This window comes from Ascaphus truei, chromosome 4 (genome assembly GCF_040206685.1).
Source record: "Ascaphus truei isolate aAscTru1 chromosome 4, aAscTru1.hap1, whole genome shotgun sequence".
Lineage (NCBI taxonomy): Eukaryota > Metazoa > Chordata > Amphibia > Anura > Ascaphidae > Ascaphus > Ascaphus truei.
The window spans coordinates 78,478,363-78,920,862 of NC_134486.1; the positions used below are offsets into that span (position 1 = coordinate 78,478,363).

Consider the following 442,500-nt stretch of genomic DNA (forward strand, 5'->3'; position numbering starts at 1 on the left):
GGTGTTAACATTTTGACACATGTAACATGTACGTCAAATCAACACACATCTTTGACTTATACATACACATGTGACAATGTAGTAATCAACATGAAGATGCAGGGATACAACAACTAATCACATACATTGCAATGTTAATAATGTTTAAAACATTGGTGTCTTTTCATGCAAACATGCATTGAGTGTTAAGATCACTCATGTGCATCAGTGGATGTTCTCCTCCCATAATCAATAGCTGAGCAGAGTTTATCCCCTTATCTCCCCCCACTCCTATATTCCATGAATGGATGTTGTTACGTTTGCTACATTACATGTTATGTAATGTCCCTAATGATTTTAAAATACACTGCACAATAACCACCAAGTGTAGCTAAATGCACGTACACAATACAGAAACGACATGTTTCAATTGTCACATATATTTCATTACGTTCTGTTTATACATCCTGTAACTATACAGTACCTGTATCGAGGTTTGCACATGTTATGACAGATGTGAATTGAAATACATACCATGAGCAGTCATTGAAGTGATATACCTTGAAAAAGAAAACATGAATGAATATAATTCATTGTCATGACATGTTCATTAAGGTAAGCAACACACAAAATTGACCATTTTGTGTTAGATATGAAACAACATCTAGAAGACGTAAAATATGATATGAAATACACAATTGTGTACACATCATTGTGACTCACATGTCACACTGCAAAAGAAACATTGTATGTAACCATACTGCACTAGCTAATGACTATGGAGATAGTAGGTTTATTGTGTCTGCATAACCAAAAAGAGCATGTGCATAAATTATAGATTTAGTACACATTATTTCTTCACGTACACACAACACCTTTTATTGGTAAGAAGTATAATACAACCTGTTGATGAATGACATACCGGTGCCACATGCAATTGTCCACACAGCAGAGAAGAGAAAGGTGTGCGAACCATATTAATCTGTTTCCTAAGTGAATGGTATTTGGACAAATGTATTTATCATAACAAAGAATGAATACAACTATGTAGTACTATGAACATATATGTATTTGCTTACATGAAAAATAGGTGTTTATGACATTCAGACGTGTCTCAACACCACTGGCTGTTTGGTCATTGTCAGCTGGTACATTGATGGGATGCTGCTCCTCCAAACCGTGACGTGTGTCTGTTTGTACATTATTGCGGAGTGCCACATTGTGCAAAATGCAACATGCAATTATAATATCAGACACTTTAGCAGGCTTATATTGAAGTGCCCCACCAGTTCTATCAAGATACCTAAATCTTGTCTTGGGAAGCCCAAATGTCCTCTCTATGACGGATCGCATAGATATATGGGCAACATTGTACCTCTCCTCTGCTTCACTTTGAGGGTTTGCCACAGGGGTCAACAGCCACGGCCTAATTCCGTATCTTGAGGCATCTATAATCCATCGTGCACTAATATGAAACAATTTGTGTTAACATTATTACATACAACATTTCCTAGAAAACCAAGAGTTGTTTGTTAACACATCATAATATGTACTCACCTACCAGCCAACCAGGTCCAAAATAGCCTCCTTCGAAAGCATGGAAGACTGACGAGTTTCTCAGGATAGAGGAATCGTGACTGGAACCAGGGAATTTGGCTACCACATGCATAATCTTCATCGTGGCATCGCATACCACCTGTACATTCAGGGAACGGTAGTGCTTACGGTTGCGGTAAGCATGCTCACTCTGACTAGGCTGGATCAAAGCAACATGGGTGCAATCGATTGCACCCATCACACATGGTATCCCGGCTATGGTATAAAAGCCATTCCTGACTTCCAGCCACTCTGTGTGCTCTGTAGGAAAATGAATATAATTCCTAGTGCATTTATTGAGTGCACATAGAAACTGGGTAAAGGCCCGCGAGAATGTAGATTGCGAGACCCCGCCCACTATGCCCACAGTTGTGTGGAATGACACAGAAGCAAGATAATGTAATGAGCACAGCATTTTAACAAGCCCAGGGACTGCACGACCTCTGGCTGTCACAAAATCTAAATCGCCCCGTATCTCTTCATAAAGAGCTAAGATTGCTGCTGAACTGAAATGATAGCGACTTACAATCTCCTCCTCACTCATCCCATCTAACAGGGTTCTCTCCCTGTACAAACGAGGACAAGGCACAACTTCTCTCCTCTCTCTTCTCCTCTCATCTCCTTGCCCTCTCCCTGTCCCTCGACCTCTCCCTCTCCTGTCCGCGTGCCTGTCACTGTCGCTGCCACTGTCCCTGCCTCTGTCCCTGTCCCTTCCTTGGCCTGTTACATCCTCTCCATCAGCAAGCCTCTCGTGCAATAGAATGTTCCTCCGTCTCATAAACATTCGCATCATTTTCAGGTCTGTAGCTGTGAATGCGCAGGTAATTGCCCTCCTTTAAATACCTATGTGATTATGTCAGGTGATTGCTGAAGTGCAAGGTGTTACATTAACATATCCAAGTAGTTCACTCCCAACTTGTATCCATTTGCAATTAAAAGTATTATTTATGTGTGTTCACCAGGCAATCATGATTTGTGAGAATGATGTAACGTTAAGCTTTGTACAAGAATTTATTGTCAAGTATTTGTGGAATGTGTAATGCATGTACCACTTCTGAACGCAACACTCAGTCATATAATTAGGAGACAACCATGACATTGATGTTGAAAAACTACGTTGCAACAGGTCTAATTTTGCATGTTATTGTCACATGTTCACATGAACTAATTCTAATGTGCATATGCATAATTTAATGGCATCAGGATAGTTGCTATTGATTCAGTTTCAATCGTGTAAAAATTAGTAACTATTATAGATGTGTGTATAAGTTAGCATGAAGTGATTGTAATGCATCGTGTACAATGTAAACATGCAATGTTATTGAGTGTCCAATTGCGGACGTCATCAAAAGAGGGAGGTCACAAAGTAAATGTAAACATGAAAACAAACAGCTACATTTACGTTTGATCATGCGTTACACATTACAAGCATTGTATAATGTATAGCAACATTACTATACGCTGGATGTGTTAGATGTGTGAAAGGTGTTACATCATATAATAAATTGAAGCACACTTAAGTTACATGTTTGATATGATGTGAGCTGCTCCTTTAAGAGTTGAGTATAGGATTTTCCCTTGACACATCATAACATGAAGACTAATGTGACACGCAAATCATCATAACATATAAAAGTACAATGTTATGCAAATAATAAACGTAAAGGGTGACACGATGAAGTGAATGACCTCGACACTGTAATGCCAAGCACATTTGTATTATGAGCAATAGAACGTAAAAAACATTACTATAATGTTATAAGTCCCCGCTTCATTGACTCCATTGATGTAGAGATCAGGTTTTTTTTCTAAGTGCCGTTCCGGCAACCTTGCCGATCGTTCTCCCCTCCAACTTGCCAACTTTAGTTGGCGGGACCAATTGCCGATAAAATCTCCATTTCTTGGGCGAAATTCAATATCTCATGGATAGGCAAAATATTTAGTGTAAAAATAAATCTTCTCCCGCGCATTTTATACTTGTTCCAAACCCTTCCAGTACCGTTGAATCTGAAAGACATTAGCGAGTTACAAGCCTCCATCTTTAAATTCATATGGGGGGGCAAAAAAGCCCGAATTAAAAAGCAGACCCTACTGAAACAACCGACGGAAGGGGGCTTGGCAGTACCTTGCTTGTTATCATACTATCAAGCGGCCCAATTATGCCAACTTTCCCAATGGCAGATACACCCAGAATTGAAGAGATGGGTTGCATTGGAGAACAAAGCTTGCTCCCCACTGGAGCTAAGCAACTTATTATGGACCCCAAAAATAGCAAGAAAAAACGCTATACACCCACCGCTATCCTCAATGACCAATTCCTTAGCAATCTGGGATGCCACCTAATTTAAATGTGGACTAACAACTAAAAATACTCTAATGACACCTCTATGGGGAAACCCTAATTTTGCTCCAGGTATGCTTAGCGCAAACTTTCAAATTTGGAAACATAATAATATAACAAGATTAAAGGATCTGGGGGATGACAACAAAATCATAACATTTGAACAAATTAGAGAGGATAAAAATATCCCACACACAGAATTTTATAGATACCTCCAGGTCAGAGCCTTCTACAATAACTCTAAACCACACCCACCGTTGACAACATTCAAAAAGCTCTGTCTGAGAAAGACAAATACAAAGGGACTTACATCGCAGATGTACAGAGAAGTGGTCGGTTCTAGTGTTAAAGTAACACTCAAACTAGGGTATATGTTAAAATGGGAAGCGGATTTGGGAGAGATCATAGATATAGATGATTGGACTCAAATCGCAACTTCAGCGGCAAAGAGCTCGAATTGTACAACATTAAAGGAGAACGCATATAAAGTCCTAATGAGGTGGTATCTTACCCCGCTTAGACTATCTAAATTTGTAAAGGGAAGCTCCCCATTGTGCCCTAGACAATGTGGAGAATCCGCTGATCTGTTACATATGCTGTGGTCTTGCCCCCGGCTGATCCCGTTGTGGGGGAAGATCAAGGATTGGCTACAGAGGATCTTGGACCTCAAAATCCCATTTGATCCCGGACTCTTCTTACTGGGCAGAGCCATCCGGAGTATCACAAAAACAGACCTCAAACTAATAGCTCATTTTGCTACAGCTGTGAGGTGCGAGATCGCAGCATTATGGAAACAAAGTGAAATTCCTACAATCCCCAAGATTCAGAACAGAATTTGGTACGTATGCCAGATGGAAAAATTAATGAGTTTAGTTAATGACACTGGCGAAAATTTCCTAAAAGTCTGGACGCCTTGGCTGGCCCAGACAGACATCCCAGGGGTGGAGAGATCCACAATACTGCTTTAATAATTCGTAAATGCGTTCTCCTATGATGCGGTAGTTAACTAAAACCTAGAGGACCATCAGAGATTACCTATATACACAAGCAATACACTACTATAGTTCTACACCAACAATAGTCGACAAACCCAGGGCCCATGTAACTATATTTGTAACCATGTATTATTTGTCTTAACTCTGTGCCCAGGACATACTTGAAAACGAGAGGTAACTCCCAATGTATTACTTCCTGGTAAAATATTTTATAAATAAATAAATAAATACAAAGTCCCCTTTGAGAATTGTAGTTTAGGAAGTGATCACAGAAGAATGAGTACACAATTTACATAAATTGTGTAACTGTCATGGAATGTTAAAAAAAAAATTAAAAAAAAAAATATATATATATATATATATTTATATATACACATATATACTGTATACATGCTTTTAACACAGTGGGGCAGTTCTTACGTGACATACTGTACAGTATCCTGCGGAAAATGCAGTACATTGCCCATTACTGAGCAGCTGCATTTTAAACAAACTCTGCTACAATACATCTGTATTTTAATGATTACTTGAAATTCGTTTTGGTCCTGTATGGAAAGCTTAATATTTTATTCTGCTTGCTGATGGGAAGGAGAAGAACTTGCTACTGTACAGTAGCAACCAGTTGGCAGAACATTTGCAGGATACAAAAATCAGTCTTGGATGCTAGAGGTAATTCTGACAGTGCTCTCATAAAAAATGTTTCTACCTCAGCAGTTTGAAATTGTTCACTAACAATTTATACTGTAAGTAATCACATTAGTTTTGTACCCTGAAAAATTAATGATGCATCAAATTACTAACCTTCCATTATTAATCATCCTTGTTAGCTCTGAAACTGGGAAACATCTGTTAGTGCAACAGCTTGTTGCATAGTGAGCTCTGGTTATGTTGCATTAAATCCTTAAGAGTATTTTATCGCAACAGACATTTACTCCACTTACATTATACCAAGCAACTATGAAACAGACATGATTTCCATCTTACATTTTGGATTTGGGGTTAAAGAAATCCCCCCTTGTACAGTATGCTTTTGGTCCTTAATATTTTGGGGGGCTAATTCAATAAAGCGTAATAGCACAAATCCAGTGCTACCATACAGTACAAATAGTCTCATTAACTTGAATGGGACTTTCCATGTGGTAGTGCCAAATTATATCATGTTAATTGGGTTGTATTTATGTTTTTAACTGCATTGAGGTTAAGTATGTCAATATCTAGTACTGTTTGCATTGATGTGTGATTTGGGGAAAAAGACAGGGGGAGTTAGGGGATATGATTAAACAGATGCAGCGGCCGTTATTCAAACAAATCTCGATATGGATTTCGAGATCTCCCCATGATCCGCACAAGTTTTGCCGGGGCCCATAATGGCCCATCGGATTAACACAGCAGGGGTCCCTGCTGTAAGAGTCCTACCGGGTCTGCAATAGACGCGCAGGTGATCGAGGCGGGTTTTATTTAATTTTAAACATTGCAGTAATGTAGCAGGGGGTCTCCGGAGCTGAACCGTATTGATTTCAAGTCCAGCGACCCCCTACTTCCCGAGATACAGGCCCTGTTATGGGGTGCCGGTATCTCCTGTGCATGGAAATATCTCGTGTCACGTGATCGGCACATTAACATGCATAGGAGATACCGACACCCCATAACGGGGCCTGTATCTCTGGAAGTAGGGGGTCCCCGGACCTGAAACCAATGCGGTTAAGCTCCGGAGACCCCTGCTACATTACTATAATATTTAAAATCTAGTAAGCACCAATACACAACCCACAACTTGCCCCCACATACTGTAAACCAATATTTATTTTTATAGACACAGGATTAATACCACAGGCCGACGGGAGTCCCCGGGTGGTCCCAACGGGTGTCTGCAGGCCCCACAGTGCACCGTGGGGGGTAATCACAGGTGTCTGGGGGCCTTTGGATGATCCCCACTAGGCTCCATGGCCTCAAGGTGGTCCCCGTGGGCCCCAATGGAGTCCACAGGTGGCCCCTGTGGTTGTCTGGGGGTCCTCAGGTCATCCCCACGGGTGTCAGGGGGTCCTCAGGTGGTTACCACGGGGGTGAGAAGGCCCTTGGGTGGTGTCTGGGGCCCCCACAGCTGTGGGGTACCCAGTTCTTCCCCGGCAGGTGTTTCCCGTGGGTCCTCAGGTGGTACCTGTGGGCATCTGGGGGTCCTCGGTGGTCTTCGTGTGTCCCTGCATGTATTTAAAAATATAAACATGGCCTACATTTAAATCAATACACCCCCCCACCACCACCCCCAAACACATACAGTACAGTAATGGGCAAAATAACTATTATCCAGATATGGATAATAGATTATTTGTCCATTATTCAACACAAAATAGCCATAAACAGGTACAGATTAGCAGTCAATGGGCATTGAAAAACATAAAACTAGAAAAATTCAATCGAAAAACCTGTAAAAATAAAAGTACATACTGTACATTCAATATTGATCTTACCTTTAGAAGCGTTGGCCCTCCGAATCCCGGGAGAATCAGCAAGCTCTCCTCCGATGACGTCACATATACAATCTAATGCCATTCTCAGTGAAGATCCGGACCAGGTAACAAAATTCTTCTTTCTTTCATCTGGTATCACCATCTTCTTTCTTCATCTGTGACCATTTCTTTTTTTTCTTTATCTTCTTTCTTCATCTGTCAATCCAACCCCATGTTAAGTCCACAATGTTGCCTCGTCGGCTTCTTGAGCTCAAATGAGCATCACGGCTTTAAATATGGCCTGTGACATCACATTTGATTGCAAACGGTTGTCACGCCTGTGATTGGCTGTGGAAATTATGTGCCTTTTTGGGGGTGGGGAAGTGACATCATGTAAAGGAAGTGAAGCAAGCCAATCAGAATGGCTGTGCTTCCTTTCCCTTTAATATGACATCACTAAATCTAAAATCGCTGCTCTCATGTGGTACTTCAGACAAGTAGATTGTGGGAACTATATCCCCAATCTGATTGGCTGTAGTAGACTAATGTGACCTGATTTGTTGCCGTCTGTCTGTGCTGTGCATATGCGGTCCGTCTTGTCAGCCATGGATTTTCCTCGGGGAATTAGCTCTGCTGTGAAGAATATAGTAATAGCTGTATAATTTCAACAGGAACAATTTTCCTCTGTGTGGTCTGCTTCTACAGCATGTACTTGTAATGCCGCACAGGCACAGTTCTTTGTACTCGGTTTGTTGCCGCCTTCCTGTGCTATGCACATGCGGTCCGTCTGATCTGCCACGGATTCTCTTCGGGAGCAGATACAAGTGTATCTGTAGCAGATACAAGTGCTGTGCTGTTCTTAGCGGGGACAATTCTCATCTATGCTGTCTACTTATGTAATACTGTAAGTGCGATGCAGCATGGGCACTGCTCCCTTTGCTCAAGTCAGTCTCCACCACTCAGAGGTCTCCACGGAGCGCACGGCGCAGAGGACTACAACCGCAGCATAGTGTGACACACACACACACCTTGAGACACAGAGACACACACACACACACTGAGACACAGAGAGGCACACACACACAGACACACGCACAGACAAACACAGAGACACACACACACAGAGACACACACACAGACACACACACGCACAGACACACACAGAGACACACACACAGAGACACGCACAGACACACACACACAGACACATAGACACACACACACACACACACAAGAAATTCAGTTAGTGTAAATATAGGGGGTGTGTGCTGAGCACGCGAGTTCTAAGTCAAAATTCTTTGTGTTTTGTCACTGAAATTGTGTTTTGATTTTTCATTGAAAACTTCACCATCACAAATACAATTTCTGTGAGAAAACAGTGACAAATGACAAAGAAATTTCACTTAAAATGCGTGTGCTCGACCCCCCCCCCCTTTTTTTGCTCCTCAGGGATGGGGCCCGGTTTTTCTTCTCCCTCAATTGTGAAAACCTATTCATGTCTCACATTTTAATCTGGTCTGTAACTGTTTCATACGCCCATAATATATATTTTCTTTAACTGTGCACGCAATGTCTTGTATATAATGTATACCCTGTTCATTTATGTAACTGTATTTGTAACCATGTATTATTTGTTTTACTCTGTGCCCAGGACATACTTGAAAATGAGAGGTAACTCTCAATGTATTACTTCCTGGTAAAATATTTTATAAATAAATAAATGTGTGCCAAATTTGGGGAGGATCTCCAAAGAGGGTGATCTTTCCTTCTCTGTGGGTGATGTGCACCTTCTTCCAAAATAGACGATGAGGGAGAACCTCTATACCCCTAATTGAGGTGTGGTCCATCATATTAGTTTGATGCTTTTGAATATCCTATATATTTTGGCCTCTCTCTATGTTCTTATATCTTTTGTCGGGTCTAGTATCTCTAAAGTTCGTAGGATATCTATGATAATTGTGGGACAAAGCTGCTTTGTTAGAGGGATCATGGGGATAACTATATCTACTCTCATTTTATTGATTTCTGTTTATAGGAAATTGGGACCGTATTTGAGCGTTGTTTCTATCATGTTTGACCCAATTTCTAATTTTCCCTGTGTCTTTGGGGCATTGGTACTGTCATTTTCCCTTAGAAATTTACTTTGTTTAATCGAGATGATACTTTTGTCTAATTCATCTACAGTATTTTATCCTGCAATTCGGAATCTAATTTCTTAAAGTTGCATACAAAGCAATATCCTATTTGTGTTTTTTTTTTTAATAAATCAGTTCTGTATTATGATACTTATAGCATTTTTTTAAACAACTTTGAATTACATTAATTAATATATTATAATGTAACAAGCATTTTTTGTTTCTATAGCAACCATTTACAAAATCACATCCCCCTTCTTTTCTGGAACAAGCTCTGGCACACCCCTTTTTGAGCCCTCCCCTCTCTCTAGCAGAGCAGAGCGCGATTGAATCTAGTGACTGCCTGGTCACATGATCTTCCCCACAGAACTTTGCATTTTTGGTCCTCTTCTGCTGCACTGATTCCATTTAGTGAACCCAGAGCTGAATCTTCACCAATCGATCACAGCAGAACAGATCAATCAGCAACTTAGCTACAGGTAATTACATATCATTGTGTGGATTGTATTGATGCATATAGTAAAAGGAAAAAAGTAAATTAAAACAAAACCGGCAGCTTTGACTGCTGCTTTAAAATCCGCAGTTCCTTTGGAGGCTTCATATAACCTGTAGATCATTGATTGAGGAGTATAATTTATCCAATGCTTTTTAGTGTTGCATAATTAACAATCTCATCAGCTCCATAGAGCAATTGTCAATGCCATTGTTTCACATCTCAAGAAATAAAGGATCATCCAAATTGGATGTAGGTTTTTTATAGATGTGAAGCCCCCTCGGGATTCTTTTAGTTTTAATATATTTATCTAAAGTTAACATTTCCTACCATTTTTTGGTGTCAGAAACCAAAAGTTTCTCTAACTTATAAAAGTTTGCAAATAAATCATCCTGCGTTTGCAACTTTCAACACCTTCCCATTCAAATATAAAATCTAAATTGCAAATTCTATTATTCCTTTTAGAAAAAAACATTATCCACAGTGTGTGTGTATATATATATACACACACACACACACACACACACACACACACACACACACACACACACACACACACACACACACACACACACACACACACACACACACACACACACACACACACACACACACAGTAGCGCTTTAGATAGAGATAAAGTGAATAACAGTGCAATTCTAAAGTGATAGTAAATAGATTAATTTAGATTTTATAGGTAATTCTATTCTAAAATTAAATATACATAACCATAAAGTGATATGTGAAAAAAGTGTCTTAAATCCAAAAGGATAAAGTCCAAATAATTCCACTTGATGAACTTCCAGAGAGGTAATATTTCCAGCAACAGATCCATGGAGCACTTTGCAGCTTCAAAAATAGTGGTATAGCCACCCACTGTTAAACCTGAAAAAACAAAAGACAAAAGAAACGCAGGCTCCATAGCATGTAACTGTATAATAAAAAAAAGGTACATTTAATAGAACAAGCAGTCCCAAGGAATTGCACTGACAGGATTTAAAAAACACACACACACATGGGAGAGATATAGGGTGCACATGATCGGATGAAGACCTCATACAGCTCCTGCCATGAGCTGGCGTCACCCTACAGCGTCTCGCAATGCCTCTGTACTTTCCTTCTGCTTCAATCGGAATCTCAGTAATAGAAAGAGTAATGTCCCAGTATTCCAGAAAGCCAAAGGAGAGCAAGTAAAAGTCCCAGTGGAAATCCAGGCAGGACACAGCATGCGATGACAGGAACAGGAGGCATTTAGTACTGGAGTAATACTTTGCATGACCTTCCCATTCAAATATAAGATCTAAATTGCAATTTCTATTATTCCTTTTAGAAAAAACATTATCCATAGTGTAATATATATACAGTTAGATCCGGAAATAATTGGACACTGATAAAAGTTTTGTTATTTTGGCTGTGTACCAAAATAAATTCAAGTTACAGTTAAATAATGAATATGGGGTTAAAGTGCAGTCTATTAGCTTTAATTTGAGGGTATTCACATCCAAATTGGAGGAAGGGTTTAGGAATTACATCTCTTTAATATGTAGCCACCTCTTTTTCAAGGAACCAAAAGTAATTGGACAATTGACTCAAAAGCTGTTTCATGGACAGGTGTGGGCTATTCCTACGATATTTCATCATCAACTAAGCAGGTAAAAGGTCTGGAGTTGATTCCAGGTGTGGCATTCACATTTGGAAGCTGTTGCTGTGAACCCACAACATGCAGTTAAAAGAGCTCTCAATGCAAGTGAAACAGGGCATCATTAGACTGCAAAAAAAAGAAAATCCATCAGAGAGATAACAGAAACATTAGGAGTGGCCAAATCAACAGTTTGGTACATTGGGAGAAAAAAAAAGAACGCACTGGTGAGCTCTGCAACACAAAAAGGACTGGACATCCACGGAAGACAACAGGGGTGGATGATCATAGGATCCTTCCATGGTAAAGAAAACCCCCTTCACAACATCCAGCCAAGTGAAGAACACTCTCCAGGAGGTAGGCATATCATTATCCAAGTCTACCATAAAGAGAAGACTTCACGAGAGCAAATACAGAGGGTTCACCACAGGGTGCAAACCCTTCATAAGCCTCAAGAATAGAAAGGCCAGATTAGACTTTGCTAAACAATATCTAAAAAAGCCAGCCCAGTTCTGGAACAGCATTCTTTGGACAGATGTAACCAAGATCAACCTGTACCAGAATGATGGGAAGACAAAGTATGAAGAAGGCTTGGAACGGCTCATGATCCGAAGCATACCACATCATCTGTAAAACACGTGGAGGCAGTATGATGGCATGGGCATGAATGGCTTACAATGGCACTGGGTCACTAGTTTTTGTTGATGATGTGACAGAAGACAGAAGCAGCCGGATGAATTCTGAAGTGTATGGGGATATATCGTCTGCTCAGATTCAGCCAAATTCAGTGAAGTTGATTGGATGGCGCTTCACTTTACAGATGGACAATGACCCAAAACATACTGCGAAAGCAACCCATGAGCTTTTTAAGGCAAAGAAGTGGAATATTCTGCAATGGCCGAGTCAATCACCTGATCTCAACCAAATCGAGCATGCATTTCACTTGCTGAAGACAAAACTTAAGGCAGAAAGACCCACAAACAAACAACAACTGAAGACAGCTGCAGTAAAGGCCTGGCAAAGCATCACAAAGGAGGAAACCCAGCGTTTGGTGATGTCCATGCGTTCCAGACTTCAAGCTGTCATTGCCTGCAAAGGATTCTCGACAAAGTATTAAAAATGAACATTTTATTTATGTTTGTGTTAATTTGTCCAATTACATTTGAGCCCCTGAAATAAGGGGACTGTGTATGAAAATGGTTGCAATTCCTAAACGTTTCATACGATATTTTTGATCAACCCCTTGAATTACAGCTGAAAGTCTGCACTTCTATTGAATCTTGGTTGTTTAATTTCAAATCCATTGTGGTGGCGTACAGAGCCAAAATTATGAAAATTGTGTCAGTGTCCAATAATTTCCGGACCTAACTATATATATATATATATATATATATATATGTATATGTATACGTATATATACATATATACTACACTTATTAAGGTTATGGTGGGTAAAAAAAGTGACAAAAACCCTCCACAGTAAAGCATAAAGCAACTGTAAATATTACTGTATGCTCATTTGCATGTCTTAGACAGGTCTGCAACCCTGTCTTTCCCCATTATCGCCCAGCATACAGCACTTCCACTGCAGCAAGGGATTCTGGGAAATTACATGCAAATGAGCACTCAGTGCCACCTTTTGTCTCAAGCTCGTATTACACAAGCAAATCCTCAAGCCAATGCATGCTGTTATAAATACAGCTTTTAGACAGAGGCTGGGATGAGATGCAAAGCCATTAAACCCACTCACAGACATGTTTCAACCTTGATGGGTATCATCAGTGTGAGGTTGGTTGTAATGGCTAAGCTGGTTTGAGACTAGACTAGGTGATATATATACCACTTTAGGTAAATGAAGATGATACATACTGTAACCAACCCAGTGACGTGAAAAATAAAAACAATGAGAATAATGTACATCACATTACGGAAAACATGGGGGGTAGTGCAGCTCCGATGAAAAAATACTTTTCCCAATAATCTTAGAATCATACGGTGTACTGTAGGATACGGAGCACAAATACACCCAGATATATGCAAAGGAAAGGGGGGTAAATAGTGCAACACAGCAGAAATGCAGGATTGGAAACCAGAATAACTTATTTTCTCAAACTCATATGTTATGTGGTTGAATGAGGCAGTGTAGAGGTTAAACCTCTTTCGGGGGTGACCGGAACCTCAGCAATGCAGGGTTAGAAATAAAGGGCAGATTCCAGTGTGGCATTAGACCTCAGATCCTTCACATTAAAAGGAGAAGTGAGCAAATAGAGAGAGAACCCTGTATAGCACTCAGGTTCGCGCTCTGATGATTAGTGAGTGATTTAAAACATAATCTTTATTGGTTGCATCATATATAAAAATAGTGGATGTTAGAGCAACGTATTGGAGGTAGGTTGATCCTAGATAATAGTAGCCATATTGGCTCCGGATCAGACGATACTGCACCGACACACTTTATTCGAGCAAATACCCGGTATGTACCTGGCAGATACCTGGAATGCGCCGCTCCTCACCTCTGACAAGCCCCGTTGCATTTGCCTTCCCAGCCTGGGTTCATGCCTGGCTGATGGGCGGCTGATCTGTTAAATGATAATGATTAGGATTTAATAGGCTGCAATGCTTCGCGTGTCTACCAGATGGCATAAATTCATGAATTGTAAAGCAGTATATATATATATACTGTGCAGTATTGCAGCCAGCGGGAATAAAATGCTTCAATCCCTGCATGGAAAATACCTCAATGCACTCGGGCAGAAAACAGTCACAAACCTCAATACACCCGGGTATACCCGAATTCGTGGGACTAGCCAAGCTCGAATAAAGTGTGTCGCCAGTGTATCTTATATACCAGATATATCTGTATTAGAACACTGGTATCAGAACAACACAGAGATCCTGATGTGGACCTGTGTGGTAAGTGCGTGCTTTTAGGTGTGCTCAAATAGGTACTGAGACTACTTATCACTTAATGGCAGGATCTGCGTAAGCCCTTAGTAAGGTGGTAAGTGTGATTTGTAGTTACTGATAAACACTGGAAGCAAATATATAGTGATTATCAGGGGTCGTGTGTGCTATCGGCTATATTACCACTCTGTGAGTAAGGATGTATCTATCTAAGTGTCAGAATGACCTGAGGTAACCTTAATGTGCTGTACTGCAGGGATATGTGTCCTGCATTAACCTCCTTGACTGTGTGTAACAGGTAGGTTACACTGACTGTGAGCGGAGGGTAAGGTGATAGGAACCTTTATCAGGGAGACACTGTAGGTAGAAGATATATTGCTGGTATTATATCAGAGGGTAAGCTGAGGGTTTGCACAGAAAGTAAACCTTATGTGCTGCTGTCTGAAATACCGTATACAGCAGCGCAGCTTGAGTAGTACTGCAGGTAACTAAAATCAATACTTCTATGGATAGTGAGCACAAAATATATAGACACTGCACATTGGAGGCTTAAAGTGACCATCGGGGCACTTTTACCCTGTATATCCTGCACGAGCAGGCTGCCGCATGAACTCGCGGTTAGAGACACATAATGCGGAGGCAGTCACTGGTCTGCGCGTGCACGTGGGAGATAGGAGCCAGATGTGCAGTGTCTATATAGATTGTCTGCTTTTTGGTCTGTTTTTCTTCAAATTTTTATGGGAATCGGGTGCCAAGGTGACATAGCACTATGTTTGGTATCATGCCCATGGGAAGACTACAATTGTTAAAAGTACCCACCAGGTCAAAACCGAGTAAGTAATGTACTTACAGTGGCGACACACTTTATCCTTACCTGGCTGGAGCCGCAAGCCGGGAGGTGTCCCGGCTTGCTCGTTTAATTCCCTCGGCGTGCCGCGTGTCTTCGATGCGCGGTCACGCTTCATCGGGAGCGTGCGCGCATGGCGCGTGCCCAGGGCTCCCCAAGGGAGCCCTGGTGTCCCGTGATGTGGGGGATTGCGGAGGGGGGCTCTGGGGGAGCCAGCGGACCCGGAGAGGGGAGGGGGAAGCCCTGATCGGAGGACCGATCCTCCGAGGCTCCGGCGCGCGCCTGGGACACCTTCCCCCGAGACCGGCCAAAGGTAAGAATAAACTCGGCCGCAACAGTATGCTTCTTATATTTTCCTTACACAGCAGCACAGTACTGTACTGTATGTATACTGTATGCACCTGCACGCTTTTAGTCATTATCATGTTGCTTATACCTTTACTGTAGGATAGCGATACGGCTGGTGGATGAGATCAGCCATACAAAGGATAAACGGTCACGAGGTTTGTGATGTTCTGTAGATGAATCATCAGATTACAGTGTGTGAGACCAGCATCAGGTGAATGAGACATGATTTAGGCTGGACGTATGGACATGTAAGATAAAGGGTTTCACTGTACAGAACTAAAATACAATAGTGTGGTTCTGAACAGTGTCATATCTCTGGTAAGAGTACTGCAGCTCCTACAGGCAGTTTATTCTAGTACTAAATGTACCATCCAGTATCATCACATTTCTGGGTATGTGTAACGCTCGTGCTGCCCACAAACCAAACAAGACCCTGATACTGAGGTGGGAAGGAATAATACCATACACCCACAGCACCGAGGCATTCCCGGAGGGTGGTAGTTAGCGTGCCGGGTCTGGGCTGTAGATAGAGGGTTAGTTGGTATAATCACAGAGTCCTTGGCAGGAGATTTCAGAAACTCGAAGTCCGTAAGCCACGGTCTGGAGTTAGAGAGAGCAGCGTAGTCAGTATCCATGGAGTCGAGTTCAGGGTTAGAGAGGTACATGAGGTCGAGGGTATGCCAAAGTCCAATTACAGAGAGGGTTCGCAGGCAAGCCGGGTCAATAACAAGGTATCAACTGAAAGACAAGACAAGAGCTAGGCACAAGACACTGGACAGCACTAGGCTGCGAGGAATTATGCTGAGCACTGACTGTGAGTTGGAACCGGATATTTAAGGGACCAGGAACCAATAGGAGAGGGGGAAGAATGGAGGCACGGTCCCAGCGAGGACTGGGATATGGCGCAGGAGACAAGGAGGTCATTAGTACTTGCCATGTGGCTTGTGATCATGGCGCGATGTCACGTATTGGGGCCGCGCCCGCAGAATGCGTGACGCACTGGTGGGGGCGGAGTTGAGCTCCATGGAGCATGCACAAGAGGAGCGGGTACGCGCGCACTCTGTATGGAGAGCGGGGTTGAGCATTTGGATAGCGGGGGCAGCGGAGGCAGCAGCAGCTGGGGTACCATGAGCGGGTGAGGAGGGGGCACGCCCCAAGGGATGTGTTCCCCGATACCTTACAGTATGCTACATTATTACAGTTTTAATTTTACCCGTTCTTTCTTGTTTCCCATGATAAAAGAGGCCAACAAAATAAAAGAGTCGACCAAGCACGTGCATGGATCAATAGTGGAGAAAGGTTTGATGATGTTATATTTTCGGATGAGACATTTGCTTCTGGAAAAAAAAACCATCTAGCCCTGAAACCTTGCTCCAAGCATCCGCTCAAGGTCCATGTGTGGGTGCAATCTCGAGACTTGGACCAGAACCCATAATTATATTTGAAGGTAAGTCACTGTGTTTCCATTTTAGTAATTGTTTGGTTCATTAGACTAAACACTGCCATAAATCCAATGTATCTAAATGTTGCAATTACCATATGGGAGAGTGTTAGACATTGCTGTATACAGTGCAGAAATTAGACACACCAGTAAATGCAAAGTAAAGTACTTTATCTTACTGTGTCCCTGTTTCCGCATGGTACTTTATAACAGTGTTAGGCAGGAAAGTACAACTAGTTACAGTATACTGTACTGTTTGAATGTTAAAATTTCTCGCTATAATAGTGGTTTATTTGATTTATTTTTGTCCAGGAATCATGGATTTTATATGTTTGCCCCTAACCTTGCTGTCTTTGTTTCTATATTTGAAGATCCCCTGATTTGAACCCCATAGAACTGGTATGCATGTTATGAAACATCACCTCAGGAAATATATCAAGCCGGCGAACAAAGAAAAACTTGTTAAGGAGATCCATAGTTACTGATAACACACTAACTGTCCAAACGTGCAACAACTATATTAATCATATAAGCAATGTTTTGCCTGTTGTTTTAGAACATGCTGGGTTGGCGACAAGAATGTATTCTTTACTACCAAACATCATTTTTCTCTTACAGATTCAGATTTTAATTGCTGTAAGTACCGGCAGGATTCAGGAGTTTCGGTTGCTAATAGTGCTAATGGTTTGCCAACTACTTTGATAATCACGTGGCGACTAGTGAGTCATTCTTTGACAGCACTTATTACAAAAAATAGTATCATAGCTAAAAGTGTTAGCTTGTTTAAGTAAATGTTCAGTGCACTTCACACCGTACAGTTGTGTGTACTCAAGTTAACAGCTATAGAAATCAATATACAGTATGAAAATATAGTTAATACAAACTTTTAACTCAAGATTACATACTGTATGCAGGTATTAATATTATGTCTTCAGTAAACAGTATCGATATTTAATTTGAGAGATACAGTATGCAAAGAGATATTTAATAACATATTTAAAATTATCTATATAATTATATAGTTGTAAAGAGGTTTTACCTTGAGTGTACACTGTAATTTGGAAAGATATACACATACATATACAACATATACACCGTCTACTGAATAGATATTTAATTCAGTGAATTTCCTACCTGTAATAAAGTATGTTAATAATGTACAGTATATGCTTCTTGTTATTTATATATGATTTCTCTATCTGCCCTGAACAATTCACCTTTTTTTTCAACCGATTGGTGCATTTTAGACCAAGTTATTGAAATCTGAAATGCAGGGCTTGTGTGCTTTCTCTCTTTGTGCATACGTCAGTATGGAACGCTATGGCAATGCATGTATTTCACTCGGAATGGAATAGAAAAGAAGACGGCAGAGCACAGTTTTTCAAAACCTGTGAGATAAAGCTATGTATGGAGAGAGGAATGTGGCTTCTCAGCATCTGCTTTAGTTCAATGCTAGAGCTGCTGCCTTGAATGGCAGTGTTGTGGGTTCTAATTCGGTTGAGTCTGACATTGATAACCCTTCATCACAAGGGTCTTTAAATTAATTGATATTAAGGATATATTTTAGGATTTAAATATATGTAAAGACATGAGCCTATCTCCCATGGGACTTCAGGTATGTTTATAAAAATATTTTTTAACCCAGGCATCTCTCCCTAATTTATTTGGAGGGAGGTTTGAGGAGACATATATACAACTGGAGAAACCTATTTGGTTATGAAGTTCCCCTCCCCCACCGCTTCCCTCTACTTTCTCTGTACAGCTTTTCCAGACTAGTGCAGCCTGGTATGATTAAAGCAGTGGGGGTGCCTGATTTGTTTATACTGATGGAAAACAGTGTATTAGGCTTATGGATACAGGAAAACTGTGGTCGGGCCTTGGTCATGTTAAAATCAGCAGAAACAAATAGAATGGGTATTTGGATGTTTGAAAAAGGAAGTATCCTAAGACAGTGTTTTTCAATAGGTTCCACTTCCTAGTAGGAACCCTTGTGTTCCCCCGGTTTCCTGCAATGTACACATCATTTTAAAATTGTACCAAATACAGAACAATTTACAATGCATCTGCTTTCAGACGCTATTAGAGAGGTTTGGGATTCCTCAGAATTTCCCAATATAATTATAGGGTTCCCTAACCAGAAAAAAACACAGTCCTAAGAAGACAACTCCACTCTGATAGTAAGCGATTGTGTAACAGCAAACTCAATCATCATGAACAATCAATGATGATGGTGCACCACAACACAACTCCAAACTTAAAAAAAGGTCTAGTGTAGCCATTGTCAGAAGCTAGTACACAATCCACATCCCATCTTGACAGTCAAAATTACTCACTGTTCTATAATGACAGACCCTGACAGAAAATGACAAGATTAAGAAGTGACATAAAAATGAAGTAGGCATGAGGAATTTATTTTTCAATTCTAAAGTGAGATTGAGACAATGGCATTCAAGATGTGGAGGGAGAAGAGAAAGGATCTCCATCACCACTCACTTTTTGAGACGCAACTAAAGGGACAAGAAAATTCACAAACAGCCTTACCGACTCTGGGATGCTTCTTATGCTCATTGCCAATCGTTGTCAGGCTCAAAAGTGACTCTCCCCTGCTAACAAGGTGCCCCAAGGTATACCCTCATACCACGTCATACACAATAATGCAGTGTGTGATGTGTGCACAGGACCCTGTCCCAATTTGAAGCCTAATGGTTCTCTGTTACTCTCTGTCTCCATTGTCTGTGGAATGTGGTGTTTGTGCAGGAGAAAGAGGAGGTTCCACAAGCGGGGAGATTGGTGGAGAAGAAACAAAGTCACTTCTCACAGCAGGGGTGGACCGTGTATCTCGCCTGAACCTTGTGTGCCATGGTGAAGGAGAAGTGGGTGACCAATGCTTCCTTCAGCGTGGGTGGTGGTGATGGTTCTTTCATGATAACCCAGAGACGGATCATGCTAGGAGAGATGTGAGGCAGAGGGTTACTGATGCAGCCTCTCCCAAACATGAAAGTGCTTGTTTCCCAATTTTGAAGAAGACCACTCATCTCCAGTTGTCCTTCCCACCTGCCCCTATGTACTGCTTCTTGACAAATTATGCACAGGACACCTCAGAGGAGTTCAAATGAGCCATGGTGGGGCAAAATTAATTGTGTCCACACATTCTCATTGCTCCTCTGGGCAGGTGACTGCACCCCTGTGATGCTTGCAAATTAGGGGAGGAGTCTGAAATGCCATGAGGGAAAGCCTGGGGACTTACACATTACCTAACTTTCTCCAGGATGCAACTCCTTGCTAAACTCATCGGAAGAGTCACCATTATCACTAATATCACCCTCATCTTCTCCCCTGAACAAGATGAGACAGCAATAACAATCTCGTCACTGCTAGAAGTACTCCCTTCTACCCTACCACTCCTCCTGCAGAAGCAGCCATAGCGAGACGGGTGGCACCCACACTGGCACGAGAGATGATGTGGGCAGAGAGTCCAAGGGAGCGTTCGGCCGCGGGCTGCGGTAAGTTGTTGGTGCGCCGTTGAACCTCGCGGGTCCTTACAACCTGTCTGCAAACTATCCAGCCTGCTTCCGATTCTCTCACGGGCAGGCTTCACCTCCCTTAAGGTCACCAACACATTTCATAGCTTGTATAGGCCACTTCATCAGGGTTAAACTTACCATAGAGCCCTCCTTTAAATTCTATCTTAACCTTTTCACTTTTACATTATTCATAAGTTCACAAGGAAAGAAATTATGTAAATACAAATAAAAGACTAAAAAATTATTGTGGGTCCTACATTAACTTTTTTAATGTAAGGCCTGCATATTGTTTGTGTTGTGAACTTTAAAATCAAAGACTCTGGTACAACATTCTTGCTAAAGTAAAGGAGCCTAAAAAGTGAGTTTCCTACTGAAATTACACCCTCCCATCAAATTGTCCCTCTCACAGGCAATCGTAAACTACATTAAATAGAAGGGACCTTTGGATAAAAAAGAGAGGCAGAACACTGAATATGGTCTGGAAGAAACCATGTAGTCCATTAATTAATGACTGTATTAATACTTAGACTGTAAACTGTTTCCCATATTTTTTTAAATTCTAATATATTGTACGTAAATGCATATGCATACTGTATGTGTGACCTATAATTCAGATATGTGCCAGCAAAGTTGATGATTCCCAGGCATTGTATATATCTCATAGCTTATAGTTTCTGACTTGACTATAATTAAACTTTGTGGTTCCTTATGTGCCAAATCCCACATTTTGCACTTACAATGCAGATCTTAACAATAATTCAGAGTAATTTTTTTAACTGATCTGATTTTTAACCAATCAAAGTACTGCTTAATAAATACATTGCTTCTATAATTTTTTTGATTGATTATATAAGCTTTTAAGTCCTTCTTCAGAAGTCAGTCAACAACCATTTGTATTGAGGCTGTGATATGTATATTATTTAAGTAATAATCCCTGAAGAACAGGGCATTACTGGCCAATAATGCCCTGGCTGGAAGAGTTGAAGGCCCAAGGCGAAGCCGAGGGACTTTAACCCAGCCTGGGCATTATTGGCCAGTAATGCCCTTTTCTGAGGGGATTATTAATATTATAGGCTAAATGTAGGCTTTTTCATAAATAATAGACACTTTTGTATAGTTATATAGATTTTGTTATTAAAATAAAATGGTAAATACATTAAAGCACCTCTATAACACTTACACTGCAGCTATCTATATCCACACACTGCCGCCCCCTCTGTACACACACACACACACACACACACACACACACACACACACACACACACACACACACACACACACACACACACACACACACACACACACTGCAGCTCTACACACACAATACAGCAGGTCTACACACACACACACAAACTGCTGCTACACGCAAACTCTGCTGCTACACCCATAAAACACAACAGCACACCACACACACAAACGCTGCTGCTGACACACTGACACACACGTCCTGCAGCTCTACACACACACACATCAGCTCCACACACACACAGCACCTCTACACACAACACAGCAGGTCTACACAAAACAAACTGCTGCTACATGCAAACTCTGCTGCTACACACACATACAACACAACAGCACACCACACACAAACGCTGCTGCTGCTGCTGCTGCTGCTGCTGCTGCTGCTGCTGCCACACTGACACACTGACACAAACACAAACACACCCTGCTGTTGCTGCTGCTGCTACAGTGACACACTGATACAAACACACAAACACTGCTGCTTCTGCTACTGACACACTGACACAATGATAAACACACAAACACTGTTGCTGCCTCACTGACACACACACACTGCTGCTGACACACTGAGACATACAAACACACAAACTTTGCTGCTGCTGACACACTGACACACTGACACAAACACTGCTGCTGATACTGACACACTGACACACACACACTGCTGCTGCTGACACTGACACTGACACAAACACACACAAACACTGCTGCTGCTGCCACAATGACAAACACACACAAACACTGCTACTAACACACTGACACACTAATACACAAAAACTGCTGCTGCTGCTGACACACTGACACACACAAACACTGCTGCTGCTGACACACACACTTCTGCAGACACACTGACTGACAAACACACACACAGAAACTGTAGCCACAAAAAAACTGCAGAGAGCCACTCACTTGCTTTGTAGCACAGTACACACTCTATCTCCCTCCTCACTGAATCTGTCGGATCTGTTCCAGAGGCAGGGAGAGGAGTCACTGCCTGCTGCTTCCTACAGACCAATCCCCTGCCCTTTCTCAAAGCTGTTCCTACCTATGGACCAATCCCCTGCCCTGTCTCTGACAAAAAAGAAAAGCTGATTGGCTGGAAATAAACACATTTCAAGCTGCAAAAATTCTGGGCATTAGTGAATGAATAATGCCCGGAAATTTAACCAATCAGAGAGCAGGGATTTCAGTAATGCCCAGAATTTTGCAGCTTTAGTCTATAATTTTGATTAACGATTAAAATGTCCTTAGGATGAACCTTATATGTCATGGGCCCTGGCACTCCAGAGACCCTATTGCCATACCAAATACATTATGGCAAAAATGCTAATTTTCTATGGGATGATAGGGCTAATCTCTCTAATGAAGCAGCCGGTCTGATCAAAGAAGAAGAGCCTCCTCCACTTCTGTTTCCATCAGCCAGGTGGTGGTGGCGGTCATAGGATCACTACTGATGCACTGGAAAGGGTAACTGTTTGGTGTGTAATGAGAAAAACCACATGGCAATCATATGACTGGCTGTAGAAAAATTTCTACATCCCATTTCTTGACCCTCATCTCCAATATTTGAAAGCAGCGGTCTCTCAAAACACTAAAGGCTCATGTGTGAGTCCTCTTTTTACTGTTGAATAGACTCCACGTGAGTAGATTCACAGAAGGTCAGGAAATTCTGCCATAATATTTGGCATTAAGAAAAATATTATTGTTGCAGAGTACATGCAACCACACACGCACAGTCTCTTGATAAGGCTTATTTATTGAGCCTTAAAACATACACTGGCGACACACTTTATTCGAGCTCGGCTAGTCCCACGAATTCGGGTATACCCGGGTGTATTGAGGTTTGTGACTGTTTTCTGCCCGAGTGCATTGAGTTATTTTCCGGCAGGGATTGAAGCATTTTATTCCCGTTGGCTGCAATACTGCACAGTACATATATATATACTGCATTACAATTCATGAATTTATGCCATCTGGTAGACACACGAAGCATTGCAGCCTATTAAATCCTAATCATTATCATTTAACAGATCAGCCGCCCATCAGCCAGGCATGAACCCAGGCTGGGAAGGCAAATGCAACGGGGCTTGTCAGAGGTGAGGAGCGGCGCATTCCAGGTATCTGCCAGGTACATACCGGGTATTTGCTCGAATAAAGTGTGTCGGTGCAGTACAGCACACACAAAAAAAATAGCTTCTCTTCAGCAGACAAAAACAAAATAGCTTCTCTTCAGCATAGAAAACAAGGCAGCTTCTCTTCAGCATGCAGGACACAAACAGTTCATCACACATGTACTTTGAAAACAGACCTTATAGCACTAATCTCTTCAGTATTTCAGTCCTGTCTCCTGACCAGCTAGCCTGCATGTGTGTACAGCCTGGGGTTTTTAAAACACCTTGATTATGTAGCTGGGGTCAGACTAATTAAGCAGCCCTTCTCAACTGAAACTTAACCTCGTCACTGCTGCACTGCAAGCCTAAACATAGGTTTGCCAGGTATGTGGCTGGTGACGTTCATTCATCCTGTCACATTCCTCCCCTGTTAGTGTGTGGCTGGGGCCACGCACGGCTGAAGCCCGATCATCCACCCCTTCTCTAGAAAAGAAGTCAGCATTTGCATTTTCTTTTTCAGGCTTGTGCTGAATCTCAAATGAGAAGGGTTGGAGGGCCATACTGCACCGACACACTTTATTCGAGCAAATACCCAGTATGTACCTGGCAGATACCTGGAATGCGCCGCTCCTCACCTCTGACAAGCCCCGTTGCGTTTGCCTTCCCAGCCTGGGTTCATGCCTGGCTGACGGGCGGCTGATCTGTTAAATGATAATGATTAGGATTTAATAGGCTGCAATGCTTCGCGTGTCTACCAGATGGCATAAATTCATGAATTGTAATGCAGTATATATATATATACTGTGCAGTATTGCAGCCAGCGGGAATAAAATGCTTCAATCCCTGCCTGGAAAATACCTCAATGCACTCGGGCAGAAAACAGTCACAAACCTCAATACACCCGGGTATACCCGAATTCGTGGGACTAGCCGAGCTCGAATAAAGTGTGTCGCCAGTGTATACCACCTGGTCAATCTAGCATTGGAGTCCTTCATACTAGTTAACTACTTTAATGGAGCATGGTCATCACCAGAGCTAAATGGACTCCTGCCAGGTAATGCCTCAAAGCCTCGATTGCCCACTTTACTGCGAGGCACTCCTTCTCAATCACTGAGTAGTTTTTTTCCCTCGGGAACAATTTTCTACTCAGAAAAATGATCGGATGTTCCACTCCCTCAAACTGTTGTGACAACACTGCCCCTAGCCCTATCTCTGAAGCATCGGTTTGCACTACAAAAGGCCTGTTGAAGTCTGGGCTTCTAAGGACAGGACCCTCTGACAGACACCTTTTTATGTCCTCAAAAGCTCCCTGACACTCCCTTGACCATACCACTTGTGTAGAAGCACACTTTTTTGTGAGGTCCGTTAATGGGGCTGCAACTTCCGAGTAGTTGGGGATGAACCGCCGATAGTACCCTGCTAAACCCAGCAGAGAGCGTACCTGCGTTTTTGTTTGGGGGGTCGGAACTTCTTTCAGGGCAACTACATTGTCGGCTAGTGGCCTTACTTTTCCAACTCCCACTGCATACCCTAAGTATTTGGTTTCCGCCTTACCTAAGGCACATTTCTTAGGGTTGGCTGTGAGCCCTGCCTCTCTTAGAGATTTGAGGACCGCTTTCAGCTTATTTACATGGGCCCGCCAGTGTTTACTATAAATGACAATGTCACCTAGGTAGGCTGCGGGATAAGCCCTATGGGGTCTCAGCACTTTATCCATGAGTCTCTGAAATGTGGCTGGGACTCCATGCAGTCCAAATGGCATTGTCACAAACTAGTATAAACCCATGGGAGTGGCAAAGGCTGTTTTGCACTTGGACTTTTCCTCTAAAGGTATTTGCCAGTATCCTTTTGTTAAGTCCAGCGTGGATATATATTCCGCATTATAATGAAGATTATCCAAGGATAGCAGCGGAGCACAGCTGAAGGATGGGGTCAACATCAGCAATGAAAGGGTTAAAATTCTTCTTTATTGAAACATGGTGCAGAGGGGGAGACAGCAAAAACTCTAACGCGTTTCAGGCTATGCAGCCCTTTTTCAAAGAGTGAAATCGCGTCTCCACTACTCGCAGTTATGAAGGGGAAACCCCGCCCACTTTTCCCAGAGATGCCGTGCGGTTTTCGCGCGAATGCTATTAGCTCTCTCATTGGTCAGGATAGACCTCCAACTGGGAGCTGAATCAGAGAGGCATCTCTGGTAGCTGTAAATACCAGCTAGCCTTCTGATTGGTCAGAATTAGTCTCCAATCAGGATGCTGATTTGGAGATGCATCTTTGGTAGTTAGGGTTACCCGTTCAGCCGCGGGAGTGGGAGAAATAACAAAGGGTATGACATACAATTGTGAGTGACATCAGAAATATAAAAATAAAGATCAATGAAAACGCAATCAGTTTCCTCATTTGGATAGAATCAGGATATAGAATAGCCTAAGGCTTATTGTTAATAGACAGTGTCTGGTTATATCAGAAAAATATAATTACTTCTAGCCCCTAATTTATTTATAATCAATATACAGGGCAAAGAATTATTCATGATAATGTTTAGTGATGAACAGTATGTTCCTATTTTTGTGCAGAACAATAGATAAATGCTGGATCCATAGGGAATGAATACACAAATGCAGAGAGAAGGCAACAGGAGAAGATGGGAAAATAGATGAAACGGGAGGAAGGGGAGGGGGGGGGGGGGGGAACTGGAAAACAAGTGAAAAACGTGAAAAAAATGTGAAAAAAAGGGGGATAAAAACATATTGTGCATGAAAACAATAAATCATTATAATAAATCATTGTAGTAGATATAATCCATATGAGACATAGAGCATAAACAAATCAAGTAAGAAAATGTTTTAGTTCCCAGTCCTGGTTCATGCCCCTGGGTGCCATTGTCCCAAGGGCATAAATCCAGAACATCTCTCTACGATTAAGCACAGCTTCTCTATTGCCTCCCCTGACATGAGTCTGAATGTGCTCAAGAGCACTATATGTAAAAGATCTTAATGTTCCCAGAGGGCAGTGATTAAAGTGGCGTGCGACCGGGTATCTGTCATCACGTTTCTTAATACTCCTGATATGTTCATTAATTCGGACTTTTAGCGGTCTTATTGTTCGGCCCACATAATTACTCCCACAGGGACAGTTGAGTAGATATATCACAAAGTTGGTGTTACATGTAAGAAATTTCTCAATGCGATAAATCTGATTGGTATATATATTCTTAATAGATTTAAGTTCTTTGGCATATCTACATGTGTTACAGTTCCCACACCTGAAAAATCCCTTTGGTGTTGTGGGGGTGGGTTTCTTAGCAGAGCAGAACAAACTAGGTGATATATGATTCCCAATGGTCTTGGCCTTTTTAAAGACTATTTTGGGGTTAGATTTAACTAGACTCTCTAGGTCTCTATCCAGTTTTAAGATAGACCAATGTTTTTGTAAAATATACCTAATCTGTTCTGCCTGCTTAGAATAGGTGGTTATGAAGAGTGGTACCTGAGGGGTTGTATCTCCCTTAGTGTTAATTTCTCCTCTTTTCTTTCTAGTATTTTTTCTATTTTTGTTTAGGAGCTCTGCTCTATCCATTTTGAGTGCGTTCTGAAACGCAATCTCTAGGTCCTTCTCTCCATAACCCCGACTCTGAAATCTTTTTTTGAGTTCCTCAGCCTGAAGGAGGAAAGATTGTTCCGTAGAGCAAATCCTCCTTAGTCTGAGGAACTGTCCCTTTGGAATACCCCGAATTAGGGATCTTGGGTGAGCACTGTTGGACCTGAGCAGCGAATTTCTAGAATTTGTTTTTCTAAATACATTTGTCTGTATACTCAGATCCGTGTCTATGTATAGGTGTAGATCAAGATAGTCGATCTTAGTTTCATGATAGTTATGAGAAAATTTCAAATTATAAGTATTTGCTTCCAGATATTCAAAAAAGGAGTGTAAAGTGTCAATATCACCGTTCCAAATTAATATTAAATCATCAATAAATCTACGGTAGAACATAATATTGTGCCTAAAAGGATTCTTATCACCAAAAATGTGAGTGTTCTGCCAGAAACCCATGAATAAATTCGCGTACGAAGGTGCAAATGATGTGCCCATTGCTGTGCCTTGTGACTGTAAATAAAATTGTTTGTCAAACATTAAATAATTATGTTGTAACAAAAACATAAGTGCATCTAGTAAAAAAGTGCTCTGTGCTAAGTTAAGGTTAGAGTGATTAAGGAAGTGACTTATAGCTTTAGTGCCCAAGGTGTGTTCAATTATGGTGTACAGTGAGGTCACATCCAATGTGACCCATATGAAAGTATTAGACCATTTTATGTTTTGAATATCTAGAAGCAAATCTGAAGAATCCCTTAGATAAGAAGGGAGTTCTTTTACAAAGGTCTGCAAAAAATAATCAACGTACCTAGATAGACCATCTCCCAAAGATCCAATGCTAGAAATAATAGGTCTGCCAGGAGGGCTAACCAAAGATTTATGGATCTTTGGGAGATGGTGAAAAATAGGCACGTTGGGAAATGGATTGTATAAATAGGCGACTTCTTGTTTTGTAAGAACACCCAATACGCTGCCCAGGTCCAACAGGTCACGAATCATATTGTAAATTGGATAAAGATCCCACACAAGCCTTTTTGGTGGAAATTCGTGACCTGTTGGACCTGGGCAGCGTATTGGGTGTTCTTACAAAACAAGAAGTCGCCTATTTATACAATCCATTTCCCAACGTGCCTATTTTTTACCATCTCCCAAAGATCCATAAATCTTTGGTTAGCCCTCCTGGCAGACCTATTATTTCTAGCATTGGATCTTTGGGAGATGGTCTATCTAGGTACGTTGATTATTTTTTGCAGACCTTTGTAAAAGAACTCCCTTCTTATCTAAGGGATTCTTCAGATTTGCTTCTAGATATTCAAAACATAAAATGGTCTAATACTTTCATATGGGTCACATTGGATGTGACCTCACTGTACACCATAAATGAACACACCTTGGGCACTAAAGCTATAAGTCACTTCCTTAATCACTCTAACCTTAACTTAGCACAGAGCACTTTTTTACTAGATGCACTTATGTTTTTGTTACAACATAATTATTTAATGTTTGACAAACAATTTTATTTACAGTCACAAGGCACAGCAATGGGCACATCATTTGCACCTTCGTACGCGAATTTATTCATGGGTTTCTGGGAGAACACTCACATTTTTGGTGATAAGAATCCTTTTAGGCACAATATTATGTTCTACCGTAGATTTATTGATGATTTAATATTAATTTGGAACGGTGATATTGACACTTTACACTCCTTTTTTGAATATCTGGAAGCAAATACTTATAATTTGAAATTTTCTCATAACTATCATGAAACTAAGATCGACTATCTTGATCTACACCTATACATAGACACGGATCTGAGTATACAGACAAATGTATTTAGAAAAACAAATTCTAGAAATTCGCTGCTCAGGTCCAACAGTGCTCACCCAAGATCCCTAATTCGGGGTATTCCAAAGGGACAGTTCCTCAGACTAAGGAGGATTTGCTCTACGGAACAATCTTTCCTCCTTCAGGCTGAGGAACTCAAAAAAAGATTTCAGAGTCGGGGTTATGGAGAGAAGGACCTAGAGATTGCGTTTCAGAACGCACTCAAAATGGATAGAGCAGAGCTCCTAAACAAAAATAGAAAAAATACTAGAAAGAAAAGAGGAGAAATTAACACTGAGGGAGATACAACCCCTCAGGTACCACTCTTCATAACCACCTATTCTAAGCAGGCAGAACAGATTAGGTATATTTTACAAAAACATTGGTCTATCTTAAAACTGGATAGAGACCTAGAGAGTCTAGTTAAATCTAACCCCAAAATAGTCTTTAAAAAGGCCAAGACCATTGGGAATCATATATCACCTAATTTGTTCTGCTCAGCTAAGAAACCCACCCCCACAACACCAAAGGGATTTTTCAGGTGTGGGAACTGTAACACATGTAGATATGCCAAAGAACTTAAATCTATTAAGAATATATATACCAATCAGATTTATCGCATTGAGAAATTTCTTACATGTAACACCAACTTTGTGATATATCTACTCAACTGTCCCTGTGGGAGTAATTATGTGGGCCGAACAATAAGACCGCTAAAAGTCCGAATTAATGAACATATCAGGAGTATTAAGAAACGTGATGACAGATACCCGGTCGCACGCCACTTTAATCACTGCCCTCTGGGAACATTAAAATCTTTTACATATAGTGCTCTTGAGCACATTCAGACTCATGTCAGGGGAGGCAATAGAGAAGCTGTGCTTAATCGTAGAGAGATGTTCTGGATTTATGCCCTTGGGACAATGGCACCCAGGGGCATGAACCAGGACTGGGAACTAAAACATTTTCTTACTTGATTTGTTTATGCTCTATGTCTCATATGGATTATATCTACTACAATGATTTATTATAATGATTTATTGTTTTCATGCACAATATGTTTTTATCCCCCTTTTTTTCACATTTTTTTCACGTTTTTCACTTGTTTTCCAGTTCCCCCCCCCCCCTCCCCTTCCTCCCGTTTCATCTATTTTCCCATCTTCTCCTGTTGCCTTCTCTCTGCATTTGTGTATTCATTCCCTATGGATCCAGCATTTATCTATTGTTCTGCACAAAAATAGGAACATACTGTTCATCACTAAACATTATCATGAATAATTCTTTGCCCTGTATATTGATTATAAATAAATTAGGGGCTAGAAGTAATTATATTTTTCTGATATAACCAGACACTGTCTATTAACAATAAGCCTTAGGCTATTCTATATCCTGATTCTATCCAAATGAGGAAACTGATTGCGTTTTCATTGATCTTTATTTTTATATTTCTGTTGTCACTCACAATTGTATGTCATACCCTTTGTTATTTCTCCCACTCCCGCGGCTGAACGGGTAACCCTAACTACCAAAGATGCATCTCCAAATCAGCATCCCGATTGGAGACTAATTCTGACCAATCAGAAGGCTAGCTGGTATTTACAGCTACCAGAGATGCCTCTCTGATTCAGCTCCCAGTTGGAGGTCTATCCTGACCAATGAGAGAGCTAATAGCATTCGCGCGAAAACCGCACGGCATCTCTGGGAAAAGTGGGCGGGGTTTCCCCTTCATAACTGCGAGTAGTGGAGACGCGATTTCACTCTTTGAAAAAGGGCTGCATAGCCTGAAACGCGTTAGAGTTTTTGCTGTCTCCCCCTCTGCACCATGTTTCAATAAAGAAGAATTTTAAACCTTTCATTGCTGATGTTGACCCCATCCTTCAGCTGTGCTCCGCTGCTATCCTTGGATAATCTTCATTATATTTACCTATTCAGCGTGATGCACGCACAAAATGGACCAAGGTTTCAATAAGAGTTTTGATTCTCCCCACTCATGGATTCAGGGGGAGTTGCTGACCAGTAACAGTGCCGCAGGTAAGAGAGATTTTTTTTAGTCTGGTGAGGTGCTTTTCTAGCATTATAAATGTGTCCTCACTAAAGACAGATTACTCTTTTATACCACTCCCTGCTTTATGATGCACTGGGTCCAATACTCTTTATTACTCAATTAACCTTGTCCTAACCTGTTTATTTACATTTTTGAGCAACCATTGTCATTGTACCCCATTTTGCTGAAGCACTGTTTATAAGGAACCTTTCCTTTACCTCCTACTGTGATATATACAAAACAGTTGCACGCTTAAGGGAGACACTCATGTTATATGAACTATATCACTGGGGATCATCATACATAACATTGTGATTACTGAATCACGGTTTCAACCTACTTTTTAATACTGGTTGCCAGGGGGGAGGCACTTTGTTTCCACAAAATGGATGAGGATGCACAGGACTCAGACACAGTGGACATGATGAACAGTACATTTGTTCAGAAATGTGCAGACAATACCACTAGAAAACGCAGAGCAGCGTATTTATTTGACAACACTGTACATGATGTTTGTGAAGATACAGCTGATCTTGGCTTCTATTTTAACAAATTGGAAAGGATCCTTCTCACCAATATTCGGTTATGGTGGGATATCACCACACTTGACAATTATCTCATTACCAAACGAATATCAAGGGGACTTCGCGTTAAAAAAGTGCCCTCCTTTGGCTTCCCCTCCAAAGATTTTGAATTGGAGTGAACGAGTATCCTCAATGAATGTTCTCTTAAATTGATGGACCTAATAATAAAGACAAAGGTACAAGAACGGATTAATGTTAAGAAAGATATTAAAAATATACAGCAGAAACTTAATCAATTCAAGGAAATGAAAGACTTTGAGACTATGGATAAAAGGTTGTCTAACAACATAGAAAAGGCTGAGAAAGAGATTATGGTCAAAAAACAAGAAAAGTTCGACCGAGATAGAGTCGATTACGAACGGAACCAGGTGTATATGTGGCAAAGATTACCACCACCTAGGACACCTACTCGCCAAAACCCTGCATATAGAAATCCTAAGCTGTCTGAGGGCTTCTGAGTGGTAGGCCTCTAAGTGCATCACCACCACTGCACCCCCTTTGTCCGCACTCTTTATAACTATATTTGATCTTTTTTTGAGTGTGGAGAGATGTAGATGTTCCTCTTTTGTCATGTTATTAAAGGGGGGTGTGGTAAATGAGTAACCCTTGGCCATAAGTTGTAGATCTTTCTCAACCAATTTCTCAAATGTCTCTAAATGAGGGCCTTTTGTAAAGTTCGGGCAGAAGATTGACTTATTTCTAAAGGAAGTGTGCTTAGTTCCCGTAAGGAATGCCAGTTGTTCTTCCTTATCTATACAGTCTGCAATTTCATCTTCACCTATAAGGTCAGTAAGGTCCTGTATCGCGCCAAACTCTTTGAAAGATAGTCTTTCCCCCCGTGTGTCATCAAACACATGGTGGGGATCAATGTCCCCAGCATCTGATGGGGGAGACACGGGGATCTGAACACCCTTAGAAGAAAAGAATTTTTTCAAGGAAAGTTTCCTAATAAATCTCTGGAGATCTATAATAGTGTTAAATAAATCAAAGTCATTCATAATGGCAAAATTGAGGCCCTTGTTCAGGATCGCCAGTTCTCCATCCGAGATCGGAATGCCTGAAATATTCAAAACATTATTAGTATTTGTTATGGATCGATCTTTCGTTTCTTTAATGCCACGTCTTTTTGGCGAGCGCCTAGTCCTTTTGGATAGTTTTTTGAGGACTTGTTACTTCGTAGTTCATAGGAAGTGGACGCTTCTCCTCTTTGACTTGATTCATAATCCGTGCTGTCCCGGCCTCTGTCTGTGTCCTCGTCAGTTGAAAATGACACTATTTGTTGACGGGTCTCTACGTCCGAGATGTCAGAGACACTGGATGTTTCAGATGATTTCTTAAGGATAGATCTCTTTGGTGTTGATTTCTTGGGATGTTCTTTTTGTGATTCAGGGGGAGTTGCTGACCAGTAACAGTGCCGCAGGTAAGAGAGATTTTTTTTAGTCTGGTGAGGTGCTTTTCTAGCATTATAAATGTGTCCTCACTAAAGACAGATTACTCTTTTATACCACTCCCTGCTTTATGATGCACTGGGTCCAATACTCTTTATTACTCAATTAACCTTGTCCTAACCTGTTTATTTACATTTTTGAGCAACCATTGTCATTGTACCCCATTTTGCTGAAGCACTGTTTATAAGGAACCTTTCCTTTACCTCCTACTGTGATATATTCCGCATTACCAAGGGCGTCAATTAACTCGTCCACCCTTGGCATCGGATATGCATCAAACTTGGATATCGCATTGACCTTTCAGAGGTCCACACAAAATCTTACCTTCCCTTTGGATTTATTGACCATAGCTAGTGGACTACACCACTCACTGCATGATTCCTCAATCACTCCTAAGTGTAACATTTCTTGTACCTCCTTCTCTACCAGGGCCCTACCACTTTCAGGCAACTTATAAGGACGTGAACGTACTTTTACCCCAGGTGCTGTCTCGATCACATGTGAAATTAAATTAGTTTGCCCTGGCAAATCAGAAAAAAACATCATGGAATTGTGTAATTATTTCTAACAAGTCCCTTTTTGTTCAGAGGACAACTGTCTACCCATTGGGATTTTATCGTCACCCACGATGTTCTCCCATGGGGGCTTAGGGCCCAAGTCCGTTTCCTCCTCCACCGAGTGGATGAATAGAGATCACTGAATCTTCCAGGGTTTCAGCAAGTTCACATGGTAAATTTGTTTACCCTTCCTGGACCTTGGTTGAGCGATCTCGTAATCCACATCACCCATGCGGTGGAGTACTTCGAATGGGTGCTGCCATTTGGCTAGGAGTTTGCTCTCACAACTGGGTAACAACAACATCACTTGATCTCCTGCGTGAAACACTCTCATACGAGCATTTTGATTGTTATGTCTCTCCTGACTGTCCTGGGCTGATCTAAGATTCTCCATTGCAAAATGCCCAACCACATCTAGGCGCTTCCTAAGGTCCAATACATACTGCACCGACACACTTTATTCGAGCAAATACCCAGTATGTACCTGGCAGATACCTGGAATGCGCCGCTCCTCACCTCTGACAAGCCCCGTTGCGTTTGCCTTCCCAGCCTGGGTTCATGCCTGGCTGACAGGCGGCTGATCTGTTAAATGATAATGATTAGGATTTAATAGGCTGCAATGCTTTGCGTGTCTACCAGATGGCATAAATTCATGAATTGTAATGCAGTATATATATATATATATATATATATATATACTGTGCAGCCAGCGGGAATAAAATGCTTCAATCCCTGCTTGGAAAATACCTCAATGCACTCGGGCAGAAAACCTCAATACACCCGGGTATACCCGAATTCGTGGGACTAGTCGAGCTCGAATAAAGTGTGTCGCCTGTGTATTGCAGGGTATTCTTAGAAGGGGGCCGCTGTTCCTCCCAGGACTCCTTTAGGAGGTCTAGGATACCCCGGGGTTTGCGGCCAACAGCAATTCAAATGGAGAGAATCCCGTGGAGGCCTGGGGAACTTCCCGCACTGCAAACAGCAGAAAAGGGAGAAGTTCATCTCAGGCTCTCTTCTCTGAATCTACAAATTTTCTCAGCATCCCTTTCAGAGTTCGGTTAAATCTTTCCACCAATCCGTCAGTCAGTGGATGGTAGACCGATGTCCGAACAGACTTGTCCTCTAGTAATTTTAAGACATCCTGCATCAGTTTAGCCATAAAATTTGTACCTTGGTCTGTCAACATAACCTAGGGAAGTCCAACCCGTGAGAACAGCTCCAACAACTTGTTGGCTACTTGCTTCACCATTGCTGTTCTCAGGGGGATCACCTCAGGATATCTTGTTGCATAGTCAACTATTACAAGAATAAACCTGTGTCCTTTCGCAGAAGGTTCTAGAGGTCCTTCCAAGTCTACCCCAATCCTCTCAAAGGGAACTGACACCAACGGTAGAGGAACCAAAGGGGCTGGTTTTTGTCCCTTCGGACTAGTTAGCTGGCACTCCGGACATGCCGCACATAACTTAGCAATATCACTATGCATCCCTGGCCAATAGAATTGGGGAGAAATATGGTCCAATGTTTTATCCCTGCCAAGGTGACCACCCCAAGGGACAGTATGGGCTAGAGTGAACACAGATTTAACAAATGCCTTGGGAACCAATATCTGTCTGGTGACCTCCCCTGTTTGTGTCTGCCTATTCACCCTATACAGGATATCATTTGATAATTCAAAATGGGGGATTAGTATCACCCCCTGTGCATTCAATATCTGCTCATCAATTTTTACCACCTTATCAAACTGTCTAGAAAGGACTGGGTCTTCCCTTTGCCTCTGGCAAAAATCAGGGAGGTATAGGTCTGGTAAATCTCCAGGGCCATATCCCCCTCCCTCTGGCCATCCCCAGCCATCACTTGTGACTTCTGGATACTAGAATGGTCACCTTGAGACCCAGATTTCTGCAACCAGTCCTGTTTGTCAGAGCGTCTTTGCTTCCGAGTCTTTGGAACCCGGTGTCTACTGGGAAAAAGGTCTGCCGAGAAGGGGAACAGTTTGCCAGGGTTTTCCTGAGCCATAGAATAAGGCTCCTCGTGAGAGACTGGAGCCATTAGGTCCGAAAAGAAAGGCCAGTCCCGGCCGAGCACAACAGGGGCAGGGAGCCAAGGAGCGACTCCTACTTCGAGGTAGTCCTCCTGACCTTTTACCTGTAGCCGGATTGTGGCTGTTGGATACCATTTTACATTGCCGTGTATACATTCTATACTCCATGGAGAGTCAAAAGAACACACGTTAGGCGGTAACAGTTCCTGGAAGACCAGAGTTTTCCCAGAGCCCGAATCTACAAGGGCCTGGACGGTTTTTCCCCCAACCTGGGCTGGAAGTAGCCAGGGCTTGTAATTTTCTCCAGGTGAAGGCCGAGGCGACGGTCCTGCTGAAGGAACAATTCATCTGTTGACAGTCCACATGCCGGTGGCCTTATTCTCCGTAGGCGGAACCTGGAGAGGGTTCCCTCGCAGGAGGGTGCCACGGATAGCGTTCAGCTGGACCAGATACTGAAGACCAGGAATCTGGCGGGTCCTGTGGGCGACATCCTTGGAAGTTCCTCTCCTTTGACGACAAGCCGGCATCAGGAAGGGGATGAGGATCTCGGCGGTGCCCGGCGTTTTGACTTCTTCCTTGTTGGAAGGACTGCTCCTTTCGAGGCACTTGGCGGTTGCGTATGTAGGGGCCTTAGTTTCCCCGTTGGTCCGATCTCCCTCTTTGGGCATCTGCAAGTGTCGGTAAAGCCGGATCCGTCGGGTCCAAGACACTCGTCTGGTCCTCGGCCCCAAGGAAGTTCTCAACGAGTCAGACCACCAAAGCTAGGGTATCAGTAGGATGGCGTTTTACCCTAGAGCGTGCGGAAGGGGTTATTACTTGTAGGAATTGTTCCAACACAACTTGTTCAAGAACAGTTTCCTTAGTGTGTTGCTCATGTTGTATCCAGTGGTTACACAAGTCCTATAACCACTGAGCTAGGACCCGGGGTCTCATCTTAGAGGTGTACTTCCGGTTCCGGAACTGTTGCCTGTAGGTCTCTGGGGTCAGACCTAAGCGATCCAGTATGGCGGCTTTTACTTGTTTGTACTCCATTGCCTGGTCCGCTGTGAGGCCTTGATATGCGGCCTGGGCTTCTCCTATAAGGAGCGGGGCCAAAGCAGTTGCCCAGAGATTTGCAGCCCAGCCCTGAGCTTTGGCAACACTTTCAAAATGTCAGTAGAAAAGCCTCTGGATCCTCGTTCAGAGCCATTTTCCTCAGGAGGACCGGGGGTTTGTTCGCAAGTTCTGGACTGGCAGACCCCTGGAATTGGGTCAGCAGCTTGGCCATCCGCTCATCCTGTGCTGCCTGCTGCTGGGTTAGGAGCTGGGTTTGCTGCTGCAATAGTAGTTGGGCCTGCTCCTGCATTAACAGTCCCTGCTGTCTGGTCTGCTCGCACAGAAACTCTTTTAAAAATTCTGCAATGTTTCTCATTTGTGTGTGTGTGTGTGGCCCTTCAGCTGCAGGGGCCTCTCAAAATCCCGGCACTTCTGACAACATATGTTGCAGAGTACATGCAACCACACACGCGGGGTCTCTTGATAAGGCTTATTTATTGAGCCTTAAAACATACAGCACCTAAAATAAAATAGCTTCTCTTCAGCATAGAAAACAAGGCAGCTTCTCTTCAGCATGCAGGACACAGACATTTCATCACACATGTACTTTGAAAACAGACCTTATAGCAGTAATCTCTTCAGTATTTCAGTCCTGTCTCCTGACCAGCTAGCCTGCATGTGTATACAGCCTTGGGGTTTTAAAACACCTTGATTATGCAGCTGGGGTCAGACTAATTAAGCAGCCCTTCTCAACTGACACTTAACCTCGTCACTGCTGCACTGCAAGCCTAAACATAGGTTTGCCAGGTATATGGCTGGTGACGTTCATTAACCCTGTCACAATTACCTTGCAATATTTTTGCGGGTGAATATACAATGCACTAAGAACATAAGAATATGCACAATATTAGCAGTACAAATCAATATACTGTACTAATTGCAATCTATGAGAGAATAAGAACATTAGAAATGGAAAATAAGCTAATGTGAATATGCAATTCAAAGTATATTCAAATTATTTAAATGAGCAAATTTCCCAGGTGTGTTCACAGGTACTCTCCATATGTTGTAAAGAGCAGTGTTTTAAAAGATATATAAATTAATTGGTACTCTACAATATACAGTACAGTAGGTCTCTCTCCCTCTCCTTTCTCCCTTAGGCCAAAGTGAATTAAGCAAGGAAAGGTTAAATTAATACGAATCAATAGTTGCTAAGCTGGAATAGTTGCAATAATTAATTGCCCTTTTCTTCCCACACATACAAGAGAGGATCCATCATAGGAGAGATGTAGGGAGATAGCATTATGATTTCTGTATGAGTGGAATATATATAGGTAGGTGCTGAAGAGTCTTTTATGCACTAGCAACCCTTACAATAATCAAATCCCAGTAAAACACTAATAAAAGTATAAATGGCAAATTAATCATTTATTAGTTTAATTGGCTTTATATTTTTTTTTAATAGTTTTGAAACCTACCTACAGTATTCATCTGATCCTAGTTTAATGTTTAGACTTGTTATCATGAAACACATTTACAGTAGATCAGTAAATTAACAGATGAGCTTGTGGCTCAGGGTGATTCCAAGACTTTTGACAGTTTTGTGCCAAGATAGTTTTATATGTGATCCATTACGCTTAGCAGGGACACATTTAATGACTGGAAAACATAAAGGCTACAGCACAGCATGTTTTAGTATTTTTGATCAATTATTGCCACAGGTTTGTAGCAGATAACCTGGTAATGATCCTTGTTTGGTGAAATCTGTAATGCTATTTCAGAAAACAAATTTGCTTTTCAAATATGCCTTTCCAGGTAGGTTCTTCTCTCAGAGGAGGTAATTGAATTTCTATCTTTTGATTAAATCTAAATTGTGATTTCTAACGTAACATTTAAATAAACTGATCAAAGAGAATGCTGAATTCACTAATTTAGAGATCACTTTGATATCTTGTTTATTTCTCAGAAGGTTTGTTGAAGACGCCTCACTTTTAATTTGAACTGGGGATTGTACATGCAACCTGGGGTAAGTTTTACTGTATTATAATTGGAGATAAACCTTTCATATATTTTGCCTTATAAAGCTTCAGTAAGAGCTCTTGCATTCAAAATAAGTGACATCAATTTGCTGTGTCACTAAAATATTTTGTAAACAGCTTCTCTTTGGTGATAGAGCCATAGCCACTAGGAGTGCATTTGTCATACTAATGCATTTATTAAGCACTCTTTATTTCTTTCATATTTTTATTAATTTGCTTGTCTGACCTTGTGTATTTCTCATCTCAAACAGTGGAAAAGGCTGTGAGCCACTAGGCTAATGCTAAGAGCCTTAGTTTAATGTTCTGTTTGGATCCATATATCTTTAAGGAAACATTGGCTTTAGGTGTACTGTATGTGTAAAGCCTAAAAGAGTGGTACAGTATGAAGCAGCTGATATGGCTATAGGACATAGAGCAGGAGATTACAAGGACAGTAATGAGAGAAACCTGAGGACACCACAACAATTCAGGCCTTTAGCCCTGTAACTGGATGTACTGTACAATATTCTCGTTATGTAGTAAGGTGCTTTATGTTGTTAGCTCATATTAATTAGCTAGAGTATTTTGGAAGTGGGCTAAAGAAGGTTTAGGGAAGGAGTAACGAGTACTATTATAGTGGAATATAGTAAAATGAGTGCCTCTATTCAATGCTGTTATTCTCGTTCTTTACTCTAAGGTTGCCACATCTGAGGTTTAATAATTAATAACGTTCTTATATTTGATGCCTGTGCACATTGAAGAAAGAAAATGCATTCACCATATCAAGGTGCAAATATCAGCTATTTGGCACATACTGTACCTGCCATTTCAGCTATGACCACATTACATATGAGCCGACATAACCCAAATATCCCAAATTCCTACTCTTTGCATTTGTAACATTCATACTATTATATTTCTTTGTACAAATTACTAGAACCAGTCTGTTATTAAAGAAAAGTGCACCACTGCGTGTTATTTAATCACTATTACATTTCAATAAATTGTCATGAAAAACATGTTTTCTCTTTTGCCTTATTTTTTTCTCCATCTGTTATTGGATGTTTGACAGAAATATGTTATTCTATGTTCTCTTCATGAAAATATGAAATTAATTTGTTGCATAAAAGTTGAAAATGCAGAACACACAAGAAGTTCTCTTGTTTTGCTGTGATTGCGTGGACTATAGGGAGCAAAAGGAACACTACTGAGGTGGAAGATAATGTACTAATTGCAAAGAATATATAGCTCTTAATTTATGCATTTAATTAGGCTTTTATTACCATTCTCTGTTTCTTGAACTCAAGCACCAATATTACTCCGATACATTACATGCACTTGCTATTGTTATACATAGCTTTAGTGATGATTAGGGCTGTGCAAAGCAGTTTGAAAAAAATAATTGAATTGAACCTGTACTGCTTATTTGCATACTGTATGCATTACCTCTGACACCATCACACACACACACACACACACTGATGGCAACATTGGATTGCATTTCTGTCAAAGATGGCAAGAAGGAAGGGAATCGGACGAGCACTGGTGTAAAGTAAGGCTTGAGGCAGGCTGCAGCAAAAATACTTTATTCAGGCATATAAGCCCAGTTAAAAACACACGAGGAGGATCCTCTGACGAAACGCGTCAGAGAATCCTCCTCGTGTGTTTTTACATGGGCTTATATGCCTGAATAAAGTATTTTTGCTGCAGCCTGCCTCCAGCCTTACTTTACAGCAGTGCTCGTCCAATTCCTTTCCTACTCTGTTTCTACACGGGACCGAGGCACGCAACGGCACAGGGGCCATCTACTCCTCCAACAAGGGGAAAACAGCGGATCTCAGCCAGAAAAGAAGAAAGAAGTGAGTACACCAAACCCTTCCAGTTGGGATTAAGGGAGGTTGTATTTAGCCCACCCACTGTGGGACCGCCGGGCTGAGTCATACACTCACCGGACAGGTTAGACGGCTTTCCCTCCCTCTCCCTACATCTCATGTACTGTGGTTATTATGCTGTGGTTATCCCCAAATCTATTATGCATGGACTTTGATCTTTACTGATGTCAGTAGTAAGCATGATGGAAACCCTGTGCCAAGTGTTTATACAAACAAAAGTATGCCTCAATGAATGATTGCACTGGACTGTTATAGAGCATCCAATTAAGGGAGTTTCCCTTACCTACCTTGTTACAAAGATGGCAAGAATACAGTATATTGTATAGCAAAGAATAGCTGGTAGCTTTTTCAGAAATCTATTTGAAATAATACATTTGAATTTACAACAGGTATGGAGGAATACAGTATGAGTTCAAGATATTAAAATGGTAGTAACTTTCCCTCCACTTTACCACACCTATGCTTCTCCAATTTACTGTAAGAAACCATTGCTCCAACATCCCCCATTCAATAATCTGCTCAAAGAAGCTTTTCTCGTGTTTCGGAGTGTGGGGAAAATTAAAAATTTGATGAAATAAAAATGTTAACATCATAGAATCTGGAGCTGTTATTTGCTTCCTATGTAAGTATTTTTGCAATTTGCAAGCTGTTAAGCAAAAATAATGATACTAAATAGTAATGTGATTTCTGCATTTTTTCAGGACAGGACAAGGTAAAACAAAGACAAAACAAGACTGTAGTAGAAGGTGACTATTTAGAAAGATAATTTCAGATCAAGTTGCTATCTTTATGTAAAATACAGTAGGACAATACTTCTAGTTAGAAGGAGACTTTTTCAGAAAGAACACTGAAATCAAGTATGTTATGTTGGAGATGGAGTACATGAAGGTTGCTATTTCCAAATCAGACAGGACAAGACTACTAGTTAGAAGGAGGAAAGTATTTTGAATGATCATTCAAAACAAATCAAGAACTATACATCATTTGAAGACATAATGCACGAAGGATGCTGTTTCCATGTGAAACAGGACAAGACTATTAGTTAAACGTAGGAGAATACTTAGAAAGATAATTGAAATCGAATACAGTATGGCTTGAAGTCAGAGTGCATTAAAGAAGAAAATTACACCAGCCCGATACAGAACAGCACACGGTAAAACAAAGACCATGAAATAGCAAAGTCAAGCAGAAGGAGGTGACTGAATGGGTTGCAGGCTTCAGCAGATGAGTTGTGAGAAACACTGACAATATCCTGACTGACCAAACTTGCATGAATGTGATGCCGATAAGGTTATATTTAGAGATTAGTTATTCACAGATTCGCCTTTGCTCCGAATGTTACAGTACATTTCTTTGTAGCTGCCGATATTCACAACTCAGTCTCTGATTGGCACATTCACCTCTTTTTTTAATCTTCAAAAAAAATTGCAGGTGAATGCAAAGGTGCAAATGTCTGCACTAATATTTGTTGTGGTATTTGCTTTGGGTCGAATATAAATAGGGGTGCAGCTTTAGGCCTAAACCATTGTGTTCTTGGGTTTGGCTTTGCGTACATGACTGGGCGGCTGCTGCAAGCTCAAATATTTTATATATATATTAATATTTACGTATATATATATAATATTTGACCACTCCCTGGGCTGGGGCCTGGCCGGGGGCCCTACTGTACTTCTGTGTCTTGAATGTATATTGTAGCAGTATACTGTATACTGTAAATAATGAAAACAATAGTCAATTCAGTCCTAGGACAGTTAAACTTTTATATTATTTTATTATATTTTTACACCCAGTGTGCCAACCAGTGCCAGTTCTACCACCAGCAGTAAGAGGAACACTGAAAGCAGCGAGGGTGACATACTGTATATTATTCACCTCACTTCGTGCTATCTAGTCTCCCTATCGTCCGTCTCTCTCTCTCTCTCATATATATATATATATATATATATATATAAATATATATATATATATATATATATATATACAAATGTAAATACAACTGTATGCTCATCTGCATTTCTTATACACAGGAGAACCAGGGGAGCGGTTGTACCTTAAAATAAAAACAAAATCTACATAGTGTAAAAATGTTAGCACAATGAAGTGGTTTCATTGTGCTAACATTTTTACACTATGTAGATTTTGTTTTTATTTTAAGGTACAACCGCTCCCCTGGTTCTCCTGTGTATACTGTTTCTTGGACCTTGAAACAGTCCATCTAAGGGTTTGAGTGATTTTATTGTACCCATATTGCACTTGTTGAATTTATATTTATTAATCACTTTGCACATTTGTATATTTTATACACATTCACGTTTTTAGTTTAAGTATTAGAGCGCCATCTACTGTTTGTTTGCCATCTGCATGTCTTAGGCAGGTCTGCAACCCCGCCTTTCCTCATTATCACCCAGCACACAGCACTTCCACTGCAGCAAGGGATTCTGGGAAATGACATGCAAATGAGCACACAGTGCCACTTTTTGCTTCAAAAACCATTTTAACATGGTTCCCTATAGGCTTAAGCTTGCTGCATGGTCACAGCTTTGAGCACAGCCAGGGTTAAGGTGCATACCCAGAAAACCACCCATATATATATATATATATATATATATATATATATATGTATATATTTGTACTATGAGGTTTGGCAAAATCCATGCCGGGTTTTTTGTGTTCGGTCTGGGATTTTGCTCTTGCTCGCTGTGGCAGAATCGTGCATTTTTGCTCCTGGCAACTTCCTTTAAAAGGACAGCCCGGTAAACAGGAAGTTGCCGAGGAAAGTTCCAGTTCATACTGAGTACATGCAACGAGCTTACTTATTGTCTTCCTCGTTACCAGACCCAGCTTACGTACCTCTACTAAAATTGTCTTCAGTCTGCCTCGACCTCTGCATCCACACCGACTACGCAACGCTGCTTCCAGCCCTGACCTTCGTCTTATGACTCACTACTCTATCAGGTCTCTGTCCCTCGGCCTCAGGTTGGTTCTTTCACCTTCCTACATTAGCCCTGCGAGTCGCTTCCTGCTTGAGACAAACTTTGTTACACCCGGGAGGCCTAACCATCTTCCTCATGGCAACTACCCCCATGACCCACCCCATATACCCCCATCACCATATGCAAAAATGGGCAATAGCACTTTTGACCATTTTTGTGATGCATAAAAAAACAGAAAAGGAGGAAAAACTGAACACTAATGCTGGAACAATTGGAAGAAAAAAAAGCTGAGTGTGTTATTCATAAAAGGTATATTATTTATTGGTCATAAAAACAAAAAGGAGCGAAGGTGTACAGAAGGCACAGCTAGGACCCAAGGACATAGGGAACAGCATCAAGATGCTGCACTAGTCAAGTGAGTCCGTTGGATGACAAAACATTCCCCCTTATCTGCTGATGGATTAAGGTATGGTTGGATCTTTATTTCACACTGTCAAATCTGGGCATTTAATGTGATATTCCTTTATAACTGTTCACTGTGAGGTTCCCCGGCAAGTGTGTAAATTTACCTACCTATCCACACCTTTATACACCAAGGGTTATCCATAATGGAACTGTGTTTTTACACAATATTCTAGTATCTATTTATGGCTCTTAGCACCACACAATGTTTCTATTTTTATATAAAAAAAAAACATTAAATAAAATACACATAGCAATACAATATATCCATTGATTGTCACTGTGGTTATCTATGCCCTCAACGGGGGCACAGATGACCACATTGTCAATCAATTGGCACCCTGTAGTAAAAAATGTTTATCTTACCAATGCCAGGATGAAGGCTCATCCTCCTCATCCAACTGCAGCACCAATCAACTCTTGACCTATGAAGCAATGATCCTCAGTTTGAAGTCCAGCTTGCTGCACAGAAGTCCAGGATCCTCCATTGCTTGAAGAGAAGTCACGGTGAGTAGAACTTCTTTTCTTTTTTTTTGTACAGGTACAGTAGATGGTGCCTATCCATCTCCTTTCTGTCAGATGAGACGCGACCAGCCTTATATAAGGCCTGTAATGTCACATTTGACACACATAGTAAAACCACTAATCCGATTGGAGAAAGTAAGAAGGTTGGGCTCCATATGAAACTCAGCAAGACTAAAAGTGATGTTCCACAAATGTGTCCACTCTACAAAGATCAAAATAAATGGAACAGTAGATGTGAGACCACCCGAGTCTCCCCAATTGTGTCTCCCCAAAAAGGTCCCTCCACCATGCTCCCGCTTCACTGCTCCTGTCCACTAAACCAGCGTGGACAGGGTTAATTTCATTACGAAAGGACAGAGGTGGAGGTGTGGAGTCGGGTCCGACTGATCCGTAAGCTCCAATGAGTGGCGGAGACTTCTTCTGCGGACGCAGAGAGAGACCACCTGACAATACTGTCTCTTCCACTCTGGTCGTGACGCTTCCCGCATTTTCTTTTGCGGGGAATATTATAACCCCAGCCCGGACTCAGGAGCGGAGTCCCTTGGTGCTCACCATTTACTAGAGGGTGGCGATGCCAGCCCAGCGAAGCCCCGAGAACCGAAGGAGGACTTATCTGTTTCCACACTGGCTGTCATGAGAGGTCCTGAGTCCTTCTTTTTTACCCTGGAGGGGTCAATGTCCAGCCTTGCCCAGCTGAGAGAGGCCTGTCAGGTTTTTTTTTTGTGATAGTATTTTTTTTTAATGCTCATTTATTGCCCTGTATGTATGTACTGTATGTCTAAATGTCTTGATCGATATACATACAGGGAAATAAATGATTGTTTTGAAAATGCTTGTTTTGATGTATTTAAAATGTTTTTTGCTGCTATGTTTACAAATGTGTGTGTAATGTAATTTTTATTTTGATAGATGTAATTTTTGGTGATGTTTGCAGCACTTTATTTCAGGGGGTGCTTGCTTTTTAATAGTGAATTATTTTTGGTACAGTAGTTATACTGTATCTTGGCTGATGGTAACTTTTTTTCTGAATGGTTTGGTTTGACGATTTGAATAGTTAATTGTGTAATTTATTTGGATTGGATTATAATTAATTTGGGATTTGATTAATTAATGATAATTTATATTTGTTTACTTGATTTATTTAAATTGTATGCTTGTTTAGATGGAATTGTATCTGGTTTGGAATAGTTTATTTTATTTTGAGCATTGCTTGGCATGTGTACATGATGCACAGATTATTTGCATCATGTACACACTGTAAAATTCTATGTTTTGATTGCCATTTGTTAGACATTTATTTGGCTAGGTGCTGTGTTTTCTTGGGAGATGAGATTTATTTTCTTTTGCAATATGCTGTTTTTTTAATGTGGCTATATAATATTTTAATTTGGAGATGCAATGTGATGTATTGATTTGGAGATGTGGTATTTTTATTTGTGCATGTTTTGTTAATCCTTAACCATTTTTTTGTATATTGGTTAATCATGCGTGTGTGTGTGTGTGTATATATATATAAACAAGTATATATATATATATATACAAGGAGGAGGTGATTTAAGTAGCGCCAATCTTATAACAATAGATATATACAGTATGTGAAATGAAAAAAATGATTCAAACTACCTATAAAATATAAATAAAACAATTATGAATAATCCCATTAATAGTGAAATAATTGCAAACTAGAACAAACACTCCAGTATAACAATAATTGTAACGTAAAATAATCCAAGTTCAATGTCCAAACCCTATGGTAAGTCCTGAAAGATGACAACAGGACAATATACAGGATCCAGGGGTCCACGGCAGCTCTCAAATGGAAGAACCAGTTCCAAAGCAGAATCTTTAAGAACAAAGAGACAGAGAGCGCACGCCCCATAGTGTAACACTGTAACATTTAATATGGGGAAGGAAAGGTGGGGGATTAAAAACACTCACAATGTACAAGTGTAAATAAAGCAGTATGTGATATATAATCACCACCAAGGCAGGTAACGTCTTATATCAGTTAAGCAGTCCAACATCGACTGGAACAAGGCTCCCGACAGCGTTGATCCCTCAGGTTCACTTGAAATCCTCCATTCAATGTGGTATCAGAGCTGGCCTCGATAATACACCATGCACTCTCCAGACGTAAAGGGTGCACGCAACGTGATGACATAATGTCGCATGGTACGTCCCTGACGCGTTTCGTCGCATTCCATTTTATAAAGTTGCCTTTGCGACGAAACGCGGCAGGGACGTACCTTAAGGGGTTAGGGGACATTACATTGGCTCTTTTTATTCTTGTGTATGTTTTGCAGCACTGGAGGGGGACATGGACGGGATGAGGATGGCCTTCATCGTGGCAGCCAGGCAAGGGTGAGTGCAATATGTATTTATTTTATTTATTCTGCTTTATGTATTTTAAATGGGCAAATGCACTATTATCCATTTGTGGAAAATAATAATTTTGCCCATTACTATACTGTATGTGTTAAGGTGCGGGGGGGGGTGTATTTATTTATAAGTATTTATGTGTTTTTTAATTATTTTAGGGGGGCACATAATTGGTACTGCAGGTAAGCGGGGACACCTGCGGGGAACACCCGAGGGCCACCGTCGGCCTATAGTATCATAGCTGTGCATCCAAAAAAACTGTATGTTAGGGTATAGGGGTTGTTGGGGGCACAGGGTGTGTGTGTTGTACATTGCAATGTTTATTGGGGGCAATTGCCCCTAATAAACATGTTATTATGCCTTAACCCAGCGGTGTGCAAACTGGGGGGCGTGACCCCCAGGGGGGGCGCGAGGCTGCTGGTGGGGGTTGCGGGGTTTACAGAGGCCCTGCGCGCTTCCCGAAGGCACTTAAATTAAGTGCCGGGGGAGCTGCAGGGCCTCTGTAAACTTTTACTTACCTAGGCTCCGGCGGCTTCCTTCCTGCGTCGCCATGGCAACGTGGCGTCAAAATGACGCCACGAGGTCATGTGACGTCAGGTTGCTATGGCAACGTGACGTCACCACGCCAGAGCGCAGGTAAGTGGGGGTATGCGGGGGCGCGAGAATGAGGGGACCGCCGGCAGGGGGGCGCAGGAAAAAAGTTTGTGCCCCCCTGCCTTAACCCCTTCATTGCCTTAGCGGATAGACGCTTCGTGGGCGCTATAAAGATGGCAGCGACACTGGCACCCGTTGTGGTTCAGCTCAGGAGACCCCCTGCTCCCGCACAATATTATTAAAAATACATTGTTTGGAAGGTACTGCTGCGGCACAGTTTATTCGAGCATTTGCCCGTTCTGTGCCGCAGCAGTAGCCTGGCGCGCGCCCGAGTGTGACGGGCGCACGCCGAAGCAGCGGAAGAGCGCCCTCCGATCGGGGCGCTCTCCCTACCGCTGCCGGGTCCGCCGGGTCCCCCGGAACCCCCTGCCGCTGTCCCGCGATCGCGGGACACCAGGGCTCCCTCGGGGAGCCCCTGGACACGCGTGCAGGGGGCGCACGCTCCCGATGACGCGTGACCGCGCGTCTATGACGCGCGGCACGCCGAGGGGCGGCCACTAGCAAGCCGGGAGATTTCCCGGCTTGCGGTACCGACCACACTTCAATAAAGTGTGTCGGTAGTGTAGCTCGATTATCATTCTCATACTATTTTGGTAGTGAGTGCAGTCCAGGGCAGAGCCACTTTCTCCCCCTTTGTTTTTACTCTATTTTTCCTTATCCACAAAATATCCATGTTTGCTTTTGTAAAGTTCATGGAGTTCAAAGTGCCATTAGTTTATGTAATTTAACTTAAGTATACTGTAATTTCAAGAACACAAGATAGGCCAGCAATTTTTATTTTCTATACATTATATTTCTTATCTGTGGAGCTGAAAAAAAGCTATTAGATAGATAATAGAGCCTAGCTAATAACACAGTTCTTGGAAACATTTACTGAGCTTATTTTTGACAAGCAGATTGTTAGTTGTAGAACAAAACTACTCTAATAATCAATATTAACCTTACAGTTTTGTCTACATCCGTTCTGAGAAACCTGGTAAGAACAGAAAAACAAATTCATTTAGATAATAACATGGCATACATTTTAATTTCACAGCACAGCATGACCCGTGAACACACCAACCAACCTACAGATGTAGCAAGACTTATGTAGCCATGTGTAAGATGGTGTACATATCTCTTTCTCATGCTGGCAATAAACCTGGTAAGTATGCAGGATTGCCAGCAACAATCAATAGAGGTTTGCCCTCAAACCCTGGTGAGGTGTCATATATCCCCAAAGGAAGTGACAACATGCAATGTGCCCACACTTAGTGGTACAGAGCAGGTTTGTTCTCTGGGGGGTGATATAAGACACAGCACTGCCTAAAGTTAGAAGTCAGTTTCCTGTTGTTGTGCTGCCTCTGTTCAGTTAGAGGCACGGGAAGGTTTGCAACAGTGTCGCAGTGTCTCTTGCTAGCTGTGAGTCAGTGAGCAGACGCAGGACATTGAGCAGAGTTAGAGGAGCTGACAGACAGAGCAGCTTAAGGCCTCGTTCAGGGTGCCAGCTGCAGGACTCGGAGGGAGGGCGTGAGGGAGGCAGTGCTGCAGTTTGCTGGGCGATCTGTGTTTATCCCCCAGCAGACTTTTCAGCGTTGGGGAGGGGGCGGGGTTACACACAGCAGGGTAAGTATCCAAGTTGCAGTCATGAAATCATTCTGAAGAATGATTTCATTGGCTGCCTTGGTCCTTGTGACGCTGCTGCAGCTCCAAAAAACGAAATTTTCGTTTATTGAAACTGTAGTCAGCTTCAACTCCTGGCTTCGGAGACAGGGCGGTTGCTACCCTGAAAACCAGTATTCAAATTGAATACTTTGTTTCTCACGGCAGCACGCACGGCAGCACGCCCTCCCTCCGAAGCCAGCACCCTGAACGAGGCCTAAGAGAGGAGCTGAGAGAGACAAATCAGCTCAGGAGAGGAGATTACAGCAGCCAGAGAAGCTGGGGAATCTCTTTGAGAGTAAAGGTGAAAGCATCTCTATTAGGGAGAAGGGACCTTCCTAATGGAGTGCTGCACAGAGATGAGCGGCTGAGTTGCTATCTGTGAGGGGCAGCTGGCCCATACCATGCAAATAAAGATGTCTTGTTCGCATATACATCCACTGTGTGAGTGTGAAGTTACTCAGCAGTGGATGGCACCACCAAGAAGGTGTACCTCGCCAGGACCATCTCCCTGCGGAAGCACAGATCCTGATGAGGTGGAGGCGCTGCACATGAAGTAAGTTGGACTCGCACCCACTACCTCAGCTACCTGTGCTGATGACATCCCCTAATACCATCAAGCGGGAGACTCAGAAGTCCTGTTACTTGCAGGTGCACCACCATACACGATCACGTAATGTGGACCGGTTAGACCACACAGGCCAATGTGAGAGTGGGTGGGTCAGACAAGGGGGTCCAGCCGTTACATTTGGAGGCGCTGCTGAGATACCTGTCAACAGGTCAGGCTTTTGCTAGGCACACACTAGGAAACAGGGAGAGTGTCTGCTGCCACTTTGTGCTGCGTGGGACGGAACCAGGGGTAGTCAGGGAGCTGCTTGAGCTGCAGGCCGCACAGACGCCTTGGGATCCGCTAGGGGTTAGTGGGTCTGGAGCAGGGGGCTATTGCTGTCCTAGTCGCCTTGAGGTAACGCTAGTGGGGGACGCCTGAAGGGGTAAACTGGTAACTTAGGGCAGGAATTCTGGAATGGTCCGCGCTAGGCTAGCCAACAGTAGGTCGACGCACAAAGTACTGCATGGAAGAGCCAGAGTACTCTAGTCTCCATTCCAGATCACTTACCAAGGAGCACAGACTGGAGGAAGGAGATACAGTAGACACAGCAAGAGTGAGCCTAGCCTGAGGTAGTGCAAATACGAGTCAGATCTACGTTAGGTACACAAGGTGGTGCACAAGGCATTTTATTGCATCAGTGTGGCAGCTGTCCCGCAGAGAGAAGCTCCATGTACAAGAATCCAGTATACAGTGATCTAGAGAGAACCGTCAGAATGGAGGATCTGCAGAGCGCAGAAGGTCCAGGATGGAGGGCAAACGAAGAGATCGCACCTGTTCTGTGCGAGATTGAAGTACAAGCTACAGAAGAGACTTTTGTGAACCTGTTGAAGACTGGCGTGACAGCCGCGGCTGCGCCGGGTTTGTCCTGTCTATGCTCTCGGGAAAGTAACCTCGAGGCTAGTGAGGACGACAGTGTTGCTAGATGGGAGGAACGAAATGGACTTTGTTATTATTCAATATACAAACAGCCAAACGCTACCTCAAATGTGATGAAGAAAGATAATACGACCCAAGATGGCGGTTCCCGCGTTCCCGGGACATCGCGTGGGCCAGCTGCAGAAAGTCTTGCTTCTTTGCAGTTTGCTGATTGTTGGCCAGGATTGGCACCAACGAGAAAACCCCACCCTGTTGGGGAGTTTGGCGCGAAAGCTGGAGCCGCGCCCTCAGGGACAATGACTCACTCCGCCCCTGTGCTGGGTCAGCCTACAAGTCTATGAGAGCCTCCTCTTGAGTCCACCAGGGGGAGTGCGCACATTGAACTGCCAGTAGCAACTTCTGTTCCCCCTAAGAAAGAAACAGAATGCAGCTAACCCCAACCTCAGCTACCAGGGGCATGGCGGGCCAGAGGAGTGACTTACCCCTTTCTTTTGTGCCCGTCTATACATAAAGTGAGGAAGGGTGATATGATCTTTGCCTGTTATTCATTACCTAAAGGATTCCGGGAAGTATCCAATGACGGAATCACCAGCTTGAGGTGTTTGGGCTCTGATTGTGTATCTCTGGGAAAAGAACTTGTTTGGGGAGCTACTTTCTTTGCAAAAGGAGCAAACCAGCTTGTGTCTAGCCCTTATCTGCCTAAGCATGAGGAGTTCCAAGCCCCGATGACAGAGACGACTCCAGCTCCGGTTCCAAAACCGGACCCCCAGATGATGGAACCATTTCTGACGGAATCAACGGAGGGTAAGGTGACTGCCCAGGGAGAAGGGGGATCGCTACCACTGGTACCGCCGGAGCAAGACCGCTTCAGGCCAATGGCCACCAGCGAATGCGAAGCGCCCCGACGCTGTTCCCCTGCGGAGATGTCCCTACCCCCATCCTGTACTACTGAAGACGTAGTCAACCAGCTGTGGTGATGCGCCAGCCGGCGGACCACACAAGTGAAGCTGAAGATAAAGAGACATTTATCCTATCAGCTGCGGACCCTGATGGAGGCCCGTGTGCCCTACAACGGCCAGTCCGGCCTACCACAGAGGAACCCATCGCAAGCCAGCGGAGTGGTGAGGAACCTCTTAACCCCCCACAGGCGCCGGTGGTGAGAATGGCGGAGAAAGGCCTAGCTCAGGCCCGGACGGAGCAGAGAGCAGAACCATCACTTCCGGTGGCGGATGTCATTCTGGAGGAAGAGGTTCTGGTTGGGAACCCAAAGCAAGATGGCGGCGAGTCCAGCGAGATGGCCATGTCCTCGAGGCCATGCAGCTGTACCAGGAAGCCTGGGTCCGGGAAGAGACAGCAGGCCCTGCGGAAGCCTGGGAATATGGACACAGGTGAACCAGAGTGCCAGTCCGATGGTACCGGGCAAGGTAGCGAGAAGTTGCGGGTCGTAGCCCCGCGTATGCCGGCGGTGTTTCCCTATGCCCAAACCCAGGCCATAGTTAAAACCCCTGCCCCTGTCACTTTTTCCTATGGGTCCCAGTCTAGCCAAGGGTTGTCTGGGGAGTCCCGAGCCACTTCTGAAGAATGGACTGGGGAAAATCTGGACTGGGGTGACTGTTTTGTCTCCGATGAGGGGTCGGGGAGGGAAATGTCTATGCAACGAATGTTATACTGCACTAATGATGACAATCATACTGTTATGGTGGGGTGTGATCCTAAGAGCCTTGGGTCAAATTTTGGGTCCCCAGGAACATTGGGAGTGTCGTCTGGGAATTTGGGTAATGTTGCTCATATTGTGCCTATTGCCCGGGGAACCCCCTATGTGCCTCCAGTGTCGGCAAGAGTTGTTAGGGGTTGCCAAAAGTGGTTACTTTATTTTCACCATCCATGGGAGGGAGAAAGTAAATTCGAAATGGGTACCCCTGATGAAGATAGGGAATATGGCATTGATGAAGAGGAAGGATCAGGGAAAGAAAATTGGGATCCTGGCGGGTTAGATGAGAACTGGTGTAGTCAAGAGGGGATAGTCTACATCTCCAGGAGATGCCTTGGGGAAATGTATGGGCATGATCTTCTCAGTCCACTAGCATCCAAGTTGTGGGCTGATTGTGGGTGTCTAGTATGTCCCCTAGAGTGTTACAGCATTGCTGCTCTAAACCCAGTGGACCATGCTGTGCGCAAGCCACCTTGAGAGGGTATGGTAGTACCAGAATGGATACTCCAGCATGGGGTAATCCTAGTTCTTACACATCTACGTTAGGATGTATCTGTTATTGTGTTATGAAAAGATATGTACTGTAATAATGTGTTGTTATGTTTTGCAGTGCTACCTGAAGGAAGGTTCCGCAAATTTAGATCCCAGCCAGGGCGTTGGGGTTCCACCATGGGGAGAATGTAGCCATGTGTAAGATTGGTGTACATATCTCTTTCTCATGCTGGCAGTAAACCTGGTAAGTATGCAGGATTGCCAGCAACAATCAATGGAGGTTTGCCCTCAAACCCTGGTGAGGTGTCATATATCCCCAAAGGAAGTGACAACATGCAATGTGCACACACTTAGTGGTACAGAGAAGGTTTGTTCTCTGGGGGGTGATATAAGACACAGCACTGCCTAAAGTTAGAAGTCAGTTTCCTGTTGTTGTGCTGCCTCTGTTCAGTTAGAGGCACGGGAAGGTTTGCAACAGTGTTGCAGTGTCTCCTGCTAGCTGTGAGTCAGTGAGCAGACGCAGGACATTGGGCAGAGTTAGAGCAGCTGACAGACAGAGCAGCTCAAGAGAGGAGCTGAGAGAGACAAAGCAGCTCAGGAGAGGAGATTACAGCAGCCAGAGAAGCTGGGGAATCTCTTTGAGAGTAAAGGTGGAAAGCAGCTCTCTTAGGGAGAAGGGACCTTCCTAATGGAGTGCTGCACAGAGATGAGCGGCTGAGTTGCTATCTGTGAGGGGCAGCTGGCCCATACCATGCAAATAAAGATGTCTTGTTCGCATATACATCCACTGTGTGAGTGTGAAGTTACTCAGCAGTGGATGGCACCACCAAGAAGGAGTTCCTCGCCAGGACCATCTCCCTGCGGAAGCACAGATCCTGATGAGGTGGAGGCGCTGCACATGAAGTAAGTTGGACTCGCACCCACTACCTCAGCTACCTGTCCTGATGACATCCCATAATACCATTAAGCGGGAGACTCAGGAGTCATGTTACTTGCAGGTGCACCACCATACACGATCACGTAATGGGGACCGGTTAGACCACACGGGCCAATGTGAGATTGGGTGGGTCAGACAAGGGGGTCCAGCCGTTACACTTATTTGGCACCGTAAACAAAGAAGCAAAATTCTGCAGTGTCGGGGACACTGTCTGTCACGATGGAGCTGCAGGGAGTCCATGCTTCATGTTAATCCTTCATGGATGCGGCACTGAACAGAGTAAGGCTTACTACATCTGCAATGCCATCTTTTCACCATAACATATTCCTTAATAAAGAGTGATATATGAAGGATCAAAGCTGTAACTTTTATTATCAACAATAAAAATGTTCAAAAGAATCCTTCTCCTCTAACTATTATCTTTTTGCCATGGGGCCGTTTGTTTTTCTTTCCTTCATTCCTTCATTCATTTTCTCCTTCCTTACATCCTTCTTTCCTTCATCTTTTCACTTCCTTTTCTCCATCTCGTCTTTATGTACCCTCTTTAGAATGCTCAAGCTCTGTTCTATTATGGTACTACAGTGCACATTAATACATTGGACTATAAAACAGAAAGATACACAGACAAACCTAGTTTTCATACATTGACACTTTCATTGTAATATTTTTTTTATTTTTGTAGAGTAATATATAAAATAGCAAAGTAACAAAAGTAGACTGCTTTTATATAGAAGGCACAAAACAGGCACAAATCCTAGAAACTGTGTACAGTATTTCACTACTTTTATGATTATCAGCTGGTGTAATATTTAAAATAGCAGCCAACATTTCTTGCATGTGTACCTTTGTTGTACTTTGCTAAAAGGCTAAAAAAATATATTTTCTTCAAAGTCATCATAAACACAACTAAATATAGGGGTCGGAACGACATGAACAGAATCAAAAAACAATATTTTGTGCTGTACAATTGAATTCCCCTAGTATTGTTGGAATGATTTACTATCTGTTGAGTGCAATGAACTGTAAAATTAAATTACATAATTTGTTTCCCTGTATTATTTGTACAGTAGCTTGCAGTATAATACTTTTTTTCCCCACTAACAATCCTGGGTTCGTGGTTTTTCATCAGGTTTCATTAAAATGACTTAATAAGGGCGCAAACACAGCACAAAACAAGATGAACGTGTGAAGCGATTGCTCCGCATACAAACAGAAATCCTATGGCAGAGCAAACAAAGTGTGAGACACCGGACGGTGCCCAAAATGGCAGACAGAGCAATGAGAGTCCCCAACATACTGTACCTCTTAAAGCTCAAAAAATAAATAAATCAGAGAGCGAAGCAAACAGCTTTTTCAGCAATTGCAGATACTCCGTGGCAGTCCCAGAAAATTAGATCACTATCAGAGGGCCGTGGCCTTTCTGACGCAGCTAGACCTGGAGGTTCCCCCGAAAATAATTAGACCGATTAGAACAGACCGCTCTACAACTGCCAAAAGAGAATGGAACAGTAACAGAGGGTGAGGGAGATCAGGACCGGTAGGCTTTGGAGCACCTACAGTACAATATACCCTCGGGGGATAAAGAAGATCAAAGCCTGGAACTTGACTGATGACTCAGATGCTTTCCAGGATCAGAAGGTCTTGTCCTGCAGAGGCTACACTTAAGAAGGATTAGCAGTAATAGATTGAGATGGAGAACATGATCTTGAAATAAAGCTACATTTCAAGGAGGTCCAAAACCGAGAAAGTTTCTCTCTCCCCTCCCCCCGATGTCATGTTTTCTTACCCTCTCCTTAACCCTGCAAGTTTCATTGACAATAAGATTCCTATGTCGTATTAGATAACTGTGTGTATTATAAAGAAAAAATGTTTTAAAGTGTTAAGAATGTATTGGGGCCCGATATGATATGACCTGTCCGTGAATAGTTAAATGCAAGTGACTCTCAAAAGATGTATAAGACGAGTAAGCAAAACATGTGTGTTTTGCCAGTTGAAATGTAAATGAATGCCCCTGGGAAACCCCTTAGATTTTGCAAGTCCTTTCCCCTAAAACATGGCAGAGTCAAACATTTGGATTCACTCCACAGTTACTGTTTTTACCCGATAGATTTTTTACTTACACAACCCGCAGTTCCCACCCTCATACCAGTTCCCATCTTATTCAGGGCAACCAACGCAAATACAGCAGTACCTTGGAGTTTCGGGGATTCCATGGCACCAGAAAAACTCAGAAAAAGGGCCAGATCAAAAGCATAGAAGTAGTTAAAGAGTGTGAATGGCTAGATCTACTAACCTGTCTATTATCTCCTTAAATGGGATGGGATTGAACTCAATATAATATAACAAATATCATACAATTACCAGTGCTCCTGGTTCAGGGAATACCTGTCTGTAATCCAGAGTCAATAGAAGAAGGTAAATCAGAGCACTACGGATTTTCCAAAATGAATTAGTTATGGAAAATCCATAGTGCCCTGATTTACCTACTTCTAAGGGATTGAACTCACCATTGAAACGAAGGCGATCAGTAAAATAAAAATTGCTCCCAAATTTTGCCTTGAGGGACACATGTACAAATGTCAATTAATCATTACTTATATAACTTATCCAGTGTTATGTACTTAGATTGACATTTTTTACCTTTAGGTGCATTTTTGGGTGACGTAACATGTATCATATTCTGATGCTAATTATTAAAATACGCCTTCATGCAATCCTAACCATGTTATTTCTCTAACATACTTTGACTTAAGCTTCTATCCTTAACAAAAGTATTCTTGTGAAATATTTGTTTTTGTTTATTCATATAGTTACACCTGTGTCTCACAACAACGAAGAAGAGGTGGCCACATCAGATTCTTCTTTGGCATCATCTTTACTGGAAGGTGAGGCTATAATGTTATGATTGTAGAATGTGTGTATTTTGACGTTACAACAAACATATGGATTAACATAGATCACATGCACATGAAGGTGATATGGTCATACTTATTAATAGTTACGTTACAAATGTAGTAGCACTCATATAAATAACACAAACAGATAACATGTTTTGTGAAGTAATGGCTATCAAATAATGCTGTGAACATTATAAACGTTGCTACTATGTCACGTCACTATGAATGTTTCCATCTCAAATAGAAATAGTCTTAAATATTTGTGCCAATGCATTTATTTACTACACTAATTTTAGTATTGTATGTTCAACATGACATACACACAAAATAGTTTGGTTTACTAAAAACCGAGTACACTTGGTATACTAACATGTCATTCAACATGTTGTATCTTTCATGGGCGATTAAATATGGCCTATCACCACCATTCATTATGTTATTATATTACCTGGTAACCATGTTTTCAAAAAATTACTATGTAAACAGTAGTTAGGCCATGAAACAACACTGGCCACAATAGTGAAGTACGCTGCACTGAAAATGGAGGTAGTTTGTGCTTAACTATGCTTGCGATGCTCTTCTTTCTGCACACTCACACACAAGCAATCCATCTTGTCGTATATTATGTTTTTGGTGTCTCAACTGTCAAGAAGCATGCGTGTATAGAACTTCAACTACACTATTAGGTGTGTGTGTGTGTATCTGTGTTGGTTGGTAATCCTGTTTAGTCAAAATGGTGGTGAATAAGTATCCAATAATGTGTGCTTCTGTACTCTCTATGTTGTCCCATGATTTTTTTCTCAAGTATTTTGAATTGAGTTATGAAGTCACCGTCCTTTGAGCAGTTCCTCTTCATTCGGTGAAATTGGCCTAATGGAATGTTATTGAGCCAGCGGGCAACATGATTGCTGTCCGCATGAACGTAGTTGCTTACACTAACCGGTTAAGTGTGTTTTTGTTATGATTTTAAATTCATCATCCACACCTAGCACCAGATCCAAGAACACCACAGATTTGGCATTAATATCAAATGTAAATTTGAGCCCTAAGTCGTTGTCATCAAGTGATTTTAAAATATTTTTAAACATGTCCTCCTCACCATCCCAAATTAAAATTAAATCATCTATGAAACGGCCATAGTATACGAGACCCGCCCCAAGCGCGTCACACCGCCACACAGCAAATTCCTCCCAGAACCCCATGTATACAGTAGGTTAGCGTAACTTTGGGCGAATCTCGTACCCATGGCCGTTCCACAGATCTGCAAATAATAAATTTCCTCAAACAAAAAATAATTGTGTGTTAATATAAATTTGATACTTTCAAATAAAAACACTTTTTGAATAGAGGGGATGGTGGTATCCTGGTTTATCCTAGGGTGGGTTGTGTATTGGCGTTTGGTGCCTATTGTAATGGTTATTGGGGGCAGAGGGGGTGAATGAAGAGCCAAGTAACCGCTTCACTCCGCCCCTCTGCCCCCAATAAAGCTGCTGTTGTTCCTTAACCCCTTCATTGCCTTAGCGGTTAGCCGCTAAGGTAATGAAGCTGTCTGTAAATGTATTTTTATTGCATCAGATTGATGCCATGGGTCTCTGGTGCTGATATTAATGGATATTAGCTCTGGAGACTCCTGACATTAATCCAATGCAGGAAAACTGCATTATTTTTTCTAAGTACCGTGTGGACGCTTATCGGCAGATTCTCACCACCCTCTTGTCAACTTTTCCTGGCGACGCGATTTTGAGAGGAAATCTCTATTCTAAAGCCGCAATTAGCCTCGATAAGCTAATAGAGGCTACTAGAATAGCATGTGTTTGGATAAGTGGCGATAAGTGGCTTATCGGCGCGCATTTGGCGATATTTTTTTCCGAATTTTTTTATCCTGAAGAGCTCTCTTATCGCTAACTTATCGGGGCTTACTGAATAGCAGTAGGGATTTTTGGCGATAAGCTGGTGATAAGTGGCTTATCGTTGCTTAGTGCATAGGCTCCATAGTGTGGATTTCAGGTTAATATAAAAATTTCAAGAACATATAAAAAATTGTGTTTTTCACTCACACATTATGTCAATGAATCCGCGTACCCAGGAATGTTGATATGTCCTTAGAGAACGGGTCTCTCACCCCCGTCTTATCTGCCGGCTCTGCACCAATCTCAGTCCACAGCTGATACAGCTTTCTCCCTGCCTCACGCTCCACTTCCGCGTCACGCGATCCCTGCTCGTTGGACTTGGATCAGCTCAGCTGATTTAGCTGGAGATTAAGCTTAACTGTGCCTTCAGATTCTCATAGGGGGACAACTGATAATCCTCTCCTTACCTGAGAAAACGTATACCCTACGCATTTCTCTTTGCGGCTTCCCTCTAATTGTTATATATATATATAACAATTAGACATAAGGCGCAACAATGTGGACAAATGTGAATGTATCTATATGAAATAACAGCAACTCTCATGTGACTCTCCAATAGTGCCGATACATCAAAGTCCCAGTTCTGATCGATCCCGTAGATAAAAAAAGGAACCAATATAGTGAAGTACTGCTAAAAAAAAGAGGTTTATGCATAAAAGGTAGATGGCTACTTACAGTGTAGCAGATGTAAACAGCATTGTCGGTGTATGCCATCACACAGGCAAATAGAAGGAAAATATCAGCGTCCCCCTGTCTGCTCCGGTGAGTCTGTGCACAGCTGCTCCGCTCCAGTGAACAAGCCTCATGGTTGTTAGTCCTCCTGGTCTCCTCTGAATGACGTCAGTGGGTGGTGGGAAATCCTTTAGCTGTTCAAGTCCCCCAGCTGATTTTCTCCTCCGGAGTGCTTAAACACTATCAGTATCAGTGCTGGATATGGCTTGATATTGTAATGCATTACAGGGAATACCTGTAAAATAAACCCTGCGTATTTCTTGTGGAAATTTCCTCAGGGGAAATCTTTCCACGAGAAATGGAATTTCAATAATTATCATTGGGGTTCACAAACTTTTCCTCACTGTATAGGAATTGTTATGTTTGGGTAATAATAGGAATCTGTGGTATGATCCCCTGAACATTTAAATTACCGTATTGTGATATGTAAATACTATTGTCACTTTAAGTGGAACTGTATTGGATGCTAATATGTAAAATGACCAAATTATTCATTCTTTTATTGAATAATGACATAATTAAAGGTAACTCCTCCAAATGTTATTATAATAATGAAAACATATTTTTTAGAAAATATTGTTTTGAATTTACCAACTAGAAAATGTATAGGTACGGTGGTTTTAAAAAGGTTTTTAATAACGTGTAATAATGTCATTGTTAGCTCTATTTTTTATTTTATAAATAAAAGTTTTAGCAATTAGTAAGTGTATATGAAACCTTGAATAGGTGTGTAATAAAAAACTCCTGACGAAGCAGTGATTGTGAAACACGTAGAGTCAAGTCTATAGCTACTGTGAGCCACAGATCGCGAGAGAGGAGGACAGTGTGGGCGATCTACAGTATGGACGGTGTTTCCCTCGGCTGAGCGAAAGTATCATCTGCCTCCTCTAACAGGATCTTGCATGGTATTTTTACCAAAAATGCTGTTAATACCTTGCAAAGTGTGATTGCGCACATTACAGTTTTCACAGACCTTTGAAAATAGATCTGCACTCTTGGTCTTTTTTCTATCTTCCCAACCTGTTTGGAGAAAAGGTTTCTTCACGCAAACTGGATCTGTGACACAGCTGCAGCTGATTCCAGTGAGGCTGCAGGGAGCTGAAAAGTGACAAAAATCACATAGCAACTTTATTCCTATAGAAGGATTCTTTTTACTTTCATATGGTTATTCTTGTAACATTTGTATTATCTGTGCAATGAGTGGTAGAATCTAAGTACTGTCCCACACCCATATCATATCTACCAACCATTGTGGCCACCTACACTACTAGTGGAAGATGTGGCTATTTCAGAGGCAGTGTGTACACATGTTCAAATGAGAGCCCCACATTGAAAAGATTAACCGGTGCATAGCCATTGCATTGTAACTTCAGCTAGACAAGTTACTCCGGTGGGATCCTATGCCTGTGGTTCTTGTGAGGACTGTGATTATATGTTAACTGTTAAAACATTATGAAATGGTACATGATGCAGTGAGGTCGCAACAACAAAAAGTCCCGAAAATGGCTGTGCCCTTTGCCAGTTATGCCCAGTCTTTATTCCCGGCCAGGGTTGTGCCCTCAGGGAGATATGAGGGCTCTTGCGGCCTGGTTGACAGAGTAGCCCTCCATAGCTTATACAATCCTATAGACTGTTGGCAACCCTTTGCAGGAAAAAATGGGTTAAACTCCAGTAGTCACATAGGGAATAAATACAAAAAATCTAAACAAACATACGTTGTGATAAGGTTTTCTTATCTCCTCCTTCAGAGACCCAGGGTGTGTGTATCCCTGGTGCACATAGAACCGAGACTAGAGGAAGATCTAGGCTTTTAAAGCCCTCTAACTTGCCAGCTGAAACCTGGTTAATTAGCCTGCGGTCAGGCTGGGATTTAACCAGGTCACTGCTGGGCTCAGCAGCTATATAATAGAGAATACATCCTTATGCATAGTTATTAGGCATAGCAACTATGCTGCTACATTCTTCCCCTGTTTGTGTGTGGCTGGGTCTGCACATGGTGGAAGTCCAATGCTCCACTCCTTCTCAAGATGAAAATGCTAATGCCGATATTCTCTTAATAGACCTGTTCTGAATCTCAAACGAAAAGGGTTGGAGGGCGATATACCATATGGTTAACCTGGAATTAGAATCTTTTGGGAAATGTATCACTGAAGTGAAATGTACTCCCACTCAGTAGTTTCTCAATTGTCCACTTTACTGCAAGGCATTCCTTGTATTTCACCTTCCAAAGCAATAACTTCTGATTGGGAAAAAAAGCATAGGGTGTTCCACGCCCTCAAACTGTTGGGACAGAAATGCCCCTAATCCTATATCAGAGGCATCGGTCTGTACCATAGAGGGCTTATCAAAATCTGGGCTTTCAAGAGCGGGCCTTCCGACAGACACTTCATCACTTCCTCAAAGGCTTTCTAGCCTGTGCTTTCAGTCTGCCTTGCTGAAGCTGGCTCATTAATCAATCACATCTGATTCTCTGCCTTTCAATATCAAACTTTTCTCCATTTCCTTTGCTAGATGGAAAAAGCAGAATCCATTTTCCACACACTCCTCTTATACTCATGTTCTCCTCAATATGGGCCTCCATGTATTTTGCTCTACACATTATGGACTACAGTACCATAGGTAGGAAACCCACAGTTTCTAATTAACTGCTACAAAAATCATAGTTTTCACTCTCGTGTACCCCTCACGGCAACTATACGTATGTTATCAGTACAGTATCACAACTAGCGCTCATATTCAGCGCTCGTGCTGTATGATGGTGTGGATGATCCCTTTGCAGCATGTACATAAAGCGTCTCCCCAGAAACTCTCAAATCTAGGTGAACCCCCCTTAGAAAGGGGGGAAGGCACCCTGAAATACAAGATAATAAAAAATGCACAAATGCGCACCAGGGATTTGTGGAAGGTAATTTATTAAAAATACACAAAAACTGAGGAGATCCAACCCCACCTCAGAACAGCTGTGCAGCTGGACGGCTAAGTACTACCAAGGAGAACACCTGATGGTGACTAAACCCTAAGCTGCACAGTATACAAATACAGTAAAATTTATATAAAAAACATGAAAGAAAAAAACAAACATGAAAACAACCTATCAACAGATTTGTATAGAAACCGCCATAGTTGGGCACTGGCAAGGGGAAATGGACACTCACAGTGAGACAGTCAGCAGACTCGCGGTGTCTGCACAGGATCCGGATCTCAGAACCGCGGAGATGGATAAAACCGCTGCTGTCTCCTGCAGGCTCCGTCTCAGCTTACCAGCATACACGCGCAGGATGACCTGTCGTGACCTCTACGCGTTTCGTACCAAGTACTTCGTCAGGAGCACAGAAAATACATGAGATCCTACAGTATGTGATACTATTGTACAGTAGTGTACTGCATGTAAAAAAAATTCCAGTATCTACATGGTTAACATAACCTACTGAAATAGCCAACTTTTAAAATGTTTAATGTTCCCTGGTAATATTATGGGGCCCTACATATGTATAGCCTTTATCATAGAACAAATTATGGCGTGCTTTATGATAAGGTAAGTGAAATGTAAATAAAAAACAAGAACTAATTGTCTTCTCAAGCAATATAGTTTATTTGCACAAAGGTTATATAAAGTCTGAAATGTCAGATTGGATTTATATTGTACTGCACACAAGAAAACATAAAGAAATCCCATATTCATTCCTACTTCTCATTATCAGAAAACACTTTGTTGATATCATTTGTATAGAAGTAATTATGAATTGTTCAAAGGTGCTAAAACCTATATTGTTAAAAAATAAAATATATGTGAAATACTACTGTTAAATGTATAGTACAGTAGGTTGTTTCAAATATAAGGTTTCATTTGAGCTGTGCTATTCTGCAAGACACCTTGTCTCAGTCTATCTGTGCCCCTCGTTTCAGGTTCTCTCTGTACCCCCCTTGCTTCTGTCTCTCTCTATCCCTCTTTTCTCTCTCGGTCTCTCTATGCATACCTCTTGTCTCAGTGGCTCTCCCTGTCTGGTAGGGTGCCTCTAGTCACAACATGTCTCTCTGTACTTGTCCTCTCTTCTGCTTGGTCCCTCCCTGCTCCTTCTCTAATTGGTCCTTACATGTCCTGGACTACACCTTCTCCTCGGATTGGTCTTCTCTGCTATTGTCCCACTCAATAACCCCTTTGATTTGTTCTCTCCTACTCTTTCACATTTGTAATTATTCACTGAAAATAAAACTATGGTGAGGCAGAGGCAGCATCAGTGCTATCTACCGAGTGCTTGAGCACAGAGCCCCTGACATCATAGTAGTACTTTCCAAAACCGGCTTTAACTCAATATAGTCAGCCCACTGTGTTTTATGAGTAAGCAGACATCACTCTGATATTGCAGTTTCACATTAAAAAACAAAAATGAACAAATATAAACACATTATAATTCGAGATGTGCAAAAATGTTGCTGGAGTACGCAAACAAGATTAAATGTACAATTTTTTGGTATAAAAAGAAGCTAAAATCTGTACCAAAATTCACCAGGAATTAAAAGTGAATGTGCAGGCAGGCGCATGTTCATCGTGGACCAAAAAGACCACCTGAACACAGATCTCTGCACCTCAGAGGTCCATTAGCCCTGTTAGCCATTTAAAGATTTGAATAAAAGATTAAATGTACCCTAAAGCACATGTGAATGCCCTAGCATGAGACCGCGATCCATAAAAACTCTTTTACAGAAGTTCTCCAAGTTGCAAGAGTGTACCCCTCCAAACTCAGTCACAGAACCTCCAAACTCAGTCACAGAAATGGCAGAACCTCACATGCGGCCTGTGACAGGGCCTTACTCAGTTTAAAAAGGGAGCACACATAAATCCTGTCTGTAGCTAATGAGTCCATCAGAGAACCGGTTAATTGTAGCTAGAATCAATTAGCCAGTCTCCACCTGGCTCATCAAGCAGGTCTAATTGTGTGCTGCAGAAACTGCATGGGCCTCTTGAGCACAAAGTGCCTGTGCTGCTACAAGAGATTCAGAGGAACAGATAACTCTAGCACATGGGAGGTGTATTCTGACAGGGAGTGATTCCAGGGAACTACAGATGCAGGGTCCGTTATTCGAACAAATCACAGCGCCGTTTACGTGTGCGCTGCTGTACATTAGCGCGGCCAATCGCCCCAGGCACACATGTTTATCGCAGTTGCTTTGTTTGAATTTCATGGATTCTGTTTCTTTGTGTGCAATGAAATTAATGAATTGTAATGTGTGCAGTACTGTGCTACTGTGCTCCTGTGTCAATTTCAGGTGTTTAAAAACCAGAACACTAAAATGCAATTTTCTGCACTCGTGTCTACGGTTGGAAGAAATTACGTGCCGTGACGTGAGTATTCCGAGGTATAAAACGCGTGAAGTGTTCGAATAACGGCCGCTGCATCTGTAGCTCTTCTATTCCAGGACACAGCGGTCCCTTGAACCTGCCAGATGGTGCACCCCACGGACACCAACCCAGACCCCGACTGAGGGAAAGAGCCCCTGATTACTGGTACTGTACATCTCTGGACTATGGGATCAGAAGTTGTTAAAAAGCTTATCCTCCCAGCCCTGCAGATAGGGACTGGGAAGTATCAGTAAGCCCTTACAAAGGTATAGGCTGTTTGTTTTGCATGCAGATATAAAGTTGTACTGTTTAAAGCCGCGGGCTAAATAAAAGACAATGGATGTCCCAAAAGGTCCAAAACGGAGCACAGCAGTAGCAACGAGTGGGGCCACAAACCAGAAAAAGGGGTTAAAAAATAGTTTATTCCATAACAAGTGAGGGGTACAGGGTAACTCTGACGCATTTCGGTTTGTGGCCCCACTCCTTGCTACTGCTGTGCTCTGTTTTGGACCTTTTTGGGACATCCATTCAACCTACCTTGCTGACGTGAGGCACGCATCACCCAGGGACAAGCTGATGTATTGTGAGTACTTACCTGTTCACTCCATATGGTCATGTTAGTTTTGCAGGCTGTTTTATGGGGAGGGTAGGGATGTCCATTATGGTATATATCTGTCACCACCCCATAGACACCTATGCATTGTTTTTTCTGACTGGAGTTTAGACAAACAGGTTTCAAGAAAGTTTCACATAGCTCTGATTATAGCTGATTCCCAATGGGTGATTCACAAGTGAACATTATTTCACTGATGTTATGGTGTAATTGAGCCCTAATTCTGGAACTGGTTCCCTCAAACCTTACGTAAATAAAAGACAATGTTTATTTTCCCTTAGGTACGTCTCCCTGGTTATATACATCTACAGTTGTCTCCTACATGGCCGCAGTCTCTAACTTAAGCTCAGAGAAAGAAGATTCGTCCCCTGTAATCTCAACAGATTTAACCCAGTGAATTGAATGCCATCAAGTAAACTAAAAAGCTAAAGTTTCTGTTTGCCCTTGAATAGATGATACCAGTGGAACAGTCTCTTTGGTTATGACTCCGGTTGACAGAAAGGATCCATCTATGCCTTCCACCAGTGTAGGACATGTCTTCTGTCTGATGGTAAAATTGTCTTAAGTTCCCTGAATCTCAGGAGTCCATCATAGCTGCCACCCTCCCTCCCCGAGATTTCCAGCTAACCCTCTCATAATTGGAATGGAATGAGTATGTGGGACCGACCAAAAGAGATCAGCTAGGCAGATAATCAGATCACAGAGGGGAGTTCTTTACACTATCTAGTTCCAATTCCCTCTCTAGAGTTAGGCCTTTTCCATTTCCCGTGTGGCAAGATGCACTAGGCTTGTGATGGTGTCTACTATTCAAGATCACACAGAAACTTTAACTTTTTATCTTATATGTACACCACATTTTCAGGTCCTTTTAGGTATGCGTTGGTTGTGCGTCCCATAATCCTCAGATTGATTGAACGACCCTGTCTTGCCTTCCAAAACACAGCTGTGTACGTGTAACAGCGAAGGGGTACCCAGGCCATTATTAAAGGTATTTGGCCCGGCTGGGTGCCCCTGAACCAGATTGGAAATTGTAGAGTGTCAGCTCTGCAACCCAGCAAGGGTGATAATACTGCAAATATATTAAAAATAACTGTGTCTCTCCCCCCAGGGAGAAGGGGGTGAGAGTAATGCTATGTATCAACTGTATAAGCCATGTAACAGGGTCCCCTGAGTCATAGTGTGTAAGTGTAAAGTGTCAGCTCTGCAGCCCACTAATGGCTGCAATCCTGTAATTATGTTAAAACAGTCTGTGTGTGTCCCGTTAGGTATAAGGGGCACACATGTTTAAATCATGTAACAGGGTTTCCAAAGTCATATTGTAAAGGTGAAGTTTCAGCTCTGCAGCCCAGGGCCAGCTGCAGTCCTGTAAATGTATAATCAACTGTCTATGTGCGGCCTGCTAGGTACTGCTGCGGCCAAGTTTATTCGAGCATTTGCCCGTTCTTGGCCGCAGCAGTAGCCTGGCGCGCGCCCGAGAGTGACGGGCGCGCGCCGAAGCAGCGGAAGAGCGCCCTCCGATCGGGGCGCTCTCCCTACCGCTGCCGGGTCCGCCGGGTCCCCCGGAACCCCCTGCCGCTGTCCCGCGATCGCGGGACACCAGGGCTCCCTCGGGGAGCCCCTGGACGCGCGTGCAGGGGGCGCATGCTCCCGAAGACGCGTGACCGCGCGTCTATGACGCGCGGCACGCCGAGGGGCGGCCACTAGCAAGCCGGGAAATCTCCCGGCTTGCGGATCTGGCCGCAGTGCGATAAACTGTGTCGCCACTGTATAAGGGGCCCACATCATTGTATTTGATAAGTGCGTTTGCGGTGTTCCCCCCTTCCCCTGCAGTCTCCGCTTCCCCCCTGGTCCCTGTGTCAGCTCGCGGGGTGGGAGGTGGCAGCAGGTTGTTCCCACCTTCCCCCGCAGGCTCCGCTTCCCCCCCAGGTCCCCGGGTCTGCCCGCGCGGTGGGAGGTGGTAGCGAGGGGAGCGTGGTGGTGCTCGGTCGCAGACTCCTCCCCCTCCCCCCGTGAGACACTGTGTGTGTATGAGAGAAAGAGACAATGTGTGTGTATGAGAGAGAGAGACAGTGTGTGCATATGAGAGAGAGTGAGAGAGAGAGAGAGAGAGAGACAGTGTGTGTGTATGAGAGAGAGACAGTGTGTTTGTGTATGAAAGAGAGAGAGATAGTGTGTGTATGAGAGAGAGAGAGACAGACAGTGTGTGTATGGGAGAGACAGAGTGTGTGTATGAGAGAGAGAGAGACAGTGTGTGTGTGTGTGTATGTGTATGGGAGAGAGAGACAGTGTGTGTGTGCAGGATGCCAGAAGTACCCCCGTCACCACCCCATCCCGTCACCCCCCCACCCCATCTCTCGCCCCCTCTCTCTCTTGCCCTCTCTCTGTCTCGCCCTCTCTCTCTCTCGCCCTCGCCGGCTCTCGCCCTCGCCGGCTCTCGCCCTCGCCGTCTCTTGCCCTCTCCGTCTCTCTCCCTCTCTGTCTCTTGCCCTACATCTCACCCTCCCTCTCTCTGTCTCTCTCACCCTATCTCTCTCTCTCTCACCCACACTCTCTCTGTCTCACTCTCTGTCTCACACTCTCTCTGTCTCACACACTCTCTGTCTCACACACTCTCTGTCTCACACACTCTCTGTCTCACACACTCTCTGTCTCACACACTCTCTGTCTCACACACTCTCTGTCTCACACACTCTCTGTCTCACACACTCTCTGTCTCACACTCTCTCTGTCTCACACTCTCTGTGTCTCACACTCTCTGTGTCTCACACTCTGGATCTGGATATTTTATTTACCCTGCATATCTTAACTGCCCTATACCTACACTGAAATAACCTATACTGCTTTCTTCCAGATCCGACTCTCAAGCTTCACACGGGAGACATCGGAATCCCCCCTATCCCAGAAGACAGGTAGGGAACACCTCCCCTCCAATGTGTAACATTGCGGGAATGAGGGCACCTGGACATTGAGGGACTGCGGATCAGGTAAGATCACACATACACACACACACACACACACACACACACACACACACACATAAAAAGGACTAATTGTAGTATAATGTAATACAATAAATAAACTTATGTCAAAAACGAATGTTGTTCTTACTAGGAATTTATTCAATTTATTTTATTTTATTTTTTTAAAGCGGGCCTGGGGGTGGGGCTGGGGGTGGGGCTGGGGGTGTGGCCGGGGGTGGGCCTGGTTGGTGAGTAGATTTTTTTGTTCGGCGAGTAGATTTTTGGGTGATTTGTCGACCACTGCCTATAAACATATATTATCTCTTACTGGTCATGGAATGTCTTGTATATAATGAATAACCTTGCTCACTTAATGTAACAATGTATTTGTAACAATGTATCTGTCATCATAACTGTGCCCAGGACATACTTGAAAACTAGAGGTAACTCTCAATGTATTACTTCCTAGTAAAACATTTTATAAATAAATAATAATGCCCTTGTCAAATGGGAATCAAGGAATTATTCTGCTAGGAGATGTTGCTATGTGTTGCTGTTACTAAAAACAACAATTTTTTTTATTTCAATAAGTCCCATCTCCAGCAGTGTCTTCTCACGCCCCCCACCCCCCAACTCACCTAACCCGTATTATTGCTAGACTGCATAATGACCAGATTTCAGCATTGCCCCAGTACTATTAGTCTTGACTGATACCATCTCACACCATTATGATTCCCATCTGTTTACATATGTGTTGCAGAATGCTCTGGTACTGCATAACATAAATTCTTGTTTTTGTATTCTCTGCTATAAAAAATAATATAAAAAATAATATAAAAAATATCTTTCTAACTACATATTCATGTCTGGAATAAAGGAAATGTAATTTAAATGCATATTGTAATTACTATAGTGAAAGTGTATTTAAAATGTAATAGAATGATGCACATGACTCCCAATTTAGGGTATGCTAATTTGAAGATGCAAATAGGAAAAGTAATTTACTAGTAATTAAATAAAAGTTATTTTTACTTTTTGCATTTGAGACAATTTTTCGCCATTTAATCATCATTTGCTAGTACTTGCAATTAGACAGTTATCATCTTTATTCTATGATACAATTCAAATTAATTGCCTTTTTGTTTCTGGCATATTACTAAGATTATTTTGTGCATGGCTGGGAATAGCTTACACATTAATATTTAAGGCTGAAAAAGCAAAAATTTGTGGCTCCGGAGACGGTGTCTGCCAGAGTCCATGCTTCCAGATCAGACCCCTCCACAGAGATAATCCTCCGCCACCAGGGCAGCCAGAGTTGCTTTACCACAGCTTGCCCCAATGCCGGAGACACTCAATTGTCTGTAGTAATCAAGGCAAAACATTTCTCCAGCTGATGTAATGTCAGACCGTCAATACCCAAAAACAACAGGTACACTGAGTTTATCCAGACTCCGCTGACCAGGAAAGCGCCTTTGTCCTACTGATCACAAGGGTTTCCCACCTGGGCTATGGCAAAAAGGTGCCTAGAAACCCATTGAAATAATCCTAGTCTAATCTACTAGGATGGTAGTTTCACCAACCAGGAGTACTAGGAGGGACCACCCAAAAGCTGCACTCATATCTGCAGTACCTTCCACCCACTTGCAGTAACCAAAGGCTCACAGTGGGACCCATACACTTACTACAATGCCCTGGTGGTTTCTGGGATCAATGGGACTTCCGAGAATACGTGAAGGTTTCGGGTTTCCAGAAAACAGATGCAAAGTAGACAATAATACATTGCATGTAAAATAAACTACCAGGCAATTCGGGGGAACCACTGAAGATCTTACCACTCCTAGTAATCCCTTACTCACACAAGGAGTCAGTTCAACTTCAAAAACCAGCATCCCTGTCTATACTATTATTCAGTGGTTACTGGGGACAATGGGACCCAAGCCAATGCCTGGGTCACAGGGTTCCCAGTAAGCACACTAGCAAATACTGCAAAAACAAAGTATACAACAGAACACAATACAATAAACAATGTGGGCTAAAACAGTCATAGCAGCAGAGCTATTAATCAACAGATTTAATAGAGGGAAGTACAGTACACAAAAGTGTTAACATACTGTAGAGTTCAGCAACCAGTAAAAGAAAGGGGAAGGTACTAAAAGACCTACAATTTCAAGAGCAATTACAGTCTGTGGGGGAGGAAAGGGATACCTGGGTCCAGTGTTGAGGCAGGTGGGTCATTGCATAGTCCAGAGTATCTAAGGTAAGACCCACAGCAAAGTTAATTGATTCTCCAAGTAAATCTGAGGGCTAGGAGTTGCATCTGGCCCATTAAACAATGTTAACCCTATTACTGTATAGTCTATGGGGCTGCAGCCACACCAATTGGAAGAGAGTGGGCATACATTTACAGCCAATGAGAATAGGCCATGTCATGGACCTGTCATAGGGTATGTCATTGCCCCTCTGGCTAGCAAGCTAAATCAACGACAGTGGGCGGGCAACTTTTCAACAAAGGAATCTCTCCCAGTGCGGGAAAACTCATGTCTGCGCAGGGAGAGGGGATGTGAGGGACGTGGGGATACTGGGGCTATTTGCTCTGGCCAACTGATTCAGGGTGACCCTAGACAGAGTGGCACTTGCCACTTTAACCAAGGACCCTCCACATGGCTGCTTCTCCCTGCTGGGTCACCACCACGGACCTACTATCTATATCACCACGTATATTTGGCACATTAGTTGTAAGTAAGTCATCCTCATACTCCCCCAATAAATCATTTAAATCATTGAGATCCTGAATGTAACAAGCATCTCTAAAGGTGGAACCTTCATCTTCTTCCTCGCGAGCTCCCAGGTCGCCCCCAATAGCATAATTTTCAATAGTCTGATTAAGCTCTTCATCATTAGACAATTGGACGCTTATTTCTTGAACCCTTTCACCATCATCTGCTGGTACAGTATATCATGTCTCTGAAAGAAAGACTTTAACGTTAGTTTGCCTACAAACTTATGAATATCAATGCGGTGTTGAACAAGTCAAAATCCATTGTTGGGGCATATTAGAGCCCCTTGCTTAATAATGATATTTCTGAGGATGATAAATCTTGGTCTGATATGTTAATTAAATTAGTAAAATCCTCAACTATTGCTTCTTCCACTTTGTTGGCATCGGCATCCATCTCTTCTTCTTTCCCATTCTGGTTCTTTTTGGATTTTTTGGAAGAGAGGGAAGTTTTTTGTTGCCGTTTTGAAAACTTTTGATTATCTGAAGAGGTATCATGAAAGGATCTATAACCCCCTGTTGCAGTGGTGTGCTGTCTTGTAACTTCAGTAGGAACATGAGATTGGTAACCTGACCTTTCTATTTGAGAAAAAGAAACAGAATGGGACAGATTCTCCACATCAGAGATGTCCGAATCCCCACTTGGCTGCTCATTATTTCTGTTTTTTAAGATAGATTTGTGTGGTGTTGACCTAAATATATTTTCCCTCGCGGGACTTTTTTGGGGACCTTGATATGAACGATCTCTATTAGAAATAATTCTCTGCCAATTAAAAATCTGTTTTTTTCATAATCCATGCAATCTCTGTCATATTTCTTTGCTTTTTAGCCATAATGTCTTTTTAAATTTGTCAATAGTGTCAGATAATATCTTATCAAAATTCTTATAGCCTTGTTGTTCTTGGAACTGTTGTAACTGTGTTTGTAATTCCTTCACTTGTGTATGCAAAACCTTTCTTTCACTTTTTGTTCTACAATTAGTTCCATTAGTTTGAAAGAACACTGATCCAAGGTGGTGATCCATTGTTGCTCAAAGATTGGATCTAAAAACCCAAATATGGGTTTAAAATCCACATTTATGGATTAATTCGTAGTCACCTGGGTATTCTTTTTTATTATATATATATATATATATATATATAATTTTCCAGGGAGACTATGTCCACCAAACTCTTGTGTTTTGAACTTTTCTAACCTCTGAAAATGTGTCTTAAAGGTCAGAAATATCCCTAGAATCAATGTCCACAAAATGTTCAAAAACCTGCAGTGCTCTCTTTTTCCTTGATGAATCATCAAAACAATTAAATGCATATATTGCCGGTTAATCCTGCGACAATGCAATTTCTTCCATATCCGACTTTTATAAAAAATGAATTTAAGATAATCCACAGATAGAAAAACTGATGAATACATTTAATACAAATATACTGTATGTATTATATATATATATATATATATATATATATATATATATATATATATATTTTATTTTTTTTTAATTTTTTTTTCCTTGCCATTAAGCTATGGAAATTGGAAACCTTGATAAAGGGCATTTTTGCCTGAAACTAGTTGGTGGACCCCTGCTGTGGCCTAGGGGGGACCCTTTTGTCCACTTTTTATGTAATAAATCTATTTTTTGTTGCTTAAAACCGTGAGCCTCCTTCTGTTACTTTGGGCAGTGCACTGCCTTATTTTTCTACTTGTTCCTGCCATCACCTGGGAGATTGCACGCCTATGAAGATTCTGAGATTGGATATTCCAGGAGAAACTGAGTGAGTTCACTTTGTTGGTCGCTGTACCCCTTTTTTCTCTGATATATGGGACGTTGGTCTGTACTATTTATTTATGGTGCCACTGGCATTAGGTACTAGTCCCCTAACCTTATTAGGGCTTCGTTATGCTATATGCTTACATTGAAGGAGTTTATCCTAAACCTCAGTTTATTATGCCAAACAGGACTTGTTTTTTCTGATGCACTGGCTTTCTACACAATAAGGGAATATCAGAATCATGTCATCAATAGTGATCATATACATAACTCATAAATATGACTCTAGTATGGAGTGGGTATAGTATTGAGTGATGAGTGAGCAACCAGTCAGTTATACATATTGCATCTCCTGAAGGGAACAATGAAAAATACTGGTCTTCACCTTGATGTAATCTCATTGGAAAAAACATAACAGATACTGGAACTCATAATAGTCCATAACGAACAATATTTCATTTCTTGAATGAGATCTTACCCACTCCTTGAGCCTCAATGAGTCTCTGGTGGTGTGTCCAGCCGCTGATAGAGAAGTTCATGTAGTAAAAAAAAAGGAGAAAGAAGAGCACTGCCCGTGAGTCAGGTGATATAGAAGTAAAAAATTATTTATTCAATACAAAACATCACCCAAAGGAGGTGTAAGGCCTCCTACGGGTTTCAGACACGAATGCCCTTTAACAAAGAAGTATGGGGTAAAAGTGCCAGGGACTTTCTATACAGTATATACCTACTACAACCAAACAATGCAATTTTATTTTCGCGGCAAAAAAACGTGCTTGTGTATGACCCATCGCGCGCGCTCGTACATGCATAATTGCGTACGTTATCTCTCACCTGCGCACAGCACCCCCTATGCCAGCATGTGCACAGATGAGACACAACCCTAATAGCATATTTGCTGTACCAACGGCAGCCCTCTGTGCTCCTCCCCCCCACGCCAAAGCCCACAATGAGCAACATGAAACAAGGGGCGGCGCATCAGCCAATTAGGAGCCAATGTCGAAGCGCCAACCACTTTTTACCATGGTAACCAGAGCCAGGCAGAGGATACAGAAGCAAACCGCCCCCATCACGATGTAATTCTCCATGAGAAACATGGCAAGTGGTAGTGCATCAGCGAATCACAAAGCAATGCTGCTGCACCAACCCCCTTTGCCATAGTAACCCATCAGCAACAACAAAGCACTAAAAAGAATGGAAAACATCATAATGGCATTTAATCAATATTGATTGATATACACATAACTGGGTCCCTGTGACCAACACCCCCACTATATCAAAAACACACAAAACACACATCACATCCTCTGTGTGACTATTATGTATCTTAATATTTAATTAGCACAACACACAAAAGGATGGAGAATAAAAATAGACATATATAATGATTAAAACAAAAAAGTAGAATAATTTTTATATATAATACAATTCTACTGTCAATGAAATTCTCCTCCCCAGGGTGAAAATAAAAAGCAAGATACCGGATAATGCAGGCCCACTCTATAACACTCTGGATTTATGAAAGAATAAAAATCCTATTGATGTTTTTGACCCAGAATTGCCCCTCTTTAGCCTTGATACATATGGGCCTTTATGCTTTATTGATTATTTAATATCTACTTCTACAGTACTTATACTGCATCAGTTAATTTGATGACTATCATATCCTTATTAGTGATTCATTACATTTTGTCAATACGTATTGTAAGGGACTTCGTCTTTTTTTAGCATTTTTATTATTTCAATCATTAATAAAATATGCTAAGAAAATAGACAGGTATATTCACAAAACTTGAATAAAATAGTTAATATTGATCAATATTGCAAAGAAGGAAGGATCAACAGTACAGTATTTCTGATTTATCAGTCATCGTCATAATATATTATATATATATGCAGTATATTATATATATTATATATATGTATGTATGTATGTATGTATATATATATATATCTACACTGTATATATATATATATATATATATATATATATATATATATATATACCCTATTTCCTCGATTCTAAGACGCCATCGATTCTAAGACGCACCCTTGATTTAATAAAAAAAATTGGGGGAAAAAAACCCACTATAATAAATGTGCAGATTTTTTTTTTTTTTTTGAGAGAGAGAGAAGAGAGAGGGAGGGAAGAGAGAGAGGGAAGAGAGAGGCAGGGGGGAAGAGAGAGAGGGAAGAGAGAGGGAGAGAGGGAAGAGAGAGGGAGAGAGGGAGGGGAGGGAAGAGAGAGGGAGGGGGAGGGAGGGAAGAGAGAGGGAGGGGAGGGAAGAGAGAGAGGGAGGGGAGGGAAGAGAGAGAGAGAGGGGGAGAGAGAGGGAGGGGGGGAGAGAGAGGGAGGGGGGGAGAGAGAGGGAGGGGGGGGAGAGAGAGGGAGGGGGGAGAGAGAGGGAGGGGGGGAAGAGAGAGGGAGGGGGGGAAGAGAGAGGGAGGGGGGGAAGAGAGAGGGAGGGGGGGAAGAGAGAGGGAGGGGGGGAAGAGAGAGGGAGGGGGGGGAAGAGAGAGGGAGGGGGGAAGAGAGAGGGAGGGGGGGAAGAGAGAGGGAGGGGGGGGAGAGAGAGGGAGAGGGGGAAGAGAGAGGGAGGGGGGAAGAGAGAGGGAGGGGGGGAGAGAGAGGGAGGGGGGAAGAGAGAGGGAGGGGGGGGAGAGAGAGGGAGGGGGGGAAGAGAGAGGGAGGGGGGAAGAGAGAGGGAGGGGGGGAAGAGAGAGGGAGGGGGGAAGAGAGAGGGAGGGGGGAAGAGAGAGAGAGAGGGGGAAGAGAGGGAGAGAGAGGGGGAAGAGAGGGGGAAGAGAGGGAGAGAGAGGGGGAAGAGAGGGAGAGAGATAGTTGGGGGAAAGAGAGAGGGAGAGAGATAGTTGGGGGAAAGAGAGAGGGAGAGAGATAGTTGGGGGGAAGAGGGGGAGAGTTGGGGGAAGAGAGGGAGAGTTGGGGGAAGAGAGGGAGAGTTGGGGAGAAGAGAGGGAGAGTTGGGGGGAAGAGAGGGAGAGTTGGGGGGGAAGAGAGGGAGAGTTGGGGGGGAAGAGAGAGAGTGTGGGGGAAGAGAGGGAGAGTCGGGGGAAGAGAGGGAGAGTTGGGGGGAAGAGAGGGAGAGAGAGGGGAAGAGAGGGAGAGAGAGGGAGAGAGAGGGGAAGAGAGGGAGAGAGAGGGGAAGAGAGGGAGAGAGAGGGGGAAGAGAGGGAGAGAGAGGGGGAAGAGAGGGGGAAGAGAGGGAGAGAGAGGGGGAAGAGAGGGAGAGAGAGGGGGAAGAGATGGGGGGAGAGGGGGAAGAGAGGGAGAGAGAGGAGGGAGAGAGGGAGAGAGAGGGGGGAGAGAGAGAGAGAGTTGGGGGAAAGAGAGAGGGAGTTGGGGGAAGAGAGAGGGAGAGTTGGGGGGAAGAGAGGGAGAGTTGGGGGGAAGAGAGGGAGAGTTGGGGGGAAGAGAGGGAGAGTTGGGGGGAAGAGAGGGAGAGTTGGGGGGAAGAGAGGGAGAGTTGGGGGGGAAGAGGGAGAGTTGGGGGGAAGAGAGGGAGAGAGAGGGGGTAAGAGAGAGAGGGGGCGTAAGAGAGAGAGGGGAGAGAGGGGGAAGGGGGGAGAGGGGAGAGGGGGGGGAAGAGGGGAGGGAGGGAGAGGGGGGGAAAGAGGGGAGGGAGGAGAGGGGGGAGAGAGAGGGGAGAGGGGGGGGAGGGAGAGATGGGGAAAGTGGGGAGAGAGGGGAATGGGGGGAGGAGGGGAATGGGAGAGAATGGAGAGAAGGGGGAGAGAGATTGGAGGGAAGGGGAGAGAATGAAAGGTCACACACACACACACACACACACACACACACACACACACACACACACACACACACACACACACACACACACACACACACAGAGACATACACACACACACAGAGACACACACATACTGTACAAAGAGAGAGAAAAACACACAGAGACAGAGACAGACACGGGGTGGGGGTGGCTTGGTGTGCCGGCAGCACAGCTGTGAATAGCAGAGGCAGACGGAGGGCTTGTGGGGCATGCAGCAGCCACACACTGCTGAATGAATCTCTCCTGTGTGGGACAGTACTTCCAACATGCAGCGCGGGGGAGGAGGGGGGCTTGTGGTGCATGCAGCCAAACATACACTGCTCCTTTGGGGACTAGCACTTGGAGCAAGGGGGAGGGGTGGATTGTGGTGCCGCCAGCACAGCTGTTAGTAGCAGAGCCAGACAGAGGGCTTTTGGGGCATGCAGCCACACACTGCTGAATCAATCTCTCCTGTGTGGGGGCGGTAATTCCAGCAAGGGGGGGGGGGGGGGAAGCGCGCGGGGCATGCAGCCGAACATACACTGCTCCTTTGGGGACCGGCACTTTGAGCAAGCTAGGGGGAGCGCGGGGCATGCAGCCGAACATACACTGCTCCTTTGGGGACCGGCACTTGGAGGGAGGGGGGGTTTGGTGGCGAGTCGCGGGACATACAGCAGGACACACTGCTCCTTCTGTGTGGGGGGGGGGGGGTGGCAGAAACGCAGGGCAAATGCTGAAAGCTGCTGTGGCTTCTTCTGCAGCGCCCCCTGGCTGTTTTTTTTTGTGTGTTTTTTTCAATACATCTATTCTAGGACGCAGTCCCTATTTCAGCCACGTGAAAAAGGGAAAAAAAGTGCGTCTTAGACTCGAGGAAATACGGTAATATATAAATATCTACACACTGTATATATATATTTATATATATATATACATATAGAGGTATCAGTACCGTGTTAGCCGAGCTTCAATAATCAAAAAATAAATAGATGATACCGTTCTGTGGCTAACGAAATGCTTTTATTTGTGCGAGCTTTCGAGATACACTGATCTCTTCTTCCGGCGATGTTACAATGAATGAAGCAAAAGGTATACTTAAAAACAGTGTCTCTTGGAATGTTATCTGTGCTGTTCCTTCCCCCGGTGTGGATGTGTTTTATGGCAAGAGGTGTCAAAAGGTTACTGAAAGCAAGTGAAGAAAGAGTGTGTATGTGTATCAGTGTGAATAAAAATGAATGGAGAGCCCACAGTATATACAGTGCTTTACACAAGGTGTGTGTGGAGTGGGAGTGGATATAAATGGTGTGGGTGGGTGTGGAAATGTGAGAGTTTGTAGCACAACTAAAAGTGTGTGTGGATACTTAGTGGTCCCTATTGGTGTGTAGGGATGGAAAAACAAGGAGTATTAGTATGTGTGAGAGACAGCTGTGTGTGCATACATATAGCACAGTATGTACAGACATGGCCTTTAGCGCTCATGGGACTTTTAGTTGTGCTACAAACTCTCACATTTCCACACCCACCCACACCATTTATATATGTATCTCCAGTTCTGGAGGTCGCAGAGAGTTGATATTTGGCCAATGTGTGGAGTCACTGTAGGCATTAAGAACTGGCAAATTTCGACCCACTGAGCCCACCAGAATGGAACTTATTAATATGTGTAGATATTAAGTATGTATGGTATTTTGGATCTGCTCTGAAAATGCAGACCATCTGCTATGCTAATAGGTCATGAAGGGCAGCCGGCTGATTGAGCTTAAGCACTGTGATCAAAAGTTAACTGCCTGGATTGTTTACACTAAGAACTAATCAACAGACCAGTACTAATCAACAGACTCTGCACTCTAATTGTTACCTGAGGGTGGAGAATCATCAAACTGGAGTGGTTTGTAAGTGTTATATCTACACCTACAAACAATGCAGATACTTCATTTGGTAAACTGGTCGTCGCCCATGATTTAATTATGGGGCTACCCATAGAGTCCCATGTACACATGGGCTAATTAGCTGGGGGGCATGGGTTAATCTGTGTCTCCACGTTAGGGATTGGATACAGATAATTGTTCACCAATAGTCTGTATTCAATGTTAAGAATAGGGTTATACAGGTATATAAACTGTGTCCACCCTACAGTTGGAGTTGTGCTTCTGAATGTCACCGGATTGCTGGAGAATTGCTAGCTGATACTTCTCCATCCCCCAACCCTAAGTAAGTGTTACCTTTTTGTCTGTTAATTGTACTATATTGCTGTGTTCACCTTTTTTAAGGAATAAATATATTTTATTATATCTAAGCCTCGTTCAGTTCAACCCAGATATTTGGTGTTTATTATATCTTGTCATAAGCTACCGTGACAGGTTCCTCAGACGCAACCACATCATAAAGTATGGACGACCCTTGGGGAGTAACCAAACCCTTCTGTATGTCAAACCACCTTTTTCTTAATTCTTCTAGGCGCACCTCATCTGAGTATTCGCCCTCATCCCACCAGTGGTCCACTATGTCACTTCTAATTAATATGAACCGCGTATGGTCCAACCAGGCCTCATACCCCTCAAACATGGGAGCCCACCATCTGGTCTCTTTCTCCACTACCTGTTCTTTCACTGTAACTGGCATGTCACCCTCCTCTAGTTCTCCCCCAGAAGACACTCCCGATGTCCCTGTGGACCTAGAATTGGACCCAAGGCGTTTAGGCCTACATTTTATATTAGCATTACAATCCACAGCACTCGTTCTTGAAGATACATTAGCAGCGATAATTTCCTGCCCCGATCCCTCATCAGAGGTAAAACACTCGCCCCAGTCCAGATTTGACCTAGTCCGTTCCTCGGAAGTATCCCGGGACTCCCCAGACAACCCTTGGCTCGATAGGGACCCGGATGAGGAGGTGACAGGGGCAGGGGTTTGGGCCATGGCCGAGGGCAGAACAAAAGGGGACTCGTGCTGCCGATGCGGCATTACAATCCGCAACTTCACAATACTTCGACTGGAACCAGCGGGTTGCAGTTCCTTCTCTCCCATCTCCTGATTCCCAGGCTTCCGCAGGGCCTGCCAGCTCTTGCTCTTTGCTGCTCCAGCCGTTCGGGTAGAGCACAGCGGTCGCGAGGGCACGGCCATCTTCCAACCGGTTCCGCTGTGTCCGCCGGAAGTGATGTCATCTATCTCGTGGGACGAGGTGCCGCCACCTTGGGTTGGGCTCCCCACCGGAAACTCTTCCTCCACAACGACATCCACCGCCGGAAGTGATGGTTCTTCTCGCCGCTCCGCTCGGGCCTTGGCTGGGCCTTCCTTCGCCGTCACCACCATCGGCGCCTGTGGAGGGTAAGGGGATGTCTCACCGCTCCATCGGCTCGTGATGGGGTCTTCTCCGCCTGCCACGCTGAGAGTCACCGCGGCCGCAGGACTCATCCTCTCTGGTCGCATCAGCGCAGGTGCTCACGGATTCTCAGGGTTCGGCTCCGCCACTTCGCAGGTAAGTGCTGGTTCTTTTTCAGCACCGCTGTAGTGGTCCGCCGGCAGGTGCATCACCACGATGTCGGGCTTGCTTGCTCATCCAACGAGGCAGATTCGGATGCGGGCAAGGTACCTCCGCAGGGGACCGACAGCGAGGTTCCGGGTACTCGCTGCGGTTGCAGGCCCCAGTTTCTTTCGGCTCGGTAGCAATCATCACCAATGATCCCCATTCTCCAGGATCAGTTTTCTCTGTCTTGATCTTGGGTGAGGCACCAGCCGTCAGCTTGGCTGTCTCTCCTCCCACCTCCACGGTCTGCCCAGGCACGAAGGCTGAACGGCCCACAGATAATTCTCCGCCTGGCTTCTCCGCCTGGCAATCGTCACTGCATGCACAGGCATCGCAAGGTTTCGGTATCACCCGCCTTTATTACCAGGAAGCCTCCTGGCAATGAGTAGGGGTGTGCTGAAATGTCCATCTCAGTCTTTATGGTACTGGTTATAGGGGACACTTTGCACAGTGGTCTTGCCTGTTCACCAGCTCCTCGCAACTGAAGGGCAGGAAACGCACATCCAGCTCCTCCCTCAGCCCACTCAGTTCGTAATTGGCAGATGTAGGGACCCCTCACCCTGGTGGATATTAAGGGAGGGTCCCACAGGTTCACTTGATGACCCATGCTTGGCGCTGAGCCTGTCAAAGTCCAGGAGAGGAAGACCACAGCATTCGCGCCACTACCCCCAGCAGGATGGGGTTCTTTAGTTGGCGCCAATCCCGGCCAACTCCTTGCAATCTTAGCATTTGCAGAATTTTCTTCAATCGGCCCAAGCGGTCTCCCAGGGAAGTGGGAACCGCCATCTTGGTTTGCACGGCCATTCACTATAGCAACCGAGGTAGTAACTTGTCTAGGGATCACCGTCTGGCAATCAGGTTCTCCATCCACACCGCACATAACAACAATGTCCTCAACACTGTCCTCCAGGGTAGCACCCCGAGATCCTAGGCAGGACAAAAACGGTGCGGCCACAGCTGTGGTGCCACTCCATAACATACTTGCAAAAGTCCCTTCTGCAGCTCGCTCCTCTGTGGTATACACACCACGTGCGTTCTCTCCATCAGGCGCTGGCCGCCATCTTTGATTCTCCGCACCGCGCGGAACTTCACCTCTTGCGTTCGCCATCTTTACTTGGTAATTGCGCTCGCACATGGGGCTCCTCTCTGCTGGGCAGCTGCAATAAAGATGCCAGTGCACCACCTACATGTATCTAATGTATGTTTGACCATGTTACTACCTCAGGCTAGGCTCACTCTCTCTGTGTATGCTGTGTCTACCTTCCTCCAGTATGTGCTCTGTGGTAAGTGTTCTGGTTACTGGCTAGAGTACTCTGGCTTCTACCATGCAGTACTAGGGCATCAACCTCTCTTGGCTACCTCTAGCGCAGATCCTCTCCAGAATTTCTGACCCGAGTTATCCAGGCTATCCCTTCAGGCATCCTACGACTAGCCGCCTCACGGTGACTAGGACAGCTATAGCCCTGTCTCCAGACCCACTTTACTCCTCTCAGGGCTTCTAGGGAGTGCTATGCGATGTCGCCACAACCTTCCTGACTACCCCTAGGTCCCATCCCATACACAGCACTGACTGGCAGCATACACTCTCCCTGTTTCCTAGTGTGCCTAGCAAAAGCCTGTCCTGTTGATACAGTATCTAAGCAGCGCCTCCAAAAATGTAACGGTTCTAGGTCCCCCACCCAATCTCAGATTGGCCCTTGTGGTCTAATCAGCCTCCATTACATGTCTGTGTGATGTGGTGCACCTGCTGGTAACAGGACGCCCGAGTCTCCCGCTGGATGTTATGGGGAATATCACCATGACAGGCGTCTGAGGTAGTGTTCTGAGTCCTACTCACATTTGATGCAGCGCCTCCACCCCATCAGGATCCCTACGGCAGCAGGGGGAAGTATCTGATGGGGAACTCCTTCTTGGTGCATCCTTCTGCTGAATAACTCCACACTCACACAGAAGGGATCTTTTGAACCAGGGCATCTTTAATATCATCTCCTCTGGCAGACTGCCCCTCATCACGGCCGACACTTAGCCGCTCAATTCATTGAGGTACTCCATGCAGAAGATTCCTCCTCTATTAATTGAGTTGTTCTCCACCTCTCCCCTAAGGGAGACTACCACCTGTGCCAGGTCCCTGGACACAGTGTGTAATCGCTTGCACTCTGACAGACAGACTTGAACTGCTGCAGACACTTCACTTAGGAACATAACACACAACCAGACCGACTAACTTTAGGCAGTTCTATGTCTTATATAGACTCCAGAAACAGACCCACCTTTGTGTCACTAACAGTGGACACAAAGCATGTTGTCACTTCCTTTGTTACATATGACACTTCACCAGGGTTTGAGGGTAAACCTTCATGATTGTTACTGGCAACCCTGCCTACTTACCAGAATTACTGCCAGCATGAGAAAGATATGTACACCATTTTTACACATGGCTACATATATATATATATATATATATATATATATATATATATATATATATATAAATAAAACATTGGTAACATACCTCTATTACCAGAAATTACAGTATATCATAAATATATTTTTAAAATAAATTTTACATTTGCTAAAAACCCCAGTGTCATTCAGACTGTTAAAGAATGCATATCACATACTGGTGTCACAGAAGATGTTACAAAATGTGTTTCATACTAGCATTGGAAATCTTGGGAGTCTGCAAGCCTCTATGAACTTAAACTATGTTTCAAATGGGTGAAGATCAAATTGCAATCCAATCTCTTTAAGGTAGCCACAGATGTAGAGGTGCAGCGCACAGCGATAAACTGGATCCACGGGACAGCAGCAGTATAATGAAAATAAAAGTTCTTTATTGAGAAGTCATGGTGCAGACAGGTATGGGTGCAGGAAAAAACCTCTGTCTCTAACGCGTTTCACGCCTTGCTGGCGCTTCGTCGGAGAGTACAGTGTGGTGTGCTGTGGTTGCCCTCTTATAGAGATCCCAATTATCATAATTTGAGACCTCCGTGTAAAATTTGTAAACCGGAAGTGACGCGACTCACTTGGTATACCGGAAGTGACGTATCGCGATATGCGAGTCACTGTTATTTGCCGGCTGGGTATGGTATTAGATAGCGCGTCTTCTAACCTCATGGGGAGGGGTTATCTGGGAGTGTGGAGGTAAAGCAAAGCCAAATCTATCCGTATTTAGGTGTATACTAAACCGGAAATGACGTGTCGCTATGGCACATACTTTTAAACCGGAAATGACATATCGCTATGATGCCCATGACAATGATTTGTTTACATAATAAATATGTGGTCATGGCAACCCGTGGATTAACCCTGGGGTGAAGACTTTATGCAAATGAGGGAAAGCACAGCACAGATATCTTTGCTGAATAGTTAATAACTCATTTCAAGCAAGATATATTAAAAACAATAGTCAACATTTACAATCCTATCAGAGGACATCAATAGATATTAATGAAAATAAAATGCAGTAATTATGATACTTGGTATGACACAGAACTAGATTAGAGAGGGAACAATATATAGTACATTCTATTGGTCAAGTTCAGAGAGATACAAAGAGATAACCATATAACTTGTGATACACAAAATTATAAAAATATGTATAATATAATATATACATGACCTGATATTAATAATACCAATAATTTTATTGCAAAAAATGTTTCAATTCCCAATCGGTATTTATACCCCCGGGTGCAAGAGACCCGAGGGTATAAATCCAAAACATTTCTCTCTGATTCAGAGTCAATTCTCTATTGCCTCCCCTAATGTGTTTGGGGATATGTTCCAATGCATGGAATGTGAAAGTTTCTAACGAGCCTTGTGGGCATTCATGAAAATGTTTTGCTACCGGTAATTCTATATGATTCTTTTTAATAGAGCGTATGTGCTCAGAAATTCTAATCTTTAACGGACGAATTGTCCTTCCGATGTACACTTTACCACATTGACAATTTATTTTATACACCACATAATTTGTATTACATGTCATGAAATGATTAATTTTATATTTCTGTCCTGTATGTTTATTGGTAATTTCTGACAAAGGGGTGACATACTTACAGTATACACAATTCCCACATTTATGGAAACCTTTGGGTAATTTTGTGTCTCTGGATTCTAGGGCAAATAAACTCGGTGATAGGTGATAACCTATAGTTTTCGCCTTTTTATAGACAAATCTTGGTGTACTAGACACATATTTATTAAGGTCTTTGTCTAATTGTAGAACCTTCCAATGTTTGTCTACTATTTGCTTAATACATTTTGCCTGATTACTGTATGTTGTGATAAAGAGTGGTGTTCCTGAATCTCGTTCCTGTGGTCTATTGTGTTTGTGTTTGTCTGGAAATTTCTTTAGTAGATGTTCTCGCTCTGTGTTAAGCGCTCTGTTGAACGCAGATTGAATATGTTCCTCAGGGTAGCCTCGGTTTCTAAATCTCTCACTCAATATCTCAGATTCTTCCAAGAAGGTTTCCTCAGTAGAGCAAATCCTTCTTAGTCTGAGATATTGTCCGATTGGTATACCGCGTAAAAGTGGTTTCGGATTACTGCTATTGGCCCTGAGGAGAGAATTGCGGGCATTGGTTTTGCGAAACAGGTTTGTCTGTACCGTGCAATCAGTATCAACATATAAATTGATGTCTAAATAATTGATATGATTGATGTGAATTGATGATGTAAATTTTAAATTATATGTATTGTTATTCAGATAAAGAATAAATTCCTGTAGTGTAGAGTAGTCTCCCCTCCATATCAAAATAAGGTCGTCAATGTACCGACGATAGAAAATAATATTGTTACGAAACGGGTTGGTGACACCAAAAATGTGAATGTTTTCCCAAAATCCCATGTATAAGTTCGCGTAGGAAGGTGCAAAGGAGGTCCCCATAGCCGTGCCTTGTTTTTGAAGAAAAAAGTGGTGATTGAACAAAAAATAATTGTGTTGTAGAAGGAAGATAATACAATCTAATAAAAATGTGATTTGGGGCGTGTGTAAATTGGAAGTGTTAAGAAAGTGAGTGACTGCTTGGATACCTAATTCGTGTCTAATAATTGTGTATAAAGATGTCACGTCTAATGTGATCCAAAAATAATTGTGACACCACGTGATTTCATTTAACATTGTGATCAGGTGAGTGGAATCTCTGAGATAGGAGGGGAGTGCTCTCACTAGAGGTTGTAAAAAAACATCAACATATCTCGATATACCATCTCCCAAAGATCCAATGCTGGAGATAATTGGTCTCCCTGGTGGATTATCCAGAGATTTGTGGATCTTTGGGAGATGGTGAAATATCGGTATGGTTGGAGAGCGATTGCACAAATACTGACATTCCTGAGTCGTTAATACCCGCAATTCTTTGCCTAGATCAATAAGGGTATTCAATTCAGATAGATACATAGTGGTACAACGAAACATAAGACCTGACAACCTCACTAAAAATGAACGAAACACACTACAAAAACTAAAAACCAATAATGAGATTATTATAAAAAACGCCGATAAAGGCGGAGCTATTGTAGTGATGTCCAAAGACCAATACTTGAAAGAAGCCATGAGGCAACTCAATGATAGGGTCTGTTACCTTAAGTTGGAGAAGGATCCCACCACTATGTATCTATCTGAATTGAATACCCTTATTGATCTAGGCAAAGAATTGCGGGTATTAACGACTCAGGAATGTCAGTATTTGTGCAATCGCTCTCCAACCATACCGATATTTCACCATCTCCCAAAGATCCACAAATCTCTGGATAATCCACCAGGGAGACCAATTATCTCCAGCATTGGATCTTTGGGATATGGTATATCGAGATATGTTGATGTTTTTTTACAACCTCTAGTGAGAGCACTCCCCTCCTATCTCAGAGATTCCACTCACCTGATCACAATGTTAAATGAAATCACGTGGTGTCACAATTATTTTTGGATCACATTAGACGTGACATCTTTATACACAATTATTAGACACGAATTAGGTATCCAAGCAGTCACTCACTTTCTTAACACTTCCAATTTACACACGCCCCAAATCACATTTTTATTAGATTGTATTATCTTCCTTCTACAACACAATTATTTTTTGTTCAATCACCACTTTTTTCTTCAAAAACAAGGCACGGCTATGGGGACCTCCTTTGCACCTTCCTACGCGAACTTATACATGGGATTTTGGGAAAACATTCACATTTTTGGTGTCACCAACCCGTTTCGTAACAATATTATTTTCTATCGTCGGTACATTGACGACCTTATTTTGATATGGAGGGGAGACTACTCTACACTACAGGAATTTATTCTTTATCTGAATAACAATACATATAATTTAAAATTTACATCATCAATTCACATCAATCATATCAATTATTTAGACATCAATTTATATGTTGATACTGATTGCACGGTACAGACAAACCTGTTTCGCAAAACCAATGCCCGCAATTCTCTCCTCAGGGCCAATAGCAGTCATCCGAAACCACTTTTACGCGGTATACCAATCGGACAATATCTCAGACTAAGAAGGATTTGCTCTACTGAGGAAACCTTCTTGGAAGAATCTGAGATATTGAGTGAGAGATTTAGAAACCGAGGCTACCCTGAGGAACATATTCAATCTGCGTTCAACAGAGCGCTTAACACAGAGCGAGAACATCTACTAAAGAAATTTCCAGACAAACACAAACACAATAGACCACAGGAACGAGATTCAGGAACACCACTCTTTATCACAACATACAGTAATCAGGCAAAATGTATTAAGCAAATAGTAGACAAACATTGGAAGGTTCTACAATTAGACAAAGACCTTAATAAATATGTGTCTAGTACACCAAGATTTGTCTATAAAAAGGCGAAAACTATAGGTTATCACCTATCACCGAGTTTATTTGCCCTAGAATCCAGAGACACAAAATTACCCAAAGGTTTCCATAAATGTGGGAATTGTGTATACTGTAAGTATGTCACCCCTTTGTCAGAAATTACCAATAAACATACAGGACAGAAATATAAAATTAATCATTTCATGACATGTAATACAAATTATGTGGTGTATAAAATAAATTGTCAATGTGGTAAAGTGTACATCGGAAGGACAATTCGTCCGTTAAAGATTAGAATTTCTGAGCACATACGCTCTATTAAAAAGAATCATATAGAATTACCGGTAGCAAAACATTTTCATGAATGCCCACAAGGCTCGTTAGAAACTTTCACATTCCATGCATTGGAACATATCCCCAAACACATTAGGGGAGGCAATAGAGAATTGACTCTGAATCAGAGAGAAATGTTTTGGATTTATACCCTCGGGTCTCTTGCACCCGGGGGTATAAATACCGATTGGGAATTGAAACATTTTTTGCAATAAAATTATTGGTATTATTAATATCAGGTCATGTATATATTATATTATACATATTTTTATAATTTTGTGTATCACAAGTTATATGGTTATCTCTTTGTATCTCTCTGAACTTGACCAATAGAATGTACTATATATCGTTCCCTCTCTAATCTAGTTCTGTGTCATACCAAGTATCATAATTACTGCATTTTATTTTCATTAATATCTATTGATGTCCTCTGATAGGATTGTAAATGTTGACTATTGTTTTTAATATATCTTGCTTGAAATGAGTTATTAACTATTCAGCAAAGATATCTGTGCTGTGCTTTCCCTCATTTGCATAAAGTCTTCACCCCAGGGTTAATCCACGGGTTGCCATGACCACATATTTATTATGTAAACAAATCATTGTCATGGGCATCATAGCGATATGTCATTTCCGGTTTAAAAGTATGTGCCATAGCGACACGTCATTTCCGGTTTAGTATACACCTAAATACGGATAGATTTGGCTTTGCTTTACCTCCACACTCCCAGATAACCCCTCCCCATGAGGTTAGAAGACGCGCTATCTAATACCATACCCAGCCGGCAAATAACAGTGACTCGCATATCGCGATACGTCACTTCCGGTATACCAAGTGAGTCGCGTCACTTCCGGTTTACAAATTTTACACAGAGGTCTCAAATTATGATAATTGGGATCTCTATAAGAGGGCAACCACAGCACACCACACTGTACTCTCCGACGAAGCGCCAGCAAGGCGTGAAACGCGTTAGAGACAGAGGTTTTTTCCTGCACCCATACCTGTCTGCACCATGACTTCTCAATAAAGAACTTTTATTTTCATTATACTGCTGCTGTCCCGTGGATCCAGTTTATCGCTGTGCGCTGCACCTCTACATCTGTGGCTACCCGAATCATTTCTACAAGCAGGAGCACGCTTTCCAGAAGGCACAATGGGCAAGGTCACGTGAGTTGTACCTTCAAACAGTACATAGAGGTATTTTATTGGTGTGTTTATATAAGTGTCAGTACCAGTCCACATTGGCAGTGAGGGGGTGGGGCTCATATATCTCCATCACCCACACTCACCAGGACATTTATTCAGGTCACAGACTACACACGCACCCATATATACCTCACTCAATCATATACCTTATACCCAGCCTATTTCCTTCAATCAAGAAATCATTGTTAATTACAGAGCATGTCACTTGAGCACTATATTTGAACATTGTTCTTCTACTTGGCAATCTCTTTAAGGGCCTCATGCAGAGAGCATCGTTATTTCAAAATTCGCCATTTTTTGTACAATTTCGCGCAGAAACCGGCAGAAAATGGCGAGTTACGAAAAACGCACCATTTTGTTTTTTCTATTGCTAAAACTCGCCTCGCGGCTGGCGAGAACCTCAATCTCGCCATTTTTAAAACTCTCCGAATGCAGAGAGGTACGAACGGCATGTAGCGGCTGTTCGCGCCAGGAAAATGGCGTGATTTTCTCATTTTTGCCGCGCCAGGAAAAGTTGGCAATAAAATGGCGCTCGCCGCCTATAGCAAAGGGGAAAAAAAGCCGCGATTTTTTTTTTACACATTTCTGAAGTGCGCATCTTTCCCATTCAAACTCGCCACACGCATCCATGTTAAACATAGCAGAATTCGCACTTTTCTGCATATGGAGAATTAAACTCTCCAAAAAAGCTACTTTTTGTGAAATTCGCCAATTTGAAAATTCTATGCTCTCTGCATGAGGCCCTAAGTCTCTTTAAACTGGAATATAGAATAGTAAGCCTGGCTTAGGTAATATAAATCTAGATATAAAAGGGAAGAGCAGACTTATTATATTAACTACAAACTTTGGCTAGAATGATTTATTCATAATTGCCAATGGCATGGTGGACCAGCTTGTCACTCATCTGGCTATTTGATGGTTGCTGCTCATGGAGCAATTATGTTGCTGCTGCTTTATTGATATACATACCTGACATTTCAAGAACTACGATGAATAGTTGATACAGGTACTGTACTATCAACCCATGATGATCTAGTGTTAATACTTTCTTTCGCCGGCACTTTATTTTGCTCAGCCCTCACTTAACATGAATTCAGTTACTCTCATATATATTCTTATTACAATATTTTGTTGATGGTCTATGAATCTATTTTTGCACTTTAATAAGGATCTTTCCTATAGATCATGCCACTGAAGTTGACGCTATTACAATAATAGTCCTGGGTCACACAGGTTTCTCCTGCTGTTCCATGTTTCTATATTTTTTTTGTACTTCTGGCACCTTAATAAATATTGCTGTAATTCTTTGGAGGTTTTTTCTTGCTATTGATATTTTTGGATCCACTAGCTATGCAGCTGGTAATTACTTATTTATGCTGCCTGTTTGCTATATATGCTGCCTGTTTGCTACAGTATTTCATACTTCGACATTCAAGAAGTAAATGTGAGAAAAACTAAAAGATTTTGTAATAACATCTAATATTTACCTATCTACATGCATACATACATACATACATACATACATACATATATATATATATATATATATATATATATATATATATATATATAGAGAGAGAGAGAGAGAGAGAGAGAGAGAGAGAGAGAGAGAGAGAGAGAGAGAGAGAGAGAGGTATCAGTACCGTGTTAGCCGAGCTTCAATAAACAAAAAATAAATAGATGATACCGTTCTGTGGCTAACGAAATGCTTTTATTTGTGCGAGCTTTCGAGATACACTGATCTCTTCTTCCGGCGATGTTACAATGAATGAAGCAAAAGGTATACTTAAAAACAGTGTCTCTTGGAATGTTATCTGTGCTGTTCCTTCCCTCGGTGTGGATGTGTTTTATGGCTAGAGGTGTCAAAAGTTACTGAAAGCAAGTGAAGAAAGAGTGTGTATGTGTATCAGTGTGAATAAAAATGAATGGAGAGCCCACAGTATATACAGTGCTTTACACAAGGTGTGTGTGGAGTGGGAGTGGATATAAATGGTGTGGGTGGGTGTGGAAATGTGAGAGTTTGTAGCACAACTAAAAGTGTGTGTGGATACTAAGTGGTCCCTATTGGTGTATAGGGATGGAAAAACATGGAGTATTAGTATGTGTGAGAGGCAGCTGTGTGTGCATACATATAGCACAGTATGTACAGACATGGCCTTTAGCGCTCATGGGAGGAGAGTTCACTAGTGTCAGTAATGACTCATAAAATTTCGATCTCTGTTTAGGCCACTGCTAAGTGTCCCGAACAGTTGCATAAATTTGTATTCATGCAACCGTCTCTCTTTCGGGGTTTTAAGATTACCTTTGAGTATGGCAACCCTCAGATCGTTCATCTTATGGCCAGAGTCTGAGAAATGTTCGCCAACAGGACTGTCTCTTGTACCGCGTGTGATGCTGTGGCGATGCAGGTTCATTCTCTTGTTTAGCCCCTGCCCTGTCTCACCTATGTAGTAGCAGCCCCCTGGGCATTTCATGCACATGATGAGGTACACGACATTGCTGGAAGAACAGGTGAACCTTCCTCTGATTTTGTATTCCCGATTCCTGTGTGGTATTTGTATTGTGTCCGCTGTGTAGAGCATTGCGCAGGTTTTGCATCTTGGGTCCTGGCATGGTTTTGTCCCGCATTCAGTTGTACTGCTGAATACTTTACTCCTCACCATAATATTCTTGCGATTATGGGGTTGTTTATGATAATAAGGGTTCTTCAGGGAAGACCTGTTGCAGTCTTGTATCTTCCTGGAGGATGGGTTGTAGTTTCCTGGCGATCTTGCGTAGGGCTCCTAGGTGTGGGTTATATGTGACCACCAAAGGTACCCTGTCGCTTGTCTCCTTCTGTTTGTATTCAAGGAGATCACTTCTTGGTATTCTGGAGGCTTTGTGAATTTGCTGGTCTACAATTCTGTGATTATATCCACGGTTTATAAAGTCTGATCTCAAGGCTTTAATCCGCTGGTCTCTGTCTGCTGTGTCGGAGCATATCCGGTTGTATCGTATGGCTTGACTGTAGATGGTTGCATGTTTGGTGTGTGTTGGGTGGAAGCTGTTGTCCTTCAAATAGCTGGCTCTGTCTGTAGGTTTGCGGTATGTAGTTGGTTGTTCTTTATAGTAATGGTGGTGTCTAGGAAGTGTACTTCATCCGGGGAATGGGTGAGTTTGAGGTTGATGGTCGGGTGGAAAGTATTGAAGTTATTGAATAAATATATATATTACTTGTGAGCAAATTGCATGTCTTAGACAAGTCTGCAACCCTGCTTTTCACCATTATCACCTAGTATACAATGCTTCCACTGCAGCAAGGGATTTTGGGAAATAACATGCAAATGAGCTCACAGTGCCATTTTTTGTCTCAAAACCACATTATATGGTTAAACCCTTAAACCAATGCATGCTGCTTTAAACACAGCTTTTAAACATAGTCTGGGATGAGATGCAAAGCCAATAAACCCACTCACAGACAGACTGTTTCGACTTTGTAGGTCTCATCAGTGTGAGGTTGGTTGTACTGGCTTTGCAACTTGAGACATGAGTAGGTCTTCACCACACATTATTTAAGTTATGTGGATGAAAAGATGACTAAAAACCCTCCATCGTATAGCATATAAAAATATTACTTGTGAGCACATTCACATGTCTTAGACAGGTCTGAAACCCCGCTTTTCACCATTATCACCATTATCACCTAGTATACAGTGCTTCCACTGCAGCAAAGGATTCTGGGAAATACACACACATATATATATACACACACATACAATCTCAAAAGAAACCCCATCCACAGCAGTAATAGACGATCTGACAATTAATTTTTCAGATGTCATTCTAACGAACAATCAAGTTAAAATCTTACAAAGAGGTTTGTCTTTCTCCCCTACGCACCAAATGGATAGATTTCAAGCTATCAAAGATCTACACTTATTTTGCCATAATCTTTTCTTATTAAAACATTTTTCTAAGCCCCAAGATGCAGGAGCAGATCTACAAGTATCCTCCCAATGGGATCTTGGGGATCAGCAAAACTTACATAACTTAGTCACCCTTTTAGAAGAAAAACGTCCCATCAGCACTACAGATCGTGATATTATGCAAAGAAAGAAAATCAAATCCACTTTTTGTCCACATTTCCAAATCTGTTCTGGTGGAGATTTTTGCGAACCTTGTAACAGAAGATATTCAAAATTTATCATTAGTACCCCATGCAACAAACCTTAATAATTCAAAATGGCTAGCTATTAAGGAATTACGTGATTTAACACAAGTGGAAATCAAACCTTCTGACAAGGGAGGTAATGTTTTGTTATGGCCCAAGGAAATGTATGAAAGGGAGGCTTATAAACAGCTTCGTGACCCCCTCTGCTATGCTACACTATCATGTGATCCTACAGTTAAATTTAAATCAGAACTGGATCGCATTTTGCGATCAGCTTTAAGTGATGGTATCATACCACAGCATAATTACAAGGGACTCTTACCCAAGTGCCCGATTGTACCCACGTTCTATCTATTACCCAAGATTAATAAAAAACCTCCCACCCACCGGGGAGGCCATCACACCTGAAAGACACAATGGATGTGCTGTCCAGGTTGGACTGCATCACGGTCAATGAGAATACCATCCTCGCGACCTGTGATGTAGAATCCCTGTATACCAGCATTCCTTATTGTGTCGGTCTCATGGCTTCAAAATAATTTTTATCTATGCAAAATATTTCGGTTGATTTGGTTAATTTTATTATTGATTTGTTGCAATTGGATGTAGCATTGGGCACCCCTGTCTTTTGTTTGTATACTTTGGCCACGCTCAGTAGCACTCTTTTTAACATATATATATATATATATATATATATATATATATATATAAAATAATATATAATGTGGTGGGTGTTGGAGTTAGAGCGTGCTGGGAATGTGTGTGTTAATTTAGTTCCTGACTGGCAAAAGGTTTGGAGGTAAGTGGCCCCTCCTCCCAGAGCTCACCCCTCCCCACCTTTTTAACTTGGGAGGTTCTAGCATTTTGCTGAATGGACAGGACCCACTGTGGTTGTTTCCCCTCATACAGAGGTAAATGGAAGGGTTCACAGTTTTAGTGTTAGGACCTGCATTCATTTGGTTATACCTTGACGTGGTATGCAGGCTTATGACACTTTGGCCAAAGGGTTTAACTAAATAACCAAGTAAATATTATTATTGAAGTATTTAAACTTTATACTTACTGTATTACTTTATATGTTTTGTCAATTGGGTGTAGCATTGGGCACCCCTGTCTTTTGTTTGTATACATATTTCAATATGGTAATTAATTTATATGAATTAATTTATTAATAATTAGATATCACATTTCTACAATTCAGAGCAATTCTCTTAACACTGGTTACTTTATTTTGAATAAAAAAATAAATTGAGGCCTAACACACAATTGAAGCATATTTCTAAGTATTCACAATGTAGATTATTGGTAGCCCACCTATTTTGGACATATATAGTCTTGTTATGTATATTCTACAAAATTATAATTTCTTGTTTTTGTAACTATTTTTTTCATGGTGAAGCTTTGACTTGAAAATGATTAGAGCGGGTATACTTTGCAATTTCCTGCTAATCTCTTTCTTTGTGTTCTCCATAAAATGACAGTCATGGTTGAAGCCCAGTTAAAATCAATCTGTGAAAGTGCTAATCTTTCAGCTATATTAAAGATGAAAATGTCAAATACCTTTTGTGGTGTTCACATTCTACCCACAAATCACATAAAACTGGAAAGAGTCATTATGTTTTCTTTCTATTGTGGGCTTAAGAGTTTTTTTATTTTTAATTACAATGACAGGACAAACTTAATTAATGTTTTTAAATGTCACACTGTTGCTCTTCTTAAGAGAAGACTGAAGAGTTAAGATGCATATATGGATGACGAAGGGTCGCTGCATGAACTCATTCTAGACTTTTTGAGCATGAAGGTTTCCAAATATTTGTTCAATACAACGTCTATTGGATTTCCTCTCATTTTTAATATCAGTGTTATTGATAATATACATTTTAATCTATAGATGTAAATTGGTTAAAATGGGAAAGATCATGATTCAGCTGTAGGAGAGAGAGTTTAATTCCACAAGAAAGGTGGTTGTCAGCTCTCTATTCCTTCCATTTGCAATGTTCATGTTTCTAGCTTGTGATTTCATATAGAGGATATACTGTATGGGAAGTTAACCTACATCCATTTAATTCCTTTATGTTCCCTTGTTTCTCCTGAAGATTTGTATCCCACTGTTCTGCTACGATCAAATAAGGTTTTGAACTCATAGCTGTCTTAAATCATAATTTTCTTGTGCCTTTGCCTAACGATTTCCGCATTCATGTTCGTGTAAGAAAAATGTCAGTTTTCACAGTTCTAGGTCTGAAAGAAAACAATGTGTCATATAGAGGAAGATCCATGTTACAATACTTTCATAATGCATTTAATTGCAATTATTACTGATATACTGTATGGAAGGATATGACTAGACTAATACAATTGCATAATTAATCACTCCAGAAATTATACATTTAAAAAAAGAAGTACACAAGTTTCCAAGCAAACATAAATGTACTTTGAATTTTTTTAATACTTGTCAAATGAACATTTGCCAACTTATTGAGGTTTGCTGAGCGTAAAGTGATACCCACAGAAGTAATGCCCAGTTCTCCTGCTATATTATTTTTACTTCTTTCTTTACTCCGTCATTTACTATTTTTTGTTGTTTAAACCAGGGGTGAGAAAACTTTTTATGCCGAGCCCCCCTAATTCATCCATGAAATTTCTCGGGCCCCCCTGCCTGATGTAATCAATCACATGAAAAAAAAAAAAAACCTTTATTAAACGGTATACAATGTAAATACAAATATGTCTAAATACTTATTTCAACAGCTTGTGCTTGCAAAATTAGGCTGCGTCCATGCTGCCGCTGAGAGCGGTGACATCACCAACTCTCCAAGCATGAGCACAGGGTGTCCTGAATAATTTTGCAAGCACGAGCGGGGGGCATGGATCGGGGCTATTTTTGTGTGTGTTTGTGTGACTGTGTGTCTGTGTGTGCGCATTGACTGATGCTGAGCGCTCTTCAAAGTCAATATTGTCTCCCGAAGCGCCAAGCTTTGGAGACCGTACGACTCCCAATTTGCGCACCGCTGCATTTAATCACAACACACATACACACAATCACAACACAGACACAGCACACATACTCAATCACAACAAACAAAACACACACTAATATCACAACACACACACACACACACACACAACACACACCCAATCCACACACATAACACACAATCAATCAGAACCAACACACACACTCAATCACAACACACACACACACACACTCACTCACTCAATACACACACACAATCACAACACACACATACTCACAACACACACAATCACAACACACACAATCACAACACAAAATCAATCACAACCACACACACATACACTCAATCACAACACACACTCAATCACAACCAACACAGACACAACACACACACACACACCCAATCACAACACACACAGGCACAACACACACACTCAATCACAACACACACCACACAAGACAGACAGACACAACACACAATCGTAAGTCACAGACTTTCACCTGGGGGAGGAAGTACTACTGTAAGCCTGCTCTTGTCCTCATGCTGCTGAAAACTGGGGCGGGTAACACAGGAGGAGGGGATGTCTGTGTGCAGGGAAGGAAAGCCCCGCCCCCGCAGCAAGGCCCCGTCCCCTCTGCAAGACACAGAGCAGAGAAGCAGCCTCAGCACAGAGCTTCTGGCCGCCCATGTACAGCTCTGCCCGCCCCCAGGTTTCCTGCACGCAGCCCGCGCCCCACCTAAATAATCGGGAGCGCCCCCCAGTTTGCGCACCGCAGCTTTAAACAATGCCTCTATCCCATGTACTGTTATTTTTTTGCTTTATGCATCTACTATATACTGTATATGTTATATTCTTCATCCACGTATAGCCTTTCTTTTTTTTATTAACACACATCTTCTTTTGCTCTGTGTGAGATCGTTTTCTTTTGTGCTCCTGCCAATGTACTGAAAATGCATCTCTTCCAATCATTATCCCTAATCACTGCTAGCCTATCCTTATGGTCTTATTATTATTTTGGATCTCAATGCTGCTTTTGACATTTTTGATATTCCCACTGTCCTTTTCACAGTATTTCACATTGGTATTTCTGACAATGATGCTCATGTTTGATCTGTTGTTGGCGGTTGATTCTCACCAGGCACATTCCAATAAAAATGTATCCAATGCATTGATCTTGATCCACCTTTTTTACCTCAACAGAAATTCTCTGGGTGTATTCATTGCTTCTTTTGTTCTATTTTCAGTCATATACAGTACTAAGTGAAGGAATGTAGCATTTTCTGTTATCCTGCTCTCTTATCCTTCTCATCTTTTTACTCGCTCTCAGTTATTGCCCTCAGGATTAATCAGTGCTTCTTGGAAATTAACCCAGATAAAAGTTAAGTTCTTCATCTTGATTATTTTTTATGTATGATGTTCAAGTCTCCATTATTTTAGACCCTATTCATCATTCAATTAATTTAATCAGCATGTTGTCTTGAGGATCTCTTTGATTCCTTCCTCTCTTACTTAACACATTACTGTCATTACCATCCCTAGAATATCTCTATTTCTTACATCTCCTTAACCTTTTCATTCAATAAACAACTGTATTAATTTCTTGAAATGAAAGTATCTATAAGTCAAAATACATATTAGTAACAAATATTTAGTATTGGGTGCCTATTGTCATGTGAAGTTGATAATCGTTTATAAATATCTTCGGCTTCTCTCTTACACATCATAATATAATATATACAGAGCTAACAATTGGGAGGAACACGTGGCACAGCTGTTCAATCCCTAGTGGAGGAAGAGGCACAAGTCCATTTGACAAATCGCTCCCCCTCTCTTCAGGAATCAGCTGACACCAAGCAAACCCCATTATCACCCTGCCAGTGCGCTCATTCACTCAGTAAGGGCCTAGATAATGGCTGGAGCTCTTGGTCCTAGCAAACCTTTTGCTGTACCTTTGTACACACACACACACACACACACACACACACACACACACACACACACACACACACACACACACACACACACACATTAGAAGTGCTTACTCCATGTAAGAATAATTGATTCTGTTTATATAAAAGATAAACATAATAAGTACACCCTAGATATATACAAGATAGCAAAAAAATATAAAAGCCCCCACATATCAAAATAGCAACTTTAGGCAATGGAATTCATCTATACTTGCAGTTCCACCCCTAGTTTGAGGTACCAATCAGCTGATGGAAATGAATTCCTCGCGTTTGGGTAGTGGATATAGCGGATTTCAAATTTCCAACATTCTGAGGTGTGTGACAGTAATGGCCCTTCTTGAGGCCTGACCACATTAGATTGCAGCCGGGGGGGGGTGGGGGGAGGGGGAATAAGTAACACACCAACAGAGGATTGGAAACCTAAAATTAGTGGCTCAATTGCAAGTGGTAGATTAAAAAGTAATTTTCCAACTCTGTTGCAGCCATCCTAATGACCCCCCATATCGAATTTCAAATGTGGGACAACAGGTTGACTGCAGCGGTCTACAAAACAACTGGAACAGAATGCTGCATCAGGGCGCTGTCCCCAAACATTGTTTTAAAATGCAGGGATGCCGCACTGTTTGTACGTTCACTGCATGTTCCGGTTTGTAATCAAACATTTTTCTCCTCCATGTTTTAAAGAGAGGGTCACAGTAGAGCGTAATGAGCTGACTTAGCTCCTTGAATGTCCTAATGATGAAGACGCCTAGTTTAAGAAAATGCTTTGGGACATCCCATTGGAACATCTTATGATCTTTGTTGACTCGCTGCTACTTTCTAATCCCCTCCTGCCCTGACACAGGTATAGGATGTAAGCAATTCATCTGGTACTTGCTTGAGAATGTGGAGAACGCCAAGCAGCATGTTGAATTTTGTGGTCCATTCCAGCGTCCCTCTACTGGGAATCGATTTATGTCAGTGTGAGTATGCTCACCCCCTTCCTCCTCATCCTCATCTGACCCCCCCTCTTCCTTCATCTCCTCCTCCAACCCCCTACTTTCTCACTCAATCCCCAGCCCCATCTCATTCAAACACCCTCCCTCTCACTCAGTCTCCCCTCCTCACTCAATCCCTCCCCCCACACTCAACACCCCTCTCCTTTCACACCAATCTCCCAACAAACTCAAAATAACACATGTACGCTTCTTCCCCCTCAAGAATTTTACCTTGTGGGGGAGGTCCCTGGTCCTGCATTGGCGGATGCGGATATTGGGCCTGATTTCCAGGAAGGCCCAACTTTTGGTGCAGACTGGCAGGGAGGAGAGATAGGGGGGAAAGCCCCACCACAGAAGCTGGGGAGAGCTGGGGGCCAGACAGAAAACAGTGGCCCAGCAGACAAAATTTAAGCCCAACCACTGGCCAGGTGCAACTTCCAGCACCGGACGGCTGCGCCTCCACTGTTGCCGGTCCCAAGACAATTGTCCAAGTTCTCCCTTCGTTAGTGACCCTGTATGTATCTACAAACTTAGCAAGCAAGCTAAAAGCAACAACCTGTGATATTTTGAGGTCTTATGCTATATGCTGTGATAGCGTAGATCCGGTGCTATCACACGTAAAGACCCATTGACTTCAATCTGATGTTCCATGTGGTTGCACCAGATAGGCACTATCATGGCTTGCAGAATAAGACCTTTAGGCCTTTATGAGTTTCTTGTACTGCAATAGTTGTTGCAATGTTCTCCACATAAAAGCCATTCACATTTCCATTCAGAAAAGTGTTTCCATTGAGAATAATGTTGACTATGAATTGGTAAAAGCCACCATGTCTAGGTCATAAAATCTTATTAATTTACTGGTTCTGGGATTTCATTTCCCAGACAATGAACATTTGTGCGTATATATACACCAGTAATCAAAATTAAATTACTTTTTTTCCTTCTAGATCCAACTCTGGGTTTTCTCATGCTTCGCTTGTTCCTGCACATATTCCATTTCTCTTACTACTTAGTCTATTTTTTGTTGAGCTGGAAGTGCTCTTTTAAGGTTATGCTTACTTGCTCAGGAACATTTCAGCTGCATTCAAATTAATGGAACATAAAACTTTCTGCGTAATGGGACAATTTATTAAATAGGGCTCATAGGGGTAGATCCTCAGAAGTTTGTTACATTTTTCAATCTATGACATTTGGTCACGGTCGTTTCACCGAGACCCAATGGCTGCCGCCACTGCATCGCCATGACCCACCTCACCGCAGTCACCTGCCACTTCGCCGTTAAAGGTAAATGCCTAAACCCCCTACCCTAAAAACCCCTACTCTAAGCCCTTTCCCTTACAACCCTTTAAATTAATCCCCAGCCAATCCACAAAAACCCTTAAATTAACTCCCTACCCCAACCGTTAAAACCCTTAAATTAACCCGCTACCCTAAGCAGTAAACCGCTTAAAATAATCCCCTAGGCTAACTATTAAAACCCATTAAAATAACCCCCAACCCTAACTTCTAAAACTCTTAAATTAGCCCCCTACCCTAAACAGTAATTAAACTTAGAAGCCGACTGCGGTGGGGATTCCAGCAGCGGATAAGCTGCGGCGGCATGGTGAGTCGTGGTGAAGTGCAGGCGGCCATTTGGTCACGGTGATTTTATGTATCAATATCCATTGCACCTATCCTCATAAGGGATTTGCTTTACAATGTCTCACATGCACATGAAAAAGAATTACATCAATAAATGTTAATGGAAGTGTGGCGTACTCATATGCAAATCATATGGTAATGAGCAGTTTACCTACCAACGGAGATCCTAAGACCTCCATTCATGTTAGCGCATGGGAATAATGGTATGATATTTAAGACCTTCCAAAAGCTGCCATTATTCACTTCGAGACCCGGATTATCATTGAGTTTTTTTCTGTTAATAGCCTAAAAGAAATGTAATGAGTATAGGACTTAACCTTTTAATTTCAAAAAGTTACTTGTCATACAAATATAAATATTAGGGATGATATAAATGTCTGAAACAAATCATAAATGTATTATTGTTTTTAGTGATTAAAGTGGTATTGTTGTGTGAACTAATATGTTGTAAAATTTATAATACTTACTGTATTAAGTATGGGGGTACAATAACGTATATCCATACATATAGTACCTAACCAATAATAATTAATATTTAATTTTTATTAATGTGCAATTAAAATAAATGGAGAAAGTGACTATAAATAATTCAAAAAGGAGAAAGAGAGAGATACAAAGGGAGAGAGACATAGGTAGAGAGACACAGAGTGATACACAGGCTGCTGTAGTTTTGGTCAGAAGATTAACGCTTTGGGGGTCCTTTGACAACCCCCATGAATTTGCCCATGGGTTATGCACCACTGAATTGCGTGGGGCCCCGAAGGTACGGGACCTAAGGTAACCGCCTTGCACACCTGCCCTAAGTATTGGGGATCTTCAAAGCTCAGCAACGATGCGTGGTGTGTAATGGTCGTGCTTGCCACAAGCCAGGACCGGACCGCAGGGTTGAGGTGGGGATAGATAAACACTGACCTTAGACCGCAAAGCCGGGTCCGGATTGCGTATATCGTCGTTGTGGGTAGCTAGGTCAGGGTTGGAGAAGGCAGGGTAAACGTTTTCCATGCTGGGGTCAACGCAGGCAGCACAGGAGCGATGGTCGAGGCTGGGGTCAAAGCAGGTTGCACAGGAGCAATTTTCAAGGTCACAGACTGGGGTCAATACCAGGAAGGCTACAGCGAAGAGCTTCAGGCATAGGCGCTTCAGCACAAGGAAAGGCATCCGAGTCAGAACAGCTACAGTTGTATTGTATGTCTTTATTTATATAGAGCCATAAATGCACATAGCGCTTAGTTCAGGGGATTCAGCGCAGGGGAAGTCCTCAGAAACAAGGAGGACTTCAGCTTAGATGATTCAGCATAGGCGCTGCAGCGCAATGAAGGCGAAATCTTCAAGAAATAGGAAGCTTCAGCATAGGGGCTTCAGCACAAGAAGGCCAAGACAGGCCAAGCAGAGATGCTCATGACAAGCACAGTTACAGGAATGAAAGGATTATGATCAGCCACGTACTGATGGAAGAGCTGAAGCTAAATAGAACAGGCAGCCAATGGGGGCAGAGCTGCATAGGAGGCAGTACGAAGTAGACTGCAGTGAAAGTCCATAACCAGGTGATTCCAATTGCCCAGTGCAGGGAGGGATTTGACTGGAAGCTCTATAGCCCTGTAAGGGTGAGTTCGAACCAAACCGAGGACCGGATCCCTTACAAAGTGCTGTTTTCAGCAGTAACAACCCTTTGCATCACTATAACGAACATTAGTACCCATGGTATTCAAAAGAGGGGTTCCCTCTAACAACGCATATCAACGGAGCTCCATTATAGTTAACGTAGGGATTTAACCTTACGTTAGTCAGGTAGCGTCGCTCATATGCAGACCCTGAAATAGGCCTTTTACATTGTGTGGATAAGTGTAAACCCACAGTTAGATATGATTTAACGTCATATTATTGTTTACAGGGTTTTTTTCCTCTCCTGTCTACTCTTTTTCAGTTTAATTAAAAACCTATTCAGGGTGTGCATGGAAGTAACGCCACCTTTGGGTAAGATAGGCTTAACACCATACTATTCGAAGATAATGCAAGGTAGTGCAAACTTCACATGGCATTAAGCTTATACTAATAAAATCACTAACGGCCGTTGTTTTCGCATATATTTAGCCTCATGGACAGGGCCGCAGACATCTTTCCCAGGGCTCAGGCTAACGTTTCCACTGGGGCCCCCCACCCATGTTTCAGTGGCCTTGCGAGATCCCCCCCCGTTTTCTCTTACACCCCCCTTCTGACACACCTCCTCACTCTAACCCCCCTCTTACACTGCAAAGTCACCCTTTCCTCCCCCTCTCTCTTACACCCCCACCCCCATATATTTTTCTCCCCTCCCCACACTCAACCTCCTTCCCCAATTTACGTGCACATACGGTGACACACACACACACGGTGACACACACACACACAGACAGTGACACACACACAGTGACAAAAAACACAGTGACATACATACACAGTAAAATACACACACAGCGACACACACACAGTGACACACACACAGTGACACACACACAGTGACAAAAACACAGTGACATACATACACAGTAAAATACACACACAGTGACACACACACAGTGACACACACACACACACACACACACAGACAGTGACACACACAGACAGACACACACCCACAGACAGTGACACACATACACACACAATGAAACACACACACACTGTAACACCCACACACACAGTGACACCCACACACACAATGGCACACACACAGACAGTGACACACATACAGAGACATACAGACACACACAGTGACACACACACACAATGACACATACACACAGTGACACAATAAGCCCCCCTCCCCAACATTAACATAAAAATAAGCCCTCTCCCCATTGGGGTTGGTAAGGTGCCTAGGAGGGTGGTATAATGGGGCATGTGGACTTACCTGGGGCCTGTGGATGGGCCTCCTTGAGCAGCATGGCCTGTCCAGAGGTGAGCCCAGCAGGCAAGCGGAGCCTAAGGAAGGGAGGGACAGCGGGGCTGTGCTGAGGGAAGGGGAGGGCCCTGCATTACTGGAGGAGAAGGGAGGAGGCAGTGTTGAGGGAAGGGGAGGGTGGTGCTGAGGGAAAGGGAGGGCCCGGCTTGCAGCAGGAAAGATGGGAGGAGGCGGCAGCCCCAGGAAAGGGGGGATGGGGCATCATGCGTGCACTGAGGGGAAACAGTAGTGTTGCCGACAGGGAGACCGGGCCCCTTGACTGGGCATGCCCGGGACAGCAATACTGGCTGTCCCCCCCTGTTGCCGGCCCTGCTTGTGGATACTCATTAAACTCAGGGAAGCTACAGACATTACCTATTCAAGTAACGTCATGTTAATACCTCCGATATAATGTGGCTCTGTGGGTCTACCCCTATGAGCCATATACTGTATATTCATCCAGAAGTTACCATATGGGTGTGCTCTCTCTTGAAACAGCTATTTCATAGCCTGGAACTTTCGGACAAATCAAAAATGTGAATGGTGTCCGCCGGCAGAAGTGAACACATTCGCGCAAATCTTTTTACATCTTCACATTTAAATATTTGTCCGCAAATCAAATACTGTTTAAAATGCTGTGAATAATTCGCAGGTCGTATTTTGACACATTCCCCCATCTCTACAAAGCACTGTTTAGAATACTGAATATGGTCTTACAGATATGGCTAACCTTACAGTCTTTGGTGCCACTGACCCCCGCGGTCAAGGCTGTGAAAAATTAACACGGAAGGTGGTGCTATTTGGAAGTTGGAAGACTTCAGAAAATAAAGTAGATCCCATTGTGTGTATACGGAATAACAATACTAAAGATAATATAAATAAAACCAGATCATACATTTAACATACATTATCACTAAAAATGGTTCATTTTCTTATTGCAGAATAAGATAGGATAATCTAGATAGGTCTTTAAAATAGGCAAATAAGGAACTTGGTGCATAATGGGGGCAAAGGAATCACAGAGAAAGAGAGCATGGAGAGAGAGATTTTCGCCATGAGTTGGCAGTCTACAGTACATGAGGTGTATAGAAGTGACAGCATGCAAGAGACAATCACGAAGTCAATACGTTAAAAAAAATGTATCATGAACTTTGGTATACTAAAATATAAATACTGTAGGTTTGTAAATTAGCTTAAAAAGAAAATTGCCCCATATATATGTTTGGGACAGGGTTGTATTTTATCAAATGAATAGAATTAAAATAAGGTAATAACAATACTGTTATTTGTGATTTGGAACTAAATAAACATAGAGCATGTGTAAGTAAACCTTTTATAAGTATGTTTAAGTATACGTTTAATGTGCTGTGGAATGTCAATCGAAATGTGTCAGCTGAGGGTTATATTTGAACTTTAAACCACATGCTAGACAATATCTCAAAGCTCTTGGCTGAATAAATGCCAGGTTGAAAATAGAGGTGATCACAGATAAAATTACAGAGAGTATTTTGTAAATATTTTTGAAGGACATACTATACTGTATAGAGCTACTGTTTCTTATTTTGCATCCTTTAACTATTTTAGTTTGATATGGATAAACTCTATGGTATCTTTTATTGATTTGCAGGTTAAAGTATATGACGTTAAATTCAGATCACATCACCCTTTATATATTGTCATTTCACAAAATTCAGGCAAAAAGCGGCAACATTCAGAGAAATTAGGCAAAATTGTAAGTAATGTCATTGATCTTGAAATTTGCATTTTTATACATTTAATATTTTTCTGTCAATCCCTGATCATAGTTTGTTGCAGCCATCTATTATTTACATCCAAAGGATAATACAGATGAGACAACGAGTATTCTAAAGCTTGCCTTAAACTAGTCCGGTTACATTCTGGGTATGTGCTGGGTGTAACCTGGCTAGTTTAAGGCAAGTTTAAGGCATTTCTGCATTGACAAATGACCCATCGGATTAACACAGCAGGGGTCCCTGGCAGTCCCATTCTGTTTGAATGGGACTGCCAGGGACCCCCGCTGTTAATCTGATGGGCCATTAGTCAATGCAGAAATGCCTTAAACTAGACCCAGTTTGTAACCAGCATGTACCTGGGTCTTTTTGGTGATTGCCACTGGTGTGTGTTAGAAAAACCGTCGGTACTACAGTACACTATGGTGGCACGCTTTTTGTTCTTTGTCTTCCTTATCCTGAGGTTGCCTAGTATGTTACTGATCCAAAAGAATGTTAGCTGCTCCTTCACTGGAAAAAGAACTTTAAAGAACTTTTCCTTCTCTGCTATCCAAGCGCCAGAAAGGTCTGTCACTTATAGTCATTTCAACTGGTTATCAGACAGGCAGCAGGACTTTTTAGGCAGCTTTATTGTACCTCAATACACGGGGCTGTTCACTTTATATTTGTATAACTTTGTATTTGTATTTGTCAATGCATACAGTATATAGTGTCACTAGCGCTTTTTTCACTAATTTAGCACACAATTACACTAAGCATATTTGAAGACATTCCCACATTTCTAATGGGAATAGTCTGTTTAGGGCACACACAACTGTACTCCAATTTCATGAATACCATATAGTTTGTCCCTGTAATTTTAAAAGCACTATCCACCATGATGATGGCATTACTGCTTACATGAATTGATGTATGTACAAACATATGGACAAATGATATAAAGAATGACAGACATCAAAGACTCACAATAAACAAAAACACTGCAATGAATAGAACATCATTCATAGTAGCTTACAATACAGTATGTTTATGGTCCTACAATAGACATCTTACCCAGTAGTCATATATCAAACTGTCAGGCTTTAAAAATATGTAAAGTGTGTAAACCTAATGAAGAATACAAACATGTAAACTGGAACAGCTTTTATAATTCTCCTCTACAAAAGGGATTCAAATCTATAGCCCTCCTTGGAAACAAAAAGGTAAAGACATTTGTAGTAAATAGTATAATTTTAAATGATATTCACTTAGTCAAAAATGACGCTCTCTGTCTTAAAGACCCCATTAACAACATTACCAGTCTTTGTTTGCCTCTACTTTGTCATGAAATTACATTAGAATGTAAACTATTATGGTTAACCTAAAAATTATACTCCAGTTATAAATCTAGTAAAACAGGTATGTATGTTACAAATTTAATTTGAGATATAATATAAAAAATGTAATCATTACAAATTATAATATTAAACTTGTAATCACTGTGGATTTTAAGTGCTTTTATACATATTTAACGTACAGCATAAATAATGACCGCAAATATTTAGTGGCAAAACCTTATTTGCGTAAATTCACTCATTTTAATTGGATGCTAATACAGTAATTAGATGGGGCTCACACCTTCGGAAATTGATCTTGTGTAAACAGCCAACCATGTATTATTTGTTTTACTCTGTGCCCAGGACATACTTGAAAACGAGAGGTAACTCTCAATGTATTACTTCCTGGTAAAATATTTTATAAATAAATAAATAAATACAGTATTTATTTTATCTCTATTGTTCAAAATCAAGAACTACCTTTTAGCCTCTTAGTTTAAATAATCCCATAACAAATGTTATTTGTTTCAGAATGATATTCAATGTAATCAACTATATAGAAAAGAATATCTGTGGTCTAATGTAGATCCCATATACTGTAGGTTGTAATTAAGTAATAATCCCCGAAGAACAGGGCATTACTGGCCAATAATAAAAATAAAAAATAGACACTTTTGTAAAGATATGTAACTCGGAACTACTCTGATGCACCTGTGTAGGAAAAAGAAGTAAAGTAGCAAATGAGAGGGGAGAGAGGTGGAGGGGGGAAGAGGTGAGTGAGGGGGGGGGAGAAGAGAGGTGAGGGGGGAGAAGAGAGGTGAGGGGGGAGAAGAGAGGTGAGGGGGGAGAAGAGAGGTGAGGGGGAGGAGAAGTGAGTGGGGGAGGAGAGGTGAGGGGGGAGGAGAGGCAAGGTGAGTCGGGATTGAGGAAGGTGGTGGAGGAGGGGAGAGGTGAGGGAGGGGGTGAGTGAGCTGAGGGGGGGATCAAGGTGAGGGGGGATCGAGGTGAGAGGGGGAGGAGAGGTGAGGGGGGGAGGAGAGGTGAGGGGGAGGAGAGGTGAGTGGGGGGAGAAGAGGTGAGGGGGCAAGGGAGGAGGAAAAGCAAGGATGGGAGAAGAGATGGTGAGTGGGGATTGAGGGAGGTGGTAGGGGGGGAGTGAGGTGACGGAGGAGTGAGGTGACGGGGGAGCGAGGTGAGGGGGGGATCGAGGTGAGGGGGGGATCGAGGTGAGGGGGAGCGAGGTGAGGGGGGAGCGAGGTGAGGGGGAAGCGAGTTGAGGGGGGACGCGATGTGAAAGGGGAAGCTAGGTGAAGGGGGAAGCGAAGTGAGGGGGGATGCAAGGTGATGGGGGGCGAGGAGGGGGAGAGAGGTTGGGGCGGGAGAGGGACAGAGGTGAGGGGGAGGGAGAGGGAGAGGGGAGGTGCAGAGGTGAGGGGTAGGGGGAGGTGTTGAGGGGGGGGAAAGGATGACCAGTGGGGGGGAGAAGAGGGGAGGGGAGAGGTGGGGTAGGGGAGAATGGGAAGAGAAGCAGGGGGACAGTGATTTTAACTACCATCTTAAAAAAACAGATAAAAAGCACCTTAGCAAAAGCTGTGCAAGTGGTGGAAGAAATATTGCTTTGTTGCGAGTAACAAAGTTACTATTTGGGACCCTCCAGCTTCTGACAGCAATAGCAGGGGAGGGAGGGGGTGAGGGGAAGTGTGGGAGCCTGTATGTGATGTGTGTGAGAGCCTGCATGTACTGTGTGAGAGTGCCAACATGTGCTGTGTGAGAGAGCCTGCGTGAGAGTGCCTGCATGTGCTTTGTGAGAGAGCCTGCATGTGCTGTGTGAGAGAGCCTGTGTGAGAGAGCCTGCATGTGCTGTGTGAGAGAGCCTGTGTTGCCGTGCTGTGAGAGGAGAGGAACAGAGATGCCGCGCTCCCACTGCATCTCTGAAAGGTGAGTTGGAAGGGTGCCAAAAATTCCGGGCATTACTGAATGAATAATGCCCGGAATTCTAACCAATCAGAGGGCAGGGATTTCAGTAATGCCCGAAATTTTACTGCTTTAGCCTATAATGTTAAATAATGATCCAACATTAACACAGCGCAATCCAATAACTGGTGCATTAACATCTGCAGCATCTGTAGCTGTTTATTAAAGCATGTAGGCCCATATGAATAGTACTTAAGATGTGCTAAAGCTTAGCACCCTTAAATGGGCATTAATGTTAAAATGAAACGTGCTTCTCGCTTTTTAACTAAAAATACAATTTAAATAGCCAAGTCATCAGGAAGGAAATTATTAGCCTACAATACAGTATATCATGTGTAATCTTAATTTTCTTAAAATCTGTATGATGTAGTATGTTGCACCATATACAACTATGATTTATTTCTGTTACATATTAATTTCTTATACTGTAATTGATGCAATGAATACATTGATTCTTGCCAGAGAGGTATCCCTGTAGTACTGTAGTTTTTTATGTGACAAGTGCCCTATTGCTAATATTACGAAATTAGAAAGTGCACCTTAAACTTTAAACATAAAATAAGAAGCAGATAAGACATTTGTTAAGTATACGGTACTGTATGTCAAGTTGTATCGGATACTGGGATATTTTACATTCATTACATAAGCCATGGATTTACATTTGAAAAAGGCAGATAAGAATTTTTGCTCGCGATATGAAGACATCTATTAATATTAATGTGTTAAACTCTCACCCGCTGTTGACACAATCCTGTTCTTCTTGCATAATGTATGGTGTATTCTTTCTACTTATTGTTATAGAAGGATATACAGAGCACATGTATTGGGTATCACTGCTCCCAATTCATTTATTCTGTACTGTGGCACAGATTTTATTTGTATTTACTTGTTTATTATTTAATTTTATTTTATTTGTGCTACCATTGAAACCAATTGCTACAGTAATTGTCAAGCAATTGGTGCTCACATACTGTATAATTAATTTCCTCCTCTAATTGATGACTACTATGTTCCCTTGGAGAGATCTGATACATTGAATTGCTTCTTGCCTTTTGGTGCTTTTCCACTTACCCTTTGTGTAAGGATCAATGTAACAAATATTACTTTATCTTCCTACAATATTGGTGTTTTAGCAAAGAAATGCAGCAATAGCTGACTGAAAGAAAAACATTTGCTAAATTGATAGTTATGGTACAGACTCAATTACAAAGCAAAGATAACTCCTACATGCCAACAGGACAACACAGGGATCATAATCTTAACACATTTTCTACTAGACTGCTGGTTTGGGCGTTACATGCACCTTCTATCAGGGGTAAGATTAAAAAGCTTGCTTGTTTTGTCTTGTCCCACAAATATACATAATACCATCGGGTCAGTGTTTCCTATTAGCATAGCAATGCTTCCCCCACAGCTCTACTCTTGTGCAAAATATTTCCCACTGAAGGTGTGCAAAAATTACATCAGTTTTGATAACAGTGTTTCTTCCCCAGCGGGTTCCCCGTGACTGAGCAGCTCAGTTTGACAGTTCTGGGGCGGCTGAAGAAATGGAGGAATTCTCCAGGGTGCTGAATCAGGAAGCCAGCGGCTAGGCACTAATAAGCAGCCCTGACGGGGGGGGGGGGGGGGGGGGGCGGGGGTGTAACACATAGCCTCGCCCCTCTCATTCAGCAGCAAGCCATTGGTCGGGATTCCTGTACACGTGACATATCATGGTACAGGCTTTGAGCCTCAGATGAATTATAGATGAGGAGGAGCTGAAATGCAGATTTGGCATCAGAAGTAGACTCACATACACATTACACAGCCAAGCAACCTCAAGAGCAGAGTTGCACGGTCTCGAATACTGGATGGAGATGCAGTAGGATAAAGCCCATTGACCCATCCTTTTGATTTTACTGCTCAGTGTCTCTACAGTATATCTCTGCATTTCATTTGTCTGCTTTTAACCTTTTCATTCTCTACCTTCAAATCGAAGTAGGAAACATGAAAGAAGGTTTTATCACAGAGTGGATGATTGCTGGGCTCCTTTTGCTTTGTGTGAATTTTTTTGCATCTGCTGAAAGAGCTATCCTCACTAATCATTTTTTGGTTGACTTGCACAAAGGGAGTGAGGAAGAGGCCAAGCAACTTGCAGCAGAATATGGCTTTAGTGGCGCAAGGAAGGTAATATCTTCTCTTTCCCTTGCATGATGTAATACATACAAATAAATAAAGAAAATCTGTGTAGTGATATTTCAATAATTTATTTGAAAGTAACATGGAAATAGAGTGCACTTTTAACTCTCAAATGACATATTCTATATTTAACATATCAACATTTCAGAATACCTATCTAAAAACATTCCGTTTAATTTTTCTAACATTTTTTTTTACGAATTAAGAAGATTATACATCCAGGCATTTATTATGTTTGAATGTATCCTAAGTTATCATTTTAATTGTTAATAATAGCATTTTTAACAGATGTAAAGTGCACATTTATAGTTCTATTGTTGGTATGAAATGTGATTCCAACAATTATACTTGTTTTTAATAATTGTATATAACACGCTTGCATGCACTTAGTGCTGAAGCTATGCGTTTATTAGTCAAGGGCATACCACATCATTTACTGTATATGGAGAAGCACCTACCTATAAATAACCCGTTATGTAATAACCTCCCATACCAGAGTAATACATGAATTGATGCTGTGGCAAAGAAGAGATGTTAGAAAACAGCTTACACAGAATACATGTGTATCGTTACATAAAGAAAAGCCCTTATCAGATCAAGATGTGAGATCAAGCTGTAAGGTCAATTAAACAAAGGTATCAGTTAGGTCAATTAGAAATACCAAATAGATTTATCGTAGATACTTTACTTTTACACCTATTAAATGTAAAAATTGTAATAAATATTCCAATATAACGAGCAAATCCCTTAGCAGTGTTGGAATCTGTAGAATGTCCAGCAATTCTGTATACTTTACTGCAAATTAAAATAAAGCAGCCCTTATTAAAGGCTTACTTTACTCATTTTAAAACATTCCCATGGAAAGAAGACATCACCTGTAAACAAGAAGACCACAATTGCCGTTCATGTTCGCTGCAGGGCAATACAGAAATTAGTGGGAATATAACTGTTTGTTTAGACTGAGCATGCAAGTTTGGACTATTACGCTTACATTTGTTTACAGTACTGTAAGTATGATCTGTTCTTCCAACTCATTTTGGTCTATCTACTACACTACAGTACTTAGTACTCGGTGAATCCATCCTGCTGTCAACCTCTTTCTCTAGCTATTGACAGTGACGGCTATTAGGGGTTTTGGCATGATGTTGACCTTATAATTGGTTGTATTCGATTTTACTTTGGGTGGGATTAGCATGTACAGTATGTTTGTTGTTAAAATATGTATCTTTTTATATTATATATCAGCTCTTTGCCAGTGTTGTGGGAAAACTGAGAGTAAAGCAGCCAGGGCTGATCATTGGCAGCTCGATAACACTAGGAGACTCAAATTTTAAACGGCGTTGGTGGGAGCAAAGCCTTAAATACACATGCATTAGTAGAGATAAATGCCAAATACTCAGGCAAATACATTTGTCCCACACCCAAACATACAGTATTAATAGAAATATACGTTTTTGGTTGATAATTTGGTAAATATTTCGATTTGTTTATTTACACTGATCCCTTAAAGCCCTTCTGTATTTATCAAGAGAACATAGTAACTTTAAGCAGTACATAATCTTATTTATGAAAAGCAGAGAATATTTTAATTTGGCACTTCAAGAAAGTATATTGGGTACACAAAAACGCATCAGTGTGTCCCTATCTTTTGTTTAAAATTTTTAATTTTATGTCTCATTATATGCCAAGTTCTGTGTAGTTTTCAGAAACAAATTTAGATAATAATCCACTATTCCTCGCAGAATGGACTAAAAAAGGTAAATAAGAGTTTCTGTTAGTTCTAAGTGTGTATGTGTGTGTGTCTAATATATATATATATATATATATATATATATATATATATATATATATATATATATATATATATATATATAACACACACTTAAAAGAATCATATAACATATCAGTGTAATGCATTTGATGTAACAGTTTTTGAAGAATAGCCAAACCTCCAAATTCTTTTTATTTGAACCTGCTCAGTGCTCAAGGGACCTAGTTATAAGCCTTTATGCTCTGAAATGATTTCTACCTTATAATCTCTCTTTTTTCCACAATGCACTTAAAACCGGACACCTCCCAATTTGTCTGTACAGTATGTATGTTGCACACAATAGAAGACTGCAATAGCTTGTGCAATACATTGTATCTGTGGTGCAAAACAATATCTAATATGTCTCAGGTTTTACAATGAGCCTTTCCAAAAAATATGTCTTATGTTATTATTATAACTTTAAAGGGAAGCAATATCTGATGTGTATGCATGTATTGTGTCAACTGCTTATATATTACTTTATAATAATAACTTTCTATTAAACTTTAACAAAAAACAGAACTTTTTTGCGTTAAGGGTTACGTGTCAATTCATAACAGCCAATAGTATTAAGGGATAATTCATGGTTTTAGTTATCTAATGTAACTTCTTGGTCCAGACATCAATATTAATTGGAATCTATACAATAAGACATCACTAGCAACTTTGCCTCAAACTCATGATCACAAAATCATAATTCCTGCATTTCAGCTTTGTATCTGTAAATATTTTTGTTTTGACAACATTATATATTCTTCCAAACATCTAAACAAAATTATTGAATGAAAACTTTTGTGTACAGTATAAAAGAGTACCTAGTCTCCTGCACAAAACCTTGGGGGAAATAGGCCACAGTGTCACCTATCAAACTATAAAACTGTTACCTACTGTACCTTTGGCAGAAATGGGGGGGGGCGCGAGGGGGGGAACATGTTATTGAGTACCTGCTATTATAAGTAACTATAAATACATACATAACTAGTTTGTATTGTATATGGATATGTCAATTATTGTTTTGCATAGATTACAGTTAAAATGATTTAAGACATTTCTATATACCTTTGAAATACCAGGAGACTAAGTTGATCAGAATGGAATGTAGACAAAGATTCACAATTAAAAGCTGTGCTAACCCTTAGTTTCTTTTAATGGGATTTTAGGTGCACACTGTTTGGTACAGTAAATATAACCCTATATGTAGAGTAAAATGCATACAATTTTAAGAAACACTCTCTAAAGAAGGAAAACAAACCAATTCCAATGGAATTAATAAGTATTAGAGTTTAAGTTGATTTAATTTATCCACTTTTTATTGATAATAATAAAATATCCACAAAATGTGAACCACCATTGGAGAGATTGATCCATGAAATCGGTGGACCAAAGGAACTGACCAATATGCTGCGGATCCAAATTCGCCTCCAAATTTCGCCCATCTCTTGTTAATAGGCCTGCAGCCTTCATGTGGATCAGCCACCCCGTGTGCGGGATCTGGCATGACGTCCATCAGGAGAGTTTCCTCCACTTGTAAAGTCCCAAGGGTATCTGCTGTTGGTCACGGTGTTAATGTGCTTGTGCACCTAAGTGATGTCAGCCCAACCAAATAGTAAACTTAATGGGACAGATTCACAAGTTACACACACACACACAACCCTCCCCCTCCCTACCTCTGGTGGTACTTGGGCTTCTGGGGAACATGCTGGGGCTGCCGGCGCCTCACTCCTGCTGGCTGGGGGAAGTGCTGGGGCTGGCTTCTGGGGGAACGTGCTGCTGGGGGAAGTGCTGTGGCTTCTGGGGGAACGTGCTGGCTGGGGGAAGTGCTCAGGCTTCTGGGGGAATGTGCTGGCTGGGGGAAGTGCTCAGGCTTCTGGGGGAATGTGCTGGCTGAGGGAAGTGCTTGGGGCTTCTGGCTGGGTTAAGTGCTGGGGCTGGCTTCTGGGGGAACGTGCTGCCTGGGGGAAGTGCTGGGGCTTCTTGGGGAATGTGCTGGCTGGGGGAAGTTCTGGGGCTTTTAGGGGAACATGCTGGCTGGGGGAAGTGCTGGGGCTGGCTTCTTGGGGAACATGCTGGCTGGGGGAAGTGCTGGCGCTGGCTTCTGGGGGAACGTGCTGGGTTGGGGAAGTGCTGGGGCTTCTGGGGGAACATGCTGGCTGGGGGAAGTGCTGGGGCTTCTGGAGGAACGTGCTGGCTGGGGTAAGTGCTGGGGCTGGTTTCTGGGGGAACATGCTGGCTGGGGGAAGTGCTGGGGCTTCTGGGGGAACGTGCTGGGGCTGGTTTCTGGGGGAACATGCTGGCTGGGGGAAGTGCTGGGGCTTCTGGGGGAACGTGCTGGGGCTGCCGGCGCCTCACTCTTGCCTCCTCCCTTGTTCTGATCGGGCGCGGCGGGCATTTTTTTAAAATTAGTGTGACCCTGGTTATAACGAGGTCTGATCGGGTGGCCTCAGAGGACCGCGTTATAACAGGGTTCAGCTGTGTATGTATGTATGTATGTATACATGTATATATGTATACATATACACATATATACATATATAGAAAAAGACTGCGCCTAAATGCAAGGATATAACCAGAAATATTAAATTGAAAATGATGTTATACTAAATCGATGTGAATACCACTAACTTAGCTAATAAGGTAATAACGAACAAAAATCATGTGCTCATACAATGATCAATAATGTAATTACAATGCTGACTTAATGCAAATATAATTGAACCAAAATGATATATAATTAAAAATATATATAAAGATTAAAAATACAAAAATAGAAAAAATAAAAATTATGAGTGAAAAAAAATGTATATATATGTGAAAAATATATATGTATATATTATTGTCCAAATATATGTATGTATACTATGTGACTGAATCTAATAAAAATATATATATAAGATCTGTGTTGACCTCAAATAAAACAAAGATGCTGGCAGCTTTCTTCTTGGGTGCAACAAACTCCCTTGACGAACCTAAGAAAAAAGAGAAGAAAAAAGCGCCCGATCTTCGTGTGATAACGTATAAAAAATTTTAATAAAACATCTGTGAAGACAATTCAAAACTCACAAGAGTACGATATAAAACAGCATTGGTGATGTTTATACTCATGTGCAGGAGTAGCCTCGAGGTGCCGCCGCGTCTCCGCTCTTCCGCTGGGAATGGATGTCGTCACTCCTCATCAGTGGTGTAACTGGTTTCAGATTTCTCCGTCAACCACAGTCTTGTGGCGTAGGTTCCCTCTAATGAAAGAGTCCCAGTGTACCGGAGCAAAGTTTGGCCTGCTTAAGCCTTTTGGTTGCTAATAAAAGTCAAATGAGCACTAAATCATGTGCAATAATACCATCCCTATGCGTTTCCTCAGACTTTCTCTGACTTCTGAACACTCAGAAGGTTTTCATTTTACAAGCCATAAATTTTATTTTAGAACATAATTATTTTTTGTTTGAGGATCAATATTTTTTTTACAAATCTGTGGAACGGCCATGGGGACTAGATTCGCCCCAAGCTATGGTAACCTCTACATGCGATTGTGGGAGGATCTACATGTTTGGGGTGATGCGCGGCTGGTGGCGGGTCTGGTCTTCTATGGCCGTTTCATAGACAAGCTGCTTATCATTTGGGATGGGGATTTAGATACCTTTAAAGACATTTTGAGTTCATTCAATACAAATAACATGGATCTAAGATTCACATATGAGGTGGATAAAACACAAGTTACTTTTTTGGATTTAGTACTTTCTATAGACACTAACAATCAGATTGTGACAAAGACTCATTTCAAGCAAGTGGCCACTAACAGTTTTCTGCATAACAACAGTAACCATTACAATAAATGGTTAGCCAACATCCCCAGAGGACAGTTTCTTAGGATTTGTAGAAACTGTTCCCTGGATTCAGATTACATAATGCAGGGCCAGGTTCTCATAAACAAATTTCTAGCTAAGGGCTACAAGAAAGCTCTAATTTTAGAATCTTTCAAACAAGTAAGTCACGTCAAAGTCTTTTGGATTAGTCAGACAAGGATCAAGTAAAAGATAACAGTTCATTTGGTAAAATACCCATGTTTGTTACACAATTCAACAAAACTTCATGGAAAATTAAAACCATCCTAAACAAACATTGGCCGATTATTTTAGAGGACCCTTTCATTGGTAGAAATCTACCTTCAAAAATACCATTAGTATATCAAAAAGCACGCAATATTAAAACTATGGTAGCCCCCAGTAGATTAAAAAGTACAACAAATTTTGATACACTGTAGAAGAAAAGTCTAGACATGGAAATTTCTCATGTGGGAGAACAAGATGTCTAACTTGCAAACATCTGAAGAAAACAAATACTGTAGGTACAAATCCCAATGGGACTATAATCCCAGTTAAGGGCAGGATCAATTGTTTATCCACTTTTGTTGTTTATAGCATTAGTTGTCCTTGTGATTTTCGTTACATAGGGCGTACAGCACGTACCCTTAGCACACATTTCTTGGAACATCGTCGCAATATTATTCATGGCTTACAATCTCATTATCTATCCAGGCACTATATGGAGAAACACAATAAAGATCCTGGCAACAAATTATATCTATGGCGCTCTGCACTAGTAATATACCATATGTATGATAAAAAATAATAAATAATAAATACATTTATACAACCAGTGTCGTGGATATTCTCCCTTTGGTATAGGTGCTCCACACGTGGTGGGTACACATGTAAGGAAAGAAAATCATAACATAGTGTAATACTGTTAAACACACATATAAACATGCAACATGAGACAGACGCTGAGAACAACAGGTGACAAATTACAAACACATTTAATAAGGTATATCATTAAAAATACATAAAAATACATAAAAACATATATAAGGATCTGGTAGGATACTCCAACTCAAGTGGGGGTTCCTGCTTACCAAATGTAAGAAGGTATCAGGCAATGGATATTGTTAAAGAGTATCCCCTCTTGTGGATGGCCGCTGCTGTAACAAACTCCTGGGCTCACACGTGGAGTCTCCTGCGTGGATAATGCCGTGGATACGTGATGCTGGCGTGGAAGCTGACCGCTGTGGACACCTCCTGCCTTGCCGTTGAAAGCGCGCCAACCGGAGCAGATTCAAATGCGGATGGATTTGCGCCAAAGGAACAGCAGCTCGCAGGTAGCAGCTATCGATTCCAAGGGGGACAGTGTTCCCCACTGAGTATGGGAGACCTCTCAGACCTCTCAGAAACACCCTACGCGTTTCGAAAGTAAGACTTTCTTCCTCAGGGATAAATGTGATAGGCATATCACATTTACCCCTAAGGAAGAAAGTCTTACTTTCGAAACACGTAGGGTGTTTCTGAGAGGTCTGAGAGGTCTCCCATACTCAGTGGTGAACACTGTCCCCCTTGGAATCGATAGCTGCTACCTGCGGGCTGCTGTTCCTTTGGCGCAAATCCATCCGCATTTGAATCTGCTCCGGTTGGCGCGCTTTCAACGGCAAGGCAGGAGGTGTCCACAGCGGTCAGCTTCCACGCCAGCATCACGTATCCACGGCATTATCCACGCAGGAGACTCCACGTGTGAGCCCAGGAGTTTGTTACAGCAGCGGCCATCCACAAGAGGGGATACTCTTTAACAATATCCATTGCCTGATACCTTCTTACATTTGGTAAGCAGGAACCCCCACTTGAGTTGGAGTATCCTACCAGATCCTTATATATGTTTTTATGTATTTTTATGTATTTTTAATGATATACCTTATTAAATGTGTTTGTAATTTGTCACCTGTTGTTCTCAGCATCTGTCTCATGTTGCATGTTTATATGTGTGTTTAACAGTATTACACTATGTTTTGATTTTCTTTCCTTACATGTGTACCCATCACGTGTGGAGCACCTATACCAAAGGGAGAATATCCACGACACTGGTTGTATAAATTTATTTATTATTTATTATTTATTATTTTTTATCATACATATGGTATATTACTAGTGCAGAGCGCCATAGATATAATTTGTTGCCATACTCATCACCTGACTGGGGGTCAGGATTATATCACAGGCTGCCTGCCTATTGGGATATAGCGCTACCTATTTGTTTTCCACAATAAAGATCCTACTTCACTCATTTTAATGGGTATAGAAGCCATTCCAGTATCACTACTTAGTGGTGATAGATATAAAATATTAAATCTTAGAGAAACCTTATGGATATACACACTTAACACTCTAATTCCAAAAGGTCTAAACGAGTGTCTAGATGTTAGTACTATAGTTTGATCTTTTGAACAATCATACATTTCAAGTTTCCTATGTTTTTCTTGGTTCTGTTTTTTACTTGTTGTAGCTTTCCACAGAGGTCTGGTTTTGAGCACATTTAGATGTGCTCCCTCCGTGGGGCATAAACAATGAGAGTCCCTTGATATATTCACTTTACACTTCATTTTACACTTCACTTTGATATTTTTTTATTTTATTTGACATTATAAATTAGTAATATTTTTGATCATTGTTACTTAACACAAAATTTAAAATACACAGCAATATTCATATTTTACACATTAACTTCACATTATTTTAGTCAACTTAATAGACTTCACACCAACATTATGCTAATAAGCAAAGAAAGACATATTTATCTTTATTCACATATCAATCACACAATAATGTTATTATAGTATTATATAGTATATTTAAGATATATAGATATTTTTATTATTAGCTTTTTGTTAGACACATTGGGACATTTATCCGTTCTTTTTCTTTCCTTGCTTGCGTTCAACAATACTCCTCCTAGGGTCACTACAGGTGCCCATGGTTTATCTCTTTTAACATTTTATTACTAACATATAGAATAGGTACAATCACTATATCAATTTTTTCCTTATTTTTATCTATATTTTTTATTTATTTTTATTCTCATTTTTATTTTGGTTTTTATATGTTATCTTTAGGACCTCATGAGTTAATTATCAATTTAACTATTTGTTTTTGTATTCTGATCTCTGTATCTATCTATTAGGATCTCATGTGATCCAAATGTATTCCTTGTATCATATACAACCACCTACAGTACATTCATTAAAAATTATACTTATGGATACAGGTTGGGATAATTTTTACGTGGAACCATGTGATACAAATAATGAATTATATATATGTACCAAAACCAATTATGTAATATTAACAATAAATATTTTTGGACAAATATTTATTTTTATTTTCATTTTTAATTTTCCAACGAATAATATTTACAATGTCTAAACACATGGATTCCAGGTCTAAAAGATCTATTCTTATATATACTTGTATATTGCTTTCCTCAAATGAACTATTTATAATAACAAATTGTATCTATGCCATCCTCAAAAGATTAACAACAATAATCTTAAATAGCCTTAAATCAAATCTAACAAAATACAAAGTGTGTTTTTTATGAATATATGTAAATATATGTTTAACATTCAAGTACCATGATAATGGTTGCTTTAACATTGTTTTTTTGTATACTCATCTAGCTCACTGTGTTTCTAATCAATCAATTAGCAATCTCACTTGTTGTATTTCTTTTAAGATCAAGTGTATAACATTATGTAATTACATGCTGTCTCCATTTGATTGGTCAGGAGATATATTTAAAACCTGTTCCGGTCCAACCTATTCATTACCCCTGAAGAAGTCAGAGAAAGTCTGTGGAAACGCGTAGGGGTGGTATTATTGCACATTGTCTCATGGACTATGGTAACTGATGTGAATTGTTAACCATTGTTGATCCCATACTAACAAACAGTCTCTTTTTGGTACTGTGCCTGGTTTGCCTTGATTATACCAACTGCATTTATGGTGTAAGTATATAATATATGTATTTGACATCAGCATGTATTAGGCAATTTGGTGCATGTGTTATCTATGCTTCCTGTGTGGTTTTATATTTACTAGGGGTGAGGCCGGCCTTGTAGGTTCAAGCGGTTATTGTTGACCCCTTGTTCTACATATATTTTGTGCTTATAGGCTTTTTCCCCTTGCCTTGGGTATTAGGGGTCCATCAGTATCTTCATAGGGGATTTCCCCTGTCTGATACATATTCTATCACAGGAGGCTGTCAGGGTTTGTTTTAATATTTTTTGTATTTTATGTCTGATTATTTGTGCTGTTAAATAAATCATAATTTTCTTTGATATTTGTTCTGAGTATACTTGAGTGCTGAGTTGGGATGCTTTTCTTTATCTTTTCATTGTTATATATATATATATATATATATATATATATATATATATATATATATATTGTGACAGAAACCAGGGGTTGGTAATAAACTCCATATACAGGGCTCCCAGGATACTGAACAGTTTCTGTCCTGTCTAAGCTGAACAGGGCAGCCTCGTGGTACAGGCACTCCATTCCACAGTTTGTCTGCTGCCTGTTTTCTGTCACCTGTCATGCTGATTAGAGTTCAGGTATATAAGACCTGTTTCCTGTTTCCTCTGGGCCCCGCCCAAGAGCCTGGAAGGCTGCTGAACTGCAGAGGGGTGAGAAAGCCTCTTTCCCAAATTGCTTCATTCATTCTGTTAGTTTGTCTAAAGACTGCAAAGGTACTTATTTTGTTGGTGGAAGTGGACAAGCCACTTCCAACTCTGAGTCAGGGACATCTAAGTTTAAGTTATCGCTCAGACGAGCAGCTTTTTGTTTGGCTTTGTTTTCTGTTTAAACTGTGGCAGTCTCAGTGCCTGGGACTGAATAAACCAGGCATAGCCTGTTTAAAGGAACAGTACGTGACGTCTCATCATTTAACCTACCCTAAAAGACCGTGTTCTAACAGTCCCGGACAGACGGCGGAGCCCCGGAGTAAGCCGTTTGTCACATATGGTGGAGAATGCGGGCAGAACACTAAAAGGTCTGGGGGTTAAAGAACTTTAAAGAAAAAAAAAAAAGTTTTTTTTTCTCTCTCTCCAAACAAGATGGAAGACGTGGTGAGTGCGCTGGTACGCAATGTCGCTGTCCAGAGAGACGCGAATGAAGCCCTGCAACAGGCGAATGCAAACCAGCAAGAGACAAACCGCTTGCTGAAAGAGGAGCAACAGCGGTTCGCTCAGGGCTTACAGCAGGAACTCGAGATCCTGAGGGAGACTATCAGTAACCTTCCACTGGCAGCGGCAGCCCCAGTTCCGAAAATGACCAGGGCAAGCCACTACCTTCAGAAGATGGGACCCTCGGATGATGTGGAAGCCTATCTTCTCACGTTTGAACGCACGGCACAGAGAGAGGGATGGCCAGAAGCTGAGTGGGCTGGTCTAATCGCACCCTTCCTAAGCGGCGAACCCCAGAAGGCTTACTTTGATCTAGAGCCAGCCGAAGCTAACGTCTATGCAAAATTGAAGTTCGAGATCCTCGCCCGCCTCGGCGTAACCACGGCTGTTCGCGCCCAAAGGTTTCACGCATGGTCCTTCACGATGGATAAAGCCACCCGAAGCCAGATGTATGACCTCATCCACCTCGCCCGGAAGTGGCTACAACCCGAGATCAACTCAGCAAGCCACATCGTGGAACGGTTGGTCATGGACCAGTTCTTGAGGAAACTTCCCTCTGCCTTACGCCATTGGGTCAGTCGGAGTGACCCCCACAATGCGGATGAGCTTGTGGCCCTCGTAGAAAGGTACAATGCAGCAGGAGAGCACCCGCAACCCACAGTCGTGGAGCAACCCCACTACCCGAGGTTCCAGGACTCTTCCAGAGACGGTAAAAGGGTACCGGGGTTAAGGGGAGCTGAAGAGCGGCGACCACCTTCACGCAGCACCAGCAACAGTGGTTCGCACACTAAGGGCAATAGCCAACATGGGGAGCCGGGAAAAGGCTCTAAGTGGGACACAGACTATGTACCTAAATGTGTAAATTGTCATGAGAGGGGCCACACAGCAAAAATCTGCCCACTAAATGATGAGCCCATGCAATGCAACAGCGTGGAACCTTATTCGCTGTTGTCCCAATGTATGGGCCCTAGCCCAGAGGACCCCTTGAATAACCATCTGTGGGCATTTGTAAAGGTTAATGGTAAGAGGGTTCGGGCACTTCTTGACTCTGGGAGTATGGTCACACTAGTGTCCGAATACCTATTGCCCATTAAGAAGAAACAGGTAAACAGTTCACAAAGAGTGGCAATTTGTTGTATACATGGGGATAATCATGAATATTCCACTGTTGATGTTTTTTTTGAAACAGAATTTGGTTCTTTAGATTTCAAGGTGGGTGTTGTACCCAAACTGGCACATGATGTGTTAATAGGGACCGACTTTCCCCATTTTCTAAAAATGTGGTCCCCAGCTCAGAATAGCGCCCAGAGTTCAATAGCAGACCATAACGAAGTGTTAGAAGAAACAAATCCTTTCCCTTTTTCAGAAATGGAGGTTGACGAGGGCCCAAATAAGAAAGGGGAAAAGGAGGAGTGCTGTGAAATTCCCTTCCCCATCACTACTTTGGTAGGGAATACCCCAAATCAAGATGTTGATCAGGCACTTACCACCCCAGTACAGGATAAGACCCTCGCTGACCTAGAGGTCAGTCCTGGGAGTTTTAAGAAGGCCCAGTGGGAGGACCCCACATTAGCGGTAGCAAGGGGAAATATACGGGACCAGAATAGTACTCATGGCCAACCAGATAGGTCACTTGCTTACCCCTACTTCGAGGTAGAGAACGACCTAGTATATCGGGTTGATAAAAGAAAATCAGTTACAACTAAACAATTGTTGGTACCACGGACATTCCGTAACGTAGTATTACACCTCGCACATAGTCATCCATTGGGGGGACACCTAGGGGTGGAAAAGACAAAAGAAAAGGTTCTCCGAAGCTTTTATTGGCCTGGGGTTCTGGCAGAAATTACAAACTATTGTTCCTCATGCCCAGAATGTCAGATCACCGCCCCGTTCAAAGCATACCGCAGCCCATTGGTACCCCTTCCCATAATAGAGGTACCATTTGACCGGATTGCTATGGATCTAGTAGGACCCCTAATAAAGTCTGCTAGGGGACATCAGCATATATTGGTAATATTAGATTATGCTACCCGATATCCGGAGGCAGTTCCCCTACGTAGCACCTCTGCTAAAAACATAGCAAAAGAGTTAGTACTTCTGTTTTCCCGGGTCGGAATTCCTAAAGAGATCTTATCTGACCAGGGAACACCATTTATGTCCCAAGTAACAAAAGAGCTATGTAAACTCCTAAAAATCAAGCATCTCAGAACCTCAGTCTATCATCCACAAACAGATGGTTTAGTGGAAAGGTTCAATAAAACCTTAAAGAGCATGTTGCGCCGGGCGGTCGATAAGGATGGGAAAAACTGGGACTGTTTGTTACCATACCTGTTATTTGCCATTAGGGAAGTTCCCCAGTCATCCACAGGCTTCTCCCCGTTTGAACTATTGTATGGCCGACATCCAAGGGGCTTACTGGATATAGCCAAAGAAACTTGGGAACACGAGGTTACCCCTTACAGAAGTGTAATAGAGCATGTTGCCCAAATGCAGGGCCGCATTGCTGCAGTCCTACCCATAGTGAGGGAACACATGGAGAAAGCTCAAGAAGCACAAAGGAATACGTATAATAAGGGTGCTAGGGTCAGAATTTTTTTTCCAGGTGATAGGGTACTAGTTCTGGTTCCCACCGTGGAGAGTAAATTCCTTGCTAAATGGCATGGGCCATATGAGGTCTTGGAAAGAGTGGGAGAAGTAAATTATAGGGTAAGGCAGCCAGGTAGGAGGAAACCTGAGCAAATTTACCATATAAACCTACTCAAGCCCTGGAAAGATAGAGAGGTCTTGTTAACCCTAGTACCCCCAGGTCCGTCAGAGAATCAAGAAACTGACCCAGAGGTTAGCATAGCTGAAACACTGTCCGTGCATCAGAAACGAGAGGTCCAGAGTTTAGTGAGAAGGAACAAAGAAATCTTCTCTACACAGCCAGGTAAAACTAACGTAATTAAACATGACATAGTCTCTGAACCGGGGGTCCGAGTTAACCTTAAACCGTACCGAATCCCAGAGGCCAAGAGAGAGGCTATAAGTTTAGAGGTTAAAAAAATGCTAAAACTAGGCGTAATTGAGGAATCCCAAAGTGGGTGGAACAGCCCTATAGTTTTAGTCCCAAAGCCAGACGGTACAACAAGGTTTTGTAATGACTACCGGAAACTAAACGCGGTGTCAAAATTTGATACTTATCCTATGCCCAGGGTGGATGAACTTGTAGAGAGACTGGGCAAAGCCCGATATCTCACAACCCTAGACCTAACAAAAGGGTACTGGCAGGTTCCCCTCACAGAAAGGGCAAAAGAAAAAACAGCCTTCTCAACCCCAGACGGCCTCTTTCAATATAAGGTGCTGCCTTTTGGCTTACATGGAGCTCCCGCCACATTCCAAAGAATGATGGATAAAATTTTAAAACCACATGTTCGGTACGCTGCCGCCTACCTGGATGATGTGGTAATCCATAGTGAAGATTGGCAGTCCCACCTTCCAAAGGTCCAAGCTGTGCTCGACGCAGTTCGGTCTGCTGGACTAACTGCTAACCCCGCTAAATGCACTATTGGTCTGGAGAAGGCCAAGTATCTGGGGTATTCTATTGGTAGAGGGTTACTCAAACCACAAACACTCAAAGTAGAGGCGATACAAAATTGGCCAAGGCCAGTCACAAAAAAACAAGTAAGGACCTTTTTGGGGTTAATTGGCTACTATAGGAGGTTTATTCCCAATTTTGCAACTAAGGCAACCCCACTAACCGACCTCACAAAAGCAAGAGGACCGCTAATGGTAAAGTGGTCCCCCGAAGCCGAACAGGCCTTTAGAAGCCTGAAAGAAGCTCTCTGTGCCCAACCAGTGTTGGTCACACCTGACTTCTCCAAAGAGTTCGTAGTCCAAACCGACGCATCTGAGGTAGGGCTGGGGGCGGTACTCTCCCAGGAGTCTCAAGGGGAGGAGCACCCCATCCTTTATTTAAGTAGGAAACTAAATCCCCAGGAGAAAAATTACTCCATAGTCGAGAAAGAGTGTCTCGCAATAAAGTGGGCTGTAGAGACACTCAAGTATTATCTGTTGGGGAGAAAGTTCCGATTGGTCACAGATCATGCACCCCTTACCTGGATGTGTCAAAATAGGGAGAAGAACGCTAGGGTGACCAGGTGGTTCCTAAGCCTACAGCCCTTTAAATTTTCTGTGGAACACAGGTCGGGGCACAAACATGGCAATGCCGACGGGTTGTCAAGGATGCACTCCCTAATATCCATGGTCGCTCACCCCTCGAGGTCTGAGCTGGGGGGGAGGATATGTGACAGAAACCAGGGGTTGGTAATAAACTCCATATACAGGGCTCCCAGGATACTGAACAGTTTCTGTCCTGTCTAAGCTGAACAGGGCAGCCTCGTGGTACAGGCACTCCATTCCACAGTTTGTCTGCTGCCTGTTTTCTGTCACCTGTCATGCTGATTAGAGTTCAGGTATATAAGACCTGTTTCCTGTTTCCTCTGGGCCCCGCCCAAGAGCCTGGAAGGCTGCTGAACTGCAGAGGGGTGAGAAAGCCTCTTTCCCAAATCGCTTCATTCATTCTGTTAGTTTGTCTAAAGACTGCAAAGGTACTTATTTTGTTGGTGGAAGTGGACAAGCCACTTCCAACTCTGAGTCAGGGACATCTAAGTTTAAGTTATCGCTCAGACGAGCAGCTTTTTGTTTGGCTTTGTTTTCTGTTTAAACTGTGGCAGTCTCAGTGCCTGGGACTGAATAAACCAGGCATAGCCTGTTTAAAGGAACAGTACGTGACGTCTCATCATTTAACCTACCCTAAAAGACCGTGTTCTAACAGTCCCGGACAGACGGCGGAGCCCCGGAGTAAGCCGTTTGTCACAATATATATATATATACACACACACACACACACACACACACACACACACACACACACACACTTGAATTAAATTAAAAATATTATTTATTTTAGTATTATCAAATATTTATAATAGATTAAGCGGATTATATATACATGTATACACATGTTTACAGAGTGAAGCATAGTCCACATTAAAAAGGTACCTACCCTGTGAGATATACTGTAAACTGTATTTCACATATATAAAGTATCTGATTTTTATTGAAAAGTACTTTGACAGTTTCCAGACAGGAGAAACAAAAACCTATAAGAATACTTTCATACCAACATGAATTTACAGTAAATCAGATACATTAGTAAATAATTAATAATAAAAACTACATTATTTCTTTATTCAGTTCAATATATATTACACATACTTACAAATACTGTACAAAATATCAATGCAGTTGAGCCCTTGTGTCCTTTTATCATAGGTGTTTTTGAAGACAATATGTCAGATAACAAGTGACGTGTTGTCCTACACTTGCTGATGTTGTAGAAAGATATGATAAGTATGTGCTAAAAATATTCCATAGGCACATGGGGAGAGAAAAAAGAGAGTATTGTTAGCACTGTAAAATGTAAGGAAAAAAACAAAAGGTGAGACATGCACTTGCAAGATTGATACTTGTTATTTTCCTGTCTATTTGTCTTGTTGCCAGATGGGTCTTTCTGTGCCTCCCAGCAACCATCTTGTTCCCACAAAGCATATTTTGCACATCACACATGCTGTTTTTGTGACTGATATTCTTCTTTTTCCTATGATTTCATTAATGGAGTTATGCTCCATGTGTACTCTCTTTTTATGTATCTATTGAATACAATATGGGATCAAGGAACAACATGAAAAACCGATCAGGCAACAAGACAAATAGAAAGGCAACTAGCAAGTACTAATCTTAGCATGTCTCACCTATTCTTTTTTATTCAATTTTTCTAACAATACTACAGTATATATTTTTCCTTTTCTTTTGTTTCCTCCCCCCCACACACTTTTCTCTCTCTCAATGCAACGGGTTTGAAGCCCTTTTTTAATATTGAGGACCTTATTTTAGGGAGGTCTTTAAGTCAGGCAGCAGGGTTTAAACCATATAATTTTCATGGTGCGCTTTCTATTGGCTTTAATGTGATTCATCTCTTCATTATTTTTATATGTTCTATAGTTTCTTACTAACTCACTATTAATGTTATTAACCATATTCACCATTCTAACTAACTATAGTATTGTTGTGCATGTTTGAGAGATTTTGAGCACTATATTTTCTCACTTTTCATGATAAATGTATTGGTACAGTACCTCCTAGTTTAAAAGACCTGTTTAATTTCCTAGCCAGTGCAAGTTGATGCGTTTCTTGCACTGTATAGGTTTGAAGTCGGATGATCCATCTACAGCTATGTATTTGTTGTGAGCTGTGGTGATGGTATTTTCTGTGCACATATGATATGCATTTCTTCTTAATATCTCTTCAACCATATGTACAATTATGCTTACAGTATATCATTATCCATATACCTCTCCACATGAAGAGCCTGTGTTTAATTTATTGTCTTCCTACTACACCCACATGGGTAGGTGTGCTGCCTTCCAGTTTAAGGAAGCTGTTCCTCAATTTATTTTTTAACACCTCTCATTTTTTGTGCATGGATGGGAGCCCCTGGATCCTCTGGAGCTGAACCGTGTTAATCACAGCTCTTGGGAACCCATGGTTTCAGACATACATAACTGTAATGCTAGCACTGATACCGTACCATCCAGCGGAAACAAAATGGCGGCTTTAAACTCCAATGTAACATAAGCCAATGGGAAGCCGCGATTGCCCCACATGACGGGGAGGATTTCAATATTCTGAAGTACCAGTGCAACCTTTTCTGGTGAGTTTCGAATGTACAGTAACACAAACTGCAACAAGCTGAATATCCCTGAGAAAATCTGTGTCTTTTCATAAGCATATTTATTGATTTTGTTTTGGTTCTATAAAAAAAATGGTGTTTTACATGCAGTTTTGGTTCTAAAAATAATTCTCTAGAAACTCACAAATAAGCAGGAAAAGGCTAACATAATATAGTAAATCATTAAAAATTATTTTGGTGTATTTGGTTTTCAAATGTACGGTATGGTTCTGGTAGGTTCTGTTTTTGCGGTCGTCGCCCCTCCCCCCCCCCTTTTTTTTGTTTGTTGCCTATCTCCTTTCATTATATTGTTTTGTTTTTACAAGTGTCAAAATAATTTTTTCAGAAATATTTTATTCTACAACAAGAAAATGTATTCACAAGAAGGATTATGTTTTCTAGAGATTGGTTTATTAAATGCTTCAATATTATAAAGGAGCAATCTGAAGCTCTCCTCATTTAAAAACACGGCACAATAAAACATTATACTAAATGAAGAGTACACAGGGGACACTATGGAGCCTATGTACTAATGGCTACTGGCTTCAAAATTGGGGCAAACCAAATGCAAAAACAGCACCATATAGATATTAATCAATTGAATCTGGTGCAAATATTTTGCTCTTGTTTTGACATCGTTAGCATCTTTTAATGTTCTGTTTAGTGCTTCATACTGTAGTTGGCATGTGCATTACTAATTGCTGTGTGAGGTATTTATGCTTAATTTTAGACGATTCTTTAATGCACATATGATGATGACTTGTCTTCAGTTATACTGTACTGTACCTTTCTTTTGTCATTTTTTAAAAACACATTTAAGCTGAAAAAGCTTAGCTGGAGTTAATCTGCCTTCCTAAGAGGTTGTTGTCAATAGATTTAAAATATCTGATACACTCACCAAAATATTTTCAATTCTTGACTATCTTTATTGTGGTACTATAGCTAACACAAATATTTGAACCAAAAACATTCATATCTAAGCAAATGATTCTTTATGATCATTTTATTAAGAATAATATTCCTAATGTAATAAGCTGATAATGAAGCATCTCAGTGCATTCATTTACTTCAATTTGAAGTTGGTCTGCTTTATGTTTGAATCTACATGCGATTGTCTTTGACATCAATAAATTACTATTTATACTTTATCAGACAAAAACATGCAGGATAGAAAAGTGCACCATTACCATTAGATGGTGTCACTGAATAATATTACACACAAGAATATTTTTGTGTTTTAAACATAATAACTTTTTTTTATTGAGGAAGGGTAGCAATCCACACACTGGCCTTAGAAAAATTTTCAGAAGCATTTTTCTTAGAGATTCCCCAAGAAATGTGTTTAAAGTGTTGACACCTTAAAAAGGTTAAATAAAGGTAGAAATGCCCCCCAAAAATCCTTTATTGGCCAGCAATGCCGTGTTATTCAGGGATTATTACTTAAATGACAAGGGTAATAACTTTGGCTACATCTGTCGCTACAGTGTACTGTACTTGTATATTGACCCTGCATTACAGCCATAACAAATAATACACATAACCCTGCAAGATCATACTAAATAGACAATAAAGAATAATATATAAGTTGGTACATCTAGTAAAGCTGACATGTATGTGCAATTGGCAAATTGTAAAGAGATCATATGTAGTGTGGGCCTCCATTCAATATGCGTTGAAGACGCTTCCCCTTATGCTGTTGAAGAGTGCAACTCGATTAAAATGAATGGGAATTAAATATTTTCCAGCCACTCCAGGGAAGCAGTTGCATAGCATATTGAATAAGGGCTGTGGTTGTGGGACTTATCCTACCCAGCACCTGCAGGGAGCATGTCCATAAATGCACTTCAAGATTAGCCACCATACAGCATAGTACATGCTGTCTTTGTACGTCTTCCTCTATTGTAAACATAATCACTCTTCATTGTTTACCAAGCCTTACAAACTACAGGGATATGCAGACCATTCCATTAAAGCAAAATAAATAATACCCATGTACAGTATGTGCATAAATAAACCTAAATATATTTTGCACTAGGTACAGAGCACCTTACAATGTTTACAAATAATACAATGCAATTATATTACAAGGAATCTAATAATACAAATGGCATGTTATTTATGACATAAATATAACATTTGTAGAAAGAAGTCCCTGCCCTGAAAAGCCTACAATGTACATTTTCTGGCATGTGGGGAGACTAGTAGAAAGAAGTAACTTTAAGTGATTGGTTATAGGTTGTATAAGAATATATTGTAGTAAAGACCATAATGTAGTTAGTGAAAAGTCGACATCCAGGACCAATTAAACAATACTTTGAACAGTTTTCAGATGAGTGAGGCCCAGATCAACAGAGCTCCGTTAATGTGCATCTACAAAGCCCAATAAGGTCACTTTAAGTCATGTTTTCAACCGAAAAAAGCAATATACTGTATAGGCCATTACAGAAAAGGGTATGGAAAGGAGGTGTTCCCCCTAACAGTGCATGTACACAAAGGTCAGCTAAGGTTAATGCAAATACTTAACTTTACATTAATTAACTCATACCTAATGGTGCCGTAACTACCACCCAGATCCTAAAAAAGGAGTCCCATTTTAGTTGAGTACTCATTGACATATATCTCCCTAAATCCTCCCTAATACAACTCCTAGAGAGATACCTGTGAACAAACCAGAGGCACCTGGGAAATGGCTTAATTTGAATATGCAAATTATATTGAAAGGTTTTAAATTGGCATATTTGCCAGGTATCTCATCACACATTATATACATGTTTAGAGAGGTATAAAAGTCAATGAGTACTCAACAGTAACATGACGTTATGAGCCCTTTAGATCTGGCCCTTACAGAGAAAAGCGTTGCAAGTATTATTCTTCTGTACAAAACTTAACTTCCACTCCTTTGAGAAAGGATACAAAATGACCTCTTGCAGCTTGTTTTCATCAAGCACAATTCTCTCCTTAAAAGAAACTTAGTATTATATAAAAATGTATTAAAAACTTACAAAATAGTAACAAACATTATGCTGAACTGAACACTTGCACTCAAGGTGGTATCATAGAGAAAGTGTGTCTCTTAAGTGTCATGCAATGCTGCTCTATGGATGCCAACAAGATAGAGGTATTCGGAAGAACCAGAAATTATGTCTCAGAGTTCCCAGAAAGCCCTATACACTTTGCATAGATGGTGCTGTGTCAGGGAATGGATAGAGGGAGAAAGTGCTTGGTGGACATTCAGAGGGAGGGAGTACCTGAGGTAGGGTGCAGCATGTAACAATAATAGTAGGCGTGAGAAAGTTATAGTGACATGGGGGGTAGACGAAATACAGACCTTTGCGGAGAGGAGGAAGCAAGTATTGGTATTGTGAGCAGATTAAAGCTGTGATGTAAAGAGGAGCTAAGGATGAAAAGCCTTGAAGACATTTTTTTTAATGAATTCTGAATTTAATTGGGACCCAGAGGACAGTTTTCAGGAGTAGAGAGGAAGAGGCTGCACCAGAGAATAGTGAGGTTATCGTTACTGCATTTATAATAGATTGAAGGGTAAAAACTGTGAGACAGTAGTACAGACTGGGCAGAATGAGGGCATGCATTAACATTGTAGTAGTTGGGAAAAAAAGAAAAGGTAATATCTTAGCAATATTATGAAGAAAGAAGCAGCACGATTTAGCGATACGGTTGTATTTCGGAGAGGGGAGAACAAAAGAGAAGTCAAATTTGATTGGATTTTGATTAAATTGACGTGGGGAAATGAATGTATTATAGTGTTACTGACTGTGATAATAAAGAGCACAATGGGGCTTGATTTTGGGGGTATTGTGAGCAGCTCAGTCTGATATATTGAGTATGAGGCTTCTAGCTATGGTGAGATAGTTGGAGACCTGGATTTTTTTTTATTGCAGATGTGAAATTTGGTGTGGCTAGATAAAGTGTCATCTGCATACAGGTCATACGTGAAGCCACATTGATTGATAAAGTCACCATGATAGAGGGAATAAAGAGGAAAAAGGGGAAGTCCCAGAAATTAGCCTTGAGGTTCAATACACCTACAGATAGATCAGTGGAGGAGGAGAAGGCAATAGTTAAACTAAAGGAATGACATGATAAGTAGGAAGAAAACCAGGAGAGGGTTTTGTCCGGAACACCAAGGTAGTGGAGAGTTTGAAGTGGATGGTCAACAGCATCAAAGGCTGCAGACAGGTCTACTAGAATGAGAAGAGAGTAATATCATTTTACAGTAGCAATGAGGAGGTAATTTGCAACTTTGGTGAGTGCTATTTCAGTAGAGTGAGTAGTGTGAAAACCTGATTGGAGGCAGTCTAGGAGAGCATGGGAGATGAGGAAAGAAAGCATATGGGAAGATACAAGCCATTATAGAAGTTTACTGGCAAAAGGCAGAAGAGAGAGAATGAGGTAGATACAGTAGATGGGTTAGTGGGGTCAAGGATCCTATATAGTATAAACATTCACTTAAAGGGTCCATAAGGGCCTCATATAGAAGCTTCAATGTAATTGCAAAGTGATATGCAAAATGTTCCAAAATGCATCCGAAAACGTTTTTGCAGGTTGTTTTTTAACCAATATTGATTCCTGTTCTCAGATCTTTTAAGGGCAAACCGTTTTACAGAAATCACACATTTCCATCATCAATTCGCTGTTTCATCATTGAATCACAGCTCAGTAATAATTAGCAAGCGATTTGACAAGCATTGTTTTCTCTCCAGAAAAAAAAAGTCATAATCATGTGAGTTGTTAGGCGGTACCTTAAAACACAGGTACTCTGATGTCTGCATATCAATAGAGCAGCAATTGCAGCCATAGCTCGAGAAAATACTTGATGCAAATTTGGGGATTCTTATTATGTAATCTGATTAGCGCATGGTTCCTGTAGGCACATCATTAAGAAGGGTTTAATATTAACAACAGCTGTTATTCCAACTCTAAATTGGATGCTTGTAAGAGATGTGTGCAGAGGTAAGTGATGGAGAACATATTTAAAGTGAAATTAAAATAAGGCTTCATTGTGCCTGTCCCTTTTAACACAGCAAAACATATATTTCTCCAGGGCTGGAGGGATAATCCCATTACCACCCTATTCCCCAAAGTCTCAAGAGATACCTTAAAGTAGGTGGCCCTTCTTGTCAGTCTCTGGTAGGTTCCTGGGTCAGGTATATAGGTCTTTGGGTGTCTTGATTTCAGTAGAGCCTTTCTGCTCAAGACCTCTTTCCTCTTGTCAGCACCCTTGTGTACTGAGGAAAATCTCCCTTCCTGTCTCAGAGGCAGGCTTTTTCTGACACCTCCAATCAGTCAGGTGCTGGTCAATTAACCAGCACACTGCTGGATTAGAGGCAAGTATTCTGTACAGGGTAAGTCCCCTGTTACAATGCTAATATCAAAAAAGGTGCAATTTAACATGTGAATACCCACATTGATGGAAGGAAGAAGAAGGTGTCCAGACACACGGACTCAATCAAAGAGTGATTTATTTAGCAAAAAACAACAACCAACGTTTCGACTGCCACACAGCCTTTGTAAAGGGGAGGGCACCTTGATAAAGACTGCATGGCTGTCGAAACGTTGGTTATTTTTTTGCTGAATAAATCACTCTTTGTTTGAGTCTGTGTGCCTGGATAGACTGGATTCCTTCTTCTTCCTTTGTGACTTGTTGGGGTACTACAGGATTTTCCCCACTTCCAGGAGCACTGGCAGTTTACCTTCCTTTTTGAAAATCGATGAGAAGTGTGCCTCCAATACTATCCATTCTGTAATACCCACATTCAGCTGATCTAAATACATTTTTTAGCATGCTCTTGTATAGTGCTGCTAGTTTTACATAGCGCTTTACAGAGACATTTTGCAGGCACAGGTCCCTGCCCCGGGGAGCTTACAATCTATTTTTTGGTGCCTGGGCACAGGGAGATAAGGTGACTTGCCCAAGGCCACAAAGGAGCCAACACCAGGAATTCAACCAGGTTCTCCTGCTTCAAACTCAGTTCCAGTCAGTGTCTTTCCTCACTGAACACACCTCTGCTCCGTCCATTAAGTTGTTAGATTAATCAGTCCAACGAAAACAGCATTTTGAGCCTATATTGGTATCTAAATCAAGGTTCTATTTTTACTAGGTGAAAAATGCATTTTGCTCTTATGAAATAAGTTTGTGCTACAACTCCGCTGCTGTTAGCTCTAAATCTGTTTTATGGTGTCCTATATAATAGCATCCCTTAGTAAATATGGGGCTAAAAGCAGTTCACAAAAAGATGGAAACACAAATTCTTTTTTTTAAATCAACATGAGCCCATTTTCCTAAATGGAAAATCCATTTGTCAGAGTCTGAAATGTACTGTTTAAGTTTCATACAATATCATAGCAATTAAATCTGTATTCCTTGGCTCAAGAGTGTATGGCAAAATATGACATTCAAAACTATTTAGTCTTTCTAATGAATAAATATATCTACAGTATAAATGCCAAATTCTTTGGTGCCTTTTCCCGTTTTAGAATTACGGTACTAAAACATATGTATTCATTCAAATGATTGAGGAATGTTTTGAATAGTTGTGCATCATAGTATGGGCTTGTCACTGCAGATCTTATACAAATATTAATTTAATAATGTTATACATCCATACAGGTATAATGTGTTTATATTATATCGACCATGCCCTTGGGGGGGGACCATTTTTAACTATCATTGCATTACCCCACTGCATTTTCCCAGTGGTAGTTTTAAAAAAAAGTAAATGAGTCTGTACTTGAGGCGACACATTTGATGCAGTCAAGGGTGCATTCAGTCAATGGCCCTTATTTTAAAAACTTTGATAATGCTCATCTGGCACCATTGCAATGAAAGCTCTATTGACTTCAAACACCTTCAAACACATTTCTCGACTTTGATATATAGACCTCCAAATGTTTAAGCAATTTGGAAGTAAAACACAGCGGGGTAGTTGGTGAAGCAAGTCGAGTCTTGGCTGCCATCACATGGTACTACAGCCAATGGAATTGAAGACAATCTCATTGGTTTCTGTACCATGTGACATGTTCCATTTTTTTAATGGATGTAACCTCATTTTAAGTCACATGGCACAGGAACCAATGCGATTGTCTTCAATCCCATTGACGGTAGAACCATGTGATGGCAGCAATGTGGTTTTAAAGATGTGACGTACCTCCCTTGAAGATGACATTACATCCGTAAAAATATTTTTTAAAGCCTGTCACATGGTACACAGCCCAATCGGATTGGACCTGGACCACCTGACCCTAAAATGTGATGTCACAGGCCTTATATAAGGCCTGTTCCGTCTCATTTTATCTTAAGATGCCGACGAGTCAACATCCGTTTTCGATTTAACATGGGGTTATGTTGGATTACAAACAAAGAAGATAGAAGATGGAAGAAATAAGAGGGAAGAAAGAAGATGTTTTACCTGATTGCGGAGCATCGACGAGGATGTTGGAGGATGCCGTCTTTGGTCGAGAGCTTCCTGATACGCTGGGATTCGGAAGGACTTCTAAAGGTAAGACAAATATTGAATGTATGTCATTTTAATTTTACAGGTTTTTTATTGTAATTTTTTATGTTTTTCATTGCCCATTGACAGTCAATGTATTTATCCATGCCCCTTTCGGGTGTAGACAAATACAGTTGCTGACAATGCATTTTTTGGCAAATGCGTGTTTTGAATTTATTAATATGTTTTCTATTTCTGTTTATTGTTTTGAGTTAATTGTTTTGTATTTTTGGGCCTGTTAATTTTTTTATGTTGCACATTGGCTGCTATAGTGGCTTATCATGCCCATATTATATGGGCATGATGTACCAGTGTGCCAATCAATGGGTAGAGGGTGGGGGTACTTGTGCCAGGGTGGGTGGTTAGGCCTCCCGGGTAGGTAGCAGGGGAGGGGTAGCTATTAATATAGTGGTTATTAATTGCTACAGTGATTAAGGGGTTAGGGGCCATTAGATTGTATTTTTTTATTATTGTGTTCCTACCAACGGAGGACATGGATGCAGAGCATGGTGATGCCCTTCACTCTGGCAGGGGTAAGTAGAAGTTTTATTTATTTTACACTGCTGTATATTTTATTTTGAATGGGCAAATGCACTATTATCCATTTCTGGATAATAGTAATTTTGCCCATTACTGTATTGTATGTGTTGGGGGGCTGTTGGGGGTAGAGGAAGTGGGTAGTGGTGTTGTTTTGTTTTTTAATGTTTATTGTGGGTAGCGGGGTGGGTGAAGGTGGCATTTGACCCGCAGTGCGTGTTTATACCTACCGGGTAGGTAGTGGGAGGACTAACCCCTTCATTACCTAATGAAGGGGTTAACTCTTCCCGCAACCTCCCTCAAGGACTAAACACCCACCATGTGCCGAATACCACCTTCACCCACCGCCGCTACTCTCAATAAACCTATAACGGGTAGTTAACCCCTGCATGGCCTTAGGTAATGAAGCTGTCTGTAAATGCATTTTTATTGCATCGAATTGATGCCAGGGGTCTCCGGTGCTGATATTAATGTTTATCAGCCCCGGAGACTTGCGGCTTCAATCCGATGCAGAAAAAATGCATTTTTGGTTTTCAAAGTTCTGCTCGCAGATTCCATCTTGTCACCCTTGGGCTGGCGAAATGAATCTTTAATAAACACGCAATTCCAGAGCCCCGATTATCTTATCGGAGTTATAGAATAGCACAATATCAGAAAAAATGCGATTTCCAGATGTTTTGCAGCTCCGGAGCGATGTGTTTTGCCAGGGGCGAGAAATCCCCAAAAAATGCTTTTCTCGTGCGATTTAACCAACTTATCGAAGTTTTCAGAATGGCTACCTAGCAAAAGTTTGCAATAGCTGCTCAAAAGCCTCGAAAACTTGATTATTGAAGCTACCAGAATGAGGCCCATAGTGTTAGGACTTGCAAAGAAGACAGGGCAACTTGACGTAGTTTGCAACTGATGATGGTCACTAAACAGCAAGTCCTCATCTTCAGTTCTGATCATGATCTCAGTGAAACCTGGTTGCAGTCTCCCCTAGAAATGAGAACAATGTCAAAGATTTTAGGGCAACTAGATTGTGACTAATCCCGACATGGGGAACTCAACAGTTTAAGTCTAAGTATTTTGTAGCCAATAACCTGGGATATATCTGTCTGTGCATCTCTAAAAAATTACTGCACTATTTAAATTCAACATACTGTACAGATGCAGCAGACATTATTTTAACAAATCACGCGGTGTAAACCTCGGAATACCCATGTTATGGTGCGGGATTTCTTCCAACCGTACCGCCTTAAGACACGAGTTCATGCGAGTGCATAAAATGGCATTTTAGTGTTCTGGCTTTTAAACACCTGAAATTGACACAGTAGCACAGTACTGTACACATTATAATTCATTCATTTCATTGCATTTAATTGCAACAATCCATGAAATTCAAACAAAGCAACCGCGATAAACACATGTGCCTGGGGCGATTGGCCGCGTTAATGCCGCGTGGAGTACAGCAGCGCACACGAAAACGACGCTGTGATTTGTTAAAATAATGGCAGCTGCATCTCTACTGTATTGTACCAAGAGAGAAAAATATTTAAATTAAGGCATTGGGGCAATTTAGAGCAGAGAAATTTTGCTTTAATGCAACATTTTTTGGAGCAAAATTGTGTCTTTATCTGGCATAAAGTTAGAAAAGTATGGAAAAATGAAAAAAAAATGAATGTGCCACACATCAGTATACCTAACATATCAAGAGGCATGATAAGGATATAAGGATATACATCAAGTTTAAAAACCCCATATACAGCAATCATGAAGAGACAAGTTTATTGTAGAGAGTATGCCATGGATATACAAATGTAGCAGCCGTTATTGCTCCTGCTGCCGCATTACAATGGGATACATAGAATGAGCCAGCAGGAGCTGTCGACATTCTAAGTGGATTAAACGTGTGGGGGAAAGGGGCGGGTCTAACACACCATTGCACCCACACTTGGCTCACATCAGCGGGTGTAATATTGCCTGCTAACCCTGTAGCCAACATTTCAGGGGCAAAAGCAGTTGTGTGTAATGGAAAAGGATCTATACATACTTGTCCCACAGCCCGTGGGACCATGTTTGTCTTTATGCCGATTGCTATTTGTGACATCAACAGCACCATGTATGATCATGTTATGACGTATTGTTCTTTGATCGTCTCATTGGGCTGGTTAATAACATCAGTATTGTGGACAGATTCCCCCTGTCTCGGAAGTGTATGTCATCATCTTAAACCATGTAAATACAAACAGGGTGAAATAAATTAAAAGTAATAAATGGTGAGGCACATGCGCGTTGCCTGAGTGGATGGAGTTTTAGCACATGAGCTCCGTGGCACAATGGGCATTTAAGTGAGAATAGTACACTTTAAAAGTATAAATCCTCTACAAAAAGATGGCATGAACACATAAAACAGCAGAGATAGCACCAAAACTAATTCCTACCCAAAAAAAATAAAACCGAAAATGATCTAGGAGAGTTTTTCCATAGATGCAAGAGCTGAGGCACTACTCAGGCCATGGCAAGAGAGGACTCAAGCTCAGAATCGGAAGGGAAACTAACAGACAGAGTCCAAAACTCTACAAAAAGAGATGGGAACATTAAAGCACTTCTACACTTGGAATTGCAGCAGGCTCACCAAGAAATCAAAAAGGTCATAGCCCTGTGGGAGAGAACAGACATTTTGGGAAAAAAAGTGGATGAATCCATAAAAGCACAAGCCAATATGGATCAGAGTCTCACACGCTTACAAGCACAATTGGAGGACCTAACACAGAGGCAAGAAGAAAATAGAGACCGGAGGAAAAACTTCAGAACAGGGGATATTCCTGAGTCGACTATGGAACTGGAGAAGTTAGTCTCAAAATAGCAGATATCAGTCCTCCCGGATAAAACCGAAGAAGCTCTCTCTCTTGATAGATGCCGCAGAGCCCTGAGACCCAAACTACCGGCAGGGGATCACCCTAGGGACGTGATCATAAGATTCCACCATTTCAGAATAAAAGAGGCCTGCTTTGCTGAAGTGAGGGGACATAATGATTTTGCCTTTGAAAATATCCCACTAGAAATCTACCAGGACCGGGCCCTGGCGTCCCTCTCCAGACACTCTAGCCTGAGTACGTGAACAAAGTGGATAAAGTGCGCAACTACAATCAACCACGTGGGTGGGGTGATAATAAAGTGATGATAAAAATTGTGATAACAATTAAATATTACGTGACCTGGTGGACACTGATAGGGGAGCGTCTGCAGCCGTGGAACCAGGGGTGGCTCAAAACACCCCCTAAAGCTAGACAAAAAACAGAAAAACACAGCGCACAACGCTCATAGTGCATCAAAAGAAATATTATTCCAATCAAACAGTACAGGTAAGTATTATGCGTACATCAAGGGAGAAAAAAAACAGCATTTCAGGGGTTAATGTTACCCATGCGCCAACCGGATCTCCAAACAGGATGTTGTCTGTTGTTTAAGCAGCTTCCAGCCTCTGGGTCTTTCGATCCATACACGAAATCAGTAGATCCTTGGTAGTCCTGCTATTGGAAATGGAAGTCCCAGCAGACTCGTTATTAACGAGGATGGTGATTCCGTTAGTTAGGTTGGTCTCTCACGGTGGCTTGGTGCACACTCACAGCCCTCCGGTCCTCCGCTTCCGGATCTCTGACGTCACTCAGTGGCGACACCGCAACTCTCGTCGCGATTTCCTTACCAGTGTGAAAATGAAACCAGCAGCTTATAGTATACATGCCTACATACACATACGTATGCACAGATTTACATGCACCCATGTACACATATATACGTACCCGTATACATATATATATACCCGCACACACATACCTGCACATAAATCGTCCCGAGTGCATCAGTGTGTCCCCCCGCGCCGAAACTTTAACTGCGGGGGCAGACCGTGAAGCGCCAACCTTGGCCGCCCACCCCTTCGCGCCTACCCCCGGCCTAGGGCCGCAACCACTAAGAGCGGCTGCACTAGACTATACATGCATATATATCCACCTACGTATACATGCCTATATACACACATACCTACACATACCTACACATACATATATACGCGTGTAAACCCACAAACACCTATGTCTGTTTGCGCATCCCAACAATATATATACATATAAATATATATCCACCTACGTATACCTGCCTCTATACACATACGTATGTACAGATTTACACACACCCATGTACACATATATACATACCCGTATACTGTACACATATATATACACACGCACACACATGCCTGCACATAACATCCATACATATATACCCACACACACACATATATATATCCACACCACACGTATATATATGACCACACGTATATATATGCTCACACATACATACATACATATATACACACACACACACACACACACACGTGTATGCCCCCTGCTCGGGGGCAAAAGAGGACGTGCTGCATGCCAGCCTGGCCTTAAGTAGGCCTTCTGGAAACTCCTCCCCTGTGCTGGGGAGGGAGGTGTGGGGGCGGGCCAGCGAGGGGAAGGCCAGACCCCCCTGGTCATGAAGTCCCCCCGCCTATGGCTAGGGAGGCTGCTTTCCAGCTCTTAACTATAAGTTTCTATCCTCTGAAACTTTTTCTCAAAACTTTGGGCCTGTAATGGCTCACCTTATTATTTTGATATCCCTCACCCCCCGCCCCCCTACCCTAGTTGTACTTTTCCTGGGGGCACTAAACAATACTGATTTAAACAGGCCAGATATTTACCACACCGCCTGTATTTTGACAAGGTACTTGTTTAGGTGAACATTAGCCACGTTTCCTAACAACCAATGTCTTTGAAAATAATTTCACATAATGTAAAAGGCTTTAATAGCCTATGCAAAAGGAGAGCTACGCTTTCAGACAATAAAAGAGAAAAAAGGAAGATATTATCCTACTACCGGAAACCCATTTTCAATGACACAAGGCCCCGAAATTCAGCAAGCACACCACTCTTTAGCCGAGGTTAAAAATGAGGAGTAACTATTTTATTTAACAGGTGCATACCATTCAAAACAGATATAGTAAAATCGGACAAAAAAGGTAGATGCCTGATTTTGATGGGGACATTGGACAGGACCTTACTATCGCTAATGTATATGCCCCTAATGAAAAAAAGCTCAACATTGTTCAAAATGTTTTCATCATCTAGGGGGTATGATAATGGGATGGGTGGTTCTTGGAGGAAATTTTAAGATAACTCTAAATCTAAAGCTGGACCACTCAAGCTCAGGGGAGCCCCCCAATATGAAACGCAGAAAGGCAAAAATTAGAGCAATAACCAGAGGCCTTAAATTGCTCCGGCTGGTGGATGCCAGGCGTTAGCTGAACCCCACAGTAAAAAATATTATTAATTCTTCTCACCTGTTCACCAATCCTATTCCTGGATAGATTATCTTTTAATAATAGCCGGGTCAATGCCCAAAATAATATCAGCTAAAATCCACAATATGGACTTGTCGGACCATGCACCGGTAGAGCTACAATATTCAGAAAAAAAATATATAAACATTTCAGAAGCCAACTGGAGACTCAACAAGTTCATATTAAAAATACCAGAGATAACGTCTAAGGTAGAAGGGAAATAGGTCATTTTTTTTCAGATCCAGATTTGAAGAGTATTGTCAATAATGACTCTCTGGAAGGCCCATAAGGCACTATTAGGGGCAAAAAGGGGATGAAAAGTGCTAACAGTTCTAAGTGATTGACTCAAAAATACTAGCTTATAGTGCAATCATTGTGAACATATAAATGCAATTGTGAAATGTGAAAACACAACATACATCCTGAAAAAGTCCTGAGAAAATTGCCACCCAATTTACAGTATTTAAAGGTTTTCCCAAGTCCTTTTTTTGGTCTACGGTCCTTCTCCCTGCATCCGATGAGAGACGTGAGTGGGTAATTTGAAAAGCAGCAGAGATGCTGGGACGTTTCGACTAAAACGGCGAACAGCCGAAAGAGAACAGAAAAATGCTGCAAACCTACATCCCTCCTCCATGCACTTGATGAGATATCCAGGCAGACATTTAAAGGAATAAGCTGAGATGCTGGGATGCTCCAGCCAACAGTGGACCTGGAAGGAGGAATACCCCAAGAGACCAACAATCTCCATATACCATGCACAAAACTCAAGAGGAATGTTTGGAACTGTAAATTTGAATGATTTGACATTTTATTAAAACAATATTTTACTACTGTATGTTAGCTTTTTATATTTTTTGACAATGTTATTTGATATAAGCAGATTCTACATATTTTATGTGTGATGCACGCTGATACATAAAGAAAGAGGGAAGGAAACCAAAATCATCCTATTCGCTTTCTCAAAGGCCCAAAAGGAAGGAACTAAATGTGAGTAAGATACTCACCATGTTCAATTAAGATCTTATAAGTGTGATGTTGCTTGTCTCAAATCAGGAAGCAGACACGCAGGGCTGAGGTAGGGATGAAAATAAACCGACCAGAGCCTAGGGACAGAGTACTGTAAGAGTATCCGTAGTCGGTAAGCAGACTGGGGTCAGGGCTGGTGGCAGTGGTGCAAAGTCCAGTAAACAGGCAAATGGTCAGCGCAGCAAGAAAGCAGTGAGGTCGGGGTCATGCAACTGGGGAATCCAAACAGATGAAAGGGTAAGGCAGGAACAAACAGAAACTGCAAACATAGAACCTTCCGACTCCCACTAGGAACTGCAGCCTTATATAGCAGGCTGCCAGTACCCAAAATGGCCACAGTGAGCAGAAAGGGCAGGTGACTTGGAAAACCCAAACCGCAGCAAAACCCGGCACGGACTGAGCAGAATCCTTACAATCAGTTACAATATTACATTATTTTCTCCTCCCCTCTTTTCCCCCATCTTTTACCTGGATATATGCGCCACAGGGATCTTTTCTTCACTATTAGGGGCAGACTCATAAGCATAGCTTCAGGCAGAAAAAAGAGAAAACTAGATAAAATTAATAAGGCATAGACAAAAATACAAACTCTAACAAAATAACACAAAGAAAATAACACTTGAAAGATTAAAAGAGGCCAGAGCAGAACTCCATATATATTTAACTTCTTATGCAGAACAATTCCTTCAATGGACAAAGGGAACATGTTTTGAAAAAGCCAACAAACCAGACTCTATGTTTGCAGAAAAGTTTAGGAATAGGCAAACCTCTCATAACATATATGCGGTACGATTAAAATCTTGCATACTCACAACAAACCCTAACACGAAGGTCACAGAATTCCAAAAAATGTACACAAATCTACATGGTGGCAAGAAAGTGAATCACAATAACCAATATGATCGACAACTAGATGCATATTTAAAATCAACTAAACTGCCTAAACTTACCAGATCAGATACATGTACTGTATGGTAAGTAAGAAATTCACAATAGAAGAACTTACAGAAGTGATCAAAGGCCTAAAGTCATCAAAGGCCCAGGTGGCTTTTCAAATATTTATTATAATTTTTTTTTACCAGATCCCTAGCACCTCACTTATTAAATCTATCTAACTTAGTGCTCCCAGACACAAATATCCCATCGAATATGCTCCAAGCATCAATCTCCCTTATAAATGAGGAGAGAAATTATGTTGTGCGAGCTACAGGCCAATTTCATTTATAAATACGGACATAAAAATATTTTCTAAACTCCAAGCCTATAGACTAAATTCAATCCTTCCATCCTTAGTCCATCCAGATCAGGTGGGTTTTGATCCAGGGAGACAGGCAGCGGACAACACCAGGCACATAATCGATTAAATAGTTATAGGACCAAAATTCCCTCTATGCTATTAGGGCTAGATGCTGAAAAAGCATTTGACCAGATAGATTGCTCAGACATGTAAAACACCCTTAAGGCCTATGGTTTTAGCAATAGGTTTCTATGAGCAATCCTCGCATTGGAGAGTGTCCCAACAGCAACAATTTTCAGCCAGGGATTCCCATAAGCTTTGTTCCCTATCAAGAGCGGCACCAGGCAAGATTGCTTCTTATCTCCCCTTATATTCGCGGCCCACATAAGGAGCAATGAAGACATCCAGTGTATAAAGGTAGATGATCAACAGTACAAACTGGCCATGTTTGCAGTTGACGCTATTCCCACGCTTGCAAAACCTCTCTGTCAAATTTATTCAAAGAACTGTCGGATTTTAATACATTTTCAGATTTTAATACATTTTCAGATTTAAAAATAAAAATACATCTGAAACTATAAATAACAATACATCTGGAGCTCTAAATAACTCGAAAAGGAAATGGTAAAGCTAATAACATTACATTTTGAATTTATGTGACAGCGTCTAGCTATCAAGTATCTAGGCATATAAATCACCAAAGATTACAATAGACTTTATCCGGCCAACTAACCCAAACTACTTAAGATGCTAAGAGAAGACATCCATGTGAATTGGTAAAATACAGTACAGTCGGTTAAAATAACCCTCCTCCCACAACTTCTTTATTTTTTTCAGACACTACCCATCCCAATGCGTAATAAAGATATCATGGGCTTGCAATCACTAAGAACCAAATATATCTGGAATTATAAAAAAAAACAGAATCCACAAACAAATACTTACTTTTTCCATGGGTTCAGGGGGCCTGGCAATATCATGCCTAATGTCTTATTATAAGGTGGCACAAGCTGGCCAATTGATTCAATGGCACTCGGACCAAAATCTCAGAAGCTGGGTATCTCTTGAAGTCACACTGAGCAAACCAATATCATTGGAAAGCCTAACGTGGCTTGCGCCGGGATCCAACTTAGGTAGTAAAATGGCCGGGCTCATGATAGCTCACTCACTCCAGTTTTGGAAATCATCTACATATAAATACAACCTAACAAATAAAAACTCCTAATGACACCCCTTTGGTGGAACCTGGAGTTCAGTCCAGGCCTAGTTAGACCGCCACTGGTTGAATGATCTGCAAATACTGTATATCTTAAACCCCGACTGTTTGTATGTTTTCACAAACAAAAGGGTATCCCCACTGCAGAATTTTTTAGATTCCTTCAGATGAGGGCATGTTATACTAAAATAGGACGAAGGACCTCGTTGTCCAACTTCGAAGGCCTGTGTCTGAGCAAGCTGGGCCCACAAAAACTGGTATCAAGATTATATGGCTATTTTGCCTACCAATCAGTAACTTTTATGAGACAATAGAAGGAGGATCTGGGAGAAGAGCTGGAGAGGGACGATTGGGAGGACATATATATGTAACTAATAAATGCTCGATTTATACAACTCTTAGGAAAAATGCCCATAAAATATTACTAAGATGGTATTACACCCTGGTGAAACTCTCGATATTTATCACAGAATACTCTCCTCTTTGGCCAAATTTCGTGGGCCCAGGCAACATAGCTAAATATGTGTTGGACCTGCCCCCCAGGTTGAGTTTACATACAACTGCGGAGCATTTTGGGGACATGTTATGTAATGCATGTAGTGATCCTTTTGTTAAGAATCACCAGGTATCAAACTATTCATCAATACACATGTAGCCTGTCTCCCATTGTCTGACCTAACGCTACATGTGGTATATTACCTAGAACAGAGGACTCAGGACATCCTCAGAAGCAGGTGTCAGTCTGGGGGCAGAATAGAGGGGTTACATTTGCATCAAATTTGCTTCAGTACATAGCTGTATATTACATATGAAAATGATTGTTTACAGTTTGCTGTAGTATTATTCTTCTTTTCAATTTTTAAGATTCAATTTCACTACTGCAAAAAGGCTATATAAGCAATCACTCACATAGTACAGGTAGTTATTTAGACCATTAGTTAATATTATATACATGGTATATTTCTTGATAGAATATTATATAATTTTACGCAGAGTAACATAAAGATCTAAAAAAAAAAAAAAAAGACAACTTGCGCAATGCACATTGAGTTTAATTATCTACAGTACTTTCTATTTGATTAAATTCTGCCTGCGCATGTGTAAATGCTAAACCGCAAGGGACAAAGACAAGCAAAACATAAAATTCTTATCATAAGAACTAACTAATTGCCTGCCCACAGAATTAATGTTGTAGACTGTACACTATTTTGTACAATAGAAAACCGTATCAGTTCATGTTGAGCTTACAACCAGTGAATGAGTAATGCAGTACTGAGATTGGTTGTGATAGCATCAATAAAAATTGAAATTCCAAGTGTGAGGGTGGTTTTCTATTGAAAAGAAGAGGTGTTAGTCTAGTGTACATAAGCTCACTGCATCCCAGATAAGCCAAATGTTGCTACTTCAGTAAAAGCACTATTTCGTACCCTACATGCTAATTATTTAGAAATATACTTCAATGATTAACCTCCTTCTCCTTGCCTTCAATGTAATTGGCACAAAGAAAATGTTTGCCATATTTAAATTATGCACACTTCTTCCCTTCTTATTTAATATTGTTGACACATGAGATTCAATTGAACGGATTGTTGCTGAATACTTCAGTCTTTCAGTATTGTACCCAGTAATGAGGATCTTTCATTAATAGAGCACTCCAAGAGACTTGTCTAAAAAGGAAAGAAAAAAAAGGTTTCAAACAGGGGGTCTCCAGAGCTGAACCGCAGTGATTTCAGCTCTGGGTACTCCCTGCTTCCAGAGATACGTCCGTAGGGGGTGCTGGTATCTCTTTGCTGATTAAATCTCCCATATTATAGGACAACATAAGGGATGATATCGCAGCATTCTATTGGCCCGTGTAACATTTAAGCCACCATTTCGATAACCCCAAGTAGTCCAGTTGGAGCTGCTACCAGCACTCCCTACGGAGGTAAGTATCTCATAAGGCAGGGGATCCTCAGAGTGAAAATGAATGCGGTTGACCTACGGGACCCTATGCGTCAAACCTATTTTTTTTTTTAAACATGGCACTTGGAGTGCCTCTTTAACTGACAGTATTTATTTTAGTGAAGTTAGCATCGCTTCAATAAAATGACTTGTACTGATACTGTTGCTGCATGTTTATGGATTACTTCACTTAGCCCATTACACAAATTATGTTTTATAATCGAAATACATTAGGAGCATAAAGGGGCAGGGGCCGCTTGAAACATTTTTACGTATTCTGCTGTATTGAAGTATGCAGTAAATATGTTCGACTAGGGCTATTCTAGTATTATACTGGAGTATCCTTTATGCTGTTAATAATCCAAATACATTTCAACATGCCAGCATTTAATATTTTGATATTTAAAATTCTACTCACTAAAGAAACCTACACATTCTATATGATTTTAGAAGTACACAACATTAAATGGTTCATTAATTAAAGTTCAGTTATTGTACTGCTCACAGTAAGCCCAATGTATGTGTGTTTACCACATCCCTTTAGTGAATGAGACCAAAACTTAAATGGGAAATGAACATTATATTTTTACTAAACCCCTAAGAATCCTAAGGTTTTAAAATGTCAAAAGTGTGGTGAAATTTGTTGTGTAAGAGCAGAAGGAATTGAAGCAGAATCATCTGTAACACGAGAGATGGCTGACGTATGCTGGATAAATGCAGTGTGGGAAACTGAGTAGGTGGGAGGTACACTTAATATGGCAAGAGGAAAAATAAAATACATTTTTTTCATGTGAGAAACAAAAGGGTTATCTTTGGTCTACTGTGAAGAAAGAGTATGAATGGAAGTGGAAAATAATAGGAATAAATGAAGTGCAACATCAATGTATGTTGCTCAGTGACCAAATGGATAAGAACCAAAGGGTGATAAGGTCATTGATTGGGAAGAAATATTAAGTGTAAGAAAGATTTCCTTTAATATATGAATAAAAGAGTATAAGAAATTGGTATATATAGAGAGAGATTAATGTGTGTGTCATTAAGAAAATCTGGATGGAAAATAAATAATATGGGCTGAAATCATATTCATCTCAGATTCACTAAACAGTGCTACTGTTAGTGAATCTGAGATGAATATGATTTCAGCCCATATTATTTAGTTTTCATCCAGATTTTCTTAATGGCACACACATTAATCTCTCTCTATGTATACCAATTTCTATCTAATGGCTTTGGATTAAACAGTATGGATTGAAACTGGAAAAATCCATCAACTGATTTTTGAATGGAAAGCCTGGAAATTTGGGGCAACGGATTTTGACTGTTCCGCCCATCCCTCGAAATAACGCTATGTTCTTAAAGTCATGCCTACGGTAACAGTGTTGGTATCGATACTGTACATTTGCACCGTTCTAGTACATTACTGAAGAAGGATCTCATTTGTTATACATGCTTAACACCAAGACAATAAATATTTGCTTACAAAAACATTTTTTGGAAATTAACTTTAAGAAAAGTGGAGTTAATTATATGAGTTTATAGTTCCAGAAAGGTTGTTTCATAATCAATTCTCTTGATGAGTTCTTTGTTTCAGTTTAACATTGCTACAGAATATAAAAATATGCAATGTTTTCAGAAACCCAAATATAAAAATAAACAAAATGCAACATATTAAATGCAAAAATGAGGATTGTGAAAAGGATTTCTAATTACTGAGAAATGTATTCATGTACAAAAAGCCTAATGTTAAAAGCAACAGATAATAAAGGATCATCAGGACATAAGTCTTAAGCACAAAAGCAAAAAAATAATTCAAAAGCACCAGCCAGTGTCTCTCTTCTTATCAAATTAAAAGCATATTTGGTTCAATATTTTACTTTATAGGTATTCCAATAAGCAACTGTATAATATATATATTTGTTGTTTGTTTTCTCTTAGCTACCCTTTGCAGATGGGTTGTACCATTTCTACTACAATGACATAACTAAATCAAGGACAAGACGTAGTGTACAAAAGAAGGAACATTTAGGATTGGACCTCAAGGTAAGTCCTTTATGTTGAACTCTTGGTGGTTATTGTTATTAATTATAACTAGAGGTGGGCAAATGTTTTCTCCAACGTTCGAATTTGCAGCTTAAATTGAATTTGTTCAGAGATTCCCAAAATCACAAGAATTCAGAAATACATACCACTTATGCCTTAAATAAAATAAATTAAATAATATATACTGTAATCAAATATGGGAAAAATTGGGATTTTTTTTAATTAGTGAATTTTTCGGGGGAAAAAAATCACAAAAGAGATAAATCACCAACAAAATTACATTATTTTTTTTTTAATCTTGACTCTGAAAGTTCCTTCAAAATATTGAAAAAAACAAACCGTGAATTTTGACACATTTGCCCATTTCTAGTTACAGTCTTTAGCCAATCTGACTGCCATTTTTCATTTCAAATGTTTAAAATTAACAGCTTTTAATCAAAAACAACAACAGGACACTGGTATCCAAATCACATTTGACTTGTATTTGTATTGTATTTTTATTTATATAGTGCCACCCATGCTCGCTGCACTTTATAGAGACAATGTAGAAGCTATTACTCATGGAAAAATACAAATAAAGTCAATTAGGTGCCATACGAGTACCAACACATTGATTGTAATAAAGCAAGTATTCTAACGGAGTGGTCCAGATTTACAATGCTTTACTACGCACAAATAAACATTGGGGGAAAGGAGTCTCTGCTCCAAAACTCTTACAGTCTGGCTCATTTTTTGAAGAGTAGACATACATACAAAAGAAGTACATGGAAAACCCCTTTTATAGGACAGGGTGAACAAGGTAAGTGCATAAGAAGTGGGTATCGGGGTCACAACAATAGTTACTGTGCTCTAAAATGCTTAAATGACTGGGAATACATTTTTTTTTAACTGTGTGTAAAACTGTGTTACATTTATTGCCAAATGATGCCTGGGAATGCTAAATTAGTGAATTATGACCTTGTATAATAATGGAATAATTTAAATGTGTGTTATATTGCCATTGCTACATTTTAGAAACATCCTCATGGTAATATTATACTGTATGTATTATAAACTTGACCAATGTCATATTACTACAGATGTAGCAAGACTTACGGTCCCCAGTGCCGTGATCGAAAAAGCAAACTGCCAATCTGTATATACAGTACTGTATAAAATGTACCTTAATCTCATAAATTGCTGCTACAGTATAAAAGATTGTCCTCCTGTAGACGGACGTTCACAGAGGTACACAATTGGAGGCTTTTATAAGGTGAAATTATAATAAGGCTTTATTGTGCCTTTTCCTTTTCATCAGGAAATCATCCAAACACAGGGGGGGGAGGAACAAAGCTTCTATTCACTTGGAGTATTTCTAGTGAAATCCTATGCAATTAATTCACATCTCCGTTAGTTAAGCATTTCTCCCAGCCCCAAACATATAGCATGAAATAAGCAGATATAAGCAGTCTCTTAATTATGAAAGTCTTATCTGTTTATTGGAGGGAAAATCTTCTCAGTTCCTGGTTCAGCTCCCTTCACTCAGGGTGTGTCAGCTTCAGGTTTAGTAGTTTTCCCTGTGTCTTGAAATCAGCTCTGCTGTGTCTTCTGGCAGAGCTCAAGACATGTGGTGTCTCCAAAGGTCAGCTCACAAGTGAGCTAAGGAGTCACTTCCTGTCTCAAAAGAAAGGCTTTTGTAAGCAATCTAAATCAGGCAGGTGGTGTTTATTAATTGACTACCAGCAGTTAACCCCCACACTGCTAGATCAAAGGTACATTACTTGAACAGGGATTACTCCCCTGTTACACCTCCCCTAACCATTTCCACCTTTCCCAGAAAGTTTGGCCCGTATTTAATATCCTCTGATGCTAGGAAAATTAGCACAATTTAATTGTTTGCCTAGCTAAAAGATAGTTTACCAGCATATTGAATCTGAGCCTTGTTTCTATTTCCTTAAAGTTTCCTTTCTTTTATGTACAATGCTTTAAGTTTATAAACGTCAAGTCACCTTGTTTTGATTTTGACACCATTTTATGAATGTTCTATTTGGGAAGTGAGTTAAAGCTTGTTATTTGATACACATGAAAAGAGCATGAATGCATTTTTGCATCTCCTGCTTTAACTTTACTTTTTATTAGATATGAGTGTCAAAACGTCCTGTTCTACTCAATTGCTGCATTTCCCCCTTGAACCTCTCTATTACCCTGCTGTCATTGCATGTCGGGGTCTGAAGTGTAAGGGAATGTTGGAGTGTGTTAAGGAGGCTGACATGTTAGGAAAGATAGGTTCAGAGAGAGACATAGAGGAGCAGAGAGAGACACACAGAGGGGAATAGAAAAAGTGTTATACATATATTTTTAAATTATTTTTACAAAGTTACTCACTCATTGGCTTTACTAAATCCTGGACTTTGACCAGCGTAGAGAGCAAGCAGGATTTCACAGTGCATACAACCCAATAGACCTGAAGAAATGAATACAGTGTACCACTCATCTGAGGATTCATAGATTAGGATACAAAATTTTATTCTGGCTACACATCAGCTATTTTAAATGCATTAAAAAGTCAGGGGTGGAGGGCGCATGTGCGATATAGTCTGTGGAGGAAGCTTGAAAAGAGAGCTCCGCGAGCACCTGAGGCAAGCCTGCTACAGAAAGTTTCCCAGACACAAAATCAACGGCGCTAAATTAAAGGGACAGGTGGAGGAACTCTCATGGGAATGCCAAAAGGGAAGAAGTCTCAGCCCCCCACGGAGGCAGCTGACTTCTTCCGCAGGAGAGAAGGGCCATGCAAACGGAGGGTACCGGGCAGTCATCTTAATAAGGGTGAGTCAGATTCTTTAACACTCTCAGACACTGTCCCTGCACTAAAAACGACAGAGCATGCAGAGCTGTATGCCAACATTGAGGCAATGTTTCAGAAGGGACTGACAGCAGAATTAAAAGAAACACACAGGGAGATCTCCACTTAGGGTGATAGGACAAACACCATAGAGACTAAAACAGATGATTTAGTGGAGGAATACAAGGCCCTCTCCCAAGCAATAAAGCAGTCCCAGGAATTGATAACAGAGCTGCAGGAAAAAAATTAGGAACAAGAGAATTGCTCCAGAAGAAACAATGTCAAGATTCAAGGAATCCCAGAGCAAGTATTTTCTCTTGATACATACCTACATAAACTTTTCTCCCAGCTAATCCCAAACACCGATGCAGAAATCTACCATCTTGACAGAACACCTACAAGGATGCCTCAAGAACACAGACAGAACAATTATACAATTATAAGGTTTCATTAGTATAGGGTGAAAGGAAGACCTCCTCAAAATGGCCAGGCAAGCAGATTCTATAGAATTTGAGGAATCAACACTGGAAATATACACAGACCTCTCAACCATCACTCTACAGATGCAGCGGCCATTATTCAAACACTTCACACGTTGTATACCTCGTAATACCCATGTCATGGCGCGCGCTTTCTTCCAACCGTACCACCTTAATACGCGAGTGCAGGCAGGTGCACAAAATTGCATTTTAGTGTTACGGTTTTTAAACACCTGAAATTGACACAGTAGCACAGTAGCACAGTAGCACAGTACTGTACACATTACAATTCATTAATTTCATTGCACACAAAGAATGTAGCTTGCAACAAAGGGGGTTTCCCTTTCGACTCATAGTGTGGCACAGGGGAAAGGTACTAATGGCAGGGAACATACTAGAGGCAGAGGACCTCATGAGAGGAATAGGTCTAAATCAAAGTCCACTACATATGGAACCTGAAAGAGAGAATACAACAACCTTCAACCACTCTTGAAAGAAACTGGACACATACTTAAAGATTACACAGATGTATCTGTTTTTTTTAACTAAAAACTCAGAAAGACTCTCCTTAGGCCTCACAACGGGCAGCAATTTGGATCTGCAGAGCCTGGCATAGCCAACGAATGGCATGAAAATACCACCTACATCTGCAGGAGAAAAATGCAAATAGATTGGCAGTTCTATGCAAGATGAATCGGGTGTCATAAATCCCAAAACAAGAGGTACGACCAAAGCTGAAACACAGCGGAACTGCAAGCCAAGACCAACATGAAAGATCTGTTTGAGGCAATCCCCCACAAGACTCCAGGGGAAATAAATCCTTAATCAGGTCAACTCCCTTAAATCCAAATTGGAATATCTGGTACTCCAGAATAAAAGATCTTCTGCCCAGACCACTAATGACCAGATAAATGACCTACATAAGGAGTTGAATCTGATATTAGCAGAACAAGCTGAGAAACTACTAAGATGGACTGCTCAGAAATTCTATGAGAAAGGTAACAAGCGTGACACTATGTTGGCCAGAAAATGGAACACACAGTAAATCACATTACCTAACGAAGCCTAGAGTCAGGTAGTATGACTAATAATCCTAGGGAAATAGTAAAAGAATTACAGAAATGTTATAGTAAATTATATGATGGCCGGAAGACTAATAGATCCGACTGACTTTCTTAGGACTATCCGGCTTCCAAAAATACCCCAACACAAAAATGCTAAACATAACAATTACATATGAGGAAGTTGAACTAGTCATCGAGGTTTTGAAAGGCACTAAATCCCCAGGCCTGGACAGCCTTTCCGGATCATATAAGAAATTTCAGACCATACAGTACTTGCACCCAAACTGACTAATCTATTCTGTTTTCTACAATCACAAGAACTCCCTAGAGAAATACTTTTGGCAGCAATATTGCTGATCTATTAAATAGGAAAAGACCAGAATTACTGCAAAACACTGCCCTATCTCTCTAATAAATGTACATTTAAAAATGTTCACAAAAGTGCTAGCAACAAGACTTGTATACCTTAGAATACCCATGTCATGGCGCGTGATTTCTTCCAACCTTACCGCCTTAAGACGCGTGATGACTTGTTTTTATCGAGTGCAGAAAATGGCATTTGAGTGTTCTGGTTTTTAAACACCTGCAAATTGACACAGTAGCACAGTAGCACAGTACTGTACACATTACAATTCATTTATTTCTGCCACGGATACGCGAAGAATTTCACCCAAAGAAATCAGAATCAATGAAATTCAAACAAATCAACCCGCGGTAAACACAGGTGTGCCTGCCACGTGGAATAAAGCAGAGCACATGAAAACAGCTCTGTGAAATGTTCAAATAACGTCAGCTGCATCTGTAATAGCCAAAAGAGAAAAAACAGAAGCACAACCTGTATCAGTATCAACACTTTAAAACAGATTAAAAGCAAATAAAGTTCACTTACATGAGAGATAATGGAAGGGAACACTGAAGGGTGCGGGTACAAGGATATCAATGAGAAAGGTTCTTCAGTTGTTGTGTAGAAGACAAACTCACCGGTTTTCCTGATGTTAGGGCCGTGTACTCAGTCCAGCAGTTAGGGTAGTCTCATGAGCCTCATCCGACTTCAGTACATCCCCATGTGTGCTACTTGCTGTCTGGTTTGTAGCACACTTTCGCGTTCGGCGTCTGCTGTGGGAAATGACGTGAGAGCGTACATCACCGTGCTCTGTTAGACACCGCCACTGGTAACCCTACACGTTTCACTCATATGGGCTTCGTCAGACTTAATAGTCTACTCTCTGGTCTGATACGCCCAGATCAGGTGGGTTTATCCAGGACAGACAGGCCCTGGAGAATATCCAGAAGATCATAAATCACACTTACGTGACAGTACTTACACAAGGCCGTGTAAGTGTTTTTGATATTATTTCACTTTATACATCACCACCTCGGTACCTATTTATCTAGGAATATTTTGATCCATTTACATTGAATATATACACCTACCATCTCTCAAACCTGTGCTCCCCCCTGTGTTTCCCTTTGTCTTTCTGTACCAATAAGGATCCTGGATAGGTCCTACGGGGGTTTTTGAGTCATAGGAAGAGACTTCGGAAGCAGCAGTGATCCTTAGCTACTATATAAGGTCGTTACGTTCTTGGATTTATTTTATCTTATTATTATATTTATTTTTTAATTGAACTTATCCCAGAGGGAGCGCCCGGGTACTTCTTTTTTGCTATAATCCATGCAATGCTACATTCCCTAGATGTTCAAAAAACGTTTGACAGAGTAGATTGGAAATATTTTTACACAATACTATGGGCCTTTAGCTTTCAGGGTAACTTTATTAATTGGATTAAAGTTCTTTACAGATCTAGCTCCTTCATTAGAAATGCAGGGCAAGTGTCAGAGTAGGTCAGCATACAAAATGGAACTAGGCAGGGATGCCCTGTCTCGCTACTGTTGTTTTCCTTAACAATAGAACTCTTAGCCAGAATGATTCGTAATAATGTAGACATTTCTGGGATCCAAATAAAAATATTGAAACTGATAGAAATACAGTAATGGGCAGAAATATGGGACACTAGTATATCAAAGATTTCCTATTAAAGGAAAACAGTTATAAAATCCTATATAGGTGGTATTTGATCCCAGACTGTATACACAAATATCACAAACAAATCCCTCCTTTATGTTTCTGGGGGCATGGCCTAAGAGGGAAATTTGTTCATATATAGGGGGAATGCCTGGCAATCAAAAAACTCTGGGCGAAGGTGTATGGACTTCCCGAAGATACCCTAGGGATATCAATGATCCCTTCACCATGGGAAGCACTTCTCCATAAAAGACCCTTTGAGACTAACAGTAGACAGAGGAAGCTCACTAACCATATCTTTTCAGTGACTGATGTACCATTGCAGCAGCCTGGAAAGGACCTAGCCTCCCCACAATCATTACAAGAGTACGGAATATTAAGGCCCTAGAAAAAAACATATTCTTGTGTAAATTATAGGAATAGGAACAATAAAGAGTAACTGTACTATAAAGCTAAATGTTATGCAAGCCAGTAATATGGGTCAGTTGTTAAGCTTATTGGAGTGCATGCTGATGAACTGAATAGAATTCGTTTGGAGAAATACAGTAACATAGCTTCATGATTAAAAGTAGTGCCAGCTGCAGTATACAGTACATTATTTTTTTTACATAAATAATTTTACAGAAAAATCCCATTACAGATATTACAAAGTAAACACAAGGGGTTATTTGTCCAATTACTCACTTTGTAGAAAAATATCTTCACGCAAGACAATCTAAAGACGGGACAAGACAGTTTAAAGAGAATCAGTTGATGCAAATCTATAACAAAAAAAGAACGGGAAAAAAATGATTGAAAAAGTTATTATAATAAGTTCATATCCTGAAAAATAGAGGACATTATATAAAGTCCAACTCCAGTTAGTACATTGCAGTAAAAGCCAAATATTTATTACTTACAATTAAAATAACACAAACTATACGTGTACGTGAATGCACCTGACAAGTTTCGGTGGACCTACCTACCTTCGCAAGGACCAAAAAATCAGTAACACTATCATCTCACATATAATGGCTATTGCTTCCATGTTTATTTACACTAATGATCTGAGCCACAAAAAGTATATTATTCAGATTAAATTAAACACTTAAATTACATTCCTTATTGAGACTAATGAACGCACTGCAATTACATTATCAGGTTTTCCATTTTTGATGCACAATTTATGTTGGCTGAACCCACAAGAAACAAGATACTGTAACACATAGGCTTTATAATTGAGAAATTATTCAGATAACACTTCTTACTGAAAACTATGAACTTGGAGTTAAACTCTACAATTGTATCTCATTTGAAGGATGTGAACTTTTATTGTAACTTTGGCAATGTTTTAGTTTTTGCTTTGTTACAGGTTTGCCTTGATTGATATTCCAAAAAATACAAAAATACGTATAATATCAGTTATTTAAATATTTGTGCTTCTCTGACTGTTTTCTTTTACATAAATAACAAGTAAATCTATTTGCATATCTTTCTAATCAAGAAGACAAACTATTTATAGGCTGACACTCAACATTTATCTATTCAACACATTGGTTTGGTTATTTGGAATGTGGCTTTTCTTCCTCTGTAGGCAGACTGTATGGCGACAGTCGCAGAGCGTTTATGGAAATAGATTTCTCTCGCCACCCTTCCTTGGATAAATGCTCTGTAGTGTTTCTGAAGTGTCAGAACACTTTTCACTCTTTGGAGCAGGTCCAGTTCCTCAGTGAGAGACCTCTGTTTCTTGATTGCATCCTGCAATTCTCCTCTCAGGGTTTCCCTCTCTTCCATGTGCTTGCTCGGAGTTTGCATCAGCGCATCTTTCATATCTTGGAGCTCTGCAGATTTCATCAGCAGGGTCACCGCTGCTTGCAATTTACACACCTCTTTCTCCAGAGTGTGCTGAATTGTGGGGATGGAGCAGCCTCTCTGCTTCTCCATCTCTTGCTCTAGTTTCTGGACCTTCTTCTGATCCCTCTCATACAGAGTCACCTAGCCTGTAAGCTCCGTCTCCAGTAATCCTCTTGTGATGCTCAACGTGGCTATCAGCTCCTCATGCTGCTCTGCGGGGACACACTGGGTACTAAGACGCCCCTGCAGAACTTTTACTTTGTTAGCAGCCTGGATACTTTCTTCCTGCAGGACCCACTGCTTCTCCTTGGCCTCCTGTAGATGTACACGCAGCTCTTGCAGCTGGCTTTGCAGTCTATGCTCTGCTTGTGTACGCTGCTCCAAGGAGAGGCATTCTTTTTCATGCATTCCCTCTGCATTCGGCAGTGCTGCCTGTACTTCTAAATTTTCACGGGACAATTGTTTCTTCACTTTTTCTGCTTGGTGGAGCTTCTCCTTTCTTTCACTGTCCTGGTCAGACAAATCTGAATTTTCCTCTTTCAGACTTGCATTCTCTCTCTTTACAGTCTCTAAATCACTCAGGGCATTCTCATGGGTTTCCTTCAGCATACCCAGCTCTGTGTTTAGACTGTGGCCCTCCTGGTGTGAGTGTTTCACCTCTGTGCTGAGAGCGTGAACCTCTTGTAGAGCCTCCTTATATTTCTGTTTTAGGTTAGCAATCAGTTTGTCAGACTTGTTCTGCTTTTCATCCATGGTAGTAATTGAGGTATTGTCCCTTTCCAGAGTTGTCATCACCTCCTCCAACTTACTCCGTAAGAGACGCTCTGTTTTCTTCAAAGACTCATACTCTTGTATGGCTGGGAGTATACACCTCTGTACCTTAGCGTTAGCTTCTCGCTCCTTATCCAATTGCTCCGCAGGACTTCATAATCTTGGCGGGCTGTTTGGGGGTACAGAAATTAAGGCCTCTTTATCCTGGACCAAGGATTCAGCTTCGTTCTCCTTTTTCTTTGCCATCATTCCTGTGACCATATCGCCCATCACTCGGTCTGCAACACATCTCGGCTCCTTTTTGACGCATGTTGTCCTGAAATCACAGGCTCAAGTGGTACAGTCCCATCCCCTGTGACTTGAAAAATACTTACATTTTTCTTCTTCTTTCTCTTTGCTTTAGTAGCCCCTGAGAGATCAGTAGTACTGGACACACACTCACTGTTATCAGCTTCCACATCTTGCTTGCGCTCACAGGTCTTCTTGTTACTCCCGAAACCGATGTTGGGCATCAGGATCTGTCCCTTGAACCTCCTGAGGACTCTGTTGTCCGCTTGCTTTTGGAGCTGTTTGTATTTGAACATTTTGGGACACACGTCTTCCATGTGACCTAGTTCATGACAGGCCCAGCATACTAAATTAATCTGGGGGTACAGCTCGCTTCCTGGGGTCACATATGTGTCATCATCATCATCATCGTCATCGTCATCGTATGGCCTGAATGGACACTATTTTGCATGGTTATGTACATTACAAAACAAACATTTCACGTCGGCCATTTTAAAAACTCGTCAGGGAAAACTTGACACCGCACTTTGCTTATGGCGTTTTCACTTCCATCAGCAAAAATGTTGGTTCTCTGCTTGGGTTCAGGGCCTTAACATATCTTCAGCTTCTGACCTCTGGGTGTTATTGCATCCACACCACTTATTCTCTGTATGCTGTAAGCACAACTGGTCAAACACAGTGGGATAGACTTCACTCGCAGAGTCTGCACTTTACTTCAGTCAGGCAGCCATTTTAAATCCCCACTTTTTTTTCTCAAACCCTCAGACATTTTAGTGTCTTCCTGCATTCTCCACCATATGTGGCAAATGGCTCACTTTGTGTAGTGCTGCTGTTTGCCCAGGCTCTTCACGACACAGTCTTCTAGGGTTTAATTTGTAGAAAAGGACGACAACATGTGTATACACACAAGAGGCACTCAGCACTCAATCTTAAGTGATTTATTTTTCCATTAGTGACACTAAACCTTTCAAACACCGTCACTTTAAGAAACAAAAGAAATCGTAAAATAAACACCTACTCCTCTTAGGAGACTGACTATTCCACTCCGAGCCTTTCTAACCGAGCCTCCAGCTAAGTTGGTTGCCAGCTCCAAAACATGCCCTATCATATCCAACAAAACAGTCTTTAAACACTGCAGAGTATTATGTAATCCCTATCTGTTATTGTAGGGGATTCCTATCCCATGGTCTCTGTGTAGCTCCAACAGCAAACAGGAACACCGGTTCCGGGGAGCAGGCTGTGTCCAGCTCATGTAAAATCTTTATCCTGGGCGGGGGTCCCAGCTGGTCACAGCAGCCATGCTTCCGTCAGGGCTGGGGAACCACAACAGCCAGGATCCTTCATGGCTTGGAGAAAATCAATCTCTCCCCTTGCTGGGGAAAAGCAGTCTCTCTTGTGCATGGTACTTCCTGCCTTTTTAAACCTTCATTTAGGAGTGCTGTCTTAATTAGTACCAGGTGCAGCAAGCTCCAATAGAGGAATTTAACATCCTGTACACTGGAACCTATCCACTCTAGTCTATAAGGACAGTGACTCCATCACAGGATGCATTTGATATACTATGCATGCAATCCCTTTATGGATATTTCTTAGTTTTAGAAATATAGGAATAAGCACAATCAGACATACATAGCATTATTCCATTTGGTACTCTTCAGTGTTTCTCTGGATGTCAAAAAATCATAAAGATATGTATGGTAAATAACCATATCTATAAAAAAAATAACTAAAAGTCATGAGAGAGACGCTATGCAGTTGAAACCAAGGTTCAAATTGGAATGCTAAAACAAAAGGTTATACCGATACTGGAGTGTGGTAATCTCAAAGAAACATAAGAAAAAATGTCTTAATTGAAAGTGTATTGGATGCATGAAACAGTTTTCTAACTAACATAAATGGTAGAAGATAATACAGTAAAATACTTTAATACAGCTTGCAATACACAAGAAGTTCAAAGGCTTATAGCAGATAATGCAGAGTAAGTGTTTCATTGTTAATGACAATTTATATGATAATTTGTAGCATAAAACATGTCTATACACTGTATCAGAGCAAAAAAAACATGGTTTCTTTTTGCCTTTTCTTACTGATTCATAATTTTGCTACATTCTATTTACAGTAATATTTTTTTAAAGTCTGTGATAAGCTGATAATAATACTCAGTGAAGAATGTGAAAAGAATACAAACTCCCAACTTTTTCAGCTTCATTGTTCAACTGTCCTAACAGGCTGTCAATCACTAGATAATTAATGTTAATATGAATGATTTAAGACGTCCAATACATAATTAAGACCTGAGCCTTGCAGAAAATAACAAATCAAAGTTATCATTACTTTCTGAGGACTGCCAGTGTATTCCAGCAGTCTGATTTGGAATTCATGGGCATTATTCTATTAATAATATCCAGCTTGGGGTTCCTTGTTCAATCAAAACAAGTCTTCTGAATTGTAGGTCAGCAGGTAGTATGCAATAAAATAAGGTTCTAACTTTTTCATTTAATTATCCACCAGTTTAGCTAAATCGTAAAGAACAGAAACCTGTTGTTGCATTCTTCAGTTGTTTTGCAAAATACGAGAAATAGTACTACCTTTATTAGTTTTCTGTGAAAAAAACAATAGTGCTTATTTTTATATTAGCAAAATACTATATTTTAATTAAAAAGATCTATTGAAATATTCATCTTGTTTCAAGTATTCCCATTGAAGTGAGATAAATGATTCAGCAAATGAACTTAAGAATCACAGACATGTTTAGTGTAGCAGTAAAAGGCAAATTATATTTCAAGTTAAGAATTTACTATTTATTTTAATTTCCTAATACATTTTAACAGTAGTTATTTTATCTATGCTGGGCATGATTTACTGTTTTTTGATCGTCAAAATTGTCAGAACACAAATTTGCGAAGTAATAATAAGGAAGTCTGTAACTAGAGATACTGTACAGTAGGCAAATCATTTACAGAATGTGAATATGGTGTTTCCTTGCAGGTGTGGTTATTCATGGTTTGGATTAAAAAAAGGATACAGTATGTGCCTATTTTGTTCAAATGCATGCAATACCGCCGGCCACCAACACCATTCAATATATATAATATAATGGAGAAATGAAATGGAGAAATGAATCTCCCAACACCATTCACACAGATGTTCAGACCCTCAAAGATGTTTTTTTGGGAGAGAGGAAGAGCCCATCTCAAGCTGTAACGCACAAATCCATTTTAAGTGAGAATCGATGAAACAGAACAAATGCTCAACTCTAAACGAAATACCGTACCGCTTTTGGAATAAAGTATCTGAAAAATGTCATTGTATGGACACAGTATACTGTACGTGTCTATAGTTTAGAAGCATAATGGGTTTATTAGTTTTTAATAGGTATGCTTGCGATTTGAAATGTAAATATTGAACATTATTGAAGTTACAAAGCAAACATATGCCATATTATGTTGCTTTATAGTTACATTAATGTGTGGCATAAATGATGGTATTATTTTTGTTTGCATTTGACTACATAGGTTAAAAATAATAATAATTATATATATATATATATATATATATACATATATATATATATATGTATATATATATATAATATATACACACACACACACACACACACACACACACATATATATATATATATATATATATATATATATATATATATATATATATATATATATATACAGTGGTTGACAAATCACCAAACAATCTACTCGCCACACAAAAAAATCTACTCGCCACCTAGTACCAAACGTGTGCTGCTTGGGCCAATATTTACTCGCCCGGGGGTTAATTCCACTCGCCCGGGGCGAGCAAATGTATAGGTTTGTCGAACACTGTAAAAAAAACTTAACCTTCAGTATATACAGCAGCGGCAGCTCTTATTCGAGCAAATGCCGCTGGCTGTATGAGGCTGGGAAGCGGGTAGCCGCGGCGCGTGGCGGCGCACTGTGACATCACAGTCACATGCGCGCCCGGCTTCCCCGTCTTCCCCGGCTTCCCCAGGCTTCCCCGACACCCCTGGAGTTCAAATCTAGGTAAGCGGGGGTGCGGGGAAGCAGAGGGGCAGAGTAGAAGCCGGGTTCGGGGTGTCTTTGGGGGGGTAATTGCGCGCGATGTGGAGGGGGGGTGCGTGGGGGAAACGCGGCGGCGCGCGTTTGTGACTGGCGGAAGCTGGGGTAGATCCCGGCATGCCGCCGGCATTTACTTCAATAAAGTATGTCGCTACTGTATTTAGTGGAACTTCTTCAATCTGGAATGAATAGAATTAAGGAACAGTAACTAATAGTATTCCACTGGATGTAGGTTTCTATGTCAAAACACCTGTAGCCTGGGGATACTAATTTATGTTTCCCAGACTCCCACTTTCTGACAGCTTATATTTGATAGGTTTCTGACTGACTTACTTATTTTAGTCCGTTTCTGAATATTGGAACAGATATACAGTAAGAGAAGTGCTTGTTTTTTTTATTTCTAGCTTGCCCATTTATTGCCATTATGGCAATCCATGCCCACATGTGGGCCTGGTTTACCACTGTGACAATCAATGGGTAGAGGGGGTGAGGGGTTGGGGGTAGTTTCTCTGGGGAGGGTGGTTAGGCCTCCCAGGTGGGTAGCGGGAGGAGGTTAACCCCTTTATTACCATAGTGGTTAATAACCACTAAGGTGATTAAAGGGTTGCAGATAAGTAGTTGGTTTTTTATTTTACTGTCGTGCCCACTGAAGACGAGGAGGATGTGTACGGCCTTCATCCTGGCAGGGGCAAGTACAACTTTAATTTACTACAGTATATGCTGGCTGGGTAATGTTTTGGTTATGTTGAATTTATTAATGGACAAATGCGCTATTAGCCAGATCTGGATGTTAGGGATTTTGCCCATTACTGTACTGTATGTGCTGGGGAAAGGGGGAGGTGGGGGGGAGGGAGGGGTTGTTCAATGTATTGTATTGGTGTTTGTATTGGTGATTGTATTGTGGCCTAACCACCCACCCTGGGGCAATCACCATCTTCACCCACCCTTCTACCCCCCAAAAAATATGTACTCTGGCTTAACTCCATCATTGACTTAGCAGCTATCTGCTAAGGTAATGAAGCTGATTCTATTTTATTTTGATAGCATATTATTGTTGCAGGAGGTCTCCGGAGCTGAATTGCATTTGTTTCAGTTCCGGGGCCCCCTGCTCCTGAGTTACAGGCCCTGTTATGGGGTGCCGGTATCCCTCTGCTTTGTTTATATCTCCCGGTCACATGGGCCGTGATGCGGAAGAATTTAAAAATGGCCGCTGGGATTCTGGCACCCCATAACGGGGCCTATAACTCAGGAAGCAGGGTGTTCCCGGGGCTGAAATGAATGCGGTACAGCTCTGGAGACCACTGCTTCAATACTGTTATTAAAATTAAATCAAATTTGTTCGATCGCCTGTTAGAGGCACGGGGAAGTCTATGTCCTATAGGGGTTGCCCTAGCATTAGCTCTGGGACCTAAACGGAGTGGACCTGCTGATAGGCCCCCTGTTGTCTCTGAAACAGCGTGCCTTTATGAAAAGCCCACTATAAAGTACCTGAATATTGATCCCGAGGGAATGAACTGTAGTTTATAGTTAATCAGATACCCCTTGCTACCTCTGCACCAGAGTGCTACATACTGCATGATATATTGCATTGGGATGATGATCTTTCAGTTCATGAGAGTAAGGGTAACCTAAGATGGGGCCCTACGAATACAGAGAGTTAGGGAAGTTACTCAGAAGATGGCCACTTCAGGTGACAGTAACACGCCACAGTATCTCCCTAGCATGGGAATGATAGCTACCAAAAGGATGGAGATAATATTACAAGCACTGTGTACATATGCTAATGTGAATAGCGTGAAGAATGTCTAAGAGTGAAGAGAATTGTCAACAGCAGTTAATAACGCTCTTGTTTTTGTACTACAAAACTTCCCTGTGCCCATCATTTCCCCCCCCGTATACACACCCAGCCTGCACAAATCAACCTGAACAGGGTAATGCACCCTGAGTAGCCATAAAATAAACATTGATGTAAACTCCTGAATATAATAAAAATATCACTGAAACATAAACCCAATAATTGTCACAGTGGATACCTAAGCTCTATCAATGGTAGCCTTGATAGCAATATTGACAATAAAAGGAAAGATGTGAGAAAAATGGGTAACTTATCCCATCTGGATAAAGCCTGTCCTCATCTTCAGGGCTGTAACCCCATGGAACCAATCCCCAAAAAGGTCCGATACCCAAGCATAAATAAAACACAAATAAAAAAAGAATCCATAGTCTGATTGCCCCAAAAATGTAAATGTAAAAAAATCCATCCAGACACGATAGAAAAATTATGCAGGTCTTGAGACAGTGTCTGCTGTGGTCATGCTTTGGGAGATCCATGTAATTGGATTGGACATCCCGCAGCATTAATCCTCTGGTGTCAATGCTGCAAACCATAAGGTTTGCTATACTGTATATGTAATTGATGCCCATAAACAAGCAATCCTGACACATAGCCCTGGATTCTCTGTTGATAGAAGAAAATTCTTCTGTAATTTTTTATTTTCCTTGAAGTAGTTTTCAGTCTTCTTCATTCAACTCCACCACCACCACCACCACCACCACCACCACCACCACCACCACCACCACCACCACCACCACCACCACCACCACCACCACCGGCTGTGACCTTTTGACTGATTTTCTCTAGTATCTAGTTAGGAGCATACCATTAGGAGGAGAACTTCAATCTAGTAGTATCTCCAGTTGTATATATATCCCCTCAAACCTCCCTCTAAATAAATTAGGGAGAGATGCCTGTGCTGAAAAAGGATCACTTTGGTGTACTTCGCACTGGCGCCAGACTCACATCACGGTGTAAGTTGTGGTGCACATGCGCGAACCTCTGAAGCGGCTGTGACTTTCACAGTAGGTTCCTGTTTTCACGCCATTTACCACCTGCAGTGGCTCATGATGAGTGAGGGGGGTATATTAAGGTGCATTTTGTGTTACATGTCAGCTCTCACCTTGACAAAGACTTTGTGGCAGTCAAAACGTTGGTTCTTTTTGCTGATTAAACTTACTATATTGAAGCCCGTATGCCTGGATTTTGCCTTCTACTACTGAAAAAGGATCACACCTGAGGTACCCTGAGAAATAGGATAATGGTTAGGCAAAGTATGTTTAAATGAGTCACATCTTACACTTCCTAAAATAATTTCCTCAAGAACTACAGTATATAGAGTTGATAAGCCTGAGGAACCCAGAGACTGGAACAGTATAGTGTGTTAGACCCAACAGGGCTAGAACACACAACCGCTACTTTTCTAGGCAGAAGCTCTAGCGGTGCGAGCTGAACCAGGCATTGGGGCCTATTCTAGTAGCCTTGATGAGTTTGCTGCTATCGCGCAAGGTTTGGCATGTTCTCGCTGAATGGTTTGTCAGTTGAGTTATCACGGTATTCAGAAAGAATCTCAACCTCTCTCCAGCCGAGCGGCAGAAAAATGCCAATACCAAACGGGACAGCAGCGATGAGATCTCAGCCTCACTCAAAGGTCTCCCCTGTATGATCTGGCTGCCAAGCTGCACAGAGAGAGCTGCCTCTCCCTGCAGATATCTCGCAAGCGATCAAAGTGTTTTTATAAAAAATGTGATACTAGTGTAGGTGAGCAGAGGGTCTCCAGAGCAGAACCACATTGATTTCAGGTCCAGGGACCCCCTGCTTCCTGAGATACAGGCCCAGATATGGGGTGCCAGTTTCTCCTATGCATTTAAATCTCCCGGTCACGTGACGCAGGACATTTAAACATTGCATGGGGATACCGGCACCACATAACGGGGCCTGTATCTCGGGAAGCAGGGGGTCCCTGGACCTAAAATCAACACGGTTCTGCTCCGGAGACAACCTGCTCACGCACACTAGTATTAAAATAAAAACAGGCGCATTACCTTAGCAGCTGTCCGCTAAGGCAATAAAAGGGTTAAATTTGAATAGCCTGTTTATTGGGGGCATAGGGGGTGGATGAAGGGGATAGTAGCCCCAGGGTGGGTGGTTAGGCCTGCCGGTAAGGTTGCGGGAGGAGTTAACTCCTTCACTACCATAGCAGTGGGAACCGCTATTGTAATGAAGGGGTTAACCAGTCCTGCTACCCATTCGGTAGGCGTAAACACCCACCCTTGGGGCAACTAACCCCTTGACCCAATCCCTTTACCCCCAATAAACATTAAAAAACACAACAACCCTAATACCCACCTCCTCTACCCTAAACAACACCCCCAACACATACAGTACAGTAATGGGCACAATTACTATTATCAAGATATGGATAATTGCTCAATTGCCCATTCAAAATAAAACATTAGCCAGCCAGCTTAAATAAAGTAAGTAAAACGCACTTACCAGTGCCAGGATGAAGGCGGTCCTCATTGTCATCCTTCGTGTCCATGTCCTCTGTTGGCAGTTACAGAACAATAAAAAATAAACAAACTAAAAAGCCTAAACAAGACATCAATAACATTAATCCAACACCAAAACACTCGCTAGCCGCTAAGGTAATGAAACTGCCTGTAAATGCATTTTTACTGCATGAGTTTGATGCTGGGGTTCTCCGGTGCTGGTATTAATGTGTATCAGCTATGGAGACTATCAAACCGATCCAGGAAAAATGCATTTTTTTTTCTAAGTCCCTCTCCCGCACTCCTTCTCTCCAGCTTCTTGCCAGCTTTTGCTAGCGAGAAGAATCTTTGATAAAATCGCATTTCCAGAGCCCCGATGAGATTATCGAGGCTACTAGAATTGCATGATTTTTTAAAAGTGTGAGTTTGGACTTCTCGCCAGCTCCCACACGATGTGTTTGGCCATGAGCCAGAAATCGCGAGAAAATGCATTCCCCGCACGATTTAACCAACTCATCAGGGCTTTCTGAATAGCTCCCTTGCAAAATGTTGCAAGAACAGCTCAAAATCCTCGATGAGTTGGTTATCGAAGCTATTAGAATAGGCCCTATTGTATCTGTCTACAAGCAAAACTCCAAGGTATATATTTTTGTTGACTGTAACTTTGAAAGGACTTCAAGCACAAAGTGGCCAGGTGAGATAAAATAAAGCACAGGTTTTCTGACAAACACACGTAAAAACAAGGGAAAGCACAGCAAATAAAGCAGATGCAGAGAGAAAGTAATATAACAAAGTGACCTTGTGACTTGAGTAAGTACTTCAATCTTATAAATCTTTAAGACAGTGGACCATATTTACAAAGCAGTGTTTTGAACAAATCACCTCTGCTGCTGAAAGACATTACAGTCTATTCAAATAAATGCACAGAAGAAAGAAAAAGGCATTCGGAGCAGCAGCAGGTAAACCGGCAATGATTGGTAGATGAACCCAAAGTCAGAATAGGTGCTTTATTGGTACACACAGATAAAACAGGCAAAAACCATGTCCCCACTCTACGTATTTCACGCCGCATGGGCGCTTAATCTAGGGTAGGGAGTCATGGCGTGAACAGACTTTTAAAAGACAAAAAAGCCAGCAAAATCACGGGTGCATATAATTAATTAAAATCAAAATACATAAGCAGCAACCAATCGTCATCACGTGGGTGTTAACCCCTCGGATTCAACATGTTAAAAAACATGGTGAGTAAATCAACTGATGGTAATACATTTATAAGGTATCTATTCTTAAAGAGAAATTATATGACAGACCAAGGCAAAGTCTCAAACTCAAATTCATAAAATACTAATAATATATGATATGATAGAGTTAATCAGTGAAGAATATTTCACCCCAATGGAACATTGGCCATTCAGAGACTTGGCTGACACAGATCATATTTATAGATACTACTGTATGTACCCAGTTGAAGTACTGTATCTACCAAGTATACAATGTATAAACAAAACAAATCCTATTAATCTGACCTGCGAACAATGTATCTGGTTTACAGAATGTGAAAAACAGCCATAGTACAAATGACCGTTAAAATTATCGATATTTATTGTATCCTTATCATAGTCTCCACTCACTGTATTCAGTGGCCATAATCCCATGTCAGTAGGATATAGCAATATCAAATTAACAGTTGCTGCAAGGAAAAAATATTAAAACTGCAATGCATAAACATTGGTAATGGTTAACATCAAAGTTACCATATAATAATCACAATCTATATAAGAACTCGCCAATTGTTTATAGAAGAGTAGTAAAGATATTATAATAAAGCCAGTTTGAGAATGTTTATCATGCTCGAGAAATAAGGCAGGAGACCAGAGAATTGGATAGGAGGGGATGGGTGTGGAGAGGAAGGGGGGGGGGGGTTGAAAGGGAGAATTGGGAAAAGGAAAAGATTAGGTAGGGCTGGGGAAGAATGCTGTAATTGAACAGAATTAATAAAATAAAAAAATATATATATCTCAGATACACGAAAATTAACCCCAAAACGTGTTGGTCTAAGTTGCTAAGTTGAAACATAATTAATTATATGCACCCGGGAATTTGCAGACTTTTTTGTCTTTTAAAGTCTGTTCACTCCATGACCCCTACTCCTAGATGAAGTGCCCTTACAGCGTGAAACGTATAGAGGGAGGACATGGTTTTTGCATGTTGTATCTGTGTGTACCAGTAAAGCCACTATTCTGACATGGGTTCATCTACCAATCATTGCCAGTTTACCTGCTGCTGCCCCGGATGCCTTTTTATTTTCTTCTGTGACTACTCTCTGAGATCCAGGATGCACGCCATGAGGGAGTGAATGGGAACATTTAGTAGTGCTGCGCTGTTTACACACGATTGCCAGGACCGTCGGGTCCGGCACAGCCACTAAGGAATTCTTTCCTGAAGCAAATCTACATGACCGGGAGACCAGCAACAGAGGTAAGGCATTGCCCTTTTACACCTCTGGGTCCAGGTTCCTATGCTTGACGGCATTCTCCCAACATTGTCTCTCCAACACACGGCATACCACATACACTGATAAGACTGTGTATAAGCACTATACAAGAGCGCAATACAGCATCACATTCACTATTCAAATAAATGGATTGTAATGTGTCTTCCTGTGCCAGAAGGTGTCTCATGGCAGAAGGCTGCTTGTAAGTTATGGTTCTCTATCCTAGAAGATGGTAAAATGCTTTGTACAGATATGAGCACTCAGTGAGAAGTAGAGCTCAAAAAGTGTTGTGACAGTAGTGCTATCCATCAGCTGGTTTAGCTCACACTGCTAGAGCTGCTGTTCTGAATAATACAGGTTGTGTAGGTTCTATTCCTGTTGTGGCACCATTAAACCATGCTAGTCACTACAGTGTATGTGACTCAGGCTTGTTAAGAATATAGTTGTTATAGACATCCTTTTAAGAAGTGTGGGATGTGACTCATTTAAATATAATTTGCATATCTCCCACAGTACGTCAGGTGTGCTCTTTTTTAGCACAGCCAAACTCCTCCAAATTCAGGATGGAAATCAGACTGGATTGGATACAAAGTATCCACTTGGATTTTTGCAGTCGGTCGGCTGTTTACTGATAGTAAAAAAAAAAAACAATCTGCCTTTCTAAGACTAATCCTTGGATATCTGTGGCTCAAAGCAACTGGCTAATCTGCGTCAGATTCTGATTTAGGCGTAAAATTCACCCACCTCTAGTCATAGGGATACATGGTACTCAAGCAATCATAATACTTGCTGTACAATGTGCTTTCCTCCGTTAGAGCTGACATCATGGATTTTACCAACATAGGGGCCTATGCAGAGAGCAGCGAATTTTCGAAATTCGCCATTTTTTGGAGATAATCGCGCAGAAAACAGCAGAAAATGGAGATTTCCGAAAAACGCGCCAATTTTTCTTTTCTATTTGTAAAACTCGCCTCGCGGCTGGCGAGAACCGCAATCTCGCCAGTTTAAAAAATATCCTAATGCAGAGAGCCGCGAACGGCATCTAGCGGCTGTTCGCGCCAATAAAATGGCGCGATTGTCTCCGTTTTGCCTCGCCAAAAAAAACTGCCGCTCGCGGCCATTGCAAAGGGGAAAAAAAAGGCGCGAATTTGTTTTAACACATTTCTGAAGCGCGCATCTCGCCAATTTAAACTCGCCACACGCATCCATGTTAAACATAGCAGAATTCGCACTTTTCTGCATATGGAGATTAAAACTCTCCAAAAAAGCTACTTTTTAATAAATTCGCCAATTTTAAAATTCGCTGCTCTCTGCATAGGCCCCTAAGTTCCCTTGTAGCCAAACAAATAAAACACTACTACAACTAAAATAAATATGCTTTTGTAATACAAAGACAGCACTTAAACTTTGTTTTGACATTTTTCTAATAATTATTTGTCCGGTCAGAAAAGATGTTAAGGTCTGAGAAAGATCATTCTCTGCTGCCAAAGTATACTGTATGTGTTGTTGAAAATACAAAACCTTTTAAACAGCAAATTAATACCTTCTATCCAGTACCATTCTGTTTCTAAGAATAACTGGTTTAAAGTACCATTCTTGCTTTTCTTTTGTGCATGAAGACATGGTGCACGTACTATGTATTAAACAGTAGCTTCACACTACTATTTTCTATAAAGCTTTGCTTTGGAAAAAAGCTAATTTACTTTTTCTTTGTTGTGCTTTGTAATTGGCGTGTTCAGAATTCCCTGTGGTTCTGTTGATGGGTTACTGTGCCTGCTCTCCACAGAATATAACTAAATAAAAACACACAAGCTGAAATATGATAAAGTCCCAAAAGAAGAAAAAAGGAGACCAAAAATGAATAAAAAATAAAAAAAGGGAGACCAAAAAGAAAAGACAAAGGACCAGATCCACAAAGCTCCGTTAAGTCAGGGCTCATAATGTGATGTTATCAAAATCAGTAACAGACGTTATGTTCCCTGAGGTTCTTTAAAATCCGTGCACCGAGACCCAATGATGGATTTTGACAAATCCGGGCGGCCTTTCCGATGAAGCAATCAGACAGCGGATTTCATTCCGTGGATCGGATTGGGCCAGGAAAGCTCATGAAAATCCGTGGAATGGATTCAGAGACGTCCGCCCATCTTTAGCTGTAATTACAAATCATTTTCCTCAGCTACATTAGCTATTACATGCTAAATTATGTCTAAAATAATCTAAAATATATTATTACCAAGCATTGTGGCATTGTTGATGATTTAGTTTTTCAATACATGTTCAACAGATAAAGCACAGTGTGGAAATATTTATTTTATTAATTTATACAATGTACTGTATGTGATTTTCATATACTGTACAGGCATACCCCACATTAGCGTACGCAATGGGACCGGAGCATGTATGTAAAGTGAAAATGTACTTAAAGTGAAGCACTACCTTTTTCCCACTTATCGATGCATGTACTGTACTGCAATCGTCATATACGTGCATAACTGATGGAAATAAGGCATTTGTAACAGGCCTATAGTCTTCCAGCTTGCGCACAGCTTCGGTACAGGTAGGGAGCCAGTATTGCTGTTCAGGACGTGCTGACTGGCGCATGCGTGAGCTGCCATTAGCCTATTGAGCGAGATGTACTTACTCGCGAGTGTACTTAAAGTGAGTGTACTTAAACCGAGGTATGCCTGTATACAGCAGATTTACATGTTAGTAATGTTCGATTTTGAAAGCATTTGTACTGTAGTCAGTGTACAATTAATATCTGTCTCTTTAATGCTACTGTATGTGAAGCGGATGTTTTCTATAACATGCAGCTTTTTTAAGGGTCTGGGTGGGATTAACTCCATTGTTAAATAGCCACGTTAATTTTAACTGAAGTCTGTGGATTTGTGATGTGAAGGAGAATGCCTCTTTTGCATTCGATTATCTCTAACGTTCCTTATAGCACACAGTACTCTGTCTTAAGCAAAACTATGCTAAACTCTGTATTATGGAGCTTTGAAGATCTCCGTTATCACATAACGGTACGTTAACCTCTGTTAGCAAAGCGTTAAGTCAATACTGGAGCTTTGTGGATTTGGGCCAAAGAGAGAAAAAAGTATATAATGTATATTCGTCAAGCACCAAAATCATAGATTGTAAACTCATTTGGGCAGGGACCGTGTCTGTAAAAGTTCCTATGTGCTGTGTACTGCGCACTACACTGTAATTGTGAAAAGCTTTGAGTCCCATTGGGAGAAAACCACAATATGAAATAAAGGTATTATTATTCTTTAGAAGTATGAGAATAAGGAAAGCTGTAACATCACACTCACAAAAGCAACATAAAAAAAAATATGATAAAGTCTGCTCGTTTGTGCCTAATGCCATTTGTCTCTGACCAGCATCAAAAAACTCCACCGGCCTCTAGGATTGCACAGGACTCCTGTATTAACAACCTCTGTCAAATGTAAGAAACTTAGCAAATAAACTTCTTACATTTGAGGCAGCCAGATGCCAAAAACAGTGCATTACATGAAAATATAATTTAACGTGTTTTACATGTTTGTTTTGCCTTGTGTTTTCTGTAAGGGCATATTCATCTGTTTGCCTATACAGTAAACCTAGTATCGCTGAGAGTACTGGACAGAATATCTGACTAAATTGACTGAACCTGCCACAAAGGACTCTAAAGATTATTACTAAAATGTCCAGCATCTAAAATTGATAACATATCATAAATAGGATTCTTATTTACATAATGTATTTCTATAGAAATAGAAGAGTACAGTACGCTTTACTTGAATGCAATATCAGCAGACTAGATGGGTCACAGACACATTTATGAAATGATCTTTAATTGAAAATGCGCAATTTTTATTTTCTTCCTGATGTTGCAATATATAACTAATTCACTTGAATGTGACATAGCAACTAGTAGAGTAATATTGATTTATTTGCTGAATACCTTCTTCAATATTCTTAAACACATTGATTACTTGACTCCTTACTCACCCCTCGCTGAATGTAACTCAACTGTAAGCCACATTAAGTGGACACAAATATTGATTTTTTTTCAGGTACCTACTCATTTACCAGATGCTGAACTCGATGAGAAAATATATGAGAAATGAATGTCAAACAGCAACTATAAACAGGTTGGGTGCACTAGTATACTGTATGCAAAAACAAATGCATTAGATAAACATATCAGAAGCAGCAGGGACTTCAGATATCATTGTATTGAATTTATTCAACGTTTCGGCTCCTGATGGAACATGTTCTTGACGAAAGCTCTGTCGGGAGCTGAAACGTTGAATACAAATGAACACAATTATATTTGAAGTACCTGTTCCTTCTCATACATGTATCTGATGCTTTTTTTTCTTTGCATATAGTAGAGCACTCAACATGTTTATAGTTGCTGCCTCTGTGGAACAGGAGTGTCCTTTATCCTGCAAAGACATTATACAGGTATATATATGGAACTCCTTCAACAAAATGTTTGGATCTGGTGCTCGATAAGGAAAATTAATAAAAGTATCGTTAGATTGGCACTCATAGGAAAATTTGCAAATGAATAGTGATTTTATTGTAAGCGATCAATGTTTTGGTCCCGTTACTTGGACCTTTCTCAAGAGAAAGGTCCAATTGACAGGACATAATAGTTGGTCACTTACAATAAAATCACTTTATGCATTTGCAAAATTTGCTATGTGTCGACCTACTGTATTAACATTTTTATATACAGTATGTATATATATATATATATATATATATATATATATATACACAAAACTAATATGTGGATGACTATTCTGTTTTTTTGCAAAAAAATCACTTCTAACTTTGGAAGGGTAATACTGTACATTTGGAGAGCAAAATGAGTGTACATACAATTTTCTGGATAGATTGAATAGGATTGAGAATCAGCATTCTTGTGGCACAGGATAAATTATTGCGTCACCCACTGTGATGTTAAACATGTAATAGAATCTCTTTAGTATGTGATATCTTAGGCCAGGTCTATAGTAGGCGCGCACTCGCGACCGAACGCGTGACATCAAGCGTGCCTGTACTTGAGAGATCCGTGGTCTGCAGGGTTGCATGATGGGGAGCGTGGTGAGGGCGTGCCGGTGGCGGTTCGCCCTCATTGACTGAACCCCACACGTGACCCGGCCGTCGCACGGCAAATTCAAACAAGTTTTTCTCTCAATGCATCGGCCGGCTCAGCGCTCTCGTGCTCGCGCAATCTATTGACATGCGCATTGGCCTCCAGTTGTTTGTATTTGGCGCGAGCGATGTCGCTCGCGCTGTCGGATCCCCTATGGCCGCGGCCATAGAGAGTGATCAAAATGCCATGTTCTTATTTCCAATTGAATCCCTCCGTGTTTACGACACATTCGATAATTTTTTTCTATGTTACCCAAGAGAAGCAGAAATATTCCCAATATATCATTTGTATATATTCCTAAAATGTATTCATCCAAGGTTATTCTTTCTGAGCTGCTTGGACACTGAGGGGTAAATTCTATATTCTCCGAAGTTGCTGCTAGGAGCATTTTTAGACAGACATTCCCATGGAGTTCAATGCCCTCGTATAAAGCAAGCACACAGCTTTGTCCAATAAGGACAATAAGACAGGGAGTCTTCCTGATTTTTAGCTAAAAAAATTATAACTTTATATATATCTTTTGCTGTCTCTTAATAATCAATATGTATTTTCTTGTTGATCTCTAAAAAAAAATGGTACTGTACTCAGCGCCTGTGAGCCCACAAAAAATAGCTCTGGTAGGAACCCAAGCACACTGCTACTGTATGTCCAATTAGGACAGTGATATGTTATCATACTCATCCTCTATTTATGATGGAGACTTTACGATTTTTAGTTAAACAATGTATCATTTTGATGCTGTCTCCCTGAAAATGATCTGCTTATTCGAATGGAAATTTAGAATTCTTCTGGATTTTCATTCTGAGTCTCCCTGAAAGCAGTTTTCAAATGTTGCCCAGTATGTGATATGTGTGTGTGTATATATCTACTGTCTTTGCTGCATGTTCCCAGATCAGCAGTTTAACATTTTGGGTAGGTGTTAGAAAATAAATTAGGAAGAGGTTGGTGGCAGTGCAAATCCATGGCAGCAACATGAAGCAGTAAGCATAACAAATTTAGTTTTTACTATAATTTAACATATACCTTATACATAGTTTAAAATCACAATCTGTTGTACATGGGCAAAATAGAGATGCAGCGGCCATTATTCGATAATTTCTCTGTGCCGTTTTTGTAAAGTCTGCTGTATTCCACCTCGTTAATCTTCCGTGAAGGCTGTCAATCACACACATGTTTACTGTTGTTGATTTTCCCTGATTAATGTGATTGTGATTGGTTTAATGCAGTTCTGCGTATTGCCGCCGGATGGCAAAAATGAATCCCTTTGACAGGGCAACCAGTGAGTTGTGTGTAGTCAATTTGCAGGTGTTTAAAAACTAGATAAAAAGAGTGACCACAACAGTCATCCATTGTAAATTGACTTTGCTCGCTGAAGACGTTATCAAATTTAGGCGTTTCATAATTAAAATCTCCACAGTATACACAATGCTTGTCCCGTTATTCTACATTGCTATCCCTGCAACTGCTGAATGGACATCATGTCAAGTCAAGTCATGTCTAGTCCTTTTACCAAACCACAATGTAATTATGCATTTCTCATATTTTCTGCAATTAATGCCAGAAAAGATAAGAAGGCAACTTTAGCAGAGATTTACGACTTTATAATTGAAAAATATGAATTCTTCAAATTTTCCCTGAACTAACGGGGCTGGAAGTATTCGATAAGGCAAACATTAACTAATGATGGTTGCTTTTTACGCACAGCCCCTCCTCTGGGAGAACCTGTACAAGAGCATATTTGTCTGTGCTCCCAACTTTTGCCGGTATGTTTGCTCATGGCAACTGCAAAAGAAGAAAGGTTGGGTTTCATCCATGTAAGATTCATAGTGGTGAAAATATAAGTGCAGTATAGCACTCATGCAAACAATGATACAATGATAAAACAATAATAAAGAACCTGTGATACAAAGTCCAATGAAGGTAGTCCTGGAGCTGCCCAAAAGGTTAATCTGGTATCTCCCAACCAGATGTAGAGTCTGTAGAAGGAAAACCTCCTGTGGCGCTGAGGTATGAATGGAAATGGGATCTTGGACAAAAGTTCTTGACTTGGGCTGATTGCCTCAGGAAAGGAAGACAAAGATGCAGAAAATACTACAATAGTGTATTACCCAGGGACAATAGTGTAACGAGAGCAATTTAATGTATAAAAAACAATTGGTATTAACCAGATTATAAAACAATTAATTCGGACATAATTTATGCATAGTAAAAACTTCCATGTGCTTGTACACTGGGAAGATGAAACTGCTCCGCCGTGGTAAAAATTGAAATCCTACTCACCGAAGGTGACTAGGACATGCGCAATAGTTTTGGGGTCTTTACATCAGGTAACACCGCTCGCCGTGGGGTGAAATGGCCAGTTGTTGCGGGAGGATCGCCTTCAATACTCGTAGTCTCCTTGCTGCCAGAGTCTGGTCGATCGGCTCCACTGCTGACGTCACCATCTGGATCGCACTGCTACGGTGTCCCTGAGATGCCAAAAAACCTCCAACGCGTTTTGAAACTCCTAATAGTGGGTTTCTTCATCAGGAAAAAAACCTCAAGCGACATTTTGTCATTTAGAGAGGGGGGATTAGGACAAACTATTGACTGTTATGCACACAGTACAATTAGTTTGGACATTCCCCCCTCCCCCAACCACTATCCAGAAGTGTTACATCTGTGAAAGTAAAAACAATGGCTGCAGGATTAATGAATTGAAGGCCTTGACTTGTAAACTAAAAACCACACAAAATGAATAATGTACAGTATAACTTGCCGTACATGTAAATTATAAATAATGTAAAAATAAAATAGGTAATACACACATCTCTAATACAAATACTATACAGCAGCGGCACATCTGAGTCTAACAAACCCAAGTAATTTCCCGGGGCTTTGCTCGGCTGGCGCCGAACTTGGCTGCGCGCCAGCCACATCTCCTCCCTGCACTCCCCTCCCCTTGCGCGCAACTTTATATCCCTTCCCAACCCCCTGGCTGCTCCTGCTGTCCCCCTCCTGCTTCCCCGTAACCCCTCTTACCCTGCTTCAGCTTAAGGGGATGTCGGGGAAGCCGGGGAAGCCGGGGAAACCGGGGAAGCCGGGGAATCAGGCGCGCCACGTGACACTGACGTCACAGTGACGCGCGGACAAGCCGCGTCACCACGCAAATTGCGCGCGCACTGCGGTGGCGGCCGCATTAGATTTAGCTCGGCCGCCACTGTAAATACAGTTCTGTAAATAATTAAGTATACAGTATATATAAAGTGGAGAGTAAGCACAGACATAAAGTGGTTAACATTCAATTACCTTTAATAGAAGGCTAACATTTAATCAGGTTATTGTCAGTACCATACTTACCTGTACTGTACTTACTGTACCTGTACTTACCTTACTACAGTACAGCACAGTATTGTACCTTACTACATGCCAGTGGCATTCCCATTACGCTCTAAAAGAACGGGCAAAAAGCTGCTAAAATGGTCAATGTAGTTGTTGCATCTTTGTACTGTCAGTATGTCGTTCCAGAAACTCATTATTCCTTGTATTAATTCCTCCTTTTTGGACAGTTTAACAACCTTTCTTATATGATCCTTCAGCTCGTGCCATACCAGTTCGGTGAGGTTCAAATCTGGTGATCTGGAATGGGAGGGGGAAAAATGGTGAATTCGTTGAACAGATACAAACAGTTTAAAACAATGAGAAAAAGTTCATGTACACTGGAGCACTTACTCCGGTGGCATCTTAACCCAGTTGATACCACTCGCAAGAATATAGTAGTAGAGGCGGTATATTTAGGGTTATTGTCCTGGAAGAAATGGTGACCCACAGATGGGAAATAATGCCTAATGTATTCAACAATACAGGTGACTATTTGCTCTTGGAAAAATACTTTGTCCATGATTCCTGGAACTAGAGAAGAAAAAATAATGTTAAAACTGGACATTAGGGTATAGAATACACAACAGTTGTACTGTACAGTGCATGAGGCTACAGCACGTGACTGTGTACAGATGAGACAGCAAGTATTTTAAAGCTTGCCTTAAACTAGCCCGGTTACATGCTGGGTACATGCTGGGTGTAACCTGGCTAGTTTAAGACAAGTTTAAGGCATTTCTGCATTGACTAATGACCCATCAGATTAACACAGCAGGGGTCCCTGGCAGTCCCATTCAGTTTGAATGGGACTGCCAGGGTCCCCCGCTGTTAATCTGATGGGCCATTAGTCATGCCGAAATGCCTTAAACTTGCCTTAAACGAGACCCAGCATGTACCTGGGTCTTTTTGGCGATGGCCACTGGTTTGTGTTAGAATAACCGTCGGCACTACAGTACATTATTTTACCCTCAAATATGATGACGCATCCTGGTCCACGTCTAGAGCTCACACCCCACACATGCATCTTCACTGAGTGCTTGAGACGTGGCTTCAGAGATAGGCATCCTTTTTTGTGGAATGAAAAAGTGCAAATCTCTCTAGAGCTACAGTTGTCTTATCAGAAAAGATGACATTCTAAAAAGTCTTGCCACTTTCGATCTATGCCCATGCTTGGTCAACTCTTTTTACCTTGTTGGCATCCCTTATCATTGGATACGCTCTGTTAAGAAAAGGAAGAATTTTACAGGTACAGTAAAACCACACTTTTCCCTACAGTACAGTAGTGTACAGTACAGTACAACTGTATGTATGTATGTCTTTATTTATATAGCACCATTAGTGTACATAGCGCTTCACAGTAGTAATACACGTGACAATCATATAAATAACAAATAATACAAATAACAGATCATGGGAATAAGTGCTTCAGACATAAAAGTAACATTTTGGAAGAGGAGTCTCTGCTCTAAGGAGTGATTGGCTGTCATGCGCTCTTGCTGGCGCCAAATGGTGAACACACTAAGAAGTGTGAAAGGGCTGAAGGTAAGGCACAGGGAGTATCGGGGGACCACTAGAGAGGTTGGGGCTCAGGGGCAAAGAAGGCAATCTTACCCCTGTCAGCTCATCCGTCCTGGGTCCTACAGCTCCTCAATAACCAGTCCCACAGCGTGCATCCGGCAAAGTAAACGTGTAGAGGTGAAGGGGAGAATCCGGTGCGACAGCAAACAGCCAAATGACGTCAGATCCAGGGTTGAACACAGTAGCTTTATTGGACACACACAGATAAAACAGCAGGCTGCAGCACAGCCTCCTCCTCTACGCATTTCACGCTCTGCTGGCGCTTCGTCTGGGAGTGAGGAGAGTGAAAGCAAGCCCAACATTTAAAATACAAACCCCGCGAACAGGGACTTAATTGAAACTGTTTCAGCTGTAGACCTCCAGAGAGACCAAGTCTGTCTCAGTGATCGCATAATTGACACATAATGACCACATGAGCTAAACATGACAAATAGTATTCTATTTTCCTATATTACATTCAAGGAACAAATGTAAGAAATCTCAGGATGGTACTACAGTAATTGCTGAAAACACAAATAAAAATATATAAAGGGTTAATAAACGTTGCAACATTGAGTGGGCCCCATGAAACATAGTCTTTGAATATTTATACTCTTCAAATTGTATGGTACTCTTTTACATAAGACTTCTAATGAATCATGAATCCCTAGGAGGTGGGGGAGTGGGTAAAGGGGGGGGGAAGGAAGGGAGGGGGGAAAGGGGGGATGAGGGGGAAAGGAAAGGAGGGGGGGGGAGGAAAGGAAAGGGGAGGGGGAGGGGAAAAACAAAGGGCGAGGGGGAGAGAGGGGAAGGGAATGGGGGAAGGGCCAAGGAGAGCAGAAGTATTCATAACATAATAAACAGTATAGTATGCATAAATACACAGTATATAAATGGACTTGAAAAAAATGCAATCATAAAAAACATCTTAGATCCCAATCAACATTCAGTCCATTAGGCTGCAGTGTATTAAGAGTAAAGATCCAGTGTGCTTCTCTTTGGTGGATGATTTTGATCCTATCTCCACCTCATATAGGTAAAGCAATTTGTTCTATTGCCACACACTGGATTGACCCTGCAGAACCCAATGGACATGAATTGAGATGTCTGGACACAGGATGTACTGTAACATGTCATGATTACGGCTCAATCTAAGATGCTCTAAGATCCTAATCTTGAGCGTACGACTTGTTAGGCCGACGTACTGTTTAGTACAACGGCAAGTCAGTATATAGATCACATAATCGGATCGACATGAGATAAAAGATTGTATCTTGAATCTACGTGTCCCATCTGAATTGGAGAAATGGGTAGCTTGCAGCATGTTCGGACAGATTTTACATCTCCCACATTTATATGAACCAATTAGTTTGGGAAAGAACGACTTAGCGGACTGAATGGGTTTAAGCACACTAGGTGACAGTTTGTTACCCAATGTAGGAGCCTTGCGGAACACAACTCGTGGACCTGTACTAACGATTTTAGATAACAGGGGATCTAGTGTCAAGGTACCCCAATGTTTGTTAATGATAGATTTAATAGCAAGGGCTTGGTCGCTATAACCTGTGATAAAGAAAGGAACATCTGATCTATCAACTGTCTTAGATTTAGTTGGAATCATGGAAATTAAGGAATCTCTTTCAGTGTCTAGAGCTATTTCAAAAGCCCTGTTGAGATCTTCCTGCTGATAGCCCCTGGCCAAGAATCTATCTTTCATATCCTCCGCCCTCCGAACAAAGTCCTCCACGGAGGAACAGTTCCGACGTAAACGTAGGAATTGCCCCCGTGGGATACCTCTGATCAGGGGGTGGGAATGACAGCTGTCGGCATGTAATAGTGTATACCTAGCGTTTTCTTTACGGAATATGTCCGATTGAATGCATTTGGAATTGTCCACATATAAATTAAGATCCAAAAATTAAATTTTATTAATATGATAATTATGTGTGAACTTCAAGTTCAGTTGATTATCTGACAGGTAGTCAAAGAATTTGAGCAACTCGACTTCCCCGACACTCCAGACCATCAACAGGTCATCAATATAGCGTTTATAAAACGCTATATTGTGCCTGAAAGGATTGTTATCTCCAAACACGTGGGAGGCCTCCCACCAACCCATGAAAAAGTTGGCATAGGATGGGGCAAAGGATGTCCCCATGGCAGTCCCACGTGTTTGGAGATAAAATTGCTGATTGAATGTGAAATAATTGTGTGTGAGGGAAAAGCGGATACTATCCACAATAAAAACAATATGTGCAGGGGATAAATTGGATTGTGATTCAAGGAAGAACCTGGTGGTTGTGATGCCGTGCTCGTGATGTATGATGTTATAAAGGGAGGCTACATCAAGAGTGACCCATAGATAAGATGTATGCCAAGTGAAAGGTGCAAGGAGTGATAAAATGTGTTTGGTGTCCATAACGTAAGAAGGTAAATTATGCACTAGTGGTTGAAGGAAGTGATCAATGTATTGTGAGAGGTGTTCACCCAGGGAGCCAATACTAGAAATGATGGGTCTACCTGGGGGTGCAGTGAGTGTCTTGTGAATTTTGGGCAAGTGGTGAAAGATGGGTATGAGGGGGTCTGGAGTGGTGAGGATGTCCCTTTCGGCAGAGGTCAAGACAAGAAACATTTCTCCCTAAACCAAAAGTTCACCAAATTCTCGTTGGAAAGAAAAGGTGGAGTCGCATGCCAGGGTACTATACGCTTCCGTGTCCCCCAGTTGTCTTAATGCCTCAGAAATGTAAAACTCTCTATCTAGGACGACCGTGGCACCCCCCTTATCTGCCTTTTTAATGACAATGTGTTAATGGCCTCTCTCTGTGAGACAGTAATGTTATCATGTTTGTATCCATGAAACTCTATATCTCTCACTCTGATGTCTCTAGCCAAGAGTGACAGGTCATGTTCAACCCCCTTTTGGAAGGTATCAATAAATTGTCCCTTCTTATATGAGTGTCAGGAATCGGCGTTCTCCGCGCTCCCCACATAGAGCACTCTCTCCCCTCAGGGAGTCCCTGGACACACAAAACAATCCTGCCTTACCGGCCTCCACGGCTCCCCGCCCCTGCCGCCGTCGCGGGATCACTCCCCTCGGCGATTCCTCTGCTCAGCGCCGGGCGCGCCCACACCCTCCCGCGCGCACACCTGCACCATCCACTGGCTCGGTCCACGTGCGTACACGCGTTACGGAGCGCGCTCATTCTGCACACTCTTCTTCCCGTCCCCCGGACTTCAGGCTCCACCCCCGTATGCCGCACGGGCATACTCAGGTTACCAACAAGACTCACCTGGCCTGTTATGCCTGCACCAATCTGCAGTGTCTCCCTGTAGCTCTTCCTGTCCCGCCTCCGTTCCTAATTGGACCTTCCTGCTTTATCTAGCTCCTCTCTGCTCTCAGTCTTTGCTCGACATAGTCTCTGCATGGAAGTACTTCAGGATTCTCTAAGTGTTTTTACAGGTTCTGACACGGCTCGTACGACTACCCCCTCTGGCTCTCGATCTTGGCACTCCTTGGACAACGCTCACTCTGATACACCTCGAACACGGCTTGGACTATAACCTATCTCCGCTCTCCACTCCTTGACCTCGGCAAGGCATTCTTCACTCTCTATCTACAACTGGTACCGGCAAGTATTGTCTACATTACTACACCTGGTGCGTGTATTACCACTTCCCCCTTCAGCTCAGGGGACGGGTCTGGTCTGCGGGCAGCACCGGCGTAACATTATGTGGAGCCCACAAGACGCAGACCAGACTGACATGGCCTCCATGATGACGACCATGTATCAACAAGTCCAGGCCCTAACGGACCAAATGGCTCTTCTCACTCAACAGGTACAGGACATTTCATTTCAGGCTCCACCTGTGGCCACACCGCCACTGTCGCCAGAACCAGTATTCGCCGCGACCTCGGACCCGAAGATCCCGGCACCTAAACCGTATGCGGGGGATCCGCACGCCTGCCGCGGTTTCCTCAATCAATGCGAGATAGCTCCGCAGCAGTATTACACTGGTCGCAAGAAAGTGGCGTATGTGTACAGCCTACTTACTTACTGGGAAAGCGCTGGCATGGGCCTCCCCAATTTGGGAACTACGTCCCAATATCACCCGCGACTACTTGGCATTTAGATGAGACTTTCGACAGGTCTTCGGTACCGATACCCCCGCACGCATAGAAACTGCCTCTGACTCTTTGCCTGAGCTTTCTCAGGGATGTCGTTCTGTGGCCCAGTATGCCTTGGAGTTCAGGACCATAGCAGCTGAGACACGATGGGACCAGGAGGCTTTGGTCTCAGTCTTCCGGCGAGGCTTAACGGATTCCGTGAAGGATGAGCTCACCTCACAACCCAGGCCAGGGCTTCTGGAGGAACTCATCTCCCAAGCCAATCGAGTGGATCAGCGCCTACAGGTATGCCGCGTCCAGCGCCAGCTTCCCCAATTTATGCCCTTCCGTGCTCCTTCTCCCAGATTCTCTCCAACCACAGGACCTGCCGTCTCCCCGCTACCCGCTCTGGAGGCTCCTGAGCCAATGCAACTTGGAGTCCAGCGTTCCCAGACACCGATACAGCAAGCTCGCCAAGCCGGTGGATTATGTTATTATTGGGGATCCTCCGAGCATCTGGTCCGTGATTGTCCACTACGCCCGGGAAACGACCAAACCCAGTGAGTACGAAGGGGCACTCCCTGGGTGTTAAATCTCCTTGTCCCCTTTCCAGGAAAGAACTTCCCAAAAGATTGACCTTTCCCGTTTCTCTCTCGGGTCCTACCTTCCGCACCTCCACTGCGGCATTTATCGACTCCAGCGCGGGAGGAAATTTCATGGCCCAAACCTTCTCTAAACAGAACCAGATTCCACTCGTTAGGAAGAAGTCTCCCGTTGCCTTGGTCGGGATCGACGACCGTCCGCTCACCCCGGCATACATTTCCTTGGGGACTTGCCCCATCACCCTTTCCTCTCATTCCCACAAGGAGACCTTGGCCTTTGATGTAATCTGCGCTCCCGGAACTCCAGTCACTCTCGGCTTACCTTGGTTGCAGAAGCACAATCCTCTCATCAACTCGACATCCCAAGATCCTATAACTTGGAGGTCAAGATCAGAGGAGCCCTCTCCACCAGCCATACTTCCGCCTCGACTGCTGGCCAATACCTCTGTTCCTGAGGTTATTCTACCTTCTGTTTACCACCAATTCAGGGACGTTTTCAATAAGGTACAGTCAGACCTTTTGCCACCACACAGGACTTACGATTGTCCGATCGATCTGGTTCCAGGTTACTCCCTACCCAAGTCCAAGACCTACCCCTTGTCGTTACCAGAATCTCACGCTATGGATGAATATATCCAGGAGACTCTCAAGAAAGGCTTTATTCGTCACTCCAATTCTCCAGCAAGGGCTGGGTTTTCTTCGTCAAGAAAAAGGACGGGTCGTTGAGGCCTTGCATCGATTACAGGGATTTGAACCGCATAACTATTAAAAATCGTTCCCCCCTCCCCCTTATGACCAAACTGTTCGATAAATTACAGGGGCCCAAGATTTTTTCCAAGTTGGATCTATGTGGTGCCTATAACCTGGTGCACATCAGGAAGGGGAATGAATGGAAGACGACCTTCAACACGCGTAGCGGACACTATGAGTATCTTGTAATGCCCTTCGGCTTATGTAATGCTCCCGCTGTCTTCCAGGATTTCATCAACGACGTCTTTCGTAAGGTACTCAATATTTTTGTTAAAGTATACTTGGATGATATCCTGATTTTTTCCAAAGATCTCCAGGACCATATAGGCCACACCTCCTTCATCCTTTCCCGTCTCCGTGAACACCATTTGTATGCCAAACTGGAGAAGTGCACCTTTCATCAGACCTCTACTCCGTTCCTGGGGTACATAATTTCCGATGAATGTTTTATGATGGATTCCGGTAAACTTCAAGCAGTTACTGAATGGCCAAGACCCAATTCTCTCAAGGCCATACAACATTTTTTGGGGTTCGCTAATTACTATCGTAAGTTTATACGGAGTTTTTCTACCATTGTGGCACCTCTCACTGCGCTCACCATAAAAGGAGCTGATCCTTCTGCTTGGTCATCTGAGGCCATCTCCGCCTTCAAGACACTCAAGGAAGCTTTTATATCCGCACCTATTCTCCGTCATCCCAACATTGAACTTTCCTTCGTCCTGGAGGTCGACGCTTCTGATTGCAGTGCTGGAGCCGTTCTTTCTCAGAGACCCACGCCTAAAGATAAGTTACATCCCTGTGCATATTTTTCCAAGAAATTCTCATCTGCCGAGAGGAACTATGACGTGGGTAACAGGGAACTTCTGGCCGTGAAGATGGCTCTTCAAGAGTGGAGACACCTGCTAGAGGGGTCGAAAGAGCCGTTTACTATTCTTACGGACAACAAGAACCTTCTTTACATAGAAAACACTCGACGCCTTGATCCACGACAGGCTCGTTGGGCTCTTTTTTTTTCTCGATTCGATTTTCACCTTTCCTATATCCCCGGGACCAAGAACGTAAAGGCAGATGCACTCTCCCGAATACATACTTCTAAGAGAGACCAGAGGAACCTTTGGAGACCATCCTTCCACAAGAGAGGATTCTCGCCACGTCTTCTTTTTATGAATCTTGACAAGATTTTGCACTCCCAGAGATGCATTCCCAAGGACTTGGTCGTTCCCGACAACAAACTCTTTGTACCTTCCAAATTTGTTCCTGAGGTCCTGTCTTGGGGTCACTCCTCTAAATCTGCAGGTCATCCAGGTTTTAAGAAGACTACTGATCTCATTCATCGGAATTTCTGGTGGCCAAGGATGTCTCAAGATATTCTGGAGTTTACCCGCACCTGCCCCACATACGCTCAAAGCAAGACTCTCCGTCAAAAGCCTCAGGGTTTTCTGTTACCTCTTCCAGTTCCCGACCGCCCCATGTTCCCCATTTCAATGGATATCATCGTGGAGTTGCCCAGGTCCAGAGGAATGAACACTATCTTGGTGGTCGTGGACAGGTTCTCGAAGATGTTCCATTTTATTCCACTTAAGGGGTTACCCACCTCCCCCGTCCTTGCTGATATCTTTACAGAGCAGATTTTCCGGATTCATGGGATTCCTTCATCCATTGTTTCTGACAGAGGTTCTCAATTCGTATCCAAATTTTGGAGAACTTTCACCAAGAGATTGGGCATCTCTTCTTCTTTCTCTTCCGCCTATCATCCACAGTCCAATGGACAAACAGAGAGAATCATTCAATCCCTGGAGAAATACCTGATATGTTTCATATCCGATTCCCAGGATGATTGGGCTCAACTCCTTCCTTGGGCAGAGTACGCTGTCAATTCTGCAAAAAACGAAGCCACCCGGGAGTCGCCCTTATTTATAAATTATGGGTTCCACCCTCCCTGTCTACCCATCTCCAACATCCCTTCTGGAGTTCCAGGCGGAGATGAACGCATTTCTTCCCTCCAAACCGCATGGTCTAGGATTCAGTCTACCCTTCTCGATCGAAACTACAGGCCGATCGTCATCGTCGTTTGGCGCCCAGTTACAAGCCAAGGGATTTGGTATGGCTCTCCTCTAAGAATATCCACCTCAAGTTACCATCTCCAAAATTGGCACCTAAGTTCCAGGGTCCCTTCCCTATTTGTGAACAAATCAATCCTGTGGCATTCCGGCTCCAACTACCACACAGTATGAAGATTCCCAATTTCTTTCATTCATCACCAGTCACTTCTTTCCGGATCAAACTTGTAAACCGGACCCTATTACTGTCCAAAATAACGAGGAATATGAAGTTCATTCTCTTTTGGATTCTCGCCTATCCAGGGGCCAGCTCCAGTTCTTGGTGCAGTGGAAGGGCTTTGGCCCTGAAGAGAGATCCTGGGTACCTTTAAAGGACATTCATGCCCGGGCCCTTCTTAAGCCCTTCAGGAAAAAGTTTCCAGAGAAACCATTAATGGACCGTCCTGAGGCCGTTCCTAAAGAGGGGGGTACTGTCAGGAATCGGCATTCTCCGCGCTCCCCACACAGAGCACTCTCTCCCCCAGGGAGTCCCTGGACACCCAAAACAATCCTGCCTTACCGGCCTCCGCGGCTCCCTGCCCCTGCCGCCGTCGCGGGATCACTCCCCTCGGCGATTAATCTGCTCAGCACCGGGCGCGCCCACGCCCTCCCGCGCACACACCTGCACCATCCACTGGCTCGGTCCACGCGCGTACACGCGTTACGGAGCGCTCATTCTGCACACTCTTTTTCACGTCCCCCGGACCTCAGTCTCCGCCCCCGCACAGGCATAGTCAGGTTACCAACAAGACTCACCTGGCCTGTTATGCCTGCACCAATCTGCAGTGTCTCCCTGTAGCTCTTCCTGTCCCGCCTCCGTTCCTAATTGGACCTTCCTGCTTTATCTAGCTCCTCTCTGCTCTCAGTCTTTGCTCGACATAGTCTCTGCATGGAAGTACTTCAGGATTCTCTTAGTGTTTTCACAGGTTCTGACGCGGCTCGTACGACTACCCCCTCTGGCTCTCGATCTCGGCACTCCATGGACAATGCTCACTCTGATACCTCCTCGAACATGGCTTGGACTACAACCTATCTCCGCTCTCCACTCCTTGACCTCGGCAAGGCATTCTTCACTCTCTCTCTACAACCGGTACTGGCAAGTATTGTCTACATTACTACACCTGGCCTGGCAACACTTTATACCACACTCCAGACACGCTCCCTTTGCTGCGGGTGCGTGTATTACCACTTCCCCCTGCAGCTCAGGGGACGGGTCTGGTCTGCGGGCAGCACCGGCGTAACAATGAGGGATTGAACTTAGAGTTAATTTTGAAACCTGAGTCTTGTCTTCCTAAAAATTCGGAAGGATCATAGGCCGTACTATTGTTCTCATTAAAAATATCTGTTAAATCTTGCTTGAAACACATGTCCCTGAAATCTAAGGATAGAGACTGAGTATGATTGATATCAAACAGGGGGCGCTAACATTGTTTGCAGATTGTACACTCCTAGTGGAGAAAAAACGTTTAAGGGTTAATTTGCGTATAAAACAATACATATCCACCATCGTAGAGAATAAATTAAATCGTATGTTTGGAGCAAAAGAAAGTCCCAGATATAACACAGATTGCTCTGCAAAAGTGAGTTCATAGTTAGAGATGTTAATCACACTACAGTTTCCCTTCTCTAGATCTTTAATCTTTTGGCTGGCATTCCACCGTGCACTTTTCCTTTTGCTTCTTCTTGTCTTCCCCTGTTTTTTGGAGCTTTATAGCCATCTGCTCTACTGGGGTTTGTCATGACAATTGAAGTTGCATTTTCTTCTGCAGAGGATGGACAAAAGTCACTTTCTGAAAGAGTAAAGGAAACTGCATGTGCGGTATGATCACTGTCTGAGGCTCCAGATTGGGTCCTGTCTTTAGATGTTTTGAGGATAGACTTATTTGAACTGGCTTTTTTTACATTGTAATTTTTAGATTTATTAAAATTACCTTTGGTCTTAGATGTTGCTTTTTGCCAAATATAAACTTGTTTAGCCTCATAATATGCTCTATCACGTTCAAACTTAGTTTGCTTCGTGATAGTAATAATTTTCTCTTGCTTCTTGATTTTATTGGCTAAATTGGCATCTAAATCTTTAAAGCTATCAATGTGTGAAAAAGCCTTGAGTTTTGTCTTTAAATCATTCACTTGTTTGGCCACAAATTTCTTTTCCAACACTTTATTTTGGATAATGAGGTCCATAAGTTTAAATGAACATTCATCCAAAATCATGCACCATTTACGTTCAAAATCATCTTTGTCAAACCCAAATGATGGTGCTTTAGTTAGGCGTAAATCTCTTGGTATGCGTCTGACTCTATTGTAATTTTCAATGGTTGTAATCTCCCACCAAATTCTTTGGTCATGCAGCAAGTATTTCTACAATCTAGTGAATTGCATTTTTAAATCTGCTGCTTCTTCACAATAAATATCAGAAGATTCATTGAAAATGGCTTCTGCTCTGAGTTCCCGTTGGGAACTGTTGCAGCAGCTAAAAGCAGTGTCTATAGGGCTGGCAGATTCCAGATCCATGATGCAGCCTGCTGTGTGTGTATAACAGTCAAAAGGGACAACTTCCAAATGAACCAATGGATAATCAAGGCTGGTGGATATGGTCCCTTAAATTGGCTTCTGTGTTAACAGAGGAAATCAAACAATGATAAACGGGTAGCCGAGCTGCTGACAGAAGGAAATCCAGAAGTGATTGGCTGTCATGCGCTCTGGCTGGCGCCGAATGGTGAACACATTAAGAAGTGTGAAAGGGCTGAAGGTAAGGCACAGGGAGTATCGGGGGACCACTAGAGAGGTCGGGGCTCAGGACCATAGAAGGAAATCTTACCCCTGTCAGCTCCTGGGTCCTACAGCTCCTCAATAACCAGTCCCACAGCGTGCATCCGGCAAAGTAAACGTGTAGAGATGAAGGGGAGAATCCGGTGCGACAGCAAACAGCCAAATGACGTCAGATCCAGGGTTGAACACAGTAGCTTTATTGGACACACACAGATAAAACAGCAGGCTGCAGCACAGCCTCCTCCTCTACGCGTTTCACGCTCTGCTGGTGCTTCGTCTGGGAGTGAGGAGAGTGCCTGCAAGCCCAACATTTAAAATAGAAACCCCACGAACAGGGACTTAATTGAAACTGTTTCAGCTGTAGACCTCCAGAGAGAACAAGTCTGTCTCAGTGATCCCATAATTGACATATAATGACCACATGAGCTAAACATGACAAATAGTATTCTATTTTCCTATATTACATTCAAGGAACAAATGTAAGAAATCTCAGGATGGTTCTAATTGCTGAAAACACAAATAAAAAACATATAAAGGGTTAATAAACATTGCAACATTGAGTGGGTCCCATGAAACATAGTCTTTGAATATTTGTACTCTTCAAATTGTATGGTACTCTTTTTCCCCCCAAGCCCCCCAAAATCTAAGGTACTTTAAAACCTCTAGTCTTACTGTAAAATGCAGTAGCACATGCAATGCATGCTTTGTCCCCTCCACCCCACCCCTCCAAAAGCAGATGATACAAGGCACTATAGTAATAATGTACTTTTCCCCATGTCATGCCCTTTCTCGTCAAACACCCCAAAAATCGGTATTGAATAATGTACGGTGTGATTGTAAATATATTATATTGTCTCTTTCTTTACAAACCAAGATGTCCAAGAAGCACGATCCATTGAGAAGAAGAAAAAGACAAAATTGTACATTTTGAAGAAGAGGCGACGTATTTTTGTATTATGCATTTTTCCTTTGTTATCCAGAAAAATCAAAATTTTCATTCTTTACATATAATTTTTTTTTGTGTTCATGTTTTAATGTCTATACCAGGGCTGCACAACATATGGCCCGCGGGCTATATGCGTCCCACGGGGGCAACCCGTTCGGCCTGCGACGGACCCCCTTCACTCCCCCCTTCTTCACCCCCCCCCCCTTCTTCACCCCCTCTTCCCTGGTTGGGAAAGAAGGACGCGCTCCATTAGGAGCGCGTCCAGCAGTGTCTGTGCGCTCCCTGCTCCCTCCTCCAGCACGGGGATGCGCTCTAGCAGTGTAGCGCGACCCGGAACTTCCGGGTCTGCTGCTAGAGCGCGCATCCCTCGCGCTTCCCTGCCGTCGCCATCACCAGGTAAGCATGGCGGTGGGGGGCTGCTGACATAGAAGGGGGGTGAGGGGCTGCTGACTTGGGTGGGGGGCTGCTGACATGGGTGGGGGTGAGGGGCTGCTGACATGGGAGGGGGGTGAGGGGCTGCTGACATGGGAGGGGTGTAGGGGGCTGCTGACATGGGAAGGGGTGGGGGGCTGCTGACATGGGAGGGGGGTGGAGGGCTGCTGACATGGGAGGGGGTGGGGGGCTGCTGATGGTGGGGGGCTGCTGACTTGGATGGGGGGCTGCTGACTTGGGTGGGGGGCTGCTGACTTGGGTGGGGGGCTGCTGACATGGGTAGGGGGCTGCTGACATGGGAGGGGGGTGAGGGGCTGCTGACATGAGAGGGGGTGGGGGGCTGCTGACATGGGAGGGGTGTGGGGGGCTGCTGACATGGGAGGGGGTGGGGGGCTGCTGACATGGGGGGGCTGCTGAATGGTAATGGGCTGGGGGGCCTGCTGAAATGGAATGGGCTGGGGGGGCTGCTGAAATGGGCTGGGGGGCTGCTGATATGGGCTGTGGGGGGCTACTGTGGGGGGCTACTGTGGGGGGTTGCTGAAATGAACTGGGGGGCACTGATATGGGCTGTGGGGGTTGCTTTGGGGGGCTGCTGAAATGGGCTGTGGGGCCCGACTCTGTTTTCCTTGTGAGGGGGGAGAGTGGTGTGAGTTGCAGAGGGGGGGGAGTGATGTGAGTTGCAGGGGGGGGGGAGAGTGATATAAAAAAAAATTTGTGTTCATGTTTTACTGTCTACACCAGGGCTGCACAACATATGGCCCGCGGGCCGCATGCGGCCCACGGGGCAACCCGTTCGGCCTGCGACGGACCCCCTTCACTCCCCCCTTCTTCACCACCCCCCCCTTCTTCACCCCCTCTTCCCTGGTTGGGAAAGAAGGACGCGCTCCATTAGGAGCGCGTCCAGCAGTGGCTGTGCGCTCCCTGCTCCCTCCTCCAGCACGGGGATGCGCTCTAGCAGTGTAGCGCGACCCGGAACTTCCGGGTCTGCTGCTAGAGCGCGCATCCCTCGCGCTTCCCTGCCGTCGCCATCACCAGGTAAGCATGGCGGTGGGGGGCTGCTGACATAGAAGGGGGGTGAGGGGCTGCTGACTTGGGTGGGGGGCTGCTGACATGGGTGGGGGTGAGGGGCTGCTGACATGGGAGGGGGGTGAGGGGCTGCTGACAAGGGAAGGGGTGGGGGGCTGCTGACATGGGAGGGGGGTGGAGGGCTGCTAACATGGGAGGGGGGTGGGGGGCTGCTGACGGTGGGGGGCTGCTGACTTGGATGGGGGGCTGCTGACTTGGGTGGGGGGCTGCTGACTTGGGTGGGGGGCTGCTGACTTGGGTGGGGGGCTGCTGACATGGGTAGGGGGCTGCTGACATGGGAGGGGGGTGAGGGGCTGCTGACATGGGAGGGGGGTGAGGGGCTGCTGACATGGGAGGGGGTGGGGGGCTGCTGACATGGGAGGGGTGTGGGGGGCTGCTGACATGGGAGGGGGTGGGGGGCTGCTGACATGGGGGGGCTGCTGAATGGTAATGGGCTGGGGGGCCTGCTGAAATGGAATGGGCTGGGGGAGCTGCTGAAATGGGCTGGGGGGCTGCTGATATGGGCTGTGGGGGCTACTGTGGGGGGCTACTGTGGGGGGCTGCTGAAATGAACTGGGGGGCACTGATATGGGCTGTGGGGGTTGCTTTGGGGGGCTGCTGAAATGGGCTGTGGGGCCCGACTCTGTTTTCCTTGTGAGGGGGGAGAGTGGTGTGAGTTGCAGAGGGGGGGGAGAGTGATGTGAGTTGCAGGGGGGGCGGAGAGTGATGTGAGTTGCAGGGGGGGGGGAGAATGTGCTGAGGTGATGTGCTGAGGCTATCCGCTATGGTAATGAAGTTTACTGTAAATGCATTTTTATTGTATAGGGTTCATGCCAGGGGTCCCTGGTGCTAACATTAATGGATATCAGCTCCAGGGATTCCCGGCATCAAGAAAAATTCATTTTTTTTCTAAGTCCCATCTCGCCGCTTCTCTGCAGGTTTCCAAAACCTTTACGCCAACTTTTTCTGGCATGAGGATTTTGTGATAAAATCACCATTCTAGAGCGGTGATAGGCGTTCATAGCCTAATCACTGCTACTAGAATTGCACGAGTTTATTAATGTGCCAAAAAGCAGTGCTAAGTGGCTTATCACCGCTGCCTCTGTGATTTTTTTTACTAGTAAACTCGCGTCTTAACGTGGGAAAATTTCAAGAAATCTCGAACCAACATGGGGTGTGCAAAGGAATACAACCCATGAAATGATCGGATAAGGCTGCTGAATCTGTATGTCAAATAGATTCTATCTTAGTTTAAATTGTGACTTTGTTTTTCTATTTTGCTTTTTTCTATTCATATTTGACTTAGATGCTACATACAGCAGAGACTGCGACTATTCTAACACAAACCAGTGGCAATCGCCAAAAAGACCCTGGCACACCCAGGTACATTCTGAATACATGCCTTAAACTTGCCTTAAACTAGCCCCAGCATTTCTGCATTGATTAATGGCCCATCAGATTAACAGCAGAGGGGGGGGGGGTCCCTGTCAGTCCCATTAAACAATCACTGATATGCTGCAGGGTCTGCTTGTCAATAGACCTTTAAGTTAGAACTCTGCTGAAGAGAGTTTTCATTGGTAAATTAAAGTCGCAGGACACCTATTGTGCAGACAGTGTTTTCATTTATACCATGTCTAATACATGTTTATTTCAGAGATTTTATATATTTGTAATTTTAGTAAAGCATAAAGATTTTTGTGTTTGAATTATCTAAAGCTATATGGTTTATGTTTAATTCTTAGTAAAAAGGGAAATACCGTATTGCATAAATCTGCAAGAAATATATATTCCTCAATAGTCATTTAACCACATGGGCTTACATATCATTAGCCTTAGACCTTCTAAATTAGTTAATAAAGAGTTCATATTCTTTGCATTTTGAGTCATAAGGAATGATAGGCTTTTATAAAAGCAAATGCTGTGGGTTTTTTTTTTTACCTGCCTAAGTATATTTTGCAAAGTCAATTGATTATTCAGTTAATTTGTTCTGCTTCAATGTCTTACTGCTTAAACATCATCCTAGGTACTTTAAAATCCATGCTTAAGTGGATGTGTATTACAAATCAATATATTTCTTGTGTGTGTCTGTGTCTGTTTTGTTTCAAAACTCTGTTTCATTGTTTGAAGTATGGATTTTTTTTCTTGAACTAGGGCCTAATTTGAGTCTTATTGGTAAAACATTATCAATGGACACCTTAATGTCTATTTTTTCCCTCCAAAAGCAATTATACTTGATATGTTCTTTGTGTTGGACAGAATTTAAGGTAAAAAGGCTTCCTCCCATATGAAGAAAAAAAAAGGAGGGGGGGGGGGGTAGAAGAGCACATAGGGAGCCCCTGATAGTCTGAAACATTTTAATAGAAACAGGTACATAATTGGTAGGTAACAGAATGTGGAATTACCAAAATAAGTCTTTTAAAAAGCATGTGAGAGGAGTCAGTGGGTTAACCCAGTAGGATGGACCCGCTACATCTGATGGTTTCCTGCACAGCATCCCGCTCCATGTGGCCTGTGTTCCTGAAGATTGCGACTGCCCCGGCGTCTCGGTGTCCTGGCGATGTCGGGATGATGTCACTTCCAGGGTCAGAAGGTAAGCCCAGCGACTGCTTCACAGAGCTTCAGAGTGGCACAGTTTAAGAGCAGTGTAGGCTCCAGGCTCAACACGTTTTTCAAGGCTAATTCTTTCTTCTTCAGGAGTGTATCATACCCCATACAGAGGGATATTTTTAGGTCCAGGGACTTACCTGTTCATACATCATAGTATGAGACATTGCATATAAAATGGATTTGGTTTAGGTTATAACAACATTTTGTGATGCAGTTGTCCCACCTGGACATAGCAATATATATAACTTGGATTTAGGTTAAATAAAAGCAATGAAGCCAAATATACTCTATTGCACAATTAAAATAGCTACAGTATGTATTTATGCAGATGCCACCATTTCCTATTTTTTGGAAGCTAAAATAATGCAAAGCGGATATGTGAAATTGATATTTCTATTGGGTCATTTTATATTATATTTTTCAAGTATATCAATATTAAATGTACTGAGAAGTTAGCAAAATGTTAACTTGTATTAAGATGAATGAAAGTTAATGTTCTGTTACAGTGCAGTGATATTGAATGATATGTGAAAACAAGAAACAGCCTACTGTATGAGTGAAAGAAAATCCATCAGGTACAAGGTGCGAGCGAGGTAAGTGATTAAAAGTAAAATCATCTACTGCACGCACATCGTAGTAGAAGTCAACCTATTGTTCTTTTAGGCAAACACCCATTTAGACACCTGGGGGAGGCAAAATGGACAGACAGGCATTTAAACATTCATTCCTGCTCATCAATGTAGCATCCTTGGTCACATTTGTTGCATTGAATCATATAAAAAACAAATAGGTAGCGCTATATCCTAGTGTGCAGGCAGCCTGCGATATATCCCTGAACCCCAGCCAGGTATTGAACAGTACAAAAAAAATATATCAATGGCGCTCTGCACTAAGACATTAAAAACATATATTATATAGTAATGGAAATATACAACCAGTGGCGTGGATGTTTCTCCTGGGAATGGAAGTTCCACAAATGATGGGATACCATGTAAGGGAAAAAAAATTCACAACATAGTGTAATACTGTTAGGCATACATACAAACATATAACATGAGACGGACACTGAGAACAACAGGTGACTAATTACAAACACATTTAATAAAGCATATCATTAAAAATACATATAATACATAAAATATAAAAATGTTAGGACACTCCAACTCAGGTGGGGGTACCTGCTTACCAAAAGTAAGAAGGGTTCAAGCAGTGGATATTTAAGAGTATCCCCTCTATGGAAGGCTGCTGCTGCTGCACCGGACTGCTGGGCTCACACGTGTGTAGTGCACCGTGGGTAGTGCCTGCTACCTCTGGTTGTAGCTTCTGCCTCTATGCGCCGTGGACACGGAAGATTCTCGTGTCTGCTGGGGAATGGTAATCCCTTCCTGCTCGGCTGTAGAAAGCGCGCCAAACGGAGCTGTTTGTGGATGCGGATGGATATCCGCCCGGATTCGGCAGCCAACGGACATCTGCCAGCAAGTTCCAAGGGGGACAGGATTCACCACCGAGTATGGAGGACCTTTCAGAGACACCCTACGCGTTTCGAAAGTCTTGCTTTCTTCCTCAGGGGTAAACGTAGTATGAAAAAATAGTCCCTGTATGTCCCGATATATATAGTCCCGGATTAAAGGTGCAGTACACCAGAATATCTTTGCTCATGCGCAGATGTATGCTTTGGGACTCTCAGCGTCTCAAACAAAAACATATACACAAATACAAACACAGAACATGAAAAGACAGGTTATACATTTCAAATGGTAATAATAAAATTTACACTTTCTGAAGACTTAAATAATAACTATGAAACATAGGAAATATATAGCCCAATTTCAGAATCACTATTGATATCGTCAAACAACAGTTGTGAACCCTATGTAAGAAGCATGTTGAGCAGAATATACAATAACCTCAACAGTAGATCATATGAATAATGAAGAAAAATATATATACCCTTGTAATGGATAAAAAATGTGATGGTGCTGTGTAAATATACAAATATATGTTCCCATACATTGGGTAATGTTGTGATGATGTTGTGTAATTATGGATTTAAATCAAATATATATATATGTGATTTGCGTGAAGTATTATAAATTTAATAACGTGTGTCTATTGTAAAAATTAATTTATATAATGAGAAAAGCAATTGTGCAATGGTGACCAAGTGATTATATGAGTTACTTAAAGTGCATACAAATATGTCTGCTGTGATCAGTGAAAATATATATGGCTAATACAATTTTAATTTCAAGTGGACACCAATCTTATGTCCTATTGTATATATAACTAATATGTGCTATTTACAAAATATATATATATATAGAGTGATTCTCCTGTGATAATCAATAAATTCAAATATAATAATATGCTATGCCATAGTCCTGTATAATGAAGATATAATATTCTATTTGTTGGATGGATAATTTATCTGTCCAGAAGGAAAGGTTTCAGATCAAATTCAATATTGAGCCCAAGAGGGGTGAGTGTTTTTAATTCGTAGATCCAAAAGGATTCTCTTTTGCCTAATGCCCCTCCCTTATTTCCACCACGCCAGTTTGTCGTGACTGCCTCTATCGCTACACATTTTAAACCTTTTGGGTTCTTGTCGTGCACTTGGAGGAAATGGCTCGATACGCTATGTGTATCCAGGCCTTTTTTGATGTTGTAAATATGTTCGTAGAACCGACGCTTAATCGGTCTAGTGGTCATACCCACATACTGCAGACCGCAAGGACATTCAAGGAGATAAATTATATTTGTGCTTTTACATGTGATGTGTTGTTGTATTATATATTGTTTGGAAGTTTGAGTAGATGTGAAGGTGGTTTGTTTGGAGCTGAAACTACATGCTGTGCATGTATTACATGTGAAATACCCTTTTGTAACTTTTTTGTTTGTATTTGTTTGGAATCGACTGTTGGATCTGAGTGGACAGCTGGGAGCTAGCCTTTGGCCTATGTTAGGTGCTTTAGTGAATATTATTTTAGGTTTTAGTGGAAGTATTTTAGATAGATCAGGGTCTTTTCTCAGGATTGGCCAATATTTTTGAATAATCTTCTTAATTCCTGGTGCCATTTGATTAAATTGTGTGATAAATGGTAATTGGATATGTGTATTGGATGATTTGGGTTTGTATTTAAGAAGGGTTGATCTGTCTATTGCTTCAACCTCAGAGATGACTTTGTCGAGATGGTTAGATGAATAATTTCTATTGATAAATCTATCTCGGAGGTCCTGTGCTTGTGTATGGAATGCTTCTGGTGTGGAACTGTTTCTTTTGAGCCTGATAAATTGGCCTTTGGGGATGTTATCGATCCACGCAGGGTTGTGATGACTGTTGGCATGTAGATAATTGTTGGCCTGAACTTTTTTGAAATGAGTTTTGGTATGAATAGTATTATTGTGAATGTATATAACTAAATCTAAAAACTCTAAAGAAATATTACTAGAAACAAATGAAAATTTTAAATTAAATGGATTATTATTCATGTACAATTGAAAACTGTCCAGCTCCTCTAGTGACCCAGACCAAATGAAAATAATGTCATCTATGTAGCGCCGCCATAGGACCAGGTTCGCTCCAAATGGACAGTTGGACCAGATGTATTGATTTTCCCAACTGCCCATAAATAAATTTGCATAACTTGGAGCAAACCTGGTACCCATGGCGGTGCCACATATCTGTAAATAATATAAATCATTGAAATTAAAATAATTGTGAGAGAGTATGAATTGAATGCCTGTAGTAATAAATGATTTTACTGATGATGTGATAGATGGATCATTATCTAAAAATTGGCCAACAGCATCACAACCCTGAACGTGGTCGATAACAGTGTAAAGTGATGTGACATCAGCTGTAACTAAATAAAAATGTGATTGCCATTGAATGTCCTTGATTGTCTGCAGCATGTGGGTAGTGTCCCTGAGATATGAAGGGAGTTTTATGACATACGGTTGGAGATAATGATCGATGAATTGTGATAAGTTTGATGTAAGAGACCGGATGCCTGACACAATGGGGCGTCCAGGTGGTTGTTCTAGATTTTTGTGAATTTTGGGTATAATGTAGAAAATAGGAATTATAGGGAATTGGTTATGCAAAAATTCAAATTCCTGTTTGTTAATGGCATTGTTATCCAATCCTGTATTAAGAAATGTGAGTAATTGTTGTGAATAGTTGTCTGTAGGATTTGAGGGGAGGGGTTGGTAAGTAGAGACATCTTCAAGAATACGCATTGATTCCTGAAGATAGTATGTTTTATCCATAATTACCAACCCCCCTCCTTTGTCAGCTGGTTTCATTACAATCGAGCCATTCTCTCCAAGTGCACGCAATAGTTGTTTTTCCTCCATATTAAGGTTATGTGTAGTTAATTTGTAATTACGGCTCTGCTGTTCCAGGTCGTCGGTGACCATCTGTGCAAAAGTATTGACAAACGGACCACCGGCGAACCTGGGAAAAAAAGTAGAGGGTTTTTTGAACGTGGAATGGATGTTAGGTGCAGGATTAATGGGGAGGTTAGAGTTACTGTCCAGGCGTGACACCGCATCTTGAACAAAATATTTTTTTAGACATAATTTTCTTACATATTTTTGTACGTCTATGTATAGTTGGAAGCTGTTCGGGCCTATAACAGGGGCAAAAGATAGTCCTTTAGAAAGAACTGCCTTTTCTTTATCAGATATTGGTTGTTGACTGATGTTAAATATGTTGGTGTAGGTGGAAATTACCGTCTGGTTTGTTTCCCTAGTCTTTCTGCCTCCTCTCTTTCCTCTATTGTGTTTTTTCTTTTCCTGTCTCTTGATGTCCCGTCCTTCCCTAGTAGGTCTTTTATAGCTTCTCTGGCATTCTGCTGTTCTCGTGTCCTCCGCCAGTCTAAAAAAGAAAAGGTAGGTTTATCCTCTTTAGTTTTATTAGAGTATTTATTTTCCTGCTCAAAGTCCACCAGTGGTTGGTACTTGTTATTGTGCTGATACTTCTCAAAGATATTGTCAATTTCCCTATCTAGATGTTCAATTGGTGTTTCGATCTGAAACCTTTCCTTCTGGACAGATAAATTATCCATCCAACAAATAGAATATTATATCTTCATTATACAGGACTATGGCATAGCATATTATTATATTTGAATTTATTGATTATCACAGGAGAATCACTCTATATATATATATATTTTGTAAATAGCACATATTAGTTATATATACAATAGGACATAAGATTGGTGTCCACTTGAAATTAAAATTGTATTAGCCATATATATTTTCACTGATCACAGCAGACATATTTGTATGCACTTTAAGTAACTCATATAATCACTTGGTCACCATTGCACAATTGCTTTTCTCATTATATAAATTAATTTTTACAATAGACACACGTTATTAAATTTATAATACTTCACGCAAATCACATATATATATATTTGATTTAAATCCATAATTACACAACATCATCACAACATTACCCAATGTATGGGAACATATATTTGTATATTTACACAGCACCATCACATTTTTTATCCATTACAAGGGTATATATATTTTTCTTCATTATTCATATGATCTACTGTTGAGGTTATTGTATATTCTGCTCAACATGCTTCTTACATAGGGTTCACAACTGTTGTTTGACGATATCAATAGTGATTCTGAAATTGGGCTATATATTTCCTATGTTTCATAGTTATTATTTAAGTCTTCAGAAAGTGTAAATTTTATTATTACCATTTGAAATGTATAACCTGTCTTTTCATGTTCTGTGTTTGTATTTGTGTATATGTTTTTGTTTGAGACGCTGAGAGTCCCAAAGCATACATCTGCGCATGAGCAAAGATATTCTGGTGTACTGCACCTTTAATCCGGGACTATATATATCGGGACATACAGGGACTATTTTTTCATACTACGTTTACCCCTGAGGAAGAAAGCAAGACTTTCGAAACGCGTAGGGTGTCTCTGAAAGGTCCTCCATACTCGGTGGTGAATCCTGTCCCCCTTGGAACTTGCTGGCAGATGTCCGTTGGCTGCCGAATCCGGGCGGATATCCATCCGCATCCACAAACAGCTCCGTTTGGCGCGCTTTCTACAGCCGAGCAGGAAGGGATTACCATTCCCCAGCAGACACGAGAATCTTCCGTGTCCACGGCGCATAGAGGCAGAAGCTACAACCAGAGGTAGCAGGCACTACCCACGGTGCACTACACACGTGTGAGCCCAGCAGTCCGGTGCAGCAGCAGCAGCCTTCCATAGAGGGGATACTCTTAAATATCCACTGCTTGAACCCTTCTTACTTTTGGTAAGCAGGTACCCCCACCTGAGTTGGAGTGTCCTAACATTTTTATATTTTATGTATTATATGTATTTTTAATGATATGCTTTATTAAATGTGTTTGTAATTAGTCACCTGTTGTTCTCAGTGTCCGTCTCATGTTATATGTTTGTATGTATGCCTAACAGTATTACACTATGTTGTGAATTTTTTTTCCCTTACATGGTATCCCATCATTTGTGGAACTTCCATTCCCAGGAGAAACATCCACGCCACTGGTTGTATATTTCCATTACTATATAATATATGTTTTTAATGTCTTAGTGCAGAGCGCCATTGATATATTGAATCATATAAACCACATTCCTGGATGTGCAGCAGTATGATCCTTTAGCATTGAGTGTTCCATGGTTGATCACTCTAGGATGCTAAATTGGGGAAACCATCCAAAAACTTCAAGGCAGAATGAATATGCATAGACACTCTATACTCCACCACGAAGAAGGAAGATACTGCTCACCAGTGGGACATCCTTTCTCACTACCAGATCATTCCATAAATGATTTAAAAATCAAAATCCTCAATGGAATGTTTAAACGCACCCAAAAATGGAAAACATTTGAACTCAGAATGATAAGACTCTTTGACACCAAAACAAGAGGACTTAATGCGAATATGGGGTTTCTCACACACTATCAGAATTGTTTGTAATTATCCTGCCTGCCTCTCTGCCAATGTTCTTATCTACACCTTAAAAACAGTGCATCTTGGAATGTATCTGTGACTGAAGCCTATCCCTCTCCCCTGTGCAGTATGCGATACTCACAGTGGGGAGGCATAGGCTTCAGTCACAGATACATTCCAAGATGCACAGTTTTTAAGTAAAAACCTCTCTTGCTTTATCCATTGTAACACCGCCGGAGGAAGAGATCAGTGTATCTCGAAAGCTCGCACAAATAAAAGCATTTCGTTAGCCACAGAACGATATCATCTATTCGTTTTTGATTATTACGCTCAGCTAACATGGTACAGATACCTCTACAGATAGATAGATAGATAGATAGATAGATAGATAGATAGATAGATAGATAGATCACGTAAAACAAAGTATACATACTTTACACAGTTCAATTACAGTACATTCAAATACCTAGATATCTGGATTTATAAAATGGTCTAAATTGTTTTTACTGGATATGCTTCAAATCATGCATTTCCTGTAATGAAAGCCTCAGAGGCATATGTGCTAACAGGGTCTTTGACATTTTGTTTGGCATCATATCTGTAGTGCTAAAAAGAAGTATACATTTTATTAACAATTGCATGGTATGTACCGTATGAAGGTCGTTATGAGACTACTTACATACATATGTAGCAGATGTTATTGAACAAGGTAACACAATGCATTTTGTTAATGCTGGTATGTTAATTCACAGTAGTGCTGTTGAAAACAATCTTTAAAGAGATAATATGTAACTAAATGCATTATTTTGTGTGTAAACAATGGTAATACATCTGCTACATCTGTATGATGCATAGTTTGTTGTCTGAAATTATGTCTGACACATTGCATAGTGTTGCATACCTGGTTGATACAATTTAAATTAAAAGGAATTAAATTGGACAGAGATAAAGCTCAAGAGGCTCCCTCCCAAATGAAAATGGATTTTGTTTAGGTTATAACTACATTTTGTGATGCATTTGTCTCGCTTGGCCCTAGCAATAAATATAACTCTTGATTCATGTTAATTAAAAGCAATGAAGCAAAATATATTATATTGCAGTAACGCAACCAGGGGGGTGCACAGGTGTATTTGCACCCACTCATGAATTGGTATCGCGCTCTTCTCCACAGCAATGAAAGTCGTTGCCGGGGGAGAGAGCGGAACTTCTGTAGGTGAGTTCCGGGGTGTTATGTGACGTTGCATCATCATGGTGACGTGATGCCACAGGGTGCAGCATTGCCATGACAACGCACCATCATGTGAGGCAGTGACGTCACATGGGACATGTTGCCATGACAACGTGCTGTTGCATGGCATAGCGACGTCATGACAACGCAGTGTCACATAATGCAGTGTCACATGACATCGCAATGTCAACGGGGAGGACTGGTAAAAACTGCACCCACCCAATCCGAACTTCTGACTGCGCACCTGTTCTATTGCACAATTAAAAAGGCTATATTTTTATGCAGATTGCACCATTTCCAATTCCTTGTTTGGGAGCCGTAATAAAGCAAAGCAGAAAGGGGAAATTGAAATATCAGTATTTCTATTGGGTCATTGTATATTACTATTTTTTACATATTGTATGTCAATATTCTATATACAAAGTTAGCAAAATGTTAAAAATGTACATTCTTCTACACGTTTAATATGTCTGATTGATTATTTCATATTTACAATTTGTAGACCGGTTTTTATCGCCCAAAAATGTTTTACTGCACTCTTACTTGAACTGTAACTGAAACTGAGGTGCAGCATGGCCCTTCCCCTTAACTTTTTTTTTTCTGTACCCACCTCCCATTTCCCCCCTTCGTGTTTTTGGGAAAATGGCAAACACTTTCAATAAATAAACAGTTAAAAAAACAAACAGAGTTATGTCATTTTTTTTTACTATTACCAAATAATCATTTTAATATATTTTATAATAGCCCTGCTGTAAAAATATTACATTTTGTTTGTGTAAATATTGAAATATCCATGCTGCATCAATTTTTTTAATCATTGATACATAGCGCAGAATTAGAAATGCTTGAAGTTGCTAACAACATAAACATACTTTTTTGGATTTATGCCAGGTTCAACCTAGCGTACAATTTGGATGCAGTTTCAACTAATTATGGGGTGCACATATACAAATTTGTTTAGTACAGAGGGTTACAAAATATAAATCTGCACTCGCCCTGTCAGAGCCGATGGTAACAGAAACTCCTTGTAGGCGTCCACAAGTGTACTCCAAAATTCATAAGTGGAAACTCCAAGGAAGGTCCCACAGAAAAACAAAAAGAAGACAGCAGGCAGCACACTGGGGTCAGTGTGTAAAAAGTATATTTATATTAGATTCAATTTAAAAAGTCCACGCTGTAGCGGACCACAACAAAAGATGAAAATTTTAAATAAAAAAATCCACAAATATACAGTTACAGAAAATTAAATATATATACCATTTACATAAGCGCGTCATTGTATCGCCCTTGTTTGTGCCACTATACTTCACCCGACTAAAAACATTTTTTACACTTAAGGTGCACACTAGGGATAAAAGGTTAGTTGACAGATGCACACATGATAAATATATTACAGTACTTGGTTTTCTTGCATTATTTTAAAGCCATATGGAAATATCAGTATGCTATCAAATATATTAATACATATAGTCTTGCCATTTACAGAAATAAATTTAAATTTTTCTTGAAAAAAAAATATATATACAGTATATATTTCTTGTTTTCTTAAAAAAGTATATTTTTCTCTAGGTGAAGAAGGTTGTTCAACAAGAAGGTTTTGACAGAAAGAAACGAGGATACAGGGACATCAATGATATCGACATCAATATGAATGATCCGTTATTTACAAAACAGTGGTATCTGGTAAGTGAAGATTAATTTTAGTTTGAAAATTCAGGGTTCCAAAATGTTCAAAGCAGGATTAAGAAATAACAGAATTTGTAAAACATCTTCATATGTATAAAAGAGGAAAATAGAAAAGTAAAGATTACATATTTTATCATAGGTGGCTTCATAAAATTAAAATAAATAAGGCACCTGGCCCCGATGGCATACATCAAAGAGTTCTTAGGGATCAAAGTTCAGTAATAGCCAAGCCATTACATGTAATATTCAAGGACTCCATTTCCGCAGGCTAAGTACCACAAGATTGGCGTTAAGCAGAATAATATTCAGGAATACAAAAAAACTATGGAGAACAAAATTGTTGGTAATTATTGGGATTTATGAAGGTCGTGCTAAACTAACTGTAAGAGGACATGTGCAGAGGTATGCAATGGAGACTGTTTTAAGGTGAAATTAAATACGGCTTTTATTGTGCCTGTTCCTTTAACACAAGAAAACATCCAAACGTATGCAAATAAGGGGTCAAACAAAGCTTCTGTTCCACTTGGGAGTATTTCAAGTTAAACCTATGCAGTCCACAACTCCCTTTAGATTAGCATGTCTCCCAGCCCCAAACATATATCTTGATATGTGCAAATATACCAAAAGTCTTAGAAAGGAAAGTCTTTTCTGTCTCTTGTAGGGGAAGGCTTCTTTGTTCTCCAGGTTTAGACGTACTTTCCTCCGGTGTCTTGCTGGGAGCGTGCAGTCTCTTCTGGCAGGCTCAAGACGTCTGTCTCCTTGTTCAGCTCACAGGTGTGCTAAGGAGTCTCACTTCCTGTCTCAGAGGCAGGCTTTTTCTAACACCTCTAATCAGCCATGTGCTGGTCAATTAACCAGCACACTGCTGGATTAGAGGCAAGTTTTCTGAACAGAGTAAGTCCCCTGTTACACTAACCTTATTAGTATCTTTGAGGATGCACGGTAAATAGGAATTTAGGCCAGGGTAATGCAGTTGGTGTGGTATACTTAGATGTGGCAAAGGCTTTTAATATGCTTCCACACAAGAGGCTAGTGTACAAAACAAAGCAAATTGGACTCAGTAAAAATATTTGCACATGGATTGAAAACTGGTTGAAGGATAAACAGAGAGTTGTTGTAAATGGAACTTTTTCAGGTTGAGCTAAAGTTTTGAGTGAAGTATCTCAGGGATTACTACTGGGACCCCTGCTTTTTAACTTATTTATTAATGACGTTGAAGGTGGCATGGAGAGCAAATTCTCCATCTTTGCTGATGACACTAAATTGTGTAAGGTAGTAGAATCAGAGCAGGATGTAATTTCTCTAGAAGGACTTGCATAGACTGGAAACTTGGGAAGGTAAATGGCAGATGAGGTTTATTACAGATAAATGTAAGGTTATGCATTTGGAAAGCAAGAATAAAAAGGCAACTTACACATTACGGTAAATGGGGATACATTAGGAGAATCCTTGGTGGAGAAGGCTTTAGGAGTGCTTGGACAGCAGGCTTTGCGATAGTGCCCAAAGTCATGTAGTAGCTGCAAAGGCAAACAAGATCTTATCTTGCATTAAACAGGGAATTGATGGAGGGGAAGTATCTAATCATGCCACTGTATAATGCATTAGTAAGACCACACCTTGGATATGGAGTACAGTAATCTGATTTATGAGGAGAGGCTGACTCAATTAGATTTGCTTACATTAGAAAGGAGCCATTTAGGAAGGGATATGATAACTTTATACCAATATATTCCGGGGCAATACAAGGAGCTTTCAAAAGAAATATTCATCCCATGGGCAGTACAAACAACACAGTTTCATACCTTATGGTTGGAGAAAAGGAAATTTTACCAGCAACAAAGGAAAGGGATTTTTACAGTAAGGGCAGTTAAAATGTGGAATTCATTACTCATTGAGACTCTGTTGGCACATACATAAGATACAGTATCTTCCAAAAAAGGTTGGACATCTTTTTAGAAAGGAAAGGTATATAGGAAATATACCAAATAAGTAAACATGGGAAGAATGTTGATCCAGGGAGTAATCTGATTGCAAATATTTGGAATCAGGAAGGAATTTATTTTCCCCCTTATAAGTTATCATTAGATTATATTTCACTGTTTTTTTTTGTTTACCTTCCTCTGGATCAATATACTGTAAGTATAAATATAGGATAAAGTATCTGGATGAGCATAGAATGAACTTGATGGATCTACAGTATGTCTTTTTTAAACCTCATCTACTATGTAACTACATGTAACTATGTAACATACTGCATGTATTTTGCAACATGTACATGCTGATATACTGTATACAGTATTTATATAAACATTTGTTTTTCTAATAGATTTTAAAAAACAGTCACACATGCACATTCTTGACTTTATGGTCATTGTTTTATGCTAGTTATTTAATAACATTTACAACTGATTAACTCAATATATGTAATATTATGTACTTTGCAAAATTACATTATTGCCATCTGATAGGCAGTCACTCATTATAATTTGTATAATGTTATCGGTTGTGTAATAAAAATCGCAGGGGATTTTAAGAATTTTCATAAAAATGGTACTTCATGGGGTTAACGTTGATTAGAAATTGTGTTAAAAATGCAGGAATTGTTTTTATGACAGGTTAAGACCGTTCCTGCATCTGTGTTGATCTAGAAAGAGGGCTTGATTGATGGGCTATCACTGATGACCCATTAAAAGTGAAAAATGTATAGTTTGAAAGGTATAGACGATATACAGATCATAGGCTGTCAGCCTCAAAGAAATCCTAACATTCTTGAAATTCCGTGTGCATCACAGAGAGAGGTGGCAAACAGGTCATCACGTACTATAGTGCCGACGGTTATTCTAACACAAACCTTTGGCAATCGCCAAAGAGACCCAGGTACATGCTGGGTACATGCTGGGTCTCATTTAAGGCAAGTTTAAGGCATTTCTGCATTGACTAATGGCCCATCAAATAAACAGCGGGAGTCCCTGGCAGTCCCATTCAAACTGAATGGGACTGCCAGGGACCCCTGCTGTGTTAATCCGATGGGTCATTAGTCAATGCAGAAATGCCTTAAACTTGCCTTAAACTAGCCAGGTTACACCCAGCATGTACCCAGAATGTAACCGGGCTAGTTTAAGGCAAGCTTTAGAATACTTGTTTTCTCGTCTGTAGTCTGAAGGATATATTAAATACATTACATTACAATAAATTACATCTATTCTGAATAACAACTTATAGATATTTGTAACAGTTGCAAAAAGACAGTTGCAATAAAGCCAAACCCTTGATATTTTGGAGGTGGCAAGTGATAGATATCCATTTGTCACTCAAATTTAGGAGCAAGTCGGTCAAAATGAGTATTGTTACATTCAGCAAACTCACCTGAACCTATTGATATGACTCCCGTTATTACGAGAATTATAGGAATAAAGTTATGAGATCTTTAATATATTAAAGCATACTTTTAAAGTCACATGACAGTTTTTTTCATTAAAGTCATAAATGGTAGCTTAAGTAGAGCTGATTTAAGACAGGGGTAGGTCTTATGTGTGTTTCAATGCAAGAAGGTCTGGGCATAAATGTTGGCATGTTTGAATAGAAAATTACAATTCAACAGAACTGTGTTTGGGATCGGACACTGGAATTTTCATCTTTCCTATGCCAGTGACTTCTCTGGGAAGAAATGATAGCATGTGGTAACGTATAGGGAATTCTAGCAATATTTATTCTTTTATTTTAAGAAACTTGTCTGCATTTATTATAACTGTCTGTTCTTGTAATAATCTTTGTGTAACCAAGCACTGTTTAACTTTTATATTAAAGCGAAACGTTAATAATCAATGCTTTGGGCTCTTAATTAACTGTTTGCATGATTTGTATAGAGTAAAGTATATTTCCGCACACATTTTGCAACAAAAAGATTTGTGTGTGTTCAGTGAACAGTTTTTCTTTAATAAATAGGGACCTTAGACAGCACGTTTCATATTTGATATTTCTTTGGTGGTGGTAGCGGGGAAAAATATGTTTGTAATCGAGTAAGTAGTAAATATTAACTCATTTGAAGTACCCTGCGGAAGTGAAAAGTGAGTAGGTTAGTTTAGCCGTGTGTATTAACCCTAGTTGCCTATATAAATCACGTGCTCACAAGTGTGCTGGCCATGACAGATTCTATATTGGGACGGATTGAGGAGAGATCTTGTTCATTTGAAGGACTTTTGCAGAAAGTAAAAAGTGGGTCAGCTACATAGATGTGTATTAACCCTTGTCCCATATGCAGGTCAAGTTCTCACAGGTGTGCCGTTTGTGACAGGTTGTATTGTAGAGAGGTTCTAAAGTGAAAATTCCCAATTCACTGTTACAGTAATCTGCAGCAAATTATTACTTGGGGCGGGGAGAGGGGGAGTTCAATCTCCAGTTGTATAAATGAGATGTGCTCCTATTTGAGCATAGGCATCTCTTCCCAAGTTATTTGGAGGGAGGTGGGAGTGGATATAGATACAACTTGAGACACTACTAAATTGAATTTCAGGTACAGTATTCAAATCCAATTTCAGATTTGTAAGAATCCGAGTTCGGATTCATAAAAATCCAACAAAATCCAATAATCATTTTTACAAATCCGCTCTGATTTTTTAGTACCCAATCCGCAGACATGTTGTGGTGTGCTGATCGGATTTGGTCTAAAAAACCTGGAGAAATCCGGATTCAGACCAGTTCACCCATTTCTACTGTTTAGGTCACTGCAATTCAGATTAATAATAAATACATAAAATGTATGGGATTTCTTCTTTAAAAATGAATTAAGTTTTTTTTTAAAGCATTTTTCCAAAATGTGTCCTAATTTACTATACTATTAGAATCCATACAGTTTATACTTTCAGATTTACAATTTTTTTTAGGAATCTCAGAAATACCATATCCATAGTTTAACAAACACTTTATTTCAGTCTCTTCATAATTGAGGGGTATGATCAGTCCATACTTTAGTTGAAAGTTTAGATATTGTTATATACTGTGTCTGGGGCAGCATTCAGTCAATTGTGTTATGTTTTAAGGGTATACATTGGTCCAGTGTAAAATTGCTTGTGTTTTAGTACAAGTTTGATAAACCCGTCTAACTTTAGAAAATGCAAACCAGTATATAAAAATAGATTTTTTTTTCCCATTATAAACATACCCATACAGCAGGCATTATAGAGAAATGTTATTCATCTTGTAGTTTTCGTCTTTCCTTTTTTGTGGAATTAATTATGTTATCTCATTCTTGTTAATTGATTTATTAGATTAACACAGGTCAAGCAGATGGGACTCCTGGACTTGATTTGAATGTAGCTGAAGCTTGGGAATTGGGATATACAGGGAGAGGTGTTACCATAGCAATTATGGATGATGGTAAGATCTTCATTAAATCTCTTAGGGAACTGAATAAATTCAAGCGAGGATTATAAAAGCATCTAACACACGTACTCTGACATTACATATATTTCAGCTCTTTTCACAATACGTTTTCTTTATATACAGTAAATTCCGTTTTTATTCATATACCTGTAGTTATATTTTTGTTCGCTGAATACTGTAAATAACAATTCTCTGGTTCTGTGCTTTTCTGATGTACCGTACAATATTTTGCTCCAACACATTCTCATTTACTGCTATGGTATATTAATTGGTTTATTGATGAGCACTATTCTTCTTTAACAGTTTTAAAGCCGCAATCCCCTAAAACAACCCTTCCGTTGAGCAATGCTATTTTCAGCTCTGGGGACACCCTGGTTCCTGAGATACAGCTGAAGTTACCAGGATTACATGTATTTAAAGGGTATTTAAATGGCCATCCAATAGGAAGCTGCAACTACTGCTGTAGAGGTTTGCTATTGGCCGAGATTTGGCCATCTTGTTTTCCTATTGAGGGAGCTTTAAACCAGGATATTTCACCAGTTAGTGTCCCCAGAAGAGAAGCATCCCAGGAGCTGAAGATAGTGAGGTTTAGTTCTGGGGTATCTACCTGTTCCGACCTTGTCAAAACATCGAAGGTGAAAAGTAATGAGTAAGGGGGATTGCTTTTTTTAAAACCAACATGTAGCCATTTTACCACGAAGGATTAAAAAAAAACATGTAATACTTTTAATATGAGACTCTCTTCCCCCGCCCCCCCCCCTTCATCGCATGTTCAGTGTATGGTTTTTAGATGGCAAAGTAAGATGTGTCAGAGAAGAACAACCTCATTTGACACTCACAGGTGTGTGCACCACCTGTAAGTGCAACCAGCAGTTTTGAATGTGCCATTCTAAACAAACAAAACCACAAGTTTACAAAATATATTGTAGGGAAGTTATTGACTGACAAAGAAAGAAACACACAAACATAAAAAAAGACAAAAAAGACTAAAAGGTGCATAATGACACACACAAACCCACACACACAAACACACAAACTGTCCAAAATGCATTTGCAATATTTTATGGTTTGCTAACTCTGCCTTGCATTTTTTCACTACTCAAATAGAGCAAACTTTGTGTTGTTTGTGTCCTCGTGTGAATTCTTTACACAGGATGCAGAGTCATACAGTACAAAGATACAGAGGAACACAAATGTAATTCAAACTTATACTAATCCCACCACACCCGTACACACCTAGCATCGCAATCTAACAAGGCGTACTAGTCAACCAGGGAGGGCCTTGGTAGGCACATTGACATTGATGGTGTTAATGAAAAAGAAAAACATACCCCATTTAGGTTCTACTGGGCCTACAGCGTTAAGGAACCACCAGGACTAATCCACTGGTCTTGTTGCTCTCTGACTGCTATTTGCTGACCCCTAACGGCACTTCTTCTCTGTGGCTCCCAGCAGTACCTCTGACCCAGCACTGAATGGTAGCAGCTTCCTTTTTTGTGTCTTCTATACGCAGAATTGCTCCCCCTTATGAGATCAACCCTACTGTCTTCAGTTTGCCTCATCTAGCACAGATAGTGAGGTCTATCACTTTTCTCAGGTAGTGCATCTTTTGGCTTTCAGTCTCTGCCTGACTAGTAACATACATGATCTTTTTCAACACATAAAGAGCAGCATGAAAAGAGAAAAACATGTAACACTCAGAAGTACAGTACACACAACCAAACCCTACATAGGAGATAAAAAAAAACACACACAAAAATCATATACAGGAGTATACAGTTATTTATAAATAATAAATCATCAACCATCCTAGTGACCTCATTTGGCTATTCTACTCAAATTACATATATACAGTGTTCGACAAATCACCCAAAGATCTACTCGCCGAACAAAAAAATCTACTCGCCACCTAGCCCCGCCCCCAGCCCCGCCCCTAGTCCCGCCCCACCCCCAGACTCGCTTTTTAAAAAAAATAAATGAATAAACTCCTAGTAAGAACAACATTCGTTTTTGACATTAGTTTATTTATTGTATTACATTATACTACAATTGGTCCTTGTTACGTGTGTGTGTGTGTGTGTGTGTGTGTGTGTGTGTGTGTGTGTGTGTGTGTGTGTGTGTGTGTGTGTGTGTAAGTAAATGTTCCTGAACCCCATAACTAGTGCCTGATCGCCCCCGCATTACAATATCAAAGGCAGCAATCCCGCCTGGGATCTTACCTGATCTGCAGTCCCTCAATGTCCAGGTATCCTCATTCCCGCAATGTTATACATTGGAGGGGAGGTGTTCCCTACCTGTCTTCTGGTTTAGGGGGGATTCCGATGTCTTCCGTGTGAAGCTCGTGAGTTAGATCTGGAAGAAAGCAGTATAGGTTATTTTCGGTGTAGGTATAGGGCAGTTAAGATATGTAGGGTAAATAAGAGATCCAGAGTGTGAGAGAGAGAGTGTGTGGGTGAGACACAGAGACAGAGAGAGAGAGAGAGAGAGAGAGAGAGAGAGAGAGAGAGAGAGAGAGAGAGAGAGAGAGAGACAGAGAGAGACAGAGAGAGACAGAAAGAAACAGAGAGAGACAGAGAGAGACAGAGAGAGACAGACAGAGAGACAGAGAGAGAGACAGAGAGAGAGAGACAGACAGAGAGAGAAAGAGACAGAGAGACAGAGACAGAGAGACAGAGACAGAGAGACAGAGACAGAGAGAGAGAGACAGAGAGAGAGAGAGACACAGACACACACACAGACACACACACAGAGAGAGAGAGACACACACACACACACACACACACACACAGAAAGAGAGACACAGAAAAAGAGAGACACACAGAAAAAGAGAGACACACAGAAGAAGAGAGACACAGAAGAAGAGAGACACAGAGAGAGAGAGAGAGAGAGAGAGAGAGAGAGAACACACACACGAAGAGATACTCCCTATCTATCTCTCATACCCCCATCTGTCCCCATCACCCACACACATAATACTCCCCCTCCACATCAAACACACAATAACCCCCTGCACACCACACACATCCCACCCCCCCTGCACCTCACATCACTCTCCTCCCTGCACCTCACATCACTCTCCCCCCTGCACCTCACATCACTCTCCCCCCTGCACCTCACATCACTCTCCCCCCTGCACCTCACATCAACCCCCCCTGCACTCACATCAACCCCCCTGCATCTCACATAAAGCCCCCAGCACCTCACATCAAGCCCCCAGCACCTTACATCAAGCCCCCAGCACCTCACATCAACCCCCCCTGCACCACACATCAACCCCCCCTGCACCACACATCAACCCCCCCTGCACCACACATCAACCCCCCCTGCACCACACATCAACCCTCCCTGCACCACACATCAAGCCCCCAGCACCTCACATCAAGCCCCCAGCACCTCAAATCAAGCCCCAAGCACCTCACATTAACCCCCCAGCACCTCACATCAAGCCCCCAGCACCTCACATCAAGCCCCCAGCACCTTACATCAAGCCCCCAGCACCTCACATCAACCCCCCCTGCACCACACATCAACCCCCACTGCACCACACATCAACCCCCACTGCACCACACATAAACCCCCCTGCACCACACATCAAGCCCCCCAGCACCTCACATCAAGCCCCCAGCACCTCACATTAACCCCCCCAGCACCTCACATCAAGCCCCCCAGCACCTCACATCAAGCCCCAGCACCTCATATTAACCCCCCCAGCACCTCACATAAACCCCCCAGCACCTCACATCAACCCCTCCTGCACCACACATCAAGCCCCCAGCACCTCACATCAAGCCCACAGCACCTCACATTAACCCCCAGCACCTCAGATCAACCCCCCCTGCACCACACATCAAGCCCCCCCAGCACCTCACATCAAGCCCCCAGCACCTCACATTAACCCCCCAGCACCTCACATCAAGCCCCCAGCACCTCACATTAACCCCCCAGCACCATACATCAAGCCCCCAGCACCTCACATTAACCCCCCAGCACCTCACATCAAGCCTCCAGGCCCCAGCACCTCACATTAACCCCCCAGCACCTCACATCAAGCCCCCCTGCACTTCAAACCCTCCCTTCCCTCCCCTACCTTGGCTTGCAGTGGAGGAGGCGGCGGCAGAGCAGGCAGGAGTGCACGCATGCTCTAGGAAGCAGCAGGCAGGAAAGGAAGTGCCTAATGCTAGAGTGTGCTGCTACCCTGCGAGGGGGAGAGCGGGCTCGAGGGGGAGAGCGGGATCGCGGGGGAGGGTGACAGCGGGCTCGCGGAGAGGGTGACAGCGGGTCCGCGGGGGGGCGCGGGCTCGTGAGGGGGTGCGGGAGAATGGCCTCGGGAGGGCGGGGGAGAGCAGAAAGCTGCCGCGGGCCGCACAGTGAGTGCAGGCGGGCTGCGTGTTTTGCAGGCCTGCTTCACAGTTAAGCGGGGATCGGGGGCAAGGGGGGGAGGAGATGAGGGGGAGAAGATCAGGGGAAGGGGCTCTTCCCCGTGGCCCTCTTCCCCGCGTTAACCCAATCAGGGAGGGGGGTTATTTATTTAATTCTTTTAAAAAAATTAAAAAAAAAAAATTGGCACGAGCAGGGGAATTCATAGAGCCGCAGCACGGCTCGCCAGCGGCCTAAATCCACTCGCCACGGGCGTGTGGATATCATTATTTGTCGAACACTGTATATATATATATATATATATATATATATATATATATATATATATATATATATATATATATATATACAGTATACTTATTTATCTGTGAGAAGTACTCATGTCTATTATATACATACAGTACAGTATTTAACTAATGTCTTTTTATTCCAGGGATTGATTACCTTCACCCAGATCTTGCCTCAAATTATGTGAGTACAATCCAAAGTTCATTATAACATTTAAATGTCTTTGTGGTTGACAAGTTAATTCATTAGTAAAATGTCTGCATTAGATGTGATAGAATCACTCATGAACTGCTGATCTTTTCCAAGCTGCATTTGGAAATTGTACAGAGGACTTGCAAATTGTAATGCAGTGTACAGCATGAAAGTGAGACGAAAGACATTGAACCAGAGATCAATAGGATAAAAGAGGGAAATAATATTACAAAGCTTTAAAATAACACGTTAACACGAATATTCTTAATGATGACATTAGTGACCTTGGATCCATATATACTAAGAGATGATATTAATCAAAGCTCTATATTTTGCTCAGCACATACATGCTAGGAGTTGCTAAATGGCAATATATACCACTTTAAAAGGAATGTGTGACCATATGAATTAATATGGTTTGTTTAACACCAACTTGCTACAGCACAGTACTGTACTACATATGATGCACGCAAACACCCGGAAATTAACTGTGAGGCTCAACATTCTGGTATGATATATTTACAGTTGCTTATGTTCTTCTGGGGCAATTTGTTAACCTAAAGGAATGCTTAGGTTAGTCCTCCACTTACAGTAACTACTCAATTTTACATATTGCTAAAATAACTAATAGCAATATGACACCACGTGGTGATTGGAAAGCTGGTGAATTTATATTTCTTGGGAAGAAAAACATAAAATGATCACAAAAGGCTACTAGTTTTCACTATAAAGCAATATGTTGCTGGATTTTCTTACAGAAAAAAATATATATATCACATTGGGTTAATTTGTTGGATGCATGCACCAATTTTTAGAAAGACAAGCCACCTATCGCAAGCACACATTTTGTATAAAGTGTTATGTATAAGTTAGTATACTATATCTATCACTATTTACCAATCTTACTTTAATACTGTATAACATCTACTGTAGATGGATGAGATCAAGATCATATAAGATTTTGGACTTCACAGTCTGCTTACAGCCACTTTTGTACTGTTAAATGCTAAATATTAAACCAAACAGCTGCACACTCTTCCTTCAGTGAATCTAGCATTTGTCACACCATATAAAGTTAATATGAGAGGTTTATGTCTTACTACTATATAAGAAGTTCAACCCAAAATGTTATGGAATACTGGCTAGATATGCATTTGAATGCTACAATGCTCTAGAATTGTCTGAACATTCAAATGTCCACTACTGTAATAGAAATGTGCAGTGCAGTGGATATTTCATTGCTGTATCTGTTATCAGTTGTGATTCAGTGACTCATGCCAGCCTACCTGGAGATGAACAATGTTGAATGTGAAATGCAAAAATTAGATGTGTTTCAACTGTGTTATTTATTATGCTCTAAGAGCGGTAAGTTTATGGGGGGAAGAAATTATGTACTGTAGCAGGAAAATTACAATTTCTGAACAACTTAAGAAACAAAAGAGAGGAGAGTAAAACTGTCACAGGCACAATTATAAGGGAATATAATTCCAACAAATTGAATACTTCACTTGAGTCTACTACATGATTCTGTGGCAGTTCTGGAATACATTATTTCTGCTTTCTATTTTACATATGGTTTAGACTACATAAATTAGTTAAGAATATTGTTCTCGGATAATTATTCCTTCTCCATAATCCACATGATGTATTACTGTGTGGGTCTCTCCCCTAAAAGATTCAAAAACTTAAGCAAAGATGTGGAAAACCTTTCTTAACTAACTGGTAGAGAAGCAGCAAATGTGTTTTATCTTATTTGATCTCTTATCCTTAAAGACTGTTATGGCGCCTTCAAATTCAATGTGAGAGGTTAAAAAATACACCACAGTCTACATACCTCTACACCTAGTTTCATGATATGCAAAGAAGTTCATTTTGCTGTGGTACAGTACTTACAGTATGTTGAATATTTTTAAAAAAATGTTTTTGTACCAATACAAAAACAAAAGTCAGAACATTTTGATTCATCTAATATGGGACTAAAACAGGTTGTAAATAAGGCCAACGACCTGTGCTAAATTGTATCTAAAGCAAATAAGGGACTTTTAATACATTTGCTGCACAAACGTTAGTAGCCAATTAATATGGAAAGCTTGCGCATAATACTGTATGTTTCAGATTGATCTTGATTATACATTGACATGCAATGGAGTAAAAGATCTACAGTCCATGTACAGGTCACAGAACATATCTATTTATTTTAAATATTCTTTTTGCTGTGTGTTAAAAATACTTAGGGTATTGAATATATTTGGAGTCATATTTCTTATAAACATTTATATTACATTGGATGCATTTAAATGAATGCATGGATGTTCCCCTTGTATTTAAGGGATTTATAGGAAATGTTCTTGGAATGTAAAGTCCACATGAAAGCAGTAGGTATTCTTTATACGTATGTGTGTTTGCTTGTATATATATATACACACACACATACACACGTGAGAAAAAGTTTGTGAACCCCTTAGGATTTTAATCTAATATCAAACAAATTACACAAAAATGGGAAACATTTTCAACATTTATTTATCCACACATGATTTAACATTCAATATCAATGCTTGAAAAGGTATGCAACCCTTTAGATTTATTACGTGGGGCACCCCCTTGAGCAGCAATGACTTCAAGTAAGCATTTCCTGTAACTGCTGGTCATCTGTCACATCAGTTTTGAGGAATTTTGGCCCATTCCTCGTTACAGAACTGCTTCAACTCAGTGACATTTGAGGGCTTCCTTGCATGGACAGCTCGCTTCAGGTCCTACCACAACATTTCGATGGGGTTAGGTCCGGACATTGACTAAGTCATTCTAAAACTTCTTCCTCTACAGCCATTCTTTTGTAGATCTGCTTGTATTAGGATCATTGTCTGTCTTGCTACATGAGCCACTATAACTTCAGCTTCAGCTCATAGATGGATGGCTTGACATTCTCCTCTAGAATCTTCTGATACAATGCAGAATTCATTGTTGTGTCAATTATAGCAAGCCATCCAGGTCCTGCGGCAGGAAAGTAGCCTCAAACCATCACACTCCAACCACCATGCTTTACGGTTGGGATGAGGTTTTTCTTTTCAAATGCAGTGCATGGCTTTCGCCAAACATAAAATTTCTTATTGATGTCAAAAAGTTCTACTTTGACTTGTCTGTCCAGGGAACAATGTTTCAGAAGTCTTGTGGCTCATCTATGTGCTCTTTGGTGAACTTCAGACGACAGCAATGCTCTTTTTAGAGAGCAGTGATTTCCTCACAGCTATCCTTCCTTGAACACCATTCTTGTTCAGTCTTTTTCTGATAGTTGAGCCATGAACACTCACATTAGCCAAGGCGAGAGTGGCCTGCAGATCCTTGGATGTTACTACTTTGTGACTCACTGAATGATTTTCTGGTTTGTTCTTGGAGAGATTTTGGTAGGATGACTGCTCCCATGTAGAGGTCCTGTGGTCTTGAACTTTCTTCACTGTCTGACAGTGGATTGGTGGATCCCCAAATCCTTAGAAATGGTTTTGTAACCCTAGACTGATGAGCATCAATAATTGCTTTTCTGAGGCCCTCAGAGATTTCTTTTGATCGTGGCATGATGTGTTTCCACACACCTGTATGGTGATGATGAAACTCACAAAGTTTCTGATTTTTATAAAGGGTGGGGTCTCCCAAACTCACCACTGAAGATCTACCTAATTATTTAAGCGCCTGATTCTAATCACCCCCTTTAATTTAGCTGATAAAACCAGGGTTTCACTTACTTTTGCACATAATCTGTATATATGTATATCAAGTAGCAGAAAAATCCAGAGCACAGCACCAGAAAGCAAATAGCAGCCAAACTGGATCGAAGGTAAAAAATGATTTACTTAGGTCAATGCTATAAGTAAAAAGGATGACAGAGCCGTGCAGCTCCCTGTGGAAAACAATCAGTCAGTAGTTTCTTTGCTTGCCTCCACGATTGTGTTTTATTGCCTGCATGTTATGCTTACTTTGTATTTAGCCATTATATGATGGGGGGGGGGATTTACCTGCACTCTGGACTGCTGACAGATTGGCGTCGGCTGGAGGAGAAAGTCATGTCCCTGTACCCTCAGTATGCTCAGCGTTTGAGTTTATTTTTGATTTATGTGGAAAGCAGTTTACACACAGGCATTCAAAGTATTAGATACACTACTCACAACATCAATTAAGGGATGATTATATTGATTCGTTTTTTTAGTGATCGCATACATTATGTTATCCTTTGGAGCACCCTCCTTTGGTATATGCAGCAAGGAAGTGGATGGACTAATTACTATCTTTCAAGTTGATGCCCTCATTTGGATAGTCTGCGCGATTGGGACTTCTCTGACACACACTTTTAGTGTATTCATTTAAAAAAGTTTTAGTTAGTGTACTATGTGGGAAAATTGCTCCAGATGGAATAATGGAGTATTACAAAATGGTATGGTATTTAATGCATTGTAGCCGTGACCCCTGATTCACCCTGAAAGAGCAGGAGGTTGCGTCTGCACAGAGCGAGTTGCTAAAAGCCCGCGAAGGAGGAGAGTGCTAATTGGTGGGAGGGAGCAGACCCTTGTCCCAGCAGCCCTGTGGGGAGGGTCAGGCGAGAGAGTTGAGCCAATGGGCTGAGGAGGTGGAGGAGATATAGGGAGGTGGTTGTGCGCACGTGGAGTAGAGCTGGTTGGAGAGGAGAGGAGACGGAGTGTCGTGGTAAGGGAGGTCAAGCCGCCCCGGCATAGGCCGTGTGCCCCAGGCCCAGTTAGGCCCTGAGTCACAGTAGAGACAAGCGGAGCTAGGGATCGCCATAGCGAGGTTCCTGTGCCCGTAGTATCTTGAGACGTTGAGCAGGACTATATTATTGAGTGGGAGGTCTGGGCTCAGACCCCGCTTGTTGTTGCTGGAGTTCGGGTGGGATCGCCCCGGACTATCGCCAGAGGGAGAGGACGGTTCCGACGTGTGGAGACCCTTTGTGAAGAGCGTAGCAGTTCCGGGTACCGGAGTACCCGGCAGGTATTTCAGCAAGTGCACCAACGGTACCATTCATTCATTAGGGACACAGTTGCTGCGCAGTCACCCATACACACATATAGTTGCTTATAGTTGAACGGAAGGACTAATCCGTTAAAGAGTGGACACGGGGTGGGGTCACCCGGTGGAGGGTTCGGGGAGTGTTGGCGTCCGCTGGGACCATAATATTGTGGTGTCCGCAGTGGCGCAAGGTAGTGTGGAGCCCGCCGTGGCGTGTTATAACGTGTCTCTGACTGGGATGTTATTGTGTGTACCTAACTATAAGTTTTGCCTGCAAGTAAAGGAGGTTGGTTACGGTAATTGGCTGGGTGAGTGTAATTATTGCATATACATCCTGCGAAGACCCACTCCCCCGCTGGCGGGAGCTGTCGCAGGTGGAGGCGCTGCACCCGTTATAGATATTGCGCGCACCCCAGGCTCTCCGTGGCAAAGACTCAGGCCCTGCGAGCCTACAGGTACCACAGCACCGGGTAGCAGCTTACTAGCGATAGGAAACAGGGCTACAGCATGATATACATATTTCCTTTTATTTAATAGCACATTAATATAATTTAATCAAAAAGGATCAAATAACTGTAGCCTTAATAATCTACATGGTAAATTGGTTATTAATTGGTTTGTAAAAACAACAATTCTAAATGGTATTATTTATGTTCTTATATTTTGGGTTATTTGGGAAAAAAATCTTCTTCATAAATGTAAATGGCTTTCCCAAGAAAATAACAAGAATGCTAGGAACTACATTTTGATAGGTGTATTTGTCACATACTGTACACAGGTTTAACAATTACAAGACATTTATGAGCTCCAGTTGCTTGTATTTCACATCTGCTCTGTGTAAGATTATTTTGAAAGTACTGCTCAGGCATGGAGATTTTTTATATGTCTGTATAGAGCTTAGAGACAAAGAATCTTCTGGCTAACCAAGTAGAACTGTATATTCATCACTTTGATGTGACATTTAGTTTGGAGCCGTAACATCTTAGGGTTGTCACTAGGACTGATTTCTTCTATTAATGAGTTATTTGCTCGCAGTCTCACATTCCCATTGTAAATGAACAACAACTAACAGATTTGCTATTTTTCTAAGTACTGTATAAAACATTTTTCTTTATTCTCATTGAAATTTGCACTGTCAAGCCATAAGAATTGCATAAGAAGAATCTACTGCAGGTTTGTACTGTATATATGGAAAAGCCGAAAACGGTATTGTGAAAGAAGAAAAAGCTGCACAATTTTCAATGCAAATAGTTACAGCTTTTTATGGTTATGTTAATGATGATAAGTGTGTAAATACTTCAATTTAACTTCAGTTAATTATTTTACATCAACATTCTGCAATGATGTACAAGGAAAACCTCTTCTATTTTTTCCATGCACGACCTGGCATGTTTTGTTCTAGTATAATGGTTTAGTTAGTTATTTTTTTGCAGTGGAAATAATGGAGGATTTTAATTAAACCAAAAGTTGCAGACTGTACCTTTGTCATTTTAAGCATCCCAAAGCAAATAAGGGGAGAGTACAAAGAGGTTTCCAGTAGCACATACAGTAACTTCTATTGCTTGCCTACGGCAAAGTGTTGAGGCTGTTGCAATGTTTTTTTCCTGTTGTACAGTATGTTCTGCTTAAATGATTGATAGAAGGAGCAACTGTGACAATAACAAACTTTTCAAACACCTGCAAATGCTAAGCTATAACCAGGTATCTTCCCAATAGCACATCAACACTCTACTGTCCAAGTGGTGGGCAAAACCAATAATTGGTAGTTGGGAAGTAAGGTAATGGAAGGAGGGTGGTTTCTGAAGGTAGAGTAGGACAATAGTATTCACTATCTCTTACTTAGGTCACTGAGGACTGCTGGTTGTCAGAAAGGACCAATTAAAAGAACTTTTGTGTTCAAGAAATATGTGTTTTGTAACTTCTCTCTAGCAATCCTGGCATTTGCCCCTGGAAGTCCTGACTATGTCCTGTGCAGTAAAGTAATGTGGCAACAAACTATATACTAGCATAATCACTTACTCAATAACTCATTGACCAACAATCAAAGAAAATATTAGTGCTGCATAAAGTAATAAAAGCATTAAGATAAAGGAGCTATACAGTAGACAAGGTCAGATTGCCAGTATGATTTTGTGGGCCCAGGGTTAATGAAAGATGGAACACACTTCACATCCACTCATTAGTACCATCTATCATACCAACCTATCTCTATGCACGATTTTCAGAGCTTTTAACTAACTTTAGGTTAGGTAATCTACATTCATTCAGTCATCTGTATGACTATTGACATACCATCATTACATTAATAGAAGTAACATTGCTTCTGCCCTATAACCCCCCACACAAAGATATGTCTTTGGAGCACACTGCAGCTCCCTCACTCATTCATCAAGCATATGTCGAGCACAATGCTGAACCCTTGACATACTTCTGCTGCTTTTAGTTGCAGGATAAAGCAGAGGCAAAGAGAAGGGAGAAAAGACGAGGTATTCTGACTCCTGCACACTGTGTCAAGGGGTGGAGGCAGGAAGCTTAACTCACTCCCCTTTTATTCACACCAAGTCCTTCCTTTCTTCTATAAGATTTTATTGAAGAATAACAGCAACTTGCAAAAATGGGGGGAGGGGCTGTAATAGGTGGCAATGACTCAGGGAAAGGTACATCGAGATAATTTTAGCCGGAGATGGGATACATATCTGCTCCTGAAGGCTGCTGGATCCAAAGAGGAGAGGAAATAAACTTGCATACAGGAAAAGGGGCAGGGAGAGACCAACAGCCAGGGGCCCTAACACTCAGCCAGAGGAAAACTGTTAGGCAACAGGCTGAGCAGTCAACAAAGAAATTACAATGTTGCAACAGACTAGCCTGAGAGCAGAGAAAATACATACTGTACTGGTTCCAGGACAAGTGGAAGTAACAATTGGTGCATGGAGTTGGGGAGGAGTGGAAAGACAGGATTGAGTAGAGAGGGCCTAAAAAGACAAAAGAGGAAAGTGTGCAGGACTGCAGATACCACATGGAATAGTTCTAATATATCTACAACAGCAGGCAACTAAAAAAAAAAAAAAAAAAGTACCTCCAATCCTTTTTCAACTATTGCTTCTAATGCTAAATTGAATAGGCTAGTGACACAAGATATTCATGGATAAATCAAGAGACATGTGAGGACTCACTCCAACATCTCTCTTGCAGAACGGTTAGCCCTTAAAAATGTAATTACTAAAAAAGCAGTCATACATTGTGCCGAAAAAGGGGGTGGCATAGTTCAGGACATGGCTCACTTTGCCAACTTTTGTTCACATTTTTGGACTTTTGGCTTCAACCATCGGTTTTAAAATGTACAAGCTATTTGAAAGACACTGCATCATTATACATGGCATTAAAAACATATCCAATATTTTGCAGGTGCATTATTAGGTTTTAATGGACATCAATAGTCTATACACAGTTCTTCCATACTCCAATGGCCTTAAAGTTCTAGCAGACATCTTGACACAAGCAACACAATACGATGGCCCACCCACACAATTTATGTTGGAATTTCTCAATTTGTAGATCACATACAATTATTTAAAATTTTAAAGACATTTTTAAGTACCATTAACTGGTACAGCGATTGGTGTAATGTAGCCCCAGCTTTTGCAAACCTGTACATCTGTCAATATAATGTATGAGATGACCAATATTTTGAGTTAACATCAATATCGACATTTGATTTTTCACTATCACGGATATATTGATGACCTACTCTTTCTGTGGTCAGGTACGGAAATAGAATTATTGGACTTTTACAATACACAATTCATTACCCAGTCCTATTTGATTTTTCATTGAGCTATAATAACATCAACTTTCTGGATGTCTTGGTCAATAAAGTTAATTTGCAACTACAGACCAATTTATATACCAAACCCACTAACCATAACACATTATTACTGGCCTCAAGATTTCATCCAGTCCCTCTCAAAAAGGGATTTCCATATTCACAATTGATCAGAGTGGCAAGAATTGCTAGTCAACCTGAAGACAAAATACAAGAAATGAATAATATGTCGAGAGTTTATAGCTATGGGATACAATAGGAAGGAAGTTGAAATCAATGTTCAAAATGCTCTAAAATTAAACAGAGAAACTCTTTTGAAGCAGAAGGACAAATCCACTAACATTAGGCCGCGCTTGTAGTGCCGGTGACGGCGATGCTGACGTCACGCCGCGGTTGCTGGAAGAATCAAATTGAAGTGACTTCCAGTGATCGTCGCACCGCTCCTACTATAAGCGCACGCAATGCGTAAATACAATTGTTTTGACGCGGCATCACTATATGTGCGGACTTAGAATGTCTGTTGTCACTAAATTATCGAGCATCACCAAGAATTCTTTCTTATACTGGCTTGCCACCAGAATGGGTGGTACCCCACTACCACAGGGGGTCCCCTGGCCCTCAAGTGGCCAGTGGAGTACCACCCATTTCACATTGCTTTCCCAATGCATCGCCAGAACGGTATTTTGGGAATCCCCAGAAATATCAAATATTTTTTACCAAAATAAGTTTTTAGGCAGACCCGCAATCAAAGATAGCCTTTTTTATAACCTATTTGGGAGGGGATGCGGCTGCATGGGCTATATCGTTAGTGAATTTAGACAGCCCATTGCTATATAATTTAGGTCAGTTTAAAACAGAATTTTAGCAAATATTTGATAGATGAGCTATCAGCAGATAACAAACTTCTGGAGCTCCGGCAGGGAAACAAAGACATTTTACCCAGTTCAATCGTATAGTGCAAGAGTCCATATGGCCTAAAGATAAAAGAGCTTCCCTGTTTTATAGAGGTCTCAGAGATGAGATTAAAGATATTTTGGCCATGTTGTATCAAAAACTGATGCCTGCTCAGGGTTACTGGATTTAGTTCTTTAATTGGAACACCGTTTAACAGAACGTAAGGAAGAAAGACAGAGTAAGGGCTCCAGAACTATTTATGAATGCCAAGATTCAGTCCGACATGAAAACACTGTTGGTTAAATAAGGGAAACTTCAACCGAACCCATGCAAATAGTGGGAGCCTGGGGATCCCTTTCACAGGAGGAAAAGAAAAGAAGGCGAAAGCAAGATTTATGTTTCTATTGTGGGAAGCTAGGTTATTTTGTGCGGGAATGAACCTACACCAGAATGTTAAGAAACCAAAAACTCCACTTTGTTCTACTAACACACTACAGGTGGCATGTCACACTTGATCATTCCAGCTGTTATTCAGTACAAAGACCATGACCCATTGATGTTTCCATTCTCATAAATTTTGTAACTTTTTTGACTTATCCTTCGCTAAAAGGTTGGACTTACAAAAGCATCACAAGAAACAAGAAGAAATGGTCAGAGCAGTTGATGGGTCAATTCTTACTTTAGGCCCTCTGCAGTGGCATACTCCTCCATTGAAAAATACTTGCAGTAATGGACATTCGGAAATCCTAAATTTTGATCTCATTGATGCGTCACACTTCAAAGTTATCCTAGAAATGCCATGGTTGATGGAACGTAATGCAACTATTGACAGGGTGGAACGTTCCGTGAAATTGTTGTCCATGTTTTGCAGAGATTAGTGTTTTACGAAAGTCCTTAGAAACAAGTGCTGAATCAAGCTGCCTATCTTTACTCTGTACTTTTGGAGCTCCATCGTACACTTGCCGTCGATGATTCATCACCAAGATAAATCAAGGTTTTAAAGGTGTTTTTGATCAAATGAAAGTGATATCCCTGCCCACTCTTTGCTCTCTTTATTGCCAAATTGAAGTAGAACCTGGCGCTAATATCTCTTGAGTCCCATTAAAGGGCAAGAGTCCAAAGAGAGCGATATGGAAGGGAAATTTCTTGGAAGGCTTTGTTCTTCAGGACTTTTTGATTTATCTGAAGACAAAATTGATGCAAATGAAGACAGAGAAAATAGTGATGTTTTTAGACAGTGATTGAAGATATTTTTATCTTCACAGTTTCAGCTCTGACAATGAAGATGAAAACATTGAAGTGCAGGAAGAGAAGCCTATAAATCTGCATGTGATAGCAAAGTGTGGGAAATTGAAGGACGTAAATGAATATGTAACGTCCCCCTTGGATGGTTCTGGTCTAACTTCCCAGTGGACTCTGGTATAAAAGTTGATGATGTTGGTAAAATTCTTGCTATAACTGAAGACGTTAAGAACATAGGAAATAATTTCTTCACATCTCACACCCAGAATCCCTTGCTGCAGTGGAAGTGCTGTATGCTGGGTGATAATGGGGAAAGGCGGGGTTGCAGACCTGCCTAAGACATGCAGATGAGCATACAGCTATATTTGCATATTTGCTTTCCTGTGGAGGGTTTTTGTCACTTTTTTTACTCACCATAACTTAACTCAGTAGTATGGTTTGGCCTATCCCATAGCCTCTCTTGCATTCCCAGTAAAATCAACCCCACACTGATGAGACCCATCAAGGTCGAAACAGCTGTCTGTGGGTGGTTTTCTGGGTATGCACCTTAACCCTGGCTGTGCTCAAAGCTGTGACCATTCAGCAAGCTTAAGCCTATAGGGAACCATGTTAAAAATGGTTATTGAGGCAAAAAGTGACACTGTGTGCTCATTTGCATGTCATTTCCCAGAATCCCTTGCTGCAGTGGAAGTGCTGTATGCTGGGTGATAATGGGGAAAGGTGGGGTTGCAGACCTGCCTAAGACATGCAGATGAGCATACAGCTATATTTGCATATTTGCTTTCCTGTGGAGGGTTTTTGTCACTTTTTTTACTCACCATAACTTAACTCAGTATTATGGTTTTATATATATATGCAAGAGGGAAAAAGAGCCCAAAATAAAGCACTCTAGTTTGCCTGGCAGTACAAATACACAAAATTTTATTGAAGGTTGTCACAGAACATAAGTTTAAAATACAAAACACAGAAAGTTTTAAAATAATATTATTGCTGTCTCTGTATTTTCCACGCTCTTTAGCCACCATTCTCTATCTGCAGTTAGCTGTACTGATTCCACCCTGTCAGGTACTTTAGAGCATTTATTCTGTTCATTCAGACCTTTGTATTGTCCATTATGGGACACTCTGGTTAGAGGATAAAACACGTTTTGCTATATAGGGGGTCCATGCCTTATTTTAAAACTTTCTATGTTTTGTATTTTAAACTTATGTTCTGTGACAACCTTCAATACAATTTTGTGTATTTGTACTGCCAGGCAAACTAGAGTGCTTTATTTTGGGCTCTTTTTCCCTTTTGCAATATTATATGCCCTTATAGCACCACCGACAGATTATTATATTTAGATTTACCTTGTTGGTTTTTTAGTTGCCTTTACTTGTCTTATGGATGCGGGGTCATCTCTTTTTCTCACAAAATATATATATATATATATATATATATATATATATACACAATGTCCTCTCCCCCACACAAAACCAACACTTCCCCCCCGAGACAAACAATACCCATACAAGTTCCCCTGCCCCACACAATACCAACACATCTCCCTCAACACACTATCACCACACAATTGCATAGGTTGAACTTGATGGACGCATGTCTTTTTTCAACCTCATCTACTATGTACAGGTAACTATGTAATTACTCCCCCCTCACACATACATAACCCACATAATTCTCTTACTCTTAATACCCACACAATTCTCTCCACCCACTCAATACCCAAACAACCCCACCACAATACTCTGTCCACACAATATTCACAAATTAGCACCACACACAACACCAACATAATCCCCCCCCCCCCACAATCCCCACAAAATCCACCTTCCCCAGAATACCACACATTCCCCCCCCCCCTCCCCACAATACCACATAATCCTGTCCACAATACCACACACAATTTTGCTTTGGAAGCACCTGGGGTGAGCTGGGACTCGGTAGTCAAATGCAGGTTGGGCCCAGCCTCTGGCCTGGGACAGTTGTCCCACTTCTTCCGCCCTGTCGGAGGCCCTGATTACAAGAATACTTGATCTCAATACATTACTTCAACACACAAGGTGCCAGATCATATAAGGTTTAGCCATTATTCCAGTATTTCTATTTTACTGTGTATTCTAACTTGGCTTGTTCCTACCTTGCCTTCAAGAACCATACTCTCTCTCCAGCTTCACCTGTACCATATTCTGCCTGATTACCAGGTGTTTATGTGTGCAGCTTTCCCTAACCTCAGCTTGTTGTGACATTGATTTTGTCTTACCCTCTGTGTTGAGTGTTTTTCCCTGACCTGTTTTTAATTGTTTTCTCCCGCTATCAGGATCATCTTGTTCACTATGATACTGACTTATTCCATCCAGTACTAAACTATTATTTAAACATTTTTTCTAACTTTGACTAGCCTTTTGTGCCTCTCGTTGTAACTGTAGTAGACATAAGTAGGGCCAGCATTCACGTAGGCATCTTACACATTTTAATTTAGCAGATTGATATTGTATATATATATATATATATATATATATATATATATATATATATATATATATATATATATATGTATATATATCAACTACTGCTAAGGGACATGCACCTACCTTTTACTGCATACAAGTGTGTGCCAACTACACTCCATTGACTATATATATACAGGTAAACCCCGTTATAACGCGGTCCTCGGGGTCCACCCCAAGACCACCGCGTTAGTAACGGGGTCGCGGAAAAAAAATGGCCGCCGCATCAGCGCATCTTCACCCCTTCACCCCGCGGGACAGGAGATGGGAGGGGGATGCCCCTCCAGTCCCGGCTTCCCCCTGTCACCGCGTGACAGTCCGCGGGACAGGAGATGGGAGGGGGGATGCCCCTCCGGTCCCGGCTTCCCCCTGTCACCGCGTGACAGCCTGCGGGACAGGAGATGGAAGGGGGGATGCCCCTCCGGTCCCGGCTTCCCCCTGTCACCGCGTGACAGCCCACGGGACAGGAGATGGGAGGGGGGATGTCCCTCTGGTCCCCGCTTCCCCCTGTCACCGCGTGACAGGCCGCAGGATAGGAGATGGGAGGGGGGATGCCCCTCCGGTCCCGGCTTCCCCCTGTCACCGCGTGACAGCCCATAGGACAGGAGATGGGAGGGGGATGCCCCTCCGGTCCCCGCTTCACCTTCTCCCCACCGTTGTCCCCGCTGCCTGCGCAGGAGGAGGGGGGGGGAGCGGGTGTTGGTGCTGGTGTGTGTAAGTGTGTGAGAGTGTGTGTGAGTGTCTGTGAGTGTGTGAAAGACGAACCGCAGAGGAGCAGAGGGAACTGGCAGGCAACATCCACACCTCACGAGCCGCACGGCGCATGCGCATGCGCATGGCGAACGTGAGGGGTGCCTGAATCACTTTGTGAAACTGTTCGCTGTCGGGATGTGCTGCTATCCCCCCTAATCATTCTGCTTTAGAGACAGGTAATAAACCGGAAAAGTACAGTCTCCGGAAGACCGCTCACCCCCCCCCCGCCGCAGCACAGGGCCCTCGCGCCGCAGTACAGGTCCCCCTCGCCCCGCCGTAGCGCAGGGTCGTCCTGCCACTCCGCCGCAGCGCAGGGCCCCACCACCCCCCCACAGCACAATGACATCCCACCCCCCGCCCCGGGCCATACCGCCAACCTACCCCCACCTACCTGCCCCCCCACTCTGCACCGGGCCATCCCAACAGCCCCCGCAGCATCGGGGGCCCCCGCAGCCATCACCCCCCTCCACCGCAGCACCACCCCCACCGGCATGCAGCGCCCCCCCCCCCTGCAGCCACATGCCTCACCAATCATCCCCAAGGTAAGGCTGATTTATGTATATGTGTATTGGGAGGGTGTGTGTGTGTGTGTGTGTGTGTGTGTGTGTGTGTGTGTGTGTGTGTGTGTGTGTGTGTGTATGTGTGTGTGTGCAGTGTGAGCAATGAGCAGTGTGTCAGTGTGTGCAGTGTGAGCAATGAGCAGTGTGTGTGCAGTGTGCAGTGTGTGTCAGTGTGAGCAGTGTGTGTGCAGTGTGCAGTGTGAGCAATGAGCAGTGTGGCAGTGTGTGCAGTGTGAGCAATGAACAGTGTGTGTGCAGTGTGTGTCAGTGTGAGCAGTGTGTGCAGTGTGAGCAATGAGCAGTGTGTGTGCAGTGAGCAGTGTGTGCAGTGTGTGCAGTGAGAGTGTGTGCAGTGTGTGCAGTGTGCCACGGGAAAACCGCGTTATAACCGAATCGCAGTATAACGAGGCGCGTTATAACGGGGTTTACCTGTATATATATATATATATATATATATATATATATATATATATATATATATATATACAGTGGTTGACAAATCACCAAAAAATCTACTCGCCACACAAAAAAATCTACTCGCCACCTAGTACCAAACGTGTGCTGCTTGGGCCAATATTTACTCGCCCGGGGGTTAAATCCACTTGCCCGGGGCGAGCAAATGTATAGGTTTGTCGAACACTGTATATATATATATATATATATAAAGATAACAGCAGGCACTTCAAAGGCTCCAAAGAAATAGGTGCTTGTTCAACAAAATAACAGGAAACCAGGTGTCCCACCAAGGAGACAAAAAACAGCACTCAAGGTATATTGCAAAAGTGTATTTGAAAAAAAGCAGGCACATATAAATCCAACGTTTCGGTCCTGTAGTCAGGACTTGATAAAGTTTTTCGAATAGTAGAGCGATGTATTGCAAGGTGCTCTTTGACCATCCTGGACGTTTTCCCAATATAATGGAGGCCGCAGGGACATCTGATCATATACACGACAAAACGTGTCTCGCAGTTCATGAACTTTTGTCGTGTATATGATCATATGTCCCTGCGGCCTCCATTATATTGGGAAAATGTCCAGGATGGTCAAAGAGCACCTTGCAATACATCGCTCTACTATTCGAAAAGCTTTATCAAGTCCTGACAACACTGAGTTTGCGTGCCTTCCTGTGGCCAGACATTTTAAGCTGCTTAAGCATATCTTGGCCACTATGCGCTGCATGCCTATTTTACATGTGCCTCCCCTGCATCGAGGAGGTGACAGGAATAAAATCCTGTTGCAGCAAGAGGCCATATTAATTTATGAGTTAAGAACTATGGCACCCCTCGGTTTAAATGAAGATCTCAAGCTGGGTTGTTTTTTGTAATTGTTTTATTTGCCCTGCTCTGCTTTTTCTTCCATACCCCCTTGTGTTTTTTCCCGTTTTTCCTTCACTTTTTTCACTTATTGCACTTCCAAGGTGTTCCCATGTCTATCTGTGTGTGGGACTGTCATGTCCAACCTTCTTTTTATGGTAACCCCATAATGTATTGTTAACCTATTTATACTATAGGCTTCTTTTGTATTATACTCGGGCCATTGTAGGCCATTTTTGGGGGGTTAACCTCCAGTGTTGGACATTGCTGTCTCTCTGTCATTTAGCTCCTCTGTGTGTTCTGTCCTGCTAGTAGCTTAACGGGTTACAGTGTTTTACTTGCTGGGCGGCACCCTTGCCTTACCAGCTCTGTGGTTTGGCCACTAGGATATCGAGCCGCTCAACTATTGACATTTGCATACACATGATGCCTACATGCAGAGCTGCTCGCATTGGACTGTCTGGCTGTCAGTAACTGCATTTGCCTTTCATTGGTCTGCTGGTCTGAGTAGGCGGGGCTCACACAGTTGTAGTTAATTTCATTGATTGTTTTTCATTTGGTGCAGGTGTGTTTTTAGTCACTTGTGGGGGTATATTAAGGGGTCTGGATTAGTCACTGGTTGCACTGCCCTGAGGAAGGTCCCACTCTGAGGACCGAAACGTTGGCTACCCTGTGTTGTTAATACACTTTATTTACTTCATTATATTGTGGTGTGCTGTCTCTTTGTTACCTGGATTTCCCTGGTTACCCTGTACATGTTTCTATATGGGACGAGCATCGGCCTTCATTTGAGAAACCGTGAGTGCAAACAATTTTTCATTGAATATATATATACATATATATATATATATACAGTGTTCGACAAACCTATACATTTGCTCGCCCTGGGCGAGTGGATTTAACCCCCGGGCGAGTAAATATTGGCCCAAGCAGCACACGTTTGGTACTAGGTGGCGAGTAGATTTTTTTGTGTGGCGAGTAGATTTTTTGGTGATTTGTCAACCACTGTATATATATATATATATATATATATATATATATATATATATATATATATATATATATATATATGTATATATAACACCAAACTCTGAATACACCATAAGGAATCGAGATTGGTGCTATTGTTACTAGGTAATTATCTCTTAGCAACAAAGTGACAGCATGACAAACAGAGATTAAGTAAACGACCAAAGTAAAACCAAAAATAGCAAGGCTGAATAAATAATAAACAATAAACTACAGTAACACAGTGAGTTTTCATGTCTACTATCTTTCTCTTATAGTGTTACAATATGAATATGTAAACAAAACCACATATTGTATATCTCAGACTGATATAAATCTTGCAGATAAATTGCATTCCTTCAGGCAGTACAGGGCTATGGAATAAAAAAACCCAACTAAAAATTATTATTTTAAATAGACCCTTGTATGCACACCTAATACAGGGTAAATAATTCAATATCTACAGAAATGTAAGGGGGGAGTTATTGTTGATATAACAGATTATCTGAAGCTCCAGCAGACTGAAAAAGGGCCTAAGGTTACAACAAAATATATGAAGTGTTTGTTGTGATTATTTTTTTTTTAACATATTTTATTTATTTTCACATACTGTATTGTATCAAAAATTAATCCAACATCCACTTGCACCGCAGGGGTTAAATACAGAGAAATCAGGTGTAGCAGGGGGATGAGTGAGGTAACATTTAAAAAAAATACTAGTGGAGAGTTATACTGTATGTCAGCACTCTGGTCCCCTATCTAGCAGGTACACAGCTGTAACAAGCTCCCACATTGTAACATGTTGATGTCATTGGCATCATATCCTCTCCTTAATCAGAATCTATCTCACTACATCTGGAAAAAATCTTAAGGTGCCTTGATAAACTTTTTCTGTACAGATTTCTCTGTATATTTAAGTCCCAAACTTCACAGAAATAAGTCCACATACTTGAAACGACATTACAGGTTGTCTTTTGCTAGGCAAGAGATTGTTCCATCTTGATATCCACATTCCCGAAATATAGAAAACTGTTCAAGTACATTCGGTACTCAGAAGACAATAGGACTGATCGATGTTTCTGTATTAGTCTTTCCTGTGGTAACAAATGGGGATAAGGGATCTAAACAAATGCCTTACATTATCTTAGCTTCATTGATAGAATTATGATGTGTATTTTTACCTGGGCATCTAATGTTGAGATGGCATTAATGTTAGATAACACCATAAATTGCATGAAGCATACAGATGCAGCCACCAGTATCCGATCCCTTGCCTGGGTAAAACCGAAGGTATCTCACTGTAAATGCCTCAACATTTCTGTGAGAATCCTAATGGCCCATTGGATTAACACAGCGGGGGGGGGGGGGGTTCCCTGCAGTCCCATACAATTTGTATGGGACTGCAGGGACCCCCCCCCCCCCCTGCTTACCCTTGTATGCATCTAATGCAAACTAGATTTTTATGCAGGTAAATAGTTAGATGCAGGTGGACAAAATACAGTACTATTAATTCCCATCATGTGCCATGTTGTCATTAATCAGCATGTACAGTAATCAACCCATTTGTTAAAAGGATGTGACATCATCCCTTTAAGTGATATCACATCCTTTTTACCTAATGTGACATATCACATGGTACAGGAACCAATGGGATTGTCTTCAATCCCATTGGCTGTAATACCATGTGATAGGAGCCATGTGGTTTTAAGGATGTGACGTATCTCCCTTGGGAAAAAAAGCACGTCCAATCGGATTGGAGCTGTACATCTGACCCTAAAATGTGATGTCACTGGCCCTATAAGAGGCCTGTTCCATCTCATATTAGCTCAAGAAGACGACGAGGCAACTTCTGTTGCTGGATTTACCATGGGGAATGGATTGAAAGAAAAGAAGATAGAAGACAAGAATAGCAGAAGAAGATAGAAGAAGGTGAAAGAAGATGAAAGAAAGAAGATTTTTTTTTACCTGATGCTGATCTACAAGGAGGATGAAGGCGGATTGCAGTGGATGATGTCGCGGTTCGAGAGCTTCCTGATACGCCGGGATTTGGAGGGTGAAGACTTCTAAAGGTAAGATAAATATTGAATGTATGCAACTGTATTTTTTCAGGTTTCAAGATTGTATTTATTTCTTTTTATGTTTTTGATTGCCCATTGCATGCTAATGTATTAATCTGTGCCCCTTTAGGGTATGCTCACACACATCTTTAACTCCTCCCTCTACTCTGGTACCTTTCCCTCCTCCTTCAAACATGCAACAGTCATACCATTACTCAAAAACAGCGAGCTTAACCCTACCTGTCTTTCTAACTATCGGCCTGTCTCCATCCTGCCTTTTGCCTCGAAACTCCTTGAATGTCTTGTTTTCTCCTGCTTGCTCCATTCTCTCAAAATCTATTCTCTCCTAGACCCTCTATAATCTGGATTTCGTACTGCTCAATCCCCAGAAACAGCCCACACTAAAATAACTAATGACCTCCATAACGCCAAAGACAGAGGTCATTACACTCTACTCATACTACTCTACCTCTCTGCAGCATTTGATACAGTGGACCCCTCTCTTCTCCTTCACATTCTCCATACTCTTGGCATTCATAACAAAGCTCTATCCTGGATCTTCTCTTACCTCTCCCATCGTACTTTCAGCATCTCTTCTGCTAGCAACTCCACCTCTAGTGGAGGTACCCCAGGGCTGTCCTGGGACCTCTCATCTTTTTTCTGTACACACTCTCTCTATGTGACCTAATCACATCTCTTGGTTTCAAATATCACCTCTATGCTGACGACACACAAATTTCGTTTTCAACCCCTGACCTTACACCTGCTGTACATACCAAAGTTTCTGAATGTCTCCCTGCAATATCATCCTGGATGGCCCTCCGCAGACTTAAACTTAACATGGTAAAAACAGAACTCCTCATGCTTCCACTCAAACCTGGCTCCACTACTTCCACATTACTGTTGGAGGTTCAGTCATACACCCAGTAGCACAAGCACAATGCCTAGGGGTCACACCCGACTCCGCTCTCACTTTTTCCTATCACATTCAATAGGTATCTAAAACCTGTTGCTCTTTCCCCGCAATATCACAAAGTAACACCCTTTCCTCTGCTGCTCGACTGCTAAAACTGGCCCTCATTCTCTCCCGTCTCAATTATTGTAACCTCCTGCTGTCTTCTTGCCTTTCAACTGTCTCCCCTACATCTATCCTAAATGCTGCTGCCAGAATCACTCTACTCTTTCCTAAATCTGTCTCAGTGCCTCCCCTACTAAAATCCCTCTCCTGGCTCCCTATCAAATCCTGTATCACACATTAAATTCTCCTCCTCACTTTTAAAGCTTTACACTCTTCTGTCCCTCCTTACATTCTCGCTATGCACCATCACGACTCTCGTGTTCTGACATTGTTTTGTGTTTCTTACAAATACAATGAAGGAAGCTGAGTGTTAACACTACATTTAAAGGAGGTATACCTGGTTTGAATTCCACTGCTAACTTTTCTTTGGACCATGGGCCAATTTCTTTATGCCTTAGTCACTAAACTCTCTTAGTGATGATTACGTCACTTATAATAATAATCCTCTTGGTCTCCTTGTGCCTCGTGCATAAAGAATGTGATTGAGACCTTTCGGGGCAGGGTCTCAATGTGTCTGAAAAATTGTGTGTACAACACTTGGTACACTATCTGTGCTACATTACATAAATAAACACATATTATTCATGCATGATTATTACAACTCTTAAGCCCTTTAACAAAAGGCAATTTGACCTCCAAACTTAAGATCATGCGCCATGACTCATATTCACTAAAGGTGGGCTAAGTTCTACTGTAGCACAACCTAATGCCTATTTAAATGAATGGGCGTTCGAACGTGCTAAAACTTAGCAACATTAAGTGAATATGTACCCTGTGCTAATGGCTAAAATGAATGCAACATTGATCAAATCATGTATAAGATTTTGGTGGAAGATTCTGTCATGTTCTAGTCTGCATTACCCGTGCTTATCCACTGGGATTTCTGCTACTCTGTTAGCTCTCTTAAAAAACATTCCAGACCCTGAAACCTGACACCTCTGCACCTGTGCTCTACCTCTCAGCCTGTCTATATAAACTTCCTCTTCCTGTCTGTCAGTGCCTGTTTATACTGGTTCCTCCAGCTCCTGCAATGTTCCTGTGTTTGCTGCTGTTACTATTGATATTATCCTGTTCCAGCCTCTGACCTCTGCTTGTTACCCGACCACGCTACCTTCCACCTGCCTCCGACCTCTGCTTGTGACCCCGACCACTCTCCCTGCTGTTCCTGTCACTGGGATCCACTCTAGCTGTACATCCACCCATGACAGATTACTTCTTACAGAGAACAGTATCTTAGCTGCAAAAACATTAATGTGATAGAGCATGGGGATAGTACCATAGATGCCAGAATTGGTGATCAAATTTATATAAAAAGTAAATCACTAACTGCAAACAAAGCATGTCGCCTTATGCTTACTGTGTACATTGAAAAAACTAAACAAGTAAGTTTATGTCTGCCAATTTGGAATTTATTCAAAACGGATTAAAATGCTACCAGAGTACACTTGTGGAGTTGCCTAATGCTATGTGTATGGATACTTATTTCACAGAGGCATACAACTGTACTTTTCCCTCTCTCTGTCAGTCATATAATTTGTGTCATTGGGACAATGGCTATGGCAGTGGTTAAGGCAGTGTTTTCCAAACCTGTCCTCGTGACCACAGCAGGTTTCTGAAACAACCACCGAACATTCTATTAGTATACAAAAAACGTGCATTTACCTGGATGCAAGGGCATTGGATATTCCCAAAACCTGGTGTGGCCATGGATGCCGAGGAGAGGTTTGAAAAACACTGGGTTAAGGTAATTTAAACAGAATCACATGCAGGCCCTTTGTTATTTGTTATTCTAAGGGGTTTAACCACAACTCAAATGTCTATTGATATTGGATTCAGTAAATGGTCAATCGGAACATATGAAATAGGCTTCAAATATATATCCAAGAGATGATTCTTTCATACCTCTTGGCTAACAAAACCCAGCCCAGAAACACAACCACACCAATCTTTCTTCTTCTGAGAACAATCAGAGGGATTTACTGACCCGTATTAGCACATTATTTTGTGCTACAGCAGTTAACAATTCTAGCACATTATGTTTCCTGTCTACTCTTTCACATAGATTGGAAGATCCTTTGAGAAGAGAGCTTCTATCCACGCATACTGTACAAGTAAATGCTAACCTACAGTATATAGTAATTCTGTATGTTAGGTTATTATTGGGTGCACTTGGGTTGTTGATACCGTATGACAGACTGTTATTGTTCACCCCCATATCCCCCCCACACATTTTAAACAAACACTAGTCAATTCAAATTACACTGGAAGAGTTTAAAACAATTGTAACAGTGCTAACCAAAATAATGTTGTTTTCCTATATTATTTTTTAAAGAAATTAAAAATTCAAGTCAGATAGAAAATGTACCAAAATATGTCCTTTCCAGTTTTCTTTTAAACTCAATCATTAAGAAAATACAGATAATCAGTGTCTTGCTAACATTTATTACAGAATTATTTTGATACGGAATTATTATATTAGAATATAAAAACTCTTTTAATTAAGAAACCTTTTAAAACAAGCGCCCAGAAAATTACTTGTAACATTTTTTTCTATGGTTAATCATTTCAGTGTCACAATTTCAATATGTCCCGTGTTCATTGCCAGGAAGTTGCCTCTTTAAAAATGCCAGATCCCAATAAAAAAAACTCTTAGGTTCATACAGTATGTCCATACTTATTTAATAACTTGAAATTATATTAGGGTTTCTAATGGCAACAGCAATACTTTTGTCAAAGATTATCTTTGATATATTGAATTATAAAGTTTACTTTAACTGACAGATATTCTTTGTAAATGTTCTCTCATCTGACTCAATTTTCAAACGTATTTATAAAGGCACTTAATAATACCCTTGAAAGTGCGTTTACTCCCATTTAAGTGAGTTAACCTGCAATATACCTTAAGGAATTTTCCCCTTAATGAGCATATACGTGTGTGTGTGTGTGTGTGTGTGTGTGTGTGTGTGTGTGTGTGTGTGTGTGTGTGTGTGTGTGTGTGTGTGTGTGTGTGTGTATGTATATTTATATATATATATATATATATAAAACACACAGTTGAAAAGGACAAAGACAATCCCCTTATTAGCACTCTGAATTACACCTAGAAAAATCTACCAATAAAGATTATATTGCAAGAACCAGATGCACTGCCAAATCAGAAAAATAAACAAGATTTTATTAGAATTAACAGCAAAACACACTAACTTAAAAACATGAATATACTGAAGACAGCCTAACAAAATATATGTACCAAAAAATATACTTAATAATAGGAGGACTGTTGATATAGTGAAGAAAATCTATGTTACCTCAAAAAAAAACTACAAAGTGTCTAAATAAATATAAATTATAACACAAAAATAGTTTGATATGATCCTAAGTGGTAATACAAAATAATATAAGTCCCTACTGGCATGAATGCCTGCTAGGGAGATATATAGCAGATAATAACACTGTTGATACGGTGAAGAAAATCTATGCAATATTATATTACCAAAAAATTTTTATAGGTAGGGGAAAAGCACACAGGAATAATAATCATATCCTGGCTAGCAATTCCCACACAGAAAAAGGAAAACAATGAAAACTGTTGCAGCAAACAGAATATATACCCATAAATGACATGCTAACAAACAGAGTCATACATATGAAAAATATAGCAGTGCAGTAGCTGCTATATTTTTCATATGTATGACTCTGTTTGTTAGCATGTCATTTATGGGTATATATTCTGTTTGCTGCAACAGTTTTCATTGTTTTCCTTTTTCTGTGTGGGAATTGCTAGCCAGGATATGATTATTATTCCTGTGTGCTTTTCCCCTCCCTCTAAATTTTTTTTGGTAATATAATATTGCATAGATTTTCTTCACCGTATCAACAGTGTTATTATCTGCTATATATCTCCCTAGCAGGCATTCATGCCAGTAGGGACTTATATTATTTTGTATTACCACTTAGGATCATATCAAACTATTTTTGTGTTATAATTTATATTTATTTAGACACTTTGTAGTTTTTTTTGAGGTAACATAGATTTTCTTCACTATATCAACAGTCCTCCTATTATTAAATATATTTTTTGGTACATATATTTTGTTAGGCTGTCTTCAGTATATTCATGTTTTTAAGTTAGTGTGTTTTGCTGTTAATTCTAATAAAATCTTGTTTATTTTTCTGATTTGGCAGTGCATCTGGTTCTTGCAATATAATCTTTATTGGTAGATTTTTCTAGGTGTAATTCAGAGTGCTAATAAGGGGATTGTCTTTGTCCTTTTCAACTGTGTGTTTTATATAGTAGTCCCTATCCCCTAGCACCATCAAGTTCTATAATTTCTTTAATTGACTTTATTTGGGGTTTATATTTTACTTTACCCCTATAGTCAGTATTAATTTTGAGGGCTTGATTTAACCTTTAATACTAGGTGTTGAGCAACTTTCTCTTTGTGTGTTTTATATATATATATATATATATATATATATATATATATATATATATATATATATATATATATATATATATGTAAACCAAAAAGAAAGAAGCGCCAGCTCCGTGATGAAATAGAGAAAATAAATGAGATTTATTGAGAGGTAGAGTGGTCAATTGGACCTGTGCTCTCAGGTGAGGTTAAAAATCATACAATTAAAACATATGGTTGAAAAATGTAGCAGTGAACAAGCAGTGTGAGGTATAGGATCAGAGGCAGGAGAGTGGGGCATAAATAGTTAATGAAGCAAACAGTGAGGGTAAGTCATCTATGCCAGATACAGTCCATGAACAGCCGTGTGGCACAAGCAGTCAGAGTTCAAATATCACCAATAGAGAATGTCCCTTCTCGGATATTGAATATGGTGTACTGACGGCAGACCTTGTTGAACACGCAACTGGTTCCTTACACGTGTTGTCCGGTTCCGCTGTGGGATAGTAATGCCTCCTGGCACGCTGAAGATAAAATCCCTTCTGTGTTAGTTTTATTTTCCGCGTATCAGACCTCAGTCAGAGCTAGAGGTCTAGAGTGGATACGCTGTGTTGAAAACGCTGCTGCTTCCTAGTATCAAGCCCACGATCAATGCTCCGCCTCCTCAAACTGCATCACTGCGTCATGACGCTCCAACATGTTACGCCACACGTAGTGACTTTCTCAATGATCCTAGTGAAGAATTGCTTAGATATTTATTTTGCAAATGATTGAAGGCCACTTTCAATTTGGCAGATGTTGTAAGCATGCTGGGGCACATGGGAGATGTTATATGGAGGTAACGTGGGAGATGTTTTATGACACGTCTCAGCTATAGTATTGTCTCCGCTGCATTTTCCGTGAGCTCGCTCTTCCTCATTCTCACTAGGTGATGTCAGTGCACTCATACATGCGCACGATATTGATCAGTGTTCTGAGCTGATATCTGCTGTTTGGCTCTATGCTGTCAGAGATACGCAGGATCACCAAAAATTGAACCCTACATGTTTCGTGTTAGCTGTTATTATACAAAGGGGTGATAGTCTGTGTCCCTGTTATTATACAAAGGGGTGATAGTCTGTGTCCCTGCCTCTCCCTATATATAGCCCATTAAGTGAACATGATTGGTTAGGGAGATAATTGGGACCTTAGCTGTTTTTTGTGCATAGCACCTATTTAAGCATATGTTTTATATAATATAAAATGGTACAAACAATGCATACAACAGAAATCCATAAATTTACATAGTAATGGCAATACATCTTTTTTAAATTTAAATAAAATCAATTTTAAATTAAAAGTATATATCATAGAAATAATCAGGAAAATATAGTTTAAAACAAGAAGAAAAGAAAAAGGTATCAAAGTGTTTTCGGTATTGATATGTATAGAGTTCAATATAATAGTACAATATAGTGAGTCTATTAATATGAGATCGCTCTATATGAAGTAGTCTATATGACATATTTCACAGATGTTAGTTGTTTCTCGCACCATTGTATGGTATATACTCCATTATATGCTCCATTATAACCCAGTACTCGGGGTCCACAGAATGAGACAGTGTTATAACCGGGAACGTGAAGAAAAAAATGGCCACCGCGATGACTTACCCAGCATCTACAGCTCTGCTTCATCAGCTTCCAGAGAGTGGGGGGGGGAGGGGCGTGCGCGCATGCGTGTGTGAAGCAGGCTCTCTCACCAGTGCAGGAGAAGCCCGTGGTGAGTCGGGGGAGAGGGAAGATCTCAAGCAGTCTGGAGAAGCCAGAATGTTTTAGCTGTTTCTGTCGGAGTTGCCCGGATCCAGCCCGCCTCTCTCCTTCCCCCCTAGCGGAGTGTGTGTGAGTGATCTGGATTGTGGCCTGTCCCTTTGCTGCTGCCTGGAAGCAAAAACAATATCCACACAACATCACACAAGGAAGGTGTTTGCTTCTCTTCCTTTTTGTGGTTGCAGCATTGTATAAAAAAATGTAAACAAAGAAAAAAAATATGCAAACAGAATATATATTTTTATGGGGGTAAACTTTAAAAGGCAGCAAGCAGTGTGGTTGGCTGGTAGCTAGATTTGGAGTAACATATCGCATTAAAAGGAGCATAGCTGGAGGTTGCATTTCCATCACAGTGAAGTCAGAGCAGTTAACTTTCCAGTTTGCCATGTAATTAGCAAACTGAGCACTCCCTGCCTCACATACAGACTCTCACAGTTGATTATCATACAGCAGATAAGTCAACAGTTAAAGATTGGCTGGTTAGCTCTGCCCATTGCAGTCAGAGTCCAAATGACAGTAATCAGAGGTCACAACAATAGTCAAACTAGAAATGCCGGTTCTTCAATTGGTCATACAATGCAAGATCAGGAAAAAACATCTAATCCACAGCTACACCTATTGTATTGTTTGGCATTGTTTGGCTTGTTTGGCTTGTTGTTGCAAAACTCAGAGTGACTTGTATCAGGCACATGAAAGTCAAGTTGAGACTGTTTTTTCCCCCTCCCAATTGGATACCTAGAGGGTGGAGCAGGCGCATGTGTGTGTGTCCGTTAGCAATAAAGCATTGAAATATATGTTTTTAAAAAAAATGCTTTTTAAAAACGGGAGCCATACTCACACTGCGCTATAGGCGGATCCACGTTGTAGTGGATCGCGCTATAATGGGGTTGAGCTGTAGTAGTTTACACATAGATTCAGAGATTGAGGATGGGTTTAAACAGCAGCATTAAGCTTCCAAACTAGACCAGATTTATATAATGGATCCATTATGCATCAGTTTAGTAGAAATGCCCCCAGATTTATCTCTGGGGGCATTTATCTCTGGGGGTATGTTGAGACCTCGCGGGTTAAGAGTTGTCAATATATGGTTCCAACAGGTTTCTTGCTCGGAGATAAGATTTACTATATCCCCTTCTCTCCAGCTTGTTTGTATTTTTCCAATCCCTATACAAACTAAACACTGTGGGTTTTGAGAGTGGTTTTCTTTAAAATATTTGGGGAGGTTGTGCTGGAGAAAACCCTTCTGAATATTTGTGACGTGTTCTGCAACATCTTATTGTTCTGATCCTTAAGATGTGTATCTTCTTTTTAGGTCACTCATTTATTAAGGTCCATTAATACCCCTGAACGTGTGTTTACTCCCATTCAAGTCAGTTAACCTGCAATGTATCTTAGTGAATTTTCCCCTAAATTATAATAACTATGTGTGTGTGTGTGTGTGTGTGTATACAACACACATATACACAAATATACACATATATACATGTATACATACAGTTCACACACGTATTTGCTTTCCAACCTGTGTACTGTGTATGACTGATAATGTGCCTGCTGGTATTTATTTCTTTATTATTTACTTGAAATTCTTCATGCAGAAGTCAGTCAAAGTTTATATCGTTATGTTGTTGCTAAAAACAAGACCTATGTAAAATACATAGTCTGGCTCATAGAAAAATGTGTTCATGTATTTTAAAATCTGGGTCACATATTTGTCAAATGGTATCATGAATTATATATGGAAAATATTAAAATCCTTTACACACTGTATATGATTCATATCCAACCAGGGTAACCATGGAGATATAAGTAAGATCCATAGAGATGCAGTGATTTACAGGAGCAGTGACTCCTGAAGAGTGTAATTCTTGTTCAATCAATTGTCACAAACCGACTTAAATTATACAGTACTAAGAATATGCTGTTAAATAAGAAAATGCATATTTCAAAAATATACAAAATAATACAACTAAAGTCTTTATGTAAGACGAGCATTTGTATTATTCCTTAACAGATATTTTAATGAACCCAGAATGTCTACATATTATATTTGAAGAACATACTGTATTCATTATTAACACACTGAATACAATAGTGCATGGTTACAGACAATGTATTATATCCTTATGGTAAATTACAATTGTGTTTTTCTTTGAGGGAATTTAAAATTAAAAAAAATATTCAATATTATTCTATATTACCTTCATCTCACCCTAGAATACTGTAGATTACATTGTACCAGTATGTTGAATTTGTGGGACTTGTCAAGACTCACAATCAGGGTGTTTCTTGAATATGCACTAAAATATGTTGTATGTTGACACTTGGTTTAATGCCTGCAGAACTTAAAATTGAATACCTGTACAAGCATATTACATCAGTAAACCATAAGAATTTTCTCAAGCGTAATAAGTCTGGATAAGAGTTTGTGGCTGTGGAACATAAAAGGTGGAGTTTCCACTTCTATATGACTTAGCAACTTAAGGAAAAGCAACAAGCACTGACCAGCTACACCGTATTCCACAAGAAAGGGAAAGGAGAGCATTTATTTTACTGCAGGTGGAAAATCATTGCACTATTGCACCATGATTTTAAATGGCAGCACATGAAGTGTTCAGACAGTTTCAGGTGATATCACTCATTAAACTTTTTGAAAAGAATATACTGTAAACAGAAGGATGAAGTGACAAAAAAGAGATTCTAGTTCTAAATATTGTACTTACTCATAACCTCATGTGCTTAAAGATGATACAATGGTCTGCACCACATTGAAAGTTGAACAATACATGACCCGGGAGGCTGCCAGGCGGTTCCCCCCGCCACCCGCTTTGTCCCCCTGAAATTCCCAAATAACGACAGGAGACAGTAATGGAGGTAAAATGGCCGCGGCTATTTATTTAAAATTACGAGGGGTAAATGCTAATCCCCGCCAGAATGTACCTTTACAGGAAGGGGGAGGGTCGGCCGGCCCCCGCGCCGCTGCCGTCTGCGTGAGCGGGTTATCGATGTCATGACTATCTGACCTCGCCCACTCGTGCTCCCCCCGGGCTCAAACGGCCCAGCTCCCAGTCTGGCAAGAACAAGCACCCACCCCCCACGAGCCGCCGCGACAAAGGCAAAAGAGGACGAGCCCCCGCCAGCTTGGCCTTAAATTAAAGGGGCTTGGGCCCTCCCCCGTGATGGGGAGGGCGGTGCGGGGGGCGGGCCAGCGGGGATGAAGGCCGGCCCCCCCTGGTCATGAAACCCCCCCGCCTATGGCTGGGGGGGGTCGCTTTTTGTCAACTATGCTTGACCCTCACTTTAATCGTTTAAACCAAATACTTTTTTTTCTCATCATCAGGCACCTATATTAACAGAGCTCTATGTGGCATAGGTGTCATTTCAGATGTCACATCATCTATCTCATTGTGCTCTTACACTTCTACAGCTGAAACTGGCATGTCTCCTGCTGTTAGAGTAATGCTTTAAAAGCAGTATTGGTGCCACATGCCAATCAGCAAGGAGCCAGGAAAAAAACTCAAGTATAACCAAGGTGTAACAAATACAGAGGAAGTGCATAAAGTATCTCGTCAGGCTTAAAGGACATGCCCAAAGATTCGTCTGCTAAGGCTAAAACCTACTCATTTTCTAGAATGGTTGAGTTAAAGCATGGTATTCTGACACTCCAGGTAAAAGAGGGTTTTAATATTTTGATGCTTTCTTCTAAAGCAAAAATAACATGACAGTCAAGGTCACAAATAGAAGGCCCGTGCAAGCCTTTATACTGTGAACATGTTGTTTCCACCTGGTAGATATTTTGCCTGGTGCCAGAACATGGAAATCGGATGTTCCCTGAATGTCCAATGTGAGACCATGGTGCTGCTCTGAGTGAGCCCCCCAAAAAATAAACCTGATACAATATAGAACAACGTGGATTGGTGTTTTAAAGAGGAAGCAAAAAACAGCTCCAGATTATATTGTTATGATTTTATTGATGATTACATGACAGGATTTTTGCCATTACACTCACATTTTCCCCATAATCCAAAGCCAATACCAAGAGACTTTAAGCAAAACCTGAACTAAAAACGGAATAAATTGTAAAAGCAAAACCAAAACATGGTAGAAGTATTAAGGATGGGCATGCTCACGGGTTTGAAATGCAATCTTTGCGTTTTGGGGGGGGGGGGGGGTTCGATTCAAGCTCTGAGGTGAGCAGTTAAAAAAGTTGATTTTTAATTCAAACTCTGAATTGAACTTCGTAATTAATTTTCAAATCCAAACAAAATACAAGACAAAACTCCAAGTAAAAGCAGTACTTTTATAAACCCGACACACAATAATGTTATAACGAAAAATTTACAAGAACCCATAACAGATTATGTCAAAGACAAAAAACAGATACTGTAGGAAAGCTACTATGCATGTCTGTTTCAGGTTTCCCAATCCTGTTCCTGTCTCCATGACATTCCATCTGGTTTAAAGTGCATACTGGCAGATTGAGTGCATCAAAAGGCAATTAATACAGTACACTGAGCGGTTCACTATTTAGTTTTTCTTTAAATATACATCTCCATCTTTCTGACTGCTGCATATCATAGCTTGTGCTGTCAAGCCTGAGTTACAGTAGGTAAATATAAAATCAGTACACCCTCTTAAAAACAGCTGCTTTGCACTATTAGGCATGGCTGTTCTTTTCTTCAGCGTTGTCCTAGGCAGTGATTGTCCTATTCCATCCAGGTATTATAAAAATAAATAAGGTGTTGGTGTATGCCATGTACAGTAATTAATGATTTGGAAGTTGGATATGGCTTTTACAAGCTCTTGGAAGGATTCAATCAGCAATTGTAAATATTCTGAAAGTCTTGTTTTCAAAAGGAAGCAAACAGCTTGAGACATTTATATTTAGCATCATTTTGTACAAAATGGGCAATATGGGTATAAATGTGATCATTGAGTGACGTTAGATCATTTTGTTGTGATGTTTTGAAGAAATCAGAAACTTTTCTTGCCACAGCTTTATTTTATCTATGAACGAGTATTATTTATGCATTGGATTGAATTGTGAAGACTATTTTTTTTAATGCTTTTAGTTGATAACATGAAATGTAAGACATATTTATACCAAAAATAAAGAAAATATATGTTACCATATACTGTACAAAGTTAAAAAAGGCAAACATTTGAAACCTTATTAGATTAAATAATGTTGGTCCAAAAAGCATACTGTAATTAAACTGCAGTTAGCATTTGTGTAACATACTGTAAGTAAATCTATGTTAATTAAGTACTATTTTTGTTTCAGAATGCAGAAGCAAGTTATGACTTTAGCAGCAACGACCCTTACCCATATCCTCGCTACACAGATGACTGGTTTAACAGGTAAAGCAACCTTTTGCCATTTACTATTTTCAGTAGGCTATGACATGGCATTCCTAAAATGTATTTATTTTGTTTTATTTAGAACTGCCTCCATAGAATAATTATTACTTTACAGTTGAAATCAGATTCTAACGGGGCTATGATTGGTATCTTGTATTTCCATGGCAAAAGCACCTGAACTATGCTTTAAATGGGATTTTTTCATTGATTTAGTACATGTTTGCAGGGTTTTCCTCAAGGGATCTATAATACACAATCTTATACAGTAAGTAACTGCCATACTTTTGATTTTAATAGAAGCAGATTTAGCCAAGAAAAATGGCATTATACTGTACAAACTAGAGATGAACAAATCTTTCAGTGAAGCTCACAAATCAGGTGAAAATTTTCAAGATGGCAAGCTATGCCAAATAATTCACCAGGTATTAAAAGTCAATAGACAAAGTCACAGGGCCCTTTATATACTGCCATTTACTGCCGTGCTGTGGCTAAGTATTTTCCTGTAATTAGAACTTTTGGGAAATAAAATGAAAGTGTCAAATGTTGGTAAATAATTTTGAGGACATTCGCAAATCTCTAATGCGCCCCCCTATTATTTGGTTTATAGAAAGAATGAAGGAAAAAAAAAAGTAGTACAGTGGAAAAGAATATCATTTTTGTTTGTGTGGAGACGTACTAGGTTCTAACCTATAGTATATAGTATATGTACAAAAAAGTAATCTGCCATGCATGTTCAGGACTATGAGCATTATAATGAGAATGGAATGTGCCAAAGTTTGTATCTTAATGTTGCCTAACCCAAGTTCAGTCGTGGTACTCTGAGGACCTGCCGGTTCAGGTAAGATTAACAACATAAAATGCAAGTATTATGGATTGTTGCTTCAAGAAAAAAGCATTGGATGTAGGAATTTCACTTACTGTAAGTTGACAAACTAACACAAATGAGATTTTTTTCACTATGTCATATTACAAATAGCATCGTATTACATACATATCTCCCAGGTGCTTCAGAATAGGGGCAGACGTATGCAGGGTTTGTCTATTAACCTTTAGAAGTCATAATGTTCCTTCTCGTTTTTCTAGGGGAGATCGTGTTCTGCTCTGCACAGGAGACCTCCTCCTTTCATTCCGTAATCAGTGATGGAGGGATCACATGATCATGATCGTGAATGCTGGAGGGGCCATGGCACTAAGGTGTCGCGGCCTCTCCTGCACTCAAAGGTTTATAGTATAATCCTTCCTAAGTAGGCAATTGACTTGCTAAATCTCTGCCTGAATCTTAAAAATCCTACATTTTTCAACAGTTTGAAATATTGTGTGGGTCAATAGCAGGAGTAACCAGCTGCACATAATGTAAAAAGATGAAACACATTCTGTACTTATGTTGCTCCCTTTTTTCCTTTTACTTGTCTCAAAAGTCCTGAATAGAGATGGGTGAAACCTTTTAGCACATTTGGATCCACCTCGTTTTGGCTGGTTCCTTTTGGGCCAGAAATTTCCACTGATCATGGGAGAAGGAGTGGCTCAGTGAGTAAATACACTGACTAGCACTGAGTTTGGTTCAATTCCTGGTTTCAGCTCCTTGTGACCTTGGGCAAGTCACTTTATCTCCCTTTGCCTCACACACCAAAAAACATAGATTGTAAGCTCCACGGGGCAGGGACTTTGTCTGCAAAATGTCTCTATAAAGCGCTATGTAAAACTAGCAGCGCTATACAAAAACAAACAATTATTATTATTATCAGTCCCAAAACGGCTGATCTGTAATGGCGGATTAAAATGTCCCTGTTTTTTTTTCTAAATAAGTTTAAAGCACGGAGTCTTCGGAGCTGAAACCCATTTCATTTTAGCTCTGCAGACTTTCTGCTTCCAGAGATCCTTACTGTACTTCCGTAGGGGGTGCCAGTATTTCTCTTCAGCTTCAATATCCCAGTTACGTGAGCTAATAGGTCCTGACATTTAAACTGCAGAGAGATACCGACATCACCTAAGGAGGTAAGTATCTTTGGAAGCAGGGGGTCCTCCGATCTGAAATGAATGGGGTTCATCTCCGGAGACCACCTGCTTCAAACCTATTAAAATATTAAAAAATATTTTTTTATATTTGAATAGGTCTGGGGCACGGGGTGTCCAGAGCTGAACCCTATTAATTTCAGCTCCTGGGACTCCCTGCTTCAAACATACATACACATACATACATACATACATACATACATACATACATACATACATACATACATACATACATACATACATACATACATACATACATACATACATACATACATACATACATACATACATACATACATACATACATACATATATATATATATATATATATATATATAGCTTTGCATCTCATCTCAGTCTCTGTCTAAAAGCTGTGTTTAAAACAGTATGCATTGGCTTGAGGACGTGCTTGTGTAATACGAGCTTGAGACAAAAGGTGACACTGTGTGCTCATTTGCATGTCATTTCCCAGAATCCCTTGCTGCATTGGAAATGCTGTGTGCTGGGCGATAATGGGAAGAGACAGGGTTGCAGACCTGTCTAAGACATGCAAACGAACATACAGTAATATTTACAGTTGCTATATATATATATTATATTTATATTTATATATATTATTTATATTTTAAAATCTACTCCAGGCTGGCATTAGCCCTGTCTTTCCTATGTATATAACCTGAAATAGATGAGAAAATACAGTAGTAAATAAAATGCATTACAGTGCATATTAACCCCTTAGTATGGGTTTCCATAACTAGCTAACCAAAAAGGGTCAATAATTTTAATAATAATTTTATATGTAGCCATGGGTTTCTTATACTGGAAATATTAATGTTCGTACAGTATGTGAGCCTTTCTTCAACAGTGAACTATTTCAAACCAAAATATTACTTCTGTTTCTTGTCTTGCTAATATTTTTAGCTCACAAGCCTGCAGGTAGGAAAATACACAAAGCATATAAACATGAGAGCTTTCTGTAGCTCCAGTAATAAGTCAATATCACCAGGAATGCATGCTGAGATTTTAATTGTTTACATTATTCAAATTCAGCCATGTTCTTTGAGACATTTAAAAAAAAAAATCTTGCAGTTCTTAAAGTAATGTTTCAACTAATGCAATGTTTTGTTTGTCAACTAACGTGTGTGTGTGTGTGTGTGTGTGTGTGTGTGTGTGTGTGTGTGTAATACAGCTTTACGTATTTTTACAGGTTCTTTTGGGGAAGTGTGACATAAAAATATTGTATTGATAGTGTAAATAAAACTACAGTTACAATATATAGTTATTGACAAACGACATGTTACATAAAGATACATATTACTAGTTGCTCTTCATATCCTCCTGCCCATCTCTTTTGTGTAATTGAAACTTCCTTCATTGCATCCTGTCTTCTCTGTAGGACTTCTCTGTCTGGAGCTTGTGTCTCTGGTGCCCTTCTTCTAAGACTTTCCCTACAAAGGTTTTTATGCTATGTTTTAGGGCCACTTTCCCTGTATATAGCCATTGTGACAAAGTACCTTCTTACTCTATACCTTTTGTCCAGGGATCAGCACTTTCACACAGCCTTCCAGGTAGAGGAGACAGTCTTCTGACACAGAGGTGAAAAGCTTTGGCCTGTTTATTTTGCCATACAACATGCTACAGCAGATAACAGGAGTAAATCAAACAAACAAAACAAAAGTCTTTGCTTTTCCTCAGCATAACACAGCTTTTCAGCACACACTTCTCTTGAGAGTAAAACAGCTCTGTCTTGCTCTGTTCAGAGCAACCTTTTAATCATCTCCCTGCTCAATCAGCTGCTCCAGTCCTGTGAAAGCAGGGAGAGCTACAGTAGAAGCCCTGGTCTGGATTCCCCTTGGTAAACCTCCAAATCGTGGAGTGGAGCAGAAACCTTGCACTAGTTGAGGGCCGTAATATCCCCTTTTCTCTACCGTTCCCTCATATCTGTCACACCATGTATAGACTAATTATGATTGGTCAGAGAGAAACCTCTTCAATCAACCTCTTTCCAAGCCAAGAGGTTATATGGGTAAAAACTGGTATACATGACAGAGTGCTTCCTAGTGTATATGGCACTATTGTGCTCATACAGCTGTTGTTTACCGTTACTTTGAAATGTAGTTTATCGTATTAATGAGGGGCGAAGATGCTATTGAAGTATTGATTTTAAAACTAGATTGATTTTCACATCATTATCTAGGCAGCTGTCCACACCATAGTTCACACCAAAGGCATGTGGAACACTGGAAATATATTTAAAAAAAAAAAAATATATATCCTAATAAGAGAAAAAAGATGTTCTGCTGCACTCCCTCGGATACGTGTATATCCTATAGTAGATAGTGGGTAAAATGACAGTATAACCTCGGTGACTACAAAAAGACAAACTACATATAACAAAAACACACAAAAAACAGACCGGGGAATACAAAAAAGGGGAAGAGTGCCCCAAAACCAATCCCAGAAGCAGATGGAGCCGGAACCGGTGCTACAGAGACGTCGCTGCCAGTCTTCAGAAATAACCAATTTCCGCTTCACACTACAAAAAAAGAAGACAGCGCGGCTCCCATAGCATAATACTGCATATAATGTTTTAATAGTTGCCCAATACCTAGATTACGGCCACTCACAATGTTTAAAATAAATACAAGCAGGAATCTCAATATAAAAACCCGTTTCTCCGTCACATACACCGAACCCACGTGTATGGATGCCGCCAGACCTCCGCCACGGACGCCAGGAGTGTGCGTCCACACTGATTCCCTTCCTGGTTGAAGTCTCACGATAGCAATCCCGGATGTTACAGCAGAGAATATACCATACCCAAATGGTAGATTCATCACGGGAAAGGTTCATTGAAAAAAATTCAATGTGACGAAGAATCCACAAGAAAGGAAACACAGAAAACTTCTACTTCCAATCACTTACAGTACAAGATTTATTCATAGATATTTATTAATCGGCCAAAACAGACCGTGGACTTTGCCCAGCCTAGAGCATAAGCAAGATTATGGAGTGGATACAACACAGTAGTCCACATCCAATTCATACAAGAAGTGATTTCCTGAAGGAAGGATTACAATCGACCACTTAGAATTTGTAGATGGCGAAACGGCATTTGATTCTGTTTAATTCTGTCTACACCTCAGCGCTCCTAGATACATTAGCAGAAGACAAAATATTAAAGAAACAAACCTGTACGTTGCTATTATAAAGAAAATTTATGAGAAGGCCACATTAACCATTATATCACATGAAGTTGCAAGCAAAATAAGTAATAGCAGGGTAGCGTGGCAGGGAGACATCATATCACCAAAGCTTTTCACTGCAACGCTTGAAGAATTCTTCAAGAAATTAGATTGGAAAGAAAAAGTAATCAAAATCAATAGTGAAGATTTGAGTTATCTATGTTTTTCAGATTATATTGTTATTTTTGCCACAAGTCAAAAAGCCCTACAACAACAAATTGGAGAACCGGCCAAAGGATGTAAGAATGGGGGACCTGCGTATGAGTCAGGCACACATGTATCCCTGACAGGTTGTGTTAGCTGTTGCTCTCAGTGTGTAGTCCACCGGAAATGTGGTTCCTTTTGCCCTGAATTTGGATCCTCTCTGCTGGTTATCCCTGCACCTGTCCTCTGCCTCTGCCTGCCTATATAAATCTTCCCCTTCCTGCTACTGTATATAATGTATACCCTGTTCATTTATGTAACTGTACTTGTAACCATGTACTATTTGTTTTACTCTGTGCCAAGGACATACTTGAAAACGAGAGGTAACTCTCAATGTATTACTTCCTGGTAAAATATTTTATAAATAAATAAATACTCAGGGCCTGTTTATATTGGTTCCAACCTTACCTGGTACTGATCCTGTCCTTGTTACTTTTGCTGTTCCTGTCCTTGTTGCTGTTTTTGTTCATTTCCTTGTTCCTGGACCTCTGCTTGTGATCTTGCTGAATCCACTTCGCTGCCTGCACTGGACATCTGCTTGTGACCCTGATGCCACTTCGATGCCTGCAACAAATGGGTCAAGTCAACAAATATTCAAGTAAATGGAGTAGAGCTAGAATAAGTCAAATGAAATCAATAGGAGAATGAAGATGGGGTGGAAAGCATTTGGAAGAAACAAAACAATATTTCAATGGAACCTTCCACGGGGCCTCAAGTAGAATGTTTTTGACCAGTGTATTCTGCCCGTGCTCACAAATGGATGTGAAACTTGGACCCTAAATGCAAAAATTATTCAGAAGCTTCAGGCAACACAAATAAGTATGCAGCGATATACACTGGGAGACTGGAAAACGAATGAATGGGCTTGAATCCAAATAAAAGTCTGTAACATCATCACCAGGGTAAAGAAATTCAAATTTCAGTGGGCTGGACACATCACAAGAAGAAATTACCCTCATTGAACTAAGATGTGCTCAACTTGATTTCAAGGGAGATTAGAAGATGAAGGTGATGACCAAAAGTAAGATGGGAGGATGAAATCAGAAAACATTTTGGAGCAATGTGGAGAAGAGTGCTATACTTGGAAGATCATTAGGGAGGCTTTCATCCAAGAGAGCACTGACAAGGGCTGAAGATCATAATATACAGTATATGTATCTCATCATCATCTTCAGCCCATGTCGATAGATAGATAGATAGATAGATAGATAGATAGATAGATAGATAGATAGATAGATAGATAGATAGATATTCCTGGTGAATGTTGCTGACTTCACAACATTTATTGCAGAAAATGTGAAATATGTTGCTGTAGCTTTGTAGACAATGTTTGCAAATTTTTTATTTAAAAATGCAAAAAAATGAGCAAATCGAGCTCTGAAACATTCGCACATCTCCAATCACACTGGAGTTATCTGAGCCATTGCTGTTTTAATCACTTAGGCCGAGATCCATAAAACTCCGTTATTGACATAATGAACATAAGTTCATCATTAAGTGCTGGCGGGTATCTTCAAATCTCAGCCATAATCGGCTCTTTTGTTTGCTATACTGTAATCGACTTTAGTGCTAATGATGAGAGACACCTGTGCACAATAAGGAGCACACCTGAGATACGTGTATTAACTGATAAGTCACTTTTAGGTGGCATACTACTTCACATGAACTAAGTTAATTTAACCACAAAAAGAAAATGAACAAGGTCATGGAAGATAAGATTATTTCACAGGGATCACAAGCACCAGACAAAATGAGGAGCTAAAATAAACAAGGGAGCAACACAGATGCATGTTCACAGCTTACCAAGACAGGTATTTACAGTGGATTTCCAGCTAACTTGGTGCAGGGCACTACCAGAGCAAGCTTACACAGGATGCCTCCATAATCCATCCATCCCTGAATATAACATTGACTTGGAATCACCCCCTCTCAGTCCGCAAGACATCTTTCCAGTTAGTCTCTTGACACCGAGACTAACCACTGATGACTGTGAAACTGTAATCGGCATCACTTCATATAAAACCCTGTTCTCCATCTGGAAGCATGGAAAACCAGGTGCCGACCAATCAGTGAAGAGATTGTCTTCACTGAGCCAATTAGAGAACAAGGGCTTGTCCGCGATGGACCAATCAGGACTGGGGGCTGGTACCATGATGTAGTACGACCCCAAGGGGCAGAGCCTCGGGGAGGGACAAATCTTTACTGGTCAATAGGGAACGAGCCAACAGGGCTAGGACCCAAGCACTGCTCTTCAATTTCAGCTCCATACCTCCTGCAGGGTGAGATGTCTCACTGCATGGAAGGGAAAGGACAACACTCCAGCTTTGAAGTGCCTACTCACCCAGCCAGTGGGTGTGTTCCAGCCCAATTATCCTTTGTCTCAAAACTCTGCACCTGGCCCAATACTATGTATAGTCCCTAGATTAATTGTATGCTGGTCTTGCTTAGTGAATTACAGGCCCAACATAAAATGAATCCTACAGAAAATACACCAAGCATAAAATGAACTTGATGTTACAGATGGATAACTGAGCGAACCCATATTAACTGGTCTTGGCAGCCATCTTGTCCGACCCTATACCTTGGACTCTATCTTGACAGGTAGGAGCAATCAGTGGGCGTAACCTTTAAAATACTGAACCAGGCTGCTAATTCCGTCACAAACATGAACTGTAATTTTATTTTGAGCATTGTTCGACAAGATTGATTACCTGTATGTAAATATATATTTTCTTTTGAAATGGCTGGAAAATAAATGAAGAGTAATGGGTAATTATCAGGAATGTCTGAAAAGTCCATCTTCTTGCTTGAAACAAGTGACCCAATATCACATTTAGAAAAAAAAAATATATATATATATATATGTAGCCCTTTTTCTGAACACCTACCTAAGGGACTACTGGTAGCTGTATAACACCTGCGGCTCCAGGAGATCTGAGCCTCCGCTAGCTGGGAGCCTGGGGTAACACTTACATACTTACACAGCGCAGCGCCTCCACCTGCGATGGCTCCCACCGAAGGGGGAGTGGTTCCTCGCAGGACACTTAATAAACACATACACAGTAGGGATAATAACTAACACTTTACTAACACACATATAAAACATAACACAACATCATAACCTGTGTCCCTCGCACGAGGAGACACCAACCGTTACGTCCCGCCGGACGCTTTCCCAACACCCGGTGAATCCCCACCCAGTGTCCAACGAACCCCTTAGAATGTCCCGTAATCCTACAGGGAGTCAATGGGTGACTGCGCAGTCACTAATTACGCTAAGGGCCCGGTGGTGCACATATATATTTGATACCTGCCGAGCACTCTGATGCTCGGGTCAGCAGTCTTCGCAAAGGCTCAGTCGGCGATGACTCCTTCAACCGAACTCCTGCACGTGCGGACTGCTAGGGCGGTCCCACTCTGGAACACAGTCTCTGTGGACCCCAACATGGGTCCGAACTCCGTCACGGAACTGCAGCAGCCGCTGATTCCCTAACTATCTAAGTGACGCACTATCGTGACAGGAACCCTAACCTAGGGCCTGTCCCTGTAGTACCGCAACCTGTGGTGGCTTGGGTAACTCCTATGGGCCTGCCGGGGTAACGACCTGTCCCACTCCCCTACTACCCAAGTCCCTAACTGTAACCTACTAACGGCACCTGCCGCAACAACGCACTGCACCTGGAACCCGCAGCAATAACACGCTACATACACTGTCTCTGCAATCTCCCGGCACATGCAGCAACACATGCAACCACAACATTCAGCATCCACTGCACACCCTGTGCCTATTTGTCAGTGCTCACAGCACTACCCGCTGTGGCACTGCCAAACCTGCACTCTCACACGCCTAAGGGTGACCTCCCTATCTCGGGCCGTCCCTTACTAATTACCCCCTACCCTAACAGGGATTTGGGGCCTGCCTGGGACTTGGGGAAACCTTACCTGGTGCAGGAGCCACTCGCTCCCTGCACCCTTCCTTCCCCTTCCTCCTCAGCCTGACTGACTCTCGCAAAGCCCGCGAACTGTATCTATTCTCCCGGGCTGAGAATCCTCCAGCCCTATTGGCCGCTATGAGGCACCTGGTGCCTGTCTCCCTATGCCTCCTGGGAGTTGTAGTTCCCAGGAGGCTGCTATACCATTGGGGCCACGTGCGCCCTTCTCCCACGCATGCGCGAACGCCTAATGGCCGCCGCAACCTTTTCCTCCCCGTCCCTGCCCTCGCGCGACTTCTTAAGGGCTGCCGGGACGCTTTGCCTCTGTCTGCGCATGCGCGATCCCGCGCACGCTTGCGTAGTGTGTCATGGTGGCCCCCGCTAGCCGGGTGCGCCGCCGGAGCTCCAGGGAGGCCGAGCGCTCCCTGCACTGGCCCCCACCCTCGCGAAGTGCCAGCGGGTCCGTCGCTGCCTCCGGTGGCACCCGCGACCACTCGGCACTCGCGGAGGGGGGTCAGTGAGTCAAAAATAACCCCAGGGCTAGATTCTCCCCCTCGCAGAATCCCAACGACCTCGCTTGGGTAGCAACCATACAGAGTATTATATAATGAAAAAGGCATGGCATAAATCATATCACATGTAACATGCATTTGTTCACCGATACTCGTGTGGATACCCGAGGCCAGCTGAGTCTCAGAGTGGAGTGCCCCTAACTGATTGGGTGAGGGTATCCCACCTTGACTCCTGTGAGTCTTTTGGAGCTCAAGATATGTCTCTTGCGCCAAACCACCTCCCCCTCGTAGAAAAAATAGTACGGGGTCCTGGGTATTGAACCTTGCCGGATCCTCCGGTTTCATCTCACGGGAGACAGGGAGGTTCAGTCTCTTGCCTCGGTCCACCACATGGCGAACGAAGCATTCCATCGTGCGCATGGAAGAGGCCACAACTACCAGAGCGGTCTCAGCACAGTCTTTATCCGCTCCAGCAATCCCTTTAACGGTGACATCTTCTGTGAACAGCACAACCTCTTCGTGCAGGCCCGTGTCTTGAGAAGGCCAGGCTTGGAGATTCCTTGCGCAGGAGTAAGTGTCGCTCCGAGCCGCTGTACCGGATACCTTGATGAGGTCGGATTCGTTCCTTGGTCTGCAGAGATCATTTGGGGGAGACACCTCCACCAGGACGCGATGACGGGGTGAGCCCATCGCCCGGGTGACCCTACCTTTGGAGCCACCAGGCCCCACGATCACTGGGGAGCTCACACCCGACACCCCTGGGGCAGTCAACGCACCCCTTTCGTTGTTGGCAGGTACTGATCCCAAGCCTGGGACCGCTGGTACCTCGGTGGTAGCCGGAGTGGCCGTTGCAGGGCACACGGGCCCATATCATGGTCTGCATCAGCTGAGGTGGTTGGCTCGGTGACCTCACTAGAGTGGTCCGCCGGCAGGCGCATCACCACGAGCGGTCGGTCGCTGGAATCACCAGACAAGGATGGGGGTATTAACACCTTACCCTGGGATTCCGGAATCTGCGGTTCTGGTCTATGTGGTTCCTGCTCGGGAACCGGGTCTGGAACCGACATCTGTAGCTCCGCCTTCGGCGGCTCCGGCTCAGTATCTAGAAAGTCCATTTGGGCACACGGCCCTTCCACCCCCTCCATCGCTGAAGTGAAAGAATTAGTAGAGGCTTCACCCGCCTCAGTAGAACCATCAGGCACGTCTTTCTCCGCAGGTTCCGCCATCAGAGGTTCCTGCTCTACCACTTGAATGTCCCCTTTGAGAGGGGCTGGAACCGTGTCTGCAACAGGGGTCTGGACACACGTGTCCCCGGAGGTCTCTGGAAGCAGGGGTATGATAGGCTTTAAGAACCAGGCACCGCAACACTCACATTGGGGCTCCCACGCCAGCTGATCCCTGGAACAGCCACAAGTGGGGCTAATGCACTGGATACCCAGTTCTCCGTCCACCTCGATTTCCTTGAATTCGAGCGGTAACTGAGACAGGATAGCTCCCTGAGCACGGGCTTCCTGCAGGCAGGGGCACGCTAGCACAATGCCCTCTATTCCTGGCGCTTGCCAGGGCACATACACATTAGGGTGTAACCCCGGGCAGTTTACCTCATTCTCGGGAAATGAACACTCCATTTCTGCAACAGTGTCCTCTGCCGCTGGCGGTTCTATAGGCTGCGGCAGTTTGGGTTGCAGGAACTGCGCCGCACAGTCAGGACACTCGGGCCCTCGGGTCAATTCACCGACGGGGCAATCACATTCACTCAGGCAACAGTGCGTCCATTCTTCCCCATCTACCACTGTCCTCGTGAGCGCTATTGGTGACCTAGATGACCCATCTGCCCAGCCACCAGTCACCTCCCAGTCTCTGAACGCACACGGGCATAATGCTATTGGCAATACTAAATTTGGGGACCGTATGACTCTATACAGCCAGGGGTGTTCTTCTCTGCATCCCGTACTTTCCTGAGGGGAAATAGAATTCGCTGCTTGCGGCTCACTCACAGTGTTGGGGCGGGGCTAGGGTTTTCCCGCCAGTCTTGGACAGAGGCTTGCAACATTCTTCTGTGCAGGCTGGCAGTCAGCCGCACACGGGCCATTTTGATTTGGCGGGAGCCGCCATTTTAGGTGGGACTCACTGTTAGCGTCCCTTACTGCAGGAGCCTCCATTTTGATTACAGCCCTGTCAACTACACTAGGGCTATCAATACAGGAGGGAACTGTCAAGTCAGGGTAAATAAAGGGGCATCCATCGGTCGGGCCCCCTGGCAGATTCAATATTTGGGGGCCGTCTTCCTCGCTTATAGCCTGGCCCACATGCATCAGTACGATAGTCCATTGCAAGGTGGCATCATACCTTCGCCCTCTGACCCACGTACAAGCTAGCCCAGGGAGTTTCCTATCCTGCGTCTGGACATCTAGCAGGGACACGCCAGCAGGGACTGCCCCGACGGCAACCGCGCGGTTGGGAGGCACGTTAACCTTCAAGGCCCATGCATAGACCTCTTGCTTTGAGAGCGCCCACATGGCGAAACAAAAATAGGACAATTTAGAAAAAAATTACAGGGCACCCCAGGTCTGATATCTCAACAGCGCCTCCAAATGTAGCCCTTTTTCTGAACACCTACCTAAGGGACTACTGGTAGCTGTATAACACCTGCGGCTCCAGGAGATCTGAGCCTCCGCTAGCTGGGAGCCTGGGGTAACACTTACATACTTACACAGCGCAGCGCCTCCACCTGCGATGGCTCCCACCGAAGGGGGAGTGGTTCCTCGCAGGACACGTAATAAACACATACACAGTAGGGATAATAACTAACACTTTACTAACACACATATAAAACATAACACAACATCATAACCTGTGTCCCTCGCACGAGGAGACACCAACCGTGATGTCCCGCCGGACGCTTTCCCAACACCCGGTGAATCCCCACCCAGTGTCCAACGAACCCCTTAGAATGTCCCGTAATCCTACAGGGAGTCAATGGGTGACTGCGCAGTCACTAATTACGCTAAGGGCCCGGTGGTGCACATATATATTTGATACCTGCCGAGCACTCTGATGCTCGGGTCAGCAGTCTTCGCAAAGGCTCAGTCGGCGATGACTCCTTCAACCGAACTCCTGCACGTGCGGACCGCTAGGGCGGTCCCACTCTGGAACACAGTCTCTGTGGACCCCAACGTGGGTCCGAACTCCGTCACGGAACTGCAGCAGCCGCTGATTCCCTAACTATCTAAGTGACGCACTATCAATACAGGAATCCTAACCTAGGGCCTGTCCCTGTAGTACCGCAACCTGTGGTGGCTTGGGTAACTCCTATGGGCCTGCCAGGGTAACGACCTGTCCCTGTCACGGGAGACTCCTGTGGCGGGTAGGATCTCGGTGGCCGGAACAGCACGAGCGTAGTAGGGGTCACAAGCAGAGGTCCAAGGCAGGCGGCAGGCAGCGAAGTCAGGTACAAGCAGGGGTCCGAGGCAGGCGGCAGGCAGCGAAGTTAGGTACAAGCAGAGGTCGGCAACGAGGAGACTGGAACAGGACAGGCGGGGCAGGACAGGGACTAAGAACAGGGAGCAGGGACTGAGACCGGGGAGCAGGAATAACCAGGGACAAGCCAGATTACTAGCAAGGACCTTTACTGTGAGCAGACTACAATACAGGTACAGGAAACAGGTCAGGATCAAAGACAGGCATGAGCATACTGTAGGAGTCTGACTAGCAAGCAAAGGCAAAAGCAACAGACAGGAAGCAAGCTATAAAGGACAGAGACAGGAGCAACAAGAAGACAGACAGACAGAGGAACCCAGAGCCAACAGAAGACAGCAGCACACCCAGTGGACAAGGAAGCTATGGCTAGGCAGGAGGTCTAGGCAATCCTGACATTACTCCCCCCTCTCAGGAGCGTTCTCCGGACGATCCTCTAGGCTCTTCCCGGAGGCCTTGATGAAACGGCGACTCAAGGTGACCCACCTCTGGTGGCTTGTCAGTGGGCAGAGGGTACTCCAGATCATTGTCGTGCACAATCTGGAAGTTCTTCACAGATGCGTGTGTGACACGCCCGTGGAAGTTGAACACGTAAGACTGAGTGTCATCATTCCACACGGGGGCCTTATTGTGCAGCTCGATGATGTTCTCCTGACACTTGTTCTGCCATTTAGACAGCAGGCTCTCCGAATCATTGTGTGGCTGGAAAGGGATGCGCTCGTGATTGAAATTCTTTCTGGGAATGAGAACCGCCATCTTCCGGGGACCCTTAAACCCGAGGACGTTAGTTTCATAGCAAATAGCCGCCAGTTCTTGCCGGGACGCTGCATTCTCTGACTGTCCCTGAGCCCTGGCTGGGCTAACACCGCGGTCAAACACTGTAAACTTGGTCCCCATTAGGTTGGATCGGAGTTTGCCAGTAAAACTGCCTGCCTCCCGGGACATGTCGGTCGGATCAATAGATATCAAGTAGTTGGACGTTTTACTCTTCTTTCTCTTCCTCCCAGCGAGAAGAAAGAGCTTGTGGTTTTCGTCCCGCTCCAGGTGCATGTAGTAGGTGGGGTACAGTCCTCGGTCCATCACTTTCTTGTCTCGGCTGATCCGACATCTGACGGTGACACCGCGTGGCGCGGGGCGCAGAACAAACTCCTTCAGGTCGCCCACTTCCCCCACGTCTCCAGGAGGACTGAGAGGGGATGTCTCTGTGGAACCAGAGTCTGAAAGAGACTTTCTGCTGGAGGCAGAACCGGGCCGTGCTCTCCCAGACCTCTCCTCCTCCAGCGAGGCTCTGGTTATGCTCAGTGTGACCTTCAGCTCCTCATGCTGTTCTTTGGGGACACACTGGGTACTCAAATACTCTTCCAGCATCTTTATCTTGTAGGCAGTCTGGAAACTTTCCTCCTGCAATACTCGCTGTCTCTCTTCAGCATTCACCCATCTCTCCTTGGCGTCCTGCAGATGTGCACGTAGTTCTCGCAGCTGACTCTGCAGCATATTCTCTGCCTGAGTGCGCCGCTCCAGGGAGACACGTTCCTCTTGCAGCACTCTCTCTGCATTCTGCAGTGCTGTCTGCATATCCAACTTTTCCTGGGCCAACTGCTTCTTCTCCTCTCCTAATTCATGGAGTTTCTTATCTCCTTCACTGACCTGGACACAGAGATTCTTGCACTTCTGGGTTACCATTTCAAAACTGCTATTTAATCCTTCGAAGATCTCTCTCAAAGAACGTAGTTCTATGTTGAAGTGGCAATTCTTCTCCTCAGAGGCTTCCAGTTTTGCGCCAACTTGAGCCATGAAATTTTGGTACTGCGCATTATCAGCATAGGCCTTCTCCAGCTTACTTGACAGGATTACCCTGTCCCTCTCCAACTGCTCTCTTTCTTTCTCCTGGAGAACACACTTAGCAATTGCTGAAGATAGACAGCTTTGTAGTGCAATCTTGGCCTCTTGCTCCTTATCTAAACGTTCATAAAGATAATCAATCGCTTTCTGTACAGCTTGAAGCGTCTGAGTAGGGGCATCTTTCTTCTCTTCCACTATTCTTGGGCTACGTCTGTGAGTTGCCTTAAGCTGCAGCATATCTCTTTCATCAAATGCAGACTCTGAGGTTAAATTTTCATTCTTAATTCCTTCTGCAACTTCCACAGTAATGCCTCCCTTCTTTTTCTTCTTCTTCCTTGCTTTGAGAAGTTCTGAAGAATCAGTGGTACTGTGTTCACATTTACTGCTCAAGACTGTTTGAGTGGGAGCCATAATTAAACCACACTTCCCAAGACACCAGTAAAGAGGAAATGTGTTTTTAAAACAGAAGCATTAGAATGAACAACAGGAATATTAGACACAGAGAGACACAAGATAGGAGAGCTGACCCTTAAAGACTTTAACATCAGTCACAGAGATTATAAATGCAAGGAAAAAACATAGACAGAGAAACCTGCAGTTATATCTGAATCTTTTAGGCATAAGGCGTAGGGATATCATACAGACAGAGAAAACCTGCAGTTACATCTAAATCCTTATGCATCAGGCGTAGGGATATCATATAGACAAAGAAAACCTGCAGTTACATCTAAATCTTTAAGCGTCAGGCGTAGGGATATCATATAGACAAAGAAAACCTGCAGTTGAATCTGAAACTTTTGATATCAGGCATAGAAATATCATAGACAGCAGGAAACTAATACAGAGAAAACTTATAGTTAGATCTGAAACTTTTGACATAGGAATATCAGACAGAGAACCCTGCAGTCAAATCTGAAACCTTTGATATCAGGCGTAGGGATATCATATGTTGCAGAGAAACAAACTTTAGGGGAACTTGCAGGTAAACCTGAAACCTTAGAACCAATCATATGAAAAACTATAGATGCAAGAAAATCAAAGCATGCAGCAACAAAATAATGGGAGCACTTTTGTCTTTTGAAATGAAGACCCTGTGAACAGCAGTAAATCAAGGCAACCGTCCTAAATAGAAATGTGAGTCTGAAAATCTGCAGTGGCCCACCCACAATGCAGAGACAATTCTTGTCCAGGTAATGAAAGTCTCAAAATGGCAAAAACAGGTACTGCAGGGAAGGGTCTTTTTTATAATAGGGAATTCTTCTCAGGGAGAAAGTGGCACAAAAAACCCTGCAGAAACCTTTGCAAAAATAAACATCTCAAAGAAAGCTGCAATAGTCGGTAGTAACAGTTCTAGTCTCAGAAAAAAAATGTTTTTTCGTTATGAACGCAATAATTCTTGCAGAACACTTAGCAGCAACGACAAAAAAACCTTTCAAAATCCCAACTTGGATTTCCAAAAAAGAAACGAAAGTACTTATCTTCAACCATGCGGATGTGGTCTGCTGCAGCAGGCAGGAAAGGGTGCAGGCAGAAGAAGAATCTGTTCCAGCGAGATCCAGAAGTGGCCTTTGCTTTCTGTCACGGGAGACTCCTGTGGCGGGTAGGATCTCGGTGGCCGGAACAGCACGAGCGTAGTAGGGGTCACAAGCAGAGGTCCAAGGCAGGCGGCAGGCAGCGAAGTCAGGTACAAGCAGGGGTCCGAGGCAGGCGGCAGGCAGCGAAGTTAGGTACAAGCAGAGGTCGGCAACGAGGAGACTGGAACAGGACAGGCGGGGCAGGACAGGGACTAAGAACAGGGAGCAGGGACTGAGACCGGGGAGCAGGAATAACCAGGGACAAGCCAGATTACTAGCAAGGACCTTTACTGTGAGCAGACTACAATACAGGTACAGGAAACAGGTCAGGATCAAAGACAGGCATGAGCATACTGTAGGAGTCTGACTAGCAAGCAAAGGCAAAAGCAACAGACAGGAAGCAAGCTATAAAGGACAGAGACAGGAGCAACAAGAAGACAGACAGACAGAGGAACCCAGAGCCAACAGAAGACAGCAGCACACCCAGTGGACAAGGAAGCTATGGCTAGGCAGGAGGTCTAGGCAATCCTGACAGTCCCACTCCCCTACTACCCAAGTCCCTAACTGTAACCTACTAACGGCACCTGCCGCAACAGCGCACTGCACCTGGAACCCGCAGCAATAACACGCTACATACACTGTCTCTGCAATCTCCCGGCACATGCAGCAACACATGCAACCACAACATTCAGCATCCGCTGCACACCCTGTGCCTATTTGTCAGTGCTCACAGCACTACCCGCTGTGGCACTGCCAAACCTGCACTCTCAAACGCCTAAGTGTGACCTCCCTATCTCGGGCCATCCCTTACTAATTACCCCCTACCCTAACAGGGATTTGGGGCCTGCCTGGGACTTGGGGAAACCTTACCTGGTGCAGGAGCCACTCGCTCCCTGCACCCTTCCTTCCCCTTCCTCCTCAGCCTGACTGACTCTCGCAAAGCCCGCGAACTGTATCTATTCTCCCGGGCTGAGAATCCTCCAGCCCTATTGGCCGCTATGAGGCACCTGGTGCCTGTCTCCCTATGCCTCCTGGGAGTTGTAGTTCCCAGGAGGCTGCTATACCATTGGGGCCGCGTGCGCCCTTCTCCCACGCATGCGCGAACGCCTAATGGCCGCCGCAACCTTTTCCTCCCCATCCCTGCCCTCGCGCGACTTCTTAAGGGCTGCCGGGACGCTTTGCCTCTGTCTGCGCATGCGCGATCCCGCGCACGCTTGCGTAGTGTGTCATGGCGGCCTCCGCTAGCCGGGTGCGCCGCCGGAGCTCCAGGGAGGCCGAGCGCTCCCTGCACTGGCCCCCACCCTCGCGAAGTGCCGGCGGGTCCGTCGCTACCTCCGGTGGCACCCGCGACCACTCGGCACTCGCGGAGGGGGGTCAGTGAGTCAAAAATAACCCCAGGGCTACATATATATATCTTGAGAAAGCTGAATATAGCTGAAACGTTGCCCATATTTGTTCTTGTTTTGATAGATGCTTTTTGATATATACTGTATATATCTATATATCTTTACAAGTTCTTCAGTATTAGGTGATACCTTTTTTATTTGGACAAACATTTTATGTCATAGGACAAGCTTTCGAGAGTTCTCTTCTCTTCCTCAGGTCGGCAATACTGATTAAAAAAGGAATATGGCTAATATGGCTAACATGACTCTCGAAAGTTGTCATATGACATAAATTGTTAGTCCAAATAAAAAAGGTAACACCCAATACTGAAGAACTAATTTATTCTGCACTATCGCAACTGGACTAACACGGCTATTTCCATTTTATATCAATATAGTTATATATATATATATATATATATATATTTTTTTTTTTACAGGTGAATTTTTAAAATGCATTCAGTGTAATATAACCTTGTCCTTGTGCTGTCTTTTTGCTTTCACTACTTTGCAAGGTGCTAATAAAAAATATGCTTTGTATAACTGAATAATATATTACAACAGTTGTATGTAATTCCGATTAATTTAGAGGCATTTGTAAAATAGTAATATCCAGTGAAAACAGGTGTGATAGCACAGATGACGTGCTATTCCATGGGACTTTTCATGTGAAAGCCTGTAATCTGCTCTCTCACACTTTACAGAATAAGGGCCAGTATATTTTGCAATTCATCTATAATAACTGTTATTAATAACAAATCATTATCAGTAATGTTTGGAATGGCTAATAAAGGCTTAATATTTTCACGTATGTTTATTATGCTTTATTGTTTTTTATTTATAATGTGTTTATACTGTATGTTAACCACTGTCGGGCCGACGATATTTGCTTGCAATGCATTGGTAGCCCCTTTCTGTCAGGATATTGTAAGAAATTCCATTACTGTACATAGCCGTATGCTAGAAAAGTGTGATATCTCAAACAATTGCACTATTCCATCACACTTATTAATACTGATTTCTGAGTAATTTTGTGTTTGCAAATGAGATTAATATTGCTACTTGTATATGAATAAATATCTCTTAGTGATATGGATGTACAGTATTCTTGAAAATACTGCTCAACCCCCTTATAACGCTGTACTTGGGGTCCAAAGAATCACATCACGTTATAAGCGGATCGCGTTAGAAATAATGTACAATTGTATGCATTGTACAATAAAGTATTTAAGATACCAATAATCGTGTTGTATGTATTCATAAATACGAAAATTGGGAGCCACGCTTGCATCGCGCTATAAGCGGATTTGTGTTGTAACGGATCGCGTTATAACGGGGTTGAGCTGTATTGCCTTGATCCTATTTATTAACAATGTCGAATTTTAACACAGCCTTAGCCCAATGAAGCCTACTATATTGGTATCTCTATCTTTACTACATTGCCAATTTTACTCATTTTTCATAAGGTAGTGAAAGTCCAAAATTCATAATTTTTGCAAACTTGTGTAAAATGTTAGCCTAGCTCTAGTCTTTAGTCTAATACTAAATAAGAGATGTTATTTGTGACGGAACAATGAAGGTTAAGTCAGCCTCATGAATATTTTCTGGGTATTTCCTAATGTTTATCAACATTTCGGTCCTCAACAGGGAACTTTTTCAAAACAAATTAAAGCAGTGCAGTGATATGTGTGTGTGCGTGTGTGCGTTCGTGCGTGCGTGCGTGTGTGTGCGTGCGTGTGCGTGCGTGTGCGTGCGTGTGAAGAAGATCCTCTCCTAACGGAAAATGTTGTATTGTGTGTGCTACAGTATATATTCATAATACAGTTTTTTTGCACCTTACCACTGAGTGCTGTTTCTTGATTTCTTTTTTGGGGATCATCTTGTTCTACTTATTCTTATGGAACATGCCATACCATATAATGAATTACTGGAGTGCCAGCTGCCGTTTATTTATATATATATATATACAGTATATATATATATATACAATATATATATATATATATATATATATATATATAAATATATATATATATATATATATATATATATATATATATATATATATATATATATATATATATATACATACATGTAGTGGTATCAGTACCGTGTTAGCCGAGCTTCAATAATCAAAAAATAAATAGATGATACCGTTCTGTGGCTAACTAAATGCTTTTATTTGTGCGAGCTTTCGAGATACACTGATCTCTTCTTCCGGCGATGTTACAATGAATGAAGCAAGCAAAAGCTATACTATAAACAGTGTCTATTGGAATGTTATCTGTGCTGGTCCTTCCCCCGGTGTGGATGTGTTTTATGGCTGGAGGTGTCAAAAGGTTACTGAAAGCAAGTAACTGTGGGCTCTCCATTCATTTTTATTCACACTGATACACATACACACTCTTTCATCACTTGCTTTCAGTAACCTTTTGACACCTCCAGCCATAAAACACATCCACACCGGGGGAAGGACCAGCACAGATAACATTCCAATAGACACTGTTTATAGTATAGCTTTTGCTTGCTTCATTCATTGTAACATCGCCGGAAGAAGAGATCAGTGTATCTCGAAAGCTCGCACAAATAAAAGCATTTAGTTAGCCACAGAACGGTATCATCTATTTATTTTTTGATTATATATATATATATATATATATATATATATATATATATATACAATATATATATATATATATACACATGTAGAGGTATCAGTACCGTGTTAGCCGAGCTTCAATAATCAAAAATAAATAGACGATACGTTCTGTGGCTAACTAAATGCTTTTATTTGTGCGAGCTTTCGAGATACACTGATCTCTTCTTCCGGCGATGTTACAATGAATAAAGCAAGCAAGGGGTTTACTTAAAAACAGTGTCTCTTGGAATGTTATCTGTGCTTGTCCCTGCCCCGTGTGTAGTTGTGATTTATGGCTAAGGGTGTTAAATGGTTCCTGAATGTGTGTGTGTGTGTGTGTGTGTGTGTGTGTGTGTGTGTGTGTGTGTGTGTGTGTGTGTGTGTGTGTGTGTGTGTGTGTGTGTGTGTGTGTGTGTGTGTGTGTGTGTGTGTGTGTGTGTGTGTGCAGGACATGAAATAAATTAAAACACAAAATAGTGCAATATTGTTTTTTTCAGAGAAATAAAATTCATTCGGTAGACTCTGCAGATTTTACACTCGTGTTTACCGTGATATTCAGGCTGTGTGGTTATTAGAAGTGACCAACTTTAGTTACATCCAGACAGGTACTCCAAATCAACACAGGTGACCAACTTTGATTGCATCCGGACAGGTACCCCAGATCAACACAGGCAATATTCCAAAGGGAGGGAGGGGAAATCCACATATACAAGGAGACAAGCAAAAATAGTGTAATATTGCTTTATTATTAAAAAAAACACAAAGTATTGCACTTACATAAGTGTCTTTGTGGTGAGCATTCAGACCACCTTGGGTCAGTTGGACAGACAGCACTCCAAACAGCTGCAGCTTCTGCTTCACGCCCGATACAGCATCCACTGGGCTAAATGATGCAGTCTCCGATATGAATGCCTCCAACAAAGTGTCCTTTAGTAGTGCATAACTTCACCCTACGCACGTTTCAACTTTACAGTCTTCCTCAGGGGCGAAATAGAGATTAGGTGGTCCCTATTGGTGTATAGGGATGGAATAACATGGAGTATTTGTATGTGTAAGAGACAGATGTGTGTGCATACATATAGTACAGTATGTATAGACATGGTAAATAGACGATACCGTTCTGTGGCTAACTAAATGCTTTTATTTGTGTATTTCGAGATACACTGATCTCTTCTTCCGTCTATATATACACACACACACACCAAAGATGCTACAGTAATGGAAACAAAATTAAAGTTTGGCGCCAATTGTGTTGCTAGGCAACTGTTACTTTATGTAAATAAATAATAAGATTGTTACAAATATAGTATACATACAAATGTATGTCAACAATATTTATGTTTTATATTGGAATATAGGACAATTTCAAAGTGCAGGGAAACAGTTTCAGGCGAGGAGAATCCTGCTTGTGCAGACAAACAATTTCTTCAAAGTGCAGGGCTCCTCTAAGACTGAGATACACAGTAGAACTCTATTCACAAGTTCATAATGATGTTCTCCATTTAATGTGACAGCCAAGAACAGTGGAAAGACAACGTTTCAGGTCCCATGTGGATCTTTCATCAGGCCAAATTAATGATAAAAGGTCCATATGAGACCTGAAACGTTGTCTTAACACTGTTCTTGGCTGTCACATTAAATGGAGAATTGCATTATAAACTTGTGAGTAGAGCTCTACTTTGTATCTCTCTTAGAGGAGACCTGCACTTTGAAGAAATACTTATATATATATTGGAATATGAATACATGTAGCATATTCTTACATATACAAAGATGTACTGTATACTTAAATCTAAATAAATTCACTGAAGTACAGTATTGCTTAAACCATATATGGCTGGGGAATAAATCCACGAAGAATATATTGAATTAATTTACACTTTGAACTTCGATATTCACTTTAAGGGGCCTATGCAGTAAGCGTTCATAAGCACTTATCGCCCAAAATGCCTACTGCTATTCAGTAAGTGGTGATAAGTGGGTGATAAAAGACTGAATCGCTCCAAAAAAATTGCTCATAAAAAAAATCACTGAGGCAGTGGTGATAAGCCACTTATCACCGCTTTTCAGCATGTTCATAAACTCGCACAATTCTAGTAGCAGTGATTAGGCTATGAACGCCTATCACCGCTCTAGAATAGTGATTTTATCACAAAATCCTCACGCCAGAAAAAGTTGGCGTAAAGGTGTTGGAAAACTGCAGAGATGGGACTTTAAAAAAAAAATGCATTTTTCCTGCATAGGATTGATGCTGGAATCTCTGGAGCTGATATCCATTAATATTAGCACCAGAGACCCCTGGCATGAATCCTATGCAATAAAAATGCATTTACAGTAAACTTCATTACCATAGCGGTTAGCCTCAGGGACCCCCTACTTCCCGAGATACAGGCCCCGTTATGAGGTGCCGGTATCTCCTATGCATTTAAACGTAGCGTCACGTGACCATGGGAATAAAATGCATAGGAGATACCAGCACCCCATAACGGGGCCTTTATCTCAGGAAGTAGGGGGTCCCTGAGGCTAAAACCAATGCGATTAAGCTCAGGAGACCCCCTGCTCATCTAAACTATTAACAAAATTAAAATTTATACGCATACATTTCTGGCGATATTTGAACAGGGAGAGACGGCTCTCTCAGAGCAGCTCTCTCTGCAGCAGATACAACTCGCCAGGTTAGGCCTTTTCAGAGGGTCGTTCATCAGATCACCGGCTAATCGCCCGTTTTGTGAATTTTGCTATTACAGGTAATGAAGGCTTTCTTAATACAGTGATAGCAACGCTCATAAAAACGGTGATTTAAATGGCCCAGTGATTTTTTAATGAACATTTAGTGCATAGGCCCCTAAGTCTCTATTGACAGACATCTCTATTTTGTATTTTATAAAGGGAATGTTTTAATGGATGGATGACTCAACATAGCAATATAAACCTTAAGGATCTATCCCAGTGATAGCATGTATAAATGCTTTATTTTCAACAAATTATCTCATGTAGCAATCTCTGAAAACAAATACACAGAATAATCATGGGAAAAAACAAATGTATCTTCTATAGAACATGTAGCTAACTCTACATATAAATGCCAACTCTGTGCCCCAGTCTAACCACCTCCGCTGATCCTGTCAGTATTGTTAAATATGCGGGACAGAAATGGAGAGCGGAAGAGACAGCATAAAGCCACATACAGGGTAATAAAAGTCAGCAGAATTATAAAGTACAAAAAAAGAAGAAAGAAAAATAAACAGTTCGGTTTATCTTGAAAGATAACCCAGTGCCATAGTTTCACCCGTTCACTGATACTGTCAATCATGTAAAAAGATGCAAGACAGTATAGAGACACATAGAGGTAAAGGGCATGCCCTACTCATATAACCCCAACTGTCTGTGTCATGCTGTATGCTAAGAGCGTGTCTATGGAATAGCAGTGGGGCTATGTAAGGACAGAATGTAAGCATTAAAATTGAGAAAAAAAACCCTAGTGTCACATCCTCAACTGCCTTAAAAGTGTATACATTACATTATGTAGCTGCAGGACATAAAATGAGAGAGGGAAAGACAACTTGTTGGCTCATGTAACAGTGTTGTTTTTCACACTATTATAAAAATATTGTGAAGGAAAAAAGTACTAATGCACAAAAACCTTATTTCCTAATCTGACCAAAATCAATCCTCAACACACAGGTAAAGAAAAAAGGGGAAAATTGTGAAAGGTAGGGAAATGCTTGCTTATACCTTGGGCAGCAAATAGGTGCAGTGCTGCAATGCTTCCAATACATTTCAATTGGAAGCATATTGTTTTGTGAATACTACAGTATTTCAGTGCATAGATGCTTAAGTAAAGTAATATCTAGATAGGAAAACATATTCCTATTTTGTATAGGAATGAAAAATAAACAAAAACAGGAAATACTTTTTTTGTAAGATGAGGTTGAGGACTGAAACATTGATCCACCCTAACCAACACCCAGAAAACACCCGCAAGAGTACTGGGTTTTTCTTCATTCTACTGTACAGTACCTGGATATATTTCAGAATGCACAAGTACCCATGGCAGGGTTACAACGTAACTGTGGGTGATCATTCCTTCCACATTATTTGTAAAGGAATGACTCAATAGACATAAACATATAAATATAGAGTTAAAATACAAATATAAAAATATAAATCGTTCTAAATAATCTTTCTAGTTAATCTTACTTGGCTCTATTGAATAAAGTATGATCATTATTATTATTAATGAGTATTCACTGCCACAGCTTTAACAACAGGTTTTTAATGAAGCAGATGCATTTACTCCTAGATAATTATCTAATTGAATTGAATTGAGCTTTTCCTCTTGTTACAGCCACGGGACACGTTGTGCAGGAGAAGTATCTGCTGCTGCAAACAATAATATATGTGGAGTAGGAGTGGCTTACAACTCGAAGGTTGCAGGTACTGTCCATACACCAGCTTAATTATGTGCATGTCTCCTATTTAGAGCTTTGTAATATTTTTGCCAAATTTCAGCAATCACCAATCTTTTAGCCGAGGATCAGTCTCAAAAAGGCAGATTCATTTTCTTTTTGTATCACAAAAGATTATCCGGATGGATTCTTACAAATTGCATGCTATTTTACTGGAGTCTCAAGTTATACATATATCCCCTCCAAATAACATAGGGAGAGATACCTCTGCTCAAAAAGGAGCACACCTACGGTACCTGGGAGATATGCTATGTATATTTGAATGACATCGCACACGTCCTAAGTGGATTTCCATAATAACTATATTGAGTTGACAAGTCTAAGGCACAAGCAGAGGTTGTGGGTTCTAACCCGGTTGGGCCTGACACCAGTACCCCAATCCTCACCAGGTACAGTACCTTAGACTTGTCAACTCAATATACTGTATAGTAGTTCTTATGGAAATTATTGTAGGAATGAGTCATTTAAAAATACTTGGCATATCTCATTAGCATATCTCTCAGGTGTGTTGCTTTTTGAGCTCTGACATCTCCCCCTACGTATGTTATTTGGAGGGAGGTTTGAGGGGATATATATAGAACTTGAGACTCTAGCTAATTAGTCATGTCTCTCTCTGTCTGTCGCGCTGTCTGTCTCTCTGTCATTTATTCTTCATGGAACACAATAAATAACTAGAATGTTTTAAACCAAACTATTTATTAGCACAAACAATAATTGTAACCATTCAAGATAACAAAATCATACCTTATTGAAGTCTATAGCTCCACCTAGTGCTCAGTTAGGGATAATTTATTGAAGCCCTAATGTTGAGTACAGTACATATTTTCAAAAATGTTAGAACTGATTTTGACCTTAAAATATATATTCTACGTCATACATTTTGTAAAGAGTTACATAACATCTACAGTGTGACTGCATGATTAAAGATCATTTTAAAGTTAACTACAATGTAACAATCATGTTTGTTTAAAATACTTTTAAATATTTTAAAATAAACAACAAGTTGACAATTAAAAAGTAATTTACTTCCACTACCTTAAACAATTTCTCCCAGTATTATGTTAACATTAAAACCCAAGAGATTAGCAAACTCCTCCAACTATTAAATAGTTCTGTATTGTCCCCTTATTGACTAATATTCTTATTAAAAAAAATAATCTAGAACTGTATTTGGAGTGGAATATTCTGCAGATAACGTAGTGAAAATAGTAAAACAATCTGAATTTAATAACATTTTCACATCTACAGTAGCACCAACAGCATTAATGCAGAAACCTACAATGTTAAAGAAATGCTTATGTAAGTATATAATGGTGGAAAAAACTGGGGCGCTTCCCAAACAAATGTTAGGCAATACTATAATAGAAACGCAAGAATGCCGTGAAGCAAATAGAAGATATAGTAAATAATGTTCAATACTGGCCCGGAATAATTTGTTGCAGCTCTACCCGGTAGAGAATCTCCCTGGATCCTTGTGGTAAGTGGTATAGCAGATGTGGGGAGCGCAAATCATACAAAAGAGAAATACACAGAACAAATGTCAATAGCAATACTGTATAATGTGAGTTGACATCAAATGAAATTCAGACATGCAACTGAATGCACGGACGGTGGGGAAAGGAATGCAAGCAAAAACTAAAACATAGACTTACACGGCCCTGTGTAAGTCTGTGAGAAACAACGTATCTTTAGAATCCTCTCCAGCTATCAAATACGTAGGGAGGTACGAGCGTAGTGAGTATAGGGAAAACTGCCAAATATAATATGAACTATAATCTGACTCACACGGCCATGTGTGTGTCACTGCATCTAAAGGTGTCTTTAAATCCTCTCCACGGACCGAGTACAGTACCCCAGTGATGGTGCAGGCATAGTGACGGTGGTGGAAATGGTAAAAGCACAACTGGAGAATTAAATATATTATGACTCACACGGCCATGTGTGAGTCACTGCCTCCAGCGGTTTCTTTTGATCCTGTGTCTGCTGCGTCTGTCTCCTCGCAAGGTGTATTGACACTCGTCGAAAGTACAATCACCCCACAGACATCCAGGATAATACGTATTAGATCACAAAAAAATTATTAATACAGCACATAAAAACAGCTAAAAACTAATCACATTGCGAACAATCTTGTGGCTTCTCCGCTTCCTGTGGCTCCTGTCAGGCCTGACTAAGCACTTACCTTGTGCGAAACGCGTAGCCTGCTGAACATGGAGCATTTTGGACCTAGAAGGACTCCGTAATCACTGGCAAACTGCAGCTTTCTTCCTGACTCCGGACGCGGCAATCAGCGGAACTGACAGGAGCCACGAGAAGCGGAGAAGCCACAAGATTGTTCGCAATGTGAGTGGCTTTTAAGCTGTTTTTATGTGCTATATTAATAAAGTTCTTGTGATCTAAAACGTATTATCCTGGATGTCTGTGGGGTGATTGTACTTTCGACGAGTGTCAATACACCTTGCGAGGAGACAGACGGAGCAGACACAGGATCAAAAGAAACCGCTGGAGGCAGTGACTCACACATGGCCGTGTGAGTCATAATATATTTGATTCTCCAGTTGTGCTTTTACCATTGTGTCCAGTTGTGTCCAGTTGTGTCCAGTTGTGTCCAGTTGTGCTTTTACCATTTCCACCATCACTGGGGTACTGCACTCGGTCCGTGGAGAGGATTTAAAGACACCTTTAGATGCAGTGACTCACACATGGCCGTGTGAGTCAGATTATATTTCATATTATATTTGGCAGTTTTCCCTATATTCACCACACTCGTACATCACTACGTATTTGGTAGCTGGAGAGGATTCTAAAGATACGTTGTATCTCACAGACTTACACAGGGCCGTGTAAGTCTATGTTTTAGTTTTTGCTTGCATTCCTTTCCCCACCGTCCGTGCATGCAGTTGCATGTCTGAATTTCATTTGATGTCAACTCACATTATACAGTATTGCTATTGACATTTGTTCTGTATATTTCTCTTTTGTATGGTATGTATATAATGCACTATTTTTCAATGGTTGTCAGTGGTTCTCTGACTTTTTACAAAACAAAAAAGAAAAAGGAATTCCTTTGCCTTTTGGACTTCATTGTTATCCTATATTTTTAAGGAAGGGCTCTCCGGCCCCCATCATAAGCCCCATTTTTAAGAATTGTGTTTTATTTTATAGAATATATTATTTGTGTTGTTGTTACAATTAAACAGCTGCCCCTCTCTGACTCTTTATTTTTGTAACTCTATAGTATATCTTCCTTTTTCTTTGTCGCTGAATAACTACTATCCTCCATCATCCATCCATCCATCTATCTATCTATCTATCTATCTATCTATCTATCTATCTATCTATCTATCTATCTTTATTGGAACAGCCCATAAATATACCATTATTGTTATTATAGGGTTTTAATCTGGGTTGTGAAAGAGTTGGGAGGCTAAATTGAAAATGTATGAGTATTTATTATGCAAATTATAATGAGCAGTGCTAGAATCTGCAATACACATTAACACTTATATTTGTTGTAAAATGCATAGGAATTCGCATGTTGGACCAACCGTTTATGACAGATATAATTGAAGCTTCATCCATCAGTCACATGCCACAAGTTATAGATATATATAGTGCTAGCTGGGGGCCCACTGATGATGGCAAAACAGTGGATGGACCAAGAGAACTGACCTTACAGGCCATGGCAGACGGTGTCAACAAGGTAATTTTTTTTACCAGTACTGGAATTTGTATTGATAACATATTCCTGTAATTTAGGAATACATTGTATAATCCATGTCAGGGTGGTATGACCATATTCTTTCAGCCATAGAAATAACTGTAACAGCATAATACACAATTCCAGGTCTTTCCTAAACCAATAATAGTTGGATAAATATGACAATACTACGTGATTCATATAAAATGTGCAAACAATACATATGCAGATACAGTATAAAAGTGACATAAAATGTCTACAGTAGAGGCAACGCTTATTCTAACATTTGCTTTAAACTAGCCGGGTTACATTCTGGGTATGTGCTGGGTATGTGCTGGGTATGTTCTGGGCTAGTTTGAGGCACGTTTAAGGCATTTCTGCATTGACTAACGACCCATAGGATTAACACAGCAGGGATCCCTGGCAGTCCAATTCAGTTTGAATGGGACTGCCAGGGACCCCCCGCTGTTAATCTGATAGGCCATTAATCAATGCAGAAATGCTGGGGCTAGTTTAAGGAAAGTTTAAGGCTTGTATTCAGAATGTACCTGGGTGTACCTGGGTTTTTTGGGGAATTGCCACTGGTTTTTGTTAGAATAAGAGTTGCCTCTACTGTATTACTTTCTATCAATAGATACTGTAGAAACGATATGTTTTGCAGCCGAGAACACTCACGGATTGTCCAAATCCTTCAAACTGATGATACAAAAATAGTTATCTATGGTGCTGGTCTTCATGTGATTGCGTTTGTAGTGCAATATGAAATAAAGAATAAAGAAAGAACAGTGTATAATGCAAAGTGATTGCAAGATAACAGTGAAGGTAAATACTGAATTACATACACGAGGACACTCACACTGATGTAGGCAGTGCAGTCCAGTTGATACTCATGCACTATAGCAGGGGTTAAGCAGAATATTCTTAAACCCAGGAGAGATCAAAGATGGATATGGCCCATCATGCAGAGAAGAAAAAAGGTGTTCATAGCAATAACACGCTATCAAAAATGTAATAAAACATTAAAACAGACAATTGGAATCGCACTCAAATTGAGATAACCGCAGGTCCCGTACTCAGCAGGGCTGAGTCAGTTGGAGATCTGACATGGAGGTGCTGGCATCTCCCGTGCTCCTCGGGGTGTATCAGGCTGTGAGCAGGATCTGTTCCAGATCTTTCAGCTTCCCAGGGGCTGGTAGCAGAGGCAGCAGAAGATTTGGTAAAAAAAACTTTTTCCATATAAAGAAAGCAGCAGAGACATGCTACAGTCTGTCAGGTTATCTCAGACTCCCATCCTGGGAGAAGTTAAAGAGATTGCAAAGAAAATGGAAACAACCTTACATGCACTAACAATTTAGGAAACAGACAATATAATTGAACAACATAAAAGAATTGAAAAATATGTGGTGAGAAACACCCCAAGTTTTCAACTCTACTGTAGAGATGGACACTTGGCCTGGTATTCTGGTTCTGGTTAGGTTTCTACGTATATAATTTGTAGGTTTGCATTTATACATTTTTATGTGACTTATATATGGTATTGCAATAGAAGGTTCTGGTAGATTCTGATTTCACACACCGGGTTTTGCCATATTACATTATGACATTTTTTTTAGCACAAAGGTTCAGACAAAAAGATGTTCCTTATAAAAGTACATAGATCTTCAAATCTACTTTGGTTGTTTCAAGTGGAATCAGTGTTTTTGCATTCTTGTGATTTAGGTTTTTATTATCTCATCATTCCTTAATTAATATTCCTTCCTTGATTTTCTCATGGATACGGTTCATTGGGTAAGATGCGGAAGAAGATTTTTCATCCCTCTTTTAAAAAAACTATAATACATTAAGCTTAATTTTGCCAAGGTCTGTTAACTCATTAGAGACATATACTATTTTAGTAGATACAACAAATAAATGTTTTAAAGCTGCAGACCAAGCAATATCCTACAAGTGTATATATATTTTTAAAGAAATCAGTTCTGTACTATGAGAAAATACTTGTAGCATGTTTTTTAACAATTCATAATACATTTTTAATGTATTATGATGTAAAAAGCATTTTTTTATATATAGCAACCATTTACAAAGTCACATCCCATTCCTCTTCTCAAACAGGCTCTGGAACACCCCTTTTTGAACCCAGCCCTCTCTTTAGCAATGCACCAATTGTATCTAGTGACTTCCTGTTCACATGATCTTCCCCACACAACTTTGCATCTTTGATCCTCTTCTGCTGCACTGATAGCCATTTAGTGAACCCCAGCCAAATCTTCACTGATCGATCACAGGAGAACAGATCGATTGGCAACTTAGCTAATTACTTATCAGTGTGTGGATTGAATTGATGCGCACATTAAAGGGGAAAAAAATAAAACCGCAGCTTGGACTGCTGCTTTAATAAAATATTTCAATCTACCGTACTGTATATGGGCATCCAATTTCCTTTATAAATATTGCAAAGTTTATAATCTACCTGGAAACAGATTAAATTTCACAGTGCTAATCACATTATGTTCATTCATTTTTCATTTATCAGTAAAAAAAGTATTATTTAGGAAATTAATTAGGAAAAACAGCATCTACTGAAATTATATCAACGTTGTGTAAAATAATTAGACATGTAAAAACAAAAGCCTATCAATCTTACCATTAAGGTCAAAGTTTATCATTAGGATCAAAGTTTTCTATATTAGCAAATGTATTTAATACTCTTATAATTCAAATCTAAATAAAACAAGCTATGTTAAAAGTTTAAAATAAATCCTAAACAACAGTTTTTTTGAGAAGCAAACAAATCAGGTAGTCTTTTAGCCAACCAAGTAAAGAGCAGCAGAAAGCAAAACATAATATAAATAATTAAGTGACAAAATGACTCCAGAGTCCAGATATACTGTAGTGACCCTGATAAAATAAACAAGACTTTAAGAAATTCTATGAGGAACAATACAGAGAGCGGACAAAGATGTAGACTGAAATTTGTTCTGATTTTTGGTAGCTATTCCGTTTGTGTCATGTAAATAATTGTTATTTAATGGATATTTTATTCCATTTTTAAATTGAATTTTTACATATTTATTGCATTTGAGGTTTTTGTGGTTATGTTGGTTATATGTATTTATATGAGGAAGGTCCCGTTTGTGGGTCCGAAACGTTGGTGATTTGTGTCTTTTCTACAATATATATTCTACAAATCTTAACCTGAGTGCTGTCTGCTGATTCCCGTGTGAACGGTATCGTATATTTATTTATATGTATTTATATGTGCACATACATCCCCCCTTTCCCCCTTCCACTTTCCTTGTTGAGACTTTTATTTGTCCTATGTGGTTCACTTTTTATCTCCCCCTTTTTGCTCGTTTGGAGCGTATACTGTACTGTATGTTAACTAAAGTTAATCTAACTACTGACAGGAGACCCCTCACCATAATAAATCTACCCTCCTTATCCCTTTTAATTTCTTCCATCTGAAATGGGACTTCATGTTTTAACAGAATAGCTACTCCTCTTTTCCTCTTGGAAAAAGAATAATAATAATAAGCAAGCGGGTAAGTACCCCGAAAAGTGTTAGGAGGGTACTGGTTGTTAAAATGAGTTTCCTGAAGGAATAAAATGTCTGCCTGCATCTTCTTAAATTGTCTCAGAGCTAGTCTCCTTTTTTTATTTGAATTTAGTCCCTTAACATTTAAAGAGACTACTTTTATGGGTAGTTAATTAGTCATAGATTACAAATTAAAACTCTCTCTCTGCTTATCATGATTGGTGGGATGGATTGCGGGTGTGTCGGTGACATTACCTGATCCTGATGACTTACTCTGATCCATTTTAAGGGAAAGGAGGCGCATTCTCCTTGATTATCTGTGGTGGTACTGGAGGGTAGGGGGCGTTAACTTGGAGGGGAGAAAAATGTTAGGGGAGACAGAACAGAAACAAACAATAACATAGAAGGAATGGACTACTGTCCATCCCAGAACCTTTTAACTAATGGTCCTACACTGGAATAAAATAAAAGGCTAGATAAAACCCAAATTGAAGGGGGGGGGGGGTCATGAGCATCGAGGACACCGGGACCTCCGAACTCCGCCAATGGATTCCTTCATACTCATACCTCCAAAACTTCTTATCATCTAAATTCCTATCTCTTTTATACAAAAAATAATATTTGCCTTCAAAACTAAAAACCACATAAACCTCAAATTCTAAATAATTTCACCTGTCCTGATGAGTATACAACTTATAGTTATAATAATTGGGGTGCAGATTGGGACCTTAAATTTTTTTCCCGCAAGATACATAGGATCAGTCCACCTACAAATATTAAGCACATTAACATAGAGACTATTAGAAGGTCTCATTTCTCTTTAGTTAAAACATCAAAATCACAGAGGAAAAAATTTGCCGCACACCATAAACACGGGTCCGCCAACCTCATCCTCCAACTGATCAGTTTTAACTGTGAAGACAGGACTTTTTGCTCCCTCAGGTTGGGTAGGCGGAATCAGAGACTTCCGATCATGCACCTTTTTCAGTCTGTTGCGAGGCTTCTGGCGGACTCTCGGACCTCAGGGGATGCTGTGATTTCGCGGTCGGCTGTTCGTGTAGACCAAGGGCTCTGAGAAAGTTCTCCACCTCTTCTGGGAATCTCAACGAAATTTGCCTTCTGTCTTTGTTTACAACTAGATGGAATGGGAAGACCCATCTATAGCGGATATTGTTATCTCTGAGGACCGCCGTGACTGGGCAGTGGCTTCTTCTTCTTGAGATTGTAGATCTGGAAAGATCCTGAAAGCTCTGAATCCTGGAATTTTCAGTCCCAATATTCTTGATTCCTGTAACCTCTTATTATTTTCTCCTTTGTGGTTTAATAGTGTAATTTTACTATTACATCCCTGCTTTTCCGAGGGTTCGCAAATCTTGGACCTACGGCTCGATGTGCTCTGTCCATTTGCATTCAGTTGTTAGAAGAGACGGAACTATTTGGGTAAATAGTTTTGTTAGATAAGGTTGCAATTCATCCGGATCAATTGTTTCTGGGATGTTCCTTACTTTTTTGCCTTCTTTCCCGATTTTCCAGATCATCAAGGTTATTTTTCAGGCTCCTGATTTCGTCGTTAAGTCTAAATAACTCGTCTTCCATTGAACCCTGACACTGCAGAGATTCTTCTAATTTATTTTCCAGTTGTGTTGTTCGTTCCATCAGAGAAGACAGACGTGCCTTATATTCAGCAACAGCTTTTTCCAGAGCAACTTGAAAGACCCCTTGCATCTCTTTAAACAGTCTTTCAAAGCCTTTGGGGTAATTTGAGTATTTTCCTCAGCATCTTGTTCTTGTTCCGGCTCAATAAAGTTCTCCCCTTGTTATTGAGGCTTTTCTTGTAGTTCTTGCACGTGCATGTGCAGACGCCATCTTGAATCTCGGCAACCGGAGAGTCCGTTTTCTTTCAATAACAAGACACCGATGTGGTCTGCGGCTTCTTAGTCTTCCTGAGCGGCATCCCCGGAAGTTCCGCTGGCACGGGGGGGGACTTTTCAAGTAGGTTTATCTGGTTTGGAGGCCTAAAAAATATGTGTTTGCAGCGGAGTCCACAGAGCTATCTCAGTAAGCTCCCATCCTCCTCGACGATTGGTGCGCCCCCAAGATTGACATTTTTGGTTGAAACGTTCAATCAAACTTTTCACAATTTTGCTAACTCTTTTTTAAACTTTGAATAAATATTATATTTTGCAATACTGAACTGATAGTACTTAGATATGATAAAATAAGACCTGGCCTCTATTGTTATCTAATAGGTTGATGGAGGCTGCATAGAGTTGGCATTTAATAACTAACTTAAACCAGCCCTATTTAATACTCCTGGGCACTTTCAATAAAGTAATTATCAATGCAGTATTCACTTAATGAGACAGGAAATCTCTTGGGTCTCTAATGATTTGTGCTTCTCGTATAGTAACGTTGGACAAATGGTTATAAAGCTTACAGTTTAAACAACTTTCTTTTTTTCTACTTAGATAAATCTCCAGTTCATATCGAAATTTAGACTACTGTACAATTTAACAGTGTTAAATATTTTATATCACAGGGCCGTGGAGGAAAGGGAAGTATTTATGTCTGGGCCTCTGGAGATGGAGGAAGTTATGATGATTGCAACTGTGATGGTTATGCATCAAGCATGTGGACTATCTCAATTAACTCTGCTATTAACGATGGACGGACTGCTCTCTACGATGAAAGTTGCTCTTCAACATTGGCCTCCACATTCAGCAATGGTAGAAAAAGAAATCCCGAAGCTGGTGTGGTAAGTACAAATATTATTATACTGAAGCCTTCCCATAGGGATTATTGAGCACTATTCTCTTTTTAGAAGTAGCAGATGTTCTTTTGTTCGAGCACATTTTAAATTATACAAAGCCCAATGATGCTTTCACTGTCAGCTGATGAGAAAAATGTTAATATTTAAATGACCAGGGCATCCTTCATGCTGCATTAGTTTAGTTACACAATAGTTCCAAAAAAATCTCAAGATTAAAACACAGTGATCATAATTCATTTATTCTAAGAAATATATTCATAGGAAATTAGAAATACTGTAAATTGAAATTGTGCTAATGTTTTAGAAATTGATTTATACCACTCACATAATTCACATTACTTAGAATCACGGTGAACTTTGTACACAATAGTTTGCTTTTATCGTTCCAATTAAATGTAGAAATATTCTGGAAAATTATATGGTTTAGAACAAACTCTTTCAATCAGGAGATTTCAATTCAATGGAAACCCTTTAAACATATATATTCCCAATACAGAAATTAAACTAATTTAAAATTGTATGCATTTATACTTTTATTTATGTAGCGCTAGCAAAAAAGGTTGGACATCTTTTTTTGAAAGAAAGGTATACATGGCTATACAGTACAAAATAAGTGAACATGGGAAGGATGTTGGGGTAAAAGGGGACGATAGACAGCACTCTGATAGTGTTAAATTTATGTAATTGCAGGGTCCACGGAACAAAAGGGGACCCTTATTCCCCTGTTTAGTACTAACAAATCTACGTAAGTATCAGCACTCACTGTCTAATAGCTAAATGATGAAAACAGTTGTAATGCAGAATAAACATTTAATAATAAAACGAACCAGAAATAAATCAAATGTGTTTGCAGAAACCAGTATCATAAATGGGCATGTCACAAAGTGAGGGGTGGGGGTGTGGGGGAAGGAAAAGGGGAAAAAACATGAAACACAAGGAATATACACAAAAAACGGAGAACGGAAAGTATGCTAGGGGGGCGACGTTTCAAGGGACTACCTCTTTATCTGGCCCATTCCCCCTGGTCCAAAAGGACCCAGAGGTACTTTCCTAAGCCTCCCTTCCCCTATATCTGGTCAAATCAGACACCCCTGAAAATAGATAGCAAACATACAGTGTAGGCTAAATACAGCTAAACAGCTAATAGCAGGGCAGCAAGAATCCACTCAAGTCAATGCCAGTAGTTCAAGTACCACAAGAAACTGTGGGCAATGGTACAGTAAAGGCTGAACACAGCTTGCAAGAAAGCAGCTTGCAAAGAGGCACCAGGAGTCCACAACAGTCAATGAAAGGTTAATGGGAAAAGCAAATGAAGACAGTAATCAAACCCTCTGTGGCTCTGCTCCTTCTGCTCGTGTGGAGTGCGATTTGACCAGTTATAGGGAAAGGGAGGCTTAGGGAAGTACCTCTGGGTCCTTTTGGACCAGGGGGAATGGGCCAGATGAAGAGGTAGTCCCTCGAAACGTCGCTCCCTTAGCATACTTTCCGTTCTCCGTTTTGTGTGTATATTCCTTGTGTTTCATGTTCTTTCCCCTTTTCCTTCCCCCCCCACCCACCCCTCACTTTGTGACATGCCCATTTATGATACTGGTTTCTGCAAACACATTTGATTTATTTCTGGTTTGTTTTATTATTAAATGTTTATTCTGCATTACAACTGTTTTCATCATTTAGCTATTAGACAGTGAGTGCTGGTACTTACGTAGATTTCATGGGAAGGATGTTGATCCAGGGAGTAATCTGATTGCCATTATTGGAGTCAAGAAGGAATTTATGTTTCCCCCCGTATGAGACATCATGAGGATAATGTTTCACTTGGGTTTTTGTTTGCCTTCCTCTGGATCAATTTACTGTAAATACAAATGTGATAGGTATGTCATCTAAATTTAACATAGGTTGAACTCGATGGACATACTGTATAGTACTGTATGTATTTTTTCAACCTCATCTACTATGTAACTATTTAACAATATATGCAGGGATTTACAAATAAACACACATTAGAATACAGGAAATGTTAATGCAATAAGTTCCACAAACAGAAAGGCAGATGATATGAAAGAGAATATATGCCCTGGATAGTTTAGAATCTAAGTGCTATGTTTAGAGACTTACAGAGGCAATAGGTGAAGGTGTCCAGTGGATGGTAATGCCTGGCCACAATGGTTGGTACGGTAAATGCCTCTGTGGATGTGGGGATCTGTAGTAATGAGTCCAACCTATTGATACACATAGTACAATTTCGGGGGGTTGTATGATGACACAAAACAGCATTTTGTTTTATTTAAATTATAGCTAATAAGATATGCATTTGTATCCTGTTTAATTGAGCATCATTTTGTAAGGTTACCCTGCAACTGTATCCTGTATCGACCCAATGATGCCGGTTTGAGGATGGGTTTGCTATTGAACTTGAGGAGTTAGGCAGGATGCTAATATAGAAGTGGGATATATCAAATTATGTACAGTACAGTATCTTCATCTGTCACTGTTTTCCAATTTCTTTTAAATATTAATAGCTAATGATGTTCATAAAATGTAATAAGCTCCAATGATAATTTCTTACATTTGATACAGCAATATGAATAAAATAAACAAGTTGACCACATCTTGCCTTTGAAAAACCACATCATGACAGCATGGAATGCCATCGCAACAGGGTCATTGAAAAAATGCCTGAGAAAGATTTGCACTTTGCAGAGTTTGTTTGCTTATTATACATTTTTTGTATTTTTGCCTTGTTGGTCATATGCAGCTTATAAAATGTATGTTGCTACAGATGTGTCCAGGCACTATTTTCGGGGCCGAGGACCAACACACCAAAATCCCCTGTCTGTCTGAGCCCCCGAAAACAGTGGGTCTTGTGGCCTGGGAGGATTAACGCTGCGGCAGTTCATGCTTCTGAATGGGACCCCACAGCATTAATACTCTGCTTGATAGCATTAAAACTTTGCTTGATGGGCCATCTGCAGGGTGAGAATACCGATACTCACCTTTTAGATGAGCTGCACAGCCGTCTGCAGCCGTGTTTTTATCTGTCCATCTTGTTTCGTGCCACTGCAGCGCTGAAGGTAAGAGCTGCAGGGCTGTTGAGTATTTCCTTTCCCTTGGATGATGTAGATGCCCGAATATGGGGCTCTCTATCGTGAGGGGGAAGCTATGTTGACCATATTTGTTCATCTACATCATCAAGGGGGCAGGACATTGTTACATGGATCCAGACGACTGCAGATGGGGAGACGGATGCGCAGCTCGTCTAAAGGTAAGTATTGTTTCTCTCTCCCTGCAGATGGTCCAAAAAGATTAACACTGTGAGGTCCCATTCAGAAGCACAGAACCCTGCAACGTTAATCCTCCAGGGCATGCTTAGTGTTTTACCGGCTCCGATCACACGCAACTGCACTGCGAGTGATCGCGGCATCGAAAATAGTTAGGCTGCGTTTATAGTGCTGGCTAAGGTGACTGCGACGTCGCGCAGCGCTGTAGCAAGTACATGCAGTCCTTCGCGGGTGTCCATAGTGGGCGTGACCATGACAGCGCAGCAGAGCGAGGGAACGGTAATCAAAGTATTTTTACTTTTTCCGGTGATCACCACACGACGCCAGCGGCACGTGAGCGGTTCAGCCAGTGAGGGCAAACCACTCACGGCCGACTCCACCTCGCCCCCGATCACCCTCTCTTGTCTCCTGCGCTATAAGCAGGAATCGCTATTACAATGGCGACGGATAACGTCACGTGGTTGTGTAGCCAGTCGCATATCCAGCACTATAACTGCAGCCTAAGTGTAGGCACATCTGTAGTTTTTACACAAATATTGAGAAATCTATAAAAATAATATGTTTGAATTTCTCTACTGTATGTCCAAAACATTGCAAATAGACTGTATATTACATAAATACATATTATACTGTATGTTGGGAATTTCATTAGAGATTATTATTATTAACTAAAATGTTTGAGAGCAAAAGGTCGCCAACAAAGGTAATAACAGCAAGGATCCACTGCACTCCATTTGTTCACAAAATGGGATTTAATTACTTTGCAAGTATTACTTGTAAATAAACTTGAAATTGAATATAGCTTTGAAATATTGCTGGAAATACATCTCTGTAGACAATGCTTCTCTCTGTCACATTGATTATAATAACCCTGGTTATTACATCAAGAATAAAACCAATTGTGCAAAGGTTTTGCTTGATAAATATTTCAATGATGCATTCAAACCCTTTGTGCATAATAGGATTATGATTAGATTGCTGGACCAATACATTTTTAATTTGTGTTTTCAGGCTACAACAGACTTATATGGAAACTGTACTTTGCGTCATTCTGGAACATCAGCAGCAGCACCAGAAGCAGCTGGAGTGTTTGCTTTAGCGCTGGAGGCTAAGTATGTTAACATGGCTTTCTTACTCATGTATGCTATGACACTGTGATTTTTCTGACAACTTTTTAAATTATCTTATTAATAAAAAAGGCCATTAGCAATTTTTTTTCTTTTTTTAACAAAGTAGGATTCATATTTAGAAAACAATTGTCATATAACAGAATAAATTTGACGCATAAGTACTTTAGTTTCCTCATTCAAAACAGTATAGTGAATGTATTCGTATATTTGTGATGTCTGTGGCTGAATCTTGCAGGATTACATGTGCAGTCTTACAGGACAAGAATATTGACAGCAACATGTTTAGAAGATTACTTGGTAAATTATGTGTTTAAATAATACTAATGTAAGTATTTTTGAAGTCTATTGAGTAAACATTTTACTATAGATGGGCGGGTTTGGAATCTATACTTCTCTAACTTTGAATTTCATTCAGAAATTAAAGTCAAATGTTGGAATGATTGTTTCAAATGAATGAAATTTGAGTCAATACTCAAGAGTGGTTGATCTATTTTTTTTTATTTTTTAATAAACGGCAATTTTTGAGTTTGCTAATTAAAAACTTGCAAAATTTTGCAAAAAAGTTAAACGTTCTACAATCTTGCAATTTGTTTTAATATCATTTTTATTAAATCCAGAACCAAAACTGAGAGAGTTTCAGTAAAACCAAAACATAAAACATATTTAAAACCAAAACACCACTGAAAGTGCCCACCCTTAAATTTTTTCTGCCCTTGTCTCTGCCTGACTCTCACCGGCACCTCTACAGTATGTCTTATTTGTCACAGAGACTTGAGATGGAGTGATTGGTTCCCTTGCATGCCACGTGACGCGGCACTCGCCGAAATCACAAGCTCCTTGTAGCTCCGGCTGGTTGACGTGTCACAGCACGCAGTAAGCCACGCCGGAAGGAGCCAGCGGGGACCTCAAGAACAGAGGCAAGCAGCTGGTGGTCAGCGGCCACGCGCGCCGCCGGCCGCAGCGGGACCAAAGCCTTAGCGTTGTACATGTATTTTGCCTATTACCTTATTCAATAAGTGCTACAACTATTTAGACTCAAGAGTGAAATCAGTACAGTTAGGTGTTTTTTGTATTACTACATTTTTGAATAGTTCAATAATATAACATGCTTCTGTATTGCAATAGCCCAGATCTTACCTGGAGGGACTTGCAACACCTAACAGTACTAACATCAAAAAGGAACCAGCTCCATGATGAGGTTCACAAATGGCGTAGGAATGGTGTTGGCTTAGAGTTTAATCACTTGTTTGGCTATGGAGTTCTTGATGCTGGCGCAATGGTTAAAATGGCCAAAGAGTGGAAAACAGTTCCTGAGAGATTTCATTGTATTGGAGGGTCAATCCAAGAACCAAGGTGAGTACAGCAGGCAATTTTGGTAAGGTAAACACTTTGAAAGAATTATCTCTCAGTTACTATAACTGTAAATACAGGTTTGCTGAACGCTTCTGCAAACAGAATTTCCATGAAAATCAGAAAACTCCACCCAGTAAAGTTTATATGTTTTAATGACAACAGCTAGTCCTTGCAATCAAGGAACACAGGGGCTTATGCAGAGAGGTACGGTTCAAGAAAGGCTTAAATTCGCCACAGGATTGGCATTTAGGGCCTCATGCAGAGAGCAGCGCTATTTAAAATCTCGCCATTTTTCGGAGAAAATCGCGCAAAAACCAGCAAAAAATGGCGAGGTACGAAAAACGCGCCATTTTTTTTTCTATTTGAAAATCTCGCCAGTTTTAAAAATATCCTAATTCAGAGAGGCGCGAACGGCATCTAGCGGCTGTTCGCGCCAATAAAATGGCACGATTTTCTACAATTTGCTCCGCCAAGAAAAGTTGGCAAGAAGCTGGAGCTCGCGGCCATAGGAAAGGGAAAAAAAATGCGCAATTTTTTTTAACACATTTCTGCAGCGCGCATCTCTCCATTTTAAACTCGCCACACGCATTCATGCTATAACTTGCAGAATTCGCACATTTCTGCATATGGAGAATAAAACTCTCCAAAAAAGCTACTTTTTATTACCCTCGCCAATTTTTTAATTCGCTGCTCTCTGCATAGGCCCCTAAATGTTGTGCTATGCAGGGTACTCCGGTAGCGCGGTGTGCATGAAATTGCTAATTAGGCGAGTTTCACTTGGCGTGAAACTCGCCATTCAGAGGCGCACGGTATTTGCCCACAATACAGCCAACTTTTGTTGGCGGGCAAAATTTCCCCTAAACGCGCCATTTAGTAGCTCCGATTGGCGCGTACATGCGCATCGGAGCTACTGGAATCGTGCTTGTTTTAGCATTGGCGAAATCACGCTTCTCGCCACACGTCTGGCGAATTTGAATTGGCCCGCCAAGTTCTCGCCACTAACTGCCTAAATGTGGACATTGTTGCCGTTAACCTGGCGAAATTTACCTTAACGTACCTCTCTGCATAAGCCCCACAGAGTCTTATGTATTTAAATCAGGTAAAGTATTCTCCACCAAATTCAGTGAGGGCCTAAAGGTGAATACAAAATGACATGGTACACATTTACTTGTTCACATAGAGATGTACAAAATAATGCATTAGGTTTTACAGTGTACAGTACTTATTAAAGTGTACTGCATGTGTTAATCCTTATCCAGTTTATCACATTGAATAACGGGTTAGTGAATACAAAATAAATAATGCATTTACTATTGAAGTGTTTCTTAAAAAGATTTTATTGCACCCATTACCACACAGTAACACATTATCGCTGGCATGAGTTTGAACTCTTTATAGTGCTATTGGCTATTGCTTTCGTGAGCTTTGCAATGCAAACACATAAAGCAGTAATGTGCCAAATTGATCGGTTTTGCAAACTAATTGCACAATTTCACACGGTACTGCAAAGATACAGGTGTACTAATGACTGCTAAATCTCCATGTGCACAACATTCATACATGTTGGCAACTATGGCCAATATGTGAAATGAAGACCCATGAAAACTTTGAAAAAACATCTGCAAAAAAATTAAATCACATTCATTCAAAAAAGTCCGGGTCACATTCACTTTCCTGCTAATACTGTATAGCACTAGGGCATCTGCTTCACATGGTCCCTTATACAATGTCACATTTGCAGAAGGTAGGTTAGATGACTTTCTGGAATGTGTGTGTAAATTCCGAGAACTTAATGCAGAACTGTATGCTTTTGTGAGGCAGAAGTTAGATTTCACACCTCTGTGTATCTCTGTTCAAGAGGAGTGCTGTTCAAAAAATGGGCCAATTTCTGTTTGTAATAGTTTAGCTTTGGGCAGGTGCTATTTAGTGTTTTGGTGTGTTAAAGCTGCAGACCAAGAAATATCCTACATGTGTGGGTTTAAAAAAAAAATCAGTTCTGTACTATGAGAAAATACTTGTAGCGTTTAAAAAAAAACTATTCAGAATTACATTTTTAATGTATTATAATGTAATAAGCATGTTTAGTTTCTATTGCAACCATTTACAAAGTCACATCCCATTCTTCTTCTGAAACAGGCTCTGGCACACCAGTTTTTGAGCCCTGCCCTCTCTCTAGCAGTGCACCAATTATATCTAGTGACGGCCTGGTCACATTTATATACATATATTATATTATATATATTATATATAGCACTCAGGTTACCAAAAGTATATAAATGTATTAAAATTAAAAACAGCTGAAAAACACTGAGCCCCTCAAACAACCCAAACACCTCGTACACAGTAAGAACTCTAATGCAGGGGTTGGCTAACTCCAGTCCACAAGGGCCACCAAGTGGTCAAGTTTTCAGGATATCCCTGCTTAAGCACAGGATGGCTCAATCAGTGGCTCAGTGATAATGAATGAGCCACTGATTGAGCCACCTCTGCTGAAGCAGGGATATCCTGAAAACCTGACCTGTTGGTGGCCCTAGAGGATTGATGTTGGCCACCCCTGCATAAGTACCATGTGACAATACCTCAAGATAATCAAAATTATATGCTTAGTAATGCAGTCAAAATTGAAAGAGGGAAAGAATTTTTTTTTATCTTCTTTTGACCGGCCAGTCAAAAACAGATGTCAGAATACTAATAAGATACTGCCTAACAAATAATAGATGGTCATAGAGTCCATAAATGAGCTCTAAAAGTAAACCCTGAAATCGGGTATATACATAATAATGAAGGCAGTCTTGACCGAAGTAATGTCCCACAACCAGACAATTTGCAGTAGCAATATATTATCATTATCATCATCATGGTGATGGTGATCATCATCAGCCTTGGTCGATTCACTGCTGGGTGAAGGCCTACCCAAGAATCTTCAACACTGTGGTTGCAAGTCTTTCTTATCCACGTTGCACCAACACATTTTCTGATTTCCTCCTACTAGCTTACATTTGGTCATTGCCTTGCTCTTTTAATCTCTCTTGGAATGTAGTCGAGTAAAATCTTTGTCCAACAATGGTAATTTCTTCTTGCGATATGTCCAGCCCACGACCATTTTATTTCTTTACCCTTGTGATGATGTCACAGACTTGTGTTTGGTTTTCAAACCCATTCATTATTTTTCCTCTCTTCGGTTGATACCCAGAATACATCTCTCCATACTTCTTTGCGTTGTATGAAGCTTCTAAATTATCTTAGGTTTTAGGGTCCAAGTTTTACATCTATACATGAGCACATGCAGAATACAAACTGTCTTCTTGAGGCACAATGGAAGATTGACTTGAAATATGATTCATAATATTGTCTCCTGCAAATGTCCTCCATCCCATCTTCAATCTGCAGTATATATACTTTTTATATGTACAGTATATATATATATATATATATATATATATATATATATATATATATATATATATATAAATAATTATATATATATATATATATATATATATATATATACTGTATATATAAAAGTTGCTTTGAGTAGACAATGTATATTTACACTTACACGTTCTGTAAATTGTTTATGCATATATTTACTTTAAAAAATAATATCAGCATAATGCCTAAATCATTTTAATCCATGGACATTTTCAGTTGCCAAGCCTGTATTATTTCCACACTGAGTAAAAAATATCAATGATCTTAAGAGTTTGCAGATTCCGTCATGCATAATTGTATTTTTTTTCCTCCTTGAACGCTCCAGCAAAAACACTTTCTATATTTAGTCATATAAACTTACTCTATGGTGCACCTTAGCAACCCTGCCAATTAGTGGAAACAAGCTAGGTAGCAATCTGCAGCCTACAGCAATTACTGTAAGGAAACTCCATTAATATTTCAAATGCTTTGCTCTATTATACCCTTGTCAGAATTAAAAATGAGTAAATGTATTGTGACAAAGGAAAGGGATGATACAACACATGAAATCTATTGCGTTTAGTTATAAACATATTTCTCACATTCAGTCTACTGCAATTATTTTTCAGTTGGTTATAAAAAAATGTTTTTTTTACCTTATGGAAAATTAATAGGTATAAATAGGTCCAGTTTCATGTCAGATTAACATTTTGTCCTTGTGAGGTTATCGGGACATAAACATGCTGTAACACAAACCCACATTACTGTACTGTACGTATATGGAAGTGCTTGCTTCTTGGCTGAGATACCATGTTAACACACACAGATAAGTAGATAAGCATGTAAGACATAAAAAAAAGCATTGCTCTATAAATTGGCAAAATGTGTGTCCACATTGTACACTGGGGCTCAGATCCACAAACGTATGTTAAACTTAAGCACGCCTTTACTCCTGTTCCCTTGTATGGGAGTAAAGACGTTCTAAAGCCTCACCCTTTTTGTGGATCTAAGCCTATGTGTGCTAAACACTGCACTTAAACAATATTAACTTCCAGATATATAACATAATTACAGTGTACTTGCTAACATAATCAAGCAACATAACATTAAAGGATACATCAATGTACTGTACATAGTTCAGGCAAAAGCAATACCATAAAAATGAGTTTTTGTCCAAGTATGTCTGCTGCTGCTGCAATGTCTGCCACAAGAAACCAGTGACATAAGTTAGTTTATCTTTCCAATTACATGTGGTAAACCTGGATCGGTATATTGTGGTACAGCTTCAATACTGTATGGAAACAAACCATATATTATCATGATTTGGCTACATAGTCTGCGTACAGTATGATGACTGCATTGGTTCTGCTTAAAGATCATAATAAGTTGGAAAGCTACAGTATGGTAGTGAAGGTGATGATCACATAATGGCACTATTATTACTGGTGTGGATATTCAGTATTTGGTTATAGAAGGGTGTGGTAGTCATTCTGTCATCTGGAACTCCATGTTTTTCCTTGCTGACACAAAGGAAGCAAATCTAGAACAGCACCAGTCAGTAGGTGCGTTAGGCTTGTCAACTCAATATACAGTAGTTATTAGGGACAGCTTTTTAGAAAGTGTGCAATGTAACTCATTTACAGTAAATATACTTTGCAAATTCATTAGCATATCTCCCAGGGTACCTCATGTGTGCTCCTTTTGAGCACAAGTGTTTCTCCCTAATTATTTTGGATTGAGGTTTGAGAGGATATGTTGTCAACTGGAGACATTAATAAATTGAGCTTATTACTCTTCAAAGTATGGAAGTGGTTCTAATATATTGTGTTACTGTATATTTCTTTGATATAGATATACACAATATATTAGAACCACTTTATACTTTGAAGAGTAATTGTTGAAATCACTGAAAATGTAAACATTATAGTATTACTGCTTGATACTATACACTTTATTTTACTGTTATATACAGTATCATGTTGTGCACTTTCATTTGAGACCAGCGCCAAGGAAGACGATTGCTTTTAACATCTGTTTGATGGATTTGGACAATCTAGGAGTTTTCCAGGTTCCAGGACTTGTCACAAAAGAATATTTTATTGTATGTAAAGTTTAGCACAGATTTATATTTAGTATTAACCACTTGTGGATTAAGTGCTGGAATATGTGTAAAATCTTGTTACAAATATTCACTTACTGTAAAGAAGAATATTTTCCTTTGCTGTTGGTGAAATCTCTTTTTCTTTCACTTCAACGAATGACCCTATAACCTTACTATTGTCCTTGGGATGAAAAGTTCCCTGGAAAGCTCCTTTTGTTGACTTTGAGTATACTGTATTGGCCAGAATATAGTGCTATGTTTTTTTCCCTAAAAAATGTCCTTCCGAAAACTTTACTCGTATTATATGCACAGCCTAACACCTTTTATTTTTCATGTAGAACACCTTCAAAACTTTAGGGTCGTATTATGTGCAAGGCCGTACTATATTCGGGCCAATACGGTATTTTTAAATCGTAATCAAATCTCTTCATAGATGCCTCTTTTCTAATGTAATCCTAATTTGGTTAGTCTTTCCTAATTATTAGTTAAATGGCTCTTCTCTGCATATTTTTCTGCTCCATGATGTCTTTTTATGATGAGGTGCCCAAAACTGTACTTCATATTCAAAGTGTGGTCTTACCATACTAATGCAAGATTATGCTCTGTTCTCTTCAATCCATACTGTATTTAATGCATGATAATGTTCCAGTAGCCTTTGCAGCTTCTGCTCGACATTGATCACTATTGCTAATCCTGCTGTTGACAAGCACTTTTATAAATCCTGCTCCATCAATGATTGGCGTATGTTTGTTTTATTTAATTGCTAGATGGCTTTACTGATTTTGCTTCCCAAATGCATACAGTCCACTTACATTTATCAGTATTAAACTTCATCTGCCGTTTACCAGTCCCAGTTTGCAGTTTATCCAAGTCTTTCTGTAGAGAAATGACATGCTGCCCTGATTTTACAACCTACAGTACATCATTTTGTCATCAGTAAAATGGAGACTTGCATATCTATGCCAACCTTAAGGTCATTAATAACGAAGTTAAAAAGCAACAACCCCAGTACTAAACCTTGAGGCACTCCAGTTATAACTATAGCCCAATCTGATTGAAATCCATTGATGACAACTCTCCTATCCTATCCTATACTTCAACCAATTTCCAATGTATTAACAAATATTATTAGACCAATATCCTTTAGTTTGTACATTGAGAGGTTCTTTACTGTATCAAACACCTTTGCAAAATATAAATAGATCAGATCTACTGCATTTTCTTGATCTACAGTATATTGCTACTTACAAGTACTTCCCTAAAGAAAATAATATGATTCGCTTGGCATGATCTATCCCCCATGAATTAATACTGACTATTACTAGCAATTTTATTAAAGGTAATCCTGAATATTATCGCTTAATCATTAGAATAGCGATTAGATGACCAGACTAGAGAGGCAATCTCATATTGGAAAATGTGCAACAACAGAATGATGTTCCATTATCATTGTAGAGCGCTGTGTCTTGTGATGTTTAGGGAACATCATAATGGCAGCCTAAGGGTTAATAAACCAACTGCCCCATCTATAATTTTCTGATTGTGATCTAGTTCCCTTTTTAAATAAAGGCACTACGTCTACTTTATGCCTTTGTTTTAGTACGAAACCTGTGAAAATCGAGTTCTTGAATATCATATATAATAGTCTAACTATGGTTGAGCATCATTGGAACCTTTGGGTGTTCGACATCAGGGTCAGGTAATTTTTTCAAGCCGCCAGAAAAAAAACAATTTTCAGAATCTCTTCCCCAGCCGTACACATTGCAGTACGGCGCGCCTTGACCGTTGCTTGTGGTATAAGCACTTCAATGGGAAGTAAGTTATTTGTTTTGGTGCTGCGCTTGCACTTTTGGGTATAATCACGGCCTAATACTACCTCTTTTTTTTTTCTAGCCACATCACTGTGCTCATACAAAAATAACAAATTCCTCTTACACTCATGACCCTCCCTCTCAAAAAAGAGATAAAAACCCCTCTCTGAAACCTTTCCTCAAAAGTCTGCTGTCCTAACCTCAGGGTTATAGCCTAATCATCCTTCATCTCACCTAAAACTACATGTGTACTCCCCTTTTGGCCAATCTCCCTTTACTAAACCATTCCACCCAATCCCGTTTACCTCCTGTAGCACTTTAGTCCGCATACCCTACCCCACAAATACAACACTCGGGCCAAAACGTACACCCTTGACCCCAATCACACCATCCCCTATTTAATGCTCAACACACTTCCCTTCAAAACCCAGCAAGCATCTCTGAGTGCTGGTTGACATCGACTGCCTCTTGAAATGGAATCGATCTCTGCGTTACCAAGAGGGACATCCACAGATACATATCCTTGCAGTCCCAAGTCCCAAAGGCAAACAAGATCGTCTTGCATTAAACTGGCAATGGATGGAAAGGAAGTAAACATTATTATGCCCCTTTATAAAGCATTAGTAAGACCACACCTTGAATATGGAGTACAATTTTGGGCACCACTCCTTAGAAAAGACATTATGGAACTAGAGAGAGTGCAGAGAAGAGCCAGCAAATTAACAGACAATCTAACTTATGAGGAGAGGCTAGCTAAATTAGATTTATTTACATTTGAAAAGAGGCGTCTAAGAGGGGATATGATAACTATATACAAATATATTCTGGGACAGTACAAGGAGCTTGCAAAATAATTATTTATCCCAAGAGCAGTACAAAGGGCTTTATGGGGTGCCAGTATTCTTCTGGTTTGTTTAAATCCCCCGATCACATGGGCTGTGAAGCGGGAAAATTTAAACATGGCCACCGGGATACTGGCACCCCATAATGGGGCCTGTAACTCAGGAAGCAGGGGGTCCCCAGACCTGAAATGAATGTGGTTCAGCTCCGGTGACCCCCTGCTACAATACTTATTTATTAAAAGAAAAGAAAAGTCCTGCGATCACCTGTTAGAGGTGCGCAGGTAGAGTAACTGATTCAGTCTATCTCTTACAGCGCGTCTCTTACAGACAGGTGGAACCTGGTAGGATTCACACAGCTCAAATCCCATTCAAACGCATTGACCCCTGCTGTGTTAATCTGATGGGCCATTACAGCCTGCTGGGCACGATCTCACTGAGTTTTCCGCAAAATGGCCACGCTTTTGTCTCGTGATGCTGTAGAGAACAGGCAGCTACATCTGTTGGTCGTCCATGCCTTTGTACAGTATATGTTGGGTAAAAATAGAATACCAATAATTTCATTTTTTTAAATCAAAAGAAATGTGTATTCTTATTCTTACTAACAAAACCTGTATTAAACTTTATGTTAAGAAGGATTTAGTTTGTTCCACATATTGTATCGGTTCACACACACCGACAGCAGAGGGAGCGGGTCCGGGATGTGGTTGTAGCGTGGCCAGGCCTGGGTTAAGATATAGAATAGTCATTTGTACTTGCCGAGTTCAGGAGTATAGAGAGTTCCGTAGTTAAATCCGTTTCCGTGTCCAAGGGTCTGAGAGGTGAGAATCGTGATGGGTAAGCCGAAGTCGGGAGCCAGGGAGGTAAGTCAGACAAGCCGGTTCAAATCTGTAGGAGTAAAGACAAACAATAGCACGACACAGTTTCCAGGCTACACAGGAAGCAAGGAGCTATGCAGAGCAAGGAAGTGAAGGCAAAGAAGGATATTTAAAGCGACAGTGACCAATCCGGACGAGGGGCATGGCGGAGGCGTGTCGAGACCAGGAAATAGCAGGGCACAGCTGAGAGTCTGTAACATCAGTGCCAGAATCCAAGATGGCAACGGCAGAGTTCAAGGTATGCACTGGGCGGCGGCATGGGTAGCGACGGGGGGCAGGGGCAGCAGCCGCTGCAGTACTGGTAGTGGGTAAGGAGGGGTCATGCCACAAGGGAAGTGGCCCCCGATTCCTTACAGTACCCCCCCCTTCAGGATCGACCTCAGGACGATCCATCCAAGGCTCCTGTGGAAATTTCTTGTGGAAGCGGTCCAAGAGAACTGGAGCATGGATGTCCTCCTTGGGTACCCAAGAGCATTCCTCTGGGCCATAACCCTTCCAGTGAACAAGGAATTGTATCTTTCCTCTGGATACACGAGAATCCATGATTGTCTGAATTTCGAATTCAGGGTGTCCTTGGGCCGTGACTGGTTTGGGTTTATGAGTCTTAGCAGGGAACCGTTTGCTCTGGATGAATGGCTTGAGCAAGGAGACGTGGAATACATTTGGAATCCTCATGGAAGACGGAAGTTGCAGATGAAATGCCACAGGATTGATTTGTTCCTGGATCAAAAAAGGCCCTAAGAATCGGGGTGCCAATTTCGGGGTCGGAGACTTTAACTTGATGTTCTTGGATGAAAGCCAAACTCGGTCCCCTGGCTTGTAATTAGGGGCCTGTTGACGACGGTGGTCTGCTTGAGACTTGAATTTCTGTGCGGCGCGAAGAAGCGCGGACTGGATCTTGATCCATGACTCCTGAAGAGTAGTTACCCGTTCATCAGCTGCCGGCACTCCTATCGGAATGTTTGAGATTGGCAGTCGACTCGGGTGGAAACCATATATCACAAAGAACGGGGTTTCGTGCGTGGATTTATTATGAAGTGAATTGGTTACAAATTCTGCCCAAGGTAGCAGGTGAACCCAATTATCCTGGGAATCGGAAATAAAACACCGTAGGTATTGTTGCAGCGTTTGATTTAGTCTTTCAGTTTGCCCATTAGTCTGGGGGTGATAGCCTGACGAGAAGGATAGCGCGATGCCAAGCCTCTTGGAGAAAGCCGCCAAAATTTCGATATAAATTGCGTGCCTCGGTCCGAGACTATGGATGTAGGTATCCCATGGATGCGAAACACCTCCTTGGTGAAGATATCAGCTAGGGTGGGCGAGGAGGGAAGTCCTTTGAGTGGAACAAAGTGGGCCTGTTTTGAAAAACGGTCAACGATGACAAAAATGGTATTCATCCCTCTGTAAGGGGGTAGATCCACAATGAAATCCATTGAAATATGTGACCATGGACGTTCAGGTACTGGCAAGGGCATGAGCAAGCCGGAGGGTCTTTGATGAAGAGTCTTGTTTTGTGCGCATACTGGACAAGCACTAGTAAATTCATGAACCATCTTTGCCATATTAGGCCACCAAAAAGTACGCTTGATAAGATCCAAAGTTCTTTTGAAGCCGGGATGGCCGGCTGAACAGACAGAGTGGCCCCATTCTAGTATCTTTTGATGAAACCTGGGTGCGGCATAAAGAGTTCCTTCCGGTACCTCTAGACCACTCAGAATTTGTGTTTGAGCTTCAACGATCTTTTCGAGAATGTCAAAAGAGTTGGCGGAAATTATAAACTTAGAGGGTACGATAGTTTCAGGGGTTTCTTCGGATCTTTCCTCAGGAGAAAATTGTCGGGACAAGGCATCAGCTTTTGTGTTCTTCGAACCGGGAATATAAGACAGAGTATAATTAAATCTTGAGAAAAATAGTGCCCAACGGGCTTGACGAGACCCCAGACGACGTGCATTTTCGATATAAAGAAGATTTTTATGATCAGTCAATATAGAAATAGGTTCGCGGGAACCTTGCAGGAGATGTCACCATTCATGTAAGGCCATCTTGATAGCCAAGAGCTCTCTATTGCCAACATCATAGTTTTTTCAGCGGGCGAAAACTTCTTTGAAAAAAAACCGCATGGATGAAGCTTATCTTGAGGGAAGAATCTCTGGGACAGGATGGCGCCTGCACCACAATCAGACGCATCAACTTCTAAAGTAAAAGGAAGACTAACATCGGGATGTCGCAGAATGGGTGCCGAGACGAAAGCTTGTTTCAGGGCTTCGAAGGACGAGACGGCCTGCGGAGGCCAAACAGACGGGTCAGCTCCCTTCTTGGTAAGGGCCGTAATGGGAGCCACAGTGGTAGAAAAATTTCGGATGAATTTTCTATAGTAATTGGAGAAGCCCAAAAACCGCTGCATGGCTTTGAGAGAGTTGGGCAGAGGCCAATCCAAAACAGCCTTAAGTTTTTCACGGTCCATTGAAAATCCTTTATCTGAAATTATATAGCCTAAGAAGGCAGTAGAGGTTTGATGAAAAAGACATTTCTCGAGCTTAGCGTAGAGGTTATTGACACGAAGGCGAGCGAGAACGAGCCTGGTATGCTGACATGATCTTGAAGATTTTTAGAAAAAATTAGGATATCGTCCAGATAGACGATTACGAAAGAGTTGAGTACATCACGGAAGACATCATTCATCAAATCCTGAAAAACAGCAGGAGCATTGCATAAGCCGAAGGGCATTACAAGATACTCGTAGTGGCCGCTTCTGGTATTGAAGGCAGTCTTCCATTCATCGCCTTCTCGGATGCGGACAAGATTGTAAGCTCCTCGGAGGTCTAGCTTGGAAATTTTTTTTGCCCCTTGAAGCCTATCAAAAAGTTCGGAGATCAACGGAAGGGGGTATCGATTCTTGACTGTGATGAGATTGAGCCCTCTGTAATCAATGCATGGTCTCAGGGATCCGTCTTTCTTTTTGACAAAAAAGAAACCGGCACCAGCGGGGGACGAAGAATTACGAATGAATCCTTTTTCAAGGTTTTCTTTAATTTATGCTGCCATGGCTTCAGTTTCAGGGAGAGACAAGGGGTAGGACTTACACTTAGGAAGAACAGCGCCGGGAACCAGATCAATGGGGCAATCATAAGGTCTGTGAGGAGGTAGAACCTCCGATTGTGTCTTGCTAAACACGTCGATGAAATACGCATATGCTTCAGGAAGAGCGGAATCATTAGCCGGGGGCGTTTCCACTCCCGCGAGGACTGTGGTAGGAGAAATGATCGGCAATAGTGAGGCGTCGGACTCTGGCTCCCACTGAATTGTCTTGCCATCCCTCCAATCAATGCGTGGGTTGTGCTGCTGTAGCCAGGGTAATCCTAGGATAACTGGAACGGCAGGAGAGTGCATCACGTCAAAGGATATTATTTCGGTATGAGTACCGGCAGAAAGGGTGAGAGGAAGAGTCTCTAACGTGATGAAGGCAGGTTACAAAGGACGACCATCAATAACCTCGAGGCCAATCGGCGATTTCTTTGCGATGAGCGGAATCTTGTTATGAGTAGCAAAATCTTGATCCACAAAGTTACCACCGGATCCTGAATCAAGAAAAGCAGCGGTGGTTACGAGAAAATTCGGACCTTCAAGCGAGACTGGAAGCATAATTCTCTTGGGGAGTTCCTCTTCAGAGATAGGGTGAGAAGATATTGACCCCAAAATGAGTCCCTCTTGCCCCATTGGTCGTGTTTGTTCTTTGGGCCTTAAAGGACAAAAACGTACCGTATGCTCAGGAGATCCACAGTAGTAGCAAAGGCCCTCATTCCGTCGACGAGCCCTTTCGGTAGTCCGGTCAGGGGTTCTATCGGCAATCCTGTCGGTATTACGGAACTCTTGACTGGCAATCTGCATGGGTTCCACAGCGTCTAGAACAGGGCGAATAGCTGGGAAGTACCTGGGAAGAATAGGTTCAGAAGAGAAAATTCTGGGACGCTGGCGTTCATGACGGCGCTGTTGAAGGCGCTGATCCACTCGTATGCATTGTGCGATCAATTCCTCCAATCCCTGGGGCCTAGGCTGGACTGCAAGTTCATCCTTTACAGAGTCGGACAAACCTTGCCAAAACACAGCAATAAGGGCTTCTTAGTTCCAATGCGTCTCCGCCGCGACAGTCCGGAATTCCAATCCGTATTTGGCTACGGACCTACGACCTTGAGACAATTGAACAAGAGAAGAAGCGGCCGTATCACTGCGGGAGGGAATATTGAATACCTGCTGGAATTCTTGGCGGAAGAGCTGGTAATCCTGGGTGATTTCCGCACGCAACTCCCAGATGGGAGAGGCCCATGCCAAGGTGTCCCCTGTTAAAAGAGAGTAAACATAGGCTACATTGGTGCGTCCGGTGGGGAACAGGCTGGGAGAAATCTCAAACTGTATTTCACATTGGTTCAAAAACCCACGACAGGCTAGAGGGTCACCCGCATATGCTTTAGGCGTAGGAATCCTGAGTTCTGATGGCCGATTGCCACCCTACGCTGCTGGGGCCGGAATAGGCTGGGAGAAATCTCAAACTGTATTTCACATTGGTTCAAAAACCCACGACAGGCTAGAGGGTCACCCGCATATGCTTTAGGCGTAGGAATCCTGAGTTCTGATGGCCGATTGCCACCCTACGCGGCTGGGGCCGGAATAGGCTGTAGTGAAAGCTGGGAAAGCTGGTGTATCAGGCTTGTGATCTGAGTTCTCAAAGTATCAATGCAAAGCGCAAGTCCCCTGATTACTTGGCCCACCTCAGTCAGGTCTGTTTCTGTTGGGCTCTGCATATTGTCACGCTGTGCAGCCCGCAGACCAGGCCAGTCCCCTGTACTGAGGTGGGATGTTGAATATACACACTGACAGCAGAGGGAGCGGGACTGGGATGTGGTTGTAGCGTGGCCAGGCCTGGGTTAAGATATAGAATAGTCATTTGTACTTGCCGAGTTCAGGAGTATAGAGAGTTCCGTAGTTAAATCCGTTTCCGTGTCCAAGGGTCTGAGAGGTAAGAATCGTGATGGGTAAGCCGAAGTTGGGAGCCAGGGAGGTAAGTCAGACAAGCCGGTTCAAATCTGTAGGAGTAAAGACAAACAATAGCACGACACAGTTTCCAGGCTACACAGGAAGCAAGGAGCTATGCAGAGCAAGGAAGTGAAGGCAAAGCAGGATATTTAAAGCGACAGTGACCAATCCGGACGAGGGGCATGGCGGAGGCGTGTCGAGGAGCTGCTCGTGAGTGGCTGAGAGACCAGGAAATAGCAGGGCACAGCTGAGAGTCTGTAACACCAGCGCCAGAATCCAAGATGGCGACGGCAGAGTTCAAGGTATGCACTGGGCGGCGGCATGGGTAGCGACGGGGGGCGGGGGCAGCAGCCGCTGCAGTACTGGTAGTGGGTAAGGAGGGGTCATGCCGCAGGGGATGTGGCCCCCGTTTCCTTACAGCAATGTTTCATTTATTAATCATTCTATTTATTTTGCAGATTTTTTTTAATGTATGTACAGTATTGCTTTATTTCTATGCCTGAATTTCCGGTACCTTATCTATATCTTAATACTTAAATGCAGTTTCTAAGTGATTTATTGGCTACAGATTTGCACAAAAGGTGCTCAGTAGTAACCATAATAGTAACAGTAACAATAGCAGATGTTAACTAAATGTGTTTTTTATCCACTGATAACGATTTCCGGACTACTTTGCTAGATTATATTATGACAGTATTTTCATGTTCACTCATATGAGCATATTGTGTGGTGCAATGGTCAGGAGAAAGTGGCCTTACAGTAGAGGTCGTTTATAGCAAAGGTGCGCATGCGTGTACTCACGCTCTAGTGCGCATATATCAATGGATTTACGGGCTTGGTGTTCGCATCAGTGAGAACAAAAGTTAATACAATATTGCATATTATATTTACCTTCCTTGGAAACCTTAAACATAAAAACAATGCTTTAAGTAATCAACAGACGTACTCAACAGACTGCGCATGCGTGTACTCACACTGTAATGCGCATGTATCAATGCATCTACGGGCTGGCTATTCATGTCATAACAAAAGTTAATAATACTGTATATTATTATATCATATAAACTGTACATTATTATATCATTAAAAACCCCGCCAACTTCACAGATGATACTGGGACAGGCATCCAGAATTAGCCATAGATTTAAAATCATGTTGAGATTGTTGCTTATAGCAGTCAGTTAGATCCCAAAAGGTATATTCATGTTGGTGAGTGGGTGGATGCTGTTCCTGTTGATACTCTTGAAACTCATGAAACTCACATTGTGGCTCATCAGATGGTGGCTCATTGCAAGATTGTTTTGTAAAATTATTCAATGTTTTAGTCTCGGTCCCGATCCCACTTCTTGCTCGTATCCTTCTCTTTTTGCCATGATCAAACATACCGGCACATGCTGGCAGCAATGACCAATAACCCTGTTTAATCCCTGTACATAGCGTTGTGCGAACAAAGCAATAATAACTTGACAAAACACATCGAACCATGTTCTTCCATCCATGGCCAGGTGAATCTTTGTAGTATTCACAATCGCAAATTATATAGTCATATATTTCTGATACATTGGCTTTCTTATTTGCTCGATCATTAATTGCTAAAAAGATAATATATGCAAAACTATATTTTTGTCTCGTAGAAGCACATGACATACAGTATTGCTAAAATTGTCCCCTATTCTCCTGTAAAGTGTCTCTGCAAAGTGTCTCTGTACTGTATCTGTGTGCCCGAAAAGCAAAGTGAAAAAAAAATTTGGTACAAAAATACTGCAACAAAAACTCAACAACTCAAATTTAATAACGCTTAGAGTGCTTAATGCTAAATAACAATGGGTTCTTGTAAGATATTATGGACTGTAGCATCAGAAGACAGGCACCTGTTCTGCGAATTGTAAATTGTGGTGCTGAACATCCCCCCCCCACCTCCCAAAGGCAAATAAGATCACTTTGCATCTGCCGAATAGGTGAAGAAATATAAACAAACAAATCCTAATTTCGCCTGACATACCCCTGTTAAATACAGGTGTGAATAACAACACGAAGAGTTGCCGAGAGTTAAATGTTATTGATTATATCTTTTGTTGAGGAAAGCCAGAAAAACAAGGCCATATCTGTAGTTACAGTATAACCACAAACGTGGTTGAAGGTCTAGCATTAGCCATATGGGACCTACTGTACTGTACAAGAAGTTACTTAATCCGTAACTTGTTTTATGACTCCTAACTATTGTTCCATCAAGTACCATTAGTTACATAAGAAACTCTACAGGCAGATATAAATGTACAGGCATTCATAAGCTACTATGGCATATTTTCAACCCTTGAGATATTATATATTGGGGACTTCCAGTCATTTTATAATCTAGGATTTATACACAAAAATGTGATGATGTGAAAATTGTTTGCTGTAGAGTAATTTTAAGTTTTGTTTTTTTACCCGTAGAAAAATTCCTTCAAATGGAAAGTTGATTCTTACGCTTACGACTGATGCCTGTGAAGGAAAGGAAAATTTTGTTCGCTACCTTGAACATGTTCAAGCGGTTATAACTGTGAATTCTACGAGGAGAGGAGAATTGAACATCAACATGACATCACCAATGGGAACTAAATCTATTTTATTGAGTCGTCGTCCTAGGGATGATGACTCAAAGGTGGGTTTTGATAAATGGCCATTCATGACAACACACTCATGGGGGGAAGACCCAAGAGGGACTTGGGTTCTTGAGGTTGGTTTTGTTGGTAGCATGCCAGAGAAAGGTGTTTTAAAAGAATGGACTCTGATGCTACATGGGACTCAAAGTGCCCCCTATATAGACCAAATAGTTAGAGATTACCAGTCTAAATTAGCTATGTCCAAGAAAGAGGAGCTGGAAGAAGAACTGGATGAAGCTGTCGAGAGAAGTCTCAAAAGTCTATTAAGCAAGAACTAGCACTATTCTGCATGTCAAACTCATGTTTTTTTTTTCTTTTAAAGTTTTTTCTGCATTCCTTTCTACTGTACCAACCACATTTCTGTGCTTTATCTAATTGCATCTCTGTATCATGATTTAGAAATCTTTATAGGCATCAATTCCTTTATTTGGAATCAAATAAATCTATTTTTACAGTGAGAGCCCAAATACCATGAACTGAAAATGAACATGTAGAATTTGTGACAGTGTATTTTTGTGTCCTACAACATATCTTACAAAAATAGACATGTTATCACTCTTTATTTTTAGAAAAACAAAACAAGGGGATATAAAGTTATAAAGGGGAAAAACATGGACCTAGGATAACTTTTTCATAATGAAATATGTTCATTGTTTTAGTGGAGATTCTTTACAAATTCTCAACAACAACAAAAATAATTTTGATAGTACAAAGAAACTAGCCCAAAGACATTTGTTTATTTTTTAATCAACTAACTGCCAGCTGTGCAATAAACATATCGGAATACGTAAGAAATTTTTATTTTATAGGAGCATGGTAGCAACAAATGGGAAGTTATTAAAAGCACAATATATTTTTCTTCTGTACCTAATTATGAAAGTAAAGTTCCATTTGCATACAATCAGCACAGTAAAATTAAACATTGTGTGACTGTACTTAGGCAGTGTATAACATATGTTTTATTACAAGGAAGCCAATCATGTCTATTGTTAAAAAAAAACCATATGGTATATTCAAATCATATTTTTAAAAGTGGAAAAATGTAATTTGGAGATCTAATAAAAAAAAACAGAGGATATGATTATGTATATGGGTGTATGTATATGAAGGCACACATACAGTAGAAACACACATGCACAGGATAATGTTCAGTTCACAAATGTGCATGTGTACTACAGTAACTAATGAAACAAAGATTAGTCATTTATGAAATCATCATCTTCTGTATGGAAAGCCTTTGACTTAAAAACACCTTTGTGAAAATTTCAGATGACCATGTACAGTACATTAATTTGCATTGCATTCTTGTAATCATGCAGTTCTATGTCAAAACATTAAATGTCTTATATAGCAACAATTTTTTTAAATGTTGGTTTATATTTCTTAGATATTATGGCTACTTTTCTGGAATTTAAATAAACAAATATGCAAATTAATTTGCTACATTCAAATGCCCTTGATCTTTATGATGAATTTAGTATAACTGTATTTCTAAGCTATAAAGGAAGAACAATGTAAAATATTCTAGTGCATTATAAAATGTGAGTTTATCATTAGAGTACAAATGACCTACATAAAGTTATATTCCAAAATGTTTTGTTACAAGTAAATAATATTTCAGTGTATACCTATTTAGTGTTTTCAACACATTATAATCAAATTAAAGAAACAGGTTTTTAACGGCAACAGTTTTTATACCAAGGTCATGATTATGTATAATAATTAATTAAATCCTGACTGTAACATAATCAAGAAGGACATTCATTTATTATATTATCAATAAAATACTATAGTATTTCTATAGGACTTGAAACATTGATAGAATTATGACTACCAGCTAAGCAAGCAGGGTTAGTATTTACTGTAATACATTTACTGTAGAGCCAAGATTAATTACTGGTGTTAGACATTAGTAAACCTAAAGTTGTTTTGTGGTAGTTATGATGTTCATTATTATCCATTATTATCCATGGGTAAATAATATTAATGGAGAGGTCGTAGGTCCATGATAAATTATATTTGTTTCCTAATCCAAGGTTTTTTGTTTTATTTGGTAGTACTGACTGGGGGATTTTCGGACTATATACCAGCAAGCATATGGTCAAATAAGCAGGAGTGCTAACTTACACTTACAGTAGTGATAAACCTGACTATGTAAAGATTTCTAAGTTACAGTATCTGTAAGGGGTACTGTATGTGTTAGTAAGACATAAGGCACTGGGTGTGTCATTTAAAAAGACAATACTCTTGTAATTGTGTTATTTCTCATTTACACAAGGGTACATATAAAATTAATCAGACCATTACATTTTGCAACCATTTGGTGGTTTTCACAACACAATACACTTTTACTGCTTAGATTTTCTAAGTAAACTAAAGATATAACTGTCATTATTTCAGTGGTGTGGGATGTATTCTTAAATCATTCAGCTCTCCAAGATTTTAAATGAACAAACCACATCCAATTAAAAATAGATTTATTTAATTGTTCATGCATTAAATGTGTGTGCTCCCCAAAATTTATATTTCATGATAATATATATGGAATACATATCTACTACACATTATATTTTGATTTTTAAGTTACTCATTAACGTAAAAAATATTTGATTGCACAAACTTTTATGAACTCTGAGAATTATGTATTACCTCCAAATTATAGAAGTAGGAACAGAGATGGAGGCACTCCAGTGGTCTTCCAAAGATCATAAGTTTATTACAAAACTGTCAACGTTTCGGTCTGCTTGCAAATCTTTGATAAAGGTTCGAAAGCAGACTGAAACGTTAGCCTTTTGTAATAAAGTTATGATCTTTGGAAGACTGCTGTAGTTCCTCCATCTCTGTTTCTGCTTCTATGATATCGGATATCATGCGGTGCACCTGTGGCATTTTATGTTCTGGTACATTGAGAGCACCTTTACTTGGACTATTACCTCCAAATCACCATTTTCTCTTAGCTAAATCTAAAACGCAACCATTTTTTATACTGAATCATGGTTTTGGGGGATTTTGAGTCTGTCCATTTTTCCTTTCCCAATCAAATGTGGTGCCCAACAGATGGTACTGTGTATTGTGATTTTCCCCTTGAGTTCAAGAATATATAACATACAAAGTACAGTACACTTTCAAGTCACAGGAGAAAATAATACCCAATCCTTTCACTGTTGGTGTGGTCCACAATACATTACAAAGCAATACTTTGCAACCTCACTAGAGATATGCCAATGTCTCTAAAGTTTTTTTCTGTTTTATTCTCACATTTAGAATTTGTATGCAAACATTTACATTGCTCAGAATGTTGCCAAAATTCTCATAGAATTTCATCAATGTTGAAAGAATGTTGCCAGAACACCTGGAGATATGTGATAGCAGAGGTTCCCAGAATCTTGTTTAGTTCAATGCTACAGCTGCTGTCCTGAGTAGGAAAGGTTGTGGGTTCACACCTCAGATGTGCTCCATTTTTAGCACTGGCATCTCTCCCTAATTTATTTGGAGTGAGGTTGGGGGGGGGGATATACAACTGGAGACACTGCTAAGTTGGAACTCCCCCTCTCTCCCGGCCCTGAACATGACAAATTGCCTGGTTTGGCAATGACAACTTTGGAGCTATGAGAATAGTTTCTTTAGAATTAACCATAGAAACCTACATTTTGACAAATCCGTTGACCTTAGCAATTATTACAGCTGATACAAATATTGTTTGTTGGAATTGATTTGGAAAACCTTCAAAAACTGTGAAATTTAGGAACTAGGATGAGGCGATATTGTATTTATCCTAAGAAAGATAAAGGTAATTTTATTAACATCCATAGATATTTTTTTTAAACTGTATTAGGAAAATAAAGACACATATATTAATAGCCATAATAATGCATGTGTACAGTAAGTGATTTCAGAATTTTACTTAAAATAGCACTGGGTTTGCGTGACAGAAGGGAACTATAAAATTGTGTTTTGGTTATGATATCTTATAAGATAAACAATCAATTTAAGCTAATATATCTTGTCCTAAACCGGGTTCATGATCTAATTAAGCATTCATGTTCCATGTTATTATATGTTCTTGTACTTCAGAACTGGGACAGGTTTACTGCATAAAATTAAAGTTTATATTTCAAATGATGTATGTGAAAAATAGATACACTATAAGCAATATAAATATTATAGTATACATAATATATACCTATTTACAAAGGTTGTTATAATCTGTGGTATTTGGTAATTATTTTAAGTGTGTAATGCTGTAAAGTTTATTTATTTTTATGTCTGATGAGAAATATATATATAGATAAGAGTATAATGCAAAATAAATAAAATACTATGTCCTGCTTCATACTTGAACAGTTCCATGCTTACATCAGAATTTATTTATTACTATTTATTAGGGCACATGAATCAACCAATGTTTTGGCTCCGTAGCCTGTTTTTTTCTTTTTACATGCCTAAGCCTGGGATCCCCCTGCAATGGGACAACACCAGTCTTGCCTTTAAGAAATGTGCTATTGTTGGTACTTTTGAAAAATAAAAATGAATAAGGTGAGCATACTGTAAGTACTGTATGATGTTTTCCGTTCTCTTCAGCGGTGGTCTGCTGCAGATGGTGGTTATTTATGTACCCGAGGTCAGGAGCTGACAAATTCTCACTGATTTTTGACATAGCTTCATTTATTTGCATTCCGTCACACTCACTTTTAGAGCCAGTGCAGCCTGAGACTTCAATAGAGTTTTGCCTGTACAGTCAGGTCTTTTTAGTTAAAGTATTTGAAGGTCCAGAACCTCCAAATCTTACCGATTATGGGCCTTGAGATTGTCATCTCAGCATGAACCAATAGTTAAAAACAATTAAATAGTAGTGTCTCCAGTTCAAGTAATAACTAAGCAAAACACATGTATTGGTGATTCCTGATTTAAGGCATGCAATAGGACAAATATTAGGGCCCTGGGTAAATGCATGCAACAATTGCTGCAACATTCTGTACTGTAATACGTCTCTGAAGTGTTCGTACAGCACATTAATTGGTTGGTAACATCCATACTGCCCAGTTTCCCCTTTGTTAAAAGTTTACAATCTACTGACCAGGATCTAGATGGGCATTGTTTTCTGGATGTTTGAAAGAAAATTCAATGCGCTCTAAAGTGGCACTATAATAAACAACAGAATAAGTGACTTTAAGTGATATTGGTGATGTAATAATAAATAATTCTGATAAGTTCTTGGATGATCTACAAATCTCAAATCATGGATTTCTTCGTCTGTCAGGGTAATTCTTTGAGTGGAGGTTGATTGAGTCGCACAGTGACTTCCAAGTTCATAAAGTAGAGGGAATAAACCACAACCTAGTACAGCTCTGTGATATAGAGTAGGGCAGAGAGAATGTGACTAATACTATTCACACTTGGAAAGTATATAGTACACAATAGAAATACAATCATTGTTTCTAATGAAAACACTGGACAATTATTTCAAATAGCTTCTTAAAGATGGAGCAAAACAACACAGTAATGTAAATCTATGTTTACTAGAGACACACAGGTGGAATATCGCACACATGAGAGGTCTTTTAAAAATAAGCCTTTTGGGTTGTTTATATACAGCACATTCCAGCCGCCTTGTCTCCCGTTTAACAGAATGGAATACGGACGCCATCAGAGAGCCGCTTCTACACTGCAGTTTCCCTTCCACGCTAATTCAGCCAGCCAGGGAAAGATAAATGGCCGCCAACACTGGGTACAGAGTCCTCAGTAGTTCACAAATCCTATGTGTTTCACCAAGAGACTGGCTTCCTAGGGGATTTGTGAATTTTGTCCCATGCTCATTCTTTTATACACCACTTAGCAGAGTTTCTAGCCAACCAGGAGGCTAATAAGAACATTTCAATAGGCTTAGAGACACACTCAGTTTCTCTACATTTTAAAACATCCGTGAGTCTGGCCCTAAGGGGTTAACCTTTAGGGGAATCCACTGGGCTCTTCCCTAGTCGAGAGGGGTAAATAGAGTTTAACATCTAACCCAAAAGGAAACCTATTGGATATTTAAATTGGGCACTCTTGTTCCCACTGTACTCAATGTTGATATTGATTAGAATTTGTTTATCCAACAAAAGGAACTGTGGGTAAGGGGGGGGGGGGTAATGTACAGAGGGAAATAATGCAATGCAGATAGAACTGACTCATCGATTTAAAAGTTAATTTCATTTTTTGTTTGTCATTGTCTAAAGTATATGTAATTTTAATATATTATTTACTGGTTTAGTGCACTGTTACAGTAAATGTAAAGGAATATTACAAATCACTTTAAACTGGTATTTTGTGGTCTTGTTGAAATGTAATATGTTTTGTTATGGAAAACACAATAATATTTTCAGCGATAAAAAAAGAATTTGTTTATCAGCTATATATCAATTCATCCTTTTGTATATTTTATATTTTAAAATGAGTACCTTGTGTGTGAATCTTTTTTTTCTCCCTGTTTTTCAGATCCAATCAAGGGTTAATGTTATTATAGCATTCATAGGTTTTAAGTAGATTAATTACAGTATTTTTGTTTTTAAATATCCAATAGTGCTAGCAATACAGTATGTGCTATTTTTAGATTGTCAGCTGTAATAATGTAATTGTGTATACTAAGTATTTTCTTTGTAATGTATAAACTGTGTTATCTATTTTAATGTTCAAAGTATAATTCGTAACTTCCATCTAAGGCACCATGTGATATGTATATAACATATTACAATAATTATCTTTCTTACTAGCTAGTAACTCTGCCAAGTGGGGTATAAAAGAATGAACACGGAACACAATTCACAAATCCCTACGAAGCCAGTCACTTGGTGAAACACGTAGGATTTGTGAACTACTGGGGAAATCATATCTAGTGTCGAAAGCCATTTAGTCTTACCGAAATAGCTGGATTAGCGACAAGGAGAACCTGCAGTGTACAAGCAGCTCTCCGACGATGTCCGTATTCCACTCTGTGAACAGGAAACAAGGTTTCTGTGGTGTGCCGTATAAACGACCCAAGAGTCTTCTTTTCAAAAGGCTTCCTGTGAGTGCAATATTCCAACTGTGTCTCTAGTAAATATAGATTTACACTACTGTGTTGTTCTGCTTCATCTTTCGGAAGCTATTTGGAACAATCGTCCAGTGTTTTCATTAGAAACACTGATTGGCACTTGTATTGTGTACTATATATACTGGCGACACACTTTATTCGAGCTCGGCTAGTCCCACGAATTCGGGTATACCCGGGTGTATTGAGGTTTGTGACTGTTTTCTGCCCGAGTGCATTGAGGTATTTTCCAGGCAGGGATTGAAGCATTTTATTCCCGCTGGCTGCAATACTGCACAGTATATATATATATACTGCATTACAATTCATGAATTTATGCCATCTGGTAGACACGCGAAGCATTGCAGCCTATTAAATCCTAATCATTATCATTTAACAGATCAGCCGCCCGTCAGCCAGGCATGAACCCAGGCTGGGAAGGCAAACGCAACGGGGCTTGTCAGAGGTGAGGAGCGGCGCATTCCAGGTATCTGCCAGGTACATACTGGGTATTTGCTCGAATAAAGTGTGTCGGTGCAGTACTCACCAAGTGTTAATAGTATTAGTCACATTCTCTCTGACCTACTCTGTATCACAGAGTTTTACTGTGTTGTGGTTTATTCCCTCTACTTTATGAACTTGGGAGTCACTGTGTGCCTCAACATCCACACAAATAAATGTTTTCTGAATACCAGAAGGTAGCAATTTTATTTTGAAAAAAAAAAAACTTCAAAGTATTAAGTAAAACAGAACGGATAAAGAAAGGCACACTGTAATGGAAATCAATGAAAAAATATGTATTATCACATATAAGAAACACATAAAACTGTACATTGAACAATTAGCCCAATGGATCATCATGTGGCTTAGGTTGAGACAGACTCTGGGTTCAGATCTCAATAGGACGTTAGACTCGTCAGTGTTGAAGACACATTACATATTATGCCATCACGTTGATATCATATCACACTGCACAATTATATTTGCACACTGGCATGTCTAACATCCCACTAAATACCAAACAGATAAAATCGAACTCGACTGATGAACCATCAAGTATATTTTCCATTCTAATATTTTATAAATTGTTTTAGATTTGGTATGTGCTCTTATTTTTTGTTATGAATTTGTTTAGACTAAAATTGACATAATTTTTTCTTTCTATTTTGTATTTTTGTGGCTTTTCAGTCCAATAGTATACACATTCAAAGCAGAAAAGATATTGGAGTTTGGGTTTCATGCACCTTGGTACCTTGGTGTGATTTAGAATGTTATCATTTTTTTGGATCATTAGAGAATTATTTGTGCACCAGATTAAAAGTTATTTGTAATGATAAAAGTAAAGTTATGAAACATACTGTAGATAAGGGGGAAAAAAAACACATTTGTAATTAATGCTCAAGAAGTCAAATCTTTATTTGAATGCAAATTAGCCAGATGTACCAAGCTAAAATCTACATCAATTCACAGAGAAACTAAATATAATTTACATATAGTAATTAACTAGAGATATTGTAAACCGTGGATGGTTTTCACTGAACAATATCTGATCTGCCATTAACTGGATAACTTTTAAAGTGGTTATAGTATACAGTAGTAAACTAACTACATTTGTATTATTACATTACACTATAGTTGACGAAATGTGGGGTTTCTGTCAGAATCAAAATAGTATATTCCCTAATCATTATCTGTTTTCATGTTAATTAGTTATATTTAACATTTCATCAAACACAATCAATAAAATAGGCTCTCAAAAACTGCATCTGCTGCATCTTAAGTACTTTTATCACCCTGTTTCTTTTTGCGGGTTTTCTCAATCATGGTCTCCACAATCATAGCTGTTTCCTCATAGCTCTTAATTCTATCATCCGAAAACTTTTCAATTGACTCTACCACTTCAACCTTTTCATAGCTCATAGAACTTGGCAGATCTTTACCTCGGAAAGACATTAAACTACTATTCTCTCTGTCATTATTTCTGCCTTTACAATATCTCTGAGGGTTCATCGAGTCAGAAGAAGAATCCCCTGGTCCATGTGCATGGGAGCGATCTGGTATTATGACATCTGGTGTCTTTTTTTCTTCCTCTTTTTCCTGTGACTTTTTGCCATTCTCATCCTTTCTTTTTTCCTCGTCCTCTTTTATTTCATCTTCATTCCCTGGATCTTCGTGTTTTTTTCCTTCTGAACTACTTTCATCATCTCCACTGTCTGAAGGTTCAGAAGGCTCAGGTAACTCAGGAATAGGTAGCACAATGTTATCTCCTGGCATTACATCAGGGATAATGCTAACAGTTGTTCTACCTAATGCTTGAGGGGTAGATGAATAGAAGCAAGGGTCCATATAACTTGATTCTCCTGTCACAAGCACATAACGACCCTTGGTAAAGAAATGTGGAGAAGGCTCTGGCTTCTTGTAGCCACCAATTCTCTCTTTAACAATGTTACATAGTTTATCAAATGCTTTACTTATCTGTGCTCCATCTGGTACATCCTCTGGGGACAAGTCATACTCAAATAAATCTTTATCTTTCTCAGTTTCACCATATGTGGAACGATCGTGTTTCAATTCCAGCTGTCTCTTATCTAAACTTTCTTGGCTTCTCTCAACTATTTTGTCTTCCATGTTAATATCTCTCTTATCTGTAGATGTGATCTCTTTTCTTCTTAAAGACTTTTTTGGGACACCTTTTTGCCTTGGTTTTGCTGTAGCAATGTCTTGTATGGCCAGTGTAATATCTGAAAAAAGGTAACATATTGTTGTTACATATACTGTAGCATCGCTAATAACAAATAATAAAATAAAAATAAAAACTCAAATACATTGGTTAAACTTCATACAGAGACCTTGATGGAAATTATAATTCGTGAGAACCCCATAGAAAAATCATTTTAGAGAAAACAAACTGTACTGCTGCGGCCGAGTTTATTCGAGCATTTGCCCGTTCTCGGCCGCAGCAGTAACCTGGCGTGCGCCGGAGGGTGCCGGGCGCGCGCCAAAACAGCGGAGGAGCGCCCTCCGATCGGGGCGATCTCCCTCCCGCTGCCGGGTCCGCCGGGTCCCCCGGAACCCCCTGCCGCCGTCCCCACATCGCGGGACACCAGGGCTCCCTCGGGGAGCCCTGGACGCGCGTCCAGGGGGCGCAGGCACCCGATGACGCGTGACCGCGCATCGGTGATGCGCGGCACGCTGAGGGAATGCGGCTAGCACGCCGGGGCATCCCCCGGCTTGCGGTGCTAGCCGTGTTGCAATAAAGTGTGTCGGTAGTGTATTCCATTTTGAAGGCTACATATATCTTTCAATCATGTTAATGCTGCAACCATGTGTAAAGTGGCAATTCCTCTCATAAACAAAATGAACAAGTGGCAGTGACATGGCTAATGGGTTAAATATAGGTGATTGACACTATAGTCATTGGTACATAGTAACCAAAGGATTTGGAATGTTTTAGACATTTTCACCATTCACTACCTTTGTTAGGCCTCATTAGAGATGTGTGAACTTTTTGCAAAAGTTGTTGGACACAGCAAAATCTGCATTTTTGTTTTACCATGCTCTAACCAAATACAAATTGCAATGTCACATGACCAAAGTGCTGGTGACCATGGTACAGGTACTTTAAAGGCAATTTTTCACATTAAAAAAAATGCATAAAAGTGTGGCGAATCAAAATAAATTTACATATCTCTACTACATTTCTTATGTGGCTCACTGTTCTAGGAACCAATCTACATCTGAAGAAAAGGGGTTATGTGCCCTAGCAAATGTTATTATTCTTATTAGCATAATGCAATGCGTTAATGCTACTGCTATTGCTGTAAGCTTTTCCTCTAACACCATTGAAAACAATGGTAACACATGTGGTATCTCTCTAATGCATTTAATATTTACCCTGGTATTTCTAGACCTATTTTACTATAGTCCCAAGCACTAGATTGGTCATCACTCAAATCTAGGCGCAAAGTTTACCTTTCCTGTCTTGCCTTCAAATACTTTCTGGGAAGCTACCCACCTATCTGAACTAGCTCCTCACCTCTACCACATGCAGCACTTATCATCTGAGATCTGACTCCAAAAGACTGTTCATGGTCCCAAGGCTCAACAAAGGTTCTGGCCGCTCCTTCTCTTACCGTGCACCCCAAAACTGGAACAACCTACCGGAGACTCTCACATCCACCACCAGTTTAAGTTCTTTCAAAACTAAGGCTGTCTCACATTTTAATCTGGTCTGTAACTGTTACATAAGCCTATAATATACATCTTCTCTAACTGTGCATGCAATGTATTGTATATAATGTATACCCTGTTCATTTATGTAACTGTATTTGTAACCATGTATTATTTGTCCTATTAACTATGTCCAGGACATACTTGAAAACGAGAGGTAACTCTCAATGTATTACTTCCTGGTAAAACATTTTATAAATAAATAATTAAATATCCCCTCAAACCTCCTCCCAAATAACATATGGAGAGATATCTTTGCTCAAAAAAGAAGCACACCGTAGATACCTGAGAGATATGCCATTGGCTCCGGCAAAGTTTATTTAAAGGACTCAAAGCTCACAAGAATTTCCATAAAACATACTGTATATTGACAAGCCTAAGGCACCTTGTGAGGAAGACGGTATACAGTGTAGGTGTCAAGGAGATAGCAAGTGAAGACAGAACACTGCCAACGAAATCCAACTTCCATCTTTGAAGAGAAGGAAAAATATCCAGGCAACTCCAAAATGGCAATAGCAGATCAAAATGTATTGCAAGCTATAAGCAATGCATGGACTACATGAACGCACCTACGCGTTTCATGCAACAGCACTTTATCAAGGTGTCAAGCCTTAGAGATTCAGAACCCACAACCTTGTTATTAAGAGCACCAGTTCTATAAGCGAATAAACCAAGCTGTTGGGTAGCCCCACTGTCACAGCATACTTTTGAGATTTACTGATCGCACCTCTAGCTAATTCAGCTATTAACATATCTCCAAGGTATCTCAGGTGTGCTCCTTTTTATAAAGAAGGAGCATTGAACTGGCAATAGCAACCACAAAGTGGTATACTTTTAAAGGAAGCCAGGGGGAGGTGGCTACAGGTGTGAACAGTGAGAAGTAGAGCTGAACATATGCTGCGACAATGGAACTACTGTACCCATCAGCTCGTTTAGGTCACTCCTTAATCTGCTGCCCTGAATAGCAGAGGTTGTGTGCTCTGATCCTGTTGGGCCTCATACTAGTATCTCTTCCTCACAAAGTGCCTTAGGCTGGTCATTATAGGTCTTATGGAAATACTTTTAGGAAGTGTGGGTGCGAATCATTTAAATAAACGTTGCATAGACATTAGAACACAAGGACTGAACCAAAGTTTCATGATGACATGGAACCATGTTGGCAATAGTGTCTCAAGCACAAGACTGCGCCGTTCATTTTCAACAACTGTCTACGGCATGCTAAATATTATCTACAGTGCAACACGCACCATGTGTGAGATATAAAGTGACCATTGTTTCACAGTATTAAACAAACATTCAAAATGTGAAAAAAGAACATGCAAACTGAATCTTGTCAGTACCTTTTCCTCTTGTTAGGGGTATTTGAGAGGATTTGTAGCTTTGCAAAAAGAGTGTAATGGGCGTTCCAACAATTGCAGAGTTCAACCTAGCAGAAAAAGGTTAAAAGAAAAACACATTTATTGAATTTTGATTTAAATACAAATAAATGTTTACATAAAGTTAGAAATATAAAATACATTTGCTTGGTTAGTTTGTGCAAAATATAGGGATCTAAATGTAAAGGAGACCATTTTGTATCTGAATAAAAAACAGAACATGTCACCATATCATTATTATTGATACGTAGATATACAGTAGCACCTGAGGTTCAGAAAATGTGCCTAAAATAGACTTAAACGCTTAAGATTCTTGTAACATTCAATAACAACAGCAGGTTGGCACTTGTGACAAGGTTTTTGACACCTTCATTTTCCTTTAATGGACGAATAAAGGAATATTTTTTATTACATTTTTTGACCCACTCTCTTTGCTGTGCGCTATATCTTCTCTGATATATATTAATAATAGTATAGTAATAATCTTCATTCAACATGTTATTATTTTTTGTGGTTCAATAGAGAACCAGGTTCCATCCCAATGAGGTTCTGGGTAGTGGGTTTTTATCCCCTTGCTCAGCCCCTTCAGGGCCCCTTTAAGGAATCCATGCCACTGAATTTCTGTTACAAGATTACTCTACCCCTTAACCATTGCTGGGGATTATACACTGATGACTTTAACTATATACGATAAACGGAGCCGGCGCTAGAGCGCAAACACCACACTTAATTTCTTCATATGGCCCTTGTGACGGTCATTAAAAGGCATATGGTTTTTTCTCATTGTAGGATTTATCTCATCCATGTCTCTATTGCCCCTAATTAATATTACATGCTGCAAACCCGATTCTCATGACCAGGGAGGCTGGTAGGCTGGTACGCGGTTCCCTCCCCCCCCCCCCCGCACCCACATGTAACGTACGAATAAAGACAGGAAATGGGAACTGGAGGGAAAGGGCCGCGGCTATTTGTTTTTACAGAAAACCTAAGAGGGCTAAATTCTACTCCCTGCCAGAGTGCTCCTTTGACAGGAGGGGGAGGAGACGGTTAGCTGACCTCGTGTCCCCTTAACGAGCGGGCTCTCTAAGTCATGTCTAAATGACCTCACCCACTCGTACTCTCCCCGGGCTCAAAGAGCCCAGCTCCCAGTCTTGCAAGAACAAGCACCTACCCCAAGAGCCTCCGTGACAACCGCAAAACTGGTCAATGACCCCTCCTGCTCGGAACCTCGTTTCTTTCATTCTCAGCAAATTATCAGCATTTCATACCGCAACAGAACAAATAAACATTAACACTGCACACAATAAATATGTCCACCTTGCAGGGAATACAATGACACTGTTAAACATTTTGCTGCAGGTTGTTACATGATTGCCATAAACTACTAAGGGGATGGGTGAGTGGGAATCATCTGGCAGGCAGCAAAGAGGCCGTGCTGCCCAACAGCATGGCCTTAAATAAGCCCTTGCAAACTCCTCCCCAGGGCAGGGTAGGGAGGAGTGGGGGTGGGTCAGCAAGGGGAATGGTAGCCCCATCCTGGTCAGGAGACCCGCTACCCATTGCTAGGGGGGCCACTTGACCAGGGAGGCTGCAAGGCAGTTCCCCTCTACCTCCGCCCCGTACCCACATGTAACATACGGATAAAGAAAGGAAATGGGAACTGAGGTAAAATGGCCACGGCTATTTATTTATACAGAAAACCTAAGGGGGGTAAATGCCGCCCCCTGCCAGAGTGCTCCTTTGACAGGAGGGGGAGGGGACAATCAGTCGGCGATTGAACCGCTGACCCCATGTCCCCTTTGCAAGCGGGACCTCAAAGTCATGTCTAAATGACCTCGCCCACTTGTACACCCCCTGGGCTCAAGCAGCCCAGCTCCCAGTCTGGCAATAACAAGCACCCACCCCCCAAGACCACCTTTGGGCCTATTTAATCCCCCTTTAACTAGGCCTGTACCGCCAACCACACCATAACCCTCTCCAAACCCTCCTGAAAACTGTTGTTAAACAGGTCTATATCTGACATGTGGACCCCAGTAGGCTGTCGTAAAGCATGCCGCTGCCTGCATATGCGGGCGGCCATCCTGGTTTCCTTGCACCCGCCGATTTGGCGGGTGTTAATCCTACCGCTACACCTGCATACCGTGATGCCCTGCTTTGCATCACAGTGGCCGGATGCTGGTGCCCCACCAAAGGGGGCCGACCTGCAAACTGATCCGCCCTGCGTCATCATGGCCGGAGGCTACCGCCCCGCAACGGGGAGCTGACCTGCATACCATGACGCCCTGCCTTGCGGCACCATGGCCGTAGGCTGCCGCCCTCTGCGCAGCCATCCTGGATTCCTTGCACCCACCGATTTTGTAAGGGAAACTTTGATACAAAATGTTAATGACTGAAAGATCCGATCATTATAAAGTAAAATAAACAAGTTACCTGTGGCACAAACACTGGAGGGGTATAATAACCAAGTATTGTCTTTTATTATATTATGGCAGCTAAAACTTTTTTGCATTGCAGTGACAACCAATACGCTTCACCTTGAATAGAAAATACTGGTATTCGCTTGTACAATGTAGGTAAATACTTTTTCTAATTCATAAGTACCTAAGCATGACGTTCAAGAAACATTTATTGCACAACATTCTTACTTGAAAATGGTATAATGCCAAAAAGGAGATAACAAAACAAAAAGCCTAAATCACCGGCCAAAATTCCTGGGTCTAACATCCAAACGGCACCTTCAGGCAAACTATCACCTTCACCGCATGTAAGCTTTAGAAATCTCCTATATTTTCATCACAAGTCCCCATGAGAGGACCCTCCCACATTTGCCATAATTTCTCAATGTGGTATGACATGATAAAGCACACAACACAGAGACATAATTATAATACATTAGGTCTACGATCCTGCAACACATTAAAGTGTAACATTTAATAGTTTAAACTATTCCATTGAAACAGATGTATTCCATTAAAACAGATGCCACTGTACTATCCCTCTTCATATGTATGAGTGCCATTGCCCAAGGGGGGGGGGCACCCTGCAACGTGCCGGAAGAGGAGACGGAGGCACCTGTGTGCCAGTGTCCCATGCCATCTGCGTGCCAGCCAGACCCTGCTCCCTCCGCACCCACCTCCCGCCCAGGGCTGCAGCCATGGGGACCGGGGGCATGGGGGGGGGGGGGGGAGCCTGAACCGGACATGCCAAAAGGAGAGCTGCTGCCCAGCCTTTCTGCCTCTCTCCCTTTCCCCCCATCCACACGGTCACCAGGGGATGTGGGACAGAAGGGAAGCGCCATGGTGAGCCCGCGCCCGCCAACCCAGCTCCCCCCACACCAATCTTGCCTTTGCTCCCCCTTGAGGTCCCATCTCTGTGCCCACCTGGGCAACAAAGGGGAAAATTGGGCTGGGAGGGGGAACGCCCGGCCATGGGGACCGGGGGGAGGGGGGAAAGGGCCACGCGCCTGAACAGGACATGCAACACGCTGGTCGCCACTTTAGTCCCAGCTCCCCCCCAGCTGACCATGAGGGATGGCAGGGAAGCTCCAGCTCACCCACCCAGATCCCCACATACCCGTCTCCAACCCCGGGCAGCCGCCAAGGGTGCCAGGGGCAGGATGGGGGGAGAATCTGCCCGCCAGATCTCGCTCCCCCCGAGCCCACCACCCGCCCCGGGCAGCTGCCATGGGGACCGGGGTCATGGAGGGGACGGAGCAATAACAAAAGGGTGAAAACTTAACCTAGCTCTGCAGAGATGTCCCCAATCAATCGTCTGGAGGTCAGCAAAGAGGACGTGCTGCCCGCCATCATGGCCTTAAATAGGCCATATGCAAACTGGAGGGATGTGTGGGGGCGAGCCAGTGATGGGAAGGCCAGCCCCCCACCCGACACCCCCCTGGTCAGGAGACCCCCAACCCCCCCCCCCCGTCCAAGGCTAGGGCGGCCGCTTTACTGGAGTTCAGCTCAATGAAAGAAATAGAAAGTCACAAAGAAAAGGCCTTGCAGCACACTTTTTTCAGGGAAGTGTGAGGAGAAGGGGGAGGGGTCATCGTAGCCATCTGAGATGTGCAAAGCTTCCATCCAAGGTTTGCAAACCAGACAAAATTTGCCCCTTTTCAGCCAAGGAAAAAATTGTGTTTGAGTCAAAAAATTTAAGTGATTCACCATGCATTAAACCAATAGCCATTGCAATCTTGCTTAATATGCTAATTTGATAAATTCTCTAAAATTTCTAGCTTCACATAATAATGAGACTATAAATAGGGAACATCATGTTTCACTCAGTGTCAGTCAATATTTCGCTGAAAGCTTGCGAAAATGATTAATCTAAGACTCATTTTGCAACATTATTAGCCATTTGAGGCTTACCAAAATGTTAAGCAAGAAAACAAAATGTTAAAAAATAACACAAATAATGTCACAACTGCATTTTGGATAATTTTTCACATCCCTAGTGTCCATACGATCACAGCAATCGCAATTTTACAGTCCTTGTGCCAACATTTCTGTGACATGCTATGGTAAAAGACATTTTAGATGTGAAAGGGTTCAAATCAATATTGTTGGGCACTATAATTGTAAATTGACTGTATAACCTTTTCATTTAATGTAATCATGTATTGTTATAGCTCTGTGCCCAGGACATACTTGAAAACTAGAGGTAACTCTCCAAGAATCACTCTACGCTTTCCTAAATCTGTCTCATGGTCTCCCCGGCTGAAATCACTCTCCTGGCTTCCTATCAAATCGCGCATCTCACACTCAATTCTCCTCCTCACTTTTAAAGCGTTATACTCTTCTGCCCCTCCTTACATCTCAGCCCTAATTTCTCGCTATGCACCATCCCAACTCTTGCATTCCGCTCAAGGATGTCTTCTCTCTATCCCTTTGTATCTGAAGCCCTCTCCCGCCTTAAACCTTTCTCACTGACTGCCCCACACCTCTGGAATGCCCTTCCCTTCAATGCGTGACTAACACCCTCTCTATCCACTTTTAAGACCCACCATAAAACACATCTGCTTAATGAAGCATATGAGTAGCTCCGTGGCTAATACTATACACCTGATACATAAAGCTTGGTCCCTTGCAGACGCACTTACCAGAATGCCCTCCTACTGTCTCTGTACGTTCTTCCCACCTACCAATTAGATTGTATGCTCTTCGGAGAAGGGACCTCTTCCAAAATGTCAATTTTTATGTCGGAAGCACTTATTCCCATGTTCTGTTATTTGTATTATTTGTTATTTATATGATTGGCACGTGTATTACTACTGTGAAGCACTATGTATTTTAATGGCGCTATAAATAGAAAGACATACATACATACATACATACATACATACATTACTTCCTGGTAAAACATTTTATAAATAAATAAATAAAATAAGTTTGTAAAAGAGGAGATTATTTGAACAAAGTGCAAAAATCAACGTGTTTAATAAAATTACCTGTTATCCTCATTCTCAATGATACGCTTATACCGCTCCAGTTCATTCTCCAATGACTGCCGATATATCACCAGTTGACGACTATCATTTGTAAACTTTTCCAAAGTTTTTTCAGCTTCTTCTATCCCCTTCCTCAGGATTTCAATCTGTTCATTGTACAGCTGTATCTCATCGTCATAGCTCTCTTGTGTGCTTTTAATTGCTTGTTCTAGCATGGAGGTCTGTCAAAAGCAGTATATAATATTAAACTTCTTCACACTAAGGCATATATATGTTCACTTTATTTATATTAGTCAATATGCACGTGCTTCAATCGTCTTAAAAGGGTACTCTAGAGAGCAATCTTTAACAATTAGTTTTGTGAGCTTCTGTGGGACAATTGAAGGCCTTTGGATGGGTTTTAAATTATTTATTGATGGAAACTTTGGCTTGTACATATAACCTAACTAGCTGGCAGGCCTGGAAGAGTGCCCACCCATGAGATAAAGATTAGAAAAATGGTGAAGGGGAGGACGGTGAAGGGGAGGACGGTGACAGGGAGGGTGGTGAAGGGGAGGACGGTAAAAGGGAGGGGGGTGGGAACAACTAACCCGACTAGCAAAGAGCAAAAATCTGCAGAAGATAATATATGCACTGGAAGGGGAGGAGCCCACAGATGTGCCCACATTCTAGAGCTGTAGCCCCATAAATTGTGAAACATAAAATTAGATGATTTCCAGTAAATCCTGAAGATGTCTTAGAATCATTAGGTTAAAGGTTAGTGCTTTGTTATTTCGATAGACTTACCTTATGTGTGTTCCAAAATAAAATAAACGGATTGCTTTTCATTTGAGTTAATCTTTAGTTGAAATGTACTGAATTTTTATGGTTTGTTGCCAATGATAAAAAATCAAAATGAACCTGATTCTTTTTTGGCAATGGACTATTCAGACATTTCCACTTGCCAATGGTTTTTAAATTACCTAATTTGAACATATTGTAATTCTGGCAATAATTTCTGGTATTATGTGGTTGCATATACGGTAAGTGGATTGAAGTTAATGAGAAAAATAGGAACAAACCCGTTGTTTATCAAGGATCCTGAAGTAATACAGGAAATATTTTAGACATTTTTATTCCCTGACTGCTCAATGGGATTACTCTTTAGAATATTTGTTTTAAAAATGAAAAAAAAAAAACAATGTACGCCTACTTTTTTTTATTGTTTTGATTGTGTAGCTATTAAGAAATACAGTCCATATTACTGAACTCAGAATACTGTAAAACATATTTCTGACATTTTAAAAGAGCAAGTCATGCTTTTTTTTATTGCTGTTTTTTTACATAAGTGTGAAGAAGGGGGTCTCCGAGCTAAACCCCATTAATTTCAGCTTCGGGGCCATTAAAAATGTCAACAACTTCACATTATCAAGGTGGACAACAAGGTCCAATTAGTAATATAAATGATGTTTGTGATTTCTAGAATAAAAACACACCCACCTGGAAAAAAAATAATCAGACAGACGTCACGACACTCAGAGTTCACAGCATGCAGTCTGAGAGAGGTGGTTTCACGAGCAGGCTAACACAAATCAACTAAGGTTATGCAAATTTGTTTCTAATCGCTAAGCAAACTTTACCATAGCTATAAGAGGCTGTAACTTGATATGGACTTAGATCCGTGCCTCCAGGCTAAAAACAGGCTTTGTTGTGCCTGCAATCACTCTCTTGGGAGAGCTAAACAATATTTACTGATCAAGTTTCGCTTTGCTTAAACCTGAGAACACATGTTTGTTAGTAATTGCACTGACAATTTTTGTATAAGGCTGAGTCCCCTGTGCCGCTGACCGCGCTGACCACACTGACCGCGTGGTGCTTGACGAGGTATATGCTCGCTATTTAAATTTGGATGTCCCCGCTCACGCAGAGTGCTCACGCGGAGTGTGCACGCTCGTGCGCAGGCAAGGATGCTCACCCACACTTCGCGCTTGCGTAAACAAAAAAACCTGTCTTTGAACCGCGCTCAGCTTGCCTGCAACGCCCCCCGCGCGCGCTTGCAAAATAGTGTGGCCACCCGTCGCTCATGTTTGGAGAGTTGGTGATGTCACTGCTCTCCAAGCATGAGCGTGGTCAGCGGCACAGGGACTCAGCCTAATAGCCAGTGTCTAAGGGGTTGCAGCCACTTGGGGCATCATGCAGTAAGCAGCGGAAAGGCAATTCTCGACACTTTCCCGCCAAAATTGGCTACCTCTATTCAGTAAGGGCGAGAAAGTGGCGAGAATAAAAAAAAACGCCAGTTTGGTTGGCGTTTTTTTTTTTTCCGCCGGTGGCGAGATGTCACTTTCCGCCTGAAATAGAAACATTTTCCGCCACGCTGTATTCTAGTAGTGGCGAGTAGCTTAGCGGAGCTATTCGCCACTCTAGAATGGCGTTTTTCTGGCGAATCAGCCCGCAAGAAAAAGTTGGCAAGTTGATGGTGGGAGGCTGCTGATGAGTGGCGGATCGGCACTTAGAAAAATTTCTGGCCTTTTTCCTGGCTGGGATTGATGCCGGTGGTCTCCGGAGCTGATACCATTAATACCAGCACCGGACCCCCCCCAGCTTGCATCCGAGGCAGGAAAAATGCATTTAAAGGCCACTTCATTACCCTAGCGGCTAACCGCTAAGGCAATGAAGGGGTTAAACAGCCGTGCCAGGTCTATTGTGGGTAGTGGGGGTGGGTGAAGGGGGTATTTGGCCCTTGTTGTTTGTTTAGGGCTTGCGGGGGGTTGCGGGTGCGCTTAACCCCTTCACGACCGTAGCAGTTAATACCGCTACGGTCACGAAGGGGTTAAACCCTCCCGCTACCCACCCGCAAGCCCGAAACAAACCACCGTTGGGGCTAATACCCTCTTCACCCACACCCGCTACCCACAATAAAAAGAAAACACACACAACAGCCCCACACTAACTAAAGAAATATATATATATATATATATAAATAAATATATATATATATATATATATATATATATATATATATATATATTACACCAGCAACACCTATACCCCCCTAACATACACTATAGTAATGGGCACAATGACTATTATCCACAAATGGATAATAGTGCATGTGTCCATTTAATATACATACAGAACAATAAAGACATTAAATACATGTAGCACTCACCCATGTCCGGCTGCCACGATGAAGGCCATCCTCATCTTCATCCTGCTAATGCCTCATCCGCTTCAGCAAAACAGACACAAGAATAAAAACATCCAATGTAATGTCCCCTAACCCCTTAATCACCATAGCGGTTATTAACCGCTACAGTCATTAAGGGGTTAACCCACCATCACCCACATACCCTCCCCCACTACCCCCCCACCCCCTGAGGCCTAACCACCCTCACCCACTACCCACAAGGGAGTCCTACCACATACCCTTGGGGCCAATACTCCCTCCCCCCACCCCAACACATACAGTACAATAATGTGCCAAATAACTATTATCCAGATAGGGATAATACATTATTTGGCCATTATTAAACACATTAACTAGCATAGTAAAATAAAGAAAATTCTACTAACCTCTTCAATAAGAAGGCCCCGTCGCCAGCATAATCCTTGTGGTCCATTGCCAAAATAATACATAGCCAATACATTCAATGACATTCACATATCAATGAACCCCTTAATCACCTTATTGGATACTAACCGCAAAGGTAATTAAGGGGTTAAGCCATCCTGGCAATGGCAATACACTTATCCATAACATCCTCAATGAAATAAAATGCAATTTCCTAAACAAATCTAATGTAATCATCCAATCTAAAGCATCAAATGCCACTTAAAACATTGCATTTACATTGTATACATGCTGCATAAAATGTAAGCTACATGTAGACGCTGCAAATCAATGTTAGCAATACAATATTTCAAATAAAATAGCATTACATCAAAAGAAGTATACTATGTAATCCAATAAAGTCACCATCAATCAATTAACATACATGAATTACATCCCAAAACAATTAAAATAGCATCCATACCAATTACACAATTAACTATAGCAACCGTTACAGAGAACAAGTTACCATCATACAAAATAGGACACCAACAATTACAATATACTAAAGCAAGCCTCACCATTACCTAAAGTACAGCATAGAAGCCCAAAAATTACATCTATCTAATTATAAAATACATTGAACACACATCTATGCATAGCAGCATAGCCACAATCATTTAAAATAGTGCAGAGCAAGCTTTTAAAACACTATCATTTCTTACCCTGTATGTATATATCTCTCAAGACTTACATACATATATACAGTGGCAAGAAATGATGTACAATAAAAACAGTTACATTAAATACATTTCTTTAGTTAACTTACCATTACTTGACCCACTCACCGACTCCCATTGATCAGCTTACTCACGAACCAATCCACGAACAGGAACCCAGAAAATAATACCAGAAAATAATAAACATTAAAATAATAAAACCCGACAATCCAGGGGTCTTCTACTTGTAATCCATCTTTATCTGTATTCTTCTATCTTCTTCCGGGGTCTTCTTCCCGTCTGCTGTCACGCCCTGGTCTTTTTTCTTCTGTAGGAGGTCATCCTCCTCGGCGTCTTGCTTCAAAATGAGACGACATAGGCTTTTAAAGGCCTATGATGTCACATTTTCATCATGGTTTCCACGGCCCCGATTGGGCCGTAAAAACCATGTGTTTTTGCCGATACAAAAAAAATGATGACGTCACTTAAAGGCAATGAAAGTACAGCCAATCAGAATGGCTTTGCTTCAATTGCCTTTAAGATGACGTCATTAAAAGAAACATGGCCGCCATCACATGGTATGGTAGCCAATCAGAGCGTGGGAAGTCTATCCCTACTCTGATTGGTTCTAGTACCATGTGACAGGCTTTCAATGATGTCATATCCGTTATTCCCGAAGCCTCTGTCACATGGTCTACTAGAGCCAATCAGAGATGGGATGGAGTTCCCACGCTCTGATTGGCTGCCGTACCATGTGAGGCCGGCCATGTTTCTTTTAATGACGTCATCTTAAAGGCAATTGAAGCAAAGCCATTCTGATTCGCTGTGCTTTCATTGCCTTTAAGTGACGTCATAATTTTTTTTGTATCGGCCAAAACACATGGTTTTCACGGCCCAATCAGGGCCGTGGGAACCATGACGAAAATGTGACGTCATAGGCTTTTAAAAGCCTATGTCGTCTCATTTTGAAGCAAGACGCCGAGGAGGAAGGACCTCCTACAGAAGAATGAAGACCAGGGCGTGGCAGCAGACGGGAAGAAGACCCCGGAAGAAGATAGAAGAAACAAGAATACAGAGGAAGATGGATTAGAAGTAGAAGACCCCTGGATTTTATTATTGTAATGTTTATTATTTTCTGGTTTATTATTTTATGGGTTCCTGTTCGTGGATTGGTTCGTGAGTAAGCTGATCAACGGGAGTCGGTGAGTGGGTCAAGTAATGGTAAGTGAACTAAAGAAATGTATTTAATGTAACTGTGTTTTTTGTTGCTTTTAACATGTGTTTTTTTTTTTTATTGTACATCATTTCTTGCCACTGTATGTATGTATGTATGTATGTATGTATGTATGTATGTATGTATGTATGTATGTATGTATGTATGTATGTCTAGAGAGATATATACATACAGGGTAAAAAATGATAGTGTTTTAAAAGCTTGCTTTGCACTATTTTAAATGATTGTGGCTATGCTGCTATGCATAGATGTGTGTTCAATGTATTTTATAATTAGAAAGATGTAATTTTGGGGCTTCTATGCTGTACTTTAGGTAATGGTGAGGCTTGCTTTAGTATATTGTAATTGTTGGTGTCCTATTTTGTATGATGGTAACTTGTTCTCTGTAACGGTTGCTATAGTTAATTGTGTAATTGGTATGGATGCTATTTTAATTGTTTTGGGATGTAATTCATGTATGTTAATTGATTGATGGTGACTTTATTGGATTACATAGTATACTTCTTTTGATGTAATGCTATTTTATTTGAAATATTGTATTGTTAACATTGATTTGCAGCATCTACATGTAGCTTACATTTTATGCAGCATGTATACAATGTAAATGCAATGTTTTAAGTGGCATTTGAGACTTTGGATTGGCATTTGATGCTTTAGATTGGATGATTACATTTGATTTGGTTAGGAAATTGCATTGTATTTCATTGAGGATGTTATGGATAATTGGTATTGCCATTGCCAGGATAGCTTAACCCCTTAATTACCTTTGCGGTTAGTACCTGAGAAGGCGATTAAGGGGTTCATTGATATGTGAATGTCATTGCAATGTATTGGCTATGTATTATTTTGGCAACGGACCACAAGGATGATGCTGACGACGGGGCCTTCTTATTGATGAGGTCAGTAGAATTTTCTTTATTTTACTATGCTAGTTAATGTGTTTAATAATGGCCAAATAATGTATTATCCCTATTTGGATAATAGTTATTTGGCACATTATTGTACTGTGTGTGTTGGGGTGGGGGTAGGGGGTATTGGCCCCAAGGGTATGTGGTAGGACTCCCTTGTGGGTAGTGGGTGAGGGTGGTTAGGCCTCGGGGGGTGGGGAGGTAGTGGGGGAGGGTATGTGGGTGATGGTGGGTTAACCCCTTAATGACTGTAGCGGTTAATAAACCGCTATGGTGATTAAGGGGTTAGGGGACATTACATTGGATGTTTTTATTCTTGTGTCTGTTTTGCAGAAGCGGATGGGGCATTAGCAGGATAAAGATGAGGATGGCCTTCATCGTGGCAGCCGAACATGGGTGAGTGCTATATGTATTTAATGTATTTATTGTTCTGTATGTATTTTAAATTGACACATGCACTATTATCCATTTGTGGATAATAGTAATGTTGCCCATTACTGTATTGTATGTTGTGTATTGCTATGTTTATTGGGGGCAATTGTCCCCAATAAACATACTATTATGCGTTAACCCCTTCATTGCCTTAGCGGCTATCCGCTATGGTAATGAAGCAGCATTAATGTATTTTAATAATATTGTGCGGGATCAGGGGGTCCCCTGAGCTGAACCGCATTGATTTGTGGCTCAGAGACCCCCTGCTTCCCGAGTTACAAGCCCCGGTTTGGGGCATCGGTTACAGTGTCGACGCCATGTTTATTGCGGGCACGTAGCGTATGGGACGCTATAAACATGGCGGTGACACTGCCCACCCGATCACACATACCGGGGCGTGTAACTCGGGAACCAGGGGGTCCCTGGTCCACAAAGCTATGCGGTTCAGCTCAGGGGACCCCCTGCTCACTGTACAGTATTATTAAAAAAATATTCAAGCTACTTCGCTACCATAGCAGATAGCCGCAAAGGTAAGGAACGAGTCTTTATTGATATGTGTGTTTTAGTCATAGTGTAGATGTGCAGAGGGTCTCCGGAGCTGAACCGCTTTGGTTTTAGGTCCGGGGACCCCCTGCTTCCCGAGATACAGGCCCCTTTATGGGGTGCCGGTATCCCTCTGCTTTGTTTACATTCCGCGGTCACGTGATCGGGACCTTTAAATGCAGAGGGATACCGGCACCTGTATCTCGGGAAGCAGGAGGTCCCCGGACCTGAAACCAATGCGGTTCAGCTCCGGAGACCCCCTGCACATGTACACTATGAATAAAAATGGTTTTAACAATAATTTTTAATGTGCCAATGTTTGCGCCGAGGGAGCAGCGGATCTCTCTCTGCTGCAAACACATCTCGGCAGGGGGCGGCTTCTCGGCAGCTTCTCGTCCGGCAGCCGTCTCGCCACCGGTTACTAGTCATTTTATCAAATGGTGGTGGCGCATTCATTCAACAGGGATTCGCCCCTTACAGCATACAGCGAGTTTAACACGCCAAAAACATGGCTAATTGCTAAACTGGCTAATGCATTTTTTCGCTGCTTACTGCATGATGCCCTATGTCTGCATTTGGATATGACTATCACCCCCAATTATTGTGACCTCGCTAATATACTAAGAAACACTAGTATACCGTGTCAACTCCCTTCACTTTATAAGTCTCTATTATAAGACTTATAGTACAATCTATTAATTGGAAAATATTGAGCGTCGTGACCGTGCATAAATACAAATTAACTATGCATGCACACTGTTTTATGATACGAGTTTAACTGTTACCCAGTCCACTCTTTTGACCCCTAATACTAATAGGGGGTCTTTAGTGCTCCAGCTCCAGTTTATAGTTCTGGAGTTTTAGTAGATTTAAAAACTCTCGCTCACTAAATAAGTGAAGTGGTAAGATAAATAGATACAATGACAACACTTCATCAAGTGGACCTAATAGGGAAAATATCAACAACAGTTACTATCTTGTTGCTTTTAGTGTATAGATCACTGATTGGCCATAGTCTTTACTTTACCAGTCTGATACATTTTTTTAGACTATCATCAATTAAAAGGATTGTAATCTTCACTCACTAAACAATGACACTTTGGGGCCTATGCAGAGATCTGCGAGAATGGCCATTCGCCAGACTTAAAACTCTCCATGTTTTTGGCGGATTCCCCTCGCAGTACGCAGGAAGGTGCGCATATCTGTGAGAGGAATCCGGCAGAGAGATGGCGAGCCCTGGCGAGAATGGCTCTGCTGGTGAGATCTGTCAGCAGAGAGCGAGATCCGCCTCTCTCTGCACAAATCTCGGCGGCAGAAAAAAAATGTGTACATATCAATAGGATTGCTATTGTAGATGTGCAGGGGGTCTCCGGAGATGAACCGCGTTGGTTTTATGCCCGGGGACCCCCTGCTTCCCGAGATACAGGCCCCGTTATGAGGTAACTGTATCTCCTATGCATTGAGATAGCCCGATCACGTGACGCGGGACATTTCCATTCATAGGAGATACTGGCACCTCATAAAGCTACCTGTATCTCGGGAAGCAGGGGATCCCCGGACATAAAACCAACACGGTTCATGTCCAGAGACCCTCTGCTCATGTACACTAATAATAAAAATACAGTAATGCTGCTTCATTACCTTACCGGCTATCCGTTAAGGCAATGAAGGGGTTAAGTCACAGAAGCATGTATATTGGTGACAATGGCCCCCAATAAACATTGCAATACACAACACAATCATGTTCTGTGCCCCCAACAACACCTAAACCCTCCTTTTATACATAACCAATAGTAATTTTTTTAGGCACAGGAATGGTACTATAGGCTGGCGGTGGCCCTCGGGTGTTGCCTGCAGTATCAAGTCTGTGCCCAAAAAAATTATTACAAGACACATAAATACTTTAACATAAATACACCCCATCCTCCTACCCACCCCTATGAGGCATAACCACCATCACCCCAATACACCGGGAGGCCTACCGTCCGTCCCTTGGGGACAATAACCCCTACCCCCAATACCCACATTCAAAACAATACACACACCCGCAAGAAGCATAACAATTATTAAAAAACTATACATAACCCACCCACACCATATAGCAAATATATTGTGGTGTTACTTAACCCCTTAATAACAATAACGGTTAATAAGCGCTAAAGTAATTAATGGGTTAAGCCACCCTTTACCCATTCATTTGTAGAGTGGCTTCATCATTCTCTTTATATATATATAGATATATATATATATATATATATATATATATATATGTATATATATATATATTATGTTACCTATATCTGTAAAAATATATGTAAAATATAGGTATGATTAAGCAATCTACAAAGAAATGGGAAAGGATATGCATGTAGCAATGTAAAACATCCGATCTGCAATTGACAACATCACTGCCAAATTAAAAACAAATCCAAATGAAAATAAAAACACATATCATCAGAGAATACAGCAAGCACCTATCCAAAGCAGTAAAGAGTAAAGTGCTATAAAACTTACCATTGAACAATGTGTACATGAAGCAAATAATATTTCCATCATGTACACAATTGCAATCAATAGTCCAAAACAAATACACGATTGAAAGTAAACATTCTATATAAACAAAGCAAGTCGACAATAATACCATAATACAATTATCAACACACAATTAATGCCATCAGAAATACATTACAAGCAAATCTAAACAAAATACACTATTCAAGATTGCTATGCAAACACAAAACCATTGCAAAAATAAATTTATTTCTAACTAACACGATCGTACACAATCTAAATGCACCAAATAAGCCACATTAAACCATTAAGGCAGGGTCCCAATATATACCCATGCAATCATCATCATGTTAAATGAGAAAAGTAAATCTACATAACATTTCATACACACAATAGTAAGCAAACAGGGAAAAGAGTTGTATAATACATGACAAAATGCAATAAACATTTGAAAAACAACCCGTTAATAAACATGTATGTATTTCTGATGGCATTAATTGTGTGTTGATAATGTATTATTGTCGACTTGCTTTGTTTATATAGAATGTTTACTTTCAATCGTGTATTTGTTTTGGACTATTGATTGCAATTGTGTACATGATGGAAATATTATTTGCTTCATGTACACATTGTTCAATGGTAAGTTTTATAGCACTTTACTCTTTACTGCTTTGGATAGGTGCTTGCTGTATTCTCTGATGATATGTGTTTTTATTTTCATTTGGATTTGTTTTTAATTTGGCAGTGATGTTGTCAATTGCAGATCGGATGTTTTACATTGCCACATGCATATCCTTTCCCATTTCTTTGTAGATTGCTTAATCATACCTATATTTTACATATATTTTTACAGATATATGTAACATAATATATATATATATATATATATATATATATATATATATATATATATATATATACACACATATATATATATATAAAGAGAATGATGAAGCCACTCTACAAATGAATGGGTAAAGGGTGGCTTAACCCATTAATTACTTTAGCGCTTATTAATCGTTATTGTTATTAAGGGGTTAAGTAACACCACAATATATTTGCTATATGGTGTGTGTGAGTTATGTATAGTTTATTAGTAATTGTTATGTTTATTGCGGATGTGTGTATTGTTTTGAATGTGGGTATTGGGGGTAGGGGTTATTGTCACCAAGGGACGGACGGTAGGCCTCCCGTGTGTTGGGGTGATGTGGTTATGCCTCACAGGGGTGGGTAGTGGGGGTTGTACTTAGCCCTTCAGAGTGGTGGGTGAGGATGGGTTAACCCCTTAATGACAGTAGCGGTTAATAACCACTACGGTAATTAAGTGGTTAGGGGACATAACATTGGCTACTGTTATGCTTATTTATTTCAAAGTGTTTCTGTGTGTTTTACTTATTTTTGGGTGCACAGACTTGATACTGCAGCCAAGTGGGGACCCCTGCGGGAACACCCGAGGACCAGGCTATAGTGTCATTGCGTGCATGCCAAAAATGATATGGAACTGAAGGGGTTCCTTGTGTATTTCTTTATATATATATATATATATATATATATATATATATATATATATATATATATATATATATATATATAAATACACTGTATATACTGTGGGCTCTCCATTCTTTTTTATTCACACTGATACACATACACACTCTTTCATCACTTGCTTTCAGGAACCTTTTGACACCTCCAGCCATAAAACACATCCACACCGGGGGAAGGACCAGCACAGATAACATTCCAATAGACACTGTTTATAGTATAGCTTTTGCTTGCTTCATTCATTGTAACATCGTCGGAAGAAGAGATCAGTGTATCTTTCGAAAAGTTTGCAAAAAAACAAAAAATAATTTGGTAGAACCTTTGGAGCCAAAGGTTCTAGTGAAATAGATTTTTTTTGTGAAAATTATCTGTTTCATTTTTCAGAGTTTCAAAATAGCAGCACTGTATCTTTTTGCAATTTCTTTTTTTTAAGTTTCAGCATTTTTCTAAAGCAAAATTAATCGAAATGTACTTCATTTTTAACAGTTAGGTGAATTTGTTGCAAACTTTTGGATCAAAGCAAACTTTTTCACCGAACTAAAAAGGGTGAAATTTGTTTAAGCGTGTGAAAAATTCTCACATCTCTATCTCTCATTGAAATGTAATATAATGTTGCAGAAGCAAGACACTAGATGGCACTAAAACATAGGGATTTGAAAAACGACAGCAGTCTTTTGTTTTCGCACATTATTTTTTCCGGTACAAAAAAAATCACAAGAAAAATGAAATATCATACGTGTTGCTGATCCAAATCAATATCATACATAGAAACATGTTCCTGTAAAATGCCCTTTATAAATGTAAGATTTGTTGTGTACGTGCAATATTTAGAAAATATATTTTCATTTTGCCACTGTGTAATTTATAGCCCCATTCCAAACCTTATTAATATTAACAATTTACAAAAATGAAAGCTATAATATTGTAGAGTTATAGAGGCAGTCCTGAATCTCAGGGAATTAAAGTCATACCTTTCATGCAACACTTAGGCCAAAATTTACTAAACAGGGCCAAGCGTTTAGGTACTTTATGGTCCATTTATTGGGTTTATGACATCCTAATAAATATAATACTTTGGTACTGTACCTAGTGATCATGTGATATGAGCGCTACTAAAAGTCCTACAGAGTGATACACACTCGTGGGACATTTATACCAACCTGTTCTAAAGAAGAGAGGACAAAGATTTAAAAGCTAACACACCAGGAATATAGAAGTGTTGCCATTATTACATTTTCAATAATCAAGTAATTTTTGGTACAGTTTTATTATTTTAACATGGTAATCCAAAACAAACGTGTGAATTTGTAGTTTGCTGGTTATTTTAGAAAGGGACAAGAAGATAAGTAGAAGGCAGTTCTCAATACATTAGATTCACTGTTTTGAATGTACAGTATCCTTGCAAGGAATAAAACTGCAAACAAATGACCTCAAATCGCTTTCAGCATTTTTAATCTTCAAAAGAGCATGCAGATGATAAGTTTCTGGCCATGTAGGTTCTTCGTCAGGGGACCCTAATAAGAGGATACGTGGACAAACATGTATCATCTGCATGCTTTTTTAAAGATTAAAAATGCTTTGAAATCATCTCAGTTTGTTGAGCTTTATTCCTGGCAAGGTTAGAAAATTGTGTAGAGCAGCGGTGCGCAACTAGAGGGTGCACCCCCCCTGCGCGGGGTTTACAGAGGCCCCGCGCACTTCCCGAAGGCACTTAAATTAAGTGCCGGGGGAAGCGACGAAGGCCTCTGTAAACCTCACTTACCTTGGCTTCGGCGGCTTCTTAGACGCATCGCCAGGGCAACGCGGCGAGGTCATGTGACGTCATGTTGCCATGGCAACGTGACGTCATGACACCGCAGCTGGAGCCGAGGTAAGAGGGGGGGGGGGGGCGCGGAAAGGGGAGAACTGCCGGCAGGGGGGGGGGGGGGGGCACAGGGAAAAAAGTTTGCGCTCCCCTGGTGTAGAGGATAAAATGATAGGAGTTACCTCAGACTGCAGTTTAAACTTCTGAGCCTGCAGTTGACATAGGATGCTCTTATATTCTTCTAGTTGGCTCTGTAGTATTGGAATTCTTCTCTCAGATATCAGCTTCTCCTACAGGAAATAAAATAGGGGTTCTAATATTTATAAACAGATTTGGCCATTAGCCTGTATCTGAAAAAGTATTGTGTTCTAACATATATTTTATCTTATTCCACTTGTGGATGGATACATTTAAAAAAAAAATAGCATGATGTTAAACACAGCATTTGGCTTAATTTGCAAGAATTACATTTCTTCATCAATTTTGTTAGATATTAAATCATTTGGGTATTATTGGTCTACTATCGACAAAATGGATGTAAAAAAGTGGGCAATCAATGGCACCAGATTTATTATGGAAATATCTTACCTTTAAAATATATGTTTTTAATTTGCTTCTTTCATTTTTAACAAGGGGAACACGATTAAATATGGGTTGATTTATTAATCTTCAGGCTACAAATTGGGGCAAAACCGGTGCAAGACCCAGCACCAAGATTTTAAAAAGAAAATAAATCCTATTGGAAGCAATGGGGAGGAGGGGGGTCATGATAAATGTGGTTCTGCAGCCAAGAGACTTTGATAAATAGACCACGGAGACCCTGATGTCTTTGTCCCAAGATTTCTGTATCGCTCCAGGAAACGTTTTGCATACTTTAAAACAATTTTGTTTAAATGTAACATACATTTAGATGGCTTAAAAAGGTGTATTATCTACACCCCGTGGTCATCAACAGGCCACTGTCATTAGTGGGGCATTTGGACAAAAATAGTTTTGTGAAAATTCACCAAAAAAGGAAGGGACTATGTACTAACACAGAGTATTTATTGAAATTTGTGTCGCGTCAAAAATGTTAGTGCTAAAAAGTAATACAAACCGTATAAAAAATGCGTTGTGTGTATGAAGACTTCATACATATAACCCATAATTAGTTGTTTGAAATGATTTTTTATGCATCCCTCGTGTTAAATACTTGATTGATACACTTTAAATTAAAACAGAATCACATTTTTTTTTTTTTTTTACTTTAGAAATTGTATTGGTGAATATACATTTTATTATGTACTATATGTTACTGCACTATTATTTATAGCCATGCTGTGAAAATAATTAACTTTGTTAATCTATATAATGAAACATCCATGCTGCCTGACATGCGTTTTTGGGTTGATACATACGGTAGCAACTTAATTATGTGCTAACATTATTAACAATCCTTTTTGGTGTTATGCCAAGTTCATTTTGGCAGACGATTTTGACTCACGTTCTCTTTTTCTTTGGCGCACAAAATTATTGTTTTTTTGTGCAGGCCATTTCTTCGCGCCAAAACAAATAAGACATCATTTTTGATGCAGCTGGAGAAATGTTAGGTTAGTACACAGGCACAGAGAAGCACATTTGAAACTGAGTTTGACATGCACCTATTTTGAGCTAAAAAAAATAATTGCGATTATTTATGTACATATTATTTTACGCTACGCACTTCACACAAATGCCGAGATGACGTGCATTGAATGTAGGAACATAATTAATGATGTATCCACATATGTTGCTAATAATTTCAGGTAAGTAAATATTTTTTTTATTGCAATACACTCTTTTTTGTTTTTGTTTTAAAACACAAGTCTATACATAGGACAAAGGTGTGTACTGTGTAGCGCTATTCAAATAGTACTTATATAAAAAATACAATAAATAACACTCTAATATAAATAATGAGTGAATTGAATAATGGGGGCTGCCAACTAAAACACTAACTACTCTAAGTAAGTGGACAAGATACAAAAAAACAGATATTAGGGGCGCCCTTACACCTACATAAAGTGAATAACACTTCATTTCACATCCTTGGAATTTTGGGGGACTTTTTCAGCACTTTGTCACACCCATACGGTTGTATTCACATATGTTGTAATTATATTCATTGCATCTTATTTCAGTGTTATTCACTTTATGTAGGTATAAGGGCGCCCCTAATATCTGTTTTTTTGTAACAAGTCTATATATAGCCTTATTTGGCTTCACAGCTTAATGTCCTACATTTACGCATTATGTACTATGCTCTTTTAGATTTTGTCATATAGTAAGTTATGTATCAAGGCAATTTTGCAGCAAGAAAGTGTGATTTGACGCATTTCAACATCTTTTTGAAGCATAGTTGCATCAAATGTATGAAATCTCTCTCACAACCCATATTTCAGGGTGCTTCAGGTCTGGTAAAATTCAAAGATTGATTGACAATGTCTCATTTTGGTTTGACTTTGAGCTTTGAGCTACACTTTTAAGGGTAAAAAAATAGTAAACCATATATTCAGTTTCTGTGTAAGATAAAATGATACCTGTATGAGCGTCATGTCTTTGCTCTCTGATTAGTTTACATGTAAGCTCCTCGGAGAAGGGACTCCTCTTCCTAAATGTTACATTTATGTCTGAAGCACTTATTCCCATGACCCATTATTGATACTGTATTTGTTATTTATATGAATGTCACGTGTATTACTACTGTGAAGCGCTATGTGCATTAATGGCGCTATATAAATAAAGACATACAATACAAGTATATATTGTATGATAACATTTACACTTACCTCATACATGCCAGCAGTAATGGCTGCCACAGGAGGAGTTGTTTCGATGATCTGTTGTAATATATTGACATAGGTCTGAATTTCCATTAGATTCTGTTGAGTAAGAAAGACATTATTGGTGTGATTTCCAATAATTGTAGAGACACAAGAAAACATTTTGTATTTCGTAAATATGTAAGCAGATGTGAAACTTACTGTAAAATAGTATGCTAAAGTGAGATTGAGGATGAATGAAGTGTGGGATCTCATTTACTCTTTGTTCTTGCAGCAACGAGCAATCATGGGCAAATGTATTAATTGTGCGATATTGTAAAGATTGTTGCACAAACATCAATAATTTTAATATTAAAAGAATAACATACAATGTACCCCAGTACTGTGAGCTGCCCCCAGATGTGTGTGACATTTTCACTGAAATTTGTGAACCACGTGAAATTATGCGGTTTTATTTTAGTGAATATTTTTGCAAAAACAGCAAGCATTAAAAAAGTAAATGTGCCAGGTTATGTTCCCCTTTATATACAGATGCAGCCACGAGTATTGGAACACTTACCTGGGAAATTCTGGGGCAGGCTCACAGTAAATCCCTCAACATTGTCTGAACATTGCCTCAACATTTCTGTGAGATTCCTAATGGCCCATCGGAGTAACACAGCAGGGGTCCCTGCAGTCCCATTCAAACTGACCCCTGCTGTGTTAATCCACTGGGCCATTAGGAATCTCACATAAAAGTTGAGGCAATGTTCAGACAATGTTGAGGGATTTACTGTGAGACTGCCCCAGAATTTAAAAAGCAACCGTTCTAATACTCGTGGCTGCATCTGTACTGTTTGTATCTGTATATGAAATTTGAGCAAAATTGGCAACATTTTAAACAATGTCAAATTTTGCACAAAATGGGTGATTTCAAATAAAATGCCAAAGTTTTCTCAAAGTAACTTTGAAGTGATTTGTACACATTTAGCTGTCACCATGTAATATAGTTAGGGAACTCTGGTAACATGCAAAATTCAAGAACAAAACTTGGGAGGATTAGAAAACTCACCAGATCATGGACTATGTCATGAAGTTCTGCCATGTCTTATTTGTGTAATATTTAAAAATAAAAGTCTGTTTTTAAGAAGAAGTATTCTAGCAGTGTGGTATAAATGAGGATGCTGCAAAGAATATAGTAATTGGCTTGTAAAGCAATGTTATTTATGCCTAGACCATATAAAATTATCAATTTTGTGCATTACTAATATTGTGCATTATTTCATGTACAATAAATAAGGGAACAAGTCCCAAATATAACAATGTGGAGTAGAAACAGTCTCTGTGTGGGAAGGTACTTGTCCTTTTAAGTATGGTCACACTTCATAGGACATGTGGAAAGCAGAAGAGAGACAGCACTCAAACCCAAGAAGTAGTAACACTCACGGTTAATAGAAGAATATCCAAATTCACTTCAAACAATATGCTGTACATGGATAATGAAGAAAAGTGTGCCTTTATTGGTAAAGGAACATACTTCACCACAAAGTGACATTTCAGGCCTGTTGACAGACTTTCATCAGACACCCACCTACAAACCGTGGGTGTTACTCCTTCTTGGGTTTGAGTGCTGTCTCTCTTCTGCTTTCCACATGTCCTATGAAATGTGACCATACTTTAAAGGACAAGTACCTTCCCACACAGAGACTGTTTTGACTCCACATTGTGATATTTGGGACTTACATAGTTACATATTAGATGAGGTTGAAAAAAGACTTCCGTCCATCAAGTTCAACCTATGCTAAATTTAGTCAACAGATACTTTATCCTATATCTATACTTATTGATCCAGAGGAAGGCAAACAAAAAACCCCATTAAGGGGAAAAATTAATTCCTTCCTGACTCCAAGAATTGGCAATCGGATTAATCCCTGGATCAACATCCTTCCCATGTATACTTATTTGGTATATCCCTGTATACCTTTCCCAACTAAAAAGATCTATTGTATCTGCCATCACAGTCTCCATGGGTAATGAATTCCACATTTTAACTGCCCTTACTGTAAAGAACCCTTTCCTTTGTTGCTGGTGAAATTTCCTTTCCTCCAACCTTAAGGGGTGGCCCCGAGTCCTTTGTACTGCCCGTGGGATGAATAGTTCTTTTGAAAGCTCCTTGTATTGTCCCTGAATATATTTGTATAGAGTTATCATATCCCCTCTTAGACGCCTCTTTTCTAATGTAAATAAATCTAATTTAGCTAGCCTCTCCTCATAAGTTAGAATGTCCATCCCATTTATTAATTTGGTGGCTCTTCTCTGCACTCTCTCTAGTTCCATAATGTATTTTCTTAGGATTGGCGCCCAAAATTGTACTCCATATTCAAGGTGTGGTCTTACTAATGCTTTGTAAAGGGGCATTATTATGTTTACTTCCCTTCCATCCATTGCCCGTTTGATGCCAGATAAGATCTTGTTTGCCTTTGCAGCTACTGCATGACATTGGGCACTATTGCTAAGCCTGCTGTCTACAAGCACTCCTAAATCCTTCTCCATCAAGGATTCCCCCAATATATCTCCATTTAATTTGTAAGTCGCCTTTTTATTCTTGTATCCCAAATGCATAACCTTACATTTATCTGTATTAAACCTCATCTGCTATTTACCTGCCCACGTTTCCAGTCTCTCCAAGTCCTTCTGAAGATAAATTACATCCTGCTCTGATTCTATTACCTTACACAATTTAGTATCATCAGCAAAGATGGAGACTTTGCTCTCGATCCCAACCTCAAGGTCATTAATAAACAAGTTAAAAAGCAGTGGTCCCAGTACCAATCCCTGAGGTACTCCACTCATGACTTTAGCCCAACCTGAAAAAGTTTCATTTATGACAACCCTCTGTTGTCTGTCCTTTAACCAGTTTTCAATCCAGGTGCATATATTATTACTGAATCCAACTTTCTTTATTTTGTACACCAACCTCTTGTGTGAAACAGTATCAAAAGCCTTTGCAAAATCTAAGTAGACCACATCAACTGCATTACCCTGGTCTAAATTCCTACTTACCTCCTCAAAGAAACAAATAAGGTTAGTTTGGCAAGATCTATCCTTCATAAATCCATGCTGACTATTACTAATAATTTTGTTTTCCATTAGGTATTCCTGAATATTATCCCGTATTAAACCTTCAAGTAGTTTCCCTACTATTGAAGTCAGGCTTACAGGTCTGTAATTTCCCGGTTGTGATCTAGCTCCCTTTTTAAATATAGGCACCACATCTGCTTTACGCCAATCTTGTGGTGCTGAGCCTGTGGAAATGGAGTCCTTGAATATTAAATATAATGGTTTTGCTATTACTGAGCTTAACTCCTTGAGAACTCTTGGATGTATGCCATCGGGGCCAGGTGCCTTATTTACTTTAATTTTTTGAAGTCGCTTATGAACTTCTTCCTCAGTTAACCAATTGTTCATTAATATGGAGGTTGTGGCTTCCTCCTGCGGCACTACTATTGAACTTGATTCTTCCCTGGTAAACACAGAGGCAAAGAATTTGTTTAATACTCAGCTTTTTCCTTACATATTGTAAATGAAATAATGCACAATATTAGCATGCACAAAATTGATAATTTTATATGGTCTAATTTCTACATATATATTATTTAATGCATCAATATACATTTAATCATTTTCCTCTTCAAAGCAATATGGATATTGATGTATTTTTTCGGTGTAAGTGTCAATGTCTTGATTATCATTAATAATATTGATAATAGAAATAAAAAAGAAGTGTGATACATCAATTATTAGCAGTAGCCTGAAAGTCATGTGACAACAATCAAAATCACAATATCATATTAATTTATTATCATATTAAGGTCTGTCACTCAAGGGTATCCATTCATTTTACCTTCTTGTACCTGTCCTTTGCGGCATTAATGTCATCTTGCAGGAACTGCGATTCAATCTGAAGTTCAAGGTTACTTAACAGAGCTTCATCTGCATCCTAAAACAAAAGTCAAAATGTTGGGTCTGTGGCAAAGTGCTACAAATATCCCCTCTGGAACCGAGTTTTGTAGGTAGTACAGCATACTCACGTGGATATGACCCAGGGAAGCTAGGGCACCATTGGTGATGGCCAAGTGGTATCTTGGTGTCTGTGGGAGCACTATACCCGGCCCATATTCTATAACAGATCCTGGCTATGTGGCACTAAGTTTTCTCCTTCGAGATATTTAATAGACTGAAATAATATAAACTGAATTATATATTATTCTTTTTTTTAACAAGAAGGCTGTGAAAAAAAATGTTTCAAACTTTTACTAGAATTGCACGTATGCTGCAGCCATGGACAGGAGATCCTTGGACCTGGAAAGTTACTTGCAAGTTAATAACATTGCTAATCGCACATGAACAGTACATGTTCAAATGATTCTCATAAACAAAAATGGCAATAATTACGTTTACTTCTTTACTATCTCCTATCACAGATGTAAACGCACCCCTAAATTTTAGGCAGCAATCCCCAATCCCCAATCGCAATAGCATGCGTTATATCAGAATTACTCAGGCAAAGGCAGAACACAGGAACCAGAGGTTTGTAATTACTATTAATATGTAAATTTTTTTTTAACTTTAGAAACAGCTGTCTTTATTACAGATCTTATTCTGGCTTTTCTTCTCTTCATTAATGTATAACACCTAATTGATGCCAAAAAAAGAAGTTGTAGTAGACAAAACAGATGTGCAGAACTATCCAAAATGCAGTCACAAAATATATAACTTTCAATAAAGTATTGCCTGAATGTGAACAAAAAGGCAGAATATAGATGTTGCGTAACCGGATGTACTGTACCTCAAATTTAGCCTAAACGGAAGTATGTAGTAAGAGGTCATGTGACCTGCTGCATTTGCTTCTGAGTTTTGTGTGTTAGGCTACGGCCCCAGTATTTACTGCTGCACACGCACCTGGAGACCTTGCGGCGCGTGCACAGTTAAAAAAAAATCGCAATTGACAATCTGTAGGGGGGCGATGGGATGTGTGGGTTGGCGGGGCCATGACGGAAGGCGCGGCCATGATGGGGCATATCTGCCCTTCCATTGGCTACCCGCCGACCACGTGATCATGTTGCAGCATGGGAAGGCAACATTTTTGTCTTCCCTGCCAGTATACGTGTCATTACGCTTTGTGCGCCCATTATATACATATATATAATCTTCAGCCCTTGTCGATCAACTGCTAGACGAAAGCCGCCTCAGTGATCTTACTGCAACTCTGCAACTGTCGTTGTGAACGCCTTTTCTCCACGTTGCTCCAACAAATCATCTTCCCACCTTACTTTTAGTCATTGTGTTGGTCTTTTAATATTTTTGGAAATCAGTCGAGTGCTATCTCTGTCCAATGATAGTAATTTCTTCTTGAACTATATCCAGCCCACACCATTTCCATTTCTTCACCCTTCTAATGATGTGATAGACACGTGTTTTCTTTCAAACCCATTTATTCTTCTTCCTGTCTCTTCAGGTAATACCCAGCATACATCTTTCCATACTTCTTTGAGTGGTCTGAAGCTTCTGAATTGTCAACTCATTTCCACGTTTCACATCCATTCGTAAGCACAGGCAGGATACAGGGGTCAAACTTTCCTCTTGAGGAATAGTGGAAGATTCCCTTGATAGATTGTCTTGTTTCTTCCAAATGTGCTCCATCCAATCTTCATTCTTCTATTGCCGTGATTCTCCGCCATTTTTCTCTCAAGGCCCCCTATTCATAAAGCTATGTTGCCGAGGCACCCCTAAAATGGTGACAATAGCTGTACAGGTACATACACACAGATAGGACACACGCAGGCAGACTTAACATACGCACGAATAAGACAGACAGTTACAGAAAAGAAAAACAGGACATACAGTCACAGAAAAATATATATGAGAGACAGAGACCGCAAAACTAAACAGGACAGTTACAGCAAAAATAAACTCCGTTTAGCAATACCAGAATAACCAAGTTTATTTTAAAAGTATTTCATACAGATTATTCCATATAGATTGATCTCTTATCAATGGGTTAATCATCTTGCATAATTCTCCTGTAGTTTACACACATTCAATTTGAATATACAGCAATACTTTTTTCTACTTAAAAAAAATAGTTTTCCTGTTTATTTTGATGCTATTTATTTTTCATTCATTTTATATTATTTTTTATTACAATTAAAAATAAGATATATTTTTATCATATTAACTTTTATGTATTGCTGCTGTGTGTATTGCTTGTACTATGTTATGTTATGTACTGTAATTCTCATGTTTATATGGATGTTTACTTAACTGCTGGTTTTGAGCCAGTGTGTGAAGAAAATTCACAAGCATCTCGCAAAAACTCTGCAGCATAGTCCATAGATGTTTTAATGGCCCATCTGATTAACACAGAGGGGCTCCCTGCGTTTGAATGGGACTCCCAGCCCAGTAGGACTCACACAGCGCGAGTCCCATTCAAACGCAGGTAATAGCTATAAGAGCTTCTCAGGGAGACACTGAGAGAGACTGCTTCTCTCTGCGACTCCTCTACACAGCTATTACAGACTATTTTGCCTGGGACGATTAACACTGCTTTAATTCTCCTGGGCAACAAAATGTACTGATGTTGGACGCCGCAACCTGCCGCAGATTTGAGCCTGACAGTCCAAGGCAATGTAGGCAATAAACTACACTATATCTCTATATACATAAATGATAAGTAAAAGGCACTAAAAAATCCTAACAGTTGCAAAACTGAGACAGTACTGGTACAAGCCCAAAGACTATATTCATCAAAGAAAATATCATTCTTTTCAATGGGATTCCTTTTCTTTTATAATTGTACTACTGTATTTCCATTCATTTTTCAGAATTATTATAGCTGGAACACTTTAAAATTAGACTCTCAGCCTTTTTGAAGGGCAACTTTTCAACTATTTTAGCACAGAAGCATCATTCAGAGTATATACTTGCTGTTCAATTATTGCTAAGGAAATTACAAAATTGTAGACGTTTGGGTTGCCAAAGTAACTGCCATCTGAGTACATTTAGATAATTAACATAACAGTAACTTCAATACTCTGTACTATATCAATCAAGAGATTACAAAAAGCCAATTGTAGAATTGGCCTGATGAGTGATTGATGAAATGTTATGTTGGCAAGTACAGTTGGGTCCGCAGTTTCTCACAATTATTTCAGTGTTCTGAAATCCAAAGTTCTTAAGAGTAAAAACATCTAAGAATTTCTGCTTTGAAGTCGTAGCTGGTCTGTTGGTACACAGGACGTTTCCGACAGAAAAAAAAGAAAGCGTTTTGTCAGACTAGTTCTATTAGTCAGAAAAACGGAAATGTGTGGTGCTTCTAAGAAAAACCTTCAGAATATGAATGTCAAAAAGACTTAATGTTCAATTCAATAATATATATTGTTCCTGAGATGATGACCCCCGATGATAAATAAATGGGAAACAGTCCAACATGAATCACTTCTCCATACAGTCTGACTAGTGGGCTAAGGCCCCCACAAACACTGCAGTAAGGGGCCACACTATTGTTCAAAGTGTCCCAGCATAAAATATCAGAGTGGAGTATGTGCCAAAGGTATGAATAACTCACTTTTAGGAGTATGTGTTGTCCCAGGTATCTTCTTCCGCCAAATGGGGGTGTGCATCCGATTTTTCTAATAAGGATAAACGTGAAGGCAAAGAAAAAGCAGGCACCGTTTCTCAGGAAAAAGCAAAAAACTGTAAATAAGTCAAGGAGAGCATTTGCCCTAAAAACAATTATTTAATGGACCCAGCAAACAGATACAGCTGCATTACAGGGTTCAAGGGACCGCCACCAACGCGTTTCGAGCGTAAGCTCTTTATCAAGGTGACTATTAGGTGTACTCACCAGTCTGCTTTAATACCCCTTGAAAACGTGCTGTCGTCCATTCGCAGTTCACTTCCTGAAACTCCTCCAGAGTGACGCATGTGTAGTGACGTCAGCACGTTTTTTACAAACTAACACGACTTTATTGACAAAAACAGTGAAAATGTTAAAAACATTATATCAACATGAAAAAAGACATAGGAACACTAGATACCATACTCAGTACTAGAGAAACACACAGAAACAGATATAAGGTTAAAAAGAAATCTCATAAAACAATGAAAATCTCTAATAAAAGAAAAGGAATTATCTAACAAGTGGGTAGACAAATTTCAATGTTTATATGTATAAACTTTAATCTCGTTATTGTTAATAATAATTGATCCACTTGATTAGAAAAGATTGTATAATTAGCTGTATACTAAGGAGATAGAGGATAGATCTATTAATTAAATGTATCAATTGAATGTAGACATTAATATTTATATGCTTATGTATGATAATGAATGATTAATTATTTCTTAAACTTTTTTAATAGAAGTTGAGAGAAAATCCCTTTGGTTAAACAATTAATTCAACAGAAGTTGAAAAAGTGCATAATATGAAAATGAAATTGAAGTGAAGCATCTCTGTATTTACAATTATTGTCGGCACTTAAACATTTTCATATTATGCACTTTTTCAACTTCTGTTGAATTAATTGTTTAACCAAAGGGATTTTCTCTCAAATTCTATTAAAAAAGTTTAAGAAATAATTAATCATTCATTATCATACATAGCATATAAATATTAATATCTACATTCAATTGATACATTTAATTAATAGATCTATCCTCTATCTCCTTAGTATACAGCTAATTAAACAATCTTTTCTAATCAAGTGGATCAATTATTATTAACAATAAAGAGATTCAAGTTTATACATATAAACATTGAAATTTGTCTACCCACTTGTTAGATAATTCCTTTTCTTTTATTAGAGATTTTCATTGTTTTATGAGATTTCTTTTTAATCTTATATCTGTTTCTGTGTGTTTCTCTAGGACTGAGTATGGTATCTAGTGTTCCTATGTCTTTTTTCATGTTGATATAATGTTTTTAACATTTTCATTGTTTTTGTCAATAAAGTTGTGTCAATTTGTAAAAAACGTGCTGACGTCACTACGCATGCGTCAATCCGGAGGAGTTTCAGGAAATGAACTGCGAATGGACGACAGCATGTTTTCAAGGGGTATTAAAGCAGACTGGTGAGTACACCTAATAGTCACCTTGATAAAGAGCTTACGCTCGAAATGCGTTGGTGGGGGTCCCTTGTACCCCGTAATGCAGCTGTATCTGTTTGCTGGATCCATTAAATAATTGTTTTTAGGGCAAATGCTCTCCTTGACTTATTTACAGTTTTTTGCTTTTTCCTGAGAAACGGTGCCTGCTTTTTCTTTGCCTTCACGTAGTTCTATTATTCCAAATGCAAATTTTGCTAAAAAAAAAAAAAATACCTGGGTTTACTACAAAAAGAAACAAGAAATAGCTGCTTTTGATCAACTCTAACTGGAACCTGATCATACAGTACTTTTGAAATCATCATGGATGATCTTTGGTTATTGGGTCTTACTCTCACGGTTTATCAGAAGGATGTCTGGGGCTTCACAAAAACTGTCTAATACTTGAATTAATTTATGCATTAAACTTGATGATTTTTAGTGTTGCTTATAGTTTTATGCTTATACAAATCTTGGTATTTTCTTTTGGTGTCTGCAGGTACGGGCAAAGACTTATTTTTAGTAAATTTCTTTTTAAGGTACTGTTGAGCTGGTGGAATCACTGAACAACTGATATGATTCCTTTGAATATGGTACATGAAAGTAGTATTGGTGACCAATAATATTAAAAAATGTTGATCACTAATAATGGCTTCTTTGGCCAACCTGTTGGAGTTTCTCTTCTGCTTCAGTTTCTTTCCTTTTCAAGATTTGGACCATTGGTGGTGATGTACTTTCATCCTTTAAATATTAATCATAATAATGGATCTCTTGAGTTGGTTACTGGTACTGGTAACATTATACTATTAGTCTTGGTGTGAGTCAGGAAACTTTGAACAGTGGAATTCCACCTCATTCTGGCCTCAAGAAACATGATTCAAGTCTATTTGCCAACTTATTGGTAGTTTGTATTCGCTTTAATTTTTGTCTCAGTAATATTGCTGTATCACGAATACTTTGACACATTTAAAATGCTTCCACAGATTCAAGTCAGTTACAGAGGTCATCCTGTTTTATCTACTGTAGGAGGTATTCTGTCATCCAATATCTAGACTATTTCCTTTCTGCCCAATAATTCTTCAATAATTCTTCATAATGCGGGTCCAAAATGTTCAGCAGCACTCATGCCATGTGTTTTTTCAGTAGCTTAAGTGCCTGGAAACTGACCATACCACAGTTGATTGTATACAGCTGAAAGTTGCTTTTTGTGGTATGTTTATCATTGCAAAGCAGTGCAGGTTTATATAAGCCAGATCAATGGCAGGTCAAGAGCTTTAAGATATAATTCTGGTGTCTATAAGACTGTAGCACGACTTATGCACACATGGTATACTAAGGCACTAAGTGATGCTTATTTAGTACTCTTACAATGATATTTCCCATTTTCAAGGTTTATGTCTAATATATATATATATATATATATATATATATATATATATATATATATATATATATATATAGAATCCAATGCACAGCCGGCATCGCACCACCTTGAGAAAGGTCCCACTGGGGGACCGAAACGTCGGTTTTTGTGTCTTCTATCAAATATAGAACATTTTTGATTTACTTACCTGCGTGCTGTCCCTTGATATCATGTTGCAACCGGTATCTTATGGTCTATATATATATATATATATATATATATATAATATATATATTTACAGTATATATAGCGATGGCTGGTCCAGACTGACTCTCTGCCTCCTGTCACGTAAGTCCTTAGTAGCTACAGGCTGTAGGAAAAAACCTGGCGCTTACCTTAAGCTTAATATATGAGGTGTGCTTACAATGTGGCAGTAAGTTAGACCACGGCTCTATGACAGATGCTTTGAGCCAGCATGGAGTTCCCCTCTGCTGCAACCCCAGGGAAGGGTTAATCCGGAACCCTTTTAAAGATATAGAGACATACAAGCAATGGGGGAGCGTGGGATTAAAAAAACATTTGACAATAAAAAACAATAAAATACAATAAAATTAATGTGGTTACAACAATATTGCTGGGGGTTGGTGAAAATATTAAATACACTTACACGGCCATGTGCAAGCGGACACGGTAATGTGGTTTCTTTAAGCAATTCCAGTCACTCCCAACAACAGGTAATGGTGGTTTAGAGGGTTTTGAAATAAATATATAAATATATCTGTACTCACACGGCCATGTGTGAGTCCTTGCAGGAAATTGGTAACTTTGGGGTTAAATTAACCCATCTGCATCTCCCCCCAGTGTAGACTCTTCTTTGTTTGCAACCAACGTGGGATTCTAACTCCAGTCTTGGGCATCAGATGGGGACTCTCCCCAGTGGTGGTAGTAGGGGGGGGAGTAGGTAGAGAAAGTGAGGCACGTTGTCAGTGGGGTTTAAAACACATTTATTAGTTTTAAAAGCAATTGGTACAACAAGACTCACATACATACATAGTGGTTGGACCCCTGGCCTCCTCGTGCAGTCCAGGATACAGTTTAAGCAGCCGTTATTGCCAATCACGCGTCCGTGATGCAGGAGGAAAAAAAACAAAACTTTTTCTCCTTATCTGCAATGGCTGCCTGGTTGATCCGGCTACGGGAGCCACGTTGGGCCAAATTCAGCAGGAACTTTAGAGCTACGCGTTTCGTCGAATCATCGACTTCCTCAGGCTCATATGAGCCTGAGGAAGTCGATGATTCGACGAAACGCGTAGCTCTAAAGTTCCTGCTGAATTTGGCCCAACGTGGCTCCCGTAGCCGGATCAACCAGGCAGCCATTGCAGATAAGGAGAAAAAGTTTTGTTTTTTTTCCTCCTGCATCACGGACGCGTGATTGGCAATAACGGCTGCTTAAACTGTATCCTGGACTGCACGAGGAGGCCAGGGGTCCAACCACTATGTATGTATGTGAGTCTTGTTGTACCAATTGCTTTTAAAACTAATAAATGTGTTTTAAACCCCACTGACAACGTGCCTCACTTTCTCTACCTACTCCCCCCCCTACTACCACCACTGGGGAGAGTCCCCATCTGATGCCCAAGACTGGAGTTAGAATCCCACGTTGGTTGCAAACAAAGAAGAGTCTACACTGGGGGGAGATGCAGATGGGTTAATTTAACCCCAAAGTTACCAATTTCCTGCAAGGACTCACACATGGCCGTGTGAGTACAGATATATTTATATATTTATTTCAAAACCCTCTAAACCACCATTACCTGTTGTTGGGAGTGACTGGAATTGCTTAAAGAAACCACATTACCGTGTCCGCTTGCACATGGCCGTGTAAGTGTATTTAATATTTTCACCAACCCCCAGCAATATTGTTGTAACCACATTAATTTTATTGTATTTTATTGTTTTTTATTGTCAAATGTTTTTTTAATCCCACGCTCCCCCATTGCTTGTATGTCTCTATAGCTACAGGCTGTGGCAGGCTATTCTAAGGGCATTGCCCCCCCCCTCAAGCTGACTCTCTGAGTGACAGGAGTGTTGGTGACACAGGGGTCTGTGTATAACCAATCATGTTGCAGACCTTGTGCCCTCCCCTTCTGGTATATCAGAGAGGAAGTGCTAAATTATAGCAGTTTAGCTCCCACCCTTCTTGGGTGAGGAAGCAAGAAGCTGAGCTCCCACACTCCTGGGGTGAGGATGCAAAAGAGATATTATAGGTCTCAAGTCTACCAGAGAGCCCAGCACCATCCAGAGGCCTGGGACACTCTGACATCTATCTGCATCCACTGTATAAAATCTGCAGTGACTGCTCAATAAAGCATCCCTTTTTGTATACCACTGCCTGAGTCTACAGTCTATTGGGCAGGGATATGGGAGACGTCTGTTCTGGTGGGGACTGTCTCTGGAAAACCTGGAGCCCACTGGAGCTGGAGGTGCTGACACCATTAGTGGAACCTAAAGATCATCAAAAGCTTGTCCTGTTCCCCACACCATCGCGAATCACTCTGCTCTCCTGGACCCTCATAGATATGCACGCACCACAGACAGCAGTAGCCAGTAGTACATCTTCCCCAGAGAGGGAGGGAAGCCGGGCTACATACATATATATATATACACATATATATATACAGTATATAAAGCAGAAAATAGCCGTGTTAGTCCAGTTGCCGACCTGAGGAAGAGTGGAGAACTCTCGAAAGCTTGTCCTATGACATAAATTGTTAGTCCAATAAAAAAAAAGTATCCCCTAATACTGAAGAACTCATTTATTCTGCATTATATATATATATATATATAAAAAAACAAAAAATGTGGCGCCAAAAAGAATACTCTATTGCTATGTATATTAATAAACTGTAGTGCTAATATCTTGTATACGAAAAAGTGTGTAAGATTCCTAAATGTGTTAAAAATCAAGATGAACATATGTGAATAAACTATTATATACTAAGCATAATAAACAAATAATCTTAAAACAACACCATGGAATATTACATTAATGTGAGTAAAAAATAAAAATAAAAAGTGTGCAAAAAGTGCTAAAAAAGTGGAAAAATGAAAAAATGAAAAATAAGTGTAAAGTTATAATATAAAATCCAACCAGTCCTTCAATAATCAGTCCATAATAGGAGGTATAGGATATGTGCAAGGGATCTTCTGCTGCTCTCACAAGGGATAAACCACCTCCACGGATATCTACAAACTGAAAAAGAGAGAGAGCGCACGCCCCATAGCATAATACTGCGTAATTTATTATAAAATTAGGGAAGGGATGGAAGGGGGGGGGGGAATCGCACTCACAAGATAAAAAGTTTTAAAATGCAGTTTGTGAATTATATCACCAATCCGGTACTGCTGGGCGAAGTCACTTCCAGATAGCTGATCAAGATCGCCGCCAACCGGATAAGGACGCCGTTATACCGTCTGTATGCTGTTCCAATTCAGCTCTCCACTCCGAATGGCCGCTGTAATCTTCCCGCGCTTGGTATGGCCTCGTGCGCGTGCGCAGCGTCTTCGTGACGTAATCGCGTTTCCCTGACGCGTTTCGTCACCAATCGGCGACTTTCTCAAAGGGCTGATGAATCATGGGTAAAAGTCCTGCTCTTTTATACAGCCAGTCCAGTGATTAATGATTAATCGCAAGGTGATGTTTTAACCCTTAATGTGCTAATAGGGTGCTGCTCAATTGAATAGATACTACCAATGGCTGACAGCAAAAGAGGCAAATTAGGAACCATAATATATGGAGATAAACACTTAATGTGGGAGGATCTAAATCACTTAATTCATATACAAAACACATAAAATTACATAGTTAAAACTACATTACACTCTAAAAATAAAAATGGATGTAATTCATATGTTGGGATGAGTTAACTGACAGACAAAATACATCTAGCTCTAATAAAAATACCCTTATTGGTCAAATAGTTACTACATATAAAAAATGAAATAACAATATATTCCTTATATGAAACATATAAATTAAAATTAAACATTGAATTATACTAATAAACACATAACAAAAGTGTTAATGGTTAACAATGTGTTATTCCATCAAGGAACAAGGAGTCTAAGGGGTGTATATGGGAGTATGGGGTGCCGGTAAGTCCACCATGTTTCAATATCCCGGTCATATGACTGGGACATTTAAACAATGCAGAGATATACCAGCACCCCATACCGGGGCCAGTAACTTGGGTAGCAGGGGTCCTCCAGCGTGAAATGAATGCGATTCAGCTGCGCAGACCCCCTGCTTCAATATTGTGTTATCAAAATAAAATAAATGCAGATCCATTACCGTAGTGGCTAGCCGCTAAGGTAATGAAGTGGTTAAACTCTAGTACCTGGTTTATTAGGGTTTGAGGAGGTGGGTGATGGAGGTAGTTCCCCCAGGGTGGGTGGTTAGGCCTATTGGGAAGGTTGTGGGAGGATTGAACCTCTTCATTACTTTAGCGGTTGTAACCGCTAAGGTAATAAAGGGGTTAACCCCTCACACTTCAAAGTCGAGAGGCCTAACCACCCACCCTGGGCAATTATCTCCTTCACCCACCCCCAGTACCCCAACAAACATAAAATACAACAACCAATACTATCTAATACACACATTGATTGCCAGTCTGGTTATATATGCCCTCAGTGGGGCCAAAGATAACCTCAAATGCAATGAATGGGCACTTTGCTACTCCCCCCACTACCCCAAACATCCCCCCACCCCAACACATACAGTACAGTAATGGGCAAAATCCCTATTATCCAGATCTGGATAATAGCGCAAAATAGCAATAATAGTGTAATCTGTGCCGATTGCGACCAACTATGGTGCTACATCAGTATTATATTTGTTCCACTTACCGTATAGTGGCACACATTCCTGATTCTTTTTGGTTGCTTATTTTTTTGCAAAGCTTACTTTACTTCAATGACAATTGCTTGTTTTTTGGGGTTAGTCATCTTTATTGATTCTTGATCTAATTTTACCCTAATGAACTTAACATTTCTTACCATTCTGTGTGTTAGTGGTTTGGGGTTAAAGTACAGTACTGTACATGCATACATCTTCAGCTGAACTAAGTCATAATGCTCCTAACTAGAGATAGCCGAAACTGTCAAAATCCGTTTTGCAGAATTTCCCGAGCTTTCCATTCAAAATCCATTCTGCAGTCTAAAATCCGTCGACGGATTGTGCCCGTTTCAATCCATGCTGATTTATCAAAAAACACCATTGGATACAATCCGCTGGTGGATTTTACCAATCCAAGATTAATCCGAAGATTGGATTCTTAAAAGATTAAGGATTAAGGAATCCATAGATTGGATTGTCAATGATTAAAAAAAACAACAACAAAAAACAGACAAGGCGAATCGCCCCTTTTGAGATTGATCCGCGGAAATCCGCAGACCAAAGGAACCAGCCGATCTGCGGCGCCTCCTAACACTGTATGTTTTTCCCACATTTGAGTCAATGGTCTGGTATAACAGAATAGTGTTGTGGTATTTTAACATACAGCTTTATGCTGGAGAATGTATACTGTATTCCCTATATTTAGTTTTATAGTTTGGCCTAAAGTGATATTTCATTAGCACTATGAATGCTAATTACTCAACAGTAATAATGTTATGGTTGAAGGTGAAACAAGACTAAAATGTTGGATAATTTGTGAATATATCACTATACCATTCGGAACCAGAGTTTTCTAAAGTATCCCTATTAGGCCAAAATGACCACTCGCCAGCATTAGCGGTGCTTGATAAATTGGTTTGAAAAGGGGTCAAGAGAATGTGTTCAGTTTGATGGGGTTTAATGGCCTTGACTGTGATGAAGTTGACTTGCCAGGCTGGGGTCCAATTATTTGGTAAGTTGAAAAGTAATGGTTGTTATACAGTAGGTCATGCCCCTTCCGTTCGGCATGGGGTGTGTTAAACATTACTAATACATTTACTGTTCTGAGTTCCAGCAGCAGTGGGGATCATGAGCTGCAACACTGAAACTGCAACACAATAGGGTCAAGATCATTAATAGGCAGTCTGTGAAACCAGTTTTTTAATATAATTTAATGTGGCCTTGTTTCTCCAAAGTGTTTAATTAATTCAAAGGGAGACGAGGGCCTGCACTGGTCATGATTATATGAATTAATATGATCACTGGTAGTCATACAGTGAAATGAGTAAATATGTTAAATCAGTAATGCTAAGATCATATTCATGTGGAAAGACCCATTTTCTTTGCATACCAGCTAATTACACAAACCTGCTACTTCAACTAATGAATTCATTGCTAGACCCAGGAAAATTAGACATTCTTACACTTAACACAAATGTAACCAAGGAGACAAGACTGCAAAACAATACAAAGCAATGTACTGCAGATCCTTTAGGAAATTAAGGAAATTTAGGTTTTTGTATCTTATACTTAACATATACATTAAATTGTACTTAGTCTATATATATTAAAAGCAGAATGGAAGAATCTGTGTTAAGTGTTCAATTGTCCAATTATCATACCCAGTGGCAATGACAGGGGGAGGTAGCAGAGAAAGTTGTCCCAGGTCTAGTGGAAAAAAGGACCCAGCAACTGCAGTACATGGAACCCAAATTTCCTCTGATGGGTTTCCCGTTCCTGCTGAAAGAATGGGCATGTCATCACCCTCACCAATGCTCCATAACTTGGCAGCAAAGAAACTCACCCCTCAAATGAAGTGGGGTGTCATGGCCACCCAGTCAAGCATCCCCATCCTAAATGCTGGAGTAGGCCCCTCTAAAGATACTTGCCAAATGTGTTTGCTAATGTAAGCAAAATGTACAGTCACTGACATATATGAATACGAATTATTGTTCATTGCCCTTGTAAAGTATGTGTGATTAATGTACTGTATACGGTAGTTTTTTTGTTTTTTGTGAACTTAGGAAAAAATGCAAAGCCTTCCAATATTTCTGTAAATTTGAAAATTACTAGAGAATTTAAAAATGGAATATGTGATCTACATTTATAAAGGAAAGTATAGGGCAATTATACAAAATATTTGTATTCTTGGAGCAGCTAGGTTACCTTAAAAGGACAAGAGATGGGGAATACTCATGCACCATTATTATCATTTGGATTAAAATATAGGAGGGGAAGGGGAACTGCTCTTAAATGCTATCCCTACAACAAGTTGGCTATGTATTAAGTTCTTCCTCTTGTACGCCTGATGCAATACCGGCTCAAATAAATCAATAAGGAAGAAAAAAAATCACTCAACTAATTTCCCATAACTAAAAGTATCAGAAGAATTATATGAATCCACAGCAGCTCATATTAGAGGAGCATGGGAGCATCACTGTGAATTGAGAATGACACACAGATAGATACCTCTTTTATGGGTATACAGTATCAGAATGTCAAAATGAAATATGCAAAATATGCAGAGCTAAACCAAAAAGCTATGGTAGCTAAGGGACAGACAAAAATCAAGTGGGGGGCTCAAAGAGATTAACCCCAACACTGCCTGATCCTATCAGGATTTATAGTGTTGAGGCCAGTTGAAGGCAATAGCCAGGGGCACTTGGCTACATCCTCCCTCTGGTGAAAATCCTCCTCACGACCCTGCATGAGGAGCATAATAATGCACCATCAATAATTGTGCCGGCCCACAGAATTATAAAACACATAGAACTCAATACATTACAATACAATACAATGGTGGCATAACTGTTTCCTCTTAACCAAGTTAATCTTTCGCTCGGTTGCAGTACCGTTCCTGTTGTAATTAACTCCTGACTCAATATGCAGTATATCCCTGATTATCTCCCTTTACAAATTGCAGTACTGCCCCTGCTGTATCAATAGTAGTGATCAGGGTCTGGTTTCCAGACACGCTTACCCTCCTTATCGGGCACTGTTATGGAATAGCATGCCATACTCACTAACGTATTCTACTCGGTCTAGATGAATATTGCGTCCCACCTGCCAGACCTTAACCAGATACTAAGCGCAACCTTCCCTAAATACAGCTGTCGTATTATATTTAGGAACCATATATTCAATCACTGCCATCCTTACCCACTCATCCCTATGAGCCTCGGTGGATCTCATGAGCTCTTCAGGGAGATAAGAGTAATCATACCCATGAGAATGCCTAAAACGCTGGACTAGGACTCTCTCTGCATGGCTACTCCATAAGATTGTGCCCACACGCCCTGCCCAGCAATACCCAGAATAGTGGTCCATCCCAGAGGGAAGAATACAAATCATCCTCCTTCTCTGGTTGTAAAAGTAGCTCCTGATCCATACATTGGTTACGTTTCCTCATTATGTCCGCCTCTTGCTCTAAAGTAAACTTGCCATTATCCCACCAGTGATCTACCTGGTCGCCCCTCTCCTGAACAAATCATGTCCTGTTTAAATGCAGTAAATAACCCCTGAACATAGGATCCCACCACTTGTACACATCATTAGCGTCATCAGATGCATACATATTATATACTTTTCCAATATTACACTTTGGTGTTACCGTCATGGTAGGTTACCGTGGCTGAGGGGACAGGGGACGATTGTTATCTAGGGCAGTGATCTCTGGGCAGGTGGTGGGGATGGTAGAACGGGCAGTGGGGAATTGGGCTGGCACCTCCTTGTTTACAACTGACTTAGCATCAGCCAACTCCGTTCCCGGAGCAAGAACAATGTCCTGAGCCTCAACCCTGTCAGTAGTAAAATAAGACAATTTGGGCGGATCACACTCCACTTCTATGTGAGCATAGCTTGCTCGAATGAAAGCAGACAATTGTCCATGCCCTCGAGTGGATTTAGACATTAGAAAGTTTGGGTCTGAGCCATTTAGGCCAGAGCCTCGGGACCCTGGCCTCAGTGATGGCCTTAACCAGCGATCAATCTCGCTCCATCTCCCGGCACCACAACACCATAAATTGCACTGCGGAGGTACACACCGGAGCAGGAGGGTCACTCGGAAGATCCCGATGACTGGGAACATCAGTGGGAATGGCCCCCACCAGCAGTGCCGGAGGAGCTGTAGAAGCAGCAACAAAAGTAGTAGTACATCCGGTACGCTGATCGGGGACGCCTCTGCCTTGGTCTGCGGAGCTGAAAAACGCTCACGGGCCCTCTCGCATCATAGATATTCATCCACATGCTCCTCAGCAGCGGCCACATAGGCTTCCACGCGGGTTCTGGCCTGCTGCATCTCCTTGTGCCACTGTAGGAAGCGGTGGGCATTCTTGTGGCTCGCTGACAATGCTGGGTCAATATCCTGGAGCACCACGGCCAGTTAGTCATTGGGCGCTGGATCCGAAGAGACAGTCGTCATCTCAGGTGCGATGGAGGCACCATCCGGTACCTCTTTGATGGACGCACCCTCGACGATCGTCTGCCTGGATGCTGGAATCCCCATCGGTGTTACGTCATGGGTAAGATCAGTCACGGATAAAGGGTGGAGAGCGTCCAGCAGGGCTCTTTTGGCTGGACAAAACTGGGCAACACCCCTGCCAAGGTGAACGAGAAGGACTTAGGACCTCTTACCCCGGTCAGCATGGAGACAGGTGAGTCCTCCTTAGGGTCTCGTGGCTCTGCCGGGCTGGCAACACAACTCTTTGGGAGGTGGTGATTGCCCAGGGACTCCGCTCCTTAGTCCGGGCTGGGGTTGTAGTATTCCACACAAAAGACAATGCAGAAGCGTCATGGCCGGAGTGGAAGAGATCCCTCTCTGTGTCCGCAAAGGAAGTCTCCGCCACTCGTTGGAGTTTACGGATTAGTTGGACATCTCAGCCGGGGATAAGGCTGATATAGGCCGGCAGCCACAGTTGCAGATAGGCTACATCGCACTGTAGGCAATAGGCATCGTCTCCTATCTCGCGTCACCGGGCAACCGCAAATCAGGCATACATAGTGCAGGAATTTTTCATCTCTGTCTCACATCATTAGAATGTGATTCCAAAGCCAGTGTGTGCAGCGCACAGCAGTAAAGGAGGAGCAGGTCTTGCAAGAAAATAAGTCCTTTATTCAACAATTCATAATGTGAGACTGCAGCAAACCTTCAACGCGTTTCGTTCAGAGGAACTTTATCAAGAAGTTAAAACCAACAGTTTAAATACAGCTGACTGCCTAATTTCGCGCCAAATCGTGACGTCATGAGATGTGTGTTGACCAATAAGAATCATAGTCTTCGCGCATGCGCGCGGCGCCAGAATGCTCTATGTCCATCTCTATGGTATAACTGATCCCCGCGCATGCCTCCGGGCAGTGCACATCGCTGGAAAAGAAGGTTATCCATGGTGGTAGAAGCGGGGACAGATTAGAGATACGTCCTTCTGCACTGATAAACACATGCGTCTAGGTTTGGCGGGCTACACATCCGCTCACGCCCCCCCCCACTGAGCCATTGGCACCTCGACTCCTCCCTCTGATGAAATCAGGAGTCCCAGTCGGAATAGAGGGGCACGACTATGGACTTTGGCGCCAATCCCAGATATTTAGCAACCACGAGTTTGCATCTTGCATTTCACCACGTGGTTCTTCTGATGTTCGGCAGGAGCCGCGATCAGACTCCAGGATCCTCCTCAGGGACACTGAACTCTCCTCAGTGCCTGGGACGAGCTCCATATTGGGTGTGCTATGTTTCAAGTGGCCACAATGACTGGCATACTCCTCAGGCACTCTTTTCCTCCCCATCTGCAAGCGGATAGTCCCAATGTGGGGGGCTACCTTTCAAGTACAGGTCCCTGTTTGAACACCCTATCCCACTCGTGGATCTAGCACGTAGTATTGGAGCAAAAGCTGCAGTCCCATCGCGGGTGGTGCTATCTTTCAAGTCACATCCCCCTGGGGCATGTGCCGCAGCCACGGAAGATATGGCCACTACAAGGATGTTTTCCCCCAGTGCTGTCTCTCACCTGCTGGTTCAGGAGGTCTGAGTTTCTCCCCAGTTGGAGTTTGGCAGCAGCAACAGGGCAGGCTTTCTCCGTTTCTTTATGGTGCAGCGCCTCCATCCCATGAAGATCCTGCTGAGTGCAGGATGGTCTCCACAGGCAATACTCCTTCCTAACAAGCACACACCATCGGCAATGGCAGGTTTATTGCATAACAGCATCATACATCTCAAGCCGTGGAGCAGACACTAGGGGCTTGAGGCCCCAGGAGCCCCTCCCAATCTCCTTGAGCCTCTTGAAGGTAAAAGGGTATCACACTGTACAATAATCTACCCCCTCAATTTGGTGGAGTGCCAGCTTTTATACCCTGGGGAAAAGCTTGTAACCCCTCCCCATAACAAGGCAGGTCCAGGTACTGACAAGCATCACACCATATACAGTACATGTGACCCAATCAGTTCCTTCCCTAGGTAGGATACTCCAACTGCCGGTTTTGGCCTGCCCCTGGATAAGGCAACATAGTACCTAACCAGGCTGCAACTGCAGGCTAGGCCCTGCACAGGAGATTAACCCCAAACACTTCCTGTCCTTATCAGGACTTATAGTGTTGAGGTCAGTAGAAGGCTATAGCCAGGGGCACTTGGCTACACAATTATATAGATCCAAATACACATACAGTACTATTTAAAAAGCAAGAAGGAGATGAAGTGGTAGGGGGACATTGTATATCCAACAGGGATATCTAGGAAGTAGTTTGAGACAGATGATCTAGATGTAATCCTACTGCACAAAACTGCATACAATATAGCCATAGTTGTGTCCCTCAAGACTGTTAAACTGTTTTTTCTTTTTTCTAACCATGGACCATGAACTAGTCAAGAGGTGATGGTAGTGTCAGATGCTACTTTGTATTAATTGTTCATGTTTACAGGGAACGACTCCTACAGCATAGGGGGAGCAATATCCACGACAATTATAGGCAGAGGCCACTCTAACCTCTGACATCTTTAATAGTCAGATAGTGTAGTAAGTCCAAACGCTCAAATCACTCAGATGCTAAATTAATCCCTCAATCTCAGAGCTATCACTGCAATCCCCACTAGACTAAATGAGATGATGAGATGAGATTAATTTTCAAATGGCTATGCAATCAAGTAACAATATTATATATTCTAAATTCAAAGTAAAAATTCAAAGCAAAGTCAAAATAATATCTAGTAATTTAAGAAAGTCAGTAAACTTACAGATAAGTAACATGGCTGGAAAACATTAATACAGTATAAACCCAGCATTAGTATTCACAAATGTGTATGTATTCTATAATTTATACCAATCATACATACATTACAAATACATTACTTTCAACATACACCCATTGATCAATTGAAACTGGAAATATTATTTGGTTAATAATTAGGGTAAATGTAAAGCCCTCATTTAGAGCATTAGGGCTTAAAGTGTGCAATTTATAAATCCATATTGATGCCCTGATCCACTCAATGTGTTTAGTAATGTAGAAGGGAGGGGTGCATCTAAGGGAGAATTGGAACGTATATGTGGAAAGAACAAAGCCCTATTCAGTACACTTGTAAGAAGGCCTCCTCATAATAGACTCAAAATAATACATTTTTATTACATATCAAAAGAATCAATCTAAAGACATGATAAAAAAATCCTGAGTGTCAACTCTGTATTTATGGTATAGAATAAGTCTGTATCGTCTCTAAATAGTATGGCAAGTTCAAGTCATTATAGTGAACCTCTATTGTGTGCGTGGCTACGAGCTGAAATACTGTATACGTCAATGTTCTAATGATCGAGTTCCCCATGAAAAGAAGGGAGCTTTATTCCTAGATAATGTCCAATGTTGGTTATCTCTCCTGTTAGTCCCATGTGTCTAGGGAATATGTAACACATATATAAGTGATATAGAAAGATAATTTGTACAAGTAATGAGAAATGCCACAAATAGTCAAACACTATAGAAAGGTGGTAAACTAAAATATGCCTCAAGAATGGCTTCTGTATGAACAAACTTTGGCAGCTTTACTCATGGAATATACAGTGCTCTGCAAATCAAGCCAGTCACTACTTTCATTACTGTATATTTGACGTTTTAATAAAAAGTTTAACTTGCACTATAGCATGACAGTTAAAAAAAACCTTTTTGCTCCACTTTGTGAATGCATTTTGCAAACGTCGCTGTTAAATAGCAGTTCGGGTCTGCATGTTCCCCTGCATGTTGTTTTTCTTTCTTTTTCAGATCTCTTCACAATAATGGACAGTGTGTGTCTGTTTTCAACTCTCTAGTTTCAGATCACTGATTTTTTTTTTTTAATTATGTATTTTATTTCTAAATATAATCACAAAACATAAAATGAATATGGCGAAAACGCTCTTACTTAGTGACCTTAGTAGACTTTCAAGAATGTTTTCTGAGATTAAGATACAAAATGTTTGCTGTCTGCAGGGAAAACAGGTCTGGTGGAGTGGAGAAAGTGAAAACAAACAGCAGGAATTGCCATGTGGACACATCTCTGCAGGTTTGGACTCTTAAAAAAATTAAATCAGAAATGGCTTGAATTTTTTTTTAAATAATACTCGGTTAGTGACTTTCAAAACTGGTCAAATTAGGGAGAACTGCATCTTTAATTTAATTTACTTGCTTTCCTTAAACAAATATCATGTTTAATTTTATCTATCAGCTAAACAAATAAGGCAATTAACATTTGTTCATCACACTAAACTTACCTTATTAAGGCGTTCAAGACTGCCTTTAAGAAGTAGTTGATATTCGCACTCATTTCCATATCTGTGAATCATACAAATGATGTGACATTAAATGACATATTAGGATACTATATACTGTACACATTTCTCTTAATATTCCTCCAAGAATAGCCCTTTAAAAATGTATGCATTACATGAGCAACATATTTAGCTATTTATTAAATCATAGCAAATTTCCTTAGGAAATGGTTGATGACTCAAATTAGAAATGTAAGAGCTAAGGAAAAGGGTCCGACGTAGTTGAGCACTCAATAGACCTAGTGTGAGTGATGTTAAATTGTAGTATTAAAAAAAATCAAACTTTATGTAGAGAAAAATATAAAATAGGTGGTACATAAAGTGGACAGACAACTAACTAATGATAAAAAGGTGACATAACAAGATGTACACTGTAAAGGAAGGGCTACCTTATCGTAGAGAGTAATACACCCATCGGCGGTGTTACACTCTATGTGATTAGAGCAGGGGTTCCTCCCTGCCCGCCCAATTCCCTTTGGTAGATTATGACTCAAATTGGAACAATAGATTTAAATATCTTGAACAAGTAAAGAGGACAAGATCTCAGCTGTGTGAACAATGTAAAACAAAATATTTTATGGTGCAGGAACAGGATAGTTGCAGATCTGATATTGATTTGTTGGTTTAGAAATAGCTTTTGTGCAATGTATGTACAACTGTCTAGTGTTATATTTTTTATGTAAAAATAGCACAATACATATTTACGTCGTTTGGAAAACTGCACTTTTGAGGAACTCAAAATAAAATGGACAAATAGTAGATGCCTAAAATGGGGGTTATTTATTAAAAGATACATGCTGGAAAATGGGAGGCCATAATATGCAAAAATAATACATTTATGAAAGAAAAAAAGAGCATTGCTTGTAATGGAGTTTTCTTTATTTGATCAGTCTAAAGATATTTTGCAACAAAGATTATGTTCAATATTCCCCCTGTGGCGTATAGCCTCTTTAATGTAAAGTATCAATATATATATATATATATATATATATTTTGTTTTTTTGTTTTTCATGTTTATGTTTTGTCACAAAATAACCCATCAACACTTACAGAAAACAACAAGTCTTAACATATTTTATAGTGAATTACTTTACTATTTTTCACAAAATAGAAAATGTATAATCTACTGTACAAAATATTTGAAGCCTCTAAAAATGGCTGCCATTGTGAATTTTGTAACTCAGTCCCGATCTTTGTTATACTGAAACACGGCTACATCTTTACAGTAGGTACACACAAACTCTAAAGAAACATATATTCTATATTCCATGGTATATGTTTGCTTACTCTTTATGTTAATGAAATATAATCTCCAGAGAATCCCCTGATAATGTGGGAGCCAATATCATATGTAAAATGTTCTCTTGCAGTCTTTGGATATCGTTTGGATATCCTTTTGTTGTTGTTTTTTTTACATTTCTTTTACTGTATGTTTAATTGATCAATAAAAAACAGCCAATACCTGTATATCCAGATTGGGCTCACAGAGGCTTTGGTAACATCCAACCGGAGGCTGTGTGAGCCTAATACAGTATGTGTATTTGTATGTTTAATAAACCACTTAATCAATAGAAGGTCATTTGTTTCTGTGTCTTCCAAAATCCCTTTAAGGTTTTTGAATACTTTAGATAATTAATTGCTGTGGTGAGGTGCAGAGAATGGGAAGGTGGGCGATGCATACTGTAACCTGTAATACCCAAACTGATGGAGCAGTGGGACCCTTTAAGGAATCACAATTTACACTAAGATTGAATTGGAACTTTCTATTCATTTTAGTTATGTTTATAATAGTTTTTTGTTGCTGGATTACAGTGCAGGGATTTGGTGATTGGGTGCTTTCACTCACTCCATCATGCCTGGCATCAAATGCAAAAAAGTGTAAAATCTTATTTTTTACATTTCATGCACCTATGCTTGGTAAAATGATCACATTTGCGGTGGCGATTTGATACTGACCCCCAAAGAAAAGGTAGTAAGGAGATCTTAAAATGTACTGCTTCAGTGAAAAGGTCCGGACAGAATAGTAGAATTAAAAAATGCTTAGAAAAAACACCCTAAAAATTTCAGAAATCAAACAGGATCTACAGCTTCAATACAGGTAGTGAAATAGTTTAACTACTGTACAGGTATATGGTTAATTTCTACAGTGTATGTCAAAAATGAAAGACATGTTCAACTGGCACGTTATGTATTTATTATGCAATGTACAATGGTGCTAAAAAAACCACACACACCCTACAATTATGTGCAGTCCAAATAAAGTTTGCCTGTGTCAAACATAGCTTACACAAAAAATTGCTCAATGTAGGATTGGCGCCCATACATTTCAAAGAAATATCTTCAAGAATGAACTTTTATGGTGCTATTCTATAAGGGGAATACTGTACCCTCCAAAGGCCATAATGCACCAACTTAAAAATATATCACAATGGACACAATTATGTTCTTCTCATCATGGTTGTTTATTGAACTTTATCATATATACTTGATATGATGATTTTTCCCATTACGTGCAAAAAAATAATCTAAGTTTCTGGGGAGCAACATTTCCCCTTAGGAAAAGTAGTACCATACCGTTCACTAATAATATTCAGGCCATATTCTACCAACAGTTAAAAAAAATTCAATGCCCTGAATGTTTTTGTAACTTACGTACTGTATGCAAATAAAACCAATTAATGGTTTTGTGCTGATTTCCTTCATTTTAAATGTTGGAAATCATATTCAATTTAGATATTTAGATTATTGATTAAGCACTGGTGCACACCTTTGTGCTATAGTATAAACAAAATAATCAGATTCAAAACAGTCCATAATTTTCATTCAAAATATACATAGCTGAGACCACTCTACCCCTCTGTCTCTACACATCAAACCTCTGGGCTTTCTAATGTTTTTCCTTTAACTAATTATTATTATTACTTTATCTGTTTATTGTACAGTGAGACGCATTACGTTTCTTACTTGTTTCTAAACTCGTCAAGACTTCTTTGAGAGTCCTTGTATTCCCTCTCAAGTTTGGATCGATCACACGATAGTTCCTGAATTCTCTGCCGGTTCAGCTCAATCTGTTCTGAAAATGCTTCTTCTAGGCCAGAAATCTCATCCATCCTCTGGAAGGTCTCCAGCTGCTTCCTAAAGATGGCATTTCTTTGTTCCAGAACCCTAGCTCGATTTATATAGTTGGCAAATCTCTCATTTAGCTCCTGCAAGTTTTCTAAGCCTTGAGCTTGTGACAGGCCAAGGTTGCTAAAATCCACTAGACTTTGTTCTTGTTCATCGACAGCATCAGACCTTTCATATTTCTCCTTGCGCACTTCACGCAAATAGCTAGATCTGTACATATTGCTGTTACTTACACTCCTCTCTGTGGAGCTTTCCTCTTCCTACCCAAACCAATCTGAACAAATTTCTACCAGGCAAAGAATAAAAAGTCCCCTGACCACTGTGTCCAGAATGCAATCTGCAATAACTAACGAAATGAAATAACTTTCAAAGCATTAGGCCACAAGGGCACTGTTCTTTTGCTTTCTACTGTTAGTCAGCTTTTATTTTGTTCCAGCTACTGCAATTGTTTGCTAGAAGCAGGCTTTTCTGCATACAGAGGGTTAGACTCATAACTAAAAAGAACCAACAAAAGAAATGCATTGCCATATAATTGTTTCAATTAAAACTATTTACCAAAGCATTTGGAATGATCTATTTTAGTTTGTTCACATATTTTTTTTAATGTATATTTTCTGCTCTCATATATTAAACCGATATTTACTGCATACAAAAGCTTTATCAATAAGCTGTTTAATTACATTCAGCATCTCCTACTGTCCCCACATGTAAGTACTATGCAAGATTTGACCTGAAACATATAACATGACAGCAGGCCACCTACTGTATGTACTGTAGTGGGCACATTTTGGGCACTTTCACCAGTGTTTTGGTTTTCGTTGTGGTTTCAGGTTCTCAAACACTTTTGTGTTTGATTATAATTTTTAGTTTTGCAAAAACACAATTTTGTTTAGTTTTTTTTTATTTTAGATATTTTTTTATGTGTTTTTTGTTCCCAAACATATTTGTGTTTTCGTTCTGCTAAAACACAATATGTTTTTGTTCTGAATATCGACTTGGTTTTGGATGTTTGAAAAATGATGGAGAAAAAAAAGATATTGGGGAGGAGAGATTATTTGAAGTGAATGGTTCTACTCCCCACTGATCTCTGATTCCTCCCCAACCCAAAACACAGGGCACCTTAGATGGTTAGAAGTGGTTGGAGGGGCCCAAATCCAAAGCTGAAATGTTTTGGTTAATTTATGTCCCGGATTCAGATCCTAGATAGAAACTCGCTGTCTGAATAAAACAGAACTGCAAGCGTCTTAAACAGGTTTGGTAAATACAGTCCCTCCCAGTTCAGGGGTTTTGGGATTTTGAACCTTTGTACAGTATATGCTCATCCTTAGTTTCAGTGGGACATCACTTTCATATGAACTACTTAACATAACTAACCATCCATTTACTGCAAATGTGTCCTATCCTGTCTCAATTCTGTCCGCTCCCAGACTAACCAAACCTACCTTTCTTCACTAATAAACATTCACATGTCTAACCCACGCTGCCTCTTCCCTGTCTTTGACTCTCTACTAATAGAACCATCTGTTGACTGTTTTTCTTCCTCCATTTCACCTCAAGACTTTGCTGAATATTTCAAGACAAAGGTGGATTCCATTTGGCAAGACATCCCTTCTGTATCCTCCTCACATTCTACACCCCTTCCTAACTCTCCTCCTGCCTTCCTTGACTCTTTTTCCTCTGTCCCAGAGGAGGGCGTCACTACTGATCTCCTTTTCTTCCTCTACCATTTCCCCTCTCAAGCCAATCCAACTCATCTCCTCAAACCTCTTGCTCCTACTCTAATCAGCACACACACATATTTTCAACTACTCCCTCCACTCTGGTACCTTTCCAACCTACTTCAAGCATGCAACTGTTATACCTTTGCTCAAAAACAACATGCTTGACCCTACCTGTCTCCCTCCTGATTTTTGCCTTTAAACTTCTGGAACACTTTGAATTCTCTAACTTGCTCTATTTTCTTACCTCCTATTCTCTCCAAGATCCTCTACAATCTGGCTTCCACACTGTTCATTCCCCAGAAACAGCCTTCACCAAAATAATCTATGACCTTCATGCTGCCAAAGACAAAGACAAAGCCTCTAACTAGAGATCACCTTCTTCTCCTTCAATCTATTCATACGTTTGGTATCCGTAATAGAGCTCTATCCTAGTTTTTGTCTTACATCTACCATTATACTTTCAGTGTCTCATTTCTTAACACCTCCTCCTCTTCTGTCTAACTCTTTGTTTGCATATCCCAGGGGTCTGTCCTGGGACCTATTCTCTTTTCTCTTTACACACGCTCTCTTGGTGACCTTATCACATCTCTTGTGTTCAAACATCACCTCTATTCTGATGACACACAAATTCACCCTTCAACCCTTGACTGTACATCTGTTGTACAGACTAAAATCTATGAATCTCTCTCCGATATAAATCAAAAAGTGAAAGACAGCACTCCCAATAGCACTCACGGTTAAAGCATCACTGTTGTCTTCTGAAAAAGTATTCACACCAACTGCAGCATCTTGTTGTGAAATTCAAATGCTTTTTAATTTCAAAGAACTGGGCAATAATCATGAGACATATACTTGTACAAAGACATATACATTATAATACTAAGTGTCAGGCCCGAAAATAGCCTTTCATCAGGTAAGTTTATCGATACACTAGACATAGAAGATTCTTCTGATGTATAGATGCAGCGGCCATTATTTTAACAAATCACGGCTCCGTTTTCATGTGCGCTGCTGTACTCCATGCAGCATGAACGCGGCCAATTGCCCCAGGCACACGTGTTTATCGCGGTTGCTTTGTTTGAATTTCATGGATTGTGTGTAATTAAATGCAATGAAATGAATGAATTGTAATGTGTACAGTACTGTGCTACTGTGTCAATTTCAGGTGTTTAAAAGCCACAACACTAAAATGCCATTTTATGCACTCGCGTCTTAAGGCGGTACGGTTGGAAGCAATCCCGCGCCATGACATGGGTATTCCGAGGTATACACCGCGTGATTTGTTAAAATTATGGCCACTGCATCTGTAAATATTTATTTCTTCTTTATTTTATTTCTTTTTCCCCTCTTCTACTTTCTTCAATCTTCAATCCCCAGAAGTCACCTCTTGACTGATTTGAAAAAGTCAAATAGTTTTCCTTCTAATCTACTTTAATATTTTGTTTTGCCAATTTTTTAGTACAAATTAATTGTCAGCCAAGCTCCTCCTCCTCCTTCTCCTCCTCCATCAAACCACACAAAAGCCCTGTTTCATGCTCTGGAGGAAAATCGCTATTTCTATCTCGCCTGCTTTTAGGTAGTGATAAAAAAAAGTTGTTAAGAAGCGATTTAGCCTTTTGCACGTTTTGGAGCTACTAGAATGCAGCGATTTTGCAATAAATTAGATTTTGGTCATTCCGCCAAGATTTCCACTGCGAGAATGAAAACGTTTAAAAAAAAAAAAAAAAAAAAAAAAAAAAGCATTTTTTGCACTTATTGGACATGTGACAATGGCTTACAGAATAGTAAAACTGGCAAATTTGCTTCTAAAGTGTACTTTAGAAGTGATTTCTCACAATTCAGAGCTTCTATAATAGGCCCCTATAACTGGTATTTCTGCTATTAGACATGTTGATGTCTTACGTCACTTTTGTTACAGTATATACAGGGCTTTTGTTTTGTGCCGGAACGTCTAAGTACCGACACCTCTGTTTCCCCTGCTGCAGACAGGAGCAGTCTTAATCCTCTCCCTCCCTACCCCCCCCCCCCTCCACAGTATCATTCTTAGAGGGAGGAAGTGTATATTCAATACACATAGCTTTAATTTACAGTTATTAAAAGTAAACCTCCCCATTAGTAATGGAGTTTATAAAGAAGAAGCTATTGACAGAATAATAACCATCCCTTTATTTTCTGAGGCTGTAGCAATAGAATGAGGCAGTAGAGAACAGAAACGTTTAGGCATATGTGTCAAGCAACAGATTTCTACAATAAGTAACTCGTGTGGGTGTTAGTTATTGGGGGAGGTGGTTTATGTGTATTGTGGGGATTGTGTATTGGGGGAGTTGTTATGTGTATTGGGAGTTAGTATGTGTATTGGGGAGACGGGATGGTTATTGTGTGTATTGGGGGTGCTTGTATATTGGGGAGGGGGGTTATTGAGTGTGGGTGAGCGATGGGTGTGTGGAAGAGAGAGAGATGGGGATGTGCGAGAGAGGTGGGGGTGTGGGAGTGGAAGAGAGAGGTGGTGGTGTGGGGTGGAATAGTGACAGGTGGAGGTATGGGGAGGGAGAGAGAAGTGGGGGTGTGAGATTGGGGGGGGGCATGGCTCAGTAAACACTGTAGTCAAAGATAGCTGTCTGCAGCTAAAAAGCACTGGTTATATATAGAGCTGTATATAACTGCTGCTGTTAGTGTTTTGTTTGTCCTGCTGCCACTGCACAATGGACGACACTCTAGGTTCACTGAAGAGAGAGAATGATATAGAAACTCAATATGGGACCAGTTCAGTTTATCACATTGATTATCCAAAAATTGACAGTTCAAACGGTTGTGGTAGTTTCATAATTATTCTTGGGATTACAATAATAATAATAATAATAATAATAGTAATAATAATAATAACTGCTGCTATACATTCACATTAATAAACTACTACAATCAGATGCATGTGCTGCATGAGGGCCACTCTAGGTACTAGGCATTGGCAGGGCCCACTTCACTGAAAATACCAGCAATCACAGCTGATTAAATGCCTGGTTGTTGTTTAATGGTTCAGCTAAGTTCCACTTTTCTTACATAAATAACGTATACTTTTTCACACTAGAGTGATTTTTTATTAGTGTCACTAAGCGTTTTAAAGCAGCGCCCTTCACCGCCAATAGTGTACATGTAGAGAATGATGCACAATCAAGCTGAGGTACAGCACTGGATATATTATCCCCTACTATCCTTTCCAAATTAATTAACTGTTCTGGAATTTGAAGCTTAATAATAATTATGGAATTTGAAGCTTAATAATAATTATTTGGATTATTTTTCACAGTAATAATAACAATTATAATATCTGCTGCTACAGTATATATTCACCTTGATACTATTAGAATCATAGAAACATGTGCTGCATGAGGGCTAGGGAACCCACTTCACTGAAAGTCAATTCAATCACAGCAGGTTACTGCAAAAACAATTTTGAAGTAAATATTTTTAAGGTATAATAGTACAGCAGCAACACACAGCCTAACCAACCCACAGCTAAACCCTACAACAAATGGCTTCATCTTGAGGCTGCACTGCTTTTGATGCTCCTCCTCAACTCTTTCTCCTCATCCGTGGATCACGGACTATGGTTTTTTGTCTGAATTATTAATCGATCATGTGGAAGTCTCAAATTTCTTACAGTATACACCTTTTATACAATATGTGGAGAGACACCACAAATAGGAGCACACCTGAGATACTTGGGATATATACTAATTTAGATATGCAAAGTATATTTAAATTACTTACATTTGAATATTTCCCAGGTATTTCCGAGTCTGGATGGAACTAACACCCTCTTTAGCTAAGATATACTTATCACGAGTCCTGTTATTTAAGTAATAATCCCAGAATAACATGGAATTACTGGCCAATTATGCCCTGTCAGAAGAGTTTAAGGCCTGAGGCGAAGCCGAGGGACTTTAACCCAGGCAAGGCATTCCAAGCACAAAAAAGGGCATAGATAAGCACATTGGCAGTCAATGGGCATCCTAAAAAAAATACACAATTAAATAACATACAATTAATGTGTTTCTTACCTTTGCTGTCTTCACCCTCCGAATCCTACTCTGTCACCATCTCTTGACCCACGATGCAATGCTCCTCAAGTAGCCGATGCAAAGAAATCCATGATCATATATTGATTGAAGAGATGTCTCTGGTAAGCTCTTTCCTTCTTTCTTTCCTTCTTTCTTTTCTTCTGTCTTCTCATCTTAGTAATCAAAAAGGGGCGGAGATGTTGCCCTGTCGTTTTGATTGGCACTTGCCTGTGTCTGTTGCTTCCTTGGTGCCACCCTCCTGCTCCTTTGGAATACCGGTGTCAAATAACGCCATTACGTCACCAAACTGACACGGCGTCACCAACGTGACGTGACGTGTTGTTTCCATGGCAGAAAAACGGCGCAGAAAAATTATATGGGGGCGGAAATTTTTGCCGCCCCCTAACGGGCCTAATGGGAAATCTGACACTGAATGCACCATCTGCTAGTGGCTTTTAATGAAAGAGACCAGACAAGAGCTCTAGATAGTGTCTGCAAGGATTCTGCTCGATCCGTGCCGGGTTTTCACTACAGTCCAGGTTTTCTGTCTCTCCTGCCCTTTCTACTCACTGTGGCCATTTTGGGTACTGGCAGTCTGCGTTTAAGGCTGCAGTTTCTATAGGGCATCACCAAGCACAGTTTTACCGTTTGCAGCTCCTTTTTGTCTTTGCAGTTATGCTTGTTTTGATTCCCTGTTGCTGACTCCAGACCGTGACCCCAACTTTGCTGCCTTCCTGTTGCCCACCCTGACCTCTCTCTGCCGGTCTCCTGGACTTTGCAACTCTGCCGCCAGCCCTGACCCCTGCTTCCATACTGACTATGGATAATCTTACAGGACTCTGCCCCTGAGCTGTGGTCGGTTTATTTGCATCCCCACCTCAGCCATGCGGGTCCGCTTCCTGATTTGAGACAAGCACCGTCACAGTGTAAGAGCTACAGTGTTAGAATACAGCAATATTAGAGATGTGCAAAACTATAAGCGTGGTATTTTTCTATAAATTGAATTCCCTGAGAAAGGTTTCCCCAAGCCTCAATGTGCTAATAATATATCCAAATTAGTACATTTTTTGTGAGATATCACCAGACAGTGAGCGAAATATAGTGTGTGTTCCCTATATTATAGTCTCAACATTAAGCAGCTCTAGTGATTGTAGGGAACTTTGCAACCGAGTATTTAGCAAATTAGCTTATTAAATGAAATTGCCATGCACATTAACTTAATGCATGGTGAATCATCTGCGAACCCTGACTAAGCCACAGCTTTTTTTCCGACTAAAAAAGAGCCAATTTTGCACACGTAGAGTAGCTCGTGACCTCATGTAAAATGTTTGTACCGTATATCTCTAAGCAATATGCATAAAAAGAAAGAAATGATCGTTATGAAAACATTGTTTTTTTGTCAAATAGAGGTTTGAAATTGTAAAGAAATGAACATTCACTGAAAACATCACTGTGCATGTGTGCTTGTTACAAAATGTTTTCAACACCAACTCAATCTTTCCCGAGTTCAGAAAAAGCTTACCACCTAATCCCAGTTGAGTGGAATGGCTTTGGGTGCAATTTTTTGTACTGAGTCAGGATTTTTACTGTTAACAAACTAATAAACAAAAGAGTTCTGTATAGAAAAAAATAGACAACAGAAAGTGTGGTACTGTACATTTGTAAATATATTGTATTACGAAACATTATGGCTATAAACTATTGTTCTCACTAAATTTGTCTTCACGTCAGGGATGAAAATGATCAGTACAAGGCACATTTAATTTGTAAGTGCAAGTACTTTATTATAAGTGAATGTCCAGATGTGCTAGTGGGGGTTAAACTCCTCTCGGAAGATCAAGTCCCATTCATCCGGATCAGCTGGTTGACTCCGTAGATAACGCCCGTGATATGTGGGGTTAAACACAAAGAGAAATCATAGTGTATACTGCTAAATATAACAAACAAACATGTAACTCAGACTGACATAACTAACTAACAAACATATAAACTAAAACAACATGTAACACAACAAACAAGGCTGAACAAACAATTAAACTAATTTATTAAAATATAAAATGGACACTCGGTTCCATAAAAAGAGAACGGGCCTGTTGATGATGATCTGGTGTGCAAAACCAGAATCCTACTCACAACAGTGCAGATAATTCAAGCAAGTATGTCCTAATTAGGCAGAGTCTCTCCTGTTGTCCTCCCTCAGCATGCTGACGTCTGCAGACCCGCAGCCGTGCTGACTGTGTGCTCCGTGACTGCTCTCACACTGCACAGGCACACGCTGGGATAAGGATCCACTCCTCGCTGTTGAAACACTACACGAACTTGGAAAGCTGCTAGCACGCTCCTCCGTGTGACCCACAGTATTATTCGGCTGCCTACACTGGCTACACACTTTATTCGAGCTCGGCTAGTCCCACGAATTCGGGTATACCCGGGTGTATTGAGGTTTGTGACTGTTTTCTGCCCGAGTGCATTGAGCTTTTTCCAGGCAGGGATTGAAGCATTTTATTCCCACTGGCTGCAATACTGCACAGTATATATATATATACTGCATTACAATTCATGAATTTATGCCATCTGGTAGACACGCGAAGCATTGCAGCCTATTAAATCCTAATCATTATCATTTAACAGATCAGCCGCCCGTCAGCCAGGCATGAACCCAGGCTGGGAAGGCAAACGCAACGGGGCTTGTCAGAGGTGAGGAGCGGCGCATTCTAGGTATCTGCCAGGTACATACTGGGTATTTGCTCGAATAAAGTGTGTCGGTGCAGTACCTCAACATATTGAGTTTCTTTGTGCTCCTTATTTTTATAATTTCGAGCACGGGCACCAATTTTGTGTGTTTAAATTTTACGAGCGCTTTTTAGCACCTTCTTTGTTTTGTTTACTTTATTATAAGTACTTTAATTTAGTAGGTATATAACCTTTATTGATATACCTGTATTGTTGTCTTCTTTTGCATTTATCTGGACTATCTCAACAACTATACCTGAGTCAACGCGCTGGAGGACACTTTTATCCTCTCTGCTCTGGACTTAAGTATACCTATATTGGACTTTTTAATAGTTACATAGTTACATAGTAGATGAGGTTGAAAAAAGACGTAGGTCCATCAAGTTCAACCTATGCTAAATTTAGACAACATCTAATCTTCTTCTATTTACACATTTGTGTTGTATTTACACTTGATTTTTTCTTATTTATTTAATAATTTTAGGATAGTGAGTAGCACTACTTTTTCTGTTTTTGCTATGTCGTAGCGTTAGTTCTCTGACATTTTTGATCTTTATGGACCCATTTACTAAAGTGGAAGACATTGCGCAAACTATCCAGGGATATCTCCCCACTACCTGCAATTTGGATCCTGGCCCAATTTATGGGCAGTGATAAAGTATTTGGTCCAGTATCTGTCAAAATAGTCCAGTGCTCTTGCAGATGGATCTTCCCAGAACTACTTAAGGAACCAATCATCAGACCAAAAATCCTCCATTAGACCAAGACTGCATTCTTAATTTCAGACCTGTAACAAACCTTTTTTTCTTGGGGAAGTTTATTGAGAAGATGGTGGATACCCAATTGGAAACCCATCTTTCATCCATGATATTTATTATCCATTCCTGTCAGGATTCAGAAAATTACATAATACTGAAACAGCTCTGGTTTGAGTGCATAATAGTCTTCTGGTATCGAGAGACAGATGTGGCAGTTTGGTCTTTGGCATCCTTGACCTCTCTACAGCATTTAATACCGTGGACCATGGAATTTTAATGGAGTGCAGAAGGATTTCTGTGAACTGGGGGCACAGTTGTCAGCCGATTCAAATATATTTTTACTGGCAGGTCACACATCTTCAGGTCTATACTTCTCTGAATCAGTGCTCTTATCATGTGGAGTGCCACAGGGCTCTGTCTTATGTCCCATATTGTTTGCAGTGTATGTGGTACCACTGGTTGGGTCCTTGTCGTTTGATGACAACAAGACTGCATTTAGTTTAACCAAATGCCAGTAAGTTAAGGGTTTTCAAGCTGCTTAACTCTGTGTGAGGAATTTAGTTTTTTTCCTTGATTCTGTCTTAACATTTAAATGTAGCCCTGTTTCCCCCACCCCTAAGTGAGATCAGGGGGGGTGGGCTGTAAATAGCTACTGTGCTGCCCTTTACCTGATGGCTCGCAGGAGCCTAAGCCTCTGCGAGCCTGGGGTGAATTACTCTTACCACTTACTACTATATGGTGCAGTGCCGTCACCTGTGAGGGATCACAGCAGAGTGGAAGCAGTCCCTCACATGACACAATCACATTACTCACAGTAATAAAATAGAAAGGCTTTACTGTAATAGACCCACAATATAACAGTTACTGTATAGGCAGATAACACAGAACACATAACCATAACATCCACAGTGTCACCCAGTAATACTACTGGCACAACTACCCGGTCACCTCGCAGGGCTTTGTACCCCGCACCTTATTCCCAGAGTCCCAAGTTTTCTGCAACCCACCCGTTCGGCATGATCAGTGCCTGTTTCGTACCGGTAATGGTGGTGCACTTGGTGACTGTACCTGCCCGGGGCTCCTGCACCTGGGTACTGCAGAACTGAAGAGGAACCATCGGTATCCAATGCCGAAGCTTCAGCGATGGCGTCATCCTCATGGTGGATGGTCTCCCTCTGATGACCTCATTGCTCAGACAGTCTCTTTCTCTGCTACTGCAGAGAATGATTCCCTTCAAAACTGACCCTTCTTGTCAGAGCACACAGCACTGCAGCTGTGTCCCTAACTAAACTGACTGCTAACAGGGCAAAGTCCCTAACTGCAGGGGCCGTCCCTATAGCAGCACAATCTTAATGGTGAGTTGGGCCTAGCTGGGGACTAGGGGGGTAACCTGGACTAGTGGAAGAGCCACTTGCTCCCTACACACACTACCTCCCCCTACCTTATCCCAGCACCAACTGACTTCTTCCTGTTTGTGCACACCAAAATGTATCTCTACAGCAGCAGGAGGAGCTGCAAGCCCTATTGGCTCCCTGGCATCCCTAAGTACTCTGGATGTTGTAGTCCCTTGCAGACCTCTTTTGCATTGAGACCGCGTGCGATATGTCTCCTGCGCAACCTTGAAATGGCCGCCGCTAGCTCTTTCTACTTCTGCTCCCTTGTAATGGCTGCCGCTACCCTTGCCAACCTCTGTGCCTGGCCCTGCGGATTCGCGAACTCCCGCGCCAACCTCAACATGGCCGCCAGATACCTCTGCGCATGCATGAGCCCCCGCTTGCGTGGACACAATAAAGATTGCTGCACTCTGCCTCTGACGCCGCCGGGAGCCCCCGGCGACACACTCCCCCCTGCAGCAGCCCCTACCCTGGCGGAGGTAAGGAAGGGGGACCGGAACGACCTGGGTGCCAGAGGGGACCTGTCTACATAAACATCAGGTGTCAGTCGTGATTAATAATTCCTTCTTTAATTTGAGGAACATACAGTACAATAGTCAGGATTAAGCACGTAGTTCCCCTACAGGTTTTTGCTATGCTGGTTCAGGCTTTCTGTCCTCTCACCAGAGCTGTGCTGCCTACAGTTGGTACAGAATGATGCGTCCAGCTTTTTAACTAATAAGATCCATTCTTGCCACATGACTGTTGCTCTCCATTCTCTATACTGGCTGCCTGAAAAATAACTAATCTGTTTAAAGATTGGCTTTTTGACATTAAAAGCCCTACAAAATCTGGGTACCAACTATCTGAAAGAGCTCCTTTGCTCACTTTGATCCAAAAAGTAAGGACTCCTACCAGTTCTCAGTACTTCCATGACTTCTTTTGAAGCCCGAACCATTCTGCTGTGTCTACTTTCTAATTTGAATTATGTTGCCGCATAGCAACTACAATATGCGTTATAATTCTTAAACTATGTGTTACAATTCGTAATGCATTTTCTATTATTTGCAAGAAACTTTTTTTTCACATTTGTCAAACAGCTAATAGGATAAATTGGTCTAGTTTTCAGTGCAAGATTAATTAATGATTTATACAGCTTCAATATATTCCAGCATCTGAGAAACGATCTTTGAATGTTGTATGGCATATTACTACAATTAGTAATCATTACAATTAGTGTTTAGAAATTGTTACACTTCTGTGTTTGTTCTCTTTTACTTAGTCTAATGCTAGTCGTTTAACCTTCAACAGTTTAGGAAATAGAAGGAATATGATCTCTCTCTATGGCCCTTATTCTGTAAAATGTGATTAACGCAGATGGCGTGATGTCGCATGAAACACCTCATTGACTTTTAATGGGGCTTTTCCTGCGATAACACATCATCTGCACTTATTCCACCTTACAGAATAAGGACCTATGAAAGATTTCTGTATTGAATGTTTTGAATTCCTGTCCATATTATAGTAAAGCCAGTGACCATCGAATTACTAAATTCAGGTTTCACAAGCAATTTATGTTATGAAAGTTGTGGCTAATAAACGCCTATTTGCTTTTCTCTTAGAAACGTCTCCTGTTCAAATAAACCTCTGCACACATCTTCTACAATGGCAAATTCATAATGGGGACTGCAAAATAGAACTAGTGAGGGGGAGGGAGAAAGGATGCTAAGCATATGCGATGGTGAGACTGCTGAAAAGTGACCCTGCAGTTGTAACCCCGCTCTACTGTGCATTAGGAGTACCTCCTACGGGTTCCACTGGGGAACACCCTGTCACCAGACGGGCATGCAGCAGTCACGACTTGCAAGCCTCCTGACTGCTTGAATGGTTCCCTGCACTGCTACCCTTACTCACTCCTCCTGTCTGAAATTTCACCTCCTGAACCCCCGCAACCACTCCTGGTGAACCTTCCAGTACACAAGCAGGAGCAACAGAAGCAGGCATTGATGTGGTGGGCGTAGCAGACTCAGATGGTGCAGCTGAAACTAGATTCAGTGTCAAAACCTGTTATGGTGTTCCACACCACATTAGAACTATGCCCTGCTCTGGCAACCCCGACAGCAGCCTGAACTGCAAGCTCATATAAAACACAGGTGGCTGCATCTGTGCCTCAGCACACACCTGTTCAAGCAACAGGTTGTCCTGTTTGTGTGCTGAAAGCCTCATCAACAGTCTCTGTCACTGTCATGAAGGAATCAAGTGAGGTCAATGACAATAATGACATTGCAGGGAACAAAGGTGACACTGACATCAGAGTTTCAAACAAACAAAAGTCCACAAACAAAACCAAATCAACACTACTATATCTGTTTCTTAACAACCCTTTTCTAAAAATGTATTTTTCAAAACATGGGACTGGCAGATACATTTTTGAGTGTCAGAGCAGTTCCTACATAATCTGTTGAACTGCCCATAAGGAATATTATTCAGCTACCCGGGGAAATTATTGCTACTGGCCTCAATATAATGATTACAGGCCACAGGTTTGTGATATACATTGATGGCAAACTTGCCATTGGATTCAACAGATAGAACAAATCCAAAAATTCTATAGACTGGGGTTGAATGTTGTATGTAAATTTCAAGCCCTTATCATTTGCATTGAAGTGGCAAAACTGGTCGAAGAGACCAGACTCACTCAATTTCCAAACAATTATTATATAATCTATGAAATGGCCATACAGGACCAGGCCGTCCCCAAGTGATTGTCACGCCAAACCCTATCATCCTCCCAACAACCCATGAAGAGGTTGGCATAACTTGGCACAAACCTGGTGCCCATTTTGTTCATTAAACATATTGTTATCCTTGTCCCAAGAATATTTAATATTTGAATACCTTTTTCATTAATAATACTAGTGTAAAGGGAAATGAACATCACATGTTGCCCATAAAATATCCCTTTCCCATGAAATATCAAAAACCAAATATAATACATGAGCAGAATCCTAATATTAGATTTAAGATCTTTAAAGTATTTCTGCAGAAAAAAAAGTCCACAAATTGAGACATAATGTATTGGCACTAATTGAATTTATACCCGAAATGATGGGTCTTTAAAGTGGCTTTTAAAGGGTCTTGTGTACTTTTGGGAGGTGGTTGAACAAAGAACGTAACTAATTTACTAATTACTAATTTACTAATTGTTTTAATTAATTGGTGTATTCATGTATTCTATTTTGTATTTTTTGTGCCCTGGGTTTTTCAGATTTAAATATTGGACCTTAGTGAAGCCCAGCCTAAGCCCCCTTTTTAAAACATAATTTTTCAGAAAATATGCAAAACATTTTGTGAAGCACATTTGAAGACATTTGGAGTTCTTTAACCATGAACATAAAGCATTTTAGAAGGTCACTATCATATACCAGGCAGTCCCCAAACTCGAGAATGACACAACTTTCGCCATTAACATATAATAGAAGGTCACTTTTTGCATTTGAGCAAAAGTAGGCCTGTTCCAAAAATAAAAGAGTAAAAGGGTCTGTAGTAAAATGTGTATGTATGTATGTATGAATGTATGTACAGGTATATCTTTATTTATATGGAACACGGTATTAGTGTTTTAGTAATCGAACGGTACAATACAGCCAAAAGAACTTTGGAATTAAAAATGTATGAAAAATATATTTTTAAAATAGCTTAAAACTCTTTGGAATTAAAGAACCTTGGTAATTAAAAGTAAATATATGAAAAAATATATTCTAAAATAGCTTAAAAATCCTTAAATAAAATCCTTAAATAAAATTTAAATGGAATTGTGTGTTTTTTTTGTGAACAGAAGCAGAATATGTGCTATATGTGGATGACTAACAGGGTGTGTATATATAGCCTGTTGTTGGTCTGAGGTAAAAAGGGGATAATGGGGCTGGTTAGCAGAGTTTAATGCGCAGTCTTTCCTTCACGGAATGCTGCTAAAAACAATAGCTTTCTCACCCTCCTGGTGGAGGCAGTACGTGAGTTGCTTCTCTCCCGGGGGCCCAAATAGGAAGAAAAGGGCCGAACTCGGTGAGTGAGCAAAATAGAATTTATTAGGTACAGAAAACAAAGTCAAAATAACACTCACGGTACAGCTTTAAAACAGCCCAGCATCAGCCTGATCGTCCGGTGAAATTCCTCTCACCAGTACAGCTCCCGTGGTTGCGTCCGACGGTGGGACCGGAAGAGGAGGTCTTACCGGATGTCACAGGCTGGCTGGGTCCTTCAATCAATGGGCTCCGGCAGGGAACAACTAGTTTCGCAATAATGCTTCGTCAAGGAACCTGACGAAGCATTATTGCGAAACTAGTTGTTCCCTGCCGGAGCCCATTGATTGAAGGACCCAGCCAGCCTGCTGACATCCGGTAAGACCTCCTCTTCCGGTCCCACCGTCGGACGCGACCACGGGAGCTGTACTGGTGAGAGGAATATCACCGGACGATCAGGCTGATGCTGGGCTGTTTTAAAGCTGTACCGTGAGTGTTATTTTGACTTTGTTTTCTGTACCTAATAAATTCTATTTTGCTCACTCACCGAGTTCGGCCCTTTTCTTCCTATTTTGGCCCCCGGGAGAGAAGCAACTCACGTACTGCCTCCACCAGGAGGGTGAGAAAGCTATTGTTTTTAGCAGCATTCCGTGAAGGAAAGACTGCGCATTAAACTCTGCTAACCAGCCCCATTATCCCCTTTTTACCTCAGACCAACAACAGGCTATATAAACACACCCTGTTAGTCATCCACATATAGCACATATTCTGCTTCTGTTCACAAAAAAAACACACAATTCCATTTAAATTTTATTTAAGGATTTTATTTAAGGATTTTTAAGCTATTTTAGAATATATTTTTTCATATATTTACTTTTAATTACCAAGGTTCTTTAATTCCAAAGAGTTTTAAGCTATTTTAAAAATATATTTTTCATACATTTTTAATTCCAAAGTTCTTTTGGCTGTATTGTACCGTTCGATTACTAAAACACTAATACCGTGTTCCATATCTTCCTATCCTCTTATCTCTACGTTTGAGCAAAATCCCGTGCGCTGACCAACCCTCCACCTCCACTCCAACTACAAGAAGATTCCGGGCTTTATCTTCTCTACTGGTCCAGCTGCAGAAAACAACAAGGGCAAGTATACACTACCCTTTCTTTGGTTACACACTACCACACAGGCAACATCACAAGCCTATACAAATAGGGAGCGCCCCAACCTCTTTTCTTTTTGTCATATCTTTATTTATATAGCGCCATTAACGTACATAGTGCTTCACAGCAGTAATCCATTTGACAATCATATCAATAACAAATAATTCAAATAACACATAATGGGAAGAAATGCTTCAGATATTAAAGTGTCATTTAGGAAAAGGAGTCCCTACCTCTTACAATGTAATTGGTAAGTAAGAATAACATACAGAGACAGTAGGAAGGTGTTCTGGTAAGTGCGTCTGCAAGGGGCCAAGGTTTATATGTATGAAGTGTAAAGTATCAGGCACGGAGCTACGCATATGCTTTGTTAAGGAGGTGTGTTTCAATATGGGTATTAAAGGTGGATAGAGAGAGTGCTAGTTGAATATTGAGGGGAATGGCATTCAAGAGGTGTGGGGCAGTCATTGAAACAGGTTTAATTTCGGAGAGGGCTTTAGAAACAAAAGGAGTAGAGTCATGTTCTAGCCTGCAATACCCATGCTTATCCACTGAGACTGCTGCTGCTCTGCTATCTCTCTCAAAGAACATCCCAGACCTTGAAACCTGACACATCTGCACCTGTGCTATACCTTTCAGCCTGCTTATATAAACTTCCTCTTCCTGTCTGTCAGTGCCCGTTTATACTGGTTCCTCAGCTACTACTAGGTTCCTGTGTTTATTGCTGTTGCTATTGTCCTGTTCCAGTCTCCATGTTGCCAAACTCTGCTTGTGACCCTGACCAGGCTACCTGCTGCCTGCCTTCGACCTCTGCTTGTGACCTGACCACGCTATCTGCCGTCTGCCTCCGAGCTTGTGACCCCGACCACGCTATCTTCCGCCTTCTTCAACCTCTGCTTGTGACCCCAACCACGCTCCCTGCTGTTCCTGTCACTGGGATCCACTCCAGTCATATATCAACCCATGACAGAATAAACAGTCCCTACCATGGATTCTGCCGGAACAGACTTGACCTAGGCTCAGCAGATTATTGACTTGCAACGTGCCATGATTGGCTTCCAAGAACAGCAAGGAGATGTTTACAACCGCCTTGGCCAGGTGGAAGCTGAAATACGTGAACTACGCACCGCCCTAGCCGCTGTACCTGTTCAAAACACTGTGCCTGTGCAAACTGCACCCCGTGTACCACTTCCAGAAAAATTCGGGGGAAAAACAACCATTCTGGGGTTTTCTCAACCAATGCAGACTTCTATTTCATTTACAGCACACAATCTATAATACGGAGGAGGCCAAGGTGGGACTAATTATCACCCTGCTCAAGGATGATGCCCTTGCTTGTGTCTCCCCTATGTTAGAGCAGAGTAGCCCACTACTAAGGAACCTAAGCAACCGCTGAAGCAACTCTGAACAACCTTCATCAAGGAAGATGCTCGACAGCTTAGTACGCTGCTGAGTTCCGTAGAGGGGTTACCGATACTGAGTGGAATGAGGCCCCCCAGAGATATCATTTTCGGCAGGATCTCTCTGCGCCAATAAACGATGAACTGGCCAGGGTGGTGCCTCCATAGGGGTTTGAGGAATTTGTCCGTTTATGCATTCAAATCGATCGTAGGCTTACAGAAAGACGATTGGAGAGACAGGGGTTCATGCCAAACAACTCCGGGGTTAGAGATGTCAGCACCCCAAGACGTAGACGCGAAATCCAGGGGGAGCATAGGGAGAAACAAAAATAGAAACAAATCTAAGTGCAGTGGAAATGGCAATGTGAATAATGAGTGTCCAAAATCTTGGCTCCTGTAGAATGGCTACTTACAAGATGTAAGAGTCAAAAAGGCAGTGTTGACAATCAGTCAGTGGTGGATGTAAGTGTAGCAATCATCAGGGTGGTTCAGGTACTCAGGAAGGTATACCCAGGTAAAAGAGAGAGAACAAACTTGCATAGCGCAGATCAACCAAGGTAAAGAAATATTTTATCTAAGTAAAAATGCACTCACAATGTACAGAATAAAATCGGGCATGTCACACTTAATACTGTCGTGGCCCATTTTAATCTCCAACATCCCCGGAAAAATTCGGGGATGTTTTCCGTCTCTCCGTCTCTCACGGGCCTTTTCCGCACAGCCCGAAATCACCAGATAGCGCTAATAGCGCTAGACAATGAAAGCGCTTAGTGCTACACAATGAAAACAGCCCGCATCAGCCCGTAATTTGCCTGCGATTTTTCAAATCGCGGGGAAAAGACTGCAGGAGGCTAAAGGCGGCTGCCACTGTAAGTGTATGAGAGGATAACATCAGCCAGCTGGCTCACCATCCCATCACTTTCCGTACTCCTCCGTCTCTGCTCAACTGCGTCACCGCACAGCTCGGCGTCTGACATTGGATCCGGTTTCGTCTGTTGGTGGGGGCTGGACCTTCCGTGATTCCTCTCCAGACTGCTCCGCAAGAAAGACTCCCACTCAATGCATTTCGCTACGTAATCACGTCGGCTTCATCAGGAGTGTGAAGTCTCAAAGTTACACTATGTCTCTATATAGCTTGGTTGCTAATTGAATTATGCAAAACATCTGTTTGTTAAAGCGCTATGTGGGTTAACATTAAATGCTGGATCTAAGACGTATTAAGTAATACCATACACGAGAACATAAGATGGTTACAAATAAGAAAATATAGGTGCTCTTTAAATCAGAAAGACTCAGATAGATGTTTATACACATGTATTAAAATCCTAATATACTTGTAGTGGATTTTAGTTGAGGAGAATAGAACATATATTATACAAATTGATTATAAAATGATAATGCTAAACATTTAATATAACTGGTATGGTAATGATACTAAAAATATGGACATGTAAAATTGTCTGGACTTGAGTGAATAACTAACACATGGAGACAATTCCATTTTAACACACAGAGATATGATAAACAGTCCCTATGACTCAAAGAAATATACACAATGAAAGATACAAGGCCTAGAGAGGAGTCATAAAGCCCAAATTAGAACAAATTCATTTCAAAAATGGTAAAATATCTAATTCCATATTGAATCCTCTTGGTGTAAGACTGCCCAATCTATGGATCCAAAAAGATTTTCTCTTCAGTAGATATATTTCTCTGTCACCCCCTCTCCAGTGTTGTTCAACCTGTTCAATGACTGGGTACTTTAAACCTGTTGGATCTCCCTTGTGAAATACTGTAAAGTGGTTGGATACGCTATGCGTGTTTAGTTGTCTTTTAATGCTGCTTAGATGTTCTACAATCCTTATTCTGATTGGCCTAGCAGTTTTACCCACGTATTGCAGTTTGCAGGGGCATTCAAGTTAGTATATAACATGATCCGATCTACAGGTGAGACAGGTTTTTATTTTGAAACTTTCATTTGTGACATTAGAGCTGAAACTTGCAGTGATAGGTGACTTAAACTGGCATTCCCTACAGGTTTTACACCCATAAAATCCCTTATTGTGACCCAGCCAGTTATTTTGGCCGGTTCTATTCTGTCTAACTGCACTGGGTGCCAGTTGATTTTTTAGATTATTAGCTTTCCTGACCAAAACATTGGGTTTGTCTGGAATTTCTTTTCCTAGTATAGGATCATTCTTTAAGATATCCCAATGTTTGTTCAGGATTTTTGTAATCTTTTTGAATTCTTTGTTGAAACCTGTAATGAACGCAAAATCTAATTGATCGTTCTTCTTTTTCTTTGTCATTGGTTTCAACAGATCACTCCTATTCCTACAGTCTGCTTTCAACATTGCTCTGTCCAACAACCCTTCATCATAATCTTTCTCCAGAAATCTGGTTTTAATAAAGTCTGCTTGTTGTAAAAATTGGTCTCTGTCTGTGCAATTTCTTTTTAGTCTATTAAATTGTCCTAATGGCACATTGTCCATCCATCTAGGTAAGTGACTACTTGATCTCAAAATATAATTATTCTTATCAATTTCTATGAAAAAGGTTTTGGTTTTAATTGTTAAAAGGGAAGGGCAGAGGGAACAGCGCTAATGCAAAATATAAAAAATAGTGACAATTAAGTGACTAACATAATATAAATACACACTTTACTATTAAAGTGGGGGCTGCCAGGTAAAAAGGGTACACAAACCGATGAAGACAATAAAAACACATAAACCGGCGCCTCCGATAGAAAATAGAGATATATAGCCTGACCGAATATAGTCCAATGCAGCTGGGATGAGATCCAAGGCAGTATCTTCAATGAAGTCTCATAGAACAACAGACAAACAAATAAGACAACAACATGGAAGAAAAAAAGAGAAAAAGATCATAGTGCAACAAAAAACAAAAAATCACTGATAAGGTTTACAAGGAATGATTGCAAATTTAATACGATGAATAAAATGATTATAAAAACAACAAACACTTGATTGTTGGGCAAAAAGACACTTATAAAGCAATAGCATCCGGTAGGGATAAAATTGAAACCCTACTTACAGCAAGGCTGATCAAAGTAAGCCCGTAGCACAATGTCACAATCTGGAACCAGAGCCTGGTAGAGAGATGATAAAACTCTGCCTCTTAGAGCTCCACGAAGCCGGAAACCGCCGCTGGCCACACGCCCACGAATCACCAGGAGTGCAGGGGGTAGAACAAGTAACAGCCTGAACCCAGTGCTGCCGGGGGACACACCAATGCGGTACACGCAGACCAGGAGGTCTCGCGATAACCCGCTGACGTCACCACTAAGCACAATAGCAGGGGAAGTCCCGGACACGTACCAAGGGGCTCAGAGAGCTAGGGCTGGGTACAGAAGGACACACGGGCTATCAGGGGAGAACGCCAAAAGTCTCTGACAATAAAAGTCCACCTTGGGACACGTACCGAGGGGCTCAGAGAGCTAGGGCTGGGTACAGAAGGACACACGGGCTATCAGGGGAGAACGCCAAAAGTCTCTGCCAATAAAAGTCCACCCAAGGCGCCGGTTTATGTTTTGGTTTTAATTGTACTTTCTTCCATATATATAACTAAATCCAAATTTTTTTATCCTTTCTCTACTTGATAGACTTGTGAAATTCAAATTCCATGTTTTAGTATTAATATAATCAAAGAACTTATCAAAGATAACCCAAAGATTTTATACATGCTCCACGAATATTCTCTGAAGAAAATGTGTACAAGCTCTAAAGAGTGACAGTCAGTGTTGCTAGCAGCAGTAATAAATAATGTTAAAATCACAGGAGTGTACACCGGATAATGCGGGTTGAAGGGGTGCACGCAGTGCAGGAAAACAGGGAAGGCAAGGAGGGCAACGGAACACATACGGGGGACAGTACGTGAGAAGAACAACTCACTCAGTCTTCCTCGGTTCACCCCGGCTGCGCCTGGTGTTTGGAGTTCACGTTACTCACGATCATACACCGCCTGGCTCCCTGGAAGTCCCATGTAGCCCCGACGTGTGGAGACGTCTCCCTGTAACATCCGGTGGTGGTTTGTAGATCCTCTCACAGTAGCAAGGTGCACGAACAAAGATCCATATCCATCCACTCCCAGAAAAAAATAGGACTCACCAGCAGGAGAATTAAAACCTAATTTATTAAACTACATAAAAAAACAAAATATACATACAGTACAAGGTACTCTCCCACGCGTTTCACGCCCACTGTGGCGCTTTCTCAAGGAGTAGTGAGATAGGGGAGATCTAGAGTATTTAACATGCATCCCCGTCATGCAAGACAGCTGTTTGGAATAATTAATAATTAATTAATTAATTGATTTTGTCTTACAGAAAGAATAGAAACAGAACACAGGAGGTAAGTAGAGAAGAAAAAAGAGAGAAAAGAAGAAAAAGAAGAATATGAAGAAAAAGTTGCACAACAGGAGAACAAACCGTAAATACAATGCATAATATGTAAATAAATTGAAATAAAATAAAATAGTCATGTAGCCAATTGGAATTTCTATGCAGAAAGGAATGGCAAAGTGAAATGGTAACACTAATTCTGATCAATACACCATAATCAGACATAAGCAATAAAAACTTGCATCAGGTTAATGACCAATGTGATAAATACCATCTTATGTCCAAAGAATACACCAATTGATACAACAATACATATTATATAGCATTTGATTTTATCCCAAGGTAGATAGCAACATAAGTAACATCAATTACTGAAAAAGAGAATTCATTGACTAGCTAAATGATGCAACTAATAGTCAAGGGGGGGACCACACCACACCAAAGATGACAAACAAAACTTGCAGGGTTTCAAGAGTACATCCTGAGTGATCAAAAAATAAATCGATTAGGATTTAAAAAGAGCCAAATCAATTCAGCATGACAGTAACCAAAATTGATCCTTAACCTTTGATTTTGATGTTAAAAGGTAAGGAGAGATAGTATATGGTAATGAACAAATCATGTAAGTAATGCACAGTTGGCACAGAAATTATAAAAAGCTCTTTAAGTTCCAATCAATGTTGCAGGAGGAGAGTTAGGACGAGGTGTAGGATTGGAGGAGGATACAGAGGGGATGTCCTGACGTATGGATTCCACTTTTTCCTTGAAATAGTCAGTAAAGTCCTCTGGTGAGATGGAGGAAGAAAAACAGGCAGCAGAGAATGGTCTGAGTAGAGAGTCAAAGACAGAGAAGAGTCGGCATGGGTTAGACTTGTGTGTGTTGATTAGTGACGAAAAGTAGGGTTGTTTAGCCTGGGAGAGAGCAGAGTTGAAACAAGATAATATAAATTTGTAGTGAAGGAAGTCTGCGAGAGTGTGAGATTTCCTCCAGAGGCGTTCAAAGAAACAAGGGCAGGAAGCAGCATGCATATGTGGCAACTTAGCCAGGGTCTGGGTTTAGAAGGGTGAGAACAGCAGAGAGAAAGTGAGGCATGTAAGTCGAGAGGAGGATAGGGCAAAGTTGTAGTTATATACGTAATATAAGTAGTTATAAGTAAATAAGTAAATGAGACTTGAAAAAAATAAGAGATTGCAAGGTGGCAAATTACAATTTTGTTATGTAGTTTTGTGAATAATTGACACAGCTTGGCAGGAAAAGTGTGACTCGCGTGGGGGTGAGATGGATTTTCTATTGTATGGCAATGGAGAATGGTGCTGTCATACAGGTACTTTGTTTGGGTGGCTGGTATGGGAGTGACCTTCCAGGATGCTGTATGTTCGTCCTTAGAGATTCTTCCAAGTTTCTTCAAATGCATAAAATGTCATGTTTTAATACATTTCTGGGAAATTTTACTCAACACAGATATTGTCTACATTTGGAAAAAAAATGCTGTATGTACAATGTGATGTGACTAGAATTAAGGGTCATGTGACCTGGCAAAAAATTGTTTTTGCCCCATTTTGACATTTGTAAAAAAAAAAAAATCCCAAAAAGAGGCAACTTTTGTCTGGTTCACGAACTTTCACGAAAATTTACCAAAATCTCTATTCATGGGTCATGTCTTGCTTGGGCCTCTAGTGGGAACTGGGGTTAACAGATTTTGATGGAGCCAACTGGTTGGATCCTGATGTTCATCATGTTTCACTTGGATGTTAAGTTCAATAAAGATTTGACGGTTATCTTCCCACATTTGGTGTTGTGATGGGACAAGGCCAGATCAAGGCATGGGTAAGTTATTATTACATTTTACATGGATGCTGACTGGCTAATAAACTGTGAGCATGCTACAGTTAACTAGATAGTTTCAGAAGGGTAACAATGGTGTGTTTATTTATTGATACAGTACATTTAATCTATTTGGAAACAACAATAATGTGTTTATTTTTCTGTAATATGTCAAGATGGTTCAACATTATGCTTGTGTGGAAATTACTGTCCTTTCAGTTTTGTTATCACATTTTTTTAAATCAAATGCTGCTTTCTGCAAAAATAAATATTTGATATGCTGTTGTTACTTGCTGTATTTGACTGGGCTGGAAGTCCCAGCACATCCATAATCTTTCCAGGAAATGGACTCTCAAAGGCATTCAACCCAGCATAGTTAGAAACACTATTATGGATGTAAATGTTTTCATGAATAATTTCTGGGGCAATAGCTATATTTATTTTTACAATACAGACCAATTAATTTAGAAAGCTATTACGTCTAGAAGGTTTAGTTCTTCATTCAATATGTTATTGCTTTCTGAAAAAATATTTCGTTTTGTAAAGCAATGACATTTCTGTATATAATATACTGTAATTGACATACAGAACACATTTAGGCCTACCGCACAGAGCTCACAATCTCTTTTTGGTAACTGAGGCTCAGGGAAATTGCCCAAACTCGATTTAGAAACCTACTGTATTAAATATCACAATGTTTGGTGCAGAAAATGTGTTTGTGTATTGATTCCTGGACCCCAATATGCAAACAAAAAAGTCTGTGAGGCCTGCTATTTAGGACAGATATGTGCTAGCTGTATTGCAGTTTGTAAAATAAAACAGAAGATGGCAGCAGTATATTCAGTTAAGCAGCATGCCATTAGAATTATAGAGGGTGGTACAATGAGTTTCCCAAAGACAGATACAGAATTTGAAAGCACATATCGCTGACAAGAACAAGGAACGCAACAAGAGGGTAGAAAAATCCTAAAGGTTTTTAGCAAGAACATTTTTATTTATTCATTAGAAGACTTTGACTCCTTCCACAATAGAAGATAAGCATGTTTCAGAATGATTACAAAGGACAGGTACAGTACTGCATATTGACCTATATATTGAGAAAAATATTTATTACTTAGACTTTAAAGATTTTACTTGCCCTGTTTACTTGGTGTGATATTCCAACTTAGTCAAAGCTATTTTGATATTCTTGGTTATATTCTTTACCAAAGCCTGACACACAGGTACAATTATGCTTATAATGAGCCTTTTCTAATTTGAAAGGAAAATAAACTAAAAATCCAATGTTGTAGTCAAGCTGACCATTGTCTACAAAACATGAACTGGACAAACCTGAAATAGTTTTCAGTTATTTTACCTAAAAGACGTTATGTAAAATGTAATTTACTTGAGAATTATTTTCTGAAATGCTAAATATTTCAGGGAATAACATATTTTTACAATAATAATGTAAAGAATTATACACAGGTGCTATTGCATACACATTTTCAGAAACATTTATGTACAGTATGTGATCCATACTAATAACAATCCTATTCTGACACTGAAAGTTGTTGTCACTATGTATGTATATTTATGTATGCCCAACATATCTAATATTGTGATATATTGCAATGTGTGATGGTACAGTACTACAACTATGAAGGGCATTGTTACATTTGTGGATAAACTGTGATCTTCACAATTTGAAGAATAGGTTAACAGAACACAAAACCTCAGCAAGCTCTTTTTGGGAACCCCAATTTGAAGAATATAAATACTGTTACACCTTTCCAAATGATTTATTTTGTTGGTCTAATAAAAGGCTCCATGTTACAGTGTGGGAACATTTGTATGTGCAGCAACTACTAGAAAGTAGATCCCTTTACATGCATTATTTTCTGTTGCCAATAACATTATATTGCACATCCTCTTTGACATGTTCTGCATACAAGTTATTTAAAAATGTTAAAATAAATAATAATAATAATAATTATAACTTTATTTCATATAGTGCTTTTTTCCCAATGGGACTCAAAACACTTCACTATTACAGTACATGCAAGAATCGTATCTATAAATTGTATAGAGTACATTTAATATCACAGGCAGAAAATCCTGTAAATAACTGAAGGGTTTGTAACTGGGTAAACTGTATCATTTTTACATGCAGTTTGCCTTAACTTTAAAGACGTGTGCCCGCCATACAATGGTTAAACTTAAAAGGCACTTACTTCCAGCTGCTGTTTACAAAGCAGACCACCACGATAACCTCTTTACCTCTGCATATTTTATGTGAATTTGTGGTTATCACATATTAGATCAAGGGGAAAATGTCACTACTGTATACAATTGCATTTCCAGTTATCTTTGGTAGTTAATTACTTGCTCCAATTATTTCATTTCTACATAAAATATATTCGTAGCTATAAATTAGGATAAAGCAAGACTGACCATTTTTCTTATTTTAGGCAACTACTACGCATAGTTGAAAGTGTGACAATAATATTAAATACAAATAGTTGAAAGATATCTCACACTAAAATGCATTATCCAACCAATAAATATAGGTATAGGATAAAAGATCACAATTCATATTATTGACATCACTAAAATCTGTTGCAAAGTCAACATACATAACATGGTGTACTGTAGGTTACCAACAAAGAGCCAAAGCAGTCTCACTTAACATGCATACTCAATCTGCATACAAGTTAGTGAAAGAATTCTTAAAATGTATTAAATTACAATCATATAAAATATTGAGAACTCTGCCATTTGTCCTAGAAGAGATGTGCAATATTTTCGCAAGAGTTTATGAACCAGGCAAAAGTTTCCTTTAAAAGCCAATGTAAGGTCATATGGATCTTTATATTCTGCCATTATTGCTGAATTCTGACAAAACGCGGCACCATTGGAAAAATTCTATTGCAATTCTGGCAAAGGTGACAACATTCTGAGCAAAGTGAACTGTCTTTAAAATGTGTCAATAAGGGGAAATTTATGAGAAAATCTTAGCAAATGTGAAGACATGCCCCTCTCATAATAAAGTTTAGATGTTCTGGTAAGTTATATTTATGTAAGCCTTGAGTGCATTACTATGCTAGCCACACACAGTCTAAATATAATCTTTTATTCTTCTATTCTTCTAATATGCCAAGAAAACTACAATGGATTGTTCATCACAATTCATAGATTTTGGGCTTTACTGTATTTCCAATGTAGTCGGTATTTTATATGGTCAACGGCCACACCTTCCGCCAAAATACAGATTATTTTTCCAAAACGTTATAAATCATTTTTTTTTATATATATATTTAGGTTTGCCCAGACCCATTTGTAGTGATATCAAGTAACATCTCCCTCTATGTGTATAGCAGTGCATCCACTCCATACCTCATGTTTGGTAATAGATCCCATATTTACACAACTGGAACATTTATTGACACCTACCAAGCGATATCATCCTGTATAACACAGACATACAAAGATAATACTTCATGTTAAGTAAAGATGGGCAGCTTTCAGAATTTGAGCGTTTGATTCAAACTCTGAATCAAAGTTTGAAGTTAATTTTCAAATACAGTACGAACAAAATATGAAGCAAAGTCCAAGAATGGTTCATCCTCTGATTAGTTTTTTCATTGTTGTTTTTGTTTTTTTGTTTTTTGTTTTTAAATCATCAAACATTTTTTTTTTAAACTTCAGAAAAGTTCAAACAAATTACAAAAACATATTTCGATTTTTTCCATAATTTTTAAAAATGACAGAACCAAAACCAATTGAGCTTTGGCAAAGCCAAAACAGAAATTAATATATATATATTTTTAACATAATTGGAACCAGGGGACCATCATGTTACCAAGATGATTACCGCCTTAGTAAGCGATTTTCCTCATGGTAAATCCAATATAACCTGCACTGTGTGACCAATAGGATGCCATAACCAATAGCGTGGCAGCTTCTTATAAGCCTGTGGATCCTGTGAAATGTAAATTATTTCCCAAGCTTGAACCTCATATAGGGTAATTATCTTTGTAACCAGGGGATACCCTGAGCTGAAAATAGCGCAGTTCAGATATTGACCCCTTTGGTTTCAATTATGTAAAAAATATTATTAGAAAAAAAATCAAGACAGGATTGCTGCAGGATGTTAACATTGCCTTGTTTCTTTTATTTCATTCAAATCTTAGGCTACAAGATAATGGTAACAATCTCCACTGGAAATAACAAAGGGTCCCATCAATTTAGAAGTTCACTACAAAAACTAATCTTCACCTTTTTAGTCTCCAAATTTTGGATCAGCTCATCAGAATCTTTGGTAAAGAAATGCATTGTTTAAGTGGGGTATATGTCACAAGTCTCATATGATCTGATTTTCAGTAAATATGAATATGGAATAATCCCTAGAAACATTTGTTGTCATATACTGTACAGTGTTTTTCATGAACAACAGGATAACTCAGGGGTTCCGCGGCCATCTGTGGGGGGGTAAGAGCCGGGACAACTCTCCCAGCTGTCCCAGGACCGGGAGCGCGGCGGCACCCCCGCATAGCAGTGAGCCGGCGTCTCCGAGCTCGGAAGCAGCCAACAGCTGTGCAAGGTGGAGATGGAGCGTAGGGTGTGGGGGGGAGAGACGGGAGAACAGAGGTGAGAGACGGGGTGAGAGATGGTTTGAGGGTTGGGGCTCCCCAGAATTTCAAAATCGAATTTTGAGGTTCCCTAACCAAAAATAGTTGAAAACCACTGCTCTACTTCGTGTATCTGAGATTTCTATCGTTATATAAATGCATACTTGAAAATATGGTAAGATTATTTTAATTACACTGGCGACACACTTTACTCGAGCTCGGCTAGTCCCACGAATTCGGGTATACCCAGGTGTATTGAGGTTTGTGACTGTTTTCTGCCCGAGTGCATTGAGTTATTTTCCAGGCAGGGATTGAAGCATTTTATTCCCGCTGGCTGCAATACTGCACAGTATATATATATATATACTGCATTACAATACATGAATTTATGCCATCTGGTAGACACACGAAGCATTGCAGCCTATTAAATCCTAATCATTATCATTTAACAGATCAGCCGCCCATCAGCCAGGCATGAACCCAGGCTGGGAAGGCAAATGCAACGGGGCTTGTCAGAGGTGAGGAGCGGCGCATTCCAGGTATCTGCCAGGTACATACTGGGTATTTGCTCGAATAAAGTGTGTCGGTGCAGTAGTAAGGTGTAATTCAAGGAGAAACTACATTAATTGATCCTTTTTTTATTTGTTTCAGTACAGAGAAATAAAGTATTGTTAGACTCCAACTCATATGATACAGGCTGAAAAAAATGCCTTTGCTTTTGAACCCTCCCTTCCTCCGCTCTGCCTCTGATTGCAAGAAGTGACTATCACTGAGCAGTGCACTTGAACTAGTCATTGGAAAGGCTGCTCTTCATCGCTTAAGCCATGGATGACAACAATGTTGCTGCAGCATACAGCCAGAATGAAGAATTCTACTCAAGGAACTTTACTTACCTTTTTAACTTAAATTACAGTGATTACGAGTTTGATGCTGATGATGTGACCAAGACAAGAACATTTTATGCAGCGAAAATAGTGATTGGGGTAGCTCTTGTTTGCATCATGCTGATTTGTGGCATTGGAAACTTTATCTTCATTGCAGCACTGGTACGATACAAAAAACTAAGAAACCTAACCAACATGCTAATAGCTAACCTGGCCATTTCTGATTTTATTGTAGCTATTGTGTGCTGCCCCTTTGAAATGGACTATTATGTTGTGAAACAACTGTCATGGGATCACGGCCATGTACTTTGTGCATCCATAAACTACTTAAGAACTGTTTCTCTTTATGTGTCAACGAATGCTCTCCTTGCAATAGCTGTTGACAGGTAAGGGTCACGTTTATGATGCTTCTTTTTATCTTTTTACAATGATTTTAAGTACAGCTTTTATTTTAGAATAACAAATACATATCCCATATATACAGTGTACGTCGTGTGTATTCAATCATGTATATTTGTATTTTATTAACTATTTTGAAATACTGTAGGAACCAATTTTTAAAGTGTCATGTATTGTTTCATTATCCTGTATCACAGGAAAAACTGACAGATACAGTACTGCATAAATAACCATGCATTAAATAATAAAAAAACAAACAAACATATTGTCTAAAGACATTATGTTTAATTTTATTTTCCAGAATATATACACAAAATTAGTGTAACTAACAAATATATATATTTGTTTGTTTTTTAAATGTGCCTTTGACTATGTCTCTAAATATGACACTTTTGCAGAACAAATAATATTTATAGTATGCGCACTTATTTCAGTGGTTAATCCATGAAAATGCTTTTAGTTTTACCCTTATTTCTTACATAAGAATGTTTTTTTTTTTTTTGTAACTTAAATTTTATTGCAGTTTTTCCTGAATGTTCTTTTTTTAATGTTTTGCAATCATCTTTAGACATGGTCCTTAAGCAAGCCTGCATTGGGTTGTTTTTAGAGGGGAATTTGGCTTTGCAGTGCTTATTTATTTTAATTACGTTAACAATCTGAAACAACACATGGTAAGTACTATATTCAAATAATTTAACCACGTGCAGTAGTATTCATGGGAAAAATACTGTAGGCAAATAAGCACTGCAAGTGAAAGCATGTGGTTTCTAATGTACTAGGAAGTATACATTTACATACTATTATCAGGTATTTACATTGTAATAATCATCTCAGATTGAAGGAATCTTGTTTGGGAAATGATTTGATCACTATACTGTTTGTACAGTACATAACTATTAACGTTTGTACAGTGCATAAAACATTTTTCATCTTTATATATTCAACACAATAGACATTTGTGAAGAATACTTTTGAGTACTTTTTTAGGTCGTGTCTCCATTATTTGTAAAGAAAAAATACCATCTCCATTTTTTTTGCATATTCACTATTCAGTATTTAACAGATTTGAAAACGTTTATCTGATATTTCCAGATTCAGATCATTTTGCTCTGTCATCCATTTCTAAAACACCAAACATGTTAAATGATGCATTTCCTTAAATTTGGACAGAGATTATAAAAACAAATGCGTCCAATCTCTATTTAATCTATGTTAAGAGGATTCTTGGTATTCTGCATCATTGAAGAACGTGTTTAAATAAACATATATAATCTTCCTAAAACAGTCTACATTTTGTTCACATAACTATGCTCTGTGTTATAGTATCTAAAGCAAAATGTTACTGTACCATCAAAAACACAATTTTATTTCAAGAATCTTAGTGATGTGGTTCAAGTATAAATAGATGGGACTACTGTACACATAATACAAAATGTTTATACCCTGTATATCAACGCTTGATTATGTAAATCAAATATTCTACACAAGGAAATCTGAACAAATTATAACTAATCAAATTTATTTATCTTCAAAGCTAAATCTACTTCTGCATTTTAATTGGTATATGTACATAGAAGATTCTAAATAAGTAATAAATCATTGATGTGGTGTCCATACCTCTTTGTAAAAGACAAAACTATTTTTTTTCCAAAACCAATGCTTTAATTACTTATGAGTAAATTAAGCTATGCAGTCTGGGTCACTTGACTATAGTTCTTAGCTGTACTGCTTTTAAATGTTATAGATCAGCTAAGCTGAGTTTTGCTAAATAAATGTATCCACCGTAAGGATAGCAGGTAGAGATGTGCACATTTTTCACTTAAGATCACAAATCAGGCAAAATGTGCCCTTTTTTCCGCAAGCTTTGCAAAAGGAATATTGCCAAGCATTAAAATTCAATGTGCAGCTCATGTGCCTCTGAATCCAGGTCACATCACCTTTTAAACATGGCCATTTTTGCAAAATCCTGGTAAAAAAAACTGGTGAACTTCGTGCAATTTTAAGCAATGTGGCCATTTGTACCAAATGTATTTACGTAGCACATTTGAGGTCTTTTCTAGTAGCAGGCATTTGCCATCCTAATATTGGCAAAGATAAAAAACAAACAAAAAAAAACACTTCCAGTATGAGCACATTCCCGTCTCCCCATAATAACTCTGCTTCGACTACAGCCATGGATTCTGGGTAATGACAAAGTACTCAATGTATCACTTTTTGCTTCTTATTAATTTTAACATGAATCCCTATGAGCTTATGTCTGGCATTTTAAACAGTTTTTTTTATGGCAAAGCCTGGGTTAAAGGAGAATCCCTGGTTGCAGTGGAAGCATTGTATGCTGGGTGACTATAGGCAATTTGTGGACTTGTCTGAAACGTGAATGTGCTCCTACAGTAAGAGTTTTTTTTATTTTTTTATTTTTTTTTTTCAAATCTTTGCTTTACAGTGAATGTTTTTTGTCACCTTTTTTACCCATTATAACTTACTTTCAATAATAATGGAGCACACACGTTTCAAATGGCCCCACATTTAGGTACTTCATTCTTGAAAAAAATCAAAGATGAGCTAAATATAGACTTTTTAGTCTGGGCAGCAAAAATGCCATAGTGAGGTTGCTTGTTTGTCTGCTATTTTGGTATTTAGTATGATTAGATCTGCCTGATTCCCTAGGTGACGTTATAATCTATATATTATAGACAGTGTAATATTTATAGTCAGAAAGACTACTAGATGTAAAGAACTTTATTACGTGTAAGAGAGAAAAAAGGAAATCAAATATATAAACAAGAAAGTTAGAAGAGACGTTGGATTATTTTCTGAAGATCACAATTAATTTTGCTACTGTAATCCATCATGATTTACCAAAATAGTTCCCTCTGGGTAATTTAATATTTAGAAATGTTGTGATTTATGTCAGAAACTTACTTAACATTAAGAGCAGGCATTTGCATTGAGGTTTTGCCTTTGGTATTGGTTCTAAAAATATTCGTATTTGATTTTGATTTTGAATTTGATTTTGCAAACACTAGATTTTTGTTTTTGAGTTTTTCTAAAATTACGGCAAAAACTCAAAATACGCAGGAATATTATTACAAAAAAACTCCATAAAGTATGAAGAAAACCAAGTGGCACTAATTGACTAATATTCTAGCAGAGAGTAGAAAGAGGTCAGATGGTGCTACATCTATGCCAAACACTTAACGCAAAATAGGTGTAATGTAACGCTGCTAAAACACCTGGAAGTAATTGGCTGTTACACAAGCAAAATGTAGCTAACTAGAGAGAAGTCTGATGGTCCCTTGTATATGTGGCCAGTAATATTTGTACATGTAAAATGATTATAATGAAAGGATTATTTTATATAATTATAATATATTTGTGTCTTCAGAAGGGACGCAGTCGAGGACCAAAACGTTGATTATAAGATTTAGTCAAATAATTATTCTTCAACAAATTCCTGTGAATGCCAGCCTTTTCTTCCATTAAATTATAAAGAAGCCTGAGAAGAGATGGGTGAATCAGTCTAAATCCGTTTCCCGGATTTTCGCAGATGTTACTCCCAAAAACCATTTGCGGTATAAAATGCGCATATGGATTTCGTCGGTTTCAATCTGCGCGCATTCATCAAAATCCGTCACTGGATATAATCCATTGGCGGATTTGTAGAATCGAATCCGCGGATTCAGCAATCCGTTCGTGGATTCTTTAAAATCCGCCAACGGATTGCTGAATCCGCGGATTGGATTCTACAAATCCATCAACGGATTGCGGAATCTGTAGAGTGTATTGGCAATAACAATTTTTAAAAATCCGCAATGCACGATTATTACATTTATAGTTATAGTCTATACTATATTACCTAGGTCCTAAAGTAACAGAGGAAAGAAGTGGAATATAGGAAATGCATAAAGAGATAGAAATAAGTTATAAAAGTAAAGAATGATATAAGAACAATGGAAAAGATCCATAATACAGTAAAATATATGAGAGGGGAAAACATTCTGTAAAAATATATAAAGATGAGCACCAGTCTTGAAAAAATTCGAATTGTATTAATGCATGCATACAGTATACAGAAATGTAAAGGATACAAACTAGAACCTCTTTTACTTAATCAACTGGAAAGGATACGGTCCAGAGAAGCGATCATGGAAGCCAGGAGCTCAGGTCCATGCCCCCATGTTAATCTGAGAATTCCATCCCTGGTAACCAGGGAAACCAGCCGCCTTCTTCCATAGGGAGGGGGGGTGGATGGGGCTAAAGTAAAGATCATTATGTGGGATTCGTATCGGTTCATGCAGGCCCTGCAGTGGACAACTCTGTGACTTTATCATCTGGCCTCAACATTACCTTCTAATAACTCCTGTGCCCAGCTTACCTTGCTTCAAAACAGATCCGCTATATTGGAGGGAGGTTGCGTGGCTCCCTTGCTGCTTTACTGGTTCTGTATCCTGCTTATGCAAAACCCTGGTTCTTTTTCTGGTTTGTCAGACCATTCTATTGATTGCCACCTGCCCTGACCCTTGCTTGGCAGACGACCTGTCTGCTGCCTCTCTGGACATTCCGCCTGCCTGACTAGTCTTCAAATTTGGATTCCTTGTTCCTGTTCTGGCTATCATCGAGACTCCAGGTACTAACCGGCACTCCTCATGATTACCCTGGAGTTCCTGATACACACTGTATCATCAGTACATTTTCAGCCCTTGTTGACTCACTGCTGGATGAAGGCCTCCCCAATGATCTTACAGATACTGCAGTTGTAAGTTGTAAACATCTCTTCTCCACATTGTTTCAACAAATTTTCTGACTTCATCCTCCCATCTGTAACGTTGCTAACTTCAAACAGGATATGGACTCACAGGGCAGAGGTATGGAGTAATACACTGGGATCAGAGGCCTGGGATGCAGAGGTAGTCAGGTCCGGTTCCATGGTCGAGGCAGGGGTAGTCAGGTCAAGTTCCGGGTTCGAGGCAGACGGCAGGCAAGGGTAGTCAGGAAGTGAAAGAAGTGGTCAGAAGTTATTTTTTCATACCTGTGCACTATTGATCCTACTGGAATCTACACAGTTCCTTTTCTTCTCTTTTATTGACACAGGCAAGTTCAACACTGGCAGGCAATCACAGGAACAAACGCAGAGCTCAAGCAGGAACAGAGTACTTTTCACGAGCAAAGACAGAGAGCAACTTCCTGCTATTTAAGGGCCAGAAGCAGCTGCAGGCAATAGAGGACCAGAGAGAGGCTCACTTCCTGTTTGCAGCCATCTTAGGTGAGGCAATATATCACCTGGTCCGTCGGCCATCTTGTTATCCAGACATATCCCTTATACCATCTTACTTTTGTTTTTTTAATCTCTTGGAATCCAGTCGAGTACCATTTATGTCCAACAATGGTAATTTCTTCTTTTGATATTGCCAGCCCACTGCCATTTTAATTTCTTGTCTTTACGGGTAATACCCAGCATACATCTCTCCATACATTTTTGTATTTTGCGAAGCTTCTGAATTATCTTCACATTTAGGGTCCACATTTCACATCCAAACGTGAGTACTGGCAGAAAACACTGGTCCAAAGCTATCATCATGAGGCACAGAAGAAGATTCCCTTGAAATATTGTCTTTGTTCTTCCAAATCCACTCCATAACATTTTCATTAGACTATTTCATTCAAAAGGTTCCAATCCATTATTGCTTGCCGGACAAGGAAGACATAGTCTTCAACTTCTTATTGTTCTATTCCATTTATTTCAATCTTTCCAGACTTAACACATTTGTTGAACATCACTTTGGTCTTGCTGAGATTCCTATGAGTCCCACATTCATACTTGTTTTGGCAAGTTCTCCAATTCGCATGATTCGATTCTACAAATCCGTCAATGGATTATATGCATTGACGGATTTTGATGAATGTGCGCGGTTGAAACCGACGAAATCCGTATGCGCATTTTACACCGCAAATGGTTTTTGGGAGTAACATCTGTGAAAATCCGGGAAACGGATTTGGACTGATTCACCCATCTCTACTCAGGCTTCTTTATAATTTAATGGAAGAAAAGGCTGGCATTCACAGGAATGTGTTGAAGAATAATTATTTTACTGACAATCCTTCAATCTAATGTCTTAAACAATTCTTTAAGTGTTGCAGTGAAAAGATTTGGTGACATGGTGTCTTCCTTCCATATCCCCCTGCTGATAGCTATCTTGCTTGTATCTTCATGTAATCTAATGGCATTCTCTTGAATGTTCTTTATAATATCAATGTACAAAGCTGCAACATTTTGTCTTCTTAATGCATCTTGGAATGCTTTCGTGTAGACAGAATCAAATGCTTTTTCGGAATCTATAAATCGTAAATTGTGTAGTAGATCATATTCATTACTTCAGGAAATCACTACTTGTATGACTTGGATATCATTGTTTCTTGTACGAAATCCCACCTGTTCTCTTGGCTGGGCAAAGTCTATGGTCTGTTGTAACCCATTAGTGAGTATCTTCACAAAAATCTTGTAAGTGATTGGAAGTAGACTGATTGATTGGTCTGCAGTTCCTGAGGTCTTCTTTGGTATGAATTTTGGGAAAATAAGAGCAAACCTTGGACCAAAATCAGAAAAAATCAATTGCCAGAGAATGTGTCCCATAGAATGAAAAATGTAATTGATCAACAGCAACCAGCTACATAACGGGGCAAAGAAATCCGCCACCAACGTATTTCGAGCGTGATGCTCTTTATCAAGGTGCATAATATTTGTTACTTACCGGGTTCCTTAAGTACTCTCTGTTCGCGCCATTCGTACCTCTCCGTTCACTTCCTGGATACGTCTGGGGTGACGTCAGCGCCATATAGCGTGCACTCAAACAAACAAAACTTTATTGACTACTAAGTAAAACAATGTAGACTACTTGATAAAGTGCTAGACACGAAACGCGTAGAAGGGCTGCATCCATTGTTTTTATGATACTTCATTAAAGAATACATCTTTTTGGCCAGACCTGTTCTTCTTTTTTGATCGCGGTGCGCTGCATTACTCTCTACATTGCTGGACTCCATTTCTCTACAGCAGCACGCGGTGGAGGGGAGACTCTGGTGGCAGTGAATACCGTGAGTACCTAGGGCTAACCCAATGAGGTAGGGGAGGCTGTCCTTGGACTACCTACCCCGACCTTCAGGGTATCTGGTGCCCCATTGTTTGATGCTCAAGTGAATACATCTATCAATTCTTTAATACCCAGAGTGCACTCCCCTCCTTCTTGTGTATAGCACACTTTGAGCACCTTACCTCACCAAAACTTCGTTTACTAAGTAAAACAGACATACCGATACATAAACAAATTAAAAACGGAACCCAGAAAGTGAAAAGACACATACATTAATCCCTATAAAATAAACCAATAAACAAAATGAAGGATAAAAACATAAAATGATAAAAACTATATAAAAAAATAAAAATACATGAAAGCATCTTATGAAGAGCATGATAAATAAGTTATATCCAATTCAAACATATAAAGATAAGCATAGGCTTAAATTAAAAATGTTCATAAAATACATGCTCATGTGAGTTAAGCTGTTTATGTGCTGGAGGCCAACACATTGGGATTGTGAGAATCATTTTCTAATCCTATAATTCCATCATAATGAGCCCATAGGTAGTATATACAGTAGAAAGAAAATGATGTCAAGTACTCCCAAACAAAGTGTATTCATTAATATATACAGTACATTGGTTGTTATGGGCTAGATAATAATATGAGCCATAAATGTTATGATATTATACAATTATAGCTTCTCTAAAAAAAAAGGAATTAGGCTGTATATTATTCTATTATATCTGATGTTAGGAAAGAAAATAATATAGATAGCATTAAATCCTACCAATGTAAAAAAAATTATATATATCAATATATATAAACTGAGGCACACCCTATTGGAGGATAATCGACCTAACAAAGGTGAGTTTATTACTCCTTTCTATGCACACCAATTCATCTGTGTTGTTTTTCCACTTCGATATACATTTGTCTGGACACATAGATGTGTGGATTCTTACTACAGTGCTCGTGAAATCCGGGCCAGCTAGTTGAAGCATAGTGGACCAGTGGTGTTACCATTATTTGGATAATTGGTCATATATACACGATACCCAAGGGTTATATACTGGACCTATCTCAATGTCCTTTAAATGATTTATTTTCTCAAACAAGTTATTGACCATATAGATAGAGCACCATACAGTCCTTGTACTTTGTCTTGAGGTCTTGTTTGTCTCCTTTCTTGTGGATGTGGAAACTATGGCATTACTCCATTGCTCTGAAATTTTTCTGTTCTTCAAGCAGCATGTAAAGAAGTTTGCAACATTTTTTTCTACTTCCTCCCCAGTTTCTTTTAAGATTTCTGTTCTAATTCCATCTTCTCTTAGAACCTTCCCATTCTATATGAATTGTATTGCTTTTGCCACTTCTTCTGGAAGGACACATGGAACATCATTGGTGGTTTCTTCTCGCTTGCCCTGGTTTATGTCCTGCTTCATCTATGTTCTAGTACAGTCATTTCATGTAAAAGTCCTCAACTCTCTTTACGATAAGTGCAAAGTCTTTTATTGTTGATCCATCGTCTTGTTTGAGTGTGATGATTGACTTTTTCTGAACCATAAGTCGCTGCTTTGTCTTCTTTTAGCTTTTGATAGCTTCAATTCAGGGCCGGCTGTGAAAATTGCACAATTTCTTGCTGTCAGTATCCTGCCAAATTGTGTCACGTTACCATGACAACCATGTGACATTGCGACGTCATGCAGCGTCCTGTTATCATGGCAGCACAGCGCCACAGGACACCGTGTTGCAATGTTAATTGGATGCTGTATGACGTCGCAACATCATGTGGCGTCCCATTGTCGAGGCAATGCCATTTGAGGTTACGGCGCCATGAGGAGGGATATTGATAGCAAGTGATCGTGCAGGAGAAGGTAAGAGAGTTACAGAGGCCCCACGCTCTCCCCCAACAATCAGTTTAATTGTTGTGGGGAAGAGCGTGGGGCCTCAGTAACCACAAGGCCCAGTGCAGTGGCACCGATAACACCACCATCAAGCCGGCCCTGTTTAAATAGTCTTCTTTACTATATCAAAGCTACATCTTCAGTTATACGTTTGCAGATTGTCTTGCACAGATATATATATATTTATATATATATATACACACAAAACAAATGGGGCAGCCGGCACTCCCAATACCATAAACAGTTTGCGGTGCATGTCCTATACCAATAGTAAGAGAAAAGTAATCCACTCCAGCAGGAGCAGACACAAGACAGCACTCAAAGGTAAGTAAGAAAACTTATATTCAAAAATAAACATAGCACAAACATGACCAACGTTTTGGTCCTCGTGGGACCTTCCTTAGGGTGGTGCTCAAGCACCACGGTGAGGAAGGTCCCACAAGGACCGAAACGTTGGTCATGTTTGTGCTATGTTTATTTTTGAATACAAGTTTTTTTACTTACCTTTGAGTGCTGTCTTGTGTCTGCTCCTGCTGGATTATCATATTCATATTATTATTATTTCTCTCTCTCTCTCTCATATTTTGGAAAAAGGTATTTTCAATATTAGCCATTTAGATAATTTGCATGAATATAAGGTACTGAGGCAGATTCATCAAGCACTGATGCTGGGTCTCGCATACCTGTCATTTGTCTTACGATTGGGTACAATACCTTGCATTGGAGCCTAATGAATCCTGATGCTGTGATACAAAGGACTGAAAAGATAATTTTGCATCAATTCATCTGTCATAATTTATTTAACAATGAGCGCCTTGTACAATTAATACCTATTGTGTTATGTTTACAAAGTATTTTTTTTTATTTAGCAAAAAGATGTATGCAACCATTATATACTACAGAAAAAAAGAGAGAGATTTATTTTTTTATATTTTGAATCTAAAGGAGCAGTACACTGCACTTGCCAGCTGTATAATTATAATCATCTATTTTGAATGAATGGATATCAGAGCAAATATAATTTCTTGCAGTGCATTATTTTCATATAATTAATAATTGTATGCAATCAAGGTGCAATTTTAGCGGATATAACAGCAGTATTTATATTTTGCAGGTATTTGGCAATCGTTCACCCACTGAGGCCTCGAATGAATTATCAAACTGCTACCTTCCTGATAACTTTGATTTGGATCGTATCTCTACTCATTGCTATACCTTCAGCTTACTTTGCTACGGAATCAGTCATATTCATTGACATAAGCCAAGAAAAGGTTTTCTGTGGTCAGGTATGGCCAGTTAATCAGCAGATCTACTATAAATCGTATTTTCTCTTTATTGGTGTCATAGAGTTTGTGGTCCCAGTTTTAACAATGACATTGTGTTATGCCAGTATCTCCCGAGAACTGTGGTTTAAAGCAGTTCCTGGTTTTCAGACCGAACAAATTCGGAAACGACTGCGTTGTCGCAGAAAAACTGTCTTGGTGCTGATGTGTATTCTCGCTGCTTATATTCTTTGCTGGGCTCCGTTTTATGGATTAACTCTTGTTCGTGATTTTTTCCCAACTATATTTTTGAAAGAGAAGCATTATCTTACAGCCTTCTACATCGTAGAATGTATTGCAATGTGCAACAGCATGATCAACACAATGTGCTTTGTGACTGTTAAAAATAACACTATGAAATGTTTTAAGAAGATCATGCTACTAAAGTGGATATCTGCATACCATGAAAGCAAATCTAGTGCTGAATCAGAACTCAAGCCAAGTGCGCTGTCCCTCACAGGAGAGGTAAACAGCAGCAGATTAAATTAAAATGAATGTTTTTAAAATGTCTATATGATTTGTACATACTGTATGTAACATGTTTGCTATCTTTCATTTCCCTGGATATATTTAGTAGAAAACGCAACTATTATTTCAAGAAAAGGGTCCTGCACGCCAACAGGGCTTAAAAATATATATATTATGATTTGTGATTTGTTGTGATGCGTATGTTTTTAATTGAATGTATTATGAAATAAGATTTTTTTTTTAAAAAGGATACTTTTCTTGTGTGAAATATTAATGCAAAAAATATACCAACAAATACAAATGTTCTGCTTTTAATAGGATTTTTTTCTTTTAATACATCTTGGGATTTATTTATTTTTTTGCACCAGTAAATAATAATAATAATAATAATAATAATCTGAGCATGAGTTTTCCTGGCATTTTGGTTTCAATTTTGCTCTGAATTGAAAGTTCATTCCAAATTTCAACTTAAACTTTTCAACAAGCTTCAAAGTTGTCAAAGTTTGATTCAAAACCCACAAACCTGCCCATAGTAAACATTTTCTTTTAAAATATAGCATTGCAGAATGTATGCACAGATGTATGATTATAACAAGTGAGAAAGTGAATTATGATTATCTATAAAATCAGATGATTTACCTTATTTGGTCTCATTTAAGTATGTTAGGAGTATAGTAGCTCTATTTACCTATAAACTTGTACAAAGTGAGCATTAATTTTTAAGTAAGCATTTAATCAATTAAGCAATTAATATATTTTAAGATATTGTCTTCTATGCTTTGTATGATGTTTCTTTAACTCATTTTAATCATCATAATCCAGTAAACAGTGAATTTGTGCTATTAATATTATGTCAATATTAACATCTAATTGTGAAAAAGTATTTTAATATTGTGTAATAGAATTATAATAGACTAATAGAATTATAAGACTAAAGACCTATAGTTAGACTTCTGACGGCTGATATTAAAGGTTAAATTGAATAATATCTTAATGATAAAAAAACATTATGTATAAAACTCCTAAAATTTAATCTTAAGGTATAGCAAGAAACTAGACGCTAGACACAGAACTTTTTCCAAACTCCTTTTTTGGTTCGATAAAGTGATGTGCTCACATATTAAAAAGGTATCTTTTAATGGTCTATTTACTACCTGGAGGTAATAATTATAGCACACAAATAAATAATGGAGCATGGCTATTCTCATTTTGAATATTTCAATGTGCACCATATTACTATTGGTAAAAATAATACGTTATAGTTGAAATCATGCTTAACAAAGTATTACTGCTTTCAATAAGTTGTACAGGCTATTTTCTTCAACTAAATGGCCCCTAAAAGAAAATAAACCCTGTTAATTTGGAAATATACATCTTATTTATTAACTAAAAAATGTACATTAAAATGTGTATTTTTCCTATTTTTCAATGCAATAAAATTTTTTTTTCAATTATTACATTTGTTTTATTGTGAATTACTTACCCTCATTGCTAAGTTGTGTTCCCTGGCCTTAGATCAATGATTCTCAAACCTCACCTCAGGGACCACAAGCTACGCCATGTTTAAGTAATCATCTTGTACCGTAACTGCACCTAATCTGTGAATGAGTAGACTGCTGGTTGGTTGTCCAATACATCGGTTCTGAGAACAACTGCTGATAATCATGGGATGAGAGTGGCAGAGTGCTTTACATGTAATAGGCAAATATAGGGGAGGTGGCCACTGGTAGGAATTGGTGTTAAACAAAATAAGTGAATGTTTGTGTGTATATACGGATTTAGCCAGACTTACTGTGCATGTTTCCACCACTGGCCGCTATCCTGCAACTGCTCCAATCCTGAATGGGTTAGCGCTTCGGGGAGTCCGATCCAGAAGCATGAAACCCCCCCCCCCCCCACACACACACACAGTGTGATCGCAGCAGGCATTGTCCCGAGCGCTGCAGACTTTTGTTTTTTTGTCCGCGGCACTGGGGACAGTAAGTTTTACTACTGTAAGATCTGAAGAAGATCATAAACTTACAATGTATTGTCACATGTGGTGGCCGCAACACATAATATAAATAATTTCTAAATAAAACAAAACCAGCCAATGAAAAGGGCCTCCTCCTCGGCTGGCAAAATATACAGTATTAAAGATACACAAAAGACATTTCATTGTACCCAGTACAATACATAAACACTGCCATAGCCTTTATCAAGACTTCTACCATTTTCCAAAAGGATTTCCAAAGTCTTCTTATTGCCTTCTTTACTTACGGTACTCACTACTAGATTGAGAATAGTATTTGTCATGCTATTAGACTCGAAACTGGGCTTGTAAAAAATAAAAGCCCAGTGCATGATCTGTGAAATTCCTTGGTAGTGTTTTGAAATAGTGTTTCCCTTTAGTATTGAACCTTGAGATTTTATGTGCAAAATGACTGCTCTATCTAAAACTTAATCATGGGTCACTTTGACTTCAACCAACTCTATAACATACTGTACACATTTTTGCCAAAATGGCAAAGAACTTCATTCACTTGTTTGCAAAATGTACACATTATACAGTAGATTGTCTGTGTTAATACAGTATATTCAAGAAAGACATCACCCATACACCGTGCACATTCTATATATACTCTGTCACAGAGATCACAAGCAGTAAAAAGTTTAAATTCACCAACATTAAAAAAAAAGTGTTCATAGTGACTGCTATCAGGATTTTGCCAAGCAAAACGAGACCACATTTGATAGATTTTAGAAAGGAAATATATACAATTGTATGAAATGGACAGTAATAGCTTCTACAGTATGTGAAATGTTATACTGTATCTGGTTTTTTTCCATAAACTGAAAAATAACACACTTCATATAGATTAAAACCTATGTCCCACAATGAGCTTCCCAAACACTCCAGTGACTCTGTGGGTAGATGTTTGGTTTTACTCACTTGCCTTGAAAAGCTGTTTCCTTCCCACCACAAGTCACCAAAAGTCTCCTTAAAAAATCCCAGAAACATTTAAAAGAAAAGTATCAAATCCCCAATTCGGGATATTTCAGGTACATCCAAATTAGGAGCAGGAGGTACTACAGGAGCGCAGGATCTGTTCTTTGTTTTCCATAAAATGGGTTATTCCCTTTATCGGAAGGATCGAGCAAATAGAAGAGGAGGTGGAATATGCTTATATATTAAACCAGATCTAAAACCTATTATAAGGGAAGATGTTTATGAAGGGAATGGTGAAAAGGTAGAGACCTTGTGGATAGAAATTAGCAGTGGAGGTAAACGTAGAAAGAAAATGTTTGTAGGGATATGCTATAAACCACCAAATATCTTGTGAGATTTAGGAAGCTAAAAAACTTTTGCAAATGGAGAAGACATCAAAACTAGGTCATGTTTGCATAATGGGGGATTTTAATCATCCAGACATACTGTAGACTGGTGCAATGAGATTAGCATTACAACAAAAGGAAACAGGTTTTTAAGGGTGCTTAAATATAGTTCATGACCTAAATAATTGAGGAACCAACCAGGAGAGTGGGCAATACTGGATTTGGTAATATCAAACAATGTAGAACTAATAACAAATACTGTATTCAAGTCCTGCAACATTTGGGTAATTGTGATTATAACATGGTCTCATTTGAAATAAATGATCAAAAAACAAATTACTTGGGTTCAACAAAGACCTTAAACTTTAGAAAGGCAGATTTTAATAAACTGAGGGTTAATCTACAAGGAATACACTGGGAGGATGTTTTTGCAGGGGAAAATATAGAAGATAAATGGGCAGTCTTTAAAAATTGTTAGAAAAGCACATCTATCTGTGTATACCCTTGGGTAATAAGTATAAAAGAAACAAGTCAAACCCAATGTGACTAAATAAACAGGTAGGGTAGGAAATTGAAAAGAAGAGGCAGGCATTTAGATTCTTGAAGTCAGAAGGGATGGAGAAATAATATCAGAATTACAAGGAATGTAACAAAAATTTCTAAAGGGCAATCAAATTAGCAAAAATGGACAATAAAAAAAGAATTGCAATAGAAAGTAAGATCAACCCTAAAAAGTTTTTAAGTACCTTAATAACAAAAAAAAATCATAAAAGAAAATATAGGACCCCATTAGATGGGCAGACAGATGGGCAGACAGATTATTGGAGATAAGGAAAAAGGAGAGGTACTGTATTAAACAAAATCTTTGCCTCTGTTTTTACCAGGGAAGAATCAATTTCAATAGTAGTGCCGCAGGAGGAAGCCATTCTCTATATTAATGAACAATTGGTTAACTGAGGATGAAGTTCATAGATGGCTTGATATAATTGAAGTAAATAAGGCACCTAGCCTGGATGGCATACATCCAACAGTTCTTAAGGAGTAAGTTCAGTAATAGCCATACCATTGCATTTAATATTCAAGGACTCCATTTCCACAGGCTCAGTACCACACGATTGTCATAAAGCAGATATGATGCCTATACAGTATTTAGAAAAGGAGCTAGATCACAACTGGGGAATTACAGACATGTAAGCCTGAATTCAATAGTGGGGAAGCTATTTGAAGGTTTAATACGGGATAATATTCAGGAAAACAAAATTATTAGTAATAGTCAGTATGGATTTCTGAAGGATAGAGCATACCAAACTAGCCCTATTTGCTTCTTTGAGGAGGAAAGTAGGACTTTGGACCAAGGTAATGCAGTTGATGTGGTCTGCTTAGATTTTGCGAAGGCTTTTGATACAGTACTACACAAGAGGTTGTTGTACAAAATAAAAAAAATTGGACTCAGTACAAATATATGCACCTGGATCGAAAACTGGTTGAAAGATAGACAACAGAGGATTGTCATAAATGGAACTTTTTCAAAGTCGTGAGTGGAGTACCTCTGGGATCGGTACTGGGACACTTGCTTTTTAACTTGATTATTAATGACCTTGATGTTGGTATAGAGAGTAAAGTCTCTATCTTTGCTGATGACACTAATTTGTCTAAGGTAGTAGAACCAGAGCAGGATTTAATTTCTCTCCAGAAGGACTTGGGGAGACTGGAAACATGGGCAGGTAAATGGCAAATGAGGTTTAATACAGATAAATGTAAGGTTATACATTTGGGAAGCAAGAATAAACAGGCGACTTACAAGTTAAATGAGGAAATATTAGGGGAATCCTTGATGAGAAGGATTTAGGAGTGCTTGTTGACAGCAGGCTTAGCAATAGTGCCCAAAGTCATGTACTGTAGTAGCTGCAAAGGCAAACAAGATCTTATCTTGCATTAAACGGGCAATGGATGGAAGGGAAGTAAGCATAATATGCCCCTTTATAAAGCGTTGGTAAGAACACAATATGAACAGAAGAACATTATGGAGTACAATTTTAGGCACAACTCCTTAGAAAAGACATTATGGAACTAGAGAGAGTGCAGACAAGAGCAACCAAATTAATAAAGGGGATGGACACTCTAATGTATGAGGAGAGGCTACCTAAATTAGATGTATTTACATTAGAAAAGAGGCATCTAGGAGTGGATAGGATAACTATATACAAATAAGTTAAAATGTGGAATTCATTACCTATGGAGACGTGATGGCAATTACAATAAATTTGTTCAAAAAAAGTTTGGACACCTTTTTAGAAAGGAAAGGTATACAGGGATATACCAAATAAGTAAACACCAGAAGGATGTTGATCCATGGAGTAATCTGATTGCCAATTCTTGGAGTCAGAAAGGAATTTATTTTCTCTCTTATGACATACAAATGCAGCGGCTGTTATTCGAACAAATCATGGAGCCGTTTTCGTGTCCGCTGGTGTACTCCACGAGGCATGAATGCAGCCAATCACCCCAGGCACACGTGTTTATCGCGGTTGCTTTGTTTGAATTTCATGGATTGTGTGCTATGAAATGCAATGAAATGAATAGTAATGTATACAGTACTGTGCTACTGTGTCAATTCCAGGTGTTTAAAAACCAGAACACTAAAATGCCATTTTCTGCACTCGTCTGCACTCACGTGTGAAGGCGGTACGGTTGGAAGAAATTGCGCGCCATCACATGGATATTCCGAGTTATACCTTGTGGGAAATTTAAAGTCTGTCAATATGTTTGTAACAGGGGACTTATCCCTGTTCAGTAATGTGCCTTTAATCCAGCAGTGTGGTGGTTAACCTCTGGTAGTTAATTACTAAACACCACCTGCCTGATTAGATGGCTTAGAAAGCCTGTCTTTTGAAACAGGAAGTGAGAACTCTTTAGCTGACACCTGAGCTGAACTTGAAGACACACTTGTCTTGAGCTCTGCCAAAAGATAGCAGAGCTGCTTTCAAGACACAGGGAAAACTTCTAAACCTGTATGCTGACAAACCCTGAAGACAAGGGAGCTGAAGCAGGGACAGTAAAGATTTTCCCTCCAAACCACAAGTACCAAATAAGACTTCTAAAACCTGGATGCTGATATTTTCTGTGCACGCATGGGTGCGGTTCCAGGAGAGCAGAGAAGCTTACAAACAGATAAGACTTTTATTCTTCAGAGACTGCTTATATCTGCTTATTGCAAGCTATGTTTTGGGGCTGGGGAGAAATGCTTGACTAGGGAGATGTGAATTGATTGCATAGTGTTTTCACTAGAAATACTCCCAAGTGAACGGAAGCTTTGTTCCCCCCCCCCCTTGTTTGGATGTTTTCCTGATAAAAAGGAAAAGGCACAATAAAGCCTTATTATAATTTCACATTATAAAGCCTCCTAATTGCGTACCTCTGTGAACATCCGTCCACAATGTTCAAAAAAACAAAACTTTAACCAACAGAGAAGATACTAAAGAATTTAAATTCCTTTCCCTTGTCACTTGCAACACAGATCACATGATATATATGATCACCTGTGGATGTAATAAAAGATATGTGAGTCTAACTACTAGAGCATTCAAAATTAGGATGCTTGAGTATATTAGACATACTGTACTGGCCACCTTTAATCTAACATTTACCCGCAATTGTTCGGGGCTTTTTTCTTCAGCCGCCGAACTTGGCCGCGCGCCAGCCGCATCTTGCGGTAACGCACGGCCGTTTCTCCCGATCAGCGCTAATGGAGCTGAACAAAGGAAGCGCCTGCGGCGCCGAAAACAAAAAAAAAAGCCAGCATCTGCACGCGGTTTAAAAATACCTGCGTTGGCGGCCACATTAGACTAAAGGCGGCCGCCACTGTATCAAAAACATGGATATCACCCATACAGTTTCAAACCGTTTCAAACAATGCCAAAAAGGCAGTCTTAAACATTTCAAATGCATTGCTCTTGAACATATCAAACCCCACAAACGAGGGGAGATAGATCCAAAGTTCTTTACAAAAGGGAAGCATTTTGGATATTAAATATTGGCACATTGATACTCAAAGATCCCAATACTGAATGGGACCTAAAAGTCTCTCTCTAATTATATCATATGTAGTATACAGCTTCATTTGATATTGTTTTTTTAACTAATTGTCTCCTTGATGGTTCTTTCTCCCTCCGTCCTCTTCTCTTGCTGCCTAAAAAATGGTTATATATCTATGTACAATTATGTATTACTGCCAACATGCCTAAGTGCAATGTAATTGCATTATGCATATGTAATTAATCATTACAGGTGTCACACACCAATTAATTAGCACAATGGGTGTTTAAATAGTACCCTCCTTGTACTTACGTCATACTCCTTGAGAAAGAGCAGTTTTGCTCAAAACACGTGGGAGGAGGTCTCTCATTTTTTGTTTGTGATTAGTATCTGTTTTATGTAGCCAAATAAAGTTTTTGATTTTAATTTTTGCTGGTGAGTCTGAGTTCACAATTGGAGCAGCTTATGCATCGATCTTCTTTTCTTCATTGTTACATCCGGATCGAGGTCACTCTATGGAGGGACACTAATCACTTATCCAGGTGCACTGCGGAGCCAGGAGAGAAGGGGAACGGTTTAAATCGTGAGTAAAAATACTCCATACCGGCTTAAGTTACTGTGTTTCATGCAGCCGTCATCCATACATTGGACATGGGTCTGCACTCAGTTACCCCTCACGAAGCTCCATCTAGGCTTTAACTCCAATACACTCCGCTTACATGCCTTTCATCCCAAAGCTATATATAGCTAACATGTGTGAATACCTTTGAGCAAACAGATGGTTTCTCTGTATCCAATCCTTTTACCAGCTGCATATTTCAAAAAGGGAGGAGTGCAGGTAATATGTACAGTATTTGACATCCAAATTAGACATTTTATAATGATAGATCCAAACATTAAAATCGACTTGTCAAGTACACAATTTGAACACATTTGTAGAATGTCTTGAGAGGAAAAGTTTTAATCTGCTGCTTATATTGGTATTGTACCTTATTCCAAGGGATAAGGATGACATATTACAGCTTGGAAGGTATATTTAAAAGAAGCACAGCTCAACCCCGTTATAGCGCGATCCGCTATAACGCGGATCTGCTTATAACGCGGTTTGAGCATGGACCCCACGTTCACAGCACACTGCATACACTCACAGCACACTGCACACACTCACAGCACACTGCATACATTCACAGCACACTGCACACACTCACAGCACACTGCATACATTCATAGCACACTGCACACACTCCCAGCACACTGCACACACTCACAGCACACTGCACACACTCACAGCACACTGCACACACTCACAGCACACTGCACACACTCACAGCACACTGCATACACTCACAGCACACTGCACACACTCACAGCACACTCGACACACAGCACACACTCACAGCACACTGCATACACTCACAGCACACTGCATACACTCACATCACACTGACACACTGACACACTTACAGTCTCACACAGTCAAATACACACACACACACACACACACACACACACCCACACACAGACACACACACAGACACACTGTCTCTTTAAGGGAGCTTGCTCTCGCAAGACGGAAGCAGAAGTAGGAAGCAGAGACAGGGAGAAGAGCTGCCAGATGCCGGGTAAGTGCTGTGTGCTGTTGTCATTGCTCCACCGGGTCTGGGAATGCTGGGAGAGTTCTCAGATTTCCCCCTCCGGCAGACACGGTACCACCACAAAAAAAATTTAAAAAAAGATTTTGGTGGCCATTTTTTTTCCGCGACCCAGTTTATAACGCGGTGGTTGCGGGTGGCCCCCTAGGACCGTGCTATTATGGGGTTAAGCTGTACTAGAGCCACAGAACTGTACGGATATCTGGGAGGTTATTATGAATGTTTCTATAAATACAATAATTGAAGAGATCTTCCTTTAGATATAGGGAGCGCAGATAGATCAAAGCAAATAAAATCAAGAACCAAATATATAATGAAGTAAGTATCACCATAAAATATATGAAAATAAAGCAAGAAATGCTCTCACATGGGGCAAATGCAAATAGGGCATTTGGTATACTGATATAGCTTTAAACTTCTTTGCTGACTCTTGAAATATTCACTCAGAAATTAGACAAAAAAGCATAGCATTGTATATGCAGTATGTTGCAACAGAAATATATTATATTATCATGGTGGAGGATAACTAGAATAACCAATTGGCCTCCAAAGAAGCACACTAGTGGTGCACATCAAAGCTATTAAAACTTAACATTTAATGGTTATGAAATAATATATGTCTACACTTGCTCAATAATTAATTATCTCAAACAGAAAAATATAGAGAGGTGCAAAAAAGCAATGAATAAAAGTGCCTTTATAAATAATTTTCAAGAATTAATTGTAGTGTGTATGTTTAAAAATAAACAGTAAAAATTACAGATGATGGACTGTGTGAATAATGAACACTACTGACTATATTAAAGAGAACAAACAGATCCTCAAAGACAAAAACAGCTACCGTATTTTAGATTGTGACCCGACTATCAAATTTAAAACGGAACTTCACCTAATATACACTACCAAAAATTCATAAGAATCAAGAAAGACCTCTTGGCCGACCGATTGTATCGGTCAATAACAATCTGACAGAAAAAGGCAGTGTATATTTGGACAAATTTGATGTCCATTTGTAATAGCGTTACCATCCTATATGAGGGTTGGACTCTAGAATATTTAAAAAGTGGAGCTGAGTGGGGCTATTAAGACTAGGAGATTTGATGGACATGGGAGAAATCAGAAGTTTTAAATATTTTCAGGACCAGTTTGATTTTAAAGAAGTAGAAAGATGGCAATTTACGCAAATTGTCCACTATATGAACACCAAAAGAAATAAAAAAAATATGTTGAGGAGATTGAATCCTTTTGAAGCGGCGTTGGTATTGCTGGGTGCTAGAGGACATAATATATCGTATATCTATAAAACAATATTGGAAATCAAAGCTGAACCTAAGCCCGGATTTGTATTAGCTTGGATTTGTATTAGCTTAGTAATGCCAGCTCCTCCTCGATATCGACGAATATACTGGAAAATATATATAAGATAATATACAGGTGGTACTATACGCCACAAAAATTGAACGAATGCTATCCAGGAACGTCTGACAAGTGCTGGAGAGAGTGTGGGGAGGTGGGTACAATGCTTCATATCTGGTGGAAGTGTAAGAAAATAAAGTGTTTCTGGGATGGGATAGTGGAGCAGATTTTTAATATAACCAAGATTAGAATCCCGAAAGACCCAAGCATTTTATTACTAAACAGAGAGGGGGTCAAAGGGCATAGAATTAGGAAATCTCAATTAATACATATGCTGAATGCAGCAAGATGGACTATAGCTGCCAACTGGAAAAAACTGGAGGTGCCCACTATGAGACAATGGGAGTCGAGAGTATGGGAGGTTATGAGAATGGAGCAGCTCTCATATATAACAACTGACACAAGGTTAAAATATGAGTTTCTCTGGCAGTCGTGGTCTGAGTTCACTGGTAATAGAATACTGTAAGATGAGAGAGGAATTATCTGCCAAAATGAGAATAATATGGATAAGCGGGTTTGCTAAATATGGAGTTGACTTATTATCAGATTTTATTTTAAGTGAATTTTGTTTTGTTTTTGTATTGTGATTGTATTTATTGTTTAACAAACTATATCTATGATTATTATAATTTGTAAGTTGTATTGTGATGTTTGGTTTTGTAGTGTATAATATTGTGTTATATGTTCACTGTTATAAAAATGTTGACAATAAATAAAGAATTTTAAAAAAAAAAACTGTAAAAATAACAGATGATGGACTGTGTCCTGTTGTCCACTATAAAGGATGCTGATTAGCTTTTAATTGATAGAACTGATCAAACAGCAAGTATCTGCTAAATCCAAAGCAATTGCACAAGTAATAAAGACTCCTCTTTCACAGTGTAAGGATATATATAATGGCTACAACAAACCCTGCATAAGTTTTCCCAACTAGCGTCTGTTATGGATAACTAAATATAAAAGCTATGAGGAGTACAGTGCAGCTCTAACATCACTGCATAATTGTACTACTAACCTAATTGAAGTTCACAGATGCCTCCAATGTTGTAGACATAAATAATGCATTCATACATTGCAGAGGTTGTTCACAGAGCAGAATTACAGGTAAATGTGACGACAGTGATAAACAAGTAGAAGGCTCAAGAAGGGTCAAGGAGCATCTGCTATGGCTAAACAAATCTAAAAGCCATAAGGTGCACAGTGCAGCTTTAACATCACTGCATAATTGTACCTCTGAAACTGATTGAAGTCTGCAGATTGCTCCTCTGCAGATATAAACTCTGTGCAGAGATAATGTGAAACACAATGCAGCTCTCCAGTGGCTGCCTAGTTATACCTCAGAGTTATCAGATATGCAGTAACCCCCTCTATTGAGGACCCGCATGCAAAGAAGCTACTGTAAGGCATCAAGTGGTAGCATATCAAATTAGTGTAGCAGATAGTATAGCATAAATATAACACACTGTGATATAATTTTGCAAAGAAACCTGTGCAAGCGAGTGGAACCAAGCAGTCAATCCTTCCCTGTCATGACGTCAGCACATTTTATGCCCTACGCCTTTCTTTCCTAGGTGGAGCTTTGTCAGGTGCAGGTTAGTGAGAAGAAGCAGCTATTGAGAGCTTTAAATAGTGTTCGCCATTGCTATGGTTATGAGGCACCAATCAGATACCAGATATCATGGCGCTCACACAGTGAAGTCGTGACTCGCACTGTCTTCGCTCTCTACCCAAACGTAGACATATAAACACATTTGAACAATAACTTAAAGTAAAGATTTCTGTTGAGTAACACATTGAGATATCATAAGTGTATGAACACTTATTTGAGGCTATATGACACCACACAAAATGTGTAAAAGTTATTGTGGCTCTTCATATTGATCCAATACTGAGCTAGGTTACTAAACTCAGTGTAAATTCCATCTGAATAGACTTTTACTAAATAGTGAGAACCACAGTTCAAAGTATATCACTATACATTCCTATGGCTATATTAAGCCTATTTTAGGTATGTCTGTTGAAGATTAGTTGCCAGATGTGTTGGTAATCATTTTTCTACAATCAATAGAAGTTGCTAATATTGTATATTTACAGGAGAATGTACAATGTCATTACAATAGAAAAATACCACTGTTAGATGGTGCATAGATGTTAATGATTATATTGTATGAACGGAGTGTATAGGCAACCCTCATTGAGTTTCAGTGGATTTAATGTTTTTAGCCGGTAAATCCATTCTGAAGCACGCCTGAGGAGTTTGTTGTCTATATCACCTCCTCTCATATTACTCTTAAGATGGTCGTTGCCCATAAAGGGCAAACATTTGGCATCCCCATTTTGTACAGAGTTGTCATGGCGTGCCACTGGGGTGTCAAGTTTGTTAGTGACAGAGTTCATATGTTCTAAGAAACGTCATCGGAATTCTCTGATAAAACCTAACTTAATTAAATGTGCACCTGGACATACAGTGGGTCCTCTTATGAAGACATGGAACAAATTCCAGTTGGTCAATGGGTTACTATACCGAGTGGTTCCTTATCATATTCATCAGGATAGGAGGCAACTAGAGTTCCCAAGGAAGCTACAATATATAGTGTTGATATCATTATATGATGAACATGGACACTTGGGTGTAGATAAAACGTTCGGACTCCTGAGGGATAGATTCCACTGGCCAAAAAGGAGGTAGGATGTGGAACATCACAGACAAAGATGCTTGAGGTGCATCCAGAGGAAAGCACTGCCTAGACGTGCAGCTCCAATTTACCATTTGAATTGTTCTGGTCTTATGGACTTGGTATGTATGGACTTCCTGTGCATAGAACAAAACTCCAGTGGCATCGACAAAGTACTAGTAATCACTGATCACTATACCCGTTATGCCCAAGATTTTCCCACTAAAGACCAAAAGACTATCACGGTGGCTAAGGTATTGTGGGAGAAATATTTAGTTCATTATGGAATACCGAATTGCATGCACTCGGACCAGGGCCGTGATTTTGAGAGTAGGCTCATAAAGGAGCTACTAAAGTTGCTTAATGTGGAGAAATCCTGTACAACACCCTACCACCCAGAGTTTATGTGGGTGATGAGGTGATGCCTTGCCTGAACGTTCAATCGAACCCTGCTGGACATGCTGGGCACTTTGAAAGACTCAGAGAAGGTGAGCTGGAGCCAGCACGTGGAGCAGCTGATGCATGCCTATAATGGCACCCGCCACAAGTCCACTGGATTCTCCCCATATTTTAAGATGTTCGGCAGACAAGCCAGGCTACCGGTGGACATCCTTCTGGGAATCTCCACTTATGGGGTGCCCAATTAACACACTACCAATATGTCAAACGACTGAAAATCAACCTGCAAAGAGCTTATCAGCTAGCAGAAGGGACCACTGCTAAGCCAAACCATAATAAAAAATGAAGATAGCACAGCAAGGTACGTTCAGGAACTTTGCCCTGGAGTAAAAGTTCTACTGAGGAATCTGGGAGTGCCAGGAAAGCATAAACTTGCTGACCGATCGAGAGATAGCCCATTCGAGGTGAAGTCACAGCTACCTGGGATTCATGTGTACCGAATAAAGGACTCTTAAGTATGGATAAAAGTGTGGCAACGAAACCATCTACTGCCCATTCCTCAAGTCACTGAGCCTGATCAATCAGATTTTTTACCCAATGTGCAGGAGGTTATTGAAGATGAGCTGGACCTATCGATCCCATACCCACTTTGTATGGTACCGCTACCCAGACCTTAGATTCTGAAAGCCTGGCATTCATCCCAATGGGTGACCATAATAATGGCATTCGCTCTATGAGAGGGCCAGCGCATCAAGCCACTGGACCCCTCTCCGACCAAAAAATGAAGAAGAGCTTTCAGAATTAACAAATGTACCAGCTCCCGAATTGAGGAGGAGTCAAAGAACCATGCACCCCCCAATTAGATTGGCTTATGATTCAATGGGACAACCCCACTATGGGTCTCAGTAGACATCTAGGGACAGATGTGCATCCATTATGTCTGTATTGATGGAAGTATATCATGCCATTTAAGTTATGCTGTATAATATTTGAGTTATTTTGTTCAGGCAACTATATATTTTCCATTACATGTGTTGTGTTATGAGCACTGTGTGATTTTGTTTTCTCATGTGGGGTAGATGAGGTCTTTGCCAGGGGGAGAGTGTAGCGGGGTGCCCTCACTTGCCTCCTCCCTGACAGTGGTCCCATCGTGTGGGAGGGTCTAGTGAGCTGTGTCAGCCATGTTGTGGTTGGCACAGCCGCATGTATATGGACTGTGTGTAAGGAAGCGCCCATCTTGGTGCTGCCGGAAGAGGATGTCCTGTGGTTCAAGATTTTCTTCACAGACTGGAGACGGCATGGTCAGTGCTGACAAAGCCAGCGAAAGGAGAGGTAGTGTTTGGGGAGCTAGTAAGTCCCTGGACTAAGCCAAACCCGGTCCCCATAGGCCTCAGGCAGTTTCCCCTACCCTGTAGTGGATGTATTGTAGGGCCAACCCATAGTAAGGGACTTGCCCTTTAGTGTGCGGACGTTTAACAGCAGAGCAGACAGAGCCGCAGCGTGAGGATTCCCCAGGCCTGGCGGAATCGACCCTGCGGTACTACCGGACGTAAGGCGAGAAGGGAATTTTGTTGGAGGTCCAGCATCGTGGGACCACGGTTGCAGCCTGTCTACAATTTACTTAAGTAAGCCAGGAAGGTACAACCACATGCACCAACACTCCACGGGAGGGAAGCGCTGCCCACACATATATTTTGGTGGGACTGTTCTGTGGATATCAGGGTCTAGTGCCCAGGGCACCCTCAGTCTTGTGGGGGGTACTTTATTGGGATACTGTATTGTGCTATCAGGAGACTATGGGACCATAGTAAAATCGGGTTGTACATATTTCTTGTGATTGTGGTTATTGGAGGTATACCAAATAGGTATACTGGTTTCCGTGAGGGGCTATTCCATCAATGCAGGGATCCTCATGGATCGAGGAGCTGCACCAGCCACCCCAGGCTCCCCCAAGTGCAGAGGCATAGGCTTCTTGTGAGCCTAACAGGTAGCACATAACACCGGTAACACGCATATCTCCCTGAGGAGGAGGGAAAGGGTGTTACATAATCAATGTACTCTAAACATCCTATTCAAATAATTACAAGTACTGAATTTGGTTCCTTCTCCAAGTACACAAATGTGAATGTAGTAGTCTGTTGAGAGATTTCTTCCCCCAGGAGAAAGGTGGTGATACATTTTTGTACACTTAATTATTTTACATTTTCTTTCACTATATTTATTAGGGCACTTCTGTCTTTTAGAAACAAAAATAAAAAATACTGCGCACCAGACAGTGATAAAAGTGTAAATTAGTGATTGAATTTAATCAATTATTTGGTGATGCATATAGTGTTAATAGATATATTATCAATATGGTGATACAATCACAAAAAACGTAAGTGCTACAATGTATAAATAAAAAACAATGTGTCCTGAACACATAAGTGAATAATGGATATGATGCAATATAACCTTGGTTCACAACCAGAGTGTCTGCTGCTAATCAGAAACGATGGCTCATCATCCTGAAGTACTAGAAAAAAGAAGAAAGACAGCACACAACTCTCATGGTGTAGTATTACAAAATATATTGTGTTATATTGGAGCAGGTGAGTATTGCACGTACATCAGCTCAAGTCAAAAAGGCATTACATGTTTGGTACATATTACCACAATGGCGCACAGCTGGCCCCCACACCAAGCAATGGTTCCTGTTGTCCCCTACCAGGTAGGTGGGTATCCGCATCCTCATCGCGGACTGTTGGTTCCTGGATCCCGGTAAGTTCTAGCAGCTCTTAGAAATCAGTCCATGCTCGATTGACACTTATCATGGCTCAAACAAAATGTAGGGAAGCTCCCACACTGGCAGCAAATGCCGATTACACTCACTGCATCCTCAGCGGCAGCTACTGACGTTACCAGACCTCATCACTAGAATGTGACCACCTGGTGATCGATCAGATGCTTGTATTGCTGCAGACACAGATAGTAGTGACAGTGTATCTGGAGTCCATACATTGCAGGTCTAACATTCAATCCTACGCGTTTCATAGACTGTATCTACTTTCAGGGAATGCTTATTTCACACATGAATGCAACTTATAAACCCTGCAGGTCCATGCGATTGGTAGAGTAAGGTGGAAGAGTCGAACCAATCACAAAAAGGCCCACAGCTGTTCCAATCTTAAAACACTATGGCTACAAGTTATACAATTTATTCAAAATAACAATATTAAAATATATTTATATAATATATTATTAAAAACAACAATCGCTGACATCTAATTTACGTTGGAATGTACAGCTGGAATGAATTATATGATTCCCAAGCACTAGAACGAAAGAACGTCATACTGTTGTTAGTCACAGAACAAAATACTGATTCTATTTATATTCATTAATGAATACAGTTCATGACTTGGAATATCAAATGAGATCATGAAGGTGATAGAGAAATAACTGTTTAAGGAATATATAGATAATTATTCCGTAATACAAAAATACGCTTATTCAATACAATGTTGCAGAATTGGACATAATATCAAACTACAGAGAAATACTAAACTTACCACATAAATTAATAGGATAAAATACCATTCATTTTAAAACTAACTTATATAATCAACAATGAGTAAGGGGATAGAAAAATAAGGGAGGACATGCAAATACTGTCATATATTTGCGATAATGAAACCTACAGTAATATAGGGACCATATGTCTATCTCTTTATTTGAACCTAGTAGGGCCAACGATTTCATTTTATAAATCCATAGGCTCTCCAGTTTTGATAAAGACTTAATTATGTCACCTCCTCTCCTAATGGGGGGTACAATCTGAATACCTTTGTATTTTAGCTGAGATTAGTCACTATTAGTGTAACGCTTGCGCTCACCACGAACAAGGTGGGACCCCGGTACTGAGGTGGGAAAGTATAGAACTGCGCACCCACAGAAGCGGAGGCACATCTAGAGGGTGAATAGTCAAGATCGCCAGTCTGGGTTGGAGAGCGTGGGTTAGTCTTGATACTTGCCAAGGTCGTAGGTAGGTGCCAGGAGAGTAGTCAGAGTCTGAGGTGCCGTGGTCAAGGGTTGGAGCCAGTAGAGAAGTAGATTGTCCATTTGCCATGGTCAGGGATGGAGAAGGTCGGAAGGTCAGAGGCAAGCCGGGGTCGATAATCTAGAGCAGGTCCAAAGTCTAGCCGGGTCGGTACACAGGAAGGCAAGTAGCAAGTAGGTTTTTAACACAGACGGAACAAGCCAGAGACCGAGACGTGGGAACACAAGGCTACCAAAAACTATGCTCAGCCAAAGAGGAAGTGGCAGAGCTGAGCATATATAGAAACAGGTGTCCAATGAGAGAAGGGGGTGGAGCTGAGGAGCGGCCTCTGCAGAGGCAGGGATAGGCTGTGAGAAGCAGGAGACAGGTGAGGGAGATGTTAGAGTTGACGCGCAGCTGGGGAGCGGTGTACGCACGTCACATGTGCGTGCCACGTGGGGCGGCAGCGCGGCACAAGAGGAGGGGCGGAGCCAAACTCTGTGGGAACCTTGAAAGCCCTCCGTGGGCGCGCGCTCTCTGTAAGGTGCGCGGGAGGCTGTACAGCAGGGGGCAAGGAGGAAGCACGCTGTGGGTGACGCACTCTCAGATCTCTTGCAATGGGATGCTGTGCAGCAGGAGGTAAGGAGGGAACACGCAGCAGGGGACGTGTTCCCCGATTCCTTACAATTAGGATATATTTTAAAATGTCTTGACGCTATGTTTGTCATAGCCAAGTCTAATGTTCCAAGCGTGCTCAAGAATTCTAATTTTAAGACACCGTTTCGTCAGACCAATGTACTGACATTCTAAGAGATAGACTACAAAGGTCATTTTGCAAGAAATGCAATCTTTGAAATCAAATTGCTCTTTTGTCACTGTTGAGCTAAAAGTTTTCCTCTCTGTACTCAACAGAACACAAGCCTTTTACTTCCCACAACCAAAATTGGTAGATGGCTTTTGTGTCATCCAAGTAGTCCCCTGTACGGGTCTTGATTTGTTTCTATGTCACTAGGGACCAAAAAGTTAAGATTTTGTGCTTTCCGAAAAATGAATTTTGTTTTTTGTTCTAAATAAGGGCCTAGGGCTGGATCATTGAACAGGATATTGCAATGTCTCTTTATTATATTATGTATAGCATACTCACAGAATTGAAATTTGTCACAAAGGGGACCCTGATGTTTTTTCATTAATTTCATTAGTCGTAATTCTATTCTATCTCCCTGAACTTTTCTGTAATAAAGATTCCCTGTTCATATTATTGACTTTTCTCAAAGCCTCTAGTAGGCAATCAGTATTATAGCCTCTCTGAATAAATGTGTTGAACAAAACCTCTGATTGGATTGTAAAGTCCTCTAGTAGACTAAAGTTCCTTTCTAGACCCATAAACTGTCCCATTGGTATATTATTTATCCATGATATTGTATGATTGGTTACTTGATGCAAGCAATAGACTATTGGTGTCTACTTTTTAGAAAAAGGTTTTGATAGTAACCATACTCCCAGGTTTAGCCTCTAGATGTAAATCCAAATAATCAATAGACATATTATCACTCACTGATGTGAAGACAAGATTAAAATCATTATTTTTCAAAAATGTTTTAAACTCATCTAGGGAGTCCATATCTCCCCTAGACACATAGAATGTCATCTATAAATGTTCGCCACATTATGATCCTGCTGGCAAACGTTGTTCCCAGGCTCCCATGTAAATGTTTGCATAACTAGGGGCAAAGCGCGTCCCCATTGCGGTGCCAGAAATTTGGATGAAGAATTGGGTTAGAAACCGGAAATAATTATGCCCCCAAATAAATTCACTATTAAGTGAATGCAAGCTTTTATCAAATCATTTATCAAAAATTCTCTCACTGCTTCTATTCCCTTATCATGTGGTATACATGTATATTGAGATTGTACATTGAATGTAGCTCATCTATAGTTTTCCTTCATTCAAATTTAGTAAACAAGTTCAAAACCACTGTAGTATCTTTAATGTATGTGTAAGGAATCCGCTCCGCGGTTTACTGGTTGCCTTACCTTGCAGACTGTGCAGTCCTGGAGCACCTCTCCTGATGTTTGCTGCAGCCTGGATTCACTCACCAAAGCAACACTCCTTCTGGTATCTATTGCAGCTGTGCAGCCTATCACTGCAACCTAGACTTGCATTCACTCATTGGAGCAGTACCTTCACACCCCCGCTGGGGATTGGCCCGCTGGCCTTTAAGTATTGCTTTCCCATAATGCTCCTTGCCGAGCATAGTCCTTCCTGGATGTCACTATCTGTTCTGCCACAAGCCCTCGCTTGTTCCTGTCTCTCATGCTGAAGCGGAGTATTCTCCTTGTTGTCTGCAGCTCCAGGTTTCCTAAGGACGGCTGCTATATTCACGCAGCGGTCTGCTCCAGGCTCCTGTGTTGTAGCTGAGTACTCTTCTTGTTCACTTCAGCTCCTTGTTTCCTGTGACCGGCTGCTATATTCACGCAGCGGTCCACTCCTGTTCTCCTGTGCTGAAGCAGAGATTTCGTCCCTGCGTCCTTCAGCCTCCTGGATTCCTGCACTGAAGCGGAGGTTTCGTCCCCGTGTCCTTCAGTCTCCTGGATTCCTGCACTGAAGCGGAGGTTTCCCTGTGTATCTTCAGCTTCCTGGTTCCTGGGGCCTACTCTTTCCCTAATCTAGAGAGGCCGTGTCCTGGTTCCTGCGCTGAGACAGAAGATTCCCTAGCCCGCTCAGGACTTTTGCGCTGTAGCACTGGTGCACCCGTGCAGCAAAGCGGTGTGCTACTCTGGTCTGCCTACCATCTCCTGTGACCAGTACCATGGGCCATGGTCGCCGCTCGCGCAGAGGCCAACCCCGCGCTCCTAAGCTGAAGCGGGGCTCTCCTGACTACCTGTTGCCGAACTCTTGCCTGAACAATGTTTATCCTGATGTCTCCTGTCCTGACCCTGGCTTCTACAACGACGACGCTGTCTTCTCCAATCCTGATCCTGCGACATATGACTACGAACTGCGCAATCCGGACAGCCTGCGCGGTCTCAGGTCGGTGCTTTTACAACCCCACCTCAGCCTCGCGGTCCGACCCTGGTTTGTGGCGAGCAGAACCCTGACAGTATGATGGTAATACATATTTCTGCAAAAAGAAATCTACATACTGAGACAGGTTAGCTGTAAGTGAACTTGCACCGGAAGCAAATTGTCTCCCCGGAGGATCAGTTAAAGATATGTAGAATTTTGGGAGATGGTAGTATATTGATATTCAGGGATATTTAGTAAATAAAAAGGAATATTCCATTTTTGTAATTATAGTTTTAGCCAATGCATCATCAAGTAGACATTTTAGTTCTTCAAGGAACTTGGACGTGGGGTCGTCAGTGAGTTTAAAAAAACAACTGAGTTTCCCAGAATCCTATGTGCCTTTGATTCATACTCACTTCTGTTTTGAAGTATGGCGCCCCCTCCCTTGTCTGCATGTCTAATTATAAGGTTTTTATTTTCTTGTAAGGTCTTTAATGTGAGAAGCTCTTCCTTATTAAGGTTATGTTTCAAATCTTGTGTTTTATGATAACACCGGAGAAACGTGATACATGCATTCCATTTGCATAACCTCTCTCGACATTTCACATTGACACATGGTAAAGACCTGTGCACACTTTCTATAATGGGGATTGACTACATCTCGCCCTCTTTGATGGGGGGGGCGGTGAATTCAGGAGGTTGTATAAGAGAGACCTACTGGATGTATGTTCTGGGATCATTGCTTCCAGGTTGACAAAGTGAGAATATGATGCAAGGAGGGGGGGAGGTCTGACATAACAGCACTGGGATCTAAGCAGCCATTTTAAGTCAGCATCCATCTTTGGGGCCTGATATTGTCATTTTGTCTGAATGAACAGGGAATGAAAATGGAAATTTGAAAGAGATTTTGTTTTGCTTCTAATTTTTAAAGTGATAACAAGCTGTCCAGCTAACCACAAAAACCTTGAAGAGGGGAGAAAAGTGCAAATGTTATGAAAATAAAAGATAGACAACAAGCACGTCTCGCATTCCGAGGGAGGTTCCCATGAAATCTTGTATATAGAGTAAAGGTCACCAGCCTGTATAAGGAATATTAGCTGAGTCATTTCATTTTTAATATGAATCTCATAGTAATGCTATTAACTCAATGTGTTCATATTCATATTTGTTTATCTTATATGCTTACGTAGTGACGCACACGCAACCTCGTATAGGGGGCGTGGGCTTAGTATTTTGGGTATAATAGGGCCTGTATGCCAGTATTTCGTTGGGGGAGTTTTCATTTTGTACCTCCCTTCTATGTGTGCACACGTACACTGCAATAAACTTATTTGTCATTCTGCAATAATCCTCAGATGATGTGTCTTATTTATCCACGCTTTCCACAGATGGCGCTCCGAATAGGAACCCAAATATACCGGAAGCTGAGCACCTGAAAAAAACACTCCTCGGTCACTCAAACCTGAGCGCTCATAAGAATCAAGGTAAAAGGCACCTTTTGAGGAAAGCCTGAGTTTAAAAAGTTGTTTTGAGTGATATGTAGAGAGATGTGTTTTGGAGGGTGTCTCAATCTGGGTTGACGGGTTACCTAGCAGTTTCAAATAGGTTTATATGTCTGTTCCTGTATCCATTTTAAAGTGTTATAATAAGTAAGTTTTATTGGGACTAAGGTGAGAGTCCCGTTAAAAGTTTTGGTGATGAAGGTGAGTGTTTGTATGCTTAAGGGATTGTTTTCAGACCATCCTGGGTTGTGATAAATATTTTTTGTTGTCTGAGCAGGAAGGGTCCCTGATTGTACATTTGCTCTGTCTTGTCATTAACATACCAAGTGAGTCTATTTATGGATATCTGTTTAGAAGGTCTTATCTGTATCCATGTTATAATGTTTATCAGGACTGGGTTGGACCTGCTGAAGTAATTCAAGTGTTTTCTTGGGTATGGTTATGGTGAAAAAATATGATTGGGGAACAATCTCGTGACTGGTCCTTATTTGCATATTTACACTATTCAGAACAATAACATGCCAAAAGAGTTGTACGCAATCAGCTTGCGCTGATTATTGTATCAGGAATATGGTACAGGTCAAATAAATGTGATTACTGTAGCAGGCGAATAATGGGAAGCCAAAGTTCTCAAAATTTGCCGTTAGTGGTTGTGTGTCTGCAGACAAAAATAATAAAGAATGGATACAGAGAACAAGAAGAGACAATATAAATATGTTTTGTTGGCCAATGAAAATATACATGCAAGTCCAATGAAAATATACATGCAAGTTCAAGTGAAAAAACACATGCAAGTCCCAGTGAAAAACACGCCACCCCAATGAAAAAAGTTTGTTTGCAATAAATTACTATGGAAAGAAGCGTGAATCTATGGGCAGCCGCACCGGTTTTCTTATTCGTAAGAATGCGAACGCAAGGGCTCATAGTGGAACCTTCTAACTTTCAGTAATCCCTGTGTGTCTGTGGCAGTATAAATCTTTGGATTTTATGAGGTTTTTGTGGCTAAAGTCAAGCATGGCGTGACCGGCTGGCGGAAGCGGCAGAAAATCAGGTGTGCACGTATCAGCTTTTCCTTCCATTTCCCCACAAGCAATAAGTGGTTATAAATCATTTCCTGATATAAAGTCAAGTTTTGGTGCCGGCAAGTAAAATTGTTGCGCCCTTAATGGAGAGTTGCCAGATGGATTTGATACCCTAATGAATTTTTCCTGAATGATTACCTGTGTGAAAGATAAACCATGCTAAGTATCACTTGTGTACACAAATCACCATCCAAGAACTTGCAAGTACTTACAAAAACATGAATATTATTTGCTCACAATTAAGTCAAATGTCTGCAAGAAAGAGAATCAGAATCGCAGCAGCACAGATCGTGCCCCCACCTTTTTCTCCAGCTAGAGGAATGTAAAGGAGATAAAAAAAAGTTAACTCAAATGCTCCGGAGAATCAGAGTAGGTTTTAATTCAGGTTATTTATAAGAATAAAGAAAGAGAAGGGAACTTTTATTAATATAGTTGTAGGGTGAAATTGTTTGGTAAATAGGGGAGAAATGTTTTTCTGTTATTTATTCGTTATTTTTGTGATGTTGTTTGGCTGTGTATGAGAGAAGTTCTTGTATTGTGTGTTCTGTATTGTGTGTAACCAGTAAAAACATATTTCAATTTTATTTCTATAGGATTAGGATATATTTGGGAATATTTTGTGTTTAAATATGCGGGTAAAAGCTCACAAGCATTGTTTGAATTATATATTGTATGTTTTTAAGTGTGTAACGCCATTAATATGCATAGCGCTTCACAGGAGTGGTGTATGTCGTAATCATATAGGTAGCAAATTGTAAAGGTAATAGGTCATGAAATAAGTGATCCAGACATAAAAGTAACATTAAGGAAGAGAAGTCCCTGCACTGAGGAGCTTACAATCTAATTGGTAGGTAGGGAAAGTGTACAGAGACAGTAGGATTTGATTAGAAGCCAGGAGAGGAATTTCAGGAGGGGAAACGCAGAATCAGAGTTTAAAGAGTAGAGTGATTCTGGCAGCAGCGTTTAGGATAGATTGTATGGAAGACAGGTGAGAGGCAGGAAGGCGGGATAGCAGGGGATTACAGTAATCAAGATGGGAGAGAATGAGGGCCGGAATCAGATTTTTAAAAGTTGAGCAACAGAGGAACAAGTGTATCTTTGTGATATTGTAGAGGAAAAAGCGACAGGTTATAGTAGTGTTTTGAATGAGAGAGGAGAATATGAGAGAGGAGCAGGGAGTGATTCCTAAACAGCATGCTTGGGCAACTGGATGGAAGATTCAAGAGTAATGTGGAAGGAGATAATAGGGTCAGGTTTGGGAGGAAGTATGAGGAACTGTTTTTGCCATATTAAGTTTAAGGCAAAGGAAGGCCGTCTAGGATGAGATAACAGAAGGACATTCAGAAACGGTGGTTTGTACAGCAAGTGTACTGCACCGACACACTTTATTCGAGCAAATACCCAGTATGTACTTGGCAGACACCTGGAATGCGCCGCTCCTCACCTCTGACAAGCCCCGTTGTGTTTGCCTTCCCAGCCTGGGTTCATGCCTGGCTGACGGGCGGCTGATCTGTTAAATGATAATGATTAGGATTTAATAGGCTGCAATGCTTCGCGTGTCTACCAGATGGCATAAATTCATGAATTGTAATGCAGTATATATATATCTATACTGTGCAGTATTGCAGCCAGCGGGAATAAAATGCTTCAATCCCTGCCTGGATAATACCTCAATGCACTCGGGCAGAAAACAGTCACAAACCTCAATACACCCGGGTATACCCGAATTCGTGGGACTAGCCGAGCTCGAATAAAGTGTGTCGCCAGTGTAAGGTCAGGGGTTGAAAAGTAAATGTGGGTATCGTCAGCATAGAGGTGATATTTAAACCCAAGAGATGTTATTAGGTCACCTAAAAAGAGTGTGTACAGAGAAAAGAGAAGAGTGTGGTCCACAGAGGCAACTGCTTCAGAGAGGAGATATGAGCAGAGTGTAATGACCTCTGTTTTTGGCACAATTATTTTAGTGAGAGGAGGGAGCAGTGTAGAAGTCAGATTCTAGAGGGTTAAGGAGAGAATGGGTGTTGAGAAAATGGAGCAAGCAAGAGAATACAAGACAGTTCAGTAGTTAGAAAGACAGGTAGGGTCAAGCTTGCTATTTTTGAATAAATGGTATAACTATTACATGTTTGAAGGAGAAGGGAAATGTATCAGAGTAGAGGGAGAAGAGGAGATCAACAGTGATCTCTTCTGATACAGTGGAAAAAGAGTCAAGGAAAGCAGCAAGCGGTGTAGGATAGGAGGAAAAAGAGGGAATGTTCTGATGTATGGATTTCACTTTTCCTTAAAATAGTCAGCAAAGTCCTGAGATGAGATGAAGGAAGAGTTAGTGTGGGTTAGACTTGTGAGTGTTGATTAATGAGAGAAGTAGGTTTGTTTAGCTAGAGAAAGGGCAGATGTGAAACAGGATAGCATAAATTTGTAGTGAAGGAAGTCTGTGAAAGTATGAGAGTTCAAACAGAAGGCATTAAAAAGAACTGAGTGGAGGGAGATAGCATGAGTGTGTGGGAGATATAACCTCAGATATATATATAAAAGTCCCGTTATTTAATTCTTGAGAGGCCATAAAAAATGTAGTTCTTAGGGCTTTGGATAAAGCTCTATTTATTTAAACTTTAAGCAAAAGTTCCAATCCAATAATTATTATTTTTTATGAAAAAGTCGTGGTGTGCCGTTATCTTATCTGTTCAGGGTCAATTGGCGAAATGCCCAGAAACAAGATGGCTACTTAGTTTTAATTTGAGGAACATTAATAGGGAATACCTCTGTCTTTATGCGGATGCTAAGACAGGAGTAAACACATTGATACAAGAATTTATTCCTAGGTATAAATTATCTCCCTATGAGACACTTATGGGATGATTTATGACTATCAGCAGTCCAAAGGAACAAATTAAGGACCATGTTATTGGTAATAAAATAATAAGTATTGTATGCAACTAATACATTTTTGGAGGCTCTCTAGGCAAAGTTGAATGTGCACCAACTCGAGATGGGGTTAATAGTCAAATATGTCCTACGCAAGCATGCTCTTCATCCCAGATGAAAAGGCCTATACTAACCACCAATACAGCAATTAAAGTGGGAGAGTTCTTTCCCTGGACCCAAAGCACGTAAAGCTCATTCCAGCTCCACCAAAGACCAAAGTCACCTAAAGCACAGCCGCATCAAGTTAACGTCTTGCCGAGTCAAAACTCTAACCGTTAACCCCCGAGGAAAATAAGACACCAGGCTAAGGCCCGGTTTTATCAGAACATTTCATTTGTTCAAAGACTCAATATTTTTATTTTTAGAGTATGTTTAAGTTAGAAATTTAAGATGTATGTACAATTGGGCCTTGATGGTAGGATGGTGTCCTGGAAGCGTGGCTTATGAAAGCTCTTGTATGTGTTTTGGCAGTACTCATCACTCTCTATGTATGTGTCATGTGCAGCAAAACTTTGATCCAGAAGTGTGTTGCACCTCCACCGAAAGGAGGGGGTCACCCAGGGGCGTGTGTCAGCCACAAGGAAAGGATCATAATTCAGCCATTTTGACCATCGCAGACATTGTCTGTTCTGATATTCTGAGTGAATTATGTATATAATGCGTGCAGGGGTGAGGATCACGCATCCGCTTCCACCGATACCAACCCCCTTCAATTCTCAGTAATAGAATGTTGTGATGATTCTGAAAATATATGACGATAGAGATAGATGCCATATCCTTTATCTAGCAATTGCATACCCAAAGAAAGGTTGCTTGCATAAAATAAGGTTTTTAGTATTATGTGTATAATTTCTGTATTTTCCCATTTTTTAAACCAGCCTCTTTAAAGGGTGTATTACACAATCTAGGAACAATAATCAATTTCTGGGTCAAGTGTCTCCACCAACCAATGAAACCTGTGTAAAAATGTATGTTGAGTTAGATAACAATTTACAGGAAGGATGTGGCCTTCATTTTGCAGTTTTTAATTTCATCATTAAACCAAGAACAGGTTCAGATTAGTCTTATGGCCTTACAAAACAGAATTGCTTTAGACTGTGTTTTAGCTTCAAAAGGAGGGGTATGTGCTTTGATTAAAGAACAATGTTGTGTTTTCATTCAAGATCAGTGTAGCAATGTACAGCATTAACTAGATGAAATACAAGAGATTCAAAAAAGGCTTACAAAGGGAAGTGACAGAATATCACCCCTTGGGGTTAGGTGAATGGCTTAGATAACATGGAGCAAAAACTTATGAATGCTTTGGTGTGTGTGGGGGTGTTACTTGTTGTCATATATGTGTGTGTCACGTGTTGCAGAGGAATGATCCACAAATGTGCTACCCCCTCCTCCAATCTGGTGCCACTCTTTGCAGATGCCAGAAACAGAAGTCCCTTGAAGAAAGAAGATGCCGATCACAGTTATTCAACTCCAAAAGACATGTTGGGACCACAGCGCCTTAGACTATGACAGTGAAGGGCATGCACCCTTGTCCTCTGAGTTATACCAATAAGCAGTATCAGTTGATGGAGCACCCCAGTATACAATACGAGTCTGTCTATGTGTCCCTGGACTAACATCATAACCTTAATTCTCAAAAGCGATGTTTTAAGAATACAAAAGGAGGGAGTGACAAAGTGAGAATATGATGCAAGGAAGGGAGGATGTCTGACATAACAGCACTGGGATCTAAGCAGCCATTTTAAGTCAGCATCCATCTTTGGGGCCTAATATTGTCATTTTGTCTGAATGAACAGGGAATGAGAATGGAAGTTTGAAAGAGATTTTGTTTTGCTTCTAATTTTTAAAGTGATAACAAGCTGTCCAGCTAACCACAAAAACCTTGAAGAGGGGAGAAAAGTGCGAATGTTATGAAAATAAAAGATAGATAACAAGCACGTCTCGCATTCCGAGGGAGGTTCCCATGAAATCTTGTATATAGAGTAAAGGTCACCAGCCTGTATAAGGAATATTAGCTGAGTCATTTCATTTTTAATATGAATCTCATAGTAATGCTATTAACTCAATGTGTTTATATTCATATTTTGCTTATATTATATGCTTACGTAGTGACGCACCCGCAACCTCGTATAGGGGGCGTGGGCTTAGTATTTTGGGTATAAATAGGGCCTGTATGCCAGTATTTCGTTGGGGGAGTTTACATTTTGAACCTCCCTTCTATGTGTGCACACGTACACTGCAATAAACTTATTTGTCATTCTGCAATAATCCTCAGATGATGTGTCTTATTATCCACGCTTTTCACAAGGTGGACTCAATGACAGCATTAGTAGTTTAGTGGTACAATCCTGTCTTACAGTAAAGATTGTTTCCAGAGGTCTGACCAAGTCTGACTATGTCCTATCACTAATTGGCGATAGTAAAATGTACACATCAACTAGACAAGTATATACACTGTTCTAATTCGTGGCTTGGATAACATGAGGCAACCCAAATCTGTGAGTAGGAACTTTGTAGCTTGATCCTCTCACCACTAAACAGATGCTATAGAACTGTTTAGTTGGGTTATACAGCAGATGGCACTTCTGTGAAATCACAAAGTAGCCAGTATAGTGTATAGCTCCCAGGATGTATGATACTTAGAGCTAGTAGAACTTTGAAAATATACAGGAAGATATTATTGTTGCAAACACGTAATGTATAATATACTAGTGAAGTATATACCCAGGTCAGAGCCATTGCTGTCAATGGTTGCAGTCTACGAAGTGCTCCAACCAAACCTAAGTGTACCCACTCCTCTCCGATGAGCCAACGTCACCAGGTAGTGATGTCTGACGTACCTGACGTACGTTTCACCTGACTGATTCATTGGGGGGGAGTTCTAGGTGATATTATGTTACGTTATATTCACAGTGGTTCCCATGGTTACTGAATAGCACTCACTTATCATTGGTCGATCTGTATGTCAATCACAATGTGTATTTGTGCACACCCATAACTGTACTCTCCTATCGCAGTCGGGGGGCGTGTGTGGTTAATCGACCAATTGGGTGTCTAGGACGGCAATCCAAGTTTCTCATTGGTTAAGCTAGATGTAATTCAGACTGAAGGTAAGTATGGGGACACTATGTTAATTTATTTTTCCTGCGGCATTTTGTTAGGTTAATGATATTATCCCAAAACAAAGACTTCGTGCCTAAACCTCAAAGAAGGATAATTAAACTGCGGCATAAACAAACAGATGAATACTCCTGACAGTTTCTCAAACATCGGTTTAGTCCCACAATGCTTTTGTTAGTAGTTCCCACGTTGCTATGGTGATTCTTTAACGCTGCTGTTCATGTTGTGATCAACTGGTGAATGCTATGTTATGAGATATGTTCAAGATACAAGTGTGAAAGTGATATAATAGGCGCAAACAACTCACAGGTGATCACTGCAAACATAGTGAAGTGTTAAAGCAGCTCTGTGGACGTTTGCGGCGCCTCTCCTCAGTGCTTAGGAAAAAGGAATACTCCAACTCAACGCGTTTCGCCACAGAATAGCAACGGCTTCGTCTGGAGTGTGAAGTGTCTAACTAGCCACAGACTTTAAATAGATAGTGACAGGTGACAAGTTGACAGCCATTGCCTACTGCCATAAAGGTGAGCCCCGTTACACCCCAACATAGGCCTGCAGCCTTTGCTCTTAAGCAGAAATGCTTTTAAGTAGAAATCTTTAGAGTAGTATGGAGGTTTAAAAAAGGAAGTTGGGTCCATTGATCTGCTTCTCATCTCATCTCTTGTATTGTCTTTTCTCAGGTAAAAACATTTCAAATTGTCTGTCTGTCCTGCAATCATCCTACCCTGCTGTCTATTTAGTTCAATTTAGGTAAAAACATCTCAAATTGTCTGTTTGTCCTGCAATCATCCTACCCTGCTGTCTATTTAGTTCAATTTAGGTATAAACCTGTCAAATTGTCTGTCTGTCCTGCAATCATCCTACCCTGCTGTCTATTTAGTTCAATTTAGGTAAACACATCTCAAATGTCTGTCTGTAAATCATCCCCCTATTGTCTTAATTTAATTTATCTTTCACACTTGTGCAAGACAACACCCACCTTTGAAAAACCATTTGCTTTAACTACCCTCACATGTGCTAATTAAGTTTGTTGAACCAACCAGATGACTTTCTAAATGTATATAAGTAAACTCACAACAGCCATTGCTGCCTGCAGCCTTTGCTCTTAAGCAGAAATGCTTTTAAGTAGAAATCTTTAAAGTAGTATGGAGGTTTAAAAAAGGAAGTTCAAAAAGAAGTGGAAAAAGTGGACACAATCTACTGCTTCCGATTCCTGCATTTTATCTATGCTGGAAAGGAGGATATCATCCCAGACTGCACATCTCAACACATTACTATTGCTGTGATGCCGCCTTTACTTTTTATATTTGCTGTAACCTCACTTATTTTCAAATTATGCACTTCCTTCCACCAGCCTCATCATGTCTCTAACTCTATTCATATTTCGCCATCTCTCCTTACTTAACCACTTCTCAGTTCACATGAACTCCTCTCTTACCTGCGCCCTCTGTCACCACACAGCTATACCTCCTGCACTAAAACACACCCCTACAAATCATCCTCACACATTCTCTTTCTGTCCATGCTTCTCCTCCTTGCTTCTGGGGATATCTTTCCCAATCCTGGTCCCTGCCTTATTTCTACTTGCTCTCATCCACGCCTTCCACATGCAACTTCTACTCCTTCTGGTGTTAACCCCTCCAACCTCATACCCATCCCCTGCCACCCTCCCTCCTCCCTCCATTTCTCCTGTGCCCTTTGGAATGCTCGCTCCCTTTCTAACAAGTTCCTCTCTGTGCATGACTTCTTTCTCTCTCAATCCCTGCTCCTGTTTGCCATAACTGAGACCTGGCTCACTCAGACTGACTCTGCTCTGGAAGCTGCCCTCTCCTATGGTGGCCTTTCCTTCTCCCACACTCCGCGTCCTGGTGGCAGGAGTGGAGGCGTGGGGCTCCTGCTCTCCTCTCTCTGCCGAACAGTTTCTATTCCCCCCTCTCTTGCTTTTCCCTCCTTTGAGGTTCACACAGTCCAGATCTTCTCTCCTCTCCCGGTCCATGTGGCGGTCATCTATCGCCCACCTTCCTCTACTCATCCTCTACTCATCCCCCTTCTGCCTTTCTCTTTCACTTTGAATCCTGGTTCTCTTTCTTTCTCTCCTCAGACTCCCCTGTTCTTCTCCTTGGGGACTTCAATTGCCACATTGATGACCCCTCTCTCCCTTGGGCTTCCCGCTTTCTTTCTCTAACCTCTTCTTTTTGCCTTCAACAGTGGACTGAAGCCAGCACCCACAAGGATGGACACTACCTAGACCTGATTTTCACTAAAAACTTCTCTCTCTCCGACTTCTCCATCTCCCCTTTTCCTCTCTCTAACCGTCACCTCATCTCATTTTCTCTCTCTCGCTTCTGTCCATCTCCATCTCCATCTCGCCCTCGTTTTTGCAGAAACCTGCGCTCTATTAACCTACCAGCTCTTGATTCCACTTTACGCTCCTCCCTTTCCTCACTCAGTTCTGCTTCAGACCCTGACAACCTGGTCAGGAACTACAACTTTGCCTTATCTTCCTCTCTTGATCTTCATGCCCCGCTTTCTCTCTGCCGTTCTCGCCCTTCTAACACCAGACCCTGGCTAAACTCCCACACATGCATGCTGCGTTCCGCCACTCATTCCTCTGAACGCCTCTGGAGGAAATCTCATACGCTCGCAGACTTCATTCACTACAAATTTATGCTATCCTGTTTCAACTCTGCCCTCTCTCAAGCTAAACAAACCTACTTTTTATCACTAATCAACACACACAAGTCTAACCCACGCCGTCTCTTTTCTGTCTTTGAATCTCTACTCAGACCACCCTCAGCTGCCTCCTTTTCTTCCTCCATCTCACCTCAGGACTTTGCTGACTTTTTTAAGGAAAAGATGGAGTCCATACGGCAGAACATCCCATCTGTTGCCTCCTCCATCCCACAATGCTTCCCAACTCTCCTCCTGCCTTTCTTGACTCTTTTTCCGCTATCTCGGAGGAGAATGTGTCACTGCTGATCTCCTCTTCTCCCTCTACCACTTGCCCTCTTGATCCCATTCCCTCCCATCTCCTAAAACCTCTTGCTCCTTCTATAATCCCTATGCTCACACAGATCTTTAACTCTTCCCTCTACTCTGGTACCTTTCCATCATCCTTCAAGCATGCAACAGTCATACCATTACTCAAAAACAGCAAGCTTGACCCTACCTGTCCTTTTAACTATCGACCTGTCTCCCTCCTGCCTTTTGCCTCCAAACTCCTTGAACATCTTGTATTCTCTCGATTGCTACACTTTCTCAACACCTATTCTGTCCTAGACCCTCTACAATCTGGCTTCCGCACTGCTCACTCTACTGAAACAGCCCTTACTAAAATAACTGACGACCTCCACGCTGCCAAAGACAGAGGTCATTACACTCTGCTCATATTACTCGACCTCTCTGCAGCATTCGACACCGTGGACCACCCTCTTCTCCTTCACATTCTCCATACTCTTGGTATTCGGAACAAAGCTTTATCCTGGATCTCCTCTTACCTCTCCCATCGTACCTTCAGTGTCTCTTTTGCTAACACCTCCTCCTCCTCTATTGATCTCTCTGTGGGGGTACCCCAGGGCTCTGTCCTGGGACCCCTTCTCTTTTCTCTCTACACACTCTCTCTAGGTGACCTAATCACATCTTTTGGGTTTAAATATCACCTCTATGCTGACGACACACAAATTTACCTTTCAACCCCTGACCTTACACCTGCTATACAGACCAAAGTTTCTGAATGTCTCTCTGGAATATCATCCTGGATGGCCATCTGCCGACTGAAACTCAACATGGTAAAAACAGAGCTCCTTATACTTCCTCCCAAACCTGGCCCTACTACCTCCTTCCACATTGCTATTGGAAATACGATCATTCACCCAGTAGCCCACGCACGCTGCCTAGGGGTTACACTTGATTCCTCACTCTCATTCTCCTCTCATATTCAAATTGTTTCTAAAACTTGTCGCTTTTTCCTCCGCAATATCACAAAGATACGCCCTTTCCTCTGTTACTCAACTGCTAAAACTCTGACTCAGGCCCTCATTCTCTCACGTCTCGATTACTGCAACCTCCTGCTGTCTGGCCTTCCTACCTCTCACCTGTCTCCCCTACAATCTATCCTAAACGCTGCTGCCAGAATCACTCTACTCTTTCCTAAATCTGTCTCCGCATCTCCCCTCCTGAAATTCCTCTCCTGGCTTCAGATTAAATCACGTATCTCACACTCAATACTCCTGCTCACTTTTAAAGCTTTACATTCTTCTGCCCCTCCTTACATCTCAGCCCTAATTTCTCGCTATGCACCATCCCGACTCTTGTGTTCTTCTCAAGGATATCTTCTTTCTACCCCCTTTGTATCTAAAGCTCTCTCCCGCCTTTAACATTTCTCACTTTCTGCCCCACACCTCTGGAATGCCCTTCCCCTCAATACCCGACTAGCCCCCTCGCTATCCACCTTTAAGACTCACCTTAAGACACATCTGTTTAAAGAAGCATTTGAGTAGCACTGGATAATCATGGACACATGACACATAAATCTTGGCCCGCTGCAGACGCACTTACTAGTATTCCCTCCTACTGTCTCTGTATGTTCTCCCTACCTACCAATTAGATTGTAAGCTCCTCGGAGCAGGGACTCCTTCCTTAATGTTACTTTTACAGTATGTCTGAAGCACTTATTCCCATGATCTGTTATTATATTATTTGTTAATTATATGATATGTATTACTACTGTGAAGCGCTATGTACATTTATGGCGCTATATAAATAAAGACATACAATACAATACAATACATAGGAACTGATTTTTTACGTCTTTACACGGTTTATTGAACGGATCAGTCAGTGAACTGCTAGTGTTTCGCTATTGTAGTGTATGCCACGGTGATTTCTAACAGTACAGACCCGTGCTGAACTGCCTTCCGCCTTGCAGCTGCTGCTGCTTATTGGTGATTTGGTATGTATCCACCAGCTGCTACACAGGATAATCACACTTTAACACCTGTGAGTGGCGATTTGCATATTTTTCATTCTGTGCTTGAACGGAGGTCATAGACCCCTCTCTGGATCCCATGGACTCTAATATTGTTCACATACCATTTGGAACCCCGAAGTGAAAGAGACTTACTCACAACTTCTGAAGTAGCTGACGATGGTACCTACCTTTGGGAGTTCCGGTCCGACCTTGGTAACACCATGCTGGTTGTTGCATAACATGTCTAAAGTAATTTTGTTTTTGTACATGTGATACTTACCTTGATGTCATCACTAATATATTTTACTTTATTTACTACACTACGAGTTGTGCGCTTTTTATCTTTTTAATTTGCAGCTTCTCCAGATGCTGAGCCATCTTTATCATTAAGCAGCTAACTCCTTATATATTCCCTGCACAAAGGTTTTGTATATACTGCAGTAAAAAAAAAAAAGCACTTTATTTGCACTTCTCACTATATTTTATTACTTTATCACAATTATTTACAATCTTTGGTGCACAATTTCACTTTTTTTTTAATTATATGGTCTTTATATTAGGTTTCTTTTTGCAAATACTGTATATGCCAGTACTGTATTTGCATGACCTCCCTTTTTTCCATTCCCTTACTCATTGTCGATTATACAGTATAAGTTAGTTTTAAAATGAATGATATTTTATCCTATTAATTTATATTTTAAATTTAGTATTTCTGTGTAGTTCTATATTATGTCCAATTTTGCAACATTGTATTTGAATAAGCATTTTTTTGTATTGAGGAATAATTACCAATATATTCTTTAATAGTTATTTCTATATTACCTTCATGATCTAAATTTCTATTCCAAATCAGTAACTAAATTCATTAATGAGTATAAATAGAATCAGTATTGTGTGCTGCAACTAACTATGACATTCTTTCATTCTAGTGCTTGGGAATCATATAATTCCTTCCAGCTGTACTTTCCAAAATACTGTAAGTTAGATGTTAGAGATTGTTGTTTTTGACAATATTTTGTATAAATATGTTTTAATATTGTTATTTTGAATAAATTGTATAACTTGTAACCATAGTGTTTTAAGATTGGAACAGGTGTGGGTCTTTTTGTGATTGATCGGACACACACACACACCCCTTGCTCGACCAATCGCATGGACCCGCAGGGTTTATAAGTTGCATTCATATGTGAAATAAGCATTCCCTGATGAAGTAGATACAGTCTACGAAACGTGGAGGATCGAATGTTAGACCTGCAATGTACAGTATGGACTCCAGATACACTGTCACTACTATCTGTGTCTGCGGCAATACAAGCACCTGATCGATCTGTGGGTGGTCGTAGCTGAGGACGCAGTGAGTGGAATCGGCATTTCCACCTGTGTGGGAGCTCCCCTACATTTTGTTTGAGCCACGATAAGCACCAATCAATCATGGATTGATTTCTAAGAGCTTCAAGCAATTACCGGGATCCAGGAACCAACAGTCCATGACGAGGACATGGATAACCACCTGGTGGAAGATATCTGGGATGCTACAATCTATGGTATGTAAAATATAAAGTGTCTGACGGTTAGTATATATTAAAAATAAAAAACAAAAAGTTAAATTTTGCCCGACACTTGTTGCAGCTCGACCCAATGGATCCTCGTGAAACAATAAGAAAAGAGTGCGGGGAGCGCAAAAATAAAATTGCAATTAGAAATACATAACAGTACTAATGTGCTGGAATAGTCAGTGTGTATACCTCAATGGGATAGGGATAAAAGACTAATGAAATGCACTCACACGGCCAAGTTTGAGTCAATATCCAAATAGGTCTCAGGTGTGTAGTTGTCCCCTCCTCATGTGGGATCTGGTGTTTGCTCCTCTCTAGGACTGTTCAACTAGGAACCCCCATCTTCTTTCACCTTCTTCTATCTTCTTCTGTCATTCTTTTCTTCAATGTTCTTTTCTTTTGTAGCCAGGTCCTCCGGTTTCTCCCTTACCTTTGTGGGGTGCAGGAGGTGCTGCGGGGGCGGCTAGTAGGCGAGCCGGTCGCCGGGAACTTGTGGCGCCCCCGGTTAGCGGGGGCCATCATTTTGGAAATGTGCGTGCATGCGCATTAGCGATCGGGAGTTGCGGCAGCCATTTTAGAGTTGCGCAGTGCATGAAGGAGAGGCAGCCATTTTAGCGTAGGAGCATCCCTAGCTGCGGCCATTACCAGGGAAGGCTCTGTGTGAGACTACAAGTCCCAT

At 40.8% G+C, this 442,500-nt stretch overlaps 4 protein-coding genes across 8 annotated transcripts; 2 read left to right on the forward strand and 2 right to left on the reverse strand.

Annotated features, from left to right (window-relative positions):
* Nucleotides 1-110,390: 110,390 nt before the first annotated feature.
* PCSK2 (proprotein convertase subtilisin/kexin type 2) lies at nt 110,391-307,347 on the forward strand. Of its 4 annotated transcripts, XM_075596077.1 has the most exons (13): nt 110,392-110,811; nt 149,178-149,282; nt 204,657-204,770; nt 210,041-210,149; nt 214,966-215,003; nt 246,768-246,844; nt 254,827-254,907; nt 272,015-272,103; nt 275,663-275,838; nt 281,910-282,125; nt 286,430-286,530; nt 287,674-287,901; nt 304,409-307,342. In XM_075596077.1, the coding sequence occupies exons 1-13, from the start codon at nt 110,632-110,634 to the stop codon at nt 304,893-304,895; spliced, it is 2,001 nt and encodes a 666-aa protein (XP_075452192.1). In that variant the 5' UTR covers nt 110,392-110,631; the 3' UTR covers nt 304,896-307,342. The 4 variants fall into 4 exon arrangements, with proteins under 4 accessions (XP_075452194.1, XP_075452192.1, XP_075452195.1 ...); XM_075596078.1 differs by lacking the exon at nt 254,827-254,907 and having other exon boundaries at nt 110,393-110,811; nt 304,409-307,340; XM_075596079.1 differs by lacking the exons at nt 204,657-204,770; nt 210,041-210,149; nt 214,966-215,003 and having other exon boundaries at nt 110,391-110,811; nt 304,409-307,347.
* Nucleotides 260,161-264,096, reverse strand: LOC142492881 (uncharacterized). The gene is made up of 2 exons (XM_075596076.1): nt 262,846-264,096; nt 260,161-262,784 (listed from the first exon to the last, which is right to left on the reverse strand). Exon 2 carries the CDS (start codon nt 262,478-262,480, stop codon nt 260,639-260,641), a length of 1,842 nt encoding a protein of 613 aa, XP_075452191.1. The 5' UTR covers nt 262,481-262,784; nt 262,846-264,096; the 3' UTR covers nt 260,161-260,638.
* A 5,702-nt stretch (nt 307,348-313,049) lies between the features above and the next one.
* Nucleotides 313,050-366,429, reverse strand: BFSP1 (beaded filament structural protein 1). Its single transcript, XM_075596081.1, has 8 exons — nt 365,913-366,429; nt 362,892-362,952; nt 342,627-342,722; nt 338,750-338,842; nt 336,125-336,232; nt 322,718-322,938; nt 317,236-317,321; nt 313,050-314,406 (listed from the first exon to the last, which is right to left on the reverse strand). Exons 1-8 carry the CDS (start codon nt 366,290-366,292, stop codon nt 313,442-313,444), a joined length of 2,010 nt encoding a protein of 669 aa, XP_075452196.1. The 5' UTR covers nt 366,293-366,429; the 3' UTR covers nt 313,050-313,441.
* Nucleotides 366,430-390,379: 23,950 nt separating this feature from the next.
* PROKR1 (prokineticin receptor 1) lies at nt 390,380-407,607 on the forward strand. 2 transcript variants are annotated; one of them, XM_075596083.1, is made up of 4 exons: nt 390,380-390,551; nt 393,657-393,784; nt 394,746-395,364; nt 405,475-407,607. In XM_075596083.1, the coding sequence occupies exons 3-4, from the start codon at nt 394,919-394,921 to the stop codon at nt 406,169-406,171; spliced, it is 1,143 nt and encodes a 380-aa protein (XP_075452198.1). In that variant the 5' UTR covers nt 390,380-390,551; nt 393,657-393,784; nt 394,746-394,918; the 3' UTR covers nt 406,172-407,607. The 2 variants fall into 2 exon arrangements, with proteins under 2 accessions (XP_075452198.1, XP_075452199.1); XM_075596084.1 differs by lacking the exon at nt 393,657-393,784.
* The last annotated feature ends 34,893 nt before the right edge of the window (nt 407,608-442,500 follow it).

Coding starts and splice junctions, on each gene's coding strand:
- BFSP1 (XM_075596081.1), bottom strand. CDS start 366,292: ATGTACAGATCTAGCTATTTGCGTGAAGTGCGCAAGGAGAAATATGAA. Junction 338,843..342,626: donor CAAAGGACAGGTACAAGAAG/GTAAAATGAATG, acceptor CTTACTCAACAG/AATCTAATGGAAATTCAGAC. Junction 336,233..338,749: donor TTACTGCTGGCATGTATGAG/GTAAGTGTAAAT, acceptor TATTTCCTGTAG/GAGAAGCTGATATCTGAGAG.
- PROKR1 (XM_075596083.1), top strand. CDS start 394,919: ATGGATGACAACAATGTTGCTGCAGCATACAGCCAGAATGAAGAATTC. Junction 395,365..405,474: donor CTTGCAATAGCTGTTGACAG/GTAAGGGTCACG, acceptor TATATTTTGCAG/GTATTTGGCAATCGTTCACC.
- LOC142492881 (XM_075596076.1), bottom strand. CDS start 262,480: ATGGCTCCCACTCAAACAGTCTTGAGCAGTAAATGTGAACACAGTACC.
- PCSK2 (XM_075596077.1), top strand. CDS start 110,632: ATGAAAGAAGGTTTTATCACAGAGTGGATGATTGCTGGGCTCCTTTTG. Junction 110,812..149,177: donor GCTTTAGTGGCGCAAGGAAG/GTAATATCTTCT, acceptor GTTTTCTCTTAG/CTACCCTTTGCAGATGGGTT. Junction 282,126..286,429: donor GAAATCCCGAAGCTGGTGTG/GTAAGTACAAAT, acceptor TTGTGTTTTCAG/GCTACAACAGACTTATATGG.